The following is a 435,012-nucleotide window of genomic DNA, read 5'->3' on the forward strand; positions in this document are numbered from 1 at the left end:
TCTTCTTCTTCTTCTTCTTTTTTTTTTTTTTTTTTTTACTTTGTCCCTTCCCTGCAATAGCACCAGATATGTATTGTTCCTATGGTCCGATGATGAAGTGCTCGCCGAATCCAAAACCGGCCCGCTCGATCGTAGATTAATATTATGAAACTTGAACCTTGATCTATGGATCCATGGATCCCGTACACTCATCAGGCCAGGGCAACTGCAGAGCCAACCCGTATGCACGGCTGCAACAGCCAAATCTGCCATATCTGTGAAACAAGAGTACCTGTGACGGAATCTTGAAACTGTTTGTTAGAATATTTCATTCCGAACCAACTTGCAAACGCAAGGCTGTCCAGCTGCTGGGGTATCGGTTCCGAACCTGATATTGACCCAAGTTAACTGCACTGATACGTTCGCATGCCTCTATCGTGACTTTTCGTACCACCATATGCCATGCATGTGCCCCATCGTGATCACACAGTCTTTCTTTCCCGAGTACAATTTAGCTCTAATCGATCGAATTTACATGACACGCTTGAGTGAAGACGCGTCGCCAGCCGTTCCATGTATGGTTCATCCTAATTTCTACAGTACAGGGCAAAGTAATGCTCTGTCATCAGCGTTCTCATTGCTTTGGTTTTGGGAACTTCCAGCCTAGATCTCCAGAGGTTGGACTATAGTTCTACCCAATGGCCTAGCATTTTCAGAGTCTCGTGCGTCCTCAGTAGTTTCTCCATGGTTGGCTCAGGCGTATGCAAATGACTTATATATAGAGCCCCTCGACCAGCAGTTAAGATGCAATTGTGATTTGATTCCATAGTTCTCAACCCTCTAGCTCTATTCAACAAGCAGAATTCAGGCTAACTTGACAAGGCTGACGACACTATAGCTATAACTCTACGAACTACATACAAGACTTACCAGTCCGAGTGAAAGTTTATGGCCAACGTCAATATTATAGCTACTAGTTATAGCTCATAATATATATATAACTTCACCTCCCATTTTACCGCCAATCTTTATCTATTCTATATCTCCATCTCTCGAGCCCTCTATCTATAGATCTATATCTATCTCTTTCTAGAATTATTTCCCTAAAATAAAAATGCCCAACCTTGGCCTCCAAACCCTTCTTTGCAAAGCCATCCATATGGCGCAGGAGGCTGTTCAACAACACGAAGGAGCGGTGAAGTCAGAAGATACACCCAGCTTCCAATTGCAAGTCCCCGTAACCGTTGTTAACTCGGGCTGTGCACTTCAATCCATTCCCGGAGGAGATATCGAAACCACCCTTCGAGGACTCATATGGCCCGGCAGCCCAGAAATCCAACACGTCCGAACATTCCAAGCGCAAGATGTTTTTACGACAAAAGAAACCCTTTGTCAAGGACTCAGCGCGGGCTCCTACTCCCTCTTAATGTGCAACGTCGGCTTGCATCTTAGCCTTTGCACCGGGGTGGCTCAAATGACTACTGTCGGAAACCTCATAAGAGAATACTTGTCGTACCCAACAGTGAGGCAGAGACATCATATCGGACCCGTCCTCCAAACTCACCTTCAGGAAATTCTTTCCGCGCAGCCAGACGAGATCGACGCGATTCTGCAAACCATTGGGGATCCAATCAGACGGCAAATACCCATCATTATATCCATCTTAGCTCGAGATCTCCTCCATACTGGGCTCTCAGTGAAACAGCACAGGTTCCTCTTCGCCTGCCCAGAAATTACGGGTACATCGAACATCGTTGCTCTCCCACTCGAAGGAAGTCTGTGTCTCTCATCCGTAGGAGAGATATTTGCCATAATTACAACGCGGTGTCTCGAGCGCGCACCTTATAGATGCAACAATGTCCTAAAGAGCGAGACAGCCACCAACGACGAAACGAGAATGGCGAGGAGCTCGGTGCCTATCCACCATCTCCCACCAGTACGAGCTGCTTTGGAACCGAGAGCACCTAGAACCTCATTCGAGTTACGCTGTAAGGCGGTTGAAATCCGAATAATTTATTTTCATTCCAACCGTCTCGAATCAGGTCATCTCCTACACCACCCATCACCCACGACATTGCTCGATCCGAGATTCGCCTTCAACCGAGTTAGCGCCTGGTTGTCTCCTTGGTCCCGCTACCAGACCCTTCCGAATGGACAAATGTTTTCACCACCCGAAGGATATAGCGAGGGTAACATAGATATTCTTAAGATATTTGTTAGCTAGACTAGGGCTTTATAGCTATAGCTCTAAAGCCTTAGCCACTTTATATTTGAGGGCTGGGACCGAGTCCCAATGCCTGTATTTGTAACCGTATCTTAAATTTGTTGGATGGGATTGGTTTTCTTTATTTCATATTCTTACTTTCACAATACGATACATGTAAGCCCTCCACTTCGCTCAATTCATCAAACGTTTAGGGCTCCTAGTATACGGTATTAGTCTGTAGCTAGAGCTAGATAAACAGAGAAATCAATAGTCAAATCATTTTATAAGTTTAACTCCCCAAAATCAAATGCTTGGTGTTTCAATATTAATCATTGGTCCCAATATTCGAACTCAGGTCTCGTAGCCAAACTAGCTATAGCCTCGAGAACCAGCTTTACTAGTTTTTGCGAATTCTGCGCATGCGCATATGCATGCATGCGCACGCAGACGCGATAGACATGATCTAGACTTCGTGCGTATGCACACATGTGCTCAATGGGACATATACGCGGCATACAAGATTGTTAATTAAATTTACAAATTGAACTACTATGCATAAAACCACAGTTTAAATATATCCTCTTTTCAGGGATTTATCCACCTTCGAGACCAGATATGCACGATATCGTTTGGCTCCGCACTGGTGAACGTTGCATTTGTTGTCGTCGTTAACTTGTTGTTGTTGTTCACCACCAACAGAGGTGTTGCGCCGCCATCACTGCAACTGGGTCTTTAATTAGCTATTGGTTGGGCTGAAACTGTAAGCTTTAACCCATCGATTCAGATCAGGTCTAGATCTTGTAAACCAAGTGCTACCGTTGGCAGACTATACTACAGTGTCAACTTACACTGAAACTGAAACCGGTCTACTTTGGAAATTGGGGGAAAGCCTTTTGTTAAAGGCAAATGGTTTTCATATGGCGGGTTGAATTCAGTAGATTTAAGAGAGTTTAAGAGATATCTTGCAATTCCTCTTAACACAAGAAGGGTCACCAAGACTACAATTCCTCCTGCACTTTACAACAGGAGCCTGACGGTCATGATCAACACAGGCAGCAGCCTCAAAAGCCCGGCCACTATAACGTTATAACTCAGACATGTACAGGCGCGATTAAATGCGAATACTTTGGCCCAACGTTGGCTTTACGTATAGGGATAATCAACTAATATTAACTGTTGTCACGGTTTTGAAACCATGTATTGTACATGTACTAACGACGATTGATATAGTTCCTCGCCTTAAGAGTAGTTGGACTCGAGGCGCTAGGCCATAGGCTGGAACGCTCTTAGTGTGACATGGCGTCTTTAAGTCTATGTACATTGAAAAGCTAGCTATTAATATACTGTTATGCTTCCCCAGCTTAGGTATGTACATACTAGTCTCGGAACCAGAGCTGCCCCCGAACGCACTTCTGACAAAAAACTATTCTGTCTGAGCGCAGTATGCAAACAAGTCTACGCGCACACAACTTCGGAGTTTGATTGACTGGCACAATAAAGGAATTTTGATATGAAAATGTTGTTTATGCTGTTTGTAAGTTAGAAAATAAAGTTTCGGTATATGTAGTACGTACGTATATTGGGCGCACTTCGTGAGCGATCCTCTGGTAGTAGTGGTTGTATATGTAGGGAACTTGTGGTTTGGGCGACGGGTGCCCTGTGGCCTCGTGTTCCACCATCAATGTATCTTACTAAGCCGTGAAAATGCACCGAGATTTCAAGTACCTACTTGCACTTGTAGATCCGTACAATATCTTCCAGGTTCGCGAATTCGTCATGCGAAATTCGTGGGTACAATTTCGTCAAATGTCTTCCTATGTACCAACATACCGGCTGTCCCACCCCCTGCATAGAACTGTCGCGAGACCGGTAAGCTTGTAAGAACGCTCTAACTCTTGAAATATCTGTGGGAAAGACACATATAAGGGACCATCGATTACCGTGGCGTAGCTTGGATAGCCTTCGGTAAAACAGGATCGATTGCACAGCCAATTCCTGTTATCATGTTTGCTGATCACTGCGTGTCTCGGTTTCGAATTTCTCTACACAATTTTGCGGATGAAGTTATCCCAGGTGTCCTTTACAGCTGTGCTGTGCTGTTGACCCACGAGGCTGCTCCAACAGCGCAGCTCAGCAATGCGTATTGAAATGATGGACTTATAACTATAACTAGTCCTACCCCTACCTGTTATTCTTGGACTTAAGAAAGGTAACATCCTCCTGGGGTCATTGGGCGATTTTGTTAAGCCTCCAAAGCCTCCCAGAACCCGAGTTTGATGCCATTTCTTCCTACCCCGACGTTTTTTACTATCTAAATAAACACTTATTTTAGTTTTCGATTCCCTTTATCTTGAACTGATAGGTCCACAATCTGCAAAAAATGCGGGCAAATTCAATCTTGATCACCTCCGCCATCATGGCAATGATCGCAGCCATATCCCTTCCACAGGAATCTGGTACGTCGAACGTTGATATTACCCCCAAGCTTGCGGGAAATACATCCGAACCATCACAGAACATGACGGAAACTAGCCCAAAGCGGGCCGGGGAAATCCCTCCTAGCTTTTTCTATAAAGATGGTAAGATGAAAGTGAGATGTAATCCACCAGACTGGGCCTACCGTATACCCCCACGCGAGGTCCCCGACATGCATATCACGTTTGATGACTGGACAGACTGGACTTTGGTCAAACATGAAGCAGCTATGGTGCATATCCGTTCCCGACAGCTTGGATGCTATTCATGCCGTTGTGATGAAAATGGTGGATTGTATGGGGTCCCACTGCATGAAAGAACAAAGGACCAACCCTGGGGGTTGTCACGTAAGTGTTGGACGCAACTTGCAGCAAATAGGTGCAGTGTGATGTTGGGTAAGTGGAGAGACAATTTCCCTTTTACATGCAGTACCTGAGGCCAGTAGCAGAAATGCACCTTGCTTACCCATTCATGTGTTTTAAATTAAACCCACAGGATGCTTTTGTACCGCTGATCTAGTTAGCCGGGTGCCGGAGGATAGAAACCTCCCAATTTCCGTACTTCAAGAAGCCCTAGATAGCATTCCTGACTCGGTCCAGGGCCATAATGCCGACTTTACTTGGAATTATGGTAGTGGGACTCTTCGTTTCTCACAACCAAGACGATACCTAGACCCAGATACCGCTGAGCCCTATTATCTGGAAGGCCCAGACATAGGAATGAATCAAGCGTACTACCAAGAATTCAGACGTCGTTTCGGTATACCAATTAAAATTTATGGTGACGAAGCCGGTCCCAGCGGGAGCGGAGGCTCAGGGGGGGGCGGGGATGGGGGCTCAGGGGGCAGTGGCAGTGGCAGTGGTGGTTCTGGTGGAAGTGGTGATCCTGGTGGAAGTGGTGATGGCAACCCAGGGGGGAGCTTTGAATCTAGCGAAATTTAGTAGAAACACCAAACAAACAATTTTTAAATAAGGCCAATAAAAAAACAAGAGTTACATGTATAAGTATTAAAGACCCCAGTTGTATTTATTTTGGAAATTACTTTTCTACTCGAGTACTCTGCGCCAAATAGTTTTATTTAAGAATTCACCACGCTGTAGATTACATCAGTCTCCACATCATATTTACCCTTCTTTCTTCTTCTTCTTCTTCTTCTTCTTCTTATTCTTCGTCTCTGCTTTCTTTGAACCTCCCTTTCCTTTCTCTCATTCTCCACTCTCTGTTTAATACAGACTTACAACTAGGGCACAAAGCGCATATATCTCGATATCTCGATCTCGTTTTATCAATTTATGAACAAGCAAACGTTGAAAGCCTATGACTGATTTCCAAATACTCGCCAAGTGTGTTGATTTTGTTTCATTTTGATTCCCCAAGGCCGTCTCTGTACGGTGCGTATGCTGGGTACTAGCTGGTCTCGTTGGTACCAGACAACACGAAGTACACTTCGAGTGGGATACTTAAGTACCTAGGTACTTACTGATTTACTTAGCTACTTAAGTTTTAAATTTCACTCCTTCCTTTAAATTTTTCTAGGCCTCTAGTCTCTTCTTATGTATAAGTACTTATGCCTATGTAATCCTTGTCATGTCTAGGCCTTTGTACCTTAGCTTAGGCCGGTGCGGGTACCGCAAGTTAGCTAAGTCCATACTTCCACCAGCCTAAGCTACGAGAATGTTCTCCCATCATGCACCGTATACATCGATATCAGATAATTTCTTTGAAATTAACGGATCCATTGATCAAATGAACTTAGAGATTGTGGGGGTGCTTTTTTTTTCTGGATAGTTATACAGTCTGCGGATCCAGGTATCTAAAACTTAGTCGAGTATCCACATGATCACGAATGCACAGGAAGGCCACTCCTGCGGTACATATACCGAATTGAACTTTAATCCTAGAAGGGATTAAGATATGTATATTGATGGAATATATCTTGTCAGCTCTATGGTCAAAAAAATATATATACAATTTAAGGCTACCTGGACGTAAGGCTACTCATAAGCCATCGATCTTCGCGTCTCCGTCTCTTGCGTTCGGACCAGCCAACAGACCCCTAAGCAGCGCTCTTGGTTCCAATGTATGTACAATTAATCGTTAATAATATTTCACAAAAAAGAAAAAAGAAAGAAAAGGCACGAGTTTTATTCATCATAGTCAAACTCCATATCTCCGAATGGAATCTCGACTGTCGACCTCCTCGAACCCCTAAGATATCGCTCCTTTTGTACCTTAAACGGCGCTAAGGCATAGTCACGTGTAATCTTGAGTTTATCGACCTGCGGCCGTCTTGAAATCTCGGCGAAGTCAAGGATCTTTGCGTGAATCTCATCAGTTTGTGCTTTTTGGCCTCTCTTGCTTCGGGTGTTGCATAGCCTCCACATGACCGGACAGGTTGTTGCGATCTTCTTAGCCAAGGTTCTTGCCTTTTCGGCCTCTTCGGTGCCACCTCGTGTTAAACTGAAAAGCTTATTCAGTTGGCCTCCTAGGATCTCGATCGTATGAAGATGTGGATGTTGTGCATGCTTCGCCCAGCCGATAAATCCGAATCTCTGCTGGGCTCTGATTCTGTAATGTATCCCCGTATCTTTAACTAGCCGGCTTTCACCTAGTCGAAACGCCTGCTCAAGATCTCCCGATCTTGCTGCCAAAACAATCAGAGAATTCCAGTTACCGCCGTCCAGCTCAAAGCCCCAGGAAATGATATCTTGCATCATTTTCCCAATCTCTCCAACGGTGATGGCATCGGCCTCAGGGCCGATTACTTCTATCGAATCAATCGCTGCCTTCAGCATGATATCAAAAGCAGGACACATTTCTCTCTTCTTGACTGTTACAACATTGGATCCAGTGCTGATCTGAGTCAGTGGTCGTCCGCGCCGTTGGGCTTCTGTGTACATCAGTCGCCAAATTTCGCGCAAACCGGTCCAATTCCTTTCTCTCTGGGATGCATGCAGCAGCTTTAGATACATATTCATGGTGGGCTTGATGCTGTTGGTACCTTTGAGTGAGGAAATCTCGAGGAAGTGTTGATACGTTTTGCGGACAGATTCGTAGTCTTCTTTGTATATATAGGCCGAAATGAGTGGAGTGAAGATATAAGTCGGAACGGCGCTCTTAACGGGACTGAAACTCGTGGGATCGAACCCTGAGAACTTTTCAATTGCCAGACGGGATATTTCTTCAGCAGAGCTGAGATCAACATTACCCGTAAACTTCGCTAGTTCTTGTGCTTCAAAAATAGAGGCGAGGAGAAGCATGGACTGTGCGGTGAAATTTGGTTCCACCCCATTTTCCATCATTGTCTTGTAAATGGCAAAAACCTCGGAGTATTTCCGTCGACGCAGGAAGCCTTGCATGAGTGTGGCGTATGGTACGGGGCCGGTTTGGATGTTCTGTGTTTGTAAAAGGTCCAACATTTGCCTAGCTTTTTGAAGATTCTCTCGATGCTGCGTTTGGGTAAGTGCACGCATCATGATAGCATAGCTGTGAAAATTGAACGGAACCCCCCTCTCTTGCATTTCTTTAAAGATCCTGTCCACATTGCGGAGCTCCTTTTTGTTGGCATGAGCACTCATCAACATGTTATACATGTGTGTCATAGGGATCCCCATTTCCTGCCTGTAAATGAAATTTATCAACTTCCAAGCTAAAGAGCGAGCACCACCATTCACATGTGACCAGATGATCATGTTCCACATAGTAACAGTCGGCGTCATCTTCCTGCAAGCCGCTCGAAAGAGAAGATCCACATTCTCAAAATCACCTCGAGCCGCGCAGACGTACATCATGGAACCATACGTGCCCGAGTTTGGCTCGAATCCGAGCTCAAGGATCACATTGAGATAATCCATAGCACTTTCCATATCTTCTGCCTGGGAGAAACCTCTCAATAGAGTATTATAGCACTCAAGGTTAGGCTTGAGATTCAGTAAAGGCATTGCTTCGAGTTTTTCAACTGCAGTGGCGACTTCTCCTCGTTCCACGTATCCTCTGAGTACATGGCCGTAGTCGTCCGCAGTGGGGGCGAATCGACTAGAGAATTGTTTATACAGTTCCTCGACAATGTTTACCTCCCCCCGTTTGGCAAAGACGTCCATCATTTGTCGGTAGGCTTTAATGGTTGGGTGATTATGATACTTAAACCAGTCGTCGAACACCATTTGCATTGCCTTAAAGTCCCCAGCCGCTATAGATGCGAGCAGAACCCGGTAGAGTAGTATGTTTGATGGATTAGCTTTAGGGGAAAGCCGATACTTGGAATATTGTTTGATGACCTCTTCATGTTTCTCCAAGTATGGCGTACCGAGAATAGTGTATTCCAAGTCCTTTTCATCCGGAGTGTACCACGCCTTTGATCCCAAAAGCCTATTGACACAGTCGATATCAGCCTTAGTGAAGGCAGCTGCCCCACCTGATGCGAAGTTCTTCTTCACCCCAACGAACAGCCATACTGCCAAATCGCGAGCCAAAATATCGTTCCTCAGTAGGTTCGCTACCCAGGCAGTATACTTGTTCATAAAATCAGGAACTGAAGTGACGATAAGTTGCGGTCGAACTTGTTGAAATCGTGGAACAGCTCGAAGTTCAATTTCAGTGCTTGATGGACCGCCACGCTTCGACTCAGGCAGTTCTTGTTGTAAAAGCTGCCAACAACGGATAGCTCGATCCCAGGTATCATGGTTGAGACAATAGGAAATGAACTCTTCAAATCCGACTTGGGTGCTGCTGATCCTTTGTTCAACCAGCTTCGAAAGAGCGACGTATGCGGGATCAACTTGGTGCAGGAAAAGGTACGCGTGTATAAGAGTCTTCCAATCCACATCCCGACGTTTTTCAGGAGACAGGTCCTCAATAAGCACAATAACTCGTTCATAATCAACCTTCCGTTTGCTATTGATGAGGTATCCAAGCAAAAGCCGTCTTCTTTGTGACGTTGGTTCCAATACAAGCGCTGGTTCCTCCGGGGCCCCCTCCTCTCTAGAATACCACGCCCATGCCCGGTCGAAAGATTCCTCCGACAAATCAAAATCCGCTGGGTTTAATGTTTGGAGCGATCTAGCTTTCTTTTCAGAAGGCATAAACTTATCCCTCGAGTCCCTCTTCCGTCTGTCTAAAAACCCTTCTGCCATCCCGGATTGACCATATTCCCACTCTTCATCCTGCCTTGCAGCTAACTCGGCTCTGATTTTGGCCTCACGTTTCGCTTTTGAGGAGTCGCCAACGAAGGAGCTGTAGGACCGTGGGAGGTAGCCGTTTCGGTTGTTAGAGATCCTCAAACTTCTCCTGACCGAGAGTCGCTGAAGAAGTGCTATAGCCTGCGGTGGATATAGGAAGTCGAGGCCAAAGGCAGATATGGAGAATTGGTCCGATGAAGACGGGCTCGGAGGGGGCGGTAGCAACGAAGCGAACTTAGAGATTCGGTCCACCTGTCCGGACAAAGCTGATGATATTGACCTGAATTTGCTAAGTAATACGTCCTGGAAGCCTTCGGGTGCCTCGTAATCGTCGGTTGCCCGTCCCAAAAGTAATTCTCCTCCATGGATCCAAAAAGCTGAATGAAGCATCCGACCGGATGACAGACTTGCTGTTCTAACATTGGAGAGAGTACAGCCTCGACGGTTTAGGCGAGCAGCTACCCGTTCGAGCATGCCCCGTCTCAGCGGCCCTAATTCTCGCCGTCGTATTCACAAGGACCTCTTCGATGAGTGCAGTTGGGATTGTGGGTGCTATATTGAGAATCTTTGCTGTTAGTAATCCATTCGACGGAACGAGGGGTGTCCAAGTTCGATATAATTGCGGTGGGTATGTCCATACATACGCACTAGAAAACATATCCCGATCTCGATGGCAGTGGTAGATTATGGGGAAGCAATGGTGCCCACAGTGCCAACATTGACGTTCATTCACAATCTGCGTATCGACATGCCAATAAAATGTAATAGATGCGGCGTCCTCCCGAAGGTATAACAATTGACGGAATGTATGAAGATTGTCCTCCTATGTAAAATACCGACTACCAATCCCACCTCTCTGCCTCACGGGCTGTCACAAATTGCCCTGAGAGCTATTCTTTGTATGTTATTTTTTTTGGTGCAAATTAGGCGTTGAACTTGGAAGCGAGTGGGAAGTTTGAAGTTCCAGGCCATGGCCAAGACCTGTAATTTTTTGGATGTCGAGAAACACGCCACTTTTGATTTTTAGATTTTGTCAGGCAGCACTAGCCACCGCCACAATTCACCCCACGACAACCCACACTCGTTGCGATATGCTACAGTAGCACCAAGCTTCGATTCAGTCACATCTACCCAAATTCGAATTCGAACATACCGCCAACATCCTACTTTTGATCGCGGCTGCACACGACCTAGTTGAAGCTCAGGGCGTTAATATACTGCGGACTAGGCTATCGATACCGCCATTGGACTCGGATTGATGCGTGCACGGTAATCAGGATGGATATCACAACCACAGTTCTCAAGCTCCGCTCTGATCCCCTCCTTCTCGGCGACTACAATGCCTATCGAGCGCTTTGTTCTCGCAGAATTTCAAAGCTCAGGCGAAATGTATACGGCAAATCAGCTAGTCGGTCTCGGAAGTATGTTGAGAAGGCTGCTATCACGCCTCAGAACATTGCTGAAAATGCCAAGTTTGTTATACCATTCTAGCCTACCTTTTTTGTAGCTCCCAGGTAGCTGACCTTCACACTATAGATATGTACATCTCCTCGTTTACTCTACTGAAAGGGCGTGGGCTTTTGCAATGTACATGAAATCTGATTCCGGGGCATCGGCTCTATCGGGACCGACACGCAGCCACATTATCACACGCTTCAACAAGGCCCACAAATATGCTTCCCAGCTTCTCGCACTACTCCAAGACCCAGAAAGTAATGCTAGCCAAAATGATATACTCGAAGCCAGAGCTTACGCGGACTCAATTGCTGGTGCGATTGCCTTTGAGAAGGGGCAGTGGGATAAAGCCCTTGCATACCTGTCGACTGCCAGAATAATTTATCTCGCGCTCTCCGCTGCCGTTCGGGGGGACACTTTCAAGGAGATTTTAAATAGTAATATTGATGCTGGGGTTCGCTACAGCTCGTATCAATTACGTCTGCCCAGAAACCAGGATATTGATACGACTAGCCGCCGGCATTTCCCCAAAGACGACGAAAAACTTCTTAGCGCTATCGCCGCATTAGACGCAGATGTTTTAAGGGAGCCTGAAGAAGAGGAGCAGGTTGCCGCTGGATCCGTGGCAAAACCAATAGCTGTCAAATCAATAACATGGAGAACCCGTACCGCGCCAGTTGAAGACGCAGACGTTGCACTTGCACTGGGGAGCGTGGCTGCGGCCGAAAAAAACCTTGAATCGTACCTTGATGAGCACAAGGCAGATTCTGGGAAATCCAGAGCAGACCATTTCGACGAGATTTTGGCAGCATGGCAAGATTCTGCGGACGTGATCAAGAAAACAATCGATGATGCACTGAATGATGGAGCAAGTGCCGGCGACGAGAGAATCCAGGCCCTACAGGTTATTTATACTTACGTGAACTATAATCTGATTTCGTGGAGAATCCGAAGAAACAGTGTTATGGCTACGGGTGTTTGGGATGATAAGAAAGAGAAAGATGGACCCGGTGCAGTTTCTGGCTTCAAGGAAGAAGTTGCGCTTTGGGATGCTATACTCCAGGTCGGTTTCAATCACGATTGCCACTCTTAATCCTAACTAACGGCCTCGCAAGGACTTGGAACAAGCCGCAGAGCTACCAGGTGTCGCAGCAGATGAGGAATTCGGCAATGAACTCGAGATGAAGCGTCACTACTACCTTGCCCTCAAGTATGTTCCCATGATTATTCATGCTCTAGGGGCTCTATTAATTCGTTGACCAGGTGTTCGGCAATTGCCGCCTCGCATGCCAATATTGGCAATCGACTAAATTCACTTGCTCTTTATCACCGTGCATCTGAAAGCATCAACACCGCGGTCTCACTCTCATCGCAAATAAAACCCACCTCTAGCGATCCATTTTCCATCCCATCCGAGAAGATCAAGATACTGGCCGCAGAGTTAAAAGCCAATGTTCAACGATATCATGCCCTCGCCGAAATGGACCGCCTAACCCAGCAGTCTTCTACCCTCGCTCAAAAATCAGCCGTAAGAAAGCCACTCATTGAAAGTTTGGCTGTATACCCGGAGTCCGGTGTCGATTTCACCAATTTAATCGACTTCCCACCGAAAGTTAAGCCGATACCTGTCAAACCTATCTTCTTCGATATCGCGTGGAATTATATTGAGTATCCGGGCTTAGAGAGGGAGGCTGCCCCTGTTGTCGATGAGCCAACTACTACAGCTCCAATGGAAATCGATGAAGGGAGGAAAGACGAAAGTAATCCACAGAATCGGGGTTGGTTCCGATGGGGAAGATAATGCGATTGAGGGCTTCTTAAACATCATGAGAGTCGTTTACATGTATATTCACATACATAAGTGCTTAAGCACCTACTTAAGTACATATTATATTGTAGCTCAAGGAAGAACAATAAAAGCCAAGATCTTGTTAAATCGAGTTTCTTTTCCAAGGCCACGACCGCGCCGATAATTAACTGCAAAACTTCACATCCGATCTCAGGCAAGTGTCCATACATGTAAGAACTCGATTTCGCAGCTGGAACTGGCTACCTACGGACTTACTAAGCTGTACTTCCTTAAGTACTTACTTAGTAAGTAAGTAAGCAAGTAGGTTAGATAGTATAGCTATGGTTAGCTATTGTATGGGTTTCGCGTTGCATGACGACGCCTGTCGATGTCTTGGCTAACTGTTTAAGCGCAACTTGTCCAACTTGAAACCTCGCCAGCTTCAACATCTCGACGTCCTAGCTTAGGTCAACTGCGACACGATTGAACGACATCAAAAACCCGATCGCCCAGCATGTCCAGGCCGTCCGGAGCCGGCTATGATGTAGTTGTTGAGGTGGACGATGAGGTTGGTTTTTCTTCCCCGCGCAGGAAGCCTCAAATAGGTGGCATCTCCGTAAGATCCAAGGAATGTGGTAGCTAAGACAACGGTGGCGATGGTTGGAACAGGGCGATTTAGGCCACACTGATCTCGAGACTGGTCTCGATTTCCAAGGTTCGTTATAGATACTATCACAGTGTCGGTACAGAGCTAACTAGTGCCTCGTTACAGACTTCGGCCACAATGACCCTCCCACTGGCAAGATCCCATCGGACCAATCACGTACTACCCCATCTCCGACTTGATAAACCCTCATGTAATCCACACAACTAACAGTTCTCTTCATACCAGGCGGGTTCTTTTCCACAGGCGGCGGCGCCTCCTCATCGCGCACGGCTGGCGAGAATGCCACCAACACCACAGGCAAACGCTACCTTTGGAGCCTCTCCTTCTACGCCCAATTCTTCAATGTTGATACTTCCGAAGTCCTCCGCCGCTGTTTTGCCGCATTATTCCCCAAATCCAACTTCCTAGACGTCTTAGAAGGCAATCCAGACCTCTACGGTCCTGTATGGATCGCTTCAACGGTCGTATTAATGCTCTTTCTGACCTCCACCCTCGCGAGTTACTTCGCAAAGGTTAAGGGCAGCGACGGGTTTAATTACAATTTTACAAGTTTGACGGGGGCGGCTGGGTTAGTGTATGGATATACAGCATTGGTGCCTGTGGCCCTGTGGGGGGTTTTGAAGTGGTATGGAAGTGACTCGGCGAATTTGTTGGAGTGTTTGAGTCTTTATGGGTACGCAAATGTGATTTGGGTACCAGTGAGCATTGCTAGTGTTAGTCCGATTCAGAGTAAGTATCATCCTTGAATTATCGTTCATTCTGGAGGTTTGTGGGAAGTATGACGGATTGAGGGAGCTAATTGTGGCTGCATAGTTCTTAACTGGGTCTTTTGCGCGGTTGGGTTGGGAATCTCGGCAACCTTTTTGTTTAGGAACTTGTAAGTTGCATCTCTACTGGAGGTTTACAATGATGAAGGGTGCTGACGAGGAGGCTGCTTTTGTTTAGGTACCCTGTGATCAGTGGAATCGATGCACAAACATCGAAAATAGTGCTTATCGTCATGTTGGTTTTACACGGCGGATTCGCCTTAGCAATCAAAGTATTGTTTTTTGCGTAAGTCAATAGATACCTCTCTCTCTAACTCCTAGAGGAATATGCTTCGACATCACTAACGAGCGTGCTTTAGACACACATCGTTGAAACCGTTATAAAAAAAGCTAAAGGGCTTGGGTATTTTTCAAAAAGTTACTACGGTATTGGTTGGGAGCACGGAGAGAAGGAAATCGTCCGGGTTTTTTGTATATCGTGGAATTGAACTTGACGCGGGCTGAGTAGTAAGGTGTATGGAGGGTTGGTGATGTTCAATGTACTTTTATCAGTTCTTCTTGTACAATTGTTTTACTGGGCAGGAATCGAAGAAAAAAAGAAACCTCCTTTTAACATTCTTAAGATTGCAATAACCAATGGCCAGGATAGTAGGTAGTTAGGTATACACGCTTCGCTAGAGTTACTTTTAGGGTCACCTTTATCTTGTTCACGAAATTCTAAGTGTCGTGTCAGTGTGGTTAGTTTAAGTTTCGAGTAGGATGGATGCGGGTGTGAAGACTGTACCGTTCAATCAAATGCAATCCAGAAGCCGTTTCAACGATACCGCTCATCTCGCCAGGTAGAAGTGCAAAGGAGGCATCCTCAAATTCCTTCTGCATATCACCTCTTCCAAAATATCCCCTATAAGACAAAATGGCGGGTCAGTATCTAGCCTCCCACGCGTGTACAGACACAATGAAACGAAAGCAGAAAGGAAATGAGTAAGGCAGAGAAAACTTACAAATCGCCACCCTTCCTAGCACTGGAACAATCGCTTTCCGTCTTTGCCAGTTCAGCGAGTGTGACACTACCTCCTCTGATCCTCTCTTCATACCCTTGCAGAATAGATCTAGCCTCCTCTTTAGTTCTCGTAATTTCCGCGTCCTTCCAGCTAGATGGTCTTCTGCTTCCCTCGTGTTTGACGAGTAGATGTGCAGCTCTAATTTTTTCCCCTTGAGGTTTGGAGCTTTGGTCGCTAGCTCCGGAAGAGGAGAATTTTGCGGCGATGTATGCTTTGAGCTTCTCGGAGTCGGTGCCCGGGGGGGATTCCCAGCGCGATTCTTGGGTTTGAGGGTGGAAGTAGTAAGGGATTCCGCGAGTTTTGGAGACGCGGATTTCCCAGTTTGGGGGGAGGCCGGCTTCTGACATCTTTTTTTTTTTATATTTTATTTTATTGTTTTGTTGTTTTGTTGTCTTCCTGTAGATTGCAGGTTTGTATCCGATGCTAGGATTGTATTTGAAGTTGATGTTGGAAGATGTTGAAGTTGGGGTTTGCAGTAGTTGGAGTGGGGGGTGTTTGTATTTTGGTGGTGGCGGGGATGGATGTATCGGATGAATGTTGGACAGCCAATGACACTGCCATGAGCCTACCCAGTTACTGGACCCGCACTGGTACGGCCCTGGGTCCACAGCTCCCCTAACAACCACGACCTCCATTCTCCGTCCACCATTCTTCATAGTCCTTCAATACTCTGATACTCCGATATTCCAATACTCCAATACTTCAATTCTAGTCTATACTGAACCGATACTTGGGGCTTTTTAATAAACCAGTCTAGTTGGACATTACATTAATTGTCCTTACATTCATGTGCTACTAAACCATGAAATCAGAATATACCAATCAAACCAACAATATTACTTAGGACTAACCCGTACATACATACATTCGCAGGATCCTATCTTGATCAATTGGCCCATTATAGCTATAGTAATACACAGATAACCCTCCAATTCACATATATTGTATATATCTAACGCCGTTTTAAGGAATCAATGTCAGATTCGCGCGGGCGTCTTGAAAGCTTTGAGAACGACAAAAAAGAAAGAAAGAAAGAAAGCCCTCATATCCAGTTTACAAACCTAATATAATACAAATAACCAGCCTGAATCTCAAAGCTTGTGATTAAATTATATTATCTACAATAACATATGCATATGACGTTATAAAGTGGAATGTCAGTGATAACTCACCCCGCATTATATATTATGCGTTATTCCCATCCTCATATTAAAAGACATAAGTCAGGAAATCGCCTCGCGCCCTGAAAATTAAACACTCATACAGTTGATGCTCAGTCAAATTACCGTACAATGCCCATAGCAGGCCTAAGCTTTTATCGATAAGAAGTGGGATCAATCTTGCAGGGGTGCTGGTTGGGGACAAGCGCCGACAAGCGAAAGAAAATTTTGTCATTCTGCGCCTCAACCACGACATGTAATGTACATGTACCAGATACACATCCATACAAAGAAAAAAAGAGACCTGGGGAAACCTAACCAAAATGGTTCCCACGATCGCGAGATTATACTTTTTCGTTCCCTGCTAGGAGCCCAGTGAATACGAGGCAGGTCTAAGCCGAGGTGAAATACCTCATAGATGCTGAAAATTGTGCGAAACTTCGTGATGTGGTATTTTGTGTGGTGACTTTTTGTTAGATTTGTGTGTGTATGATTCACAGCAGAAGAAGAAGAAGCTGTCTTCTTTATCCTCCGCTGTCTTCTACCAAACCAACCTTCTTTCCCTCTCCAACATCATCACCACCAATCAACAGACGGCATCACCACCACCATCACCACCCCCAGACATAGCTCTTACCCGTCTGCCTCAATCCACTGAGCTCCTACCGTCTTGATAACTGTCTTTCGACTTTAAAAGGCTTCATCCCTGGCTTCCCACCTGCTACATCAGCTACTACTTCAAGAGTCGCCCATCTTTCGCTCTACCAACTCCATTAGCTCGTCTGCTGCCTTTCACTCTCCCATACATCACCAAAACTAGACCAATTTCTTGTTAATATTAGTCTAGACGTTCATACTCAAGTGACCAAGTTACCGTCGTCTAGAAAGCTTCCCCGCCAGCTTCACGTCCGACCACCCCGCTTCTACCACCCCCACATTCGCCTCAATAACCACCAACATGTCGTTAACAAATTGTCGATACTACGAAGAGAAGTATCCCGAAGTGGATAGCTATGTCATGGTCAATGTTAAGCAGGTTCGTTCGCACACTTCCAAGCTACTTCCCGTCAAGCACTACCGGCTGGATATGATTACCGATACAATACCCAAAATGCTAGATTGCCGAGATGGGTGCATACGTAAAACTTCTCGAGTACGATAATATCGACGGCATGATCTTACTCTCCGAACTCTCCCGTCGTCGTATCCGTTCCATTCAAAAGCTCATCCGTGTTGGACGTAACGAAGTCGTTGTGGTTCTCAGAGTCGATAAGGAGAAGGGCTACATCGATCTCAGCAAGCGTCGTGTCAGTGCTGAGGATGTTGTTAAATGTGAGGAGCGTTTCAACAAATCTAAGATGGTACATTCCATCCTCCGACACGTTGCCGAAAAGACAAAGATTCCCTTGGAGGACCTTTACAGCTCGATATCTTGGCCTTTGATGAAGAAGTTCGGTCATACTGTTGATGCTTTCAAGTACTCTATCACGTAGGTCACCCAGGTCCGACTACTAAATGAGGCTGTATTTGTCACTCTAACCTATATTATCGCTTCCAAGAAACCCCGATATGTGGGACGAGATCACTTTCCCGAATGAGGCTGTCAAGGAAGAGCTGATGACCTACATTGGAAAACGTTTGACCCCACAACCAACCAAGGTCCGTGCCGACGTCGAAGTCACATGCTTCGGATATGATGGTATCGATGCTATCAAGGACGCCCTCCGCGCTGCAGAGGCTAAACAGACTGCCGAAACCCCAGTCAAAGTCAAGCTTGTTTCTCCACCACTCTACGTTCTCACTTCTCAGTGTTTGTCGAAAGAATCCGGTATCGCCGTTCTTGAATCTGCGATCCAAGCTATTGACGAAAACATCAAGGCAGCAGGGGGTGTTTGTGCCATCAAAATGGCTCCCAAGGCAGTCACAGAGAGCGATGACGCTGAACTCAAGAAACTCATGGAGGAGAAGGCTCTCGAGAACATGGAGGTTTCCGGTGATGAGTCGGAAGGTGAAGTTGGCGATGTTGCAGGGACTGATGAGTAGAAACCTTCAGAAACTGATGCTGAGCCAGCCGCCAACGGCGAGTCTGATGCCCCAGTTGCTGACGCCCCGAACTCCCCTCGTGCTAGCATTCCACTAACTCCAAGGAAAGGAGGAAACGACGCTTCAGGAGAAAGGGAAGACAATACCGAAGCTGAAGGTAGTTCTGGGTTCTGATCAGTGTTGCACTAGGCGTTAACTATTGCTTCTGAACTCAGATAAGCTCGCTTCTTGAACATATCTTACCTCTATCTTGTTTCTTCTACTATTTCGGGGGTGTTCATCCTTTTCCTTTTGTTAGTTTTCTTGTTTGCAATATTCTTCTTCCACCTTGCATCCTTTCCTCTTTTCTCTTTTCTTATGGTTTTTTTTTTTTCACGACATTAACGATTCTCGCACAAAAGTTCTTACTGTTTCTCTGCTCCCGCACAAGTACAGGCACAAGAACGGTGTTGAATGTATTTAACTTCTTTTCTTTTTGTTTCTCCTTGAGATTAAAAGAATGGGTGTATGCTTCCGCTTTTTTCTCTCTCTATTTTACTCTTTTTCCTCTTTGGAAATATCCTAAAGTATTCGTTAATGGTGTCAACTATTCCCTTATGTTCTTTTCTTATATGTGTCTATAGGCATTTTCGGATACCGATGTCATAAGTTTCCTATGTATGATGGGGGGGTCGTTTCGTAAATCAGTTCGTCTGTGCATTTCTAAACGGTCGGAGACGTTTCTTTGGATGCCCTTGTAGGATTCTCTTCTGCAGGATTATCTATGGCTGAGGAGATAACGATAGGCCTGTTGTCTCCATAAAAGCGTCCAACGTTATAGCTATACGCTTTACTTGCCGTCCATATTTCGACGATGGCGATGCAGCGCGGAGCGAACTAGAATTGACGGCAGCATTAATACTAATCCCTTCTGAGAATTTGATGTCCCACAGCTGCACCGGTTGCAATTGTAAGCATATGCACCCACCCATGGACCCAAATGCAAACTATTAAAAATGGGTTTGCGAAGTGCTACGCTTGGCATCAAGGTCACGACGGTATTCTGATATCCCAAAACAGAAAAAAAGACCCGCCCTTTTAACGCCACCGTGCGTCCAACCAATCAGAGAAATGCCTTTTCTATACCCAAGAACTTCAACCAAAAGCTTCCCTGCAGCCCTCGTAGGCAGATATGTGCTCTCACTACTTATTTACATAGTACTACGCAGCAAGAGACTGCGGCTGAGCGATATGGATCGGCCGAGCGAGCTTGAGCTCTTCACACAATGCGCCCGCGCCCTATCGGCTCTTGCTTGCGCATGCATGATTGATGATTAAACCGCTAGCTTTGTTCTCGTCCATGGTTTATTATTCAAAGCTCTGACATTTCTTTCCCTTTTTCATACCCTTTTCCACCTGCATTCTCTATCTATTCTAGAATCGATTCGATATTGTATTCCCCTTTTCTCTCCAGATCGAATTCCATGAAATGCAGCGCCTAAACCCCAGTTTCCGATCCATGCGCCTGTAGCTAGCCAATTGCAATACCCCCCCACGCCGATTCCACATGTACTACACAGCCTACAACCCCGAATCCAACATCCCCAACGCGGCAAGTTTAAACAGCAGTGGCAGCCATTCAATGTCCAATTCCAGTTACACCACAGACCTCAAAACCGGAGCCGCCGTAGAAGTTATTCTCCCCGTTCTCGCTACCTTCGGCATCTTCCTACGTTTCTACATCCGCATCAAAAACTCCATTTCCATAAAATGGGACGACTACTTCATCCTTTTGTCTCTACCATTAACGTGGGCACTCTGGGCTATATGGGTTTATATCACCGTAACAATTGTCCCGTCTACAATATCCACATTACCTTTGGACCGACTATCGAAATTCCTGTTATGGCTATGGATTCACGATCTCTGCAATGTTCTCGCGGTGATGTTGATTAAAATCTCAATCGTACTATTTTACTACCGAGCCTTCGCAACGACCCAAAAGGCCAAATACTGGCTTTCCGGAATATTCCTCCTCAGTATCCTCCAGTTTATAATGCGAATAGTGAACATCTTCGTCAGCTGTTTCCCACTAAAGGACACCTGGGAGAACCCCTGGAACTGTCCATCACCCGAAAACGGCGGAACAGATTATCTCCACAAGTTAACCATAGTAACAGAGGTATTCGGACTATTCACGGAGTTTATGTTATTAATCTACCCGTTCCCGTTTGTTTGGAAGTCGCATTTGGAGATATCGAAAAAATTGGCGTTGTGTATTGTTTTCTTCACGGGGTTTGTCACTTGTGCGACACAGGCGGTGAGGATTTATGTGTTAGAGATGTATTTGTATCATCCGTCGGATCTGGGGAGGGATGTTACGGCTCCGAGTTTGGTGCTTTGCGCTCTGTTTGAAACCGGATTGGGGACTTTTGTGGTCTGTGTGGTGGCGATTTGGGGCCCCGTTAGGGAGTATTTCAGGGGGGTGTTACTCGGGAAGGTGAAGAATGTTGGAATAACAGATAGTTTACCTACGCAGGAGAAAAGGAGGTCTGGGAGGAATAGTAGGACTATCGTACCGGTTAGTTCTACGGGAGGGACTATGACCACCGGGACTTCGACATTGGTGGGGGGAGTGGATAAGAGGGGGGAATTAGTGGGGAGTCCAGTTGTGAGTGAGAGGTCGGGGCTGATGACGCCGTACCCTACTGAGGATCTGGAGGAAATGGAACCTTGGGGGAGGAATATAGCTGGAATATCGAGGACATCCTAGGCTGGGATCTTTTATAGCAATTTTTCAACTAAAACTTTGGGCATAGCGGCTGGCGTTTATGGGGAGTTATTTTATATAGTCCTTATATAGACATCGATATAGGAGCGGATGTAAATATGCAGTGGCACTCTGATATATGAGTAGTCATTCAGAATATTAATTAGATAACGAACATTTAATCATGGTCTTATATCTTAAAACATCGTACTGATAATAGATCTATATTGAGACAGTACCTGAGCTATATACAAAATAGCATTGCTGTGATTATGAACTGGACTCGAGAGTAGTTATAAACAACGCAGATTGTAAGTTGTATTTTAGAATTGACGATGCTGCCCTCGAGACTATGCCTGGTTTAGTCTCGAGGAGCCTGTATACACAATATATCTGTATACCCAAGTAGTTAGATGTATATTTTATTAATAGGTACCTACTTAACTACTTAGTTAATTTAAAGAGGATCTGAATTCAATCCTCTTTCTTCCCAAAACTAAACACAAAGTCCTCATCATCCATATATCCATTCATATCCCACAACTTCCTCCTCGCCCACTCCACCTTCTCCTTCCCACCTTCCTTCTCCAAGTTCTCGAACCCCTCCGTGATCAATTCCCATTGCTTATACCTCCTCTCCCCCCATTGTTCGTCTCTAGACCTCTCCACATCTTCGTCTCTAGTCCTCGAATGCCATCCGTTGACATCATCACAAATTTGAATCTTATAACCCGTCTGTTCCTTATACTCCTCCCAAGGATTCTTCCCGTTCGCAAATGCAATCCATAACCTCGCCATCTCCTCAGACTGTCGTTGATAAAACTTATTTCGATGGGTAGGGTACCGTTCTCGAAATGTCATGAACTGGTAAAACATTTCGACAAAGTGATGGCCCGAAACGTAGGAGAATGGTGACCCGGGCCACGGATTCGGTAAGTTGAATTGATATCTGAAAACCTTTTGTTTCCTCCCATCCCCACTAGCCTGAGGGTTATAATATGCCTTAGATAACCCATCGACCATCTGCACGGTAGGCTGTTGAAAGAATAGATCTCCAATCAAATACATCACCCTCACAAAAAACTTCATTTGATCCATCCACACCCCTTCGTCGGGTTCAATATCATAACTGTCCAAGATCTTTGTCCCCATCTCCTGCCCGAATACCGTTTTGAACATCTTAACAAACTTCTTATGTTTCGCATGTGTCAATCCGTTCCTAAATATGTATCCTTCCCAAAAGTCGTCGCCAACGATAACACCATCAACCCACTCCCTCTTTGCGGTTAGTTCCACATGGTTCGAATAAACCGGCACCACTCCTTCCAATTTCTTAAAAAACGTCCCTTCACTTCCATAATAAGTCTCCATAACTGCCCCTCCGATGCCAATAAATTCCTCCCAAAGCCGTTCTTGCGGTATATTCCTTAGAACCTCCAATCTTTGCTCTTTAGTCCCACCAGCATCCCCTCCTATACTTTTCAACAGCTTTTCATATATCCCGTTGACTTCATCCCACTTCAAAGTCCGTCCAAAAGTCGCAACATTCCCACTTTGCATAGCACATCTTGAAAACAACGGTTCGTCTGCCAATAAATGTAACGCAATACTCATGCTCCCGGCAGATTCTCCAAACACCGTAACCCTGTCTTCATCACCACCGAAGCCTCCTATGAACTTTTTAACCCACAAGAGAGCCTTCCGTTGATCGAAAAGCCCTTGGTTAAAAATCTCTTCATCCCCGTTTTCGATCGCCTCGTCTAATAAATCTTGACTTGCGAGACCGGCGAATGCACCTAGTCGGTATCCGATCGAGATTAAGATTGTTGGAGTGGAGGAATCGGTGATGGAGAAGGATGCTAATCGAATGGTTTCATGCATTGAAGAAATGTGACCTGCACCTTCGGTGAAGGCTCCACCGTGGAGGTAGATCAAAACGGGGAGTTTTTGGAGGTGATTAAGTTGTTCTAATGATCCTGATGAAACAATATCTAGTTGGGATTTTATGGCGGAGATGGTGAGGGTTAGACATTTGAATTCGTCGTATTGGCGGGGAAGTTCCCCGGGGAGATCAGAAGGGTCATGGGCGCGGCCGGGACAGGCGAATCCATATTCTGTGAATTGACGGTGAGGACGGTGGTCGAAGATTTCGGGAATTGCGGAGAGGGGTTCTGAGGGACGGAAACGGGCGGGGATGGTGGCGTAGGGGATTGAGCGGAAGTGAACTACTGAATCGTTTTCGACGAGGCGGCCTGTGAGGGGGCCTAAGACCGGGTGGGGGAATGTATAAGTCTCGTATGACATCTTGAATGACCGAATATTATAAATATAAATTTAAATGTACGATGTTAATATTGGTTCTACGTCTATAATTTTACGTCTATAGACGGCTATAGATTCATGGAATACAATAAATGGGGAATTGAACATCAAGCTTTATATATACCTATAAACATATATATTTCGGACCCATATAGGTCCGGTATGCAAAATGCGGGATAGTGCTATATAGTCGCCAATGTGCATCTGTGGATCGTATATGTGTATTTATCCGGGGAGACCTTGCTAGGCCCGCCGGTTTAATACGTGTTAATACCTGTCAAGGTCTACCTTCTCGATTTGGTGATTCTGGTGATCATATGAACCGAACTACAAATGTACGAAAGATCGATAATTGATCATGTATGATTGCTTTCATGTACACTTGTGTAAATAGGTACGTATAGATGTGTACTATAGACGTTGTTTAATCACAACATGCTGGATTATAACTTAGCGAAAGAATCCAGTGCATATGCATACCCTTGCCAAAAATAATATTTCATTGTATGTAAAACTGCAGATATACAAGTTTAAACGTTTTATCATTTCCCAAATAAACTACCTAGGTATATATAATTATATTTAAAACCCCTAGCATGTCTGATATAGATACGTTTGTACGACGTAGTCTCGTATTGCAGACGCGGTCCACACTTTGACGACGCACGTATGTAAGTAAACTAAATAGCTAGGAGTTAGTTAGATGCCTGGCTTATGGAATAACAGATTTAGTTCACTTTGCGTCTAAGTTACGTTACACGTACATACCTCGAGCTCAGCGCCTGTATGAACCTTGCATGGGGAACAATAGTCTCGAGACAGATGAGGTCAGGGGACAATAGTCTCGAGGGCGTGAAATAGTTGATACTAATCCAACCAACATGCATTCTTTCTTAAATTAAACAAGCAATCCTCCCTGGTCTCGAGGCTACAATCCTCCAAACGCTCAAGGACAAGGTATACTAAGTTGGTATCATGTATACAGCCTTGCCATGTTACACAAGCGTTACTAGCATGAAGTTTCGAAGGTTTTTAATTAAGAAAGATAAAGTCAGCAACTTCTCGCAGCCTCCAAAAAGCTGACTGGTCGGCTACCGACTCCTTCGCACCCAGCGAATTAGCTATCTGGTACGTATCGATAGTCGAGATCGTTTTTTTCCAATTCCACGCCCCTCCCCCTGCTACATAACTAGCTAGTCCCAAATGAGTGACGTGCATGGGGCTGGGCGTACGTCAACACTTTTGGACGCGATGCCGTGCATGCATTCGCATTCCCCAAAGGTGGGTTCTTTGGATTTCGTAAACTCCGTGCGGGGGTAGCCAATTGAAGCTTTCGGCTGAAAAACATGCTGGGCCTTGGTCAGCTGTTCCAGTTTTGAGCTGAAGAAAAGTTGGGAATCTTGAAAGTCCTAACTGTCTGTCTCGTTTCTTTCTTCCTTTAGATCTAAAATTTAATTTAATCCCGCGTGAATACGGGCGTGTCCCAGCCACTTCTCCTCTTCAGTCCCATCCCCCTCTTTCCTCCCAAACTCTCCGTAGGCTGGTTGCGTCTAGCTGTTAATGGGCTTTCTCTCTAGTCTGTGTTTCTGAACTTGTATCCCTCGCTAGAGAAGTGAAACTGCGGAAGTTAGCATTGATTGACGGTTGCGGTTGACGTCAAATTCAAATCAAAGGCTGAGGTTACGCTACTTTAATTTAATTCTTAAAGGGGAACACAGCTGTGTAACCATCACCGACCTCACCCAACTAAATAAAACCAAACATCAACTTTAATTAACAGCTTTAACGGTACAGAAGATACAGAAGAAAGACAATAATTAAACTGTTGATAACAATACAATACCAGTTTAACTACCTAGGACTAGGGATCTGAAGGAAGAAAGAGGAAAGGAAGGGAAAAAAGGATATCTAATTGAACAAAATACTAATTGTTCAAATGACAAAGTAACTTCAAACAAAATAAACCAATCCCGGAGCGCTCCCCCTTCCAAAAACCGATCAAGAGAGATCTAGAATTGAATCCAAAAAAAAAGGGCCAAAATGGTGGACATGCATAAACTGATCTATGGGAATCATCATCGCAGCTATACCCCCCGCCGCCATGCTCTCGCCAGCCGGCGCCGTACTACCCACCATAATGCAATAGAAGAACAGCCCACGGGCATCGATGCCAAAACCGTAACCTTAGTTGCCATGCGCATCAAATACCTCGTCGAAGAAACCGTTCCCTGCGAACTCGACGAAGATCAAATCACCAGACCTCATTCCGCAATAATCAACAACAATATCATCGAGTTAGCCCGGAACGCCGGAGGAGACGAGAATAAGTCGTGTGTAATATACTGTCTTCTCGTCTGCCTCGAATGGTTCCGTTGGCAATCCAAGAAAGAACTTTATGACGCGGATCTAGGACAATTGCGTGCTGTGGCTTGTCAGATACTTGCGAAGAGAATCATTGAATCTACTGATGACCAGGATTACCTATTTCAAGAACTCCTTGTCAAACGATTCAGTCACTTACAGAATAGTGAGAGAACGGATCCTATGAGTGCTGTCGAAAGGGCCGTGGATCTTCACGCTTTGGATGTCATCGGTTCCTCTGGTTATCAGAAGTGTATAAAATACCTCTGGAACGGATGGATCATTCAAGATGAACTCGACCCTACGCAATTCGTATGCTACGATAAACTCACGTCGGTAAACTACTGGAACCACGTACACCCGGACCGTCTCAAAGCTCCAGCCTACCAGAATGCATTTCAAATACTTGTTTCGTTCATTTATTTGGCGTTGTATACCGCTGCTATCAATACCGTAAACCCGGATGGAGATATTGACATTGTCGAGGGTATTCTGTACGTCTTCACTGTAGGATTCATCTTCGATGAGGCTGCAAAGTTTTGGAAAGTCGGACGATGGTATCTCGGATTTTGGAACGTCTTCAATGTAAGTTTCTGCCCCAAAAACATCAATAAGTAGTTTTCTAACATTGAAATTAGTGTATTCTATATACCCTCATGACTACATCTTTCGTCCTTCGCTGCGTAGCCCTTTCCGAGCCAATAGACACACCGGATCGGATAAAATATAATGTCCTCAGTTACAATTTTCTTGCATTCTCCGCCGTACGTATTAGACCATGAGACCCACTGTGGACCTTGACTAAACAGTTCATCATCTAGCCCATGTTCTGGTGCCGAGTTCTGCTTTATTTGGATTCATTCCGCGTCTTTGGCGCTATGCTCGTAATCCTCAAGCAAATGTTCCAGGAAACCTTCATCTTCTTCTCTTTACTAATCATCATCATGGTCGGGTAAGCTGAAGAACACCTTGATCACGATCACAAAAGCGGTTTATATTTGTTTAATAAAAATAATACTAATATCCATTTAGATTTCTCCAAGCCTTCATCGGCCTCGACAATACCGACGCGGAAGAAGCACCACCAATGACCGGCTTCATCTTCCGTACAATGACGAATGCCATCCTTCAATCCCCCGAATTCGACAGTTTTGATAAATTCTCCCCACCGTTTGGAATGATTCTCTACTATATCTTCACATTCGTCATCATGGTCTTGGTATGTTATCAATTTTTCCAATACAAAAATTTATATATTAGAAGGATCTTCTAACCAATGGACCTCATAGCTGCTTAACATCCTTATCGCACTATTTAACAGTGCCTACGAAGATATCACCGGTAATGCAACCGACGAATTTATGGCTTTGGTATAATCCCCTCCTCTCCCATCCTCCTGATATTTTCTAAGCATAATACACAATACTAACTACAATATCCACCCAATAGTTCGCTCAAAAGACCCTTCAATTCGTCCGCGCTCCTGATGAAAACGTCTTTTTACCCCGTAAGCCTTTCACGCATACCAAGAAAATAAAAACACAAAAAATAGAATACAATAAAAATGCTAACGAAACATAATCCCCCCGCTTCAATATAGCATTCAATTTAATCGAGGTCTTCTTCCTCGTAATCCCCTTCGAATGGTGGATGGACCGTAAACGATACGCAAAACTCAATGACCGAGTTCTCGTAAGCTCACCCCCCAATTTACCCAATATCTCTACCAATCCCTCCGCCCAGAAAAAGAACCAAACCAACTAACAAAAAAAAACCCGTTCCTTTTTTATCACAGAGCGTCTGCTACCTCCCCCTCCTCTTCATCTCCGCTTTGGTAGATACCCGCAACGCCCGCCACATCGCCCACAACCGCGCCCACGGCCAACCAGACGACGACGAACGCGAAGAATGGGAAGAACTCGACAATCACGCCGACTTTGAGAACTCAGATTGGAAGGAGAAAGTCAAGAATGCTGTTCCAAATGTAGAGGAGGATATTAGTACGCAGGAGATCAAAAAGGTTAGAAAGGAACTGCAAGATTTGGTGGATAAGATTGAGAAGGCCGGGTTATTAAGGGTCGAAGTTGAGGATTTGTTGAAGGAAGATACGCCGGAGGCTATTAGGGCGCCTGATGCTGAGTAGGTAGGTAGTTAGGTACTTAATTATTAATGAGCTGCAAAAGAAGGTAACAGGCGATGAGGTAATGAGGCTTTGACTCAAGAGTTCCTGGATTCAAGGCTAAGGAGATGGCGGTGATGGAGTGGAATATACACAAGCAGCAGAATGGATGAAAGTTATCGATGAGGATGTTCAAATTTTTTATTTTTTTTTTGTCGCCGTTCCCTTCTTGTATAGCATCCAGGTGTCTTTACCTTTCTGTTTTTAAATGCTTCAATTTCCCTTTGCAATCTTATGTTCATAGCGATAGCACAGCCTTTATTGATGCCTACAAAGTACATGCTGGAATCAAAGTTACAAGCACAATCGATCCAACGTTAACCTCAATTATACCTTCAACAAAACGAGACCAACAGCCGATATGATACATACTATCTCTACCTCTTCCTCCCATCACAAACTCCTCAAATGATATCACAATCTAAGGCATTCGAAATCCTCTTAACATAGTAAACAGCATCTTACTCCACATTACATCTTAATCCGTCACTTTATCATATTCCTCACATATACCTAGTAGGTAAGTACCTACCTATATATAGGCATATATGTGAAACAAACTCCACGAGTCTAAACAGACACACCCATCCACGAGCACACAAGTTCCACGCCAAAAAAGATCTCCCCATCTTTTCTTAGAACGGAATTAATTGGACAGTTATAATTATATGATCAGTTAACTTTATGTATACGCAAGTAACACCAGCCTTCATTCAGATTTTCTATATCCCCCCCCAAGCGGGTCCACAAAATTCAAGAACCTTTTTAACTACCGGATACCCTCTATAGTAGCCCTCGCTTCCCTTCCCCGGACCACTCCTAAACTCCATCGCAATTGTAAAAGAAATATACTACCTCTTTTTTTCATTTTTTGGTTTTTTTTCCGTGGCAAGTGGCTTTACTACAAAGAGTCTTTTTCCATCGCCATCGCCATCGCCATTCGTATATACCCGCTAGAAGAAAAGAAAAGAAAAGAAAAGAAAAGAAAAGAAAAGAAAAGAAAAGAAAAGAAAAGAAAAGAATAAAAAGAAAAAGAAGGGAAAGGAGGAGTAGAAACTTAATATAGAATTAAAAGAAAAAGAAAGAAAAACTAGTCCCGTATCTCATTCACAAGTTCTCGTAACAATTGGTATAATAGTAGAACAAAATAGAAATCTGGGTACAGGAGATATTTTTTTTATGTAAATATATAGGCCTATATATATAGTAGTAGTAGTAGTAGTAGTAAATATCCATTTCTGTTCATTCAGTCTGTGCAAATTTTTTAGAAAAAGAGTTTTTTGTTTCGTTGCCAGTCGCCATAACATATATTTGGGGTATGGGTATAGAGCGTTTAGGAAATAAAAGAAAGAGAAAGAAAACAGAAAAACTAAAACGGGAAAAGGTATATATGAAGATATAAAATGATAGTGGAAATGCAAAGAGGGAATCAAGTAGATATGACGAGTCTGACAAGATGGTATTCGCTAGTCTCGAAAGGAAATAAAAGGAAAATAAACCTGGAACTTCGAGGAGAAAAGGGGCAGTCCAAGAACACTAATCGTATTTATGGGTCGCGTGTATCCTCCATTTGCTAAAAAGGCCTAAGGTGCGTTAGATTATTTCGTTTCGTTTCGTTTTCCTGTTATTCTACACCTAGAGGGGAAAGGCCGTGAGAGCTGATTCCGACAAATAAGGTGAGGTATGTGTGAGAAGAGGATATAATGCAACAGGCTCGAACAGTGTAGAGAGAAGGCAGGACGCGACATGTATGATATTCGTAACAAAAACAAAGTAAAAAATGATTTCAGGGTATCGTTGATGTTTGGATTGAGCTCGAGACCGTCGTTAAAAAAAAAAGAGTATGAAAAGTAAAAAAGCTAAATGCGATCCTGGAACTCCATAGAAAGTCAAAAATGAATCGGACTTTTATGATGGGTGTCTTTTCAATGGGTTATTGAATGGGGAATACGACATCGGGGTACCGGTCAATGTAAAAACAAAAGGATATCGTCGTTGTCATCGCATCATTCATTCAGTTAAGACCAAAAGTAATAAGATAATCGGAAATTGGTGGTGTTTAGGGAACCAAGTATTGACCATTATGGCGTTTCTCAAACATCGGAAAGTGTCCCCAAACCTTTCTGCTGTCTGCGTCGGGATAGGCGACACCAGGAGGAACTGTGTTACTAATCATCGACCAAGAATCACTAATCCCGCTAATGTTACTCCCAGCGGTGCTTGGCCTCGATCTTGGGACGTCCCTCGGGGGTTGCATCGACCCAATTGGTCCGATGGGGGCTTGGAGACCGTTTTCTCCGGAATTGCGCTTGATCCCGTTCATTGAGTATGGGTGACCAATGGGTTCTGATCGTGGGTTGGTACCAACAGCTCTGCTAAATGGGACAGGGGACGGGTCGAGGTCAGCAGTCGAATCGTTGTACATTGAGGTTCGTTCGCCAGCGGTTCCCTTCAGAATACCGGGTTGTCGAAGGTAATCCGGTAACTCATTCACAAGGCGCTCTCGCTGTTCGTCAGACAGGCTCGTGCGTGGCTTCGTCTTCATAGCATCCCAAGCATGGTGCAAGGATCCACCGATACCTGGCATACCGTTTTCGGGCGCTTTGGGGCCTGGGCTATCAGAGAGGGACACTCCACTGAAGAGTTTCTCCATTGGAAGTGGAAGGGAGGTTGTAGACGAGTTGTTGGGTTCGTCGCTTCCCTTGGGCGTGGGGGCGGTTGGGAAGAGCTTGTTGTTGAAGTATGGAAGCGAGTCTTCAAACGAATCAGACTGCGGCCGGACAGGCAATCCCTGAAAGTCAGGCATGATACCATTAGAGATAAGGAAGTCCTTAAACAAGTCGATAGCAATGTCACGTGAAGCTCTATTATCCCGAGTGTATGTAAATTGTATTTGGCATATCCCTTTTGCCGAATTTTGCGAAAGGCGTTTGGGTCGGAGTACCGTTTCAACTAGGACACCATATTGCATCTTGAAACGATCAACCACATTATGTTTGAAGTCGGTCGAAGATAAGGCGTCCTGGAGTTTTTCAGAAGTCGTCATATCGATTGTGTGGGTTTCGGGAACATGTGCCTAGTCGCTAATCAGTATGATATCATACTACAGGGGATAACGATCTACGTACCAAAAGCTCATGGATGGCGTGCGGGACCTGCCATTCAGGTCCACTAACAGTGACAACGTCACTAGCTGTTTCAGTGCCTGGAAATCTGATCTTACAAGACCACTTTTTCTCAATCCCTATTAGCAAGTCGCTTTGGGCGATCAGAGTGCGGTGGTAGAGTCTTGGAATGACAACTGTCTCCTCGACGTATTCCGAATCCTAATCGGGATATCAGCAACCCCAGGCCCCGATGAGAAAATATATAGAAGACTTACAACTTGTTGGACCATAGCATTTATCTCCTGCTTCACAAGCTCCAAGCTCGCAGCATTTCTAGCTGGGGTTCGGCAAATAACGTTGTCCACAGCAATTTCCTCGGTATCTCGTCCACCCCCGGAATCCCTATCCATGGCATTTGAGAATTTGACAAATACCGAGTATTTCCGCATAATGCTTTGAATATGTTGTCCGCCAATGCCGATAATTCGCTTGTGATAACGGTCAGGGATGTAGAATGAGATGTCGGCCGGTAACTCTTGCTCAACAAGCTCCAGTCCCAGCATGCTCGCCTGGAAGTCCACTCCGATCACATCAATGTAAAAGTCGAATTCGTTGAAAGGTTCAAACAAGATCTGAACATCAGCTTGGCCCATAATCTTGTTGATCTTCCCATTCTTCTTCCCGCTAACGAATTCCTTATGTTCGTTGGCGACTTGAACTTTGACTCTAATCTGGGAGCGGTTTTCCTGTGGTGAATTAGCCAGTTTCTAAGCCACTCAGGCGGCAATAATAAACTACATACCTTGACAAATCTGACGTCTGAAATTATTTTTAATGCGAGTTTGACTGCATCATCGGAGCCATAAATCTCGAATGCGAATTTACTAAACGCGATATCGGCTCCGCTAAAAACGCAAATGTCTGTAAGAAGTCTTTGAACCTCTTGCGGAAGGAGCGGCCGCATGGACGAGAGAGCCGTCTCGTTCAGAAGTACCCAGCAGGAGGCGTTATAGTATTGATGTGACTATATCATGTTAGCAAACTTGCGAGGGAAACAAAATTTAGATAAGGCCACACGGCGGGTAAGAGCCTTACAATATTCAAGATGGCCTTAATAGTCCGATCCAAAGGTGGGATATCTGGTGCTTGGATACGCATCATAGACCTTCCAGCCCCGAGAGAAGGGAATTGAACAAAAGACCCATTTTCAGCCATAACCTTCTTCACCACATCCAAGCGTTCGAGGATGATAAAGTCAATTTTGTTCATCGATAACGAGACATCCTTAACATAAAGTTTGCAATTTGAGACCAACTCGCTAATCATCCTCGCCGCTTGTTTGATCATTTCGGGTTGCCCTGTGATAAATATGATATCCGGGTGCCGGGGTGTAGCTTTAGGAGGTTTGTAACCGTAGACCCCCGGGAATGCAGTGGGTAGGTAGATGTTCGTTTTTGTGACCGCCTCGACATGCTGAATATCTTTACGGCCCCGGCCACACATCAAACTTTGCAAAGATAGCTCAAGGAATATCGAGTCCACATGAAGGCCAAGCTATATAAAAAAATTAGTTTGTAAACGCGTATATGGCATGTTATTCTGCAAAGGACTTACCATGTCATCAATCATTACTAAGACCCTGATCTTAGCGCATTCAACGCTCTCAACATCACCATATATTAAGATCTTCAGACGTGTGTCTTGACTGGTGTCACTACCACCGGTACGCACGGAAACGCCTTTGGTCGGTTCTGGGTGTACAACAAAGATATCCACGCCGCAGTAGTCAGATATCCTTTCGAGTTGCTGAGCTGCATCGGCCCTGAATTTTTCATCTTCACCGATAACTTGATCGACATCAATGTCGACGGTAGCACATTTCTTTCCATGAAAATATTAGTAAGTTTTAAAGATAAGAATACCAAATTATTTAATCGAATTCGGGATAGGGAGCATACAAGCTTCAAGGGGATGCTTTCTAGTAGAATTCCCCGTGTCCTCAAAACAACATCTGGATCACCATATAGCGAAATCGTAGTAACGGGTAGACGCCTAGGCTTCCCCATAACCTGTTTCGGTTCATTGATCTGAGCGCTGGCGACGACATGCTCGGGTCCATCGCTTAACGACTTGCATAGCCTCTTAAGGTTGTCCAAGGTCTGACGATGGTACGGTAGCATATAGGGCGGAAGGTTCGCCGAATCGGAGCCAGCTGGATGTAGCCATTTTTCCTTGGCACCCGGAGTTGCGAATGCTATCCGTGTGGGATCAGGACCAGTAAGAGACGGGGTTTCGACACAAAATGAGAAGCTTAGATTCTCGGTTATTCCTGAACCACCTTTACCGCCAACAGGGTCGAGGTTTCGAAGGGAAGAAGATAACGGGACTTGGATGGTGCCAGTATGCGCAACCGGCCGGGTTAGCGGATACTCGTAACGTCCTTGCATGGAGACTTGGCCGTGTCTTTCCATGCTATGATGTAGTGTGTGCGTATATCGACCGCCTAAATCAAGCTTAAGCGGAGAAGTGGAGAAGATAGCGGGATTGATACAACACGGAGGTGTCAAAATGTAAGGAGGATGTTATCGAAGGGCATTGACACTGAGGAAGACAAGATGGACAAGTTAGCAGAAAAGAAGCGGTGCAGAAAATTCGAATTGGTTGAGGCCAAATGATGGGAATCGGTTGGTGGTTGTTTTAAAGCTTTGATCTCCAAACGGACCTTTTGTGAAAAGCAAGAAAATCTCGGTAGCTTAGCCCAGCCCAGCCCGTCAAAGCAGCGGCAGTACCAGCAGTGCACCACAACAAAAAAATAAAAAATAAACGAAACCACGAAGTTTAACAACCAAACGAAGGGAACTGGCGATGAAGAGTCGAGATCGAGCGGGGTATTGTATGTACTGAAGTATGCTGAAATGTGAGGGTTTCCTCGAAGCTCCCGTCTGTCGAGATTCTAAGTTCGGGGTATCAAAAAATAAAGATAACAAGATATTAACTTTAAAAAAAAAAAAAAAAGTAATGGAAGGGTACTAGTGAAATTTCTGCGGTACGTTAGCCCAAGAGAAGAACCGCAGCGAAGCGTAGCACAACCGGCCGAAATAATCTAGCGGAACAAATGATTGGAACTATGCAAGAACGGGATACAGAATAGAAACAATGAACGTCCTGGCCGGGGATGCTTTTTATTAGTTCCTGCAATCGACTTTTTTTGGTTCTTTATAAAAAAAAAATTATAAAAGATAAAAAAAGCAGGCGAGGATTATTGGATATCCAGCTGCAACCGAGATGGAGGAACAAGAAGGAAAAGTGGACGACAGAGGTAGGTCCAACTCGGAAGTGGCAGAACGGGGAATAGTCCGAGATGGGAGCCCCGAATATGCCAGTATCTGGTTAATTATTACCAGCCCCAGCAGAGGCACTCTTCGGCTCGTCCTGGCTGTCAGGTTGGCTCGGTTTGGTTGGTTTCAACGAAGGGGAAAAAAAAACAAATAAATGTGATGGGTGGTAGAGAAGGACAGACAGAGAGGGAGAACAAGAAGATCCGGCACTCTGCTGCTGCTTTCCTCACAGGCACTGCCAAGATTTGGGTCCAACCTTGGGATCCTAGTGAACACAGGCACGGCTTCAAAGAACAGCAGTCCCGGGCCAGGTTCTCAACGGCGATAGGAATATGGGGAAAGTGCGGGTATAACTAAGACACGGAGGATGAGATCCGGAGGACGTTGGGGGAAGCTTAGGAACGGGTGCTCTTTGGGTCGAAATGTTCAATTGCGATGATATCAATCAAAAAATTTAAACGGAAATAGAGATGGGAAAGCCTTCAGACCAGGCAAAGCACGATATAGTTAATGAAGCAAAACACTGACAGAGCTGTAGAGTTTGAAATCGTGTCAAGATTCTGCAAAAACAAGCCAGAATGAAGGGATTTGAAAGCGGAGATGCTGCAATTGCGATGTTGAAGACCGGGATACGCAGCCTGGGCCTGCTACATGTACATGGCCTCTTAAGCTTCTCTTAAGAGTGCCGATCAAAGGGAAGTAAATGTAAAGTGTAGAAATGTAAATACCTGAAAGATCCACGAGCTGAAAGGTGGATGTATTGTGTAAGAGAGGAAACAAGCTAGACCCTGGGCGTAGCTTTCGATCCACAAGACAAGGCCGTATCGTTTCTCCCTTGGTGGGCCTCTTATCTGCAACGGGTAGACTTTCGATGGTGTATCAAAAACAGATTTAAAAAAAAAAAACGTTGAAGGGCGGGATCTCGGGAAAACGTCGCTAGCTAGGTAGCTAGGACAAGCAAAGCGGAAGTTGGAAGCGAGTGGATAGAGTGTTAATACCGAATGATGAAAACCGGATAGATGAATAAACGAATAAACGAATAGATACTCCAGATCTATCCTTTTATTATTTTCTATGACTATGCGTGTGTCTGCAAGTCTAGTGTCTGTGTGTGAATTGGCGGTTGATGTTTTAATCCGGCTGCGGTGATGCGATGCTGTCCGATGCTGGCGAGATAGGCCGGGCAAGCTTCTCCCTTTCAATAGCAAATATATTAATAATGGCGGCTGCAGGCGTAAAAAGCCTCCCCGTTTTCGATCCCTCGAGATTTTAGCTTGGGAGAAGTAAAAAAAGTAGCGGGTCGACTTTGTTAGAGGTCCATTGTCTACTTCGAAAGGACCAAAAAATGGGTTTCTTCGAAATCTGGGCTTCTCCCCAAAGATGTTATCTTGATACAACCTCGCTTGGGACCTGGCGTGAAATTCAAAGATCTGAGGTATTGCTTAGTACTTCGGTATGCACTTTTCAAGAAAGAAAAGAAATATCATGTGGAGGGATAATATGAGCTTTTAATGGGGCTTCAAAACGTAAACGGTTTGACAGGGAAATGCACCTAAAAAACAAAATAAAAAAATAAAAAATAATGGATGAATGAATTCGAGCAATTGCAAAATGCACTTTTCCTTGTCGGTCGAACCGCTCGGCACCCAAGGAAATGCGTGGGCAAGAGCACGGCTCCGATTTAAAGTGTGCACACCTGAAAGATAGGGCAGAGAATGAGGAGACGCTAAGGTATGTAATGTAGCAATGTGGGGACCTTGGGATCTGGTTATGGTAACTTGGACTTGCTTAGTCCGTCCTCGAGCAGTCAAAGTACCAGAGATACCTGCAAAGCGCCTGGAAAGGTGCATGAAGACAAGGCAATTACCCCAGCAGCACAACAGGAAGCTAACCGGCCAGAGGAGTGATGTGGAGGTGCATCTGCAGGAAGCGAAAACAGCGAGCAGGGGAGGTCGAGTTCAGCACATACGAGAGCGGGCGGGGGTAGACTGGATTCGATTCAATTGGGCCCCGACGTGCAGAGACAGGAAGAGAGACGAGGGAAGAAAGAATGAGGCTTTCGATGCGAGGGTGCTGCTACTGTGTACAGTATGCAGATGAAACCAGGCTGGTCCAGATGCTCAGAAACCCCACATTTCGAAGTCAGGAATGGGGATTGACTTGGTATTCACTCTGTAATCACAATCTGCACCCGGAGGGACCGGTCCGTACTTACTTGCTGGTTTGCTTGCTTGCTTGCTTAACTTCGGGTTACCGAACGTAACTACGTTCGAACCGGAGGCGGAACTGTCAAGAGAAGGTGGTAGTGTTATGTATGTTGGGTGTCAGGGTTTACGGGAGCTTGGAAGACGTACTAGATCTAGATCTCGGTTCGATTCCTTGCCGGGGTGAGAGAGAGGGAGAGAGAGAAAGAAAGAGAGTCAATTGGAAGAGTCGACAGAGTCGACAGAGAGAGAGAGAGAGAAGTATGAGGTATGAGGTACACTATGAAGTATGTATTCTTCACCGATATTTGGACAAGAGTGACATTCATATGCATCGATCTCACGATTAGAAAACGAGGGCATTAAGAAATTAAACAATTCACGACTTCACAGCACCGAAATCACCGTGCAGGGTCATCATGACGACAAGCGAGCCTCGCGATGTTGATATCCGCCTCATCACCTTTAGCTTGATCCTGTAAGTAAAATCATCCATCTAGCTCACCGATCACTCTCGCTCGAGCCTCTCCACGCGACAACGCTAACTTTTAGTGATACATGGCCACACACATCGAGACACAATCACAGCTCATATCATACGGATCCATGATATCCATCACACAAGCGAATCCGAAGCTCTAGTGCAAATAATATACGGATATGCGGATATGACGATATACGCCAGTCAACCTGGCCAAAGTCGGCCCCTACCACCGTCTATCCTCCGCACTCTCTCCAAACAGGCACCAGTTGGACAGCCAAGACCGAATCGAACGGGGAACATGCATGCACACAAGCAAGCAATAGAAAAATAAAGGAAAAAATAAAATAAAATAAAGTAAAATAAAATAAAATGCTACTCACGTTAGACTCGAGGGCCAGGGCATGCCTAAGCTTTCGTCATCCAACTATTCAAGCGGTCCTTTGTTTTAACTTACCGAATGTCCCGAGACATCAAGAGCACAACTGTTGACATCTACACATCCCTTCGTCGAGGCATGCAAACTCTAATATGAGTGCATACAACGCACGCAACGGAAGCTTAAGCATTTCTTTGCGATTGGGAGGGACTGGCAGCTGCACTATAACCTCAGGAGCCTATAGGCCTATCGTCGAGCGCGAGGGCCCGGGTGCATAAGTTACAAATGTTTCCTCCAGCAGGAAGACTGCCCCTGCAAGGCCGAACATACGTACGACACGATGTTCTCTTCGCCTTGGACGGCTTCAGCATCGCTAAACCCGCGACACTGCAGATTGCAGTTCGCCTCCGGAAAGCGGCGTCCGCTTACATGCCTTCTGCATATGCACACCATGCAGGAACCCCCCCGTTTACGACATACCGAAATCCAACGCCCATTTCCACTGGCATTTTATTATACCTCAGACTCCTATACGTAAAAAAAAAAAAGGCTCCTTCTCCTAGCAAGACCGGTGCTACCACCATGTTTCTTCGAGCCACCTATGCGTCTTCGCAGGTAAGTATGTACAAATCGGATCATCACCGCCTTACCAGGTTTTGGGACATCGTCTATCCCAGACACTGCAAATACAAAAAGAAACTCTTAAGAGACCGTTTTCCATCAATTTTATTTTAGGAAGGCAGGATATCCAACTCACTTGCTTGATTCGCAGGCCGCGAAAAAAAAACTCTAAGTCTCACGGCCTCTACCTTTTGAGGTACTCGAGCTAAGAGACAAAAAAAGTGAAAAGTAAAAAGACCATGGCCAGGCAACTGAAATTCGGAGATACAAGACAATATTTCCTTCTCTACTTTGATCACTCTCCACCCTAATGGCTCCATTCAAACTCAACTCCAACGTCACTAACTATGCCCCGCAAAGCAGGACCCTCAATTCCATTTCCCCATTAACCGAAAAAGATAAAAGCGAACCCTGAGTTCCGTTACAAAAAAAATAAAATAAATGCAAATCCGGTCTCTTCGATGATCTATCCGTCCGGATAAAGGCTCCATTAAGCTCCTGCATTACACAAGAAGGCTAAAAAAGAAAATATAAGAGAAAGAAAAAAAAACAAAAGAAAAAAAAACAAAATGCAACAATCAAATCCAAGCGGGAAGCCTATCTCAACGTCCATTCATGCCTTCCCTTGTCAAACATGTCAACATCCCTTCTTAAGACCATGCCCTTGTCATTCCCTCTATGTCAACCCAAGGAAGTCGAGTCAGACCATGATCATGACCGTGACACTTTTCTCCTAGCATTTGCCACCCATACTGTTCTTCTCTTTCTTCCTCGCAGTAATACGCCGGGATTCTAGTCGTTGCTGCCTTTCCGTTTTTTCCTTCCTACTTGTAGTTCTTTGAATTATAACTCTTTCCCTTTCCTCCCCTTGTGGTCTTTTATTCTCCATAAGTAGGTACATGTATACATACTTAGGTAGTAACCTAACTTTGAATCCAGCAATAACTAAGCCTTTGGATCCGGTAGCTATAGCAATCAAATGTACAACAGTATACTTTCATTAGCACAGCCATCTATCGATATATCCTCCCATCAACAGAGACACAAAAAAAGGATGTATGCGCTTACCTAGATAGGGCTGGTAGTCAACTAATGCTCTCCCATCCCTCTTTGACACTGACATAAAACTTGGGTTTTTTTTACCATTTGTTCCTTCTGAATCATCTTGTGTCTCCTTCCCAAACCCGCTATATCGCGCGAATTGATAGACAGGTCTAATTAGATGATCCCACCAGCGGTACATGCCTACGTAAATAAATTGCGCCTTGCTTGCGAATTAATTACCTATTACACTAGTTAGTGTGTCTGGGTACGAGATCAGTACACTCCGATATTTTATAATACTTTCTTAGATCTACCCGTTGTTCATCCTTTTTGAATCGTATGTAGTTCGTATATGCTGCATAAACGTATGTAAAATATAATATTCGAACTAACTATCTAGATACCTTACAACTACTAGTCAGAAACCAAGTTGGTATACAGTAACTTCAAATATTGGATATGTAAAGTGTTTGAGCCTACTTCAGTAGTATTCTAGAATAATCCAATGCCATACTTTTTACATATACCAGATCACCTATAGCTAATTACATTTGATATCAATCAGTATTTATAAAACATGTATATGAGGGATTCACGAACGATAAAGACTTGCTAGGTGGTAATAAAGCTCCCGGGTCGATTCCGTACGTATACCCAATGTAAAATTATAAAGATCCTTAACCAATAGTATATACACATCCGCAATCGATCAACCAGCCGAAATCGTAAATCTCAGAAGACGGAGATCAAAACTTGGTGTTTTAAAAGAAAAATTCTTTCCCCGAACTCTTCGATCCCATACCGGAAGGTCCCAATAGCCCAAATCCTTGAACGCCTCCCGTTCAAAAAAAGAAAAAACATGCAAAGCAAAAAACGATTCAAAGAGCAGAAGGAAGAAAATAAAAAAAATAAAAATAAAGAAATTAAAAAAATTCTTACCTTTAAATCCGTCACGAAGAACGCCTTATGACATCAAACCTCGGTAGAATCGAAGCCCGTTCAATATATGCACACAACCAACTAAAAAGTAGGTAGGTACTTAACTTACTTAAGCGTCATAACTAACCCATACTTCATAAATCTATACCACGTTTCCCACTCTTCCAAACTATTGGCTCGCTTCCCATCGGGACATCAAAAATTAATATATACCTACATATATGCATTTTGCATCGACCAGGCTCCGGCCATCTCCCGTATTCGCAGGACCACCTAGCTAGTTCCCCCTATATATGTCTCAGACATTATTCTCGAATTCGAAGTTACCTGACATTATACATATTCTAGAACAGTAGCGACTAGATACCATCCGTGGCCGAACCTTGTAATATCGATTACTTGGTTTCGTTGGGATTTTTAGCGTCGCGATAGTATGCATGCCCTTCAATGACAAAATTTTGCTAAAGAGCTCCCTTCCATCTAGATTTCTATCTGAGCTAGAATTTACCTCACGAGGTAACTCTGAACCCTAGGTACAAAGATCTGGAATTACAAATAATCAAAAACGATAGTATCGAGGTGCCCATGTGTATCTTCATTTAAATCCTACCCCCTAAGGCGGGTTTGAAGGACATCCGACCCGAAGCTAGATCTATAGAAGCGTCGTGCTTATAAGCTTACTGCACATACGAGCTGCCATATGCTATATCTATTTCGGAACCTGTGGAACTTATTATCCCAGCCAATGGTTTCGAGTAGAGCCTACGAGGGACGGAAGGTGGAGAGAGAGGTTAAAGGATGTCTCACACAGATTATATTGAGGGGCCGAATAACGTCTAGATTATTGATAAAGAGGATGAAGAGACTTTTCTCAAGGAAGGATAAAACGCAGTACAAAAAAGAAGGCTTCGCGCAAGTAACCATGGATTCGAGGCTAGTAACAATGCTAGAGAAACGAATTCCAAAAGCATGCATGAAACATTCGCTTTTTGTATGTAAGAGCAATGGAACCACATGTTACAGCGATTTAATCGCTAGCGCATTGGCGCCTCTTTCCATCTCTCCCAGCAAAGGCTGAAATCTTAGATGGGATAAACACTATTTTATTACAAGTCAATGAAGAAAGGGGTAGAAACGAAAAACAAATCTTGCAAAAAGCTTAAAAAGAAAAAACCAATGGAAGATAATATGCTTGCTATGAAGCATCAAAATCAATAGCCAAAAGGTTTAGGCATACCTAACCCCACCTGGCGCTGGGGGTGCCATACCTCTATCCCTTCCGTATGGCAATCGCCCGTCCTCGACATCCCGCGATGCACCCATTGGCGGATTTCCCGCGCCATACTCTCTTTCTCGATAAACTCGTTCCCTTTCTTCTTCCCTAGCGGTAGGCGGGGCCATGGCATATTCCCTAGCATACCCATCCCTCATTGGCTGTGGAGGAGGGGGGGCTGGTGGGTGGTGATGGTGGTGCGCCGGTGGTGCCATTGGAGGGGGGGCGTACTCTCTAGCGTACTCCCTACCATACCCGCGATCATAGGGGGCATAGTCATAGTCTCGTTCTCTGTATACTCGGTCACTCATCATGACGTCAGGGTCATCAACATACCTGCGCATTGGTGGGGGAGGATGAGAGGGTGCCGGTGGCCCATGTGGGTGTACTGGTGGCGGGGGCGCATGTGAAGCGGAATACCCAGGAGATCTGGGTCTATAGGGCCGCCCTTCAGGATCATTCGAATCGACATAGACGACCCTGGTTACGTAGACAGGAACGCGCTCTCGGATGATCACCGGCCTGTTGTAAGGGTCACTGTAGGCATCGTATGGGGCCATGGGACGAGGATATGGTGCATAGTCAGCATAATGAGGCCCGTCCGAGGCCCGAATGAGAGCCCTGTCGGCTCGTGATTCCTCAACCGCTTCTGTAGGCGGGGCACTCGCTCTTGGGGTGGGACGCTCTCTGGATGGTGAGAGCGATCTGCTAGAGCGTCTAGGACGGGCAGTAGGCATTCTGCTAGAAGCTCTAGGCGAAGGCGAGCGGCCTCTAGGGGCCCTCTGTAGCTCTTCATCCTCGTACCTATATTGTGGTCTCGGCACTCGTGGGGGTGGTGGGGGCGATGATCCAGAACGACGAGCAGGGTACGGGTAGTATGGGTCATGGTATGCATCCTGGTAGACATATTCCTGAGCGTACCCACGTCCCTCCGGCAAATATACCCTTCGAGGAGACACCGGACGAGGATCGCGTGGTGGAGGATACCCATATTCTGCTTCGTACGGGCCACGAGTGTACCCCATCATATGAGGCGGAGGAGGGTAAGGGTCACGGTAGCGGAAATAGCCTGGTTGCTGCTTAGCATATCGGTCCTGTGGCGGGATCCCATAACGTGCAGCCTTCCCAGGGGATAAAGGTTCAAGGGTAGGTGATCCTCGAGGAATTGTAACAACCGGTGAAAGAGGTGGAGCCTCCCGCTTAACAGGTTGTGGAGGTGATTTCTTATCCATGGTTTGCTGTTGCTTTGGAGCGTCCTTAGGGTTAGCTCGTTTTTTCGGATCCGTGACAGCTTCGTCCCCTTCGTCGAGATCTGCCGGTTTGTAATCGTATGGACGGTTGGATCCCGTAGCCTCACCGGGACGAGTAGCTGGTGGCGTAGCGAAGGCCGGCCCCTTGTTTGTGGGTGCCTCATCATATAGTGGTGAACTCGACCTCCGTTTCTATATATTCATAAAAATCAGCTTTACCAAACCGTTTAGCAATATATACTTCGGGAAAATGTTAAGACCTTGGAATCGAAGCCCCGGTTCTCACGAACCTGCCACCGATCGCCACCTCGTTCTCGTTCTCTCTCCCGCTCCCGTTCAAGCTGGCGATCTCTCTCGCGTTCTCGCCGTTCTTCTTTAGTTGAGTTATGGTTGTTGTTCATTGCAGTCTTGCGTAAAGGCTCCGTTCCACGCTTGTTATCGCCGTACTGTCGATTTTCTCGCTGGGGCCGTCCTTGAAAGCCTAGCTTCTCATCATCACGTCTATCGGCGTTGGCAGGGAACGTTGGCGCCATTGGAGATGAAGCTGGGCCGCTATTGTTACGATTCTTGTCTTGTTGTGGCTGTTTGGTCGTGCTTGGCTTTGTTCCAGGCGCGGGTTTTGGTGGGAGCGTAGCTGCGTATTCCTGTGCCTTTTTCAAACTCGCTTGTAGGTCAGTAGCAGCGGAAGATACGGTCTTTGCTTGAGATGCCTGGTTGTTTCCGTTCTGTTGAACCTGTTGATGTTTACTGTTGCCAATAGCCTCACGTTCTTTCTTCTCAGAATTTCGAGTGTCTACTACTGGTGATTTGTCTACGACCATAGGCTCAGGCTGTAGCTGGGTTTGATTAGTTAAAGGAATTGATTGGGGCAACGGCTGCCCTGGTAAAGCTTGAGCTGGCAGCAAATGCGGAACAGGTAGCAACGGGAATCCTGGTGGCAATTCAAACGGGTTCTGGGATTGCGGAACAGCCAACATGAGATGGTGCGCAAAGGCGTTCATGTCCTCTGGGCTGCCCTGCATTTGGTTCTGTCCAGGAGGCATCATCCACTGTTGGCTGGGATCCCATTGAGGTTGGCTCAGCGGTAGCTGTTGCTGCTGCTGCTGTTGCTGCTGCTGTTGCTGCTGCTGTTGTTGCTGCTGTTGCTGCTGCTGTTGCTGCTGCTGTTGCTGCTGCTGTTGTTGCTGCTGCTGCTGCTGCTGCTGCGGTGGTCTCTGCCCCTGTTGGCGTCCGGTGTCTCTCTGGTCTCTACCATTATTTTGATGAGGGGCAGCATCCCTCCCAGATACTGTGATCACGGTTCGTCCGCCGTTTAATTCGCCTTTTGAGGAGCCGGTGAACACGGGGATTGGTCGAGCCGAAGTATCGATCGTATTGCTCGGAGCTGAAAGAACGGAGGGAGCAGCTCCGTTCTGTTTCCCGTTCAATGCAACGGGCTGACTGCTCTTAAGGTTATTTGAACCAGAACTATCGACGCCAGCAGCTATTGTATGCTTAGGTCTAACGTTTGGATGTTTTCCAGAACGAACAGTGTCGCGTAACAGCAATAGCTTTTCAAGAGATGTCCTTTCTTGATCTTCTGATAGCTGTATGTTAGTAGACTGCGGCATGCCGGTCAAAGCAGCCATTGTGACTGAAGAAACCAAAAGAGAGCTGTCAAATCTGAGAGAAATGATGTGCGATGACGATGTCAATAATCAATCCGGAGACGGCTGATGGCTAATGACAGTCTGTTAAATGTAGCTAACCGAATTGTGTCGAGGGAAACTCCTGAGCCTCCACTTGCACTTGCACAGGAAGGGGGGTTTTGTTTGGTCGGAAGGAAAAATTATGGGGCTGATAGCCCCAAATCGGGTAGTGAAGATGTACTATATACAAACCACAGAGCAACAAGCAATCGGTACGTGTAATCACAAGCGTAAGAGAAACAAGGGAATGTCTAGGAATTTTTCTTCCACCTGGATTTCAGTTGATGGCGTCCAGGTAGAAGACTAGATAGGAGCCCTCGATTAAAAGATAGCAAGGATAAGTTGGGGGTGATAGCCGATGGAGGCAGTGGTGGTGATGAGTGAGGTTGGTGGTAAACGAGGGAAGGTTGCGACAGTGAAGAGCAGGGCAGTGGAGGGTTTTCTAGCTGTCCGCCTCAACGCAATATATCAAAACACCATGAAGGCCCGTCCGGCATGCAAAGAAATAGGTACCTACCTATTCATCTCTCTCTATACACATACTATATATGAGATATTGGGCTCCCCTTCTATTGAGAGCAAATTCTTTATTATCCGAGTGTATTTTGTTTATAACATCAGGTGTATGTTAAATGTTATCTATATTATATTCCTCATTCAATCAGATCGCCCACTCTGGGCAACAGTCAAGGCTGTACCGCTCTGCCTCAAAAGTCCTTACAAAATGAATGCCCTTTCAAAACAGCTAAACTATACGCCAGGAAATTCCAAATAGCACTCAATCGACCATATCGGTATCAATAACAGACGCAAACAAAGGAATTCATAACCTGGGTATAGAGTAAAGAAAAAGAAAGAAAGAAAGAAAGAAAAGCAACCAGATCAGAATGATAGAAAAATATATATACTTACAAAAAGCGAAAGAGAGAGAGGGGTATTCCTAACTACTTGAATCTTGCTGGCTTACCGAAATGAGGATCAGATATTTAAATGGCCTTAACCACTCAACATGGGGCTGGGTGCAACTGGTGCCGCTGCTGGTTTATCAGGAGTACCAGAGGTGTACTGCCAATGTGCCGCTGCATCCGCCCTGTCTGCCGCACTCAGCATCTCCTCCATCGTCTTGACCCTTTTGACCCGTGCGGCATGGTCGCCCCTACCCTGCTGCTGTGGTGTCCTACTTGACAAGTTTACGCCGTTAACCTCCTTCCTAAGTTCGTGATCCGTATCTGGCTCGCCATACTCTTGGTTCTTCCGCTGTCTATCCAACTCCTTATCCAGCTCGTCGTCCTCTTCCACCAGCCGAACCTCTTCATCGTCAACGGTTGTGCTGGCTGCCGTTTCCATGAAAGAATCACCTTCCCGGTCGGTAGGGCCTCCGTTCCAGACCTGCTGTATAAGCTGGCTTTGGAATTGTGGTTGATGTGTGGAGACGGCAGATCTAGACGCCGGCCTTGATCCCCTGTGCTGCGAATGACCAGGTGATGACAGAAACATCAGAGACTCCACAGCATCCTGCTCCATTGTCAGAGTGTTCGTCCTAACAGGGGTGCAGGGACGAACAGCTGCTGACGGATTTGCCTGAGAAGATATTGGTTCCTCGGAGAGACTAAGAATATCTGTAGGAGCGGAGGATATATTTGACACAGAGCTCATATTACTGAATGTCTTGGGCAAAGACGGCGGTGGGTGCCTCCCTCGACGGACTGGTAAAGTATGAGACCCGCTAGGCGACCGAGCATGGTGGCGAATTGGAGCTGCCGGTGCCAGATGGCGACCCGGTGACATCTGGAACCTTGCAGCGAAGGAGTCCAACGCCTGATTTGGATTGTGCCCACTCCCTCGTATGTTTGAGGGTAGTGGGGAAGGAGGAGGCTTCACCCAGTAATTTGGGTCCTGATGTGAGCTTATATTCGCAGCAGGGGCCAAAAACATAGCAGATGGGTCGCTAGTGGTTCGAGAATGGCGACCGACACGGCTATGAGGGGCTCGAGGGCTCGCCGGGACCGGGGAAGGCATTAAAGATATACCCAATCCACCCGAATAGCTGTCGACTGAGGTCTGACGCTTCAGAGGTTGGCTTGCAGCACCAGTCTGAACGGAGCCGATCGTAGCTGGTGGGATCAAAGGAGTGTTTGAAGCAGTTATGGAAGGTGACTGTGATAGTCTATTCTGTCGTTTCTCGACTATATAATTCTCCACCTGATCAAAACTCTGCCCTTGAAGACCGTTCTGCATCTTGATCATTGCATATGACAACCTTGAGCGGAGCTGGGTCGATAGCTATGCAAATTAACACCTGGTTAGCATGTACACCAGGTTGGATGTATTAAAATGGCAGCATCCAAGATACGGTACGGCCTGCGAAAAGGGATAATACCTCGCCTATCCGCTCTCGGCCGTTTCGAGGAGATGAAGTAGCAGGTTGGTACGGTGTGGCAGGGAGCGATGTGCTCGGTGCCTTGATAGCACCAGAAGCAGTTCGCTTGTTCCCAATGTTGGGATGCGGCGTAGCAGCTATAATAGGTGAGATAACCATCTCATCAGACGGTGTCTTCCTCTCGTTCGGTGGAGTGGTGGTGTCCCTTTGGTTACTATCATCATGCTTGCCAGCGGGTACTGGTATGGACAATGGCGGGGCCACCGCCTTTAGACCCGCACCAGTTCCAGTTCCAGCTCCAGTCCCAGCATCAGTCCCAGCACCAGCCGATGACTGCTTTTCAGCGTCAAACCCGCCGACGTCTTTAGAAATTCCGAGGGCCTCGTTTTCCTTGGTGGTCGGCACCGGGCTAGAGGAGTCCTGTGCAGGGTCGTTGGGGTTTGACGCGTGAAGAGCCTGGGTTTTGGCGTGATGGGCCAATGCCTCGCGAGCGAGTTGAGTTGCCTCCGCCAACAGCTCGATGGGAGTCGAAGATGCCTCCACGACGGTGGGCTCCTCGTGTTTATCCGCAGCTGCCGGGGCGGACTTCGCCTCCATTTTTCTCTTACTTGGACAGTGCTATCGACACTATCAGTTTCTGGTGTTGCTTTTGCTCTGTCTGGGCAGACAAAAAGTAGTTGTTTGGAGGGTTTTGAATGCTCGAAAGGAAAGCGGAACGTTCGAAACACACTGCAGGCGGGTGCCGGTGGTGTTTTCTCGTGAACTCGACCTGGCCGACTGGGACGGGTATAAACAAATAAACTAGAGACTATCAATTAAACCTCTAGCCTGTAAGTTAAGTATCAACAAGTAAGTAGTATATAATCTTCTATCGATTTTAAAAGGAAGTTCGAATATTCTCGCTCGACTGTACTAATTAATTAATTCCTAGGACAGAACAGAAGAAAAAATTGAGTCAAGCCGGCCGTGTTATTTTTCGTCTAGCGGTTTCCACTCGCCGGCCGTGTGTGCGAAAAAAAAAGTCTCGCTCGCTCGCTGGGTGGGACCAGGGAGTCTCCTCGTCCTCGTCCTCGTGTCCTGAGCAGACCCTGTCGGTGTGGATGATATTGCTGGCAGAGACGGGAAGCCGGTGGAGAAGGGCTTCAAATGCATATGAACTTCAGAGTAATCGACCGTCCCAGAGTTTATAAAATGCACGCCTGCGATTTTAATTACGATCTTACACGACATTTCTTCCTGCTCAATCCCGAGGACGCGGTCTGACACGTTTTCCAGCCGGCCAGAGACATATGCTTACCAACTGGAGACTGCAATTCGGCCTACGAGCTACGACTCACGCTGGCAGAAAGGAGTAGCGGTAAACTCCCCTGTGACACCAGCGCTAGCTTTATTCTGTGACGGGCAGAAGAACCTCGATTCGCGAGCTCGTCGACGGCAGCATTTTCCGACAAGGGCGGGGCCCAGGTTTTTAGCTCCAAGCCAGTCGGCGGCTTGAGGCACTTAATCAGAAACTGATAGGTATCGCCAATTGGATTAGGTTGCCAAACTCAATCGTGGTTTTATGGTTACAAAAACTTTAGAATTTCTTGATTTCTTTGGGAGGGTTCATTGCATTGTATTGCACCCAGAGCTCTCTCGACTCTTAGAAAGGTCACCAGCAGCCACATGCGCTTGCCCGCCCCAACCTTACCTACGACTGGCCAAGGAAACGAACCATGCATCAGGAAGAAACTCTGCACACCGCCTACTCACGTGCCGGCGTGCTGCAACTACCTCGCCATTTCAGCCGGCCAAGAGGTTAGGATGATAACGCACGAATGACGACTTTATTGCGCCGAAATATTTCGATCGAAACCACACATTCCACACGAATTTGTGCAAAACGTTGAAAACACCCGCGCACTCGCCAAGAACTTAAAGACTTCTAATACTGTAACAATTCTAATTTGATATTTATTTATACAATTTTCAGAAGGGTTACGATCAAATTCTTACCCCACAGAGCTGTCTTGTCCGACTATGTGGGAGTACAGAAGCTTCGATTTGTCGACACGTCGTCATGTGACCCCTAATCATTGATTCGCCTAGTCTTCAAAGGGTAACTTATGTGCAACCTTGAATCCAAAGGTTATCATTATCATGATTTGGTCCTTTGCATTAAATGACAAGATCCGCTAAAGCCAGCTGTCGCTGTTAAATTTAGTACCGCGGCCAACTTTACTCTACATGAGGAGGAACTGGATTCTCATTCGGAAGAGGCACGAAGCTTGGCCACTCACAAATGAGTGCACCTATATATTGGCGGGCTGGGCTGGGCCTGACGATCTCGCAGTTGATTATGCCCGGGTCCATGGCCATGGACCCGGCTCAGGTGTTCTAGTCCTCCTATTGGCTAGGCGGGCTCAACGGCTTTGCCACAGAGTTATGTTGGCACGCCACCCCTCGTAGCATCCGGTAACGAGACCAGCACCAGATGCCCCGTGTAACAAGTCCCCGATGTTCATGAGATATCGTAGCACACCCACTGACTATGATGGTGGGTGCCAATACCTACAAAAGAAGAATTATACTCCTTGTTTTTTCTTCAGTCTGGGCATTCGTGTCGAGATTACCTTCAAGAGAATCAAATAGGCCCCCGATACATTAAGCTTATAAGCCGTACTGGATTATTAATGAAGGTATAGATAGCTACGCGCATAACCTAAAATATATGAATATCCGCACCGCTAAAACCGAGAATAATATTTGTGTTCTACTTTTCAAATAATCTACTTTCTTGACAGGTATCTAACCTTCGTTCTCAGATTGGGTTTCTTATTAATCTTCTATCTCATGTTAACGTGTTGAATATATACTTTTCTCTAAGACAATTCGGCACGGGTTCTCCAAATTGGGCAGTGATTAAAATGCACAGGATTATCTATAGTCCAGAAATCAGAAGATATGTTCCTGACGGATTGTTAGCTAGCTATGCAATGCCGTTGGATAGAGAAGAAGTCTTCCGGGAAGTAAGATAGCCCCGAGTCTAAGCGCTCGACGAGATCGCCCGAAGAGCCACCGGTCCGTTTTCATTTTGAAGAAAGAACATGTACATATGTACTTAGTAAGTGCTTACTTTAAGTAAATACATAAGTAAGTATATATGTATGGCCAGTATCGATATCCGTTGCCCTTTGTGACGTCTGGGAACGAGACCATGATATCCTCTTCTAACCATATCTCGTGTTGCAATGTTGGATTTCTCGACAATTGATTCGAGGCTCAAGCATAAAAGATATATTTCCGAAGGGCGACGGAGAAATAATCATATATCGCGATCTCCTATCTCGAGATCGCTCTAGCTGAAAAATAACATCAAGTAGTATGTTTAATAGTTAATATCAATTCTGGGTGTATTATATCTCTGTGAAGACGTTATACTGTCACTAGTAACTCGAAACTTGACGCTGTGTTGCTTTCGCAACTTCCAACTAGGTTAAAGCTCCAACAGCTCCAGCTCGTCGAACGGATGCTCCCGGCGCCATCCTCCACACATATACATCCCACCATGGCATCCCTATCCATCACAGCTGATCCACTCTCCCTCATCCCCACCTTCCCAAATGAAGACCCATCTACATACCCGCCAATCCAATCAGGTGGCTCTCTAATCCTCGCCTGGCAAATCCGTAACAAACGAGTTCTCCTCGTCGGGGGCGGGAATGTACGTAAACCCCACCAGTATATCGATCCCCTCCATCAAAATAAGAATAAAAATCTAACCCTATGAAAAAAAATTCAAAATAAGAACAGGTAGCAGCCACTCGTCTCGTTCACCTTCTCAGCGCCGATGCATTAGTAACCCTTATCTGCCCACCCTCAGGTCTTCACCCAGAAACCGCCTATCGTCTCAAAACCCACGAGTCCAGAATAACCTATATACCCCGCAACTTCGAACCCTCCGATCTATCCTCCATCCCATCGATATCATTAGTTTTAACCGCAATAGACGATCCAGTCGCATCAACTGAGATCTATACACTATGTAAATCACTAAACTACCCTGTAAACGTTGCAGATGTCCCTCCGGAATGTGATTTCTACTTCGGAAGCGTGCATAGAGATGGTCCGTTACAGATTATGGTATCAACGGGTGGGAATGGACCTAAGCTTGCTGCTATGATTAGGAGGAAGGTGGCGGATTCATTGCCCAAGGAGACCTCTAAGGCTATTGTGAAAGTTGGGGAGCTGAGGAAGATGCTAAGGGCGATTGCTCCTGAGAAGGATGAAGGGGCAAAGAGGATGGAGTGGATGAGTAGGGTTTGTGAAAGTTGGGAATTTGAAGAGCTGGCTGAGATGACAGAAGGGGATATGAAGATTTTGTTAGAGGGATATAAGGATGGGGTGGTGAAGCAGTATAAGGAAGTGAAGCTATTGGAGAGTGTGAGGAGCGGGGAGGAAGAGGATGACAGAAGGGAAGGAAAACCCGGGGATGCTTAATTGGAACATTTATCTCTCTGATACTGCATTAGGTGGGTATGCGGCTCATGCATCGTATTTTGGGGGATTTTGCCTGTATTTTTTTTATGAAGTGGTGGTGACGGCATATGTATATCCGCAGCCGTATATTATATTGCATCTCATCGGACCCTGCATTTTACCCGGCAGGATGGATATACTTCGTATGCAGCAGTGGATTCAAACGCCACAGGTACCGGTTGCACTAGTTAGCAGAGGCGGTGCAGGCTGTCATAAATACTCGTAATACAGAGTACCTAATATACCTAGGCAATGTGGTACTACTATACGTGCGACTGATTTGGAACGACAGGACCGAAAGGACCAAACAAAAATGTGATATCAGAATGCTGCGATGCGAGCGGCGTCGTACTTACTTACTCTGTAAGCCCACACTTACTGACATACATATACCGATATTATATTACATGAACATGTGCAATTTAGGCTGGCCGTGCCTGCACGATGCAGGGAGGCTTCCATACCTGGGTTTGTATTCCTGTGAATTCTCTTTTTTTGTAGCCTTGAATTCGAGGGAAAGCACCGAGTGTACCTACTACATACTGACATGTAGGTTTAAATCAGGGGCGAGAACTGAAGGACATTTGAGTTCAATTCATTTTTGTCTTTTCCCCAAAATATTAATTAAAATACCTAACCCGCGTGGTTAAAGTTTTGAAGCTCGTGGCGTCTATCTGCGACAGAAATACCAAGAATGCGCGTTGGATGGATCAAAATCCACACCTTAACTTAAAAAACGTGAACTCTAAAAATTGGGAGCTGTCATTTGTAAAAAAAGATCTTAAGACAGGACGCAGGCAAGAATCGCGTAATCACCGTAGCCGGGTGGAGGGTTTTTCTTTCCAGCCTTTGAGATTTTCAGGGACGCGGGAAGATGGGGAACTGGGGAAGGGGCTTGGTCTCGGCGACTGTTTAGCGTGATTGAGGTCCCTGAAAGTCGAGACGGCCGATACGCCAGATAGATTACCATTTTCTTCTTCTCTTTATTTCTTTTCTTCTATTCCATCTAAGGGCAGGGGGCGAAACCTCGTGATAATGATTCGTCTGTATGCGAGAATGCCAGCAGGCAGCGCCATGTATATAGGTACATGTACATACATACTAGTTATATCATAGACTGTGATATGATATAGTTAATAGGCATAACATGCACCGACCAAGCCAAGGTCGCAGAAAGTGCCGCACTTTTGATCTTGCTTGACCGGGTCTCCGAGCTTCCTAAAATATCTAGATCCTGTGATATGTGCTGTGACGACGAGAACGGCTGGGCCTGGCCGGCTATGTACTCACATATACATGGTAGAGCACGTAGTACATACTGGGGGGTGCATGGGATTTAATTGGATTCGAGGTCTCAAGGGTTCTTTGACGACCTAGCTTTTCGTCTGAAGCAGGGGGACGTTGATGTTCACGAGGGTCCGAACGTTCGCTAGTTGCTTTCCGAACCACCTTAATGTCTTTATTGATACATTCGTATTGTTTACCTCCTGCATACCATGTGTAGAAGAATAATAGTTAGTCAGTACTGCAGCGCCCATGGTGTTCATTTTATTAACATTCATACGCACACGCGAGAGGGAGGGAGGGAAAGAGAGAGAGAGGGAGATAGCTTTGGATTTCTCATGCAGGTGGAAAGCACAATTGGAAATGTTCGATGCCAAATACATACCCAATCCAGGAGACGAATGATATATCACAGGAACCAGCACCTGCAGCATGCGTGTGAGTACCTAGGGATGTATGTATGTATGTTGTGATAGTAGTAAGATTATATAGTTTTAGCGATTCGCATTTAGGTCAATCTTGTGAAGCCAGGGCAGTAAACACGGGTACCAACCTCTTGTCTTCTAATTAGTAGTAGCTTTCTTCCCTGATGATTGTAGCGCCTTCGATCCAGGAGGCCAATCAATGCATCCCGAATACGGGATATGTATGTAACTAATGCATGACGAGAAGAAGAAGAGGAAGAAAGAAAGAAAGAAAGAAAGAAAGAAAGAAAGAAAGAAAGAAAGAAAGAAAGAAAGAGAGGAAACCCCTGGACTAGTGCGGTAATGTAAGTAAGGAAGTTGGTAAGTCAGTAAGTATGTATGTACCTGATATACAATGTCGGTACCTGAGCATGAGAGGCCTCGAGGTAGTGAGTGGTTAGAGCTAGAGTGTATGCTGAGGTGAAGTAGAGTTCTGATTTGAAGTTTGGACGGAAAGTCTAACACGGAAAAAGCAAAGACAGTTATAATCCCATCCACAGAATGAATGAACATACACAGCAGATGGGCAGACGGACAGACGGACAGACAGACAGACAGACAGACAGACAGACAGACTCAGACTCCACAGGAAGCTTCAATTCACATCCTTCTTTCCTCCTTCCTCTCCTCTTCCTCTCACTCTTCAATTACACCGCTTCTCCTCTGTATACTTGATTGTTCCACCTACCGCCTGACAATCGAACTGATCTGTTATAATATATACCTATTTACTTACTTAGTTACATACTGACTTACCCAGATTTTAGGTTACCTGCTTGCTTGATTGCTTGCTTGCTTGATTGCCCGCTTGCTAGCTTGCTCTCCTGGACGGCTGCTCTGGTAGCTCCCTGGCCCATGTCCTGGTCATATCATTCGGCTACATTATCCTGAAGTACCGAGCCACCCGCTGTCTGAGATACTTTTTTTTCTTGCTCGATCGATTGAGGTTAGCAGAGAACCCCACACGGCCCTCCAAACAGAGAGGAAGAAAATATATTAGAGAGAAAGAAGCTCTTGCCTCCGCTTGCCGCGAAGTACCACCCGATTGTGAATCCACAGATACACCTCTGTCCCCAAGTACCTCCAATAGGTGCTTCCTGGGGTACTTCCAGAGGTACTTGCATACACACACCTGGAGTGGTACATAGTAGTGTGGTGGTAGTATTGTTGGCGGTCTCGGTTCCTGGCTCTCGTCAGGCGTGGAGCTGATTCGACCATTCGATTCTATATATACCACCACCACAAGCATCAACCAATATATACTGGTAGTACTTATGAAGTACATCTGATACTATACTAGACTATACTATACTCTTGGTATATGATATTGGTATTCTTTTCGAGTTCTGGCTCGAATCTGCCTCTGGGGCATCGTCACTATACATATACCATCTCAAGATCTAAGGTACAAGATCCAAGATCGAGGGAAGAATAGCAGGGAGCGTTCTCTGCGTGTGGTTGGTTTCATCCTGTCAGTTCAAAGCACTGCACTGCATTCTCACGCTCTCGCTCTCCCTGCCCTGTCCTGCCCGCCTGCCTGCCTGCCTGCCTGCCCTGCTCACCGCTAACGAGCCCCTTCTTTTCAGCCAACCACCACCTTCCTCCACCTTTCCTCTCATCCTCACACTACTAGCCGACCATCCTCTGCTCCTCTCCTCTTCCTCACTCTCATCACCATCTTCCGTCTCGACTTGACCATCGTAGACGCCTGTCCTCTACCCACTAAACCCGTGTCGTCGTCGTCTTCCGTCGTCATCAATCTAACCTGATCCGCTCGTTCCATCCGGCGCCATCCACCTTCCCACTTTCGGCCGTCGCACCGTTCTTAACTGGCTTTCTATGCTGGTGGTGCTTGGTCCCCTACAAATCCACCGTTTAAGGAACCATAGGAACCCCAATCTGGAGCTCTCAGCTGGTCCTTCCCCCGTCCCTTTCAACTCAGCCGGAACTGCTCTCCCTATCGGTAATTGGCATTCCAGACCGAGTATCCCGTCGCAACACCTCCAATACCCACTCCTGGGCCATATCTCTGGGTTTCACGGCCGTTCCATCAACTATCAGATACCATCGACGAGCACACCACTCTTTTCCCCGACCTATTTCACTCACGTCCCGTAGTTCTCGCATAACACCCTTCGGCCAACCTGCGACCGGAATTCGAAGTTCGGCCGGAATATCTTCTATTTTGGAATCACAACCGATACTTCTAAGATGATGGAGTCTCCAGGATACCCACCTGGTTCGCCTCTTGATGTTATTGATGATTCTGCGTTCCCATGCAAGGGCTGTGGTGAGGTGCGTATTTACTCAGCAAATCGATTCTGAGCTACCATAGACATCTTTATTCGTATATGCCACCGAGTTGTGAAGGCGCTCTGGTTGGGGAAGCTTTGGAGCTCCCTGCTGACAAACCCTTTTTTTTCTTTTAATTATCGATAGATCCTCGAGGAGGGAAAGGCTTTCGAACTTGCGGGGAACAGATGGCATATCGACTGCTTCCGGTGCAATACCTGTGGCACACTACTGGACTCTGATGCCAACCTTCTTCTGCTCGGTGATGGTTCTCTCATCTGCAACAATTGTACATACAGCTGCAATGCCTGCGGCAATAAGATCGAAGATTTGGCTATCCTCACCGGTGACCAGGCTTTTTGCGCGGGATGCTTTAGATGTAGGAACTGCAAACGCAAGATAGAAAATTTGCGATATGCCAGAACCTCTCAAGGCATCTTTTGCATGAGCTGTCACGAAGGCCTGATGGCTAGGCGGCGGAAAAAGTCTCGGAATCAACCAAAAGTCAGCAGTAACCAGTCATTGGCTCTGGATAAGGCTTTGCCAATGCCTCCGCCAGTTGACACAGATTCCGACTCTCCGACACATAAACCGGCACAACCGCAAGCACAGCAGAGGTTAGGCCCACCGCCACGGCCTCCTAGGCCTGAGGTTTCTCGAGCTGGATCTTCAGGAACCACGAGCCGGAATCGTGGCGATGCATCACCAAATTCCGCCCATTCGCCAATGGCAACCACCCCACGACATTCTCCATATCCCGTCCACTCACCGCCAGCCACTCAGAATGAATTCCAGTTTTCAAAATCTACGACCTCAAGTAATTCTAATAGTAATACCAACAAGGCTAAATCACGCCAGTCTATGTATTCCCTTGTCTCAGACGACAATTCGGAGCTTCTTTCAAACAGCGATCATCGTGCATCCTACTTCCCACTCTTGTTAGATGAGGGTCTGCCCCCGCCGATCCCTTCAAACGTTGCTAGAAGCGACACCTACGCGCCACGCACGATTCCTCCCACGCAATCAGTGGAAATTCCACCCCCTCAACATTCTCAATCATCTCCGGATGATACTATCCAGGAAAAAAGCGCAAAACGAGCTGCCGACAATGAAGCAAATAGAGTACGCGAAGAGCAGCAACGCAAAGAACGGGAGAGATGGGAACTCGAGAAAGCGGAAGCCAGAAAGCGGGAAGCTGAAGCTGAACGACAGCGTGAGCTTGAAATCGAGAAGGAAAAAGGACGGTTGGAGAGTCTGGAGCGTGAGCGACAGAAGCAGCGCGACCAGGGTCGGCAAACAAGGGAAAGAGAGGACTCGAGAGCTGCAGATACAGAACGACCAAATGAGGCCCGTAAGGAGGGAGTTATTTCGGACCAGATCATACTATCCCCGCAGAACTTTACCACCGATGTGGTTTCTTCTTCGATCCCACCAGCTCCATCCAGGTCGGCTCCAAAAGCTGACAACATCATTCCATCTCACGCTCGAAAACCCACAAATCCTTCGGAAAGCTTCAAACTACAAGAGGTCCCAAGAACCAAGAGAGCTACTCCTAAGGTACCAACTGACGACGAAGAAGACTCTCCTACTGGGGAAATCGAAATTCCAATTTCATTTACTCCAGAACCTCGCAAGGACTCTCTGGGCGCTCCAGTTCCCGCACCTTCGACGATTAAGACCTCAAGCTCCCACCAAGAGTTCGTTCCGTCCCACCAATCCTCAGTATCTCGAAAAACCAACTCAGAAACCGAGATCGAGGCAACCAACAGTGAGCTTAGCAACTACGCCTCGTCTGTTACTAGTATTAACCAGACATCTCCAGGTGGTCACAAAAAAGCGCAACCTTCATCCTCGTCGTCGATTGCACCAGTTCGCCCCATGCCAGCTCGCCCGGCAACAAGCCATGGAGCTGGTGGTTCGAGTTCCTTTGATTTGTTGAATGGATCATCTCCAGTTCTTCCTCCATTTAAGAGCGAACTCAATTTCGAGGAAGAAATAGGCAAAATTTTTAGCCCCGCGACTGATTTGGGGTCACCAGCTATGCGAAGGACCTCCAGGTCCGTTGGACATGGACGTAGTCGTAGTGATATGGCTGGGCGGAGCAGTACGTTGTGCACATGTGAACGTCTTATTATTTAACTGGTCTAACAAGAAGTATAGGCATGCTTTCACCTGATCTTCCTGACATCCTCATTGACTCAAATGCTAAGGAAGAGAATCTGGTTTTGAAGAACGCCCTACGACGGTCGACCCAACAACTAGTGGAGCTTGAGTCTAAGCTGAACGTGAGTGACCAAACGATTTTCAAAAGAATTCAAAAATGAATATTTAAGACTGATTTATTGGGTAGACATCCGTCGAAATCAAAGAGAGTCTCGAGAACGACATCAAAGAGAAGCGAACAACCGTTGCTTCTCTGGAGGCTGACAAAGAAATGGCTATGATTGAGCTCTCGGTGCTGCGAGAAAGGTTGGCTGACGCTGATGTGTAAGTTTTAAGACATCTGATACTAACAAAGAACCTGATCTCTAACTATTTTACTGTCTGCTTAGAAAATCGATCAACTTTGACGAATTTGTTGCAACCACACTGCAGGAAATCGCTGGCCGCATAAACGCTCTGAAGGAATCCCATAAGGAGGAACTGGAAGGCTTAATAGGCAAGAAGAATGATGCGATGGAAGAGACAGCCACCGCCATCCGCCTTCGCGATCAAGCTATCCAGGAAACCGAACAGCTCAACCTCAAGAACGCACAGCTAGCCGACTTGAATAACGAACTAACCAGACGTATTCAAGGAAATTTCATGAAGAACAAAGCTGCTTTCCCGAACGTAACTGCCCCGATTGCTCTTCCTAATGGAACTGGCGTCTATGGTGCAGGCTCGGACAACCAATCCGTGCTCTCACACACTGGATCGACTGCTACGATTACTACTAGTATTATTAGTGAAAGCACGACGCTCCATGAGGAAGGCGCGGCTGTTGTTGCAGCTCCCCACGTTGTCAACATTAGGAAACCTGGTGCCCCCGCTAAGAAGTTCAACTGGAAGAAAGGTGGCGCGGCTGTTGGCAAAGGGATTGGAAAGACTTTCGGCAGGGTGTTTGCATCAGATCAGAACGACCATCACGATGCACCAATGACTCTACAATCACAACCATTCAGCAGTACTGCTTATGGACCACCTGTTCATACGGTTGACTCCCCTGGGCTTAAGTTGAACGGGGTAGATCACAACCAACAGTATGGAACACAGCGTGGCGGCCTTCTCAAGAAACTCAAGGGTGGCAACCAATCGAGCCACGAAAAGGAGATTGCAGGTATGTCGTCCAACAGAAACCCTTGCGTGCGTGAAATTATACATGAGCCTAACGAAAGTTCCCGCACAGTACCATTGTTGGGTTCAGAGTTGGAAGCCCGTGTTGCCTATGAAGGCAGACGGATCCCACAAATCATCACTAAATGCCTTGCTGAAGTTGAGAATCGAGGTCTCGATTACGAGGGTATTTACCGAAAGGGTGGTGGCGCTTCACAAGTTCGTATGATTCAGGAGTCATTTGAACGTGGTGAGGAGATGGATTTGGAGAACCCGGATGTGGATATCACAGCTGTGACCAGCGTCTTGAAACAATACTTCCGTAAATTGCCGACCCCATTGATCACATATACCATCTACGATCGTATGGTGGACTCAGTTAGTAAGTATCCCTTTGTCGGTTGCCGTGCTGGGAGACGAATGGGCTAATTTGTGACCTTTAGAAATTGCGGATGTTGAGCAGCGCAAGGAAGCTGTCAAAGATCTTATCAACGAGTTGCCGTCGCTTAATCGAGACATCCTTTTCTTCATCATTAACCATCTTACTAAGTACGTCCACATTTATATCAGCCATTTTATAATAAATATACTAATAGTGTTCTAGGGTGGCTGGATTCCAACAAGAAAACTTGATGAACGCACGAAATCTCGCTGTGGTCTTCGCACCTTCGCTGATGCGCGATCAGACTGGAGAATTAGAGCTGCGTGACACACACGCCAAGAATGAAGCCATACAATTTATAATCGAGAATGCGAAGCCGATCTTCGCAGGCGTCAATCTTGTCTCATAAACTCGGCCACACGATATTTAGGGGGTTTTGAATTGACGTCCGACACTCGGTTCCGCACTACCATCATCATTACCTTTTCCGACTCTCGACCTGAATTTCCCTCTACTCCAATCTGACAAAATATGCCTTTTCCACAATGCTAAAATTGAACGCACCATCGATTGCACACGGTCATCCTTGGATGCAACCACAACGACCATTACCCTCGACCGCTTGGACTATGAGAACTGTTCCACATTTTCCCGCATCTCTTCTTGTTAATAATTCTCTTCTTCCCTACAAACTCTACCCCCCACCACCGCCTTTTGCAAAATGTTAGCTCATGTCCAAGTTTATCATCCCTTCTCTATTTCCCTTTAACTTACGACGACACGGGCGTTAACTCCTTTTTTGTTGTCCTCATGTATTTTGCACCTCTCGTTGGATCACCATTTCTGTATTGGCACTGTCTCCGGATGAATTCCCTGAAGATCAGTGATCTCAACCTCCTCTTTTTCATTGTCTAAAGCCCTTTTTGTCTTTTTTTATGTTGCAGCGAAGAAACGAAATACGAATGTCCCCTCCCCATCCAACCTTTCCTGTTCCTACTATTTTCTACTTCTCTCTCTCTAGCTCTCTTGCGTCTGCATTTTATATTCCTTGTTCCTTGTTCAGTGACCGATATCCCCCCTTGAGCGTTGGAGAAGAGAGTATAATGCAGCCGAAGTTTCTTTTTTTCTTTCTCTCTCTCTTCTTGTTGTAATGTCCGTATGTCTCGTCTATCCTCCTTTGCGTGTTAACGATTCGAAAATATCATCACCATCATCAATTCACTTCGCTTTATAATAACTACTTAAGTACTTGACTTCCTTCTTTCTTCTTCTTTCTAACTCAATATTGTACCTTCGTCAACGTTGATGTCGACGTCTAGCGATCTAGCTAGTTCTTCCTCTCTCTCGCTCCTCCCCCCCCCTTTTTTTTTTCCTTTTTTTTCTTCCTTTTCTTCTCTTCTCTCTCTGTGTCTATATGTTCTTAGCTAAGCTAGCATTTGGAAGAAAACTCCTCTGAGCCCTGTGTGTGTGTCAAAATCAAAAACTACCAAAGAGTTAGTTCAATTTAGTTCATTCAATATCTCTCTTCTTATGTATTTTTTCTTCTTCTCTCTTTTCTTTAGCTTTACCTTAACTAGCTTTTTCCCTTCTTCTTTACAAATTACTACATTAGGCTGGACTTTCCCTCCTACTTAACTTTTTTTCTTTCTTTTAATCATTTCTCGATATCACCTAAATACCAAGCTAGGAAGAAAGTATACGTACGGGGGGTTTTTTTTGGTTACGATTTTTCCTTTTTACCATCTCATCAAATCTATCATATGCAGCCCTTCCCCCTATTTTAGTTTAAAGGAATATATAGAAATTATAAGAGAGAGAGAGAGAGAGAGAGAGAACCACCTATTTTTTTTTAATCGAAAAAAAAATGGAAAAAGTGAGAGTATAGGGATAGTGAAGAGTGAAACCTCCCACCATTGATTCATAGGAACATAAAGAAAGGAGGAGGGAGAAAGAAAAAAACAGAAAAAGTCCAAAAGCCGCCCAATGAACCAAAAAGTTGACCGACCAACCCCACCAAGGGTTCAGTATCCATTACAAAGAAAGAAAGACAAAGGAGAGTTTTTTTGATTTCCTGAATATCAACTAGAAGAGTAACCTCTCACTCAATTCAATCAACCTTGACGGGGTCAATATTCCAAATTTCATCTGCATACTCATTGATCGCACGATCAGAGGTAAAGAATCCCATTCTGGATACTGCAACGATGGTATTATGTGCCCAGGCAGCGGTATCCTTGAACGCCTCGTCAACGAGTTTGTGAGTTGAGAGGTAGGATGCGAAGTCGTCGGAGACGAGGTAGTCTAGTAAAGGTGTAAGAGTTGTGAGTTTAGAATTCTCCTTGAAAAAAGTAGGAATTGGGAGGGAAAGGAGGGGGTTCTTACAGTCACCACCTTCGGTCAAGGCGTGGATCAAACCGGCAAAGACACCGGGTTCGCCGAATGTACCCTTTTGGATTTCGTCGCAGACCTCCTTGAGGGAGGGGTCCATCGGGGTCTTGCCATAGCGGTGGGCGTGGCGTAGGTCCTCGACGTCCTCACTATACAAAATACTGCATCAGCAAAACCAGGCTATACCCATAAAATATTCAGGGTATTACGACGACTTACGCAAGATTGCCGAAGAGGAAGATACGTTCCTCACCGATCTATTACATATATTAGTATCCCTTCATTCCGTATCACTTCTTTAACTATTTAGAAAAGCTGTCTTACCTCTCGGGTGATTTCAATCTAATGGTCGCAATCGTTAGCTTATGCTCTAAACATACTTCATGAAAGTGGTGACCCTTACGTTTGCACCGTCGCAAGTACCAATAATAAGCCCACCATTGAGCACGAACTTCATATTGCTGGTACCAGAAGCTTCAGTTCCAGCAGTTGAGATATGCTCGCTCAAATCTGAAGCGGGGCACAAGAACTCAGCCTTGCTGACATTGTAGTCTTCAATGAAGACAACCTTGAGCAGATCTCCAATGTCGGCATCGTTATTGACAACCTCGGAGACGGCTGTGATCAAGCGGATGATGGTTTTGGCCTATAATAGGGGATATGAGTTAGAAATTATGTACCGAATGTGGATGCTTGCTACGGCTTGCTTACCATCCAATAACCAGGAGCAGCCTTTCCTCCGAAGATGGAAACACGCGGCACCTGCTTGGCCCTTTCTTCCTTAGTCATAGCCTTCAAGGACAAGTATCTGCTGATGACACCGAAGATGTTCATCTGCTGTCTCTTGTATTCATGGATACGCTTGACTTGAATATCGAACAAAGCGCTCGGGTTGACCGAAATACCGGTGGTATCCTTAATGTATTTGGCCAAACGCTGCTTGTTGCGGAGTTTGATATCCATCCACTGAATAGGTATTCCAGTTAGCCAGTTCTTAAATATAATCAAATGAACATTATTTTAACTCTTACCTCCTTCTGGAAAGTCTTGTCGTCGGCGAACTTCTCCAATCCGCTGAGGAGGCTCAAATCCTTCAAGAAATCATACGAACCAAGTTTCTCCTTGATGAGAGCAGATAATTGCGGGTTGGCTTGGTGTAGCCATCTTCGTGGAGTAACTCCATTGGTAACATTGGTAAACTTGTCAGGTCCGAAGATGTTGACAAAGTCCTTGAAGATAGTGGTCTTGATGAGGTCAGAGTGTAACTCAGCAACACCATTAACCTTCTTGGAACCGATGATAGCGAGGTAAGCCATTCTGATGACTTGAGGGTTGCTCTCTTCGATGATGGAGACTCTGCCGAGGAGTTCACGGTCCTTGGGGAAGCGTCTTTCAACACTTTGGAGGAAGAACAGATTGATGTCGTAGATGATCTGGAGGTGACGTGGGAGAAGGTTTTGGAAGAGTGGGACGGACCATTTCTCCAAGGCTTCTGGGAGAACGGTGTGGTTTGTGTATCCGAAAGTTTCGGTGACAACTATCCGCTTTATTAGTCGTCTTGCTCTTGATACGCTTAATTTCTAATAGTCATCACTCACTGTTCCATGCGGTATCCCAATCGAGGTGCTCCTTGTCAACAAGGATGCGCATCAATTCAACGATCGCCAAAGTTGGGTGAGTGTCGTTAAGCTGAATGGCAACTTGATGTGGGAACTCAGTCCATGCGCGGTGGGACTTCTTGAAACGTCTAACGATATCGTAGAGGGATGCGGCGACCCAGAAGTATTGCTGCTTCAAACGCAATTCCTTTCCGACATCGATGCTTTTAAATTTGTCAATAAAACCCAAGACTTTCGAGTAGAGCTTATAACATACTTGTCGTTAGGATAAAGGACGGCCGAGATTGTCTCGGCTCGCTGTTGGTCTCTAACCGAGCTTTCATAGTCTCCGGAGTTGAACTTCTGGAAGTCAAATTCACCAGTTGAGGGTTTGCTGGACCAGAGACGCAAGTTATTGGTCGTTGAGGTTCCGTATCCGGGAACTGACGAATCATTGTGAGCATATGCATAGTGACGACTTCCAACATCGGGATCTGTGTTGATATCTTACTTGGAACATCATAAGCTAGAGCTTGAACAACTTCACCACCTTCCCAGATGTTGACAGTGCTACCATCTTCTTCGGTGTAGCGACGTACGTAGCCGTAGAACATGATATCAACAGTGATATCGTGTCTTGGGAACTCCCATGGGTTGAAGTCAAGCCAGTAATCTGGAACCTCGACCTGATAACCGTCGATGATCTCCTGTTTGAAGATACCATATCGGTATCTCAGGCCATAACCCCAAGCTGGGTAGCTAAGAGAAGCCAAACTGTCCAAGAAACAGGCAGCGAGACGACCAAGACCACCATTTCCAAGGGCGGCATCGTGTTCTTGTTCAATAAGGTCCTCCATGCGGAAGCCAAGTTCAGAAACACCCTCTAATCTCTCAAGTAAGCATATTTATCTTCATATATGGGGAATCTTAAACTACTAACCGGCTGCGTATCCCTTAATGTCTCGGTTTAGTAGGGCGTTGTCGAGGGTTCGGCCCATCAAGAATTCGAGGGACAGGTCTAGCCAATAGTAAGTTCAACTAGACTTTACATAAATTGAATTGAGAGTAATCCCGTACAATAGACTCGCTTCTGGTCAGCCAATGTGTGGGCTTGCTGGGTCTTGTTCCAGTCGATGATAAGCTTATCCCTCATAGCAAGGGCAGCACCCGAGTATACGGCACTAGAGGTCACTCATTTAGTTCCCTAAACCGAATGGAATTATCCAATGGCACGGGCATTGGCCGTGGAGGGAGGCATACAGATCATCACAGTTATATAGAGATCTAGCAAGGGTTGTTTCGACATGGTGAACGACTTCTTTCTATTCAATCGAAATTCGTTAGAGTTCTTCCTTTCTTGAGAGACACACACAGGTATAGCTCGGTACTTACTTGGAATTGTTCTTTATTGCTGAAGTTAGTGGCAGCCTACCCGGCGTATTAGCTCAATTCCATCTTCATCACTTGCTTTACTTCACATACAAACTTCTTCCACCTAATTGACAAGTTAGCAATCGCCCTTCTGCATGCGTTTTCAAGATATGACATACAGATTACGAAGAGGTTCAGGAACGCTCGACTCAAAAGACTTGATCTCGCGGGATCCAAAGCCAGTAGCCGTCCGCTTGTGTCTCGGACGCTTTGCGAATGTCTGGCTCAAGATATCCTGGCCGGTAATACTGGGCGACGGCGGGGTTGGAGTGGCCGACATTTTGTTTCGGAGTTTAGTGAAGTGACGTTATATAACGGACGAGGTTAACAATTGACTCGAGCTTAATCTCGACCAGAACGTCGAACACGCCGAATTTAAGTGCAGAAAAGGGTTTCCAACGACAGAAGACGAGGGGAAAGGCCTTTTTAAAAGAGAAGGAAATGGAGAGGTGGATGACAGAATGAAGCGGAGACAGCGAGCTGTCAGCTTCTGGGAATTTTACAGCCATTTGGAGCTACACCACCACCACCACCACTACAACCACCACCACGTAGCAACCCGGGCCTGGTACGTAGAGTAATACTCTGCGATAGCAAGCGGTATAGTTGGGTACTGTTAGCGGCGCTAGTGATCCCGGGAATGCACCGTTTTCCAGTTTATCGATAGCGAAGGTACTACGTACTGACACGCTATTCTGCTCTTTCTTCCTGGACAGTTTGAATTCTGCGCGCATTCAGAGATGCATGTGGCCCCAGCTCCAACGCCAGAGTGTATGTTCATTTCATGTACTCGAATCTCAATTGCATTTCAAATTCCTCGCGACCTCGATACTTCAGAAACTCAATATCGGCCAATGCAAAAAACCAAGGTGAGTGAATAAAAAAAAACACGTCCTCAAAATCCATGCTTGCCTTGTTGACCATCCGATTTAGGTTCAATATTAACACTTCTGCTGTGATACGGATTTCTTGCAAAGCAGAATGACGAAAGCTGCAGGTTGCAGGCGGGGCGTCCAAAGCGGGGCTGGTGCATACCACCTACAATTCACGCCAACGGTTCAACAGATACCTATGCATAGGTCGTACATACATGTACACATGTTTCCGGAGGGGCTGCTGCTGGGAAAAATAGCAATCTAACGGGAATTATTTATTTTGGAAATTTAAGCATGCATCCTTGGGTGCATCAATGCAGCTATCTCGTCTACCCCTCCCCCCCCTAGGCCCTCCCGCGCATACCTTTTTACATTCCTCACTACTCGAGTACACCATCAGCCTCAAAAGGAAAAAAAAACACGGCTTTGGTGTATCATATGACAATCAGACTGGACCACGATCGTCTGCAGTAACTGCGGACATAAGTTTTGTTGCATGGTGCAGCCAAAGGAATGGAGGAGTTCGGAACGGTTAGAGTTACAAAGAGACGGCAGGTTTTTTCTTGTCGAAGCTAACGTTAACAGGGCAGAGGTGCATGCTAACGAAGGTGGGGCAAAAACGCCATCTTCCTCGGCGTACCTCGATTAGCTATAGCTTATCGATAGGGCATCGTCGGACGGTTCGGGTGGTATACCCCTCTGAGACCAATGCTAATTGGAAATTCTAGCTAGCTCACGTTGAACGTATGGGCCGGGATTAAATATGGTCAGTGCCACCGAGCCTAGTTTCAATATCATGGATCATGACCTTGCAATTGCCACTCAACAATTTTTCGATTGTAATTGTTGTCGATTCGATTTTCGGTGGAAATTTCAATGGAGCTCATGGCAGTTAAGTTCTATTAGTCAAGAGAAATGCTGTCTATTCCAATATCTGCTTCAAGGACCTAACTATAGTACCAGCAGCACGCTGTGCTGGCGTAAAGGCCAGCGTGCTTTACATATACATTACATGTGCAGACGCGCCGGGTTCTAGCTTCTCGAACGAGACTGATATTGGAGTAGCACTGCACTACGTAGTGTACTGTCGACTGTCGACCGGGATTAGCAATTCGCGCGACCACATTTTCAACACATTTTAACCATCAGAAATTATGCTGCTAATATTGCGCCGAAGCTAAGCTAAGAACCAGCCAACGATAAATACAGTCTTCACCCCTTCCGAGAAACCACGCAAGCACGATCGAACAAGCATACGACTTTATGGGAATAGTTTGGATGAATATGCGTTTCAAGTACAAAAATCTTTCTAACTAAGGTCAAATACGGAACAATAACTGCGATATTACAGCCAATCAGTTGAGTTGAGAATGAATGAATTAACCCAGAATAATCAAAAAGGTATCCGATAGGACAAAACTACGACTGGTCGAATAGGCTCCCTTGCCGTCTAAGCTATAACCCGAAATTTTTTTGGGTCCTCAGGTTGGGGTTTTTCTGTGGGGTCGGGTCGGTCTGGACCGACAGGTGTTGGTGGTGGTTCTAAAACCCATATCGACGAGCTAGAGGCTGGGGTTTCTAGACTTGCTACTTCACTTGTTATTCCCGGGATATCAGGCATCGTATCAATCGGCAAAATCATTGATACTAGGGTTGACGAAGCCTCGTTTGACATTGTAACCGATACAGTGATGCCTGAGGTTTGAGAAGGAACGAGGCTAGTCGTGGGCGTCGATATAGATATAGAAGTGCTATTCCCGATATTCTCATACCTCTTTCCACTATCGTAAAGTATTTTTAGATCAGGCTTCATCCACCAGTTGATTGGTAAGAATAATGTTTGATTCCAATCGTAACAATTATCAACACCATGAAGTGAAAGATGCTCAACCCTGAACGCCGCGGGTCCTATCATTCCGTCTTCAGGAGAGAATTCCTTTACCAAACCTCGAGTGAAAGGGTACGGCCTCCTTTGATCAAGAGGTATTTTGGACTGCTCGAGTTGATACTCTGGGCTGTAATCGTGGATATCACAAGTATTGGTCCACTCGGTGTTTTCTTGTCCAACTGCATTGCAAAAGTACGTTAGCCATCGACTCTTTGCTATGAGTCTGCCGGCATTAACATTATAAGATGGTGGTACAGTATCTGCGTAAGGAGCCGGAAGACCATTCCACCATTTGCCACACATGGAAATCAACGCCTTGGAAGCATCATCACAGTAGTAATGAGTACAGTCCCCCTCGTAGGCTTCCCTATCGGCCGGCAACTCTACAATAAAATCAGGGAAATTCTCGAATGTCTCAAACTTCTTGTCCGCCATATTTTTGTATAATCCTTTTTGCAACTTGATTGTACCATTAGGATCAAGTCCCCCAGTTTTTTCTGTCTCATTAAATAACCAAAGCGAGTTTCCTCCTTTGCCGGTTTTTGCAAAGTCTTTGAGATAGTAAGGGAATTCTTTGACCGTCTTTTTTTTGGATGTCTGTATGACATTGGGCATTGGCGGTATGTAAGTTGGAAGCGCTGTGTCCGTATTTATTATCATGTCAGGATTGGCCATGTGCACCGAAAGAGTCGACAACGGTTGCAATGGCGCCGTATGATAAGTGGTAGTCATAGGTTTGATGGAAAGGATCGATGATGAATTCGACGGCATCAAAGGCAAAGGGGAAAGTGATGTCTCCACCAATTGAAGCTTAGAAAAGAAGGCATCGCATGACATCCCCGCTTCGAGCTGACCAATCATAACTTGAGGACCTAAAATATCCAGACGAGGTGGTTTCCCAATCCAGTGGAGATGTGAGATCCTATAGAACCTTGGATTTGATGTGATATTACGTCCTTCATAACAGGGTTCTTCTACTAATCCGTGTAAAGTCTTTTCGATCAATTCATTTAAGTATAAATTCCCCTGAAGGATTACGGACGCTTCGCCACATAACGAGACTTTGACGTTTGTAGAAGGGTCACAGTAATGTTGTCGGCAGCCGTTTTCTGGGTGAGGCTGGTAGTCAAAGACCGGCTGGATCGATCCGGTTCTAATACTTTCTTTTATGTTCGATATGGTAGCAAGAGTGGCGTTTTGTTGGAAGGGCATGGATAGTGGGTCGACGTGACATCTCATAAACCAACCGCGGTCGTCCAACGGAACATCATGGTCTCTTTTATACAAAATTCCCGACTCGGCTTCATATACATGTTTCCATACTATTGTCGAGGGTGCATCCGAATCGATATCGTTAAGCTCGGGTAGGCTTGTCGGTGTGATCTCCATTGTAGATGATACTGTAGCCGTCGAAGAATTATAAATCCTAGTGGATGTCGAGGGTCTGACTGATGTCTTCGGAGAATCTGATAGCCATGTAGGTAAAGCGGATGAATTCGAAGGGGATACGTATCCAGGAGGGTAAGGTTTTAACTTCGCAGCCCGTATCTCCTGTAGACTGCAACCACCATACCATAGTTGAAGTTCCCACGGAAGCAGCTCTGGGTTCTTATTACGTGGAACCGTAAAATTCTTTTGATAGCCCATACTCGCGAAGAGAATAGGTTCGGAATCCGATTTTCGAGGTAGGGGAGGTAATACTTCGCAAGCCACCCCCTCTACATAATCCATGAAAAGCCATGTAATCCAAGTACTCCCACGGGCTATTTCACTTCTGTAGAACCTAATATCTCTTAGATCCTCTATACCAGGCCTGACACAAAATTTGTAGTTCCACGGGCTATCTTTCACGCAGAATGATATTGGACAATTCGGGGTCGTAGTATATAACGTTTGAGTGTCAGACAAGCTGCGGGCGGCTTCATTGAATCCTTCAGAAAGCGCTCTCAAGTCCGAGTGTTGATACCTTTTTAGTACTGTCTCGCCCTTGAAAGTTTCGCCGGTTATATTGTAACATTTCCCGTGTACTGCCCCAAAAAGAGGCCGAATTTGTATCTGATTATCAATTTCTGGTGGTCCAGGTGAGTATAAACTTTTGCCTTCTACTAGCGGTTTCTAATTGAATCGTCAGCGAATATTGATTCTATATTGATCTGGCTGTCGAACCAGTGTTCTTAAATAGTATTCTCCCAATACAAGACTATATAAGGCTTAAAGATTTATAGCAGCAGTATATCAGGATATATATCCACATACCAAATTCTTATACTCGAACCCTTCGACGAAAAGCCCAGCGCCGGCGGTGAGTATCAGGAGGAGCCCCCCTTCTAAACCCTTCAACTTCATGACCCCACCTTTTATATATATATCTAAACCCTAGATCTGCTGTCTAGTTAAATTCTAACGTGCCGAGGTATAATAGATAGGTTTTTAAGTGTGTTTAAGCGTTTAAGAGATGACCAACTGACCAAAGACATGAAACTAATGCATAATGAAGTCCCACAGAACTAAATTAAATTTGAGTAATCATACTATCTCCCATCCTTTATACAGCTCTTCACTACTACTACTAGTCCTCCTCCCTCAGCTTATACAAATACACCCTTAGCTAACAAAAACGACAGCTAAACCTCCAACACACCCCCACCGCCCCCCAACAAAATGTTGTATTTTCCAATACAAATGCGTTGCACGTCGTTACTGTTTCAAAGACCCCAAACGCCCCTCATAGGTTGGATTTCTTATAACAACCTCCTCCCCCAACAAGCCACCTTCAAAAACACATGGTAACACCAAAAAAAGAAGGAACCGGTGAAACCACAACCTACTGTGCCTCCTAAAACAAAAAAAAAAGGGGGGGGGGTCAAACTTCCATAACTTGTTTTGGTAATTTTAATGTATATGTCGAATGTTACACAGTTTTAGACGCTTTGAGCTCCGCCTTTGGTTCTTCTTTATAGTAAGTACCGCGCACTGCCCGTTATGTAAATAAGTACTTACAACCTAACTTGTTGGAAGAGTTTCGGAGTCTAAAGCACAGTGCGAAATCATGAAACGGCATCTGTGAGGCCGAGTTATGGCTGTACCTTATTTACCAACTGGTGTTAGTGGCGGGCGTTTGGGTCCGACGCCGAAAAGTTACAGTACTTCACCTCTTGTATGTTATATCGAGGAAATACATACGAATATAAAATATATCTAGTCACCCACGGTAGTAACTACATTTCCCATAATACAGCAGGAAAAAACATTTGAACTAGCTTATAATTATAGGACACTTCTATCAAGCTAGTTAAGTAAGTAAGTAGTTACCTCAAAAGAAAACTCTTAACCCAGCATCCCTCCCCCTTCTACCCTTTGATACCATGGACCACCACCAAAGATGACGAGCATATTCATGTACTTCGTCTACGGTATATATTATCTTAATACCACAGCCCCCCCTTCCTTCCTTCACCATAATATACTATATACCCCGAAAGGAATATTAACACATCCCGGATATCCGGGCAGATAAGTAAAAAAAAAAACCCCCCCAGTAGATTCAAGGAGGGGGGTGTGTCGTCAAAATCACCCAAGCGTACGGTACATAAACGTTTTTTTCTTTCGATTTCCTGCGATTTCAAACCAGCATGCATGCTTGTAAAACGTGTAATTAATATATATATATATATATATTTAACAATTATACAAAACACGGGGAGAAATGCAGGTTTATTCCTAAAGCGTTAAAAAAAAACGATAAAAACGGCTCTTTTTCTTGGGTACCTTTGGGACTTGTCATTGATCTCGTTCTTCTTGTATTTCGTTTTTTATGGCGGCGGTACTTGGTCAGTACTTAATTACTTACCTGAGGAGTTATCATGCATATATGTCATCAATCTCGTATCCGCTTCCCGTCAACAACCGAATAATGGGTACATAACTAAAGTACTCCAGGGGATTCGGAAAGGAACGGTTTTGTTTAAAATTTAAAATAATTAAAGTCCTAAAAAAAAACCTTTTTCCTTTGTATCGGGGTGACATCCCGATAACGATGCATGTTACGTATATGACCAAGAATGAGAGCCCCATTATTTCTTTCCACCACACGGGATCCGCGATCATGAATCGGCAGGGGAAAGAAAATACATTCGATTCTATAAACGTAACCAAAAAAAATCAAATCTTTTTTTTATATATAAGCTTCATAAATGAAAAATGTTCGAAGACTTCTACCTTAGTACAAATCAGGAAATTTTAACGGCTTCTTACAATCGACTTTCCGAAAATCGAAGTATTCTGGAGGTGTGTGTGGCTTTTTTTCCCTTCAGAAATTTGGGTCATAGCGTTTTGAAATGTGGAGACCGAATTTATGGGTAATTGGTAAGTACCACCTGTAGCGTAATATCAACTATTGTTTGCTGGGTGTATATGTAGCTATAGCTATAGGAGATTCCATTGTAAGGTTACAAAAGGAAGTACATTTAATTAATTACGAAAAAAAATGCGTTTGCTTGAAAGAGTGTCTGCGACGGATGTTCTGGAAGGAGAAGCTGGATATACTAGTGTAGTCGTCATCTGTAACTGTTTGATATTACACGTTTCTTGGTTTAATAGTCAAAGTAAGACCCTTTCGTCTAAACCAGAAGTTGCGAAAAGATACAGCTTCATGATTGATCGAGAGAGACATAAGGGGAAAAAAAAAAGGGATTCTTGTTAAGAAACAAAAAAAGAGAGCTCATGTGCTCACTTACTATGCGCATGATCCCCTTTTTCGCCGTTCTTTCTTCTGTGAAATGCGAGAGAAAGAAAGACTACATATGTATATGCAGGTTTCGAAAAGCCTATTTCCTGCCTTTTCGCATGAGCGAGCGATTGAACGAGGTGTCTGATATCAAAAGAATGTGTGTCATCGAATACACACAAGCACACACACACACCATCGGTCTTTCGAAGCGGGGGGATAGAAAAGGGAAAGGGAAAAAAGGTGAGGTACTATGTAATGGAGGCTACTAGTATACTGACGGAACTAGGATGAAGTTCGTCGACGAAAAAAAAAAGCATGGGGTAGAATGGTGGGTGGGCAGGGTCTTGAACGACAAGGCTAGGATTATATCTCCCATCACCATAACCATAAAAAAAAAAAAAAAAAATGAATCTCCAAAATCCAAAAGAGAAGAGGCGAGCGAGAAGACAAGGACCGGGGAGACTCAAGGGTTTGAAAGGAAAAGTAAATCTACTGAGAAAAAAATCGTGAATCATGAGACAAAGATGTAGGCTTTAGTTTTTTTCGTTGGGTATAGATTTGATATTAGGTATCGCATGATCAAAAAAAGGAAAAGGTATACGACGTTGAGGATCTGGATTTTGGGGGCAAAAATTGGTTGGAACTCCACACTTTTTTTTGAGATCCTGGGGATTAGGTTGCCCGATCTTGAGCTCCGATGGTTACCTACTTTTTGATATAACTCTTTTGACAGCTATGACTTAGATATTCCTGTTTTGTGGCTTCTGGCCACAATTTAACCCAGTACCATCATCATAAGAAAGTCATTTTCACAAAAAGCCCGATTTACCCAGTCCATTCAACCTATTTCGCCTATTGTCACTCGCCTCCATTGCACAGATAAATAAGTATTGTCCACGGAGCAACCGCTGCAGCGCAAAGGCAAACACAAACCGCCTAAAAGATCTAAAAGAAAAAAACCCTCGGACTTCCCTGAATTACGGCGAGCGCGAGCGCGACGACAACAAGAAGAAGAGCGCTCGAGCTCAATGACCTATAAGATTCTCGTTGGATATCACGCTGACATGGGGAGGGGTTGGACGGTTTTGGTGGGTATATATTTTTAGACATTTTCTGGGGTTTAAGGGTTCAATGTAACAGGTTTTTCTTCAGCTCTCTGACGCGGCCCTTTTTTTCGAGGGCGACAAAAGCGATGGAGAGAGAGAGCGGTTGGATATAATACTGACTGGGACCGTGGTATACGGGGTTCCTGGTAAAGCCCGTGTGTATCCCCCATTAGTCTGCGCGCATATCGTCGAGGTAGAGTAAGTGTACCGTGGATTCAAACCTGGTATCTTGGTATCTTTGAACCACATATTTGGCATGTTTTTTCCCTTTCTTTCTGGTGGATATCATATCATATTCCAAGCGAATATCTCCGGTTGTTTCTGTCAATTGTCAGAATTCTTCCCTTGGCCCCCGTTGTTTCAAGATCTCGGGAACACCTGCACGCCACCGCGTAATATCATCCAAAGACCAAGATACGACTTCGAAGCTTCCCCTAGTAAACTTGAGGTTTATCAAGATATTGAATACCAAGGAATTCAAGCGTAGTAACATTCGACTATTCTATCTCTCCCAGGGAATCTCACCCATAACAATAAACTTGTCGCGGAAATGCGGCAAGATAAAGTTTTAGCCTTGTTCTAATCAAACTGATGAAGCTTTTGTTCCGAGTCAAGGGCATAAGGGCTTGCTTCAGAAAATTCCCATGTTTGAGATTTTTTATCGTATGTAGTACCGACCAAAGGAACCTGAACTAATCACGAAACAATTGCGACAGCTGCAAGGCTTTCGCTCTTGGTTTTGGTTTGCTCTTTGGGAAGGGATGGAGGCGTTCGGACTAATACCATTCTCGCTCTAGGGTGATACCTAAATATTAGTACTTTTTCTGACATCGCCACAAATTTCGATATTTTCGAGGATAGGGTTTTTTTTGGCTGCTTATGCCAGAGAAATTCGGGTGTATTTAGCCGGTGAAGAGGTGGCTGAGGTCCATAACTTGAGGAAAAGAACGGACCTAAAGCAGAGAAAACGGTATAGCTAGACGGAAGGTCTAGACGCGTCTTTCCCTACCTGATTTCTTTTGGGAGTCGGAAGTCTAGATTTTCTTTCCCAAGCCCGGCAAGGACGCCACCTGGGGAAGCCTTTGACATGTACCCGGGGAAAGGACATTGAATCAAGGTGTCCAATGACATGATGATTGGAATCGCATGATCCAAGATCGGTGGCTGGCGGGCTCGGTATTTTTTTGGCGCCACGGTTGCACACATGGCATCATGATCAAAAAAAAAACTTGCTATACACCGAAGTATACTTAGCAACCATGCTAGAACAGCAAGCACGGCTCGTAGCTCCAGAGGAAAAGATGACCATTTCGCTCGTCCCGCGTTAACCCGTCCGGAGCTTTGAGGCAAACGTGATCAATCAGGAAGTTGGCGGGATGCCTATCTGCTTTCTGTCCCGCGAACATACCAAAAACTTGATTTCTTTTGTTCGAATATTTTAGCAATTAGCGCTGGATCGATAGCGTTGGGCTGATATATTGGGAAGACGGGAACTTTGGGCCATGGGTAGTGATTACTTATGATAAAAAGAGTAACCTCTGGAATTTTGTTAGATCGGTATGGTATTTCGGATTTTGATAAAATCCGTTTCAGCACGATTAGAAAACGGTATGAATAATCTCATGGAATCCTAAAAGAGAACTTTAGTGCATAAACCTTCAAGATACCTGGCATCCTTCTATCCCCAATATTCAAAAAGAGTCCTATAAATCATATATATTCCCTATTCGGGAAATCTTTTGATTATTTCATCTCGGAGGCAGGGTTGATGTTATATGCTGGATCAAGTGCCACCAGTCTACCGTTAATAGCATAGGTATAGGTAAGTAAGTATGTTGTAAGTCAATGACGACCGGTGATTGGTTGTTTTTCATGTTCGACGTCCACGTTGTGCTTCTGAAACGCTGTGATATGCAGGAATGGAAAAAAGAGTGCACATCTTGCTGGTACAAAGTTGGCTCCTTTTTTGCATTCGCATCTGCCTGTTCGGCTTGCCTTCAATAGACCCTTGTCTCGATCTCTGACATCGGTCGATATGCTGTTCATACCTTGTTTTTCCTTTTTCTTTTTCTTCCCTCGTCTGGAGGGAAAGACTAGAGGCTGGGAGGATCTTTCGTGCCGCATGTACAGGAACGGATAACTTCTCGAACCGAATATCTTATATCAAAAATTTTTGTCAGCCACTGCAAGCCGTCTTTAACTGTTCTCCTTCCCGAAACACCATGAGCAAAAGACGGAAAAGAGAGAAGAAGAAGAAATTTTAAAAAGGAAGAGTTGAAGATACGATAGCCTATTATTGTAACGGAACTAGTGTCTCTCGTCTCTCGCTCCGACGAAAGCGTGGCAAGGTTTTACGGTTTTCCAGCAGGCAAAACCCTTGGTTATTGTCCTTGACCCGGTCATCCATCCATATCCATATCCATATCCATATCCATATCCCATCCTCCCTTTTCTTTTTGGCGGGTTAGACTAGCTACTAGGCTAGCAAAGTAGTTAGGCTAGCCGATAGACAGACACGTTTATACGAAAAACCTGGGGACACATGGATGGCTAACTAATTGTTGAAAGATCATTTCTGGGGAAGCCAGCCTATTCGCTTGAAATTGCGAGGAGGGTGATGAGCTGGCTTGTGAGATATGATTCGAATTCCAATCTACAGAAGGATTCAGCTGATGTTGGTGAGTTCTTTTCCACCTTGGTGAAGGATGGTTCGGTAGAAGCAGCCTTGTTTTCGCTTGGTTGGCTTGCTGGCATGACTTTTTGGCATGAGTCTGAGTAATGCGCATGGGTAGCATGAGATAATGAGTGTATGCGCTAGATCTCCAGTGGTTATCGTTAACGTTGCAGAAGAATATACAATGCTTACGACTCTTTATATGATCATTCTAATTGGAATATCTGAATCGGGATTAAATTTATTAAGATGGTCTGATCATGAATTCGATTTCTCTCTAATCTATATCTACAAAAAAAAACCCCGGGCCGGAGCAAAAGGGAGATGCCGAAACATCGACTATCTCGAATTAATTACCTTCCAGAAGCTTATAATTGATAATACAATATATCCTTTTTTAAAATAAATAATCGATAGATTAAAATTACTTGGATTCTTACGCAAGGTCGGCAATTTCTTTGAAAAGTGAGAGATTTAGATATAGTATATTAGTATATTTGACGAATATTAAAAAAGAAACCCCGCTATATATAACTCCGACAAATGCGATTTGTTTCGTTTCATCTTAAGTCAGGAATGGAGATACAAAAAGAGGAATGGTGAAATAGTCCGTTGCGGCACGTCGGAGATGTAAATTATATTGTTGAATAATACATATATGTATATTGTCTCCTGTATTTTTATTTTCGGGGGGTAAATTATATGGATGGCTGTTTTTGACTTACTCTCCGGTGCAGGTGTAACTAGCGGTTTGAGGCTCTACAGAGCTCTTCTGCACTGTCGGCGTAGGTACTGTGGTGCAGCGTAGGCGATAGGGCTTAGGCGTGTCAGCAATGCGCACGGATGCTGGGAATGTGAACATGTTCCTGAATTCAGGCACAGACCAGTTCTTAGCCGTGATGGTATGCTATGTAGCAGGCAGGACGGGAGCAAAAAAAAAAAAAAGAACAATACCCAAGATACCAGCACAAGAAATAATATCACTCTCTCCTTTGAATCCATACTTCATAGGAGGTTGAGGTAATATTGGATCGATCAACGTCGTCTCCATCATCCGGAATTCCCATCCCCGCGCGAAGACAGACAGGTACCGTCCCTCGGGAGTAGGCGAGCATGGATAGCAGATGCACCCCTTTTTTTTTCGGTCTTGAGCAGGTACTGTACTTACATAGGGAGTACTTCGTACTTGCATGTACCGAGCGAGAGGAAAATATCGCCGAATCAATGACAGGACGATTATCCTCGGCTCCACCAACTGAATGTGTGTAGATGCGTGAGCTGCGTTACCAAACAGCCTTCCCCCCGTGCAGGTGTGGATCCATCTCGCCAATTTCGCCGATTGTGAAGGGTGAAAAAGCAAGGCAAGGTAAGGCAAGGCAAGGCAAAGCATGAAGATATTGTATTAGACCATTGCCGTAAGCCGGTCGGTATATCGACGAAAGCTAAGGGCGAATCTAATTCCTTCATCATTGCCTGGGTACCTAAATAATTAATTTGAATTTTGATATCAAAGAGTACTTATTGGCAAGTACTTGGTTAATATTGTGAGAATTGGAAGCGGGATTCGGCAAAAAAGAGATGGGACACATGTTCCGGGCTGAGCGGTTTGCTCGAGGTAATTCTTTTTTTTTTCTTGCCAGCCAGTCAGTCAGTCGGCTAGTCAGTCGGCCGGTCAGTCGGTCAGCATATGCGAGCAAAGCCGCAGCAGCGACAGTCTGTCTGTCTGTCTGTCTGTCTGTTTGTCATAGTCTCATACAGACATGGAAAGCAGGCAAGTAGTCATGTAAGGATAGTCGAATCGAGACTTGGAAGAGATGTCTTGTCGGGTATCTGTGAGCGTTAGTGAATTGTCAGAGGGCAGTCTGATGTTTTCTTTTCTTCTTCCTGTTTGTGTGTGGAGTTTTAAATTTCTTTTGGAGGGGCTGTTAAGGATGTTTGGTGCCATCACGTTTGCGGCATCAGCCTGGCATCCTTTTTTTTCTTCTCTCTTTCCTGCACTGCTGCACTCGCCTGTCCGCTTGCTTTCTTGCTTCACCCTTTGGCGGTTTCTGATGTGAAGGAGGAAGGGAAAAAAAAAAAAAAGTAGAAATGTGAAGCTGCGGATTGGAGCCAGCGGAGTTCTGATGTTTTAGCTGTGATCTACTGTTCACTATCACTCGACGGACTGTTCGATCACAGTGATACCTAAAACTTGAGAGAGAGATGTCTATTCAGTGACAATACAGTGATTCTAATATAATTATCGGCAAGTTCTGGCTTACTGACAACATACATACTTTTGGATGATATATTGTGATTCGAGGGGAGTGGTTTCTTTTAGTGTGTAATGATGTAGGTTGGTTGGTTGATGGGTTGATTGATTGATTGGGGAAAGCAGGAATTCGAAACTGGAGCATTCTTGATTGTCCAGCCTCCGAAACCCCGGTCTGCCCTGTCCTGTCCTGTGCTGTCCTGTGCTGTCTCGACGGGCCCGACCTGTGGTGTCCTGGCCTGACCTGACCTGACCCGACCCGACCTGTGCTGTGTTATGCTGGCCCTGTGCGTGTGAGTGAGTGTATGTCTCCTGCAGCAATTGCTACGGCACCACTGCAGCAGCCATTGAACTATAACCTCCAGCAAGCAAACAAGCATTCTATTGTATCCCCAAATGCATTCCGATTTTATACTTCTTAACTCTTAAGTACTAACTACTATTCTTCTTATTCTTCTTCTTACTCTCTCCCTCTCTTAAACTAACCTCATCCCAACCACTATCACCCATCATTCCTATTCCCATTAGTTGCTTATTATTCCTTATTCCTTATTCCTTATTACTTATTACTTTCGTTAGTGATAATACATACTTAATACTGCTAGTTGTGGCGGTAGTGGTGTGTCTGTTATATAGTGCTCCAGTCTTCCCCCTTTGCAGTTGCATTTCTCGAAATAAACCTCCACCCAGCCAGCCTGCCTGCCAGCCAGCAACAAACAACCCAACAGCCTTACTTACTTATTATATCCACCCATCCACCCATCCATCCATCCATCCCATCCAAAACCAATCCAAACCCATCCATCCACCATCCTCACCCCAAAACCTTCCAACCTTCGAAAAAAAAAAACCCAATCCCGAAACCGACTCAACTCGACTCGACTTGGCCGGATTGCTTCGAATCCTTTCCTATATCGAATCGTCCTATATATCATCAATCCAAAACGTCTCCCGTCCATCCTGAGCTTCTCCGACTGCCGGGAAACCCGTCTCGACTTTTTTTTCCCTTTTTTCCTTTTCCGATCGGGAAATTCATCGCTCAACACCATCGTACATTACATACATTATACCATAATCGACGCGCTGGCCCATCTCGCAACACCCTTCCGACATCACCAGAACTCTGGCAGTTTCCATCGCGTTCCGACTCCCCATTCGATAGATTTGATATCTTCGCCTTGATTTCCGACCTCCGACACTATAATTTCTATATTTCTTTTTGGTCTCTCGGTTTCTCCTTAGGTCTTTTTGAACTCCCAGAATCGCAGTTTCAGGATCATTCTCTCCGATCGACTGAACTACTTGCATTCGATTTTTCACTTCTCGTTTTTCCTTTCTTTTCCTCTTTCGGTGAGATTGCAAGTCAGCCAAAATGGGTGGCTGCATGTCGAGAGAGGCATCGGAGGAGATGGAACAGAGGAAAAAGAGTCAGGCAATAGACAGGGAAATCATGGATGACTCGCGGCGGTTAAGACGCGAATGTAAAATTCTGTTATTAGGTAAGGGTTTTTTTTGCTCCCCTTTCCAATCTACATCTTCCGAGATGACAAGGCTACCAGATTTTGTGTATCCTGTGTTTTTTTTATCATCTTTTTTTTGGTCTAATATCTAATTTCGGGTTGGCTGGACAGGATCTGGTGAGAGTGGAAAATCGACCATCGTGAAACAGATGAAGATTATACACCAGAACGGATACACAGTAGACGAATTGCAACATTACCGATTAACGGTCTATAAGAATTTGGTCGACTGCGCGAAGGCTCTGATAGACGCTATGCGACAGTTCGATATTGTACCGGAGCATGAAGCAAATAAGGTAGGAGAACACTACGATAACTGTAGAGCCAAGTTTTCACCGACAAGAACTGACATCCGACCTGCAGGAACATATGGAATTTTTGTATACCTTCCAAGTGGATCCGGATCCGAACGTTCCTCTCGACCTTCACGTTAGCAAGGCTGTGGCCGCGTTATGGGACGACCCGGCGGTTCCTTCCGTACTAGAACACCAGAGCGAATTTTACATTATGGATTCGGCACCATAGTATGTCTTTTCTTCTACCTCATTCGAAAATCCCCTGTCCCAGTCCCTATTGACACCTTTCTTTACCTCTAGTTTCTTTGCCGAAGCTGCACGGATAGGTTCGCCAGAATACATTCCTTCGGAAGCGGATGTACTACGCGCTAGAACAAAAACCACTGGTATCTACGAAACGCGATTTACTATGGGACAGTTAAATATTCAGTATGGACCCCCTGGAATGAACGGAAATTGGATCTTCATACTAACTAGACTTTTAGCATGTTTGATGTCGGTGGTCAGAGAAGCGAAAGGAAGAAGTGGATTCACTGCTTCGAATCAGTTACATCTATCATTTTCTGTGTCGCATTGAGCGAATACGACCAAGTTCTATTAGAGGAACAGAACCAGGTAAGGAAAACAGAGACATAAATAATCAAATCCGCTGGCCGCTAATCCACTTGTTTTTTTAGAACCGAATGTTGGAATCACTGGTACTATTCGATTCAGTCGTCAACAGCCGATGGTTTGTTCGAACAAGTATCATCCTTTTCTTAAACAAGGTGGATCTGTTCAGGCAAAAGCTGCCGCGGACTCCATTATCGAATTACTTCCCCGACTACTCGGGTGGCCCGGATGTCAATAGAGCCGCGAAGTACCTGCTCTGGAGATTCAACCAAGTCAATCGTGCACACCTAAATCTATACCCTCAGTAAGTTTTTTCTTTAAGGGACCTATTATAAATGCTTACTAACGACCGCAACAGTCTTACGCAAGCCACCGATACATCTAATATCAGATTGGTATTTGCTGCAGTCAAGGAGACGATCCTCCAGAATGCCCTCAAGGACTCCGGTATATTATAACCGACCAAAACTACCAACATGCAACCCATCGCTTTAGTTTGGAAAAAGTGCGACTCTCTATTGGCGGTATTGCGAGCCATTTTTAGGCGACCTTGCAAATTCGAACCAACCTGAAGATTAACCGAACGCGAGGTGTCCTTTCCGTACCGATAACCACAGCGCTTGGGTATCTATATATTTCGAGGCTCTAATATTTGGACGGATGTTTTTATATATTTTGAAGATCATAGCGGGCCGACAGTTCGGTTACGAATAAGACGAACGGTCTTCTTTCCTCGGGCTTCGATTAACGACAGAAAAAATTTACGACTTTTCCGCCCTGTTTCATTTGAACGTTTCGGTTTCCTCGGCGGGATTGATGACGATACTCCGATTATTACTCCCTTTCACCCTTTGGCCAACCTTCTCGGTTCGCGAATGTATTGTACGTTACACGGAGGGCCGTACCTGAATGAATTGTACCAATTTTTTTCATCCAGGTACTTGAGTTGGAACCGAATGACCTTGCTTCGATGTTTTCTCTTTCTTTTCCTTACCGTTGACCCTTTAGTTACTCTTCTCTTTTTTCCTCCTTTGCCCATGTTTGTCCTTATTAAAAAATATCGTCCTTTCGCCTTACGGAGTTCCGGGTTTCTTTTCTGTTGCCTTTGCTTTGCAGGCCGATATCTTCTTGTTTATCATGGTTTTCCTTTCTCCCTCTTCTTCCTTTAACTGGTTTCTTTCTTCCTTTCTGTTTGGATTATCACAAGGTGGTGTTTCCCTTTGTTTTTCTTTTTTTTGTGTTCTCGGATGGGAGCAATATCTTTTATCTTTCCTCTTTTTTTTTTTTTTGCGAGAGGCCGTGAAGACCGCTATCTCGGATCCGCTCTCCTACCAGAAACCTTAACTACTACTACAGCTTTCGATAGCTTAACCTTTTTTTCCCCTCCAAATTACGAAATTACAATATCATAATAATGCTTTTTTTGACCATTACTACTACTGCTGGTGCCTCCCTACTTCTCGCTTTCGAGTGTTATAGAAATTCTTCTCTCTCTCTCTTCTAATATCGAAATAACATCCGGACTCCGGATGTTCTCCTCTCCCGTACATGCAAATACAATTCAATATAATCATGATCAAATAGATCTTTCTCCCTAGTACATACATAATACATACGAAACACCTCGCCCAAAAAAAAAAAAAAAAAAAACACCAGGGTCGATTCTTATTTTATAATTTATTCGATTCTATGGGTTTTTTTGGTTTGTGGGGTTATAGTAAATTGGAGGACATTGGGGGGGAAGGAAGGAAATTCGGGAAGCCTTTTTGGAGCACGTGGGAGCACATGTATGGGAACTTGTATACACGGGAGGGAGGAAGGGAGGAAGGGAGGGAGGGGGTAGTGCTATCGCACTCAGCAGTTTAAATTACTATATTTTTTACCACAGCTATTATATATATATATATAAGTACACATAGATGTAGTTTTTGGACCGGGTCTGCAATGCGGGACTTTACTTTTATATTATAATTATACAATAGTATTTTGTATTTATTAATTAACTAAGTAAGTACTTAAGTAACTACGAATAAACTACAGACGTATTATAATACATAGACAGATATTTGTCGGGATTCGAAGAGGGTATTTAGGTAGCTAGCGGAGAATATGTTTAAAAAAATATATATATATTTTTGTGGATACAAAGTAAATTGAAATTTAATATACATAAATTGTTTTATACACCCTCGAAACTTTCTTTCTAGAATTACCTTAATAAGCTATTAATATTCTTGGATATTTAGTATTTAGTATTTAGTATTAAAAATATATATTCGGCGATGATAATATATCAATTCTTTCTTTTTACTTCTGTGATGAAGAATACTTGCGTACCAGCTAGCTACCTAGGCTAGCTACTTAAATACATTATCTATTTACCTTACGGATACCACCATATATAGGTCCACCATATGTGCCATAAATAACTATATTTTTAACATAAAAATTATAATTAAGATCATATATGCCAGGAAAAAAAAAAAAGGGGGGGGGGGGGGGGAAGACAGCGAGCGAAGGAAGGGCGGGATCAAGGACGCCTAGGGAAGAGATGACAGCTATGCCACATGCGCGGTAGCTTAGGCAGTCATCCAGCCTTACAGGTACAATCTTTTTTTTTTTTTTTCAACCTATCAACAAGCTGCATCGATGTGATTGTGCCTTGATATGCTTGCTAGCTAGATAGCGACTTATGCATATGCATGCAGGTACATAGGTACTTACTTACGTACTAAGTATGTATGTATGTATGTATGTACCTCAGCTTGCTTATTTCTGTATGTCGGTACTTTTTTGAATTTCTTATGGTATTTTAGACACCGTGTTGGATTTGATTATATATAGGCAAGTAGTTTTAGAGCCATGGTGATGATTTACTTTTATAAATTCTTGAAAATTAAAACTGACAAATTTAAAATGGTTGTTTGGGCTAAGTGTAGTGAAGATGTTTAGTAGATGAAGTCAAGCTATGTATACAGCTAGTATATGATATATATGCGAGTGTAAATGTGGTCGGTGTCGGCGTGCAACCCCACAGCCATATACTGCCTAAGTATTTAATATATATATCCCAAAGACTTGACTTCCCGTGGACAATTAAATATACCTTACTCCCAGCTTAAGTAACCCTTTGATAAGGTTATATTTTTCCGCCTGGTTTAGTACTGGAATGTGACTGGTTTTTTTTATATTTCGATTGATGCAATATATGATATGATATGGTATGATATGATATATCATTCATTAAATGAGCTAATCTGATCTGATCCAATCTATTATAAACATAATATTGGAGGCGGCATGCTCACGTTGTAACATGTTGGACGCTAAAGAGATCCTTTATCCGTCGTGTATGTAAATCCCAATCCTCAGCTCCCCTAGGTACAATAAATGGGAATCGTTGCGATAAACGTTTTGATGACATAATGTGGTATTCGTCGTTGATGTTATTTTCAGTAGTGACACCAATTCCACACACTCTACTTCAATAACGTTTTTGACGTTTGCATATTTTCTTGATGTTGAAAGAAGCTTAAATCCTATTTTCTCGTCGAACCCTGTTTGTAGGGGTTCTTCACCCATTCATCGAACCTCCGGGTTTTTTCTAGTCTAGCCGGCAGTCTCGACAAGGTATCAACTACGATACTTGTTTCCCGGGCCGGTGCTTTACGAATGGGCTCTAGAACATCTCCAGTCTCAATTGGGAGAACTTCGTGGGGCTATCAAACGGGCCTGGTTCTTTTTGGGGCAGGCTCAAGGTGAGTATAATGAATATAATATTATGGACACCATTGTCTCTCTAGAAGGATTTTTACGCGGTTGAGGTTCCTACAGACGAGTCCAGGTCCACGTATGAACCCCCTTCGGCCGGAGGAAAGCATGTAAAGTAATTGAATTCAACCCAAACAACATATATCGTAGCTGTACATTTATTGGCAAACATGTCACCAAACGAAGCTGCCTGTAGCCCAAAGATCACCTAGGGTGATGACTGGATCGTTCTCCCTTATCCGAGAAGCCTGGGATCACGGCCTTTGCTAAAGTATATATATATATTAGTAATGCCTCAGAATAGTTGTGTAGGGTAAGTAAAAAAAGGGATTTTAAAACCACATACTAGTTTTTGGCAACTTGTATTCGTCGGTGGCTGAAGAGATGCCTCGTATATAATCTTAGTAGTATTCGGATGATGTATTGCGTCTATTAAAACTGTTGCTTCCATGAAAATTTCCCGTTTCCTTCTAGTCATAGACCTTTATCTCTCATCAAATTCGTACGAAGTTTCGGCTAGAGCTCGGTTTTGGGGAAGGTAGAAGTGAAACGTTTATCGAGCGACGCTATAAAAAAAGTAGGATTCTTATGAGGATTCTTTGTATTTATCCGCAAATCTTTTGACATCTGAAAAGATGCGCTTATCAGTAAACTAGGACTTCTAGACGGTGTGCTTGTCTCTTACCCAGGCCTAGAAGGCAGTTTCCCGGCTCTTCCGAGAAACGTGGTGAAATCTCTAGTGCATTCGTGTATACAATGAAACAAATGGATTCTAAGATTTTGGAATTATCTTGTTATAAGAAACTCTTCTATACCTCCTCAACTTCATTAGCTCTATTCAATTTGTCGGGTTTATTACTTCTTGGGGGGACTGTGATACCTTGGATGTTTTTCTTTTTATTCACTTGGAGCGATGGATTCAAGGAATTTATTCTTTAGTGATGTGTTTATTGCATCAAACCGGACTCGACGTCTTTGAAGTTGTTCCGATGAGATGGTGTTCTGTACTGCATTCTCTAGTCGTTCGAGTGACAGCGTTGGTATGTTATCGACTTAGAATTGGACCTGTGAGGCTGGATTGAGGCTTTGGGATACCAATGGATGGATGGATTGATGGGTGGATTGATGGATGTATAGATAGGTAGCTAGTAATTAAGATTGCAAAATGCCGAATATAAGACGGGCGGGACCTCGAAAGTCTTCGGCCTGTCAAATGGGTCTCCTCCATCTGGCGCGGGCTCGAGGTGGGTTATAGAGATTACGTCGTGTACTCCATGGTCTTTCCAACCACCTGGGATGTATGATATATTTAGTGTGTCTTGTGATTGTGGGCACTGATGTCAGGGCTGCACCCAAGACCCCAAATCTTGAGGGTAACGCCAGCAACGTACACGTAACAGAACTGACTAATGCTTCATACTTACCATGACTTCAGCTCTCACCGCCGGCAGGTTCGAGCTTCCATCATTAGGTAGTGAGTAGCACCAAACTACTCCACATAAACCGCACCAATTGTGAGTTACGGGTAATGGGAGGTACGAAAGAGAAAGAGTTCTAAAGGAAGGTGAGATGTAATCTAAAAGGAGTGAGCTAAGCTAAGAGTAATAATGAGTGATTATATACAGAAAAAAAAAGCATACACCAGGCATGTGATCTATATATCTCACATTTCTATAGGTACTACTCATATATACAGGTCGATCCTGTGTCGGGAAAACTTGACGATATTCATATAGTATTTAGGATCGATGATATCCATACATCGATCACACATCTAATGACTTTGTATTAACTTACCTATTTAGTTAATCCTTTTAGATACCCCTTGAAGCTCCGCCATTCCGACATAAGTATTAAAAGTTACAGTTACGATCACAATTGGAGTGTGAACTACACTAGCGATTCGGTTCTGTGCAGGAGCAATCAATTTGTAAACTTAATTGTGTTGCTATTGTTGTAATATTAAGAGCATCAGCTTTGGTGATACTTCTTGTACTTATAACTAAGAGGTACTTAAGGAGACTTCATTATAATAGCTAATAGTATAGTATATAAGATAACGGTAGACACTTTTGAGTAGGCACCTAGGACTTGCTATGTACCAAATAACTAGTGCACATGCACATGGTGGTTTAGAATTAAAGTGCATCTAAGTTGTTACGTATAATACTTCGCCAAGACCAGACGTGCAGGTCGTTAGTCGGCGACAAGCTCCAATTCAATACGCGAAAAATATACTAAATATCACCCCAAAGCTAAGCTCCCTCTTCTTCGAATTCGATCTTCCTCAAAACATCAAAACCAAAAACCTCTCGATCTCATCTAATTACCAGGTCCAAAATGTCCGACGAAACACGAGTCAAGGCCACAATCTACGTCAGTACGTAACCAACCAGTCCTTACTTCTTCCCTACCAAAAAAAAAAAAAACACATCTCACTAACCTTTTCCTTTTCATCGATTTCACAAAAAACAGCCGGCCTAGACCCCACAACAACCACCTCTTCAACCCTCTACACCTTCTTCCTCCCCTTCGGTCCAATAACCGACATACACCTCCCTCTCGACAAATCCACATCATTACCGAAAGGTTTCGCCTATGTCGAATTCACAGATGCCATCGATGCCTCTGCCGCAATCGATAACTTTGACCAAGCAGAGTTATTCGGACGGGTCATAAGGGTTAGTCAGGCGAAGAACTTGGGTTTTAGGGAAGGTGGTGCCGGGAGGGTGGAAAGTGGTCTTGGAAGTAAAGTTGCGGTTTGGGAACAGGAAGGTTGGTTGAAGAAGCATGAGGTCGATGAGGAGGATAGGAAGGCTGTGGAGGGGGCGAAGGGGGTTGCTTCCTCTTCTTCTGCTGGTGGTGGAGGTGGTGGAGGGGATCCGATGGAAGGATTGGAAGGGCTGGATGTTGCTGGGCCGAAGTTGAAGGGCTGAATGAATGGATGGAGGGTGGGGTTTTTATCTATGGCGTTTTTGGGGGGTGATGGATAATGGTATATACACTTTTTGCTGCTATGGAAAGTTGGGTTATTGGCCTTTTATGGTTAAAGGCTTCGTGCTTAGGTCCCGATGATATTAGACAGTTATCTCAAGGACAGTGGCCCGACTAAAATCCGGGTATATCGAGGGGGCGGTCTGCATCAAACTCGACGACACGACAAAAGTTCGTGAACTTCGTCAATAATAGGCAGTATCATCATGACGAGTACATATACCACCATCATGGGAATGTTATACCATGATATTCTCTACACACAAATATCTAATCCGGTTCCTCCCTCCTCACGAGCACCCCGTACCCCCTCCTAACCCCCCTTCTAACCATCCTCCCCATCTTCATAACAATCGGAACTTCCTCCCAAGGCCTCGCAATCCCCAAGATGACCGCCAACATCAAAATCCATAATCCAATCCCCAAAGGATCAGCCGCTCTCGCCGCCGAAAACCTTCTTACCCCACCCATAAATCCATCCGGATACCCATTATCACACAAATACCCTCTCCTCCCATCCTCCACCCTCCCTCCTCCACGATTATCAATCCTAATATCAGCAACCCCCAATCCAACCCCCCAAGCGACTCCAAACCTCACAAACTCCGTTATAAGCGATAAATCCAATCTATCCATCGTATCATACCTAGTATGTGAAACATCATCCTCCCGTGCCAATCCATCCTCAAGTTTTCCAGAAGTTAGCAGCCCACCTGGATATCCATATCTTATAGCAGAAGCATGATCGCTACACGCGTATCCGCAATATGTATCCACCGTGTTAATACCAGTATATTCACCCGCTATTAACTTGATATACTTCTTAAACCCTTCATCGAGAAAGTCATTAACAATTCCTATTTCTCCTTTTGATTTTTGTATATTATCGTTTTCTTTCTGTTTGTTATTCGTAGGGGGGATTCGACCGATCATATCGAATTGTAAGACGGAATGTATATCTCTGTACATTTTGTTATAACTGCTGAAAACATCGGTTGATCCCCAGAACCCTGGTTCTTCCGCCGAATAGAAATGGAATTCCAAGGTGTTTTTGAATTTGATAGGTGGGTTGGAGGATATTATGATTTGGAATATTGAGATTAAAGCTGCTACTCCTGATGCATCGTCGTTCGCGCCCGGTGCTGGGAGGAAATGCGGCAGGTGGAGGTTTAGAGAGTCGATGTGGGAGGAGAGGACTATTGTCTTACATATTTATTTTCATTAGAACATAAGTACCCAAGGGATGTAGGTAGATAGGTAAGTAGGTATTTACGGTATTAGAACCCCCTACCACCTTCGCAATAACAGACGGTTGAACCCACGAGTGATTAAACAATTCCACGGATGCATTGACATTAACCACATCTCCACCGATCTCACTTGGATTTAATGTAATTATTGATTTTAGTCGGTTGAAAACCCATATCGATGCCTCTCGACCGGACTTTGATCGGAAGTAACGGGTTTTGAAGGATGTGGTGAGGTGGGTTATGTCGGTTGTTAAAGTGAGGGTTTGGGGGGTTATTGGGGTTAGTAAGGTTTTGATGAGGAGGTTTGAAGAGGGGGGGGTGGATTGTGGGAAGGTTGCGGGTGAGGGGGGGCAGGGCGGTGACATTGCATTGCATTGGGTTTTGTATTGGGTTAGGATTTGGGAGGTGTTAAATGTGGATGCGGGATGATATCACTGACGGCGGGCGCGAATAAATACTTTAAATGCGCCCCTGTTGATCTGATCTGGTTATCATTGGCCGTGCGGGTTTTTTAGTTGAGACAGAATATTAATATTAGGTACCTCTTGGAAAAGATTCATTGGCTTTAGTCACCCAAGCTAGCTTGACGAGAAGCTCTTCGAGATGTTCAAATACTGAAAAAAAGAATGTCTATTTATTCCGTTGGGGGTTGTAGATACTCTATTATCGATCAGCTATCGGCGAACTTAGGCTGTAGTTAATGCTCTGTACAGAAGCCAAGATTTGCAATTCAGCTTGCCTGCAGGTAAATTCCAACAAACATTTTGACGTTTATAATTATAATCCGTCCAGTGAACTGCAAATCCGAAAAAGCTAGAGGGTTTTATACATCTCGAGAATATATACAATACGCCGGTTTCATTTAATCCATCGTTTTCCACTTATCTCATAAACTGGATCCAGCTGGAACCAGTGCTGCTTTCCACCCATTTTAATCTTAACGTTCCAATCTACTATTTGTATATATATTGACCCACTGGAAAGATGGCGCCTTGCCGGTTCTATAAATATATTACACCCATTAGCTAGCTGTACTATTCCTCATAGCTTCTTCGCGGGAAACAAAAGAAGGGGGAGGAAACAGCGAGTGTGAAGTATATATGATTATATGACTGAAAAGAATCTAGTTAACTTACAATTATTGCTATGATCGCATCCCACAGTAGAATTCTCATTACACGAGATGGACTGCAGAAGAATACTACTCTCTCGCCCTTTTGCCTTTTATTGTGCATCTGAAAGTGGATATCTGGTCACTTGTGTAATTGAGATAGCGTCGTAGATATTATTATCTTTTTAACCATGCACCTATATCTACGCCAGAACCAGAACTACCCGCAGAACTATCCGAAGGTTACCCAAAGCCTACCCCGGAACAAGCTGAGAAGATCCGTCTGGTGAATGTCTGCTCGGACACCCCATTCGAGAAAGAGGTCTACTCGGGCCTTATTCGAGAAAGAGGTCTACTCGGGCCTTATTTGAGAATCTACCATCCTCCTTCTGCCTGATATACAGGGGAATCTGCGATTCCAACTCCGAGTTGTCAATCTTCCCGTCTCTCCACTGACGAACTGCCTGTTTAACTGATCTCGGCATATTATCGATGTCAGGCCAGCCCTCGTATGGGGGGCTCACGTACCCAGGCGGGGCTGACGGGCTTTTATACTCGGGTGGGGCTGACATTGTAGCTGACACTGTGGCAGAGTCGTCGTAAACTGACGCGAAATGTCTCTCATGGTCACTCTGGCCACTCTCGGATTCTTGCTCCTCGTCTGTGAACTAGGTATCTGAGGGTGGCAGGGTCCTAAAAGACTAATTGGATGGGTATCGGGGGCCACCCAGAACCAGGGGAGAAAGAAATCCTTAAGAAAGGGAATGGGTGGTGAATTCATGGTGCGGGGGCGGTTTGGGTACGGTTCGCATTCATACGATCTCGTCCAAGCCCTTGGTTGGTCCATCTGGGGTCGATGTAGTCGGCTTGATATAGTTAGTTGTTTTTCCCAATTACGTATACACTTCCGCTTACGATGGAGAATCGAATGTATACGTGTGCCGCTAAGCGGGATTGCATGTTCACCTACACACCTAGCGGGTGGATCTTGAGGAAACTAGATGTAAATTTGTCAGTTCTCTGGTTGAAATAAGTTAAGAAAATTAGTGCTATCAGAGGGTATTTTATCATTATAAGCTCCATTCTTACCTTTTATAGAGTCTTTATTCTAAGGGTTAGCATATGAACTGTTCTGTACGTCGAAGTACGAGAAGCAAACATGTTGCTCTCCGGTTTCCGGATTGTTTCATTTGCAATCCTTGCTCTTTTGAAGTCTGAGATCAAAGTGTGATATCGAACAGTTCGGTGAACCGAAGCGTGAAGGTGGGGGTTGGTCCTATACGTAAGACGGTAGTGAAATAGTAAATAAGGAGAAGTTAAAGCGAGGACTGGGGCGTGCTCTGATTTTAAATACCTTGCACATATAGCCGTATAGATCTTTAAAAATATGTCTTATTACCTATTACATCATGGTTGTCCTTGGGCTTTGTGTGCCTGTGATGCTTGGGTGGTTCGTGATCGTGATCCACCGTTTTTTCTTGATCTGATTCCTCTGTTTGCTCGGTGAGAGCCTGTTCCTGCTGCTCCTGCTGCTCCTCAAAGCCAGGCAAGTTCAGCTGATAATACATGCCTACTTTTCCTTCACCTTTACCCAAGTTCGGAGTCTATGAGATGTCGAAATGCCACAAGCCTGATAGCCAAGCTAGAAAATCATGTTGAATAGGTAATTACTTTGGAGAAGTGCCCCTTGGACACCTTCCCATACCATTTTCGAGAGTTTTTTTCCAGTGGCGTCTCATTATCAGGTGCTACCGAATTTTTTGACGGCATCGTTGATAACATCGATAACGTCGACGTCCTGATCATATTAGGTACTCTGTGATGGCTTCAAGAACACCATCGCGTGAAATACACAAGTACTTCAATAGTTTGTTTCTGGCGATTTATACCATCGACGTAGTCTCGCCGTCGATAGGTCGAGACTGGTGATCAATAAGGATATTATATAAGAGGTAGGTAATATATAAAATATACTTAGTTGTACTATCTTGCGGACATCTCCATCAAAAGTGATAATATTTCTTGTTCTAAGCTTCGGTACTGAAAGAAGGTTGGGGGCTGGTTCCGTTGGTTGGGGCCAGTCATGGGTATTTATATGGAGGGCAACGCAAAATTAGTTAAAATACCACAGATATACTCCCATGAAACGTGGTAAGGCAGTACCGTATATACGATACGAAGTGTTCTAGGGACCATGGCATGAGAATATTAGGTATAGGTATACAAGGGTGGAATATGACACTTGAATAGAAAGTTGAGAATATCATAACAGTACTATTTTCTTCCAAAAGGTTCTCTCAAATCCCCCCCCAACATGTTCATGTCTACAGTCTCCCACAAAGTTCTAGAAGACACCAGCAAGATGATCGTGATATTCACCGTAATTACTTGTGTATAATTTGGTAGCATAAAAATCGATAATAATTATGCTATCTAAACCGGGAAAAGCAACTATATTACTAAGTAGTTGTAGCTATCTAAGTAAAGTATAAATATTCTACAGAAGGATACAACGCTCACGTCCCCCCTTACCATTACATCATCCTTCCCTACCTACCTACCTATACCTACTACTTATACACTATCTAAGATATAAGCAAGACCCATCACGACCGGCCGTAGAACATCGTGTTCCATAGGTTCAGTATTAATGGAGATACCGTTTCTCAAATCTCTACGTCTCCAGCGAGCCCGTGCACGGATACAAACAGCCCCACACAAAAAAATACGACCGCGAATCCCCGAATTAATTCTGGCCCGGGACAAAGCAAAGCAATTGTTAGAAGACTTCGAATCGGAACCGAGGTCTTCAAGCTGTCGGAGATGTCTCCCAGCGTTGAGCGCGAGATCCAAGGGGTCATGGCCCGTACTGTCGATGAGAAGCTTCAGCCTCTCATCCTAGAAACTAGAAAGCAGTTGCCACCCGGGGTATTGAAGAAACCCCCCACCTCTTGACTTGAACATATATACCATTGTCGATTTTGGATAATAGTTCGAGGCAGCGAGAAAATTGAAGGACCATTTCAGCACCTCTACATTGGCGAATCTTTCAGGTTCTAGTTCTATAGGCGGAGGGGCTGGGTGCAATTTTTTGGGGGGTCGGTATAAACTTTGAGGAATCATTTATCACACTCACCCATCTTTGAGCTGGAAAGATATTTATATGAAAGATGTGGCTATCCTACCAGGAGCTTATTGGCTGTGGCATTTTGTCGATCAGATGTGACGGGGATCCGGGGTGGCTGATGTTATTGAACTACAAATTTGAGTTCTGGAAAAGGATTTGGAATACAGGCGCTAGGAAAGAAGAAAGAGAAGAAAGAGAAAGGCATTAAAGCGGTCGAATCATCACTAGCAATCTGCAGATATTCTTCTTGTCCAATGGAAGGAGCTTCCAGCCGAAGAGATCTAGAGAATCAATGGGTGTCACTTAAGGATATCAATGCCCCTAAACTGGTGGAAGAATTCGAGGCCTCGAGAGCGAACTCCGAACCAAAGAAGAGAAGACGTCCAAAGAAAGTTGTTTAGTTTTTAGATTTATTTTTTAGTTTTTCACTTAGTTCTAGCTTTCATCTCTACGTGCACTTGCCTTCGAAAGGTTGATTCTATCAATCAAATTGTTGGTGGGCAGATGTTACGTAATCAGCAGGTTCTAATTCAATCAATACCACTACTACTAGCTACTTAACAGGCTTCAAGGCTAGTGCAAAGGAGAATATAAAGGGGATGTCTCCTCGATGGGATATATCCTCGAAACATATAAAATTATAAATGGACCGCGCGCAATCTAATACGTTGGTATTTATCTCAACGCATCACGAATAGTTCATGAAGACATTTTTTGTCGGAAAATCTTTGAAATCGGTTTGGAAAACCCTAGACATGTACATGAAGTATAGTTATAGTCTAGAATGTGCCTCAGTTTTTATCTTATTCTTCTTATTCCAGACCATTGCTCTAAATGCATTAGCAATTCTATTATGAAATATACCAATACCACGACGCTTTATGATCGATGATGTGGCTACGACGACGACTAAAATAAAGTCCCAAGAATCAACCAACGCTATGGAGGAAATCCATTTTGTACCTTCATCGGCATCAATGTCGGCATTATCATTAGCATTAGCACCATTATTAGCTTTAGCATTACCGTTACCATTAACTAGCATTAGAATTACCAGTACCTGCCAATACCAATAAATTGACGTCTTCCATGTCGGGTGCATTAATTAAGTTAAAAACTGTGTTTCGAAGCAATGACAACTAAGTTTGTATCACTATAAGTTTAACGTTTTCGCATGTGGATTAAATCGGGTTTAGTCTTTAATTAATTTATATTGCTTATGTGAAAACTGGGTATGTAGACTATGGGTGGGTTAAATACTGTTGTACTGGTACTTGGGTACCTCTTGGTGGCGGGGGTTAATGCATGCATGGAGGGGTTTTTAGTGGCGGGGATAGACTTGGGGGGTGAGCTCCTAAGCTTGACTTGGTCTTGGAGGTTGACTGTGGCGAGCTAGGTAGGTAGCTACTGAGCTATAGTATAATAACGTGCGAAAATTCAAGGGAGCTTGAATGTGAGACTGAATAGGGTAGGGACAGTATATACTTGATACTTCGAAAGCGATTTGTTTTGGTAGAGGTTTTATGTAGCATCGTAGCAGATTTTATGCTATGTATTTCAGATCTATGGTGGGGTTGTTTTACCTGGAGAAAAGCGGAGGTGTACATTGTAGCCAAAAGATAGGGTACATAAAGGTAGTTCAAGTAAACTACCGGAGTAAAATACCTGCTGATACTTTACAAGGTAGACTACCCGAGTGCTGACTAGCTGAGTACTTGTTCAACTACCTCGTAAGTTGCCCTGCCGGCCCGCTCTGTCAATAGTCCAGACCCGCGTCGACTAGGGAACTAGCTTATACAGGTATAAATGCCATGCGCATATGCCACGATGATCGATCTACCGATCTGCGAAGCACGCGAGGTACGCTACCATGCGATTGGGTACGGTCTGTGGGGGGGTTTTAATTGATATTCATGCATATTCCCTTTATGGATCGCGAATTACCTTGGAAAGACATTACGGTTACTTCTCTATTTGTAGAAAGATTTACATATGGGAGGGAAGACCTCTATTTTTTAAACACGAGTTTCTGTTTCAGATTCGGTGATATATCAAATTTACGTTTATAGTGGTATATTCTTATCATTATTTTTTGTTTTTTATTTTTTATTTCTTTTCTTATGAACGGTTATAGACTATGGGGGACGTTTTTACTGGTTGGATGCCGGATATTGATTCGAAGGATGAAGAAGAAGTATTGATCGCGAGACCACATTTTGGGTTAATCGGTGAAGGTGGATATCGATATACAAACAGTCCTCCGCCGAGGCTAGAAGATATGATGGCTGAGTTACCGGTATCATCACTATCATCATCACTGAATACTCTCGAAATCATGTCTACCGACGAATTATCCAACCTCATGGATGGTGAAAATCTTATTAATAACTCCAACGACCACTCCATCGACTCTCGCAGACCAAGTCTATATCCTTTTGGTTCTTCTATCATCGACGACGACGACGGCATTTTTCAAAAATGTAGAACGTTGGATACGGAACCTAGATTTGTATATTCTGGTCGGGTATCGAATGCTGATATATCCTTATCCGCCATATCAGGGGTTTTTAAAATATGCCTGGGGATCGCACCGGATGCGACGTGTGCTAAAGACCTTGTGGTGCCGGAGGAAGAGTTGGAAGTTGGAAATGAGTTTTGTGGGGTTTCTTATAAGTTTGAGATTCCGGGGAGGTATTTAAAGACTACTACTACTACTACTACTTCTACTAGTGGAGTTTGTGGGAGAATTGTGGTTTTTCAATGTGATAGGGAGGATGTGGCGGAGGAGATGTTTAGAAGGAGACTTGGGGAGGTTGTGAAGGTGAAAGGTGTGAAATCGGTGCAACCGTTGGGGGAGTCGGGGATTGGACATTATGCGGTTCATGGGGATGGGATTAGTTGGGTTAGATATTCGATTTTTGCGAGGTTGAAGGTTTTGGGGGGTATGTTTCTTCTCTTTTCTCCTTTCTTTTACCCCTGATGTGATATATATACTAACCGTTGAGATTTATGTGATAAATGTATAGATATAAATATCCCATTCTTCAACCTCGCTCGAGAGCTAGACACCCACTTCGCTGCTACTCCCGCCACGATACCACAAAAAATCGTTCCGAAGGACTGTTTCATCGAGTCTGGAAAGAATATAATAGTCCGTTCTGGTGATGTATTTGTGGTTCGGGTTAGACAGGATAGAGATCATTACGGGAAACCGTGTTTTTGGGTGAGGGATTGGGGGTTGACTTCCATGTTGGTGCTGGATGATGGTGATGATGAAGGACCTGGGGAGAAGTTCTTTAGGGCTGGGAGACCGGGGAGAACGGTGATTGACGTTGTGGTTGTGCATGTTAGGACCATGCATCGGTTGAGGGTTGAGGTTGGGGTGACTGTTGTGTGAGATACATTCTGGAATTGATGTTCTGGATTAGTGGCTTTTTATTGTTAGACTTTGATGGTTAGCATTCGAGATAAAATAGAATAAAAGGAATAACATAAAATAAAAATAAATAAAATAGATGAAGTCGATGTCGTAAATAAAAAACAAGAAGTAGAATGTATGCAAAGAGACATGTAGCAGAAAAGAGTTGGCCTGTTGTATTATTTCCACACTCCAAGCAATGCAATGCAAAGGGAACAGGAACAAGGAAATGAAAAAGGGACCGGCTGCCGGGGAAAAGGGAAAGAAAGAAAATAAAACGCGCATGGACCTCTGACGTAAACAGTCCATCCTGTTCGAATTGTATATTATGTATGTAGAAGCGAGGGTTAATGCGCCACCAAGGAACAGCTCGAGGTAAGTCTTGAGCTTCCGGTTCTAGGTCCAGGCCCAGTTCCAGGTCCAATTCCAGTTGCAGTTACGGTTCCACTTCCAGGACTGGGAACGAATCATGCGGAGAATCCTGGGGTCTTTCTCGTCCAATCCAAGTTGTTCTCCGCAGGTTCACAGGTATGTTAAGTAGGTAGTTACAGTATAAGCTCATGCTCGTGCCCTGCTAGTTACATAACTGTTGCATGTTGCAGGTTGGTCGGACCAGCCCCATGCCAATATTGATGCCCTGCCCAGCCGTGCAGCACTGCGGGTGGGGACAAGGTTTAAAACGCCACGACGTCATCGATGGATTTGACTAAAAAAAATAAAAACTGAAATAAGGTAAGTGAAGCTAAGGAGAAAAAAAAGTACCGGTACAAGGGCATTAAACGCATTGGGCTTCACGTGTATCGTGATTAGTATTTATCCATCAGACTTTGCGGTGGAGATCGAGAGAACTGCAAACAAAAACTGACAGGGCTCTTTCCTGTTCGAATTTCGAAGGGTGGAAAAACCTTGGATACGTAAGGAAGTATGTATGTATGTACTCGAGTAGCTTAGGTAGAGCTAGCTATGTAGCTGAGGGTTTAAAGAATCGTCGCCGTTCCCCCGCCCTCTCGAGCTCGTCTGGTCTGCTAGATGGATGGATGGATAGTATATGATAGCTGCGATCCTCCCCAAAATCCAAATCGAATCCCATTTACATTTACCCAGGTATATAAAAACTAGCAGGTAGTAGATACTTCGGCTGTTTGCGTGGATCACAGTTACATTCCTCGTATTAGGGTTAGAATTCGATTGATTCAGAACGACTACCAGCCAGTTCATTTTATTCTCCTCTTCTCTTCTCTTCTCTTTTAAACCTTTTATTCTAAGACCCGGCTGTTAAGTTGGTAACTTTGAGAAACAATTGATTCCCAAAAAGCCAATTCCCAGTTGTATACTATCTCACCTCTTCTTAAGATCTTCTCTGAACTCCAATCTCTTCTAATCATCGAACAACTCCCTCCCGTTGATACCTTTCCAGAAAGATCCACCCGCCGGCTCAAACCTAAGCTTACTCTTGCCTCAACCTAGCTTGAATCTTGCCTCCCAGTCCGTCAGCCATCCAGCCAGTCCATAGTCTAGTTGGCTTTGACCGAAACAGCGAGAACACAGCAGACAAAGCGATCTACTCGTTTTTTTTTTTTTTTAACGAGCCTTCACCGGCCGATTGGAGAGTAAGCATTTCCTCCCGTTTTTCTATTCTCTCTCTTTCTCTTTCTCGTTTTATTCTTCCTTCATTGCCCTAATCTTGATCTTGATCCTGATCCTGATCCTGATCTTGCTCTGGACGAGGTTGCTAGCTGTAGTTGCAGTCGTAGTGCATTGCATTGTTGATCTCCTCCAGCACCTGTACAAACACCACTAACAAAAAACCCCTCCTTCTTCTGCTTCTCTTCCAGGCAGCTTGGAACCCACAGCCAGCCAGCCAGCCAACCAGCCAACCAACCAAACGACCGACCGACCGACAGACAGACGTACAGACAGACAATCCCCCCTCTCACTCCTCTTTCCTACTCTTCCTCCTCCTCCTCTTCTGCCTCATCCTTATCCTTGACATTTACATCAACCGTGTCCACCATACAAATACCTTCAAAATGGCAGAATTCATCCGCGCCCAGATTTTCGGCACTACTTTCGAGATCACAAGCAGGTTCGTAGTCCTTGGTCGTTTGTTGTGCCTGTTTGCCCCCCCCTTGCGAATTTTTCCTCCACCCACCTTTTCCTTTTGGCGAAATGTCGTCATAGACGTCAGAGGCGCCCCAGCCGGGACAACCTCACGATACCATAGAACATCCCGGCATCCATGAAATCGCAGGACTCGACTGACTTCAAATGAAAATTACAGGTACACAGACTTGCAGCCGGTCGGTATGGGAGCATTTGGGCTCGTTTGGTAAGAAAAAATCACGTCCTAACTTTTTTTAAAACCACCGGAAGCCTCCAATTCCTAACCTCGAATCCCTGCAAAAATAGCTCTGCAAAGGACCAACTTACCGGCCAACCCGTCGCCATCAAAAAGATTATGAAGCCATTCAGCACACCGGTTCTCTCGAAACGAACATACAGAGAATTGAAGCTACTCAAGCATCTGAAGCATGAAAATGTACGCCAACCCGCTAACTTCCGGCGATAAAGCTTTGTTCACCTTTATTTTTCCCCTACCTTGCTGACGGTTTGATTTGCAATCTAGGTTATCAGTCTTAGCGATATCTTCATTTCGCCACTCGAAGACATGTAAGCTTCACATAGAGTTTTTTCTTTCTTCGAAGCTTAAAAATATCCTTTCTCGGGGTACTAACGGGCCGGAATCTGTAGCTACTTTGTCACAGAGCTCCTCGGTACGGATCTTCACAGGCTATTGACATCCAGACCGCTCGAGAAGCAATTCATTCAATATTTCCTTTATCAAATTCTAGTAAGGCGTTCCAATTACCCTAGCATCAACATCTTGCCCCCATAAATCCCAACTAACCGCAGTTTTTCGAAAATCGCAGAGAGGTTTGAAATATGTCCACTCGGCCGGTGTCATCCATCGTGACTTGAAACCAAGTAACATCTTGGTAAATGAAAACTGCGACTTGAAGATTTGCGATTTTGGACTTGCTCGAATCCAGGATCCGCAGATGACCGGATATGTCTCCACAAGATACTACCGTGCTCCGGAGATCATGTTGACCTGGCAGAAGTACGATGTCGAGGTCGATATCTGGAGTGCAGGTTGTATCTTCGCGGAGATGTTGGAGGGAAAGCCACTCTTCCCCGGAAAGGACCACGTCAACCAGTTTTCAATCATCACAGAGCTACTAGGAAGCCCGCCAGAGGACGTTATCCATACTATTTGTAGCGAGAATGTGAGTACAATTTTTGATGATGCCTCCGATTGGATATTTGTCGATCGCTAATTTATATTTTTCTTCGGCTTAGACACTGCGATTCGTCCAGTCGTTACCCAAACGTGAACGTATCCCACTTTCTCAAAAGTTCAAGAACGCTGATCCAGCTGGTGAGACGAACCCATCCGATATTCTAGGGGTGGAGCTAATAATTGGCGGTAGCGGTCGATCTGCTCGAACGAATGCTTGTCTTCGATCCCAAGAAGAGAATCTCAGCCGCACAAGCTCTAGCACATGAATACCTTGCTCCGTACCACGATCCCTCAGATGAGCCCGTAGCGGCTGAGAAGTTCGATTGGTCTTTTAATGACGCCGACCTCCCAGTTGACACATGGAAGATCATGATGTACAGCGAGATTCTCGATTATGTGAGTATCATATATTTTTCCTATAGCCTAGGAAGAAGAAGGAGAAGAAAAAAAAGCTAATTAATGATAATACTCCAGCATAACGTCGACCAAAACGATACGCCACTCTAGACAAGGCGAAAGGGCAAACAAAAGCAAATACCAGGTACAATTAACGTGACAAACAAAAAAGAAACGGACATTGACGGAAAGAAACGAGACATAAAGGGCGTTCTTTTTTTATTATTACTACCCCAAAAGATTCGATGAACATATCTTTTTTTTCTACCTTGTTTTTCTTGGATATGAAATAATGCACAGACGGACGCACACGAGAGAGCCAAAAAAAATGAGATTTTTACATCTTTGCTTTGACAAAACTACTTTCACTCTTCACTCTTCACTTCACTTCACTTTCTCTATGGGCTGTCAGTTTTCAGCGATACTGATATCGCCTCGGAGGTTTCTTTCGGAAATATTTTTTGATGATTCGGGATTTCTAAGAATTTTTCTTTCCTTTCTTTTGTTTTTTCTTGAAGTTTATTCATTGCTTGTGTATACTGAGTCTTTATCGTATTACTTTTTTCTGTTTTTCCCTTCCTTTTGTGGAATTTTGGACTTCCAATGATATCCATTTGAATCACATCAGATCAGAAAGAGAAACAAGAAGAAAAAAATTATATTACTCTACAAGAAATTTTCGCCGTAGATGGGAAATGAGGGGCTAGCGCTTCTAGATTGCTGTCCTCGAGATGATATTTCCCCCCCATCCATGGACCCATTGCATGCACTTTAAATTTATCCTATTGTTTTTTTTGTTTTTTTTTATAGTGGCTTGTGGATGGAACGGGTCCTTGGTTGCAAAATAAAAACCGGTGGTTTTTTTCTTCTTTTTTTTGGATTTATAGTATTTAGGTATCTAGGTAGATAGTGTGTATTAAATTATTAACTAATTGATTGGAATATATTTGAATATCAACCTACGTATACTATTCTAGATCGATTGACGGATAGATACTGATCATGCATGCATGCATGCAGGGTGGAGGAAGTATGATTTAATTTGAGTGCACCGGGTTTACTGCTGAGTATTGATAATTGATTTACAGTTAATTAGTTTGGAAGGGTTTTAATGTTAAGACTATGTTAAGACCTAGTCTTGTCGAAGCGTTTTAATACAAGACTAGTTAAGACCATGATAGGATGGTATATATAATAGCGGCTGAGTTTATAGATCGTACTCCGTTCTTGTGAGTATGGTGTACGGGTGTGGACGTATGGGTCGGTATTAATATATATTTGATATCGATGTTGATGTATATCTGGTGCGTATACCTTTGTATGCAGGGGACCTTCGTTTTATTGGATTGATATCGATTGTCCGCATAAGCGGTATTTGTTTATATTGCACAACATCCGCTGTGAAAATGTTCTTTTTAGAGATAAGGTTTTTGTTAACTGACTGGAAACAGGTTTCATTAGAAAACTAAGTACTTAGCTTATGGGGACAATTACGGATAAGGCGCATTGAAATTGAAATTTGATAAATGATTTAATATATCTTTCTTCTAAAATGACAGAATTATATACTAAGCTGAATAACAAATATACCAAAACAAAAAACAAAAAAAGGTTATGGGACATTATGGTTATGGGTCTGTGATGCATCACTCCAGAAGCTTAGCAAAAGTGAAATAAAACTTTAAAGTTTAGAAATTATAAAAAAAAACATAAATTAAACTCACTGAGAAGCTGTGAAATAAGGTTATGATTTATAGACTTCGAGCGAACGAGTCGAGTAGGGCTGAATTCGGTTGAAACGATATCATCGTGTACTACTCCAAAATGATAAAATTTATTATCGGAGGAGAATCTAAAACCGATATCGGAAGTTTTAAGAAGGGAGCCACCGAAAGAAGCCAAAGTTAAAAGCTAGTTACATACCTCGATAGTAAATATATTAAATATAGACTCGAAGTAATTAGAGTAATGGAAATCAACACAGTATTGGGAATGGAGGATGTTGGAATTTGTTTCGAAACAATCCTTCGATCCATAATCCCTGCATCATAAGTCTAATCCAGTTCGGTACAGTATTATAGCTTTGTCGACTGGTACTAGTCTACATTATAGATGGCGATCGAGGGGAACCTTTTCTGAATTAGAAATGCCGGCTAGTTTGCCTTAGACCGTCAGTTGGTGGCGTTCCCGCAATGACCTACTACGCTATGCTATGCTATGGGGTCAAATAGATTGAATTATCTTAGCATATTCGTGATCGCATCGGGAGTTATGCAGCTGCAAGAGTGCGCAACGGCCAAGAAAAAGGACCAGAAGGCCCTTGTCGGACTTCTTCCAGACTAAGTCGGGAGTACTCCTTTCTGGCTGGTTGGCTGGATGGCATTGGCCGACGTTCGACACGTCCGCTCTCTCACTCACTCACTCTCTCGATTCCATCAACCTGCAGTATTAGAGCCTTGGTATGTTTCGTTGCCCTCCCCGAATTCCGAATCCTGCTTTCCTTTTTATTTCTCACCTTCAGTATTTGAATATTAAATAACAGCATTCCGTATAAATCAGCTTCCTTTCCCAGCTGATCTTAAAAGGGCGCCCGTTTGTGCAGGGTCCAAAGGTCAAAAGAAAAGGTCGATTCCCCCCCCAGTCCAGTCCGAATCCGAGTCGAAAACCGACGACCAACACCCAAGCTGTCGCCAACTGGCTAAACGGCTCCCTCGATTAAACCCTCCGGACTAACGCGGTGAATAGACCGACATCCTACCAAAATCGACATCATTGCCACCGAATCAATCATTCCACACCCTCCAGTCATTTCGGCTGAAAGAAAACAGGAAGGAGAACTGCAGTTCAGGTGGTGGTGGTGGTGGTCATCGAAGCCAGTGGTGTCAACGGCACTCTACCTTTCAATATCCTTTCGGGAACCTCCAATATCACTATTCCACCACTTCAACAAAAAAAAAGAAAGGAAGGAAGGACTACCACCCACACTGCCAGTTAGTCAGCCTTCTTATTCCAGCCCTTTGCTTTTAAACTCTTCTGGGCTGCCGAGAAACCATATTAATCTTCCTTCGCTTCGATAGACTCCCAAAACCTTTTTAACTCCCACCCACCCCGGCCGTTCCTTCCTCCAACTTCGTCATAGATTCCTCTTCAGACCCCGGCAAGGAGTATTCGATCTCGAGTCTGACAGAAGTGATATCGACCATCAACAATGACCAAACCAAGGCAAAAGTCTTTCCCGCCAATTGTCTCGATCGTCGGATTCCACCATGCCAAGTACGTCCAGTTCCCTTTCAACACACACACACTCTCGGAACCCTTTCCCCGCATATACATACCCTTTCGATAGAAACCCCGAATTAGTGGAAATACCCCCCCCCTGGCTGACCAACCCATTAACCTATTCTTTCTATAGAGGTCCCGATGTAGAACACTGGTTTGGTGGAGATGAGGATCTTGATGATGTCTGCACCGATGCAGAATGGCCGTTTTTCCCGTTCATGGCTCTTTGCGATGGGTCCCATAGCTTCGAACAGGACTTTAGCTATTTTACGCTTAAGCGCGAACCAAGAGGGGATCGGCCGGCTAGCTCGTTGTTCGGAATATCATGCACTATGCAGTTGGACTCGAGGCTGCTGAAGGAGAGGAGTGCAGAAGTCACAAGATCGACTGTTCAGAAGGCGGTGGTGGTTATCACCGACAGCCCCGTCTATTTTGGACACTTGAGGGAACAGTTGGTGATGGTTACCAGTGCCTGGTTTGCACAGAGGTAGGTTTGGGTGAAACCTGGGGAGGCGGATGGAGAGATAGAAGATCCTTTGGTTGGGACAAACTTTGCTGATATTCAATGGTTTGATGAAGGAATTTTGATGATTTGGAAATCATAAAGGTGCTTATTATCCTCTCCTTTTTGTTGGGACGCTATGGGTGGAAATCGCAAATGCTGACTGTTGCTTTTGTCTGTGTAGAAATTCCGAGAAAGTCTCGTCAGATCGATATGCGGACGAGATGACGGATTTGATCGTGAGACCTATCTCGGTACGCCACTAATTCAAAGCCAAGAATCCATCGTTAACACTCTAATACAGACATGATTCTAGGGCTCTCACTCCGCGAGTTCATTTATAGATTTCGTCACAACGCCCTCGTTCTTTTTAAATGCGCCCTCCTGCAACCGAAAATGCTCTTCTTTAGCTCGAAATCATGTGAAAAGCTGTGCATGACCCAGTTCGCATTAGTATCGCTGATACCAGGACTTTTGGAAAAATTGCAGGATGCTAGTGACCCAGAGTTGAATGATTATGAAGAAACGAGAGAGAAAGCCGTGGATTTGAAGACAAGTGACCGTCATTCACTGTTGGCGTATATGGGATGTCCTTTGCAGATTTTCGGAAAGGTATGGGATTCTATATGGGAATTGTGCACGGTCTACGGAGCGCTGATTTTGGGAGGACCTAGGGCAGCTTATTCGGTCCTTATACACCGTTACAGCAGCTGGATATGCTGGCTGACCAACATACGAAGTCGTATATTGTTGGGTCGACAAATTCGCTATTACTACAGCAGAAAGACCGGTATTCAGATATTATCGTCAATGTAAGAGAGTTTTACCTAACGACGTTATATATATTTGGATCAATACTGATAGGAGTCACAGCTTGACGATCTATCGTTAAATATCACATCGTCATCTCTAAGAGCTGCACTGACTCTCACACCTGCGGACAAAAGATGGATAAACAGTCTGTCGCAGACAGTTGTCGACTCTTGGGATGAGAATGACCCATCCCGGCCGAAAACTATGGCCTTCACTGGTAGCGAGGACTTCATTCGCATGCAATTTGAAGAGTACATTTTGGCATTGCTGTCTTCGGTCAAGTATTCGACGTATGTTGAACGACATGCGGATGACGCTATCCTTCTAGCGGAAGTGGATGGGGATCCGTCTGCCGACTTTGGGGTTGATTGGGTACACCACTGGAAGACGACCGAAAACTATCGGATCTTTGAAAAGTTCACCGGTAGGAAGCAATCCTTGCGGCATTCATTTTCTAGGGTTAGACTTAGTAACTAACTACGAGGTCGTATAGAGGACAATATCTTCGATGTTATCCCTCCACGCCACGTCTACGCCGGCGCTCGTGCGTATGAGGATCTGACAAGAAGAATTAACCAGTTAGTCACCCTCCCATCAACCCTTCTCCAGTCACTCCTCCCCTAACCAGCTCGCTCACAATCCCTCTTCAACTTTCCCTTTCAGGCAAATGGCGGAACTCAAGATCAACGAAAAGATGGCAGCAGTTACCCAGACATTTGCTACCGGTTCACGGAAGGTTTCTACTGCCATAAATACGCTTTGGGCGGATATCGAAAAGGCCAGGAAGGAAAGAGATGCGGCGGCCAAACAACTTGAAGAGATGGAGCGGTTAAATGCCGAGCTTGCGGCGCATGAGGAGCTACGGTTGAGGGCTAGTCGTCCTGGTTCTATTAGAACGGATGTTAGCAGCCTCAACGATCCCAGTCCTACGCCGAGTACGTATTCGATATCACCACAGTCATGGGGGTTAAAGAGGTGGCGGAACTAATTACGAATCTTTGTGGAAAATTTAGGCCCTCTTCCATCAGACACTGTCGCTAAGGACAAGGAACCGGAAAACCATGCCCAAAGTCAAAGTCAAAATCAAAACCAAAACCAGACGACTATTCCATCTCGTGCCAGTTCTTACTTTTCATCATGGGCTTCCTGGGCTGGAGAAAAGCGTCGCAAGGCGTTTACATCCGCACCGCAGCAGGATTCGCAGAGCGTCAAGTCACCCACACCATCTATCATGTCATCACAAACGCACCCAGAAGAGGAATATGCACAACTTTCGAATGGTAGTGCAAGCCATAAGAGTAACTCATCGTTCGATGGGTTGGAAATGGTCGATGTGAGGAACTTGGATTCTTCCCGACGTTCTATCGATACTGTCGGTAGCGAAGAAACTGGGAAGACAAAGGGAACCAATAATGAAGATGAGACTGGAAGTCAAGCTGGAATTGGAGGTAGCATCAGTGCTACCACTACGGTCGTGGAGATGGAGAGCATCCCTGATACCACTGAAGGGGATATAGTCGATAAGAAGGTGGACGAACCTAGCTTCGTGGAGGTAGTGATTAAGGAGGAGAAGGAGGAAGTGGATGTTCCGGCTACACCAGTCACCGCGGTCCCGAACACTCCTGTAACCGCAGTCCCGAACACTCCTATTACTGCAGTCCCGAACACTCCTATTACTGCAGTCCCGGACACTCCTGTTACTGCAGTCCCGAACACTCCTGTTACTGCAGTCCCGGACACACCAGTCACCCCAGTCCCAGACACACCGGTTACAATTGCTACTCCCAAAACACCAATTACTGCAATTCCGGACACCCCAGTAGTTACTAGCCCAATTGCAACTACTGCTGCCGCTACTACAACCGTCCAGTAAATTCGTACCTGCAGCTTCCGTGGCATGCGTCCCACCAGGAACGAGCCAGAAGAAACAGAGAGGGGCGAAATATGACGAAAACGGCCGGCGCATTCTTTTTTATCCCCCTTCTTTCTTTCGAATTTAAAAGAGGGGATTTAAGTGGGTATGGTAAAGTAAAAGTGGGTATGTAACGCCGCCTGCATACACATTTTCGAATTTTCTTAATTGAATGCAACTCGCAAAAGCAATTCTTGTATTTTTTTTGTTTTATCGGAACAATTAGCGCTGGATGGACTTTTCAACAAATACATACATAACAAAAAAAAGATGAAGAGTGGAGAATTTAGTTGAAACTAAAAGAAAAGATTTTTTTTTTTTTTTTTTTTTTTTTCCGTCGGTGGAGCAAGGTGGTTTTTGGTTTTGATTTTTCTTTCGTTCATGCGAGATCTTCTTTCACCGATCTTTCACCCCTTTTTTTCCCCCTGCAAGCTTACTTCTTTTACCATTTTACTTTATTTGTTTCCCTTTTACGACGTCATGAAGACCTTAGGTAGTATGGTCTGTGTAATATATTAATGATACGAAGGGTAGTCACGAAAAGGTGTAGGCGTGGGAATGCATTGGTGATTTCTTTTCATTTCATTTCTTTCTTTCTTACTTTCTCTCTTGATATCTATCTATCTATCAATCAATCTACTGTTACGAATAGCTAGCATTCATTTTCCTCATGCAAAAAAAGAAATCAATCAATCAATCAATTGAAGTTTAGCCAATTATATTATGTATAAATTTATATCGTTCAAGATCGATTTGGGATTCATTCAAGATCGATGATGTATACTAGTACTATATATTAGAATGAGCTTTTTTCCCTTCCCAGCACAGCAGGGATGAAAACCAGCCAGCGAACTGTAGTAATCATGGTATAATATACAACCTTAAATATATCCCAGCCAGCTATCTATATCAGTTCACCCGCGCCAAAGACCAAGTGCGAAGTTAACAATTGTAATCACAGGTAGTACTGACTAAACCATACCACAATATACAGACAAGCTAGTTAGTTAGTTTAGCTCAACTCCAAAAAAAAAAAAAACGAAACAAGACATCTAAAAACTTCTCCTACCCCCTTCCCCTCTAACGCTATACATAAAAATAAATAAAAATTAAAAAAGGACCAGTCAATTGATCAAATGATTAAATAAACTTCTTATTTTTTTTGTGCATTCCCCCTTCCCCCCCTTTTGTTTGTTCCCACACCTTAATCCTGTGTGTATATCCGCCATAGAGCATATGTGTGTGTGTGTGTGTGTGTGCGTGTGTAAACCAAACATTAATTCCCAGGGAAAGAAATATGCATAAAATAACATGGCTAAAAACTAAAGTATATAGTAATCCAAAAAAAAAAAAAAAGTATGTACCCGCCCTGAGCTATCCCCGATAAAATGCCCCAAGAGACAATGATAGTAATAATAATAATAATAGGGGGGAGCCAGGGGAAACTCCCCAAAAGAAAACTTACCTTTTTTTTTATCTTCACAATTGAAGAATCCCCCTCGTCCGAAATCTATATATGTACATGCCATAGTAATGCATATGAAAGGAACAATATGGCTTCATAACGACATTAAACAATAGACAATAAAACAAGGTACAGAAGAAAAAGTGAAAACCAGAGACAACCGCTGTATGTGGCTACGCTTCCAAACAAAAAAAAAACAGTAAATAAATAAAACAAAGGCTACGCCTTAAGGAAATACAGGAGTTAAGGTCGACGAGTGTTATCGACCTAATTGACCAAAAAAGGAAACTACCAGAACTCCGGTTTTTCTTCCCCGGTTTTTTGTTTTTGCGAAAGAACAGAGGAGCAGATTCAAGGTGAATGTGAGGAAGAAAATGCAATTGCGAAAAGGGTGTGGTCGTGGTGATGGTGGTGAGGGACCGCATATGTATCGTCTCTCTGTTGGGTTTTAATTATGTGTATTATGGATTATCATTCGTAGCTGGTAAAATTTTTGGGTTGCGGTATCGATATTGCTCGCTCGGAGAACTTTGTAACAAAAGGGGTATCGTATCGTAACTTAGTGGATCATTTCGAACAATCGTTCATTAGGGTATTTTTCGGGAACGTATATCCGGCTTTTGACCAGCTCTAATTTTTAAGTTAGATTCGATTCCAAATGTAAGTATCGGATAGGAATGAAGGAACTTACGGTGATATTAGGGTTGGTGTACGCATTCATGTGTTTCTTAATATATTCAGTAGTAGGATAACCCGGAGGATCACAAGTTATCATCTCAGAGCCTTCCGGTTGGTATATTCGGACGTAGTCGATATACATGGTTGTAGGAAATCTATGGGGTGGGCGGTCAGCGATCAATTCAATTTTCAAGGATTCAAAGAATGTCCAACTTACTCAAGACCCGGCCAATCAATATAAGCCCAACTATTACTCACACCCAGATTTAGAATAATACTCATGGGCTCTTGACTAATATGTCGAGCTCCAATATTTCCATTAGGCCCTGTTGCTTCGCCTTTCATGGTGAAAGTCGGTTCATCCCCCACGAACCACGTTATGTGACCATTGCCTTTTCCAGGTACATATTCGAATGCATATTTCTGGAAATTTTTCCCATCATACCATTCGTTATTTAGGGCCGTGATACCAGAAACGGCTTGTTGGAAAGGCCCACCGCACCAACTGTTCATTTCCGTAACACTGTGGTTGTGGATTTGAAGAAAGTCGTAGTCTGGGACGTACCAGGCGTCATAAGGAGCAATCTGGGAGGACTGAGAGGCGACACCAATGTTGATACCGCCAGCTACACTTCCTTCTAGAGCGTCGATTTCTGGAGCACCCCGACCAACACCAGGATTAGGATGGTCCTCGCCTTTGCAGGTGCAGCTGTTGAGTCTTTGACCCGGGAGAAAGGAGATACCATCGGTGCTCGACTGGTTTGGCGTGATCCCAACATCGCACTCATCATATGCATACGGCCACGTACCCTCGCTAGTTGCGAGAAAGCCGGGCCGCGCAAGGTTACCAAGTGTCCAAATACCAGGCCAAAGGCCCATCTTACCACCAGGTCCAGGTAACGATGCCGATACCTCCAGAATGCCGCCTTTGAAGCAGAGTTTGTTCCAACTTTGAAGCATGCCGGATCTGTAATTGAGATCGTGGTTCTGCCATGCATCGAGTTTGAGCCTTAGAGTGCCAGCGGCGGTTGTTACTGCATCAGGATCATACCACTACGCCATAAAAATTAGTATCTCGCACCAAGAATATACTAAAAATGGACTCGATATTTACCTCAAGATCATTCGTGGCTGCATAGTGAAGGTCAGGTGAGGTCCAAAACTGATCATCTCCGTCATAAAACGACCTCCCATCGGTATTAAACTCATCACTGAAAACCAATTTGTATGTTGTTCCATCGGTCGCTTTTCTCGTCTTCGCAAAGTCCGGAGTATCAGGATCGACCATACTAGTTCTTATTCCGCCTAATATCGGAAATGAGTATTTTGTCTCCACAAACTCCCAAGGTTGCATCTGCCACTCTGTCTCATGCGGGTTCTCGGTTTCACCGGGCGTATTAACGTATCCTGTGAATGTAAGAATCGGCAAAACAATAAACAATGAAACGAGTCCGCAAACAAAGATCCAGAAGCAGCAAAAGCTCAAAAATCCTCGTAATCCGATATCCTTGATAGAATGATTGGACAACTCTTTGTCTCCCTCGTCCGGATTATGCATATAATCGTCTGCCTCCTTCTCGTCCATGTATAACGGGAAACCGGCATTAAGAAACGTAGGTTTTGTAAACGATTCACTATACGGATCGAAAAGCTTTTCATTGTCGACCTCAGTATTTTCAGATGTGTGTTCAACGCTCGATGTTTCGCCTAATAGTGGGTTGGAATGTCTTTGGGAGGGCGTGTCAGATGGTGTTTTATGAAGTAGCATAATGCTATTCCTCGGTGTTCTGGCTGGATATCGATCATATTCGCGGCCCAAGTCCATCAAAGACGCTATATTGAACAGTTAGCCAAAAAAAAATGATAAAATAGGGGTAAACAATGCATACCAGTCGGTATCACCGGTTCAGGAGACAGCAAAAGATGTCCACTTTTCGGCCTCGTTTCTGTCGACAGGGAATTCGAGAGGGATACGGATGGCGCCACAAGTGCATCTTGATGTATACTACTACTCGAATGGCTCGGCCTTCCACTACCGCTATCTTCGCTTCCACTAGAAGCCGGATTTAAGGGAGATGGAACGACTGGTGTATAGGAGTGACGGTGCGCTTGTGGTGGAGCCGGTGGGAGCGGTAAATTCGACTCGCTCCTAAAAGAACCTCCTCGTTTCTTTAATCTTGTAGCCTTCTTCGCCCATACGCTCTGCTGTGGGGGTTGAACTGGGGCTGGAGCCGGCCGTACGGGAAGAGGTGCTGTTATAGTGTCGCCTAGAAGTGTTTCCTTCTGCTCTGGGCGTTCCTGACCGGCCTCCACCACGTCTACCACCCTCTCAAGCGCCTTTTCGACTTCATTGTCGATTCCCCATGCTGGCCGAGATCCTGATCCGTTGGTTGGAGGCGTATTTTCGTCCATTGTAGCCATTTAGGCCTGTAAAAGCCCAGTAAAATGGGCGGGATCCCTCTGAATTCTTTTATTCGTATCCTCCTCTTTGAATTTTATATACCCTTGCCAATTATATCTTCCTAAAATAAAAAATATATAAAATGAAATATAATATTAAAAAAACGTGTGGGAAATATGTGTCCGTGATCGACGGGATCAACCAAGCATGCGATCGATAAAATGCAGCAAGGAAATTCCGTTCATGCGTGTGGGAAATGCAGGTGGCTCAAGGACACCAAGATTGGAGCTCGAAACCTCGCATCTGCGTCGTTAAAAATACAACACGTTGATTGCACGTTCTTCACGCGGAACACTGCAGGTACTCCGAGTAGTTCGTTTCCTTATCGGTAGGTTCGTTTCGAAAAAGCTGACAAACGAGCGAAGGTTTAAGGTGATGCAAAAATCCTCCCGTTGTCGAGAACTTGGAACGGGGGGTCCTTTGTGGTTGTACAGCAGAAAAGCTTCTTGTAGAATTACGTCTGAGACGGGAGGACAAAAAGTTGGAGAAGTCCTTTTTTGGAATTGACAAGTCCTTATAATAATAAAACGTCAAGTTGCAATGTTAGCTTATCATGTAGAGGTATGCATGCATTCATATCTTTTATCACCGATAGAGGACTTTTATAACTGCAATACGAGATAGTGAAGAAACAACGCGGAAATGGGGTGATGTCGTTGCCATGTGCGGGCTTCCTCAATAGGCTCAAGGTCGGACCGGATGACTATGGCAAATACTGCAAGGGGATCTGTGACACCGATTTTTTCTTTCCCCTGAAGTTTAGTTCTTTCATTGCATTGAGGAGACGACAATATCGTCTACACTGCTATCATTCGGAACTTTTTATTATTCGCAGGGCGGTGGAATGGATTGTAAGATATGTGGGAAAGAGCGAATGCGAATATTTAGTTGCATGCAGGTGCAATTTGAGCTCTTGTGCCCAGAAAAAAAATACAGGCACTAGTAAGAGGCAGCAGAGAGGGCTGTAGGAACAAACGCCGGAAAGAGTGTAACCAAACCCGCAGACGTACCTTTGTGAAAAACGAATAAACGAGTGAATCCGTCTGAAGTTTAGAAAGTCGGGGTGAGATCCGAAGAACGAAAGGTCGATAGAAAAACAATCGAGTAGAGGGAAAAGGAGGAAGAGGAGGGACTAGGAGGAGGAGGAGAGAAATGCATCCGTGGTGGGTTTTCTCACAAGTTGCTATATCAGCACCGAAGTAACCCAAGAATACGATTACTTCATTGGGTTCGCGCAGTTGGCTTGCGATATGATCCGACTTCTCGAGGACTGCCCAACCAACTAGCCCGCCGTACGGTGCCGATAGCCTTGGACGGGGCTGGGTTCCTCAGCTGTGGATCCCGATGCAGACCCAGGCCTCTTCGACTGGATCAACATCCATCTAGTCAGGAACGGATATTGCGTTCAGAGGAAGAGAGCATGGGCAGAAAAGATTTATCTTCATCGATAAAACCCATTTTTGCATCCTGAAAGAAACCTTTCTTCCAATGTTTCTCTCACGTGTCTTAGAACACGGAAATTGAAGTGCAAGACGATGCAACCTCAAAAGAGGAGTCCTTGGTTCCTGCCTGCCCGAAAAAAAATATATCTTTTATAGCAAAATAACGGGTGACATTCAGCCCCTTCCTTGGACATAGTATCAGTCATCAACCGCCGGAGAAGCACGACACTTTTCCACTTCAACATCTGCGTTCAATAACGTTACTTTTTTCCCTTCATCCATGCTCCAAGGCCCTTCTCTAAAAATGGCACCGGCCCAAGACGTGCATACCGGGGCCCAGACCGAATGGTTACATTGCAATCTTTGGACGAGGGAGTTCCATAAAAAGTGGTGTGTCGTTGATAAGCTTTGGCGGAACAAATGCTAGCCGTGCGAAGGCCACACTAGTCAGCAGCAAACAGCAAGGATGGCCATACTCGAGGCACAGTTGGCCCCCAAACTTGCGCTGGCTGCTGGCTGCATCGACTCTTGCAGCAAGCAGGAGGCATAAATCCCTTCTGGACCCTTTTTCTCACCGGCAGGGCCAAGCCTTTTCCCTTGATAAAAGAACATCCGTAAGGCGAGGATCTCCCCTCGTGTTTGCGACGTCTTTAAGCTTAAATATCTGCCGGTGAGAATCAATCCAAGCAAACGGTAGCCATGTGTATTATTATCGCCCCAATATTTGTGCGGTGCAAGACCACCAATATCGGGATTTTATCTTGAAGTAGATCCTGTGGCTGCAAGTCGAAAATTTAGGGCTGGCGGGAGAAGCTGTCTGCTTTCCGACTAGGACGTGGAAATGTGCACACCATAAAAAAGACTGCAAACTGTCACCTCGCAAGATGTTTCCCAGTGGGGAGGTGTGTGCGCCGTCACTCACAATATACATACTATGTATTGTCACTGCGAGCCTTTCTGCACGAGATCTAGCAGCAAAAGGAAAGATAGTAACTTTGACCAGCATCCTTTGGCAGGCATTCGGACCGGTACCATCTGTCAGTCGTGCCCACGTTCAGCAGCCCCCCTAAAAAAAGACCGACGGGCTCTCGCAGATAATTTGTGGGTACGTCGTCCCACCCTCACATAGTTAGCTAGCCGCGGCGACTTGGTCCCCACGCTAACTAACGAGTGAATTTCGTCATCGGTTAGTTACCAGCCATTCAAGCTGCCATGTTTCTGCAAGGGGTGTTCGACTCTGGCAGGCTTTATCTGCGGTACAAGCAACTCCTTCACTGATAACACCATCGAAAGTGTCTATCAAAAGGCCGATAGACGTCACCAGGTCGTCACTTCGAATACCGACGCCAATGTACATGCAAAATGTACAATATAAAGCGTCCCGTTAGGCCAAGGAAAGCAGTCCGTGTAAACGAGGTTGAAACAGGCTCGGTTGCTTATGAACACGTTAGTTACCAAGCTTTTGTGGCTGGTCGATACCTTGCGGGAACGGAATAAGTCGACCTACCATCGTTTGTGGTCTGTGGGACCGCTCATCGGTTTGTGTAGGTATAATTCAACAGATATACATAGTATGTGAGTTTCGCCGCATGTACGTCTACGGGGTCATCTTAGACTCGATCGGATAGGTGCATCCGGAACGAAGCAGGAAGTTTATGGTGCCTGCAGGAAGTAAGGGTTTTGCGGCCGTAAAGCAGCGGATAGCCTGATTGAAAATTCGGAGCAACGGCATTTCCCAACGTTGAAGATTTCCTGTGGTTTCCTTTTGAGCAAAAGCCAACGTGATGTCTGTGTGATGGTGTTTCACGATCACAAGGCCTGTCTTAGCTATAGCTGCCCACGGTGCACAGCTGTACAGGGAGGTCGAGATGGGGAATTGGAGATGACCAGGGAAGATGTCGACTCGGTTAATTAACATCTCGGAAAGCTAATATCGACCGACCGACCGACCGACCGACCAACTGACTGGTAATATATACGATGGCCTCTTTTCTGCTCAAACGAGAGCGAAGTTTAACTCCACGTGGGGATCAGGCAAGTAGGCCCGACCGTAGACGCCTACGCCGACGCCTCGACGCCTCGACATGCTGTCATAATTCCATGATCAGATGAGATTCCAGTTGAAATTACCGACCGACCGAACAATCTATGGTGCATCTGGTGATACCCTTTTTGATCGATCCTGGAATTCAAAGATCAAGCTCATCACGATAACCATAAATCCCCTCCTCGTCCTCCTTGTCCCCCTAACTACTGGTCCCTGAACTACGCTTGGTATGTAACGTATGCATGGAATGCCCCGCCATCGTCTGCTTCTTCTTGTCATTCAATACTCAGTTAGGTAAGTTAAAGGCTACTTAGTTGTTGCATTAACTCTAACTCGACCTCGAACCAACCATCGTCGTCGTCTTAGGCTTCCGCTCTCTCTTTCTCGCTCTCTCTCTCTCTCTCTCTTGCATCGCTTTTAACCACTTCTCTGCAACAGAGCTGCATCGCCAAGAAAAATTGGGCTTTTTGGTGAGGAGGTTTTCCTGTTTTGACGAACAGGCCAGCCAGCAGCCAACCAGCCAACCAGCTAAGGAGGCCGGTGCCCCTTCTCAATTTCGCTCCCATTTCCATCCGGCTGCGTTCTTGGAACCCCCAAAACACCAAGTCCTCATTTCCCAAACATCTCCTCTTTCCTTCTTGTCAACTGTCTTCCTTCGACTTCTCCCCGACATTGAAAGGAGAATTTTAGTATTGATATCAAGAGCGACGAGAAAGAGGAGGGTCCGGCGACGACGAATATCCTTTCGAAATTTTTAATAAATTTAATATATATATAAAAAAAAATCCAATCGAATCGATGGCGCAGGATGCTCCTCGGGCACAGCCGCCATCCAGTTTCCCAATTCCAGTCCAACCAGCCACTTCGACAAACGTGACGGGCAGAGCATGCACGACCACAAAGCGTGCTTCTAAAGGTTCAGCTGTCTCCGAATCCACAAAGGCATCTACGGCCGCGACTTCAGAACGTGCCCGATTTTCTGGCGATTCTCAATTACAATGGCGGGCCGTTAGGACTGTGCCCAGTATGTTTGCCCTTCTCGTTACTGATTTACGCGGTGCATGCATTCGATTTTCGATGCGATACTGCTACTAAGCCAATTACGTATACTGCGACGTCAGACCATTCAAGCTAATGTTTATTTCTACCCAACAATAGCATGGGTCCAACGTTACGAAGATGAGGGTGAGTTGGTAGACCAGGGTCCCGTGCTTCCACCTCCAACGCATAAGTCGCCCCAGAAGTCGATATGGGATAACCGAAGGGAGAACACACCTGTTACTCCTCGCCCGAGTGCTAGTGCAGGCGAAGGCAGCAGATGGAGGAACTTTGCAGAACATTCTTCGGGTCGACCTTTTACTTCGGCATCGGAGAGGAAGGATTTGGAAAGTGGGGCTGTTTGGGGAGACGATGGACTTTCAGCTCCATGGCTCGCAAAGAAGGGCGAGGGTGAAGGAGAAGACGAGGAGGAGAACACCAAGAGGGAGATATTCGGTATCAGTGCCAAACAGAGGGAAATTTGGTACAAAAGACTCCATCTGATCCTTCTGAACAACCCAATGGTCCCATTGACGTTCAGAGCCATCATTTGGGTCCTCTCTCTTTGTGCATTGGCATTTTCGGCGAGCATATATGTTCTCAGTAAAAAAAATGGGACACCACAACTTCCATCAACTGTGCTTGCGATAGTCGTCGATACGGTCGCGTTGGTATATTTGATATATATCACCTATGACGAGTATTCGGGGAAACCGTTAGGGCTACGTTCAGCCAAGGCCAAGATACGATTAAGTATGTTGCCAAATCTATTAACTTCTAGAAATCTAAGGCAGATATATACTAACCCAATCAGTCATGTTTGATCTTGTGTTTATTATATTCGATTCTGCCAACCTCTCCCTTGCCTTCGACACCCTATACGACGTTCAACAGAGTTGCTCTGCCCTTCCTGGAGCCCCAGACGAAGAGACATTCGACTATGCCAGACGTTTTTTTACCAACGGGCCCATATGCTCCCGCCAGCGTGCGTTAGCATCCTTTCTCTTCCTCGCCCTCTGCGCTTGGGTTAGCACCTTCACTGTCAGCATATTCAGATTGGTCGAAAGAGTATCGAGGACAAACGCCTAAAAACCCGCCCTCAGAAGTTACATTCAGTACATTCATTAATTGATAATTTTTATTTTTGTTTTTCTTGTTTTGATATCTTGTTGGGAATATATCTTTGGAGACGGCGTTATCTTCCTTCTTTCTTTCTTTCTTTTTGTCTTATTAAATCCGAGTTCTCTCTCTCCCATTCCGAAAACTGTTCGCTTGCATTGCACCGGCGTTTTGGTGGTTGTCTCTTTTTCTTTTCTTTGTACTTCCCCCTCGGCTTACAGGACGTAATCAATCAGTTGAGCTATCGACATCAGCGAGGGCGTTCTTGTTCACTCATTTCCTTCAATTCCATCTCAGGTTACTATTTATTTTCCGGTACTGAGATGTTTTTTCATTTGTGATAATCAAAGTCATTTCCTTGAAATTAGCCCTTCCCCATCTGTGACCCCTTCACTCTCTCCCTCTTACTCTCACTTTTACTCTCACTTTCGCTCCCATCTTCATTCTCACCTTAACATCTTAACTCTCAAATACCATAGATCAGGAATCTCGATCCTCATTTTGAGGATTCGTCTTGACGAACATATATAACCCATCATCTTTTGAACCATATGTCAAATATAGCCGAACAAATACCAAGAAAACATGACATTTTGGAATCTATCCAGATAGGCCAATAGAATCACAGTAAATCAAGAGCATATATATAAAAAAGGCCCTTCGGGGTGCGGAAAGTGACAACAAAGACAGAGTTCTGAGGGTAAGTATAGTCTGACGGCTTTTCACCCAATGTAGGCCTTCCTGCAAAGCTTCAAAGGCTTCGAACAATCCATGCAATGAGTCGAAGTTCCTAGAAATTCGGGGTGTTACTCATAGACGCGTGCGCTTGCTCACGACGGGAGGCTGATTTCTGCCATTATGGCCCCGGGTCCTTGATGTTTGACCCCACCTGCATTTGGGCTCCGTCCAACAGTCAATTTGTAGTAACAAGCGGAAACCCCCCAGGTTGGAGAACCCTGGTCACAAAGACGTGTCTCAGCTAGAAGAAATAGCACTTTATGTTCTCGGTGGTTGGAGTATAGTACATAGTATAATAGTACTAGTAGTTAATTGGGAGTTAAATAGTCGAGTCGAGTCAAATCGAGCAGAGAAGAGCAAGGCTGTGGGCCAATGTGCGTGCGTTGAGCGAATCCTTCTCTGGTTGCGCCTGCTTGCTGCTCCAGACCAGTCAGTGGTGGTCACTCCGTTGTTAGTCTGCCCGTCATTGACTGACTGACTGCCGGCTCCCTCTGCTGCTACGACTACTGCTACTACGACTACTACTACTACACCACCTCAACCCTCTACGGATCTCTCTCCCCATCTCTTCCCACCCACCATCGACACTTTTCCAAAGCCTTCTTCAGCTTCACAAGCTGTCTGCTTGACGAACTGTCTGGTTTTGAATACTCGCAGCCTCGCTACCAAGCCTGTTACCTATTGAGTCAACAGACGAGGGGAGCAACACTATCCAAGAGGGCGTACACCTCACGTTGTCTCGCGGAACTTAAGCTCAGCTTACCACGTCCAGCTTCATCAGGATCCCCCAAATCGTTTCAATAGAGAAAAGACTAAAGGTAAACTATATCTCCAAAATATTATCGTATCGACCCAAGGACACGGTCTCAAGGTTGAAGCTTCATCTGTCTCGTTGGATATCAACTCCCGGATCCTTTGTCTGAGCACCTATCTCCGGACAATCCTGAACCCCACGTCTAACCCACCAAATTCCACTTCATTCCCGTCTTAGTTCCCACTCACATCATCTGCGTCTGCGTCTGCGTTCTTTCTTTCTTTCCTTTAAGATTCTAACACGTCAAACCTTTTCTCGGCCTAGATATTCGGCTCCTGCCGACCTTGTCCCATCATCCCTTCCCATAGTAGCTCCAGCTCCAGATTACTACGTACTTAGATCTCTCGGGTCCGTAGCTGGTTGCAAGGCTGCTTATCCTCCAGCATCACAGCCTTTCACGACGCGTTCGTAGAACTTCTTCTTCAAACCCCCAACAACTAGGGCCTATTTGAACGATACAGCAGCAAAATGCCACTCCATCCGCAGACTCCCAACAGGGAGGATCTCGAGCAAACGTGAGTTTTATCGACACGCTGCTCGGAACAGCCATAGCTGGGAACTTCGTGCTGACTGTCTGGGTTTTAGATGGCAATATCTGGAGAATGGAATCTCCAAGATTATGAACGATTTACAGCAAGGAATGGACATGAAGGCCGTATGTATCTTCTCCCTATAACTCCTTAGAGATCATGACTAATACATTATGCCTATAGTACATGGGAATTTACACGTAAGGCTCCAGAATCAAAACGTCCCTTCGAAGTCATGCTTGATGAAAGTATCCCCACTGACATTTATGTAGTGCTGTACATAACTTTTGTACATCCCAAAAGGCGGTAAATTCGAGTAGCACCTCTCTCCACCACCAAGGCGGTGTCCATAGGGGTGCTCACTTGCTGGGGGAGGACTTGTATAACAATTTGATTCACTACCTTACCGCCCATCTTGCAGGATTGAAGGAGCAGTCTGGTCAGTTCGCAGATGAAGCTCTACTTGGATTCTACATCCGGGAATGGGACCGATATACGACAGCAGCCAAGTATATCAACCATTTGTTTAGGTACTTGAATCGACATTGGGTTAAGAGAGAGATGGATGAAGGCAAGAAAAACATCTACGACGTCTACACTGTACGCTACCCTAGACTTCCCTTCAAATTTGAAGTTTAAGGACTGACATTATGATCGTTTAGCTACACCTTGTCCGCTGGAAACTCGATCTTTTTGATAGCGTTCAGAAGAACGTTATGGATGGCGTTCTCAAACTCGTAGAGAAGCAGAGAAACGGCGAGACTATCGAAACAGCCATGGTCAAGAGCATCGTTGACTCCTTCGGTACGTTTGATAAAAGTCTGACAGAATCGGGTTCTCCATTACTGACGGTTTGTTACAGTTTCTTTGGGTCTTGATGAGAACGACTCATCCAAGTCCACTTTGGATGTCTACAGAGAGTTCTTCGAGAAGCCATTCTTAGAAATCACAAACGTTTATTACCAACTCGAATCGAAACAATTCGTTGCCGAAAACAGCGTTGTCGAATATATGAAGAAGGCTGAGACTCGCCTGAGCGAAGAGGAAGGACGCGTTCACGTCTATCTTCATCCGGACATAATGATTCCGCTGATGAAAACATGTCAGCGTGTGCTTATTCAAGAGCACAAGACCCTTCTTCATGACGAGTTCCAAGTTCTGTTGAATAACGACCGCCAGGACGACCTAAAACGCATGTACAACCTATTATCTAGGATAACAGAAGGCCTCGAACCTTTAAGGACTAAGTTTGAGGCACACGTCCGAAAGGCTGGCCTTGAAGCGATTGAGAAGGTCGCTAATGAGAACGCGGACGATAACTTGGAGCCAAAGGTTTATGTTGATGCCCTCCTCGAAGTTCACGAGAAATACTCTAGCCTCGTCAAGATTGCCTTTAAGGAAGACACCGAATTTGTTCGATCGCTCGACAATGCTTGCAGAGAATTTGTGAACAGGAACAAGGTCTGCAAGGCCGCGTCCTCCAAGTCGCCTGAGTTATTGGCTAAATACGCCGACTCATTGCTGAAGAAGAGTGCAAAGGCCGCAGAAGAAGCAGACCTCGAGAGCAAGCTGGACAGTATAATGACGGTCTTCAAGTACGTCGAAGACAAGGATGTGTTCCAAAAGTTCTACTCAAGAATGTTGGCAAAGAGATTGGTTCATGCTACATCCGCATCTGATGATGCAGAGACCAGCATGATCGGGAAGCTCAAGGATGCATGCGGTTTCGAGTACACGAACAAGCTCCAGCGTATGTTCCAGGATATGCAGATCTCCAAGGATCTTAACGACAGCTACAAAGAATGGATGAACAACACCTTGGATGAAGAGTCCCTCAAGACAGCGGTCGATTTCTCGATCCAAGTTCTGGGAACTTCGTTCTGGCCTCTAACCCCACCTAATACACCGTTCAACATCCCACAAGTCATCACCAAGACGTACGACCGATTCCAAACCTTTTATTTCCAGAAGCACAGCGGTCGCAAGTTGAATTGGCTATGGCACCTTTGCAAGGGAGACGTCAAAGCGACGTTCGCCAAAAGCTCGAAGGTCCCATTCACATTCCACGTTTCGACTTATCAGATGGCTATTCTTTTGATGTTCAACGACGCTACCTCGTATACCTATGAGGATATCGAGTCAACGACTAGCCTCTCCCGTGACTATCTCGACCCTTCCCTTGGTGTGTTTATCAAAGCCAAGGTTCTCAACATTGAGCCAGCATCGAGCAAGGTCGGACCCGGAACTACCTTGACCTTGAACACTGATTTCAAGAGCAAGAAGATTCGTGTCAATTTGAACATGGCAGTCAGGGCGGAACAGAAGCAGGAGACTGAGGACACTCACAAGACCATTGAGGAGGACCGTAAACTACTTATGCAGGTTAGTCACTATTCATCCTGCACTCATACGTATATTGGCCCCAATACTAACCATATTCTTCCCCCCCCGCAGTCTGCTATCGTCCGTATCATGAAGTCTCGTAAGAAGCTCAAGCACGCTGTTCTCGTCTTGGAGACTATCGCCCAGATCAAATCACGCTTTACACCCAAGGTTCCTGATATCAAGAAATGTATTGATATCTTGCTAGAGAAAGAATACTTGGAGAGGTTGGATGGGGATCGTCTTGGATATTTGGCTTAAAGGAAAGAACAGGGGCAAAAAGGAGGGTGGGCATTCAAAGAACACCTACTACATGTCTTTTTCTTCGGCGGAAATCGTATCTTTTGTTCTCTTTTATCATTTTCACATTCACGGCCACCTTTGTTTGATAAGTGTGGATTGCGTGAACGGATTGCATTATAGCCTTTTTTTTTTTGCCTGCTTCTATCCCGTTATTCTCTTGTCCCTTTCCTTTTCCTCCTGTGGTCCCTTACGTTCATGGATATAATATGTTCTTCCTTTTCTTTTTTCGATGGAATTCGGAGGGGCGGGCGGGTTATGTTGAATGGACATACGATAATGCTTCTTCTTTCTTCTTCCCCTTCTTCCTTTATAAATGCTTAACCCCGCATTCCTATCCCCTTCATACACCTTGTTAAGTAAATAATTAAAAGGCTGTGACTTGATCCTTTTAACTCTACATTTTCCAACTCCATTAGCGATATATATCAGAGTATGAACAGGGCTATTCCTGTGAGGCTACCTTATTAAATACCTTGTTAGGAAGTACTTACATAGTACTATATAAATCCCACCCCACTGCGCCATTATGTGGCCCCGTAAAAGCCGCAAAGTTCGGGCTTGGCCATCTTATCTGGCCGGATCTGATTACGTTGTTGGAGGATTCGGAAGCCGACGTGGGGAGCCATCTGAACGGAAGGTGGGAAGGCCTCAGCGTGGAAATTTTCATGCAGCAAACGCCGACCAGCCGTAAGTTAAACCCCTCCCCGGCAAGTCAAGTCGTTAGGTTAGGTACGTTCAGAATCCAAAGAAAGTCAATCCCGTCAAAATTTATCGCTCCCGGTCGACCGTCCAAGATTTTCTTTCTTCCTCTCTTCCTCTCCCTCTTTCTCATCGCCGAGTACCAGTCTAGACTTCCCGTCAGATCTGTCTCTCTATCTATCTTTTTCCCTTCTTTCTTTCCTTCTTCCTTGTCACGGCTTCCGTCTATCTCTCTATCCCTCTCTCTCTCGCTATCTCTATCTCTTCCCTACCCGGCATCCACTCGACCGGACATCTAACCTTTCTGTCCCCATCTCACTTTCTCTCTACCCATCCTTGGTATATACACCATGTCGTATCTCAGAGTAGCCAGCCGCCAATTGGCTTCGTCGCGGCAACCCTTTGTTCGGGCCGGTACCGGTGCCATTGCTCAGGTATGCATTTTAATTCCCACCCGCTCGGCATGATATCATCATGCCTATTTTCCCTCTTCTCTCTTTTAGTCTCGGATATATACCTAGAAATTTAAAAAATGGAAAACAAAAACAAAACAAAAGAAATAAGTCCAAAGCTAATTCATATACTATTATTTCACAGAGGTCGTGGAACAGAGGATACGCTTCCGAAGTAAAGATCGGTGGCTTCGAGGGCCAGAAACAGGGAAATGTTCGTTACAATCCTCTTAATTCCCTGCATGGTGGTGGATATATCCCGATACTGTTCGGATGTATACACCAGATTTTACAACAAGGATGTTCGTGAACTAATTCATCGTTGGCATACAGGGAAACTACTTGGTCTCTTTGATCGAGGGTGACGGTATTGGACCAGAGATCTCGCAGAGTGTGAAGGATATCTACAGTGCTGCTAATGTAAGCAGCCCTTCCGCTCCTCTTGTGATCGCTCTTTGACTATATATTCTTACATGGCAACTCTTTTTCTTATAGGTTCCAATCGACTGGGAGCCAATCGATGTCACACCTGTTCTCGTCGACGGCAAGACAGCCATCCCCCAACCTGCCATCGACTCGATAAAACGTAACCTTGTCGCTCTCAAGGGACCCCTCGCCACCCCCATCGGCAAGGGTCACGTTTCACTCAATCTCACTCTCCGTCGTACATTCAACCTCTTCGCCAATGTTCGTCCTTGCAAGTCCATTGTCGGATACAAGACTCCCTACGACGGCGTAGATACCGTTCTCATCCGTGAAAACACCGAGGGCGAGTACTCTGGAATTGAGCATCACGTTGTCGACGGTGTTGTCCAGAGTATCAAGTTGATTACTCGGGAAGCCAGCGAGAGAGTTTTGAAGTACGCCTTCCAGTATGCGAACGCTGTTGGCAAGCAGAAGGTTAGAGTTGTGCACAAGGCCACCATCATGAAGCAGAGCGACGGTTTGTTCTTGGAGATCGGAAAGGAGCTTTCAAAGGAGTACCCTGAGATCCAGTTCGATTACGAGCTTTTGGACAATACTTGCTTGAATATGGGTATGTTTCTCTTTAAATCACCGCTAGTAAGATTGGTAAATGGTGGGGGCGAAAATAGATTGCTAACGAGGCAAATCGATAATAGTTACCGACCCAACACCATATAACGATAAGGTTCTAGTCATGTAAGCCGTCACTACAACTTAGTTTGATTAAGTGCGTATATACTAACCACAGATTTTGACTGCAGGCCAAATCTCTACGGTGACATTCTCTCCGACATGTGCGCCGGTCTCATTGGTGGTCTCGGTCTCACTCCCTCCGGCAACATCGGTGACAAGTGCTCCATCTTCGAGGCCGTCCACGGATCCGCCCCAGATATCGCCGGCAAGGCTCTCGCCAACCCAACTGCCCTGTTGTTCTCTTCGATCATGATGTTGCAACACATGGGACTAAATGAGCACGCTACCAAGATCCAGAAGGCCATCTTCGATACCCTTGCTGAGGGTAAGTACTTGACTGGAGATCTTGGTGGATCGGCAAAGACACACGAGTATGCTCAGGCTATCATTGAGTAAGTTCACTGCCCCTATATATAATCTTCCGTGATTGAGGAAAGGCGGAAGCTAACGGAGGTGTGATTTTTAGCAAGCTGTAAATGCCTCGAGAAGGGGTAGCGGGTGTGGTGTTATAGACGGACGGGTGTGTTATGTATCGGGAGTGCGTATGTCAATTTGAATATAGAATTGGGAAACTAAAGAAACTGGGAGGTACTTTCGCTTGGATTATATGGGCTTCTTCCTCTTCCTCTTCCTCTTTCTCCATTTCCCTTCATTCCTCTTGTTCATAGCAGAATAATCGATTCACCCTTTTTTTTTTCTGGCATCTTTTTTTTTGTTATATTTTTATTTTACTTTCAGTGTGAATATATTTTTATTTTCAGTTATTTATTTCATAACTATGAAAGATACTATTGCATTGATAGAGAAATATTTGTCCAGGCCGATCAATTGGGGATTTATGAAGGGCTAAAGCTAGGGAGCATATGCACGGCTCTCGAGAACCATGCAGATACCTAGATGAAGATGCAGGGAGTATCGAGCGGTATTCGGCTAGCTAAACAGCGATGCGATGACTAATTCTCATGCACAATCGATGAGCTAGCTGGTACGCTGCTGCCTATATCGATAACTCTCATATGTGAAGGATTTGCTTTCTACATTTAGGGTTTGGATAAGTTTTTACCTGGGTTTCACGAAGCTTTCGTCATAAGGTAGCCCTGGAATGCAATGGTAGAAAGAGCGGGGATATTGATTATTATTTCGGCTCAACCGACGATGCCTACTTGCTTGAAGTAGGTATATTAGGTATTGAGTAGGATGTGCTTTCGTGGGTCACTTGAAATCCTATAAGTGTCCTAGGCTTGGGGGATTATTTTAAATCTTCATTGGCTTGGTTTTTTTATATTTTTTATTTACTCTGTGACTTCAAACTTCTTCGTCGATGTTGATGGTGACGGTGACGTCTACAACGCAGTTTACGCTTCCAAAAATCCAACAATTACTTCAATTGCTCTTGACCGTATATACCTAATATTAAAGAACCTCGAGCACATAGCTCAGCCCAGCCATCTCTCAAATTCTCTACCATCATCCTTTCCCATAAACCATTATATTGCTCTCGTTCTATTATAAGCATACTAAAAAGATGCCTCAACTCCCCTACGTAACCCTCAACGTCTTCACCACCCAGCCACTAACATCCGGCAACCCTCTCGCCGTGGTCACAATCCCCCCTTCCACCACCATATCAAAAACCCAAGAACACCTTATCGCCCGAGAATTCGGATACTCCGAGACGATCTTCATCTACCCATCTTCGTCCTTAAGACCCGAACAACAAAACGAGGGATATACGAAGATAGCCATATGGACTGTTTTGCAGGAAATACCGTTTGCAGGACATCCCACCGTGGGGGCTGGGTGGTACCTTGGTGGTGGTAGTGAAGTGAAGAAGGAAGGAGAGTTGTTGATACCGGCTGGGAGGTTGAAGTATGAAAAGGATGTGGATGGGAGGGTTAGGATTGATACGCCGCATAAGATTACTTTGTGGGGGAGGACTGTGAGTAGGAAACGGATTGGGGAGATTGTTGGGGTGCCGGTTGAGGAGTTTGGGGGGGATGAAGGGGAGATTTTTGAGAATTCGACGGTGGGGGTGGCGAGGGCTAATAATGTTTTTGAGAGTTGGGTGGCTAATACTACTACTAATAGTAGTGGTAGTGGAGGATGGGATGCTAATGGAATACCCGTGGTTTCCATTGTTGACGGGATGACGTTCGCATTGGTTGAAGTTAAGAGTGTGAGTGTTTTACAAGCGGTGAAGGTTGGAAGGAAAGGTGTGGTGTTGGATATGGTGACCGATTTGGGGGCTACGATTCCACCCGGTGGGAGGAGCTTCATTGGGGTTTATTGTTATACAATACTCGAAGAAACTATCCAGGACGGGGTTAAAGGAAAAATCAAGATTAGAAGTCGAATGTTTTTTAGAGGTGATGGGGAGGATCCGGCTACTGGAAGTGCAGCTTGTGCTCTTGGTAGTTATTTGGCGATTGTTAAGGGTAGTGGGGAAGGTGGTAAGGGGGTTGGAGAGTGGGAGTTTGAGGTCACGCAGGGAGTGGAGATGGGGAGGAGGAGTGATATTGGGGTTAGGGTTTTACTTGAAGATGCAGATGCGAATGGGAAGAGGGGGGTTAAGAAGGTTTATTTGGAGGGGGAGGCGGTGAAGGTTATGGAGGGGGTTTTGACGATATAAAATACATGTCTCTCTTTCTTTTGTGTTCGCATTCTGGGAAGTTAATTTGGATATTCATTACCAAGTAGGAATAGTTTCTTTCCTTTGTACCGTACGTCTAGGGACGAGACATATTGGCAGTTCTTGAGGATTTAGGGGTTATGAGAAGAATGATATTGTGTGTATTTGCATTGATGGTGACGGTGATGGTGATGATGATGATGGTAACAGATTGAGATGGTCTAGTAACAAGAATAGTAACAATATGCATCGTAAGAAACCCCCCTTCTCCCCTACTCTCTACGCCTAAAATTCAAGGGAAAACATGAAAGCAAAAAAACGGGATGTCGAAACAGAGTGTGCAGAAAAAAGGTGTAGAAAGGGTATATGAAAAAGAACAGGTAATATTTCTGAAATCCACCACACACGCCTATGCTTCAAAGGAACAGCTTTTCCAAGAGAGTAAAGTGTAACAAAAGACAGGTAATGGAGATACCATAGCCAGTATGGGTGTCTTTTTTTTTCTTTCTTTCTTTCTTTTTTTTATATTATGAGATGCCCAAGTCTATGAAAATTTGGTTTTGTAAAGGGTTGTAGCAAAAAGTAGAAGGGGATGATGGAATGAATAGCAAAACCGCTTTAAGCAGTTCCAGCTGGAGTGTTCTCCTTAGACTCAGAGGAAGCAGCAGGGACATTCGCAGATGAAGTAGACCCCTCAGCCCCCCCAGAAGCCTTGTCCTCTAACTCTTTGATTCTCCTCTTCAGCATTTCATTCTCGCGAAGCAGCATATCCGTCTCGGCCTTGTAAAACGCAACTTCATCACGTCCACCCATCAAGAAAGGATCATTCGCCGTTTGAGGCCAGACAGAAGACTCCATCCCAACTGGCAACAACAATGGCGACGAAGTACGACTACTGTTCCTCGAACGAGTCGACAACGAGTTGTGTCGTGAATGCGAGGTATTATGGTGATACCCACCACCATATCCATGATGACCACTCGGGGCAGGCGAACGAGAACGGCCGATCGCTGGTGAGAACGAAGACGGCATGTCGGTAACACTTGGAGGGTGATGATGGTGACCCGGTGGACCCGAATGGATTGGCGCCGCTAGTTGCGGAGAAGCCGAGAGGGGTACTGCGGCTGCGGCAATGTCATCCGGGTTCGTGCCGGGATGTGTGGCGGCGACATTTTGTGCGACTCGAGTGATTTGGCCGAGGAGGCGGTTGACAACGCCTTCTTGTTCACGTTCGAGTTCTTGGTGGAGTTCTGCGACGTTGGCGGGGCGGTGGCGAGTTGGGATCCCGCCGCTTACGGAGCTAGAGGCGGAGGAGGTACGAGCGAGGGGTACGGAGCGGGGATGTGGGTTTGAGGTTGAAGTTGGGATGGGGACTGCGGCGGAGGTGGTCGAGGTTGAGGTTGGATGGGAAGTCGGAGCAGATGGTTGGGTAGTGTCGGTTGTCATTGTGAAGCTTGATTTGAGCCCCGGATAAAGGCTTTTCAGATAAGGCTGTGATTTCTGAAAGGTCCCTGGTGAGGTGTTAGGAAGGGGAGGGGAGGAGGTTGATGTTAATGGAAGTTATATTGATGGGCGGCTGTGATGTTGGTGACGTTGGTGACGTTGGTGACGTTGGTGATGTTGGATCTTGGAAGTTGGGATTAATCGGTATCGATATCCGACGTCCAGTTGTCGACATCGCTCGACCCGCCAATTAACGCCAACATAACAAATGCAATGAAATATATAAAATCAAGGTCGCCCAATTCTAAATCTTAACTGACGAATATGAATATATATCTGGCAGACTCTATCAAAAATTTCAAATTCGTTACAATGGAACGTCGATATTTTCGTATGAGAGGTTCCAGATTTCCGAGATTTAAATTTAGCTGTGCGGCGATATCAGCCTGCGCAGGGATTATCTCTTGATCCTTAAATAACCATCATAGGTTTATATTATACGGGCATCAGCCTTTCTTCAATGGGGTCGGTCAAGCGTCTAAAAGTTGAGGCAGGTGTATATGTATAATGGGTATACAAATATATCGACACATCTAGATGCATCTATGGACTGCTTTTCACCCTCAATCTTAGTATACTACTAACCTACGAATTCATATATACTCGAGTACTCGAGTATATATATAAAGATAAGATATTTGCATATCGACCGATACACCCGGGCTCAGGGCCTGGGGAATTCCGGAAGCTCTCGTATAATATATCTAGAATAAGCTATACATTCCCGACCAATGATTTTATCCCCAAGGGCAAGATCCCGACACAATGGATATGGAATCAGCTATTGCTCGTCCCTGTAGTACTCGGGCTAGCTAGGGTACTAGGTAAGCTTACTGAGATCAGCAGTACTGTACCGGTACCTTGGAATAATATAAATCCGCCGGCCATGACAGATGGTCGTGGAATGTGAATTAGTTCATATCCTACGCGGGAGCCTAAACTTTTTTTTCTCGAATATATCGACGGGTTTGGTTAATTCCATTCCAAGGGAAACTTGGAATTTAGTTCTTCAGCGGGTTAATTAGCGGTCGAGCGGACGTTTAGATCAATTGACCTATGAAACGGATCGAAATTAAAGTTGAATTATTGAAGATTCATTCGATATTCATTCATTCGTTCATTCATTGATTCAAATTCATTCGATCGATCGATAACTAGCCACGTTGGTTAGTGAAGTTTCTAGTGCAAACATGATCATGACATCATAATAGAATGGTTCGAGGCAGATAAATTCAAGGAATGTTCGAACGTTCTTCGATCTTCCATGTTCTAATTACCCCAGCCGGGCGGCTGACATGTACATACACACTTACTTAGTTGCATGTAGGTTCAGGGTCCTTAATGCATTCCTCGATCGATCCCGAGATGGTGATTTCTTTGTATAATCCGAGACGAGGAGAATATTCCTGAACGTTGGAAGTTAATTAATTTCGACGGAGTTAACGTTCTAAATTGCATGTTTGTAAAATATTTCTGTTGTTATAACAATGCATATGAAGGTAAACTCCAAAATTAATTCGGAGGAGGGTTCTAGACCCTCTCGACTGGTGAGTCCAGGTCTTGATCGCATTCCCGCCGTCCATCAACTCGTATACTCTGTACTTGTCGTTTGTGCGCAATGCGGACCGGTTCGCGGAAGCTTCGCGCGATGCAATAACCTATTGCATGATGTTGGTGGCGTCTTTCACACACACACACACCCTTTCAAACCTATTCTTTGGTCACCTTCAAGCTCTTTTGCATGTGGTTGCATATGCAATGGAATATTAATGTTGCAGCCAAATACACTCAAATCTTAAGCAAGATATATTGATTTAATCTGCCATGGTTTCTAGACAGTGTAATTAGTCTTTAAGGCGGTTGGAGATATATTACAGCAGTGATTGAATATACTAAACTGGAGTTCTGTCATTGCATATTGAATAGTTGTGATCAAATAACACAAATCGAAAGAGTCCAGACCGCATCTTCAACTCAAAGTTTTTGTAAGCAGGCCACAAAAAGCAAATTCTAGGCCGATGAGAGAGCTCCAAAGCTGCAAAGGCCTCCAAAAGCTCGGGCTCGGGGCTCGATACGATCGATGGGATGCAATGTCACGGCCGGCCGCGGAAATACAGCCTTTTCTCTCTAGGTCTCTCTCTCTGTAACATTTTCATAAAATGGTATTTCGATTCGATTTTATGACGGCCACTTTAAATTCTTGATCTTAAACAGTGGCCCAGACACTACCCCGGTTAGTCCAATTATTACATGACAGTAAGCTCTTAACTCCTGCAAGCTCGAAAGGAAAAAAACCCAAGCAAGCCAAAAGGTTAAAAACATGGGATGATCAATACCAAGACTAGAATCATTGGTTCCCCTTTGAGCCTAATTAGATGATGCTTCTTTATCAATTTATCCGTCAAGGTGCGGCGTTCTGTGTATGTAAGTCACAGAATCAACTACAGCTCCGGAAAAAGTTGTGCATGCTATGGACATACATGTCCCGTCACGGAAGAAGGTTAATTGTTTAATGGGCAAATCTCTTCGAGATGCCTATTGGGGGTTGGACTGGACCCTCTTTCTAAAGGGAAATCGCCACTGATATCATAATGTTCTAAGGGAAAAAAAAAAACCAGGTGCTCCTCCCGAAAGCCTTGTTTCTAGTCTCTAGTTTCCAGTTTTTGGATTTTGTTAGAAGAATGGTCCGTAGGGACACGATTTGCCGCTCCAGCCTGCATTAAACCTGCCAGATACGCGAAGTTTATTTCAACTCAAAAATATGTAATTGTCAACCTCATGAAAATCTTGTACGGCTTGGCAATGAAATCGGAATTCCTTGCTTATGATCAAGAGGCCGGAAGGATAAGACCGTAGGCTGGACGGGTAGAGGCGGTGGAAGAATAAGCCGGTAGTACGCAAATGGTATATCCGTGGCTCCATACGAGAATTATGCATACCCGCGAGTTATTTTTCCTCTTCCAGTCTCGAGATGCCGACCAGGGTCAGCTAGGAATCCGGAGAAATGGTATCCTTCGTTCTTTCTTTTTTACCCCAGCCCAGGTATACTACATACTTTATGCACTCTTCTTCCCCAGCCGCCGACGTAAACGAGTCCGAGGCGAGAGAATACCGTTTTTTCGCTAAGAAAAATTTGGTCATGCTTTTCGAGCCGAAAACCTTCGCTACCCGATCCGAGGAGCTATAAGCTATATCCGGTTCAAGAATCGAGATGCCAGTTTCTATTGATTCGGTAGCCTAGCATTGAACACGAAAACTAACTTGTCAATCGGTGTTCGGACCAGATATGTTTTTTCCATTATGCATTACAATGCAAGATCGCTAAGTTCGAACCTCAGACCATTTTAGCTTAGATATATCACCTCAAGCATCTGAAAGAGAGAGAAAAAAACGTTAAACTTGCTATCAGGAAAAGTCGCGCGTTCATGCAAAGCAATACGACCGTTGATGAAGCTGGTTCCCACCCGATAGGCCCCAGTTCTCGCTTCGAAACGCTTGTCAATTTGATATTTGTTAAGCAAAGCCCGTTTCTGGCGTGATCATCAGGAGCCCCCCTGTTCAACCAAAAAAAGGACTCTGGTGTTTCGTGCCAAGGATCACGAAAGTGAAGCCTACCGGGACCCCATGAGCTGATGATGAGCTTTTCGTTCTCCGCCTTTCATTTCGGTTGGTACCCAAAGAATTGGATCGACGTTTAACGGGTGAGGCAAATGTCAGGTTTATTGTGTCTTGCTTGATACGGGCTCCATGGCGCTGGGACTCGGTTGATATGATATGATAGTGAGACTGATATACATACTTACATAGTACAGGCGGCGATGTGATGTTGAGTGTGTTCCAATGTTACCGGCGATTGCTCTTTATGGATATCCGTCAAGTGAGATTGATTGACATCTGGGGGCAAAAGCAAGGTTGCATCTGTGGGGTTTTTGTAAAAGCTAAATATTGATCACACTGGCGGTTTCTCCGAGACGGTTGTTGAAGTCCGATTAGTTAGTTGCAATCAACCTCACTTTACTTAGCTCAAGCTCAAGAGGCCGAAATAGAATGCCGTCAAATCTTCAATCTCCACAATTTTTTGTGTGAAAAAAAAGAGTAGTTCCTCGTACCCGCTGCCTTGTGAGAAATGCCGAGAGGGACGAGGTTTGATCATCACGAAACGCGATGTTTGAAGCGACGGACATACGCACTTTCACATGACGGAAGCAAAACGTTGGGAATTGTTGCGAATTCGTTTTTTTTTTTTTTTTCTCCCGTCAGTCAAAGCGTCTTGCCGTTGCCAGGAAAAGGAAAGAAAAAAAACGGTACACCGTGAGCCGAAACGGTCTTTTCCTTTAACTCGGAAAAGAATACCCTCGGGCAGGCCTCGGGGCATGATAGGAAGTGGACCGTGAGCAGAGGAACTAGCGCACGGGCAAAGTCTCCGAAATGAGAAATTGAACGAATGTCGTCAAAGAAGGACCCGTGCCCCGGGCGTTGGACAAAAGGAGGCAAGGTTCTGATGAATGGGAAAACGAGGAGGCCTTGCTTGTTTGCTTGATCTCCTCCTGCTTCAAGGGAGACGAGCAATTGAAACGCTCGATTGTTTCTTTCCTGGTTGCAGTGAAAAATAAAGGTAGATAATCTTTCTTAGGGCGAAACAAAAGCAAGGAGCTGAAGACTTCAAGTTGGACTGCAGCAAGGACATCAAGTTGTTATTAGCATGGTGACTAATGGTTTGCAGCTCTGGCATTAGCATGTAGTTAGATTGATGAGTAACGTGTCTCCTTGCGAGAGCGTCACGTCTGTGTCTGTGTGTCTAGTTAGCTTGGAGGTTAGTTAGTAAACAGGTTGGTTAGCAGGTCTAATATTATAATCCAATCTAATCTAATGTCGTGTAAGTCTCTTGTCTGTCCTTGCGTGGCCTGATATGATAACGAGTCGGGTTGAATCGAATCGAGTCGAGCGGGGCTATCTCTGCCAGCATTAACATTAACATTGGGATGTGTTGGCTGCGAGGTTGCTGTTTGGCAGCCCGTTCACAGCGTGCAGAGGCGAAATTACTTGGGACCTCCGCTGAAACATTATCGACATTAACTCCTCCTCCAGTGCATCTGAGCGTGCGTAAGTACTTACATACATACACAGTACATAGTACGGAGTTGGAGTATCTCCTCACTTCGCAATTCGTCCCTACATATCGACAATATGTGGAGATGAACTTATGCACCTTTCGTCATAGCCATCACACGACCGCCAATTAGGACGGTCTGGAATCATCTGACTTCACTATTCTCGACGAGCTCGATCGAGTTGAACAAGCTACTGCTTTGTTTACTATGGTATTGCATATACGGACACTAATCCAAGAGAACTCCGCAGCAAGTCTGGTCAAGTCTGGCCGCCGTCAACTAGACTGGTCCTCGGTTCCAAGTCATGCAGCCTGGTAGGAGCGATCTAAGACAGGCAGAGCCAGCCAAAAAGTGGATCCTGCTGTCCAAAATTCCCACCAAGCTTGAATTTCACCGCATTTCCTGCTGCGATCTGGTTGGTTCGGCTGGTGAGACCATGCATGAGAGGGAGTAGGCGGCGACCCATCGCGCTGGGAATGTGCCCCCCGTCGGCCTCTGCCTTAACCAAAGCCGCTCAGGTGCGTGGGGCTCCTCCCTTCCCGTGCAGCCTTTTTTGTGAAAGGTGCATCGGTCGCTCGCAAATATCTCGGTGTCTTGCTCCCTCGTGCTTCCCACCAACAGGAAAATCACTGGTTCAGCGGGGCGGTTTTAAGCGAAATTTGCAAAAAGAGGGCTGAGTGTTTCTATCTGAGAGGGAAAGCTCTGATGGTGGCGGCCTGCCAGACTGATGTACGGGATTTTTTTTTGCTCGTCGAAACCGCCAGGCCAGAGTGTTTCTGCAAGTTCGACAGGTTTGGCGTATGGGAAGTGTTATTGTGTATGCCATTTTATGCTGCGGAAGTTTGCGTTCTCATGCAATGCATGATTGATTATCTTTTTTCGCGGTGAGGGATGCGCTAACTATCTGGGAGGAAATCCCTTTGGTCAGAGATACAAAGGGATCTAGCGGATCTCAGACGTGGGATGATTCAGCCCCGTGATCCCGGACCTCGCGGGCACGTCAACGGGTTTTGAGGTTGTCGAGATGTACCGTACAAATCGACAGCTCAAGAACGGAACTACCCCCAAAAACCAAAAAGATGACGTTTGCAAAACCATCTGCCCCACGATTGTGATCTATGACTATAATGAGCCGACGATGTTGCGGGCGAGGGTTAATCGATTTTAGGAGTGCGGGACATCATATATTCGGCTGACACATGATTGAATCCTTGAGCTGGGCTTCGTATACAATATCCTTGGAGGCTCCGCACCAGAGCAGGGTATACGAAAACCACCACAAGTGGAAACCAACCGCTGGCCCGTTTTGTTCGCAAAATGCTTATGGTTACGTCGAGTCTCTCCGTGATAATCCGATCTCGATCGTAGGCTGTAAGCGCGAATATACCAGTGCGCGAGAAAATTTTTGCTCGCCGTTGGAGCTCGAGCTCGAGCTCGGGCGTTGGTTGATTCCCTCGAGCCGATTGATACTAAACGTCTACTTCCATAATCATTACCCTTACCCGAGGAAGAAAAACAAGTTGTCGCTTTCGATCCTTAAATCACTCTAGCCAACCTGTTGGTTTATCACGGGAAGTAAACGAGAAGCGAAGCTTGTGGAGGAAGGAGCAGGCGAACAGTTTTTTGTGCCCGCAAGGAAAGCTATTTCCAACATCTGGGTGCTACAACAAAGGACGGGGAAGAAGGCGAGCCCACGACAATTCAACTTGCAACTAGTGGACAAAATCGATAACCTGTTGTCACACACCGACTCGTTGAAGCTCGTTCCGAGAATTGCATTTCGGGCTTCATTTCTTTTTCGTTCTCGATAACCAACTCCTCGTATGATACCCGCGGCTGATGGTATCCTGAGTTCGCCCGCTAGGAGATGAAGGCAGAACATGTGTAGCCCTTCAATTTGAGCTGCCATTCAACGTCAACGAGGTCTGTACCGGTACGAGGCTTGGGGAAGCAAGGTGTGGGAAAAGAAATAAAAATTTAAAAATTAATCCAGAGCAATAAGCAAAGAGAGAAGGGAAAGGCTTGGACACCCTCGTTTTCCGTTGGGCCCCCCATCCCCTGTCTGCGAGGAAGCCAAAAGGCGATACAACCTCCTTTGAACCTTCAGTCAAGACTGATATACAGCCGGAAAGCACACCCACACACCACCCAAAACACTAGCGGTCAAAAAAACGAGCAAAGGGAGAAGGGATCCCTTTGCTGTATCACAGGCCCTCGGGTATAATATATCATTCCACCCCGAAGCCGCATTGCATACTTTTCTCTATTTCTCTTTCTTTTATCCGCTTTTTACGATACACTCGACTGAATTCTCCAACGTCTCGACAAAAAACCAGGTTGGATATCAAGATTGAAAAGTTACAACGGTCAAGCCGGTTAAGCTTCGCCTTTAGGACGGATTTTCCGACTAATCCACAAGGCGAACTCACACAACAGAACCCTGCCCTTTGCCTGCTCTGCACTGCTCAGCTGAGCAAACTGAACAGCATTAACTGGATCGGTTTGTCTGTCCACTTTAGGATTGGGCCTTTCGGTAAAAACACCAGCGCGTCCCGGCTCCTCCAAAAATATTAGGCGAAAGGGTGCTAGCAAAAGGGCTTTTTGGGAAGCGAGTAAGAAGAGGGAATATACAATAAAAGCCTTAGGACTTCTCCAGTTTTTCCTTTTCCACGTTACTCAAAACGGGCTTACGAAGGACAAGAGAAGAAACAACATACCATATCATTACTGGCTTGCATTACGATGGCTTTTCCGACTTGGACATACGATATTCAATCTTAGTAATTGCTAATAGCAGAAAGAAAGCACTCGAAGGGAAGGAAGACTGCCTTTCTGGGTCAACGACAAAACCAACGCATTATGACAGTGTCCGTCAAGATGAGTACGACGGCCACAGTTGCATTTGCAGGATCCGAGATGGATACAGCCACCAACATCACACATGCTAGCCCAGCGAAGTCGAGAAAGTCCTTTGGCATAAGTAGGAAGGCCTCAGCTATCAAGCTTTCCAGTTCTAGCCATGACAAACATTCGACACATCATCTATCACAATTACCAGATACCATGCCCGTGACAGCTTCGAAAGAAAAGAAGAGTGGCTCGGGTTTTCTGAGCTACTTCTTCAGACCATTCCGATCACAGAGGTCTTCACCGACTAAGAAGGTTCCTCATACCACTGCATTGGAACAGGCTGAATTTGCACCTGTGCTCAAGAGGGAGAGCAAGTTCGAATCCGAAGTTCCTGCATCCAAAGCACCATCGCTCCCATCTACTCCCCATGCCTCACGCTTCTCTCAAGCACTCTTCGTTCCACCTTCAGAATTAAACACACCTTTACCGCCACCTACATCACGGAATTCGACAGACAGTCCTTGCCTTTTTGTCGCTTTCGAACAAGCTATCAAATCTGGCGTTCTCACGGCTCCACTGATACCACCAGAGCTGATCGTCAAATATTCACAAGAGCATGATGCTCGCTCGGAACGAAGGAGCAGGTTTGTGCGGAAGGGATCGCTATCGAGGTCGCTTGAGGTCGCATGGGCACAAAAGCTTTTTGTGCTTGCGCCTGGTCTTCTGATCCAATACCCTAGTGAAGGGTCTTATGATAGGGAGCCAGAGAGGGTTTTAAAACTTCGAGCCGACAGTCTTACCTTTGCTACCGATATTTTTGAGGGAAAACATTTCGTTCTTCAGATCACATCTGGAGGTATGGAAGTCCCTCCACTTACACCCGACGAGCGACGACCGAGTCTCATCTCGAGAGCCATGCCAAAGGCCCGATTTGATGCTCATGTCGTCCTCTTAGTCTTTGATGGCGCAGAAGAAATGCAGGACTGGTTGGTTAAAATTCGAAAGGAGATCTCAAGGCTGGGAGGACCCAGCATTGAGGAACACCCCCAACCAGCCTCGAAGGCTGGGACCATTATGGAAGAAGAGTACTTCCCTTTAAAGACACCTGCGAGCTCAAGGAAGAACTCGACCAGTGGGCGCAGATCCGACGAAATTGCTACATCGGCATCAACCGCGATATCTCGAGACGGTTTGGTGTTGGACAGCCTTCGAACCAACTCCAACAACTCAGTATCATCCGAAAGAAGAGGATCGCAAATTTCCCTGAACACTAGCCCAGAGAGATGTCCTGTGCCAGATGTTTTTGACAAGCGATTCTCGATAATTAGCACTTCGCATTCGTACTCGTCAACGGACTTACGAGTTAGATCGAGACCTGTTTCGACAACGCTTGGGACTGAGCACACTGCCTCAGAGCGCCCGCCGTCGCCCACACTCACACAGGTTTCATCATCGTCTTTCGCAAGACGTCGCAGCCGTGGGAACCTACCGCCACCAATTCCAATTCCTGTTCCCTCTATTCCTAAACGATATTCTTCAGCTGGATCGTCTGTCGGGGATCTTCCGTCCCCTGTGGACCTTGCCCACCGACGTGCTAGACGAAATCGTAAATCATCTGCGCCACCTTCGCCAGACCATGTTCTTCAGCTTCTATCAACTTCATTACCTAACCCCAAATCTCCACCCCCAGTTCCAATCAAGAAAAGTCGCCCGCGACCGGTTTCACTCGCCGCGGCGCCAGTTACACCACGAAAGGAAAAGTCGCAAAATCAGAATCGAAGATCTGTTGGAAGCCTTTCCTCTTCCGCATCGGTTCACGGACCTCCTCTTCACCCACCACCATCCGCCCCGCTTCCAAAATTACCGGATGGATCCAAAGGCAACCTCCCAAAAATGTCATTTATGCTATCGCCGTATCAACAAGGCGTCCCACCAGTTCCTCAAATTCCAATTCCGATCCCACACTCACCATTAGCACTTCATTCACAATCTGCGACGGATGTTCGTCCAGTCGGCAGAAAAAACTCAATAACTGCTTTGTCACGAGCCTGAATACTCTTTTCTTTTTTTCGACCTCGGTCTTCGAATTTTCTTTGGTTTGCGATTTTAGCGTGTGTCTTCTCCAAATTTTAACTTGGAGTCCCCGAAACGGCCTGCCTACAATATTGAGGGCGGAACGAACAGTCTATTTCACGACAAAAAATCCCATGATGGTGACCACGAACCTAAAACTAGCGTGGTTTTTCTGAATTTATTTCGACTGCTATTCAATATCTCATTTACCGCTTTCGACATTCGGTTTTTTCATTTTATCTCGTCTCATTTGTACACCACCATTCAGGCATTTCATGACGGAGTTCTTTATAGGGATCAAAATTTGGGTTTTTGATATTTTGCGCTGCCTGCTTGATTTCTACTTTGATAGTTGAAACAACCAGCTCCACACACACTCCTTACGCTATTCCTTCGAGTTTTTTTGTTTATTCGTTATTTTGCTATTTTCAATTGGGAGCTGGCGTTACTGTCTCTTTTCTCGTTCCCTTTTTTTTTCAATCTTGTTCTGCTATTGTTTTACCCATACCATACCATATATACCTATATACTGTATAACAGCGTTTGACAGAAGGAGAATGCTTATGAACATTCTCTTTTCTTGCATTTATTTTTTAACGCTAAAGGTTGTTTTTCCTTTTACACACAAACACACTCACACTCACACTCGTTAACATGTCTCTTTGACTGGTTCAAGGATTTTGTTAGAGGAAGGCCCATCGATTCTCTTTTCATTTGTCCTTGCTGGTTGGGATTCATTCTATTGGGGGGGGCTGGCGGTCAATCTTTTTTTCGTTTGCTTTGGAGGACTCTGATTCAGAGTGCGTCTCTTTTTGGGAGGAACAAAGGACCTATACTACAGTGTCTTCCACTACTGTACCTATTTACTACACTACATCGACGAAAATAAATGGAGCTGCTAGATTATAACTTAGCGGCTTTTTAGATTGTTGGGTACTCCACTTTTCGCAACTGTAGATTCATTTTGGCCATGTGAAGAATTCATCCTTGGATTGATCGATGATTTGTGCCCATGAACTAAAAATATAACTGGCTGACCGGGCGGATGGGCTATGTTGAGCATATGAATTATGTTCAAGACATGGCATCGATTGTGAGAGGAAGTCAGTCGGTCATATGATAGCTACCGGGGAAGCGGCCGCTCAACATCAATGAAAACTTATGGCCACTGAACCCTCCCTCACCTTCCCCCCGAACTGCGCGGCTTGTCCTTGTTCGTGTCCCGCTCGCCGGTTGCCGTGTTTTTGTCTCTCATGATACGATCTGATTTGTGTTGGTGGTGAAGTAGGTTAGCTCACATACTGTACTTAGACTTAAGCTGTGTGCCTGCCACCCGTTGGTCGCTGATCCGTTTTAAGCTTAACCTGAACCGTCACGAACCCGGGCGCGCGGAACAAACTGCGGGTTTTCCTTCTGACATAAAAGTTTGAAAGCTTGAGATTTACAATACACACTTGATATGATACGTATTATGAGAGTTTGCTTCTCAATTACAAAAGTCCTCTTTTGAATGGTGGGCATTAATATTCGTCTGGTGCCTAGATTTTACACTCAGACATTTTTTTCATTTTCATTTTCAATTTTCCATTTACACACTTGCTTCCGTTCATACGGACGGATCTTTCGTCCGTCGAGAGAAGAGGGCTTAATGCTGAGGAACTATAGTTATGATTAGAGAGAGCGAGAGAGGTCTCACGTTGCGGAAATCGGAATCTAACAGGTCGCGATTTTTTACCCTAATCAAACGGGTATCAAAGAGTTATCAATCAAAACCACCCTCCTCCTCCGCTTTTTTTACTATTATCCTGCCGTGCTAGGCCACCACCTCTTTCAGCCAACCAAACTCACTTTAACCATCACCACCATCATCATTACATCCCAAAAAGCACACACCCGCCAACCGGCAAAAAAGGACCCTGAATCAACGGCAACGTTACCGACAGGAAAAAATAAAATAAAAAAATAACCACCCCACGCTACGCTGCATGCATCGCTACGAGCCGTTATCGTCGGAGCTACTAGCAGGAAGAAAGATACGCGACCCGCCGCCTTGAAGTTTATTTTATTCTGCAGGCAAATTCTTTTTTTTTTTTTGCTTGGTTGTTTAATATTAGGTTGTCTTAAAAACAAATATATTACGACACGGAAACACAACGAAAGAGAAGGAGGAGGAAAATAAAATAGGGGTGGAAAGGAAGGGCCTTGAATCTTTTCGTGATACGGTTCCCCGTACCCCACTTTTGAAAAGGCCCTGGGAGGGGTTTTTGGTCTCTGCGGGATATGGTTGGATCTTCTTCTTCTCGTATTACTGCTACTGGCGGGTATCTTGATGGGTATAGTGATCGACGAGTGGTAGATCAGTTTAACGATGTTGGTGATGATGATGATGATGAGCAGTTCTATGCTGGATTAGGGTTCCCTACTACTACTGCCACTGATACTGATACCGGGGAGGGTGGGGCTGTTTCTGATGGGTCTAAAGTTGTTTTGGCGGGGAAGCGGGTGATTGAAGTTGATGAGGTTGAAGAAGTAGAGGGGTTTGGTATACGGAAGAGGGTTAAGATAGCTTTGCAACAGGCTGGAATAGGCGATGAAGATGACGATGATGAGGACGACAGAGTAGGAGTGGAAGAGATGGATGTGGATTCTGATAGTGGAGTTGGAGCGGTTCTCAAAGTTCCTACAACCCTGGGGAAAGGGAACCCGCGACGAAGGTTTTATTTCGAAGATGCATACTCTTCCGGGGAGGAGGAGGGGGAGTCTGGCGGAGAAGAGTCCGAGGAAGAGCCCACGGCATTACTTACAGTGCGTCAGCATAAAGAAGCTGCGAATACTATTCGACGGTTGAAACATGCGGCACTAAAGGATCCTACGATTGTAGCCCCGGAGAAGAAATCACGTGGGAAGACATTAGCCCCTGTTAATGAACCTTACCGTGAACTACTCAATGAAGCTATTAGAGACGCTAGAACACGGACGGTGTACCCTGATGAACATTTCCCCGCGTCAGAGGTATGTGGGGTGCCCTGGAGTTCTGGGGAGAAAGAAAGGTTCTTCAGGGCATTGCCGAGGGTGGGAAGATATAATGCTGTTGGGTTGGCGGAGGAAGTTAGAAGTAAGAGTGTGATTGAAGTACAGGGGTATTTGGATGTTCTGAAGAATCAGTTGGAGAGACGATTGATGGCGAATCAGAGGTCGAGGTTTCAGCTTCTGCTCGGGGAGGACATTCCGGCTGCGGTGGAGGTCGGCGAGGAGTGTGAGACGGCTTTGGATGAAGAAGCAGAGAGGATGAGGGGGTATTTGGAGAAATTGGAGGAGAAAGAGAACAAGGGGAAGTGGGATGGTGGCGATGCAGTGAGCTTGGAAATGGCTCTAGAAACTGAGAGGAAGGAAGGAGAAGTATGTGGGGAGCTTGAGGCTAAGAAGGAAAGACTTTTTGATTTAGTAACTTGGCTGAGGCTGTCAGAGAGGTATGCATGGATACTCATTCTAAGGTTTTATGAAGATCATGGCTAATACATGCGATCTAGAATATTCATGGCTTCAGTCTATGAGGGAAAGTTGGGGAGTTCTGCGATCCACAAACAAACACTCGAGGATCTTGAGACCCTCGTGATATCAATTACCCGGAGAGTTGTACAAGTTATAATCTTTCAGGCCAACTCAAGGTTGCAGAATGCACAAACTCACCATAAAAAATCCCGAGAAGTTGTATGCAAGGATGTCCTTGCGGCATTACAGATGTTGGGTATGCCTATTAATTCAGAAGAGTATTGGAGACGACTGCCACGAAAGCTTGGGCTGAGGGTCATCGGGTCCGACTCAGCTATTGAGAAAAAGGGAAAGGGAGAAAAGCCTACGTTTTTGGAGTATGATGTGGTGGAAGAGAAGTTGAAGGTTTTCGAAGATTTAGGTTTCTATACAAATTCGATTAAAGGTGGAAAGGATAGGCGACTGGACGATGGGGAAGAGGATGAACGATGGGAGACGGATGAGGAAGACGAAGTCAACTATAATAAAGATGCACCGGAGGAAGAAGAATTGAGTAATAGCCAGGAAGACGAAGACGACGAAGACGAAGACGAAGAGCAGGAGGAAGCGACAGAAGATGAAGAACCAAGAAACGGGAATGGAAGAATAACGGCAAGCGATATGGCGAGTTATCTTGATACACCGATCCATCTCGAGAGTTTTTTGCACGCGCCTCCGATCAAAGCATTGAAACCAAGGCAAAGAAAGGACATACTCGACGAATTACACTACATAAATAAGGACGAGAAGTACCTGAACGCAGTTGATAAACTTCATTCGAAGCTTGAAGAAAAGAGACTTTGGCGTATCCTTGGTGGTTGGAAGGGCCGAAAAGAAAAGATCAAGGAGGAGATTAAAGATTTAGAAAAGAAAATACCTGAAGAACCAAATTTGAGGGTATTTAGAAGACTACAGAAATGGAAGAGAGACGATTGGAGGCAAGAAGCTGCAGGGCCGGTGGTTCCAATCTGGCAGCAACGGTATTATAGAAAACTGTTGGACCGGGAGAGGGTTATTAGGATTAAGAAGAAGAAAACCCAAACCTCGGACGAGCAAGGAAATGGAGGAGATAATGTGTCGGATGAGAGTAATACTGACTCTGAAGATGGTTCTGGGGTTCATGGAGAGGACAGTATAGACGAAAGCATGTCTTCAAGTGAGGGGGAGTACTATTCGGAGTCGAATTAGACGTCAAATTATTTGCCTCTATAGCGGATACCCATTGTATTATTACTGTGTTCTTCAGCGGTGCATGAGTGCTTCTTGGATATAGCTAGTATAGCTAGACCTTTTTATAGAATAAGAATTGAGACCTACTTGATAGTGAACGTCAAAACAATACAATGATATAATGTTTGTAGTTTAGTCCAGTCCAGTCTGCAGCTCTTGATATAATTGTATCTTGTATCCATATTTAGTCTGTCGATTTATACACGATACTAACAAAAGTGTATGGGATTTGAGAACCAAAATACAACAGGCTAAAAATGGATGTGGCGCGTTGTAGACCAGCCTGGACGCTTCCTTTTTGGGATAACTTAAGCTCCCCACGGCCACCTCCTTCGACTCCATGCGCCATCCACGCCGTCGCATCTCCATCAACAAACAATTAATTGATCTCACCGCCTTAAAACCTCCGAAAGCTCTCCTTACCCTTCTGCCATCATTCATCACCCTTACATCATCAAGACCATTATCACCCCCGACTTAACAACAATTCCACGTATCGCGTCTGAGCTCCAAGCTCGCCAACCGCTGCCACAATGCAGGCCATCAAACTACCCCAGATGACCAATCAGGCCATCTTAAAACACTACCATATGAATGAAATGTTCCCGAGAGAATGGGATGAACAAGATACTGTCGACCAACCACGAGGTCCACCATCTGACCGAGAACGAACACGATCCGGCTCCCCCGCTAGCCGTCTCCAGCGTAGTCCCGCTAGAAGTCCGGCTAGACAAGCCGTCGGAGGCCATGGTAGGAATAACTCTGGAAACATGCATGGCAGGACCGGGTCGGGTCGCTATTCGATCTTGCAGGATGGTGGTATTAGGAAGATCGCCGGAGCGGGTCTCAGCGTCCCTGGTGGAGAGAACAATACCCTCTTAGATGAACCTGATCCGTTAGGGAAGAGTAACTCGGTTGTTGCCATCTTGAGAGAGAATGAAATAGGAAATGTCGAGAATAATATGAGACTTCGTAAGACTTTCCCTTGTTGTTGTTGGTGGGATAAAGATATTGGTTAGGAGCTAATGAAATCGGGAGCCTAGGTAACAAGTATCTAATCTCCTCGAAAACATTCTCTCCGGGCGATTTCCTACGAGACGTCCACATGTACAGTGATGTAGACGACCTGCAGAATGGATTGGAATACCTGACCAACAGTATCAATCAGAAGTCATCGGCGCTTAAGTTGCTTGTATCGAATAACTTCGAGAGATTTGTGCTGGCTAAAAGTACCATCGATTCCGTTTATAAGGAGATGAGGGCAGGGAGCACGACAATAAATTATGAAGGAGAAGAAGAGGCGACGTTCAGGCTCATCAAGGAAGAAGAATGGGGCTTGAAGACTATCCGAACACCACTTAATGCCGCCCAGGCGCAAGCTGAGACACTTTTTGGGCCTGTTATGGAGAACCAAGAAAGAGAAGATAAACTCAGATTTTTGCTAAAGAGTATCGACAAATACCGGGAAGTCTTTGACATGAGTGGTATCATTGTGGACGCTATCAAACGTAAGGACTATGATACGCTGAAGGAAGAGTACTTTAAAGCAAAATCTACAGTTGAGTCCGCAAGGGCCATCCTAGTCCCTGGAAGACCGCCAACAGAGCTTGATATCCACCGCATTATTATTGCCGAGAGGATGTGGGCCGAGGTCGAGGAAGTGATCAAAGATTACAAACGAGAAACATACCGGCGTCTTATGGAGACAAGCCAGGATGATAATTTCATTGATCTAATTGCGTATGATGAACTCCCACTATTTGACGCTTGGATCGTTGGCTAACTAGAAGATAGTATCCTCCTTGAACTTGGAGTGGAAGAGAATCCAATTTGGGTTTGGTTGATCTCACGTTACGATGCTTTGAAAGCCAAGATCACTACTAGTTTCGAGCGTTCTCGAATGGAAATCGAAGGTACGGAGATTTTCATCTGTATGGACTTGGGAAAACACTAACTTTACCGGTTTAGCATTACGACGACGAGTCGCTGTTGCACCCGAACCGGCTCCCGATGTTTACGCTCATTACCTGAGGTCTCCTATGCGTCGTAATGCGGACGGCTATGACACACCGTTGGTAATGGCGTTCTGGGAGCTCCTCAAGTCGATCATGACAGCTACACTGTCTCCAAGCGAAGGCCTTTTAGGGGAACTCGTGGGCTTCTGGACTATCGCTCAGAATTTCATTGATGGCAAGACGCAGAAGAATTTACCAATCGGACACGACGAAGCGGGCTTTAAACACCACCACCTGACCGAGGATAAGGTCGCTCAGTTAAGGAAGGGCGGTGAAGACTTGCTCACTTCTTTGGTATCATCGATTATAGAATTCTTCAACAGCCCCCCAATTGAGGATATCAGTGCTCTTATGTCGCCAACCACCCCGATGTCACCTGATTCTTTACCCCCAACCCCTTCAACTGGGGTTCCACAAACTCCAATGTCTGCCACTATGAATACAGGGCACTCCCCAGATTCCTGGCTACAACTTCAAAAACGATCTTCCAACTTACCTACTGATGGTTATGCGTTTCTACCCCCGAATGGCAACTCGGTTGCTGGAACTTATTATCTCGCCCAGATCCTTGGTATGGTGGGAACAGCAGCCGCAGAGTTGGCTAAACTCCCGATTGGAAGAAGGGCTACCGATCAACTCCGCATGATGGTTGCCACCGCTAGAGAAAGGGCTGTACATGGTGTCTGCTTCGCATGGCAGAAGGATTCTTCGAACTTCAAGGTGCTCGAAGATTGGACTCGATCATCGCAGAATAAAGCTATCACCAAGCTTCCTAGCCAATTCCTAGCTGTTGAGAGAGCCATTGTGATGGGATTGCAGGAAATACTTCATGTTAATAGAGCGAAGGCTGGACCTGATAATCCAGCTATTACACCTCCCGCCGCTTCGTTGGTGGCATTTGTTAGACAACAGTTTCGGCGATCTTTGTATGCTGCTCTGAGCGGGTGCTATCAGAACTCGGTCAAGCCGCCAAAAGATCCCAACCAAGAGGAAGACGAAGTTGCAGAAACTGTCAACAACAATGCTACATCGACGACAGCTGGACAGTCTGGTTTGGCATTCTCTGTTGATAAGAATGATTCGGTAAGTACATTTCCATGCGTCGTCGCGGATACTGGCATACTAATGGTTATAAAAATAGAATGTGAGAGTGCTATTGACTCTGAGCAATCTTCAAGAAATTAAAGCTCATGCTGTTCCACAACTGCTCGAACAATTCGAGAATGCCTTCGGTATCCCGTTGACCGAAGATTCCAATGTAAGTTTCACTGCATCATGCATTACAAATGGAAGACTAATAAACCTCTTCAACAGCTCGTCAAAGAGACTCTCGCACAGATCGACAACCAGCTATTTGAAGCCTATACAAGACCACGTGTTGGAGCGCTGGAGGACACCATCAGGACCGGTTTGATATCACCAGACTGGATCCCTGAAAACAAAGCAGCAGCTGTCACCCCTTACATTCACGAGGCTCTCCTTCAAATTGTTCTCGTTCACTCACAAGTTGTCACTACGGCACCGACTTTGCTACAACGCATAGTATCGTACATGCTCGAGTCGTTTTCCTTCGCCATGCTCAATACGTTCAAAGCACATCCAACCACCAAGTTCGGTCTTAGCGCCCTCTTGCAGGCTACACTTGATGTTGAGTTTGTGAACCAGACACTAGGGCAATTCGTTACGCAAAGAGCCCAAGAGCTACAAAGTGAGATTTACGTTGAGTTAGATAGACGAAGCGACGGACCAAGTCGTGCCGCACTGCATAAGGAGCTGGCGGACCTTAGGAATGTTTTGATGGGATTGAGGAGGAACACTCGAGCTGAGTTCTTATGCTTTAGGCAAAAGAAGCCAACACCAGCAAATGGAGCAGGTGGAGGGAATGTGAAGCCAGGACCTGCCACGGTGAACTAGTCAAAACCCCGTGGTGAGAGCGTTAGGCGTCAGCATATGGAGCAACAACAACAACTACAACGCCGACGAGGATATGAAAATATGCAGAATATTGGGCTTATTAATGGTAGCGGGATTGTGCCATGGGGGATGCGGGTTAAGAAGCAAGTTAGCAAGGAGGTCAGGAGAGTGGATCCGCCTAATGATATGAGGAGAGCAGTCGCTATTAGGGAGATGATGAAAGCACAGGCGGCTCGGGAGTCGGAGACGCTAGCGGAAGTTCAGAGGGAGATTAATCAACCGGTAATAAGCAGAGTAGAAGTGAATAGAGCGGGTGGAGCCAGTGAAGGTATTCAAGTGACGCAAGAAGTCAAGTTAGTTGAAGAAACTAAGGAGGAAGTTAAGAAGGGAGCCAAGGAGGAAGCCAAGAAGGAGGCCAGTAGAGAAGCCAAAAAGGACACGAAGAAGCCAGAGGAGACGAAGGGAAACATCAAACAAGAGGTGAAGAAAACTTCGAAGCGAAGACAAGAAGTTAAGATTCAGACGATGCGAGCCCAAGAGGCCGATGACCCTGACATGGAAAGATTTGGGTATGGAGGATGGGCAGGGGAGTTTATGGACAAACTTCGTCGTCGTCGAAGAAGTAGCTCCAGTAAACATCGGGATTAGTTCTGGTGGACTTTGTATTTGGCAGGCGTGCACGCCCCCCGTCGTCTTTTTTTTTTTTAATTCGCATGTTAGCCTGTCGACCGTCGATTACGCAACCGCAATGATGACTGATGAGCCGATATGTAAGTATGTATACTTAAGTGTTTGAGCTAGATATGTACCTGGGTATACATAGATGTACCAAAGCGGGAAATGGGAATACGATGAACGAAGTTGTACCGAAAAATCCTAAATCTCTCATATGCTAAGCTCATCCTACAATAACGTTGACAACGAGTCGACCTAGTCGACCAATTGAAGAGGCCATGGGTCTCAATCGGGTAGTATGATCCCGGCCATCTCAATTCATGCTTCAGTTACAACTAGACTAATGCAAGATGCCAATCCACCTTCTTAAAGTAGACGCACTTCGCAATGTCGATTATTAAGCTGTCGTCGCCTGTGACTCAAAACATCGGCATTCCGCGACAAAGCGAGCTCGCCGTTCGCGGAATATAAAAACGGGTTGGTGACGAAATATCCAACACCACAAACACAGCTTCACCAGATACAAACAGTAGCTTCTACTTCCTCTTCTTCTTCTTATCCTCTTCTTTCTCGTTTCGCGACAATAGCTTGTACATCTTCATAAATAATATCATTGCAGTTGTTTCGTCACTATTGTATTAGAATCCATCTGTTTTGCAATCTACATCGGTTGTTTCAAACAATCTAGATTTATTCCCGTTTCATACGCCTAAATCGATATCGCAACCATGGCATCACTACCTTCCTCCTCCACGCCGGACGAGCGCCTCGTCCTTTTCTTTGATATCGATAATTGTGTATGCCTCCATAAATCGCATCCGTAATCCCATCTAGGGTAAAAATGTGAACTGACACCCGCTGCATACCTCCAGCTCTACTCCCGCAACTTCAAAATCCACGACCGAATGCAGCTCCTCATCCACGACTATTTCGAACACCACCTCTCTCTCGACCGCGCTGACGCTATAACCCTTCACAAACGCTATTACAAAGACTACGGTCTTGCGCTGGACGGATTAATCCGACACCACAAGATTGATGCGTTAGAATACAATACCGAAGTAGACGATGCTCTGCCATTAGAAGATATTCTGAAACCCGATCCGGAGCTTAGAATTTTGTTGGAAAAGGTGGATAAGAGTAAAGTCAAGATGTGGTTGTTTACTAATGCGTATGTCAATCATGGGAAGAGGGTTGTGAAGATACTTGGGTTGGATGATTTGTTTGAAGGGATTACGTATTGTGATTATGCGGAGGAGAAGTTGGTTTGTAAACCGAAGGAGGAGGCGTTTCTGAAGGGTATGTTAATTTTTTGGATTATATGATCTGTTGGGTTTTGTACTTTTCTGAAGGTATGGGAATGAATGCTAACTTGGGGTTATATAAATAATGTAGCGATGAAGGAAGCTAGTGTGACGGATAAGTCGAAGTGCTTCTTCGTCGACGATAGCCCGTCGAATTGCAAAGGTGCAACCGAGTTTGGATGGACGAGAACAGCTCATTTCGTAGAAGAGGGGCTACCGGAACCTGCGGTTAAGGCGTCGAGGTTTCAAATCAGGAATTTGAAAGAACTGCCGACAGTCTTCCCAGAGCTATTCAAGCCAGAGTAAATGAGTGGCCGGGGGTTTTTATGCTACCCGCGTTTTTGTTCATACACTATCTTTAGACTTTAAGGGCTTTTTGTGGGGATATTCTTTTTCGTCTTCTTCCACACTGTGAGGATATACCCGGGAGGTTCTACTGGTGCGTTTCAGGCGTTTGATACATTCATAAAGATAGAATTTCCAAGATATGACTACATCTGGGGTATTATAGATATTAGATATTAGATAGTTTATTGGTGCTTGCTTACTGTGGATCTTTGTTACATTCAACAAAGAAAAAAAGGATTCTGTAAATCTTGGTATGGTTCGAGTCACTATATTCAAATGTCCATAAATATAGATACTGGTAGAAGAAACAAGATGTCTAGCCATTCAAACCGCTGAGTGGCAAGTTCGGCGACCTTTTAATCGTCGAAATCAAAATCCGGGCTCTTCCCTCTAAACATGCTCGGGCTATCTCCTAATGAATTATCCGTTGTAGTTTGTGTATCATCACCTCCAGCAAACCCCGCCCTGAACCCAGCAGACTTCATGATATCATTCACCAGCATCTTCGATGCCTTTTTCGCGGGTGTTTGCATCAATTTGGAAGGTGGTAGAGTAAACTGCATTGTAACGGGTGGGCTGAAACCCAACTTCTTGAAATCATCCTCATCGTCGTCAAAATCAAATTCGTCATCCATTAATAGGTCTTTAGCTGTCATTGTTTTAGGGTCTAATGTGTCCCAGCGTTTCTTTGCAGTAATGGGAGTCTTTGGATCTTTATATGCTTGGTAGGTAGGCTGAGTGCCTGCTTTTGGGCGCGGTTGGATGTTAAAACGTTTTATTGTGTTAACAGGTGAAAATACAGTGGTGATCTGTGGCGGAGGTGGAGACGACATGGGAGAAGAGTCCTCGAATGAAGGGATAACCCGGTGTTTTGGGGTTACTGTTGCCGTGGCGAACTTGCGGGGTGTTTTGTGCGGAGTAGCTTGGATACGCCAGTTTGTATCTGCAGTTTGATGAAGAATTGGGTCTGCTCTTCTTGTTGGCAGTTTGGAAGTCGGGGCTTGACGGGTAGTTTGTGGAGCGAAAGGAGAGTCGTCATCTTCGAAGGAATCAAGAACTCGGGAGGATGCTACGGGACGACGAGATAGCTTTTGGCGGAGTACTTCTGGGGTGGTAGGCGGATCGAAGGCTGACGATGATTTTGTATCGAAGCTTATACCTTCCATACCTGCTGGGAGCCGTGGTGGGGTCATAGACTCATCCTCGTCCATCGAATCAATCGACAATCTACGTGATGTCGCCTTCTGCTGCTGCTGTTGCTGCTGGCTTCTGACTTCCTGCTTAAGTTTATCAAACGGCGATTGCATAGCAGCCCACTTCGTAGCTTGTTTTGGGCGAGACTCTGGGCGTCGTGCTTTACCCAAGTTCATCGAAGCCAGAATGGATTCTTCTTCTTCGAACTCATGGTCCGAGGAGTCGGATTCGTCCAATGTGATAGTCCTCTCTTGATTCTGCTCCGTCTCATCCCCTTCATGATCAACAGTCATATCCATGCCCTGTGTAACTGTAACTTCGGTTTGCCCATATTCTCCTTGAGTTTGGCTTTCTTCATAGGTAGTCTCGTTTTGTGGCGACATACCCCCCGCGGGGGCAGGTTCTTGCTGTCCATAACCCCCCAGCGCGATTTCTGCGGAATCCTCAAAGAAAGATTTCCAAAAACTGATGTTGTTGCATACGTCGCGAGAGTGTTCGGCATACTTATCGACAATAGGCATTATAGAGTGTGTGATTATTCGATGGCATTGTGAGAAATTTCGGTCGATTTCTTGCATTGTCAGGGTTATCGACTGTTCGAGGCGTTCGAGCTCCTCGGTGAGGGACAGCTGCCTTGGGGCGGCTGGGTTGGCGCCCATTGAGCCTCCCGGTTGGAGGATTCCGGAGAAAGGACGGGACATTTCGGTTGGGTTTTGAAACAGAGATAGGTATATAAATATGCACCTAGATAGGCACGAGTTGATGAGTTGAAGTTGAAGATAGTAGATAATGGAGGGGAGAAGTTGCAGTTGGAGCTCCAAGTTGTTTATTTTGGTGAGCTTCAGAATACCACGTTGTCAACACATTTTTGTGTGTGTGATGTAACAACCTCCACCAGGCTGCGATGGTCAAAACACGTCTACCGTGATTCTGAGCCCATTTCTAAGCCAAATGGATTGATTTTTGGACCAATCGAATGGAGAAGCCGAGGTCTAGAAATAGTGACCTAGGTCCGAAACTGCTTGGATTTTCATGTCAAAAGAAGTCACGTGTGCAAATGTGTCACCATGTGCACTCATAGGACCTTTAAATTTGCGCTGTGCATTGACTGAGTGCAAATACTAAATTCAAACATATTGGTCGAAGAACGAAATCAATTTATCTCGTAAACGAGAAGAATCAATTAATCAAAATGTATACATCGACATTTCAATTACTAGTATTACTAAGTATAAGTACAGGCCACGCAAAAACTAGCATCCCCATGATGTTTATATATTCTAAAGAGCTATGCAGATTATAGGAAAGAGAAGGCTGGCTAACTGAAACTAGGGGATACATGTCGCTTTAATCGCACCATCGTTCGAACATACCATCCCAGCCAACTGACTAACATCAGTATAAACGTAAAGCTCCCATTCGAAGTAAGTTGGGTTGCGGCAAAACGTAACCAAGTAGGTCGTAGTCGCGGATTTACAGGTGAGATCATAATTCGGACCACTTCCAATGCCGCATGTCAGTGCGGTTTGTTGCCATGTGTATGAGACATTCGATCGGGCGGATTTGATCCAGACTTTGGTCGGGAGGCTTCCAGTTAGAATAACATATTGGTAATCAGAGCCGTACCAGCTCTGAAGCCCGTTATCACCGTCGATCACCATTGCCGAGCTGCCTCCGCTAAACAAACGGACGTAGATTCCTTGACCGATAGAATTTATCATACCCATACCCCAGCCATTGGCATTTACGACGCTACCAGTGAGATGAAATGAGAAACCTTTCCCGACACATGTGGGTGGTACTGGAGCCGCGGTTTGAGTGGTCACAACAACTGTTGTTTCAGTGGTGGTAGCAGACTCCGTGAGAGTCAGGGTTTCGGTGGCAGTAATGGCAGTACCAGAGATAATAGTCGTGTATGTAGTCAGAGAGACTATTTCGGTACGTGTTTCAGCAGGGGCAGTGCTGGTACGTGTCTCTGTGTTGGTTTTGTAGACAGTAAAGGTTGTATACGCCGTATTGGTTTTGTAGGCAGTTCTAGTCTTGTAAACGGTTTTGACGACGGCTGCCCTAGTGGTTGTCTTGGGTTTTATACCAATGCAGGAGCAAGCACGGGTATATGCACTATTATCGCAAGCAGATGCGTAGGCTGGCTTGGTAGGCTTTGCGTTACGCTTGATGAAAGAGTTCGAGACGTAAGGAACCGTGGTTGTTTCAGTGTTAGTTTCAACCGCGGTGGAGATATCCGTCACAGTTTCTGTTTCTTCGACTGTTGCGAGGGATGTGCTGGTGCTATAATCGGTCTCTGAGGCGATAGTAGTGACCGTGATATCTGTAGTATCAGTCACTGCCTTGGTAACAGTTGAACCTCCAGTCAAGGTTATCGTTCTAGAGAGGGTGGTCTTTCGAGTGATAGTCGTCGTCCTAAAATGGGTGGTGGTTCTATGTGACAGATGTTAGCAATCCTTGTTGGATCTTGCTAGACCAGCCCGACATCTACATAGAGTAATAGAATGGACTAATAGTGTATATTCTTTGACATACCTAGTGGGAGTCACAGTCTTGATCAGAAGTGCGGAACAATCCTTTTTTCCATTCTTCGCCAACTGGACTGACTTGCCGCATTTGTTCGTACAGCATGCGGGTGCAGCTGCAGCGGCAATGGTATCTTGAACCAATCCCAAGGCCAAGACGGCCACCAAACTCTTCAAAATAAACATCGTAAACCGGTAAAGAGGAAATAATTAATTATAAAAACAAGGATTGCGTATTAGTAAGAAGAAAAGCTTGATTTTTCCAGGAGCGTGTAAACGTTAAACGAGCGTCGGGGTGTATATATATTAACGAGTGACTAGAAACCTGTCAAGGCCCTTTCTCCAATTGATCACAATTAGGTTGAAGAAACCTAGAAAAGTTCACTGAGAATGCCAGTCTTTCGAGAAAATCATTTGTCTCACGAGAATTCTAGACTTTATATGCGTTAGGCGTCCGCGTCGCACACAGGAATAACCCCTTTAGAGGTCATCTTGCAACGTCGCCCGCCAACCGATGCCACCAAAGAAAACTTACTTTTGAGGCGCCAGACTCTGGGTTTGTATCTGCGTTGGTATGGCGGTAATTCCCAAAAGCGTTTAGATCAAGCGACAGGACTGGTTTAGGCCCTGTTGATAGCTGAGTTAATGCTCAGGCTAGAACACTATTTGGGCCTAGTCCAGTCGTTAAGTTGTTCGCAGGGTTTCGTTCGGAAATTACGATCCATGGAGCTCAGGCACGAATTCCAGACCATTCGCGATGACAATATTATCGAATGTGGATTCTCGAGATATGGCTTTTGCAGGTGCGGCTGAAAGGCGGTGGCAAACGTTGCAATGCAATTGCAAAACCAGCTCATGTCTCGTATTCAGGGAATTGATAATGCCCAAATTGACTATTCGATGCGTCGTGTCCACCTAGAAAGTCAATTTATGCACCTATGAAGCTATTTTTTGGCTGATAAGTAGAAATGGTTTTGCACCCTTCCCCCGTTCCATTTAAGCTTTCCACGTGTATTATAGTACCGCCCAGCTCCGGAATCTTATGCATGGCTATGCGAACTCCACGCGCCCGTTTGTTGCTAATGGGTTGCTGTTTACATTCCAGAGTCGAGGAACGTCCGCTTCCTAACCCAAAAGGCCTTCGAAGATTTGCTAGGAACATAAAATCGAATATAGAAGGTTAAACGCGCTTAGATGTAGCATGTAGCGCATGGCGTGGTACAATATTTCAATGAGACGTACCCGATATTATATTATCGAGATATCGATCTGGATTAGATTATACTCTGCCTAATTGACGGTCAACACTAGTTTTGGTATTACAATACAATTAATTTGACTTTGCTCTATAGAACTCGGCTATCTAGTAATTTCATGAAACCTTTCTTGGCCCGGATGTTAACTTAGGATCGGCAAAAAAATGGTGTTACATTTTGTTATTTTATTGTAAATGTGCAACGTAGTCAACGCAAACTCCTAAGCTTGCCGTCTCTGCAGTTCATGATGCGTGATGTCGAGCTCGAGAAGTTCCGCTTCATCAATCGGTTCTTAGAACTAGCTGAGTCATTAAAAATAGATTCTTAACCGCTGCACTTCTAGCTAGCAAAATGACCAAGAAAACCATACCAGTACCATTTGATCATTGCGTTATCAACACCGTCGAGACTTCTATCGAGTCAAGCTCAAAATTCATAGACTGATAAGCACAAACGGTGCAGTATATCTCCAACAAGGCGTTAGGGGCGCTTGCCGTAAACTGCGCTCTTGCGGTTTGTATCTGATTGACCAAATCCCTATTGTTCGACCTACATCCTAATATCTGACGCCCGTTGACAAATACGTTAACGTAGCAATCGTTTTTGTAGGATAGAAATTTGTATTTGATAGTGAAGTTATATTGGCTCGCAACTGGAAACGTCGCGAGTCTCTGCCTAAGCTTTATTCCGCAGTAAGGAGAAGGCGGTGTGCTGGTTTCCCCGCTAGGGACTCGGGCTAAAAATCGATAGGAGCCAGTAAACCCTGGCGATAGGAGCTGGTACGAACATGCCGGGGATTCTGGAAGAACCTCCCAGCCGTCCAGGTTTCCCGTTTCAAAATCGCCGTTTATCAGAACCGGTAAGTCGGGTAGATCTAGTATTGGCTGGATTTTTGGAATAGACGGATCTTCGTATGTTGCAAGTCCGTCTCGAATCTTTGATTCTGCTAATCTCTTATCGGCGATGCTATCTTCTAGCTGCGCGATCTATATATAAGGATTGAAGTTAGACATATTCTCGAGGTTTTATAGATATGCGTGAGTTTTTGACGCGGAATATATAAGTACTTACCCTTGTGATGATCTTTGCTTTCATTGCCAACCAAAGTGCACCACCAAGAAGACCTGAAGCGATCACTACTTCAGCGATATCAACCACAGCAAGCGCGGTAGTGGCGGCGGCGGAGCTAATAAACTCCCCTATCGCTAGTGCGGCTTGTGGCGCGGTAGTGGGTGGTGGGCCTCCACGAACAGAAGGATTTCGTAATTGTTCCCAGAGGTATGTCACAATTTCGATTATTTCTCCAATGTCATGCCCATTAATTCTTAAAGGCCCCTTTGGTAGTACCTATAGGCGCAAGATTAGACAAGCACGGATAACGGTGCGGTGCAGTACTCACAAATTCCACTTTTGCGTCAATAGTTCCGAATAACCTATGTTGTTTAACCCAATCGATTAGCGGCGTGACCTATGTATTCAGACGAAGTTATAACTAGAGGGGGAATCTTATTTTACTAGCCCATGTAAAGAAGCCTCTGCAGTTATTAGCGAGCCTAAGATAATTGTTCCTCTAATGAAGGGTTTCTTCATCTTTGCTATAGACTTTCCAAAGAGCTTGGGTATCTCTCAAGTTTCTCCGGATCTCATAAAGTTTTCATCTATTTATTATTTGTTTCGTTGGTTCCCACTCTACTCTGAGATTAATTCCTCGGAAAACCGGGAGCGCAAAGATCCTCGGTATTTCCATAGCGCTTGATATGATATCGTATACAATATTCGTTATATCCATACCAGCTGGTATATTAACTGTAAAATCGAAGCTGGTATTGCTGATAGCCATGACAATACCTATAATCCAGGGTTCTTGGTTTGTCAGGTCCGGACGTTTTTTCATATTAATCTTTGCAGTGCACCCTAAGCTCAGAGTTTTCTCTGGCAAGGTCACTGTTGCATTCAATCGTAAAGCATTCATCCAAAGGGAACTTGAAATGATGGCCCAGAATGCTTTCGTGACATATGTGACACTAATTGACTTCAAAATCCTTCCCAGCGGAGGGGTTTCCTCAAAAACTAGACCAGCAACCGCAGACCAGGAGGATGATGGTGTGGGGACCACATCTTTATCCCAGCCATCGAAACCTACACCGTCATTTAGGGGTGGGGGATTTGACGCGATTGTATCTAAGCTTGTGAATAGCACACGCTTGACGAGGCTTTCAAGAGTTGCATTTTTTTCCCTTCAATTAAGAGAGGATACCCCGTAGCCCATGTCACCGCGGCTCCAAATACCAAGGCGTTAGAATCGGTTCCAAACACAATGGAGCCGTCGAAAACTATGCTGCGTTTGCCACCTGGGATATCTCCTTTCATTTCGAATTTAACATCCTTGAGAGAGATAGCATTTTTCAATAGCTCAACCTTTCCAACGCTTGCTGCGGCAAGACGATAGTTTCGACAGCCCTATTTTTAACATCTAGGGAAGCAAATAAGAGAACTGCGGCTGATTGAACAACATGTGTGACTAAACTCGACATCTCAAGTGGCTGTGGCTATATCGCTGTAACGGCTTCTTTGATCGCCATCTTGATAGCTTCTTAGGCTAGCGCTTTTGTGGTATCGTCAATATATGAGACCTGACCGGTTTGCCCAATGCGTATTATTCCACCAGGGTATAGCTGCGTTTGTCTATTTTGGTTGATTGATGGCTCATTAATACGCAAGCACAAAGTTGCCCTTTCCAACACGACAGGCCCTCATAGAATTGCTCATGGCTAATTGGAGGCTATGGTGACAAGCAATACTAAGTAGTTTTTTTGAGATATCGACTATTATCGGTTGTTTTCTTGGCAACTTTCAAGGCCATCGAGAAGCTGGTGCACGCTGGTGAGAAGTAAATCTTTCCGTATAGGATAGTCGGCTACAGCAATAAGAATTAAGAGTTAGTTTGTAAAACTCGAATGCTGTAAGAATGATGATAAAATTAATACATACCCGAGAGTTGAACATCAAAGATGGATATAGAAATATCCCACCTGAATAAGCTAAAACTCAGAATCGTGAGGACATTCAGAGGCGAATTTGTCGCACCGGCTAGCTAGCGCTGATATTTCGACAACTAACAACTGGCCTCCTTGTTGGAAAATAGAAAGCGGATAAACAAGGATCCTGGCTCTTGCATAAACAAGCCACATTGTAAAAGTGTGGCAAGGAATTAGTGGCGTCGCCTAAACCATCTTTATATTTCTTTAACCATGTTGCACCACGGTGATGATATCCTTCCTCCTCTTTCGACTCCCAATGATGTCAAAAAGACTCATCTCCCGTTCACCGGCGGACAATTTTCAAAAAACCTTGGATCTCGTCAATCTCATGATCTCATAAGGTTCACCATCTGTATCGACATCTAAACCTTTTCCAGAACTCTGTGGCGCACCAGTAAGATCAGCTCCCAGATAAAGCTCACACTAGCCACGTATACTAGCCACACCACCGGCTCAGCCTACCGAATCCGTTACAAATCATCCCCCAAACCCCCAAATCGGACGCGGACATACATCCTCTTTATCCAAACTAGAACCAAGGCAAAAGGGAGGCGTGCAAGTCGTCACCTCCCACCTCACCCCCAGGATATATAAGCACACATACATGTCACAACCACTCCATCCCCGCACTTCCTCTACAGTCCCACCCATACTCCAACAAACATCACGACTTGATTCCCCAGAAAACCCGGAAATAATGAGTTCTGAAGAAGAAGTAGAAGTTCAACATGGGAAGGGTGTGATCTGGAGAGATGGATATCGTATTCCGCTGATTAGACTACGATTTAATGATGTGTGTGATGATGGATCTTCTGTTATATTTGATAGTGGATTGAACCTTCATGATGTGCTCGTCGAAGCAGTGGTGGGCGTTTTGGATACGCTATATACCCCGAAAACTGCGCCGACAAAGTAACTCCCCTTAACTTCCTTACAGTCCTAAAGTTTAAATCGCTAACGTGTTGTATCTAGCGTTCGATCAGTCACATTTATCATACGCAGCATGGATGGCGTTGCTTACACTACTGGCATGGACATCGATGACGATCACAAAGAAATACATTTTTCTACAGATTATATTGCTGGGGTTAATGAGAGATCGAAGGGGAAACAAAATAAACAGGAGATTTTGGGAGTTATTAGACATGAGATGGTGCACTGTTTTCAATATAATGCATTTGGAGGGGCGAATGGGGGTTTGATTGAAGGGATTGCCGAGTAAGTTTCATTCCTACTGCCTCCTTCATCCGAGTTTTAGTTATGGGATGATTCTGATAATTTCTCTGTGGGGAAATAGTTGGGTTCGATATAAGGCTGGTTTTAGACCACCTCATTGGCACCGTGGGGAGGGTGATGCGTGGGACAATGGCTACGAGAGGACTGCATACTTCCTTCTTTGGTTAGAAGAGCAGTACGGTCCCGAAACTGTACCTCGTATTAACGGGTGGATGAAAAACCGTCACTACTCAGACAAGCTATTCATCGACCTATTCCACGAAAAGCCGGAAGATCTCTTCAAGAAATACAAGAAATGGTGCGAGGAACACAAAGAGGAGGAGGGCTCATCCGAGGCCTGTGGGACTGGTGAGAAAGAATCGAATCCCTCTGATGGTGAAGAAGCTTCTGCCGAATCATCGCCTCAAAATGCAAATGAAGGGGATGACCATTCTTATGTCGAGGTTTCGGAGCCTCCTGAGGATTGCAGTGCTTCTGAGCTGAAGCTTGTGGCTCGAGACAGGCTATGCAATCTTACTTATGACGGCACCGGAAGCTTCAAACGGTTCCTAAATTCATTTGAGGGTCTGATTGAAGTTCTTGACTCGAAAATGTCGGAGAAGGAGCGCAAGCTACTTCTTGTGACAGCATTTAAGGGTAATGCACTGGCTTTTTTGGATAATATTGACCCCGAGGACGAGCTTGAGTTCTCTGAGATAAAGGTTATATTGGAAGCGAACAATCTAGCGGCATACAAATCCTAGAGCAGAGACTGCTTTGGAAGGTGCAGTTTGAGCATATCATGCTGACGGCTTATCAATGAAGCACGATGGAAGTCTATATAATACTCATCACGACATTACCATAAATTGCATCTCACTACCCTATACTTTTGATTATTTGCATTCCCTGATTGCATTTAGCTAGTTGCAATATTCAAATTGGTTGTTAATGTATCAATCACGCACCTCTCAAGCGACTCCATTTCTATTGCATTTGAATTCTACTCATTCTACATTGTGATAACATCTCGAAATAAGCACATACGCATAAATTTATAAAACATACACAGTTATTGAAATAACTACTAAGTATATACCTAATCTAGAATGGAGACACACATTCAAATTGCCCCTGAAGCAGCGCCAATGCATTTAAACCCGCATCGGTATCCCATTCCAAGCCTCCGTTAATTCTCACAATCCCATGCCCCAGCGGAGGGCTGTCTGTTGCAAGTTAGCCCCGTGTTGCGTTGGCCTAATATATTGCGCTGCTTGTATGGCCGGTAAGCTAAAGCCCCGCCAGCATCATCCCACCCGGCCAACCTCTCAGCTAGTTCAGGTCAGTTCCTTAATTCAACTGCAACCTCTCTCTCTCTCGCTCCGCTCCCTTACTCTCCCTTATTTTCCAACTTCAAAAAATTCCGACAACCTCCTAGGACTCCTTGTATCGAAATATCGACCATGGCGACCAACAATCCGCCCCAGCTTCACAACCTAACAACGCTGATCAAGAGGTAAGCTCTCCCTCATAATATAAGCTTTCGAATTGTCCAAATCCGGGTATGGGGGGAATTTATCGAAGTTACCGAATTACGCGGCGAGGCACACGCCCATTAAGGTTGAAAGATTACCCGCAAATACTCTCTCACTCTATTCCTCCTTACGGTAGTCATGTTTGTATGTGAAGAATGGGCGTGCACATACAAGCCATCAGCTTCCATGCTTTTTGTCGGGCCTTTTGCGTGTTTTCGTCGAAGCGAAGCTATAGTTGCCGTCAATTGCACCTAAAATGTCCGCCATACTCCCCGAAGATGACAGCGCTACTGCCACGGACGACAAGCGCTCCGAACTCACCGTCACAGCTGGAGATTGCGAGGGAGAAGCAAGTAAAGATCAAGAAGATCTAGAACACCGAGATTGGGGTTCTTCAAGTGCGGTTTCGACTATTGGTGCTAGCACTATTGGTCGGGACCGTGAGAACTCAGAAACGAATACCTCGCAATCTACCCGGCGGGATTCAGAGCCTGGACCTGAATCTGAGGTGTCTGATATCGGAGCAGACGATAATTGCAGTGGCGCTGTAGACGACACAGCAAGGGGCGTGGAGGATGTAGACCTACTAGGAGGAGAAGGAGAAGGGATGGGAGGGGAACTGCCACCGACGGATGGAAAGAAACTATTCAACTGGGAAACGCTAACACGTCTCGCATGTAGACTCGAAGCTGCGACGTCTCGATTGGAGGATATTGTAACCTTTGAATCACAGAGTCTCGGACAAGCTCCAGCAGCCATCGCTGCTGCTGTCGCCTCGAATGCAGCAGAAACCTCGGCCGGGGCTAGTAAAACTACAGGAGCGGCGGCTGGAGCTCCTCCTCCTCCACCACCCCCACCGCCGGAACCGTTGCCGTCAAGTATCGTTAATTACGATGAAGACGTTTTGACCCTGTTGGATAAATTTGAGGAGTTGAGCAGAGATATTGATCCTTTGCTTGCTGAGCAGGTGCGTACACGCCAGTTCTCTCATTTCTAATATAAGTACATTGTGCAACTAAACATGCAGCTTTTATCTAGGCAAAATTTGTTCGCCAGGGCTTCCAAGCTCAGCGTCTATTCCTGCTCGTATCGACAAAGGCGAGGAAACCTGACATAGCATCAAAGGAGTACCTCGACCTTATCAAAGACATGCAGTCCTACATGAATAGCGTAAATGAACATAGAGAGGCTCATAGGGCTGGGACCCTACAAAGCCATCTATCCATGGTTAGTGAGGCTGTACCGGCTTTGGCTTGGGTGACTTTGGACACCAAACCTGCGGAATTCGTGACCGAGATGGCAAATGCTGGTCAGTTCTATGGGAACAGAGTGATAAAGGAGTATAAGGAGAAGTATGTGGACAACTACACAAGTTCAAATGCTTAAATATAGTAGGGAACTAACGAATTTCTTTTGCAGGGACAAGAAGCATGTTGAATGGGTTCGCTCTTGGTACAATATTTGCAAAACCCTTGAGGAATACGTACGAAAATACCATGTCCATGGTATTTCGTGGAATCGTGATGGCGGCGATGCTCCCGAAATCATGACAACCCTCAAGAAATCGATCGCCGCGGCCCCAGCACCAGCTCCAACAGGCGGTGCTCTACCACCACCCCCTCCCCCACCTCCACCCCCTCCAGGTCCAGCACCGATTCTTGAACTGCCAAAGGATTCCGGTAGCAGTAGCAGCGGTGGAGGCGACATGGGAGCCGTATTCGCGCAACTTAACCAAGGTACCGGTGTTACTGCCGGACTTCGTAAAGTAGACAAGAGCGAGATGACACACAAGAACCCATCTTTACGTGCATCATCTCTCGTATCCGGCGAGGCTGCACGACCAAAGTCTCCGGGCCCACAAGCCAAGCCCAAGCCTGCCCATATGAAACAGAAGAAGCCACCAAAGATGGAGCTGGATGGGAATAAGTGGAGAGTTGTACGTTCATTTCCCCTCTCATATACATCTATTGGCCGAAGCCAATGGTTTCCTAAAGCTATGATGCTGATAATAGTAATAAACAGGAAAACTACGAAAACGAACAATCACTAAGCCTCCCCAACGTCGGAATCAACCAGACCGTTTCCCTCTATCACTGCAAAAACACCACCCTCCAAATCAAAGGTAAATTCAACGCCATCTTCATGAACGAATGCGAAAAGACAAACGTTGTAATCGACTCCCTTGTCTCCTCGATCGATGTGATCAAGTCCAAAAAGTTTGCATTCCAAATCATGGGGGTTGTACCAGCTATCACAGTTGATGGGTGTGATAGCGGAACGCTTTATGTTTCGAAGGAAAGTGTCGGGATTGAGATTTATACCAGCAAGACTACGGCATTTAATGTTTATGTTCCTGGGGAAACTGAGGAAGATGACTTTGTGGAGTGTCCGATACCGGAACAGATCAAGAGTACTATTAAAGGAAAAGGGTTGGTGTCGGAGATTGTGGAACATGCTGGATAATGGAGTGTGGTTCTTCTTTTTTTCTTCCTTCTTTTTTTAACGAATTTTTGTTCAGGTGTCTATACTACTACCACTTCTTTTATGACTACTCACTGCGTGTAAAACCCCTATCTTTTCTTCGCGTGCGTTCTCTTCCCTCTTTTTTTTATAATCAAACTAATGGCTTTTAGCTATAAGACTACCTAGGTAGTTTCTTTTTTTATATATACAAAGGAAGGAGGCTTGAGTATTAATAGACTAGACTAGTCATCGAGATATCTAAGGGGCAAATACGAGTACTCGAGTAGTTATATATACCATGTTCTTACATTGATACATACCTACAACCTACGCAGGTACTTAGAAGTAGCCAGATAAGTAGGTAGCTTAAAACATGGGAAATTGTTGGGACATATACTCGAATCTAATAATGTACATACATCTTCGATCTCATATCGAGGTTTCTATATCCTGTTCAAAAAAAAAAAAAAAACTAAGTATATACAAATCCTCCTCCTCCTCCATAAAAACCCTCCCATCCCCGAAATAAAAGTAGCTATACGTAACATCCGACTACCTCCTCCTCAAGTACCAATTAAAAGCCAATTGCATAACGCCATCATTGAACGGATTCGGCACTTCAGCACCTCCACTCCTAGCCACGGGATGTCGTAAATAGACCGCATGGCAGATATGATGATTCACCTCCAAGTACCTGGGTATGAAAGCGAACAAGTTCATAAACCTCTTCGGTCTCCATTCGTCGTAGATTTTCCAACGGGGGTGTTTGGGGAGGTAAGTTCTCCAATCGGATGGTAGATGGAATTTTTTATTCCCGGCTGATGTTTCTTCGTCTCCTCCTGCTTCGGTAACAATTTTATCGGTTGATGATGATGATGATGTTGTTGGTTCGCCTTCGGTTTCGGTTTCGGTGGTGGTGGTGGTGGTGGATTCGGATTTTACGCCTGCGGCGGTGAAAGTTTCCGTATCGACTTCTGCGGCAGCGTTCCCCGCTAGGACTTTTTTGTTGGAGGATTTCAGGTATGTAGAGGATTTTGTCTTGGATTGGGCTTCTTCTATTGCCTTTTGGAGGTCGGATTTTGCTTGTGTGGATAGTTGTTTGAAGGGTTTACGTTCCGGGCCGCCGATGGCTTTCATTACCAGCAGTGGGTCGATTGAGAACATGTCGCCTGGGTTTAACATGTATCCTGCGTGTGGCATCTATAATATATAAATATATAAATATCAGTATTCCGTACAATTCATCTCTCAAAGTTAAAGAAAGGAAGGGATTCAGAAAGCATAATATATATATATACCTTGACACCATTCACGAATACTTTCCCATGTAAACACATCATCCTAGCCTGCCTAACCGAACTAGCAAACAAAGCTCTATAAACCGCCGTATCCAGCCTCCTCTCCAACGGTGCATAAGTCATCTGCATAAAAGGTATAGGCTGCGGATTCGCATCCTTCAACTCCTTCCTCCTACGTTCGATATCCTTGGGTAATTCCACCATTCTCAAAGGTTTCGGATCGATACCCGTACCTCTACCGCTGACCACGGAACTGCCGTCATCCTTTGCCATGATGGCGGGGTTCATCCTTACGACACCGCGGAGGGTGTGGCGGAACATGGAGTTCCATTTTCGTTCGGTTAGGTATTCGCCGTGGAAACGACGGGTTTCTTGCTTTGCGCGGAATTTTTGCTGGTAGAAGGTTTTTCTGGAGGTTTGGGGCATGCGGTAGCGGTAGAGGTTGTAGACTGCTTGTTTGTTCCAGGATTGGCGGGGGTACTAAGGTCAGGTTGGTATTTTAATTGTTAATTTTTTTATGTTTTTTGGGGGATGCATGGAGGAGGGGTTTTGGTAGAGATAGCATTCATTGGTGGGGGTAGTAGTGGGGGAGAGGGGAGAGAGAGGAAGGGAAAGTCGTACAGGATGCTTGAGGGCGAATAACTTTGTCCGTGACATTGCTTTTAAGATGGTCGTCGAACCCCGACGATGGTTGGTATGCAATGGAACGTGGTATCTGCGGATTTATCGGGGTCGGCCTGGCCAGCCTCAGCTCATCTTGTGGCTTCCTCGGGGCAGATTGGTATCGGTGGCTGTGAGGAAGCTTTAGGGGGGGGACAATGGGGTACCGGTTGGAGTGGACCCGGCCGTTGAAGGGTTTTCGGAAGGATGGTCGTTAACGTTTGTCGTCTCGATGTTTCGAATGTTTTTGCGGCGCCGGGTTCCTGCCAGTTCAAATTTTGATGTGGGTCGGTCGTGAGACCTTTTCTTGTCCCAACACATCGGCTTGTTGGATTTTTGGATGGATTGAGAAAAAAACCAGCCAACGTTGGTCCTCAGGTTCAAATTCATGTTTGTATGTTCCGAAGAAGCAGTTATATTACGCTGACAGGCTAATATTAGGTGCCTGCTATTGGATGATTGATTCTCTAGAATGGAGAGAAGTCTTTTACCCAGCTCTGCATTTACTGGGTACCGTCTTCATAATTTACTTATATAAATTTACTTCCAAACAATGGATTTCATTTCATTTCAAGAATTTTTTTGGTTATTCTCCTCCTCACGCCGCAGCCACTTCCCCCTTCTCGTAGGGCAGCCGTCCCCTACTCTATTAATATTATTATACAGATGGATAGATCGATCCTCTTTCATACCTAACGTAACGCAAAATGAACAAAAAACAAAACAAAAAAGCACAATACCAACGTCCATCCTTTCATCCCAAAATCCCTAAGAGGTAGCGTATAGTTCCAAGGTATCGAACAGGGCCTCCACCGGCAAAGAACCGCAGCATTATAATCATAATACCACAACCCAGCCGGTGGAAAGAAGGGGGGGAAGAGAAGAGAGTTTATACAGAAAAGGACCCCGAACGAACCTGGATACTAATTGCTAAGGAAGAAAGAGAAATAAAACGTTAAAACCAGAAACCGCAGGTAGGAAAAGAGGAATGGGGGAATGGGAAAGAAGAAAAAAGAAAGAAGGAAAAAAAGAAGTCGCTTAATTGCAAAAGGTATCAATACAAAAAGCAAGTTTGCTTTTTCGTGTTCCTTCATTCTATCGGACTTGTCTATTTGTCGATAGTGTGGGTTCAAACCAAATTGCTGCTTATTCGTGAATTAAAAAAGAAGTAGCCGTCCACCTCCTCATAAATGATTGATAGTAGTCCGACCGCTAGCCATAGCGTGCTTCTTGGGAAGAAGGTGGGTAAGTTAAAAAAAAAAAAGGTTGGGAGTAAATGTTTTAAAAGCGGTATCTCAGAAGAAGAAGAAAAAGCCAGTTGGGGGGGAATCAAAACATTAAAAAAATAAAATAAAAACAAATGCTCATTCATTCATCAAGCTTAAGCGTAAAGCTCGGATCGGGGTGTGAAGACCAAATGGCAGTCATCCTCAGGGAAGATAGTAGCAAAGATCTTGATCTTTTCCGAGTCTGCTGTTGGGTAATGATCCCAGTTGAGATGAAGAGCGGCCTTGGCAGCCATAAACATCAAGTTGCAGATAGCGTACTATATAAACATTCGTTAGTAAATTTCAATGGCTTGATTTCCCCCGGGGAATCGACTTACGTGTTGACCAAGGCAGTAGTGAGGACCAGTTCCGAAAACGAGCCAGTTCTTGGTCTGCTTCTCAGCATCGCCATCGATCCAGCGTTCCGGCTTCCAGGTACCAGGTTCTGGGTAAACTTCAGGGTCGTGAAGAGCGGGGTACAAAGTTGGGACAACCATAGAGCCTGTTTGACAGAAAGTTAGAATCTTGCTTTAGTGACTGGGGTATATTTTGGTGGTAATAAAAGTTTTACCTTTTGGAACAGTGTAGGTATCAGTGACCGGGAAATCCTTCTTAACCTCATAAGGAACCATCAAAACTGGAGGTCGGTATCTCAAAGTCTCCTTAACCATGGCCCTGGTGTATGGCATATTGTCCAAAAGATCCATGGTAGTTGGCTTGAAAATGTCACCTTCACGAACTCTCATCTGCTCTTCCCTGACCTTGGCCAAAACCTCGGGGCGATCGGCGAGAAGCTGGAACATCCAAGTGGTGGCGCTAGAAGTGGCATCCTGGGAAGCGAACAAGAAAGCAAACATGGCCTCGCTGATTTCCTTGTTGGTGAAATCACGGATGATAGATGGGGCACCTGGGGACTTCATTTCAACTTCACCGGCCTCAACACGACGTTCCCATTCCCTAGCGTCCATCATAGATTTAACCCAGTGGTCGAGGATACACATTGGGACGGCCCCCTTCACCGCCATGAAATCCTTGGCTTGCTGGGCACAGTCTTCGAAGGTAGCAAGGACGAAATCAGCCGACTTCTTGCCATACCAGGTACGAGTGAACGGGATGATAATGGGGAAGTTGACAAGATCCAAGGCAGCGGTAATATTAACGTAGTTTTCAGTGATGATAGCGACTTGTTGAGCGGAAATGTAGTTTCCGCAGAAAGTCATGCAGGAAAGGGCGACATTGATATCACGGAATTCGGGCATGAACGGCTGTGGCTTGCCAGTTTGGCTGAGCTCGACCCATCGCTTGAAGTATCTATCATAGATGGCTTCTTGACCCGGGAGATAAGACTCCATAGCACGACGGGTGAAAAGGCCATTGAGACCCTTTCGGAAATCAGCATGGCGTTTTCCATCGAGGAAGACAAAGTTGGTGGGACGGAGAAGCTTGATGGCGATATCAACGACGCACGGGCGAGCGAAGCTAGGCGAGTTGAGGCACTTTCGGGCAAGGTCTCGGGTAGATGCGAGAACGACGAATCTAGACGTGGTTCAGTTAGCCAACAGTTTCCGAATCTGCGCCGCTATTTCCCAACAAAGAAGCTAGGGTTTATAGCTATAGAGTAGTCTTGTGGTTTGGACATCCTTTTCACAGGAATTGGAGGGATTCCTTGGTTGTCTTCAGACTTCACATATTTTTGAGAGCTATTGTATATATATAAATACGTACTTGTGGAAAACCGACACACAGCTAAGAGGCCCAGAGTACCACTTGGCATGATACGCCTCAAATTTCGGATAAACAGATTCCAAGAAAGGACCCATGAATGGTATCTTGAACATAGAACCAGCAATATTTCCCTTGCGCCAGATGTACATCACTATTGATTTCGTCGACCGTTAGTATCAATAAATTCCCTCGTATATCGTCTCATGCAAGAAATGTGGAAATCGTGTTACCTTGATCATAGATGAGACAGGCAGCAAACAAAGTCAAAGCAACCGACCATACGGAAGCTCCCTGGAGGATGTTGTTGATGGCGGTTGCTGCGAGAGGCGCATTGTTGATAGTTGTCTGCGAGGGCGCAGCAGCAATAAATTCTGCTGAGGAAGCCGGTGCCTCCATTGTGAATTATTTTTCTATTGCAACTAGATTCGTTGTCTGCATGAGAAAGATAACTGTTAGCTAATTGTGTTTGATATGAGACTAATTATTGAGATTTCGGCTGATAAGTGGATTTTGAGAGAGGGAAAGGGTGGTGTTTTTTTTTTCTCGTGTAAAGTGAACTAGGGCCCTAGATACCTGCGAGTCGCGAAAGCAAGAAGGAAAAGAAAAGGAAAAAAAGAGGATAACACAAAAGCAAAGAAGAGTGGAAATGTAGATGAGATATCAACTACCGGAAAAACACTGGGAAGTTCTACAGTATAATCGAACCGACCAAGGTAGGAATTTTGTGATGAAGATGAGAAGATTGGAAGGAAAGGGGCGGGAAGAGATCCCAATTGATGGTGGGTTTTCTTTAATAATGCAATGGAAATAACAGCGCAGAACCAGAACCAGAACCAGAACCAGAACCAGAACTACAGGAAGGGACAGGGACAAGACAGGAAGATAACAGGCACCAACATCCGAAAAAGGGCGCCTGTTTGGTTCTTAGTAATGCCTTTTCGTGTGTAATTGTTTCTCTGAATATTTTTTTTCTGGGTTTTACTTTTTTTTTACTTTTTTGACAGCGAAGAAAAAAAAAAGGCTTAAATCGGATCGCCAAAGAGAAAAGAGCAAGTCGTTGGGAGTTTAAAAAAAAAAAAAAAGGCTTACCTTCAATGCAGCCAGGGTATGTAAGTACTATACTATCACTTGGGATATTATAATAAAGGACTACTCGACGGTCGCAAGACTAACGAGTGTAGATGATGAATGCAGAGGGAGAAGAGGTTAGAATAGAAAAAGAATTAGAAGAGGAGTAGTAGGAGGAAGAAGAAGAGGTTAAAAGGAAGAAGAGAAGGAAGAAGGGAAGGTAGTTGTGGTTGAGAGGAATGGGGACCAGCCAGTTTTTAGGCTACATAACATCCATCTCGCATTGCAAGGGCATATTACTGCTACTACTACTACTAAGTATGTATATCAGATTCATATCAGGTCATTCGAACATCATCCAGGGAATCGTCTATACGAGCTACGTTACGCTAAGCTACGATAATGTACGGGTACCGTACCCTGCGCTGCATGGTGGAGAGAGCCAGACGAGGTTGGTAAATTTGCAATCTACGGAAATTCTCCAACTACCATCACGGCCAGCCAGTCATCGGAATCCCTTATTCGGTTTTGTCATCAATTGGCTAGGAACAGAAGCTGCGATCGTGCCCGGCCCGTCGACGGCATTAGCTCGGGCTCATACATGAATTAGGCGGCCGGCGGTCCAAACCTCATGATCAGATCAATTGATCAAACCAAGCCAAACCAAACCGATTGACCTCGAGATGATATCTATTGAGGATACCCCCTCTTTCCTCCTCGACATACTACGTACATACCCTCTAAGCCTACCTTCTACGGACCTCTTCGGCTCCAAACTGCCCCGTACGAGCTCTTTTCCCTTCGATTGTTCATAATCAATTGGCCATATTGCAGTGTCCCTTGTACCCCCCCGGTCAACAAAAACGGTGCTTCGCAGAGCGGACGCCCGAAAGAACGAGAAGAAAAAAAAACGAAAGAAGCTGTGAAAATTAAAATTACGTTTTTTGCCGAAAAGAGAACAGCGGTCGCAAAAAAACCCAAAGCAATGGCACGCAAGCAAGGGCCAAGCTTTTTTGATGTCCCCAGTCCCACTAAACCCGGTTGGCTGTAGTCCAATCGGTTACCGGTATTCCCGGCAGATCAAAGACATTTGAGCTTGGTCTGGCGTGGTCCTAGCTATTGTGCTATGTATTTTACTTACATACCAAGGGCGAACGAGCGAACGAGCGAGATGACCTTGTTCTGATTTCTTGGTAATAATTGAGCTGTTAATTGATAGCCTTTGTTATTTAAACGGGCTTCCAGAACAAAGCTTCAAGAAGAGGAGACGAACGTGGTTGTGTACTTAAGTACCTAGGTACTTACCTACTTATAATTATAATTCTGGGTGGCGGCCAGATCGACCAAGCTTGATCTCGTGCCAACAAAGAAGCGACACATCTCATGCAAGGTACCAACCGATATTCGCCCCGTGCGACGGGAAACCAAGAAACGAATAGGAAATCTTAAAAAAGAGAGGTCGGTTTCTTCTTCTTCTTCTTCGTCTCCTTTAACCGATTTTTTTAAAAATTTCTAGAATGTTTGGATTTTTTCTAGGCGACCCCAATAAACGGTCCTTGCTGACCACCCCGTCTCGGCATTTGCGAATTATTTCTATTTAAGCTTATTTTGACACCGGCGGTACTTTTTCACAGGTACCTACCTTACGTAGTATATCTACCTGCAGGGCGGATTATCTAAGGAATTAATTTTGTTTGTTCTTTCGTCGCACGGTTATACACGCACGCACACAGCGTTTTCGAACGTCAAGCATTTTTCGGTGCTCTCTTTCGGTGGCTATTATTTCGATAAAATATATAATCCATTCTACTCGAATTATATGCAATAATATTTTGTCTATCACCCAGCCTCCTCTGCATCTAAATCGAGGAGACTCGAGAATTCTATGCCAGGTATTCGATAGAGAATGTAACTCTCGCCGAGAAATGAGACCCACTATATCTACACTTCCCTCACTATGGGATGTAGTAGACCTTATCATCGTCACCAAACCTAAACGAAATGATTATTAGCCAAAAAATTACTCTCAACCAAAAGAAAAATCCCCTACGGAAAAAGGGAGGAAAATATGTGGACTCACATGACTTGATTATCTGTCTCCATTCTCCTCAAAGCAGCCATAGCCTCCTCCTGGTTAAACGCGGCGTTACCACGAGGCAGGTTCGCATTAACCCTTGCAATCAATAATCCAACTAATGCCGCCTCTTCAACGAACAAGTCCGTGTTGATCAACCCTCCAAGCGTCGCTCTGAAAATCGCAAGTCGTGCTGCAGAAAGTTCAACGGGTCCCGAGCTCTCCGCTCCCGTCGCCGCGGAACTTGTATCCTGTAATAGCTGACTTCCCGGCTGCGATGATGCCCACGATTCCTGCGATTCTTCGGTTTGTTGAGTACCCTTCTTTGGTCTACCTCTTCCTTTCTTCGTAGAGGTTGTTGTAACAGTCGGCTGCGTGTCATCATCATCGTCGTCATCTCCCATCTCTTCGTCCTCATCGTCTTCTATCAACTCGGTCCTCTGACTAGTCTTCGTCGTCCGTCTCCTAGGCCCCGGTGGCGCAGCAGCATCGATCTCCCCATCATCATCCGAATCGTCATCCGAATCCTCTTCCCCATCATTATCCGTCTTCCGTCTCTTATTCTTCCTCTCATTTTGTACAATTTCCTTGAACAATGCGTACCTCAAAATCTCCTCAGCAGCTCTCGCATCCTGCTCCTCGACCCTCTTCGAAAGCCTAGCTTTCGCATGAGCAGTAGACAAACGAATCAACGTCTCGAGCGTACGGGCGGTCATAGGCGACGTCTTTCGCTGATTACTCTCCACTTCATCATTTCTCAAAGCCGAGTAGGTCATGGTAATGTAATTCGATGCACCAACCGTCAGTACAGGTTGAATACGGCTCTTGGCGTATTGGATAAATTTCTTAACGAAGGGAATCGTTAGAATCTGTGTATCCCTCGATTTCCCTCGTTTGGTCGTAACTTTCGCACCACCGTGAAGCATCACGTTGAATTTTTCGTACATTGGCGTCGGTCCATCTTCCTGAGTTTCCTCCGTTCCGACACCCAAATGCTGTGTTTGGCCTTCCCTCACCGGTGCACCTTCTTCTGTTCCCGGTTTTCGATATCGATGCATGCGGAGCACGTGTTCGGATATGAACACGTCTCTTTGGTCTTCAATATCGTCCGTTACCACGAACAGCAGATCAAAACGTGAAAGCAACGAATCTGGTAGCGCGATATTTCGGTGTGGATCTTTATGCGGATCGTATTGTCCGTATATAGGATTAGCAGCTGCAACAACACTACATCTTGCGTTCAAACTGGTATGAATTCCAGCTTTCGCGATGGTAACAGTTTGCTGTTCCATAACTTCGTGAATAGCGACTCGATCGATATCACTCATCTTGTCGAATTCGTCGATACATACGACACCACGGTCGGCGAGAACCATGGCACCGGCTTCAAGTCTTCTTTCGCCGGTTTCTTTGTCTGAAGTAACTGCAGCTGTTAAACCGACACCTGAAGATCCTCTTCCTGTAGTAGCAATGGCTAGTGGCGCAGTATTCAAGACAAATCGAAGAATTTGCGACTTTGCAGTAGATGGATCACCGACCATCAGGATGTTAATATCACCTCTCAAATGTGTTCCGTTCTCCAAGTTTTTTTCCATACCACCGAGTAACATCAATAGCACAGCCTTTTTGATGTAATCGTGGCCGTAGATACTAGGAGCAAGACTCTGACTTAATACCTCAAAGACGTTCTTCTTCCTCGCTAAAGCATTAAAGTTCCTGATATCCGCCATCGTAATAGTTGCCTGTGCAATCCCGCCACCAGCTTTCGAAGAAAGTAGAACAATATTGTTGGCGATGATCAAGGTACGAAACGTAGAGCTACCAGAGCCCTGGTTACGATTTCCGAGCGATCTATATACTCCAACAAGTTGTATACGGTCACCAGGTTTGACACGATCGACGAGGTCGTCGTCCATGATCACATCGACGCTACGAGGAAGTTGGCCAGCAGGAGCACGTTCTGGCATTTCCTGTATCGAGATCGTTTGGTGATCTTGATAAACACAGTAGCCATATTCGGTGACGAGGGGGTTTCCTTCTTCATCTTCGGTGGGGTAGACGTTTGAGGCGGTTGGCGCATGGGTTGTCATCGTTTGATCGCGGTATTCCCTTGCGTGGAAAAGTTCCTTCCTTTCATTGTAGTGGACGGATCTGGTGTAAACGCGTTAGTTATCTTATTATCGACATACAGAATGGACTAGAGCTTATCGCACTTTTTAACCTTAGGTCGCACTAGCGAGCATTTGGTGACGATACCCTCGAGACATATCATCCGATTGAGGTGGGCAGAACCCAGGGTACGCGGACTGACAGCATGGTCGCCAAAGTTACCGTTCAGTCCAACATGAAAATCCTATCATTAATTTCCTTATTAGACCCGGCCTTCTAGTATAGTTTATATATTTGGAAGTGTAATCGTACGGTATCCTTGTCGACATTATGTTTCCCAGCTTCAGCTAGGGATAGCGAGACTTCACTAACAGCCCTGGTCAACGGTTCGATATGGCTGAACGGTGCTTCTAGAATTCCCTTCGCAAGCTTGGCATTGTGATTTCGAATATCGTCGAGTGATATCTACAGAAGCTTAAATGTTAACTTAAAAAAACACCAAAAACCCTAATCAATTGGATTCCAGGATTCTTAGCGAAGCTAAAGAAGAGCTATAGTATCTTACAATCAACCTTCGTTGCCCTTTATTCAGCATCTCACGAACGGCCTGCGTGTAACGTCTATCGGCATTAGGGACGCTAGCGGGGGGATCAAGGAAGTCACTGAAGACTCGCACTCGATCTTCGATCTGCTGATCGGGTATTGTAGTCGTTTGAGTCGCCATGATTGGTAGGCGAGGCGGGATAGCTTAAGCTGAAGGTGTGGTGGAAGGTAGGTAGGGATGAAGGGAAATGCTGGAAGGTGAGGTTGAGAGCTACCCACAATTCTTGCAGGCTTGCAAGAGAGCACAGACACACGCGTTGGCGCCGCCTTTGCGAGGGACGTGGGGCAGCAAGGGTCCTGACACGTGACTCTTTGTTGTAATTATCGTGAGCAACACGTTTTTATGATTCTATATGATTCTACGAGACTGCAGCAAGGAAGCCTTTGCAGAGTTTCTGCAAGAGCTGCTGTTCCCATCACAGCAACCGGCTTTGCAGCCCAGGGATGATCAACGGCTCAGGTGACCATTTTGAAGCTCAAAATCAAAAAATGCCAAGGACCCAGTGGAATCCTTTTCACTGGTTTCACGTTTAGCAAGAACGAATCATCCAGTCGACCTGAAAATAGCATATTTCGAATCGTCAGATTCCAGCGATTCTAGAAAAACTCGAATCATGAAATTTGACGGAGTATTTCGTGATTTAGGTTCTTGGTGGGCTTTTTTTTATGAAGATATTCGTTCGCTCGTGGATCTAAGGCTCTGTCAACGCGTTGATGCAATGTCACGATGCTGTCAACACCCAGGCCAGGTACCTCTAGGTACTTTGTTCAGTCCCAGTAGTGGTTACTGCATGTACACCTTAGAAGAAAGACCATTTAATTTAATACAAATCTTCAGAGGAGTACATTGATGGTACTTACACTTGGGTACATTCCTGAAGACCATGACCAGCTGGCTCTATCGTGTTCTGTGTAACATGCACGCCAAGATCGCAAACCCATGTCTGGCTCGCACCGGGCGATGGGTTTCATGCCAAGTTAGAAGGGTTCTCTCGCGGGAGGCTATGAATTAATGGCGCCCATAAAAGGGTAGCTTACTTGCACACTGGGTGGTCGAGTATTTCCCTATTCTTTTCTTTGAAATACTTGTATATGTTTTTTTCTTGTATTGGTCATGTTACCAAAGATCGATATCTAATTTACCTCCTTGAATATAAAAACTGTTTTCCAAAATCTATATCAACAGAAATAGTCACAGCTGTGCAACATCAATACAACGCAAAGCTAAAGCCTAACCTAATTATAAAACAAGGTTTCGTAATTTAGAATCTAGTACGTATACATATTGACAGATCTAGTTTGAAGACCGGAGACTAATAAACGGTTGAATGAATATTGTCATAGGAAGACCATGGACGAATCTTCTAAACTACCAACATACAAGACGACAGGTCGGGAACTACAGTCACCACCGGGTTTCGATCAGAGTCTGCACGCTTTTCCAACCCCACCTGAAGATGATGGGCCGAGGACTAAGGCTATGAAAAGCAAGGGTAATGTGGGAGCCTTGGAAAAGGGACAACTAGATCAATCATCGGGGCTTGGTGTTGAGGATAAAGTCACGCTGATAACGGTGGATTCGAGCAGTCTCGTACGAGACTGGGATTCGGGGAGCCGGCGTCTGTCTATGATCCTAAACCCACGAAAAAAAGGAAATAGCAACCAACAATTTATGGAAAAGTACAAAGAGGTGGGAAAAATGGATGAGGTTTTGCGACGTCGATCGACAATTCAAAGACTTGCACTTAAACTCAAGAAATCAAACTTGATATCGAATGAATACGCTCTAGACGGAGCCACCCATTGCCTCGAAAAAACACAGTCTCCTCTTATAGGTGAGTTTATAATTTAGTTTAAATCTTCTTTTCAAATTGCGAATAGAGAATTTCGCTTAAGTCTCAGCTAACGCCTAGCTAGAAGCTCGGGATGAGAAGTCCTGTGACGAGGCCAACCTGGTCTCGTTGGCCAACCCAGAACTTGGAGACCAAACTTTAGTCGTCGACCCTGACTTAGCAAAGGATTCCCTAGATACTGTTGCGGGAAGCATCAATATCTCGCATCCCCCATCTGTAAAGTCTGAAGTGCTCTCATCTGGTCTCGTACCCAGACACATTAAACTCTCACCGCGTATTGTTGAGACTGTTGAGTCTCATGCCCTAGATCCACCAGCGCATCAGACAGAAAAGGCGTTTTCTGTTCCTAGAAACCTGGGGGTTCTATCCGGACTTATCTGGGGTAAACTAGGCCCTCGGGATGCTATATGGCATCCTTCAGGGACAGTATTTCCTAACAATAGGGAACAGATCCAAGAAGCTGTGGTATCTTTTCGCGAAATGAGGGAGAAGGAACCTATCAAATCCCGGCAGCTCATGACTGCCATTGAGTCGAACTGCCCTCCTGCTAAATTCCAGCTTTTTCGGCCCCGGGCCCTCCCGTTGAAACATTCCCATGAAGTTCCCGGTATTGCAGAGGACGACTACGACTCGGCGTTCCTGTCTGAAAGAGCTTCGAAACTAAAAATGATACTCCTTCTGCTACAACTACTTACCTGGCGTGAAGCTGCATGCCGCTTGGGCCGCGAATCTTCTATATCTAGTTCAATCCTTGAGTTTGGAGGCTCCGAAGAGTCCACCGCGGTTGATAACGATGATACCACCCAAACTCCTAGTGGTAAAGGAAACGGTGCACCTGAGAGCGATGAGCACACTCCGTCAGCCAGCTTACAAAGGGATGGGAGGACGACTTTAGAGAAATCCCGAGATACTGGGAAGCATCAAGGAATGAAGAGAGACGACAAGGGAGACGACGATGGGGACAAGCCACCCACCAAACGGCGGAAGAAAAATCCAGAAAAGGCGTTAAGTGGCCAACTAGCTTGTCCGTTCGCAAAGGGTGAACCTTCACTTTATCTTCGTTGTGTAGCTATTGGAAGAAGGGATTTGTCTGGTGTCAAGTAAGTAAATTTCGTTGAATATTAGTTCCATACCTATCATAGCTGCAGGTAGCCTCTACCTGGTTTCTTGGCTATTTGTAGCAGATGAACTGCCCATATAAATCGACAACCGTCTTAATAAAGGTAGAATACTAACTTTCTCGGCTTCAACCTGTTATAGAACACCTGAGGCGAAATCATTTTAATAAAATTACTCCCCCAGGTCTCCTATCAGCGAGAAGCTGGAATGAAATATTTGACTTCTGTTACCCTCTATGGAAACCCCGGCCGTACCCTAGTCCACGTAAGTGCTGCGCTTCTCCACAACGAACTATCAAGGATTTGACTGAGGCCCCACAGACGTTTATACAGCAGAGATATTATTTAATTGCATTAGATGGAACAACCCTCAACCAGAGGCACAGCCAGAAGATGTACTATTGGATTACCAAAGAATCGATAGTCAGATGGGCCCAAGTGTTAATGTTACAGGCTTGATAAAATTCGCCACTGACACCGAAGAAATCAGAAACCCTAAACCAATTCTGCAAACAACATCAAACACTGACCCAATCTTCGGGTTACTAGAGCAGGATGCTTCAATAAATTCACAAAACCAACTAGACAACATCGCTATCTCCGGAGATCACGCTCTAGGAGCATATATTTCCTACCCAAATCCTACGAACCAATCACGGGGGCCTTCGTTCGATATCCTAGAGTCAGGTGCCTCTGTTCCTTATGAGCATCAGAACATAGAACATTGGAATGAAACTATAGGAATATCGACAAGTTTAAGCGCTGCAATTAGCAAAATGGCAGAGCCCCATTTCACCTGGCCACTTCCAAGCGAAGCACAAACACAAACTGCAGAATTCACACATTTTCTCAGCTCAGAACTTGGTATTGATTTGTCCTTACCACCAGAAGACTGCTATAACCAAGCACTATCATCAATAGATTCCGACAATATCTTCGATCCCGCAACAGGCTTCACTATGCCATTGATAAACCCCATGCCGCTTAGCCTATCCTCGACATCATTTCCACATCCAAGGCTGAAGGTTCTCGAAGCTGAAACCCTAATACCTTTTCAACCTCTATATATGGCGTTCCCCGGAGCGCCCCCGGACGGCGGTAGCGGACCTGAATCGGACGACTCAAACCCCAGCATTATAGCTTCTAATGCTCCGCCTACACCACCGAGAGTACAACCATTGCAACATAATAATAGGGATACAGCCTCAGAAAAATATCTCCTGTTAGTATCCCGCCGCCCTATAAACCCGAACTCGACTGAGGGCAAGGGGTACAAAAGATACGAATTCAAGGGGTTCGAAGATTTGCGAGAAAACTTTGATGAGTGGTTAAAATCTAAATTTACCAATCCACCGTTTGATTGGACATTAATGGAGTTTTATAACGACCTTCGAGAAGCTCGGTTGACGGATATCGAAGAGGTAATTGATGATTTAGAAGGCTCATTTACACATTACCGGTCAACAAAAGCATCTTTGTATCTTGTCATGAAGGATAAGGGGAAGGAAAGGCGGCGTAAAGTTGGTAGTCGTGCATCAGTCGCATGAGAAATAAAAAAGGGTCTGCCCCAGAGTACCACGGTAATCTGTTTTGAAGACAAACTCGGACCCAAATATTACCTTTATATTTGAATTCTTCTATTTTATAACCATGTCCGCCGTATTCTTGGGCCCCTTTGGCGTATTGCTAAAGCAGAGAACCTAATAACCATAGATATATACGGCCGAGAGATATATTCCCAATATGAGAGCTACGTGGTCTCGTTCCCAGACGTCACAAAGGGCAGCACTGGCACAGCAGGTGCGCCTATACTGAGAATCTACTAACCTAGTGTCGAAACAGTAAAAGGTATATCCCTTGTCAATGCGGGGAGAGACCCACAATCTAGCCGAGAATCCTCCCAGCCGATACTCCGCGATGACTAATGAAAACCCGCCCAACAGGATATATTAATATTGTATTCCACATATAACCCCAAGACAGCCCAGCTTCTATTATTCATGCCATCTTCACTCTATTCTATATCTAAAAGAAGTATTTCAAGATTATAGACATATTTTGTTGCAATTATGGCACCATTAAATGTCGGCTTCGTTGGCTACGGCTTCGCTACACGATGCTTTCATCTTCCATATATCCTTCCAAACCCAGATTTAAATGTCTATGCATTCTTACAGCGTGCTGAAGCTCCACCAGCAGGCTCTTCTATAGAAAAAGGAAAACACTGCACTATTGACTACCCCCAAGCAAAACACTACAGGACAGCAGAGGAATTCTTCGCAGATCCAAACATCGACTTAGTGATCGTTTGCACTCATCACGATTCACATTTCGAGTTTGCAGAAAAATCCCTTCTAGCTGGAAAACATGGTAAGAGTTAATTTCAAAAGCTCTAAAGTTATAACTAGCGGTTGGTGTGCTAATTTATGGGACCCGTAGTGGTGGTCGAGAAACCTTTCACCCCTACCGCCGCAGAAGCCGATAAACTCATAGCTCTAGCCAAAGAAAAGGGCAAAGTTCTCACTGTTTTTCAAAGTATTAATCCCACTATTTTGTAGATTCCATAAACTTTAAACCCGAATACCACTAATCTTTAAAAAAAAAAAAATATAGACAGAAGATACGACTCCGACTTCCGTACCCTCCACGACCTTGCACAAAAGGGTGTCTTTGGCCAACTCACCGACGTCACTATTCATTACGACGTAGATCTCCCACCCTGGGTAGCTAATTGGAAAGGAGGAGAATACAAGCCCGGCGATGGTATTATGTATGGTCTTGGATCTCATAGCATAGACCAGGCTTTACTATTAATTGGGCAAACTCCAACTTCCGTGACCGGGTTTTACAGAACTCTCAGGCCTTCGGACAGTGATATTGATGATACATTTGTCATTATCCTTCAATTTGGTGGAGAGTTGAAGAAGTTGATCGCTACAGTGACGACTAGCGTGGTAACTCCGATGGAGCAGCCGTTGAAATACTTAATTCGAGGGTATGATGGAAGTTTCATAAAGGTAGGTCGTCTAAGAATTTGACTATTTTCTATCTAAGATAATTTATATTCGGACCACGCTAACATCAAGTGCTACGACAGTATGGCGAAGACTCACAGGAAACCCAGCTATTAGGAGGAATGGAGAGCACAGATCCGAAGTTCGGGGTCGAAGACCCTTCCATCTGGGGAAAACTATGCACGAAAACGCAAGTAACTGAGTTCCAAACTTTAGACAGCCGGACCAAGAGGTATATTGGGAGCGTTCCAAGTATGACTGGCAGTTATATGAAGTACTACTCGGATCTTGCAAAGGCTATTTTGGCTGGGGAAGAGCCGTTCGTGAAGGCCCATCAGAGTAGAGACGGAATTCGAGTGATTGAACTAGCAAGACAGTCCGCCCAAGAGGGCAGAAGTATTCCGTGGAGCTAGGTTATAATATCCCGGACTTAGCTAGATAGTTAGGATTTGAATGATAGCTTAGAAGGCGCTCAAAATTTCAAACCTATTATACCAACATCAGTAATTTTCAAGCAAACTTAGGCTAAATTATAAAACCTTTCGATCTCTGTAGCTAGTGGGCCCGCCTGCCAGAACTTGTAAAAATCGCAAGGCCGGATCATAAAATTCGAAACCCAATGCAGCCGTCAGCTTTCCATTAACGAACCTAGGCGCTATAAACTTTTGGCCCAGAAAATCTGACGGCAAGATGGCCGAGTGGTTATGGCGTGTGGTAAGTTTAACATCTCCTTCCTCTTCGAGGAACATCACAGTCCAGGACATGGTTCCTCGAGACTAGTTACACTCAGAACAATTACTAACTTTCCTCTTAGACTCAAGCGCAAGCTTCACTGACTAAGTTAGTGTGTTCTCATGGGCGTTCGCCCGCGGGGGTTCGAATCCCCCTCTTGTCAACAATTTTTTTTCGTCTTGAGTTTTCTTGCAGAGCATCGGAGCAAAGGCTGCCATAGATAGGCGAATTTTTTTTTTTACAACACCAAACTTGTTGCATTTTAAAAGCAAAAGTTTGGTTTCTTTTTGGGCCAAATTTTAGTCACTTTCTTGATGATGGATACAATAAAAATTTATAGTGAGAATATCTTATGAAAGAATAAAAGATGAAATTTAAAGAACTAATAATCTACTTTTGCTTGAAACCGATGACTCTTTAAAATAAAATAAATAAATAAAAACCCTAACCAGAACGATTCAAAACGATAAAACAACCCTTGCGCCGGTGCTTATGCGAGATCTCGAAACCAAATGCGAAAACATGGGAAATTAATTAACTAATTACAAAGCAAAGAAAGCCAAAGCCAAACCGACGATCGCAGAAGCCCCAATTGTCATAGTTGAGGCTCCAGAGGTGTAGATTGGTGGAGGAGCATAAGTAGTGTTGTTTCCGTGATGAGTCGAAATGGTGGCAGTACCATTTTCGTAGGTTTGAGTAGAGATGGAGACATTGGATGGTGGTGGTGGAGTCGCAGAAGCAACATTATAGTCACCATAGTCACCACCGCAGGGAGTACAAGCGATTTCACCTTCCTTGGTAACATCACTAGCCCAGCAGAATGGTGTTTCGGCTTCTCCCTTGCTCGCAGCAGCGCCTTGAGCCTTGCAAACGAAAGCGCAAGATGGCTCGGGGGCTGGAGGGCATTTATCGGGAATACCGGGGCAGGGTGTGCAGATTGCAGTATCTTTGTTGAAGAACCATTCGGTTTCACAAGATGGAGCGAATTTTGGACCGCTGCAAAGGAATCCGCAGCCTTTTTCGAAGTTAATAGGACAGGCTGCTGCTGCTGCAGTCGCTTTGGCTGGCTCGGAGGATGTTTCAGACGAGGTAGCGGATGTTACTGCAGAAGTTGCAATGGAAGTTTCAATAGATGTTGCGACAGAAGATGTACATGTTGTTGCGACAGAAGATGCGATAGAGGTTGCAATAGAAGTTGCAATAGAAGTTGCAATAGAAGTTTCAATAGAAGTTGCAACAGATTCTGGGGCAGATGTCACGGCGCCATAGGAATCAGCTGGTGGAGCAGGAGCGTCGTATCCGTAATCGGTTTGGGCGGAAGCACCGAGGGCCAAGATGCTGCAGACGAAGATGCTAGTGTAGGAAGGCATTTTGAAGAAGTTGAAATTAAAATGAAGTGGAATAAAGTCAAGTGTTATAAGTTGAGAAAGTAAAGGTGTTTCGTGAACCAGACGAAACAAAATTTAGAAGATATAAAAGAAAGTGACTAAATGAATGATCGAATAAAAAAGAATTAAATCGAGAATTGAAGTAGTTACCCAGTAACTAGATATTGAAGTGAATGTAGAATGTTGGTTTGGATTGGATGGGAGAATACTGGAACTAGAAGGCGACCAACAGACAGTATATATACACAATCGTGTGAGAATGTTCAAGCGAAATGTTTCTAGACTAATGCCTTTTCGATCGAACATGCATTGGTGTCAAACCGCAGCACGCAAAAAGTTTTTTTATCCCCGATAAAACATGGAAGTCACTAGCCACTCTAGACTCGAAGCCAAGCGTATTCGCTTCGAGAACCTAAGCACCATGCCAAGTTTGCACCTGGTTCGCAAAGGTCTATTCGCTGATTGGCTAACTAGTTTACTCATTGTCACACCAGCGTCGCCATCCTGCATAAGGCTGTGGTTCTTCACCATTGACGCCACAGATGTCTCAATATCACTGCCACCAATTCTGAGACGAACGGCCGCGGAGGAAGTCATTTAATTTTGCACCCACGCAATCTAGATCAACGATAATCTTGGCTATCATACATTAATACGTTGCAAGTATTTTTATATGTCTTTCGATTAGTTTGATGGTTAATGCAAACGGCAAAGACTTCCATTCTGAGCTACCCGAGTTTTCATTCGCGGAGCCGAAGAATCCTCTGATATCGATACTCCAGGTTTCAACTTTTATCATAGGAATATCGATCAAGATGTAGCTATATTTAGTGAAATATGTAGTCATGTGACACTTTCTCGAGTATAGATGCATAACGTCAATTGAGATTAGATTTTACTTTAAAACGAACAACTTCAGCACGCAGAAAGCGATTTGTTGTACAAATATTTAAATTCAAACAGCATTGAGACAGCTAATTAGATACTAAACCCGAACTTTTAATAAAATTTCGCCGCTCTAGTGCTTGAATACTTTATAATTACAGAGTTCGAGCTCGAGAACAAGTATTCTATAGTGAATGATTTAGATATCACTTAATACTACTCAGGGCCCAAAGTTGTAATTTCGATGAGGTGTAAAGCCTCCGAAATTTGTTATGAATGTGATCCAGATCATATTCGCATGGGCTAGATTGATTCGGAAAACAATTCCGGATATATATATATAGAACCATATTAATATTAGAGACAAAATAGGTAGTCAGTGGAAAACGAAATCAACGAGAGAAGTATTAATTGCGTCTGCGAGGGCCAGATATTAGAAATAAAGTCTAATGGAGAAGGTTATAAACCACATACAAACTACTTATGTTCGCCATTCCGGATTGCAATGTAGTTGCGATCTTTAGTTCATAGGCTGCAACACCTTTTCAATCAACCTCAATCGTTCTATGGTATTACCTACAAATATAATGCCGGCTTGAGTAGATTAGTACAGCTGCATTGGTTCGCCTTTGCGTTCCCACGTACAAAAGCTGGAAAGTTTTATGACAACGATTACTACGATCACCCTAAACTCGAGTACTTGCACTAACTTGGGGAGGATTGGCCTTTGAGGTCAAGGGGATTAATAGGCAACGGGATCCCGGAAACATAGATATTTCTGCCTGAAGTATGCATGGTTTTCAATTTGTTGGATACGTGGATGTATTGTTGGGTAGATTTTTTGAGAACCAACATGCATTGGCCAATCTAGATCTAGGGTTGTGATCATAGGTATCATGTGGTTACCCAAGGTGAGCGTCCCTAGACTAGTGTGGTTACGATCGATGGTTACACGGAGCCTTGGCAATCAAGGGGGTACGAACTCCTCGGCGAGGATGAGCTCGAAAATTCCTACTCACTAGATTGAATTTTTCAAGCTCCATCAAGAGATTCAATACTTAGAAGATTTATTTGATTATATTTTGAGTATGCGAGGTGAAAAGAAGCGCGCGCGTTTATGTTGCGAATATATCGATTTGCATTCGAATGATATCGCTAGTAGTTATTATAAGGAGTGTATGTAACAAATAGAGAATCAAATAAACTCCTCCCAATGCTATGCTCTCTGGCTATGTATGTGCGTATTAATCATGAATCGTGACGTTAATCGTCGCTGAGTTGTCCCTGGATTCCATCCTCTCTTTATGGCTTGCTGGTAACGTAGCTAGTCGAGGTCGAATCGCCAATGGTGACTGTGACATTATAAGTCACCAAAGTCTGTGCATCCGCAGCACCAAAGAGGGAGAAAATGGCAGCGGTGTAAGTGGCCTTTCCTTTTGGAGTAGTGCTTGGGATGGAAGTCCAGTGGGGGATTCGGGTGACGATATTGGATTTTTCGGGTCCGAGGTACCACGAGTCTGTGACTTGTCCTAGGGCTCCTGGGAAACCCTTTCCACCAGCGATACCAACTGCAATAGCGATATCATCTATAATTTTAAAATAGTGTTAATAGTTAAAATAAGATTATTTAGCGTTCAAGTAGAGTTTTGGATCACGTACCAACTGATTGGATATAGTTTGCCGTGTTGATATAGAAGTTGAAACCATCACCAGGTTTGATAGTGGCTGGAGCCGAGATACCAGTGATAATGGCTGAAGAGAGGCCAAAAGTGGCGGCAGCAGAGACGAGAAGGCTTGAGAAATGCATTATGCTTAATTAAATATTATAGAATGCAAAGTAATTGCGGGGTCTCTTCAGCAAGAATAGATGGATGATATTTATTCCTAGTATTTTGTAGATGCAGCCGATCGAAATGATGATGATGATGATGATGATAAAATTTCAATAGAACGCCGGGTATTAATTCCACTTTATATACACAGGAGGCGTGAAGAGATCTCGAGTGAACAATTATTACGGATGACGAATACAGGGTCCGCCGACGGTTTCTCCCACCAGATACCATGTACATTACGGCTGAACGTCATAAAAAGCAAAACATAGCTAAACGTTATGAACCCTATTATCATATGAAGTCATGATTGGGAGATGCGGGGAGATACTATCCCGAGTGAACCGAACACACTGCCCAGGGATGGTGGAATTTGTGATCGGCTGAGGCCATGAGGCTCTAGGGACGATCCGATACTACCCTGTAGGGTAGCATGCCGTCGGTAGTGGCTGAATGCTAAGAATAGCCAAGAATGGTGCCATGCGCAACTGAGCCTGTGGAAGATTTTTCGAAAACTAGATCTCGTAGAGGGAATATAAGCCTACATGTGGTAGAATAGTCATATGAGCACTTTGGCGGAGTGTAGTACTGATATGGGCATCCTTTGACTCGCCACTACATGTATATACGTATACATCGATACATCCTGATGACAAACTGAAAGTTGGATGCAACGTTGTGCTATTCTAAGCATCAACGATAGCTAACCCATGATGGGTACTGAACTTCACAGCATTATTCAACCTTCACTAAGTAGACCGGTATTAATCTAGACTAAAAGGGACGATCGGGAAATATTAGTCGTTATGATATCAAAGCCCCACACCTATGCAATGCAAAGTGGAGCTCGGAAATATCAAGGCCTTGACCAGAGTTGCCGAGACATAACCCTGCACATTCCTGCACATTCGGTTAAGATTTTCGATCCTGTGCCCCATAATCTGTACGAAGTACTCTGCAACTCAAACGTTAAACAGCGAATATCCTAACTTAGGCTTCAACTCTCATTCTGGAACGAATGATAATTCTCTCGGGTGTTGATTCAAATCTACAAAGGATATCATTTTTCTCAGCAGGGAACTCTCACGATACCAGTATACCACTGGACTCGATATTCGGCTGTTCCTTTATTAAGTGATGTTGATTAGGAAAACTTTTGTTGGGTTGAATCTAGGATCTGACTATGTATATACCTGGATCTCTCTGCACCTTCTCTTTTATTCAAAAACGTAGCACGAATCCCCAGACTCTGTTAAAGAATATTCTGTGCATTTAGTTAAAATTTACAGATCCAGCCTATGAGGTTTTCGATTCTGGAAAAGCTCGTTCTGGGTAATTGCAAGACCTAGAAACCAGAGATTTCGGTAAAACTTGCTCTCCAAGCGAAACCTCGTGTGTAAGACCCCAAAAACGTTTGAAGCCCCGAGACGACTGACGAATCGTCTCACGTAAGCTGCTATTCCATAGACTGCCACTGTTAGGCAGTCTCTCAGTCTCGTAACCGAATTGTAAAGGTGTATATACGAAATTTTAAGCGGGATGTCTCCAACAAGCTACAATCTGCCCGGTTAGCTCAATCGGTAGAGCGTCAGACTCTTAATCTGAAGGCTGCGGGTTCGACCCCCGCATCGGGCTTCTCTTCATTTGAGAAGCAGTAGATGCATCCGCAAAGGTTAATTTTTTTTGTTTTTTGACCAATAACCATCAATCCATGATCCTATGTTGTGCTTTAAATACTGATTGATAGCTCAGCCAATATTTTGCCAAATTACACGTTTCCTGGGGTTTCTAGCAGCCTCGCCATTTGCCTACAAAATAACCGTAGAATCACTCTAAACGGGCCGAAATTGACCGAACTGTCATGATTTTAGTACATCCAGTTTTAACGCAGAAAGGTGTGTTGGAGATATTTTTTGGATATGTACATTTACTGCTTAACAGCTGTACGAAACCTAAGCCAAATCTTGTAAATTTTATATACATCGCTTCTCCCGATCCTAGGGATTGTGCTGACGCCTAAATCATTGTTTCCACATCACCATTCGTTTAGTTGTAAACGACTATGTTTTCACTCTATCCGTAGGTAATTGATGCCTGGCGCCTGGAAGCCATCGCAATAAAAATTTTCGCTCATGACCAAAAACGGCAACGATCACCATTGTCGATCCAACACAACACGTTAATATCTTGACCACCGATGGTCATCCAAGATGTCATATGTCATTGCAAGGCAGAATACCATCTTAGCTAGGTTGAGCTGCGGGCCAGGCCTGCAACCAGCCAATAAAGGGGGAAGTATGGTGAAGATTTTCCTTCAGTATCCCATTTTTAGACCATGTACGGAGTACAGAATATCACCTCTTGGGCTCGATGATACATCTTGACTCTGCTAAGCTCTGTCAAGAAACCCCTGTCGCATCTTTTCGAAACATGGTGCGACAGCTTTAACCCCCATATCAACACATTCAAAGCCACGTTCCCGATTTTACATCCCACGCCTGGTCCAAGGAATAGATTCATCCAAGCGGAAATGTTTTGAAGCCGTTTTAGCCAGCACTTGACCTGAATTGAATCGGCTAAGCTTTCTTCATTTCCAGAAATTTCTAGGTCGGCGGACCCCGTATGAGGTGCGCAGTTAGGTCTGACATACTGGGTGTTTATGAACCATGGGGATGGGAATACTCTACGGAACAAAAAAAGAAATGAAAGTGTTCCATACCCATCTCAAGACCTCTTGAATCGGAACATCATTAGTCCCCTCACCTTTAAAGTGATTTCAGATATCATGCCACTTTAGACTCGAGTTATCTGAAATAAAGTTTCTGTTACCGATGCAGCCTTATTCTCCGACGGCTGGGCACATGTTGACACACCATGTGGCGCCTGAATATCTATATAACTACTACTTGACCCCCAAATTCTTGTATTTACTTGGTTTACGATTTCTAAGGCCTGGAATCTTTAACTTAATTTCAGTACTTCAAAGTACTTCCACTCATTTACGTCTGCTGAGCAGCGTAACACCGGCTGTTGATCAGCCCAAGTTTCCAACAATCCTCTCTACCTTCGTTTCGTTCAATCTTCCAACTATCAACCTAAGATCTTATAATACATCGATCTGCGACACTCGTTCAAAAAACCATTCTCAAATGGTTTCTCTCAAAACATTATCGATATTCCTCTCCGCTGGAATCTTTGGTCTCCAAGCCCTGGCTGGCCCCATCCCAAACCAAGACCTCAACCAGATCGCGGTATTCAAACAGAATCGCCATGACGAACAAAACTCTTTTCTCGACTCTCTCAATGGTATTCTTCGAAAGCGGTTTTCAGCTCCTATAATTGATACAAGAGCCCCTCTACCAAATTTGAATCATGAGGGTTCCAGCGACCATGGCACTAGGTCGCCAGATAAGCGGTTGGCATCAAGATCACTCGCAATTGCTCCAAGAGCAGTTTCAGAAAACATCGAAGTTCAGACTGTGACTTTTAGTCCCGAGGAGAAAACGCTTCTTCGCGAAAGGCTTCGGTCTCGTTTCCCTGGGTTTGATGCACCGGGCTTGAGTACTATATCACCGCCAGGATTTCTCGTCGTGCTATTGATAATTGGTACTGTTGGTGGGGCACTGTTTATGATATTTCCCGTTGGTTGGCTTTATTAGGAGGCCTTGATTTTCATTTGAGGGCAATCGGATGGAGTTTTCGGATAAGCTTTTATATACATATATATATATCTTTTTAATTAATTCTACCTATTGCTGAGCGTATCACGATATCATGGCTGGGAGTTCTGTGGATTGTTCAAATTTCTTCGATCCACCGGCGCAACTGGATTTTTTTAATTTTTTTATCACCCTTTCAAAAAATTTTTTTAATGAAGCATTAGTTCTCCATTTTGCCGTTGTGCTTTCAAGATCAATGCAATATTGGCGGTTAACTTGTAACGCGACATGAGTTGAAGTTTTGTTACGGCAGCGATATGATACCGCCAATTTTACTGGGCATAAGCTTGCGGGCCCGGGCCCGGGTCTCCAAAAAACCACCTTTTAGCCAGTATATACATTAATAATAATTTAATCTACCCAAGACCTTGTTATCGGGTACCATCGCTAAAAATTGCTTATAGTTTCTTAGCTGCGTCGACATAATATGTGGACATCTCCAACCTGACCAAAAGTTGTCCCAACGCCCCACCCTCCGCTGCATCCCCTGGTCCTCTAAAAGTATCCTTGCTTCGATCCGACTCCCTCTTTGCCAACCCGCCATAGCCCCTTCTCTCACTCAATGCCCGGGCCACATTAATAAAGATCCCAACGCGCTTCCTAAACTTCCCATACAGCTTCCCAAACGCCGAGTCGTCCGTTGGCGTTAACGGATCCACAACGCCAATATGCTCCAACCGAACCATCTTTGCAAACTTTAGAATCATACCGAATATCTCTTCAATTAGGTTTAACACCGGTTGCTGCCTTAAACGTAGCATTGTTGCAAAGAGCATCTGGTCTAGGCAACTATTGTGGTATGCTGCTAATTGTCCCAAACTCTCCATCTCGCCGTATCGATCTGAAATATCATACTTTTCGAGTCTACGTTCGATTTCGTCGAGCTTCTTTGCGAACTCCTTCCAAACGGTTTCCACCCCTGTCTCAAACATATACTTCGCGAGAGTTGAGACAAAGAAGTGGGCCTCGATTCGGAATCGTAGGATGATAGGATTCGTCGTTGGCCGTTCTTTCCCCCGCTCAAGATTTGTATATCCGAACAGCCTGTTCACGACATAAACCATGCGTATGGTTCGTAATAAGTGTTTGAAAAGCCGATCATATTTCACCAAGCTGACCGAATCAATGACAGTATCATATGGACTTTTCGGTCGGTAGCTAACCTGGAGAAAATCCAATGCTTCAAGTGAATCCGGGTTCTTGCACTTATCTTCCTCCTCTTTAGTCATCTCACGAACGGAGAAGCTAAGCCCACCTGGAAGATCGTCGTTTTCTTTATGCCCCGTCCCTCTTCCAATACCAGATGCGTAGCATTCAGCCATGATCCCCATTAACGCTAATCTTAACTCGGACGATGCTGGTGGCCAGTCGTTTCGTACACCGAGTTGTAAACCCCATCCGCCGATTGCAATTCCTGACCTAATTCCGGAATTTGTAGTCCCACTCGCGAGTTCGTCGCTAAATAGCGAAGCTGATAACCGTGAGACGTAAACACCGTCACCGAAAAGTAAGAAGCTATGGAGGAGCTCGTACTGGCTTTGTACTCGCTGTTCTTTGAAAAGCAATCTCATACATGCCATGTTGGTGAGCCGCGCCTGGGCCTGGAGGATCGGGTTGATCGATAATGAAAATGTTACTGATAATGGAGGCGGGTATCTGGCTGTCGTTGGTTGATTTGATGTTATTGGTTCAACGGTAAGTGCTTCATTCCCCAACTTGTCATCGGCTGCCCCTTCAAACCCGAACTGTCGCTGTGGCTCAAAGTTCATGTTCTCAAGGGATGCCGCAAGACTGGCTTTGATTTCTTCCTCAGATTTTCCGATAAAATCAAACGAAAACCCATCATTACCTCCTAGCTGCGGATGGTCGGTGAGTCTCGAGAAGCGAGACCTTTTAGTGAGGTTGAACGCTTGCATAGCAAGCTGGAGGCGTTTCTCGTGGGCAGCGGCTTCAAGGTCGATTCTACAAAATTATTAATTCTGTGTCATTCCATCAATCCCGGGCTCCTTACGCTTGTAATTCATCCCATGAAAAACTCCACCGCATTTTAACTCTTTCCACCCCATGGCCACTTAGAAGTGGATGGTCAGGGTGGAAACGTCGTAGCAATCTCAGCCCCCTTGATGTCTCGTGAACTCGCTCTGCCTCTTCGAGCATGAGGAATGACGGAATATTGGAAGGCGCGAATATCTAACTTTCTGGTCAGAGGAGAAAATTGAGGACAACGGGTGCACCACTCACCAAGTCAGTATGCGGTTCCTCTTCTCCTTCTTGAAGGACGGGGTCGCCGAGCTCGATGAAGAATCCCTCATCTTCGAAAATATCGTCCACAAACGGCGTTTTCTCAACAGTGATACCAATAGCCTTTGATACCATCGTAAGCCAAGGGCGTGTTATTCGCTGAAGCATTAACAAGAGCAGATACCGCAACCAGTCGCTCTTATATTCTGATCGTTGTATCTGCTCAAAAATAGCAGACAAAAGTTGAAAATCTAATCTCGTATCCTTTACCCTTTCTACAATCTTGAGCAACGCTTCCAAGATCATCGTTGGGACCTTGATAATATCATCAAGTTGGAGAATGCTTTGGATGCTTGTGAAAAGAACTGTCAATCGGTGCTGGACTGCAACAGTAATAATCTGAATACAATGTGCCAACCCGACTCTAGTTTTACAACAGGAGCTAAATGAATGAGTTAGAGGAGCCAAAGAATACTTGTAGGCAGTTCGTACTAACCCTATGTCTGCGTAGACGGTTTTGGCAAATGCCTGAAGAGCTCTCAGACGATTGCCACATTTTAAATAGTGTGAAATCAGACTGTATAATATCTATCAGCTAATACCTTTGAAGGTTGAAGTCAAGGCTATTACTCTTTCGTCAGGCCAACCGACGTTCCGGACAACCGTAGGCCTTCCCTGGTCGCCTCGAATTCCATATTTGCTTCGTTGAATTTAAAAAGCATTGAATCCCATCCCTTAACAAGATGAAGGAGGCACTAACATTATCAGCATCATTTTATGGATGTAGAATTTAGGGTACCCTCTCTTACATATACTAGAACATCAGTTTGAATGATATTCTTTGGGGGTTCCTGAGACGTCCCGTCATCATCGTGACGCTGAATCATAGCGTCTATTACATGATATCTAGCCTCTGTAACAAATGGGTTCGCTCGATTATGTGGTCTTTGGGACAGAAAGGTCTCCCACGATATCAATTGACCCTGATAATGAATGTTAACATTGGTTCACGTGATTTGTGCCGAGCTTGCAACAACCTTTTCGTTGGAGCTCGTCGATGATATATCAAGCCATGGGTCATCGCCAGCACCAAGACCACTATCAGTCTCGGCAGCATCTATAGCTTCAGGGTCTTGGGGAGGTGTATCTGGTTGGGGGAAGCTCAATGGCGGGAATAGTTTACCCCATGGCGAGGAAGGAAAGAGCGTTTCGGTTTTCGGGTTTAAGGCAGTTTCAAATGGTGGATCCAACTGAAGAACTATCCCGACAGTCAGTATCTACAAATGATTTATGAAGATATGATTTTCTTGAAAATATATCTCACGCTTTTCTAAATCTCTTTTGAACAAGGACTCCTCAGGAACCTGGGTCACCAAATCACTCTTTGGTAACGCCCAGATATCATCCGGCAGCGCGAAAGGATCGAACGTTCCCATTGCAGCAGCGAACGCGTATAGGGCCGACAAACATGACCTGGCGGTGAACCTGCGACGTAGGATATGTATTCAAGGTGCTGTTACTGTGCCGCCGCAGTTCGAGGGTAAGGTTGTTTGTTTTGGTGAGGCGTCTCGAGGCCTTCGTTAAGGCTGGTGCCACATGGTCTGGTTGGAAATTTGTGGCGCTGACCTGGCGCATTGGAACGCGTTGACCCAAATGACGACGATGCGCATCTGTTTGCTATTGCCGGCTTCAACCTCTCTCTCCACTCCATAACCACAACCTCTACTCACGACACCATTACCTTCAGCTAAATTGTATCGCCCATCACAGACGAGAACTTTATCAAATACTAGATCATTACTAAGAAACAGCGGGCACGGCTTTTGGACTTCACGATGGGGCCGAAGAAGAAGACAGGCCCCGCCGCAGAGACGCTCAAGAAAACCATCCGACCGACCTCTGAACCTCAACCCTCGGATGACTTCCTACGGTCATTGCCGCCGCCTCCGGACAATTGGACAGACGAACAAGAAATTACGCTCTTCAAGGCAATAATAAAATGGAAACCTGCAGGTACGACAGCGTACAGGACTACTAGTGCTGCTGCGATACAATAGCCAGGTGCTTACAAGTCAATTGCCATTTGAGTAGGGATGCACAAACACTTTCGGATGCTATCCATCGCGAACTTAATGAAGAACCACGGTGTTGCCGATACTCATACGAATATACCTGGGATATGGAAGAAGCTAGAGAGCTTGTACTATCTAGATGCAGTGGATGATCAGGTAGGCCAACGAAAGCCCTGATGGACAAGACATTCAAGACGTGAGCTAAAGCTCTAGATAGGAGGAGACAGATGATGGATATGAATCCCCACCTACGACCGACTTCGATCTCCCGGACGTTGATTACTATGAACTGAAAATGAGTCGCCGCTTCGCGACGGAGCCTTCACCCGAACCCGAACCCGAAGAAGAAGAAGACGAGGAGGACGAGGAGGAAGAAGAGGAGGAAGAGGAGGAGGAGGAAGAGGAAGAGAAGCCGACGACGAAGGCTGGGCCTCGGAAACCCGCCCCGAAACAGAACAAAGAAACTAAAGCAGATACAAGGCGTGGGAAGCGGAGGGAAGTCGAAGAAGAGAAGGAGGAGGAGGAGGAGCAGGAGGAAAATAGCGAGGCAGATGAGACTGAAGAGGGTAATTCAATTCCTAGCAGTTGTAGCCAATTGATAAGCAATTTTACTGACACAATCTCAGAACCTGCAGCTCCTACTCAGACAAAACGCAAAGGGAGGGCTACCAGAGCGAAGTCAGCGGGTACCGGGACGGCGAAGTCTACACCGGCTCCGGATGACAAAAAGGAAGACGCCAAAAAGAAGACCAAAGGAAGAGTAGCAGTCAAACCAAAGCCACAGCAAGCTAAACGCGGGCGTCCCACTACTAAGAAAAAGGAAGAGAAACCCGAACCTGAACCCGAGGAAGAGGAGGCGGAGACAGATGAGGAAGGAGAGGGCAGTGAGGAGGAAGGGGAAGAGGATAGTGAGGAGGGTAGTGAAGGGGAGGAGGAAGAGGAAGCAGAAAGTGGGGAAGAATCGGAGCCGCCGTCCCCAGCTTCCACGAAGCGATCAAGATCAGTCGCTTCTACCCGTGCGCCTCCAAAGGGGAAGAAAGCAAAGATCCAAAAGGAAACCGTGCGAAGAAGCTCGCGGAAAAAATAACACGGTCCACACGTTGCTCTAAATTTACACGGTCTTATATTACTGATGGCCTATTTGAGTACTTACATTCTCCCTCTACATCTTCAGCGTCATGCCCAGCCTTTGAAGCTTTTTTTTCTTTCTTTTCTTTTTCAGGATACCCCGCATATTACTTCATGATCATGGTCTGTACGGCGTTGTCTATTTTATTTATCCTATTATCCAATATCATCTACCTACTCCTATTATACCTCCCACTTATTTTACTATCCATCTATATTTTTTGAAGGCAAAAAACAAAACTAAAAGAACTCGAATGATGTGGCATGGAAATCGGATCACAATTCCTACGAAAAGACAGGTCGACATCTGAAAGCTATTACGTTAGTTGCCGCCTTCTGTTCTATGCAAGCTGCAACTGATGACCTTCTCGATGCCATCGCCAAGCGGTTGGCCGACCCTGGATTCGAGCAAACGGTCCCGGTCAGCTGCTGGATATATGCAAGTCCTCCGTCCACCCCGCAGCCCAAATGCACTGTCCGGGCCCCCACACCGCTTTGGATTCCATTTTTCCACTCCGTTGCTCCGATCACAAGCTTGTTCCCGGCTAGCAGAATTAACTTTGGTTTCGGGCCTTTTCTTACAACTTCCAACTTGCCGAATTTAACCCATCCACATTCCTGTCGTCCCAACTTCCGCGAAACCTCTAGTATTTAAGATCAGCCATCCGGTCCGCACCTCTCGACGCCGTTCGACGCATTCCTCCGCCCACAGCCGTTGACCCATCCACGCTCCGATCACAATCTCCTTCCCAACTATTTGTTGTGGGGTATCCGATCGAACGGCTAACTTAGAGCCCCTCTGTTGTTCTGTTGTGCCTAAACACACCCGCGGAACACAGCCAACATGTGGAGTGTGATCAGCCGAGGCTCCAGAACTCCGACAGCTTCACGGATTTTCGCCCAGAGAGCGCCTGCACTTGCCTCGGTCCCAAGGCCGACACCATCGCCTATTCTGTTAGCTGTAAGTCTCCGTCATAAATATTATTTTCCCTCTCACTTTACATTCCTTTATCTTCCTTTGCATTTGTAAAAATTTTCCTTTCACTTTTTTTTACATTTTGATTTAAGCCGCTCGGTTGTATGCCGTATCATTCCGTGAGATATAGTTTACTAAAACTTCATCGACTATACAGAGCAGGATGGCTCCAGCTTCAAGGAAAATGAGCTCCCTTCCCGAGGGTAAGCATTCTTCGGTCTCTTGACCGAGTCTATATCGGTCTACCCCTTTGTCAAATCATGCGCGCTAACCTTCTTCAAGGCTACAAGGAGGACAGCACCAAAGGTGCCATGTTGCGCTTCGAAGAATCCCTTCCTCGCCTCCCCGTCCCGACACTCGAGGAAACCGCTGCAAAATACCTAAAATCCGTCCACGCGATCGCTTCCCCAGAAGAGTATAACAAAACTTCCCAGGCGGTAAAGGAATTTATTGCACCTGGTGGCAAGGGCGAGGCTCTGCAAAAGCAGCTCGTCGCAAAACAGGCAGATCCCAATGTAAAGAACTGGATGTTGGATTGGTGGAACTTCTATGCCTATCTTGGATACAGAGATCCTGTTGTGCCATATGTTTCGTACTTCTATTCTTATCGAGATGATAAGAAGAGAAGGGACCCAGCTAAGAGAGCTGCTGCCGTCGTAACTGCTGCCCTGGAATTCAAGAAGATGACCGATAGCGGCAGCTTGGAGCCAGAATATATGCGCAAGGCCCCAATCAGCATGGACAGCTACCAATACATGTGGAACTGCTCCAGAATACCTGCCAAGCCAGCAGACTATCCCCAGAAGTACAATCACGAGGAGCACAAATACTTCATTGCCGTCCGAAAGAACCAGTTCTTCAAGATCGAGCATGAGGTCAACGGTCAACAGTTGAGCACTGCTGAGCTAGAGCAACAATTCAAGAGAGTTTACGAACTTGCTAGCGCCCAGAAGGTGCCAGCCGTTGGTGCATTGACATCCGAGAACAGAGACATCTGGACGGATGTCCGTCCAAAGCTCATTGCTGCTGGTCCAGGAAACAAGGAGGCTTTGGAGGCTCTTGAGGCTTCGGGATTCGTTATCTGCCTCGATGACACCGCCCCAGTTACCCTTGAGGAGCGCGCTCGACAATACTGGCACGGTGATGGCCAGAACAGATGGTATGACAAGCCACTTCAGTTCATCATCAACGACAACGGTACTGCTGGATTCATGGGAGAGCACTCAATGATGGACGGTACACCAACCCACCGACTGAACGATTATATCAACGATCAGATCTTCAACAACAAGCTGGACTTCGGAGGCTCTGTCCGATCACACCTCCCAGAACCCAAGGCTGTCAAGTTCACCCTGAACAAGGAAGTTGAGCAGGCTATTGATGCTGCCGAGGCCCACTTTGCCGATCTCATTGGCCTCCACGAACTCCGTGTTCAACAATACCAAGGCTACGGAAAGGGCTTGATCAAGAAGTTCAAGTGCTCCCCAGACGCCTACGTCCAAATGATCATCCAGCTTGCCTACAAGAAGATGTACGGAAAGAACAGACCAACCTACGAGTCCGCTGCCACCAGAAAATTCCAACAGGGTAGGACCGAAACATGCCGAAGTGTTTCCGACGAGTCGGTTGCCTTCTGCAATGCCATCACAGACCCTGAAGTCGATGACAAGACTGCCCGTGAATTGTTCAGAAAAGCCATCAACGCTCACGTTAAGTACATCGCTGAGGCTTCTGAAGGAAAGGGTGTAGACAGGCATCTATGGGGATTGAAGCAATTGTTGAAGCCAGGCGAGGAAGTTCCAGCTATCTACCAGGACCCCACCTATAGCTACAGCTCCAGCTGGTACTTGTCAACATCGCAGCTATCTAGCGAGTACTTCAACGGATACGGATGGTCTCAAGTTATTGATGGTGGCTGGGGTATCGCTTATATGATCAATGAGAACAGGTAAGCCAATTATAAAATTCTTAAAATTAAATTAACTCAAGCTAACTTGTGTTTTTAAATAGCATCCAATTCAATGTTGTCTCCAAGAAGCTCGGAGCCGAAAGAATGTCGTTCTACCTCCGCGACGCTGCCGATGACCTTCGCACGTTGATGGAGGCGGAATTAAATGCCCCAACAGCTAAGTTGTAGGTTAATTGTACATATCTATATTCCCAAAGGTTTGTGAGAGGCGGGATTTCCTATTCTTTTCCTTTGTTATCTTGGGCATTTGCGAAGGCGAATTGTTTCTTTTATCTGTGCTGGATAGATAAACAGTTGATATCTAGATTTATTTTTTGTTGGCACATTCGCCATAATTCTTGTGCTTATCGGAGGGGTTTTATACCAAGGCCAGGATCTTGTAGATAGATGGATATATTTTTTTACACTTCGTCTGCTGTCTACAATAGCGGTGCTTACTCTAGATACAACTAATACACCGTGTTTTATATTATCCTACTTGGTGAATTTCGATTCAACGTTATACAATTATAACAAGTTCCTCACCGGGTTCGCGAAAGGGTTTAAACTGTTTCCGAGCCATATCTCGAGAAGTAGATACCATGCCCTCAACTTCAAATTGGGGCTTGCGAATTTATCCAGTATTATGACGTCGGTTCTGAAACTCCCTCGGTGTGTCCAACTACGGCAGTTGAAGGACAGGCACCTGAGTTAGTACCGAGGCCAATAGCAGGCCCGGAACCAACCGACGGAAATAAGTCGAAGCTAAACTTGCATTTGCCCTCGGGAAAAAATCCTTTTTAGTGGAACACTCGGCCTAGCCTCGTGGCCTGCAGCACCTTTCGCAGTGTCCGTCGTACAAAAACCAACCCCGCCTCCACCATCCTCGTTGTCGGCGTGGATTGGCTGCCCTGCACGCAAACTAAAAGCCAGAAAATCTCGAGGGCGAGGGTTGCTGACACAAAGATACAAATTGATGGCGATTGATGGCACTAAACTTTAGTGAAGTGTGCTACCTCGTCCGTTATAGTCTCGGGACCTTTTCTCCATGCGTATGCCCCATTGTAGGTGCATCTTGAATTCTAAGCCAAATCCCAGCTATAACTAGGTGCTATAGTTAACTTGCATAGTCCCGGAGCATAGACAGTTCGAGACTGCCTAATTGTAGCAGTCCCGTGAACTTCCACATGGCAGCACCGTGAGAATTGACTGGATAAAGAAGCATTCTGCGACGATACCCCGCCATCGTCTTCGAATGATCTCACATCCTACCACCAGAGCAGCAGCTGGTAATATAGGTAGCTCACCTGCTGCACCCGCATGGTACTGTGGGTGCTAGCATGCTAAGAAACCAAGTGAGCACCGAATTGAAAACTGATCCCTCATTATAATTTATAAGACTGGGGTTACGTACGATGTGGGCTGCAAGCGAAAGTTCATATAACCGATGTTGCATACCCTGCAGCTACAGAGCTGTGCAGCTCAGCTTCAACAGCATCTAAATCGCCAAAACAAACACGTCCAAGCTCCAATTAACTGCGATTGACTACGATTTTCGACATTCAGGTTTCAGCTGTATTGATTTCAGCCCCGCGGCCGGGCGGCGCATCTAAGCGATGACACGTAGCGATGATATGCACCATATGCATCAAGTGCCTAGCTCGAAGAGGGGACATGGGGGGGAGGTACTAGATAAGAGGAAGACATTCCTGCTAAGACGTAGACGTATGTTTCAATTGAACCCTTTCCCTTACCATCGATCGGAATTCGGCACATCAGCGAAACCCAGCCTTCTAGGGTTTTTTTTAGTCTAGAGATTTCAATTGATATCCGAAGATTCATTTCTATTTAATTAACTTCAAACTTCTTGTATCTCTTTCCCTTCCGATTAAATTGAGAACTTATATCATCTACACCAGGTTTCATTCAAGTTCAGTTTACACTTTTATAAAATAAACAACAGCCCCTCCATTTTTCATTTTTCATTCTTATTTATTTTCACTTCAAGCACTTGAATCTATATCGATTAAGCTACCCCGCAATCTAACGTATTCAAAATGGGTGAAGGCGGTTTCTTGAACGTCGTCAATGGCACCCCCTACGACTGGGTTGTCACCAGTACAACGCAACACAAGATGAAGAGTTGGGACGCACAATGGCAGCCTAATGGAAAGTACCTTCGCATCCCGAAGAGTAAGTTCATCCCGACTTCAATAAACCAAAATTGCAAAATAAAAAGGTAGAAACGAGGACGAGAGTGGATACAAGAGAGCTTAACAGTGCTTAATACTAACTAACTAATGGGAAAAAAATAGAGGGGGGGAGTTCTCGTATCTACATTGAATGGGGCTCCGGTTCGCATCCAGGCGGTGATGTCGGTATCCACATGGAGGGCACCGATTACAGATTCATGCTCCACGCCTGGTCGAATCGTGGATTCTACATTTGGGCTGAGTTTCAAACTTTCAGTGTTCAGGGTTATTCCCAGGGAGCCAATGACCAAACCGGCCTTAACGTCAATTGGATCCATGATGGGGATGTTGCCTTCATTCTCTCCGGTGAGAACCCGGGCAACTTCTTCCCGAGCAATGGCCCAATCGATTGGATGCAAGCGTCCCTCGGTTTGATTGGCAATCGTCCTCTCAGAAAACTTTGTATACCGGGTAGCCACGATAGTGGTATGGCTATCAAGAACGGCTCGGGCACAATTGGAGCAACTTCAGACAATAGTTTAACCCAGTGGCAGAACATCCACGGCCAATTGGTTGCCGGTGCTCGATATTTCGACGTCCGTCCTTGTATTGGGAAAGGCAACAACGGAAACTCGAATGAGATGATGTGCGGTCATTATTCTAATACTAACAATAGCACGATTAAGTGGCAGGGCGTGAGTGGTGAATACATCCAAGACGTCATCAACTCAGTCAACCGTTTCTTGGTAGACGAAGGAAACAGGGAACTTGTCATTATTAATCTTTCGCATGCTTATAATACCAATCATGACTGGTATCGAGATTTTACCCCAGAAGAGTGGGAGCGGGTGCTCGACATGTTTACGAATCCGGAAACCGGCTTGAAGAACCTTTGGAAGATGCCAAAGGGTGTTCCAGGACGTGATCCCGCTACTGCGATTATATGGGACACACCTCTCAGGGATTTCATCGCGGGCGGTCCTGCAGTCGTTATCATTTCTGAAGATTTCAGAATAGCATCTGATAGCCGTTTCTCAGGCCAGGGTATCTTCAATAGATCTCAATACGACGTCAGAAATGAATACAGCAATTCCGATAAAAACGATCATATCATGAGGGACCAGTTTACGAAGATGCTGAAGCATGGTTTTACGACTGATCGGCTATTCTTGCTATCTTGGACTTACAGTCTCCAAGGCGCTGGTAACCTTATCCAGAACTTGAGGAAAAAGGCCGACGACGTGAATCGGTCTCTTTACACCACCCTTCCGCCAAAATGTAACCCGCAGACATTCCCCAATATTATATACGTCGACTCCTTTGGAGGTTGGAGAAAGGGTGAAAGGGATAATGGACATAATTCGGACCAGGGACATTATTCCTGGCAGGGCAGGAACATGGCTTCTCTTGCCATGGCTATCAATTGGATTACCAGTTGGAATGATGGTCCCGGAGCAGATAATACTGGTAATGCTCTCCAGGCACAATGGGACTCTCTACGCAACGAGGTGAAAAACGTTCAAAATTCGATGGGCACATTCGGAGGGTCTACCAATCAGCCTGAATACGTACAATTGGTGCAGTCGAAGCAAAATCTTCAGAGCCGGATGGATGAAATCCGTGCCCAAGAAAGATCTCACTACGGCATGGAATAGGTTTTGGAGGAGTTTTTGGTTCGTGGCGGGGTATACCGGTAATATAATTTTCTGGTCGTCATACATATATACATACATTTGTAGATTATAATTACTCTGCATATAGGTAACCATTTACTGACCCAACGATACATGAAGATAATATATATACATCTACTATTCTACACGTCAAAATGGATACCTATGGCCTTACTTAATATAATTTATCGCAATCCAGAATATCCACGCTGAGTTTGATCAAATTCAATAGCTGCTGGTTGCAATTGAGTTGACCCTGTTGGAACCCACCCCGGACCTTTTGATTGGCCCGATTGCCGGTTCCGATGCAGATTCCCAATGACTCCGTGCCTTCGCAAGGGTTCGATATTGAGCTTAACGCGTCTTCCAGTTTGATCAATTCAGCGCGTCACCGTATTTTTCCCTGGTGGCAACCCGCGATATCCCGTCGATACTTAAGTAAGCTTAAAGGGGTGGCTTTCCGCTTCTCTTTTCCTTCAGCTGCAAAATCCAACAGCTTTTGCTAGTGTTCCCCTAAGCTCGGCCGCTTTTCACTTAATTATAATCGTCCTGGATTACAAAGGGTATTGATTGCTCCTTTTGCTCCAACACAAAGAAACTGCGACGAATCTCTCTTCGGACCTCCTTATAGTATATCCAATTCACTGTAACGAGCAGCCTCATTCCAAAGCGAAAAGGTCGCCACTGTCACAATGCCAATTCCCAAATCACGAACGACAAGCACTTCGGCATCTCCACGTGCGCAAAAAGATAAGGATGTTTCCACAAGTCCAATCCAAGCTACATCCCCCACCACGCCAGCCGAAGACTACACCTCCTTCCGGGATGCCGGCGAAACAGAAGATACAATCATCGAAATCGAAAATGATCTCGTAACATCTAATATGAAAGAAGAGGAAGCCAAATATGAAGAAGAATCTAAACGTTTGCAGGAAGAAGAAGATCAGCAGCTATCCAAACAGTTGCAAAAGGATGGGTTTGATATGAAAGGGTTGGAATTCTTGTTGAAGAAGAGTACGATCTATTCAACAATTTTAACGTCACGGTTGGAAGAAAGCAGGAAGGCAAAGGCTGAGAGGACGACGAAAGCTGCTGCAAAGCCTGTTGAACAGAAGAAGCCGGTTGAGGAAGAGACAGGTAAAGAAAACAAACGAGCGACAAGGTCTGGTGCCACTGAGAAAGCCGCTGAGCCTGAGGCAAAACCGGCAGCGAAGAAAGGGAGAGGAAGGAAGGCTGCTGCCCCGGCGCCAGTCAAGAAACAAAACAGCATATTAACATTCTTCTCGAAAGAAAAACCTGAGGCTACAGCTGCCGTGAAAGATGCTTTGGGTGCAGCTGTTGAAGAGGATAAGACAGAAACGTTTGGAGCTACAGCTACCGAGCAGTTACATACAAGGCAGCCGAAGCTTGTAACCGGCTGTGTTATGAAGGAGTATCAGCTCGAAGGTCTAGAGTGGATGGCAAGTCTGTTTGAGAACGGTTTGAACGGCATTTTGGCGGATGAGATGGGTTTAGGGTAAGTGAAGCTTCCTGTAAAGGTACTGATGGAGCTTACAAACTAATAAATCTCTAGAAAAACACTCCAAACCATCTCCCTATTCGCATTTCTTCGTGAAATGCATGTATATGGCCCATTCCTGGTTGCCGCCCCACTATCTACGCTAGCAAACTGGGTCGATGAGTTTGCAAAGTTCACACCGGATATCCCTGTAGTTCTCTACCATGGAAACCCTCAGGAAAGAGAAAATCTCCGCGATACAAAATTAAGGACAAAGAACTATAGAAATGTTGGACCGGACTTTCCAGTTGTCTGCACAAGTTATGAGATCATCATGAATGACCGCAAGTATCTTGCTTCTTATGATTGGAAGTATATCGTCATTGATGAGGGCCATCGTTTAAAGAACTTCAATTGCAGACTTGTTAAAGAGCTTGAAAAATACCCATCGGCGAACAGGTTATTGTTAACGGGAACACCGTTGCAGAATAACCTTGTTGAACTATGGTCTCTACTCCACTTTCTCTTGCCTCAGGTCTTCAATGACGTCGAGAGCTTTCAGAGTTGGTAAGTTGCCCTGCATCTTATATGTAGTCTAGATTCTAACTTTGGAGAACAGGTTCGACTTCTCCGACCTCCAGCAAGAAGGGAAGAGTAGCGAAGAGATCAAAAAAAGCATGGCAGCTAATTTGGTCTCAAGTTTACATCAAATCTTGAAACCATTCTTACTCCGTCGTATGAAAACAGATGTTGAGCTGTCCCTGCCGAAGAAACGCGAGTACGTTCTGTACGCGCCATTATCCCAGACCCAGAAAGAGCTTTATCGACGAATATTAGACAAAGATACAGAAGAGTTTCTTATTGGTAAGCTGCTGGAAGCTTCGGGCGCCAATGCCGTGGCGAAAGCGATGTCTAAGAAGGGCACAAAAGGAACCGAAACTCCTAAGCGCAAGCGCGGGGATATGGAAGAGGAGGACCAAAGCAGTCTCTCTGTGCCATCGAAGGCGTTAAAAAACAGCAGGTCCAACAAGAAGTTGCGGGTCGACTACAAGGAAAAGAGTGATAGGCAATATTTCAAAGAGCTTGAAACTACTCCTACCCAATCCAAGGAAACTTCGCCAGAGCTCAGCGCAGAGCAAGTTGCCTACCAGGCGGCTGTTAGGGAGATAAAGGCCAAGAAGATGCAGAACCCAGTCATGCAATTGCGTTTGGCCTGCAACAGCCCACACCTGTTCTACTGGCCATGGGGTGATAAAGACCCAGACGAGACAATTGTCACAGAGAGCGGCAAGATGATGCTACTTGACCGTCTAATCCCAGAACTTTTCAACCGGGGCCATAAGGTTTTGATCTTCAGTCAATTCAAGGTCCAGTTAGACATCATTCAAGAATGGGCTACAACATTGAGAGGATGGAACTGCTGCCGTATCGACGGCTCTGTCAAGCAGGAGGATAGGAGAAGCTTAATAAAGTCTTTCAATTCTGATTCTGAACACAAGCTATTCTTGTTGAGTACAAGGGCTGGAGGTTTGGGTATCAACCTAACATCGGCGGATACCGTGATCCTTTACGATTCCGACTGGGTAAGTCTTATCTCAAATCCGGCGGATGATTTAAGTGTACTAATCGTTCCACTTTAGAATCCGCAACAAGATCTCCAAGCCCAAGATCGTGCTCACAGAATTGGGCAAACACGCCCAGTCATTGTATATCGCTTAGCTACTGCTGCTACAGTAGAACAAACGCTTCTTGAGAAGGCAGATGCAAAGCGCCGCCTCGAGAAGCTAGTCATTCAAAAGGGAAAATTTAAGTCTATGACTGCTACAAATACTAAAACAGAGGAACAGGAGTTCGCGGACTTGAGAAAGATCCTGATGAGCGACGACTTTGAGAAGTTTGATGTCGCAAAGGAGGGCGACGAAATCTTGAGTAATGAAGATCTGGAGGTCCTCCTGGATCGAAGCGACGAAGCCTATGAAAAGGCGGCTAAAGGTGAAACCAAAGCATCTGGTGTTTTCAAAGCAGTTGAGATGAAAAAGGTTTCAGAGCAGGATATTTTGGCGCAGATGTGATCGTGGATTTGGAGGAGACCTATCATATTGTCTCATTGTTGATATTGATATCTTTTCTTTTTGTTGGACAGCATAAAGCGGATGCATTTAGATAGCATGGCGCCCCGTCCTTTCAATTTCTTACGAATGCGCTTACGTTTTGGCGTCTTTAGAAGCTTTTGTTTTGAAATTCCTGTACAAACGGTTGTCCTTTTCAAGCTTCATGAAATACACTAAATCCTAAGGATACTAATACAATATATAATACTCATATTACCCCTACTTGCCCCATATACGGCTCATCCTTAAGTTTATAAACCTACAACCCCGCTCACTGATGTACATCTTTGTGTGCTACTAGAGCCTTATTCAAGCTCTCCCTCTGCAAGCAATTCTCAAACCTAAAGCTCGAGGCTATCTCGTCCAGCTCGTCAAAACTCTTCCCTTTGAAGTAATCAGCCCACTCTTGAACCAAAAACTCGGCCGTAAGTATGTTGATTGCAATCTTGCTAACCCGTGAGTCGTATGGAATGACCGGGTAAGGATACAGATTCCTATACTCGGGAGCGATATTCTTTGTGAGGTGCTCCCGGATCGGCTCGACAATATGTGCAATATGCACTTCATTTGTACCCCAGGAATCAATTGCCATACGCTGTTTCTTTTCCAAGAATGGTTGTAGGAGCTTCATGTATGGTGTGTCCTGGGAGACATATACCATACCTATTTTTCTCGTATTAGTATTGGTACTAGGCTCGCAGACGAACTTTATTTTGCAACTCCTCACCTTGAAATCCAATATCCTTGTAGGTCCAGATACTCCACGGAATCCTCTCCTCATCATAGATAGTTAACTGGTCGTCCAACAATTTCAAGCGGCTCTCATTAATCCTATCGCTATCGTCGCCATCGAACCACGGCCTCGCATAAACCGGTCCCCATTCTCCATTCCAGACCGGTAGATTATTTTGCAACATCCACTCGACTTTCTTATTATAGTTTTTTCTGACTTGCTGCTTTTGCTCTTCGGATCCTGTATACCACTCCTTCGATGCGGGGAATCCATAGCGTGAGTAATCATGAACACTATAGACTACATTCTCCCATTTTTGGCAAGTCTCCGAAGGCACAAAGTGTGAGAAATCCGAGCCAAAGGTGTTTCCGTCAAGGAAAAGGATGTGGTCGGGGTCGATGGCACGGATGGCGTTGTACACGCGGTCATACCAGAGCTGAAGACGATAGTGAGTTGGATCTGTGGGTTCGTTAAGAACGTTGTAACCTGCTATCCATGGGTTGGATTTATAATGCGCAGATAATTGTTCCCATAGCCAGATACCACGATCTTGGAAATCCTTGTGAGTCCAAAATTCAGGAATGTGGTGACCGACATCTGGAGAGAATAGTATACAATGCTTTGTTAGTTGATTACTTCCGCAATTGCTTGGAATGCAAAAAAAAAAAAGCTATGAAAGATGAGTTGTCGGTTTTTTCTCTTTGCTTACCTGCGTGCCAGTCACCATTTTGTCCACCCGGCGCAGTATGGAGATCTAAAATTGTGTAGATCCCATGATCTGCACATATATTAATAAGTCTGTCGAGATGCTTAAAACCCTCTGGTTTGAGAACTCTGGGGTTCATATCATCTTCAAAGTGTCGGTAGTTGAATGGTACTCTGATACAATTCAGTCCGAGGCTTTTGTAGAACTTGGCGTCGGATTCTGTAAAGAAGTATTCAAGAAACTATGTATTACACTATTAGTATGTATTTCATGTACCGGTACATGTAAATATGTATTTGAATATGAAATTGGATATTGATCCCTGCCGAGAAATCTAAAGAGAGGGGGGGTTCTCTTACCTTGTCAAAGAAGAAGTCCGACTTCTCTTGGCCTAGTACTTTCGAAAGGGCTGTTCTGATTTGATATTCTCGACCGGGATACCCTGAGATGAAGTTTTCCATATTCATCCATCCGCCAATGCCGGCCTGCGAATTTCATGCATGTTAAATACCCCTCCGACAAGAGAAATGCGTTGCTTTGGCAAAATTCCAACATGGTGAGGGGGAAGGATGGGGGTAACCACTTACCCCTCGAAGTAGGACGGTCTTTCCATCCTTATCTACAATATCGGTTCCTTTGACTTTGAGGATACCGGTCGTAGAAGCCGCTGCCATCTTGATCAAAGGCTATACTCAAAAATCCTTGACTTTAAATAAGATAGATATATTTAAAGGACTATAAGTTAAGAGGTCAAAGTGTTGATACCAAATGCACGCAAGTCTCGAGATCGATATACACCCAGAGTTATAAGCGTTCAAGACCCCAGAATATCTCGGTTTATATACAAATAACCTCCCTGGAGCTCTCCGCCTTTCCATGCCGGATGGCTTGCAGATTTCCATCATTCGTCTACCGTCCGACGCATCCTTCGGGTCAATTCTGCCTAATGTAACTCTTAAGATACATAGTAATTCGCTTGATCTTAGTTACGGCAGGCCCAGGGCGGGTCACGTCAACCCATGACCTTTTCGAACTTCGTTCCCCCGCAACAATTCGATCCGTCTCCAGAGTTTTAGCTTTTGAGGATTTGTAAAAGCAAAATTTCTTGGTTTTTTTTTGGGTGCCATTGCATTGTAATTGGGTGATTGATTCCGGTATTGTTCCGAACTGGGGTAGCTCTTTGGAAGCTGCTGGGTAAATACCGGATAAATTAAGCTCTGGCGGGTAGGCTTATCCTCGAGACGAAGACTAACATCCTGGGAAGGGCTTGTGGAACCATCTACACCCATAACGGATTCGGGGTTATGTAATTTAGTTTTAGTTGGAAGGAAGGAAGGAAGAGATATTTAAAACCAGAAAAATCTATATTCGTTTGAGCTCCATTCTGTGTTGAATCTATCGAACAGGTGTAAAAGTAAGTAGAGAAAGTAAAGAAGAGAAAAAGATATCGTATATGTACAAAAAAAGGTACCAGAACCAGGAGCAAATCGAACGACCAAGGGCGGGAAACGCTGTTAGAAAAACAAGCAAAATCAAAAGCATATTTCGCAAAGCGGTATAATAAATCAAACAAACTCCGGCAAATGCCCCCATGTTCCCACATATCGTACAATCAGGTATATCATCGGTCGTTTGCAATTATAAATTAACATCAAAAGGGGGGGAAGAAAGGGCATCGCGATAATTTTTTCAATGTTCAGGCCTTGGGGTATGCGCAAGCGAGAAGGAGAAAAAAAAGAAGTAGAAAAGTGAAAGGTAAAAGAAGAAGGAAATTCGAAAAGGCGTTTTATCGTTCCTGGATATCGTACTTTTGTGTCGTCCCGCTCACTCCTTATATACTCCGAGATGGTAAGCGTCCCAATAAAATTCGTATATATACTCCAAAAGGGATATAATTGTTGACTTTTTGTTGTAAGAAAAACGTTAAATGTTTTAGGCCGTGTGGCCTCGAGCCCGGCTTCGTGAGTCCCTTGGAGGCTTCCATGTGTAGCTGCACGTGGGTGGGCTATTGGCTTTTGCAGAAGGGATAGTCTCTTCGACACGGGTGGTATATCTGTATCTGCTCTTCAGCCTTTCTGCCGCCTCAGCAGTCACTTGAACGAATCCTCCATCGATGGTCTGGACCCAGTGTTTCTCTGCCTCGTACTGCCTGTCGATAATTGGTTGGACATGTTGGCGGATTTCGTGAGTGTGATGATGACGGGTTACTTCCGTGGTGATGACATTGTGAACTTTTGGAATAATTGTTTCGTGAATCACAGCTATTGTGCACCGTATTAGTAAGAATAACTTCCAAGGCAATCGATAATTAAAACTTACGAGTTGAGTACTTGGCCCCGACGTACTCGACGTCTTGAGTCTGTGACCTGTATCTATCATGAAGATCTCCATTGGGCTTGAAGATTTCTAGGAGGGGAAAATCGGTCGGTGGCAGAGTATAGCTACCAGAACTCTCAACGCTTGTACTGGTGCTCTTCCTGCTGTGTGACCTAATCGACGGTGGGGGCGACTTCATCGAAGCAGACCTCGACCGGATGGAACCACATGGGGATTTGATAGATGCTGGAGGAGTCTTTGCTGGTAGAGGAAATAATGAAGCCAGCTCTGCAATTGACTCGCTGTCGTCATTATCCTCATATGCAAATGGGATCGGTGGTGGAGAAAGAGCCTTATAACTGGTAGGGGGGCCACGAGATGATTTTGATGAACTGCCATTGCTGATATTTGAACCCGAAGTCGACGGTCGCTGTCCGTTATCGTATTGGATACAAGGTTTCGGGTATTCCACCGATTGGGAACGACGTCTAAGAGTCTTAATGTTGGATCTGCTCGATGAAGGTCGGGAGAAGTTTAAAACTTCGGTCGTTTCAACTGGAGAACCAGCACGTGGTGTCCCGCCACGTGCCTGTCCATATAAATTCGAAAAGGAAGGACTATAACTTGGTGTCGGAGAACTGAAGTTGGTGTATCGAGGTGTCTGAGAATTGTCTGTACCGATTGCTACGGCCACAGGCTCCATTGGCTCAGCATGCTGCGGCAAAGGCTGCTCTCCCCTTGACTTCCTAGCAAAGTTTGCAGCTTCCATCAGATCTACGGCCGGTTTAGTGGGCCGTAGAGTGTCGATTGACCGCATCTTGTTCAAGCCTCTCCATATGCTCTGTCTGGCCGCCTGGGCCGCCTGGACCAGGTCTATAGACGGCTTATGCCTAAGTGTCTGAGGTGGTGCCACTGCCATGTCTATCAATCTGAGGTCTGAAATTCTAGCTGGAGCTTCAATTGCTACGGGATAGTGTTGAAGGAAGTGGTGTTCGTCAAATAGATCCTGACGGACGGAGCTCCGAAGCTTTTCTATGCCAGTGGCATCCTCCAAGCGCTCTTTAAGACGATTTCGCATTGTTTTGAGGTAGTATCCAGATTTTTATATGCAGCCAAACTCAAAAACAGAACCGGTTCCTGGGGTCCCCTGAATATCGATGTAAAGTTTCCAGCTCTTCCAAGTTGCTTTTTGGCCTTCAAACCCGTGAAAGCCAGGAAATGAAGATATAGGATTGGTGATTCCGGACCAACGTGTACAAAAAAAGCTGCCGACCTGGGTCGGTAGGCGTTTAATTAAGACGGGAAGAATTTCGCGAGCTGCAATCTGCTTGTGAAAGGTAAACCGACGCGGTTTCAGTCGTTTCCAGATAGGTGCTCCCAACCTGAGACTGAATCCGAAAGGAGGCGCAGTGACTAGGAGAAAGGCCCTGCAGGAACGGGTTTAGTCACCGACATGCGCCGGGCGCTGGAGCTAAGGCAAGGTTCGACGAATGAATTTGCTTGAGAAAGAAGTTGAAATATACCTCCGAAGACACTCGCAGACGCTATGGATTCATGTCTGGGCAGCGGTTAGGTTATGTACATGAAGAACAGGTAAGAACAAACCTATTTTGAGAAATGGGTATATGGGGGCTTCTCAGCCATGCAGTGTTCAGGAGAGATGACAGCCACACCATACGCCGCATTTAGGTGGGCTCGTTGGAGTGTTTTCGGGTACTATCTTAGGCACATATTAAGCACTTACATACACAGAAACACACACACACAGACAGAAGCTTAACATGATTACTATAGAGGGTGTTATCTTGGAGAGTTAGAGGCTTTTATAACACTTCAAACACGAAAGGTGGCGTGTACAATGTACTTACCCATTATGTACATGTAGAAGGAATATCTCGCGTGTTACGATAATAAGCTTCACAGGATTATCTTGCGCCAAGCCAGAAAGACAAGGTAGCTGCCCCTATTGTGCACACACAAGACAATTGCAAGCGTTTGCAGGCGTTTGCAACGTTAACTCTGTGAAAAGCTTTACTCTGTAAATTCGGAATGCCCCGCTCGATAGACGTACGACCTGGTAGAAGATTTTCCCTATAAGTGGGTCCTTGGGACGATTCTTGTCCCGAAAGGTCTCCCCTTTGGCCTTCTCTTAACTTTATGCATATGTACCACTTTGAAGCATCAAACTCGATCGATGCCAACGGATCAGTGGGGTCGCTACCTTGGTTTATGGCAGTGATCAGTGTGATGTCAGCTGCAGACTCAACCAGGACCCTTCTCGGGCTGTTTACTAGTATACTTGGAGGAATTGCAGGGTCTAATTTCACCGGTTCATGCATACTCTTACTCAGATACTTACATCGTAGGTACTTCTTACGTCAAATAAGCTGCGGAATCCGGAAATTAATATCGACGTTGAACTGTGGAATGCACAATGTACAATGTCAACCGAATTCGGTTGTGCGGCAGATGGGCAAGGGCACCGTATTCGGCGAGAGAGCAACGTCGGACCGCCCAATCCAGGATGCCCGATCCTTGTAGCTTCAGGATAGGCGAGGTTATGTCTCGAGATCTCGAGATCCCGGCCGATGATTGCCACTGAAATATACCATACACGATTGACGAGGAGAACAAGTGTTCATCGACGGACTGATTCGGGCTGACTTGGGATAAAAATATCAACTAATCATAAACCAATTGGCCGATAATTCAGAAATACGTCGATGTTTGCAACCAATTCGCCGTTATGACGCTAACTATATCCAGCCGACATCCAGTTTTTTTTTTTTTTTTTTGATTTTTTTTATAAAGCAGCTAGCACATGATGCAATCTACCAATATCAAAGGCATCAATACTAAAAACCCTACGATTCTAGGCGGCTATCTTATGTACGCCCAGACTTACTAACCCAAAAGTTTATTACAATGCAGATTTGCCTCGATGCCAAAACTCTAGAACATGCAAGCGATCATTAAACTCAATGCTACTCATATTGAACTCCAACAAATCCACAAAAAGAGTGTGGCAATATTCACCATATGTACTACTACTGAAAAACCCTTTCTGGAGGCGGTGGAAGGCACGCTTTGGGCGGTTCCCACGCATTTCAACTGATTTTCACTCATTTCGCCAAATGCATGCTGGGCACATGGCTTTATTCACATGTGGATTGTCAAAGGCCATTGCCTTTTAGGAATCAACTTCTGGAATGTTGGTGATAACTATACCCTGACCGTTATCAGTGGCTGCTACAGCGCTTTGATACCACAGGAATGACGGCATCAGTGCATCATTTGGGGTTTCTAGAAACCAAATTCGTCCCATTTTAGATCTTTGATTGCCCAACAAGCATATGTAAATCCTCGTCGGAAAGTTGAAGGATGTTTTTCGTATGTCGATGAGAAAGTTATATATATCGTGAGCTTGATCTTGAAGTTATTGGATTTTTTTTCTCAATTAATCATTAAGTTTAACTTCGACAGACTTTAATTGTAATTAAACCTTACTACTGCCAAACCGACGGGTACTCCACCATAGTTCGGCTTGCGATCATCTACTGCCCTTTTTTTGTTTTTTATTATAATTATAATAAGTTCCCGACGTCCACCGAGATCAAGATGCAGGCGGCAAAGCAAGCAGTCACGGAATTCCTGCACCATGGGAATAAACATTCCGTTGACATCGAGCAAGAAACAAAGCCTGCCGTCCTGCACGAGCGGGTATTGGAAAGACAGCATGAGACAGTGACCCACGTGCGTATACATATCTTATTCCCTCTCTCACTGGCAAAGCCACTAGGCGCTAAGAAGTATATTGTAATGATTTTAGGCAGTCGATCGGGAAATCCATCAACATCATCACCAAATCCACGTTCAACCTATTCAAGACAAGATTGTCGAAGTAGAGCAACATCACCATAATGTGATTCCCATTGAGCACGTAAGTTCAATATACATATTTTTACTGAGACTCTAGACCTCTAGGTCGGAAAGGCTAACAAACGCACCAATACTATAGCGGAACCGCCACCATGGAAAGGACAGAGAGATCGAGACGGCGCTTGCTACTGAGGTCAGTATACCCGGGCCTTCTATGGCGCTTTTAGACACCCAAATTTGGTTAATCCGCTAACGCCCCATCCAGCATGGTAAATTCAAAGACGAGCGCGAAATTCTTCCCGTCGAAACTACCAATTCTACCAGCTTAGTTGTTGGAGAACATGTTCATCATCATATCCACGACTACATCCAGCCAGTCATCGAACGAGAGCGAGTGGTCCCCCACGTAGTCCACACTATGGTTCCGATTCATGAACACATTGAGCATGAACCCTATATTCATAAGGGGAATGTACTTCCCGTGATGACCTTGGAGGAATTCACAAAGAAGGGATATATGTTGGAAGGAGCGAAGAAACCATTGGAGCATATCGACTACGAGGGCGACCCGCTCGAGATCGATGGAAACTCCCACGTTGGGTTTATTAAAGCCGGCGAGCATTCCGGGGCCGCTGCGGGAGTTGCTACGGCCGGAATTGCTGCGGCTGGGGCCGGAGTGGCTGCTGAGCAGGCGTACACTCTCTCTTCGAAGAAGAAGGGCCATCGTCGTACCAGCATAATCTCTACATCTTCCTCGTCGTCGGATGAAGAAAAGGAAAGGAGAATTCCAAGATCAATGTCAATCAGCTCAAGCAAAAAGAAGAAGTCGAAGGAGAGCCCAAGCCCGCGCAAACATAGCTGGCTTGACCGATTGAACCCTCGAGTTGAAACTACCAACGGGGCTTAATTCGATACCGAACCCTGCCCACGAGCGTACCATGGTATTGTGGTACCAGTGCTCTGGCATGTGCACCCGTAGTGCTTCATACGTACAACTACAAGCTTATCATGTCTACAAAGATAAGCTTAGTATGCATCAGCTTTTTCCCTTTTCTTTCTTTTTTTCTTTCGTATTTAGCAATTGTTTTTTCTCTTTTCTGAGGGCGTAACCAAGGTGTAGTTCGGCCGGTATTGTTGCTAATATCCCCACTGTTAGTACCCACTTAATTAGCTAGATGCGCTGCCTGTCTTCTAAAAGTTAGGATATCTAATCAAAATGTTGCAGTTTATGTGTTGTATTTACAAATATCCAAGCTCGTTCTTTAACTACACTTAAGATTCTTAAAGTTCGAGTGGATATAGAATCGAAAGACGCCTCACCTTTTCGTAAGTATATTCGTCATTCAAAAGACTTTCGGCTGCTTCGCCTTCAACTTGGGAGTCAATACCAACTAAGAATCTCTTTATTTAACCTGCAACTCTGTCTTCTTTTTGACACCCCGAGGATTCGGAGGCTCGAAGGCAAACGGGATCCGGGGCTGAAGTGCGGCGGGCTAACGCGACCCGAAGTTGAAGTATGCAAGGAACACGATAGCAGTTCTTTAAAAATAGTCATAGTGACTGCTACATTGTCCTGCGCTGTCCCTTATTTGGGATTCCTTCACGTCATTCAGCTCGTATTACCATCTCGATGATATAAAGAACGCGGACGCATCCATAACTTCAAACCTCAAAGGACCAGCTGCAACTCTCGTATTATCTTGACCGCAGCTCATCCCTGAACCTCATTTTAAAGCTTTCCCAACACAACCGTTACGCAGCCACAATGGAGACCTTACCCCCAGAGATATGGCTTCAGATCATCAACTTCGCGGCTGCATCCGAAGGAGACCATCTGAAGGCCCTCATTAATATAGCATTAGTTTCTAGACAATTCCACCATACGATATTCTGCAGCGAAAACGACAGTGCGATATGGAAGCCCGCGGCTGTCAGATACGGGATGCACCCCAATACCCACCTTGACGACGTACTCTTCACGGGAACTAGCTTTCTTGAAAGCCGGTCCTGGAGAACGGTCTTTAAGTTCATGAAAGAATTGCAAAAGCCATTCCCTCATGAGTCGGATGTCACCATCCCCAAGGCGAAGAAAGTAGCATGGCAGCTGCCTTCTCTCAAGGATACCAAGGAAGGATTCGTCAGACGGACTTTTGAAATGGCATGTTGTGGGAATGGCAGGGGTCTGTCGTACAGCGTAAAGCAGCCAGTTCCCGCAGATAGAGGCAATATCCTCTTCGAGGCGCGCAATATCGACAATGATAAGACCGCTGTCGCTGCTGGGCTCCTCGAAGCCGGAGAAGAAAGGGCAAGACAGGCTAGCGGGAGGCCAAGAAGAGTAGAGCGCCATAGATTATTCCCCTACCCGCTTCCCGCTGGCTACATGGTAACGGAAGAGCCAGAGAGGGGCGGATTTGTGGTTTCGAAGATTGATCCCACTACTGGAAATCCAGCAATGTCATGGCTATTTGGCGACCGGCAACCCGACCGGTTTACTTCGCACAAAGATATCATGGTCGCCATCACCTATCATGGACCAGACGACAAGATATCTGAGCTTTCAAATGCCGAAAACTGTCGGTCTATGTTTGTATGTTTGAAAGCCCACGACAGTCGTAAACCGGCGAACGAAATTGCGAAGCCTATATGGGCATTCGATGTATCTTTTGATTGGTATCATCCGGATGACGACTACAGAGGATTTGCGCATGTCAAGAACTTTCATATCACATCGAATTATGTAGTTGCCCTCATTACACGACACCCTAGCGCTATAATGAGGAAGATCACAGGCACATACTTCGTCATCATGGATCTCATGACCGGCAAGATTGTGCGGGAAATCAAAATACATAAAAAGGCTGTGTCACCAGCCGAGCCTGCTCAGCTTCCGAACATCAACGGCCCGTTACCATTGAACCGAGGCTCTTGTAAGACTTTGTTCCGAACTTCAATTGATCAGACAGCTAGGTTGTTTTCTAACCTAGTGCATGGAAAATAGATACTACTGCCTTCAGTCACGACTTTATTCTCACTGATAGTTTAATTGTTTCTGGCGGTCCAGGTAATACTCAAATTGCCCTTCGTAGCCAAGTTTGATGCTAAAACTAATTTTAATAGCTGGCGAAATCCTCGTCTGGTGTATCTCGGGCGACAATGCATCTGATACTCCGATTGCTGTTATACCTACGGACAAGCATAATGGCCACCAGCTGCGCTTCACTGACCTCCAGCTCTCTGCTTGTGGAACATACCTTGCCCTTACCTCCAGCAAACAAATTTACATTTACGATATGATCTCTAAAAAGCTAATTGAAGTTTATGACAACGGTCGTGGTGTCAGCGAGGCCAACATTTATTCTAGCAACCCGCTCGACGACTTTTCTTCTGGTGTTTGGGTACGTTGGACAGATTGGACACTGACTAGCGTAGAAACCTCTCATCCCATGGCGGTTTCATCGCTTGTGGCAGACGAGCAAAAGTATTGGAAGCGAATTGGAGCTGGAGTTGCATATTTACATGAGGCCGGTATTGAGTTGTCGTACGACAACCCATTGAGAGCCTTAACGGTCCCTAAAAGACGCCCGCGATGGGTAAATAATTTGAGGAGAGCGATGCATGATAATTCATCTTGGATTTTCCTCACTCTTATTGGGTTGCTTTTCGCAGCCCTGTATGCGATTTTAGGTGTTGGTAAAGGGTATATTGCTGGATATATTGGTGGGGCGTTAGAGAGGGTTGTAGGAACTCCCTCGAACTTATAGGCACGGGACCGGTTTAGCCGCCTATGATAAGCTAGTAATTGTAATGTTTAATGGTTTAGGAAGAATTCCGAATTGATACGTTTTGGTGCTTCATTCTTTTTGAGTAGCATTAGCATTATAGACATCTCGTGAGCCTCGAAATCGGTCCTGCAAAAGATATCGATAGTCAACTGTAAACCCCTCGTCGGCCATTCCTCGAATCAGTCTCATTCTCGCAGGCGAAGTCATGATATCATACACACGGACAGTGCAACCCTACATCTATTTTTGACGTTCCACAACCTCCATAAATATTTTGTCGTATGCCGTGCTTGGTCTTACAAAATTTTATGAAACTCCTTGATAGAACAAAAAGACGAGATGCATCGATGCCATCCCAAAATCACAAAGTTATTGCAACTACTGCACATAAATGCATCAACTATCACATACCCATCGATGCCATCCATCGACCCCACGGTCTTCTCAGCGGAAAGAAAAAAAAGTTGTTGACCAGAGTATGAGGCGTGACCTTCCGTCGACGTGGACCAATCCCCTGTCAAGGACCAACCTCCCCGGTCCTCGGATGCACAGCTCGGCTTCGGTCTAACCTTAATTGATACCCCGGAACCTTTTGGGGTTCGATTGTGGATCCTCTCATCCCAAGAATGTGGGCAATATTCAGGTACTCAAGGTTTATCACAGAAACCTCTCAAAGTGATCCCGGATAGATAGGTCGGTTTAGCTACTTCGGTCGTAGACGCATGCATGCACCGAAGGCAAAAAAGGGCAGTCTGACTTATGGGTCCCAGTTTTTTTTCACATCCTGCGTCTGCGATTGCGCATTATCGAAAGGAAACGGACCGTAAACAGCTGCCAGTTCACCTTCGCGTCTTGTTCTGCAAGGGAGTCATGGAAAAATTTTTGAGCTCTTTCCTTTTCGTGTCGTTCCTTTTCTATCCATTGACAATTTGTCAATGTGTCTTAACATAACCGAGTATTCGGCTCGTATACCGCACGTGTACTATATTTCCAACTTCAACGAATGAAGCTCATTCAATTGCGTGCATTTAGCTAATCCCAACCACATAATTGGCATTCCCACATTTGAAGACGAGGATGAGTTCCGGCGTGCGTGCGTGAACAGACATACATACATACATACACACAAATGGCTGCAACCCGAGGGTTCCTCTGTTATGCATGATGATGCCCACAGCGGCACGCACAGCAAGCCCCCAGACTCTGCACACCTTGCGGGAATGAGCTGAGAATTTTCTTTTCCTCAATCGTCTGGATCCAGGCCTCCTCCCGCCATGGCCTGATAACTTTAAAAGGGCCGCTCGATCGCTTCCGAGTTCTTGCGCAACCTGTCTGTTTTTGATTTCTCCTTTTTTTTCTTTCTTTGAAGTCTTTTTTTGTTTTCCTTTGATCAATTTCGTTTAGCATCCCGAGCACGAAAATAAGGTTTATAAGTGTTGAATTTGGCGGAATTGAGGCTTGAAAATTTGGGGAGATTAAATTAAAGATTTGGGATCTGTAAGTAAAAGTCAATTATACATAACACGGCCGGTAGACGTGCAGATGAACCGGCAAGATCTTATTTCCAAAAAAAAAAAATCAATCTAATATTAGATTTGTTCTATAGACCATCGAATCGACAATCGGGAAATAATATAATAAAGAAACGGAAATAAACACACACACATTAAACGGAATAATAATATAATACGACTTATTACCTACTTGCCGACTACCGGCTGCCGTGTCTTATACAACAGGCGTCGTACGATATCACGAATACAAGCGAGAGACATCGAACCGTCTTCGGACTTAGATTCAGCGACACCTTTTCACACCGTACAACACCGGAAATCACGTACAATGGCGCCGCTACCAGCCACATCAATCTCTCATGAGCCACGGGATGCAAGATTTGCTGTCGATGCATCGTTTCCCAGATTACTGCATGCAGCCGAAAGGATCTTCAAGCGAGATCTCGGTCCTTCCACGGGACAATCAGTAGGTATGGCTGTCGGATTGTCGGTAGCTGGCATTGTGGTTGCAATCTTTGTGTTCGGTTGGGTTAGATATCTCGCCGCACGGGAACATCAACGAGCCGGTCTTGCACAGGAGGCTGAAAAGGAATTGGAAGCGGCAGCAGCTGAGGAACCTTCGTCTTAAGAAGGTTAGATCTATGGTATCTGCTTGCTAATTTTATCTGCGAAAAATACCATGGTGTCGGTGGCCGGAGTATATCTGGGGTATTATACTTTGTTGCTTATTTGCGAAAAAAGCGGCTTAAAAGCATTCGTCGGAGTTATGGAATTTTAAAGCTGGAGGAAATCATGAGAAATGTTTCTTTCTAATGGCTTTTCCTTTTTTTCCTTCTTTTCCTTCTAAGTTTATCAGACCGAAGAGGGGTATAATGATGGCGTTCCGGATTGGGTCTTTTTTTTTTTGTTTGTATGCTAGACTGTAATCTTTTATCAGAAAGAAACATGATGCCTAAGTTCGTTATCATTATGTCGTAAATTCATAGATGCCTAAACCTATTCCGTAACGGTGACTACAGTCCTAGCGCCTTCGATGCCGTCTCCCCATAGACGAAATTAATCCAATTCCTCCCAGTCGTCTCTACCGTCTTCGAAGGGTCCCAAAGGCGCTCGCGGGAAATCCTGTGGATTATTCCTGCGAGATGGCGTTCCATATCGATTGATGCGATATGCAAGTCACTTTCGACGAGAAGCCTATCTTCTGGTACTAACCCCAGCATTTCTGCAAACCTTTCGTAGCCATATCCCACATTGATAGCTTTTGAGAAACTAAAGTAGATTTTTGCCGGAATCCTAGGGTTTAGCCAGGTTTTAATGAAGTCGGGTGGCGCGGAAAACGAATGCAGACATATCCGTGGAGGGAACGGTTTAGGTCCTGTATCCTCATCTGAATCCTCGTCGCCTTCGAAGTCATGAGGTCCCCGCTTTTGGGTTCTTTTTGATCGTACGACTTTCTCATGGCCTTTGAATAGATATGAAAAAGTATCAAAAAGAACACCATGAGCGCTAACACCGTGGACACTGGCCGGTCGTTCCATTTCTCCGGCGAGTCGCAGTTGCTCTTCCAGAACGCGCCTTTGGTGATCCATTTGGACTTTATGAGGACTCAATTTCTTATCATCGGGGCCGATGAGCGAAGCGGGGTTAGGAAGTCGAAATGTTCGGTCCAGACCAACTTCTCCAACCAGTGCTGAGGGAAACTCCTCCAGATAGTTCCTCGTTTCGGTGATAAACTGCGACAATGGCTTCGGCTCTGGTAATGCCTCGATAAACGCCTCGGTCGGTTCGTTTGTCAAAACGGACCGGTAGTGCTCCTCCTTCGAGATCGTGACACCAGTCGCGCCTGCCTTCATGTCATCCCATAGACGATGACTAAACCATGGATGCCATCCAAACGACGGAACGATACGGTCAGGATACTCCCGTGCTACCTGAGCAACGAGTTCCTGGTCCTCAGCTTTTGTCGCCATAATGGTCAGTGTCCGAACCTTGCGCTTTGGGATCTCGGGGACAACATCCATAGTATCCGTCGGATGACAGTGGGCATCATAAACACCAAGACTCCACAGCGAGTCATCGAGAACCTCATCGAGGGCGTCGTCTATTTCGGGATCTGCCATTTTTGTGGTACGGTTCCGACCCGCGACTCTCGCGTAGTATACGTACCGCCTATCAAAAGGGAACAAGAAGAAAAAAAGGTGAGACGTTGAATGAAAGGTGTGGGAAATATTACCCAGTGTGGAGTTTGTTCTGTGCGATTGCAATTTTGGGAAAATGCACATGTGGGGTCTGGGTTCGTGGCTATGGCATGGGATATGACGTCAAACCGACGGCATGGACTTGCGAAAGACGATACCCAAGCCAAGGCGGTCGAGTTCATCAAGGGTGTGTGAGTTGTCATCTCATGCCAGCGCCAGCTCATCAATAAGACCATCACTATTAGTACGCACTGCGTATGTAGTAAGGGTTCAGGGACGATGAGGTATAAGGGTTCATGGAGGAATATAGCTACGTCAGACGAGATGTCAAGGGACGAACGTTATGATGAAGGAGATGAGCAGAATGAAAAGAAAAAAAAGTATAGTTCCTTTGGAATAATATTTTTATGGTACAAGAATAGAAACAAACAAGGTAATAATGCAGCTACAGGCTGTCTTCATGTTTGCAGCCTGGCCGCCTGTGCAACCGAAAAAACGCCAATGCTTTGCCTCCCGTTTTAAACGTTTTGTAGATATCTTGAACAAAGGGAAAACCTCGAAGAGAAGGTTAAAAAAAAATAATAATAAAAAAGTAGACACAAACAGACATTTAACCCCCAATGCTAATGACAAAAGAAACCGCTCGCTAATCCGTTTCTCGTACAATTACAAAGCTAAGATATAAAAAAGAAGAAGGGGAAAAGGGTAATTTTGGTATCGAAGGGCCCCAGAGAATTAGAGTAGTAAAAGAGTAATAATAATGATTCGAAAGCTGCAACCAGGCAAGCAATCGAATTAATAAAAAAACCGGGTATTGTAATATCGTTTCAGTAAATATATCGTTTGGAGAGTCGTGGCACCATTGTAGCGCAAATCTAGTCGTCGTACTCAGATTCGTCCTGGATGACACCAAGGGCTCTTAAAACCTCGCCGGCAACCGCTTCTCGAGCATCGTTGTAGGAACCCCAACCAGGGTGCCAATCTGTGCTGGCGAGCGGCGACGAGTATTCAATTTCATTGACTAGTACTGTTGCGTGGAGGCCGGTAATATAGCCATAGCCAACGCTTGCTCTTTTGCTATATCTGTATTTTGGGGATGGAATGTTCCATTCCAAGCAGAGATCTATTATGAACGAATGTATTAGCTTTCTTGAACGAATGAGGTTGAAGATACTTGGATATAGAGTTTTATTAATTACCTTCCAGAGCTCTTTGCATGGTTTGGACTACTCGAGCGTCTCGGTCGTATCTTGGTGGCTCGTGTGTTGTCTCCGAATGAAGCATCTTGTAGGACGTTTTTGGCTCTAAGCGAGCGAGTTTTTCAAGTTTGATGTTTTGATAGAAGCTAGGAAATAGCTGCAGAATGTATGGGTTCCGGAAATCGAAAGTTTCTGTGCTTCTATTGAGATTCTTCTTGAACTGGGAAAACTTCTTGCCGCGATCTAGGTTGGGGTTTCCGATTTATGAATGAACGAGAAATAAAGTGCCACGATAGTATGTAATGCGTATGTATAATAGTGCAAGCTGTGTTTTTTTTTTCTTTCTTGTAGAAAGATAATTAATATTTCTTGGAAGTACGTCCCGGACGAATGTGGGCTGCAGAATTAAAGAGAAAGCTGTGGCTATAAAAAAAAAAAAACTTGGTAGCCGGGTATATTTATCGACCGACGTCAGAGGTTGCTTGGTATTTGAGGGATAATGTGAATCTAGGCGAAGGGGGGGTGTTAACAATCCTGTGTTTCTGAGTATGGGAAATTGCCCTGAAATGCCATTTGACGGGCTTATTCTTACCTCCTTGCTACAGTTTCCTCTCAGAGTAGGCCTGCGAATCGTAAAAACCTGAGGGTATCGAGATGTCGCTAGATTATACGCCAATATGACGGGACTAGTGCCGACTTAGTGTCGCTGTGTTGGGGGACGACGCGATGTTGACCGTTGAAAACCCCGATTAGCCTTAGATGAGCTCGATCCGCTGGATGGTGTCCCTGGCAGCTGGCTCTTTTCCCTGTTTCGATGCTGGTCCGGCGTATAAAAAAAGAATCCGGCCGAGGGGGCAAATATATGCGGCGGCCCTTGGTCGTTTGACAGTGGACAGAAGGAGAACGGCAGGAAATGCTGATCGATGACACAGGGTCTGTTGTGACTGCTGAGGTTTTGGAGATTTGGGTGCAAAAGCTTCGATGATGATAGACTTTATATATGTTTACTTGTGGGTGTGAAATGTAAATCCGATTGGTATGATATTAATATTTGTATCAGTGATTACTAGCTCTAGTCCTACTACCGTAGGACTCCTGGGTGTCTTGTATTATATTAGGATTCGATCGAGCTCTTTGGATTTGAAACTGCAAGATCGATTATTAACTGGGCATCTAGGACGAATTATATACACTTAGGACAAGAAGCATGCACAGTTATAAAATACATCTGCATGACTATCATAAGCCTCAAATCGGACGTAAGGCGAACTGATACACTCATGCTGCCCAATCTCCAGAGTCATATTCCTTGTCCGACCCGTTCCTGCGATTTGGTAAGCTACGGCCCGAGAAAAGCCACGACAGACTGAAGCATCCATCACAAAAAAATATGTAACTACAAGGGAGCTTCCCTTGTCGTTTGAGCTCAGAGTGGTCTGTTCACTTGGCCTGGCCGGCCGGGGTAGTAAAATCGGTGCTAGGAGATTAGGAATGGCAGCCTACCGGGTCTGGCCCACGGCATTTAGCGGAAAATACTGTAAGGCCCTTTTCTGCCAATTTCGATGCCAAAGCCTTGCCAATACGATCTACAAAGGTATAGCAGTATCGGACAGTACGCACCGACCGCACCCTTGTCTGTGGCCTCGTCGAGACAGCTTCGTAAGCTCTGCAATCGGGGCGGAGACGCTGCACGGTCGCGGTCGGATAAACCTGCAGCCGTCTACAGAACGTTGAGCCTGAAGAGTCAGCGCCGTTGTATAAGCCCTGCACTAACAAATCCGGATTGGAAAATAGGGCAGAACCGTAGATCCTCGACACACCGCAGGCAGAGTACTAAAGGTAGACGAATACCGCGAACGGCGATACTAGAAAAAAACTCAAAGGCGGTCCGATTCCGAATTCAGATGTGAAAACGCAGGCAGCAATCAAGCAGACGAAGTCACACAGATGCAAGGATACATTATTATTGTCTTTTGAGTGTTCCGACCCAGATGTATTGCATTGATTGTGAGATATCTTGGAATTTTTTGATCGAGCTCGCCGAATCGACTGCCGCCTTGTACACGCTGCGCTGTCGACATCGCGATGAGATTAGTACCGAACATGACCGAGATGGGAATTTATGAATATCGGGAGGATGGGGCTCTAGGCACGGAAATCGTAAAATTCGATCAGACTCGGCCAAATTTCGGATTTTACTCTCCATTTCTCGAGATTGAAGGCCCCGACCGAGTGCCAAGATCGGATTGTGATGGGTTTCTGAGTGTGCAACATGAACAACACATCTTTCGGTGGAGGTTCGTGATGTTATGTTAGTTAGATTAAGAATGTGGAAACTACAATGCAATGCATGTTGTACTACATGCAGGAGTCCGGATCTCGACTAAAAAACCCAGTCGATTCACTCTTTTAGATAAAATCAGATCTAGTCCGATTTATCAGCCGCGAGGAACTGTTGAATCTTCTCTTTGCTGCACGAAAACATGGCCCTGACTTTACTCCTTGTCTTTGAGCCTCGATCGACCCGACGGCAGGCCTTCCTGCGGGCCAACATTCCATACAATGGCGCTAACTGCATCTATAAAAAATCTGCCCATGTGAATCGAGCCTGCCGACAGTGCCGCATGATCTCCCGTTGGATAGTATATATCTCATTGCTTAATTTGGATACCAAGTACTTGTCACCGTCTTCAGCAAGAGACTTTAGTCATCCCTGTAAAGTTTCGGTTGATTTGGTACCATGGTACGAACACTATGGTTCTTGATATATCAACTAGCTGGTGTTTTGCTGATAAAGCTAACCCTTCTTCGTCCCCGCCCGCGGAATTATACAGAAGACAGGCCTGGTAGTAACGTCCTCATCGGACGATGTAGATGCTTTCGACGCAAGGCAGCCGTTACACCGCATATGAGGGGAGAAGTCTCGCTTTATTTTTGAAAAATTGTGATACTGAGGCTTTTTGGAGGGGCTCGCTGAGGCAATTCCGGAACGAAAGTAATCCCAGGTGATAGCTGACAGCTGGCGATCGGACGAAAACGCGGGCTGTATCAATGCAAGGGCGGGTAGAAGTAGTGTAATCCAGTCATCGTGATCGAGACATGAATTCGAAGGAAAATATCGCAGTAAATCGTGATGTTGAGATATGACGTTAGAATAGTGAGAAAAAGAGGAGGGATGCATGCATCGCGGGAAGTGATACGTGCAATCTAGGATTGAAAGATGTGATGATAGGCAGTGGAATGGGATAGGATCCTAGGACTTGGATCGATGTAAGGAAGTGGAATGGGATAGGACCCGAATCGACTGTTTCCCCTCCCCATCCCTTAGTGATATTGGGCAAGAGGAAAGGTATGAATTTTGGGGGTCTCCAAGCAGACCCCTTCAGCTTGCTATTACAATAACTAACTTTCTATCTATCCCCTGACAAGAGGCAATCATGATACGGTTTCCTTCCCGTCATTCCTTCTAACGATTTAACTGGCGAGTCGGATACCGAAGCCAAAGGCTCATGTCTCAAGGGCGGTATTCTAAGAGACCCTATCGGATCTCTTGTCAATTTCCGATCCGTAGACGATATCTGAGACCTTCTTTCAGGAACAGGAAGGTATTTAGGAAACCGCAGAATGTGGGTCATCTATTCTTCCAGAGCGACCTCTCAGATGATCGAGATAACGTTGCGTTGTTTCGCATCTGCAATATCAGACCTTTGTTATCGACCTCATCCATGAAAAAAGAGCGTGGCGTAGCCATTACTCAATAAAAAATACTGCACAAATGCTCTCAAGGTATCATCATATACACCAGTCTGGCCCATTCCGTGGGGTTATACGAAATTCGGATTTGTACTGTATATGTGATGGACTGAAGAATCGAATCTCGAAACCAAGGGAGACGAGGCGCATATGCCTAGTGCCAATCCACTTTCAACTAGCCACCAATAGATGTTCGGGAACCAGAAATTCAACAAGATACTAAATGCCATGGCACAGTTGAGGCGTAGTCCGGCAAAAAATATTGGTTATGAAGTACTCAAATGTTCCCACTAAGTTGCATTTAGAGGGTATAATGTCTCAAAGGAATTAGAACAATCACGGCAATTGCAATTATATGTTCTCGGACTTGGGTTGTTAACTTGTTGTCATCATTTTACTATCACGACTCAGCACCATGGGAATAAGACCGACCTTGGCTTCCAAACTTTGACAAGGGATCATAAAGCCGACCAGAGAACCAGCACGGGAATTAAATTAGGAGCCGAACTTTGGCCAGGTTGAGGTTAGCCCATCGAACTTGCAAGAGCTAACAGGTGGGATCTTTCGTTATCTTCACGCAATGGAAGCGCCAACGCTAGTGGTCGGTGCCACTTTGCGACCTGGATCACCCTCGTTCAGCCGAAAACCCTCCCAATTCTTGATGTTGCGAATTGACATGATATCTTGCCCTCCTAGGATCCTTTGCATTATTGAAAAACAAAGCATGATTATGGTCTGTGACATCCATACTTCGATCGCTCGAGATTCTCGAGGATCTCAAATTGAATTTATTTCAGCTTCACAGATCTCAGCTCAGCCGTCCCCTTTTGGATCGCCCCAAGGCCTTCCTTGCTGGTTCTTTGAGGCTTTAAGGTTCCCGTGTTACCATCCAGCCAGTAAGCGAAAAGCATGGCACACGGGAAGATCATGTCACCCAGGTTGCTAGGCAGGTTCGCCTCAGACAACGCAGGAATCCACAACTTTCCTGGGAAGCAAGGATACAAGATGTTTCCTCAAACCCATCTTATAGCACCTATCCAAGGCTTCAGGATGGTCGCCTACCATGGTTATACGAACATATGATACTCCTGACCATGATACTGCTTAGGTTTGGTCCTAATATGTGCCTAGTTTACACAAGTCTGTTCCAACAAACACCACCAGTAATGTTAACTCTTGGCCAGCTTTCGCAAAAGCCGAATTCGAAGGAATATTATGTTTCCCCGCTTTTTTTTCGTTCTTTCTTGTGACATCTTAGTTGACAAATGCATTTCAACGTTTCTTCATGCCATGCGAGTCGAATCACAAACTACTCTTGGAAGGCGTGACTTCAGCCCAGTCCTGCAGCAAGAAAAAGAAGTCGTTAGATATTGCCCAGTAGAAATCTTAAGCCACCCTCCAAGAGGTTTCCCAACGAAAGATTCTTCACGATCGATCGGGACGTCACGTTCCGCCATGTTGGATGTTGGACACCATCTTTTTGTTCCAAATCGTCCCAATGATGAACATCTCGATTCCTTAATATTAGGCAAAAGGAAAAGCAAACCTTAAGGGAAATTTATTAAAGATATTAGGCAAACTTAATCTCTCATACAGAATTCGCGAAGCACATGGGCATATACCATCTCGCGAATATGGGTGCATGTACAGGATTACAAATGTTTTCCTGTCGACATGTCTCCACTCTTAAAGAATACTGTGCAGAACTTCTAAAAAAAAATTTAAAAAAATGGTGTAATCATCTGGTGATCCTAAAGGCCGTTAATCCCCACGATAAGTCTTTAGAGCGTTTCAGAGACTTTACAGAACGCCACCTATAATCAAACCTAGGTCTCTATCTATGGGAAGATATCTTCCAGCGAATACCATGTCACATATGTAATCCACACTTTTTTTGCTTCCTAGCCCCATTCCTAGAACATCCATCGGAGACGAAAAATTCTAGGAACTCATCGGCAAGGGAAATCCTGACGAGTTTTCGGGCACTACTATTTTCGACGCTGCTTCATTAATGTGTGCCGTCTATGCATAGATCGGTTCAGACGATACCGAATACAGAGATGCGCATAATATACGGTCCTGCCTTGGTGTTGTTGAAAAGCCAAGGGTGGTGGATTTTTAGGACCCATGGCTTCAAAGGGAAAACATGATAGGTCACATGAACCAGGGATGTTCGTATATAAGAAGTTTGCCCACCATCCATCCACACATATTCCTTTGTTTGCATTTCCCACTAGACGGATGCAAGAAGACGTTCCCCAGTCGGCAGCCCCGCCAATAAAAACAGCTTAAGGTACCAATAATGGAGTCAGCTTTTAGTCTAGATTTATCTGGTACATGAGACGAAAAAGACGAGATGGTAAGAGGAATTTCTGTATCATCAAACGAAGTCAATAAATTTGGTATTTCTTTATACAAGATATAGTTATAATAGGAAAAAAAAAACACCGACTGAAGAGATCAACTCTGTCGTCGGCCAAAGAAGAATGGAAGTTAAAGTACATCGTACAAAGATCATTAAAAGTGTGAACCCAAGGAAAGAAGTAAAGTAAGGTCTCTTCCCATCTATGGTGAAGAGCCTTGAAAATAAAACCCATAATTCCTCCCCCACGAGCGCATTTCTAAGACAAAACCCACAACCAATAACACCGGTTCGTTCCCAGACACCTGGCTCGTGAAAGCCGCCTTTTCCCATTCCTGCGGACTCTTCATTCTTCTTTTTTTTCTTCTTCTTCTTTCTTCTTCTTCTAAAGTAGTAAGGATTGTATAAGAATAGAGTCATGAGTAAATGATAGGGCGAACAAAAGAAAAAAGGATATAATATTTGTCTCGTAAACCAGACTCAGATAACCCCAAGTTTTGGTATCTTTAAGCCTTCTCAACGTAATCCTCATCGGGAGACGAAGAGCGCTCTTCGGTCTGTGAAATAACAAAGGTCTTTTCGACCCGGCTGATCTTGGTAGCAGAGTCGGAACCAGAGCTGCCAGGTCCGCTTGGGTAGCTGTAAGAAAGGAACTTTGGAGTATGCTTGACGAGGAGTGCTCGCAAGGCTGGCGCAGAAGAGCAGATCAAAGCAACATTAAGTTCGACCCTATTTTTTAAATTATAATTAGTATATTGTTTTTGCGGAGAAAAGTTGAGAAAGTCAGGTGTGGGGAAATGCTCACATGGCCCATGCGTTGATTGGAGTGGTGGAATTGTTGGTATATTGGAGGTATTGCTTGACCATAACTAGACGAACAATGCTGGCAATCCAGGCGACGGCACCGAGACCAAAGGTAATGATGGCAAGATTTCGCTCGCGAGGATATAATTGGAGTCTCCAGACCAATGGGAGTGGAATAAACCTGCGGGTGGGGTCAGCATTCTTGCGCGGCTAAGCAAACGAAAAAATGTCGGAGAGGGGTACATACCAGATGGCTACATCGGTAATGATGTTGACAATACCAGTTCCCAGAACCATAGTAAGTGGGTCGAAGGCGGCACAGGTCAAAGTTGGGTCCACACCATGATTCCAGATATCGGGATAGTTGCACTGGAATAGCCACATGAACATAGCGACCATAGCGTTGGCGAAGCTGATGAATGCAGTGATGTAGACGGCGAATCTGAGTGGCTTCCAGGTAGACAAGTTGTGATAGAAGAGAAGAAGAGCGAATTTAATCGAAAGGATAGCAATAGGATAGAGTGCCATTCCCATGAAGTAGGCCTAGTAATTCATTAGTATGTGATATAGAGTAGCTAAGCTAGATGTTGTAAAATGATTGATACTTACGGCTTGACTGAATCTGGCCTGATTGTAGGTCTTATCGCAGTATGAGGCAAATATTCCAGATGCCTCTTTCTCGTAAACAGCAAGAGCACACCAAGCAACAATGATAACATAAGCAAGGATAGCAAGCCAGTCGAAAGACTGAACACGGCCGAGGATAGAGACACGAGACCAGATTCTAAGTCCAATAACAAAGGTCGAGAGAACGGTGAAGACGACGAAGATTGGGATGATGGAACCTGTCGATTTGGGATGGTCGAGAACACTGACCCAGCTGCTGAACATCGGGATAGTCTCATTCAACGGTGCCAATTCGGAGTTCACAAAGTCGAGGTTGGCTTGGTTCCAACCAGTGAGTTCCATGACATCCGCATCAGTCGCATTCGGATTGAGGCTAAAGAGTTCACCGAGCGCAAGCACGATCTCTCTGCCTGCTCTGTCCCACCATGACGGTGGTGCTATGCCAGACAAATAGAAGCAAATGGTATTGGCAGAGGAGATCTGATCCTTGGTAAGTTCGGACATCGACATCTTGAGATCTGTTGTAAAGTAACAAGAGACTCAGCTGCAAAAAGAAGGATATAGCGACTGTCCGGTGATTAGAAAAGATATTGGCAATGATATAAGGAAGGATGCCAGATGGAAGGCCAAGTCGCTGTTGGAGTTCTTCTGTTCTTCGAATTCTCAAAGGAAAAAAAATCTCACGAGGTCTGGGGGATGGTTTAATAAATATACGAATCTACTCTCGAGTATTCGGCCTAGGCTAGCTTTGGATCGCCCGTACCCTTGTGCCTCATGGCTTCTACATGTACATGATGCAGGTATCTAGTGGGCGAATAACGAAGGGCTGGGGTGTGTAGGCGGGGCCCAAAGTTCGATAAGCCACGCCACATGGTAGAATCGAGGCCTGGTATAACTATCGATAAGTTGCAGCTTGATTGTCTGCAGGGGCCACTCTCGCGGTTTCAAAGATCATTCTAGCGAAGAACATTCGAAGACACTAGGTCCTGATCAGCTTGACTCAATAGATGTGATAGACCTACGACTATTACATGGGGGTGCCCTAGTGCTAAGGCTGACATCATTTATTTGATATTCGAATATTCGTGCAGAACATATCAGAAGTGGATGTCTAGCGCTGAGGGGCTGCCACCATCCAAAAGATCCCAGAAGCCGAGTGCTTAACGCAAACACAACATCAAAGTGGGTTGTCAAAACCGCGTGGCCATTAACCCGCAAGAGGGTGTGTGGGAATTGGGTCTCGGTTCCTTGGCTCTGCCGTGCTATAGGCGAAGTGACCTTCATGCCGTGTCTGAACATTTGTAGTCGACGGTGCTTTTTTCTCTTTGGTATTCTGCACGAGGCGTGCAGCTGGGCTAGGATACGTTTGTCCTATGTAATTCGCAACGAGGCCCCACCGGGGCACACACCTGCAAGAAAGCGAGATTCTAACCAACCATCTGAAGAGCTTCAATCCCACTATACCTCTAGTATTGTTTGCTTTATGGTGCGGCTAAGATAATTAATTTGCAGTAGTTTAGTGCGAACCATTGTAAACTATCGAAAGGTGTGTACTTACATGCCTGACCAGCCATGGCCACCACCGCACTCAAATAGTGCATGACAAATGCATCGTAACTCGATGCCATTCTCTGCACAGACAGAAAAAATATTTCCACTTTGCATAGAACCTGATTGCTGAAGATCCAAAATGGTTGCTCTCTCCACGATGGTGGCTTACAGGGTGATTGAGGTGTGTAAGGAAAATGGTAAAGTCCGAAGCTGCGACTCCTCCCCATCTCGACTCCAAGATCATCGATGAGAGGTATGTAGGACTGCATAATCGATGTGGTAGACAATTCCATTGTCCTGCACCATTCGAATGAGTCCCCGGGACTATTTTACCTAAACTCTCTAGATATCATCTTCTTCAGGTAACATGTCGTCTTGAATCTGACTGGATCCCGTAGTTGCCGCTAAAATGACGACCTACGAGCCGGTCTCCTCGTTCCGCAACAACGTGCAACGCAAATCGGGTCATGCATCTACCACGCGGCCAGGAAAAAGAAACAAGTCGGTCACGTTTCCTATGGGGCCCTTATGCAAGAAGATAATTCAGGCTAGCCAGGCCCCTTCAGTCATAACGTGAGGCATATCTTTCTATCTTCCTTTAACGAGTCAAAAAAAGGATGTGGTGGGGATGAAGGTATACAATTGGAAATTTATTGATACCAAGGTACATACACCACCCCTCCCTTGCATCGATTCTCGCAACATGTGGCAGCCACATTTCTACGAAAGCCAGGAACACCCGATATTTTCTCTGGCGTAAACTAGAAATTTGTGAGGGCTTCCTCGTGGAATGTTTTCGTCCCCACTTGCATGCTTCTCATCCAGCCTCGAGACGCTGCCATGAGCTCCACGAAAAACGTGGCCTGACCACCCTTGCATTTCGTGAACCTACATCGTCGAAACGATAGCACAATAATGACGGTAGACGGATCTTACTTATAGTGGGGGCTCATTAAGATCCTAACTCCCGCCTTCATGTAAACTTTGACTAAAACAGGAATAGAAGGGAAGGCTGTCTAAATTAGAAACATCTAGAGATTCAGCCGGGATGTTATCGTGTCGCAGTGGACTCTGCAGCTTTTTTTTCCCCGTTATAAGATTTGCAGGTTTAAACAAACATTCTGCTGGCAGGGCATTGCTTGTTAAAACTATTATCAAGCAGCATTTTAATAATACTGCATGCAACCCCGAAGAGTAAAACAATGGGGATTGAATAATTTATAAGCGTAAGATTGCGATATCTCGACTCGAGATGAACCTACAGGTGATGTTTTCGTTCGCTTAGGTCTCGTATGATAAATTCCCTGAAGCAATTCGAGTCGGAAATCTTAAAACTTCGTGACGATCATTCAGACAATCAAGCTAATTTATGAATCTCGGAGTCCATTAACCGCCTGCATTATTTCGCGTAGAGCCATTGGCTTTCGCAGAGACCTAATTGTTTGGTCTCAAACGCTTAGTGTCTGCAAGTAGGTATCAGACTCATTGTCAATATCTTAATATCTCGTGATATCGACCATGGCGTTAGAGGAATCGCGACTCGCGTTCTCTAGAGTGATTAAATCCTGCTTGGCACAAGACGAAATCAGTAGCAAATTGACCCGATGGTATATCCCGAATCGATAAGAGCTAGAGCCTGCGGGGAAAGTTGGCCAAGATGTCCACTCGACATTCCTCGGATACGAAGAACCCACTGGCTCACCGCCTAGAACCCTCTTTGCAGATCGAGGTAGCGTGGGCGTGAAACCTGCAGGGGCTTGCATTTTCCACGTTTCTCGCGGGAAGCGTGAGGTGTGGCTCCCACGTGCATTTGACGGTTTGCCATATGGATTCCTGCTAGGTATGATTTATGCTGGTAGACGAACTTGCTTTGAATGTGGGGCGTATACGAATTTAGATCGGCTCTTTGTCCTCCTATCATGACTAGTGCAATCGAGTCTACAGGATTATAGATAGTATCACCTGGTGGCTTGCTTGTCGGTTGGAAAGTGTGCTGGTAGATTCTTGGTTTTACGAGCCAGTTACCAGGACGTTCCGAAGCCTCAATTAAGGTTTTTGCTGTGAACCTCGAAACCCTATTTCGGTATGTTACACTCGCATTCTCTATGTAGCACATGTACACCCTCGGCAGATCTGATCCACCCGGTTTTCTGCGTTGTTACACGAAGATCCAGATTCGGGTATGGGGTCAGAATACCACATACTCTTTTTTTCAGCTGGGACCCTGCCGTGCTGGAATTATATGCCGTCTGTGATTCTCTAAGATACTGAACACTCCTCGATTTCATTTGAGGCATTGGTTCGCTCCCATAAATGACGTCATTGAGATTTCAAAGCATTGAATATAGCGGCGGGCTTCTACCACGAGTCCACACCCAATAATGTTTAAACTATCCTACAATGTTACAACCATTCGATGGATTCACAAGTATGGCAATGTCAGAGCTAAATTCACACCCCTAGCTAGATATAACGCTGTCGAAGGCTAACCTGATAAACTACAACAGAATTTAAACCTTGGACATCTTCGCTAGGCATATGTGGGTACGGTTAATATATAGGATCAATCAAGCTTATATGCATAGACTAAGTTGATAGTGGCCAAACTTAGCCCGTGAGTTTGCCTTCAAAGTAACTAAAATGCACATAAATTGCATTCGAAAGAAGTAGATTTTATACACATCAGATGCGTAATAAATAATACTAGAGCATCCCCATCTGCGTTACACCCCAATCCATCTTTTCTTCAAAATGTCCTAAAGGGTTAATACGAGTAGTCCATCTGAATGGATCATGCTTGAAGAGCCCACGTGCATAACCCGTAGCCGTAGGTTTCTCATATGGCTTACCAATCTCTAGCTGTCCTTGATCGTTGCGAATTACCGGGTAGATTGAAATAGTTTCTAATACAATCCGGAATTCTTTTATATTCGGAAAATAGTTTAATTGCTGCTTCAGAACGGCAGAGAAAAAATCCGATTTTTCCCGGGGAAAATAAAACCCTATGTAGTCGGGTATTATGAGGCAGAATACTTCAATATTCTGGAAATCCTTAAGCGTGACGCCGGGATTTTTGTTGTTCGCCCACTAAGTTGAAAAGAAGTGAAAACCAATGGGAAGGTTCGACGTCGGCTACTGCGTAGTTACGCTAATATTTTGGTTTTGAACCTTCCGGTCGAAATGCATGTACTCACATCTTCTAGCAGCCTGTTCCAATTCGACCGAGTTGTAGATAACCATTTGAGCTTTGAAAAGTCCGCAGCTACTTCTTGTGCGAAGCAATAACTGCCTTCACTTTCAAACATTAGTCTCCGGAGGTTCCCTAGCTTCCACGAAGGCGGGGTACTAGTGCGTCCGTTGTATTCGTGTAGTGGATGAATATCCTCCTCATGTGTGCTAAAGGACCAGTTAAGTTTTATATTCAGCTCCGAAACGTTATTCTCGGACCCGGGCCCAAAAATTTCGAATAGGCGTTCGAAGAAAGGATTTATTATCGCCAAAGATGATTTATCGATGTATAAAGAAATCCTAATTTCCTTGAGATGTTGTGGACGTTGACGAAGAGTGGGATCTCCTCCTACTAAGGTTGAGCTTTCAGATACCCCTTCAATCAACGGATCTCCTTTAACCCAAACGTCAATAGGTATCGGTTCGGAAAATTGCCATCGTGTTGGGTTCTCCCGATTGATTGAAGTCGACTCGAGATCGGCGTGTCCGTCTTCGCCGAAAAGGTTTAACTCGCGGCCTGGTAATGGTTTGGATGGAAACCCGCTAACCCAACGATCAATGGATACCAATTCAAGCAACGGCATCACCAGAACCGCAGAATTAATGATGTTCCAAAATTTACCCCATCCTACACCCGAGCAATCGTCAGAGTAGCTGAAAACCCTGACAAAGGTGAACGGCTGTATGAGATTGACAATGGCTGGGAGACTTTCTTGGCTGGACTCGATCTTGCTCTCATGGCCAGGCAGCAATTTTAAGTTCAGGATCCTGTCATAATTAGTATTGAAAATTATGGAGCTTCAACGGAATGGCCCTAGTAGGCAGCTTACTTCACAAGGTGTGAATATTTCACGGCGTCTATAGGCCAAGACCTAATGTATGGATTCTTTGGTTGGATACATTCGATTTCTAAGAAGCTATAAAACTTTGATTCGTTGACTTGTCTCCACCTCCGACAAACTTGTCTAGCATAGAAGATGCTCTCCGCATTAAAATCGCTGAATATTTTGAGGAGTATCTCCGTAGGAAGTGAATTGATAGACATTTTGCAAGAGAAAGATAGTTTTGAACTGGAGAATACGATGTCGTGGGATAGCCAGTCTTCCTAGAATTGCGGCCAAGTGGGAATGATGGCTGGATCGCGAAGCTCCAGGCTGAGCCACACGGCAGGATATCACACATTGGCTGACAACACGCCTATCCTTTTGATATGATGCGCAATGCAAAATACATATGAGATATGCATAATGGTTCGTGCTTCCCGTGATGTATCTATTTTTTATGATATATAGGCTGGTCTTGTTTTTGGTTCCAAATGCTCCAAATACTATTTGTAAAAAATATATTAAATTCAACAATTACCAGTACAATCTGATCCAAATCCTAACTACCAATCCGATCGCTAAAACGCTACAAAAGAAACAAGGAGAAGAAGACACGCCGGTGTATATACATCAACCAAAGCATGCTAGCACCTTGCTAAACCGCTGACAATTTGACCAAGAGTAGAGACACCATATCATAATTACGTACTGTTATACCGTATTCTTCCTCATAACCGCCTGCTTATAATTCCCCTTCAAAGAAACCCGAGTGGGCTCAAATTTCTTTCTCCTCCACTTCGACCCCCCCCTCAAAAATAATCTCGATGAAAGAACCTCGCCGGACTCCCCTCCCAGAACTCAAACACCGCTTTCTTCCCTCCAACCACATCAGCAAAGCTCACCAAATTCTGTCCCTTCAGATAAACCTTCCCATCTGCTTCTCTCACGACCTCATCTCTCTCCTTCCTGTCAATCCCCAAAATCTCAGCCCTGCCCCAGAGGCTCTGCACATCAACTCTTCCCTTCCAAAACCCATCCGGATATCTCACACTAATCATCCCTTCCTCAGCTACATGCTTTCCAACCATGATCTCAAACGGATCATCCCCCAACCCACCAACATCCACCGGTCTGTCAATACTGAGTGTAGAGTTGAATTTTGAATAGGTGTTGATTTTTGGAGTGTTCGTTGGAGATATACCATCAGCGATGATTCCCCAATATGGTAGCATATTACTCCAAATATTCCCTTCTAACGCCGTAAGATTCGTAAATGAACCCGTGACTAACTGGGCATTAATATCCCCTTTGTGGGATAGCATCGATATAGAAGTGTTCCGAAGCGACAATTGATCTTTAAACCAGGGTGTTAGGATAAAGATATGGTGTTTTGCGACTATATTGATATCCGCGGGTGTGTATTTGCCCCAACTTATTAGTTTAGGGTAAAGCCGAATATCAACACTACCCTCCGAAGCCGTGGCAGAATATGAAAGACCGTATCCCCAGTTTCCGATTATATAATTAAAACGGGAATATAGCGATATGTGGTTTGCAAATAGCGGGTCCACTTCCTTCCCAGGTGTGCTGACGGGGAAACGGTTCGAAATACTCTTATACACAGAAGACAACGATAACTTTTCAGTTTCAAGTTTCGCTCCTGATTCCGGAATCTCAATATCCAAAAGGTTTGTAGAAATCGAAACATGTCCTAATTTCCTCGCCTCGGGACGGGTGTAAACCCAAACATTTACAAATGTTTGAAAGTCGTGGAATTCCGTGGGTTTACGGTTTACTGGATGGAGGTTTGGGATGGAGGTTATGGTGATATTCTCGGTTTGTCCCGGTGTTATTATTCGATTCGTTTGGATGCAGTTTATGGGTGAGGCGAAGTTGGAATAGACTTGGATGTAGACAAGGAGGTTGTGGGATTGGGTTGGTTTTCCTGTTAGGAGTTTGACGGAGCCTGTAACGCCGAGGGGAAATAAATCGGGATTTATGAATTCGTGGACGGAGAGGGTGTAGCTTGATAATGTAGTGTTTGGGGTAAGACCGTACATGTATTGACGAGAGTAGTACCTCCAGGGTACTGAAGGTGGGCGGGGATTAGGGGAGGGCCATGGCCAGCCGGGGGAAATGCACCTGGCGATTGTGTACAGCGGAGTGAGAAGGGTTATACAAATAAGTGCCAATAATAGTTTACGAATTCGAAGACGGTGAAGATCGCGCGGGATGGATTTTATGTTCTGTTCTGGGTCTGGTTGCGGTGGTGGAGGCGACAAGAGAGAGGTCGACTCCGAAGCGCCATAGCTATGAACATCTTGCCTTCTGAGGAGGGGGGTTTTCTCGTTAGTATTCAAAGGATGATTAGGAATCAATTCATTTTCAAGATCACAGTGACGGTTAATTGGATTCCTATTAGAAGATCGAGAACTACTTGAAGGGCCGGCGGGAATACTACTGCGAATCCAGAATGCGGCCATTTATCTGTGTTGACCTTGTTGTAACTTTTTTATTGGCGTTGAAGGGAGAAAAAGACCGGCCAAGAACCCCGGCGAGTTGGAAAGGATCGTTCTCGATTCCGAAGCTGCGAGGGAGCAGCTAGCTCGCACGAGGGGCCAGCTTTACTTGGGTGCTCGGATGTTTTTGTCCTTGTAGTTGAAGTTGATTGAAGGTTTATTTTTTATTTTATTTTATTTTATTTTTGATTCGCAAACTATCTGCGGAGAAGCAGGCGGGAAAGAGGAGATCTCGAGACACTTGAAGAAATATATAAAAAAAAGGCGGATGGCCTCCCGTACTTACGTGGTCTTCCCCATACTTAAGGTCACTTAACAATCGAACGCCCTTCGATCAATCTGGCAAAATTCATTTACACAGCATGAGCCCAAAGAAGGAGGGAAAAAAAGGAAGGGGTGTCCAGGATCAGTATCGTGAAAAAAATGCGGTGCTACGATCCCGCCGCCTGCACCAGCTGCTCTCTGTTATGTTACTTAAGCCTTACTTGATTCGAATTCCCCAGACCTTTTTTGGAGGGTGTGAAAGATCAATGTCGATAGTATAATTAAGTTAGACCGGAAGACAGAGGGGCTGGAAGAACTATCGAAAGAAAGACTGTTCGGTTCGGGCCAGTTCCCTGCTGACCATATTTATGCACAGAAGACGGTTTTCTGTCACACTTCTGTTTGGGGTAGACTGCCATTTCCCATTCTCTTTGCCGGGAACCCTTCTTCTCTTTCCTTTCTTTCATTCATTCGATGCGGTGCATTTGCAGGGTATGGGTACGGGTATGGGTTTGATTGGTGGGGCATATTAGGCATTTTAATGTGGATTCCTTATCGATAATACATTTATTTTACTTACACACTACTCCCTTTTGACATATGTTAAGTCGATGGCTGGAAAAGAAGGAAAAAGGCCTGTCGCCAGCGCTTCCAATGGTGTTTTTTTTTCCCTCTTTCCTTTGGAGCGGAAAAACCTTACAATCGAATCTTCTTCTGCGATTGCGAATTTACTTTGTGAACTTGTCTCTTCTTCCTTCTCATTCTTCTCTGTAGTCTCTCTATAGTCTTTCTTTCTAAAAGGGAATTGAATATCTTTCGTCTCTTGTTCTTCACAAGCAAGTTATTTCGCATACATATAGAATCTGACCCTGGCGCTTGAGCTCGTCCCCGCGCGATAGCACTTTGCACCGAGCTATCCCGAGGTACACCGCGTTACTTCTCGGATACCTTTTTCTGTCACCTCTCCTTCCCCATACAAAACCTCGCCTGTCAAGGTACTTACATACTTCTAAGCTGATCTTCTGATCCCGAAGGAAAAGAGCTTAGTTTTTTAGCCCCGGAAAACCCCACTACCGGCCGACTCTCTCTCTTTTTTTAACTCCCACCCCCCCAAAAAATACACTAAATTAAAAAGGTTTAAAGCCAAGTTGGTAGTTATTTTATAAAAAGTAGGATAATGCTCGGACGCAACGAAACGGTGGTTTTAATCGTCATCCTCCTCCTCCTCTTCTTTGTCGGAGTAGCTTGGTTTTTGGTCTGGGCGAAGAATAAGAGGGTTGTATATTTGAAGACGAAACCTGTCGTTGTGGTTGAGGAGGCTGACGGGAGGGTTTGATTGCACCGCATATGTAAGTTCTTCTTTTCTCTTTTTCTTTTTCTTTTTCCTTTCCTTTTTTTCTTTTCTGGTCGATTCGGAATTGATTTCAATGACCGGGTTCGATGACTCGATCTGGATGTACTCTGTTATGTGCTAGTATTAGTATGCATGTTAATCCGATATGATATCGTGATTAGCAGCTGACAAACGTTTAAACTTCTTTTTTTTTATATTCAGTTGGTTTATAACCCATTTAAGATCTTCAACATAACATTTCTTCTTTCTTATGCAGCTCGTAGCATTAACGTTATCTTTTTCATCTATTTCGTCGTCTTTAGGAAAATTCCTCGTGGAGTTTACCGTATCAACCGTCACGCGGGTCCGCGGATGCCCCGTATTATATCCATGCATGCAAGTGCAAAGCCCGATATCCAACATCGTCAAACAGTCCTCACTCAACATCTTCACACTTCGACGAAAATAAAAAATGATATTTAAAAAAATAAAAATAAACATAAAATAAAAATAAATCAAATCAAACAAAAATCAATCGATACCCATATCCGAATATCCCAAAATAATAATAAAGTTCCGACCTGCGACAAAATCACCCTCCAAAAATCAAACCCAAATCCCCCGCCAAACCCGACGATCTTCCTCCTCAGATATTATTCGCCCCAATCAATATTATATATCAACCTTCCCTATTAACCCCTCCTTTCACACCGGCCAAAGAGAAGGATCTAAAATTTAAAAAGGACAAAAAGAAGAGGAAACAATGGCCCTCCGCGCCTTCCTCCGCTACCTCCTCCTAACCCCCCTTCAAATCTCCATCTTCCTCCTAATCTCCCTCCCACTCGCCCTCTTCGCCGCAGTAACCACTTTCTTCAGCGTAATCTTCCTATCCTCCCGTCTCCTCCTCGTCTACGTCGATCTGATAACCTCCGTCGTTCTCGCCTCCTCATCATCAAAATCACAATCTCCATCAAAAGTCTCCAGAAAATCATCTACTATCACCACCACTACCACCACGGGGATACGACTAAACACTACCCTCCACAGTCGAACTCCACATCCGATATTAATCCCCAAAAGTCCTCCACGGAGTCCTCCAAGATCTGGAAATGGCACCTGGAGATCTCAACAACAGCAGCAGCAACAGCAAAGAAGTGTACACTACCAACAATCATTCACAGCACCTTCGTCACCAAACATCGGTAGAAAAAGAATGGCAGCTGCATTCACCACCGGTAGTGGTAGTATTAGTAATGGAGGCTACTACCAACAACATCAGCACCATCAACACCATCAACACCATCATCATCAGCAGCAACAAACTATAATGACATTTAGCAATATCAGCGGTAGTAGTAATAGTAGCGGTGGTAGTCCACCGTTAACTATGAAAAGCTCAGGAGTGGGGAAATCGGGTACACCGTTTAATATTAGTGCTCCTCCACCACCATATGGATACGAGCCAGCTAGTACTAGCGGGAGTAGAGGAAAAAGAGGGCAGGTGGTTGTGGTTGAACCTGACGAGGAAGAGGAGGAGGATTATTTCATGAGAGGGGCAGAGTAAAAGCTACCTTTCTCCTTATTTTTGGAAGGAAAAAAAACAAGATTCTTTTCGTATGTGATATGATATGATAGTTTAATTACGATGAGGTGGCCAATCTGGTTTTTGGGTATATTTCTTTTTTTTTTTAATATTTTGGCTAGCATGCGTGCATTGGAAATTTGGACATTGTAGGCATATACCTCTGTTTTTTTTGGGTGAATTAGTTTAGTTGATCGGATCGGATTGTATATAAAATGTATTTAAATAGCAGCTTACGAAGGAACGAGTTATGTTATCATTATAGAGGTTACTATTCATTTTACAGGTTATAATTATAGTTCTTATAGTTCACGAAGTTAGATAGCTAAAACCTTTAGATTCGAAGCTTGAAGATTGAACACCGTAGTGAAGAAGCGTGGTATTCTGGGCGACCAACGCAAAATCTTATATTTCAGGATTCAACTTTGGGCTGCAGCCACTGTTGATTGTTTTAAACTGCTGGATTCTATCTAGCTAGGTCTACGATAGTTTATCGATTGAGCAGACTGATAATTTACGAATAATAAAATAAAAAAGGATTTTAGATGTGTATATCGAGATAGCCTCGTCTGCAGAGGCTAAACGAGCGCTTCAAAGAGCGTGTCCATGGCTTTTCAAAAGATCCCGAATTCTGAAACTACGAGATACCAAGCAGTACTACCCTTAAATGCTCGCAACATCAGAGCCATCGTATCTTCACTTGGGACCTTCCTCGGGACCTCCCTCGTCCTCGCTCTCATCTTCTTCATCCTCTCCATCCTCATCCAGATCCATACTAACCCCTTCAAATGGTCCCAAACGACCATCATTCTTCTCCATCCAAAACTCCTTAAAAGCCTTAGCTTCCAAAGTCTTATCCATCTCAATAACCATATTCATCTGCTCACGCGTGATCTTAACATACATCATTTCAATTTTTCCATTCTTCGTATGTTTAGCCAACGCCATTTCCTGGGTAGTCATGAATGAATCATACGCTTGCCAGGTTTTAGTAACATTACCGACAAACTCCGAGAACTCTCGAAGATGTGAAACCTCCAATGGTTTCCCATCAGTACGAGCGAAGAGAACAGCTCCGAGTTTGGCAGCAATGAATTTACTCTGTTTGGCGGAAGGACGGGTGCCAGTGGTTGAATGGATGATATCAACAGTCGGGAAGAGGGTTGGAACGAACTTGTTCCCGCGAAGACCGTGGTAGTTCAAGAATCGAAACATACGTATGGGAAATCTATAGGAGACCCCCAAAGGTGGAGTGTAGATATGAGGATCTTTCCTACGGTATGTAAAGATCGGATGGTCGACTGGAATATCCAAAGATTCAAAGGCAACGTAGTCGGCGTGCTTAAAGTCGCTAGCGTTGTCACCATTGAAGGTAAGGTCGGGTTCGAAAGTTGGAAAACAGGCGACGGCCTTGATACTGACGGATTTGACAGGAAGGGCAATTTGATTACTCGGTCGTTTGAGTTCTTCGACGAGAATTAGAATATCCTCGGGTTTGAAGGACATAATCCAGGTTTTGGATCTATCTTGAGTACGCCCGAGGGTGACTATCAACAAAGTGCCCTTGAACGCCGAGGAGTTGACACCGTTTGTTAGATTGTGGACACAGAGGTTTGTGTGAGGTTGCGGTTTTTCCAGCGTAGTTCGCAATGGTTGTTGACCGGGTGGTGGGTTAATGGGTTCGAAGATCATGATCGCATGGGGCAGTGTTTGACGGGTAATAGGGTGACAAGTGATAATCGTCGGTTTGCTTTTGTACCCCTCGCCATACCAGCTCGATTGTTCGAAAACAGGGAGGTTGTGACGGTTGAGTTTGTAAGGGGTCCATGCGTAGTATGGAGTCTTTGAATGTTCTGGAAGAACTAGTATAGCAGCCAAGTTTTCACCTGGAGGACGAGGAGGGATAGAGACTGCAGCAGGGCAGATGAGACGATGGTAATATCGGTCTTGAGTTTCATGTGCTGCATTGCAGTAGGCTACTCCATGACATGTGCTGCAGGTGTTAACGGTTTGGGCACCACAGATCGCACATGTCTTTTCGCGAGTGGATTCGTATTCCTCTAAGATTGAGAAGGCTACAGTGGAAGGGACCTGGGTATCGGTTGCTGTTTGTGCCATTTTGGATTATGGGATACTGTAGATTGGGGGTACGGGATATTGATGGTGACGTTGTTGACACAATGGTGATGGTGATGGTCTGCTGTAGTAAAGGGAAAAGAGAGAGGATGGTGGTTATAGTAACAAGTTGCTGATAGCGGAGGCCGTCCTTATGTTCTTAGACGTTCTCCAACTGTCACGAATCTTACGAGTCAACAAAGCTTCACTACAATCTCTCTCTACTTCCTATCTGCACTTAACTCTTTATCAATTGAAGAACTACCCCGTGCCCTGAGTCGAGATTACTATTGTATACTATCCTATCCTGTGTACCTACTAGGTATGCTTCCAACAAAGAGACAAAAACCGAGCACCAAGTGTTAAAGCAGACGCTAAATTTACAAGCTCTAGCCCTCTATAAAACAAAACCCAAACGACGAATTAACCTACCCGTAGTTAGTCCATTACTTTACAAAAGCCCATGTCCTATATATATGACCGTCATAGGCAAATTTATGCCGCCCTCTCGGTATCCACCAATACACCGTCCATGTAGCTGTTGAAACTTTCAAAATTATCCAGATAAAGATGGTGTCCTGCGTTCTCAATAATCTTAAACCTCGACTTCCTCCCATCCTTTTTAAGCGCTTCACTAACCGCCTTTCCAGCTTTGGCATCCATCCAGTCGCTATCACCATACATTAAGACTATTTCCAGATTTCGGTCAATCTGAGAGAATCTATTCTTCAGAGGATCACGAGCGAATGCTCCGGGAGCGAGGAGGTATGCGAGAGCGTATTCACCTGACCCCTTCTGCTTGAATAGGGTGTAGGAGTACATGTGTAACGCTTCGGCCTCGGCTTCGGGGAGGAATGAGAAACGACGGGAAGTCCAGCCGGATACAAATCTGGGTCCAAGAGGGCCGCCCCATCTGACAATTGAGAACGGTGAGATGTTGGCTTCCCAGAGGTATGTGAACCAACCAGGATATCGTCTTCTAGGAGGGTTTGGAGCATGTTCGCCTGTTCCGACATTCGCAGAGGCAGCCGTTTCGGCTTGATGTGTCGCAGCTTGCCTGGCAGATTCTTGATCTGGCATTTGAGCTGTGACAGCATACGGATCCTCTGGAATTCCGACAGGTGAGACGAGAATCAATTTCTCTAATCTCTCCGGGTACTTTAAGGCATAACAGGTAGCAAGGTAACCGCCCAGGGAATGACCCATGAGCGTGAACTTCTCAAGACCTCGAGCCTTTCGCCAATCTTCTAGACTGTCAACAAAGAACGATTCTGCCTCTCGAACTTTCGCAATACGGTCTTGAGCGTGGATTTTGAAGTGTGGACGGGCGGAGCGACCCATTCCGAGGAGATCCAGGGCGTATAACGACCATCCTGACCGTTTCGACAGCGCATCGAAATTCTTGTAGAAAAATCCAAGACCAGCACCGTATCCATGTAGGACTACGAGATTGTGTTTTGTCTTGCCTTCGGGGCGGGTGATGGAGAATTCGTTAAGGTAATGTTTGGGATTTGAGAGATGGACTTCGTGAGAAGCACAAACGCGATCATCGGTAGATTCCAAAGGAGGCGATGTATGGTCTGGTTTCGAAGCTTCGGTACCAGTGGCGGGTCTGAGAGATTTGGAGTAGATGGGGATGAATTGGAGAACTGAGGCTTCGGCAGCAGCTGGGGTTATACCTGACCACTATATTATTACATCATCAGAATTGGTTAGCGATGCAAGGGACAAAGACAAGAATGACAGGAGAAAAACTACTCGGGGGGGTTTTAAATATACATACCCATTGAGAGAAAGCCTTTCCGTATTCTAGAGGGAAGAGTCTGCTTGGAAGCTTGACTTTTTCTTCAGTTTCTCGCTGACTGGCAAGGGGCGACTGTTGGGAGGATCCTTCGGCAGCGGCGGCATCCATGGCCATTATAATATTGCGACGACGGTCGACGTAAAAATACTGGGGTTTCGATGTTCTTGTCGGATAGTATACTACGATACGGGGATCCGAATCAGGGTGTAAATGAGAGAGAGAATCAGAATATGGGAATGAAATGGAGGAGTTATGTCTGGATTGTTGAAGTCTGGTGAGCAGACGGAGCTGAAGCTGACGGGTGTTGGTGATGTTGAATCGGAAGGGTTTCAGGAGCCGGAAAGACAGCTTGACGGTCGCTCGTGTGCCCCAATTACAGCAGCTTGATTGAAACGGCAACTGTATGATATTAAGTATATTTGCTAAACAAAAATCAATCAATCGATGGATGGATGAATGAATATATATTTGAAAATCGTATTTTAAGTAGATACTTAAGTAAGATGAATATGAATATGAATATGTATATTAATAAGAAGTGAAGTAATCGAAAGAGTTCGAGAGTGTGGCGATAAAAGTGTATTTAAGGTGCACACGCTGCAGACTCGGAGCCCTTAAGACCCCGAAGCCCGTTCCTTTCTTTTGTCACAATTCGACCGATGGAATGTTTAATTCCTGACTGTTAGGTACCTTAGTACCTTCTAACAAGGCTGAGGGGCTCTCCAAGGATGTAATTATAATCCAGGGTGTAATCCGGGTGCAGCAGCAGCGTGGTTACGTAGTCTATTTGGCGCTCAATCGGACATTAAATTCAGTTTGATGGCGGACTTTATAGTTAAAGTCCGGAAGTATAGTACACAGTACAGTCTCTGCAGAGCTAGACTGGATTTAGTTAACAATATCGTTGAGGAATTTTAATTCTCGAAGGCTTAGTCAGACTTAACTAGAAAAATATCTAACATCGATCGGGGATGGTATAATAATTATAAGAATGAACGATCTTATCGCATCGTGATCTTGATCTTGACTCTCACAGTAGTGAATTTGAATAGGTGGAATATACTATACAGCTTCCTGATTGCGTCGACCTCGCGAAGAACAACCTTGGTTCGGACTGAACGCCATATGCATGTTCCCCTTCGAAGACATCCCATTGGCTCCATCATGTCGGTCTAGCCGGATTCTATCGACTGATCCCGGTGGCAGTTGCATCAAATCGACATCACGGGGTTGGTTTAGTATGTTCTCCAGAAGAAGTCCCAACGTGGTGTTTGGTGTTGTTGAGATTGAGAGATCCCTCTCACCAATCTCACCACTCTTGCTCTTACTCTTCTTCTAGCTCTGATCTTACCATCACCAGTTTCTCTTCGGCTTCGATCTAAATTGTCTTGCTCTACTGCTCTGTTCTTCTTTTAATTGTATATACTTTATACTTCACTATATCATTTGTATAAATAAGATCCTTGTTATTAAATGCGGTCATAATCTCTGCTTAACTTGACTTGAAACAGAAACATACCCGTCCGAACCCGCGATTTGCTTCTCCCCCATCCATCCATACAATCTTATCCTCCTCCTCTTCCTTCTCCTTCTCCACATTCGGAGTCTCACTAATACTTCCCCATGATTCGCACCAATCTCCTTCTTCTTCTCAGATTTGCTTAGTAGTTTTTATTTGTTTATAATAATAATAATCATGGCCGACGAACCTTCCGAATCCGACTCCAATCTACCTCCCTCAAACGTCGGCACCGGCCAAGAATCACGCCTCGACCAGATCATTAAAGGCACGCCCTCCGTCGGTTCAAAAGCCGCCCAAGTCGCAACCGCATACGTTCAGACCCCTTCCATCCATGTCCCTCATACCGCCGACTCTACTTCCTCTCTTTCAGCTGGCACGGGTTCCAGCAGCTCGTTCGCTGCCCATGATGCTGCAACCACGGTTACTTCTGCTGGTGCCCCGAGTTCTGCCCACCGTCCAACAATTCCGAATCCACTGGATAACCACCCTACTTCCCCTCCGACAATATACCTAAACCTCATCATCCTCGAAGCCTCATTACGGGCTCAATACCAAAGACTCCATTTACGTCGTCGAAAATACACCGTCTTCCTTTTCCTTCTCTGTCTCTGGATCGGGTACTTCTTCAACGCGGTTTACATCGTCGGTCCATCTCCATACTCCATAATCTCCACCTTCCAAAACTTATGTCTCCTCGGTGGCATAGTAACAGGCCTTCTCTTCTGGATGAGCGGCTTATATGCCAAAACAATGATATGGCCGAGAAGATTGGTGGGAAACGTGAATAAAGGTCTTAGGATGTTTAATGTCAAACTCGTCGTCGTCAATCGCAGCTTTTCGCAAAGAATGAGGGATTGGTCAGAGATCGTGGCGAAACGACATCCCCTCGGGTGGATTTATTCGGTTGGATTGAAAAGAGTGCCCCCGCCGAGGATGGTGCATCATGTGAGGGCTAGAGGACATTCGAATGCTATGAGACCTGGTGGGATTACTGGACTTAGAGCTGGACCCACTGTACCTGGAACCCCGGGGACACCCCCACCGAGGTCTGCGGCTGATGTGGCATTGGCGCAGAGGGCATTGGGGAATACTACGCGACAGCAACCTGTTATACCGGATGGATTCGACCCAGACGATTATTTGGAATCAGGAATGAATGTCAAACTGGTCATACTTGCGAAACATTTCTCAGCAGATTTTAGGGAAGGATGGGAAATATATCGCAGCGATTACTGGGAAAAAGAAAACGAACGACGAGCGGTAGAAGTTGAAGCTATCAAAACTAGTATTCTAGAAACAGGTTATCTACCGCCGATGAATAGTCACGGCGTGATTGTTGGCGCTGGAATATCAAGCTCCACACCCACCGGGCCAGTTTTTCCCGGAATTAGCGGACGTCCGGCCAGAAAACCATCCGTATCCTCGGGAACAACGACTAGACCACGGGCTAGAAGCAGTGCGTCTCCACTTGGCCCCGATTCCGATGGTACATTACGTGGGACACCGACAAAGGGGAGATTACGGATGGGTCATAAAAAGAGCAGTTCGAGTCTACGGCATCTGGGTGTTATGGACGACAATATAGAGAATGAAAAGGCCTCGATGGACGTTAAGCTGAAACGACGGTCATTGACAAGGTCGCCTGAGACTGAGAGTAGTTCGACGAGCACGTTGGATGATAGGGGGACACCTACACCTCCTCCCCCGCCGCCAACGTCGCCTCCTCCTACTTAAAGGTCCTTGGGTTTTGACTTTTGTTGGGTCTATTGGGTATCAAAGGTTTATCTGCATTTTTTTCATAATATTACTACGACTATGACTGTTCCTATTGCTATTGCTATCGCTCCTGCGAAATACTTATGTCGATACGTTTTTCAAGCCTATTTTTTAGTTGTTGGCTCCTTTTCTCTCTGCCTTTTCCTTGTGTGTATGGTAATTTTAATGGAAATGGCGATGGCTAATGCGGCGTCGACAGATTCTTTTTCTTTCTCTTTCAAAGTTTGGTCGCACAGAAAGTTTCATGAATTCAGTCTCATAACGACCTAGTTGCCTACAAGCAGCCTCTTTTTAGTGCCTTTAGACCGATGATACTAATGTTTCGACAGAGGTCCTTTGAGATACCAACCTAGGGCTGTTTCTCTAACATACATAGATAAGCTCCGGTCTAGCAGCCGCGAAACGATCCACCAAACGTAATCGTCACAAAGAAATTAATTAGTTTCGAATCCTCACACGCAAGATTTGTACAGCGATATTCCCTCTACTTCTTTTTCACAACAGAGGAGTATGATTCACGTAAGTTCTCTTTCTACAAATTTTATTACTTGGACAGAGAATTGAAATTAATACCATATAGCACATAAAAGAAATACTTCTACTCATATATACCCCAATATATACGGGTATACATACGGTAAAGAAGAAGAATAATAATAAAACCCGTAGAACGAACCACCTATTCTACGATATAACGAAGAATGTCCACCCCCCGCAGACCTCACCGTCAAAAACCATATATCCCTAAAAATAAAGAAAATATTACAACAGGTATATCATCGCCAACCCCGCGTTCAGAGCGTCGTCGACAGACGATAATTCCACCTTCAAAAACGCATATAGGTTCTGATAACGAAGAATATGACCAACGGCAAGGGATATATGGAGCTCGAGATGAATATGAGGAAGGGGAAGGGGAAGATGGGACTCCATTTGTTGGATTTTCGGAACGGGATATTATGGCATTGAGGAGCGTTGCGGCGCAGAAAATGAAGACGAGTGGTGGAAGGGGGTATGGGCGGCAGGGGAGGAGGGGGTTAGCGAAGTTCGAGGTTTTGAGGGATGTTACTGGGGATTTTGTGAATAGGGAACAGGTGGGGAGGGGCACTCCGGCTGGGAAGGGGAAGAGGAGAGTTTTAGAGCAAGAAGAAGAGGGAGAACTGGTTGAGGAGAGTGAAAGGACTACGACTATTGGTGGGGAAGGCAGTGGTGATGATGATGATGAGGAGGAGGAGGAGGAGGGAGAAGAGGGAGAAGGGGTTGGTGCAACTGTGATTGAGGTTGATGAACTCGAGGAAATCCAACCTTCAGTAGTCCAAGATATTGACGATGTTGAGGAGCCAGAGATATCATTTACAGAAGAAGAACGAGCATTGAATATGACAATTCTCGAACCAAATCATGAAGCTTACATCGAGCAATCAGACGTCGAATCTGATATCGAACCATCCAGTTCACCAATCTACTGCATCTCTCCACCAAATACCCCCACAGGGTCCCTCGACAATAATGCAGAAAACTCCGACACCGCCAGTATTTTCACAACTTCATCTGAAGATCTCAATACCATTACCGATACTAATAATAGAATTTTGGCTCAACCCCCAAGAACAGACAATACCGCCCTCCGCAACCTCCTCCATCCTTCCTCCTACACAGACCTCCGCACGACCCACCTCTCCGATGTTGCCCTTTCCAAAGAATGGCACGTCAGGAAGTGTCACCTGCTTAACACCCACCCGGATCGTGTCCGGGAAGACCCTTTTACCCCTCCACCAGACCAAACCCCCTATAAACGTCCTAAGAGCCGAAAAATCCCAAGACTGATTGCTAAGCCCGCGGTAAGGCTATGGCGTCATTTAGGTCTATACGATCCGGAGTCAAGACCTGCCAGGAAGTTATTGGGATGGTTAAGGAAAGAAGATGAAGCATTACTTTCTCAAATATCACTTGTTGCTCCTAGGATGGAGCTTCAACATATAAGAGAAGTCCACGAGCATGCATTTCAACCACTTCGAGTACGGCTCCTGAAGTACCTAAGAGAAAATTACCAGAATTGTACTTGGTGTTTGTTATTCTCGGAGTTTGTGTACATGAATGCTCGTCACATATTGCACGATTATAATACTACTGTCAATGGTAGTTGTTTGTTCCTTATGGTCTCGACTAATGAAACGGGGAAGATTAAACAGGTTGCAGAGGGAATGTTGAGGAATATGAGGTTTGGAGATGAACTTGCCGTCTTTGTAAAGAGTGGGAATTCGAGGTTCTTTGGGAGCTATGGGTTAGTAGGCGGGAAAGGGGAGTATGAAGACGAAGAAGATGAGGAGGAAGAGGAAGAGGAAGAAGAGCAAAAACCACATATCCTCGCGCAGGGAGGCTCTCGGCCAGGTGTAAGAGTCGGATGGCCCTCTTTCTTCTTCCCAAAGGCTGCGCAAACCACTTCTCTCGAGACAGATACCCCACCGCAGAAGACAATTTATACACCCTACACACCCCCTAATCCCAATCCCAAATCCAAGTCTAGTCCCAGCCCCAAATTCAAACCCAAACCCACCCCCGACTCTAATGCCAACTCCAAATCCAAATCCGAATCGCCATCTAACTCTCCAGGAACACTATCTTCTTTGAGTCTTTCACCAACCCCACCCCCACACTCACCAATGGCAAACATCCATAAAATCCGCTGGGACCAAAAACTTTATCAACATGAGCTAGACGCATTCACATATGGACTTCGATGGATTGCACGGCTCGATATCCCATCAAGTGACGAAGGCTTGAAAGCGAACTACCAAGACAGACCAAATATAGGTAACTCATTGAGCGCCAAAGGAGATTATGGATCGGGTACTTTGGCAGGGTATATGACAGATAGGAGGGGAAGGGTTTATGCCATGACTTGCCATCATGTATTATCCCCCGTATACTGTTTATCTTCATGGAAGATTAATTGGAGATCGTAGAATATACTAATAGATGACATATAGGTGATGTACTTCGACAACCACGCCTCTCTCTGGCCCCACCGCTCCAACTACATAATAAATGCTTCTTCATGCCAGCCGATCTGCCCAAGCATCGAGGATATCACATACGAAACTAGAGCAATAGGCCACCAAATCGACGGATTGATGCACGAAGCCATCTGCGCATATACAAGGGGTAAATACGCCCTCGCAGAAACTCTTACACGCAAGGGTAAAGAGAAATTAAAACTTCATGATAAACTAGTCGAGGAATATGGAAAAGGTGGTACTAGCTTTGGAGGGACTGTGGCCTCGGCTTGGAGGATTGCACAGATGAAGGATGGACCATGGATCATGGATCAGGTTGTGATTAAACCGAAGATTGGTAAGTTAATATCTATAGTCACTTACCCGCTAAGACTACGTATTGTGACTAACCCAATGATGAAAAACTACTAGAACGCATCGGAACAAATACATTCACCTACACCGGCCGCGACAACAAGGGCGGTCGTCGGTTCCGCGTAGAAGCCAGAGGTTGGACCAATCTCCCAATCGGTGCCGAAGTCTTAAAAATAGGCCGAACAACAGGTCTCACAAAGGGTACCGTGCTCTCCCTCAACGCCGATGTCCGTATAATGCTCGGCAAGCATTACGAAGAACATCCCGAAATCCATAAAGTACAAAGATACTGGGAAGTCAAATGTGGTATCGTAAGCGCCGGTTCAGGCCCCTGGTTTTCAGACCCAGGTGATTCCGGAGCTTGGGTTTTGTCATGTCCATCGTTTGAGGATATGTTAAAATGGGATTTGAGGAGGGCTGGTGGGAAGGGGGTGGCCGATCCGATCCCCGCTCCTGTTGGTGGGTTATTATTCGGTGGAGCTGATAGTGTTGATGGGATCAACTTGACATTCTACAATCCCACGAAAATGGTGAGAACGTGTTTAATTCACACTCTAGGGGAACAGTTAGGTCGGGAATTGAGGCCCGGCTTTGGAGGGGAGATAATACCAACCCCGTTGAGTGAAGAATGGGAAGAACAAGATTCGTGGAGTCGACAGAATAAACTTACGGCTAATGCGTGGGCTGGATTTGTGAATCATGGGTTTTGGAAGTATCAGATGAAACGGTATCCGGATGACCATGTGTTTAGGAGTAGAAGGTGGTGGGATGAATGGGAAAGGAAGCTCAAAAACGTTACGCAGGATTTGGGGTTTTTAAATTTTGGTGACAAAGGGCGGGACTATGATACGATTGCTGAGATGAATAAGAGGACCATGTTTAGAGCTACGGGATTCAAGGGGAATAATACACCCGACCTTGAACAAAGAGGCCCAGAAGAAGGAGAAGAAGAAACAGCAAAAGTAACTCCACAAGCCACACAGAGACAATCCTCAAAGCTCAAAATACGTTTCGAAGAACTAACACCCCGAAGGAGAGGAACTACTGACGATATACCAGATACCCCCGTTTCAACTCTACCAAAGATTCGGAGAGTTGGTCCGCCGTATGTCCCGATAGAGAGGCTTATGAGAGAAGCAACACCGGGGAAATATACGCCTAACGCTACTACTAATAGAAAAGTCGGGGGCGCATATACGCCTGTCAATGTCAGAAATATTATCTATAGACCAGGATATAAGATGACTAGGTCGGGGAGGAAGATTTCTAAAACTTCGGTTACTAGGATTGAGAAGGACGACGGAGAAAGTGACGATTCTTTGGGGAGGGCAATAAGAGAGTCGTAGAAGTAGTAGGTTCGTAGGTCGTGTAGATATAAAATTAGATAACTGTAGAGTAAATGGGTAAGTATAGATTCATCTGTATCAAAGAATAGAAAGAACGATGTTCATGCAATTTCAGGATGACCTTTTGGCCATTTAAAGATTTCATTATAGCCTCGAAGCTAACAGCAGTCTTCAACCCGTGCCGTAGATGTCAGCGGAGTAGCCGAATTAGATTCCAAAAATTGTATGGGGAACTGCATAAAATATATACCAGTCTTAGTAGGTACTAGTAGTATACCCCCCCAGGCGCTGGATAGCGACTCGAACACCAGTCCCGGCCCCCGTTTACCTCCCTCACAAACAAGAACAATCCCTGATAGCCATCGCGACAACTTCCAACCCTCAACGACGTTTCAAAATATTTTATTAGCATAGCTTTCTCCCCACTAGCGTGATCAGAAGACAGGTACAAAAACTCCATCATTGAATCTATGGTCCGAGGGATACTCATCAAAAAGTCACCAACAGTAGCGGTTTTCGTAAACTCTGCATCGGCAATAGCGTCTTTGTATGGAGGTATCGGACCGTAAAACCATGGATGGCGGAAACTATAGTTGTCGGGATATAGAATCGTCATGTAAGTCGGCGGCAAGATTGGATGTTTTGGTGATATGGATAGCTCTAGGGTTCCGTTACGGAATTTTATTTCCGCAGGCTTGTATATCGGATCCTCGAAAAACATTTCCAAGTTAATCTCCAAGGATATGCTTGCGACATCTCCATCTTCTTCGCTTATTTCAAAGACACAGGGGGAGAACTTTGGAGGGTCTTCCTGGGTTTTGTAGAAGTTTTTGTGACAGTAGGCTATGGCGTTGTGGAGTTGAGGCTTGAAAAAGAATTCTTCTTGACCTGCTTTGTGACAATGAGTGTTGGTATACCGCGCCGAGAAAGCTTCTGGGGAAGTTTCGATGTAGAATTGCCACGATTTACAGACCTTGTGGAGAGAAGGTTGGGATGTCCAGTCGAGAATGGCGAAGGAGAGGATGTGGTATTGGATTTCGAGGGGGACGAAAAGTGTTGACATTGTGTGGTATTTTGGTGTTAGCTATCCGAATGAGTTTGGGATCAACCTCGATAGTGCAGATGAGAATTCAGATTCGAGAAGGAGTCGAGAATTAGGGTCTGTATTTAAGTACTTCTACTTGTTCGCGAGTATATGTAAGTCAATACCTAAAATCTAACTATATCTAAGGACTCATTTGTTCTTTCAACTTTTTGAATTTTCTGTTTGTAGAAGGACGTTTATTTTGTCCGTTGGGAGAAGGAAAGTACATGAAGTTGCAATGTTGACTCATATGTAGTCTGCCTTAAGCTGAATCTACGCCCGGGTACCCCAGCCTTGATCTGCAAACCAAACAGCTATATGGTAGAGATTGCAATGTATCTTTGCTATCACCCGACAAATTTGCGGGGTATTACCCATTTCACCGGATTTCATCCATACATACCTGCTAGGTTAGCTAGTTAGGTCAATGCTACACAATAATATGTGTTAAAAATTGGCCTATCGCTTGTGAATAGTTTTTATAAATTTAATGAATAATTATAAACCCAGAGTGTATAGGTTCCGAGAGAGTAAATGATACCTGCATGAAGATTTACCTATTTGGAATCGTTTAAAAATGATATATTGATATCGATGTTGTAAATTCTGGAACATCAAAATCTTTGACGTTATAACATTTATTTCACTACATGCGCCCCAGGCTGGAAACATGGATATCGCGCTAATTCTATTATTTTTTCGGCCTCTACTGACATGCTGGCATACCTTGGACTACTCGATTAAAAATTAGAAATCAGAAAGTTTATGCTAAGGGGATTTTTTTTACATCTATAGAGTTATGAATTCCTGAATTCGAATCGATCGATCGATCTTGATTTGGCATTTAAACGCGCAACATGGATTAATACGACAGCACGTTATAATGCAAGTGCACACAACATTTGATTTACGGAATATTGATATATATTCTTCAAGTTTCGAAAATTTAGACAATTCGAAACTTATTACTATATTTATCCACCGTATGGTAGTTAACATGACCCTATTCCCGGGATCCCACAGATCGAAGTCTCCAGCTTCACCTCGTCATCCCGACGCGAGGATTCCCATATAATTTCCAGTGCTACTATATGTACACTCTAAAGTCGACATAAGAACAGCTAATCCCAAATGCAATTTCTTTCCTATATATCCAACTCCACTTAAGGGCAAAGGCATGTGAAAACGCCCACGGGTTTGACAGTTGCCCAAGTGCATTCATAAGCGCCGCTGCTGCAGCAAGCATGGAACAGCGGTCCGGTATTGGGGCAGCCAACATCCGCGTTGCCAGGAACACCTACAGAGGAGAAATAAATCCGTTAGAGAAGCGAGAAATCGGATTAATGTATGAACTTGACTAAACTTACAGGTTCCTCCCAAGGGTGAGGAGTTGGTGCAACAGTAGAAGTACTTGTTACTAGGGCATGTAAAGGCGGTGGCGCTGACAATAGGGCTCAAGCCAACAATGGCGACGGCAATCAGACTTTTGATCTGCATTTTTATGGTTATAAAAAAGATGGAGGTGAAAGGAAGAGTTTCTTGAGGGGTTGTTTTCGAAATATATATATATAGATTTAAAGTCTTTGGAGGTTGTGTCACTTAATTGGAAGTGGCGGATAGGCGTCTTTTATAGTCCATATTATAACTACTCAAATGCTTAAACATATATGCATATAATTTCAAGCCATAGAGCTTACCGGTTCGAACTCGTCTACATTTTGTTATTCACGGGCCGTCGAACCGGCTGTCGAACCGAATGTCGGTATACGCGATATCGGTGCGGCATCTGTTCGTATTTTTTCGAATAAGCAACCAATTTCTTGATGTCACGCTTTGATCGATCTGATCCATATCGATGTATGTGGATGTTAACCTGTCGCTTTGTCGGCGTATACACAATAAGCTATATCGACAGCAAATATGCATATGAAGAATTTTGAGTTCGCACTCTCGTTAAGGCTTGTCTTCTACTAGGCGCCGCAGGCTGAATTTTATCGTGGCTTAAGCCTGAATTGAAATTCTGACAGCTGTAACATCAATGGTTTGGTTCGCTTGATCCGGATCTGCAGCCCAACCTTGTCACATACCCAGCCTGGGCCCTGGAAGATCCCAACCGAAAAGTCCCACTTACGTGAATTTCAACCGAGTGTTCGCTAAACCCTGAGCGTGTTCTCTCGTAAAACACCAGGAGGTGGCCGAAGCTTCTCTAAAAATATGTACGAGCCCCAGAATCAGATCCACGTTAGCACGCATGTGGAAAATAGTACATAATATCATACGATAATATAATTTGTTCAAGGCAAAAAACAAAAGGATACCCATGTTTCCCCGGTTACGGTCCTGGTATTTCTAGACTAGTCTGCCATGGGATATGGTCAGATGCTTGTTTTTTCGAGCCCCACGTTTAGACGGTTCGGTATTTGGCTTACTACTTGTTTGATAACCGCGAATTTAGGCAATGGAGTGCAGCTATGCTTGTCAACTCCATCTGAAACCGCAGGGTCGAAAACAAATATCCAGTCGATATCGACGTTGCATTCGGCGTCTGGTAAATATGATAGAATCTAGAAGTTTAAAAGAGAACTCATAGGTAGGTTACGTAACAATCTTAAATCTACAAAGTGAATTGTAATCAGACCAATAGCCGGGATCAATAGCCGGAGATGTTTAAATAAGTAATGATATAAAATGGAATCTGACCTCTCGATTGTATCTCGATAGCTCAAGCGACTCCAAGCTGCTCCAACTTACGTTTATAGCCTATTGACTACTGGAGCAAAACATCAACTGTAATTCTACTCTACTTTGGCTTATATAAATGCCTAATGACCTTGATACAAAAATCAATATCAATATAGCCTTTAAGCACTGAACTGACTATGTTACTAAGAAGGTAATCATTATGACCTTCCGGTTTATCTTGTAAACTAAATCGTACGCGTGAGAACACCCGACTCCCTCGTCACAGCTTCTCAGTCGAATAGGAGGTAAAATTGCAAAGAACCTTATGACTACAGTCGTATATAAATTAGGCGGACATGTATTACTAGGTGCTTTCCAGATTTTGGGCTTGTGGGTTTGTGTTGTTCGTGTGGTTTTTGTTCTGCAGAATAAGCAATATTGCGTAAGTGCCTGATGCTTTGCTAGAGACGATACGATAATTATTCTTGATTGAGTGGAAACTAAAAGATGGGGAAGTCGTCCTGCATGGAAAGAAACACCTAGCGCCTTCTAGGATGACTTAAATGTGTGTAAAGTACTAGTCTCGTGACTAGACTTTTTTGTGGTTGCCATCTTTCGAGTTGCGCTGCCGCCTTGACCGCTGAACATGCAATTTATGAACAGTATCTTTTTACGAGCTTATGAGATGAGATACTGATATTGAATTTCGGGAGAAGGTATGCAATATAGCAAACAAGGCTTTATAAACCTCCTATCGATCTAGAGGTATAAAACTATTGTCCAGTATAGTTTTGTATATAACGACTAAATTATAAATGAAAGGTCTGAAGAAGAACAGAAAAACAAACGAAAAAAAGCCCACCGAACAACCGAAGCAGCCTTCATTCGACTTAGTGGAATGAGATATTTGAGGCCTGGAAGTGTTTACAACATCATCCACAATGGCCTTGGCAATGCCTTCGGATGCTTCAATAACCGCCCCGATTTCAACCTTTTTCTTTCGTTCGGTTGTGCTCCTACAAACGCAATTCTCTTGGCCGGACTACCTTGAGTTTCGCTCCAGGACCTAAGGCCGTAGTAGAGAGCGATAGAATGCACTAACCAGCGGCTGTAATTATACTTCTATTAGCATCCTCCCGCATAAGTACCCGAATATTGGAATGTGACTCACCCAAAGCTAGCTCCTTGGTCATCATGCGGTGCCTCGAACACCGACTTTTCCAGTGGTGGTCCGAGCACAGGGATATACACCTCTCGCTGTACCACCGGTTCCTTAACCTGTTGTGCGGCCTCAACCGAAGAATCGAGCTTAATCGTCTTCATCCGGGGGACAAACACAATTTCTTCATCTTCAGAATCCTTCATTTCCTCTTCCACGATCGACTTTTTAGCAGTTCCAAAGTCAACGGAGGTGTCCATTTTGTCACAATCCTTATCTTCTTCATCTTCATCGTCCTCCACAGCACACTCATTCGATCCATGACAGTATTCGTCGACACAACCCCACAACGTAGCCGCATATCGCCTGACTTCTTCCTCTAGGGACTTCAAAAGGTCCATTGCGCCTTTGGAGCGCTTAAGCCTGTCCTTCAAGTTCTTAGGAACCCGCTTTTCGTCATGACTACCTGCGCCTTTGGCAGCTGAAGATGGGACGTGGTGAGCTGTGGCATAGCCGTACTTGGCAGGATTGGATGGATCCCAAAGTGTTGCGAATTCGTAACGAACGACACGCCTTGGGTGAAGAGCCGTTGGAGAAAAGTCTTCGGCCGTGGGAGGGGCGAAGGATGGGTTGTTTAAGAAGTTGTCTTTTGTTTTTGGTCATATTTGGGATGGGATTAGTTACGTTTTTCGTTCCTTTTGCGGAACTAGAAGTTAAAAAAAGGGAGTCTAACCATTCTCCCATCTTTGACGTCTTCTACTGCCTTCCTTTCCCTTGATGAGCGCTTCACGTCGTTTCATGCTATCCCGACGGAGCGGAGTGCGACGGAGAGCCGTTGAAGGTGCATCGGCTCCGGCTTCCGCGCCATCTTCGATGTTTACGGCTTTTACGACCGGTTCAGGCTGGTCGAGAGGGATTGTGACCGGTCCCTGTGGAGCTGATTGCGCTGGGAGTAGAACTGGAGCTCGAGGTATGGTTGAGCTAGAGGGCTGCTGCTCAGGGGCGGTTGGGAAGACGGCCATTTTTGAGAGGTTGTGTATGACTCGACGAGCTTTGTGTTGTGCGTTGGAGATGAGGGTTTAAAGCGGGTTAGTCAGAATGTCTATCTTAGATATATCGATATCTAGCTTATCTCTAGCGATATCAAGATAATACCGGTGTGATTGAAGCTCGAAATGGTTACTGGAGAAGAGTGAAAATGAGGAAACCCGAAAGGAGATTTAGAAGCTTAAGGGGTGCGTTCGAAATATGAACTATCTTGAGCTGGCTAACTAAGGGGGAAAAGGCCAAGTTTAATTATATTAAGTTGGAGTAATCGATTACTCGGGGGACTTCCGAGATAAGCTACAGAAACGGGAGTCATCATCAACCTCTATCCATCCCTTCCGAGAGTGGGTTTCCGCCAGATCCAAGTTTGGCGAGCTGAGGTCCCCACCGGTTCGAATTGGAGCTGTGGATTGGCTGGTGGGAGACCAATCAGAGGGATTGGCACGTTGCATGTGCAGCAGGAACCGAAGTTAATTCACCTTTCGATTTGGGTTTGTGATAGGTTATACATGTGATTTCTGGGGGAATGAGAGCCCCATTTGCGTTCGAGATGCCAATACGATACTATATACTCCATGGATCCATAATAGCTAGTAGACTAACTTAGGCAGTGTGACGTACGTACTCGAAAATCACTAAGATTGCAATTATATATATAAACTGGAGTAACGAGTATCTTCTGGCTTAAGCTGGCTTTTAGATGTCTCCATAAGTACCTACCTAGGTACCTAGGTATGTATAGGCGCGGTATTGCTCATAGATAATAAGGTTATTTAGATATCAAATTAACCGTCCAAAACCTGCAATATTAATGTTAATTTTACTAGGACTTGTGTATAACTATAATATGATTGCGAGTTTCTGTTAGCCTAGTGAATTCATGGGCGTATGGTAGGGTTCATAATAGTCTAGTTTTAGACGGGCGGCCGATACAATATCAATATATTTTATACACATTGTCTTTCGCGCGCCATCACTCAGTCAGCTCTGGTTGGAGATTTATGCATATGTATTCTTATGATTTAAATCTTTTGACCGATCGATCGATTCACCCGTGATTTTAACTCAGCCTTCTTCCCCTTGGCTTTTCCTTTTCATCCTAGGCCATTGCATTGTATAGCTACTAGTCATCCATGGTTTGTCCTCTCGGTTTTCCCATTTATAGAACATCCTCGTTTCTGCGATGAACATACCAGAGTTGTATGTATATCTATAAATGATTTCCATGCCGCCATGTAGACTTAACGTCCCGTCTTAGGTAAATACTAATGATGACACTCGCTGTATGGAAAGCGGGGTAACATGAAGTTGAGCTGTGCCACATGATGAGTTTTGTATATATGTATCGCAGATTTTATCTAGATGACTTGAGATGAGAAGTACATACCTCTTAGTGTATTGATACTCTTACCGTTACTTTACACCCTCAACCCTCTATAGCTAGCTATAGGGTCGATATTAAAATACTAAAGTTTTCGTGAAAAAATACATATTCTGCAAGGTTCATTTATAGTAGCATTTAGACTATCTGGTACGAAATTATGGAACAAACAACATTCACGGCTACAAACAGTCGAGTAGGAATCCAAGGGTCTATTGGAAACTATGGGTAAGAACCGTCCGCAATATTGCATTCGTAAGTTGATCATATACTTACTAATCCACAACTAGAGTTATCAACTTTAACAACGTCGGCGCTGGTATGTAAACATAAATTTGGGCTGGTATCATATATATCAAACTTCTTTTGCAAATACACCGTCGGAATTAATTAACGTCCCCAAAGCTGATTATAACATGCATGATCAGATCCTGAGGATACAAAAAGAAATATCTTGAAGAAACTTTATCAGTCCCTAGAGAAAAATCAAAAAGATTTACACCCACATCGGGTCCCCGGAACATGCGAGTGGTTTACCTCCCATCCTCAATATCTGGACTGGAAGGCGAGGGAGTCATCAGCAATGCTTTGGGTATCTGCTGACCCTGGATGCGGAAAGTCAGTTCTTGCAAAATACTTGATTGACTCAATTTTCCTACCGACGACTACAACCTGTTACTTCTTTTTCAAAGATGGCTTTGAAGGCCAAGGGAGTGCTACTACGGCTCTATGCTGTATGCTATTTCAACTGTTTCGAGCAAAACCCGGCTTGCTTTCTGATGCGGTCGTCGAGCACCTTGAGATAGCTGGAAAAGGATTCACCGATTCATTCAGTGAGCTTTGGGAGACCCTCCTACTCGTCGCACAAAATGAGGAAGCTGGCAAAATCGTCTGCGTTCTCGATGCAATCGACGAATGCAAGGATAAATCTCAGCTTATCCGGGAACTATACAAGTTATATCGCACGGAGACGGCTTTTAACCTTAAATTTCTCGTAACGAGTCGGCCTTATCGTGAAATTCGCCAGGGCTTTCATTCTTTGAAGGTCTCGGGGTCCGCGTTTCTTCATATAAATGGAGAAGATGAGATGGACAAGATATCTAAGGAGATTGATGTTTTTACTGAAGCAAAGGTTAATGATATCGGCGACAAAATAAAACTTACGGATAGCGAAAGAACTTTCTTATTGGAAAGATTCAAACGTACTCCAAATAGAACATATCTATGGGTCCACCTTACCCTGGACTCAATCGAACACGACATCGAGGTCAATGTTGAGATAACAAAGAGGAGAATGGTCGAAGTTACTTCCGAATTACACCTCCCAAGAACCCTTGATGAAGCATACGAGGGTATTCTATCTCGGAGCAGCAATCCTGAACAAGCAAAACGGCTACTACAAATTGTAGTTGCCGCAGCACGGCCTCTAACTCTAGACGAGATGTGCATGGCACTGACTCTTAATGATGATCACCATTCCTACAAGGACCTTGATCTCACACCAGAAAGGCGTTTTCGTGATGATATACGTGACCTCTGTGGTCTGTTTGTAACGGTTCTCGACTCGAAGATATACTTGTTCCACCATACGGCGAAGGAATTCTTAGTTCAGAAAAACCTAGCGGCAGATCCCGAGCCCGCAGAAGGCGACCTTAAATGGAAACACTCGATTCAACTACAAGAGTCTCACCGAGTTCTTGTTGATATTTGTATCCAGAATCTGCTCTTCACGGATCTCGAAACCCATTATCTTGGGAAAGCAGTTCTGATACCCGAATATCTACCAGGGAAAATCTTTCTTGAATACTCGGCTACACACTGGATGACCCATTTGCACGGGTCACAAATTGAGCAAGAGAAAATTGATTTGATCCTGAAGCTATGCGATACAACTACAAGGCGATGTCTAACCTGGTTTAGAATATACTGGGCGAACATGGTCTTGTACACCACCTCGACAAGTGGCGCGTTCGCAAATATCAATACAGATTTCCCAGAGGATATTACAACTCTCATGGTGGCATCATATTTTGGACTTGCAAATGTTGTAAAACTCATCCTCGAGTCGGATGATAGCATCGACATAAACTCCAAGGATACCAAACACGAGCGGTCAGCGTTGTCTTGGGCGTCAGGGAATGGGATCGCTGTTGTTATCAGGGCTCTGTTGAAGGAGCCCCATCGCGATGATAGTTGGTTCCCATCAAAAAGTGAAATCCACGGAGATTCTATGGACAATCACGAAGAGCGTGATGACAATTACACACCACTGTTGCGTGCAATACAAGATGGACATGAAGCGGTAGTCCAGTTGCTATTGGACAAGGGCGCGGAAACAGAAATGAAAGATAAATCCGGCTATACACCATTATGGCGAGCAGCAGATTGTGGGTGTGAGGCAGTAGTCAACATATTAGTGGACAGAGGCGCCAACATGGAGGCGAGGGACCAGAGAACCAACATGACGCCACTTTTAAAAGCAGCACAAAAAGGACATGATAAAGTAGTCCATTTGCTGATAGAAAAGGGTGCAAAAATAGAGGCACACGATAGATCTTTTCGGACACCGCTATTGTGGGCCGCACAGGAAGGACATGAAGCAGCGGTCCGAGTATTGATAGCCAAGGGTGCTGACAAAAAAGCAAAAGATAATATATCCAGATACACGCCGGCGATATGGGCCATGCACAATGAGCATAAGGCAGTGTTTGAGCTGCTGACAGATAGTAACGGCCACGAGCCATTATTGTGGGCTGCACGAAACGGATATACAGCGGAGGTCCGGAGACTAGTGGATAACGGGGCAAATTTGGAAGCAAAAGAGGGTGAGTTTCTATACACCGCCACTACTAATATGCATGATCAGGTGGAGCGTGTATGAGACCAAGCAATCAATGGTAGTCCATTTGATCTGATAGTTAGAAACGATGCTGACTATTAATTGCTGAAAAGATAAAAATGATCGTACAGCACTCGCCTTAGCTACAATGAACCAATATAAATCGGTGATCAAGATTTTATTGGATAAAGGTGCAGATACGAATACAAGGGATAAAGGTGGTCGTACACCATTATCATGGACCGCAGAAAAAGGATATGAAGCGATAGTCCGATTGCTAGTGGATGGAGGCGCGGATATAGAAGGAAGGGACAGTAAGTAACTGAATCTCTACGGTTTCATTATAAAATTCTAGGAATGAGCACAAGGCAGTAATCCATTGCCCGGTGGGCACATTGATCAGGGTGCTGATATTGGCGGTGAAAGGTGATGTTTATAGTTATACCCCACTGTTGTGGGCTGCACAAGAAGGACGTGAATCAATAGTCCGATTCCTCCTAGAAAGAGGGGCGAACATAGAAGCAAAAGACGGTGAGTTAAACTATATCCACTATCCTGCTGAGTTATTTGTTATAAATTGGCGCTAATTCAATGGAAAATAAAAGGCAAACAAGGGCGCACAGCATTAGTGTGGACTTCGATCTATGAACGTGGTGCAATGACCCAACTATTACTAGACTCGGGTGCAGACGTTGAAGCCCAAGATAAAAGTGGTCTTACGTCATTATTTTATGCTTCGGAGAGAGGATATGGATCAGTAGTCCAGCCGCTGTTGGATAAAGACGCGAATATCGAGGTCAAGGATAAACTTGGTCGCAGCATGCTATCACGCGCTGCAACAAAAGGACATGAGAAAATTATCCAAATGCTGGTAGATAAAGGTGCCAATATCGAAGAGAGAGATAGTGAGTAACACTCCTTTGTATCCCGTTCACTGTCGGACAAGGGCGCTAACCCAAAACTAAAGGTGGTGAGTGCAATACTGCCTGCAATTCATCGATGTTAATCGATCAATTTGAACTGCAGCAGTTCATATGCTAGCACCGTTGATCATGAACAAGAGCACTAACATACAGATAGATGGCAATGCCAATTTCGGTTTCACACCTCTTTTATGGGCTGCACAGGATGGACGTGAGTCAGTAATACGGGTACTGGTGGATATGGGAGCGGATATAGAAATAAAAGACCGTAGGTATAATTATCCGTCATTTGAAGAATAGTTCACTAATGAAATTATGAAAATCAAAAGGAAGAAACCGTTTGACACCGTTATCATGGGCGTCAAGGAATGGCCACGAGGGGATAGTTCGGCTGCTACTAGACAAGGGCGCAAATATGGAAACGAAAGATAAAAACGGCGATACGCCGTTACGTCTGGCTACAGGTAGAGGGCATCAAGCGGTAGCCCAACTTCTGATAGATAGAGGTGCACAAACATAGGGAGAAAAGACCCCCCTAGTGCCCTAGTCACAGTACTAGAACCATCGATCATCATGCATCATATACACACATTCATAACCCCCTTTAAAGCGAAATAGCTTCTCCAAACTTATGTTTATGAGAATCAATGTTTTTTTTTTTTAAAAAAAATGTACTTCTGAAGCCTATCTACCCAAACACCAAGATACTGAGTTGGTATCTAAAAGTAAGGTATTAAATTGAACAGGTTCTAGACAGGTTCTTCGGAATTCCTATGTGTTGGTAGTGTTGTATCTCCCATCTTGGACTGGAGAGATGCTCGCTCATCTGAGCTTATAGCTTTAGTCGACGTCTAGTGTCTAGTTTATGAGGCCTGTGAGTAACACGAAAAACAAAAGAAAAGAAAGAAAAAGAAAAGAAAAGATTTAATATGTAAGTACTCCTCTGACTCAAAAATATTGGAATGAATGAAATTACCTGCGCAGCTGCAGCACGTAGCTGAACTATGCAGAGGGTAGACTCATGCATCTTGGCGAAATTACCATGTCAAGTTGCACCTCAGTCTAAGTTAGTCGAGAACGCTAAGGTCGAATTACATATAAAAAGCACCATATTCGCCCCTCGTGCTTTCGCGTTTCCCAGGCCTCATCCTCACGCGTTTTCGTGTATCCTGCTTAATTCTTATACTTTACTCTCCTTATAATTAATCATTTCATCCCGTCTCAGTCATAAGTCTAGACGTCTACGAGTAAAGACAATGGCTACAAAGGTCATATACCCCCACCCATTGGAAGAGGGATCTTCGATAGCCCTCACCTTCATCGACCAGGCCCTTCGTAATTTCTCTACTGCCATTAGAAAAAAGCCCGATTGGAAGAAAAAAATAATGGATCGTAAGATCATGGCTAAGTGGATACAAGAGGCAGCGGTGCAAGATTCACAGCGTCTCGGCTACTCCTATCCCACGGTCATTGTCTGGGATGCCAGAACTATAGAGTTCGTTGATCAGGAGCTGAAAGCTTATAAAAATTACATTGAAGAACTTCAAGCAAGTGGTTCTTGTATTGAGCCTGATATTGATGCTGTTTGGAGGGCCGATGGGTTGGTCGATGAGGAGTTAAGACAACAATTGATCGATGGTAAGTCGAGAAACAAACATCGAGGATAAATCAAGAGAGAGATGGAAGGCGCTAAATACGAAGGAACTCTTATTTAGCCGTTGCGGTTTTAGAAAACGTTCCCGAGGAGAAAAAGGATTGGCATCCAGGCACAAATAATACGGTTCTCAACCTTGTGCATCCGTCTTTGTGGCCTATAATTTATGGGAGATCAGTGGATACTGACGGGAAGATCATTCAATGCCCTCTCAGAGCCTTTGAACCGGGGAGCTATATTCACTCTTACAATGAAGACGCTTACAGTGGAGAATCTGACTACAATTCTGACGACTCTGGGGACGGCTATCGTGATTATGATGTCAACAGAGATTCTCGGGTGGTGGAACCATCAAGAGCAGATCGATACATGAACGGGTGGTCTAAAAGATTTTGCTGGCTGCCTTCGGAATTTGAGGTTTCCGCTGATGGGACGAGTACAAAGATTTCGTCCTACATTAACAATCTAAATGGACCCGGCCAGAAAGAGCTCTTTTATCCAATTCTTGAGAAAATATTTTCAAAATTTGTTCCGATGTTTAACCATCTTCTAGCGGATCTGAACGAGAATAACCACCGCCGCCACCGGTCGGGTAGCCCCACAGAAGTCACTGATTATCATGGGCAAGAGTCTAAAAGGAGGATTCCGACGGAGGTGTACAATGACGCTTGGGAAAGGTTAATATCAGAGTATGAAAACGACCAAGAATTAACTGTCGACTTCGTAAATCTCGCGCTAGAATATATCGATAGCGATAATTATGATGAGTCAGAAATTGATGAGCACGAAATTTGGGACCTGGGAAGCGTATACCTTCAAAGAGCGTGGTCTCCTCCTAAGATTACCGACGATGTCAAACTAAACGGGAAGACTGTCAAGGTTATTGTTAAACTCGCGAATATTATTCTAACACCTGAAAATCCGGTTTACAATGGAGGCAATTGGCACGTTGAAGCTATGACGGTAACTTGAAACCAAAATAATCTAATGGTTTTTTTTCTCTTTTTTACATTTAGAGGATCTTGCTAAAATAAAACCTGGACGACCATAGAACGAGCGGATTGTAGCGACCGGGATCTATTACTATTCCCAGGAAAATATCACAGACTCCGAGCTTCGATTTCGTCGAACCGTCCAGGTTGATAGGAACCCACACGTCCAATGGTCTAATTGGGGCACTGTTCACGATATGAATGCCAGCTATGGGGTACAAGAGCTAGGTCGAATGGAAACTATCGTGTGTGCCATGTCAAATCCTCTCGAGCCCTAGGATATTTGTTCATTAACCCGGCTTTCGGCATTTATTAGGACAACCGGGCTATCGTTTTCCCCAACGTATACCAACATCGTGTCTCGCCATTTCAATTGGAAGATCAAACGAAGCCAGGGCACCGCAAGATCCTAGTATTTTTTCTATGTGACCCTTCGGCAGATCTCGAGGTAGCTTAATTTTTATCTATTCTGTTATTCTTTGCATTCGGCACTATGCTGACCTGAAAATATCCAATCTTAAAAGATGCCGACAACCAAAACCGTCACACCTCAGCAGCCCGAAATCAGGGCAGACCTCGAAGCTGTGCTTCGCTCGGGACACCCGGGAAAGTTAGCTGAGGAGCTCTTCCAAATGGTTCTCAAATATATACCACCGCCGATATCTTTAGAAGATGCGAAAGAGTATAGAGCGACTTTGATGAAAGAACGCTCAAATTTTACCGGAAAGAGCTCGATGGTACAAGGGGTACACTACAATTTGTATGTTATATGCTTGAACAGCCTAAATCCAATGACCTCAAGAGCTAGCCAAGGGTTTGTGCTAACTGTTAGGTACATAGCTGCGAGCACTGATATGTCGATAGACCAGTGTCTTTCAACAACTTTGCGAATCCTAGATATACATAACTTCGGGAGTATGAAGATATTATATGGATCTAGTAGAAATCCTTGTTCCACCAATGTTGAAACCAACCCGAATATTTGCGAGGACAAAGGCCAGTCCCGTGGCCTTGTCTCGTCGCCAGACTCCTCGACTGTGCCGTGGCCAGACTTTTTTTTATGTGACTAAATATACTACTTCGGATTTACAATGCCATATAATATATATCTAAGATTTTGAACTGGAAACTCATACCACATTTAATAAAGTCCTCTCAAACCAAAAAGGAGTATGCATATGTAGGCTGTTTTACCTGGTCCCGTAAGTTTTACCTTGAAATCTAAAAGTCCTAGTCAGCACAGAGTTCTGTGTTGCCTTGTTGTTAAATGGCCCTTTAAGCCACATACTAGCCACATTGTCTACATGTTGGTGGCGTAGGTTATCTCCTTATAATTGGCACGCATGCTCAATTTCCCAGGACATTACCTGATTTCGAGGGAGTAGTTATGCGGCGCACTGGAGGATTTGCAACTATCAAATATCTAGTATGCATGATATACCGATATGCACCGGGCTGGGCTGTATTGGGTCTAAAAATTTACAGACGAAACTGATCATATCTTTATTTGAAGCCTGACAACTGGTGGAGAAAAAGAATACGCTAGTTTCGAACGAAATCTTATATATGCCCTACAAAGAGCCATTGAGACAGGATTTACGGACAAGCGCGAGTGTGAAAGCGAGGTATCTATAATTACTAGATATATATACGTAAATATAGTTTTATCAATAAGAGAAACCTGAAGCTCAGTGGGGTGCGTCCACAAGCGCCTAGGCACTACCCATCTACTTACAGTGCTATGAGCAATACTGTTCAAAGTTGCCTATAAATTTGGCTCATTGTTATTAGTATATAATAGCTTGTTTAGGAGAATTAGGACTGCAATTATAAAATATGATTTTAGGACAGGAAGCCTAATCATGACATGGGTAATCTGAAGGTGCGCAGCTATACATAATATTCCGAATATACAAGGTAATTATAATTCCACTCTACTATTCTCTTCTTAGAGAATAATAAAATAAAATAAAAATAAAAATAAAGATAAAATAAAAACTCAAAGGCGGTTTCTCGCAGATAAGTAACTACCTAATGTAGTTCAAGTTCGCCACTTTAAATATTGCGAAGGAGAGAACGAGGCTGTTGTGATTGGGCCGGTGGCGTGTTGCATGACGTTGGAGGCCTTTTAAGCCTTTTCTGGCCCCGAAACAACACGCTGCGGGCGCTCCAGCCAAAAATTTCGTTCGTTCGTTCAATCCATTCATTCAAACAGCTACACTGCACCCAGCCAGTTCAATCCTCTGTTCAAGTCTACCATCAACCTGCATACTTACTGCGACAACCACCAGAATCATATCATCGCCACTCCAGCGCCGGTTTTTATCTATCTGTATATCTTTGGCATCTTTACAGGCACGGGATCATGCCCTTGTTTGACGATGGCGACAGCGCCCTGCTCAAGAAGTGGGTCGTCACCCGCCTAGAAAACATGTGAGAGAAGAGCCTCCCGAACCCATTTGCCATCCCTTGCCCGCGCTTTAAGCTGCATTCACTTGGGAAATCTCCTAATCGCTAATCTGGACTACTAGATCCGATGCAGATTCAGACGTCCTTGCCGATTATGTTCTCGCGCTCCTTAGGCATGAGCAGAGTGAAGCTGAGGTCAGGCAGATGTGCATCGATCAGCTCGATGACTTCCTACGCGAGCGTGAGTTACTCTTTTTCTTCTTTTTAAAGCCCCTTCCATCGCCTAATCGACAACCATTATCTTCTAAGGTACCGTTTATTGACTGGTCGCATACTATTTGTCTAGACACTACACCATTCGTCGATCAGCTATTCGCTGCTTTACGTTCAAAATCTTACCTCTCAGTGAACTCTACCCTACATAGCGGTCTCCTAACCACTACCGTCCCACATGCCGCACCGGTCTCGATACCCCAGCCGACACCTATCCAAGATGACGCTGATTCGGAGGACTCTTACACCCCCAAAAGTCCAGGCGTGCCTCCTCCCCAACCAGTCCAACAAAACACCAACCCAAAAAAGCGCGGCTACTACGACAGAGACGCTCCAGGCGCCGGTCAACAACAGACAGGGAGCCATTATACCAACTCTCGGAATAAGAATCCAAAGACACAAGGTAGAGGTGGCAACCGTAACGCCGGGAACGGCTCTTTCGACCCTTACAGCAAATGGGCACGTGGGGGAGGTGACTTTGGGAGGAGCGGACAGCAGCAAGGACAACTGCCGCGCCAACAGGTTCCTCAAGCGGCATTCCCAATGAATATGATGCCTGGCCCCGCTGGTGCATTGGCGCTCCCTAACCCTCAGATGCCATTTGGGACGGACCCGATGACCCAACTGTTAGCTGCGCAGGCGGTAGCAAGCCTGCAGGGCGGTTGGAACCCGCTAGCCATGTTCCACCCGCCTCCAAATATGATGTCTACCCCCGAACCCCGTCAAAATAACCGGGGGAAGAGGGGCGTATGCCATAGTTTCGAGCAGAAAGGATATTGCAGAAGGGGCGACAGTTGTCCATATCTGCACGCTAGTCCGCTAGTCGTTCCTCCGCCTATGACACCACAGGTGAAGGGTCAAGATGAAGATGGTACAGCCTCCATACAATTGTAAATATGGGTTATAAGACTTTAGCTAACGAGTTACAGAATACGACCCTCATACGCCCATGCTTTCCCCTCAGGACCTCGAACGTCGGACCAGCGCCTCGTTCCCTCCAAAAACCACCCCACAACCACGTGGCGGTGGGGTGCAACGTGGTGGAAGAGGCGGCGCACGTGGTGGAAGGTCGGAATTTTCGGCATTCGGCCCCCCTAGGAATGTTCACACGAAAACACTGGTGGTGGAGTCTATACCTGATGATAAACTCGATGAACAGGCCATCCGTGGATACTTCGCAGCATTTGGGCCTATAGAATCTGTGGAGGTTAAGGCCGAGAATAAACTTGCTATTGTCAAATTTGAGAATCAGGAGGACGCAAAGAAAGCACATAGTTCTCCCGAACCAATCTTCAACAATCGATTTGTTAAGGTTTACTGGATGAAAGGAGAAGGCGATGGACATCCGGCACCGCAACACCAGCAACAAAGCGAAGACCAACAATTTCAACAAGATGAGATGGAGGTTGATATGGAGGATTTCCAGCGGAAGCAGGAAGAAGCACAGAAGGCACATGACGAACGAATGGTGAAGAAGAAGGAAATCGACGACCAAGCTAAGAAACTGGAGGAGATGAAGGTAGATTTAATTCGGCGCCAGGAGGAAGAGAAGAAGAAACTCCTTGAAAAGCTAGCAAAGAAACATGCTGCTAAAGGAGCTACGAACGGGGATGCCGAGACCCTGGATACAAGCAACAAGGAATCTAAAGAAGCCCAACAGACAGCTGCTCTGAAGGCCCAACTTGAGGCATTGGAAGCAGAGGCTACTTCACTAGGGATTGATCACTCGAAGTTGGATGAGTCGCTGTCCGAATTTCATCAATCGTCCTATAGAGGTCGAGGTTCATTTAGAGGCCGTGGTGGGTTTGGGGGATACCCGACCCGTGGAGCATATCCAGCTAGGGGGAGAGGCGTCTATGGTGCATACCGTGGCACAGCTCCGTTCGCCAGAGGCCGAGGAGGTGCTCCGATGGCCAAGAAAATGACATTAGATAACCGGACTAAGACAGTTATGGTTAACGGTGTGTCTGAAGCCAATATTGAGCCTTTGCAGCATTTCTTGTTGGTATGTTGATCCTTCAAATTCCTATTATTTCATACTTCGAATTGATACTAACTCTTATTTATAGGCCTGTGGAAGTCAATATACGAAGCTTGATAAAAACCCTGATGTCGAGGACTCTCACATTATCACATTCAACACTCGCGGCGATGCTGCCAGGTTTTTCCATTCGAACCCTGACATTCCCCAAGTCGGAAAAGTTTCTGTGTCCTGGGTGGAAAACCATGCCAATACCGGGAGTAACGGTCAGGGTCCGACAGGTGGCGCAGAGAATGGTTACGATTATGGAGACTCCATGGATGCGGAGTCCGGTATCCCCCAAACAGAGAATGGGGGAGGAGAAGAGGCTGGGCTTGGTCAGTATGATGTGTACGATATGGCGGATGAAGATGACGATAGTAGGTGGAATTAATGGGTAAAGGAGTTTTTTAAGCAATCTATTATTTCCTTCTTGTTTATACAAAGCAGGCGAGGAGAGGCTACGATGTGGGGATATTCGAATATTCTCTCTATCTCTATTTTCTTTTGTTTTTTTTCCCTCTTCCAAAATTCATGTAGAAAGTTTTTCCCTTCCGCTCTCTATTGTTTGTCTCGCAGGCCAGGTCAACTTGATCTTTTCCTGTTCTTCCCCTTCTTCTTCTTCTTCTTTTTGTTAACACCATGAGCGATACCGACGTCTTGTTTTTATTTTATTTCAAAAATCACTGCTACTAGAGGATATGGCGACGGGGGAAAAAACTTTCGTACCAAATTTGCAAAATTATTTTTTTCCAAAAATTATTTCTTTATTACCTATGCATGGCGAATTTTGTATATTTCTCCCGGGGGGTGGGGGTAATTCCTTTGACTCTATCTTTTTATAGCCTATATGATGATAATCTTTTGATCACAAATTCGAGCGACTCGCGAGGGGTGATCTTGCTTATGGGGACGACGAGCTTTTGGTCTTTTAAAATTTGTTGACTTTCGAAAGGAAGAAGTCTCTTTTTCACGGAATTATGAATTGAAACAGTTCGTTTATTTAGCAGCATATATGTTATAACAATTAACCCGTCGATCGGACCTATAGCTGACCACCTAATCGATCATCATGTCATGCCATCTTATACTAGGAGGCTAATACCCCAAGCCTTCTTTATATTCAGGTGACACCTCCCTTCCATGACCTTTACGAACAAAAAGATATATACGTGACCTACTAAATGCATACTCACGGACGTCCAGATTGATATGATCTTACAAAAAAGCCTCGAAAAAGTGATAATAAGTAGAGATATATTGCCCCTCCCTGAGCGCCTTATATTTCATTCCCTTCTATATTAATATTTAAAACCCCTTCCCACGATGGGGAGGGGACGCAATGTAATTAATATACATGTAATACATTGCCCCGCCGAACCATAAAAAAATATCCATCGAGGAGGAGGAATTTTAATATTTTCGAAAGGAAAATATCAAAAGCAAGAGAGGCGTCGTGATGATCGATATAGAGAGAGTGAAAAAAAAAAGACAACAGAAAAAAAAAACATCTTTTGAGGCACTTTTAGTGTAAACCCTGCATAACGATGTCCTTAATGATAAAAAGATTACAAACCCATATGGACAGAAAGAAAGAAAAAAGCACAGAAGGCAGAATGGTTGTAAGCCTCAAATCGAGACCTGAAAGCGAAAAGCCATGCACCATGAACCCATAGGAAAAAAGGGAAAACATAAAACCTTTGGCGGAAGAATCAGAGATGCGTTTATAGAATGAAAAAAAGGACTTTTGGTCAGATGTCAGCAGGCATTTAATCAATCTTGAAGACCTTCTTGAGTTGGACGATCAGAGCCCAATCCTCCTTAGCCACTTCTTCTCGGAAGTGATTCTTCAGAGTATCAATGGACTTGCGGGAAATATGTGAATAAAGAGTGTCGGCTTCCTCCCAATGACGACCGAGGATAGGTTGATTAGAGGCTTCAATCTTGACAGCGACAGATGGAGAAGTCTTCTTGGCAATTGGTACAGCCTTGTGGTTGAGTTCGATAGATGTGCTAAAGAAGCATATTAGTAACGGGATTTTAGAGAAGGAAAAATAAGAAAGATGGGACTTACACTCTACCAAGAACTACTGGCTCACTGCCAGGCTTTGCAACCGCGATAGGAGTGCCGATACGCAAGCTACCTTCAACAACATCGATACCAACGACGATAGGATCACGCTGGTGGAAAACCTGGACAATTCGGAGAACGCATGGGAAGACAGCGAGGTCGGCGGTTTCCTTTCGCTTTTGTTCGAGAAGATCCTTCTGGTAGGCGGTGAAAGAGTCGAACAAGTGATAGATAATGTCGGCAGTGAAAAGCTTGACGCCGACTTCATCCGCATAGGCCTGAGCTTCTTTATCGACTTTGACATCGAAACACAGCATGACAGCGAACTCTTTGTTCTTCTCCAACATTGTTCCTGCTCTCATAACGTCACGCTTGTAGACCGGGCCAATACTAATAGACATGACCGGAATCTTGCTAACGCTCAAGAAATCTAACAAAGCTTCGAGAGAACCGAGAGTGGATGCTTGAACGCAGACACCCTTTCCTGATTTCTCAACCTTGTTCAACAAGCCTTCCAAATCGCTCATGACTTCTTCGCAAAGGTCTTCTTCGTCGTCATCGGGACCGACGACCAACAATCTAGAACCGGCAATGGCATTTTCAAGATCATTGGCTGCAATCTTGACACCGAGGGCTGCTTTGACTTCCTTGTGATGAACGTAGTTGCTCTTGACACGTAACTCTCTGAGCGGTTGAGGTGTAAGCAAGGCCCTGACAGTAGTTGCTATAGCTCCATTAAGACCACAAAGAACTATCCTGTCACCCTCCCTAAGTACACCATTGGAAAGAACAACATCGATAGTTGTTCCAAGACCTTCAATAACCTTGACCTCAAGAACGGTACACTCAAGTTCAGAAAGGTACATGAGCTTTTCGGCCATACGCTGCTGGGTCAAAGTAATCAAGAGCTTGAGCATGTCCGGAATACCCTCTCCAGTGTGGGCTGATGTTGGAACCAAAGAAACGAATTTGCTCATGTTCTTATTCTCGTGGAAGAGTTCGGCGTTGAGACTTTGTTCTGCGAATGCGAGTTTGGTCTGGGCAAGCCTGTCCTTGAATTCGTTCTGAACAGCCTTTGATTGCTTGGCGAGAGAGTCCTCGAAGCCATTGTTTGGAACCTCTTTCCAACCGTACAAACGATCGATCTTGTTGAGGGCGACAATAAATGGTGTTTTACGACCACGGAGCAACCTGATCGACTCTATTGTTTGGGGTTCGAGACCGTGCATAATATCGACGACGAGAATAGCAATGTTACACAAAGAGCTACCTCTGCTTCGGAGATTGGTGAAGGACTCGTGACCGGGGGTATCGATAACCAACAGACCAGGAACGTTGAATTCAAGAGAACCATCTTGATTGACGACTTCGGTCTTCTGTTTAATAGCCTCAACTGGGAAATAAGTTGCACCGATCTGCTGGGTGATACCACCTGCTTCGCCTTCTTGGACATTGGTCTGACGAATCTTGTCGAGAAGCTTGGTTTTTCCGGTATCGACGTGACCAAGAATACAGCAGATAGGGGATCGCAGATTGTCTTTTGATCGTGCGGCGAGGGCTTCTTCATGCTTTTTCCTGCGTCGCTCTTCGGCTTCTTCCTTTCTTTGCATTGCTTGTCTCTGGGCAACAGATGTCTCTTCATCAGAAGAATCATCGACAGGCTTCTTACCCTTGGATTTGGCGGAAGTTGCTTTGGCAGCCTTCTCCTTCTCCTTCTCCTCCTTTTCTTGTTGCTCCTTCTTCTCTTTTTTAATTTCCATATCGTCATCAGTGTCCATGTCCCAGGATTCCTTTACGTCGTCCTCTTCAGCGGCAGCTTCCCAGCTTTCTACAACATCCTCCTCATCCTTCGGACCGGCTTCGCCTTCGACCTCTGCAGCTTCAGCGGCCTTCCTCTCTGCCTCCTCCTGAGCGGCTTTCTCAGCGGCTTTCTCAGCGGCTTGCCGTTCTTCCTCTTCTTTCTGCAATTTTGTAGACTCAACAGGCGTGGAAGGTTCACCATCGGCGTCTTTATCACCGGTCTTGCCAGGCTTCTTCTTTTTCTTATCATAGACAGGCTTTTTCTTAGCAGCACTCGATTCGGAAAGACCCTCAACAAGCATACCAGCATCGATCATCTGCTGTAAACGTAGTTGATTCGCCTTCTGTTGAGCTTTCTGCGCCGCTGTGAGATATTTACCCTCCTTCTTAAGTTGCTCCTTCTTTTCCTTTTCCTTTTCTTTCTTCCTTTGCTTGGCTTCTTCTCTCTTTTGCTCTTCTTCCTCAGTACGCTTTTGCTCTTCTTCGACTACCCGACGAGCTTCCTCTTCGGCCAGACGCTGCTCGTCCTCTATCTTACGGCGAGCTTCCTGTTGACGTTGGATAGCAAGAACAGCAGCAGAAACCTTCTTTTTCTTACCGCCAGCAGGTTCAGGAGCGGTTTCAACAGGTTTCTCCTCAGCCTTCTCAACTGTAGAGGTAGGAGGGGGCTTGGAAGTGGAGGGAGCAGGAGCGCCTCCAGTTTTCTTACGAGCAGCCTATATAACCGTTAGATGAGACCATCACAAAGCCGAATCGATTGATATTTCGAAATAAAAAATAAAAAATACTAACCTGTTCCTTCTTTCTCTGCTTCTCTTTTTCCTTCTTCTCACGTTCCTTTTCTTTCTTAGACTTTACCCTTCCACCGGTCTCTTCTTCCTCCTCCTCATCATCATCGCCACCCTTATCGGCAGGAGGAGGAGCCTTTCCTTTTGTCTGAGTTGCTTCAGCCTCAGCTTGCTCGGCCTCCATATTCAACTTGGCAAGAGCGGCTTCCACATCTTCATCCTCATCGAACTTATTCTTACCACCCTTCTTTTTCTTATTAGCCTTGCTCTTTCTGATAGCACCAAGCAAGCCAAAGCCACCGCCACCGCCTCCAACGTCTTCGGCAATGTCATCGGCAGTAGCGGCCGCAGGGCCACTATCCTTTGTTTCGTCATCCTTATGATAACCAGGAGTATTTTCGAGCTGAGCGGTGACAGGGAATAGCTCTTCGGTGGTGGTTGGGATGTCGGCTTCCCAGTCGTCGTTGGCGACGTTCTTCTTTCCTTTCTTTCCCTTGGCCATTGTAAACGATTTACCGCGTGGGAAGGTTTGTTAAAAAAAAAAACAAGGGAGGGGTGGTTGTAGTCTTGGATGAAGTAAGTCCTTACAGCTCTTCGATAGCTAGAGCAGATGAAGATAGTCGAACGTGTGGATGACAACGATCAACGGGTTCGATACAGTCGATTGGTGGTTAAATTGCTGACGATCCTTTGTTTCCAACAAGGAGTTGTACGTAGCTTCTTGATGAGAAAGTCGATAGACAGATAGATAACGAGAGGGGTGGGTGTATGTGAATGGGGACAAGGAAGCGAATCCGGTCCGTGTGAATCACGATGCCATTCAGGAAAAAGGATAGTTGGGGGGGGGATGGAGATGATTGTGTGGCTGCTGTTCACGCCTCATGTGTCGAAGACGAGAGCAGACAGGGAATGGGAAGTGTGGAGAAAGTGAAGAGGAGAAAAGACAAGAAAGTCGTACGCTTGCCACTTTGAAGGAAGAAGTCTTTAGCTTTGGGAAGAAAATTGTGCAAGATACCTTTTACGGAAAGGTCTCAGAAGACAGGGGGGAAGGGAGCCTTTAAGTAGTATCAGAGGCAGTGGAGGAGAGGGAAACTATTCTATTCTCGACGTGAAGAGCGTAGACGGCGAGGGTTAATTGACGATGATGACGTGGTGGGGTTTTTTTTTCCTTGGATTTTTTTCGGTGGAGCGTGCGAGGGGTCGGGGATTTCTCTGTGTGCGTGCTGTGAATCCACCGCTACGATTCGGCGTCTATTTTGGCCCTCTGGAGTTCGAGCTCCTGTTCAGATCGGACTTAGGCTTTAAAGGTTTACAGATAGTTAAGCATATAGATATCAACAGAAACGAGAACAAGTACGGGTTGTCTTGGATGAAGTCGAAGATGTGATTCGATGTGGTCTAATGTTACCTCGAATGCGTTGTGTGTCGTTGAAGTCCTGACAATTCAATAACAGTTAACAGTAGTACTGTAATTAGAACTAGCTATCAGTTAAGCTTGCAACCCGAACCCGGCCAGATCAAATATATATTTTATTTATTCAAGTATATAGGTGTTTAGGTTTTATCTCGTAAATTATAATATCAAGATACTCGGTATTTATATTATCTTAAACGATATGGGAGTATATACATACATCGATAATACGTTCTATAGAGACGAGACTCGACGTCAGCCTGGATCCTTGTCGTGCGTTGAGCGAGGTCTTTAGCCCTATCAAGAGGTAACTACTCCGTAGCTAAGCTGATGCTCTCTGCTCGGGTCGCGCGAAGCTGCAGCACGGCCTGTACCGAACCAACCAACCAACCAACCAACCGCACTCTTCATCGTCTTCGATATATACTTCTTACTTACTTACTTACTTACTTACATATACACCTACAGATATTACCACGACGATAGCAAGTTAGCTTGATACTTATAGTGATGGAAACAGCTATGGATTTCTCCAGTACCTGCGACTTTATAACCAAGTTTGTCATCGACACGTCCAGATACTGTCTAGTGGGCAGGCACATTTACGACCCGACATAATTCCGAACAAACTGTTCAGCAGTGGATATTATAATATATACTACCTACCTTCAACCAAACAATTACTATTCCAATAACTTGGAACAATCAATCAATCAATCATTCCTTCCTTCCTTCGGATCCTACATGAAACAAGCGGTAGAGGTTTCAGTACACACAACTTAACTAATCCAACCACCTCCAACCGGGAGCAATCATGAAAAGGAAACATGCAACAGACAGATAACGCCGGTTCAGATGCGGATCTAGCTAGCTAGCTACCTACTTCTTCAGCCGTTGTTCGCCCGAAACTAATGGAAAGAATGGAATCCCAGTCCTAAAATGATCGACTCTTGCTTATAGTTACCGATTCCTTTCGCGTTATGAGAAAAAAAAGATCGGAACTATGTTAAGCTTTAGGCTTTAGCCAGGCTGCATGCAAATCAATACTATGGCGTCTCTGAATGCGCCACTGCCCTCCATCGGATCCGGTTTGCCGCCCTTTATCGCCACAAAAGGCGGGGCAACAAGCAAGCAAGTAGAGACATGGGAAACATCATCTGGTCAGCATGGGCTGCTTTACTTTGAGGCTAGGCTGGTCGGTCGGCGGGTATCACATCAGATGATATGATGGCCTCTTAACTCCTAATATTTAGGCAGTTGCACTTCCAACCTCCCATTAATCCGTCTGCCTCTTACCCACATACACGCCCGTTATATTTTTATCCACATTGAATATCTCGGTATTCCTGTGTATGTTTCTCCTTGGTCGAGTTTCCTAGAGCTCTCAAGGACCTACAACCTTGTTCGATCTGCATTGCATTGGTAAGCCGGCTTCAATCTCCCCACACTCTGCCCGTTGCCTTCATTGCTTTTAGTGGGAGGATGCTCTCTCTCTTTCTCTCTCTCTCTCTCTTTCCCCTGTCGGATTGCTCAGACTTGGCAGACTAACAACGGTTTTTATCGTTATCATCGGATAGATCTCAGCTATCATAATACAGAGCAGGAAGATTCCGTTTACCTTTGTTACAAGTGCATTCGTAACCGCCATACGTCGCCTTTTATCCCAAACACACAAACGTGGAACTTTTATTATTCGTTCGCCCGTTGACGTTTTAAAGGGAAAAAGGAAGGGTGGCGATAAAGTTCCAGTTCGGTTGTTCGCGTTCAACCTCGTCCGGGGTCAATCCAGCCCACCTTCACACCATCTCCTCCACCAGACGGACCTGCACTTGAGCCTTTCACCACAAGTTTCAACCGAAAAGAAAAATACCTCTCTCTTCCCCCTCTCTCGTTAACTTACAAGCCTTTCAGCGAGTCCGAGTCCACTCATTTCGCTTTTTTCTCTATCGTCTACTCTCGCCTTTCCTTTCCAATCCCGCATCGGCCCTCCCACTTGATTGAACTGCGTGCGTATCGGAGTTCGCGCGGTTGTGTGGTGCGTAGACTCCGAGTTCCCTGTCCACGAGCCCCTCCTCCATCTATCCCATGCCCCAACGTCTACCCCCCCTTCAGCTAGTTTAGCCTCACATCTCACTAACATATTTCCTATCTACTATCTCCATAGGATATCCACGATCCCATCTTTTTCACCAAGATATCTATCTATCCATTTTATTTCTACCATAGAAAACCAAAAAAAAGACACTTTATTAAGTATATCTGCATATTTAAATCTTTCATCATGCCTGCCGCTCCTATCGCAAAAGGTCCATACCATCCTCATTATTATAACCAACCTCTTCACCCCCTCAATAAAGCTAACACCACCATCGCCAAATCAGGCGTCATCATAATGTGCGCCGTCCTCGTCGCAGCTGGGTACACTGTCTACGAAAACCGGGAACAAGTCAAGGAACTCGTCGACCGTACCCGTCGCAAGATTTCTCTGGCAATGCACACTTTCGCCGAAGAAATAATGCCATCAGAAGGTCCAAGACAAAGACACCAACCCATGGCTTTCAGCGGTAGATCACTCGAGTCCTCCGGTCATATCCACAGACCAAATTCTCGGACCCGGTCAAGAAGGAATTCAACAGATAGTAATACCCTCCACGGTGACGACGAAAAGGCAGAGGGTTCTAGTAGAGATGCATACCTAGCCGACTCAGCAGTCCGATACAGACCCCCTTACCCTTACCGCGGTTCCGCCGAGGATCCAGAGTCCAGCTCATTAAACGCCAAACCCTCCACCACCTCTCCCTCTCCTTCCCCCTTTGACGACGAAAACCAAGTACTATTCGATGCTACAACAGAAGCAGCGCTAGACCAACACATTAACGAGAAGACTTTATCTTCATCACCGGGAAGCGATACTTCGTCGGATACTCTGCCGCCTGCGATGTCCGAAAAGGGAATCGAGATGTCCCATGATGCACCACCGATGATACCTGCCATCTTACCAACAACAGTTATCGACCAGCCGCCACCATTGCCACCAAGACCTTCACATCCACAGTTTCAGGAAGCACTACCAGTTGTTGCGGCTGTACCAGCCGCGATAGTAGCACTTCCCCCTCCACCCCCGCCCCCACAAGAAGTAGAGGAAGAAGAATCAGTGTCTGACGCTGAAGAATCACACACCACATTCTCGACCTCGCAGCCATACTGGGCTATCCAACAATGGACCGTAGATGTCACCAACAATCCTAACGTCGACGAGGACGAGAACGTCCAATCTCGTACCCCATCTAGAGCTTTAAGCGAGGATGAGGACGACGACGACGAAGAGGAGGAAGACGAACGGTTGACATTACAATCGCTTCACTCTCAATCCGAAACCGTCAGTGTAATCGGATCCGACGAAGGAGAAAGCGAAGACGACCGAGTTGAATTTGTCAGTGATCTAGCTTCCAGCGTTGGAGATACAGACGGATGGAGTGATCTTGGTAGTCAATATAGTGAGGGCGAAGGGAGGATGTAAGATACTATATATATACCTATATTTTCATAAACCTTTTGTTTTTTTTATTGGTTGTGTATTCTTTTCTGGATCGCGTTAAAGGGTGTTTCGACTATTTGGGAATTGGGATGGCATCAGTTGGGTTTTTTCTTTTCTTTTCTTTTTTGACTATTACTTTGGACGTTTATGGTGATTGCGTGGGAGGAGAGGCGGGGGACACTTGTATTATTTTCTCTTTTTTTTTTTTTGGAATTCATGGGGAAGCTCCGGGGGGTTTAATGGATTGTGACTTTCTATATGGTCATTCTGATGACCCTTTTTCTTTGATTGGAAGTGGAAAGAACTCCCCTTCTTCTTCTAACAAGATACCATACCATACCATACCATACCTACCTATCTCTTTCATTTACTCTAGGTCTATACCAAAGTTAGGACAAGAGTTCAAAAAAGAGGAATACAGGAAAAGAAATAAGACAAAGGAAAAAAAAGAGGACACCAGCGTATCATCTCTACTAAATCTAACTACTTATACATAACCAAAAATACCTACTCTATATGTGTATTTTTCAAAACAAACTAGTGGTTTTTCACCACCTCCTCTGAGGGTCCACATTAATACATTTTTGCAAGATATCTCAAAGACGATCGAATAAAGTAGATCTGTATAGGTATATAGGACTTCGATCAGAAGAGGGGGGTTATATTTAATTATGTTTCAGATCTCACCGCGGGGGTAGTACCAACGAGACCAGATAGTACTTGCTGTATCGATCTAGTTGACTTGGTAGACAATTTCTGGAACTACTTAATATACTAGTTCCGTAGAACAGAATATAATATTACCTAAGTATATGTACCTAAGATATGACTACTTACTTACGTAGCACATATTAAGGTTTACAACTGATGAAGTATATCAATTGCAAATATATCAGAGGTCGATTAATGAGAATTGTAACGTTGATTTCTATATATGCGTATAGACAAACTAATATATCATCGACTTGGAAAGGATAAGAAAGCCAAAAGAAAAAAGAAGAAAATAACAGAGACAGCATGAAATCTATATACAAAATATGCTAGAAACGTTAACCAACTCCACCTGCACATTCACAGAAGAAATTTCGAAAGATGAAGAAGAAAAAAAGAAAAGAGGTAAATATATTTTGTATAACAAAATCAAAATAAGAGACGTTTTTTTTGGTATCAGTTTTGATGAGAGAAGCCAAAGAAAAATATAGATACTGGCAATATAATCAAAAAAAAAAAATACAAAAAAAAAACGATGAAGGTTGAGAAGATTTTGAGTTCGCCGGGAACGATGAAGGATATCGATATATATAAGGTATATAATGTAGGGAGGGAAAGTGAAGTTTACAAAAAATGCAGAGAAGAGAACATCCAAACATGTCAAGAGATCTATTAACATAAAATCCAAACAATAGAAATAAGAAAATATTCGAGAGACAGCCCGCCAGTAGATAAAATAGACAACCCCCATGAGTACTCAAATATAATACAGAGAAACGAATAAATAGATATAAAAAATGAAGACATCCCCATCTAGATAAAAGGTAAGATAAACTCCCGGATAGATATCAAAGTATCATATGCATATTTTTGCGTCGCTATTTTTTTGCTTGAAGAGAGAAGTGAAGTGAAGAAGACCCCCGAAGAAAAGAAAAAAAGGAATAAAACTGACGAGAGTAAATGTAGGAGGTAAGTTGGACAGTCCCCGCAGTCTCCGATCTCCCAAATAGAACATTAACTATCCCAATAACAAAAGCCGCGCTGAACTATCACCCAAACCCATCGCATCGACATTCTGATCCAAGACTGAAAAAAAAAGAAGGGAGAAGAGCGAGAAATCATATAGCAAAAATTGGCATATCCCAGATATCAAAACGATAGAACGCCGCTTACCTTTATACCTCTGGCTTTTTCTCCAAAGGTTCACCTTCGCCGCATGCTTCCATTTCACAACTTTTTCTCTTCAATCCTTCTCTCTCCTGTTGTACTCCCTTCAGCTTCATAGCTAATAAACCATGATGTGGACTGTTGTCACTCCTGCTACTTGCCATAGAATAAACGCTAAGTTTATCCCATGACCCACAAGTAACAGTGGTAGTCCCGTCATCTCCCATCGACACATCTCCATCTTCATCCTTAACCTCAGCATCCTTGCTTCCATTGGCATCCAACCCCTGATTTCCGCGTCTAGCAATAACAGTCGTGTGACTTGATATATCATCTTCATCTTCGTCCCTATCTGCAATAGCAGAACAAGCCGCAGCCGTGGGTCCACCAAACTTGAAGTTATTCATCCGTTGCCTTGCATCCTCATTCAACATGAATTCCTCCGCCGCAAGGCTAAATGATATGCTACTTCCCCTCCGTCTTCGCGGGGTTGATAGTGAATCAGCGCCTGGTTTATACGGGGAGTACTTTGGTTCCGGTTGATGAAGTTCATTTCGAAGTTTCTCCTTGCCGTCGGGGACTCGGTTCGCAAATACCAATCTAATATTGCGATGAAGGTAGTAGCGGCCTTTCGATGGACAACATAGGTGCAAGTGGATGAGGTATCGTAAAGCTTCCCGTTCCTTATCCCTCATTTTTTGAGCTGTCACCGGTGTCATCGGTACAGCACCCGGCTTGGTAAGAGTATCAATGTAAGCGTCCGCGGAATATGCCTTTTGACGAATAAACGTCTTCTGGCCAACTTTCATGTCCGTCAGGTCGTAAGGGACCAGGAATAGCTTCACGGCCGTCTTGTTCGGATTCTTGATGATGATCTGCAATTGTCCACGAGGAGGGATACGATATCCGCCCTCTGGGAAACTTTTAGATGGCTTTGCAGGGTTCTGCAAAGCGGTGTCTAGATCTATCTGGCCGACATAAGGTGACGGGCTGTCGTAGTCTCCCACAGAGTAAAAGTAAGCCGGGAACGGGATTGTAACGTGGGTGGGGCATTTCAGGGACGCTTTGCATTTCCCGAGACCCAGGACTCCGATTTGTGCAAGGAACTGTAGCGGTTTGGACGGCGTAGTTGACATCCGGCCGTTGAGAATGGATTCCTCATACGATCCGACGAACGATCCTACAGGTAAGTCGCTGCCCAGTCCCACGCCGAACGATAGCCGTCTGGATGATTGTCGGGAATGGGACGGAGCGACAGGGAATGAATCGTACCAGTTATCGGATATCGAACGGCGGGATGGGTGACGGGAGTACGAAGGCGGTGCAGGTGATTGCGACGAGTGTAACGAAGAAATAGAGGGCACTAGTGAGGCTCGGCGAGTACGAAGCGGGGTGTCCAAAATGTCGATAGGATTGGTGAATTCATCGATGCTGTCGGTCTCAGTCTGCGACGAGTTCAGGGCAAGTGGCGAAGTGGGGTGTTTGAGGACATAGCCAGAAAGCGACTGTGCCCTTGAACGGCCTGTTCGACCCTGATTTTCCTGTCCGTAAGGAAAAAGAGGACCGTGATGGATCGTCGGTGCAACTTCGGCATGTTGGTTTCGAGGATTATGGAAGGGATTGTGGAAGTGAGGAGCGACAGGTGAAGGGGGATGCTGGAGTTGTCGACTGTCGGGAGCGAATATGCCGGAATGTAGCGCTGATTGTGGGCCATTTCGATCTTCGGTCTCTTGGACGTCCGACTTCGGGTCTATCTCGAGATTCTGCGGACAAAACGTCAATGTTAGAAGGATGACTCCAACTCCAAATAAACCAAAAAAAAAGCTATTTTTGAAAAAAAAAAAAAAAAAAAAAAAAAAAAGGACGCAAAATAGAAAAATATATTAAAATAGTATATATCTATAAAAATATATAAAAAAAAGAATGAAAAAAGACGGACAATACAGTTAGAGTAAGGGACCCACATTGGTATTCAAAGACCAAATGCGACTCTCATTTCTAGCTTTCAGCCGCCTAATGAGTTCCGCTCGGTCCTTTGGTACATTTTCGATAGCATTCTGATCGGATTCTCCACCGAAGTCCGATGTGACGGCTGGAGTCGCAGTAGTGGCAGCAGTGGTGACAAAGTGCATATGCTGAGGCCCACCAGCGGGGATGGATGCAGGCGCTGGTGGACTCGGGTGTGTGTTGTAGACCAACGGCATGCCGTCAGAAGTTCCGCGATTGTAGCCTCTCTAGCGGTCTTGGAGGCAAGGAAGAAACAGAAGCAGATTGACCGACTGATACCGAATTGTGCGAATCCGGAGGATTTTATGGGATACTCAAGGAAGTAAGAGGTTATCCGGGAGGGAAGGATAGATAAGTGGGTTAAGTGGAATTAAAACGGGAAGAATTCAAGGCAGGCAGGTGGGATGTTCGAATTCAATTCCGATTCCTATTCCCTCGTCCTGGTCTTATTCCTTCTCGGCTGGCAGTTGGGCTGGTCCCTGCTTGTTGGCTGGCTTGGAATTGACTTGAATTGACTTGAATTGACGATTTTGACCCGGGTTGACCTGATCTGACCTGATCTGACCTGATCCGACCTGGTCTGTTCCAGCTGGTGTCTGTTCTGCTCTGTTCTGCTCTGTTCCGTTCTGACCTGGCCGGGTCGGGTTGGGTTGGGTTGGGTGGAGTTGAGTGGCAATACGATCAATCACAAATCACAGGATGTCGAAAACCGAGAAAGGGAAAAGAAACTGGAAAAGAAAAGAAAAGAAAAGAAAGGAAAGGAAAAGGGAAAAGAAGAGGTAAAAGTAAAAGAGAGGGGAAGGGAAAGGGAAAGGGAAGGGACAGGATGAAAATGAAGGCGGAGATTTGGGTTGAATCCAATCCAGCAAGTCCACAGTCCTTCAATCCTTCATTGCCATTCCCCAACCATCAAAAAAAAGGAAGTAGAAGAAGAAGAATAATAATAAATCCCAGGATATCAAATACTGATCGGGTCAGTGCCGGTTCCAGTCGAAATTAATTGCTAAATTACCGAGTAGAAAGTGTATAACAATTGAGTATTTTGACGATGTCCTGGATGATAATACAATGACAATATGTTGAAGTCTTCAAGGAGTGTGATCGAGTGAGGGACACAGAATAACAAATATAAGTAAAAGTATTTAATTAAAATATAAATGAGGCGGGTCCTTTTTTTTTCTTCTTCTTTTCCTTCTTTTCTTTGCGATCGGTCGATAATGAACACCCGAGTGTGTAGTAGTAGTAGTAGTTCCGTTCGAAGATTGGGATAGACTAAATATGTCACTAGGACTAGTATAGTCCTGGTCCTATACGATGGTGGGGGGGTTTTCGAGGTCACAAGGTGTACAGCTTTGAGGTAGTTCCAGATGCATATGATGGCGAGACCGGATCCAATAAATGCTAATTCGAATTCTCCAACTTAACAAAGACCGATAGACGTAATCAACCCCCCGGCCGACTCTTGAAAAAGAAAAGTATACTTGGTATCTTTACCGCTATCGGAATATATATTTATATCCGACTAAAATAAAGAATGAATGAAAGAATGGATAAATGAATGGAAGAAAGAAAAAAGACATCGTTTGATACCTGATAACTTGCTTACTTAAGTACTTAAGTAGTACATACTATTATATATACACTATAACTGTATCTCGAATTCTATTCTAAGAATACCTATATAAGTAGCTAGCTATATCACAATATGTACAAAATCGGATATAACCCGTAACAGCCTGCAAAATTTTTTCTTCAAATCGAGCGCCATGGACGCCGCCCTGCAGCTTGAAACCCAAGCGAGGAATTTGGGGGGTGTGAGGTTTTCTCCCACCACTCAGAGGTCAGGTACACCCTCTTCTTGGTTCTATGCAGGCATACGTTGCATGAGAAGATTTGATGGTATGTACTTACATCAGCTAGTTATACGTTACCTTTGCATATATACTGCGTAGTATACGTAGGATGTCGTCGACCATGGCCATGGTTTATCGGTATCCGTCCGCGGTTTATGATCTTCATCTATCTTCCTATGACGTTGACCAGCTGCTTTTCAAGGACGTTCTCCGGTCTAGTTTCCGATCTACGGCGGCTTCTCCGGAACCGTTGACGAAGTCTCCAGACCTCCAGAAAATTCCAAGGTGCTGCCAAACTGAGCAGTTCTACCCGTTTTGCTTGGTCCAAGCAAAAAAAAGCCGCGGCGTCAAAGCTCAAGCTAGGTCGTGTCCGTATGGCACGCAGGCCCAATACCTGCATGGAGGACCCGGCCTCGCATGACACCTTGTGGACCTTCAGGGAAGGGAAGGAAGAAAAAAAAAAAAAACAAAAAAAAAAAAAAAACCTTTCATCCAAACATTTCCTAGTGCGATGAGCTCCCCACAAATTTCCCGCACCACCCACCTCGTTACCAGACAAAATACCAAACTTCAAATTTTTTCTTCAATTCCCATTTGCCAGTCATGACTTGCATTTTAGATTCCGGGATTCCGCAAGGGAAAAGGCGAACAAAAGAGCATTCCGGGCAACATGGGTTTTGTCTATCTCTTTCTCTTTTTCCTCCCAAAGCATGTCCCAGTTAGGTATATACACACATAGCCGAAATATGTCTCATATTCTTCGATATCGCAGAACAAAATTCAACCTGTCAAAAATTTACTGCTAGGGCCTGCCAGACCGATTTGGTATCCAGCCCTCTCTTGCCAAGGTAGTAGCCGAGTGCTATTGCGGATACACCCGCAAGGACTGTCCAGCCGATCATGCTTTTGTGCGTGTGCAAGTTAGTTATTACTTGTGTCTTGAACTGCTCTCTCGATAGCTGGCTCGCTTGCTTCTTAAACAGAGCCTCCCCCCGTAGTAAGTCTCTTTTGACGTTTTTCTTGACAACACTGCCACTTGATCGTACTGGGCTCCTGTAAGTCTTCAAGACGCTGCTACTTGGAACTTTACTCCATACCCCTAAAGTATGAGGCGGGTGAGATGATTGTAGGTCGATTGCTTTCGATATTAAACCTTCCAGATCTAGCGGCTTAGGAAGTTTACAAAGTATCGAATGGAGCATTTCCGGCTCGGTATCTGGGATGTCGAAGAGTTCTTCTTGCCGCGACATCACAATCTATTAAACTTTCTTAGATCTTCTTCAAAAGGTCGGATAATTTACCGGGAATAAACATACCGTAGCGAAAAAATATATCGGAAATATTGGTGACTCAGCTAAGAATGCATCGAAAAGTCGGGCGATGTCACCATATGCTTGGATATCGTGGGCGTATAATGTCAAAGTCGCAGCAAGGGCAAAGAATGGCTGTGTCGTTGAAAGATGACGGCATAGTTTCTCGTCCGCCGCAAACAATATCGGATGTAACAACTTCAAGTGCCAGAGTGCTGGCCCTAGTGCCGGGAGCATAAAGTCTCGTACTCTGAGCAACGACATGTACTCCACGGCCAACGGGGCGAGCTTGGGACCAAGAACTAGTAATATCACTTGACAGATGTCGTGGAATCCCTGTATCGATTTAGCTCGGCCCTAGCTTTGGATATAAAGAATGTGAATCGCATACTTGGAAGTAGCATAAGATGGGATGTCGCCGCAGCACTTCCACTATAAGGTCCTGGAGTTCCTGCTTCTGGGCATCCATTTCTTCAGATGTAAGACCTGTATTTACCCAGTAATAGAGATTAACGGGTATTCATAGAGAATATAGAGGTGTCCGTCATCTGTAGCATATGAGCAAACTGCCCCTCGTGAGAAGCCTCTAAGGGTGATCTCCATGCTTACCAGATGGGTAGTAGACGAACGACCTATTAACATCTAATGCCACTTGTTCCTCATCACGGTGCGATGGTAAATCCGTATACGGGACCCGGCCGAGGTAGTCTTGTAATATGATTTTGTCATCTTCGAGTTTTACTTTTGCATCTTCGAGTTCCGTTTTTATGACTGAAGAATCGTAACCCAATAGAATTGGCCCTAGAATAAAATTAGCCTAAAACATATTCCCTATATCGAATGGTTATCTTACAAGCTCTCTTTCTTATTTCGTCGTTCACAAGGCCATGCTCCGAAAGTGCTAGCGCCGCTATCTCATCCCGCTTCTTCGTGTCGCACAAAACTCGCAATGCTTCGACCTTCAACCCTTTTGCTTCCTTATCGATATCGATATCTTGATTTTGATCTTCCTCTTCCTTCGGTACTATCGGGTCTCCTGGTACCGGTGCTAGTTCGTCTTCTTCCAACTTTATCTTCTCATCGATATTACCATTCGTATCCGCCGCTAGGTTGTTTGGTTCGTCGGACATGGTGCTTCTCTGCCGGCCTTTGTTAGGCCGGTGCTAGTTAAGAAAGGAACGTTATAGGGTCCACGGAATTTATGTATGGCTGACGTGAACCCAAACACCGGATAATTAGGTCGGACGTCTCGATGTCCTCTTCTGTACCCAACGACGACGTTGAAGTTGCAGCACGTAGACGGGTTGATCGCCAGGCACGTGTTGGTAGGCCACCTTCGCTCCTATGACGCTATGATATGCATACCAAGGCCCCACCAAGTTGCACGTGATCTACCACCAAACCTCCCAGAGATCACAACCTCCGAGTTCCTTTGTCAATTTGTCTGTGGAATGGACAACTCCGGAAATACCATCAACAGTCCGAGCGTTTTCTTGTCCCCCTCGTTACGATACCTACTATTTATGCCAATCACAAACCCTAATTAACGGCAAATGCCTTGCCAGGGATTATTTCAATACGCCAACGGTAATTCGTTGGATGTACAGAGTACGGCTATCGGGTTCATTGTCAAAGATTATATAAGCAATACCCACCCGCCTTTCGGCCAAATTTGACAGAATTCTAACCTGGGTTAGGAGGAGTTTTAGATCACTGACGGGTCGCTTCGAGGAAGCGAAGGGACCGGATGGGGGCCAAGAATTATATTGATTGCCTAGTGCGATTGAATCCAGCGCCACCTCTGGTACATTGAAGTATCGAAAGGTTTCTCCAGGTTCAACCTATCGTCACTCATACCCTGTTCTCACGGAGAGCTCTCTGTGCACAATGTGCTCTTGAGAAACTGGATGAGTAGCTTGTGAACATGCGGGATTTTCCCAGACCACAGGCATAAAGTGGAAAGCGATTGACTACCATTTCTTTGATCCGAAGTCAAAATTAATACCCCTCTCTGTCAGTGAAGGAATCCAACGATCTTGGGGCAGAATCACGATTCAAAGCATTCCGGTGGGCGACTTAAGCTGAGAATCTGCGGGAGGGCGGCACACGCGGCGTTTTTTTGCAGAAAAATCTAATCGGTAAAAATGCAAAATGGTGCAGGTTTTTGGGTTCGGATTCGTGCCAGGCCGTACCTTATTGCTTGACGGATGCCTGTGAGGGTGTGTCCTATGATACCAAAGGATCCTGCATACGCGGGCCTGGGAATCATCCACACCCTGAGCTTAAGAATGCATCAAAAACGTCACGAGGAAGACCTTCGCCTAATCCCGTTCTCGAATCTCCATGCCGTGTCACCAATATCAACTCTGTTTCTGCAGCTAGCCTCGTCCCAGAAACCCATGTGACTGGGTTTGCATTATAAATAACTGCAGACGCAAATTTTTATCATTCGTCAGTTGGCGAGAGGCTTCGAACGTGACAGGCGGGACTATAGTCTAGATCGGATGAAAATATTCCTGAATCGCTCGATATCGAGGTTCATGAGGTGATTCATGATCCTACTATCACGAATTGCGTTTCTTGTCCACTACTTCCTTGACAAGAGGGGCTCTTCCATCACATTACAACCTCGTGATATGGCTGCATCAAATAAATCCGGCCTGGCCAATTAGATCTTGGCAGTGTCTTCGGATTGATACTATACCAGGCATTAGCGATAACATATAAGAACAAACTATAGCTTAGCTTGATGATTTCCGGGTGATGGGTGTCAAAAAATGTGATACAGGAACATTACCAAGGTGTTGGAGTGTGGTTTTATGACATACCGGTATCCATTGCCATCCCGCCTTCCGAGTTACGCCTTACTGCCATATCCCTCCGGACCGAGTCTTGCATAAGATTTCCAAGTTTCTTGGGCCCAAGGAGCGAATGGGAGGCATTGGATCGGCTACCCGAACCAGGCAGAGGAGGCAATATCTTCGAGGATTTATTAATAATAGCCGGCTATATTCTCCCATAGCTAGTCAGCTTAGGACTATGTAAAACTCATGGCGCCCATGCTATATGATAGACTACTGAAACACATACACGGGCGGTATGCAAGATTCGTTACAGGTTTTTCTCTCTTTTGTTTCTCCTAGCTCGACTGTGCAGAGCACTAATTAAAAACCAGATGTAAGTTCGGTAGTCCAATGCAATAATAATGCCCAGAGTAATGTACAGGCATCTAGATAAGTAAATAGTTATTACTTACTTAATAGCTACTGTAGTTTTCCGTAGGAGAAACTACTCTGGTTACCTACGGCACTGGCAAAGGGCAGTGATTGCACGGCCACTGTTGCCAGGATACCCAGGAAGGAAACCGTTAGAAGGGTAATTGCTAGCTGCAGCCGCGATTGGTTCTCTTGGTGCCTGTTGCGAATTCAGATATGTCCAACAAGGCGCTGGGTGGGGATCGTTATAAATCTCCAACCAAGCCTAGACCCTAAATCGCCTAGGCGGTGTTACAACTGCGGTTGAAGGTATCTTTGAGTATCTCTTAGTATTGGCGGGATTGATTAGGCGTTGACTTGAAGTATGCTCCATCGGAGAGGGGTCTGGTTAAACCGTTCGGGTCGCGTATAACCCACACGCTAGTACGGAGTAACTTCCACTGCACTCGACCATATATGAACTAGTTATGGATTGCAAGACCAACATGCCCTAGTCTGAGTCTAGTCGGCGGGGTCCCTTCAACAGACGAGAATCCGTAATAGTCCTGGACGTTATATGGCAAATATTGATCATATCCTTTCCATTTTAAAAGCAAATATCAAACGTGAAGACGAAGGCTGGTATGGCGAGTAATTCTTCATTACTACTACCGCTGCACGGCGCTGCACTGGCTGCCATGGGCGAGCAGGCAAGCGACGATCGAACGATCTAAGCTAAGTCAGTCCACTGTTCTGCATAAGTCTTTTTTTTTTTTCTCCGTTCTGTTACTCACATGGCTGCAGTTTTGATCCGTTTTTTCGAACAGACGTCGTCAAGCTAGTTTACAGGTGCGGTGTGAGGTTGTCCATGTTCCATTGACTTGCAAGCTTGGTGGTGACCCTTACATACTTTGGCTATGAGGTGAGTACCAAGCCAGCTCGAGATGTTTCCTCCCTCACAATCTCCACCTCCGAAATCCTACATCCCGACTGTCCCAAATACCTCTTCTCCTCTTCCCCTAATTGTTGTTTGATCCTGACGTCGACGCTATAATCTAAACTACGACCCAAAGAGCTATTCTGATTTGAATTTAGCAGATATTAAAACGCAACAACACTCCAACAAGCGACAGCTCTTTCTTTAGCAAGAGACACCAATTGCAAAGCAAAGGCAGCTCGAGAGGTCTCCCAAGCCCACCTCCATCTTTAAGATCACTCATCAGATCTAAATCTCATTTCCCTATTGTATTCTTGAAATATCCCGGAGACAGGGAGGAACATCCCCCGCCGTCGACCGCGCTGATGGAGGATACCATACTTCTACGTGCTGCAAATAACGAAGGTGATTACACACTACTCAAAAGGATGCCTGTTTTTTTTAACTCTCGAGGTTTATAATGGACTGAAGGATAAGGGAATAGCCAACTCGCCACATGTAGCCTTTGACACGGGCCCTAAATACGGCTTGCTATCCGAATGTTTATCTCCGTCTCCAGTCATTCGTTCTATCTTCTCTGCATCTATCCGATGCGATACAGACGACAAATATGTTATCTTTGTTGGGGTGCGTGGATTCCTCGGTGCCTTTTTTTCAGCCCCTCGTGACCTTTTCGACTATCCGCAAGGTTCAAATTCTTGTTGGCCAAATTATTTTAACAAAAAAGACAGAGGGGAGGGCATTCCCGTGATAGAAAACCTCGCTAACACTGCAATTCCTTTGATGTGAGGCGGGAGGATAGGAACGACATATTGAAATACGACACTTGTCGAAAAGGTTGAATCTAGAGCTTCTAGCTACAAAGAGCGACTTCTTCTGCAAAATCCGGTCTGCAGGTCTGATAGATCTCAGAAAGAAGGTTGATTTTCTGAATCAGATCAAGCAAGAAGACGGTAGCACTCCCCTCCCGTCTTCATCGAGTGCTTCTTTAAAGGTCCCAAAGCAGGTTCTGGTTATTGCATTGGAATCCGGGGATCTAGCATTCGTCTACGTCGATGGCTCGAGAGGAGCTAGGTTAGAGTTTATAGTCTCAACTCAAAGACTCTCACCGACATTGTCCCAAGCCTGCCATGTTGGGAAAGCTATATCGGTCGACCCTCTGTAAGTTTTTATATTAAGCGTATGGATGGATAACTACAAACATAGAAACTAACAAAAGTGTTCTCTTACAGCTCTCGGGCCATAGCTGTATGTGCTTGGGAGGGCAGTTTCAAATTGTACGAAACAAACGACGCAGCAGGTTTGGAACAGAGGCTGGCAAATGGTCAATCTTTCATCCCTCTCCGTCATGTATGTTCTGCGTTCTACAATATTCAACACTACCAGTGTTTTCCAGTTACTGAAAAAAAGCAATTGTGTGATACAGGAAAAGACATTTCAAGTACCTGGGACTATTGTTCACCTCGAGTTTCTGCGGGCAAAAGAGGAGAATCTTGTTGTGTTTGTGGTTTTATTCGTGAAGTATGCACTTTATGCAATGATGACAACCACTTTGGGCCTGTGATACTAATGCCGAAGGATCTGGTAGTAAGCTGAGGCAGACAAGAGTCCTGTTGTACGAATGGAATACGGCTGAACCGCTCTCAAGGGCGGCACAGCTTGGCCAAGATGGACTTCGAATTCCGGAGAGTACGGTAACGTTCCCTATTGAATGATATGCACTCTGACTAAGACTTTGTCTAGGGTGGGGGCTGCCACTTCATATTATTCCTTTGACGATTCCAACGTTTTTTGCTATGATCTGTGAACGTTCGATCTGTGTCGGGAAAGCTATCGATATAACAAACGGTAACTGTAAATGGCAGCAGTTCCCAATACCTATCGTTGCCAATAGAGACCGTAAGCACTACCACTTGAATTCTACTTCCACTTATTTTAGAAGCTACCCCTTGCTAAATAGTTGTCTATTAGAGAATTTAGTCACCGCGTGGGCGAGACCGCATCGGAATGCAGACTACGCACAGAGAAATGATGATTTTTATGTCGTCAAAGAAAATGGCGAGCTCTTCTGGATTTACGTCAATCATAGTTCTGGGAGCTACGGGCCCAACATCGAGACTGTTAAATCCGGAAAGCTGGCCGGGACCGTAGGGGCGGCGCTTACGTTCCATGAAATTCGAACGCCTACCAGCAGCGACCTTTTGGTGGCAGCCGGCGAAGGGAGTGCGGGCGGTACTTACATGGTGGGACATTTCTAAGATGATGAGCAGTTTTGGGGTATATGCTGATGGCCTAATAGATCACGCCTAAGCGGCCAAATACACCATCGAATAGGGACCCGCTCTTCATTCAGGAAATTTTCAACTGGTCACCGATGTTCGACATGGATATCCTAAATTTGAAAACTGCTGACCGAAGCAACCTTTCCGCTTCAAGGGGCCGATTGTACGCATGTACAGGATTCGGAGAGCACGGAGCTATTGCTGAGGTCCGCCATGGAATCGAATGTCGACCTGCAACCGTCATTGAGCATAACGAGCCTGTGACAAAGGTGATACCTCTTCCGGGGAGTGCAGGGACGGGATGTTTTGTGCTTCTCTGTCTAGTACTTGGAACGAGTTTGTGGTATCTACCGTACAATACACTGGATGCCAGCGATGCCGCCGACGTTATTTCTCTTAGGATTGGGGATAACGTTCAAACTTTGACTGCTGGGGTTGTGAAAGGGCGTGCCGTCCAAGTTACTACGGAAGGCGTTTATTCAACTACACTTAATGAGGTAGATGTCGAAGCGGATATTCAAGTGCCTACTCCACGACAAGAGTGGGATTGCCCGGCCGGCTATGGTATCGTTTCGGCTGCTTTAGAAGGTGATACTGTGGTTTTGGTTTTAAAATCGGAATCTGGGTATCAGTTGTGGAATATGGAGCTGCAGCCGGTATCAAATGGTGACCAGGAGGAGTATGTCAACGCTGCATATTCAGGGCTGAATGTGAGCTGACTAGTGGGTTTCTAGGTTTCTCAAGAAACGGGAAGAACCTCTTGATATATCATCTCAGCCGACTCATCTCGACTTCTTAAACATGTAAGTGTATGCTCAGGGTACGAAGTGATAGTTTTTTTTACTAATACAACTTCAGCTCAGGGAAATCTTACTTGGTTGAGGCTTCGAGCACACTGAATCTTTACGAGCTCAACCCAGACGGCCTTCTTGCCCCTCGAGCTCAGATCTCTAGTAAGTGAGATTATCATTAACTAGAGAAAATATTCTAATAGCTATCCCAGCAACTGAGATCGATGAGGACCCCCATTGTACACAAGCCCAATCTCCAGTTTGTGAATCCGTCTGCCTTCTAGAATCGGGCGGGAAGACCTTTTTACTATGTGGTCTTCGACACGGATACGTCTTCTATGGCGAAATAGGTAAATACTTATGGCATTGTATCTAATAAGAGATGGGAGGGCCTAACTATTTTTAGACACTAGGACCCTAGAGTTCAACCCTTTAAAGAGGGTCAAGGTTGGAAGGTTGCCTGTGGTGCTCTCTGTGAGGGATGATACTCCTGACAAAGCCCTCGCTCACTCGACCTTCTCACTTTTCCAACTAAGTATTGAAGAGTCTGAATTAGTTGTTTCGTCCGTCGTTTTCAATCAGACAGTTGAGGTAGGTACTATGAAAGTTGGTGAAAAGTATTCAGAAGGCTGACATATTGATAGCCTTCGATTGAAGCATTCTGCCACCTTAGTCATGATTTCAGGTCTACACAATTTCCAGACCCTATCATTTGTGCAACAGATTCTTCGATAATAGTTGCGATGACCAGCAGGATGCCAACGATATGCACAAGACAACTTGAATTGAAGGAAACTCCTTCCAGAATAATCTATAACGAGAAGGAGGACTTACTGGCAGTTGTATGTCACCAAGCTTCATATGAGTCTCCGAGCTTAGAAACCGGAAGGGGTCTGAGGTCTCCACGTGCTACTGTCTTGTTTCTCGACCCAAAGACGTGAGTAGTCAAAAATTATTTGAATCTTTGACGACATGGGGACTAATACGAACTTTCTTAGAGGGCAATCTCAGGCACCTCGTGAGCTAAGGGATGGGAAGTATGACGAACTCATCTTCAATAAGAAAGATGAGAAAATAAATTGTCTTTGCAGTACGCTCTATCTGATCATCCAACGTCTATTTTTTGCTTTGCTAAATCTCACATCTATAGACTGGGCTTTCCCAGACGAGAGTGTATCGTGGAACTGTATCCTCGTGGGCACAAGCTACGAAGTTACAGAAAAATTGCCTCGCAAAGGTCGAGTTGTTGTTCTATCTTTAAGATACGTCAAATCTGGCACGGAAAGGAAGCTGGAAATTCGAAAGCGGAATCAGATTTTATGTCCCGAGCCGGTGCATTCATTGGCAACATATGGCAAAGCTTCAGTGATATACGGAACAGAAAAGACCCTTTCGAAGATTGATTTGGTCCGTAATGCTACAGGCCAATGGAAGTAAGTGATGAGTGAAACACTCCCGCCTGCCAAGTTATTCTGACATTGATTCGGATGCTTTAGATTCGAAAACCAAACTGTTCACAACGTAGACTCTACGCCACTTCAGATTACTACACGGGATCAAGATCAGATAATATCTGTATCGAGCACTAGAGACGCACTAGCGATATACCGCGTGAAGGAAGACCCTTCACCGTCTTTAGAGCGTGTTTATAGGTATCTTCTTCCCAGCGTGTGAAGATATCGAGAAAAAAGATATTTTTTTATCTAACAAAACTCTTGTAGTGACGACCAAGAAAGAGCCGGCCGAAGTCACCTACATATAAAAGAAAACTTCTTCATAGCCGCTGATCGTGACGAAGGGATCGTTGGTCTATGGATGCCCACCGAATGCCGCGTAACAACCTGCTTAACCCGAGTTTTCGAAGCCCACCTACCTAATAGCATTGCGAGTTTGCGAATGGGCGATCTTCGGGCGCCATGGAGACCAAGGAGTTTGGAATTACCTGGAGTAATCAGTCCGGATTCCGATATCATCGGTACATGTTTCGATGGGGCTATCTACAAATTTACGATCCTGAACGAAGAGGCGACGAATTTGTTGGCTTATTTACAAAAGTGTTATATCAAGGCTACTTACCCACCGGGGAAGAGTAAACCACTTGACCATCGGGAGGTGGAGATGATGAAAGAAGGAAGTTTGAAGCATATTAGTGGAGGGTTACTGGCCGAAGCTTTGAAAAGTACAGATGGTGAATGGTTAAAAGAGGCGATGAGGGATAGGGAAGTCTTTGAGGAGTTGGTGTTTGCGGTTTATAAGTCTGCTGGAGTTGAGGTGGCGCTTGGAGATGATAGAGGGCTTGATTCTGTAGTGGTGGAGTATTTGAAGGGTCTGTTGGGAGGGGTTGTGCTTTGAAGTGGGACTAGGTTTCAAAAAAAATTCATAATACATGTTGCGTATTAACTGCGCTAGCCTCGATGCTTGAGTCTGAGGTGATCCGGCAACAGCAATAGTAGCAGCAGCAGCTCAGCTCAGCTGTTAATACACCTTGGGATTCTAAAAGATCCTTTGGGATCTTTGTTTTTTTTTTTCTCTTTTCCACCCTGGGTGGTGATTAGTTCATGTTGATAATTGCTTTCACCTTCTGACAGAACACTCTGCTGCTTTGCATGCAGTGATCCCCCGCTGTGGTTTTATAGATTTCCTTTTCATTTCCCCCTCTCTTCTCAATTCTTCTTCTTTTTGCCCGGTTAGAAACGTGGAAAATTGCAATGGTATGGGTGGAAGCCGGTACGATTGGTGGCGGCCTTCTATTCCTTTTCTTCTTCTTTGTTTCACCTGGAGCATACATATAAAAAAAAAGGTATACAGATACTCTATAGAAACTCTCTTTTACTCTCTAAACCTCTAGACCTCTTGATATTATGAAATGCCTTTTCATGAGTGCTACTATATATATATATATACTTATATAAATACGTAATACGTAATACCTGGATACAAGACAAAAGTAATACTTAAGTAGTAACTAATATTAATAGCTTATGGGACAAAAACATAATGACCGATGATAATATAATTGAAGTCAAACAATTACATACATGAAGATTACCATCTTCATGGTATCACTTACTATACTTTTTTATTGTTATAAAAAAACAGAAGAGTAAACAGCAAGATCAGGCAAATAAGCAGAAGAAGAAGAAGAAGAAGCAGAGGAAGAGGAAGAGGGGGGGAAATAGTAAAATATGACAAAAAATAAAGTACTTAAATTCTTGCTTCTGACTAACTCCTTCCAGTCCCCACCCACTTTTTATATTGAAACAATCGTCTTCTTTGTATGTAATAAAAATAATAAAAAAAAGAGTAAAGTCCACCAAACTCCTCCCATAACAAACCCTCTCAGGGGAAATAAAGCACAAGTGAGAAAAAGAAAAAGAACAAGAAAAAGAAAAAGAAAGAGGGGGGTAAAAAGGCTACCTCTATCAATCAAATACGAATGATATGACAGAATGCGAGGCACAAAAGATATAGAACGGTGGTAATAGAGGAAAGGGCTTGATCTATTGGGCGAACAGAAGAACGGTAATTTACCATAGAGTAGCGTTCTTTCGGTATACACAGAGTGAAGGGGTCCAGAAGGGGGGGGGTGAAAACGAAGGAAGCAAAAAGGACAAACGCGAGAGGTGGGTATAGTGATGCAAAGAAGGGATTCATAACATTCATAAAGGGCTGGAAGTCTAGTTCCAAATGGAAAAAAAGGACTGGTAGTAAAAAAAAAAGACGTCCCTAGAAGTCCCTTCGAGTTAGGGTGAAGTAAGCTGAGGCAAAAAGCGTAACCAAACGGTTCATAAACCACCCCAGCTTGGCTTTTATTAAAAAAAAACATATCGGATTCCGTAACGGCAGTGTTTTTGAAGAAAAGACTACGTGTGAACAGAATGATTAAAGAGAGGTAGCAAAAGGTCTTAGACAAGAAGCTTTAGACATCCATTGCATCGTCGAGTGACATTGCTGATGACTGGGAATCCGAGAACGGCGCAATGCCTTCTCTCTTCTCGAACCTGGCCGCATCAAGCTCTGTGAGCAACGAGTAGTCTCCGCCGGACATGTCTTCATCATCATAAGCCTCCTCGATTCCTCGCTTTGACTTCTTTCCTGTGTTTGCGGGTTCTTGTTGGGGTCTACCGAATACCGCGTTGAGATGCTGAGAAGCAGTAGCGGCAGCAGCGGCAGCGAGCTGTTGGATTTCAACATCACGTCTAGCCATCCAGATCGGTTCATACCCAGTAAGAAGATACTTCATGGAATCGTCGAAGCAGACGCAGAATCTGCGACCCTGGATGACCTGTATTGCTTGAACGGCGCTGCAGTTAATATGCTGCATGATGTAGGCGGCAGCAACAGCAGCACTACGTTCATTACCGGATTCGCAGTATATCAGGGTCTTTCCTGGGTTTGGAGGTTGCTCCGGTAGGCCATTTGGCTTACGTCGGGCGAAACCTGGAGGTGCATGGTTGTAGAGGTGATCGTCAACCAATTTCGAGGCGATCGGGAACGAAGCGATGAGCTCTTGGTTACCTGAGACATCGACTGATTCGAAGCGAATGCGAGCTTTGAGCTCCGGGTCCTTGGCAATTTCATTGTAGGCATTCAGAAGACGATGCCGGGCAGTAACATTGTTTCGGACGGCGATAAGAAGGGTGATATTTTCGCGTCGGAGATAAGCCAGATCCTTTGCAGCAGAGACGGGGCCTAGATAAAGGTGTGGGAGGATCTGTTGGGCTTCACGACGAGATTCATATCGCCAATCTTGGAGGGTAGTGGGAAGGATTCCGGAACTAGCAAGTAGCTGGGAGCTACTGAGACTGGTACCATTGGGCGGTGGGCCATAGTTTAGGGGCTGTCTGGTTCCAGGTCTTCCGCGACTGGCGGGATCGTTGATCAGAGTTGGAGGCGGGACCAGAATGCGAGGAGGCGATGGAATGCCGTTGGACCATGGTAATGTTGGGTGATGCGAGGGGGAAGTCGAGAGAGGTGCCATGCCTGCACCTGCACCTGGAGCTAGGTTGCCGTTCTGAATAGGCTGTTGAGCCATATGCATCGTAGCTTGGGTCCTGCCGGGAAGAGAAGGTTCACAAGGCTTTGGGAATGGAGGACAGAGCTATTGAAGCTTAAGATCGGTTTTTTACGATGTCAGCGTGCGATAGAATACGAGGAGATGATGGTAGATAGTGGTTATTGTGATGATGGATAAGATGGATTTGAGCTGAAAGGTGTTGCGGTGGTTGTGGTTGCAGTTGCAGTTGTGGTTGGTTGGCTGGTTTGTTTGGTTGGCTGAGTGTGAAGGTTGTTGCAGTCAAAGCACAAGAATTATAATTATAGGTGTACTGCACAGTGTCTGATCACCACCGATAGACCCCGCGGGATTTTTAAATATAAAGTAGACACTTTACTTTAATTAAGTACTTAAGTAAGTACTCAAATAGTTATTGGAATGGTTATGCCTCTTTTGAAATAGAAAGCTAAAAGAACAGATCGATAGCGACTTTCGCTAATTAACAGTGAAAAGGAAGTTGCTCGCGGTACGATTAATATTGCTGGCCCGAATTAACAATAATTGGTTAACACCTCGACCGTACTCAAAGTCGCGTCTCCCGTTTACTAATTTATAATTAAGCATTTGTCTTGCGGGGGCAGGAAAACGGATGAGTCCCAGCAGCTTGATTCAGCTTAATTGGCCAAAAGTGCAGTAGCTGTTTGGCGTGCATGTGCAGATGCGGCGAACGGTCTTGAATCAAATCGGATCCAGGTTACTTTCGACAGGCTCTTTTCCCAATTCATGTTCACGTTCACAGCCTCACACCACTTGTATATTTTTCTTAGCTTTAAAACTCATTTGTAGACGAATCGTACCGTACCTGACTCAGAAGCTAATGTGTGTTTGTATGTACAGCCAATGCAGGTATAAAAGGGCTTTGTTTTCTTTCCTTTTTTTTCTTTCCTTTTTTCCTTTATTTTTCCTATCTTTCTTTCTCTCGCAAATATCGTCCGTTCAAAATTTGTTAAGTTTCTAACGCTCCCGGACCTCGTGGTCGGATCTGCCTGACAAGGCTCTATGCAGATAACTAGCTTAATCGGGTGATCGGATATCGCGTTCTCCAACCGGACCGGCTTGAATAATGATTACTTGAGGATATAACAATATCAACAAGGTATCGACAACGCTGCCAGGGTTATTCATTTGTATTGCAGGCAACCTTTGAATTAGCGTTTCTTTGTTTTCGTAGAGGAGGCCAGAATTCGAATTGAATTCATGAATGTTACATCGGACATTGGGCGAGACCGAGTCATTGATAGCCGTGTGGTTTGTTAGAGTTCCGGGTTTTGAATTTTGGTTGGCACAGCACTAATTCACTACTTCATTATAAGTCTACAAATTTAAATAATGGGTTACAAGATCTGAGGCAAAGTTGGATCTGTAGAAGAGTAACTACTGAATATTCTATCAAAAACCCTCCTATGTTTCGATTTAATAGTAATTAGTAAATCCAAATTAATTTAATTATCACACGTAGCTCCATGGACTCGCAGCCTGATATTGTAATATCAAGTTGACAGAATGTCCCTCTTCAAACGGGCTAAAGATCTAAAATCCACACGCCTCAACTGCATTCCAATCTCGCAAAATTTAAACCCTTTCAGTCTTTGTAAATCTTCCGCCGGTGGAGCCTCAGATGTTTCCCGAACATCCATCGTATCTGTGTCTACTTCGACGTGCGACTGGCTTCGGTCTGAACAAGCATGCATAACCAACTCCAAGAGTGATATACTCGGGCACGCCTTGCACTTGGCTCGTCTGGCCGTCGTTCTTGATAAAGCTCAAGTATATACGGGAGCCGCAAGGGCGTATTTTGATTGTTGTTATGTCTTGAGTACGATTGAACCAGAGCTTGGGGGTATCGAGTTGGAAATCACGAATCAGATTGTATGTATGCTTCCATGGCACTTCTCTAGATCGATTCGGTCATTCGATTTCAAAACCTGATTAGTGATGGATTCTAACCATATTTCAAACATTTAAGAGCCAAACGTATAAACAGCGACTTGCCTATCTCTCAGCTCGAGTCACCGTGTCCAGCCGTAGTTCACTTTCTTTTCCATCTCATATGGTCCCGTCTCAGGAATTCCAGATCGATATACCCCCGGATTCAAAACAAGCACCTCGCCTCATAGAGTTAAATCGCATCTGTCAGCTCCTTCGCACCCTCGGTCACTGCTGCGAGATCATACAAGAGATCCATACCCAAGATGAACATATCTCCAGATCCCAAAACCCAGGTGCGGAAGGTCTTCTTAGCCTTTCAGGAGAACTTCAGAAACTACGAGTAGATATTTCAAGGTTCAGGGAGTTCTATACCAACGACCAGCTTGCAACTGGAGAGGCTGGAAATATACTTTTTGTCATTTTGGGAAGTTATAAGAAAAAAGTTGATGATATCGTGAAAGGGTAAGATATTGATACTCTAGCTTCTGAACCAAAGTTTAAATCGCTTTACTAAAGAAAATATTAATATATAATTATATCAAAACAGCGAAAGTAAAAAACTGCTAGTGTTTCTGCTCTCGCTATTCGATCTCAAACTGCCCGCAGAGTGTGAAGCCGAAACAAAGCCACTTCCGCCACAGCCACTACAGTTCAAAAGACCGTCTTTCCAAGCATCAACTAGGAACTATGCAGCAGCCCTAGACTCACCGGTATCTCCACTAAGTACGAGCGCGGTGCCGTCGATTAAGTACGCAACGACAATCCCGGAAGGTGAGCGTGAGCCCGTAAAGCTAGCTCCCGTCCCAATCCCTAAAAAGTCAAGCAAAAGGCCAAGTGAACTAGGGAAAGGGAAAGAGAGGTCGACTAAATCGCCCATTACGAGTTCACCTGAGATTGGAGGAATCGATGAAAGGATGGCGGAACTGATGAAAAGTGGTTCGTTTTTGTTAGAATAATGTGGCGATTGCAATTATTAACGCACATGCAGGAAGAAATAAGAAACATTTCAACTTCAGGGGGTATTATATGGACGCATCAATTAGGCAACCTTGTTCCAGGATTAGGGCCAGGATCGATACTGCAGCTAGGTAGAGAGGCTCAAGAGTTTTGTGTAACATCCAAGACTTCTTGACAGCCCGTGTAACCAGGCCGTGCAGGCAACGCATGGTTCTGAAAAAAATACCACAATTTGGTTCTCGACATGTGCGTTCGCTGGCTCTGTGTTAACTCGTGAACCAAATTAGTGGATCGGGTATTCTGTTAATAGATGACTATCTTGTTGATCTGACAGTTTGGTGGAGATATTTTTTTGGAACGATTGCCCTCAGTTTAATTTTAAGACCTCTATCTAACTGTCTATTAAAAATTAAAATACATACTAGCTATTAGTATACTGCGGTACCGCTAATAACTGATCGATCGAAACCTTATACGCAAGCTTACGGTACCAACATACCTAATGTACGTACGACAGTGCAGTTTCTAACTTATAAATGATCCAAGGCACTATACTTTAGGTCATAGAAGGGAAGCCCCAATAGCTTCACCTGCCCTACTGGAAGCTTCTTGATCAACAGCTCGTAACTCTTCCCGACGCTAGAATCATGTAGATAACTGCCCCTCCTCCTCCTCCCCCTCCTCCTCCTCTAGCTCCAGGGAACAATCTTTCTCCTTCATCCTTTCTTCAAGACAACTACAAAATTATCTGCAAACTAAACCACGCATGTAAATTTATATCGCAGGACAACCCAAACGTGTGTGTTGGTCAGCCATATGCGAGACGGCTTTTCTATATATCTTCAGAAACCACCTTCCTTCACCTAGTCTCGGGGCCTCCTTTGCCTAGGTTTGTTACCATCGCTGCTTTGTGGATTTGACTGAATGCCACAACTTTCTCAAGTTCTACATATATATAATCCCAGGTTTTAGCCCCCACCCCCACTTTTTTACCATCAGAAAAGCTGGGAGGATGATGAGGATTACTCAAGGGCCTGCGATAGATAGTCTTAAATATACTTCCTTTCCCGGAACGACATGCCTGGGCCGATTTCGCCGCGGCTAGTATGTAATAACCAAGCCCTCGAAGGGCCCTTCGCTAGGCCTATATATGGGACAACTAGGTACAAGGCACTGCAGCGGCTCATTATATATACATACTACTACTACTCTCGTCAGGGCTCTAGAATCAAAGGCCTGCCGTAGACTTTTCGATGAGTATATCGATAATAAAAAGACCAAGCTGATTCCAAAGAATGTCTATCTGTTTTCAGCGATCCATGAACTTCGAACTATATATACAGTATATATTCAGCTAGCTCCGCCGAAATACAATCATACCCAACATTTAGGAATGGATACCGGGTACGGTTAGGTCCACACCAAGAAAGCAAGAAACAGAACTTATGATTTCGAAGCAACAGGGTCGAATTTACTTCGACAACTCACCGGATTGCAAGAGTTCAGACGAATTTTGCTGTTTATACACTCTATTTGCGCCTGGCAAGGTAGATACAGTAGTCAGGACTATGTATATATATATGCTGACCTATTGACCAATTGCTAACGGCACGGAACTTGAGATGCATATATTACTCAGATCCCGACAGACCTGGAAGATATGTTTACTGGGCACGCAAGTATGGTCGACAAGCCGTTAAGCTTCCGGGTATGGCCTGAGCTATCCAAACTATTCACATTAACTATGCAATTTCTAGCATTTATCAGGTGGAGTCATCGCTTTTACCACAATGAAATCGCAAAGGGCGACGATAAGCGCCAGATATGCATTTTGAATATCTCTTGTATGATTATCTAAGGTTGAATCTCTCCCAGTTGTAACTACGCAGATAAGACAATATAGAAGACTCTGTAAATTTATAAATGGTGGTGCTTTTACTCGCTGTATGTTGAGATATATCTTTCCAACATATACAGTCAGATGAAACCTCCCGGCAACCAGCGACCAATTGATCTATCAAAATTCAAAAAAATTTAGATGTACATTTATATTGTTTCACACCGAGGGCTATCAATTATTTGTTTTCTCTTTCGGCAATTGAATTGTGGAAATACTGCATGTTAGTACTGTATCCAGACCTGATTTGTAAGACTTTAAAATTAAAATAATACAGCGCTTGACGCTTAAAGCACTCTAATAATGATCTGTCCTATATACCTAGATATTAGACACTGGTTTAATAGCCTGTCTCAAACTCGACAACTAGGCAAGGTCGGCCGGCCAAAAGCGTTGTCTACTCAATATATATACCACAAATTCTCCATATTAAATTTCGTTAAGAACATTATGAGCCTTCGCGAGCTATAGTACATCTGAGCAGATATTTTTGTCAATAATGTCGGCCTTCCTGTCGTTAGTTTGTCAAGACGGTCAGTATGCATCCAACATTGGGTGCTAAGGCCATACATATTATATACACACAAATGTGCCTGTGTTGATAGTTCGAATTTGGAGAATATCAGACTTTGCTCGGTCGACATAGAGCGCCCAAACATTAATTCTCTTTTTCTTTTCGGTTCATGATCCAACACTGACCGAAAGCCGCCAATCTAGTTAAAATTGACCATACTACCGGAAAGATGTAGTAAATCGCTGTTCGCCGTACCCCTCCTCATCGCATTGCCTCCAATCCTATTGCTACCTTCTTCGAGAAGAAATATGATGCACTAATCTATGTTCTCATTTCATGCAAGTAGGTGAGATGGCCGAGTTGGTCTATGGCGCCAGGTTAAGGTTATACCTTAACAAGTGACATCCTGGTACGGGTAACCGTGCGTGGGTTCGAATCCCACTCTCATCACTAACTTTTTGCAATTTTTTTCGTCTTCGGTTCGCCGTAGATGGTTTTGCGGTTAAATTTTTTCCCTCCCGCCTATTTCGAGGTTTGGGGAGATCCTGGGAGTGAACAAACAGAATTCTTAAGAAATGTGTTGGTTTTTTGTTGGCTTGAGGTCCCATATAAATACCTAGGTGCTTCGTGAAAATCATTTTCTGTTCTTAATTCTTCCAATACTAATTGTAGACACTGTTAGCTGCCTCCGTATGCCTGATATGCCTGAGAACTCCTTCTTAATACCTTATTCCTTAGCTTTGACGGGAACTGTATTTTTTCTCTTGAATAGAGATAGACAACCTCCAACATTTCCAACACATTACTTCGATCTTGTCGTTCACTGCAACATGTTCGCGGCGACACCTAGTTTTCAGGGTAACCAATATACGCATTCAATATATATACTGATCTAGACCTAGAAGATACCTAGGTAAGTATTAATGGCCCAGAATCCGGGCGCAGGGAAGGCAAATGTGTATTCGGTAACATGTATAGGTAGCATCAACCAATAAACTTCTTATTTAAAACCGGTCTTACTTGCGAGCCCAAGTATCTGCCCAGCTAGCTCCATAATATCAATATGTGGAACGGCCTTTAGGCCAGGCTGGTCCATAAATACACAGAGTTATAAAGCATGAACTTTGAAATTTGGCTTCGTTACAGAAAAGTTGGTGGAGCGGCGTTCGTCATCCTCGGGCTGGGCTTTCGCAATACGTATTTCTACAAGCAGGATTAAAATACTAAAAATACCGGATTGCGGTATACATATTAATGGTTTTTAATACTTATTAATATATTGATAATTAGTCTCGATAGTCGACGTAGTAGCGGTTTAGAAATCTATAATAAACTTCATGATTCTCAAAAGCACACACGATTACAAAAACGCCATGTTTTTAAAAGCCCATTTAGTATTTATATACAAAATTACGACACGCATAGGATATATCGATATGAACCTGTGGGCCGCGTTAATGTCAGTCATAATAAACAATCTTACCGGCTTGACAATCGACTCCTTTTTGTTCTACCAGGACAAAGCGCGCCTATCGACCGATCCTCGAGAACCATCAGCATCGATATCATCCTTAAACCTAGGCCTTGTCTCAGACTAGGCTTCGCAAACCCCAGGCCCTGCTATTCCAACAAGTAGAGCCATCGTCATTCAATCCTTAGAACAAGCTGGTCAAATCCCAGAGATTCTAACACTATTTTCTCATGAACCTAACGGTGCAGGCTCCGACCTTGGCAACCAAGTATGGCACCGATCGGAATGTAGTATACAAAGATTTCAATGATAGAAAATTGGTACCTGGAACAAAGGAGCCCTACTGTCTCGAAGGCATTGGCAAAAGAGATCCGATAGCATGGATTACTAACCCTTCTTTTAACGCCTCGGGTACCGCGGGTTTGGAAGTACTGGATTCCTGATGTATAGCTAGCTAGCACTATCATTTACACCTACGACTGCTAGCGGCACAAGTCTAGATTCGTTGGACCTCGCTATACTCCTGTACTATAGCTTTTTGACATTATGTTTCGAAGTTAGCCGTGTTCTGCTGTAAGTAGATATTGTTACCGTTGGCGTAGCCTAACTTATGATCACCCGCTGTATGCAGCTGCGAGACCGGTGCCAATTAAATCCAACAACGTAAATTGGTGTTGTTGGAAAACCGGTTTCAAACCTTCGTCGGTTCGATTCTTAAAAAAAAAAACTCTCCCAGAAGTTGAACACCGGCGAAACTTTGGCTTCTGCATTACAATATACAACCTATACTGTCAAATTCTAGAATGTCTTCTAGATCTCACTTGTCGTACGGCGAACGAGCCAAACAACACCCACATCCGGTTGCTCGAAGGCTGTTCGAAATTGCACAGGCAAAGGAAACCAATGTGGTCGTCTCCGCCGATGTTACAAGGGCAGGCGAGCTTTTGGACCTCGCCGACAGTACGTCCAAGAAAGAGAAAATCAGCATAGCTTAGAGAGCAACAGCTAACCAGCGCTTAGGATTTGGTCCATACATTGCTGTGTTAAAGACACATATTGATATACTTGATAATTTCAGCTTGACAGTTCTCGAAGCTTTAAAAGAACTGGCAGTCAAGCACAACTTTCTGATTTTCGAAGACCGCAAGTTCGTCGATATCGGAAATACAGTTCAAAAGCAGTACCACGGCGGAGCTTTGCAAATATCAAGCTGGGCAGATATTGTCAACTGCACGATGCTTCCTGGAGAAGGCATCGTCCAGGCATTAACTCAAACAGCGGAAAGGGACGATTTCCCGTATAAAGATCAAAGGGCACTCTTGATCCTGGCAACCATGACAAGTAAAGGGTCACTGGCTACGGGAGAGTATACAAAAGTTTCGGTGGAGTGCGCACGGAAATACAGTCGGTTTGTCATCGGATTTGTGGCATCTAAGACATTAGGAGACATTGAGACGGAAGTTGTTCCATTGGAGAACGAAGACTTTGTGCTCTTTACTACGGGTGTCAATATGGCATCGAAGGGCGACAAATTGGGACAACAGTATCAGACACCGCAATCAGCTGTAGAAGCGGGAGCTGATTTCATCATTGCAGGGAGAGGAATATACGCGGTTCCCGATCCTGTTGCGTCTGCTAAGGCGTACAAAGAGGAAGGATGGAATGCCTATCTTGGACGGTTGAGCAAAGACTAGGATATCGGGGTACATGTATCTTAGGTCTCGGTACAATCTATGTGGCTACTCGAATTCCGTAATTTTATTCTAGCTTGCCGTTTAGGTTTCCCGTGTGAATACGTATTGACACCGACGTGCCTTGCATGAGTGTAACATTTGTGTAAGTTCTAGTTCGGAGCCGTGGGCAAAATTTTATATTGGCACGAAAATGAAAACTGGCCTCGTCTTTTCGCTGACATCCTGCTGAAGATAGGATGTATTATTTATTTTTTGAAGAGGCTGCAGATGTGATTCGACAGAGGTATAAACCGGCTCATCGGTGTGCATGTCGTGAATCCAGACGCATGTTGACGTTGAGAACATTTGCCCGCCCGCACGCGGGGCCTTGTTTGTGGGTGAAATCAAAAGCGGCACGTTATCCCTGGTTCTGGTTCTGAATGTGATGTTTCCCTTGGTCTTGGCCTGGCTGTGCATGGGCCACATTGCTTGACCAACCCAACTTAAACCCCATCGAGGACCTGCGCGTCATCTCCCCTCCTCTGACGAATCACCTTTCCCTCACAAGTCCGATCCTCTAGAGCCATCGTCCAACATCTAGTAGCCTTTTAACGATATAGACCCCTTCATTCCACTCCCTTAGGCGAACCCGTCAACCCCAAAGATCGCTCCAACTTCCCTGATTCTCCAGATGCTTCAAAGATAGCCTTCTCCTCGTCGATCGAAGTTTTGGCAGTTCAAAATGCCCGGCTTTCTTGAACCCGGTGGCACGGGGACCAAGCTAGGCAACTTTTTCATCATTTTTTCGGGGGTCTGCGCGATAGTGGCCGCCCTGTTGTCCGTGGTGTAAGATCACACGATGTGTCTCTTTTTGGTGATAGGATGAAGGGGCTAATGACAAACTCGAAATAGTTCGATATGGTTCCAACTGTACATATGCAATCCGAAATACAAGGGCTTTATTGGAGGGGACGCATCGGCTAACCTAGTTTTGGCAGGAAAAATTATCGAAAGCCATTGCTTCAACGATATGTTGTGCGGATTTTGTTGATGTTCGTGATATTCCTTGTTATTCGTTAGCTATAGGTCAGGGTCTGGATCTGGATCTAACTGAGATATTAGGGTCCCGATTTATGCCATAACCTCATGGCTTAGTTTGAAGTCGTCGGCGGCTGCCTTCTTCCTTGACCCGATTCGAGATATATATGAGGTAAAACTTATATGAGACTAAGCTTCGAATGCCAGCTACTAACTTTAAACTTAGGCATTCACTATCTATACCTTCTTCCAACTGCTCATTAACTTCCTCGGTGGCGAACGAGCCCTTATAATCCTTACTCACGGTCGAGCCCCAATTCCACACCTATGGCCTCTCAACCTATGCCTTCCCAAAGTCGATATCAGCGACCCACACTCCTTCCTAAACATCAAGCGTGGGATCCTTCAATACACATGGCTAAAGCCAGTACTCGCCCTCTCAACTATCATCATGAAAGCTACCGATACCTATCAGGAAGGATACATTGGGCTTAATAGCGGGTACTTCTGGAGTGGGATTATCTACAATCTTTCCGTGACAATAAGTTTATACAGCCTGGGTATGTTTTGGGCATGTATGCATCAGGACTTAAGGCCATTTAGGCCGGTACCAAAGGTTAGTTTCCCTTGGATGACGGTTGTGACAGGACCCGTTGCTAATAGGGGTTTAGTTTCTGTGTATCAAACTCATCATCTTTGCCTCGTACTGGCAAGGTTTCTTCCTTTCGATATTGGTGTGGCTTAAGTTCATACCGGATACACCGGAGTACACTCGTGACAATCTTGCAGCTGCCATTCAGGACTGCTTGATCTGTTGCGAAATGCCGGCTTTTGCTATTGCGCATTGGTACGCCTTTTCATGGAAGGATTATGCGGACCCAACGATTTCTGCGGCCCGTATGCCAGTTCAGTATGCATTGCGTGATGCCTATGGTATTCGAGATTTGATCTACGACACAAAGGTCACATTCGGCGGGAAAGGGTATGAATACCGTAACTTTGACTCCGCAGATGGAACTACAATGGCACATCCTGAGAGTGCTGCGAGAATGGCAAGGATTATGGAAGGAATGAGATATCAAGCCGGTGGCAAAGGAAAGTACTGGATACCAAAGCCGGTACCCTCGAGTCGCTCGGCTTTGCTGGGAGGAGTTGGTTCTGCCGCCGGTATTACTGACGATCCAGCCAGAAGAGCAGCAGCTGGCGCTGGAAGGTCGTACGGCAGTGTGGCTACCGACAATCTCGAGGATGAGGACACTGACGATGAAATGGAAAAGATATACGATGATGCGAGAGGAATGGAGTTTGGTGATTATAATGTGAGTATAGTGTTCCTATGTAAGGAGGAGGAAGCCGCTAACTATTGAACTAGTACCCTGTCATAACAGCATACGAACCATATAGTGCGGAGCGTTTCCGGCAGAACTACCAATCTCGCTATCTTGTTACAACAGCCACAAACCAAGCCCTCCTTCAACCCGAGAACCGTAGCAAACTTCAATCTCGAAGCAGGAGCAAGAGATCAAATGCTTCAAGCTCCCGTAGTCGTAAAGGGAAGGCCACGATTTCGGATGGTGACGAGCAAGAATCACAAGGATTGCTGTCTAAGGTTACTGACACTTTGCATCGGAGTGAGTCATCCTCGTCCCGCTTCTCGGACCGTTCCGGAGTTGTAGACCTTGTTGTCGAGGATACACAGGCGGAGGAAATCGAACGTGTCCGCGCCCGCAAGGAAGGCGGTCCTGGTTGGAACGAGGAAGATCCCAAGATCTTTGTTACCAAGTATCCTCCAAAGGATGAGGGACACGTTGAAAGATCGGGTTTTGAAACAGAGCACATACCCCCACCGATTGATACACGAGAACACGACACTAGTACCTCGAGACCTAGTGGTTCTAGAGCTACCTCCCAAGGGAACTTTGTTGTAGCTGAGGAAGACGAGGAAGAGGAAGATACCCCAGTCGATGACCGGATGAGATACGGGAGTCTGGCCAATGACGACAATCCTTGGGGCCGTTAGAATGATGTTTCGTTTCGTTAGCGAGCAAATACTCGTTGCTTTTCCAAGCTTCTCTTGTTTTATTTGTCTCAGTTCCCTCTTCCGTCGTTATATTTGTTTGCTATGCTATTCAGTGTTTATGTTTGGTATTGATGTTTCATCAGGGGATCATTTTCATTGCGACAGCTGCTGGGATTCTTTTTCCTTATTTTTCATATTCGTGCAAGGCGTCCTGAAATCAAGTGTGTATCGAATGGGGCGTTGAAAAAGGGCATATATCGTGTGTGCATTTATTTTTGTATGGTGGGAAAGAAGAGCGATGGGTCACTTGATAGGTTAGCTGTCATTATGCATCAAGGATACACATGGTTCGCGAGATAACTGGAGAGCGTTATACGAATTTACTATCATTTTCGTCGTTTCATATCATTTTCAAGGTTCGATTCTATGTTCCCTGTGTCCATTTCAATCTGGTACTGTGGTTTCAAGACCCTCTGGACCTATTTTATCCAAATTCGAACTTGAGTATCTTGTGCGAAATGCCGGACGTGGCCCTCTGAGATATCTGGGGGGGATCATTGCAATTGCAATTGAGAGGTTGTTTCATCCAATGTTCCCAGTCTATTGCTGTACGACCAGTCCAACAGCCAATGGAAACGCATGACGAGCCAGGTTAGTTGCCCTACTGCTGTCGGCATATCTAGCGATTCGCTGAAGACCCAGATGCTCATTAACAGACTGCCTAGAAAAGCACTTTCTCCGACGATTTTTTGCTTTACACGATATACCGGTAATTAAAAGTCTGCTCTAAGAAGCGCGGGAAGAGTCTAACTTTAGCATAAATTATATTACAGAAGCTGAGCTTTTTGGGGATAGTAAGTGGTGATCTCGGCCAGGGGCCCCACTCCCCGCTGTGCGCTTAGTGCTGAGCCAATCGTTGGCCGTGTTGGCAGAGTCCCCAATGAAAAGCAGCATCTCGCGCTTCGGGCTGGCAGTGCGAAACAGCCCTATCAAGCTGGTTTTTCGCAGGGCCCGGGAGGCATGCTTGCTCGTATCTCGATTCAATGCGAAGGAAAGAGGTTAAAAAATAAAAATAAAAAAAGTAATGCGGTTCTAATATCATTTCACACAGGCTTCTTTAATTCTAGGGGGAATTTGGTGGTTGGAGAGCCGTGCGCTAACGATGCCTTTGGTTTACCAACAGGGAAACGAGTCGAGGCATGGGATTTAAACGTTCAACTGTGGGGTTTCAGATTGACGTGCATCAGGAAGTAGTTAGTCTTCTCGCTGGTTATTTTGGGATACAGAAAAGAAGCCTTAAGCCGCGAATATGCAAGATGCTTCCCGAGGCGAAGGGACTTTCGCGAGTCGCAACGCTGAGTTTCACGGTTTCGAGTTTCGACTAGACCCAGATTTTTGGTTGCGCGATGGCTTGTGGGTCTGTTTTTCCCCATTTTATTTTATTTTACTTTTCTTCCAGAATTTTTTACTTTTTTCCAAGTATGCTATGCATACTGTTCGGATGAGGATGTTTTTGATGGCTCTTGCATTGCAGAGGTGCCGGAAACGTGGGGGAACGTGCATGCCTGCGACGAATGGTTTATAAGAAGTCGGGTTTCGGACGCATGTTCGAGATCGGCTTATGATTTCGTTCTTTCCCTTCGTGTTTCGTTATCTTTTTTTCAATATTTGAGGAGGAATTAATTTCCCTTTTCAATTATTTTCCCTTCTCTTTTTAAAGTCAGGACAGCAAGCTGACTGACGCCGGATACATCTGCGGGATAGACAAGTGATCATACTTTCTGTTTAATTTCTGGGGACCCGTTCATTTGAGGCCTTCAGGAATTTCATTGATACACAGAACTTTCAAACCCGAATTCACTGACTTTGCAAAGAAAAGAGAGGGCTTGAGGCTTCCCTTCGCTTTGGTGTAAGTTTTTAATTTTATTTTGGATATCTCTTTCTTATCGATTCCGGTTTATATTCTCTCTTTACATTAAATTCCTTTCCTTTTTGCTTCCTTTCCTTTTCTTTTGATCCTTCGACGATACATCTGCACCAACTTCATTCTTCCATTTTTCTATTCTATCCGTCTCTTTCCTTCTATATATCTTCTTCTTCATTTCCTTAATTGATCGCAATCATTGTATCGAATCTCTATCATCTCAAGCTAAAAGTTCGTTTTTCTTTTTTTCTTTGTTTAACTGAACGACACTTGACCCCAATCTTTCCAACTATTCCGTTTTCCTTTTCCTTTATTTTTATTTTATTTTATTTTTTATTTTATTTTATTCCTTATTTCAGTATGCCTTTTCAATCGATATTTGGCAGCTGCTTTCCGTTCTCCGAAGAGCAGGCTGACCAGAATGGTGGGCAGACAAGAAATCTCGATGAGTTCGAGGCTAGGAAGTCACATGCGCGGAGTCGCAGTGAGCGGTCCATATTTAACTGGGGTAGGAACGTGGAGGAGCCCGAAGGTATGTATAACGATGAACATTCCATGATAAATTTAAATATGTATACTAATATATATATTGTTTACGTTCTCAGAAACTCGAAGCCCGACCCCATTCCCTCTTATCACTGTAGACGAGGTAGATTCTATGCCTCGGCGGCCCCATGCAGTTCGATCACACAGTTGTCCTTCGTCTGCCAGAGATGCGCAACGTGGTAATTCTCCATATGGACCGATGCTTACCATTCACGATGCGGGTCTTGCGAATGAACTTCTTGGTTCAACATCTTCTCTTGGTAATGGACAATATTCCTTCCTAAACGGAGAGTTCATTCCTCGCCCAACATCTGGATTATCCAATCATACACGTCGCGCGAGTATGCCCGGTGATTTAAGATCTTGTGCAAGTCCTTCACCGGTGCACACGCATGTCAGAGCAGCGCAGAGTATGGGAAATCTGAATGTAAATCCCGGAGATTTTGGACCATTTCCTATGGGTATGGGAAGAGCTTATGGGGTCAGTAGCCCTAGTGCTACAACCTTTGACACGAGGAGGGATTCGGTGGGGACGTTCACGGATACTACTTCGTTTGATCAGGATTCTATGCATTCTGATCTAGACGTACCGGTGCCTGTGCCAACATCGAATGAGCCGGAGGCTGTCGCAATCTCCCCCCGAGAAGTTATACCTGCAGTGGAGGAGCCCGTGGAGACTCCTGCGGCGTCGGTGGCAGTGTCAACTTCGAACGAGCCTGAAACTGCCGCTTCTGGTATTGTCGAAGAAGAAAGAACAGAGGCTCCAGCGGCGCAAACTTTAACTGAATGCAAGGAAGCAGTCGTGCGCATCAAAATTGCACTCGAGGAAAGGGCTTCCCTCGAACGACGCCTACAGGAGTTGGAAAGACTTATTAGCAGGGGAAACTCCCAACGTCCAGCGAGATTTCGAAGTGCGACCACCGGCGGTGCATTGGAGTCTGTCCCACAACTTTCACGTACCGAAATCGTCGTCGAGGCCACTACTGCTGCTCCTACTACTACCCAACGGTCATTAGAATCTCAACAGGGTACCCAAGTAGACTCGAACCGCGAAACCTCGCTCGAAGATGATACACCTAGGCCACGAAACTCTCTCCCAGTATCACCACCAACCTATACCCAGCCAGCCCCTCAACCTCAACCACAGCCACAACGTCAAAGGCCCGTACTTCCCCAGCTTCAAACATCATTGCCTCTTCCAACTGCCAGCGAAGAACGAAGAACTCCATCCACAGCTGTCCGACTGACCTCTGCGGTCTCAAGGATTGCAAACTGGATGTTCGGCGAGGAAGAACGTTCCCCTTATCCAACCACTCCCATGCCTCCATCCACCCCTCACACACGTACACAGCGACCCCAAACCTACCAACTGATTCAAGCACACCATTTGCAACTAACTCCAACTTCTCCACAACACCGCCGCACTGCACACCTTTCCGCACCTGCCACTACCGGTTCTCCCGTCCCAGTTATCGGATACCAACAACGATGGCGACCTCGAAACGTCGAGGACGTTGATCCAGTCCCGCCATATCATGAACAAGACCCCAACCCAAGCCCCGGGTTTGTGTTTTTCCCACAAAACTCGCTCCTAACGCCGTTAGCGACACCCACAAGTCCATCCGGTACGAGCATTGCCACTCAAATGTACGCTCAAGCTGTGTGATCTGTATGACTAAGTTCCATCTTTTTTTTCGTTTGTCATCTTTTTTTAGCGATTTTTGTGTTGTTTGAGTTATATATTTTTTGTTGCTTTGTGGTCAGGATATGGAGCGAGAGTATCATGACACATACGGAACTGGATCTTTTGAGTTTTTAATATCGGGGGAAGAACGTTCGAGGGAAAGAGGGAGAAAAGCTTATGGGCGGCGAAATCTAGACGGGATCTTTGGGATTGCATAGCTTGACTAGGAGTTAAATTCAGTAATTCATTATGGTTCATTGTGAGTTCATCCGTATCATGTGTCCGAAAGTGCAAGCAAGTCGAGAGATAGATCAAGATCTGATCATGATCAGAACGCATGCTCTTTGTAACGTTCTCAACGTGCTAGTTATAAAAAGGACTGCAGAGCTGGGTGTATAAGAAGTTTATTCCGATCGAGCTCGATAGTAGCCATCCTCGCTCATTATGGGAGTCACACACTAGTGATGATAGACAACCTCGTACATACTACCTCTATACTCTGTACTATTGCTCACAACGATCATTGCATTGAGGCCACCACCAGTGGGCCGGTTTCAAGCGCAATTAGATCGATGTACTCCGTATTGTAATGTAAGACCAGTACGTACAGGAGTTTAGGCGGTAGAGACTTGCCTAAAGCCGATGACATTGCTGGGCGGGTCTAAGCTAAGCTGAGCGTGATATCATGGACAATCCATTGCAATTCAATGCATATATCAGTAGATACATACTACATCAGCAGTTCCAGTCCAAGCTTCAACCCCGCTAGAAGGCAAAATTGCTTTTTTGCTGGGTAGCCCTGGCCGGTTAACCCCTCACCTGGTCATGATGCAGTGTTGGTGGTAGTAGTCAGCCAGTGCTGTACTGACTGCAGTTTACTGTGGAGTGTCGACGCACACAAAAATTCTTTTTTATAGCTGCAAACGCCCACACAAAACCGGCGTCTCCTCTCCTCTCCTCCTCTTCTATCTCTTCCACCCAACCCCTTCAAATTCAGAATTTAAAAGAAAAACTGATCTCGTAACAAATACAAATACCCATTCTTACTTAATTCTCCCTACCCGATTCCTCTTCCTAGTGAGAAGGCATCAGGGTAGCGTTCCTCCAACTTTTTTGGTTCAGAACCCCGGTTTCTTTGCTAAAAAAGGCAGAGGGCACAAAAGAAGAAAAAAATTTGTTCGGTTCTTGAGGGCTTTTTATTTCCTGCTCCCCAGAACAGATTCCATCTCTTTTCTCTTTCGTTCACCACCACCTCATACCAATACCAATACCCATTTTTTAGAAAGGCTTCCATCATCAATCAGTCAAGATGGTTAAGTACGTGATCTCACACTATCTCAGACATAGATGTGATCTTTTTGCTGACTAGTGTCTTTCGATGATGTAGCTTCACGGTCGATGAGATCCATCTGTTGATGGTATGCCGTCACTGTCTCTGCTTCTACCTGCACCCAAGCAGCCACCAATATGCATTGGCTGTTGAATCTCGTCCTAGAGGCCCTTGCTGACTGTAAAATAGAACAACCGACGCAATATCCGTAACATGTCGGTTATTGCTCACGGTACGTCGTGAACTCCTTCGTTCCCTCTCTAACGTTCCCCTCCTTCGATGGCGGGGTTCGTTAGTGGGGTTTCATTACTAATTTGTTGCAAACTAATTTTTTCCCACCTTCCCCACAACACAGTCGACCATGGAAAATCTACATTGTCCGATTCCTTAGTCGCGGCCGCTGGTATCATTGCCGCGTCCAAGGCCGGTGACCAGAGATACATGGACACCAGGAAAGACGAGCAGGAACGTGGTATCACTATCAAGTCTACTGCCATTTCCCTGCACGCCGATATCCCAAAGGAGGATCTTGCCGATATCAAGGAAATCCAGGAGTACAATGTCAAGGCTGAGAAGGAAAAGAAGGACAAGCTTGCACTAGAATCCAACGACTTCTTGATCAATTTGATCGATTCCCCCGGTCACGTTGACTTCTCATCTGAGGTCACTGCTGCTCTCCGTGTCACTGACGGTGCTTTGGTCGTCGTCGATGTCGTCGAAGGTGCTTCCGTCCAGACCGAGACCGTCTTAAGACAGGCTCTTTCTGAGCGTATCAAGCCAGTTCTGTGTATCAACAAGGTCGACCGTACCTTGCTCGAGTTGCAGAAGACTTCCGAGGAAATTTTCCTCAGCTTCCGTGATAACATTGAGAAGATCAACGTTATCATCGCCACTTACCAAGACAAGGCCCTCGGCCAGGACTGGCAAGTTTCCCCTGAGAAGGGTAACGTTGCCTTCGCTGCCGCTCTCCAGGGTTGGGCTTTCACCATCAGGTCGTTCGCTACCCGATATGCCCAGAAGTTCGGTGTCAACAAGGAGAAGATGATGGAGCGTCTATGGGTATGGATCCCTAGTTTCACCTTTATTATTTAACAAAAAAGATTGTACGAAACTAATGGTCTTTGAACGAATAGGGCGACATGTACTTCAACCCCTTCACCAAGAAGTGGACTAAGAACGACAAGCATGAGGGCAAGCCACTTAACCGTGCCTTCAACCAGTTCATCATGGACCCAATCTCCAAGATTTTCAAGGAAGTCATGGAGGACAAGCTTGAGGGTGAAAAGGGCATCTTGGCCACCGTCGAGAAGCTCGGCATCAAGCTCACATCGGAAGAAAAGGCCTTGAAGCAGAAGCCACTCCTCAAGACCATCATGAGAAAGTTCTTGCCAGCTGCCGATGCTATCCTTGAGATGATGGTCATCCACTTGCCATCTCCTCAAAACGCTCAGGCATACCGTGCTGAGCTCCTCTACGAAGGTCCTCCAGATGATGAGTCTTGCAACGGTATCCGTGACTGCGACCCCAATGCCCCACTCATGCTTTACGTCTCCAAGATGGTACCGACATCTGAACGTGGACGTTTCTACGCTTTCGGTCGTGTCTTCTCCGGTACCGCCAAGTCCGGCTTGAAGGTCAGAATCCAGGGCCCCAACTACGAGCCCGGAAAGAAGGAAGACTTGTTCATCAAGGCTATCCAGCGTACCGTCTTGATGATGGGTCGTCAAGCTGAACAAATCGAGAGCGTCCCAGCCGGTAACATTGTCGGTTTGGTCGGTATCGATCAGTTCTTGGTCAAGTCTGGTACTTTGGCTACTTCCGAGACCGCCCACAACTTGAAGGTCATGAAGTTCTCCGTCTCCCCGGTCGTCCAACGTGCCGTCGAAGTCAAGAACGGCTCCGATCTGCCCAAGCTCGTCGAAGGTTTGAAGCGTCTTGCCAAGTCTGATCCTTGCGTCTTGATCACCACCTCCGAATCCGGTGAGCACGTCGTTGCTGGTGCCGGTGAATTGCACTTGGAAATTTGCTTGAACGATCTCGGTGAATTCGCCGGTATCCCACTCAAGATCTCTGACCCAGTCGTCCAATACCGTGAAACCGTCACCGAGACCCCTAGAGATGAGAAGCAACCACAGGGACCAGACGGTCTCCACCCACCAATCTACGCCTTGTCCAAGTCGCCAAACAAGCACAACCGTATCTACCTCCACGCCGCACCAATCGACGAGGAGCTCTCCGTCGCCATCGATGCTGGCAAGGTCAGCGCCAAGGACGATGTCAAGACTCGTGCTCGTATCTTGGCCGACGACTACGGTTGGGATGTTACCGAGGCCAGGAAGATTTGGGCTTTCGGTCCAGATACCAACGGCCCCAACATGGTTGTCGATACCACCAAGGCTGTCCAGTACCTCAACGAAATCAAGGACTCCGTCGTCTCTGGTTTCCAATGGGCATCGAAAGAAGGTCCACTTTGCGAGGAACCCATGCGATCGATCAGATTCAACATCATGGATGTTACCCTCCACGCCGATGCCATCCACAGAGGTGGTGGTCAGGTTATTCCAACTGCTCGTCGTGTCATGTACGCTGCTTTGCTCATGGCCAAGCCAAACTTGATGGAGCCTACCTACTTGGTCGAGATTCAGGTCCCAGAAACCGCCATGGGTGGTGTCTACTCCATCTTGACAAGGAAGAACGGACAGGTCTTCCACGAAGAACAACGTCCAGGTACTCCTCTCTTCACCATCAAGGCCTACTTGCCCGTCAGAGAATCTTTCGGTTTCACCACCGACCTCCGTGCCGCCACCTCCGGTCAAGCTTTCCCACAGCTCGTCTTCGACCATTGGCAAGCCGTCGAACTCGGAAATGCCCTCGACCCCCTCTCCAACATCTTCACCAAGGTCATCCAGCCAGCCAGGAAGAGAAAGGGTAAGTTATCCATGTATCCAAGTTTTAAAGTAATAAGAAGTATTCTAACAGCCTCAAAGGTCTCAAGGAAAACATCCCAGACGTCAACGAATACTACGACAAGCTCTAGATGTAACGTCTGGTTGCTTTCGACTCTACGATTATATTCCTTGTCTCTTCACCATTTTCTTTTGTTTTTCTTTTCTCTAGTAATATATAGTCAACAAAAATGATCGGTTTTTCTTTTGCTTTTGTTTTTTTTAGTCATGAGGGAAACAATTGTTTATACCTCAAATGCTGCGTCCTTTACCAGCAGCTCCTACCACCCCTTTTTCTTGATAGTGGGTATGCATTTTTATGTGTATTGACTAGAAGAGGTTTTTATATGGAATAAAACATATTTTCCTCAATCCTTTGAGATTGTTTCGAACGTAGACGTGAGCGTAGACGATGATTGGATATCAGAAGCAATTCTAGATTTTAAATTCACGATGTCTACGGATAGGCATACGTATTTACATGCTACGTTCTAGATTTTGCATTATACATCTCGATCGATTATTATTATAAGCTATAGGTTTGTAAAGGTTATGTGATACCAGTATCAAGGGAGACATGCATTAAATTTCGAAACGACTCCACCGTCTGATTGCATGTGTAGATTTCAACGTCACCTCCAACGCAAAAATGCGCAGCAAGGTGCTTCAAATCCAACGTCGTCTATTCTCGACTAGTGTGTCGAGGAGCAGTGACTTTGCGCATTGTGTAAGTTTGATTTCTAGTGGTTCATTAATTAATATTATTAATTACCCGAATGAATGTTCGGCTAACGGCTTGTCGTTTTGGCTATTGTGAAGATTATCGGTGGCGGAGTAGTAGGTCTAGCTGTTGCCTCCCGGCTTGCGACTAGATATCAAAAGCCCACTTTGCTGATTGAGCGACATGGGGAGTATGGAACTGAGACATCATCGAGGAATTCCGAGGCAAGTTGATAAGATTACTCTCACGAATACTTTAATTGTTTTATCCTACTCTTTTCACGTTTTATAGAGCTGACCAATATGAGCCACTAACCTCTTGAACCACTATAGGTCATTCATGCGGGGATATACTACCCCGAACAATCTTTAAAAACGAAATTATGTATCCGTGGAAAGGAATTACTGTACGATCTATGCGAGAGACAGAGTATACCGCATAAAAGGCTTGGGAAGTGGATTCTTGCGCAGAATGAGAACGAACGGGAGATCCTCGAAGGGTTGCATAAGAAGTGTATACGACTAGGTGTGCCTACTAAGTTCATCGAAAAGAATGAGGCAGAGAAGCTGGAACCTGACGTATGCTACCGTGCTCCAAAACTTGGGGCCATGGCAGACTAACCCAATATGGTTTGCAACAGGTTTATGCTCCCTTCGGGGTACTTAGCTCCCCGACAACAGGAATCATTTCTGTGCATGATTATATGACATACCTCGCCTCTACACTGGAGCAATTTGACATTTCATTCCAAACATCCGTCGAATCACTTCGAAGGACTAAAAACGGGAACTACGAAATCACTGCAAGATCTACAGGTGATTCCGAACCGTTTACTATAACTGCAGATGTGGTTATAAACTCCGCCGGTCTTTCTGCACCGTTGGTTTCGAATATGTTGTTACCAAAGGAAAGACATGTCATACCATATTATGCGAAGGGTAATTACTTTTCGTATTCGGCTTTGAAACCCAAGGTTTCGAGGTTGATATATCCGTGTCCCGTTGAGGGACTTGGTGGGTTGGGAACACACTTGACGCTTGATATGGCTGGTAGAATGAGGTTTGGACCAGATGTTGAGTGGGTTGATAATCCTGATGACCTTGTGGCGAGGGATTCGAGGTTACAAGAGGCGGTCGGGGCAGTTAGTACTTATTTACCTGGTATAAGGAGAGATGTTTTGACGGCGGATTATTGTGGGATTAGACCAAAGTTGCAGCCTAAGGGAGGAGGATTTCAGGATTTTGTGATAAGGGAAGAAGAGGGTTTTAAAGGGTTTGTGAATTTGTTGGGGATTGAGAGTCCTGGATTGACGTCTAGTTTGGGAATTGCGGAAATGGTAGATGAGGTTCTCTATAAATGAAGATATATGTTGAGGTAGAAGTAATATACACACTTTTATGGAGATCAAGGCTATACAATAGCCATCATCTCCTCTTCTGTTCCGAACTTTTCTCTCTCTTTACCAATCTTCTTACCTCTTTCTTTCTCCGCCTTATCTATTTTGTCCCAATCGCTCCAATGTACTGCTTTAAGGCCTATATTGGAATGCTCCCTTTTCACCGCCTCCCAACCCATCCTTACATCTCCTTGCTCCCCTAGAAACTCAACCCCGCTTAGCCAGTCATTGACAATATTATCCCCGGCATCAAATGCATCCATCATTGTGGATGCAATAATCCCCGTTGGCCCTCTTCTAACCCATCCAGTTGTATACATTCCCGGAACTTGAATATCACCTTCAGGTGTAGGTCTTGCAACCCTCCCCAAGGTATTGCACACAACCCCCTTCTTCTCGTCAAATGGAATTCCCGCCTCAATCATCCCAGAAATAGGCTCACTTTTGTATCCAATACTTCTAAATGCCAATGATGCGTATACATCTTTATGCTCGCCGGTTCCAACGACTTTGTCCCCATTAGTACCTTCAACGGGGGCTGTCTTTTCGAACCTTATGTGTGATAATTGGCCGGGGTTTGAAGAGGAGGATAAAAAGGCGGTTGGTGAGCTGAAGAATGAGAGTTTCCAGTTCTTTTCGAGGGGATAGGATTTTGTGCCTTTGTTTATGGTGTCCATCAGACGTTTTTTGGCACGAGGAAGGGTGGAAGTGTCTTGTGGGATTATCGAGGGAGGGACAGGTTCGAAGCCAACAGAAGGAAGGGTCATCAGCTCACGAACTTCCTTAATCGTAAAGGCCGCCTAGAATTCCGTGTCAGATGTCGTTAAAGATTATTGAGGGAAAGTATATCAAGGTGTGGATACCTGCAAAGGCCCTCTTCTCCCTACAACTTCCACTTCCTTAATTTTACTCCCTGAAAGCGCTTCAAGAGCATATTCTGTAATATCAGTCTTTCTGAGCTCATCCACCCCGGTCAAAAGTATTCTCGCAACATCCAAAGCCACGTTTCCCTGTCCTATAACCACTGCTTTCCCATCACTTCTTTCGAGATCTGGATTTAAATTTCTATGCTCTGGAAGACCATTGTACCATCCAACGAATGCACGAGCAGAGTGAATGCCTGATAATATTGATTCGCCAGGGAGGTTTAGAGTTTTATCTTTCGAAGCGCCGTAAGATAAGAGAATTGCATTGTAGTTCGGAAGGAGAGATGAAAATGGGAGAGACTCTGAGCCGATAGGGGTGTTTCCTATATATGTGAAATTTGGATGACGCGCAACTTCGTCGAATTTGTTTATGCAGAACTGTTTATTTTATAATATTTCGGTGTTTATGGAGGCTGAAGTTAGGTTAGCTAATCGACTTTTAGATTTGCAAAATCTTTAAACATCTAATAAAAAATTTTGGCAACAGAGTAATAATGATATAACATTATTAAATATAATAGACATCAACGATAGGAGGCCGGAAAGGAGAAAGTGCTAACCTTGACCTCCGGATGATCCGGAGCTACACCAAAACGTACGAGTCCGAAGGGTACGGGTAACGCCTCGTACATATCAATTCTCGCAGTAGGAAGTTTGCTTTGTACTCTATAAGCCGTATAGAACCCAGACGGACCAGACCCTATGATAGCAAGACGAAACGGTGCATCCGCGCGCCGAGAGGCGACTTTAGGATCACCTGGTTGGTGAAGCGTATTTATGAATCGAGGGTTGCATGAAGTCCTCTGGCTGCGCCAGGCAGCCGAGCGAGTTAAAGGGTGTCTAAGGATGTATTTCATCCTTTTGAAACGTCGGTTCCGAATATGATATGCATACTATGTAAGTAAGTACTTATGTAGTTCAGTTCGTGTCGAGAGGAAGGTTTTCTGGTGTTGCATTTTTGTTTTATATCTCGATGTTTTGTGTTTATAAATCATGCTGTGGTCTAGACCCTCGCGACCACTCTTTTTAACTTAAACTTGACATCAATATCAGGACGCGATTATTAACATCAATAGCTTTAAGCCATATCGAGCGGATCGAACAGGGAGCTCGCTATAATCGAAAGAGACTAAAGCGTCAAGAATCAAGTTGAAGACTACATCTGTTGTATTTTGAGAAGTTCAACGCAAAATCCTGAGTTAGACGTCGATGTCATGATGCATCCGAAAAACGTCTACAAGAATGGCGTGAGCTTTGCACAATTGGCGAAGGAGTCCCCAGGCCTTGCAAAATGGTAAAGTGGATATACTCTCTCCAAAAATATCTTTTGAAATTTCAAGACCTTTTGTTAACTGGCTATTCTTTGCATCTAGTTTGAAAGGAAGCACATCCATCAATTTCCACGATCCGGAGTCAATTAGGTGAATTTAGACTAATCCCGAACTATGATATATTGTCTAACCTCAAATTAATCAAACGTACAGGCAACTAGCAAAAGCCCTGCTCAAGAAAGAGTTTAATCTTGAAGTTGACCTCCCAGAAGACAGGTTATGTCCAGGGGTATGTACATCCTCATGTCCATTCCTAAGTACTATGTTGATGAATGAATCCGTTCTTAGGTCCCAAACAGGTATTCCGGTAGCCTTATTATAAAAGGATTCCTAACAAATTTTAACTCAATATTGTCAGGTTGAATTATATCCTCTGGTTGAATGATCTTATCTTAGACACCCATGAAGAAAGATCTTCTCCAGGGCCTCCCAAAGTAACAGGCATCGACATGTAAGGATTCCCTAAATCCATCTATACCATAGCACGGCTAACGTAATCTTAGCGGCACCGGCGCCTCAGCAATATACCCTCTGTTAGGCTGCGCCCAATTTCCGACATGGCGGTTCTTCGCCACCGAAATAGATTCAAAATCACTTTCCTCGGCCGCCAATAATATCTCCCAAAACACATTGGAAGATAGGATAACTCTCCTCGACGTTTCTTCTTCATCTACAATACTCCCAGAAGGGGAAATAATATCCTACTCGCAACCCATAGACTTCACGATGTGTAACCCTCCCTTTTATACCTCAATAAACGACATGCTATCCTCTGCTAAAACGAAAGCAGTACCACCATTATCAGCATGTACCGGTTCCACCACAGAAATGGTTACTGATGGTGGAGAAGTTGCGTTTGTAAATCGTATGGTCGAGGAGAGCTTGAAACTTAAGGAGAAGGTCAGGTGGTATACCTCCATGTTGGGGAAAAGAAGTAGTGTTGAAAAGGTGGTTGAGAAGTTAAAGGAGAGCGGGGTGGCGAATTATGTAGTTGGAGAATTTGTACAAGGTGCGAAAACGAAAAGGTGGGCGGTTGGATGGAGTTTTGGGGATAGGAGGGCCGGTGATCATATCTCACGACAACCGACTTCACATTTATTAAGGTCGCATCTTCCATTTCCTACAACTTTTAAGATTCCACTGCCCATCGACGCGGGTTTATCAACGCTATTGCCGCGGGTAGAGGAATTGATGAAGAAATCGTGTGGGGATTTCCCAGTTGAAAGCTTTGAGTGGAGCTCCGTTCGGTTGCCGTATTTTGCGACAATGTACGGTACTGTAGAGACTTTATACTCTAATGGGAAAGGGGAAACGAATGGGAATACGTGGGCAAGAGCTGCCAGACGACGCAGGAAGCAACTGGAGAAGGAGGCAGCGGAGGGGAGGATAAGTGAAATACCGCAAGAGCCAAAGTTTGGATTTGCAGCGGGAATATTTATCAGTTTAAGTGGCCCTGTGTCTGAAGCAGGAGTCGTGGGAATCGGGGGCTCCAGTACCCAGGAGGAAGGGAAAAAAGGCGACGAAGACCAAGATATGGTAGATGAGACGGATGCTTGGGATCATGATTTTATCAGCCTCCCTGCTTCGTCCATGGAGCCCGAGGCGAGTAAAGGGTCATACATCTTGTTACGATGGACAATAGGGGTGGACCATGTCATCTGGGAAAGTTTTTGTGGAATGCTAAGGCGGAAACTGCTCGAAGGCCTAACTGAAATGAAAGCGTGAGGGATTCTTGTTTGGAGATACTTCAGGTTACAGGCCCTTGGTATATTCTCACCTAGATGGTCCACACCGTTTAGCGAAATCCGGAATTTTACATTATTAGGTATATCACATTGCTCATCTGATCAATGGGCGGGCATTTTACCCCGAGACTAACAATATCCTCTGCAATTTAAACCAACCAAAGAATATGCCTCCATAAAAGCGGAAAAGACGGAGGGCGGTAACGAAGAGGGCAAAGAAGAACAAAAAGATTAAAGAGGAGCCTATATGAACCGCGCCTTCTATTAAACGTGACTTAATAGTACATTTTTAAGAGATCTAATTGATCTCCTCAGAAGGCCTGAGAATAAGAACAAAAAGCAGAAAACCCCGGAGACAGAAAGTACAAAAAAATAATAAGAAAATAGTAGTTAAAAATAATGGATCACGTATGTAGAGGTGAGTTGAAGAGGGAAGAAGAGGAGACATGACGCCATTAAGGGATCCAGGATAGTTCATTCATTATCGTCAGTTCCAAGCCGTTCAAGCTTCATAGGCCGTGTAGCCCTCTATTTGACTTGGGGGAATAGCCCCAGGCCCAGAAGCTCCCGAGTTAATTTCTGATCCAGATGGGACAAGTAGGGCTCGCGAACCATCAACTCCACCGCCTGGCGCAGCCCCGAAGTTCATAGAACTGAGCTGATTAGCGTACTTGAGAGTCTCTTCGCCAGCGGCAGCATGTGCCTTTCGTAGGAGCTCTACGGCTTTCTGAGTTTGTCGCTTCGCAACGATACGATCGAGGAAGAGCTGTTGCTTTTGTTTTTCGAGTTCCCGGCGCTCCTCGTGCAAGAGAGTCTCCAGCTCTTGTTGGTGAGCAAGCTTCATGTCGATCTTGCGGAGGTTGGCATTGATGGTTTCGGCCACAAGACGCATTACCTCACGTTCTTCATTAGAAGCAAGGCCACAAGCACGAGCAGAGACGACCCCAAGGGCGACAGAAGCCATCTGGTCGAGCGAACCTGGTTTCTCTTTCTTCACAGGAGCGGTTGAAGTGGCTGGCTCGTCAAGGTCCATGGCGCTCTTGGTGGCAGCGTCGGATGAATCTGTAGTAGGAGCTCCAGCGGATTCGGTTTTCTCATCGGTTTTCTTTTCGCTATCAGATTTAGATGGTTTTGCGGCGCTCTCGTCAAGTTTATCGCGAAGAAGTTGGAGCATCTCTTGAACAGAACTTTGAGCGGCGGCAGCAGCAACTTTCGGATCAACGAGAGAGGCAAGGAAAGATATAACACTCATAACTGGGTTATCGGCTTGGGTGAAAGGAATTCTATCGTATTGAAGAGGTCCCAATTGTTCAAGATTCTCTTCAAGGAACCGATCCTCGATCGGCATTTGCAGGAAGTGTAAAACACACTGTTCTCGGGTTCGCGACCCAACGTAGCCAGCAACCTGGTTCCAATCATCTTTATAGATATGGATAGCGTCCAATAACTTGAGAGTCTCCTCGTCGCTCCAAGGAGCGTCTCGATCAACCGCTTGGTAGCTAACATCGTCTGCGCGAAGGAAGTCGGCACTGGTAAAACTATTGGGGAAACGTCCCTCGAGAAAACAGTTGGGGCAGAGTTCAATCTTCTTGGACTTCGATGTGTAGTATCTAACCCGGGTACAATCGACACCACAGGAATAGCACCAATGTTGTCGCTTTTCTGGTTCCTCGGCATGCCCGTTGGTCTTCGAAGCCTCTCCAAGGTCCTTGCCGGTCGTTTCGTAGATTGACTTCGTAACCGAACTCTTAACATCACCTGTTTTAGGAGTGGAAGCTGAGGCAGCAGCCTTCTCTGTGGCAGGGAGAGGCTTGCCTTCAGAAGCAACTTGAGAGCCGGATCCGGGTTGGAAGGGTTGAAGACCACGAGGCGTGTCGGCGGTGATTCTAAAATGACCTGTGAAAGGAGGTCCAACATTGTTGGGGCGTTTTTCGGGATCAACCTGAAAAATAAAGATGATTTGTTAGCGATATGAATCCAATATAGTTGATGAGAGATTCTTATTGGGCTGGGAGTGAAAGGAACCATTGACGGGTATTACCTGGTAGTTAATCAACCCCCACTGCTCAAGAAATCTGTGAACACGCATAATTGCACCAGAATCACCAGTGAGATTCCTACGGCAAGCTGTGACAGTGAGGAATTCGGCAGGATTCAGACGATATGTATTGACCATAAAGTCCCTGTAATCCTTGTAGATAGATGGGGTCTTGCTACGATTTCGATTGTTAAAGAACTCAGAAAGCGACTTTCGTTCAATGTCAGAAATCGAATTCATATCAAACCAAGTCGCATAACTCGGTATTATGGTCTGGAAGGTTTGCTGGACAAGGTTGGATTTAGCAGCCGCAGCGGCATCCTCCTCGCCGTCCTTTTTGTCGCCATTGGCCGACTTTTCCGCACCATCCATTCCCTGCATTACTTCATCTTCGTCATCACCCTCCCCGGCGTCATCAGCATTCTCGTCGTCGCCCCCAGGAGAACCGTTAGCCGAGCTCTTTTCTTCCTTGGGCTTCGGGTCTACGTTCTCTGACGACTCCAACATTGAGACATCGCCTTCCTTGTCGTCCTCATCTTCATTATCGTTATCAAGGTTGGGAGAAGAGGTTTCTGTTTCGCCTGGAAGAGGACTATGGGAAGCAAGACGGTCCAAGTTGGCCAATGGATTCGGTGTGGCGCCAGAGGTTGTCGCTGGGGAGCCGAAATCGAGATGGTCGGGATCCATTGTGAGATGGGCTTAAGGGTACGCTTCAACAATCCATGTATTAGCTTCAGCAATGACTTTTAGAGAACAGGAACATGTGCCGCAAATGCAATAGTCATTAATAAACAAGCAAGTGGGAGCTACAACAATTGCCTACTTTTTCTTCCTTGATTGGTCTGATGCGATCCCTCGTCAAGTCAAGCTATCTAGGCCAAGGGCGAGGGAGCCCGTCACAGAAGGAAACTCACTCGACGACGAGAAGGAGAGACAAAACGTAGTGTGGCGATGCCAAACAGCTCGTTTGTATGAACGTCGCCGATAGTTTAGTCGCGTCTAAACGTGTGAATGTGGCGATTCGGGTCGGACTGGTCGAGATGGGCGGATGTTAACGTTGGAACGTTGATGGCGGTGTTGATTGAGTGTGATTGATGGAGGCAGAAAGAAACGCGCGCCAGAATTGCTGGAGCAGCCTCTCCCAAAACCGCAACCCGCCACAACACCGAAGCCCGGACGCTGTCACACAACCAGCAACCGTACCGACATCGACATCTTCTCGTCAAAACGGACCAGAAAACGAGCAGGGTCCGTCTAGATATTGGTATTAAACCTGGACCTCATTCTAGCGACTCGAAATATTTCATAGCCTGCTTTTGAAGCTTGGCTGCAGGCCTTCCGCTGCATCATACGTGCATAGATATCGACAGATACAGGTTAACAGGGACCAACAGCTTACCTGTCCATACGCCAGCAGTAGCCCAGCTCTTCAGGTACGCGACAACATATCCTCTCTCCAGAATATACTTCATAGGCTCATAATAAATCGCTATCAGCGTATTATACCCAGGCTCTCATAAGACATATTCGTAGACAATGCTTCGTGACAGCTTGTCATGATCAGCCAGTCCTTGATGTGGAACAAATTCACGCAGTCCATTCAGGAGCCCACTGGCACTCCCCCGCTACCCAACAGATCGGCTACTGGCACACCCGTCTTCAACCCTGGCCCGCCTACAAGAGTCCTTTCCGGTGTATACGGTGGTAGTTCTGCTGCCCCTCCTCGGCTCACACCACGATCCTCGTCATTAAACCTTAATCTCTCCAACTCATCCAATGTATCTCTTGTCGGAGCTGGCTCAAGGCAAGGTACTCCGGCACCTGGTGTAGTTAATGTCGCTGGCGGAGTAGGGTATAGAAGTGCCGTGTCATCCAGCAAGCCCTCAGAAGGGAAGGAAGCACTGAAGAAGCTAGGCGACATCTTAGGTTCAAAGCCTTTAACCAATGGTAGGGTCGAGGAAGAAGAAAGCCCTCTAGCGGCACTCAGCTTGGACGAAGATCTGGATTTTGGGGATTTGTCAATAGATACGTTCCTTCAACAAGACACTTCAATTCCTCAGCGGACATCGCAGGATCAACCCGTAATAGAGCAGACAGTTGAGGATTGTAAGTATACATAGCAGTAAACTATTGTTAACATCCCGCTAAAGGAACCATTTTTAGATGAAAAGGAGAAGGACAAGTTTCAGGATCTGCATAGATCAATCAAGGTAAGCTGCTAGGTCCCAATAAAACTCCCAGAGATGTTAGTGTTTAGACAATCTTACGAACCAGGCCTGTGATGAAGTGTTACAATCCGTCGAATCATACCTCTCGTCCTTCAAAACCGATCTTGGACGCGTTAGTGCGGAGATTGAGACTTTACAGAATCGGTCCTTAGCCCTAAATACTAGGCTGAATAATCGAAAGGTAATTTCTTATCCCGACCAAGTCTTAGGGTTATAATCTAACTGTGATGGTACCAAAGGATGTGGAGAAATTACTCGCTCCAATTTTGGAAGATGTAGCGCTCTCACCAGCTGTGATACAAGTGGTAGCAGAGAGCGATGTGAATGAAAACTGGGTTAAAAGCTTGCAAGAAGCTGACAGGAAGATCAAGGCCTTGGACCGGCGGAAAGCCCAAAACATCAAAGCCGCGGAGGATGTTAAGCCAGAGCTGGAGAAGCTAACCAACAGGGTGAGATTTTATCTTGATTGTTCTTCCGTAATGTCGCATCAATCAACAGCTAACACACTAAATAGGCAATCGAGAGACTAAGAGATTACTTTGTTACAAAGATCAAAAGCCTTAGAATCCCGAATACAAACGCTCAAATTATCCAGCAGACCGGCTTTCTGCGATATAAGGAGCTGTTCGGTTTCATGGCACGACATCACCCTCAGCTAGCAGACGAGATAGGGCAAGCCTACATCAATACGATGCGATGGTACTACCTGTCTCACTTCCAACGCTATCAAAAAGCGCTGGAAAAGATCAAACTACACATCATCGAAAAGAGTGATCTTTTGGGCTTAGAGGATACAAACAGGAGAGGCCCCCTGCTACCGGGAATGAAGGCATCGGTTCCGTCTTCTGTCGATGCAATCACATTAGGCCGGCGATTCGATACCTACAAGAACCAGGATGCGCCATTGGTTCAGGCTCAAGCAGCTGAGGATGAGAAAGGGAGCCACTACATCGAACTCCCCTTCCGGTCGTACAACCTCGCTCTAGTAGAAAACGTTGCTTTCGAGTTCACCTTCCTTACAGAATTCTTCGCTCATAAAAAGTTCGACCAAGTATCGAAGATGTTTCACCAAATCTTCGATCCCACACTAAACGCTGGGCAGGCGTTCACGAAATCATTAATCGACAATAGCCTCGACGCTCTTGGTATCCTCCTTTGCGTCAGGTTAAATCAACAATGCGCGTTCGTCTTACAAAGGAGGCGAGTGCCAGTGTTGGAGAACTATATCAACGGGACAAATATCTTACTTTGGCCACGATTCCAGGTGGTTATGGATATGCATAGCGAGAACTTGAGAAAATCAGCAGGAGGTTCAGGGAGGCAATCGGCCATTGCGACAGCGGCGAACGATATGGCCAGACAGAGTGCGGCTCCGCACCCTTTGACGCAGAAATTTGCACAGTTTATGCACTCACTGTTGTCGTTGAATTCGGATGGAGGCGATGATGAGCCATCTACAAATAGGTAGGAACCTAACCCAAGTATGTTTTTTTGGCTAAAAGAAGGTGCTAACAAATCATGGTCACTACCTAGTTTACGGAGGATACGAAGTGACTTTGAGGCATTCTTAACCAAGCTCAGTGCGAGTATATCAGATAAGCCGAAACGGGAACGATTTCTATTCAACAATTATTCTTTAACTTTGACCATTATCAGCGTGAGTACCTACTCCAAAACTACCCCTTTACCTACTCCACAATTCTAGAAGTTGCATTACTGACTGACCTTATTCATAGGATACGGAGGGTAAGCTAGCGGTTGAACAGAAGAGCCATTTTGAGGCGTTGATGAAAGCCTTCAGCCCAGAGCACAGCAGATAATGACGACGATGGATGATAATTATGATAATAGCAATTATGGTAATGACGATGTACAGTATCACTATATTATATAGAGGCGTATCATGCATCTATCTGTAAAGAATAATAAATCACAGCCGTCCAATTGCAATTTGATAGATAATACTGTACAATGCAAAGGGTATACTAAGTGTGGCTAGTGGAAGATGTGTGTGTGGCTGGTAATTGGCGTGGCTGGGGCGATGGATAACACTTTGTTCTCAACTCCAAACGCACCTTCTCGAATGCCGCCGCCTGTCCAAAGTGGGATGCCGCCGACTTTTGGACTTCTTCCTTCTCATCTCTGCCAGAACTTCTTCTTCTTCTTCTCTGCGCAACGGTGACTTAACAAACAGCAACTCTGGCCTGAACACCGCGCTTGGAAATAAATCTTTTTTTCTTTCTATTTAGTAATCTTTCTCATCTTAACCTCTTCCTCCTTACATCATCCATTGCATTATCGAACAGGACCAACGACACCAACACCCAATTAGCTTGCCTGTCCATTGGCTCTAATCCAGTATATCTCTCACAACCTCGCCACCTACCACCAAAACAACTTGTTGTCGATAGTGGATATCCAAAACACCATTCCACTATGTCCGGTCCTCCACCAGGACAGCAGCCCGTGGGGCCTCAGCCTCCTACTCCCGAAGCTCTCGCCGTTGCGAACTTCCTCAAGAACTCAGAGCTGAAGCCTCGAACTTCGATATTGGGAGGTAAACGTGTCGAGATGTTCAAAGGTAACTACCAACTCAATAGGTCTAATGTATATATTTATACAACTTTTAAACAATATTAACGAACAAATCCAGTCAAAAGAGCTCTCCGCTCCCTTGAATCACCTGCTTACGCCAAAGCTCAGGCCAAAAAGAACTCCAACCTACCACCTATTACCAATCGCCAAGATGCCGAAATGGCTTTCCTCCTCCTCCCCCGCCATATGATGGCCCTTCGCGTCCACAAGATCGAACCGCAGGCTGAGAACCACGGCGACCATTCGCACGGTAAACCAAAACGTGTTAAGGGTCAATGGAATGTACAGATCGTGCCTCAACAGGCTGCCGGAGAGGATATGTACTACGTCTGGTTTTACGAAGGACCTCAATGGAAGCGAACGGTTATTGGTCTTGGTGTCCTCGTCCTGCTGCTCGGTATTGTCATGTTCCCATTGTGGCCGGCTGTTCTACGTCTGGGTGTCTGGTACCTCAGTATGGGAATGTTGGGATTGCTAGGGTTGTTCTTCTTGATGGCGATTTTCAGATTGATCTTGTTTGTAATCACGATGTTTGCGGTTCCGCCTGGTTTGTGGCTTTATCCGAATTTGTTTGAAGATGTTGGGTTCTTTGACAGCTTTAGACCGGTTTGGGCTTGGGAAAAGGTGAGATTTCCATTTGGTCTCGTGAGCAATTTGATAAGTGCTAACAAAAGTTTCTTGGTACTATAGACAAAAGAGGAGAAGAAGAAGAAGAAGAAGAGAAAGCACTCGCACTCTCACTCCCATCCTCCCATGGAGACTCCTGGATTCGCCCCTACCCCCTCTGGTGCTGACGTCCAAATGAACTTTACCACAGAACAGGTGCAGACCTCGCAAGGGATGCAACCTAGAGTCGAGGAAGTTTTTGATGAGTAATTGGATCAACATTAGGGCTAGATTATTATAAAAGGACATTTGAATAATGATAACTACTACTATGTCTATGAAGGTGATATAGATGAAGAGGCTAATCCGAGTCGGATTGAAACAAAAGTCGGCGAACGGGGTATCCTGAGCTGTGTGCTCTCACTTTTTTCTTTCTCTATTTCTTGTGCTTTTTTTTACATTATTCTTCTCCACTTGTATGTATTTATTACCCCTCTAGCTTTTTTTTTTTTTTTTTGTTTACCTGGTGCCTTGTATGCTGTTTCCTAGCTTAAGTGTAATGCGAGATTCTCTTTGTCTGTACGTATAGCATTCATCTTGGTCATCACGAGGTCCTGTTGCATTTTCGCGGCTTGTGAGACATCCTAGACCGGTATATCCGTGCCACCAACATACTACGGGACAAAAGCCACCAATATAACAGCCTTAAAAGCTATTTTAGGGGTAGTATTGCTTAAATATTATATTCGGGGATGACTATATAGACAATTGAAGATGTCGATACCGACCCAAGGAATATCCCCCATATTACAAGACAAAAACATTCGTTTTCGAGGTGTATCGTCTATGACCCTCTACCCGAAGAGACTGAATGCAGTCCACTTGACAAAAAAGGATATTATCGTTAAAATAAGGAAACTCGTATATTACCCTTCCAAATAGGAACCCAAAGGCTGGTTGATATATATGATTTATAAATCATCAATCTGACCCAATCCTAGCAGCACCCATGATGCCACATTAAGGAACACAAGTAAAATCCAAATGAGCGCCGCGAATCCGATTCCAAACCATCCGTTTGCCAAGGAAACGGATTCAAGTCCTTGACCCCTTTCTTGTTCTTCTCGTCGCTTTTCCTTTCCAGCTGTAGGAAGCGGTTGTGTCGTAGACCCATTGACAGCGACGGTCATATATTTGTCCTTGCAGACGTACCACAGAAGCGGAGCACAGGTGAAAATCAGGTTTACAGAAAGGACAATATTGCAAGCATAGAGTGTCTTTGCAAGACCTTCCTTTCCGACGGCGGCAGCGATGGCGATAGCAGGAATGATGGAGATGCAACGGGTAGCAAGTCTTCTAACGAATGGGGAGATATGCCATTGCATTGCACCTTCAAGAATCATTTGACCAGCCATAGTCGCGACGACACTACAAGCCATAGAAGAGAGCATGAGACCCAATGCGAAGAGAGTTGCAGCGGCCGGAGAGATAGTTTCAGCAAATAGTTCGTAAAGAGCGAACAAATCTGCTTCCTCTGCATCATCGTCGTCAAAGGATGCGGCAGCAACAATGAGAATTGCGGAGTTGACAAAGATGGCGATAATGAGAAGAGTAGAGCAGAGTTCGGCAATAGAGTATTTCATGCAAGACTTGATGGCGGCGAGGGAAGGACGGTAAATCACCGTAACTTCTTTATCATCAGCGTCTTCTGGAAGGGTATAGTTCTTGGATTTGACGTCGAAGTCACGGAGACGAGCTTGGACAATGGAGGAACCAAGATAGATGGTATGCGGCATAATCGTACCACCAATAATGCCACAACTTTCTAGGAGACCGTCGCCAACGAAGACGGTTCGGGATGGCAGGAATCCAAGGAAGACCTGGCCGGCTGGTGCTTCTTCAGTATCGATCAATGCAAGAAGGTAGATCAAGCAAATAACAGTCGCGAAGACAATCGATGCAATGAAGAACTCGAATGCGCGCAACCACCTAAGAGCTCCCCATGGTCTGTAGAAAAAGAGAATCAAGAGTGTATCCACCAACGAAATTGCGCAAGCGGCAGGTAGAGGGATGCTTGGATTCAAGAGATGAACACCGATTGCGAAACCAATGACGGATCCGACGTCTGTGCAAATAATAGCAGCTTCAGCCAAAAGCCACAATGAAACGTTGAGCCAGAAAGGTAGGGAAGCTCGGTTCATCTGTGCCAGGTCCAGTCCGGTAACAGAGCCAAGTTTGATCGACATCGACTTTTTTTCGTAATTTAAATTAGCATTAAACATTTAGTCAAGCTGTTATCAAGAAAACCCACCTGAAGATATGCTGAGATAGCATTTCCAAGAAGAATCATAAACAATAACTTGTATTTGAACTCGGCACCGGCCGCAACATTGGATTGAAAGTTATCAGGATCAATATATGCGACGGAAATCAAAATACCAGGACCGACGAATCGCATGAACTTTGATGTGACGTGGGTAACCTTGCGGTACCATGGCATCTTCTGGCCTGTCGCAAGTTCGATGTCCTGGATTGTGGTCTCGCCTGCGAAATCCTTCTCTGATGCCGCTGCCTTGTTCTCGCGAGCAACTGCGTTAACATGGTCAGGATCGCCTTGCAGGCGCGCGACCTGATCTCTCTCCCATGCGCCGGCCGTCATTATGGAGGGCAATTGAGAGGAGTTCGAGAAATGGTGCGTTGCAGGTGCTTTACAAAAGCGGGGTCTGAGAATGAGGCGGGACGAGGGGGAGGGATGGACAATCTCGACCTCAAAAAGAGAAGAAGAAGGGTGAGGGATGGGAGCGCAGGGTCACGATCAATCGAGGGTGTGTACGGCCTTGATATAGTTTTCGCAATGGCAATCTCAAAGCCTTACTTTACTTCTTCAAATTCTTCTTATCCTTCTCCAACCCCCAAACCGGTGCCGGTATACCATGCTCACTGGCGCTAGAGGTAGAGCTAGGCCGCATGGTAAACTGCATCCTCGACGTGATTGTTGAGGGCCATGCAAGGCAAATAGGCCGGTGGCTGGCCTTGTCCCCTAGCGCACTGTCAAAAAGTCTATAACATTTGACATGCCGCCGCCGAAGGTCCTGGTCATGGCAGCTAGGAGCAAAGACGGTAATTCCCACGCCCGTGGTTTAGCGTAAACGAAAGTCGAGGTTACTCGTTCTGCACCTTCCAGCTTCTAGACCCACCCTTGTGCATGAGCCCTGGGAAGAATTCGCCTGGTTCCAACGTGCTAATCGAAGCACCAGCCAATTGGAATTTTTGGCTAAGGAACGGCTGAATGTTCTATCTGCGATTTTCCATGCCACTTTGAGTTTCTTGCACCATGATCCCGCGAGGTGCATACGTAGCAGCTTTGATGGTGGAAATAAATCCGCTGAAAATTTTTTGAACTGAGCTTGAGGTGGTGGTTGGGTTTATCCCCAAAACGGAACCTCCAATGCATAACTAGATCCTACTAAGTTTTCAAATTCCGGTTAACTATCAGACCAATCTCGCAGATACATATATATTATCTGCAGCGGCAGCATCTCATGGTTCATCGGCAGGGCGAGATTCGATTTGTGAAAACTTGAGCAATCTGCGAGGGTCGAGGGGTTGGACTGGAACCTGAGCTGAAAAATCAAGGCGGCCAAGCTTTTTGCAGGCGAGGAACGCATGCAGACGGTTTGCCGTCCCAAGCATTTTCGCCGCATGATATGATTCTGATAAGCAAGCAAGCTTCATTGGCTGCCGGGTTCCGTTGCCTCTCCAAGACTGGCGACCAAGCTAGGCCAAGGTACGCGGATGTGTCTTGGGTTGGAGCTCCCGCGCACAGGAATCAACGATAGCGGAGTTGTTATGTAATATCTGACAAAAGTGGTGGTATTCTGAAGCTTGAAGCTTGAAGCTCGACCTTGGGACATAGACTTCTCCACCAGAAATATCCCAGAACGACAACTTGTCTGGTGACTTTGAAATTTTTGTATCCAAAAGAGGAGAATAGAGCGGGTTGGGTATGTCATGCGGGCATACCCGGGTAACGGGAGCCATCGCTTTGGCGAGTGCGTCGAAGGTGCATAAATCAATATGCTTCAGTCGATGCTATCTAAGCTATCCCAGAAGTCAATATAAGTTATAAGTCACGAAACAAGTCCCATAAGTGTACAACATACCCGGAATAGACAAGGGTGGTTTCAACAAGAGAGGCTCGTACGTAGACGATACATCAAAATCAATTGCATTGTAAGTATATTGCAATGCTTTGTAGTCCCATTAATTGCCTGTGTTGCAATCCATAACGTATTTAGGTTCACGCCAGGACGCCGGACGGATTAAATTTAGGCCTAGTCCGTCGAATTAATGGTAATTCAAATGAAGCCCCCAAACCCGAATCGCTTTTTGAATTCTCAGAAGTTCAATTTAAATATCCACTAATTTTGAACTACAGAGTACAACAAGGTTTGCAGGGAAGGACTTGGACGTAACAAGCATCAATTGGCCTCGAAGTCCAAGCACCAATAAGCATCGCATGCATTGTTGATCAGGGCCAAACGACACGAATACAGACCCACATGGTCTGGCATGGCGTTGGGAAAAGCTACCATCGGCACAGGCTTGCCGAGAGGCCTAGTTTATACCAATACTCAATACGGAGTAGGTACTACATGTATGTATGTAATTTATTTCTTTGCCGCTAGCTCACTGGCGCTCGATTTCAATTGATTGAGTTTGCAACTTGGATTCGTACTGGGACTCGACTTTGTAACGAGGTTTGTCTTTGCTGTGGGGGTGACGCTAAGCAGATCGAGAATTTAATTTCAAAACTTCTAATCTCGAGCTAAATCTGTCTCTCAAAGATCTTGCCTGAGAAGCTACCAATCTAAAAAAGAAAACCTGTGTAAGTTTTAGGTTTTAAACATAGAAAGGGGGCTAAATATATGCATTTACAAGGTATTATGTAGGTAGTTAGTTAAGTATATACTAGTATACTTTCTCACCAAATATATCCGACCTGCGTCTACGCACAGGTCCACTAATATTATTCTAGAGCCTAATCCTGCAGCCCTAGAGAGGTGAGCATTCTATAATTCCTGATATTTCCGAGATATTACCAGATAACAAATTTAAAACATCACCATCCTAATATATGGAATCCGGGGACTACAACACAGTCATGCAACGTATATGTAACATATTGCCCATTGTCATTTGGGCCGTCCAGTGCAGTGTTGACGAAGTCGGTCCAGCCAGTACTCGCATAATACCAAAATGATGGAGGCCGTTGCGCAGTGCCTCCATCCAGACAAGTCCATAGCGTAGTTCTGGTTCCTTCCAACGATGGACGTATCGTTGCATACCCATCATTAATGTCAAATAAAGTGTATTGTAGCATTTTCCCAGCTCCTACAATAGCGGTGTTTTTCGTTATTCCAAGCCACCTAGCTTGTATCCTTTGGGGATTCGGTATTGTAGTAAAATATACGAGATAAAATGACTCGGTGGTATTGACTCCATTGATAAAACGCCACCAGTCGTATCTCAACCTCCAACCCCCCGAGGTGCCGTCCCATATTGCTTGCCAAAATGTTTCCCTCGTTGTGTTCGCTATGGGTGTGGTATCGGGTAGGGTACCTTGATGATTTTTGGGGTCAATCCAAAAGTAATAGTTGTCGAAAGTCCCGAGACTATCATTTTTCATTTTATAATAGCCGTTCGCCGCAATGGTAGAAGTTAGGACGGATTGAATGGTACTTGAAACCAGTTCCGTTGAGTAACTTGTCTCCGTGGAACTGAAATCTGTGGTCGATGGATAAGGAATGACAACAACGCTCGTGGTTGTCGAGTCTACCGTGGTTGTTGGTGCTGCAATGGCACTAGAGCAGCCGGCCCTGACTTCGGCATCATTGAAGGAGGTTAAAGGGGCTGGGGTTGTATATGGCTCTTGCCTTTTTGCGATAGAAGCTTTCTTTTGTCGTAGATCTGTGACGCTTGTCTCTGTAGGGATATAGGATGTCGAAACGTATTCGATATGGGAACTGGTACATACAACGAGTTCTGATGAAGTGATTATTTTTGTTGATACTTCTGCACTAGAGGATGATGTAACCGTCGAAGATGTCGAGGTCACCGTGGAGCGTAGTAGGTTGGAACAAAATGAGTACAGTGCTTCGAGTGTGATAATATCGTAAGCATTAAGCATCACGCTTGAAGCTGAACTGGATGGCGATTGCATATATGAACTCGAGGATGTCTCTGAAGACAAACTAGACAATGGAGTAGACGATATCATAGCGGGTGAGCTTTCGGGTACATTAGATGACAGATCGGATGACGTGCTAGGTGGCCGATACGATGATGATAATGAGCTAGAAATAACAGAGCTGATAGGTAAGGTCGTCCTTGCGCTGGAAGTTGATGTACTCGAACGGACAGCTGGTTCATAGCAGAGGTCATATGCCTCAAAAGTCAAGGGAACCTGTGCTCCTACTGCTCCCATCTTTACGGCATACCTCGTCCTTTCTATCTGAAGCAGATACACCCTATAGAGCTGAAAGGTAGACGGATTCTGTAAATCCAAACTGCAGCCCTTAAAATACCAATTACGAGAGAGATCATTATCCGCTAGAGTATTTCCTCGCAGGATCAAGACATCTCCATAGTCATTTGGCGTCCCAACACTACTCGTCTGGCGTCTATATACGACAAGGCGCTGGTTTGCACTTATTGCACTGATTGTTCCTTCTGGCGTAAGCTTAAAGTCGGCGTTATTTACGACTCTGGGTATAGGATTGTTGAGTAAATCGTCCCGTTGGAGAAGTCTATTTTCTGCATCGACATCGATGATAATTGGCCCATTGTATGTTGTATTCACATATGCATCATCAAAGCCTGGAATAAGAGCTCTTAACCGGAATTCTGTTGGAGCGCCGGCGTTACTCGATACAGTACTCGTAGAGACGATTGTGCTCTGGGAGAACGAAGAGGTCGTATCGGGAGCGCTTGTTGAAGGATTTGTCATCTGAGAAGTCGAAGCTTTATCTTGAGTCCTGGAATTGAACGAACCCCACTGTATATTGTCACATAGAGGCAAAACATCCAAGTTCGAGCCACATGTACCCCGAAGAATCGTCTTTGTTCGACGGAAAGTTGAGAATAGCGTCGTCGTCGTTGCCGTAAGCTGCGAATTGCCGGCAACGGCAAAGAGAAGGGTTGCCGCTAGCAGGAGGCACACCATTTTCCATCTGAGTTTGAAACCGTTGGTGGGCGTCTGGATATCAATATCTTACAGCCCTACGTAATCGGATGTGGACACGATACAGTCTCTAAATTTCCGCTCATGTTTCCGACATTTAGATCTCGCTATAATATTGGAATACCAACGTTGGGGCCGGACCCGGGATTGTCGTCGCATATCACCCAAAATGAGCTCGTTGTGTGTTGTTTTCGTGGTAGTTTTGCCAGCTCGCCAGGTTCGAAATTGGGAAATGTTTCCCTCACGGCAACCATTAAACTTCAGGCACCCGCCATGCGATAATTCGATAACGGGAAGCGAAAGGAAAACTGACAAGAGTATCTGGATATCCAAGTGCACAGAAATAGCCGGGTGTTAGGAATTCTTTGAAGCGAGTTATGCAAGCAAGCCCGTAGCGGTTCCGTGCAGAGTTCAACCCATAACTCAGTCGGATTCAATCGAACCACAATTCCGAGCTAGTTCGAGCGTTCGTAGGTTATAATTAACTGTTGGTAAGCCCTCGGTCCCTTGTCTAGATCTACAACAGCGACTTACCTTTATTCGGGCCCTCAACGGGATATTACAATTACGTATGAGACTACGTAAAGAATTAGTTCCACCTCTTGGCTAGTGTGCTATTCGGCTAACCATCTCTCCTGATGATCCGAATTGAATACTTTACTCGATACCTATATGGATATATGTTTCGTCTCAACACTCAGACTCTCTGGGTATAACCACTTACCGCACAATACTTCTTACCTAATTATGGATATGCGCGTGTTCAACTTTATGTATTTTGAATGAAAATTACCTAACATCACTGGTGATACCGAGATTAGGTTACGAGACTGACTATCCGTATAGACGCCATAGTTGGAGTATTGGGCTAATGGTCAACGTGTTGGCTCTGTTGCTTTTCCGGTTCGGGCCATCACTTTAATTTGGCCAACCACGACAGCCTCAATTGCTCAACAAAACGTCAAAACCAGCCGAAATGTTTATGTCAACCCGCCTCTCACATTCTGTGATTGGATCAAAAGCTTCTTTGCGAAGAAGTGAAAGCGTTCGCCTGTTCTCCCTCCAAAGCCGGAGGTGGCAGCTTTGGTATGGACAGGTATGCATGCAAGTGAACCAGAAGAAACTGACCCACATAGACTTTCCATTCTGGTGATCCTATTTTTCTGTGGTGGAAGAATGGACCCCTGAAGCTACTATGTCCAGCGCCAGGGAATGGAAATTGCGTGTCCCTCGCGCTTCTTCGGATTAATTGGGACGCAATTTTGATCGATGCCGGGCAATCGATGCAATCTGGCTTTGATGGCATCGACGGGAGGCTTAGACGTTCGCTATTATGACTACATGCTTCTTGGGGATTCGATCTGGGCTTCCTGGGAAATGTCTGAAGATAGCATATATCGCTCACAGAGAACAATACAAGCTCGTTCGCGTTCGCTGGGTCCAAGGTAATCTGGGCGGTGAGAAAGTGGACCTGTGCTAGCCCAATCGGCCAAGGCAGTTGGCGTCCCGTTTAATATCATATCACTCCTTTTCTGACAGGAAGTAATGCAGCGTGCTGTGCTGGAATCGTGCTCTCAAACCCCTTGACCTTCTCCCTTTTTGTGATTTTCCCTTTTCATCGTCTTCTTCGCTGCCCTTCGTTCCTCGTAAGTGTCGGTCGGATTTTGTCTGTCGTTACCCACATTGCATCTACCAGCTGCGGAATTCTGCCCTGTTGTTCGATATAATCATCTGTATCGCCCAGCAGTTCAGCCGCGTCCATTCGTTCTCTTTAGATCTCTGTTTTTCTTCAAACGAAATACAACTTCCTCTCGCTTTTTTCTTCTTTGCATTGATAGGACTGTCGCAGTCGTAAAAGTCAAGAAAAGCTATCGTCGATTTGTCGCACGCCTAGCCCTTCCGCATCCGAACCATCCGTTCCCACCTTGGCCACCTCATTCTTCGTCCTTTATTTTATATAATAATAATTCTCTCCATCTTCCTATCGCCATTCTATCTCCTTTAATTAATCTTCAGCAATCCTGCTCTTTTAACGTTTGGGAAGGTTACGTAAAGTCAAACTCAAAGCAAACACCATATTTCTTCCTCTGTCGACTTCGTCATCGTAGAACCTTCGTTTCACAACAGACAAACATCCTACGGACCCTTCGGAAACTACACAAGTCACAATACTTGGTAGTCTATTCAAGAGATGGCAACAGCTTTAAATTATGATACGCTGATATTTAACGCCTGTGCATTTATCACCGGAGTGTTCTTGTTGGACTATGGAGCAGACAAATTCGTCGACCATACCGCTGTTATAGCACGAAAGTTGGGAATTTCCGCGACCTTGATAGGCCTACTCACGGCAGGTGCAGAATGGGAAGAGGTGCGGAATTACCTGCATATTCATGGATCATACGTATACAGGCATGGCTAACTCGTCGATCTAGCTCGTTGTGGTTATTGCATCGTTAGCCCAAAATAACTCGGCCCTGGCCCTGGGAAACATCCTTGGTTCTTCGATATCCAACATCCTCGGTGCCTTCTCGCTTGGCCTCATTTTCTCGAAAGATCCAGTCATCTATTTCGACCGTAGCTCGAAAATCTACGTCGGAGTTCTGTCGATAATAACTACCGTCTTCTGCTTCTTCCTCGCCGTCTATCGAGTTGAGTTTGGCCGCTTTGGAGGATGGCTGTTCTGTATCGCGTTTTTCATCTACATTGCCTCGATCGCATGGGGGATCTATCGTGGTGTTATGGACCCACCAGAAGACAGCGATTCGGACTCCGATAGCGACTCTGATTCTGACTCTGACGATGAGACCGACGATGAGGAATCTGCTAAGCATATGAAGAAGGTTATGGAGGGATATCGCAGCAGTAGCAGCAGTGATGATGGCGGCTCTTCTGTCGAGGCCATCCCACTTCGCGTTCATAGGAAGTCTTCCAGCATTAGCCATAAGATCAGCAAGACCAACGGCCGCGCACGCAGCTCTAGTGTCTCCCACGTCAGCCCCCGAAAGCCGGCTCGTTCCGTTGTCTACCACTTCGCCCAACTCCTCGTCGGTTTCGTCACTGTTTCGATCTCCGGATATGTTCTTTCTCACAGCGTTGGTACCATTGGTGAATCCTTCGGTTTGTCGGATACACTGGTTGGTGTCACACTCCTTTCTTTCGCTACGACCCTTCCGGAGAAATTCGTTGCCGTCGTCGGCGGAAGAAAAGGACAGGGCGGTATCGTTGTTGCGAATACTGCCGGTAGCAATATCTTCTTGCTTACCCTCTGTGCTGGTGTTCTCTTCCTCGCCGGTGACCTCAAGCAGTTCGCTAACTCGGTCACCTCGTTTGAGATTATCATGACCTGGGTCTCTTCCGCTCTGTTCACCGTTATCGTCTTCTACGGCGGAAGGAGATGGATGGGAACCGCCCTCTTAGCTATTTATGTTGTGTTCATTCTCCTCGAATTCGCCCTCGGCCGTGGCGAAGACGCTCATTAATCTACCTACCGATATGACGGCAAACATCAAATCACAGCACAGTATGCCTAAATACAATTCACCCTTCAAAAACACAACCTTACCATAATCAAGATCTTTTCTTTCACTTTTTTTTATTACCTTGGCGCAGCGGATCTCTGGGATTACCATTACTTTTTTTTTCTTCGTCTTTTGCTTTCCCGGCTTTGCAAAAAAAATCCAGATCGATTACGAGACCAAAAGAAAGATATCTTTACTAAGGGATTCAGTTCCCCCCATATCAATTTATAAATATTAATTTTCTTTTACTATGACGGCGGGTTTTGTTTGGGAGCGGATTTTTTATAAACGGATGGGTTCACTTTTCCTTGTTTCCCCTTGCTTCTACACCCTTCCCCTTCTTATCCTTCTTCTTCTGTAAATATTATTCCCTTTGTCCTTTAATCCCTTGCGTTTCTTCCTTTACCTAGCCTTTGTGCATTCCTTGATGACGATTTCCCTCTATCTATCCATACAAAAACTGTGGCATCAGTCGACTTGTATAGTCGATAATCAAAGTCAAATAAAGAATAATAATCCAACAAATTCAAGAACGATCATTTAGCTTTTCCCCGTGTGATTTGCTAAAACCTGCTGAAAATTATACTATATAGTCCTAATATACACAGGCTAGATGAAGATAAGAAGGAATGAAGAAAATTGAATAGATGATGATATCTATTTCTTCAGCTTCTCGGTCAACTCTGGCACAGCCTTAAACAAATCGGCTACTAAGCCGACATCCGCAACTTGGAAGATAGGTGCATCGGGATCTATTCGCGGTTGTTAGATAGTCACACCATTTCAAGACATTGGTTGTGTATCTTACCCTTATTAATCGCAGCAATAACCTTGGAATCCTTCATACCCGCAAGATGCTGAATGGCACCGCTAATACCGACGCTCAGGTATAGCTCGGGCGCCACAACCTTACCAGTCTGCCCAACTTGCAGCGAGTTATCAGCAAATCCACTGTCAACAGCTGCTCTGCTAGCACCAATGGCAGCTCCCATGGAGTCCGCTAGTGGGATCATAATCTTTTCGAAGTTCTCCTTGTCTTTAAGACCTCGTCCACCGCTAACCACCTTCGATGCAGTATCCAGATCCGGTCTATCAGACAATGTAAGATTCTCCTCAACCCATTCTACTGATCCCTGGTGCTTTGAATCCTTCCCCTCAACGATTTCGGCAGCCCCACTCCCCGCCGGTGCGTTTCCGAATGCAGTTCCACGGATTGTAAGAAGTTTCTTGGGGTCTGAAGATTGTACTGTGGCAATGGCGTTACCGGCATAGATTGGTCGGACAAAGGTATCTGCTGACTCAATCGAGATGACGTCGGAAACCTGCTGGACGTCGAGGATGGCAGCGAGACGGGGCATGACATTCTTGCCGAAGGCGGAGTGCATTGATACTATATGAGTTACATCGTCGGCAGCGTTTTCAGCAACAAGAGGGGCGTATGATTCCGGTAAGCCCTAGACCATAGTTTTGTTTCAGTATGCTATTCATAGCTTCGCTGTCGTAGAATATATTTATATGTTTTGTATCTCGGCATGTATGCGGAATCTACACACACCTTCTCATAAGCCTCATTCGCAACATAAACAACCTTATCCAGACCCTCAATCTTTGCAGCTTGCTCTGCAGCCTCCTTGGCAGCTTTACCAGCTACAAATCCAATAACAGGGTTTCCTAGCTTTTTGGCTGCGGTGACAACATTCTGCGCCGAGGATTGGAGTTTACCGTCCCGTTGTTCGAAGAGTGCTAGCGTGCTTGCAAGTCGTCGTGAGAAGTGGGTACCCACGTATGGACGGGATATCGTGGCTTGCCGGCCGCTAGCACGGAGGGAGTGCCTTAAGAGGGTCGAGGTATTCATGATTGTATAATGCTGCGGTCAAGATGTAGAAGTGGGATGAGGGAACGGAGCTTCGTAACTTGAGTCCCTCCTCGTGAAAGGGTATTTCTTTTCTTGTGTTGAGAAGGTCCGTAGCCGGATTAGTGCGACAGCCGAGGCCGATGATATCCATGCAGAATTTCATCCCACCTTCGAAGTCCGACGGCAGACGAACGCGAACTAGACCCCAGTTTTTTTTTTCCCATAAGTTTAAAGACGTACCCTCTAATTTCTTTTTGACGGCAAACTACGTAATATGAATGATTGAAATAAAACAACCGCATGTCATCCCTCCCGAGCATCGTGCTCCGTAAGCCCGTCGAGTTTACAAAATCCCAGCAGGCGATCTACCTCCTCCGCAAGTTATACCGCGAAACATCATGTCTATTCGATGAAGTTGGGCGACAACAGATAAAAAATAGGATTAGAGAGAGGTATAGAGAGTGTCAGGAGGTCACGGATGAACAGAGACGGACGAAGTATTTGAAGGATGCGAGGAGGGTGCTGTCGACTTTGACGAGGGCGAATAATGGGGATAAATGGCGGACCTTAAATGTTTTGGAGCATGCTTATGGGAGGAGGGGGAAGATTAGGCACCAGATAATGAAGGTTGGTGATGACTTTCTTTGTCAGAAAATCAGTGGGTCTGAATGGGAAAGCTAATAGTAACAATTCATGTAGCCATTGCTTAAAGAAGTAGTGCCAGAGGCTCCTATCATTCCAAATCGCGTTCGGTCAGCTACCCCGGGAACGACACCAAAACTGTCGGCATTGTTCAAAGGCGCAGTTGGAAAAACAATCAAAGCCATAGAGCCCGAAATCCCAGAGTTCTCTGTATCGGGAAAACCGTTCTCTCTGAGTAGAACTGCCAATATGAAATGGCGACACAGATCTATGATCCTTAAACGAGTCGTCCCGCCGCTAGAGCCAGTCGATTTTGAAAGACTGGAAATGCTGGTTATGGGTTGGAGGAAGACCATCCCACCGAAACGAAAGTTTATCACAAGAGAAACACGAGCAGGACCTAAGAAGCTGCGGCCGAATATGTATAATGCGAGGATGCAGAGGAGGATACTAAAACATGTTCTGGAGCAATTCCCAATGTTGGAGTACAGACCTCAAAACGAAAAGTTTGTTGCTGTATACTCGCCGGTGTTAACAACCATGCTCCATACCCCAGGTGACCCCGAGGACTTCGAGGGCGTGGATGACAAGGGAGAGCCAGAAGGGACAATATTAAACCCAAATAAGAAGTTATCTGGGAAGTCGGCTGCGAAGAGGAGGAAAGCAAAAGGGAAAGCTACGGCGTTTTCCGGTTGGTTGGATAAAAAGAAGGAAGAAGGAAAGGTTCCAGAAAATTTTATTGGAAGTTGAAGCATTCGGATCTTTATTGACGTTAGTCAAAGTGTATGCGACCGTCTATTCGATTGTCTCCAATTTAGGACCCAATTCTCCTAATTTACCCAAGCCATCACCATCGACTCGCATATTCCACCAATTCTCCATATGCTTAGCACCAATGCTTTTACTATCTTAAAGTTAGCACGACATGGAAAGTCGTCACGATTGATCTAGAAATACTTACTAAAAGTCTATGCTCGGTTTATTCCAATCTAGGACCTGCCAATCCAACCTCCCGCCATCCATTTTCTTCACCTCCCGAGCAAGATAGGCTAACAATGCTGTACCGTACCCCTTCCCACGGTACTCAGGTCTAACGAATAAATCCTCAAGATATATTCCTGGCTTTGCTGTCCATGTTCCAAAGTTATAGAAATACCTGTATCATATGTATATACCATTAATACCCATATATTCTTCACAAAGGTCGGGTGTCGCCGTGGCTAGACGGGAGCGAAACATACAGGGCCATTCCAACAGTTTGTTCACCTTCACATATCAGCACAGTGTGTGCATATGCAGGCCCACCGTTGAAACCGAGGTTTTTGTAAAGAAGTTCTTCAGTTGCTTTGCAGCTTTCCAGTTCATTTTCGTATTCTGCAAGTTCTCGAACCATTGCTAGGATTTCGGGAACATCTTGTGTAATTGTTAGATTGTAGGCTGATCGTGTTATAGATTGGCTCATATACCTTCTTTAACGGCCTTCCTAATGATGCCGGCTGATGAAGTGCTGGAAGACATGACTATTTTCGTGTTGATTATGTTGGGGATTGAGAGTGGGTCTATCGGCGTCCGTGGTCCAGAGGTTGGCTCTAGGTCTAGCGGGGCCAAATGGAGGTAACAGCTAATTGAACAATTGAATGCTGTGAGTTAATTGAATTGGCGATTCGAAGTACGAAGTTAAATTGAAGACGGTTTATATAACTTTAATATGTACTTAGAGCAGCCGGTACCCTAATCTATCCACGATAATTGAGATTGGTGAAGGATCTGTATTGGGAAATTTCCAGAAAAGTAACAGGGTCGTTTAGAAGTAGACTAAAAGGGCCCTCGGACATAGCCGGCCGATGCTTTAGCATGCTGAGCTAACTTGCCGAACTGAAGCTTCAAGCATGCAAGCCTGCCGTGTACTGTTTCAAAGTACCTGAGTGCGTCTTGTCGTCAATGCAGTAAGGTAGTATTGGGAATTGGATTAGGATAGCAAATGCCTGCCCGAGTAGGTCCTACCGTTCAACTTTGTAGATGCTCGGCTCGTTCTATAGCATAGTTGTATTGCACAATATGACGTGAACTTGTATAGTACGTATTTTCTAGCATTCCACTTCACTTCAACCGGATATGAACGATAGAAAGGATCTTTTGGTTTCCCTGAGAATCATAACGCATGATCATATAGCATGCAATTCATCGTTTCATCGTATAGGACAAAAAAAGCGAGTGCGGGGGACGACGGAGACAGAAACATCGCGAATGCATGTCCAGACATGTAGAGGGGGGAATCCCGTTTTTTGTAAGTGCGTTCCCTCCTGATGTGCTCCTATTTTCGTTCATCCACATCGATATTTTCCGATTCATCTACAGCGTTTCCCCCCAGTCACGGCTCGGGAATGGTTCCTCCTTCTTTTTTATTTTATGAACAACAGCAGATGTAAAGAAAGCAAGTAGCAAGGGAAAGAAATTTCCACGAGGCGTGTTAAAGGTAAGCATTTCCATCGAACCCTACGGTGTAGGTTGCTGGTAATACCTGGCTCTCAACGCTTCTTCTAGAACTTGGCTTCTGGGGTGTCATCGTAGAATTTTTGAAGGATGGTGACATTCTTCTCAAGGGCCTCAAGCCACTCCTTGATACTTGCCTCGTCTCCAACCTTGGGGTAGAAATCCTTGCGGTATGGGGTAGCCTTCATAGCAACGCTGAAGATTCCCTTAACCACGAAGTTGTGGTATTGCTTAAGAGTCCCATCGTAGGCGTGTTGGAAAGAAGTAGCGAGTTCTTCAGTTGGGTTATCGAGGTTGTGACGGATACCTCTGGCAGTGAAGTCAAGACCTCTACACAGCAATCGTTAGTACGAATCTCATAATATATGCAAACCTCCTCCTTTCCAAACCACAACTACAGCCTAAGCACGTACCTGAGCAACCAAACGAGACCTTCAGTAGCGTCCTTCTTCTTCTCGGCCCGCTCTGCAAGAACGAGTTCCTGGAGAGTTCCGGATTTCTCCTTTGCGGCGTCGTAACGCTTTTGGAGTTTCTATAATCCATTGAGAATAATATAAAGTAAGTACTCATTCTAGAGCTAATAAAGTAATAGATTGTGTATTAAACAAGATGAACATGCAGCGAATTTGGTCGACTTACGGTAATGTTTCCATTCAAATCCGACTTGACAGGGCCGAAGGAGGTCGAACCTAGGATATCTGATAGGTATAAATATCAGTATCTAGCCCATGCGAGGGAAAGAAATACGCGATTGCACGCATCCATGACATACCGAAGAGTCCAACCAGGGACTCGGAAGCTCCAAGGAAGCTGACGGTGTCTACACCGGGAGTTGTGGGGACATCCTTGAAGGAGACCTTAACGCCGGCAATGAATGTTTGTGCGTCGGAGCTGGACATTTTGGATTCTTTTTCAAAAAGAATGAAATATACTGAAGTAAAATATACGTTCTACGAAAATGGTATAATAGGGGAGTGAAGGGCTTTTGGATTTTTGTTCTATCGAACTGAAAGAATGAGGGGTCAAGCTCCAGGACCGGACAAAGCTTCGTGTTTTTAAACGGTCCAGTTTGGGGGAGCTACGCCTGTCAATCCCTGTACATATTTGAGAGTAGAAACTCTAAGCTAACTGCGGAGTAGCACCAGGGGGACACGCTAGCCGACGGTGGGAGGCTTTGGAAGTATGCCAGGCTGCATATCACACCATCTATGGCTCCAAGGAATTGGTCCTGGGCGGCCAATGGGGGAAGCCACAGGCGGGGCGGGCTACCTGTAGACGACCCGTTGGAATAACGGGAATTGGTTCAATTGTTCGGGTAAGTACCTCAGATCTACACATTTTTATGGCATTGGTTTATTGGGGGTTTAATTGGGGCTGGAGCCGGCGCCGGAACCGTAGAAACAGGTAATGTAATGCAATGAATATTACATCGATGTGTCACATTTCGAATTCGAGTTGCATTGCATTCTATAGCGGCTGTTACGTGTAAATGCGGCCCAATGGCCAATCTCGGAGGGAATTGAGCAATTGAGGGTATTAATGTTTTCTGGGCGAAAATCTGACGCCCAAAACTGCCTTCTAAACATTTTATACACCGTGTTTGTCACAGTGCATCTCAGAACCCAACGATATTAATAGCACTAGTAATCGGAACCTCATCAACCGAGTTCTAGTAAATATTGAGGGTGTAAATATAAGTATACAACCAATTGGTTCCTAGTAGCTACTTAAGTAGTTATTTAAGTCGGTACCTAGCTAAGTCCCTACGCTCATCACTATAATACCGGACAGGCGCTTCCAATTAATTACCTAAGTACTTAGGTATACGTATCGCTTAAGTACCTGGCCAAGCTTCGATCAATCATGATAAAATGACGCCGAACGCCATTGATACCTCCGGTATGGAGCGCAAGGTCCATATATGCATAAGCAGCAAATAGTACGACATTCTAGCTATATTCTCTTAGTATAAATTTAATTTTGAGACCAAATTCGACACAGTATATAGATTCCGAAGGTAATGATAACGTTGAGAACGTTCGAACATGAATCGAACATGAAACAACACCTGCTCGTTATATCGCGTATATCGATCATCCTTTTAAGCTTCCCCGGAGAAAAACGCCGGCCATAACTTTTTATTCAGTTTTCCAAAGCTCACCTCCTCCAATATTGGATACCATACCGTTTTCCTTCCCACCAATCTGTTCCTCCTCCATTTAATTCCGTATGTGAATTCATCCGGGTTATGATCAGCATTGCCCCCAAGACAGATATATTTCAGGTTTGGTCTATTCGGTCTGATCCCGATTACGTTCCGCAAGAAGTTTGCCAATACAAATTCCATTCTGGGGTATCGCCACCTCCCATCACATCCCATGGACCATACCACGGATGGCCAAACTTCTGGCACCAAGTACAAAGTCTCAAGATTATCCAACGGAAGGCCGTCGAAATCCCCCCCAACTATGCAATCGTCGCCGTCCTATAGCATATCAGAATTTATATGGGGTTAATCCTTATTCTCTTGATGGGAGGGGGTTGTAAAATGATACCTACACGAATCTCGACATCTACTGGCATGGATAATTCTTTCAGGTTGCAGGCCTCAAGAATCGGCTTGATAAAAGAGAAATCATCTCCCCCGATCACAATACTCGCTTCATCTGCACTAGGGCCAGTACGCTCGAGTATGCCGAAGTGTCGAAGCGTAGAAGAATGTTTCAATATCAGTTCATTACTTATTGGATATCGGTATTCCGAAAATTCACCGTGGGTGAAATCCACGAGCAGGCAAAGTGTCTCTAATCCAGGTTCAAGAAGTTCGAGAAATATTCTGAGAGATGGAAGGTCCTCTTCACTGGCAACAATGATGAGATGATAGAGGCGAGGTTTGGAATGAAGGGAGCCGAGCAGGGCAACGAACGAATCCCATTCTTGGCAATAATTGAAGTAGGCGTCTTGAATTTGTCCCTGAACAAGTAGTTGTGCTTCATCGATGCCGAGACAATGATTATCGAGAGAAAGGGTGTGAGGCTTGTGAGAATCCGACTCCTGATCAGAAGACCCGAGGTCACTAGAACTCATCTTTCGACTTTAGGTTTTCCTTTTCCTTTTTTCCTTCTTTTTTTTTCTGGAGAATTACTTGTGTATACTCAAGCTTATTATTATTTCGTGGCTCGAGTTAATTCGCGCGTTGCTCGGGATTTTATAGTAACATGAAGGCATTGCATTGGTCAATACTGCATACTTTAACGGCCTCGGCGTTAAGTACTATACTGTACGTTATATATCCGCGTCTAAACGGGGATTATCCAAGAAGTGCACTATGTGAGTAGTGTCTTATATAAGACTTGCAGTACTTAAGTAGTCATACTTGGACATAGGTAGTAGTGAACGCTTGCCAGATTACTTCCTGGGTAGTCTGGGGGACGCTACAGCTCCACTTGTGGATGAACCACGGCCTAAAATCTCCATAACAAACTTAGCCCAGCACAGGTCACTTATCTCGTCGTTCTAGAAAGAAAAAAAGAAAAGCGATAGTTCAAATTGAAGGACAGTAGGTATATAAGAGACATTAACCCTCAGTCCACCCGTCTCCCAATTCTCGCACAAGCTAGGTTATACTGGGGCGACGATCTTGCAATGGCACATACTCCTTCTATCCAACTCCCCGTCGAGACTCTTTCACAAATATTTTCCTATCTTAGTTTTGCCGACCAATTGATAGCGAGCTTGACTTGCCACCTCTGGCAGGATATCATCTTCAATAGCAAACTCCTCCGCAGACGACGTTACCACCCAGAAGGTCAAAAAGATGGTTACAAGCTGTATGTTCAACCCGAGCAAGTTGAATACCACCATCGCATACACATGCTCTTCGACAGAGAGTCCTCATTGTTACTTACAATCCATCAAGGCAAATTGGAGCATATCATCGCGTCATGTAACTATCAATCCATAGATATTATTAGCTCTCCGGTTTTGGACGAGCCGATGATGGTGCCTCTAGATATTGATGAGAGTCTACCCCCGGATGAGGATGACAATAGTGATAATGAGTTACATAAGAAGGAGCACTGTTATTGCGACCCCTGTATGGAATTAACAGGCAAGGATGGTCGGATGACATTTGAGATTTACTACATCACGTTCCCAGATAAAGATACGTCTTCATCGAAACATGATTCCTACGGCTCGAAGGACAAGAAAATAACGCCACATGAAACTATCAGGGATGTGGTTAATTTGATCGCTCAGGAAGGAATTTTCGTGTTTAAGAGGCATCAGGAAAATAACTGCAATGGAGAAGTTGATGGGCCTTTCTATATGAAGATGAGGTTCAACTGTAGATGATCGATCGATGTAAGGGTATGTAAACCCGCGGCTGCCCTATCGGCCGTTCTCGGCAAATAAGACATTTTCATAATCCTGAAAGGGAAATCCAAGAAAGGTTTAGGTCGGGAGGATATTTAATATTCCAAAATCACATTATATAATATTATATGTATACAATAGTTACTGTGCCTAGCTAGGTAGCCGATATATATCGCGAATTCTCTGTCGGGATATATAATATATGGGGGGATGTCAGATTTAGATATAAAACCTTCCCCAGATCTTTAAGGGTCGACTGTATAGCGTCCCAAATGTATCAGAAGCTTTTATATATATGTTAAACGAAAGAACAGGTATACTTAATTAGCCGGACTATAGGCTGGTCTATAGGCGGGTAGGTTGGCCAACTACCTAATTTTCTATAAGCCGTCTTAATTAGCCTGTAAATTATTGGTTTGTAAGCCACCAGTTTATAAGTTACTACCTGCCTAGGTACCTAGTTTGTAAATCAGTAGTCTGTAAAGTAGCTTGCGAATAAACAGTCTATAAACAAACAGTTTGTAAATATCAATCTGTGGGTCAGGTCCTGGAATGCATAAATGGCTAATGAAGTTTGGCCCAAAATAGGTTAGACGGTTATATAATTATATGTGGTTGACGGGCCTATTTTTTCTGCCTGACATATACATAAAAACATTTGACGCATTTGGGACGCTATAAACACACGTTTCAATTTATAGCAAGGTGGAAGGTATGGTATATACTTCCAAACGCAGTACAACAGTATAGTATATGCGAGTACAATGTTGGAGATTATTCCAGAAAAGCTTCGATTTAATTAACGCTCTATAGATGCAACAGTCCCACTTTATATGTAATACGCCCAAACAAGACTACGTATGGATATGATGTGAATCGAAGTGCGGACCGTGTCTGAAAATTAATACGAGACTAAGGCCGGGTAGCCCGCAGACCCTTACTGGGCTAGAAAAACCAAATGCAAGGAACTGGTGTACAGATTGATCAATTCACTCGACTACAATCTTTGGGTTCTTGCTCTTTTAATCATTACATCAACAGCAACTGATGTGAAGCCTATATGCGTAAATTTAGTTGATTGGTACTTAAGCGTTTGGGGAATATTTCCACTATTGTTTGACATTCTGAGTATTTTATATGACAGGACTAGACTTTCATCGCATTTAACATTGCAAATTTCCTAATAAATCCAAATCTCTCTCGTTCTGTAGCAAAATTTGTAGCACTGAGCTAAAAATTCTGTGGTGTTTGTAATGCTCGAAAACCTGTACTTGTTCCATTTCAAATTTGTGGTTCTGTAGACGAAGCCTTTCAAGAGACTTCGTAACATACCTATTCTTTCAATATTCTAATTTCAATTCCGGCTTAACATCCTGCTTTTGGATGTTCTGGTAGGCTTAGTAAGGATAAAGATAATGATAAGGACGAGGATAAGGATAAGGATAAGGATAAGGATAAGGGTAAGAATAGAGATAGCCAGTTTGATCATGCAATTGAGGGTAGGAATAAAGGTAGCTGGTTTGAGGATGAGATTGATGATGAGGACAATCGACGCAACCACGATGATGAAGAAGAAGATGATGATGACGATGATGATGAGAAGGATGAGAATGAAGGTGAGAGACCGAGATGGAAGGCTCTCTCTATCTTGGGTTTTCGGTCCTAGCTGTCGGAGTTGGATATGAGACAAATTTTTGGGGCTCATTTAGTGGGTAGTCACTCTTCGGGTCGGACGAGGTACACTGATCTATACTAGTTTCAACAAAAAGGTACGTGGGTCAGTCTACAAATCCAGGATCCTAAGATGTCGTATTGATTAAACCAAACTTACTTTCACTTGACCAACTTGCTTTTCACTCATCATTTTGAATCCATCGGGGAGGTCGTCCCTAACCCCCAACCTTTCCGCATAAGATAGGAACTTATCCCAAAACTCTTGAACTTCTGATCTTTTGCCGTTTTTGACTGCCCTGTAGGCGGTCTGCTTGTGGAGAAGGTACCAAGTCAACCAAATTGGTTAGTTACCTATTATATACTTAACTCGGAGGTACTTTGAAACTAAAACACCAATATTATTCAAGGATACCTACCTCTTCTAAAGCCAACATGATGAAGACAACCACGAAATGTTATCCAACTGATGGTCCTGTTTGGCCCTCGCATGCCTCCCTCCTCGGAACTCAATAGTGCCAGTGCGAGGATTTGCCAAAGGTTGGAAGTTCCACAAAAAATATCTCGATTCGGTCGATTCGCCTTGCATATAGTCAATCAAAGACTCTGTTGATGATAATTTCCTGGTATCTTTCGCAATAGCGGCCATGTCCCCATTTTCGAATGGGAGCGACATCTTTGGGGATACCTTACTATTCCGTTGGCAGTACCTATGGTCGCGTCGCTCTTCCGGCATGAAGGATATTATATATGGATCGTAGTAGCAACATGCGAAGGCGATGGTCTTTGCTTGTTTGAGGGTGAATTTATCTCTCCAGGGTGCAACATGAATATGTGATCCGCAACTCCTGTTTTTCTTTACTTCGAACATCGTTTTCATAATAGACCGGGACTTCTTCTTTTCCACTCTCCATTCACCTGCATTGAAGTTCCTAACGGGGGATACGGACTCCATGGAGACTATATCATAAAATCAGTACAAGCGAACCATTAAAATACACCATCATGCATCCCGCATGAGGCCGACGACTCCAATCTACCTAGCTATAGATATCTAAGGATAATTGGCAAGCAGAATTTAGAACTTTACGTACCGGGATCAGACTGAGAACATCTTATTGAACTACCATTCGTGATCCACCATTTGTGATCGTAGTCGGGTGGGTACTTGATCGTACCTGTGGCTACGGCTACCGGTAAATTATTGTTGGATAGCAGCACTACAAAACGGTGTTTATAATCATCACCAGATCTGCAGAAGGTACTTTCGGCCGGATTTCCGATTCAATTTCAATACCAAAGCCGGCCTAGGTTAATGGCTGTAGACATGATTATAAATCTCTTTAGTCGATATACTCAAGATCTTAAGACAAGTGTACGTATTTATCAAAATAAACTAAGGATCCTAGGAGTGGATAATCTGATATAATTTCGAGAAATTGAATCGACGGTCCTCTGTTTAAATCTGGGGGCATGATCATATTAATAGGAAGAAGGCGATTCACAAAACTAGATTTTCCTGCGGTCCGCAGAAGTAGGCCGGTTGTACCTGCATGCTGGAGCCACGCTAAGAATTACAAGGAGCCGGCCAAGATACAAGTTTATATAATTATTGAATTTATTGACCCATCGCCGGTTTAAACGTTTAACTACTGACGAGGTATATACCTAATTCTTGTTCTGAAATCTCGGGGTCGGGTAAACTGGAATATATACTACCCGTGTACGCGTGTACACTAGAACATGCATAGAAGAAGCAGGATTAGAAGAGTGGATACTATCAGGCCGGCCTCTTCGTAGGTCTGCATATCTTAATAAATATCTAAGTAGGTAAGAAAGTACTAGGTATCTACCTAGGTATCTAGATATCTTAATCATCTTCCTTTGAAGAAACTATAAAGTACTTCCATCACCAAATTAAAGCTATCTATATGCCTATTAAAAGTTCACAGCGTCTTCAACACCAGTACTCCTCCTCATGAGCTCAAGTACATATTGGTCCTAAGTGAAAGTAACCTAGACAATATTTACGCGGGCTATCTCCTTCTCTATGACTACTAAGTGAAATTAAGATGCTCCTGGGCCTGTTGCTCTATATCTGTTGCATTGCGAATATATTGTATGCTTGATCATGATCAAGCGCGCGATATCGACACTATGAATTATACTGCAGCTCAACTGAGGCTAGCAGTGAAGTAGTCTCGTTCCCAGTTACAATGTCCTTTTTAGTGTGCATTGTTGCATGTTGCAAGGCGGCTAACTACGTATACTTAGTAGTCTTCTGCAACCAATAAACGCCTTCCATTCTTCTAGAGTCCATGGTCATGTTCATGATATCAGCTGATATCAGGATGCGCGTACGGGCAGATTTTAAGTCTCAAGGCTCTATAAAATCTAGGCCGTGGCTGCCTGATTTGGAAAACCTTTCTCCGTACTATAGCTATAGTATTAGTGGGGAATCGATGCTATTTGCTGAAAAATATATCAATAACTAGTTAACTACAACTGCGCCGAGTCTTGAGGCTTCGAGGCTAGAATCTTGGTTGCGAGGCTGGCTAGAATCGATAAATAAGAAAAACCAATTATGCATCTGCCTCTATGTATGCACCTTTCGAATTTGGAACATCAACATACCGCAACGAAATTTGAACCCCCATGCACATTCCCAGAGCCTCGGGCATAAATTTTAGATTTTCCAGCACCCTTTTCGTTCATGAGACCATTGGGACTATTTACTGAGGGGTATAAACACAAAATAGTAACAACATGCAACATGACGCAGGATTTTTACCTGATCCAAATTACGATCAGTGTTCGAAGTGCAAGTTATTTGAGAATACTCGTAGATACAAAGTGTTCCGAAAAGAAAGAAACATGTACATGACGCCTGTCGTATGCATATACACCATATCTAAACAGAACTGTTTGCTGTTAATCCTGACGAGGCTCTGAATTTTCTATCGTGCACACCAACGGGGCTTCTTGATCTTGATCCCGACTAGGCTCTGAATAATGTGTAAATTCCTCATGTGGTCTCGGGCCTCAGGGTTGCCTTGATTCTTTTCGATTTCCCGGGCTTCTGTGTAGCCTTGACCCCTTGTGTCATTTTCTATTCATGGAAGAAACCGGAGACGTGACCCTATCCGCTCTAACCCCCTTCCCGATCTTTAGAACTGGTCGAACTTCGCTGTCAACATAGTCGGATGAAACCCCTAGCCGTAAGGCCTGTTGAAGTCCTTGTTCCATGCGGATAATATACTCATCCCAAGGAGGGCCGGGAGTGACGTATCTAGTGCTCAAGTAAACCATCGCGAGGACTTCTTCGCCTTCTCTACTCTGATCCCGTTGTTGATTCTGATTAATCGGAGTAGGTTCTTGGATCAGATCTGTCACCGTTCTCCCTAAAAGTGCCGCTTGCGCCGGGAAAAACTCAACATTTTTCCCCTCTTTAACATACGCATTCGGTACTCCCTCAGCACGATCCAGCCGGGCTTCGTCTTCGGGGTTAAGACGGTAGCAGAGACCTTCAACGAATAGTCCAGGTCGCTCCACTACATTAGCATAACCGCGCTCGTTGATCTGAAACTGGTATCCTTGAAGTCGGGCACGGCCGACATAGCGACTCTGGGGGCAACGTCTGGCCATCTGCTCGAAAGAGAGGTTGCTGCCATATGCGAAGTATAGTGTCTCTCCCATGTGTATCTGATATGTGGGGTCGTTAGAGTGAAAAAAAAGGGTGGAATAGACCGGCAATTTGCGAACCTGTGGTAAAAAAGCCAATGGTTAGGTATACGTCAATGAAGCTGATCAGAAGTGGTCAGGCCGGTCTATAGCTGCCAGTCAATGTAGTAATACCTAGCCACTAGCTATTGGTGGCGAGCCGTAGCATTAATATTAATCCTGGTTTACGAGATAAGTAGCGAGTGCTTAAATACCGGCTCGATAAGTAAGAGGCATTGACATATTACTTCTTACCTACTTAAGTACCTAATTACCTACCGACTATACTAACTAGTACGTACCTAAGCAGGTCGGGTATGTAAGTGGGTGTGTGCTTACTTGCCTAGTACAAACTGTTGCACAGGGAGCTCCACCAGACTAGTACTAATTTCCTACTTAGGCAGATAAACCAGTTAGTACTAGTAAGGAATTCTATGTGACAGAAACTTTATAGTCTGGGTCTTATAAATTTAAATTTATAACCAATACAATCCTCAATTTACAGGAGCTGTATACCCTGTGCTTAGCGGTTTCTTAGTCTTGAGGCGACTTAAGTACTTACTGAGGTACCTAGTTGGCTCGGTGTAGTACTAGTGTGCTTGTGGTTTCTACATCTGTAGTGCATCAATACAAGGCCTTTGATTTGATTCATGTTATCAAGCATTTTGGTAAGTTTTTATACATTTTTATATATTTTTCATTTTATTGTATTTTTTTTTTTTTTTCCGGATGCTTTTATATCTACTGGAAAACCTGGTCGGTGTCTCCGTTTAACGTGAAAGATGAAGGGCAGACTAGAGAACTAACTATAGCTAACAAGCGAATCGAACGTAATACTATTCCGGACTGGTTAAGTCTGGTGGCAGAGGATTTACTTGATAATACCTAGGTAAGTACCTAGGTACTTGCCTACCCATCCACTTAAATTAAGAAGTTAGTTATGTGGATGAGCTGCGGGATATATTACTTCACGGGTACTGCATTTCTTAACTCGGCCCGAGATTTGGACCCGTTCCATACCACCCGGGCCGACCGTACCATTGCCAAGCCCAGCCACCATTGCTGCAATCGAATCAAGATTGAGATCCAAGTCAACCTCCCTGCACGTCACCATCCATCCATCATTTCGTTTTCACAAGGCAAAAAGTGCACCTTGCCTGCCTATTTCCCATTCCAACTTTTGCACTTGCGCTTGTCAAGTCAGGAGAATGCTAGCCATTAGACCGTCTTCCTTGACTCTTCCACAACCTATTTCCTTCAACTACAATACTCCGACGACCCGATTCTAGAAGATCTTAAATACACGTCTTTTACTCTGTTTACCAAGGGGGCGTTGTTGGCGATACCCAAACCGTATGGCGGACTCAGATGACGATTCCCAGTTCTTTGCGGCGGAATCCCAAATTCAAGCCGGCTGCGAATTAGAATACGAAAACCCGACACTCCTAGATCCTTCTTCATATACGGCCCACCGGCTGGTACGAATTATTTTCATCTCTTCTTAGAAGCCGCTTTTTTTGCTATAAAACTAATGATCCAATTTTTAGCACCATGCAACCCCGGAACACCTCCACCTAACAACTCGGAGAATGCAAGTTTTCCTCTAGGTTAGCCATGTATACAAAAAATATGATCTAATAATTCCTTTTTGGTGTAGATTCATAGGACCGATACCAAAAGGCTGGCTGAATGCGCACAAGCAATCATGGTATACAAGGCACATTACTGGATACTACTCGAGAAAGGAGGCTGGGATGGTAGCAGAGGATAATGTTTCCAGGAAGCGACGGCTTACCTCCCTAGGATTTGGAACGAAACCGGACTTGACGCCACTCGCGGCAGAAGGAATGGCCTTAAATGGCGAATCATCACGAATGGGAGCATCTATGGGGGCATGTCTGGGCTCGGTAGTCGACCCAGGGGAGTCGCCATTGTCGCCAGGAACTGCAAGTCATGATCTAGGATTAGATATACCAATTGTGCGACGACGGTCATCTATACCGCCAGGCAGTAGTGGAAATCTAAGCGGCGATTCATTTCATACAGCGAGCGAATCCTTAACATCCCCAAAAGCCAGTCCATCTTCCGAAGAGTCAAATGAACAGTCTCCCAACGGTGGTCCGTCAAATGAACTCGATTTCTCGAAACGCGCGATTCCCGAGGCGTCGGCCGTGAAGTCGGATTTAAGCCAGTTATCAACTATGAAACCTACGGATACAAGCCAGGAACTTGATAGTACGGCCAATCTGGTAAGAACAAGAACCCAAACGCCGGACCCTACCAATTCACTCTCATCCCTCTTGCCCCATAATCGTCAGGGACAGAAAGAACCGAATAGTGCCGCGAAGCCCATCAAATCTGCATTAAAGCATTCGAAATCTACACCACTCTCAGCCCAAGTTGCAATTGCTGAGCCGAACCCACCTCCGAAGAAGACGAGGGATAAAGTTTCCACCGGGTTGGTGCGATTCCAAACAAACGATGATGTCCTAAGCAGGGACCAGGAACTACAAAGAAAACTCGCGCATGCGTCGAGAAGACGGTCGATACCGAAAGGGAGATCGCTGAGGAAATCAAGGGAAGGAGAAATTGTCAAGATGGCCACTATGCTTGTTCGAGTGGAAACAACATTGGCGGATTTATCTCCAGATTTTGATGAGAATGAGATGTCACATATCGAGACGAGGACCATCGAGAAGTGGAGGGAGTTCGTAGTTGTCTGCAGACAGACTGGAGAGGACGACGCCCCTCTCACATTGAAGATCCACAAGAGCAGGGTAATCATCTAGCACCCACGGCCACAGACCTTTTGGAGAGTCAGATTTGCTAACCCCTATAGACCATTCCGGCAATCGAACGTAAGAGAATAGCCAAGCATTCGACGAGGGAGATTCCTCTCAATCCAAGGGAGACGCATGTCAATCTATTCTCTTCCCTCGATAAGACTTTGTGTCTATGGCTTCCATTCAAACGTGGGACAATTATCTTCTTGATGCGACCAAGGGCAGCAGCCTCTTCTGTAGAATGGCACACCTTTTTGCGCAAGGCATTAGGATGGAATCGACCGGAAAATTTGATCGTGCATGTCCCCGACCTATCAATGAACCTAAGAATAATAGACCCTTTCGACGATACCCCGAAAAAGAACGTCGACGACGAGGCTATCTCACAGGAAATAAGGAAGAACAAGGACGACGGCACGGTTTCTAAGTACATCATGCGGACGTCACTTCAGCTACTCAGTCAAAATAAAGAATGGGATGAGGTTTTGCGGCTTTGGAAGCAAAATGATAGACTTGGGTTGGCATGGAGGCGGTATGACCGCCTTGAGTGGGTGCACGGGGTAGGTGTGACATCATGCATCTCTTTGACTTCTAGCTAACCCCCCTGTCAGATGAATGAAAAAAAGATGTATGGTTCGATGGCCATGCAGAAAACCCATGAGCTAGAATTGCGTCCAAAGATTCACTACCCTACCTCGATCGTGTCTGAAAATGGAAGTACCGTCCTCGAGCCGCCACCAGGTACGTAAATTTTCCGAGCCGGATGAAATGTCCGGAGCTAATTTCGGAAATAGTTGAGGGCTTCCTTCTCCGTTTGACTTCAGGAATGGGCAAAGAGCAACGGAAGCTTTTTTATAAGAGACTGTATTTCTATACCCATGACAACTTGTTGTACTTTTGCAAACCCGCAAGAGCTCTTCCCCCACCTCCTCCGAAACTCCCCCCTAAGCAGGGCGATAAGGTACCCGACTCGGATCATATAATAGGTAACACCACCCGATTCCCAGTTCGGCTTAATGCCTTCTAACCTGTCCTTTTAAATAGAAACAATCCCGTTAATATATGCCGTATCGCCTTATTCTATCGAGGACGGCGAAGTCGGTTGGATGAAGACTGGGAATGCCACGTTTCAGGAGCACAAAGATGAGGATGCATATAACGAAGCAGAACGAAAAGTGAACTCTGTGCTGAGGGCGGATGGGTTTGTCGACCTCCTGAAAATCGACCACGTCCGACCGTTTGGAACAGAAAATCTCCCACAAAGAGTCCCTACAGGAGGGGATGCCGATTTTCATCGGGATGTGCCAGATTCCGACCGGCCTGATGGACAAGTGAAGGCATTAGATGATGCAAGGACATTCGAGATTGTTCTAACTAGTGGCCTCATTATTAGACTCCAGGTATGATGATGATGATCCCCCTCCTAAGTTTTTAGATCTTTGCTAAACTTTGTTAGACCTTCGATCTGGAAACTCGAAACGAGTGGATGCACAGACTTGCGGATCTCATCATATACTGGAAGAAGCGGCGAGGTGCAGATGTGGCTATTCTTAAGGAGACCCGCCATGAAAATCTCGACCTTCTGCGCATCGATGAGGAAATGGAAGCTTATATTGGCCAATACGGGAAGAAGTGGGAAGTTCAGAATACCCGGTCTTCGCCGTTGGTATGGAACGTTTGCGGTATCTCTTCATGCCGTACACTTACTGTAAGTTTCAACAGGGCGGTTTTCTATGATAGCACCAATCCTAACACCCAATATAGTACAGCGGACATCTATATCAAAAACAAACCCGGCACGCAACATTTCAGAAATATCACGTAGTAGCCTGCCATGGAAAGCTTTTAATCTTTAATAATACTGTCCGAAAATATACTGGAGAACCCCTTGACTGCGTCCACCAACTCAAGCGGCAAGAAATTTCACTCCGAGATGCATATGTGTACAGCGGTATTGCAACGGAGAGTCAGCTGCTTTATCAGAACCAGACATTTGACAGCAATAATCCTGGGCGCCATGCTTTACCCCGCGTTTACGAAGATGGATGGATGGCTACAGACGAAGATGTCATGACCTGCTTTGTTGTTTGGCATGGTGCTAAGCATACATCGATTCGGTCGAAGGATGATGGAGGGAAGAGAGCTAAAGTTAAAAGAGTTACGGCTTTGGGATCCACTGGCAAGTCGATGGTATTCAAGGCACGGTCTCGCCAAGAAAGAGATCTTTGGGTTATAGCGATTGGCGTTGAAATTGAGCGGTTGCATTCAACAGATGAAATCATCGTTAAAGCGGCGAAGTAATCAGCACGATGGTTTCCCTTGCTTTTGCTTATTTTATCGATTAAATTAAGGAGTTATTATTCATAGACCGGAGTGTTATGATATGGGACATCGTTTCTGAGCATTTTTTATTTGAGCGATGGTTTTTTTTAGTGGACAAAACATTACTTGGCCTCTGTTTGCATGCTTCCGTCAGTTTGTAATAACATCACGGTGTCCATCTACAGCAGCGTACACACGCATACAAGGACGTCCTGCTTCTGATTCCCTTTGATCAATTATGAAAGTAATTACTTGTAATATTACCTCCTAACAGACTAGCTATAGATTAACGTGATCCGAAAATCCAAGCTCACCCACCAAAAACGGTCACGATTCTTCTTTCCGCGGGAATCACTCTCCGTTGTGCCGATAACGGCAGACTCTTTTCGACTGCCCCTTGTCTCGAGAACGGCCATACAATATGAGTAACCTTTGCTTGGATTAAATGCGCACTGATCTTTATTTTTCGACACAGTATCTGATATTAGCCTTACAGACCAAAAGCTTCAAGGTGTTTGATCCCGGTTTACATACTGCACCAAAATGATTACTATCATGGCTATGAATATCATCCCCTTCCACCCACACATGGTTTCGGGGCACCACAACTTCATCTACTGGGAAGGGTTTCTTCGTAAGAACAATATCACCTTCTAAACCCACGACCCGCTTAATAGCAGTGACTTCAGGGTTAACCGGCGACCTATAGACCACAACCTCTCCACGTTTCAAATCCTTCTTCGCGTTCCACTTTTTCAAGAGGATTAGATCTCGCATACCAGCATTAGAGTCTGGGAGGAAAGTTGGATACATGCTACGACCGGAGACCCATGAGACGTGGTAGACATTGTCGAAGAAGAATATAGCAACAGGAAGCCAGGATAGAACACCTATTGAGACCTTAACAGCCAGAGGGAGCTGAACGCCTTGGCGGAGCAGGGTGGCCCATCTCGAAGGGGATGGCGAAGGCGCTGCCATGCCATCGACTTTTAGTAGGTTTTGGCGGATGGGATGGCGGGTCGGGGAGTTCTCCGATTTGTTGCGTATGCGCAGAAACTCGGGTGTGGTTGAGGTTGGTCTGCCCGGACCAAAGGTAACACAAGAAAGTCTATCGGTGTGGTATTTTGAAACGCCAACGCATTTGTGGGACGCTGCAGGGGTCGTCAACTAGGACCGAACCCAGCTGGAGCCCGAATTAAAAGGAGAGAGCTCGAGAATCGAACTATATGTCTATATACATGGAGGATCGGCCAGTCAGCTGTGTAAGCTCCAGCTATTTCGGTTCTAGTAAACTTCTGTGCCACATTTTGCTAAGTATTGCCCCTTGAAAGTTGACTGTGATTGCACGTATGCACCTGCAGCTGGTTTGCAAGGGCACAGCGCTTAGCTAAAATTAGGCGCCTCCAAATCGTTAACACGGTACAGGAGTCGTGACCAACGGCATCTCCAACCTTACACTTCGGGCGGACCGAGGCCTAGCTAGACCTGTATATATTCTAGGCTGTGCCCGCATCTGCCGTGCTGTTCAGCGTTTGTTTCATTACTCTCACGACTCCCAAGCATTTTCTACATACAATTTGCGCCTGCGCTTCATTCACATTAGCTGGACGGTCGAATCCTAGATTCGATTCCTTCAGCGAAAAGTCTTTCAGCCTTGCGCGGGTCGCATTTTTTATGATATCACGATAATATCCTAGTATTTCCACTTTCGAATTTCCACTTTTAATTGAGTTAGCTCTATCGTCTTCTTATATATACTTTAATTTACCCGACGTCAGATTGGTTTCTATCTGAAAAATGGCAAATAATCCAAACGAACCCGCCAAATTTCCCATGCTGTCCCAAGATACCTTTGGTCCTTCGGGTCCCCCACCAGGCTATTCCAGACAACATGAGACCTACCATAAGTACTTATCAAAAGCTCGGGGGGCCTTTACAGATATCGTCCCCATATATATGAGGGAGCAATGGACAACCGGGCCTTACAACATAAACCGCCCATCATTGTACGCCGTGGATATTGGGGAATTCACGGAAGCGTCACGAAGCTTCACAGTCCGCGGACAAGGGCCAATGGACGACAAAAATAATGCAGAAGAATTTCTGACATCTGCTCCCGCTGGCACAAGGCTACGGATGTTGTTTTGTTTGCATCACCTCTCCCACACGGACGCAGCATCATTGCATACCATCGCTTCGTTCTACGATCTTAATCCAAGGTTTCTGCAAGAATACCGACTTCGGCATTCTTCTGTGAACTTTGACATTACCGATCTCCCTATTAGGGATACATGTCCCGAATACCTGCCGTCAGAAGCCCACTTTTCGCCAATACTTTTCGAGAGAGCAGTTTATACTCGTCCGAAAAAAATGATGATGTGTTTGGTTTCCAATCCCTCACAGTCCTTCAAAACGGGTAATTATACAATAACCGAAGTCATTTATACATATTCTTCAAGAAATTGCTAAGTTTGGTAATTATCTATAGTTCTTATTATGATTACCAAAGACTCAGACTCAGGCTTCTATCCGACTAACGTTGTAAACCGCGATATCATGAACCCCACGATTTACCTGCCCTCTGAGTCATACGATAAATGGAGGCAGCCTCAGAACGAAGCCGAGACCTGCTTCCTCCGATTATCACGGCAATCAAGCATAGAACTCGAAGCATGCGTATCGCAGCCAATTCTAACCATCCTCCCGCTCGTCAGAGGATATTGCTTGGAAACGTCCCAGGATGTCTGGCAAATCAGAGATCACATTACCTACTACGGACTCGGGGAAGCAGGCCTTGACAAGTCTCTTATGACGAGACAAAGCTCAGAAAGCCGCTGGGGCCACGAGAAGATGAATCCCTTTCAGGGGCTCCAAAAGGTCAACGGCGGCTTTACAAAAACACACCGCTCCCTAAGGGACCATCTTTCTTCTCCATGGCTCGACCGTACCAAACCTCACATGGAAATCGCCGACGTCGCTATTTCCGTTGCCATGGGAGATATGTACAGGGTTCAGGAAGAAATTATGGAACTACGAGAGAGACTTAAGGAGACCTCTGCATTGGTATCTGCCCAAGAATCCATCTACGAAGCCAGAAGATCCGTAGCACAGGCGGAAAGTGTTAACCAACTTACTCGCCTGGCCTTCATTTTCATCCCCCTGACCTTCGCAACCTCGATATTTGGGATGAACATAGGTGAATGGCAGGACAACGTCCCCCATCTAAAATGGTTCTTCGTTGTAGCTCTTTGCTGCACAGGCTTTTCCATTGTCTCTGCAATAGCGCTCACGAGACTTTCACCCCCCTTCAAAGCTTGGACGACTGCACATCACGGATTTTTACCCGCATTGTGGCACTTTTTTAGGGATAATTTCATAAGGGCACTTTTATTCGTCTTTATACACATTCCGACTCAAATAAGGGACTTTCAAAACCCAGAATTGAGGAGGATAAGGAGGGAACAGAAGAAACAGGCGAAAGAGCTAAAGAAAAAGAAAAAGGCAAAGGCCGACATGGTGTAAGATATACCAGTGCGAAAACTTCCTACACTCTCAGTGCGACTCCCTCAGGTGCGAATATTTTTTGAGATAGAAAAGGGTATTAAGGATTATATTATTGCGGCATTATAGGTTTAACCTGGACGGGGAAGCCTATCCAGGTTGGTCATCGGCGGGGCTTTGGATTTGCATGATTTGCGTCGGTGTGGCTTTGGTGGCTTTGATTTTGATCGAATTTTGACTGCCGTTTGAACGAGTCATTTTTGGGGGTTTATAATATATATATGTGCACGATGTAATGTAATGGGTTAATGTTTTATACAAACAGATGTCTGGACTAAAGCTTTTTGTATACTAATTATGCGCTAGCGGTATCGATTGATTTAACTATAATAAATAGATTTGCTTCCGATTAATTGAAGGTGAACCATTCGAATATTCAACTATGATCATATTTCGAAATTTCGGTGCTACCTTTTTTAAATTTAGATGGGTATGGACCTTCGCTATTATACGGCCTAAAGCTATGTATATGTATCGGATATAGTCCTTGCAAGTGACATTGCCCATGGTATGAAATCATGATATTTGAGCCGTATCATATATACTCAACTATGACAGCCTAATGACCATGGTCCAATTTTTGATCTGAATGCCAGCAGCCAAAATCTTTTCTCCGCGTATCTTACAGAATAATTTGAGCTCGCACGAAGTTAATTCCGTCAACCATAACATCATGCTTTTTTGGAGTAGCTGTCTGCAGCAGGACAACCATCGCTACATAGCTATATAGATCGACTGACAATATTAATATGCATAGTTTGATCTTGAATTATGGTAGTTCGGGTGCAAGGATCCTGTAAACATATTATAATATTAATTAAAAAAATCGTCAAGGATAGGACACAGGACAGAGAAGCTTTAAAAAAACCCCCGATACAAGTACAATGAAATTCTGGGAGTCTAGGAAAGTTTAGACGGATCATTTGCATACAAGGCGACTTTTTGTGCAAAGGATTCGAATATGTAGCTGCATGTATGTAGCCAATCACAAGCTAATATCTCTCCATAGTCAGACCTACTCCATGCCAAGGCGGGGGCTTCAACGGCAAGCGACATGCGCAGCACAGATGGGACTCACTGACAGGTGTACATATACCCACATGCTCGAGTATTTAACACTGCTTTTCGACCAGGTTGGATTGTGAAGCGATCGAGTTCCCAAGATACGACTTTTAGGTAGAATCTGCCAAAAAAAGAACACGGAATCGCAAGGCCCAACTATGAAAGACTACCTCGCGCAATGGCAACTTTAAGTCTCCTTCCAGTCGAACTAATCTACTGCGTCACATCCTACCTCGATGAATGCGAGATAGTCTATTTTATGCGAACTTCGAAACATTTTTACTCGGTTCTTAGACGACGCGTATGGTCAACATTTACGTTCCACGAGTACTGGCAGGATGTATCGAATTATTTGGCTAAATTGGCAGACCTCACCCGTGAAGTCGGCACAGATGTTCTCGGGTATCACCATATCAAGAAAATAGAAGTTCTAACACCGAGGAATAGTTTTGGCCCAAGTCAGAGCAGGAAAAGCGGGTTCCACGATATTCTATTGGGTTTGATCGAATCTGGGAAGATTGATCTTCGAGAGATTTATATTAGAGGAAATGGTAAGTCTTTGTTTAAAAAATGCCTTGAGCTTGTAAGACTTGTTATATATACCCTGTGGTGATATTGAAACTATGGCGATATGGCAAGAATAGGCAACATGTATCCTGTTATAATTGCTCTTTAAATCTAACGGCTATCCTTGAAGGAATCAACAGATGGCCTCAAATTCGATATGATGAGTACGATGATACCGGGAAATGCAACTCCCCGAGTTTGGTTTTCTTGCGCCGGATTAAAGAATACGCTCAGTCAAAGTCTATCCGAGAGTTCTCGATGAATATAGCTACCAGTAACATCTTGTCTTTGGTTGAGGCGGATGTTGTAGAGTTTCGGCTTCTCACAAAGTTATCGGTGTGCATGACTTTGGATTTTAGGAGACCCCCGGAATACGAGACTACCCCGGGCCAAAGTGCACACATAAACCAAGGCGATAGATATCTCGCCACGTTGCCAGGGGTTCTAAACCAGACAGCCGAGCTAAGGGAGTTAAGATTCCGTGCAAATATAGGAAGATGTATGGAGGATGGACCAGGCTCGATCCACGATCCAAAGCTTGCCGAACCTTTGGAAAACCTCCAAACCGCTATCGGAAATCTCAAACGATTACGGGTGCTTAAGATTGGAAACGACGAGTCCACAGATTGTACTAGCGAGCAGATTTTCTTCCACCCATCTTTCTTTATGATACCCCCTGAGACTTGCGAAGTTGTGGAGTACTATGCAACAGTTTCGGTTGCTTGGTGGCGGAAATTTGCTTCCCACCATTTTTCAGGCGTGAAGCAGTTAAAACTCAACATTACGCCTATGGGATTGGAGGGCCGTTGGTGGGTGGGTGGAGACAGCGTGGATTTACGATTGTATTCTGTGGCGGTGGCGGGGCTAAAGGAGTTTGTTGTGGATGCTAGAGAATTCTCCGGGGCGGATCCTGACCGGCACAAATACCCACGAGATTTGATTGATTGCGTAAAGCGCAAGAATAACTGTTCCATCGTGGAGTTGACTGGGACAGTGAAGCGGCCGCGGTAACCTTTTTCGAGGTTTTTCTCTCATCTTTTGTGTTAAGTTTTAGATTATGGTACGCTTTGGGTTATCACTAGTTAGCGCAACATTAAACTTGAAATAAAACGTGCATGTATGTTCTAGTACTCCGGTTGTGTAATGCTAATTGTCTTGACAGTTGTTGGGTCGGTTTGGTTATGATATGAGACTGAAGATAGTAGGTGCTAATTGAGATGATGAAGGGGGTGTGGAAGAACAGTCTTGTAATTATAACAGATAACTAGAGCCGGGAACTGGGTGTTTTCGCGTTGACCAGTCAAATTCCAACATACAATGCCAAGACCAAGCCTTCTGTCGCATTTCAAACCTTGTCGACATTTTTTAAATTTATCTCAAGACTTATGCGACAGACACTCGCTAGCATCCACATAACCCACCACCTTTCCCTATAATGCCGTCGAAATCGAAATCGAAATCGAAGCCGAAACCATCTTCTACGACCTCATCTGTTGAAAAGCAATTATGGTCCTCCCTCACAACCCTCTCCCCATGGCTTCTCGATGCCGTCGCCACAATGGGCTTTACAAAAATGACTCCAGTGCAAGCATCTACAATCCCACTGTTCCTCGGTAATAAAGACGTTGTCGTCGAGGCCGTTACCGGCAGCGGGAAGACACTTGCTTTCTTGATACCTGTCATTGAACGACTTATACGGAGTAAAGAAACTCGCGGGAAGGGGTTTTTGGAAGGGATTATTATTTCACCGACGAGAGAATTGGCAACACAGATCCACGGCGTTTGTGAGGGACTACTGAAGTTCTGGCCGGTCACCGAAGGTGGGGATGGGGATGAGGGATCGAGCGTTGTTCCGTGTCCGATACGACCGCAATTACTAGTTGGAGGATCGAATACGACGCCGCAGAAGGATCTTAAGCTCTTTTTGTCGACTTCTACAAATCTGATTATTGCAACACCGGGACGACTTAATGACTTACTACAGTCGGATTATGTCAGAACTTCGAGTTTTGATGTATTAGTACTCGACGAAGCGGATAGACTATTGGATCTGGGATTTAAAGAAACACTGATGAAAATCCTTGCCCGGCTGCCAAAGCAAAGGAGGACCGGCTTGTTCAGTGCAAGTGTTACTGATGCTGTGGAGGGCGTTATGGGATGGGTTGGTGTACGGAATGGTGTAAGGATTAATGTGAAGGTTCGGGATCACAAAGATGAAGAGAAAAGAACGCCGGTCAGTTTAGATATCGGATATATACCCGTTCAAGCTTCCGAAAAGCTGTTTTGGGTACCACGGATAATCGAATCACTGCCCTTACCGCCACAAAAGACCATTGTTTACTTTTCGACCTGCCATGCGGTAGATTACTTTGCACATTTGCTGCCAGTTATACTTCCGGCACATTTTAAAGTTATCGCGTTACATGGACGACAATCTTCGGTTAATCGGGGGAAGAATTTCGAGGAGTTCGTGAATTCGACGGGAGTTACGATGCTACTTACCACAGATGTGGCGGCGAGAGGGCTAGATGTGCCTGAGGTAGATCTGGTAGTTCAGTTGGATGCGCCACAGGATCCAAAACAATTCATGCATCGATGTGGACGATCTGGGAGAGCGGGAAGGAGGGGGAAGGCAGTCCTGCTATTGACAAAAGGGAGGGAGGAAGATTATGCCGGGTTCATGAAGGTTAGGAAAACGCCGATGAGGCTGATCCCCGACATTGAGATCCGAGCTCCCGAAGAGAAAGATGTGAAGGAAGGACTTGAAAAATTAAGGAGGGTGGTAAGAGGCGACAGAGCGGTTTATGAGAAGGGGATGCAGGGGTTTGTGAGCTGGGTTAGGAGTTATAAAGCTCATGTTACGAGTTCGATCTTTAGGATTGAGGATATGGATTGGAGCGAGGCTGGGAGGGGATGGGCTTTACTCAAGATGCCAAAGATGCCGGAACTGAAGGGGGTTACAGATATCGACTTACAGTTGAAGGAGGAAGTTGATGTCGATGGGATCAAGTTCAAGGACAAAGCAAGGGAAAAACAAAGACAAGAAGGTATACAATACCGACAGACTGAAGAGTTCCAAGAGAAGATGCAACAGGAAAAGGAGCACAGACTAGAGAACAAGAAGAAAAACTTCGCATGGAGCGGGAAGCAGGAGAGCAAAGATCAGAGGGAAGATCAGAGAGAACGGAAGAGGAAGAGGAGGGATGCAGAAAAGTACAGCAAGATGACAGAGGAAGAGAAGAAAGATGCAGATGAATTGCAGGAAATGATACGGCAGATCAAGAAGAGCAAACAGGATGAAGATGGAGACGAAGAAGGACAGAAGGACGATGAATGAAACTAATTGTGATTGAAGATATTATATATACTATATACCATGTTATATTGGCGATTTGGAGTATTTCTTTCATCCTTTTCGAAATTTCTTGTACAATATCAAAAGCACCACTGTATGATATGATGACAACGATATATATGTTGCACATTTCTAGATATATCGATGTCGATACTCCGGATTGGAATTAATTCCGATTTGGATCGATTGTAAATGTTATAAAATGGACAAATGTTCTCAACTGGGGAATATATCGAACAGCCAAGTGGGTCTCCGCGAAGAGCAGCCAATAAGAACGAGTTCACGCGTAGACATGCACATGTGCTGCGCAGGATACCTTTAACTATCCTCCATGGCCAACTGCCCAGCAACTTAAGCACCTACATATATTATACTATATTTATACATGTTCTAATGCATCTCCTTCACCCTCTTCATCCTTCTTCCTATCAAATCAAATATAAACTGGCTATTCGTATTGTCACCGTCGGTTGTCGGGTTATATTATACTACAGAATATAGTACCGGTCATAGTTAGTACCTGGTCCGGCCTGGTCAGGACAAACAAAAACCCCGTTTTGTTCCCAATCAAACTTCTTCCCACAGCAACAACAACTTCTTCAAACCGTCTCCAGTCCCAGTCGCATTACATTGCAGGGCGCCATCAACAAATATATACCAATCCATTCGCTCGAAACCGCTTCCTGTCATCTTCATCGCCATATTTCTCTCCATCTTCATCACCATCTTTATTCTTTCTTAGTTTGAGTCCGAGTCCTATATAGTCTTAGTGTATTTTAGTCGGTTGTTTTTGTCTTGGTCGCAGCTCTTCAGGGAACCCTCGACTCTTTTTCCGGTCATCTGAACGTCACCCTTTGCTTCCCTCCAAACATTACCATTTGCCCCGTGATTGGATAGATTTCAGCGACTCGGTTCCGTCCAGGCCTTCAACGATCGCCTCATATCCCCACACTGGCGCTCGAACCACACTCTCTGCCTTCACTGCCCCTTTCGCCGTACATTTCCGACCGTCTCCTTTAATTCGTCTCTCAGGTCGCATTCTTGATGGCGACAACTGCTAGACCTCCTGCTTCATTGCACAGGAGTGCTTCATCCCTCAGCCATGCTGGCCCTGGAGGTTCTTTCAATGCCGGTGTGAGCTCTGCCTCTGTCAATTCGACACCTGTTGGTGTGAGTTCGGCTGTCAATAATTTTGTAAAAAAGTCGATCGGATATACTGATGTTTCGTGTGAACACTATAGACTCCTCCACCGACAGCTAGTTTCTCTGAGAGTCAAAATCCGGCTCCGCTTATATATTCGGTACATTGCCCTCCCTTGGCTCGTTTATGACGCCAGCAGCTCTTGAAATTTCGGTGGCTGATACAATCTTTGTTGCGAATTAGGCGGTATATTCAGGAGTTTCCGTCTACGAAATGACAGTAAACAACGTGGCAGTAATGCGCCGGCGGGATGATGACTGGTTAAACGCTACACAGATCCTGAAGGTGGCGGGTGTTGAGAAGGGAAAGAGGACAAAGGTTTTAGAGAAGGAAATTCTCACCGGTGTTCATGAAAAAGTGCAGGGAGGGTATGGAAAATATCAGGGTACTTGGTAGGCACGCTCGGCTTTTTCACGCAGAACATTCCTGCCGATATCTAATTATTTGGTTTCCGAATTCTAGGATTAACTTTGAGCGAGGAAAGGAATTCTGTCGGCGGTACGCTGTTGAAGATGTCCTACGTCCGTTATTAGAGTACAACCCTCATCGTGACGGTGTGGATGCTACACCTACGAAAGAGCAGGCAATGGCGGCGAAAAGGAAACGAATGTACAATTCTAGTTCACAAGCTGCAAGTAATTCGCAAGGGAACTATTTTTCCAATATCTCCGAAACCGCCTCTACCGCCCTCGCCGCCATCAGTAAAGCCGCCCAGTATGATACAAATCCGAGAGCGACTCCGAAGCTTACCCCTCAGAATTCATTCAACATACCCCAATCCCAGGAATCGACGCAGAATAACACTTATCCCATGGAAGCTAGTTTTGCGCCGACAATACCGGACCAAACGTCCAACTACGGTGGATCCTTTGGCCCCAACAACTACGGAAACTCGGCAGCAGACCTCAGCGAGCCTCCAAGGAAGAGATTTCGACCGACCCCGGATTCGGAGCAGCAACAATTTGGGGCCACATTTGTTGATGTTGAGTCAACACCGCGGGCACTCCTCCCTATTGTGCGGGAACCCACTCCTTCAACTGAGAAAGCGACAGAGATCTTAACAAGCTTGTTCATCTCTCCGCCCTCGGCAGGACCGGCTAGTTATGAGGACCATCCGGATCTTCAACAACTCACAGCGGAGGAGATTGAACTACCTATAGACAAAATGGGTCATACGGCAATGCATTGGGCTGCTGCGTTGGCGAACATTCCCTTGATTAAGACCCTTGTCTCGAAGGGCGCCTCTGTTCTAAGAGTGAACTTTGCGGGCGAAACACCGTTAATACGAGGCTGCCTCGTTACCAACAACTTAGAAAACTCGACATTCCCAGCTCTTCTCGATCTCTTGCATTTGGGAATATCAGTAGTCGATGACTCCGGACGAACAGTACTGCACCACATTGCCCTAATGTCAGGGATCAAAGGGCGGAGTCAGGCTAGCAGGTACTATTTGGAAAGTCTTCTTGAGTTCGTTGTAAAATACGGCGCTGCAAACTCGAGCAACCCGAATAGCAAGGGTATCAATTTGGGAAGATTCATGTCGGAGATTGTCAATGCGCAAGATAAGAGTGGCGACACGGCCTTGAACATTGCTGCACGCATAGGCAATAAGAGTATAGTGTCGCAGCTGCTGGAAGTCGGCGCTGATCCCGCCATTCCAAACCGTGCGGGATTGTGTCCTCTGGATTTTGGAGTTGGTGGTGACCCGGTGCAGATTGTACGTCCAAGAGATCAGCCATGGGTGGTTCCACAGAACGTGTTGCAAAAAAGTGAGGATATCGTTACTTGTAAGTTTCTCTATGATTCATGATAATGATCCTCGAGAACTCGTGACTAATTTACAAATGTAGCGATGACTAGCATGATAAGTGGGCTAGATGGTGATTTCCAGGCCGAAATCAAGGAGAAACAAACCGAAATAGACGCAACCCACACGCAACTTCGTGAAATAACACTGAAGCTGAGCGAGGACCGACGAAAGTTGGAAATGCTTCGGCAGCGAATCAATGAGAAAGCGGAGCTAGGGCAAAAGAGTCAAAACCTCAACCGAGCGGCCCAAGAAGAGAAAAGAAAATTCTTAGATCTTCACAACAAGTTGGCAAACGGACAGGTTACCGAGAACGACTTATCGGCATCAGACCCAAATGAACCTTACAAACTTAGCCCGGAGATGGTGAACGGAGATTTCAAGAATCTGACGGCTACCCAGTCACAATATTTGAAGACGCTACCACCAGCATCGATATTAAAAGCCCGTACTGTGGGATATGAGCTCAACGAAAAGATTTTAGACGAGTTAGCGCAGACACTCCGAGGTCGGTCATTGGAACTCGAGGCCAACATCAAGAAGGTTGTGGCATTGTGCGCTGGCGTTGAGGAGAACATGATTAATGATGTTCTCGGAGGGCTGTTGCAGTCTGTTGAAAGTGAGCCTGTGGATGTAGACACGGCTCGATTAACATCGTTTCTAAGGAAAGTGCAGGAGACACAGACATCAGTCTAGTTCTCCATTTGCTACAGCCGGGGAAGATGAAGGGGTCAGAAGTCGCTTAGATGCAGACGGCGTCCCTTTTCTCTTCATCCTGCAACATTTTTACTCCCCTTTCGACTGTTCCCCTAGCTGCCTATTCCGTGTCTGCAAGACGCCCCCCTTCTCTTTTCTTTTATCCCCCTTCCTTCCGGTTTCCCCGTCTTTCCCTTGCGTTTTGAGGCTGTTGATGTTTGCGCCGGGAAAACAGAAAATGGATCGATACCAAGCTTTGTATTTCTATTTCTGGAGTTTTAAAGTGTGGCGTGCGTGCTTCTTCTTCTTCTTCTTCTTCTTCTTTCTGTTTCGTTGTATCCTATTCTTATTCTTTGCTGGTTCCTTGGAAATTTACAAGCCCTTGCGGGCCGTGGGGAATATATATGCGAGTTCGACATTCACGGATCTCATTGATATATTTACGGAATGTCTGAAGGCGAAAGATGCAATCTTTTAAGGTTTATAATTATGGAAATGTGTTCGAGATGTTACGCCTTTCCTTGGTATATTTATGTATTTAAATCCATATATAATGACCAATGAGTCCCAACTTGCAAGAAGCTTTGATTGAAAACTCCGTTGGGTGGACATCGAAAAGTAAAAACGTTAGCTAGTCAGCTAGTTGCACAGTCCTGTTTTGAGGCTCAAGATCTCGACAAGGCCGACCAAAATATGCACGCCGAATCTACCCGTCCGCTAATAACCCGAACGAACCTGACAAATTCCCACCAACGACAGTTCAACACATCCTTTGATTCTCAGCCTCTCTTCCCTCGAAGAACCGAAGGCAGCGATCTCAATTGCGAGCCTAACTCACCAGGCCCTGGTCCAGACTTGCAATGTCCGCCCCGTTTAGCTACTAGCTAGTCTGCATAAATCCTCACGAGGCTTTACAAAATACTGTGTAGATTAACCCTTTTTAGTCTCGATTTGCAATTATTTAGCCCCCGATAATTATAATTAGCTCAATTCAGTATATTCATGGAATATTGGGGTTGATGGTGCTCGTTAATCTGTAGCACTCGCGACCCGCCATCAGGCGAACCACTCAAAAGTGAGCAAACGTTATCAGGCTTGCAGTTTTGGACGGTGACTACTCCGTGTGAGCCTTCAAGTCTGGAACAGCAGCAGAATGGAGCCTGATGGGGAGACTAACGTACTACTTTGATTAATTGATTGAAGGAAACTAATCAAAGAAAAGAAGAAAAAATAAAGAAAATAAAGAAAAACAAATCTAGCGATGGATGGGATCAGAAATGTTAGTCAGAATTCAATGTTTTCCGTTCTGTAAGTTCCCAGGACTTCGGTTGCTTTTTGGAGGGCGACCCGGGGAAAACTAGTTGGATGGGGAGCGGATCCTACAAGACGCAGCGGTTCAAACACGGCACATCCCATAGGCATGATACCATGCAAGACTCGGATGCTCTGTTGTTCATCCCTCGATGACTGGTCTAACATTCTTTTTTTGAGGTGGTACTAGAGGGACACAGAGCAAGCAAAGCAAGGAAGTGCCCTCACTTCGCTTCACAAGTGAAAGAGGCCGGATTCGAGAAGACAAGGATCTTGCACGGCTTTTAGTTGGGCATATTGTATCTTTTTCGCAATGGGATGTAACTGCTTCGGGAGGGAATCAGAAGAGGGGGGATGTCAAAGCCACGCAATCAGTAGCTATAGTAGAATACCTGGAGGCTGCAACTTTGTAAGTTTGGGATTTCAGTTCACGGGCCATATACATTACAGGGTATACCTTTTTGTAAACGTTGTTTACCTAGAGAGGCCAGTCTTCCACCTTGTTTTTTAGAAAGAAGACAGAGGGATTGGGAGGGAGGGGGATATAATATAGCTTCTTGGACGTCCCACCATTTTTTGTGAAAGTAGGATTTTTCTTGAACCTCTTTATATTCTATATCTTTTTTATCCTTCTCGAATTTAGGATCTTGTTGCTTGATATAATTCGAGACCTTGGGAACCAGTTCGGATATTTCCACACTCTTGTAGATACTTCATATCAACCGCACCACGAGCGAAAATCGACCAGAGAATCAACGAGATCTAATCATATTACATAAGCTACATCTACATCGAGCCGATAAGCTACCTACGACGCATCACACAAGGTCAGGGTAGTTAAAAGAAAAACGTATATCTTCGACTCATATCCTTTTTCTATTTTTTCGATACTTTCCTTTTTCCTGATTGGACCCCGGTTTTTTTTTTTAAACCTCCCACACCCCATCTAGGGGGGCCTTATAATCATTTCATAAAGAAAAGAGGGCCCTATATTAGCAGCAGGATCCATACTTTTACCAGGGCGACGCACGTTAGCACGTGCTTTCTTGTCCTGCATCAGGGAAACACCGCGCAAAGCCAATATCGAATTCCGGGGTTTTGGTCACCTTGAGGGGTGACAAAGTGATTCGAGTGTATTAATTGATAGATATATAAGCCGGCTGGTCCCCCCATCCTCCTCCCGCGAGGAAGTTTTCGAGATGGCGTTGTTTGGGAAGAACCGTTATTCTCGAAATACAGGTGCTAGTGCTGCTGCATATACTCCTAAAAAGAGCTTTGGACAAAGGATAAAAGATATGGTAAGTCGTAAATTATTTTGCTTTTTCCTATATATGTGGAGATATTTCTGTGAAGGGGGGGGTGGGAGGCTAGGAAAGGATCCAAAGCTTGGGGTAGCGAGCGACGACATTCGAGTTTCCTAGATCAATTGTTGATAGGTGTTAGCCCTGAGAACGCTGCTAACGGCTATGATGGGTTTAGGTTCTGCCGAAAGGAAAACGAAAAGCCGTAGACCCGATTGCGCCGACTAGTTTTCGAGTATTAAGATCGAGACCCTACGGGACGAAATATACACCTGGGCTCGACACGACACCGGTGGCAGCGGTAGTAACTGCTACTCCAGTAACTGTTACACCTGCTCCCACGCCTGCAGCATCGGCGGCATTGGCCGCCAGTGGTTCTTCTTCTGGCGACACTAAGAAAACTGCAACAGAGGCGCAGAAGCTGAAACAGCTTGAAGGTAGGTTTTCTCACTAAGAGGTGTCAGTTAATCTTTTCGTTTTGCTAATAGTAATCCTAGAAACCACAAAAAACATACCGAGATACCTATTCCGCGCCTGTTCTCCAACATCTGGGGGCGGCCTTAAAGGTCTTAACACCATCAATGGCGTCTTCCCACACGCTTTCGTCGATACCAACGGCGTACGGCTCCCCAATGGCGGTAACAAATCAATCCACGATATCCCTTATCAAGTAACCCGACGCATGGCCGTCGGTCACTTATCCGGCCAACGACCGGCCCGTACAGATCCCACCTACTCACAATTCTCGTCATGGGCGGCTACATTGGCGTTAGTGTTGCAGTATGGGTATAGTAGAGCTTCCCAGGGGGGCTTAATCTGTGTGTTAGACCGGTATAATCTTCCCAAACATACGAAGGTTTACCATTGCCCGGATATGATGAAGGCAGGGTTATGTGATAGTCCGTATGACCATGAGTATCTTGTTCATGGGCCAGTAGAAGGGCCGGGGTTTAAAGCTGTTACTGTGCAATCGCTTCTTGATATGGGATTATACACCGAGATACCCTGTGTACAACCGCATTCGGCGAGGTATTGGTGGGGCCCCATTCCTCAACGAGATTGGGAGTCTTTATTCCCAGCCAAGGAGTTTTCACAAAAGCAAGTGAAAGCTTTACGAAATATTGCAAATGAGTTTGGGAAGGATTTTGCGTTACCGGTTTTGGCGGCTTTGGTAACGTTGGATAGAAGAAAGTTGGATAAGAACGGGAAGTTTGGGGATAAAGACTTAAAGATATTTGCGGATGTAGTGGAAGATTTATATATTCCTGAGGAATACGGAACTGAGAAGAGTATTGTGCAGCCGGACGGGGTGTATGTACAGGGATATCCTATGGTTGCGCAACTTGTGGGGCTCTTAAAACAGCTTGTTGAATACAATTATGGGAGAGGGGTGAGGGCCAGGAGGAGGATCGAGGTAGAAGACTTATCGGCTGAGCTGGGTGCTTTGGGCCTGCCGGGGAAAAAAAGCTTGGATATGGGGGAAAAGGCTGGGAGGTTGAGCACAAGTTTCGCATTTGGGGTCAGTGATGTTCCAGTTGCAGTGGTGGCCTGATTGACTATTTCAGGACTGCTTGGTTAGTTATTCGCTTGATTGGGGTTCTGAGTATTCTGTCCCTTTCCATCTTTACAGTTTTGTTTGAATAGCGGGCGTTTATACCCTGGCGTTGTATTTTATATCTCTCATCTGCTTCGTCATAATATTTATAGGTCATTCTAGGAAGATCAGAATGAAAGGATACTCTAATCACGATATCAACCAAATTTAAATATTTTGCTAAGAAAGTGCGTTGGGCAACGTTGCATTATGTTATCACCGAGTCGGATATATCCAATTTGGGCATTGTCGGACGAGCTAAGGCCCGAAATGGAAACATCCCGGCTTTGGCGACGACACCGAATAATTTTCTTCTCTTCTTGCTTCATTCACAAAGTCCGAACCCACCTTGTGCGTGTTTATTTTTTCGTCCGTTATCAACATTCCCATTGGACCTTTCTTTTCTTCGACTTCGTCAGCTTCATACACAAGTGGCTGGTTCTTGCCTCTCCATCTGCGCCTCATCTCTACGTCATTTCCCATCTCATCTCAAAACCTCACTGTCCCTCTCAACAAATCAGTAAGGCGGAACTTGGCGGGGCAGATTTCGAAAAAAGGACTCCGACATCGCGGTCGCCGATAGCTTAAGGAAGCTTGAATCCATCCCATTATAAATAAGAATATCCCGGACAATAATTGAAGCATGAAGCACCGCTATTCGATATAACACTCAATCGTTTTCTTTTCCTTTTAAAAAAGCTTGGAACCTTTTTATCCCCATTGCTCGCATAGCTGCCCATGGGGGGTTCCGGAGGCGGTAACAATGATACCGTTCGGCCGCCGCTTCACCAAGTACTTTACCCTCTTCTATCTATAAACTCTCTTTGTTTTATCAAATACTAAACAAAGATGACTAATTTTTCCCCCGTAAAATAGTGCATGCTCGCCGGCGGCCTAGGCGGCTGCACAGGTGACATGCTGATGCACTCCCTCGACACCGTCAAAACCCGTCAACAAGGTGCCCCCAATGCGATAAAGTACGAAACTCTAGGACGAGCCTATACGACGATCTTTCGAGAAGAAGGGTTTAGAAGAGGTCTTTATGGAGGTGTTACGCCAGCTTTTCTGGGGAGTTTACCGGGGACGATGATCTTTTTTGCGACTTACGAATGGAGTAAACGAAATATGCTGCAACATTGGAGGTGGTGTCCTGAAAGTTTGGTTTATTTGTCGGCTGGTATGTGATATTGAATGGGATTCATCCGGATTAAAGGGAGGGTGCTGACGGTCAGATAGGGTTCTTGGGAGACTTATTTGCTTCGGTGGTATATGTGCCTTCAGAGGTATGCATATTCCAGGTTTATGATTTCAATAGAAGTGCGGCATATTAACTTATAGGGTTTTTTGGATACAGGTCCTCAAGACTCGATTACAACTACAAGGACGTTACAACAATCCATTCTTCCAGAGCGGGTACAATTATCGAAACACCTTCGATGCGGCCCGAACGATCGTAAGAACAGAAGGGTGGAATGCAATGTTTTACGGCTACAAAGCAACATTAATGCGAGATCTGCCGTTTTCCGCTCTACAGTTCGCATTCTGGGGTAAACTCACCTTAGCCCCATCTCGAACTACCTATCTCGCTCACGAAACTAATTCCTTACACCATTTCAGAGCAATTCCAAAAATGGGCGAAAGCTTCATGCGTCGGTGAAGATATAGGAATAGGCCTTGAAATCCTCACAGGTTGCGCAGCAGGTGGCCTAGCCGGTACTTTGACCACCCCACTCGACGTTGTCAAAACACGAATCCAGACACAAGTCCGCACCGATCTCCCACACGAACCTCTCCCTTCAGCCGACACAAAACCACGTATACAAACACATACGATTAATATTCCACGACAAATGACAGCAATAAAACATCTACACACTTACTCGTCCGCAATACCACCGCAATCGACATTGGCGAAGGGTGTCGGGTCGATGCAGAGTCACTTGAGGAACATTTCGACGGGTGGGCCGAGTACGACGCCGCCGATGAAGAATGGAGCGATGATTTTGGAAACGGACAGCATTTTGACCGGGTTACGGCTGATATTTAGACATGAGGGGGTGGTGGGATTGTTCAGAGGGGTGTTCCCGAGGGGCGTGTGGACAAGTATTCAGTCGGGTGAGTATACATATTCATGACTGTTCTGTTTTTAATACATAGAAAAATATATACTAACGATAGTACGATAGGAACCATGCTGGTGATGTACCAGACTCTACTGAAGACGTTCAATCCCGGGGTAACTATGGATATGGAAATGTAACAGTTTCATACCTACCTCAGGGTGCCTGTGCAGGACATAAAACGAAGAGCTAATCTCTTTTCTAAATAATCGCAAAAAATTAAGACGGCGAACGAACTGTATGATAATAATAAAAGGAGGACACTAAAAGAAAAAAAGTGGAGAGAAAAGAAACGAAAGAAGACCGGGGAGTTTGGAGTACTTATAAGATAGACAGCTGTGCAGAAGATATCACTTCACCTGGTTCTCCCAAAGACGCACATATTTTATATATCCCGTATCATATCATATCATATCATATCATATCATCAGCTTTTTGTACATAGACAATTGCAATGGCAAATTCTGCTTTGCAAAACCTGTAAATACAACGACTTGCTCGCTTAATAATAAGTGTTCCCTACAATATAATTAACATAGTCTTTGACCGATAAATAGAAATATTCGAAATGAAAAGAATTGAAGGCTGGGAAATTTAGAAACAAAGCGAGCAGAGCAGAAGAGTGGAGTACGGTTGCCTTGAGAGAGGAAAACTTGCGAAGGATCAGCTCGGGACAGGCAGGCTAGCTGGTGCATACAGAAATAGATACAGGGACCAGCCCCGCGTTGACATCAACTATCAGGTACCCAAATTAGGTGCCCAATTGCAAAACTACAAGAATATAAATTCTAATAGCAGCCCAGATATTCTAGCCATCCACTCTTCCTATTCTCAATCAACTAGCGATATCAATATATCAGTATACTAGTATATCTACCACCTCACCCATCATTGCATACGCATGCACTCTATAGGTCTAGCTCTGGCAAAGCTACCACTAGGTTCAACGGACGTTAAATACCACATAGCGCTCTGATAGTTCTAACCAGTGATATCATAGCCCGCATATGCTACCTACCTAGTACCTAGGCAGTTTCCCCTTAGATCGATATCCCTGCTAACATCAAGCCCCTCGCCCCTCCTCTCCGATACTATAGTAACTGCCCCTCCTCTCGCGACACCCCTCCTTCCCCTCCAAAAAATCCAACAATCCCCAACTCAACCCGCCGAAACCTCATCAAAAACCAACGTAATCAACCTCAGCAACAGAGGCCATCGCATCCATCAATCCATCCGTTTGCTCACCTATCACCCCATCCATCCATCAACTCCATCAAATTCATCATCAAAATTCATCAAAACCCATCCACAATTCCATCAAACATCATCTCCCGCTTCAAGATCCTTTCTCGTACTTTCTCCGCTTCCCTAAAAAACCAAAAAATGGCATCTTTTTCCCGAATCCCCGTGAAGTCTCTTGAAGAACTAGATTCGTCAAACCTTACGAATCTCTACACATCTGGAAAATTAGATGCTTCGATAGCTCAAACTGCAATTTCGCCGCCTTCGGCAACGTTCAATGACCAGGTTATCCTCGTGCAAATGGATATGACTCGCATGGTATGTGCACCATTCTTTTTTTTCCAACTACTCCAATGTTTCCCAATCCAATCCAAGATAAAACAAAATAAAAGTACAAAAGATAAAAGAAAAAAAGTATGAAAAGAAAGAAAAGAAAACTGACATAAAAAAAAACCAATAGGCCGTCGACGCCATCGTCAACGCAGCCAACAAATCCCTCCTCGGCGGCGGCGGAATCGACGGTGCAATCCATCGCGCCGCAGGTCGAGGCCTCTACGACGAATGTTTCGACCTCCACGGTTGCGAAACCGGAGAGGCAAAGATAACAAAGGGATACCGTCTTCCCGCTAAACACGTAATCCACACTGTTGGTCCCATATATTGGGATCACAAAGATGAAGGCCGCGATCCAGCTGAATTTCTCAAGAATTGCTATGTGAACAGTTTGGATGTTGCGAGAAGGAATGGGTGTAAAAGCGTGGCTTTCCCTTGTATTAGTACGGGGATTTATGGGTATCCTAATGATAGGGCTGCTGTGGTTGCTTGTAGGGTTGTTAGGGAGTATTTGGAGGCTCAGCTTGAAGAGACTTTGTTTGGTACAGACGATGTTGAGAATGTTCCAGAGAACATTGGAGAGACGGTTGAAGATAAGGAGGAAAAGATAGTCATTTCTGGGAAGAAGGAGGAAGATGATGTTGAAGAAGGAGAAGTTAAGGATGCTAAACCTGCCGAAACCAGTGAGAAGGTAGCCGAGGATGCTAAGGGAGAAGCTGTGATTAAGGACGAGCAAAAGGAAGCCCCAGAGACAAAAGACGAGAAGACTGGAGATGAAAAGACTGGCGATGAAAAGACTGAAGGTAAGGTTGCCGGAGGAGAAGAAGAAGAAGAAGAAGAAGGCGATAAGGCAACCAAGAAGGAATCAGCCCAACCATTTATTTCTCAGATCGAGAAAGTCATCTTCTGCGTCTTCCTCGACAAGGATCTAACAATCTACGAAGATGTTCTTCCGTATGTTCCCCCCCTCCCCAATTTCATACAACAACCACCCACTAAATCGTCACATAGATCTTTCTTCCCCCCAGCGGACCCGAAAGTCGAAGGTGCAATTGACAAACTTGAGCGAGAAGCTACCGAAAAGCCCGAAGGTAGCAGCACTAATGATAGCGGCAGCAGCAACCAACCCGCAAAAGAACAGCCGAAAGATACACCTGGGGTATAGTGTCTCCCGAGTGGTGAACGGCCTGTCTTCCAGCGTATCCACGGCCGTAATTGGGATGATGGTCGTTACAAAGTCAAGGTCAGGAAGCTTGATGGCGGATATGATCGTGATGTTGAAATGACGGAGGAAGGGGTTGAAAACCACCTCCCCTTACCAGCTGGCAAACCTTAAGTTGCACTCCATATACTCAATCGGGGACTTCTATTATTTTCTATTCTCGGAGTTTCAAAGGGTTGAAAGCATGCATTGTGATTTTTTCATTCTCATCATCACCTTTGTTTAGGTTAAGATATTTTGGGAGTGGCGTTTTCCTTTTTCTCAAGCTTTTCCCTTGAATGCAAGCAATCGTATCCTTTGATACAAAATGGGCACAGGAGGGAGTTCATGAGCTTTTTCTATACACATATGTGTAATCAAATAACTGCATAAACCATTGCAAGATACTTTTTTGAATTTTTCATCTCTTTCAATTGAATTTCTTAAAGACACTTGACTATACTAAAACGAATTGCCTACATACAAAACAAACTAAAAAACTTGAAGAAACAAAAACAAATAGACAAGAGAAATTGGAAACATCAGCTACCCTTTTATCAAACGCATGATCCCATTTCGAACGCCAGAAGAGAGAAAAAAAGGTTAGGAGGTGAAGGAAGGGAGAGGGAGAGGGAGAGGGAGGTTATTAAAGAAATCAGTTGAAGTTAGTAAACGGCACAAAACAGGGACCCCCCAGAAAAAGGCCTACCCTAAGAACCGAAAAAAAAAAGAGGGGGATTGGGTTATACTACATAGGTGAAAGCATTCAACGAGGAAGGAGGGGTTGTGAGCGTGCGAAAGTGGGGGAGAAATAGCACACACGCCGGTGAATGCAAACAGGGGCCGGGGGGTATGCTAAAAAAAAAGTAAACCAATAGGTATCCGTTATACGTCAAATACATCATATTCAACAGATCTGTGCGGAAGACTACATCTGTCGATGTTCATGATATAGATAAGAAAAGAAAGAAAAGAAAGAAGAAAAGAACAAGATATACTCCGACGACGAAGGATTATTCTTTCATAGAAAAAAGGAATCCAAAAATCATTTGTCAACACCACTCACTTTTTGTTACGTCATATTTATTTTACCTTTCCTCTCTCTCTCGACTCTTATTTATTCGTTAGGTAGTTTTTAAAAAACTTCACTAACGTCTCGAAAGGATGGCCTCCCAGAGTGTTAACAACCCTCCGATAGCTGCGCCGATCAAAGGCGTTTCATCTCCAATAATCTCATTGATCAATGCAGGGGTATCGGAACCAAACAATCTTGGCAATTCTGGTTTGAGGATCTGCTTTGTGTAGACAAGGTACGCGATCAAAGCCTTCGAGATGCTGAACGTGAGGGGATCATAAGTGGAGCGCTTGCGGACGTTGACAAAGTAGCTGGAAAGAAGTGGGAACGAGATGCCGAGAGTGAACCAGTAGACGATAGGGGACCAGAAAGCGTTCCAGCTGAGGAGAATGAATAGATCTGGGACTTTGACAGTGGTTGGGCCGGTATTATAGTCCATATATGGAACTCTGGCGGCTGGGACGGGGACCTGTTATTTTGAAGTATTAGCTGGGGGAACCATGCGCTGGGGAAAAGGTGGGTACAATGGCTGACTTACGGTAACTATAGACCAAGGAGTCAAATCATGGCACAACCAAGCTAATTCATAGGTAGCAATGAGGAAATGAATAGCTCTTGGGTCCGACAGGGTTTCACGGGTGTAATCGACATGTTCCCAGAATCCGGTAGTTTCGGCAGCATTAGCGAACCAAGAAGCGATACCTTCGCTAATCTTATCAACGGTGAAACTCTCGACTGCGACGGATTGAGCGACTTGACTTGGGGATAGTGGATGGTTTGGCTCTGGGATGATATCGGGCGCTTCGTGTACTACTGGAGGGACAACGGGTGGAGAGACTACTACTGTGGTGTCGCTGCGGAGGCTGGTGGCTTTGCGAGTACTTCTGACGCCTACTTTTGTTGGTTTCTTTGCGGGGGTAACGAGATCGCTTGGTGGTTCGGAGGAGTGTTCGCGAGTGTCTTCTTCATCTCTGTATATAAACACGCAGAATATTAGTCCTAGTTTATTCATGTATGGTGATGAATGGGTGGAGGATTATAAGGAATGGCGTACTCAGGAGCCTTGGAATAACGACTTCGCCTTCTAGTGGTAGATCTCGGAGTGATGGCTCGAACGAGCGACCTAGGACTATCGGTCAAGGTCTCAAAGTAATCTTGGAACAAGGTATCTTTCTCGAGAGCAGAACGGTCCCTAGCGACTGCGGCTTCAATTTGTTCGACAAGATCTTGTTTTTTGAGAGTTGTACTGATGCCGAGTGGACGAGCGTATTCGGCCAGCTGCGACTTGTTCATTTTACCGAAGTAGTTCGACATCTTTACGGTATTTGTTTTTTTCGCCTTTTATGCAACAAGATGGCGAGAGGGGGGGAAAGAGTGGTATAAAGGATGGTATAAAGGATGGTAGAAAGGATGGTAGAAAGGATGGTAGAAAGGGAAGGGAAGGGAAGGGAGAGATTGGTAGATGAACTAATGAGGAAGGCGCGATGACGAAAGCGATGGATGAGAGTTTGAGAGTTGAGAGTTGAGGAGTTTGAGTTGAGTTGAAAGTTAAGAGTTGAGAAGGTTGTATTTTGGGGAAAGAGGTATGTACCTAGTTACCGGGGAAGCTTTGAGGTATCGATTGTTGTCGTGGGGAAGTTAACTCGAGCGGACCAGACAGAGGACACGAGCAGCAGCGACGGGGTGGAGAAGTCAAAAGAAAGGAAAATGTAAACAAAACAAACAAAGGAATTTGGAGGCGCAACTCAACAGAGGCCAGGTAACGTTGCCGGGCGGGGGCCTTTTATAACAAGCGCCAAACGAAAACACTCAAAACGGACACTCTGGAACGAACAACAGGCAGGCATTAGCAGGCATGGATTATATTATGGGAATGCTCGTCATGCATACAGAAGAGGAGGGAAGAAGGCCAGCGCAGTGGTGTGGGGCTGTCTGGCCGTTTGAATCCGTTTGAATCCCGTTTAATCCGGTGGCTGGGGACATCCAACTGCGGCTGCAACTGCAACTGCAACTCCAACAGAACTAAACAAAGAGGAGTATAAAGTATACGGTTAAGATCGATTATATTAGTATTTTGTATGATATCCAAATACTCGAGATGAATAATAGTACTGCCAGTATTACCAGTAATTGTAATTAATGTGCTAGGAGTAGTATAGTTATAATAGTGGCCAACAGCAGAACTCCATTCTTCCCATCTCTATACCTGTATACCATATATCTATCTATCTATATATATACCTATAACCCCGCCATAGCGCCAACTACTATACTCAGTTAACATTAACAATGGTATAGGTCGAATTGCAAATATAAAACTCCCCCGCCGCAGCCAGTCCACCGATTCCCACAACCACCCAGGTCCAAAGATTCCCGACTTCCCTAATCCCCGGCCAAAAGCTATTCTTCTCTGCCTTCCACTCTTTATACTCCTCGTATTTCTCTGCACCTTCCTTCTTGTATTTCTCCATTTGGTATTGTTCGTTTTCCTTGTCCCCTCCTATAAACCTCAAGAAGATATAATTCGCGATGGGCCCGATGAACATGATGGGATTGAACACTCCATCGGCTAGGGCCATCAGAGGAAACGAGAGGTGGACTAGAAAGTCACCTAGATAACTGTAAATCGAATATGTTAGCATGTCTGTAATATAAATACTTAAGTATATATACAAGATACCTGTATGTGTATAAGGTATGGATCGTGTAAAAGAATACTCACTTCGGATGGCGGACAATACTCCAAACCCCGTCCCTCACAATCTTTCCCTTCTTCTTCTTAGATCTCCCCAGTTGCGAATCCGCAAGAACCTCCAGCGCCAATCCAGCCGCAAAGACTCCAACCGCAATCCCATGAACCCATTTGGTATCACCGATACTGCCTTGATCGGGATGGTTGAAAGAACCATAAGATCGCGAATACCCAACTCCAGACCATCCCAAACTCACAAAACTCTGCACAACCGCCTCCGGCAAGAATATCCCAAGAAACGCCTTATTCCACATCTCCCTCTCCACCTCCCCTTCATCGATCACCACCGCCTTCTCCAGATCCCCCTTCCCTTTCTTCCTCCTAATCACCTCTCTATACCTCTCATACCGTCCATCATCCCGTTCTCTTCCTTTAACCCTCCAAAACACCTTCCAAAACAATCTACACCCCCAAACCGTCACCCCTCCCAGTATCAATTTATTCCCGTACCCCATTTCCCTTATAAACTCCCATACCCCTCTCCCTCTACCGCTCATGTAAGGCCATACGACTCCATGGTACCATACGTTGCCCACGAAAGCAGACGGCCAGAGTAAATCCTTCGCATCGAGACGGTTTGTAAATCTTCCTGCTGAATATGCTGCTAGTGAAAGTGTTGTGTGTAGGGTTAATGAAGGGAATATATGTGAGCTTAGGATTCCGAGGGTATTTGTGGTTGTGGATGTTGGGAGAGGTGGATGTGGTAGTCGTGGGCTGAACGGCGAGCGCGGTGTGGATTGGAAGTCCATTCTTCTTTTTCCTTCTTCTTCCCACCCCCCCTTTGTTTTGATTGATAATAAAAACCCTCGGGTTCTTCTTAGGTTTTGATTGTAGGTATATAAGCAGAAGGCATTTAGGCGGATGTTTTCCTTTAGAAGTTATCTTATCTATCGAATGATCATCGGGTATGCATATGGTAGTCGTGAGTGAGGATGTAATGATCCAGTAGTAAGTCGCAGAAAGTGTCAGAAGTAATGAATACAAGTTAAGTTATAATTAGTTAAACTACAGTTTGAAAACTGGGGTAACTCAAAAGGGTCCCAACAGAAGGGATCAGGGGATAGTCAGTCCAGTCACAAGCTCAATTTAAAGCTGTTGAGCTTGGTTAAACTTAAACCTCTCGTCCCATGCAATCGCTCGCATGCTATTCGTTCGCTACCATTCCTTATAGGCACTAAGCATAAGGACTTAGGTAAGTACCAGACATCATCCTGCAGCTGCGAAGCTTGTCCCCCGGTCTAACCTCGGATATTCCCCTCCAACAGCTTCAACGCATAGCTACCTCATCGACGCTCAGCTGGCATTGATTCCATATTGAAAAAAAAAAAAAAAAAAAAGGAGGAATCTGTTATTATAAATCTACAGAGGAAGAGAAGAAAGAAGAAGAAGAAGAATAAGTCTATTAATTCTTCCCTCCATCCTCCTTCAATGTCACAATTCTATTCAGCACAATCTTCTCATCAGTTGACTCCCGATCCATAGCAAAATACCCAACTCTCAATCCCTGGAACCTAACCGTCTCCAACCCAACATCCTCTCCGTTCCTTTCTCCTTCAGCCGCCGGCCAAGGTGCCCTCCTTCGTACTTCGTGGAACCCGGTATCAATAATCGCATCCCCGTAAATCTCCTCGCTATTTGGGTTAATATCCGCCAAGAACCCGTTCGGGTTGCTCTCTGGGTTCTCGCTGAGGAATAACTGGTTGAACAACCTAGCCTCGACCTTTACAGGTGAGCCCTTCTCAGGTGCGTGCCCAATCCACTGAAGATAAGTCTTTGGCTTCTTGAATTCCACATCATTTTCATATTTCGCCCTAATCTCCTTAACTTTCCCTGTTTCCTCGTCCTTCACAAACCCGGTGACTTTAACCGTATGCGGAACTCGGAGCAATCCCACACTCTTCCCAGGCGCCATACGGAAGTAATCTTTTGAATCAACTTCTCTAAAATCGCTCCTGTCGATGTAGAACTTATTCGTAAAGGCAACTTTATGTTCGCCCATTTTTGGGTCATTCGGCTTGAATGGCACAGAAATCTCTTCGTAGTGATCCTCTGGGAGATTCTCCAGCACAACGAGAATTGGGTCCAGGATTAATGACAATCGGGGGACAGTCTGTTCCAAGTACCTTCGGACCGACTGCTCAAATCTTGTCGTCATGATATATGTCGTAGCCGTTGTAACTCCCAATTCGTTCACGAACGACAGGATAGCCCCTGGTGGAACACCACGTCTTCGGATCGCAACGAGCGTATACAATCTCGGGTCGTCCCAATCTCGTACATGTCCTTCATTAACCAACTTCGCGATCTTTCGCTTCGACATGATCGTCCCTGTCAAGTTAAGTCGTCCGTACTCGCTCTGACGTGGCTTATAGATCTCCAAAGCATCACACAGCCAGTCGTAAGATTCCCTAGCTGTGATGAACTCCGTAGTGCACAACGAATGCCTATATCTCATCAGCCCCTTCCTTCTTTCCTTCCTCCCCTCTCAAAGAAGAACGAGAGTATATTAACTTACGTAATATTTTCGAAGCTATCGCAAAGACAATGTGTAAAGTCATATGTTGGGTAGATCTTCCAATCTGCCCCAGTTCGGTGGTGTTCGGCGTCCAAAACTCTGTACGCTGTCAAATCCCACATTTGTGGGTTTCCGCTCTTCATATCCTGCTTCATTCGCAGTAGAGCCTCCTTGGGCTTATACTTTCCATCTCTCATATTTCTGAACTCCGCGAGAGACTCTTCGATCGGTCTATTTCTGTGCACACACTCGTATCGTTCGCCTGCTTCTCCTTCTTTTCCACCTCTCTGTTTGTGAATCTCATCCGCTGTAGAATTCTTGTATCAGCATCTATCCCTTGCGCTACTACCATCTTCACCTAAAAGACAAGACCTACCAGTACAATGGCAAACATATCCTTTATCCCTCTTGATCAAATCCTCAGCCAAATCATAGAGTCTCTGGAAATGATCACTTGAATAGGTAATTTTGTATGGCTTGAACCCAAGCCATTCCACAATTTCTTTAATAGAAGTAAAGTACTTCTCCTCTTCAGCCTCGGGGTTTGTATCGTCGTATCGTAGATAGCAGCATCCATCGTTATACCTCGCATATCCAAAGTTAACAGCAATGGCCTTGCTATGTCCGATGTGGAGATATCCATTAGGTTCGGGTGGGAATCGGGTGAATACTTTTCCACCAGTGGCTTTGAGGTGCTCGTCGCGGAGGGTGGGTTTGATCTGTGGGTTCCCACCGGGTTTGTGAAGGGCGCCGAGGAAGCCTTCTTCGAACATGCTGGTAGAATTGAGCGGGTCTGGTTCGGCCGGTGTATCCACTGTCTGCTTTTTCTTCTCGACCTTCTCCTTTGCGGGCTTCGCATCGCCTTTACCCTATATCTCCCATCAATACCATTCATTGTGAGGCAATAATAAATTTTTATATAAAGCATACCTTCTTGATAACGTCCCTCTCATCCTTTGGACCCAGCAGACTCAAAAACTCCGCATCAACAGCCTGCTTAACTTCCAACGCATTCGCCCACTTCAAGTCCGTCGTAGCCTTAACATTTGCAATAGTACTTCCAAGCAACTTATACCTCTGCTCTTCAATCTCTTCCTTCTTCTCCAAGATATATTCCTTGACACGCTCCACAACCTGGTCTTTCGTAAACTCGATGCCAACACCAGCAGCTTTATTAAATCCATCTGGGTTGATCTCGCCCGGTGTTTCTTTGGCATATTTGATAGCAGCTTCGATTTGGACCGAGGATTTTAGCCGGCCGTCCCTAATCGCAGCAGTTATGTAGGATCGGTTTGGAAGGGGGGTATCCTTGCTAGCCACGGCGAGCGCATTAAGGTGTACGAGTTGGTCGCGGGGTAGTTCGCCGGCTACATCATCGCTGGTACTGGATGCTTCATCGATAACAGAAAGTAGCGAGATAAGGTGTTTTTGATTCTTAATAGCGTCTTTGATGGTTTTGTCCGCGAAACCGAGGGTGGAGAGGCGGGCAGTAATCGCTTCGGTGTCGTCTGCCATGGTGGAGACCGTCAAGTTGATCGGTTCTGAACAGGTAAATTCGCTGATATCTAAATCGGTAGAACAATGGTGAAATTATCTTAATGGGATTTACGATGAAGCAGAAGATCAATCGTTAGTAATACTGGATGGGTGATAAGTAAGAGGTAGCAGGTGGAAAGTTGGGTGGAATCAATGGTGGGGCAGGTGGAAATATAAACGAAGATAAGGCTGCAGATAGTGCTGTGGTATCAACGCACGACAGGCCTGACCTCTCTCGAGCTCTGACTCAACTACAACCTCAACATCAGCCGGCCGTTTCTAAGCGTCAAGGAAGATAACCACATCCACGATAATTACAGCCATCCGCAGATAGTAGATTATGATATCCATTGACCAATTGTATCCAGTCCGTACAAATCCCATTAGATCCTTTAAAGGGTTCCTTGCAAACAAATTTAAACGGGAAACAAAAAAAGGAAGTTTTCATCTGAACACAAAAATCGTTCCCCCCATTATAATACCTAGCGCTAACTGAAAAAGAAGCAGAATATAAAGGGGGTTTCGGGCAGCCGTGGTTAGTCGTACGTAGGCAGGAAGAGCCATTACATTAAATTCATTTGTTTAACAAAAAAAGAAGGATCGTATAAATGAAAGAAAGAAAGAAAGAGAAGGACCGGGGGACTGAAAAAAAGAGGCGAAGGACGAAGGCGCTGAACAAGAAAAAGCACGAGCCATATAAGTAAGTAATTAAGTAGCTATAGAAAGGCACACTTTTATTTGAGACAGAGCAATTTCGGCCGTCTCTAAGGAAAGCCCTTCCACGGGGACCTTGCACTGCAAAAGTCCTGTTCTTTGGTGATATATCTTTCTAGACTTTAAAGATCGTAGCTTCAACCACGACCAAAGCTAGTAGACCACGTCCACCGAGCCCCGTTGCTTCCGCCTGATCCGGAAGAAGTGTGCATATTACTGCTCCCACCAGCTGCACCACCGCTCCCCCCTGTGCCTCCACTACCACCTTGGCCTGGTAATGGTGGGAACCCGGACCCAGATGCTCCGGGAGGTGCTCCAGGTGTCGGTCTTTGCCGCCGTTGGTCTTCTGGTGTAATTGGAGTACGACATATTGGACAAGCCTGGAAATATAATTAGTATGCCATGGATCGTTGGACAAAGCGCAATGGAGTACTTACATCATGCGTTTCCAACCACCTTGTTACACACTCCTCATGATAAATATGCTTACACGGAAGCTTTACGACCTCATCATCAACCTTATATTCATCCTGGCAAACCACACATTCACTGCCATCATCCACTTCCGCCTGTGTTACTTTCACCTTGGATAAATTCCTGATAGATTCCTCGGAAGCTGGTGGAGGCGCATTCCCTTGGTGCTGCTCCATCAATTGGGATAATATCCTATCCATGTCTTGTTGGTTCCAGGCGTAGTCACCTGTTTGGCCATGCCCGAGTCCAAACGCTCTAAGTAGTGGTGGAAATCCGTTACCGTCGTCTCCATGAGCACCAGATCCGATAATGTTGACGAGGATGCTTCAAAGGTCCCCCCCACCTCTCGTTAGCCATAACTCCCATCATCCATTGAGAAGCTTAAGATACACACCTAGCCAAGTTCATTTCGCCCGGACCTTCGGGACCCCCCTGCTGCCCGTGAGGCGGCATTGGCGACGATGTCCTTATCGTCCTTACCTCCCCATTGGGTCCAGTCCACGTCCTCGTTGACGAATAATATGTGACCCCACCTCTCCCTCTCGGCATTTGCATAAATAGTGGACTCTCCATTCCGTGCGGCGACCCACCGTGCGGCCCGCCAGGCGGCCCACCATGCGACCAACCTCCAGGCGACGGTACAGTTCCAGGCGAATGTCCAGGCCCACCCAATCCTTCGGCTTGACTCGAACCTTGGCCAGGATTATTCTGGCCAGCCATTGGAGGGGATCTACCACCCGGGAAGGCGCCAGGGACGTGGTATTGCTGGTTTCGAGTGTTGTCGTTGGGATCCCCCTCCCGCGGAACACCCATAATATTTTGTACTATGGAGGCGAAAATATCCATGACCGGTTGCGAAGCGTTTCCGAAGTTCGAAGTAGCGGCTGGAGAGGAACGTTGCTGTTGTTGTTGTTGCTGCTGTTCTTGCTGCTGTTGCTGGTGGCGATCATCTCGCTGTTGATTTAATGGGTCCGATTGTGGGGTCGAGCGCATTGATCGAGCGCCCGCACCCGGGAAATGGGCGTGGAAATGGTCGAACGGAGAGCTCGGGAACGATGGCTGTCGAGGGTTCGGACTGACTCCTCCTATTACATGGCCACCGCCAAAGGGGTGCTGAGGACCTGGCGAGCCAGAACTGCTTCCGAACTGCGGTTGTATCGTGCGAAAGCTAATCTGAGGACCCGATCCACCGCCCATACGTAATGTGAACCCTGTACCATGAGGTGCAGGGCCAAAGCCAGTATCCCGATGATCATGGTCGGCATGATGGTGGCGATGGTGAGAATAGAAGCCGTCGTCTTCTTCGTCATAGTCATCGTCCGAGTCAACTAAGGTTCGGTGAGGGGCTGATTCGTCGTGTTCGAGCTGTATGTAGAATTACATTTGTCAAAACCAACTATTCGTAATGGATACAAAAAATAAGAAAAGGAAGTCAAAAAAGCAACTTACAATCTCAGTGAAATCGGATTCACATTCCGGACATACCAAGCCGTGCTGGTCCCTGTACCATTCGTTCCTGCACTGATGACAGAAGACCAACTCTCGACTTTGGTTGCCGGAGGGTTGGCGCGGCGGCAAACCGCTCATTGTGGGAGGGTTTTTTGGATTTGTTGGATTTGGGATGTGCTGGGGTCTTAGGATTCTAGGAAGGTTAGAGCGTACAAAAGAAGAGAACGAGGTGATGTCGGTGACAGGGAGAGAGAAAGAGAGAGAGATGAAGCAGCACGTCTAGTGGCCGGCACTGAATGGAAGAGTCAAAAATGAAGGTAAAGGGAAAAGGTGAAGGGAGACAAGATATATGAAGATATTCGGATAGTCTGTAAGAATGACAGCAAGAGTAGGAGGAGGAGGGGTAGGAGTAAGAGTAAGAGCAGGAGAAGAGCGGGGTGGTTGGAGAGGGAAAGGAAGATGTAAGTTGGAGGAAGCTGAATTGTCGAGAGAGAAAGAAAGAAGGCTGTCAGGTTAACGTTGAGTGATGAGATTGTGTCGACGTGTTGCTGTCGACAGGCACCTCAAAGAAATCAACAACGTTGTTATAATTATAATTATTACTATAATTACAACTGACAAGATGATATAATATAATGGGGATGGAACGATAATGTTAGGTGTAAGCCACAGCTGGATGGATCCATGGAGTTTAAACATGTTTGTGGAGTTCTACCAATACTAATACTAATACTGGTAGTAGTGCACGGAGTGGTGATTTGATGTGGTGGCGATGATGGTTGCCCGATGTGATATCATAATCCCATGTATGTTAACAGGCACTATACTAACCATACTTTAAGTACGTTGCTCACCTTGATTCGATTTGCAATATTAGATTTGATTGGATTTTATTCGATTCGATCCGATTCGAACTTTACACACCTATTTTATTATAACTGTAATATATGTGTGCGTGTGCTTTGGGAAGCTGCCGCATTAGTGTCGTCGCCGATACAAGACAGATTCGAAATCAAATCGATCCAAGTTGAGTTTAAGGGACATACATGCATGATATGATATCGATACCAATGGTAGTTTATATATAAAAAGCGTCCCAGACTTCCAAACTTAGACTTCGACTCATACCACTTACGAACGAACAAATGATATGATGAATGAATGAATATATAAAAAAAAGGTCTCATCTCCGAAGTGCGCAGCTACTTAATGAACCAGGCTGGCCAGTCTGTGCCGAATCTTCCAGAACAGCTCTCCCAATCAGTGCACTGCAGCCGTCTCACAACCGTCACACTCGCCGTCATGTCAGCACTTTGTGGCACGTAGCTTAGCTATAGCCTTCCCCCAGACTATACGTATACGTGTATTCGATCACAACCTGGTTTGCTATTCTAAGTATTTCGATGGCGCCTGTATTGGATACCACAAGAGTCGACAGAAAATAAAGCAAGTGAAAATGAAAAAAAAATGAAAAAAAAATGAAAAAATGAAAAAAGAAGGGCTGAATAAGAGCCAGAGAGGAGAGAGAGAGATATGTATCCCAAACAAAGAACCCCAGGAAGAAGTAACGAAGCGAAACAATATGCGTGTGTCGAATATCAGTAAAGAAAAGTATAAAAAAGAAAGAACGAGGACGCCTGCATTGTACAAACAATTAAATTATACCAATAACAATGCAATCTCAATAGAACAACAGCGTATGCATGCTCTCTGACGAATAAACTCAATCACTCATTCCGCCCCCTCCTCTTCCTCCTTCAAAGGTAAAAAAAAACTTATGTATATTCCCAAATAGCACAGCCTAGCACCCTCGTATGCATTTGCCCCGTTCCGTATGCCAGACAAGATTTAACGCGCACCATCGGTGTATTCCTTAGTCCCTATCCCTAGTCTCTAGTTAACCCAAATCATACCCATCACTTTTCGAGGTCTGTAAAGGGAGCGAGAAGGGAGAACTCAAAGACTAATCACATAGAGAGAGTCTTGTCAACTCGAGTTCCAAAGGGGTAGGGGAGAAAGGAGAAACAAAAGGGTGGCAAGGCATAGAATAGCATTACCTCCGCTTCGTTAACCCTTTGTACAAAAAGCTGCCCATCACTCCGGCCGCAATAACCACCCCGCTCAGTATCGCGACACCGAGCATGCCCTCTGTTCATGTTCATGTTCGTTAGCTATTGCCTTGCCCCTTATGATTTTTTTAAAAGACTTTGGAGGGTAAAGGATGATAAAATAATACCCTTAGCGACTCGATCTTCAATCAGTCCTTTCAAGCTCATCGCCTGCATATTCTTATTCTCCTTCTCCAGCAATAAATCGTTATATTTCCTCGCCTCTGCATAATTTCCTAGCTTGTAGTTCCCCAAAGCGAGATAGTAAAGACATTCCCGACGGCGTTCGGGGGCATCGCGGAAGATTTCTACAAAATTATCCCACATTTTCGTCAGTACCCCGCCACCCCAAGTTCTTCGGTAAATCTCTAGAAAGGATCGGAGGTGGGGATGATTGTAGATTCGTACCAGTAAGCAACTTGATACCGTATCGCTGGTCAATAGCCTTGTCGGACTTGATGAGGCCCCAGGCGTAGTTAAATTTCGTCTGGATGCTGACGTATTGTCCTTCTCGATCGTATTGTTTTCGGAGGACCTCGAGCTCGGCTTCCTTTAACGGGCTAGTTTTTCGGGGTCAGTATCGAAGTCATGGAATTCGGAGTATCCGCCGTAGTAGTAAAACGGGGTATGTATGTATTGCGATACCTTTCCGCATCAGCGGCATCTATCCGTCCACCAATCTGTCAGTATCCCAACCCTCGGCTTAAGCTCCTCCAAGACATTCTTTACTAGCAGCAGCAGCACCACAACAGGCGTAGGTAATAACTCACATGGCAAATTATCCGACGACATAGCTTATGAATAAGAAGAAACCAAATAGATTTTGGACTACAGTATCCTCTCGTCCTTATGTTTAAGTTGGTTGTGAAATATTGTTGAAAGGTGGGATATTGTTTGTTGGTGGATGCGTAACCGGGGAAAGTGCAATTAAATTGTCGGGATGGAGCTTGCACATATAAAGATTTGAACCACACGATCTGATCGGTCGGCCTGAAATGAGGCTTTGCGTCATAAGGACGCTCATCACGTGGCTGTGGCGGTGTTTGTCACACTCGCCACAAAATGCCGAAATCCTGAAAAATGCGTTGTCGTGGAAATGGAAATGAAACACAAACAACACCGAAACACCGCTCAACCGTTAGCGTATTACCAGACTGGTATGTACATTGCAGAGCTTCAAAGCTTCGCGTATCGACAATCTTCCCTGCATCTACAAAGAAGAAAGAGTGCCTACCCAACATGCCTCTCCTCGACACCCCCCCGGCGACTCTCTGCCACAGTGTTCTCGAAGCATTCCATATCCAATCCGACATCGAACGTCTAGCTACTATAAACGAAAATGCCCAAACCCTTCAGAAACTCCGCAAAACAGAACTCGATGAAACTCGCTCTGCCTTGCGCTCCCTCACTCGCTCCCTTGATGCTGCAAAGTCCTCGGCCGAAGCATCTTTAGCTGTCGCTGCGAAAAGAGAACACGCGAAAACTATTCTCGACCTCGATAAGCAGAAATTTGCACTCGCAAAAAATGTGACGGAGTTGGAAAAGAGTAATCATCTTATGGAAGCAAATCTAGCCAAGATGAAGGATGAATATGAAGGACTAGAGTTGGAGAGCCCTATGCAGAGCAATACAGCTTTGTCAGAGGATGAAACTATGTTCGTTTGAGTCGATACGGAAAAAATATATTGTATGGAAAACAGTGCTGACTGCGTGGTAGCTTGCGGTTGAAGATATACCGATCATTCGGGATTGAGCTCAAGGAAGACGGTGCTGGCGGTTACTCCTCTGCCATTATTAGTACGCTTCCCACATCTATCATGACTGTTTTCCGACTACTAATATTATTATACAGATAAAAAGGACCAAGGTGACGTAGCTATGATTAAGCTCGACAGCCGTCTTAAGAGGAGTACATACACGGACTTCTTCTGGGACGCAATCTAATGATGACTTCAAAGTTTTTGATTCTTGGAGCTCTTGGCGAACTTGGTGTTATTGGAGTTTGGACGAGATACCTATGCTGTAATCACATTTAGCTTGCTTTATCGGTAATTCATTGCAAGATATAATGAAGTTTTAATGAAAAAAGGGCGCTGGAATGAGCTTCCCATTCGCAAGATGAGTAGAAAAGTAAGAAACTCCGCTAAACCGCTAATATACTCTGATAGTGGAACAAGGTAAATAGTAGGTAAAATCCCACAAAGATACTACTACTCCTCCTCCTATTCCACCCATTCCTCGTCCTCGTCGTCCACTTCATTGTCACGTTCTTTAACACCTCCCTCGTCTTCATCGTGTGCCCCACCGGGCCCACCGGGCCCACCCCCCTCATCATCTGCAAAGGCCCTCTCTCCATCCTCCCCCCAACATTCCAATTGTCCCACGTCACACAGATGCCTCATTGTCGGCCGTCCATGTGGGCAATTCCACGGCTTATCAAGCTCCCCCATGTGCTTAACAACCTTCTTCATATCCTTCAACCCCAACGTTCGCCCAATCATGATACTACTCCGACAAGCTCTCATCGCAAACATAGCCCTAACCTTTGATGGTCGGACTGTGTCATCATTTGGATGTTCACGGATCAAGTGGAGCAGTTCCTCGAAGTCTGTCTTGAAGTGTTAAATCTTTATCCTCAAACAGCATGTATACATGGTGATGGAAATACTTACCCTTCAAATCGAACACCTTATCCTTGCTCATTGGTAGGCTCACTAGCCTACACCTCTTCCCTACGGGTCCCTCATCATCTATCTCAACTACAAACCCATTCTTCTTAAGAACGTCCATATTATCCATAACCACTAGTTCATCCATTGCACTTAGTTCCAGCACTTTGGGCCTCACCAACGGTTGATTTTGAACCACCGTCTCAGCCTGTAGTCTCTCAAAGTTATATTTCTCATCGGAAGCATGCTGGTCTATGATGAACAAATCGTTGACACCGTCCCCCTTTTCAGAGAGACGAGTAGCAAGGATGAAACCGAGGTTGAATTGACCAGCTATTCGCATTTTCGCAAAGTCAGATTTTGCGATTGTGAGCGAAAGCCTTTCTTCCGCTTTGGAACTCTCTTCGGCGGGGTTGAATTTTAGAAGGTCTTGTTTGGATGATTTCCCTTTTGCCTTGGAGTTCAAGTCAGTGGTTGTAGGACGAAGAGTACTAGCTAGTGACCGTATTTTATCGATTGATAGGGACCGAATATTTTGAACGAGGCAGTGTGTCGAGTCTTTCAGGTCGATGTTATGGGCTGTTGTAGAGTTGGCTTTTGGCAAAGAAGGTTTTGTGGGCGGTTTTTCGGCCTGTGCGATCAGTTCTTCAACTGTTCGACGCTCCCGCTGACGATGTTGTTCTTCTGTTCCATTCTCTTCATTTATCACTGGCTCAACATTCCTAACGGAACCTGTTACAGAGCGCCTAGCTCTAGGCGGTGAAGATGGGAGGATCATCCTCTCTGACGCCGTTGATACTGGTTCGGAATCCACCACAATATCCGAATTCTTCCCCAGAGGGTTGGCTTCTTCCTCTGGCCCAACTTCTTGGTTAGGCTCTATGTCTTCAGTTCCAATGCTTATCCGGGGTACTTGTGAGGTTGGTATCATATTCTCTTCTCTCTCCTCAAACTCCTTTGGAGATTCCACTTCGTTATCTTCCTGACTCCCAATAGGTACTGCCTCCTCTTCTGATTCCGAAATATCATCCTCAGGAATCGTCAACGAATTCTGTGTTCCAGGTGCACTAAACCCCTTTAACTTCTTCGCGAATGTATCCTTCTTACTCCTCGCCGCTACCCTCCTTGTTGGTGAAGACGAGGACACTATGCTTGACGACACCTTGGACGGACTACGCTTTGGTGTTGACATGACCGTTCGGTTCCCAATTGTGATAGTAGTCGGTTGTGGCGAAGGTCTTCTCCAGGGCTTGGGAGAGGACTGGGAACGTGGGTGTGGACTTATTTCTTCTTCTTCTTCCTCCTCTTCTCCTTCCTCAGCGGCTGTTCTTGTGGATGGCTCAGCTGGTGTAGTAGTCCCTTCTTCATCGTTATTTTCTATATGTGATGGCTGTTTGGCTGCAAATGCCTTTGCTATCTTTCCCTTTTGTGCGTACGTTAAACCCCTCGAACTCGTAGGTCGTTCGGTTTCGACACTCGGTTCACTCGTTATACTATTCCGATGGAGTTTCGACACAAGACTCGAGAAAGCGGCATTAGATTCCTCTTCTTCAACATTACTTTCTTCCAACACAGCAACCGAAATTTCGGGCTGCTTCGAAGGTCCAGCTACCACAGTATCATCATTTCCGTCCTCATCTTCATCATCAGAGGTCCGCTGAAGTATTCGTTTCGCCGGTGTTTTTGCGGGCTCGGCACCGGTCACCTTAAACGTTCCAAGTTTCGACTGCGTCGCCGCTGGGACTGTCTGATCTGCCCCATCGAACAATTTTGTCAACGAGGTTTTCAGCGACTCTAGCAAGCTGGCTTGGTCATGTAGGAGAATAGTCCTTTTATCCGGCGAAACATTGACGTCGTATGCAGCTTCACAGCATCATTTTTTAGTATATGCCGTCAGCTTCGTTTTAAAGGACGGTTACTCACTTGTATCCAATTGCAAATCCGCAAATACAAATGGCGATTGTGTAAGGTTATAGGATTTATAAACTTCATTAATCGCCCTTGCCACCTGCGGTAAGTTACAAGGCCTCGAGTTGACAAAGAACAGTTGTCTATCAGGCGCTTGTCTTCCTTCCCCGAATACCGGACGGGATATATGTCCCACAATCTTGACATTCCGGGTATCTTCCCTGCCACGATGAAGAACTGATGTAGGCGTATTCATTTCGAATTCCAAGTTGAGAGGTATTAAGTTTGCCAGAGCTTTTGCGCCAAAAACATTTGCAATGTTTTCTTTAGTTGTTTTGTTTGCCTTGGTGCTGAATAGCAGGGTCTTCTTCCTAGTTTACTTTAGCATATAAATACTTTGCAAGTATCTGCACGGACTGACAGTCTGAATACATACCCATTAGGAGGATGGTTATAAACCGTAAATTTAACACCGACACAAACAATCGCATAAGCTTGTAAGAAGCTAACCACTCTGGCAAACTCCCGTTTTATATTCCTCTCCAACTCTTGCTTTCTCACGGGCAGATTCCTGAACAATGTTTCAACGGACACAGTTGTCCCCCTTGGATGAGACGCCACAGAGGTCGATTTCAAGGCGCCTGAGATATGGAATTCGCACTTTGTACCCTTGGGAGCTACATCCGCTGTTGCAGTTGTAACCCAAAGATTTGAGAGGGCGCATAGGGAACTAAGGGCTTCACCGCGGAAACCATAGGTTGTGACTCTTTCAAGGTCTTCATAGCTGCGGAGTTTAGAGGTATAGTGTTTTAGGGCTGGGCGGAGTAAATAATGGAAAGAAGTCAGATCCAGTAGGCTCTAGATTATTTATAGATATATGTTATGTACCTAGCTTATCGAAGTTTTCTGGGGATATTCCTAGACCATTATCGCTAACTTCAATGAGGTCAAGGCCATGGTTTTTGAACCTGATTTCTAGTTGACTTTTTGTTAGTGAGTTTTTAAGAAGGATTCGCCGTTGAAGGCTTAGAAAGGAGAACCTATTGAAGTAGCATTTGCATCAATGCTGTTTTCGACTAGTTCTTTAACGGCGGAGCAGAGGCCGTCGCTGATTACTTGGCCGGACTGGATTTGGTGGACCTGTATGGATATACACATGTAAGCTCTGGTTCGAGTCACGTTATATCTGGATATCTCAAAGTTTGAGTTTACGTACCGAACGGCCCTCGATGGCTTTGATTTCTGCCATAGTGGGTAGATATATGCTCCTATAATATACCAGAATACCCAAACTAGCTTGGATATCGAGATATCATGAGACCGTGAGAGAGTGTTTCGGCGACTGTAGTAGCTAGTAGTTAAGTAGCAGAGCGGGTTCGTGCAGGTTCGCGTGGAAGGAGAGCTTTAGGTTGAGCTTGGCATGCTTTTGGCTGGTGCGAAACCGCCTGATTGCGCGACGGTTGGCAACGCATAAAATGCAACAGCTAGAGCTCAGGAATATTCGAGATGGATTCAGTGCAGTTCCGTTTATAAATTTACGAATTCGATCCAATCGTTTGATATTGGAAGATGATGGGCTTTGGTTACCAGGGAACAAAATCTTTTATTTTTAAAAGTTATAAAATATTAGTTTTAAGCTATGCCGGTGAGTTGATTGAACATAAATTACACATACACTAGCTTTCTCTCAACAGAGTACAGGCTTTCTAGAGCTTAAGCTGGCGACCCTGGCCCAGATAGAAAATCATGAATACGATTGCGAGCTGGCGGTCTGAATGCCGTTTGTATTCTCAAGTTTGGAGCGGCTGCTTGGGGTTGAGCCACATTAACTTGGCCACCCTGTTGCTGCTGGCCGGGTATACTTTCGGGTTCATCAGCATTCAAACCCATCAGAAGCTGGAGAGGATTGGTAGGCTTTTATCCTAGTTCTTCCTGTTCCCAGATCTTGTCATAAACTGACTGGCTCAAACGTTGAGATTTCTCATCTTCAGTTAATATTTGATAGGATATCTCTGCTTCCCTGACCCCTAATCGTTCTCGTTTCAGTTTCTCTTGGTACTTCGCCCCTTATTCTTTGTCTATAATCCACCCCTCAGCAATTAATGTATCCAGCGGTATATCGACTGTCAAATCCTCTACCCCATCTGCGGATATAGTAGCGATGGGGCGATAGTCTCCGGCTTTGATAATGCGACTTCATCGCCCGAGCTCGAGCTTGGCTTTTATGGGCTATTCGGACGTTCATCAATTCTGTTTCCTCCATCTTCACCACCATCTTCCTCTTCAGAAGCATCCGGGTCCGTGTCATCCGTGCCCAGTAGCAGACTCGCACCGTATTCAAAAAATAAGTACCAGTAATCAGTAAAATACCCACCGGAATATATCGCCCTCCTTTGCTGTGGTAGTCCTATGTCATCCCGGTCTATGGTTTCCCAATTGTTGCGGCAACAATACAATACATCAGATTTTCCGGGTTTTAGTCTGTTAATTATAGACCCTCATGGCTCCGGGATGGTAGTAGTGCTAGTGAGGTCAAGCTTGTCTCGTCGCCAGACTCCTCAACTGTGGGTCAATATCCCTCCAATAAGTGGCAGTGATGCTATAAAACATGTTGTACTTTTGGCTATTACCAACACCTCGAGACAAGTATTCAGGGAAAGCATCTTTGAACCGTATTATTCCACGAACATTTTTCCAAGAGCAAGGTTCGTTGAAGTCAAAATCTTCATCCTTATCAAAGACGCCGCGTTTGTTATTATATAATAATATTATATCCGGAGGGCCATCTCCACCAGGTAGTGTACGAACAGGAACGTCGCGAGGATGCCCTCCATTTGAACCGGAATAGTTCACGGGGTAGCAGCGGTAGTGGGGATATACACTCCAGTTGAATTCGGGGATCGGGGCTTCAGGGAAGAGGAATAGAAGGTCGTTTTCTAAGTCGAAACTATTGAAAGCAATCTCATAGGCAATTGCATTAATTGCGGATGAAGAGCTTAAGAGTAAAGGAGGAAATAGGCCCGCATTTTTCAATTTTCTTTAAGAAAGTAAATAAATGAAAACAGTGATAGTAACTAGAATTTGTCTAGTACCCAGCCCCACCGAAAAAAAAAATCCAGGGCGTCGGTATAGATATCCATATAGCATTATAAGCTTAGAGAACGTGGGATATCAATAAATCGGATGTGTACATCCAGTGGCGTACGCACATGTTCGACAAGATATTTCCTGTATAGGTATAATGCGTGCAATTTTACATGTAGCTTTGCTTAAGATATGGGCTCTTGATACGTAGACGTAAAGACTCTATCTAACGATAATTCGCTCATATTCCCCAGAGCAAGCTCTGAGCACAAAACCAAGGAAGCTCAATTAATTGCAGAACCTGGACAGTTATCAATTATTTTGTTGCAGTTTTCGTGTTGCAGTAGCCATAACTCCACTGCACTGAAGCAAAGCGTGCGGATCGATATCATGGACCGTCTAGAAATATATAAATACTTACATTTACTGGAAATACTTATAGAGGTAAAATATGGTACCTATTGATCTCTGATTAGGCGGATCTAGGATAAGATTAGTCAAGGCGTCTATAGATTTACAGCAGAAAAAATATATAGTTTATGTATACAACATAAACAATTTACTCCAGTTGTACCTATACAATGATATCATTTGCCTCGCATTTGCATTCCCAAGAAATCTTTTTAATATAATTTGAGAAGGAGGAGTGCCCCTTTCTCTGCTTGTTCTCCTTGCATGGAGCAGGCACGCTGGCATGCATCCGTCGGGTCGCTGACCAATGGAGAAAACATAGATCCCCAGGACTTTGGCTTGAGAATCCTTGTATCATCTCCCTTTCCGGACGGGGCATCGATGCTCTGCCTCGTTGTCTTTATGGTTTGCATGTCAGGAATACATGTATGTATGTATTGCAAAAATTGTGATACGGGGGAGAACTTGAAATTAGAAGGTTAAAAGGAAGCTCTCTTTTTCTTCTTCTTCTTTGTTCTTCCTTTCGATCTGACTTTGGTTTCTTTTGAAGGAGAGGATATGCAGGGCTGTAAAGGGAGCTAGCTGGGTGAATGCATGTCTAGGTAACTTCAAGGTTAACTTGACCGAACTAACCAGCTTGGGAGCTCAAGCTTAAATGGTCAAGCTTGCTAGCTGGCATTTTGATTAAATTTACCTTCCAGACGGCACGGTACCAGTGGGTCTGCCACCTATCCAGGATTTCTTGTCGTGAAGATTAATATTCGATTTGGTGCTGCATATTGATGGGTTGATACAATATACCAACTTCTTATGACATTATATTATATAATGCTCTATAACTTCAAAAATTATTTAATTCTAAGCCAAACTAGATGATTGTTGACGCTGAATTCAAAAGACTCTTGCGGATGCGATATACTATATGTTTGACTGGCAGTTGCAATTAATATTAATTGCTGTTGGGCAAGCTGCCAACCACCCGCTTATTTGAAGCTCCCATGCTTTTCTCACGAACTAAGTTAATTAACTAGACTTCCAATCCCACCCGAAATTGGAGCTATCGCGGCGAATGCAAAAAAGAAACACAGTCCGAATTACTCTGGTCGACAAGGGGAGTTCCTAGAAGAAAAAGAAGAGAGAGAGAAAAAAAAAAAAAAAACTTATTGACTAGCAGAGTCACCGTTACAGTCCAATCTTATTAATCTCAGACCAGTCACATTTCCGTGCGTGGGAAGGGTCGAAGATACAATCACGGCTTGAAGCCTTAAAAGAAAAATCAAAAGCGGATGTATGCGCATGCCCCGTATCAATGTCAATCGAATTGCTCAATTTGAAGCCAATTACAATTCCTGTTCCGGGAATTATTCACATCACCACCAACATCACCACTACTACCTAATTACCAATCCATGCAATGCAATGACTTCGATCAAATCACCCAAGCCTGACGTTTTTGTGTGATCCACCAGCCGGACAATTAGAACATTCACTCACTCGATCGAAAGTTCATCTCCGCCCTCTTCGAAGTCTTGATTGATTAATGATTGACCGATTGATTGATTGATTGACTGAATGAATTGAATTGATTGAATTGATCGATTGATACCAACCAGAGCACTCGACCTACCTAGCCTAGATAGCGTGCCAACTTGATCACCGGACAGCTGTTCGACGGGCTGCCTCGCCATAGAACCTGCATGCAGCTCCGAATCCGTTGTTAGCGTCCCGATTTATTTGACATAACCAATCCATCAAATTCTTCTTCTTTTTCTTCTCTCTTCTCTCTTCCTCTTCTCTCTCTCTTCATCTCAACCTCCAGGATATTTAACTTCGTTTTTGAACAATCTACTCTGTTTCTTTTGCTTCTCCTTGCTCTACTGCTGCGGCTGCTGTTGGTGAAGACAAAAAACCCCTTCCTTCGGCCATTCGAGAGAGAAAATACCCGACAAGAGACAACTGGGACATCCTTCTCCACGTCACGTTTTGTTCCGTTCCGTTCTATTCTATTCTGGCAATTTAATTAGTTCAGCCGGATATCTCCTCACGCGCAGGCAATTTAATTCCAGTTTGTTTGATTGACGAAGGAAGGAAGGAAAAGGGTAAGAAAGAAAAAAAAAAAAAAGAGAGAGAAAGAGAGAAAGAGAGATTCGCTGAACTACAAAATTTCGAAACACCAGATCAGGTGAGCCTCTCTTCCTTTCCCTTACTCTCAACCCAAGGCAACCTCAACAACGTATCTTCCTTTTCGAACTTATACGAATAAGCTTTCGTTCAAGTGGTGCATAACAAGTGTATGTCTGTCTGTCTGTTTGTATGGCATGGTCTGGCAGTTGGTGGTAACATAGTGGCGTTGCTTGCTGGACTTACATGTCCTTACATTGCATTCTCGGAAGCTTAGCGGCCTCGACGAGAACCAAAGTCGTTCTGTTCTGTCCTGTTCTGTGCTGTTCCGTCCGGGGTTTGCTTCTGTTTCCGTCCCTCTGCTTGATTTCGATTTCGATTTCGACTTTTGATCAGATCAGCTCAGTCCAGTCCGGTTCAGCCTTTAATTTAAAATTCCCAGCCCATAATTAACATATGCATGGCCAGCGATGAGATACTTCGATGTTATGTCATCATAATTGGCTGTCTTTGCTGCTTTGCCCTCACTGACACGCTGCCTAGCAACTAGGTAATCACCAGATCACTCGACCAGGAAACCTTCTCCTCCTTCTTCTTCTCTTCCTCATCTCCTCCTCATCACAACCAACGCCAACATCATCATTCAGCATCATTTCAACATCGCCACTCGCATATTCATAGAGACTCATATCTCTGCCATCTATCGGCCCCGTCTCTCTTACCTCCCTCGTCCCGTCCTCCCAAAACTACCTGTTCATTCGTAATCTCTACGTAACTCGCTCGTCTCAGACATTTTTTTCCCCAAACAACTACCAAACACGGCGACTCTAACAACCACAAGCTCTTTCGCGTTCACCAAAAAATCATGCCCACTCACAAAGGAGTGACCATTACGGTCCACACACCCACCGGGCCTCTTCCGGAGTACAAATCTCACACCAGGAAATCCATCACTACTGCTTACATTGCCGTTCCAAATGGCGATGGCCCACCCCAATCTAAGCGACCACCAGGACCCATAGCACCAAAAAACACCTTTCCACCATCAGCTCCTCCAAATTCCTTCGCCATTTCCATCTCAATCTCATCGGACGATTACAAACCTCTTACCGACAATCCACAGGAACATCTGGCTGCTTACCTTTTCCTTGATGGAAAAGAAGAAGAAGCAGCGGCAATGCTGACTCGTAGGAGGGATACTTGGATAAGTAGCCGATGGTGCGCTATGGATGATGGCAGCATCGGTGAAAAGGCTTTCATGTGGCGTGAGGTCGGGTTGGAGACCTTTTTGGGTGGACTGGATTTATCTCGTGAGGAAAAGGAAGCAATCCGTTTAAATTCTGGAAGTAACTCACCAAGATCAGGTAAACCGGGTCGTCGTGGACTCCATAGAAGGAACACCACTACCGGTGCTACCTCTCGCAACTCCTCGTCCCGCTCCCCGAGATCGTCCAGCAGACGACAACAATCCGACGACGGCGAAATCGAAATGGAGGATACCCCACCAAGATCCGCTTCTCCTTCAGATAACGATGATGACGAAGACACAGCACCACCCGCTCAAATCACCAATACTGTGGGCCAAATCAAACTCAAGCTGTACCGCGTACTTGCCGATGGTGCTCCAAAGTATGGAGTTTTCGAACCCAAAAAAGACGAAGAGGATGGTATGATGAACGAAGAAGACATCATTGCAGAGCCCTCTTCCGCAGCTAAAGCGGAGGTCTCCCACACGACCGGGTATGTAAGACCACGCTCTCGCGAGGTACACACAAATCTAACGAACGAAATAGTTTTGCCCCAGCCCAGAAGGTTGATAAGGATCTTATTTGGTCTCAAACCGTGACATGTCTCGACCCGCTTTCTAGCCCTTGGGCCACTTTCATCATCTTTTACCGTGGAGAACGTAAGTTTTAAGCCCCCCAAGGAACACTGACCTATAACTAACTATATATAGGCCAACTCCGCAAGATGGGCGTTATCCCTCCATCTCCATCCCTCTCACCAAACCTTACGCCGATTTCTCCACTATCTCCCGGTGGCACCGTTCTTGGTCGAAAGCGCCAGTCTCTTCGACTCGACGATATGGTCAAGAATCTCGGAAAGCTCCCGCCGCCATCAACCCAGAGCGGTTTCCTTGGATTCAGAGATGCATCAACTGATGAAAATATCGACAAGAAGAGGAAGACGAAGAAAGGCTTGGGGAAGCTCAAACAGTTGGATAGCGATAATGAGACCGATACCGAATCTGTTAATGGGAAACCAGTTAAGGGCGTTGAAAGCACTGAGGAGGCCGCTAAGATCGAGGAGGGAATTCGCAAGATGAAGGTACGCAAACGCTTTTGGCATAATGATTTCTTCAGCAGCTAATTTTCTGCAGCTCAAACGAGGTCGCGCGACCACTCCAGTTCCTCCCCAGGAAACAGCGTCTCAGCCCGTCGGAAGCAGCGCTAACTGGGAGTGGGATCCCAAGTTCAACACTCCACCACAGCAAGTTTCTGGAAATACCCGCAATGGCATTCATCGTAGGGCCAAGAGTGCGGCCGGTCTTTTGCAACAAATGCTCGGAGACGAAGAAGATGCCGACTTCAACCCAGACCTCGCGAGCCCAAACAAAAAGGTCAAACGTAAGGAACCCGCTAGTATCGAAGCCCAAGCCGGTTTCGTCTAACCGACTTAACTATGATTTTTTATTCTCTTCTTACCCATGCGACGAAGGGTAAACGATCGATAATAAAGGTATAGTATCTCTACGAGATAACGACTTTACGACTTAAAAAAACACATGGGTTGAGCAATAGCTGGGGTTCACGTTTACGGGCCATTTGAGCGTCCTTATCTTTCTCTTGTATTGACGTTTTTCTCTTTTCTTTTCTTTTCTTTTCTGTCCTGTGGGGTGCTTTTGATACATTCGTTGATGGGATCGCTGCAAAGTCATGCATATGCTTATGCATAACTTTTTTGGAGGTGCAGGCCTTTGTTTCTTTTCTTGAAGCATCATCAGCACAGAAGCCAAAGTCGTTATACGAATAATTTACTTGGGTTCACAGATCCGTTTCACAAGTCATGGCTCTTCTTTGGACCTTGAATTTGTCCTTTCAACCCTTGTTTGGTCTCTTTTTCGCTATTTCCTTATCACAACCAACTAGGATGGATACCAAGGACAGGTTTGTCGGCTCTTTCGGCGATGACAAGAGGTTCAAGCATTGCCCGGAGGTCAGCAAGTATGAACCTGTATCCTTCTTCCACGCATCTTTGGTATTTATTTCCTTTAAAAATAAAAACAAAAAATATCGTGGAATATCTTGTGTTTCTTTCTCTCCTCAATTTCCCTCTATCTTCCATAACATTTTAAAGTAATGTGTGTGGTCCATTTTTCATCCTATCAATTCCGTTTTCATCAGCTCAATATCCATTGTTTTCCATCACGGAGATATTTTGCCATATAGGAAAAGCATTTTTGGTATCATCCATGGTTTAAGATCTCGTCTATTCATGTGGTCGATCTTGCAGGACACTCTCCTCCCTTCATCTATCATCCCCCCCTTCTGTTCTTTTGCTATTCGATACATACCTGCATCGTCGGCATCAAATGTACATTTTGTTTCCCATCCATCCAAAAAAGACACAAGGCGAACAACTTGTAATTACTACCTACACCTATCGCTCTGGACGCTGAAAAGGGAAAGATAGGGGGGGAAGAGGAATAGAGAGAGCCCTTCCTGGCGAATGATAGAGCTTCAGCATGCATGCGGATTTTGAGGGGGTCTTTGTTTCCTTTTTAACAAAAATATATTACTATAGACGCCATATAGTGGCATTTACTCGCACTGGTTTTTTATAGCTCTATTTTCTTTTTCTTCGCCTTTCTCATTCTGTATAGACTTAATATGGTTAAGAACAATTATATCTCGAGATATATAAACATCCATCTATCCATTCGTCTTTTTTACAATATGTTCTTCCGTTGATTTGTTGCTCGCGTTGGAGGAGTTTTGATGGCGTGGTGTTTAATTTGCAATTGGTCCAGTTTTGGGCCTGGCAAGGTTGCAGACTTAAGCTCGCTGACCCTGCAATCGAATAGCAACCTACACCGAACTTCACTCCATAAACCCCCACCACGAATACCACACAATGTCATGAGGAGATCCTTGAGCCTCGCCAGGGCCCTCGTCGCGCCCCGCCATGGCCATCTCAATCAACTACCTTACATCCTCCCCAGGACGGCCACGCAATGGCACGGTTTTCGATACAAATCTTCAAAGGCGAAGTCCAAAGTGGCATTGCCACCAGAAGAACCGCCAGCGCCTCCAAAGTCTCGAAAACCTCGAAAATCGAAACTCAAAGCGGTGATAACACCACCACCAACATCATCCTCACAGGACCTAACACCATCGCAATTCGTGCTTCGAGACTACCAGGAAGAATGTATACAAGCAGTTCTGGAGCATCAAGAGAAGGGTCATCGACGATTGGGTATCTCGCTTGCCACTGGCAGTGGGAAAACTGTCTGTTTCTCTACCTCTTTAAACCGTTCAACCCATTCTTTTTTTTTTTTCTTTAAAAAAAAAAAATTATAATAGATATACTAACGCTTTGCAACCAGGTAATCTTCACTCAACTAATAGACCGTATCCTACCTATCCGCCCAGAGGCAACCCAAACTCTGATCCTAGTCCACCGTCGTGAACTCGTCGAACAAGCCGCCATCCACTGTCGCAACCGCTACCCGGACAAGATCGTCGAAGTAGAAATGGGAAACAGCCACGCCAGCGGAACAGCAGACATCACAGTTGCATCAATCCAGTCCATCTCTTCATCCGGAAGAATCGGAAAATTCAGACCAGAACTACATAAATTAATCCTAATCGACGAAGCACACCATGCTGTCGCCAAAAGTTATCGAAGAACGTTGGAACACTTCGGAGCCATGACGCCCGAGTCCGAAGTCCACGTCGTTGGTGTCTCCGCGACTTTCGGAAGAAGTGATGGGCTCAGATTGGGCGCTGTTATGGATCACATCGTTTATCACAGGGATTTCTTGTCAATGATCGATTCCGGCTGGCTTTCCAAAGTCCTTTTCACAACGGTAAAATCTAACATAAATTACACGAATGTGAAACTTACGGCGGTAACCGGAGACTTCAACATCAGCGACCTAGCAAATGTCGTTAACACCTCAGAAAACAACGACATCACAGTTCGTAGTTGGGTCGAAAAGGCAGGGGAGAGAAAAAGTACACTGGTGTTCTGCGTTGATATAAAACATGTCATAGACATGACCAACCTCTTCAGGCGGTACGGATACGAGGCTTTCTACGTAACGGGAGAAACACCATTGCCGGAACGAACACAGATATTAAACGACTTTAAAGCTGGTAAATTTCCGGTATTGGTCAATTGTGGAGTATTTACAGAGGGTACGGATATCCCGAACATCGACTGCGTACTACTAGCGAGGCCGACAAGATCGAGGACTTTGTTGGTTCAGATGATCGGACGAGGGATGAGATTACATCCCGGGAAAGAGGATTGTCATGTTATAGACGTAGTTGGATCGGTTTCCCGTGGAGTCGTGACGACGCCGACACTCTTTGGCTTATCACCGGAAGAAGTACTGGATCGAACGTCGTCTAATGTTGTCAAGAATAAATTCGAACTCCAACAGGGAAGCCAAGACGAATTAGAAAGACAACAATCAGAGAAATCGCAGACATCGCCGGACGTCAAATTGGAAGATGAAGTTGATCTGGAAATATACTCCAGACCTTGGACCGTGACTTTTGTGGATTATGATAGTATTCACGACTTGGTACAGGATTCGAAAGCAGATGCTAGCGTACGACAGTACAGTGTCAACGCTTGGGTATGGGTCGGCCCCGGGAAATATATTCTGGGATTAGTGGATAATAGTTACATAAGTGTTCAGGCCAAGCCTGAAGGTGGGTTTTTGGCACAGGAGACAAGAGCTTTACCGGAGGGACTTAAAGGAAAGTACGGAACACCGTTGATGCGCCCAAGGGTCGTAGTGCATCATGTCAATACCCTCGAAGAGATCATCAATGCGGCAGATACATTTGTCACGGGTCGATATCCACGACAATTAATAGCTCATGCCGCGTCATGGAGAAAAGCGGATGCGAGTGACGGACAACTAGATTTCTTATCAAAGAGGACGAAAAAATCGATCGAGGAGTATCGACAAGAAGGGCTTACGAAGGGTCAGGCAGCAGACATGCTGACAAGGCTTAAACACGGCGCTGCAGGGCTGTTCGAAAAGCTGGAGAAGATGAAGAGAAAGGAGACGAAGAAAGAATTGAAGGCGCTTAAGATGTCCACACCATTGTTGGAAACTATCAAGGTAGGGAGGCTTGATGCCAATGCCTCACCGTAGTGTTTATTTTGGCTCCATTCGACATACATCTCCTAGTTTGGGGAGTTTTGTTGTATCAACGGCGTTGTAGATGCATATTTTATAGGAGTATTCTGGGATTCAAAGGTATCTCGTCCACACAAAAAACGGGTGAAACAAAGGGAAGAAAGAATTGTACATATAGGATATCACCAATGAAATGAAAATAAATTAAAATAAGTAAAAACTTTAACTAAATGGGGCTCACATACGCTAGACAAATGCATTCACCTAATCCAATTCTCTCCTCCTCTCCATACACCCAGACCACAATGAGCAGGCTAGTTATGTGTTAGCTTCACCTCCGAGCCTTCTCATCATCAATCTGCCTCCTCAAATCTTCTAGCACATCGTTCCTCTGTGCTAAGTGTGACTCAAGTGCCTCAACCTGTTGTTTCATAAGCTCCAGATCGTCTCTCGCACTTGCAAGACTAGCACCACCTTGTGCACTCCCCTTCCCTTCCTCCAAATCTCTTAGCTCCCTCCTCTTATAATCCAACATCTGCTCTAGTTCCCGTCTAACCAAAGCAGCTCTCGAGTTCCTTGAACCATCAGCACCTCTAGCTGCCCTCTTCGATGCTGCGGCTTCTGAATCCTTGATTTTAGATTCTAAATCGGCAAGTTGTCGCTTCAACCTGACTTCCTCCCAATCCTGCTCCTTCGAGCTGCTGAAGTCCGTTCCTATGTAGACATCGTTTAAATCAGCATCCAAGGCTCTCCTTTCTCAGACCTCTCAAAAGGTCGAATAAAGCTTACCACTAGTCTTATACCCCCCTGTCCTGCCTCCCAGCCCAAGTCTATCCAAATAACCCTCTGCAAATGCATTCTTTTTACTCGTCGACCCACCCGACGGCGCTCTGTCCCCACCCAATTTAACACTACTGACGGAATAATTTATCTGATTTTTCTCGAACGAAGCTCTCAACGATGCCGGTACGCTTCTGGGGATTCTATATCCTTCGTTCCGCTGGTTCAACATGTGTAAGAATGCTAATGCTTGGTCTTTACCGACAGTGAGGTCCGCATTGGGGTTTACAAGGTTCCAGGCGAAACGGATATCGGTGTCCGGAACGTCGAGGGAGGAGTAGAGGTCGTCGAGGGCGGCAACTATAAGTTTTATCCAATTAGCTTTAGAGGTCCCCTTTTTCTCTCTCTCTCTTATATCCCATGAAATATGTGACCTCCAGGGGAAGAACATACAGGTGATCTGGCCATGTCTATCCACGTTGGCGCTATATATTGCCTCGTATTTCCCTTTATCGGCCGGCGATATGTACCAATCGAAACCATCTTTGAGACCGGGTGTATCGTCTTCCTCCTCTGGTGTTTCGATCTTTGGCGCAGTTTTGGTGAGAGCTTGGGTGGCTGCTACGAGATGGAATTTACTTTCGGGAACAAGGTAGTCTGGTAGACGCTCTGGGATGTCTGATGCTTCCTGTTTATATCAATAAAGAATGAATAAATGAAGAAACAATTAGTCAATTGGAACTATTTTATCACCAGCAGCAACGAATACAGTTATGTTATGACCAGAAACCGCTGCTTTGGGGGGAGGGATTGTTGGTAAATAGGGAAAACATACACCACCAAGCACATTATATATCAGCTTCATCGCCACGCAAAACTCCTCGAAATCGAGTCGTCCATCGTTATCGATATCCGCCAGATCCCATACTCTTTCCAACTGAGCATCGTTCAACCCAGAGTTCTTGAGGACCGAGGCCGCTTGGCTGCCATCGAGGTGGTCGCCGCCGTTGGCTAAGACGGCGAAGATTTCCCAGTATTTCTGGACTTCGGATTGGTTTATTGACATTTTTTGGTGGTGGTGGCGGTGGGAGTTATTACTGATAGTATGAGTGAGGGAGGGAGTGAGATGGTGGTGATGAGGATGAGGATGATGAGGGATGAGGGTAATGAATGAATGAGGCTTTGGGGGTTTATACGGGGTTTAATTGACCCAGCTTGACATTGCTTAGCCCCGACTTGCAATTGACTTACGCAGCTCAACCCGACCGACCAGCTTCCCGCGCCCGCCGTTGCCGTTGTGACCGCCACAACACGAAATATCCAACAGCAGACCTCTCTCTCTTCTTCCCTTTCCAACTTCAACTTCGACTTCGACTTCAACCTTCAATACATTCACTTTCTATTATAACTTAAAAATATAAATGTACAAACCCACCCCCCTCCTCACCATCCTCCCAACCTTTTCCTCTGGAATAATAAGAGCCAGAGGATCAAAGATAGAAGAAGACTCTTCCATAAAAAAGAGAAAAAGAACATTGATAACATCCCTCCCGTCTTCTTCTCACACCGACATCCCATCCTTCCTTCGCCATGCAGACATCTCATCTCTAAACCCAACAACCACAGTCTTCACGGGTACTCTATACGAATACACCGTTCTCGCAGCTCTAACCCGCTGTCTACCTGGAATATCCCTAACCCGCGTCGGAGGCCGTGATGACGCCGGTGTGGATTTACTCGGCCAATGGGAGTTACCCAGGATACCCCGTCGTCGAATACCCATAACAACTACCACCAATAATAATACCAATGAGAATAACAATAATAATAATAATAATAATAATAATAACTCCACCAACCCCCCAGAAAACGACCCCGAAATCCTCCCACTAACAATCCAATGCAAAAACGTCCAACAAAAATCCTGGAAAGGTCCCCAATACATCCGCGAACTAGAAGGCGCTCTAGCCTCTCGTCCTCATAACGCCCTAGGCATCCTAGCTAGCGTAAGGGATATAACCCCGGGTATGAAAAAACAAATGCTAGCGAGCCGACGGGCATTGGGATTCGTCAAGGTTACACCTTTGGAGGCGATTTATGGCGGCGAAATATTGATACAAAAATATGGTGATCACGATGGTGGCTTGTTGGAGTTTAAATTGACCGGGAGAGGGGGGTTGTTACAGCAATTTGCGTGGAATGAGGTTGCTAATCGGTATATTGGAGGGTTTGGTATCGGGGCTAGATATGTGGAAAGGGATTATGCTGTGAAGGACGTCGAGTTGGGTGAGTTTATGCATAAACCGGAGAAGATGAAAGCTAGAAAAATGGAGGAGGGAGAAGAAGAGGAAGGAGAAGAATTGGAGCAGGAGATTACATTAACCTGGAATGGGACACCAGTATCATTGAAGTTATGAAAACCCACTTATCTAGCGCATGCATAATAATGCATTAATGATGATGATGATGATGATGACGCTACACAGTTATGCTTACGATCATTTATAAATTTGGTCATTGGAGCTGGAGACTTGTAAGATAGAATACCCTTAAACCCCAAACTACGATAGAATCAAGTTTAGACAGGCAGGCTAGACGTTTGGGGAACAAATTCATTCACTTTCAAAATTTCGGTATTTTGTCCATTGTCATTTTTTTTGACTAATGGAGGTATGTAGATGACTATAATACATCGTCGAGAACGGTCCTTCCCTTCACAATAATAATAAAAAGGAGCTGGGGAGGTTTTTGAGAGGGCGTTTAAGGTTAAAAAGCTAAAACGGTATAAAAAAAGAAGGCAGTACAGATCAGATCGGACTATACAAAAACCACAAAAAAAAAGAGAGATAGAAAGGTCGAGAAATAAAAACGACATTGCAAGATTCCACTTGCTCTCTCATTTAATACTACCCAATATATTGGTATCTTTATCGAAGGAGCGACTGTGTGTGTGAAAGTGAGTGCGGAAGAAAGGAGAAAAGAGAGTAGACGATGTAGAAAAGGGCTGTCGCTAGATTTGTAGGAGTAGGGACATCTCCCGCAAGCCAACGGCCGCGAGTGAGAGTTGAAGATTTCCCGGGCTAGTAATGACCGATGTTGAAGGGTCGAGGAATAGTTCGAGTCCGAGGCCTGGTCTTGGTGATGGTTGGATGGACGGTAGGTAGGTGTAGTCCTAATCTACATTATATTGTGGGGGAAAGGCATCTGATTCAGACACAACGATGAAAGTGTTCAAGGTATGTGGATACCCCGGTAGGAGGAAGAATCGGGGAAGGAAGTGGGGGGGAAGGCGAGGACAAAAAATGAAGATAAAAAAAATGAAGAAAAAACCGTCTCGGCCACGCCGTAATGACAGAAACACCCAGATCTAACGCTGATGGGTAGGAATCGAAAAGTTGGGGGGCATTAATTAAAAAGTAAAGAATCGAAAGTGGAAAAAAGAAGAAAAAGAGAATCAAGTACGCCGTCTAGATGAAAGCAATGAGGAAACTGCCGGTAAACCTGCTACAAAAAAACCAACAATAAAAGGAAAAGGACATTAAAAAAACCTTCCTGTTTATCGCTCAAGGCCCCGATACGTCAAAAATCTTAATGATGTGTGTAAAATGTTCAAAAGGAGGAGAAGGACTTAAGGGGTGGGAGAAGGAATGATGAGAAAAATAATGGTTGATGGATAACGTATGTCGTCAGGGAGCGGCAAGAACAAGGTTCAGAAGATGCCATCTATATGTGCGCATGGGGTGTGTACAGTTGACAAAAAAAGGTTTTTGAGAGCGTGAGTAAAGGAAACCTACCATCGGGTTCAGGGTAGCTTCTTTGGTTCATCCGGGCTGTTGAGCATTTCCACAAGTCCAGATATGGTAAATGGCGTCGAACTAAAATGTAGCACAACTAGCCACGCTGCCACGAGATTGACCGCGTGGTGCAGCATGTATGCATACATTACTCCGTATATTGTTGCATAGGCAGCAGCGCCCAAAAACAATAAACTTGTGATATGTCGAAGCCTAGCAGGATTGTTAGTTTTACCACCTTGATCGAGAGGTACGCGGGCGGGAACGTACGGATTCTCGCATCGCGGAACCATGTTGCCGCAAGTGAGAGTTTCCACTAGGAGTATGAATGGCATAACGGAGAGGACGTTATGATGGGATGAGAAAGGTGTCAACCAATGAACAGCGAGATTATGTATCCAAACGACCAGCACTGGCAGGTTGATCGGTAGAATCCAAATCATCAAAACTAACAGAGAGTGACTATAGTTGGCGAAGTCCCAATGTATGTTGGAACGAGTCCCGTAGCCCTAGATAGCTAGTCAGTAGATGAAGCCAAGGGAGAAGAAAGGTAGCTAGCTAGTACTTACACTTTCTCTCGCAAATTTCAACGCTCTAATGCAAACCACTAGTTGCACAATGCAAACCACAACGTATGCGAATTGGTATGGAATAACAGTCGCTACAAAAAACAGTAGCGCACACGTGACTAGGAGTCTCCGCCGAGGATGACCCGAAGTGAATGCAGAAGGAGGTCCTCTTTTGCTAAAATAGAAAGGAGCCGTCAGCATACAACTTTTCCGAAACATGTACGAGCAGCTCTTACCTTTTCTCATTGCTCAGCCACGCTGGCCGGGTTGAAAACCAAGCGTATATGGCAGTGAGCGAATGCACAATGATCAAAACGAGATAATTGAGCACGGCACAGACTCCAACAGAAATTGCAACGAATACTGGCGTTAGAAACCAAAAGAAGGGATCCTGAAGCCCAATGAGTGCATCATTCTTAAGGAACCTAAGTAACGGAGAGGATTCCGCTACGGCCTCCTTTGTTCGATCAACGACGTCGCTCAAAGCTCCAGCGTGCTGTCGCGATTGCGCGACGGCAAGGGAAAGGGTAAGAACCGATACTACCACCAAAGTCGCCGGCAAAGACTGTCTAAGTACCAACTCGAGACCCTCATTGAAGGTGATGAAGATCCCAGTGGCATCATATTCCTGGAATTGGCGTCGAAGGACAAGCGCTACGATCAAAAGCGGAAACGCCGCAAATACAGTTCGGTACCGAATCGCTAGCTTTCCGATGCTGCCGACATAGTCAACAGTTACCGAGACCTCAATAGGCGAGTTGCATGTCGAATCGGACCACATTTGCAGCGTAAGCCCACTTCGCTCGGCGGACTTGAGCGGCTCCGGCATGAACGGCGCCATTCCATGCAAACTAATCTCCGCTTGGTGAACGTTGACGAAATACTTCGATTCGTACGGGTCGCTTAGGTATTGCCGAACCAGTGGCGTGAAGAGCTGCTCACCATCACCGCACGCTTGTACGCCGACGGAAAGCTTATAAGCCAACAAGCTGCTCTGAATAACCGGAATATACAATTCGGTCACCAATGGCCTTTCCGCTGGAAGCACCGTGTGGACACCTTGGCTTAGGAGCGTCGGTAGGCTAATGTCAATAGTCGTTTCCCGTTGAGCTTTCTCGCTAAACTGTGCGACCAACCATCCGGTCGAGAACATTGGAGCTTTATCAACCACAGCGATGAATTGGTGTTCCCCCATATCTTCAAGATCGTACTGAATATACGAAAACGGCGTTACCTCCTCAAAGGGGTATCGCGTATTGCGAGTCGATGCAGGTAGCGACATTACGTCTCCGATGGCCGATTTGCAGGCCAACCTTGTGCCGTCTACTACGTCCTCTGCAAGAACCATATTCATAGCGAACACGTTCTGGGCCTGTCCGGCTTGTAGCGGGAAACTGCTGCACATTAAAACCTCGATATCTGGTGATTCCCCAGCCAAATTTCTGTCGGTAAGAAGAGTGAAAGCCATGATCCCCTTTTCTCCCCTACTAGGCGGTGTTGGCAATAGGTAGGCCTTCGGTTTTTGGTTTCCTCCCAACTTTCTCAATACCAGCGTTTCCCCCAACGGCATAATAGACTGGGTATTCGGTTCAAGCGTAAGGAGCGTATTAAGAGCTATCGGAGGCCAAGCAGTCAGCAAAAACATAGTAAGCAAAGATGACATCCTTTTTTTTTTATTGGACAAAAATCTCCCTACCCTCATCTTGTATCGTCCTCTCCGCGATACTTTCCATCCCAGTCAAGAAGCTCTTCTTCAGGATCCGCATCCGTTCAGCTCTAGGTTTCGTCTGGCCCGGCCTTCTAACGTTCACGATATCCAACAAGGTCTTCGCAACGACCTTTCTGAATTGATCGCACCACAAAATAGCCTGATGATCCATTGAAGTCCATACTCCCGGAACTGTCGATGTAAATGCCGTAAACCCGTGAGTCTCCGGTATCAGCGACGCGACAGACGCATAGTCCGACGGAACAACCGTGTCTAGCCCTCCTCCAGCTATCGAAACCAACGTCACATGCCATAACGGGTTGTGACTAGCCCACTGGGCAGAATAGGAATTCCTCCAGTAAGCATTAACTCGGTCGTAAGTCCTAACTAGCTCGGCGTCGAATGAGATGGGGGGTCTGGCGTGTGGTGCTGACATGGTAATAATTGTGTTAATCGAGTTGGATTGGTAATTGGGCATGGTGAGCATTGTCCGGGCAACAATACCACCCATCGAATGTCCTATCAATATAACGGATGCAGGGTCCGGAAGGTCCGATTCCTTTGTCGTTTTCCGCGCATCGTGGTATAAGCTGAGAATGTAAGCAACGGCTTCGTTCAAGAATTCGGCTTGGTCGAGCAGGGTCTGGCCGTGGAACGCGGTAATATCTTCGTTAAAGTCCACGGTAAAGAAATCTAGCGACCTAGCCCCGGATTGTAGTATCGATGCATTCGCCTTTAGTCTATCCTGGAAGATGTTGGCAGCTTCGGCAGCAATCGGTCGGACTTGTTTGTAGCTTCCGGCGTTTCCCGGAATAAATAACACGGGTACCCCCTTAGGCTTCATCAGGGCTGACTTGCTAGTGTCGTCGACATTTTCTTCCCGATAAAGATAAATGCTATACTTGCTGGCAAAACGCGAATGTTCCGTGTCGAAATCCTCGAGTCTCGCATAGGACGGTCGCATGTAAGACATCCGACAGCCCTTCTGGTCCATCTGTAGATTTGTCGACGAATGGAATATCGAGGCCAGACCTAACAGCGAACATACTGTAACCGATAGTATCAAGAACCCACAATGCCATACGGATCGTAACCTCGGCCGGCGACCGATTCTGCTCCGTCCCGACTTCCCCCCAGCCAACAACAGGTCTTCGTCATCCTTGGTCCAGGAGCCGGTCCCAATCATCGCTTTCTCGCCCGAAGGGGTTTTCGAGTCTGCCGCCGGCGCTGCAGCAGCCGCCTTTGTTGTGTCGCCGTTGTCGGGGTCTAATACTGTAGTAGCAGCTGTGGTTGTCGTAGAGGATGATATTATCGGCGCAGGGTCGTCGGATGAATCGTTATTGTTGTCTTGATCGTCGATCTCGACATTCGACAGGCGTCTTTCTCGCATCTAATCGGAATGCAGCGGGTATCCGTCCTTCTGTTGGAAGTCAGAAACCGCCCGCTTTTCTGAGATCCGGCTGATGTCGAGTGAGAGGGTGATCCTGTTGTCGTCGTCGTCAACAGCAGCAACGGCCCCCTTTCCTCGCCTTGTTGGATGACAGATAACCTCGATATCGCCGACACTTTGACTGATTGACTAAAAGATTTCCCCCCGATACTTTTAATGTTTTCGGCTATTAATTAGTGTTTATTTTTCTCTCTCTCTTTCTCTCTCTCTCAGACACACAGACGGAAGAGGGAGAAGAAAAAACTAGACTTGGAAGAGTTTCCTCTACGCGGTGAGAAGGGGAGAAGGGGAAGAAGAAAAAAAAAAGGAATTGTCGAGGTGGAGTCGAGGAATGGAGAGAGAAGGAAATGGTGATGTGAAGGGAGTTGGTTGGTGTAGCCAAGGGAAGAGGCGATGATCGGTGTTGTCGGATGGCTTGGATCGACTGGGCAAAGAAACAAGGAATAAAAACAAACACGGCGGGTGAGGACTGAGGGAGTCAAGTGCTACGGTGATGGTAGTTGTGGTGATAGTGATGGTGATGATGATGTCTGTTGATAGTGAGATTATCAACCTGATAACGACAACGACAACGACGACAACGATGATGATAACGAACGAATGAATGAATGTGTAGATAGGTACTCAGTTATGTAAGTACCCAAGTAAGGTTGTTGTTATTATTACTAGTATGATATGTAGTATCGTCGGATAATTGTCGGAATGGAGAATGCGGTGAGTGTCAGTGTCGGAATGGTCGAGAGGGAGAGAGAGAAAAAAGAGGGAGGGAGGGAGGAGGAGGGAGTGGTGAGGGTGATGAAGATGAGGGCGAGTGCGAGGGTGGAGGGAGAGAAGAGGGAGAGAAGGAGTATAGTATAGTACAAGATGTCGTCGTTTTGCTGGGAAGAGGGAAAAAAGTGGGTACCAACAAGGCACAACTACCTTTAACCTACTAACATAACAGTACCAAGTGCTTCCATGTACTTTGAAGCCTTCGATAATATATTGATGTATCGAAAAGACTTTGAGACAAAGACAAGAAGAAAAATAAAGGAAAAAAATTGAAAAAATTGTAAGACAACAATCACAGATTGGTTTAGATTTGAATGAATCCTTTTCACCTTCCACAGCACTGACACTGACACATCTTTTGACAGATCTGATATACTACTATCATAACTATACTCAAGTAAGTATACATATACACATGCATGCACATAGAGAATTCTAGAATATATACTGAAGGAAGTCTACGGCAGCAGTTACCATATCCGCAGTTTTTCGCGATAATCGATAACCAGACCGGCAGAGTCTTTAAAAGTCAGCCTGCACCATGCGAACCCGGTCAGGGCAGAACAGGCAGCTGCTCCTGCCCCCCCAGTTCGCTCTAACTAGTCCTCTCTAGCCTTTTGATTCTCACTCTCACTTCCTCTCACTTTTTAACTCTCTCTCTCTCTCTCTCTCTGCAAAAGTGAGAGTGGGAAAGTGTGTGTGTGTGATTTCTTTAAATTTAAAATTGGAATTCGATTCAGAATTAAACCTGGGTTCCCCGCCAGCCAGCCTGCTGCCCAGCCGGGCGGTTCAATTGGTCAGATCCCAATTAATTCCCATGCAATTGTTCGCGAGATTCGATAATATTCCCATTGTCCGCCCTTTATATTATCCGGGCGGGTCGCTGTTCGCTGTCTATACCAATACTTGTAGTATATATAGTACATCCTCAAAGAAGGAAGTATATTATATTCATGCAAGCTTACCTACAAGTTAACAATGCAATGCATACACATGCCGATGCTAGAATAGTATCTAGATCTGTACGTATGTACATATTAATATATATGTCAGAGAGCTCACCCCGCAAATCCCTGAACGAACTACATCTAACTGCTATGTAAGTACATCCAACGTTACTCAATCATCTCACGCGCCTCCCAGACTTACGCATACCTCGTAACCTCTTAAAACGCTTAAAGGAATAACATATACTGATACACACGCAAGAAAAAAGTCTTCCCGTGTCTAAATATAATATTTTGGATGTACAGACTTACCAAGGACTACGCGTCGATACCCACTCCAATCTCTTGGCTGTACTCGAACCCCTCCAGTGTGGCGTTTGAGCTTAAATTCTGATCACTCCTCTCCCAAAAGAAACAATTTTTACCGAGTTCTATTATACTCCTACTGTGCGTATGTAACATTTACATTGTTAATGAAGGAGGCGGGATGTCATAATAGACTTACTATATATACTATATAATCCCGTTGAAAATCCTCGTTTCATCTTTTCACCCTGTAATATTTTAACATTAATATCAATATCAATCTGACCGGCTACTACCACTTACTTAGTCAGCAGGCGCTTATATTCATGGATTCAAACAATACATTTGTGTTGACATTTCCAACACATTCAAAAATCCTCAAATATCTCCAAAACGACATTTAAAACTTCACTAAATTCTTTTGAAACATAAAATTCCATCTGTTTAACATCAACTGATAGCTTCGATACCCCTATAACCATCATGATTCTGCCACAATTCCGCTTTGGGCGCTATCTGGCGCCTTAGACCACTCGGCCATTTTCTAGAAAAAACATCCCATATTGGGAGCATCGCGTTTATTCCAATCCTCATCGCTTAATAACCGCGAACACTTCATCATAAATACTTAAGTATATACCATAAATGATATGTAATGAAGGTCATGACCAAATAAATCCATCAATCATAACGTTCTCATGAAGAAAGTGCATAGAGCATATATAAAACTCAAGTAATTGATGAAGTAGTCATATAAATATAAATTTGGGAATTCTGCCGCAACGCTATGTATCTCCATTCCATCAAGTCAAATCAAACCAGTTAAATCTATCCTACACAACTGCGATTCTTTTTTTTTATAAAACAAAGACAAAGAAAAGAAAAAGACTTGAACTGAACTACCGTGGTGCCGTATAAATCCCTCCTCGAGCTCCCCTAATTTATGTCTTCCATACCGACGAAAACCGCAACCAACACTAACGAACACAGAGACGACGTTGACGACAGCAGGAGCATCTTATCTGGCACTTTACTCCGCTTCAAAAGAAAAACAAACCATAACAAAACACAGATATGGGTACTGAATCGAGGTCTGAGGGGAAAGGGAGGGGGATGATCACTTTTAGAACGGTAACACTCGCTGGTTCGAACATAGATATGATGATATATGAAAGGGAAAAAATGACACCCGAAAAGACTACAAAGGGACCAAGACGATATTCTTTTTCTTCGGGGGAAAAAAAAAAAAAAAAGGCGAAGAAGAAGAAAGAGAAAGAGAAAGAGAAAGAGAAGAAAGTGAACAAAAGAGTAGGAGAAAGAGAAAGATAGAGAGAAGAGAAGAAACACTATCGAGAAGCACGTATGGGGTCCTAATATAGAAGTAAAAAGGAATCCGAATCCCACACCCGCCATCCCGAATATTTTCATTATTCCGATTCAGTCAAAATCCGCCCCACACGATCAAACCAGGGCACAGGAGTAACAAAATAATAATAAAACTCCAACCCTATCTAGTAAACATAATAAAAATAAAAATAAAATAAAAAAAATAAAATCGACAAAGGGGGGAAACTCCTGCAATGAGAAAGACAGCTAGTCCAACAAAAGGAAAATATATATAGGCTGTCCCGAATGAAGAATGACAACTGCAGTGGCCGACGGGCTTCTCTTGAATCCAAAACATGCTTGCTAGAGGCTATAGACTAGAGGCTAGAGGCTAGAGGCTAAACCAGCGAAATATTAAGGGCTGTGGAAAATAATAATAAGAGTGCAGCCGCCATGGGTTTGAACAAAAAAGTAAGGATGAACTGGATGAGGGGTAGACCAATGTCATAATACAAAAAAAAAGAATTGGTATATGGACAAAAAAAAAGAAGGGGGGGGCAGAGGGAGGAGGGGGGCATTTGAAAGGTCGTGGTATCATGGAAACTGAGGTTTATTACAACAACTATAGGAAAGAAAAGGAGGGAGGAAACAATGTTCTCCAAAAATCAAAAGAAACCGAAACGCTTTTGTTGTGAAATAAGAGATGGGAGGGTGGAAAGAAGAAAAAAAAAGAAAAGGGGGGAAAAAAAAGGACACAGATTGGAGTACGGTTTGAACAATAGGACTACCTCAGAAAACGCCGATCTATTGCAGCCTAACCGTGCCGTCGGAGAACGAAGACACCAACTTCAATGGTCTCCGGTTCCTGTTGGCGCCTGCTCTTGTGGGTGTGATTGGGACTACCGGCTTCGCCAATGATCCCCCAACTAGAGGTCGGGCCTACCATCGAACTAGCGAAAACAGCCTCACCCATTCCGCGGCTACTAGGCCGGATAGCCAATGCCTTAACTCCATCGAGGATCTCTCTGGCCAGATCTACTGGTCCGTTGTAAACCGCCGTAGAAAGCGAACCTGCTGCAGCTTCAGCTGCTCCTTGGGATTCACTAAGGAGAGTTTGTGGTGTGTCTTGAGGTGGCGCTGTGAAATGACCTTTGACGATTTCTCTGATTCGGTTGGATTCCTGGAATGTCCACCACTCCCTCCATGAAGACTGACTCAGTGAGATGTTGACCTTCTGCGCGTGGACTACGGAAACACTCGGGAAGAAGTAACTCGGCCCACAAAATCTCTTGTCTTCCACCCCATCATCCTTGGCTTTTTCTGACAGTCGACGGCAAAAGTGTTCCAGCCGTTCCTTCAAATCATCAAATTCTTGCATAGTTTCGACAGCTACCATCCGGCTAATGTCCCAGAGCAGATCCGCTCGAAGTCGATGTAGGACCATGAGTCGTCGTAACAATGGATCTAAGACCTTCCCAAGATATCTATCCAAGAATTGTCGAGCACCGGTCTTTGTCGGGTATACGAATAGAAGGTTTCCGCCGCATGGTGATAACTCAGCAACACGATCCAAGAGAACCGAAGAAAAAGGCGAAAACATCGCAGAATCAGCTGTAGGTGTCGCAGGTGGTATATATCGCTCAAGGAGAGAAAAATGGAGTGAAAATGGAGGTAGAGCAGGATTCGGAGCAGGTCGGTGGAGTACAGGGGCCGGGAACCCGGGTGGAACGGCGTAAGATATCGGATCCTGGGCCATGACGATACTGTTAAAAACGGTAGACGAGAAGAAATCCCTCTCGTGTGGCGGAGATGTCAGGAAAGCCGATGGAACTAAGCTGCCCGCACTAGTGGCAGCGCTGTTAACGCTAGATCCCGTCAAATTCGTAGATTGAAGTTTAGGTGCTGAAGGGTTAGACGATATGGCATGAGAGACATGGATATAAACCCTTTTTGTGTCATTGCCATGTACTTTCTGAATCGCTGTGGTTATCGCATTCAAAGCGGTGGTAGTCCCTTCATCTTCTGCACAATGCAAACCATTGACTACTCTCGATTGAGTGAATGGAAGCATAAAATAGCCAGCAGCAGCAGCAACACCTTGGGCTGCAGATGCAGATTCAGGCAGTACCCCTGAGTCCGACTGGCTTGAGAAGGTATGCTCGCCGGGTGTTCTGTTCGGCGGTAGTGGGCATGGTAAAGCATGAGAGATAAGCCTGACAGCTTCTATTGTCGGCCTGAAATCCGGGGGATGTGATAAGACTAATTGGGTTTATTTTTAATATCTTGTCAGCCCGAGCGTCCATAAATAAGATAAATAATATAAATAATAATATAAATATAATAATGATAATGATAATGATAAGGGCGTTTTCATCTTCAAACTTACGCATAACTTTCAAGGCGTCTTTGAGCCACTCCTCGCCCGATTCGAGGCCGTTCGATAGAACGGATGCCAAAACATCGGCAGTCGGGCTTTCGGTTGAGTGAGCAGACCTCTGTGCTGATTCGCCCTTACTATCGGTGCTGTCCGCTCCGGACTGAGATGGTGATGAATAGGGTTGTTGTGATAACGAATTCGGCTTGGTCATGACTTGACGGGGAGCCGATTGACTTGTCGAAGGGAGAGGCTGCCAGATGACATGTTTTGCATCCTCCGGAGGTGTAAGCATGACGGGTGGTATCGAGGATACACTCGAATGTATATCTGACGGGTTCAAAGCTGAGGGCTGGGGCCACATATTCTCCGGTTGCATATCTCCACTTACACTCCCACCATTCCTCTGCATTCTCCTGTTGAGGAGAGACGTACGGCTGCTCGGACTGCCGGGCGTATTTCTCATATTGTCTTCCGTAGAGTCACCTACTGGAGGCCCAATATGAGACGATCTGGCACCGGGTGACTGTATATCCAAAGGTGTTTCCGGGTGTCTTGGTACTGTCGGAGTGGTATTCGGGGACGAAGCCCTCCGGATGAAAGGTAACTTCAAGATTGCTTTGACCTTCCCTAACGAAGAACGGCCGTGACTAGAGCGTCGGCTATGTTGCGAGGTCGAAGAATTCGGTATTTTGGGTTTGAAGGCCTGAGAGATTGCAGGCGAGCGGGGAGGCGCACTATTGGCGGATACAGTCGAAGCCGTGTACTCTACAGGTCTCCTATGCAATGGGGTGCTGGGCTCCGAAGGTGAATGACGGAAAGGATATTCGGTGCCTTCCTCGCCAATGGAACTTGTAGTTAACAGAGGAGGATTAATCGGATTCCAAGCCTGTCCGTTGGTATAAGTAAGGTCTGTTGATGCCAAGGGGGTGTTTGGAGATTGATGATTATGGGACGTGAAGGGCAACTGTGAGGACGACGACGATGATGGCTGAGAAGGAACCGGTGGAACGTTTGAAGGATTAGAGACAAGAACGGAAGCAGAGGTAGGGGAAGGGAGGGGAAAGGTGGCCGAGGGGGGAGGAGCAGGTATATTAGGATTATTTTCCATTTGGGATGGCGAGGAAATAGAAGAAGGCCTTCTAACACCTCCGCCTCGAGACATTGTTCGGCCCAGCGAAGAATGTTGTCTCGCCCGACAGGACTTGGAGGAAAGTTCACTCCTTCTCCCTCCAACCCTAATTAATTCTTTTGATTTCCTCCAATTCCTTCCAGGATTTCGGTGTTATTGTAGATTTTTTTGTTTTATTTTTGTTTATTTTTTATTCTTTTTTTTTATTCTTTTTTATTTTATTTTTTCAATTCAGTTTCTTACTGGTTTCGGGAAGATTTCTGTTTCCTTCTTTTCTAACCGTATTGGTTTCTTTTTTCTTTCTTTCTTTCTTTCTTTTTCTTTTTTCTTTTCTTGTCGTTTTAGTGATGTTCCCGTGAAAAATGGTGAAAAATCTCCTCCCTTCTCCGTGCAGGTCTGGTGGCTCAATCAATTCTGGGACAGGTTGCTTGTCCCTGCCAGGCAGTTTTGGGAAGGGAAGCAATTGAGGGTTCTGGTTAAACTTGGAGCGGAGGTCTGTGGTGTGTACACACAGTCCACAGTACACGGTACACAGGACACAGCAGCAGTGTGGTGTGGAGTGGTGTGGTGTGTGGTGTGTGATATGTGGTGTGGTATGTGTCTGTGTACGGTGCGGTGCAGGCGTGTTGGGGAGATTGTTGCCCCTTCCAAAGCCGTCGGCTGCAAAGGAGACTTCCAGACCGCCAGTTTGGACTCAGACCCAGGCAGCCAGACAGCCAGACAGCCAAAAAGAAGGATAGCCAGTTTAGTGCCAATGGACCGTCCGGGATGGATGGATGGATGGACAGATGGATGGATGGGGAGGGGAAGGGATGGAGGGGGGTGGATTAGTTAGTTAGCTTAGGCTGGGAGCGATAAGTTAGTTGATGCTCGTGGTTTAGTTGGTATAGTCTGAGTGTTGATTGATTGTAGAGGGAGGGAGGGAGGTTCCAGACTTGGAGCAGACTTGGAGGGAAGCGGGAATAGAGATCTCCGGGGACCCAGCCAATTGCAGCCGGCTTTTCAGGCGATGCCACCGATGCCACCGACGCTACCGATGCTGCTGCTGCTGCTGGTGAAGTTGAAATTGAAATTGAAGCCGATGCTATGCTATGCTATGCTGATGCCGGCGGGTGGTACAGAGCGGGTAATTTTTGGCTTGGAATGTGGATATGGAAAGGGTGTTCTGCTGCCGGTCGATGAGGTCCCCCCAAAAAAAGACTCGCCTAGACCGTTGAAGGGTCGAGCTTGTATACTATTCCAAGTAAGTAAGTAAGTAAGTAAGTAAGTAAGTAAGTACTCACTCACTTGCTTGCTTGCTTGCTTGCTTACTTCCCATGTAAGTTGTAAGTATGTAAGTAAATAAGTAAGTAAGTAAGTAAGTACCTACTGTACAGGTGTGAGGTATGTTACAGGTATGCCCGTATGTAAGTATAGTACTATGTATGTACGATTATCGATGGATTTGATAAAAAAAAATATAGAAAAAAATTAAAGGAAAATAGAAAAATATAAGAAAAAGGAAAGAAAGAAGGAAAGGAAAGGAAACAAAAGAAAAACGAAAAAAGAAAAAGGGGACAGTGTTATGTTATGTTATGTTATGTTATGCTATGCTATGCTATCTTATGCGAATAATCACCATTCGATAGCAACCAGGAAGTCCTTAGTAAGAGGTACCAAGCACGTAAGTGCTATTGTATACTTATACTTATACTTATACTTATACTTATATATATATGTATAAATAGTAGTATATAAGGTCCGTTAGATATCTCGGTCACATTGTTATATCCATCTGCATGTCAGTTTGTCTGTCTGTCTGTCCTCCCTAAAAGTATTAATATACCGTTATGCGAGCGTGTCCCGGACTGTAAGCATCTGTAAGCTCTGCAAGGGGGGGAATGCGATCTTAATGGTGGTGGTGGTTGATACCCGCAAGCAGCAAAAAACGGTCCGACGGGTATAGCACGTATGCCGTTATCGACAAACGAAACCAGGAGGTGATAAGTAAAGTGAAGGAAGAAAAAGAGGGGGTGAGGAAGAGGAGGACGAGGAGGTGAGGAGGTTGAAGAAGATGAAGACGAAGACGAAGACGAACTCGAGGAAGGGGGTTAATTGTTGTAGATGCAGATGGACCAGCTGTCAGATACTCCTGGATCTTTTGCCCAATCTACAACGTTAACTCTTTTTTTTTCTTCTATTTTATTCTTATTTATTTTATTTTATTTTATTTTATTTATTTCTTGAAGCCCCCCTGGAATCGATTCCTTCTTGGATCCGGATACGATACGGTGTCTACCTGCGTATGTACTGTGTACTGTATAGACATATGTCTCGTCGTGTATCTCCGTCGTTCGTCGGCCGACTTTCAGGTTAAAAATGGACGTGTCTCGCTATCTAGTCGGTATCGGTATCGGTAAAGTTGGATGTGGAGAGCCAGCCAGCCATGCGTGGCAATAAGCCATAAAAAAGTATGTATGTCTGATGTATGTAAGTAAGTAGGTAGGTATCAATATGGGATTCTACACGATCCTGATGTTGATACGATCTTTCTCCCACTCCTCGCTCGATATCAGAGTTGTGATAATGGCGAACCTTTCCGACTATGTATGGTGGAGCCTTCCTCTCCCTTCTTCCCTTTAACTTTCTTTTCTTTTCCCTTCCTTTCTGTCTTTTCTTTTCTTTTCTTTTCTTCCTGTTCTGTAATTAAGGCCTGCCAGATCTATTTGCTTTTTGGCAGACTTGGTAAGATCTTCTTCTCTTCAAAATATATGCCGCTGTTGTCTTAAAGATTTTGCTTGGACTCAACTTCACAAGTCAGGTCAGGTCAGTCCTGACATACACACACACACTTACTCACGCACGCACGCACGCACACACCTGGATCGAGGTTAACTTTGGCTCGACTTTTATTTCCCTTTTAAAAATACTTTCGAATGCAGCCGGTCGAGTCGTCGTCCTTTTACTTCTTAAATCATATATAACAATTTCTTTGACACAGACAGCACATGAAACCCCGTTCTCAATCAACTGCATGTCAACTTGCTACATACTTACTTACTTAGGTACCATGTAGGATCCTAGGATTCGAGCACCCTCCCTTCTTTCTTTCTTCTTTCTTCTTTCTTCCCTACGGAACCTTTGATTCCTCGGGTTATTACTAGCAACGTGATCGGCACGGTTGGGCATGGGCTTCAATATCCCTCGTCTGCGTGAGCACTAGTCCGGCCTTGGTCTTGCGCCTGCTGTTGCTGCTTTCAAACATACCTACTTATGTACTATGTAGCAGCCAGCTAGCACCGAACGAACCTGATGGCTGTCCAAGCCATAGTACTTAACTACTTAAGTAACTACTTACTTACTTACATAGTACCCGGTGTAAGCTGATTATTCGATCAGTATCTTCTTCCGCACATGGCATTCAGCCAGAAACCCCATCCTCGGGCCACCTTTCCACCCTTTCGATCAAAAAAATTCGCATAGATCTTGCTCCCAAGCAAAAGTGGGAACCTGTCCATGTGGGATATTGAGCACGAGAACAAAAGCTAGACACCAGGTGGGTAAAGAACTTATCGTCCCAAATGACAGCCGATACGTATAGCTAAAAAGCAACTCCTTTCCCACATACTGACTTGTTTAAGTGCTTCCTCACTTACTCACTAACTTACTGACTGACTTATTTAACCCCCCACCGTCCAAACTGCTGCATGAACGGACATTTTGACATGCTGCAGAAGCATCGACGGGACAGGTCAGAAGTCACTTGCATATCCAATGGGCTCTCTTCCCTGTCGTTTCCGCAGAGCTGCCCTTTAAAGCGCGCTTGTTGCACACTGGTCTTTCCTCAATACGAAATTTTCACGTTGGAATTTTCAACATTAGTCAACGTTGGATCCCCAAAGAGCGCCATACCTTTCATATCTTCAAGATTCCGGGATAAAGATCGGGTATGTGGCTGCGTCCTCCCGGAAAATATATATATACTTAAGTAAGTAAGTATGTATTATCTATATATACCACCGGGAGACTCTGCATAACGTTAAACACATCACCCTGAGAGGGGAAGCAAACTGGCAGCGTTACACAGCGCACCGACGGCGTCCGTGGCTACATATACGACATATACTAAAGCAAGGGAGCTTCTTGAAGTCCCGAGATTAGTGGAAGGTTTTCACGCTGGTGTCTTCGAATGCAAGGTGACCAGCCACCTGGAAGTGGGTGGAAAGGAAATCTAGACCCGGAGTCTTTTGGTCTGTCATCTTGACTCTTGCTCGGTCCTTTGCTTTTTCATAGACCTTTTTACAGGGGACTTCCCTCCCCTCAATCAATCCCGTTCGGCTAACTGCTGTCTTTTCCAGACAGCGGCCAAGACAGGGTCCTCGGCAGGCCACCGTTTTAATCCTTTTTCTTTTTCTCTCATTTTTCAATATCATATTTTTTCCCCCATCCTCGTCCTTGAAGAATTCCTCTCCTTCCAAACTGCATCCGAACTCTTTTCGTACATATTTTTCACTCAAAGTTCCGGTTCCAAAACGTGGCCTCTGGATTCTCGAACTGCCTCGTTTTTTTTTCTTTCTTCCCGGCCGGAGTGTCCGCTGGAAGGCTTTAGCTTTCCTGCATGCAAAACCCATCTGGGTGTCCTGCGGAGAATGCAACAGCTCGATTCTGAGTTGCATATAAACCTTCTATTCTGTGTACTGACTCTTTCGCACACTCCTTTAAGCGCCTTTACCCTCGAGAAAGTATCCACTGTGGCTTCCGTATCTCTCGCCAGACCATCTGCAGCATCACAGTTCATATTGATCTTGGCGAAGTTAAAAAGGTTCGCAGGAGCACTTGAACTGACCATGTGAGAACGAACCGAAGCTCAGCTGCATGAATATGAATAACATACCCCAGTTCCATTTCGAACTAGCCTCCATCTCCAGAAACGTACATAACGCCTCTTTTTTTATTTTTTATTTTTCTATCTTTCTATTTTATTTTTCGTCTTTGACTTGCGTTTACCATGTTCGGATAGATCTATAGGACGACACAAATATACCCAGGTACAAGGTCCCAAATGCATGAGATTTCGGTCGCGGCCTTGTCATTCCTAGATTGCGAATACGGGGTACCTTTTCCCAAGGCCCTCATTGTACTTACATACATACTTAGCAAGTACATGTACATCGACAAGGGTCTTGGAAGAAAGAGAAGAGGAAAAAATGTGTGCACAAGCCACCCGGGTTGCCCTTTTCCTCACAATGCAACCGTCCCCCAACATTTGACATGCAACATGTTAACGAGAACGAAAGTACCTACATACAACCAGTGGGAATTTTGCTCAGAAGCCATGCTCGGAGTTTAGCAACTTACACCTCGACCTTCTCAAATGGGATACCTCACGAAATGAAAAGAACCGAAGTCAAGGGAAAACGAAAGAAAGGAGAAAGAAAAAAAACCTCGCAAGCCACATTCGCGAAATTCAAACACATACAGACGCCCACCCCATACAGATGAAGCCGCGATGCAGCTACCGCTTCTGCTTTTCCAGCTCGGCAAGCCACCGTCTGCAAGAGACCATCCCCCAATATCTACCATGCTATTGGTAATAAAATTCCCTCTCGCTCTCTCTCTCTCGGCTGTAGAAACAACAGTTTCCCGGAGCTAAGAAATGGAGGGTGCGAGGTGGTGGTGGATTGAGAGTGGAGAGCTTACCCATCGTTTCTATTAATGGGACCTAAAAGGGAAACGAAACTTAAATGTGATATTATATTATCTCGAACAAAAAAAAAGACGAAAAGCGAGTAACAAAAAAGAAAAGAATCAGACAACCTGCATCTCGGGCTGCCCAGATAACTAACACCAATATATCTGCGGCTGAAGCGGACGCCCCCAGCAAAAAGGCCTTAAAGGCCCTTGCACGTACCCGTCGACGGTTATCAAAAAGCAACACACCCACACACATACCCACACACATACCCACACACACATTTTGCCCAAGAAAGAGCTCGCCGCATGCATTTGATAGTGAAACAGTTAGCAAGTATTTCCTTTGGCCCCCGAAAGTATATGTGCTTTGATATGCTTAAAAAACTCTGCTACTATGTATGCTCCTGTTCGCCTCCAGGACTTGCTAGGGATCGAGTCCGTCGGTGGGACGAATGTTGGAGAAACCCGATCCTAAGTGCAGGCATTGCGAATGGCGCCACCAGGTACTTACTAGGCGTACCTCAACGTTATCAATGCCTGCTCGATCTAATACTCTGATCCTTAACCCAGTCTTTTAGCATAAGTGGTTTTTTCTACGGATGCGATACGGCCGTTTCCTATTTAACATGGAATACCACCCTTTATTCAAAATACCACAGGAGATCCTAGGGCACGGAGGAAGGGCAAGATTCAACATCTCCTTTGGCCCCCTTCTCCGTCCCAGGAAGTCTATCTAATGTTACATGTATCCCTGTCCTTTGGACCTTTGACTACTAAGTCCTCATGTAGCTAGAATAGAAGCCACCCCTAAGGCATTTCCCGAACATTCAAGCTTTACCTTCGATAGACATTCTATATGATACCGGCCACAAGGTTCCTGGTTTCCCAAGCGCAACAGGAGCACGGATCCGGACCCGTGTTCTATGCAAGGTAGCGCGGGACTAGAGAAGGCTAGAAGCTAGTTATACTGCAAACTTGTAGTAGCAGTCGTAGTGGGTTAATTTGTTCACTAAGATAGACGGGAGACAAAAATATGCGGGCTTGCATCCCACATAACGCCATCTTTTGTGGAATTCAAAAGTTTAAGTTGGATTTTAGATTCGGCTTTTGGCGAATATAAACTAAAGTAGTAGATCAACTAACGTAGCTAGTAGCTAGCCGTGCCGGTACTTTGATACTTACAATCCAGTCCCATGATGCCCATTTCCCATATCGTAATGCAACCCCCCTACTTCCAAGTTAGCTCCTCCTCCTCCTCTTCCTTCTCACCCTCCTCCTGACTTCAATCACCCTCATGGAAGGCTAAAAAGGCTATATCTCGCCATTTCCACGCTAACCTGGAGGCAAATCTATTGCCCCCCCCCTTCCAAAAAGGAACGCCTCATTTTGATACCATTCTTACATTTGCCCATCAATATCGTCTATTAGAGTAAGAGTTCGAATAAAATCCACAAAAAATCTAAAACACGCATATACCTCAAACGT

At 45.1% G+C, this 435,012-nt stretch overlaps 126 protein-coding genes across 126 annotated transcripts; 69 read left to right on the forward strand and 57 right to left on the reverse strand.

Moving 5' to 3' along the window:
* Positions 1 to 1,093: 1,093 nt before the first annotated feature.
* On the forward strand, positions 1,094 to 2,203 carry AOL_s00109g1 (uncharacterized protein; the record flags this gene model as incomplete). Its single annotated transcript, XM_011126482.1, has 1 exon — positions 1,094 to 2,203. One exon carries the CDS (start codon positions 1,094 to 1,096, stop codon positions 2,201 to 2,203), a length of 1,110 nt encoding a protein of 369 aa, XP_011124784.1.
* Positions 2,204 to 4,601: 2,398 nt separating this feature from the next.
* On the forward strand, positions 4,602 to 5,601 carry AOL_s00109g2 (uncharacterized protein; the record flags this gene model as incomplete). The annotated part of the gene is made up of 2 exons (XM_011126483.1): positions 4,602 to 5,007; positions 5,156 to 5,601. The coding sequence occupies 2 exons, from the start codon at positions 4,602 to 4,604 to the stop codon at positions 5,599 to 5,601; spliced, it is 852 nt and encodes a 283-aa protein (XP_011124785.1).
* A 1,203-nt stretch (positions 5,602 to 6,804) lies between these two features.
* On the reverse strand, positions 6,805 to 10,227 carry AOL_s00109g3 (uncharacterized protein; the record flags this gene model as incomplete). The annotated part of the gene is made up of 1 exon (XM_011126484.1): positions 6,805 to 10,227. The coding sequence occupies one exon, from the start codon at positions 10,225 to 10,227 to the stop codon at positions 6,805 to 6,807; it is 3,423 nt and encodes a 1,140-aa protein (XP_011124786.1).
* Positions 10,228 to 11,115: 888 nt separating this feature from the next.
* On the forward strand, positions 11,116 to 13,093 carry AOL_s00109g4 (uncharacterized protein; the record flags this gene model as incomplete). Its single annotated transcript, XM_011126485.1, has 4 exons — positions 11,116 to 11,309; positions 11,374 to 12,355; positions 12,408 to 12,502; positions 12,556 to 13,093. 4 exons carry the CDS (start codon positions 11,116 to 11,118, stop codon positions 13,091 to 13,093), a joined length of 1,809 nt encoding a protein of 602 aa, XP_011124787.1.
* Positions 13,094 to 13,595: 502 nt separating this feature from the next.
* Positions 13,596 to 14,899, forward strand: AOL_s00109g5 (uncharacterized protein; the record flags this gene model as incomplete). Its single annotated transcript, XM_011126486.1, has 7 exons — positions 13,596 to 13,649; positions 13,751 to 13,796; positions 13,854 to 13,904; positions 13,974 to 14,477; positions 14,562 to 14,625; positions 14,694 to 14,801; positions 14,875 to 14,899. 7 exons carry the CDS (start codon positions 13,596 to 13,598, stop codon positions 14,897 to 14,899), a joined length of 852 nt encoding a protein of 283 aa, XP_011124788.1.
* A 323-nt stretch (positions 14,900 to 15,222) lies between these two features.
* AOL_s00109g6 (uncharacterized protein) lies at positions 15,223 to 15,923 on the reverse strand (the record flags this gene model as incomplete). Its single annotated transcript, XM_011126487.1, has 3 exons — positions 15,223 to 15,232; positions 15,300 to 15,416; positions 15,517 to 15,923. The coding sequence occupies 3 exons, from the start codon at positions 15,921 to 15,923 to the stop codon at positions 15,223 to 15,225; spliced, it is 534 nt and encodes a 177-aa protein (XP_011124789.1).
* Positions 15,924 to 17,694: 1,771 nt separating this feature from the next.
* Positions 17,695 to 18,779, forward strand: AOL_s00109g7 (uncharacterized protein; the record flags this gene model as incomplete). The annotated part of the gene is made up of 3 exons (XM_011126488.1): positions 17,695 to 17,772; positions 17,855 to 18,225; positions 18,296 to 18,779. The coding sequence occupies 3 exons, from the start codon at positions 17,695 to 17,697 to the stop codon at positions 18,777 to 18,779; spliced, it is 933 nt and encodes a 310-aa protein (XP_011124790.1).
* A 1,546-nt stretch (positions 18,780 to 20,325) lies between these two features.
* Positions 20,326 to 21,531, forward strand: AOL_s00109g8 (uncharacterized protein; the record flags this gene model as incomplete). Its single annotated transcript, XM_011126489.1, has 1 exon — positions 20,326 to 21,531. The coding sequence occupies one exon, from the start codon at positions 20,326 to 20,328 to the stop codon at positions 21,529 to 21,531; it is 1,206 nt and encodes a 401-aa protein (XP_011124791.1).
* Positions 21,532 to 22,002: 471 nt separating this feature from the next.
* AOL_s00109g9 (uncharacterized protein) lies at positions 22,003 to 23,832 on the reverse strand (the record flags this gene model as incomplete). Its single annotated transcript, XM_011126490.1, has 1 exon — positions 22,003 to 23,832. The coding sequence occupies one exon, from the start codon at positions 23,830 to 23,832 to the stop codon at positions 22,003 to 22,005; it is 1,830 nt and encodes a 609-aa protein (XP_011124792.1).
* Positions 23,833 to 25,890: 2,058 nt separating this feature from the next.
* Positions 25,891 to 28,354, forward strand: AOL_s00109g10 (uncharacterized protein; the record flags this gene model as incomplete). Its single annotated transcript, XM_011126491.1, has 8 exons — positions 25,891 to 26,796; positions 26,850 to 26,975; positions 27,033 to 27,163; positions 27,244 to 27,430; positions 27,501 to 27,581; positions 27,661 to 27,718; positions 27,812 to 27,903; positions 28,007 to 28,354. 8 exons carry the CDS (start codon positions 25,891 to 25,893, stop codon positions 28,352 to 28,354), a joined length of 1,929 nt encoding a protein of 642 aa, XP_011124793.1.
* A 2,095-nt stretch (positions 28,355 to 30,449) lies between these two features.
* AOL_s00109g11 (uncharacterized protein) lies at positions 30,450 to 33,968 on the reverse strand (the record flags this gene model as incomplete). Its single annotated transcript, XM_011126492.1, has 7 exons — positions 30,450 to 31,466; positions 31,519 to 31,716; positions 31,773 to 32,243; positions 32,300 to 32,521; positions 32,593 to 33,051; positions 33,112 to 33,378; positions 33,456 to 33,968. 7 exons carry the CDS (start codon positions 33,966 to 33,968, stop codon positions 30,450 to 30,452), a joined length of 3,147 nt encoding a protein of 1,048 aa, XP_011124794.1.
* Positions 33,969 to 36,489: 2,521 nt separating this feature from the next.
* AOL_s00109g12 (uncharacterized protein) lies at positions 36,490 to 36,742 on the forward strand (the record flags this gene model as incomplete). Its single annotated transcript, XM_011126493.1, has 2 exons — positions 36,490 to 36,566; positions 36,628 to 36,742. The coding sequence occupies 2 exons, from the start codon at positions 36,490 to 36,492 to the stop codon at positions 36,740 to 36,742; spliced, it is 192 nt and encodes a 63-aa protein (XP_011124795.1).
* Positions 36,743 to 41,730: 4,988 nt separating this feature from the next.
* AOL_s00109g13 (uncharacterized protein) lies at positions 41,731 to 44,654 on the reverse strand (the record flags this gene model as incomplete). Its single annotated transcript, XM_011126494.1, has 2 exons — positions 41,731 to 43,218; positions 43,317 to 44,654. 2 exons carry the CDS (start codon positions 44,652 to 44,654, stop codon positions 41,731 to 41,733), a joined length of 2,826 nt encoding a protein of 941 aa, XP_011124796.1.
* Positions 44,655 to 45,710: 1,056 nt separating this feature from the next.
* AOL_s00109g14 (uncharacterized protein) lies at positions 45,711 to 47,691 on the reverse strand (the record flags this gene model as incomplete). Its single annotated transcript, XM_011126495.1, has 2 exons — positions 45,711 to 46,997; positions 47,095 to 47,691. 2 exons carry the CDS (start codon positions 47,689 to 47,691, stop codon positions 45,711 to 45,713), a joined length of 1,884 nt encoding a protein of 627 aa, XP_011124797.1.
* A 2,950-nt stretch (positions 47,692 to 50,641) lies between these two features.
* AOL_s00109g15 (uncharacterized protein) lies at positions 50,642 to 51,573 on the forward strand (the record flags this gene model as incomplete). The annotated part of the gene is made up of 2 exons (XM_011126496.1): positions 50,642 to 50,797; positions 50,887 to 51,573. The coding sequence occupies 2 exons, from the start codon at positions 50,642 to 50,644 to the stop codon at positions 51,571 to 51,573; spliced, it is 843 nt and encodes a 280-aa protein (XP_011124798.1).
* Positions 51,574 to 55,571: 3,998 nt separating this feature from the next.
* Positions 55,572 to 59,758, forward strand: AOL_s00109g16 (uncharacterized protein; the record flags this gene model as incomplete). The annotated part of the gene is made up of 8 exons (XM_011126497.1): positions 55,572 to 55,655; positions 55,800 to 57,756; positions 57,813 to 57,937; positions 58,003 to 58,139; positions 58,205 to 58,971; positions 59,041 to 59,349; positions 59,411 to 59,516; positions 59,572 to 59,758. 8 exons carry the CDS (start codon positions 55,572 to 55,574, stop codon positions 59,756 to 59,758), a joined length of 3,672 nt encoding a protein of 1,223 aa, XP_011124799.1.
* Positions 59,759 to 61,456: 1,698 nt separating this feature from the next.
* AOL_s00109g17 (uncharacterized protein) lies at positions 61,457 to 65,046 on the reverse strand (the record flags this gene model as incomplete). Its single annotated transcript, XM_011126498.1, has 16 exons — positions 61,457 to 61,650; positions 61,732 to 61,886; positions 61,957 to 61,994; positions 62,062 to 62,079; positions 62,141 to 62,383; positions 62,449 to 62,703; positions 62,769 to 63,274; positions 63,336 to 63,559; positions 63,613 to 63,778; positions 63,847 to 64,218; positions 64,276 to 64,353; positions 64,413 to 64,516; positions 64,596 to 64,657; positions 64,728 to 64,763; positions 64,818 to 64,830; positions 64,886 to 65,046. The coding sequence occupies 16 exons, from the start codon at positions 65,044 to 65,046 to the stop codon at positions 61,457 to 61,459; spliced, it is 2,625 nt and encodes an 874-aa protein (XP_011124800.1).
* Positions 65,047 to 67,091: 2,045 nt separating this feature from the next.
* AOL_s00109g18 (uncharacterized protein) lies at positions 67,092 to 69,875 on the reverse strand (the record flags this gene model as incomplete). Its single annotated transcript, XM_011126499.1, has 2 exons — positions 67,092 to 69,644; positions 69,786 to 69,875. 2 exons carry the CDS (start codon positions 69,873 to 69,875, stop codon positions 67,092 to 67,094), a joined length of 2,643 nt encoding a protein of 880 aa, XP_011124801.1.
* A 9,786-nt stretch (positions 69,876 to 79,661) lies between these two features.
* AOL_s00109g19 (uncharacterized protein) lies at positions 79,662 to 81,175 on the forward strand (the record flags this gene model as incomplete). Its single annotated transcript, XM_011126500.1, has 7 exons — positions 79,662 to 79,788; positions 79,921 to 80,105; positions 80,173 to 80,333; positions 80,406 to 80,534; positions 80,591 to 80,720; positions 80,783 to 81,021; positions 81,076 to 81,175. 7 exons carry the CDS (start codon positions 79,662 to 79,664, stop codon positions 81,173 to 81,175), a joined length of 1,071 nt encoding a protein of 356 aa, XP_011124802.1.
* A 5,653-nt stretch (positions 81,176 to 86,828) lies between these two features.
* On the forward strand, positions 86,829 to 87,424 carry AOL_s00109g20 (uncharacterized protein; the record flags this gene model as incomplete). The annotated part of the gene is made up of 2 exons (XM_011126501.1): positions 86,829 to 86,868; positions 86,964 to 87,424. 2 exons carry the CDS (start codon positions 86,829 to 86,831, stop codon positions 87,422 to 87,424), a joined length of 501 nt encoding a protein of 166 aa, XP_011124803.1.
* Positions 87,425 to 87,752: 328 nt separating this feature from the next.
* On the reverse strand, positions 87,753 to 89,097 carry AOL_s00109g21 (uncharacterized protein; the record flags this gene model as incomplete). Its single annotated transcript, XM_011126502.1, has 2 exons — positions 87,753 to 88,685; positions 88,756 to 89,097. 2 exons carry the CDS (start codon positions 89,095 to 89,097, stop codon positions 87,753 to 87,755), a joined length of 1,275 nt encoding a protein of 424 aa, XP_011124804.1.
* A 6,010-nt stretch (positions 89,098 to 95,107) lies between these two features.
* Positions 95,108 to 96,367, forward strand: AOL_s00109g22 (uncharacterized protein; the record flags this gene model as incomplete). Its single annotated transcript, XM_011126503.1, has 2 exons — positions 95,108 to 95,912; positions 95,997 to 96,367. The coding sequence occupies 2 exons, from the start codon at positions 95,108 to 95,110 to the stop codon at positions 96,365 to 96,367; spliced, it is 1,176 nt and encodes a 391-aa protein (XP_011124805.1).
* Positions 96,368 to 98,418: 2,051 nt separating this feature from the next.
* On the forward strand, positions 98,419 to 100,196 carry AOL_s00109g23 (uncharacterized protein; the record flags this gene model as incomplete). Its single annotated transcript, XM_011126504.1, has 9 exons — positions 98,419 to 98,474; positions 98,670 to 98,717; positions 98,798 to 98,927; positions 99,015 to 99,058; positions 99,140 to 99,239; positions 99,319 to 99,675; positions 99,749 to 99,827; positions 99,880 to 100,085; positions 100,164 to 100,196. The coding sequence occupies 9 exons, from the start codon at positions 98,419 to 98,421 to the stop codon at positions 100,194 to 100,196; spliced, it is 1,053 nt and encodes a 350-aa protein (XP_011124806.1).
* A 3,097-nt stretch (positions 100,197 to 103,293) lies between these two features.
* Positions 103,294 to 105,303, forward strand: AOL_s00109g24 (uncharacterized protein; the record flags this gene model as incomplete). The annotated part of the gene is made up of 8 exons (XM_011126505.1): positions 103,294 to 103,358; positions 103,498 to 103,851; positions 103,944 to 103,971; positions 104,051 to 104,120; positions 104,183 to 104,478; positions 104,541 to 104,678; positions 104,740 to 105,103; positions 105,173 to 105,303. 8 exons carry the CDS (start codon positions 103,294 to 103,296, stop codon positions 105,301 to 105,303), a joined length of 1,446 nt encoding a protein of 481 aa, XP_011124807.1.
* A 43-nt stretch (positions 105,304 to 105,346) lies between these two features.
* Positions 105,347 to 106,552, forward strand: AOL_s00109g25 (uncharacterized protein; the record flags this gene model as incomplete). Its single annotated transcript, XM_011126506.1, has 2 exons — positions 105,347 to 105,614; positions 105,693 to 106,552. 2 exons carry the CDS (start codon positions 105,347 to 105,349, stop codon positions 106,550 to 106,552), a joined length of 1,128 nt encoding a protein of 375 aa, XP_011124808.1.
* A 2,071-nt stretch (positions 106,553 to 108,623) lies between these two features.
* AOL_s00109g26 (uncharacterized protein) lies at positions 108,624 to 108,876 on the reverse strand (the record flags this gene model as incomplete). The annotated part of the gene is made up of 2 exons (XM_011126507.1): positions 108,624 to 108,686; positions 108,748 to 108,876. The coding sequence occupies 2 exons, from the start codon at positions 108,874 to 108,876 to the stop codon at positions 108,624 to 108,626; spliced, it is 192 nt and encodes a 63-aa protein (XP_011124809.1).
* Positions 108,877 to 108,947: 71 nt separating this feature from the next.
* Positions 108,948 to 111,155, reverse strand: AOL_s00109g27 (uncharacterized protein; the record flags this gene model as incomplete). Its single annotated transcript, XM_011126508.1, has 3 exons — positions 108,948 to 109,787; positions 109,849 to 110,567; positions 110,624 to 111,155. 3 exons carry the CDS (start codon positions 111,153 to 111,155, stop codon positions 108,948 to 108,950), a joined length of 2,091 nt encoding a protein of 696 aa, XP_011124810.1.
* A 4,327-nt stretch (positions 111,156 to 115,482) lies between these two features.
* On the forward strand, positions 115,483 to 116,811 carry AOL_s00109g28 (uncharacterized protein; the record flags this gene model as incomplete). Its single annotated transcript, XM_011126509.1, has 3 exons — positions 115,483 to 115,708; positions 115,843 to 116,475; positions 116,537 to 116,811. 3 exons carry the CDS (start codon positions 115,483 to 115,485, stop codon positions 116,809 to 116,811), a joined length of 1,134 nt encoding a protein of 377 aa, XP_011124811.1.
* Positions 116,812 to 118,861: 2,050 nt separating this feature from the next.
* On the forward strand, positions 118,862 to 121,566 carry AOL_s00109g29 (uncharacterized protein; the record flags this gene model as incomplete). The annotated part of the gene is made up of 7 exons (XM_011126510.1): positions 118,862 to 118,908; positions 118,979 to 119,048; positions 119,107 to 119,123; positions 119,196 to 119,523; positions 119,586 to 119,727; positions 119,786 to 121,305; positions 121,378 to 121,566. The coding sequence occupies 7 exons, from the start codon at positions 118,862 to 118,864 to the stop codon at positions 121,564 to 121,566; spliced, it is 2,313 nt and encodes a 770-aa protein (XP_011124812.1).
* A 1,091-nt stretch (positions 121,567 to 122,657) lies between these two features.
* Positions 122,658 to 124,393, forward strand: AOL_s00109g30 (uncharacterized protein; the record flags this gene model as incomplete). Its single annotated transcript, XM_011126511.1, has 7 exons — positions 122,658 to 122,741; positions 122,905 to 122,973; positions 123,093 to 123,179; positions 123,255 to 123,795; positions 123,881 to 123,920; positions 123,986 to 124,309; positions 124,384 to 124,393. The coding sequence occupies 7 exons, from the start codon at positions 122,658 to 122,660 to the stop codon at positions 124,391 to 124,393; spliced, it is 1,155 nt and encodes a 384-aa protein (XP_011124813.1).
* A 1,049-nt stretch (positions 124,394 to 125,442) lies between these two features.
* AOL_s00109g31 (uncharacterized protein) lies at positions 125,443 to 126,546 on the forward strand (the record flags this gene model as incomplete). Its single annotated transcript, XM_011126512.1, has 1 exon — positions 125,443 to 126,546. One exon carries the CDS (start codon positions 125,443 to 125,445, stop codon positions 126,544 to 126,546), a length of 1,104 nt encoding a protein of 367 aa, XP_011124814.1.
* A 618-nt stretch (positions 126,547 to 127,164) lies between these two features.
* Positions 127,165 to 127,992, reverse strand: AOL_s00109g32 (uncharacterized protein; the record flags this gene model as incomplete). The annotated part of the gene is made up of 1 exon (XM_011126513.1): positions 127,165 to 127,992. One exon carries the CDS (start codon positions 127,990 to 127,992, stop codon positions 127,165 to 127,167), a length of 828 nt encoding a protein of 275 aa, XP_011124815.1.
* An 8,045-nt stretch (positions 127,993 to 136,037) lies between these two features.
* On the forward strand, positions 136,038 to 138,062 carry AOL_s00109g33 (uncharacterized protein; the record flags this gene model as incomplete). Its single annotated transcript, XM_011126514.1, has 1 exon — positions 136,038 to 138,062. The coding sequence occupies one exon, from the start codon at positions 136,038 to 136,040 to the stop codon at positions 138,060 to 138,062; it is 2,025 nt and encodes a 674-aa protein (XP_011124816.1).
* Positions 138,063 to 140,363: 2,301 nt separating this feature from the next.
* Positions 140,364 to 142,802, forward strand: AOL_s00109g34 (uncharacterized protein; the record flags this gene model as incomplete). Its single annotated transcript, XM_011126515.1, has 2 exons — positions 140,364 to 141,553; positions 141,614 to 142,802. 2 exons carry the CDS (start codon positions 140,364 to 140,366, stop codon positions 142,800 to 142,802), a joined length of 2,379 nt encoding a protein of 792 aa, XP_011124817.1.
* Positions 142,803 to 143,377: 575 nt separating this feature from the next.
* AOL_s00109g35 (uncharacterized protein) lies at positions 143,378 to 146,773 on the forward strand (the record flags this gene model as incomplete). The annotated part of the gene is made up of 6 exons (XM_011126516.1): positions 143,378 to 143,816; positions 143,888 to 144,584; positions 144,639 to 144,757; positions 144,813 to 145,942; positions 146,001 to 146,117; positions 146,174 to 146,773. The coding sequence occupies 6 exons, from the start codon at positions 143,378 to 143,380 to the stop codon at positions 146,771 to 146,773; spliced, it is 3,102 nt and encodes a 1,033-aa protein (XP_011124818.1).
* A 36-nt stretch (positions 146,774 to 146,809) lies between these two features.
* On the forward strand, positions 146,810 to 147,421 carry AOL_s00109g36 (uncharacterized protein; the record flags this gene model as incomplete). The annotated part of the gene is made up of 1 exon (XM_011126517.1): positions 146,810 to 147,421. The coding sequence occupies one exon, from the start codon at positions 146,810 to 146,812 to the stop codon at positions 147,419 to 147,421; it is 612 nt and encodes a 203-aa protein (XP_011124819.1).
* A 932-nt stretch (positions 147,422 to 148,353) lies between these two features.
* Positions 148,354 to 149,058, forward strand: AOL_s00109g37 (uncharacterized protein; the record flags this gene model as incomplete). Its single annotated transcript, XM_011126518.1, has 2 exons — positions 148,354 to 148,747; positions 148,844 to 149,058. 2 exons carry the CDS (start codon positions 148,354 to 148,356, stop codon positions 149,056 to 149,058), a joined length of 609 nt encoding a protein of 202 aa, XP_011124820.1.
* Positions 149,059 to 149,456: 398 nt separating this feature from the next.
* On the reverse strand, positions 149,457 to 150,995 carry AOL_s00109g38 (uncharacterized protein; the record flags this gene model as incomplete). The annotated part of the gene is made up of 1 exon (XM_011126519.1): positions 149,457 to 150,995. The coding sequence occupies one exon, from the start codon at positions 150,993 to 150,995 to the stop codon at positions 149,457 to 149,459; it is 1,539 nt and encodes a 512-aa protein (XP_011124821.1).
* Positions 150,996 to 151,622: 627 nt separating this feature from the next.
* On the reverse strand, positions 151,623 to 153,011 carry AOL_s00109g39 (uncharacterized protein; the record flags this gene model as incomplete). The annotated part of the gene is made up of 2 exons (XM_011126520.1): positions 151,623 to 152,733; positions 152,836 to 153,011. The coding sequence occupies 2 exons, from the start codon at positions 153,009 to 153,011 to the stop codon at positions 151,623 to 151,625; spliced, it is 1,287 nt and encodes a 428-aa protein (XP_011124822.1).
* Positions 153,012 to 154,464: 1,453 nt separating this feature from the next.
* On the reverse strand, positions 154,465 to 156,451 carry AOL_s00109g40 (uncharacterized protein; the record flags this gene model as incomplete). The annotated part of the gene is made up of 5 exons (XM_011126521.1): positions 154,465 to 155,067; positions 155,153 to 155,428; positions 155,481 to 155,514; positions 155,770 to 156,284; positions 156,371 to 156,451. 5 exons carry the CDS (start codon positions 156,449 to 156,451, stop codon positions 154,465 to 154,467), a joined length of 1,509 nt encoding a protein of 502 aa, XP_011124823.1.
* Positions 156,452 to 157,819: 1,368 nt separating this feature from the next.
* AOL_s00109g41 (uncharacterized protein) lies at positions 157,820 to 159,101 on the forward strand (the record flags this gene model as incomplete). The annotated part of the gene is made up of 3 exons (XM_011126522.1): positions 157,820 to 158,034; positions 158,095 to 158,340; positions 158,420 to 159,101. 3 exons carry the CDS (start codon positions 157,820 to 157,822, stop codon positions 159,099 to 159,101), a joined length of 1,143 nt encoding a protein of 380 aa, XP_011124824.1.
* A 1,027-nt stretch (positions 159,102 to 160,128) lies between these two features.
* AOL_s00109g42 (uncharacterized protein) lies at positions 160,129 to 162,335 on the forward strand (the record flags this gene model as incomplete). The annotated part of the gene is made up of 4 exons (XM_011126523.1): positions 160,129 to 160,839; positions 160,911 to 161,224; positions 161,292 to 161,808; positions 161,895 to 162,335. 4 exons carry the CDS (start codon positions 160,129 to 160,131, stop codon positions 162,333 to 162,335), a joined length of 1,983 nt encoding a protein of 660 aa, XP_011124825.1.
* A 552-nt stretch (positions 162,336 to 162,887) lies between these two features.
* Positions 162,888 to 164,290, reverse strand: AOL_s00109g43 (uncharacterized protein; the record flags this gene model as incomplete). Its single annotated transcript, XM_011126524.1, has 3 exons — positions 162,888 to 163,535; positions 163,634 to 164,113; positions 164,255 to 164,290. The coding sequence occupies 3 exons, from the start codon at positions 164,288 to 164,290 to the stop codon at positions 162,888 to 162,890; spliced, it is 1,164 nt and encodes a 387-aa protein (XP_011124826.1).
* Positions 164,291 to 165,674: 1,384 nt separating this feature from the next.
* AOL_s00109g44 (uncharacterized protein) lies at positions 165,675 to 167,682 on the reverse strand (the record flags this gene model as incomplete). Its single annotated transcript, XM_011126525.1, has 5 exons — positions 165,675 to 165,839; positions 165,900 to 166,063; positions 166,133 to 167,097; positions 167,287 to 167,437; positions 167,517 to 167,682. The coding sequence occupies 5 exons, from the start codon at positions 167,680 to 167,682 to the stop codon at positions 165,675 to 165,677; spliced, it is 1,611 nt and encodes a 536-aa protein (XP_011124827.1).
* Positions 167,683 to 170,309: 2,627 nt separating this feature from the next.
* On the reverse strand, positions 170,310 to 173,261 carry AOL_s00109g45 (uncharacterized protein; the record flags this gene model as incomplete). Its single annotated transcript, XM_011126526.1, has 5 exons — positions 170,310 to 170,346; positions 170,435 to 172,579; positions 172,642 to 172,781; positions 172,850 to 173,002; positions 173,103 to 173,261. The coding sequence occupies 5 exons, from the start codon at positions 173,259 to 173,261 to the stop codon at positions 170,310 to 170,312; spliced, it is 2,634 nt and encodes an 877-aa protein (XP_011124828.1).
* Positions 173,262 to 174,491: 1,230 nt separating this feature from the next.
* On the forward strand, positions 174,492 to 177,658 carry AOL_s00109g46 (uncharacterized protein; the record flags this gene model as incomplete). The annotated part of the gene is made up of 3 exons (XM_011126527.1): positions 174,492 to 174,975; positions 175,058 to 176,093; positions 176,470 to 177,658. 3 exons carry the CDS (start codon positions 174,492 to 174,494, stop codon positions 177,656 to 177,658), a joined length of 2,709 nt encoding a protein of 902 aa, XP_011124829.1.
* A 522-nt stretch (positions 177,659 to 178,180) lies between these two features.
* Positions 178,181 to 179,538, forward strand: AOL_s00109g47 (uncharacterized protein; the record flags this gene model as incomplete). Its single annotated transcript, XM_011126528.1, has 4 exons — positions 178,181 to 178,481; positions 178,551 to 178,646; positions 178,725 to 179,128; positions 179,209 to 179,538. The coding sequence occupies 4 exons, from the start codon at positions 178,181 to 178,183 to the stop codon at positions 179,536 to 179,538; spliced, it is 1,131 nt and encodes a 376-aa protein (XP_011124830.1).
* Positions 179,539 to 180,399: 861 nt separating this feature from the next.
* AOL_s00109g48 (uncharacterized protein) lies at positions 180,400 to 181,227 on the reverse strand (the record flags this gene model as incomplete). The annotated part of the gene is made up of 1 exon (XM_011126529.1): positions 180,400 to 181,227. One exon carries the CDS (start codon positions 181,225 to 181,227, stop codon positions 180,400 to 180,402), a length of 828 nt encoding a protein of 275 aa, XP_011124831.1.
* A 2,205-nt stretch (positions 181,228 to 183,432) lies between these two features.
* On the reverse strand, positions 183,433 to 183,937 carry AOL_s00109g49 (uncharacterized protein; the record flags this gene model as incomplete). The annotated part of the gene is made up of 2 exons (XM_011126530.1): positions 183,433 to 183,716; positions 183,790 to 183,937. The coding sequence occupies 2 exons, from the start codon at positions 183,935 to 183,937 to the stop codon at positions 183,433 to 183,435; spliced, it is 432 nt and encodes a 143-aa protein (XP_011124832.1).
* Positions 183,938 to 187,111: 3,174 nt separating this feature from the next.
* Positions 187,112 to 187,621, forward strand: AOL_s00109g50 (uncharacterized protein; the record flags this gene model as incomplete). The annotated part of the gene is made up of 1 exon (XM_011126531.1): positions 187,112 to 187,621. One exon carries the CDS (start codon positions 187,112 to 187,114, stop codon positions 187,619 to 187,621), a length of 510 nt encoding a protein of 169 aa, XP_011124833.1.
* A 458-nt stretch (positions 187,622 to 188,079) lies between these two features.
* On the reverse strand, positions 188,080 to 191,592 carry AOL_s00109g51 (uncharacterized protein; the record flags this gene model as incomplete). Its single annotated transcript, XM_011126532.1, has 9 exons — positions 188,080 to 189,643; positions 189,693 to 189,871; positions 189,923 to 190,364; positions 190,419 to 190,499; positions 190,574 to 190,677; positions 190,732 to 190,905; positions 190,960 to 191,180; positions 191,247 to 191,407; positions 191,549 to 191,592. The coding sequence occupies 9 exons, from the start codon at positions 191,590 to 191,592 to the stop codon at positions 188,080 to 188,082; spliced, it is 2,970 nt and encodes a 989-aa protein (XP_011124834.1).
* Positions 191,593 to 191,757: 165 nt separating this feature from the next.
* On the forward strand, positions 191,758 to 193,081 carry AOL_s00109g52 (uncharacterized protein; the record flags this gene model as incomplete). The annotated part of the gene is made up of 4 exons (XM_011126533.1): positions 191,758 to 191,935; positions 192,014 to 192,150; positions 192,212 to 192,560; positions 192,621 to 193,081. The coding sequence occupies 4 exons, from the start codon at positions 191,758 to 191,760 to the stop codon at positions 193,079 to 193,081; spliced, it is 1,125 nt and encodes a 374-aa protein (XP_011124835.1).
* An 885-nt stretch (positions 193,082 to 193,966) lies between these two features.
* Positions 193,967 to 196,235, forward strand: AOL_s00109g53 (uncharacterized protein; the record flags this gene model as incomplete). Its single annotated transcript, XM_011126534.1, has 4 exons — positions 193,967 to 194,083; positions 194,256 to 194,301; positions 194,381 to 196,046; positions 196,109 to 196,235. The coding sequence occupies 4 exons, from the start codon at positions 193,967 to 193,969 to the stop codon at positions 196,233 to 196,235; spliced, it is 1,956 nt and encodes a 651-aa protein (XP_011124836.1).
* A 1,868-nt stretch (positions 196,236 to 198,103) lies between these two features.
* AOL_s00109g54 (uncharacterized protein) lies at positions 198,104 to 199,893 on the forward strand (the record flags this gene model as incomplete). The annotated part of the gene is made up of 2 exons (XM_011126535.1): positions 198,104 to 198,239; positions 198,362 to 199,893. The coding sequence occupies 2 exons, from the start codon at positions 198,104 to 198,106 to the stop codon at positions 199,891 to 199,893; spliced, it is 1,668 nt and encodes a 555-aa protein (XP_011124837.1).
* Positions 199,894 to 200,603: 710 nt separating this feature from the next.
* AOL_s00109g55 (uncharacterized protein) lies at positions 200,604 to 203,481 on the forward strand (the record flags this gene model as incomplete). Its single annotated transcript, XM_011126536.1, has 4 exons — positions 200,604 to 201,427; positions 201,485 to 201,976; positions 202,029 to 202,992; positions 203,050 to 203,481. 4 exons carry the CDS (start codon positions 200,604 to 200,606, stop codon positions 203,479 to 203,481), a joined length of 2,712 nt encoding a protein of 903 aa, XP_011124838.1.
* A 310-nt stretch (positions 203,482 to 203,791) lies between these two features.
* On the reverse strand, positions 203,792 to 205,633 carry AOL_s00109g56 (uncharacterized protein; the record flags this gene model as incomplete). Its single annotated transcript, XM_011126537.1, has 5 exons — positions 203,792 to 204,183; positions 204,248 to 204,850; positions 204,963 to 205,200; positions 205,319 to 205,444; positions 205,547 to 205,633. 5 exons carry the CDS (start codon positions 205,631 to 205,633, stop codon positions 203,792 to 203,794), a joined length of 1,446 nt encoding a protein of 481 aa, XP_011124839.1.
* Positions 205,634 to 206,891: 1,258 nt separating this feature from the next.
* On the reverse strand, positions 206,892 to 208,353 carry AOL_s00109g57 (uncharacterized protein; the record flags this gene model as incomplete). Its single annotated transcript, XM_011126538.1, has 2 exons — positions 206,892 to 207,220; positions 207,279 to 208,353. 2 exons carry the CDS (start codon positions 208,351 to 208,353, stop codon positions 206,892 to 206,894), a joined length of 1,404 nt encoding a protein of 467 aa, XP_011124840.1.
* A 2,540-nt stretch (positions 208,354 to 210,893) lies between these two features.
* On the forward strand, positions 210,894 to 212,061 carry AOL_s00109g58 (uncharacterized protein; the record flags this gene model as incomplete). Its single annotated transcript, XM_011126539.1, has 4 exons — positions 210,894 to 211,028; positions 211,105 to 211,215; positions 211,294 to 211,347; positions 211,420 to 212,061. The coding sequence occupies 4 exons, from the start codon at positions 210,894 to 210,896 to the stop codon at positions 212,059 to 212,061; spliced, it is 942 nt and encodes a 313-aa protein (XP_011124841.1).
* Positions 212,062 to 212,919: 858 nt separating this feature from the next.
* Positions 212,920 to 214,915, forward strand: AOL_s00109g59 (uncharacterized protein; the record flags this gene model as incomplete). Its single annotated transcript, XM_011126540.1, has 3 exons — positions 212,920 to 214,081; positions 214,153 to 214,215; positions 214,272 to 214,915. 3 exons carry the CDS (start codon positions 212,920 to 212,922, stop codon positions 214,913 to 214,915), a joined length of 1,869 nt encoding a protein of 622 aa, XP_011124842.1.
* A 1,863-nt stretch (positions 214,916 to 216,778) lies between these two features.
* On the forward strand, positions 216,779 to 217,078 carry AOL_s00109g60 (uncharacterized protein; the record flags this gene model as incomplete). Its single annotated transcript, XM_011126541.1, has 1 exon — positions 216,779 to 217,078. One exon carries the CDS (start codon positions 216,779 to 216,781, stop codon positions 217,076 to 217,078), a length of 300 nt encoding a protein of 99 aa, XP_011124843.1.
* A 385-nt stretch (positions 217,079 to 217,463) lies between these two features.
* AOL_s00109g61 (uncharacterized protein) lies at positions 217,464 to 218,570 on the reverse strand (the record flags this gene model as incomplete). Its single annotated transcript, XM_011126542.1, has 1 exon — positions 217,464 to 218,570. The coding sequence occupies one exon, from the start codon at positions 218,568 to 218,570 to the stop codon at positions 217,464 to 217,466; it is 1,107 nt and encodes a 368-aa protein (XP_011124844.1).
* A 953-nt stretch (positions 218,571 to 219,523) lies between these two features.
* On the reverse strand, positions 219,524 to 219,932 carry AOL_s00109g62 (uncharacterized protein; the record flags this gene model as incomplete). The annotated part of the gene is made up of 2 exons (XM_011126543.1): positions 219,524 to 219,771; positions 219,848 to 219,932. 2 exons carry the CDS (start codon positions 219,930 to 219,932, stop codon positions 219,524 to 219,526), a joined length of 333 nt encoding a protein of 110 aa, XP_011124845.1.
* A 6,536-nt stretch (positions 219,933 to 226,468) lies between these two features.
* AOL_s00109g63 (uncharacterized protein) lies at positions 226,469 to 227,903 on the reverse strand (the record flags this gene model as incomplete). Its single annotated transcript, XM_011126544.1, has 4 exons — positions 226,469 to 226,691; positions 226,768 to 226,947; positions 227,014 to 227,309; positions 227,376 to 227,903. The coding sequence occupies 4 exons, from the start codon at positions 227,901 to 227,903 to the stop codon at positions 226,469 to 226,471; spliced, it is 1,227 nt and encodes a 408-aa protein (XP_011124846.1).
* Positions 227,904 to 231,647: 3,744 nt separating this feature from the next.
* AOL_s00109g64 (uncharacterized protein) lies at positions 231,648 to 233,217 on the reverse strand (the record flags this gene model as incomplete). The annotated part of the gene is made up of 3 exons (XM_011126545.1): positions 231,648 to 232,031; positions 232,139 to 232,940; positions 233,003 to 233,217. 3 exons carry the CDS (start codon positions 233,215 to 233,217, stop codon positions 231,648 to 231,650), a joined length of 1,401 nt encoding a protein of 466 aa, XP_011124847.1.
* Positions 233,218 to 233,805: 588 nt separating this feature from the next.
* Positions 233,806 to 235,479, reverse strand: AOL_s00109g65 (uncharacterized protein; the record flags this gene model as incomplete). The annotated part of the gene is made up of 1 exon (XM_011126546.1): positions 233,806 to 235,479. The coding sequence occupies one exon, from the start codon at positions 235,477 to 235,479 to the stop codon at positions 233,806 to 233,808; it is 1,674 nt and encodes a 557-aa protein (XP_011124848.1).
* A 2,396-nt stretch (positions 235,480 to 237,875) lies between these two features.
* On the forward strand, positions 237,876 to 238,676 carry AOL_s00109g66 (uncharacterized protein; the record flags this gene model as incomplete). The annotated part of the gene is made up of 1 exon (XM_011126547.1): positions 237,876 to 238,676. The coding sequence occupies one exon, from the start codon at positions 237,876 to 237,878 to the stop codon at positions 238,674 to 238,676; it is 801 nt and encodes a 266-aa protein (XP_011124849.1).
* A 714-nt stretch (positions 238,677 to 239,390) lies between these two features.
* On the reverse strand, positions 239,391 to 240,812 carry AOL_s00109g67 (uncharacterized protein; the record flags this gene model as incomplete). Its single annotated transcript, XM_011126548.1, has 1 exon — positions 239,391 to 240,812. The coding sequence occupies one exon, from the start codon at positions 240,810 to 240,812 to the stop codon at positions 239,391 to 239,393; it is 1,422 nt and encodes a 473-aa protein (XP_011124850.1).
* A 492-nt stretch (positions 240,813 to 241,304) lies between these two features.
* On the reverse strand, positions 241,305 to 242,727 carry AOL_s00109g68 (uncharacterized protein; the record flags this gene model as incomplete). The annotated part of the gene is made up of 2 exons (XM_011126549.1): positions 241,305 to 242,495; positions 242,593 to 242,727. The coding sequence occupies 2 exons, from the start codon at positions 242,725 to 242,727 to the stop codon at positions 241,305 to 241,307; spliced, it is 1,326 nt and encodes a 441-aa protein (XP_011124851.1).
* Positions 242,728 to 244,309: 1,582 nt separating this feature from the next.
* On the forward strand, positions 244,310 to 245,869 carry AOL_s00109g69 (uncharacterized protein; the record flags this gene model as incomplete). Its single annotated transcript, XM_011126550.1, has 1 exon — positions 244,310 to 245,869. The coding sequence occupies one exon, from the start codon at positions 244,310 to 244,312 to the stop codon at positions 245,867 to 245,869; it is 1,560 nt and encodes a 519-aa protein (XP_011124852.1).
* Positions 245,870 to 246,612: 743 nt separating this feature from the next.
* AOL_s00109g70 (uncharacterized protein) lies at positions 246,613 to 250,628 on the forward strand (the record flags this gene model as incomplete). Its single annotated transcript, XM_011126551.1, has 3 exons — positions 246,613 to 248,823; positions 248,902 to 249,265; positions 249,340 to 250,628. The coding sequence occupies 3 exons, from the start codon at positions 246,613 to 246,615 to the stop codon at positions 250,626 to 250,628; spliced, it is 3,864 nt and encodes a 1,287-aa protein (XP_011124853.1).
* Positions 250,629 to 250,893: 265 nt separating this feature from the next.
* AOL_s00109g71 (uncharacterized protein) lies at positions 250,894 to 251,691 on the reverse strand (the record flags this gene model as incomplete). Its single annotated transcript, XM_011126552.1, has 1 exon — positions 250,894 to 251,691. One exon carries the CDS (start codon positions 251,689 to 251,691, stop codon positions 250,894 to 250,896), a length of 798 nt encoding a protein of 265 aa, XP_011124854.1.
* Positions 251,692 to 252,875: 1,184 nt separating this feature from the next.
* AOL_s00109g72 (uncharacterized protein) lies at positions 252,876 to 253,209 on the reverse strand (the record flags this gene model as incomplete). The annotated part of the gene is made up of 2 exons (XM_011126553.1): positions 252,876 to 253,009; positions 253,080 to 253,209. The coding sequence occupies 2 exons, from the start codon at positions 253,207 to 253,209 to the stop codon at positions 252,876 to 252,878; spliced, it is 264 nt and encodes an 87-aa protein (XP_011124855.1).
* Positions 253,210 to 255,318: 2,109 nt separating this feature from the next.
* AOL_s00109g73 (uncharacterized protein) lies at positions 255,319 to 256,575 on the reverse strand (the record flags this gene model as incomplete). The annotated part of the gene is made up of 3 exons (XM_011126554.1): positions 255,319 to 255,502; positions 255,566 to 256,199; positions 256,287 to 256,575. The coding sequence occupies 3 exons, from the start codon at positions 256,573 to 256,575 to the stop codon at positions 255,319 to 255,321; spliced, it is 1,107 nt and encodes a 368-aa protein (XP_011124856.1).
* A 1,566-nt stretch (positions 256,576 to 258,141) lies between these two features.
* AOL_s00109g74 (uncharacterized protein) lies at positions 258,142 to 262,175 on the forward strand (the record flags this gene model as incomplete). The annotated part of the gene is made up of 8 exons (XM_011126555.1): positions 258,142 to 258,209; positions 258,272 to 258,300; positions 258,410 to 260,806; positions 260,934 to 261,134; positions 261,247 to 261,351; positions 261,426 to 261,725; positions 261,901 to 261,962; positions 262,044 to 262,175. The coding sequence occupies 8 exons, from the start codon at positions 258,142 to 258,144 to the stop codon at positions 262,173 to 262,175; spliced, it is 3,294 nt and encodes a 1,097-aa protein (XP_011124857.1).
* Positions 262,176 to 262,999: 824 nt separating this feature from the next.
* On the forward strand, positions 263,000 to 265,242 carry AOL_s00109g75 (uncharacterized protein; the record flags this gene model as incomplete). The annotated part of the gene is made up of 6 exons (XM_011126556.1): positions 263,000 to 263,381; positions 263,459 to 264,360; positions 264,449 to 264,634; positions 264,706 to 264,837; positions 264,914 to 265,149; positions 265,230 to 265,242. 6 exons carry the CDS (start codon positions 263,000 to 263,002, stop codon positions 265,240 to 265,242), a joined length of 1,851 nt encoding a protein of 616 aa, XP_011124858.1.
* A 1,512-nt stretch (positions 265,243 to 266,754) lies between these two features.
* On the forward strand, positions 266,755 to 269,485 carry AOL_s00109g76 (uncharacterized protein; the record flags this gene model as incomplete). Its single annotated transcript, XM_011126557.1, has 4 exons — positions 266,755 to 266,822; positions 266,921 to 267,942; positions 268,001 to 269,076; positions 269,141 to 269,485. 4 exons carry the CDS (start codon positions 266,755 to 266,757, stop codon positions 269,483 to 269,485), a joined length of 2,511 nt encoding a protein of 836 aa, XP_011124859.1.
* Positions 269,486 to 270,860: 1,375 nt separating this feature from the next.
* AOL_s00109g77 (uncharacterized protein) lies at positions 270,861 to 274,252 on the reverse strand (the record flags this gene model as incomplete). Its single annotated transcript, XM_011126558.1, has 3 exons — positions 270,861 to 271,104; positions 271,166 to 273,678; positions 273,755 to 274,252. 3 exons carry the CDS (start codon positions 274,250 to 274,252, stop codon positions 270,861 to 270,863), a joined length of 3,255 nt encoding a protein of 1,084 aa, XP_011124860.1.
* Positions 274,253 to 277,445: 3,193 nt separating this feature from the next.
* Positions 277,446 to 278,684, forward strand: AOL_s00109g78 (uncharacterized protein; the record flags this gene model as incomplete). Its single annotated transcript, XM_011126559.1, has 1 exon — positions 277,446 to 278,684. One exon carries the CDS (start codon positions 277,446 to 277,448, stop codon positions 278,682 to 278,684), a length of 1,239 nt encoding a protein of 412 aa, XP_011124861.1.
* A 1,904-nt stretch (positions 278,685 to 280,588) lies between these two features.
* Positions 280,589 to 282,784, reverse strand: AOL_s00109g79 (uncharacterized protein; the record flags this gene model as incomplete). Its single annotated transcript, XM_011126560.1, has 2 exons — positions 280,589 to 282,343; positions 282,545 to 282,784. The coding sequence occupies 2 exons, from the start codon at positions 282,782 to 282,784 to the stop codon at positions 280,589 to 280,591; spliced, it is 1,995 nt and encodes a 664-aa protein (XP_011124862.1).
* A 2,444-nt stretch (positions 282,785 to 285,228) lies between these two features.
* Positions 285,229 to 286,880, reverse strand: AOL_s00109g80 (uncharacterized protein; the record flags this gene model as incomplete). The annotated part of the gene is made up of 5 exons (XM_011126561.1): positions 285,229 to 285,696; positions 285,757 to 286,086; positions 286,142 to 286,236; positions 286,360 to 286,551; positions 286,604 to 286,880. The coding sequence occupies 5 exons, from the start codon at positions 286,878 to 286,880 to the stop codon at positions 285,229 to 285,231; spliced, it is 1,362 nt and encodes a 453-aa protein (XP_011124863.1).
* Positions 286,881 to 290,246: 3,366 nt separating this feature from the next.
* Positions 290,247 to 295,306, forward strand: AOL_s00109g81 (uncharacterized protein; the record flags this gene model as incomplete). The annotated part of the gene is made up of 18 exons (XM_011126562.1): positions 290,247 to 290,286; positions 290,366 to 290,508; positions 290,684 to 291,042; positions 291,114 to 291,231; positions 291,308 to 291,402; positions 291,470 to 291,570; positions 291,625 to 291,780; positions 291,853 to 292,124; positions 292,181 to 292,842; positions 292,898 to 292,966; positions 293,022 to 293,116; positions 293,167 to 293,304; positions 293,361 to 293,545; positions 293,599 to 293,891; positions 293,953 to 294,044; positions 294,105 to 294,387; positions 294,451 to 294,606; positions 294,676 to 295,306. 18 exons carry the CDS (start codon positions 290,247 to 290,249, stop codon positions 295,304 to 295,306), a joined length of 3,888 nt encoding a protein of 1,295 aa, XP_011124864.1.
* A 1,567-nt stretch (positions 295,307 to 296,873) lies between these two features.
* AOL_s00109g82 (uncharacterized protein) lies at positions 296,874 to 297,995 on the reverse strand (the record flags this gene model as incomplete). Its single annotated transcript, XM_011126563.1, has 1 exon — positions 296,874 to 297,995. One exon carries the CDS (start codon positions 297,993 to 297,995, stop codon positions 296,874 to 296,876), a length of 1,122 nt encoding a protein of 373 aa, XP_011124865.1.
* A 1,518-nt stretch (positions 297,996 to 299,513) lies between these two features.
* Positions 299,514 to 300,895, forward strand: AOL_s00109g83 (uncharacterized protein; the record flags this gene model as incomplete). Its single annotated transcript, XM_011126564.1, has 3 exons — positions 299,514 to 299,879; positions 299,977 to 300,401; positions 300,487 to 300,895. 3 exons carry the CDS (start codon positions 299,514 to 299,516, stop codon positions 300,893 to 300,895), a joined length of 1,200 nt encoding a protein of 399 aa, XP_011124866.1.
* A 4,686-nt stretch (positions 300,896 to 305,581) lies between these two features.
* On the forward strand, positions 305,582 to 306,472 carry AOL_s00109g84 (uncharacterized protein; the record flags this gene model as incomplete). Its single annotated transcript, XM_011126565.1, has 2 exons — positions 305,582 to 305,738; positions 305,799 to 306,472. The coding sequence occupies 2 exons, from the start codon at positions 305,582 to 305,584 to the stop codon at positions 306,470 to 306,472; spliced, it is 831 nt and encodes a 276-aa protein (XP_011124867.1).
* A 721-nt stretch (positions 306,473 to 307,193) lies between these two features.
* Positions 307,194 to 309,509, forward strand: AOL_s00109g85 (uncharacterized protein; the record flags this gene model as incomplete). The annotated part of the gene is made up of 7 exons (XM_011126566.1): positions 307,194 to 307,297; positions 307,364 to 307,381; positions 307,450 to 307,503; positions 307,574 to 307,661; positions 307,716 to 308,105; positions 308,161 to 308,808; positions 308,862 to 309,509. 7 exons carry the CDS (start codon positions 307,194 to 307,196, stop codon positions 309,507 to 309,509), a joined length of 1,950 nt encoding a protein of 649 aa, XP_011124868.1.
* Positions 309,510 to 311,793: 2,284 nt separating this feature from the next.
* AOL_s00109g86 (uncharacterized protein) lies at positions 311,794 to 313,645 on the forward strand (the record flags this gene model as incomplete). The annotated part of the gene is made up of 2 exons (XM_011126567.1): positions 311,794 to 311,965; positions 312,039 to 313,645. The coding sequence occupies 2 exons, from the start codon at positions 311,794 to 311,796 to the stop codon at positions 313,643 to 313,645; spliced, it is 1,779 nt and encodes a 592-aa protein (XP_011124869.1).
* Positions 313,646 to 314,972: 1,327 nt separating this feature from the next.
* AOL_s00109g87 (uncharacterized protein) lies at positions 314,973 to 318,030 on the forward strand (the record flags this gene model as incomplete). The annotated part of the gene is made up of 6 exons (XM_011126568.1): positions 314,973 to 314,980; positions 315,051 to 315,081; positions 315,183 to 315,225; positions 315,349 to 316,052; positions 316,127 to 317,921; positions 317,981 to 318,030. The coding sequence occupies 6 exons, from the start codon at positions 314,973 to 314,975 to the stop codon at positions 318,028 to 318,030; spliced, it is 2,631 nt and encodes an 876-aa protein (XP_011124870.1).
* A 557-nt stretch (positions 318,031 to 318,587) lies between these two features.
* Positions 318,588 to 320,019, forward strand: AOL_s00109g88 (uncharacterized protein; the record flags this gene model as incomplete). Its single annotated transcript, XM_011126569.1, has 3 exons — positions 318,588 to 318,665; positions 318,992 to 319,237; positions 319,300 to 320,019. 3 exons carry the CDS (start codon positions 318,588 to 318,590, stop codon positions 320,017 to 320,019), a joined length of 1,044 nt encoding a protein of 347 aa, XP_011124871.1.
* A 50-nt stretch (positions 320,020 to 320,069) lies between these two features.
* On the reverse strand, positions 320,070 to 321,838 carry AOL_s00109g89 (uncharacterized protein; the record flags this gene model as incomplete). Its single annotated transcript, XM_011126570.1, has 3 exons — positions 320,070 to 320,855; positions 320,919 to 321,359; positions 321,542 to 321,838. The coding sequence occupies 3 exons, from the start codon at positions 321,836 to 321,838 to the stop codon at positions 320,070 to 320,072; spliced, it is 1,524 nt and encodes a 507-aa protein (XP_011124872.1).
* A 360-nt stretch (positions 321,839 to 322,198) lies between these two features.
* AOL_s00109g90 (uncharacterized protein) lies at positions 322,199 to 324,037 on the forward strand (the record flags this gene model as incomplete). Its single annotated transcript, XM_011126571.1, has 6 exons — positions 322,199 to 322,275; positions 322,355 to 322,402; positions 322,466 to 322,541; positions 322,601 to 322,611; positions 322,671 to 322,763; positions 322,816 to 324,037. 6 exons carry the CDS (start codon positions 322,199 to 322,201, stop codon positions 324,035 to 324,037), a joined length of 1,527 nt encoding a protein of 508 aa, XP_011124873.1.
* Positions 324,038 to 324,559: 522 nt separating this feature from the next.
* Positions 324,560 to 326,782, reverse strand: AOL_s00109g91 (uncharacterized protein; the record flags this gene model as incomplete). The annotated part of the gene is made up of 2 exons (XM_011126572.1): positions 324,560 to 325,999; positions 326,099 to 326,782. 2 exons carry the CDS (start codon positions 326,780 to 326,782, stop codon positions 324,560 to 324,562), a joined length of 2,124 nt encoding a protein of 707 aa, XP_011124874.1.
* Positions 326,783 to 327,651: 869 nt separating this feature from the next.
* AOL_s00109g92 (uncharacterized protein) lies at positions 327,652 to 330,143 on the forward strand (the record flags this gene model as incomplete). Its single annotated transcript, XM_011126573.1, has 7 exons — positions 327,652 to 328,201; positions 328,259 to 328,305; positions 328,370 to 328,504; positions 328,563 to 328,772; positions 328,838 to 329,787; positions 329,857 to 329,980; positions 330,060 to 330,143. The coding sequence occupies 7 exons, from the start codon at positions 327,652 to 327,654 to the stop codon at positions 330,141 to 330,143; spliced, it is 2,100 nt and encodes a 699-aa protein (XP_011124875.1).
* Positions 330,144 to 330,759: 616 nt separating this feature from the next.
* On the forward strand, positions 330,760 to 331,794 carry AOL_s00109g93 (uncharacterized protein; the record flags this gene model as incomplete). The annotated part of the gene is made up of 3 exons (XM_011126574.1): positions 330,760 to 330,904; positions 330,977 to 331,542; positions 331,609 to 331,794. 3 exons carry the CDS (start codon positions 330,760 to 330,762, stop codon positions 331,792 to 331,794), a joined length of 897 nt encoding a protein of 298 aa, XP_011124876.1.
* Positions 331,795 to 332,495: 701 nt separating this feature from the next.
* Positions 332,496 to 334,183, reverse strand: AOL_s00109g94 (uncharacterized protein; the record flags this gene model as incomplete). Its single annotated transcript, XM_011126575.1, has 2 exons — positions 332,496 to 333,773; positions 333,836 to 334,183. The coding sequence occupies 2 exons, from the start codon at positions 334,181 to 334,183 to the stop codon at positions 332,496 to 332,498; spliced, it is 1,626 nt and encodes a 541-aa protein (XP_011124877.1).
* Positions 334,184 to 336,646: 2,463 nt separating this feature from the next.
* Positions 336,647 to 338,749, reverse strand: AOL_s00109g95 (uncharacterized protein; the record flags this gene model as incomplete). Its single annotated transcript, XM_011126576.1, has 1 exon — positions 336,647 to 338,749. One exon carries the CDS (start codon positions 338,747 to 338,749, stop codon positions 336,647 to 336,649), a length of 2,103 nt encoding a protein of 700 aa, XP_011124878.1.
* Positions 338,750 to 340,958: 2,209 nt separating this feature from the next.
* Positions 340,959 to 342,249, forward strand: AOL_s00109g96 (uncharacterized protein; the record flags this gene model as incomplete). The annotated part of the gene is made up of 2 exons (XM_011126577.1): positions 340,959 to 341,138; positions 341,203 to 342,249. The coding sequence occupies 2 exons, from the start codon at positions 340,959 to 340,961 to the stop codon at positions 342,247 to 342,249; spliced, it is 1,227 nt and encodes a 408-aa protein (XP_011124879.1).
* Positions 342,250 to 342,945: 696 nt separating this feature from the next.
* On the reverse strand, positions 342,946 to 344,143 carry AOL_s00109g97 (uncharacterized protein; the record flags this gene model as incomplete). Its single annotated transcript, XM_011126578.1, has 3 exons — positions 342,946 to 343,040; positions 343,097 to 343,742; positions 343,844 to 344,143. 3 exons carry the CDS (start codon positions 344,141 to 344,143, stop codon positions 342,946 to 342,948), a joined length of 1,041 nt encoding a protein of 346 aa, XP_011124880.1.
* A 300-nt stretch (positions 344,144 to 344,443) lies between these two features.
* AOL_s00109g98 (uncharacterized protein) lies at positions 344,444 to 345,535 on the forward strand (the record flags this gene model as incomplete). Its single annotated transcript, XM_011126579.1, has 2 exons — positions 344,444 to 344,770; positions 344,843 to 345,535. The coding sequence occupies 2 exons, from the start codon at positions 344,444 to 344,446 to the stop codon at positions 345,533 to 345,535; spliced, it is 1,020 nt and encodes a 339-aa protein (XP_011124881.1).
* Positions 345,536 to 345,580: 45 nt separating this feature from the next.
* Positions 345,581 to 346,303, reverse strand: AOL_s00109g99 (uncharacterized protein; the record flags this gene model as incomplete). Its single annotated transcript, XM_011126580.1, has 4 exons — positions 345,581 to 345,689; positions 345,747 to 345,941; positions 346,027 to 346,198; positions 346,252 to 346,303. The coding sequence occupies 4 exons, from the start codon at positions 346,301 to 346,303 to the stop codon at positions 345,581 to 345,583; spliced, it is 528 nt and encodes a 175-aa protein (XP_011124882.1).
* A 1,022-nt stretch (positions 346,304 to 347,325) lies between these two features.
* AOL_s00109g100 (uncharacterized protein) lies at positions 347,326 to 348,177 on the reverse strand (the record flags this gene model as incomplete). Its single annotated transcript, XM_011126581.1, has 4 exons — positions 347,326 to 347,608; positions 347,692 to 347,810; positions 347,918 to 347,976; positions 348,051 to 348,177. 4 exons carry the CDS (start codon positions 348,175 to 348,177, stop codon positions 347,326 to 347,328), a joined length of 588 nt encoding a protein of 195 aa, XP_011124883.1.
* A 1,202-nt stretch (positions 348,178 to 349,379) lies between these two features.
* AOL_s00109g101 (uncharacterized protein) lies at positions 349,380 to 350,365 on the reverse strand (the record flags this gene model as incomplete). The annotated part of the gene is made up of 2 exons (XM_011126582.1): positions 349,380 to 349,763; positions 349,838 to 350,365. The coding sequence occupies 2 exons, from the start codon at positions 350,363 to 350,365 to the stop codon at positions 349,380 to 349,382; spliced, it is 912 nt and encodes a 303-aa protein (XP_011124884.1).
* A 558-nt stretch (positions 350,366 to 350,923) lies between these two features.
* Positions 350,924 to 353,321, forward strand: AOL_s00109g102 (uncharacterized protein; the record flags this gene model as incomplete). Its single annotated transcript, XM_011126583.1, has 2 exons — positions 350,924 to 351,618; positions 353,051 to 353,321. 2 exons carry the CDS (start codon positions 350,924 to 350,926, stop codon positions 353,319 to 353,321), a joined length of 966 nt encoding a protein of 321 aa, XP_011124885.1.
* Positions 353,322 to 353,750: 429 nt separating this feature from the next.
* AOL_s00109g103 (uncharacterized protein) lies at positions 353,751 to 354,281 on the reverse strand (the record flags this gene model as incomplete). The annotated part of the gene is made up of 1 exon (XM_011126584.1): positions 353,751 to 354,281. One exon carries the CDS (start codon positions 354,279 to 354,281, stop codon positions 353,751 to 353,753), a length of 531 nt encoding a protein of 176 aa, XP_011124886.1.
* A 2,147-nt stretch (positions 354,282 to 356,428) lies between these two features.
* AOL_s00109g104 (uncharacterized protein) lies at positions 356,429 to 357,022 on the reverse strand (the record flags this gene model as incomplete). The annotated part of the gene is made up of 1 exon (XM_011126585.1): positions 356,429 to 357,022. The coding sequence occupies one exon, from the start codon at positions 357,020 to 357,022 to the stop codon at positions 356,429 to 356,431; it is 594 nt and encodes a 197-aa protein (XP_011124887.1).
* Positions 357,023 to 358,800: 1,778 nt separating this feature from the next.
* AOL_s00109g105 (uncharacterized protein) lies at positions 358,801 to 362,130 on the forward strand (the record flags this gene model as incomplete). The annotated part of the gene is made up of 7 exons (XM_011126586.1): positions 358,801 to 359,823; positions 359,886 to 360,389; positions 360,441 to 360,570; positions 360,624 to 360,815; positions 360,874 to 361,229; positions 361,286 to 361,537; positions 361,594 to 362,130. 7 exons carry the CDS (start codon positions 358,801 to 358,803, stop codon positions 362,128 to 362,130), a joined length of 2,994 nt encoding a protein of 997 aa, XP_011124888.1.
* Positions 362,131 to 362,461: 331 nt separating this feature from the next.
* Positions 362,462 to 363,129, reverse strand: AOL_s00109g106 (uncharacterized protein; the record flags this gene model as incomplete). Its single annotated transcript, XM_011126587.1, has 2 exons — positions 362,462 to 362,608; positions 362,686 to 363,129. The coding sequence occupies 2 exons, from the start codon at positions 363,127 to 363,129 to the stop codon at positions 362,462 to 362,464; spliced, it is 591 nt and encodes a 196-aa protein (XP_011124889.1).
* Positions 363,130 to 363,948: 819 nt separating this feature from the next.
* On the forward strand, positions 363,949 to 365,673 carry AOL_s00109g107 (uncharacterized protein; the record flags this gene model as incomplete). Its single annotated transcript, XM_011126588.1, has 2 exons — positions 363,949 to 364,567; positions 364,640 to 365,673. The coding sequence occupies 2 exons, from the start codon at positions 363,949 to 363,951 to the stop codon at positions 365,671 to 365,673; spliced, it is 1,653 nt and encodes a 550-aa protein (XP_011124890.1).
* Positions 365,674 to 366,952: 1,279 nt separating this feature from the next.
* Positions 366,953 to 368,352, forward strand: AOL_s00109g108 (uncharacterized protein; the record flags this gene model as incomplete). Its single annotated transcript, XM_011126589.1, has 2 exons — positions 366,953 to 367,325; positions 367,472 to 368,352. 2 exons carry the CDS (start codon positions 366,953 to 366,955, stop codon positions 368,350 to 368,352), a joined length of 1,254 nt encoding a protein of 417 aa, XP_011124891.1.
* Positions 368,353 to 368,776: 424 nt separating this feature from the next.
* Positions 368,777 to 370,678, forward strand: AOL_s00109g109 (uncharacterized protein; the record flags this gene model as incomplete). Its single annotated transcript, XM_011126590.1, has 1 exon — positions 368,777 to 370,678. One exon carries the CDS (start codon positions 368,777 to 368,779, stop codon positions 370,676 to 370,678), a length of 1,902 nt encoding a protein of 633 aa, XP_011124892.1.
* A 1,062-nt stretch (positions 370,679 to 371,740) lies between these two features.
* On the forward strand, positions 371,741 to 374,400 carry AOL_s00109g110 (uncharacterized protein; the record flags this gene model as incomplete). Its single annotated transcript, XM_011126591.1, has 5 exons — positions 371,741 to 371,866; positions 371,938 to 371,997; positions 372,081 to 372,289; positions 372,360 to 373,684; positions 373,748 to 374,400. The coding sequence occupies 5 exons, from the start codon at positions 371,741 to 371,743 to the stop codon at positions 374,398 to 374,400; spliced, it is 2,373 nt and encodes a 790-aa protein (XP_011124893.1).
* Positions 374,401 to 376,910: 2,510 nt separating this feature from the next.
* AOL_s00109g111 (uncharacterized protein) lies at positions 376,911 to 378,564 on the forward strand (the record flags this gene model as incomplete). The annotated part of the gene is made up of 3 exons (XM_011126592.1): positions 376,911 to 377,009; positions 377,191 to 377,449; positions 377,510 to 378,564. 3 exons carry the CDS (start codon positions 376,911 to 376,913, stop codon positions 378,562 to 378,564), a joined length of 1,413 nt encoding a protein of 470 aa, XP_011124894.1.
* A 780-nt stretch (positions 378,565 to 379,344) lies between these two features.
* On the forward strand, positions 379,345 to 380,919 carry AOL_s00109g112 (uncharacterized protein; the record flags this gene model as incomplete). The annotated part of the gene is made up of 6 exons (XM_011126593.1): positions 379,345 to 379,398; positions 379,483 to 379,783; positions 379,843 to 379,889; positions 379,961 to 380,153; positions 380,224 to 380,725; positions 380,793 to 380,919. The coding sequence occupies 6 exons, from the start codon at positions 379,345 to 379,347 to the stop codon at positions 380,917 to 380,919; spliced, it is 1,224 nt and encodes a 407-aa protein (XP_011124895.1).
* A 1,190-nt stretch (positions 380,920 to 382,109) lies between these two features.
* Positions 382,110 to 383,466, forward strand: AOL_s00109g113 (uncharacterized protein; the record flags this gene model as incomplete). The annotated part of the gene is made up of 3 exons (XM_011126594.1): positions 382,110 to 382,286; positions 382,429 to 383,255; positions 383,313 to 383,466. 3 exons carry the CDS (start codon positions 382,110 to 382,112, stop codon positions 383,464 to 383,466), a joined length of 1,158 nt encoding a protein of 385 aa, XP_011124896.1.
* A 1,184-nt stretch (positions 383,467 to 384,650) lies between these two features.
* On the reverse strand, positions 384,651 to 385,891 carry AOL_s00109g114 (uncharacterized protein; the record flags this gene model as incomplete). Its single annotated transcript, XM_011126595.1, has 3 exons — positions 384,651 to 385,046; positions 385,116 to 385,548; positions 385,632 to 385,891. 3 exons carry the CDS (start codon positions 385,889 to 385,891, stop codon positions 384,651 to 384,653), a joined length of 1,089 nt encoding a protein of 362 aa, XP_011124897.1.
* A 959-nt stretch (positions 385,892 to 386,850) lies between these two features.
* Positions 386,851 to 388,078, reverse strand: AOL_s00109g115 (uncharacterized protein; the record flags this gene model as incomplete). The annotated part of the gene is made up of 2 exons (XM_011126596.1): positions 386,851 to 387,196; positions 387,300 to 388,078. The coding sequence occupies 2 exons, from the start codon at positions 388,076 to 388,078 to the stop codon at positions 386,851 to 386,853; spliced, it is 1,125 nt and encodes a 374-aa protein (XP_011124898.1).
* A 653-nt stretch (positions 388,079 to 388,731) lies between these two features.
* On the reverse strand, positions 388,732 to 391,359 carry AOL_s00109g116 (uncharacterized protein; the record flags this gene model as incomplete). Its single annotated transcript, XM_011126597.1, has 4 exons — positions 388,732 to 389,773; positions 389,845 to 390,151; positions 390,221 to 390,713; positions 390,775 to 391,359. 4 exons carry the CDS (start codon positions 391,357 to 391,359, stop codon positions 388,732 to 388,734), a joined length of 2,427 nt encoding a protein of 808 aa, XP_011124899.1.
* An 872-nt stretch (positions 391,360 to 392,231) lies between these two features.
* AOL_s00109g117 (uncharacterized protein) lies at positions 392,232 to 394,155 on the reverse strand (the record flags this gene model as incomplete). Its single annotated transcript, XM_011126598.1, has 4 exons — positions 392,232 to 392,474; positions 392,532 to 392,892; positions 392,963 to 393,933; positions 394,018 to 394,155. 4 exons carry the CDS (start codon positions 394,153 to 394,155, stop codon positions 392,232 to 392,234), a joined length of 1,713 nt encoding a protein of 570 aa, XP_011124900.1.
* A 1,915-nt stretch (positions 394,156 to 396,070) lies between these two features.
* AOL_s00109g118 (uncharacterized protein) lies at positions 396,071 to 396,917 on the reverse strand (the record flags this gene model as incomplete). The annotated part of the gene is made up of 5 exons (XM_011126599.1): positions 396,071 to 396,165; positions 396,254 to 396,433; positions 396,534 to 396,685; positions 396,771 to 396,789; positions 396,896 to 396,917. 5 exons carry the CDS (start codon positions 396,915 to 396,917, stop codon positions 396,071 to 396,073), a joined length of 468 nt encoding a protein of 155 aa, XP_011124901.1.
* Positions 396,918 to 397,364: 447 nt separating this feature from the next.
* Positions 397,365 to 398,069, forward strand: AOL_s00109g119 (uncharacterized protein; the record flags this gene model as incomplete). Its single annotated transcript, XM_011126600.1, has 3 exons — positions 397,365 to 397,780; positions 397,843 to 397,922; positions 397,978 to 398,069. The coding sequence occupies 3 exons, from the start codon at positions 397,365 to 397,367 to the stop codon at positions 398,067 to 398,069; spliced, it is 588 nt and encodes a 195-aa protein (XP_011124902.1).
* A 278-nt stretch (positions 398,070 to 398,347) lies between these two features.
* On the reverse strand, positions 398,348 to 401,951 carry AOL_s00109g120 (uncharacterized protein; the record flags this gene model as incomplete). The annotated part of the gene is made up of 7 exons (XM_011126601.1): positions 398,348 to 398,733; positions 398,798 to 400,657; positions 400,718 to 401,073; positions 401,139 to 401,517; positions 401,591 to 401,677; positions 401,743 to 401,842; positions 401,919 to 401,951. 7 exons carry the CDS (start codon positions 401,949 to 401,951, stop codon positions 398,348 to 398,350), a joined length of 3,201 nt encoding a protein of 1,066 aa, XP_011124903.1.
* Positions 401,952 to 407,183: 5,232 nt separating this feature from the next.
* On the forward strand, positions 407,184 to 408,989 carry AOL_s00109g121 (uncharacterized protein; the record flags this gene model as incomplete). The annotated part of the gene is made up of 4 exons (XM_011126602.1): positions 407,184 to 408,058; positions 408,112 to 408,224; positions 408,276 to 408,646; positions 408,699 to 408,989. 4 exons carry the CDS (start codon positions 407,184 to 407,186, stop codon positions 408,987 to 408,989), a joined length of 1,650 nt encoding a protein of 549 aa, XP_011124904.1.
* A 1,468-nt stretch (positions 408,990 to 410,457) lies between these two features.
* On the forward strand, positions 410,458 to 412,712 carry AOL_s00109g122 (uncharacterized protein; the record flags this gene model as incomplete). Its single annotated transcript, XM_011126603.1, has 2 exons — positions 410,458 to 410,826; positions 410,925 to 412,712. 2 exons carry the CDS (start codon positions 410,458 to 410,460, stop codon positions 412,710 to 412,712), a joined length of 2,157 nt encoding a protein of 718 aa, XP_011124905.1.
* A 316-nt stretch (positions 412,713 to 413,028) lies between these two features.
* On the reverse strand, positions 413,029 to 414,543 carry AOL_s00109g123 (uncharacterized protein; the record flags this gene model as incomplete). Its single annotated transcript, XM_011126604.1, has 4 exons — positions 413,029 to 413,411; positions 413,487 to 413,837; positions 413,931 to 414,165; positions 414,313 to 414,543. The coding sequence occupies 4 exons, from the start codon at positions 414,541 to 414,543 to the stop codon at positions 413,029 to 413,031; spliced, it is 1,200 nt and encodes a 399-aa protein (XP_011124906.1).
* A 355-nt stretch (positions 414,544 to 414,898) lies between these two features.
* Positions 414,899 to 415,894, forward strand: AOL_s00109g124 (uncharacterized protein; the record flags this gene model as incomplete). Its single annotated transcript, XM_011126605.1, has 1 exon — positions 414,899 to 415,894. One exon carries the CDS (start codon positions 414,899 to 414,901, stop codon positions 415,892 to 415,894), a length of 996 nt encoding a protein of 331 aa, XP_011124907.1.
* A 1,385-nt stretch (positions 415,895 to 417,279) lies between these two features.
* On the reverse strand, positions 417,280 to 420,938 carry AOL_s00109g125 (uncharacterized protein; the record flags this gene model as incomplete). Its single annotated transcript, XM_011126606.1, has 6 exons — positions 417,280 to 417,352; positions 417,419 to 417,484; positions 417,542 to 417,780; positions 417,841 to 418,015; positions 418,077 to 419,454; positions 419,537 to 420,938. 6 exons carry the CDS (start codon positions 420,936 to 420,938, stop codon positions 417,280 to 417,282), a joined length of 3,333 nt encoding a protein of 1,110 aa, XP_011124908.1.
* A 4,224-nt stretch (positions 420,939 to 425,162) lies between these two features.
* Positions 425,163 to 427,887, reverse strand: AOL_s00109g126 (uncharacterized protein; the record flags this gene model as incomplete). The annotated part of the gene is made up of 2 exons (XM_011126607.1): positions 425,163 to 426,607; positions 426,735 to 427,887. The coding sequence occupies 2 exons, from the start codon at positions 427,885 to 427,887 to the stop codon at positions 425,163 to 425,165; spliced, it is 2,598 nt and encodes an 865-aa protein (XP_011124909.1).
* Positions 427,888 to 435,012: the final 7,125 nt, after the last annotated feature.

The sequence above is a fragment of the Orbilia oligospora genome, assembly GCF_000225545.1.
Source record: "Orbilia oligospora ATCC 24927 unplaced genomic scaffold scaffold00109, whole genome shotgun sequence".
In the NCBI taxonomy this organism is placed as follows: Eukaryota; Fungi; Ascomycota; class Orbiliomycetes; order Orbiliales; family Orbiliaceae; genus Orbilia; species Orbilia oligospora.